Below are 500,765 nucleotides of genomic sequence, written 5' to 3' on the forward strand. Positions count from 1 at the left end.
GAGGGGAAAATTTTTCTTTGCCTAATCGTTCATTTATCGCGTTAGACCGCTTCAGCGTGTCCCCGGGGACACGTATATGCCAAGGACCAGCGCCTTAGAGACACTTTAATTTTTGCCGGAAAAATGATAATTTCATGGGCTATAGGCTTACCATTTTTTTTCATTTTGAGGGGAAAATTATTCTTTGCCTAATCGTTCATTTATCGCGTTAGACGGCTTCTGCGTGTCCCCGGGGACACGTATATGCCAAGGACCAGCGCCTTAGAGACACTTTAATTTTTGCCGGAAAAATGATATTTTCATGGGCTATAGGCTTACCATTTTTTCCATTTTGAGGGGAAAATTATTCTTTGCCTAATCGTTCATTTATCGCGTTAGACGGCTTCTGCGTGTCCCCGGGGACACGTATATGCCAAGGACCAGTGCCTTAGAGACACTTTAATTTTTGCCGGAAAAATGATATTTTCATGGGCTATAGGCTTACAATTTTTTCCATTTTGAGGGGAAAATTATTCTTTGCCTAATCGTTCATTTATCGCGTTAGACGGCTTCTGAGTGTCCCCGGGGACACGTATATGCCAAGGACCAGCGCCTTAGAGACACTTTAATTTTTGCCGGAAAAATGATATTTTCCTGGGCTATAGGCTTACCATTTTTTCCATTTTGAGGCGAAAATTATTCTTTGCCAAATCGTTCATTTATCGCGTTAGACCGCTTCTGCGTGTCCCCGGAGACACGTATATGCCAAGGACCAGCGCCTTAGAGACACTTTAATTTTTGCCGGAAAAATGATATTTTCCTGGGCTATAGGCTTACCATTTTTTCCATTTTGAGGCGAAAATTTTTCTTTGCCTAATCGTTCATTTATCGCGTTAGACCGCTTCTGCGTGTCGCCGGGGACACGTATATGCCAAGGACCAGCGCCTTGGAGACACTTTAATTTTTACCGGAAAAATGATATTTTCATGGGCTATAGGCTTACCATTTTTTCCATTTTGAGGGGAAAATTATTCTTTGCCTAATCGTTCATTTATCGCGTTAGACGGCTTCTGAGTTTCCCCGGGCACACGTATATGCCAAGGACCAGCGCCTTAGAGACACTTTAATTTTTGCCGGAAAAATGATATTTTCATGGGCTATAGGCTTACCATTTTTTCCATTTTGAGGGGAAAATTATTCTTTGCCTAATCGTTCATTTATCGCGTTAGACGGCTTCTGCGTATCCCCGGGGACACGTATATGCCAAGGACCAGCGCCTTAGAGACACTTTAATTTTTGCCGGAAAATGATATTTTCCTGGGCTATAGGCTTACCATTTTTTCCATTTTGAGGGGAAAATTATTCTTTGCCTAATCGTTCATTTATCGCGTTAGACGGCTTCTGCGTGTCCCCGGGGACACGTATATGCCAAGGACCAGCGCCTTAGAGACACTTTTATTTTTGCCGGAAAATGATATTTTCATGGGCTATAGGCTTACCATTTTTTCCATTTTGAGGGGAAAATTATTCTTTGCCTAATCGTTCATTTATCGCGTTAGACGGCTTCTGCGTGTCCCCGGGGACACGTATATGCCAAGGACCAGCGCCTTAGAGACACTTTAATTTTTGCCGGAAAAATGATATTTTCATGGGCCATAGGCTTACCATTTTTTCCATTTTGAGGGGAAAATTATTCTTTGCCTAATCGTTCATTTATCGTGTTAGACCGCTTCTGCGTGTCCCCGGGGACACGTATATGCCAAGGACCAGCGCCTTAGAGACACTTTAATTTTTGCCGGAAAAATGATATTTTCATGGGCTATAGGCTTACCATTTTTTCCATTTTGAGGGGAAAATTATTCTTTGCCTAATCGTTCATTTATCGCGTTAGACGGCTTCTGGGTGTCCCGGGGACACGTATATGCCAAGGACCAGCGCCTTAGAGACACTTTAATTTTTGCCGGAAAAATGATATTTTCATGGGCTATAGGCTTACCATTTTTTCCGTTTTGAGGGGAAAATTATTCTTTGCCTAATCGTTCATTTATCGCGTTAGACGGCTTCTGAGTTTCCCCGGGGACACGTATATGCCAAGGACCAGCGCCTTAGAGACACTTTAATTTTTGCCGGAAAAATGATATTTTCATGGGCTATAGGCTTACCATTTTTTCCATTTTGAGGGGAAAATTATTCTTTGCCTAATCGTTCATTTATCGCGTTAGACGGCTTCTGCGTATCCCCGGGGACACGTATATGCCAAGGACCAGCGCCTTAGAGACACTTTAATTTTTGCCGGAAAATGATATTTTCCTGGGCTATAGGCTTACCATTTTTTCCATTTTGAGGGGAAAATTATTCTTTGCCTAATCGTTCATTTATCGCGTTAGACGGCTTCTGCGTGTCCCCGGGGACACGTATATGCCAAGGACCAGCGCCTTAGAGACACTTTAATTTTTGCCGGAAAATGATATTTTCATGGGCTATAGGCTTACCATTTTTTCCATTTTGAGGGGAAAATTATTCTTTGCCTAATCGTTCATTTATCGCGTTAGACGGCTTCTGCGTGTCCCCGGGGACACGTATATGCCAAGGACCAGCGCCTTAGAGACACTTTAATTTTTGCCGGAAAAATGATATTTTCATGGGCCATAGGCTTACCATTTTTTCCATTTTGAGGGGAAAATTATTCTTTGCCTAATCGTTCATTTATCGTGTTAGACCGCTTCTGCGTGTCCCCGGGGACACGTATATGCCAAGGACCAGCGCCTTAGAGACACTTTAATTTTTGCCGGAAAAATGATATTTTCATGGGCTATAGGCTTACCATTTTTTCCATTTTGAGGGGAAAATTATTCTTTGCCTAATCGTTCATTTATCGCGTTAGACGGCTTCTGGGTGTCCCCGGGGACACGTATATGCCAAGGACCAGCACCTTAGAGACACTTTAATTTTTGCCGGAAAAATGATATTTTCATGGGCTATAGGCTTACCATTTTTTCCATTTTGAGGGGAAAATTATTCTTTGCCTAATCGTTCATTTATCGCGTTAGACGGCTTCTGCGTGTCCCCGGGGACACGTATATGCCAAGGACCAGCGCCTTAGAGACACTTTAATTTTTGCCGGAAAAATGATATTTTCATGGGCATTTACCATTTTCCATTTTGAGGGGAAAATTATTCTTTGCCTAATCGTTCATTTATCGCGTTAGACGGCTTCTGCGTGTCCCCGGGGACACGTATATGCCAAGGACCAGCGCCTTAGAGACACTTTAATTTTTGCCGGAAAAATGATGTTTTCATGGGCTTTAGGCTTACCATTTTTTCCATTTTGAGGGGAAAATTATTCTTTGCCCAATCGTTCATGTATCGCGTTAGACGGCTTCTGCGTGTCCCCGGGGACACGTATATGCCAAGGACCAGCGCCTTAGAGACACTTTAATTTTTGCCGGAAAAATGATATTTTCATGGACATTTACCATTTTCCATTTTGAGGGGAAAATTATTCTCTGCCTAATCGTTCATTTATCGCGTTAGACGGCTTCTGCGTGTCCCCGGGGACACGTATATGCCAAGGACCAGCGCCTTAGAGACACTTTAATTTTTGCCGGATAAATGATGTTTTCATGGGCTATAGGCTTACCATTTTTTCCATTTTGAGGGAAAATTATTCTTTGCCCAATCGTTCATTTATCGCGTTAGACGGCTTCTGCGTGTCCCCGGGGACACGTATATGCCAAGGACCAGCGCCTTAGAGACACTTTAATTTTTGCCGGAAAAATGATATTTTCATGGGCTATAGGCTTACCATTTTTTCCATTTTGAGGGGAAAATTATTCTTTGCCTAATCGTTCATTTATCGCGTTAGACGGCTTCTGAGTGTCCCCGGGGACACGTATATGCCAAGGACCAGCGCCTCAGAGACACTTTAATTTTTGCCGGAAAAATTATATTTTCCTGGGCTATAGGCTTACCATTTTTTTCCATTTTGAGGGGAAAATCGTTCATTTATCGCGTTAGACCGCTTCTGCGTGTCCCCGGGGACACGTATATGCCAAGGACCAGCGCCTTAGAGACACTTTCATTTTTGCCGGAAAAATGATATTTTCATGGGCTATAGGCTTACCATTTTTTCCATTTTGAGGGGAAAATTTTTCTTTGCCTAATCGTTCATTTATCGCGTTAGACCGCTTCTGCGTGTCCCCGGGGACACGTATATGCCAAGGACCAGCGCCTTAGAGACACTTTAATTTTTGCCGGAAAAATGATATTTTCCTGGACTAAAGGCTTACCATTTTTCCATTTTGAGGGGAAAATTTTTCTTTGCCTAATCGTTCATTTACCGCGTTAGACCGCTTCTGCGTGTCGCCGGGGACACGTATATGCCAAGGACCAGCGCCTTGGAGACACTTTAATTTTTACCGGAAAAATGATATTTTCATGGGCTATAGGCTTACCATTTTTTCCATTTTGAGGGGAAAATTATTCTTTGCCTAATCGTTCATTTATCGCGTTAGACGGCTTCTGAGTTTCCCCGGGGACACGTATATGCCAAGGACCAGCGCCTTAGAGACACTTTAATTTTTGCCGGAAAAATGATATTTTCATGGGCTATAGGCTTCCCATTTTTTCCATTTTGAGGGGAAAATTATTCTTTGCCTAATCGTTCATTTATCGCGTTAGACGGCTTCTGCGTATCCCCGGGGACACGTATTTGCCAAGGACCAGCGCCTTAGAGACACTTTAATTTTTGCCGGAAAATGATATTTTCCTGGGCTATAGGCTTACCATTTTTTTCATTTTGAGGGGAAAATTATTCTTTGCCTAATCGTTCATTTATCGCGTTAGACGGCTTCTGCGTGTCCCCGGGGACACGTATATGCCAAGGACCAGCGCCTTAGAGACACTTTAATTTTTGCCGGAAAAATGATATTTTCATCGGCTATAGGCTTACCATTTTTTCTATTTTGAGGGGAAAATTATTCTTTGCCTAATCGTTCATTTATCGCGTTAGACGGCTTCTGCGTGTCCCCGGGGACACGTATATGCCAAGGTCCAGCGCCTTAGAGACACTTTAATTTTTGCCGGAAAAATGATATTTTCATGGGCCATAGGCTTACCATTTTTTCCATTTTGAGGGGAAAATTATTCTTTGCCTAATCGTTCATTTATCGTGTTAGACCGCTTCTGCGTGTCCCCGGGGACACGTATATGCCAAGGACCAGCGCCTTAGAGACACTTCAATTTTTGCCGGAAAAAAGATATTTTCATGGGCTATAGACTTACCATTTTTTCCATTTTGAGGGGAAAATTATTCTTTGCCTAATCGTTCATTTATCGCGTTAGACGGCTTCTGGGTGTCCCCGGGGACACGTATATGCCAAGGACCAGCACCTTAGAGACACTTTAATTTTTGCCGGAAAAATGATATTTTCATGGACATTTACCATTTTCCATTTTGAGGGGAAAATTATTCTTTGCCTAATCGTTCATTTATCGCGTTAGACGGCTTCTGCGTGTCCCCGGGGACACGTATATGCCAAGGACCAGCGCCTTAGAGACACTTTAATTTTTGCCGGATAAATGATGTTTTCATGGGCTATAGGCTTACCATTTTTTCCATTTTGAGGGGAAAATTATTCTTTGCCCAATCGTTCATTTATCGCGTTAGACGGCTTCTGCGTGTCCCCGGGGACACGTATATGCCAAGGACCAGCGCCTTAGAGACACTTTAATTTTTGCCGGAAAAATGATATTTTCATGGGCTATAGGCTTACCATTTTTTCCATTTTGAGGGGAAAATTATTCTTTGCCTAATCGTTCATTTATCGCGTTAGACGGCTTCTGCGTGTCCCCGGGGACACGTATATGCCAAGGACCAGCGCCTTAGAGACACTTTAATTTTTGCCGGAAAAATGATATTTTCATGGGCTATAGGCTTACCATTTTTTCCATTTTGAGGGGAAAATTATTATTTGCCTAATCGTTCATTTATCGCGTTAGACGGCTTCTGCGTGTCCCCGGGGACACGTATATGCCAAGGACCAGCGCCTTGGAGACACTTTAATTTTTGCCGGAAAAATGATATTTTCATGGGCTATAGGCTTACCATTTTTTCCATTTTGAGGGGAAAATTATTCTTTGCCTAATCGTTCATTTATTGCGTTAGACGGCTTCTGCGTGTCCCCGGGGACACGTATATGCCAAGGACCAGCGCCTTAGAGACACTTTAATTTTTGCCGGAAAAATGATATTTTCATGGGCTATAGGCTTACCATTTTTTCCATTTGAGGGGAAAATTATTATTTGCCTAATCGTTCATTTATCGCGTTAGACGGCTTCTGCGTGTCCCCGGGGACACGTATATGCCAAGGACCAGCGCCTTAGAGACACTTTAATTTTTGCCGGAAAAATGATGTTTTCATGGGCTATAGGCTTACCATTTTTTCCATTTTGAGGGGAAAATTATTCTTTGCCTAATCGTTCATTTATCGCGTTAGACGGCTTCTGCGTGTCCCCGGGGACACGTATATGCCAAGGACCAGTGCCTTAGAGACACTTTAATTTTTGCCGGAAAAATGATATTTTCATGGGCTTACCGTTTTTTCCATTTTGAGGGGAGAATTATTCTTTGCCTAATCGTTCATTTATCGCGTTAGACGGCTTCTGCGTGTCCCCGGGGACACGTATATGCCAAGGACCAGCGCCTTAGAGACACTTTAATTTTTGCCGGAAAAATGATATTTTCATGGGCTATAGGCTTACCATTTTTTCCATTTTGAGGGGAAAATTATTCTTTGCCTAATCGTTCATTTATCGTGTTAGACGGCTTCTGCGTGTCCCCGGGGACACGTATATGCCAAGGACCAGCGCCTTAGAGACACTTTAATTTTTGCCGGAAAAATGATGTTTTCATGGGCTATAGGCTTACCATTTTTTCCATTTTGAGGGGAAAATTATTCTTTGCCTAATCGTTCATTTATCGCGTTAGACGGCTTCTGCGTGTCCCCGGGGACACGTATATGCCAAGGACCAGCGCCTTAGAGACACTTTAATTTTTGCCGGAAAAATGATATTTTCATGGGCTATAGGCTTACCATTTTTTCCATTTTGAGGGGAAAATTATTCTTTGCCTAATCGTTCATTTATCGCGTTAGACGGCTTCTGCGTGTCCCCGGGGACACGTATATGCAAAGGACCAGCGCCTTAGAGACACTTTAATTTTTGCCGGAAAAATGATATTTTCATGGGCTATAGGCTTACCATTTTTTCCATTTTGAGGGGAAAATTATTCTTTGCCTAATCGTTCATTTATCGCGTTAGACGGCTTCTGCGTGTCCCCGGGGACACGTATATGCCAAGAACCAGCGCCTTAGAGACACTTTAATTTTTGCCGGAAAAATGATATTTTCATGGGCTATAGGCTTACCATTTTTTCCATTTTGAGGGGCAAATTATTCTTTGCCTAATCGTTCATTTATCGCGTTAGACGGCTTCTGCGTGTCCCCGGGGACACGTATATGCCAAGCACCAGCGCCTTAGAGACACTTTAATTTTTGCCGGAAAAATGATATTTTCATGGGCTATAGGCTTACCATTTTTTCCATTTTGAGGGGAAAATTATTCTTTGCCTAATCGTTCATTTATCGCGTTAGACGGCTTCTGCGTGTCCTCGGGGACAGGTATATGCCAAGGACCAGCGCCTTAGAGACACTTTAATTTTTGCCGGAAAAATGATATTTTCATGGGCTTACCATTTTTTCCATTTGAGGGGAAAATTATTCTTTGCCTAATCGTTCATTTATCGCGTTAGACGGCTTCTGCGTGTCCCCGGGGACACGTATATGCCAAGGACCAGCGCCTTAGAGACACTTTAATTTTTGCCGGAAAAATGATATTTTCATGGGCTATAGGCTTACCATTTTTTCCATTTTGAGGGGAAAATTATTCTTTGCCTAATCGTTCATTTATCGCGTTAGACGGCTTCTGCGTGTCCCCGGGGACACGTATATGCCAAGGACCAGCGCCTTAGAGACACTTTAATTTTTGCCGGAAAAATGATGTTTTCATGGGCTATAGGCTTACCATTTTTCCATTTTGAGGGGAAAATTATTCTTTGCCTAATCGTTCATTTATCGCGTTAGACGGCTTCTGCGTGTCCCCGGGGACACGTATATGCCAAGGACCAGCGCCTTAGAGACACTTTAATTTTTGCCGGAAAAATGATATTTTCATGGGCTATAGGCTTACCATTTTTTCCATTTGAGGGGAAAATTATTCTTTGCCTAATCGTTCATTTATCGCGTTAGACGGCTCTGCGTGTCCCCGGGGACACGTATATGCCAAGGACCAGCGCCTCAGAGACACTTTAATTTTTGCCGGAAAAATGATATTTTCATGGGCTATAGGCTTACCATTTTTTCCATTTTGAGGGGAAAAATATTCTTTGCCTAATCGTTCATTTATCGCGTTAGACGGCTTCTGAGTGTCCCCGGGGACACGTATATGCCAAGGACCAGCGCCTCAGAGACACTTTAATTTTTGCCGGAAAAATGATATTTTTAAAGGCTATAGGCTTACCATTTTTTCCATTTTGAGGGGAAAATTATTCTTTGCCAAATCGTTCATTTATCGCGTTAGACGGCTTCTGAGTGTCCCCGGGGACACGTATATGCCAAGGACCATCGCCTTAGAGACACTTTAATTTTTGCCGGAAAAATGATATTTTCCTGGGCTATAGGCTTACCATTTTTTTCCATTTTGAGGGGAAAATTATTCTTTTCCAAATCGTTCATTTATCGCGTTAGACCGCTTCTGCGTGTCCCCGGGGACACGTATATGCCAAGGACCAGCGCCTTAGAGACACTTTCATTTTTGCCGGAAAAATGATATTTTCATGGGCTATAGGCTTACCATTTTTTCCATTTTGAGGGGAAAATTTTTCTTTGCCTAATCGTTCATTTATCGCGTTAGACCGCTTCTGCGTGTCCCCGGGGACACGTATATGCCAAGGACCAGCGCCTTAGAGACACTTTAATTTTTGCCGGAAAAATGATATTTTCATGGGCTATAGGCTTACCATTTTTTCCATTTTGAGGGGAAAATTATTCTTTGCCTAATCGTTCATTTATCGCGTTAGACGGCTTCTGCGTGTCCCCGGGGACACGTATATGCCAAGGACCAGTGCCTTAGAGACACTTTAATTTTTGCCGGAAAAATGATATTTTCATGGGCTATAGGCTTACCATTTTTTCCATTTTGAGGGGAAAATTATTCTTTGCCTAATCGTTCATTTATCGCGTTAGACGGCTCTGCGTGTCCCCGGGGACACGTATATGCCAAGGACCAGCGCCTCAGAGACACTTTAATTTTTGCCGGAAAAATGATATTTTCATGGGCTATAGGCTTACCATTTTTTCCATTTTGAGGGGAAAAATATTCTTTGCCTAATCGTTCATTTATCGCGTTAGACGGCTTCTGAGTGTCCCCGGGGACACGTATATGCCAAGGACCAGCGCCTCAGAGACACTTTAATTTTTGCCGGAAAAATGATATTTTCAAAGGCTATAGGCTTACCATTTTTTCCATTTTGAGGGGAAAATTATTCTTTGCCAAATCGTTCATTTATCGCGTTAGACGGCTTCTGAGTGTCCCCGGGGACACGTATATGCCAAGGACCATCGCCTTAGAGACACTTTAATTTTTGCCGGAAAAATGATATTTTCCTGGGCTATAGGCTTACCATTTTTTTCCATTTTGAGGGGAAAATTATTCTTTTCCAAATCGTTCATTTATCGCGTTAGACCGCTTCTGCGTGTCCCCGGGGACACGTATATGCCAAGGACCAGCGCCTTAGAGACACTTTCATTTTTGCCGGAAAAATGATATTTTCATGGGCTATAGGCTTACCATTTTTTCCATTTTGAGGGGAAAATTTTTCTTTGCCTAATCGTTCATTTATCGCCTTAGACCGCTTCTGCGTGTCCCCGGGGACACGTATATGCCAAGGACCAGCGCCTTAGAGACACTTTAATTTTTGCCGGAAAAATGATATTTTCATGGGCTATAGGCTTACCATTTTTTCCATTTTGAGGGGAAAATTATTCTTTGCCTAATCGTTCATTTATCGCGTTAGACGGCTTCTGCGTGTCCCCGGGGACACGTATATGCCAAGGACCAGTGCCTTAGAGACACTTTAATTTTTGCCGGAAAAATGATATTTTCATGGGCTATAGGCTTACCATTTTTTCCATTTTGAGGGGAAAATTATTCTTTGCCTAATCGTTCATTTATCGCGTTAGACGGCTTCTGAGTGTCCCCGGGGACACGTATATGCCAAGGACCAGCGCCTTAGAGACACTTTAATTTTTGCCGGAAAAATGATATTTTCCTGGGCTATAGGCTTACCATTTCTTCCATTTTGAGGGGAAAATTATTCTTTGCCAAATCGTTCATTTATCGCGTTAGACCGCTTCTGCGTGTCCCCGGAGACACGTATATGCCAAGGACCAGCGCCTTAGAGACACTTTAATTTTTGCCGGAAAAATGATATTTTCCTGGGCTATAGGCTTACCATTTTTTCCATTTTGAGGGGAAAATTTTTCTGTGCCTAATCGTTCATTTATCGCGTTAGACCGCTTCTGCGTGTCGCCGGGGACACGTATATGCCAAGGACCAGCGCCTTGGAGACACTTTAATTTTTACCGGAAAAATGATATTTTCATGGGCTATAGGCTTACCATTTTTTCCATTTTGAGGGGAAAATTATTCTTTGCCTAATCGTTCATTTATCGCGTTAGACGGCTTCTGAGTTTCCCCGGGGACACGTATATGCCAAGGACCAGCGCCTTAGAGACACTTTAATTTTTGCCGGAAAAATGATATTTTCATGGGCTATAGGCTTACCATTTTTTCCATTTTGAGGGGAAAATTATTCTTTGCCTAATCGTTCATTTATCGCGTTAGACGGCTTCTGCGTATCCCCGGGGACACGTATATGCCAAGGACCAGCGCCTTAGAGACACTTTAATTTTTGCCGGAAAATGATATTTTCCTGGGCTATAGGCTTACCATTTTTTTCATTTTGAGGGGAAAATTATTCTTTGCCTAATCGTTCATTTATCGCGTTAGACGGCTTCTGCGTGTCCCCGGGGCCACGTATATGCCAAGGACCAGCGCCTTAGAGACACTTTAATTTTTGCCGGAAAAATGATATTTTCATCGGCTATAGGCTTACCATTTTTTCCATTTTGAGGGGAAAATTATTCTTTGCCTAATCGTTCATTTATCGCATTAGACGGCTTCTGCGTGTCCCCGGGGACACGTATATGCCAAGGTCCAGCGCCTTAGAGACACTTTAATTTTTGCCGGAAAAATGATATTTTCATGGGCCATAGGCTTACCATTTTTTCCATTTTGAGGGGAAAATTATTCTTTGCCTAATCGTTCATTTATCGCGTTAGACGGCTTCTGGGTGTCCCCGGGGACACGTATATGCCAAGGACCAGCACCTTAGAGACACTTTAATTTTTGCCGGAAAAATGATATTTTCATGGGCTATAGGCTTACCATTTTTTCCATTTTGAGGGGAAAATTATTCTTTGCCTAATCGTTCATTTATCGCGTTAGACGGCTTCTGCGTGTCCCCGGGGACACGTATATGCCAAGGACCAGCGCCTTAGAGACACTTTAATTTTTGCCGGAAAAATGATATTTTCATGGACATTTACCATTTTCCATTTTGAGGGGAAAATTATTCTTTGCCTAATCGTTCATTTATCGCGTTAGACGGCTTCTGCGTGTCCCCGGGGACACGTATATGCCAAGGACCAGCGCCTTAGAGACACTTTATTTTTGCCGGAAAAATGATATTTCATGGGCTTACCATTTTTTCCATTTGAAGGGAAAATTATTCTTTGCCTAATCGTTCATTTATCGCGTTAGACGGCTTCTGCGTGTCCCCGGGGACACGTATATGCCAAGGACCAGCGCCTTAGAGACACTTTAATTTTTGCCGGAAAAATGATATTTTCATGGGCTATAGGCTTACCATTTTTTCCATTTTGAGGGGAAAATTATTCTTTGCCTAATCGTTCATTTATCGCGTTAGACGGCTTCTGCGTGTCCCCGGGGACACGTATATGCCAAGGACCAGCGCCTTAGAGACACTTTAATTTTTGCCGGAAAAATGATGTTTTCATGGGCTATAGGCTTACCATTTTTCCATTTTGAGGGGAAAATTATTCTTTGCCTAATCGTTCATTTATCGCGTTAGACGGCTTCTGCGTGTCCCCGGGGACACGTATATGCCAAGGACCAGCGCCTTAGAGACACTTTAATTTTTGCCGGAAAAATGATATTTTCATGGGCTATAGGCTTACCATTTTTTCCATTTTGAGGGGAGAATTATTCTTTGCCTAATCGTTCATTTATCGCGTTAGACGGCTTCTGCGAGTCCCCGGGGACACGTATATGCCAAGGACGAGCGCCTTAGAGACACTTTAATTTTTGCCGGAAAAATGATATTTTCATGGGCTATAGGCTTACCATTTTTTCCATTTTGAGGGGAAAATTATTCTTTGCCTAATCGTTCATTTATCGCCTTAGACGGCTTCTGCGTGTCCCCGGGGACACGTATATGCCAAGGACCAGCGCCTTAGAGACACTTTAATTTTTGCCGGAAAAATGATATTTTCATGGGCTATAGGCTTACCATTTTTTCCATTTTGAGGGGCAAATTATTCTTTGCCTAATCGTTCATTTATCGCGTTAGACGGCTTCTGCGTGTCCCCGGGGACACGTATATGCCAAGGACCAGCGCCTTAGAGACACTTTAATTTTTGCCGGAAAAATGATATTTTCATGGGTATATAGGCTTACCATTTTTTCCATTTTGAGGGGAAAATTATTCTTTGCCTAATCGTTCATTTATCGCGTTAGACGGCTTCTGCGTGTCCCCGGGGACACGTATATGCCAAGGACCAGCGCCTTAGAGACACTTTAATTTTTGCCGGAAAAATGATATTTTCATGGGCTATAGGCTTACCATTTTTTCCATTTGAGGGGAAAATTATTCCTTGCCTAATCGTTCATTTATCGCGTTAGACGGCTTCTGCGTGTCCCCGGGGACACGTATATGCCAAGGACCAGCGCCTTAGAGACACTTTAATTTTTGCCGGAAAAATGATATTTTCATGGGCTATAGGCTTACCATTTTTTCCATTTTGAGGGGCAAATTATTCTTTGCCTAATCGTTCATTTATCGCGTTAGACGGCTTCTGCGTGTCCCCGGGGACACGTATATGCCAAGGACCAGCGCCTTAGAGACACTTTAATTTTTGCCGGAAAAATGATATTTTCATGCGTATATAGGCTTACCATTTTTTCCATTTTGAGGGGAAAATTATTCTTTGCCTAATCGTTCATTTATCGCGTTAGACGGCTTCTGCGTGTCCCCGGGGACACGTATATGCCAAGAACCAGCGCCTTAGAGACACTTTAATTTTTGCCGGAAAAATGATATTTTCATGGGCTATAGGCTTACCATTTTTTCCATTTTGAGGGGCAAATTATTCTTTGCCTAATCGTTCATTTATCGCGTTAGACGGCTTCTGCGTGTCCCCGGGGACACGTATATGCCAAGCACCAGCGCCTTAGAGACACTTTAATTTTTGCCGGAAAAATGATATTTTCAAAGGCTATAGGCTTACCATTTTTTCCATTTTGAGGGGAAAATTATTCTTTGCCAAATCGTTCATTTATCGCGTTAGACGGCTTCTGAGTGTCCCCGGGGACACGTATATGCCAAGGACCATCGCCTTAGAGACACTTTAATTTTTGCCGGAAAAATGATATTTTCCTGGGCTATAGGCTTACCATTTTTTTCCATTTTGAGGGGAAAATTATTCTTTTCCAAATCGTTCATTTATCGCGTTAGACCGCTTCTGCGTGTCCCCGGGGACACGTATATGCCAAGGACCAGCGCCTTAGAGACACTTTCATTTTTGCCGGAAAAATGATATTTTCATGGGCTATAGGCTTACCATTTTTTCCATTTTGAGGGGAAAATTTTTCTTTGCCTAATCGTTCATTTATCGCGTTAGACCGCTTCTGCGTGTCCCCGGGGACACGTATATGCCAAGGACCAGCGCCTTAGAGACACTTTAATTTTTGCCGGAAAAATGATATTTTCATGGGCTATAGGCTTACCATTTTTTCCATTTTGAGGGGAAAATTATTCTTTGCCTAATCGTTCATTTATCGCGTTAGACGGCTTCTGCGTGTCCCCGGGGACACGTATATGCCAAGGACCAGTGCCTTAGAGACACTTTAATTTTTGCCGGAAAAATGATATTTTCATGGGCTATAGGCTTACCATTTTTTCCATTTTGAGGGGAAAATTATTCTTTGCCTAATCGTTCATTTATCGCGTTAGACGGCTCTGTGTGTCCCCGGGGACACGTATATGCCAAGGACCAGCGCCTCAGAGACACTTTAATTTTTGCCGGAAAAATGATATTTTCATGGGCTATAGGCTTACCATTTTTTCCATTTTGAGGGGAAAAATATTCTTTGCCTAATCGTTCATTTATCGCGTTAGACGGCTTCTGAGTGTCCCCGGGGACACGTATATGCCAAGGACCAGCGCCTCAGAGACACTTTAATTTTTGCCGGAAAAATGATATTTTCAAAGGCTATAGGCTTACCATTTTTTCCATTTTGAGGGGAAAATTATTCTTTGCCAAATCGTTCATTTATCGCGTTAGACGGCTTCTGAGTGTCCCCGGGGACACGTATATGCCAAGGACCATCGCCTTAGAGACACTTTAATTTTTGCCGGAAAAACGATATTTTCCTGGGCTATAGGCTTACCATTTTTTTCCATTTTGAGGGGAAAATTATTCTTTTCCAAATCGTTCATTTATCGCGTTAGACCGCTTCTGCGTGTCCCCGGGGACACGTATATGCCAAGGACCAGCGCCTTAGAGACACTTTCATTTTTGCCGGAAAAATGATATTTTCATGGGCTATAGGCTTACCATTTTTTCCATTTTGAGGGGAAAATTTTTCTTTGCCTAATCGTTCATTTATCGCCTTAGACCGCTTCTGCGTGTCCCCGGGGACACGTATATGCCAAGGACCAGCGCCTTAGAGAGACTTTAATTTTTGCCGGAAAAATGATATTTTCATGGGCTATAGGCTTACCATTTTTTCCATTTTGAGGGGAAAATTATTCTTTGCCTAATCGTTCATTTATCGCGTTAGACGGCTTCTGCGTGTCCCCGGGGACACCTATATGCCAAGGACCAGTGCCTTAGAGACACTTTAATTTTTGCCGGAAAAATGATATTTTCATGGGCTATAGGCTTACCATTTTTTCCATTTTGAGGGGAAAATTATTCTTTGCCTAATCGTTCATTTATCGCGTTAGACGGCTTCTGAGTGTCCCCGGGGACACGTATATGCCAAGGACCAGCGCCTTAGAGACACTTTAATTTTTGCCGGAAAAATGATATTTTCCTGGGCTATAGGCTTACCATTTCTTCCATTTTGAGGGGAAAATTATTCTTTGCCAAATCGTTCATTTATCGCGTTAGACCGCTTCTGCGTGTCCCCGGAGACACGTATATGCCAAGGACCAGCGCCTTAGAGACACTTTAATTTTTGCCGGAAAAATGATATTTTCCTGGGCTATAGGCTTACCATTTTTTCCATTTTGAGGGGAAAATTTTTCTGTGCCTAATCGTTCATTTATCGCGTTAGACCGCTTCTGCGTGTCGCCGGGGACACGTATATGCCAAGGACCAGCGCCTTGGAGACACTTTAATTTTTACCGGAAAAATGATATTTTCATGGGCTATAGGCTTACCATTTTTTCCATTTTGAGGGGAAAATTATTCTTTGCCTAATCGTTCATTTATCGCGTTAGACGGCTTCTGAGTTTCCCCGGGGACACGTATATGCCAAGGACCAGCGCCTTAGAGACACTTTAATTTTTGCCGGAAAAATGATATTTTCATGGGCTATAGGCTTACCATTTTTTCCATTTTGAGGGGAAAATTATTCTTTGCCTAATCGTTCATTTATCGCGTTAGACGGCTTCTGCGTATCCCCGGGGACACGTATATGCCAAGGACCAGCGCCTTAGAGACACTTTAATTTTTGCCGGAAAATGATATTTTCCTGGGCTATAGGCTTACCATTTTTTTCATTTTGAGGGGAAAATTATTCTTTGCCTAATCGTTCATTTATCGCGTTAGACGGCTTCTGCGTGTCCCCGGGGCCACGTATATGCCAAGGACCAGCGCCTTAGAGACACTTTAATTTTTGCCGGAAAAATGATATTTTCATCGGCTATAGGCTTACCATTTTTTCCATTTTGAGGGGAAAATTATTCTTTGCCTAATCGTTCATTTATCGCATTAGACGGCTTCTGCGTGTCCCCGGGGACACGTATATGCCAAGGTCCAGCGCCTTAGAGACACTTTAATTTTTGCCGGAAAAATGATATTTTCATGGGCCATAGGCTTACCATTTTTTCCATTTTGAGGGGAAAATTATTCTTTGCCTAATCGTTCATTTATCGTGTTAGACCGCTTCTGCGTGTCCCCGGGGACACGTATATGCCAAGGACCAGCGCCTTAGAGACACTTTAATTTTTGCCGGAAAAATGATATTTTCATGGGCTATAGGCTTACCATTTTTTCCATTTTGAGGGGAAAATTATTCTTTGCCTAATCGTTCATTTATCGCGTTAGACGGCTTCTGGGTGTCCCCGGGGACACGTATATGCCAAGGACCAGCACCTTAGAGACACTTTAATTTTTGCCGGAAAAATGATATTTTCATGCGCTATAGGCTTACCATTTTTTCCATTTTGAGGGGAAAATTATTCTTTGCCTAATCGTTCATTTATCGCGTTAGACGGCTTCTGCGTGTCCCCGGGGACACGTATATGCCAAGGACCAGCGCCTTAGAGACACTTTAATTTTTGCCGGAAAAATGATATTTTCATGGACATTTACCATTTTCCATTTTGAGGGGAAAATTATTCTTTGCCTAATCGTTCATTTATCGCGTTAGACGGCTTCTGCGTGTCCCCGGGGACACGTATATGCCAAGGACCAGCGCCTTAGAGACACTTTATTTTTGCCGGAAAAATGATATTTCATGGGCTTACCATTTTTTCCATTTGAAGGGAAAATTATTCTTTGCCTAATCGTTCATTTATCGCGTTAGACGGCTTCTGCGTGTCCCCGGGGACACGTATATGCCAAGGACCAGCGCCTTAGAGACACTTTAATTTTTGCCGGAAAAATGATATTTTCATGGGCTATAGGCTTACCATTTTTTCCATTTTGAGGGGAAAATTATTCTTTGCCTAATCGTTCATTTATCGCGTTAGACGGCTTCTGCGTGTCCCCGGGGACACGTATATGCCAAGGACCAGCGCCTTAGAGACACTTTAATTTTTGCCGGAAAAATGATGTTTTCATGGGCTATAGGCTTACCATTTTTCCATTTTGAGGGGAAAATTATTCTTTGCCTAATCGTTCATTTATCGCGTTAGACGGCTTCTGCGTGTCCCCGGGGACACGTATATGCCAAGGACCAGCGCCTTAGAGACACTTTAATTTTTGCCGGAAAAATGATATTTTCATGGGCTATAGGCTTACCATTTTTTCCATTTTGAGGGGAGAATTATTCTTTGCCTAATCGTTCATTTATCGCGTTAGACGGCTTCTGCGTGTCCCCGGGGACACGTATATGCCAAGGACGAGCGCCTTAGAGACACTTTAATTTTTGCCGGAAAAATGATATTTTCATGGGCTATAGGCTTACCATTTTTTCCATTTTGAGGGGAAAATTATTCTTTGCCTAATCGTTCATTTATCGCCTTAGACGGCTTCTGCGTGTCCCTGGGGACACGTATATGCCAAGGACCAGCGCCTTAGAGACACTTTAATTTTTGCCGGAAAAATGATATTTTCATGGGCTATAGGCTTACCATTTTTTCCATTTTGAGGGGCAAATTATTCTTTGCCTTATCGTTCATTTATCGCGTTAGACGGCTTCTGCGTGTCCCCGGGGACACGTATATGCCAAGGACCAGCGCCTTAGAGACACTTTAATTTTTGCCGGAAAAATGATATTTTCATGGGTATATAGGCTTACCATTTTTTCCATTTTGAGGGGAAAATTATTCTTTGCCTAATCGTTCATTTATCGCGTTAGACGGCTTCTGCGTGTCCCCGGGGACACGTATATGCCAAGGACCAGCGCCTTAGAGACACTTTAATTTTTGCCGGAAAAATGATATTTTCATGGGCTATAGGCTTACCATTTTTTCCATTTGAGGGGAAAATTATTCCTTGCCTAATCGTTCATTTATCGCGTTAGACGGCTTCTGCGTGTCCCCGGGGACACGTATATTCCAAGGACCAGCGCCTTAGAGACACTTTAATTTTTGCCGGAAAAATGATATTTTCATGGACTATAGGCTTACCATTTTTTCAATTTTGAGGGGAAAATTATTCCTTGTCTAATCGTTCATTTATCGCGTTAGACGGCTTCTACGTGTCTCCGGGGACTCGTATATGCGAAGAACCAGCGCCTTAGAGACAATTTTTTGCCGGAAAACTGATATTTTCATGGGCTATAAGCCTTACAATTTTTTCAATATTGAGGGGAAAATTATTCTTTGCGTAATCGTTCATTTGTCGCATTAGACGGCTTGCTGCAGGCGTGAAATCGGTGGAAGAGAGGATAGGTACGAGGCTACAATGCCCGAAAATGTTTCCTCTGGTCCAGAGAGAGAGAGAGATAGGCAAAGGAAAGACAGGGAGGTTGACCAGAGATTATCTCCGGTTGGCTACCCTGTACTGGTGGAGGGGAAAGGGGAAACGATAGGTGAGAGGGAGAAGGATTTAAAAAAAAAACTACACACACACGCACGTGCACACAAACTGTTTCTTTGGGCACTGTCACGCAGCCCGCAAAGGCTTTCCTACTGTGATGCAGTGCACCGTACAATCCTGTGTCACACAGTGAAGTCACAATCTGGCAGAAAGTCCAGTGTCTTTTATATACCACAGCAGCGCCTTCATAGCCGATCGCGCTGATGTTCGCGTAGGCCAGTGTCCAAGGATCTTGTTTTCTGACAGTGGGCGCTTGTCCAGTTTGTCTAGGGTGGCTGAGAGGACTGCTCTTTGCGGGTTGAAACGAGAGCACGCACAAAGAAGGTGCGCGATTGTTTCATTGCACCCGCAGAAGTCACAAAGTGGGTTGTCGGACATTCCGATAAGAAAGGAGTACGCATTTGAAAATGCTACTCCAAGCCATAGACGAACTAGAAGGGTACAGTCGCGTCGTGGAAGCTCGGGCGGAATACGGAGTTGTAAAGTAGGGTCCAGGGTATGAAGTCGTGCACTTGTGAGATTGGATGAATTCCACTGAGCTAATATCAGGTCGTTTGCCAGTACGGCAAGTTTTTTCGCTGCGTCGGCTCTCGAAAGAGGAATGGCAACGCACCTGACGCCGTCATGGGCAGATCGGGCAGCTGCGTCTGCTCGATCATTGCCGTGTATGCCACAGTGACTAGGCAACCACTGATATATGATATCGTGTCCTTCGTCAACTATGCGATGGTGTACTTCTCTGATCTCTGCGACGAGCTGTTCATGTGATCGATGGCGCAGTGCTGAGAGTACACTCTGTAGGGCTGCCTTGGAATCACAGAAGACTGACCATGCATGCGGTGGTTCCTCCTGAATGAAATGGAGAGCCGCACGCAAGGCTACCAGTTCAGCAGCTGTCGTTGATGATACGTGCGACGTTTTTAGCTGTATTTCGATGGATCTTGTTGGTATCACCACAGCAGCAGCTGAACTTGTAGATGTGACTGAGCCATCGATGTAAACGTGCACGCGGCCGCTGTGCACCTCATGTATAAGTTGTAATGTGGCCTGCTTCAGGGCAAAGGACGGCATATTAGCCTTTTTAGTGATTCCTGGGATTCCTCTGGTCCAGCTTACGAAAGAGAAGCAAGGCGTTGAGTTTTACGCAGATCTATACTGCAATGTTCCAAGCAAGACGGCGTAGTCTTCACGAGGACTGTTGTAGCCTGCTAAAAAACTTACGCGGGAAATTTTTGAAAGCAAAGAACGGTCGCACAGTCACGGTAGGAATATTACCGCGGGATATGTACTACTGATCAGCAAGGAGAAAGTAAGGGGTATTAAAAAATCGTAACCTGAGAAAGCGTTATGAAGCAGTAAAAAATGGACGTTGCTTGAAATCAATAATAAAACTTGGCATCGCACAAGCCAAGATTTATGCACTAAAATATAAGCAAGATAATATCGGCAATTTGAAAGATTACTGAAAGCAATGGAGGAATCCTATACCGACTTCAACAGCACGTAGAGCAGCCAGGCCACCCCCATTCGTAGTAGTAACGAACATTATGCAGTCTCTCCTATAGCGATGAAGTTCATCAGCCTTCTCCTTCAGCTTCGATTACAGCGACTGTTAAAACGGCAAAAACGGCCGGAGATGGCTTGCTTGAAAACTCTGCGGTCCTTTATACGCGATGCCTCACGACTTCTAGTGTACCACAGAACTGGAAGAATGCGATCACTAAATTGAATTTCGTTAGGTCTCCATTCGGGTGTATCAAGGATTTTGGGTCCATTAGTCTTGCTTTCAGCATCGTAGAAAACATTCACCGATTTCAAGTATATTAACGGCAACACTTCAGTCAAGCAAGAGAACAGGCTGCCTTCAGGAACAGACATTCCACAATGGATCACAGCCATATCCTCAATCAGGTAATCGAGGAATCTGCAGACTACGATCAACCCCTTCTTATGAATTTGGAGATGATGAAAACGAATACCCCACAAAAGGAGCAGAAAGTTACTTATCAAGAAGGGGGGCAAGGCAAAGAAAGGCAATAGCTCCAATGATGTGCACTGCATGCTTCTAACTATTATTGGAAGCTATTAATCTGGGAAGGCTTAAAATGGAGGATCAAGGGCGAATATCTCAGCAATTTGATTTGTAGATGGCATCGCCCTGTTCAGTAACACTACGCACAAATAATGAGATGAAGCGGAAGTTGGAATCATTTAGCCGAAGACAGGGGTAATTGGAGATCGCAGCGAGAGAGACCTTCGTCCTACAACGGACATAAACAGGCTGATCACGATTAGGCTAAGATTAAGTACACATCTTGCCGTTTCAAGAGCAAAAAAAAAAGCCAAATCTTGTATACCAAAGCACCACAACAATGTGCGCGGCCAAACTGCGAAACAGCCCTAACCTGTAAGCGTTGTCTCATTAAGAGGTTCTCCGTTCCTGTACGGCCATTGCTTAGCCAACGGAAAATGCCAATAGTACGCGTACCCTTGCCGGCTACAGAATCAAGACGCGCGTCTGAACAGGAGTCGGCGTATTCAGCCATCCAGTTGCATTGAATGATCTCCACGTGTGGCGTCTTCGAGTGCGATTTTCGCAAGGCACCTTGAAGTCGGGTGCCACTAAGATTCGTTGTCCGTTCATGAGGCCGCCCGTTGCTGAAGTTTTCCAATACTTACTTTGGACACTTTGCTTTTCGAAGCATCCAACGACACTGACAACAGTATTGGGGAGTATTTAATCCTGTAATGCCCAAACACAGTTGTACATCACAGAAAATTCACAGAATTTTTCCACCTTTATTTCTCGCCGTGGAGGGTACATTTGTACTAAACACACTGTGTATGAGCGAAGGTAATTAACAATCAACATAAGAATTGAAATCTTAAGCTATTCAATAACTACAATGGGCTCCAGCCTAATACTGTCGCTACTTGTTGTTCCCTCGCGATAATTCGAACTTTGCCGCCTCAAACAGCGCTGTATAAAGAAAGTGCGTTAGGGATTACAGGGTTAAAAAGCTCCTTAACCACCTTGGTGACTTGGTGAAAACACTATGCGGTTAACAAACACTCTTGCGAATATCTCAAATTTTCCACTGCTGTGCGGCGGGTGGAACTCGCAAACGTAGTGCGATATCACCTTTTTCTCAAACGTGATTTTCAATAGAAACATTATTTTCAATGTTTTCGGGCTGACTTATTTGGTCAAATAAAAGATACCCATACGCGGTCAGTAGCGGAACATCGACAAGGGTGCTTGAATGAGCGCGGTTGTTCCTCCTGCTACTGTCTATATTTATCGAAGCAATTTAATAAAGAGGCTGAAGTAAGCGAAACAGTTCATTTTAAACTTCAGAGAAATTACGTACTTCCGGCAAACGCTCGTGCAGGAATGCAACACTGGGCACACCGATTACCAGTGTTGTAGCCCTCGGGTCTCAATTTCTATGGGTATGGACACTCAACCAGCTTTCAACCAAGCGAAACTCGGACAGTCCGCTCCAGGCTGGTTGCCTCGGCAGACTTCGCTACACGCTTGACCAGCCGATAGTAACCACACTCACATTGCGCGTTTTACAACAGATCAATACTGCCCCGCCATCTTTCGTCTACGAACGCAGTTGGTAGTAAGAGTTGCGAAGAATGCCGCACGTTTATTAGTTTGCGCCGTCAGTAACATGCAAACGATGCCGATTGGTGCTTCGGCGGCGGCAGCGTGGAAACTTGCTATACATTGCTCCCTTCCTTTTTCCGCTCCAGGCCTTCGTAACGGCGATGCGCAGCTGATGCTACTACGCGCAGCGGGCAACTTGGAACACTTAAACGTGCCCATTTAAACCCGGCCTGCCCTTACGCGGTAATACTTCATACTTAATAAATTTCCACGGTGCAACCAGCGCCAGAACACACAATAGCCAGGGGGTAATTAGAGCAAGTTAGCCTTAGGTTAGGCTACGTCCCGTTCGGTGAAGAACGGACGTACAGCGAACGACAAGGACGGTAGAAGTGCGTTCCAAGGCGGAAGAAGGCGGGGCAGTGGCGTCATGCTTAGACACTTTCCCGAAACTTCGCCTAGTTTTCAGTTCCACCAGCTATCCATCCCAACTACGGCGTTCAACGAACATTCTACTGCTTGTCTTTCCTATGCCTTTACCAATTGTACAGCTAGGTAAGCCCCGGTCCTATAGGTGCTGTATTTCGATGATCTCGATCTCCTCCCACTGCCCTACCTACAGCTCTCCTTAGACTAACCAGGACCTGCCTCTGCCAACACTAAATTAGTTCAGCTCACGGCACTTGACACGACAGACATCGTGCATGTCACCGGCGTTACACGTCGTCATTGTCGTCTTCTGGCCTCATGGCCAGCGCTCTTTGCTGTCTCTGTGTGTGTGCGTGCGTGCATATGCGGGTGCGCGTGTGTGTGCGCGCACGTAACAACGCGTTGTCCATATTTGTGGGCAATGGTGCCAATGGCCACTTCATCGTGAACATAAACGTGGCCGCTTTTACACAGACTCCAGAGCTGACGTTTGAGCAGGACCACTCGAGGCTGGGTCAGCGGCTGTGCAGCGGACCACACACCAACTTGTTCCTGGTCGAGGGACAGTCGTTCGAAGTCCGTGGTGGAGACATGCTCGCCATAATCGCCACTTCCAGTGAGCACGCTGCTCCGCAACTGTAAAAAAAGATTTGAGAGAGCTGGCAATTTCTTCCGGCACAAAACATATGGAGCGCCAACAGTAACGTAGGCCAAATGGAGACCAGACTGCAGGAGAGCATACACGCCATGGAAAGCACGCTAGGCGAGATGGGACTCAACTGTTCGGCGGCAAAGTCGGAGCTTTTGGTCCTAAAACATCGGCTCAGGGGTCGAAGACCCAAGGGCTACGTCCCCGGGGAGGAACCCAAGATTATCTTACACTGTCACGACGGATCCGCTATCAAGCAGGTGGAAAAGATTAAAGTTTTAGACTTCCACATAACTGCGGGAGGTACCAACCTGAATGCCATTCAACACATTTCAAACAAGACGGACCAAGTCATCAGGTTACTAAAGAGAATCAGCAACAGACACAGAGGCCTGGGTGAGGACAGCGCTCTAAGGCTAGTGCACGCCTTCGCTCGCTGTCACTTCACCTACATGGCAGGTCTATTTAAATGGCCGCAGGCCGAGCTGAACAACCTAAACACTATGATGAGAAAGTTAGTGAAGGCTACCCTAGGTATACCCATCAGCACCTCGAACGTGAAGCTCATGAACCTAGGCGTGAACGAGTCCAAGTAATGAATCGGCGGAGTATGAATTCCGATACAGAAACGAGTGCTTCTTATCTGCTCCGATTGCAAGGCTCACATTAAGCTAGCTGAAGGAGATGTTTCATACGCAGACCCGCAATTACGTACTGTTAACTTGAGGGCCTAAGTTTAGCCAATGGGCTTTAACTAGATTTTAATTGTGGACCACTGTACCATCAGCATAAATACAAACCTGGTCAAAAAATAACCGAATTGAATTTCTGGTGAGGTAGGTACACGGAATATAATTGCTATGTAGCCTCTGTTTAAGCATGTAGCAATAGTCTCTAGTGTAGGTTTTGGTGTCTTAATTCAAATCGCATAAACAAATGCAGGTGAACTTGGGAACGGGACGATATGTCCGAGTATTTTCAGAATTGTTCATGTTTGAAACTACGCTGATGCTGCCCCCAATTGTGATTTACTTATTTCAGTACTAGCAAATTATTCCGAAGCTCAGGATTAGACGGAAAATGTTCAGCTCACCAATGAAAAGTAGTTTACAGGATGCGTTCGTTTCTAATCCGACTTTTTCACTTTTCTGTGCTGCGCTCTGTCGCATGCCGCTGGCAACGCTTTGGAAGGGTGCCGGGGCATTCGTCCTTCGATTTGTGCAGCTGTACCCATGTTGAGTCTGCGTCGGTTAGGCGTTTCGTCGATCGCGGCTGGCTTCTTCATGGTATCATTGTCGTACCTGGAAGCCACGTCGCAATCATCGACCACCGGATGAGCAAGCCTGAGCGCTCTCTCGTGCCAGCAATGCGGCCGTTGAAGGCGTGCCGAGTTCGGTCTGCGGACGCGGCTGCCTTAGAGTTTGTTGCCGCTGATTTCAGCAGTTGAAACTCGCTTTGTATAATTTTTACACATATTTTAGACCATACGCATATTGAATAAGTCTTAGCGCGCAGCCTTGCGTGTCGGATTAGCCAAAGCGGTGCATTTGTTTACATTGACATCTACATCCACAGGTCGTTGATTGTTAGTGTGGAATGTAGAAACGGTGCATCGCTGACATGAAATGTGAAAATGTAGCAAAACGTACACATCTGCAAATATCAGCGGCCGAGCCAATTAAACAACATACTTTTGCACTTAGAAATGCTGAGCAAGAAGGTTCAACCTTGCTGGACATCCTGGCCAACCGACATCCAAAATGGAGCATCCGGCTGCGCGAGGACAACAGAGTGTGCTGCAGCCTTGCCAGTGGCATGAACACTGTGTCATGTACGTTGCTCGCAGCTGCTACATGTGGCTTGACACGAGCATGCTGCAGGAGATGTTCACCTCGCTGCTAAAGAAGTCAGGTCGACCTGGGATGATGCCAAGGCAACAGTGAGAATGATGAGTTTATTGAATAATTGACCAGGCTAAACAGTTACAGCCCCATTAGAGAGCAATCAGGAGTAAGTTTGTGCCATTCATTCCTTTATTTCAATAAACAACGGATTACCACAGGGGTACTAATATGGCCTGCAAGCACTACAGCACGGGTCCATATAAAAGCTAGTGCAAAAGAGCCTTACCTTTAGATTTGTCTTTGACATGACTGTCGAAACCTTTTGCAGTCGTTAGTAGTGTTATATAGCATAACCAGCATGAAACATTTGAAAGAACTTTGCCCCTACAATACACCAGGTAATAGGTGCGACGGCTGTGGGCAGTCTATGAAAACGACTTATCCGCTGTTCTTTATAAGACATGACTCAATACGAAGCAAACCCCCGACCTCTGTGCAAAACTGTCAGTGGCATTCCATGAAAATAAATGGCACCATATGTTGTCACCTACTCTTAACTGCTAATAGCACTTCCCAATGCCTATTGGATTGAATTTCCGGGCGAAATGTCTACTGATGATGATGCCTGCTGCTGATGACACATTTAACTTCAGTGATGTTTATATCCTTCATGCAGATGTAGCCTTGCTAAACCAACCCATTTTTGACTGACGTCCTAAACTGATTTTGTCCAACAGGCCACCAGGGCGGGCATCGTCATCATGACGGTCCATCGACCCAACTATGACATCTTCACCATAACGACGCAAGGTGGATCGCCGTCTGCAGTAAACAGCCGTGTGGACCGGCACACTACTTTAATATACTGCCAACTGCGTTGGCGGATAGGCAAAGAAAGTTGACGGCAGCACATGCTCCCATAAAGCTAGGGCTAAAATTAAAGAATTAAATCTAGCTGGACGACTTTTATGGAAAGAATAATTCACAGATGGCGAAGTCAGATGACATGCAATGTCACTCATTCATTCATGAGTGAATGTCATTCCCCCTCAAGTGAGAGAGCAAATGATAAAGGAAAGGTAGGGAGGTTAACCAGGACTGAGCCCGGTTGGCTACCCTACACTGGGGAAAGGGAAAAGGGGACGGAAAGATTAAAAGAAGAGAAAGTCTACTGGAGATATCGTTAGTACACATTTACTGACATTTCATTGCGTGATGAATAAACTTGTTTGTGTAAATTACATTGCGCTTTAACATCAGAAGCATATAGCCTTTAAAATAATCTCTCCGGTTGTCTTATAAAATCAAACAGCTCAGATTCAACGCATAGATCATTCCTCCTGGAAATAAATTTTATTGACAATGATTAACGCTATAAATTAACGATTTGCGTAAATTACTTTCCGCGTTAAAAGCAAAAGCCTATAAGAATTTAAATATTCTCTTCGCCTTATTTTATAACTTCTCACAGCTAAATTCAGTACATACATCATTCCACCAGCAAATGCCTTTTTAATAATAATTATTTACGTGAAGAATAAACGATTCTGGGTAAGTTACTTTCCGCGTTAAAAGCAGAGGCCCATAAGACTTGAGAATATTTTCTCCGCCGTGTTTGATAACTTCTAACAGCTCAGATTAAAAGCATAGATCATTCCACCAGCAAATGCACTTTTAATGAAAATTACTTACTCGATAAAAAAAACATATTTCCATGAGTTACTTTCCACGTTAAAGCCAGAAGCCTATAGCCCTTATAGAATAATATCTCCGCTAACTTTAAAAGTTCAATCATCTCAGATTCAACACATAGATCATTCCCCAGGAAATAATCTATTACTGACAAATATTTACTCGATGAATAACCGAATTTCTGTAAATAACTATCTTCGTTAAAACAAGAAGCTAATAGCCTCTTAGAAGCTTTAAAACACGGTGGAGAGATTATTCTAACAGATGAGATTCAACGCATAGATCATTCCTCCAGTAAATGCACTTTCACTGAAAATTACTTACGCGATAAAAAAAACGAATTTGCAGAAATTACTTTCCGTGTTAAAAGCAGAATCCTATAGCCCTTTAGAATAATCTCTCCATTTGCTTTATAACTTCTAAAAACTAAGATTGACAGCATAGATCATTCCCTCATTAAATAAACATTTACTGATAATTATTTAGGCGACGAATAAACGAAATTGCATAAATTCGCTTCCCCTTAAAAAGCATACGTCTATAGCCTGTAGAATATTCCTTTATCACTTTTCCTAACAGCTCAGATTCAACGCATAAATTATTCCCACCTGAAATTCCCTTTTTCAAACAATTATTTAAGCGATGAAAAAACGAATTTCCGCAAATTAGTTTCCCCGTTAGGAGCAGAACCCATTAGCCCTTTAGAATATTAGCGCCAATGTGTTGTGTCACTATTCCTAACAGCTCAGATTCAACACATAGATCAATCCCACCTGAAAGTCACTTTCTGAGACAATTATTTACTCGACTAACAAACGAATTTCCACAAATAATTTGTCACGTAAAAAGGAGAAGCCTCTAGCCCTTCAGAATATTACCGCAACCTCTTTATCACTTTCGCTAACAGCACCGAATCAACGCATAGATCATTCTCACCCTCAAGTCCCCTTATTCACACAATTATTTAGGCGATGAAAAAACGAATTTGCGCAAATTAGTTTCCCGGCTAGGAAAATTAAAATTAAATTATGGTGTTTAACGTGCCAAAACCACTTTCTGATCACGAGGCACGCCGTAGTGGAGGACTCCGCAAATTTCGACAACATGGGGTTCGTTAACGTGCACCTAAATCTAAGTACACGGGTGTTTTCGCATTTCGCCCCCATCGAAATGCGGCCGCCGTGGCCAGGATTCGATCCCGCGACCTGGTGCTCAGCAGCCCAAAACCATAGCCACTGAGCAACCACGGCGGATTCCCCGTTAGGAGCAGAATGCGTTAGCCCTTTAGAATATTAGCGCCAATGTGTTCGATCGCTATTCCTAACAGCTCAGCTTCAACGCATAGATCGTTCCCATCTGAAAGTCACTTTTTGAGAAAATTGTTTACTCGACTAACAACCGAATTTCCACAAATAATTTGCCACGTAAAAAGGGGAAGCCTCTAGCCCTATAGAATATTAACGCCACCTCTTTATCACTTTCGCTAACAGCACCGAATCAACGCATAGATCATTCTCACCCTCAAGTCCCCTTTTTCAAAACAATTATTCAAGCCTTGAATAAACGAATTTGCGCAAACTAGTTTCCCCGTTAGAAGCCGAACGCGTTAGCCCTTTAGAATATTAACGCCACTGTGCTCTATCGCTTTTCCTAACAGCTCAGATTCAACGCATAGATCAATCCCACCTGAAAGTCACTTTCTGAGACGATTATTTACTCTACTAACGAACGAATTTCCACAAATAAATTGCCACGTAAAAAGGGGAAGCTTCTAGCCCTTTAGAATATTAACGCGACCTGTTTATCACTTTCGCTAACAGCACCGAATCAACGCATAGATCATTCACACACTCAAGCCCCCTATTTCAGACAATTATGTAAGCGATGAATAAACGAATTTGCGCAAATTAGTTTCCCCGTTAGAAGCAGAACGCGTTAGCTCTTCAGAATATTAGTGCCACTGTGTTCAATCGCTTTTCCTAACAGCTCAGATTCAACGCATTGATCAATCCCACCTGAAAGTCACTTTCTGAGACAATTATTTACTCGACAAACAAACGAATTTCCACAAATATTTTGCCATGTAAAAAGGGGAAGCCTCTAGCCCTATGGATAATTAACGGGACCTCTATCACTTTTCCTAACAGCACCGAAGCAACGCATAAATAATTCTTACCCTCAAGCTCCCTTTTGCAGACAAGTATTTAGGCGATGAATAAACGAATTTGCGCAAATTAGTTTCCCCGTTAGGAGCAGAACACATTAGCCCTTTAGAATATTCGCGCCATTGTGTTCTATCGCTATTCCTAACAGCTCAGATTCAATGGATAGATCAATCCCACCTGAAAGTCACTTTGTGAGACAATTATTTACTCGACTAACAAACGAATTTCCACAAATAATTTGTCACGTAAAAAGGTGAAGCATCTAGCCCTTTAGAATATTACCGCCACCTCTTTATTACTTTCGCTAACAGCATCGAATCAACGTATAGATAATTCTCACCCTCAAGTCCCCTTTTTCAGACAATTATGTAAGCGATGAATAAACGAATTTGCGCAAATTAGTTTCCCCGTTAGAAGCAGAACGCGTTAGCCCTTTAGAATATTAGCGCCACTGTGTTCTATCGCTTTTCCTAACAGCTCAGATTCAACGCATTGATCGTTCCCATCTGAAAGTCACTTTCTGAGAAAATTGTTTACTCGACTAACAAACGAATTTCAACAAATAATTTGCCACGTAAAAAGAGGAAGCCTCTAGCCCTATAGAATATTAACGCTTCCTCTGCCACTTTTCTTAACAGCGCCGAATCAACGCATAGATCATTGTCCCCCTCAAGTCCCCTTTTTAAGACAATTATTTAAGCGATGAAAAAACGAATTTGCGCAAATTAGTTTCCCCGTTAGGAGCAGAACACATTAGCCCTCTAGAATATTCGCGCCATTGTGTTCTATCGCTATTCCTAACAACTCAGATTCAATGGATAGATCAATCCCACCTGAAAGTCATTTTGTGAGACAATTATTTACTCGACTAACAAACGAATTTCCACAAATAATTTGTCACGTAAAAAGGAGAAGCATCTAGCCCTTTAGAATATTACCGCCGCCTCTTTATTACTTTCGCTAACAGCACCGAATCAACGCATAGATAATTCTCACCCTCAAGTCCCCTTTTTCAGACAATTATGTAAGCGATGAATAAACGAATTTGCGCAAATTAGTTTCCCCGTTAGAAGACGAACGTGTTAGCCCTTTAGAATATTAGCGCCATTGTGTTCTATCGCTTTTCCTAACAGCTCAGATTCAACGCATAGATCAATCTCACCCGAAAGTCACTTTCTGAGAAAATTATTTACTCGACTAACAAACACATTTCCACATATAATTTGCCACTTCAAAAGGAGAAGCCTCTAGCCCTTTAGAATATTAACGCGACCTCTTTATCACTTTCGCTAACAGCACCGAATGAACGCATAGATCATTCTCACCCTGAAGTCCCCTTTTTCAGACAATTATGGAAGCGATGAATAAACGAATTTGCGCAAATTATTTTCCCCGTTAGAAGCAGAACGCGTTAGCCCTTTAGAATATTAGCACCACTGTGTTCTATCGCTTTTCCTAACAGCTCAGATTCAACGCATAGATCATTCCTACCTTAATGTCACAATCTGAGACAATCATTCGCCCGACTGACAAACCAATTTGCACAAATAATTTGCCACGTAAAAAGGGGAAGCCTCTAGCCCTTTAGAATATTAACGCCACCTCTTTATCACTTTCGCTAACAGCACCGAATGGACGCATAGATCATTCTCACCCTCAACTCCCCTTTTTCAGACATTTCAGCGATGAGTAAACGAATTTGCGAAAATTAGTTTCCCCGTTAGAAGCAGAACGCATTAGCCCTTTGGAATATTAGCGCCACTGCGTTCCATCCCTTTTCCTCTAAGAGCCCAGATTCAACGCACAGATAATTCCCAACTGGAAGTGACTTTTTCCGACAATTATTTACGCAATGAATAAACGAATTTGCCCTAAATATTTGCCATGTTAAAAGCAGAAGTGTCCGGCCCTTTCGAATATTAGCGCTACCGTGTTCTATCGCTTTTCCTAACAGCTCAGATTCAACGCATAGATCATTCCTACCTGAAAGTCCCTTTCTGAGAAGTATTTGGGCGATGAATAATCAAATTTCCCCAAAATATTTCCAATTTTAAAAGGAGAATTCTCTACCCTTTATAGCCTTGGCGCCACCGTGTTTTATCACTTTCCCTAAATGCTCAGATTCAATGCATATATCATTCCCACCTGGATGTAACTTTCTGAGACAATTATTTACGCGATGAATATACGGATTTCCGAAAATAATTTGCCATGTTAAAAGTAGAAGTTTCTAGCCCTTCAAAATTAAGGAGCGATCATGTTTTATCGTTTTCCTCTCAGCTCAGTTTGAATGCGTATTTCATTCCCCCACCAGATGCACTTTTTCAGACAATTGCTTACGCGATGAATAAACGTTTTTGCGTAAATTTGTTTCCACGTTAAAAGCAGTAGCCTATAGGCTTTTAGTATAATCGCGCCACGATGTTTTATCACTACCCGCCACAGCTCAGATTCAACGCATATATTATTCAGCCTGCCAATGCACTTTTTTTACAATGATTTGCGCGAGGAATAAACGAACTTTCGTAAATTTCTTTCCCCGTTAAAAGCAGAAATTTGTAGCCCATTAGAATATCCACTCCACCGTGTTGTTTCACTTTTCTGAACAGCTGATATTCAACGCATGGATGATTCCTCCTGTAAATCCACGTAGGGTGATTAATTTATGCTAACTAACGAAAGGTGAACGATATAACTAATGAACGATTGTACCCATGAACCGTTGACTTAACGAATGATCGAACCAACACTTCGTTTGCCGATCCCGAACACCGACATTTGACGAAAACAGTCGATACAAAGACTGCAGCCATTCTGCAGTCTTTTACGTGCAAGAAACACGATATGATTATACGACAAGGCCTAGTGTCAAACTTCTGATGAATTCTGACCAGCTAAGGTTCTTTATGGTGAACTCTGCTCAGAATGTGGCGTATTTGCACTTACCCCCAACGAAATCTAGCCATGGCCGCTGAGATTAGATCACGAGCTTTCGGGCTTAGGCACACGACGGCAAAGCCGCTGCACCACGATGGCGGTTTGTTCGAATCAAGAGCCACGCTAACGTCCTACTTAGACGAGCAGCCGTCGTATTCACTTTATGTTGACTTCAAATGAGAAGAACAAATTTCGTTCGGACAGTATGAGCTAAGGCTATTCCCTAGAACAGTTAAGCACTTGTACACTGAACCAGATTAACATTGTCAAAATGTCAGTCAGTGCGAAAGGAATCTGCGATATATGTGCTGGCTAAATCGCGCGTTCTTACGGAGAATGGCCGTGTTGAAATAGAAAGAAATAGCCATACTGAAACATCGCAAAAAGATTGATGTCAATATAGATGCTGAAGTCGAGGACGTTGACCCAACTTGCTGTTTATTAAAGAATTTAGGATAGCGCGCGCGTGACCTTCTGATCAGCAGCAAACCAGGTCGCTAGAGGAGCTGGCCACCAGGCTCGTATGGTGGACAGCGACCTAGCAGGTAGCTAGGTCCCTGTCCAACAGTTACCAATCAGTACCGTATAGGGTGGGCATCAACGCAGCAGGTTGCTACCACAGTTGCGGATCAGTATCGTAGATTGAGCAACAATATACCAGGTTACCGGAACAGCTGGCCGCCAGATCTGCAAGGTGGGCAGCATGATACCACTTCGCTGGAACGGGAGGTCACCAGATCCGCAAAAAGGGCAGCGAGACACCAGGCTGATGGACGAGCTGACCACCAGGTCCATAGGGCGGGCAGCAAGATAACAGTGCACTGGAACTGCTGGCCACCGGGCCCGCAGGCGAGGGACTAAGACACCAGGCCGCTAGAACAACCCAGTAACCCTAGTTAGCGTGAAGAAAAGTTCGTTCATGAGCGCCACATATCTAAAGGCACATATGCAGTCACCCAAGATAGCGTGAATAAGTTCATTGCAGAGCGGCACACACTGTCACAAATTGAGTGACACAAGTTGGTCTGAAGCTTGGTCGCGAATCCTGTTCACTTAGCGCATCTTCCCGGTTGTCCTACACATCAGACCGTGGACTACTCGCTGACCCAAGGTTGAGTTAAAGAAGTCAGATAAGGATTAACAAGGTAAAAGACAGACAGACAAATCTATCACGAACTGAGTGAAGTTTCAGAAGGGCTTGCGCGTGAGCTAGTTGGTACGGGTCATTCATTTTATACAGCGCAAAGCAGGTAAGCACTCTTGCGTGCATGTACAGGCATAGACAAAGGTAAAACGGTAGCCTAGGCGAAAGCCAGCCGCGATATCGGGGTTGCCTACATAACCGATTACTGAGTCGAGCGCGACATTTATATACAGGGAAATGGCCGAAACTAAACATAGGAACGAAGTCAGCAGAGTCGCTTATTTGGAAATGTTAACCCACCAACTAACCCAACCAGCAGTTCTTTATAAAGAAATTGCGATAGAAAGAAACAACCTTTTTACTCATGCGAGTCTATACCGCAAGCCCGATCTTTTGATCGGCACCAGACCATGTCGCCAGAATATCCGCCAGTCCCACAGGACAGGCAACAACAAACCAGGCTGCCTGCCAGGACTACCATCCACTTGGTCCGCAAGGCGGGCAACAAGATACCAGACCGCTAAAAGACCTGGGTACCAGGCTAGCAGAGCGGGCAGCATGATACCAGGTAGCTAGAGCAGCTGGTCCACAGCATGGGCAGTCACCAGGCCTCCAGAACAGAGGGTCACCAAGTCTGCAGTGCGGGCACCAAGACACCAGGCCGATTGAAGAGCTGACCAGCTGGCCTACAGGCTGGGCATCGAGATATCTGTGCTCAATAACTGCTGGCCACCAGGTCACCAGGCCGCTAGAACAGCCCAGTGTTCATTGTTGGCGCTAAGAAAATTAATTCATGGGCGTCGTATACCCAGCGGAACATGCACAGTTACTCCAGATGGGGTTCATTGACGAGTGGCATATGCAGGTCGCCAGCTCAGGGACGCAGGTTGGTCTGAAAATTGGTAACGAAACTCGTTTCCTCAGCACAGCAGTTCAACGTTCTAGACTTTAGACCTTGTACTACTCCATGAAGCATATAGGCGTGAAACATGCAAAATAGAGATTAAGAAACTAACAGACAAACAAACATATCGCGAACTAGGTGAAGTTTCCAAAAATACAACCCACACTGACTGCAAGTTACAACTGTAATACACCGCAGTACACAGAACTAATATCGTTGTAGGCAGCGTTGTGCCGTTATCTTAGGCTATCAGTATTGAGTCAGTCGGCTCAATAAGCTGCGACTCGTTACTTGAAAACGAACACGGGACCATCTCCGCCATCTCTTAGTTTTTGTGTATTCGTTCGGAAATGTGCGGGTTCGAATAATACAACGGCCAATGGCAAACACGCATGGCAGTTTTATAACTTCGAACTGGCTTGCGTCGTCATCGACGTAATGTGCCTAATGTGCTTCCTTTTGCTGCATATCTAAGTTATGGTGTATGTTCCAAAACAACTCGGGCATTCTGAGGGACGTCTTAAAGGGAAGCTCCAGACTAATTTTTACAAACTGTATTAGAGTATACGACAGCAAAGCGAACCACATCGAGAAGACACGTTTCTGCGGGGGCGCTGGAGTGAAAATATAGCCACTGAAGTAGCGCACACGAATCATGTCTGAGAACTGAAAGTTCATTGGAAAGTTGAGTCAAATTCATACTGTGAACAACGCACGTGCTTTCAAGCTAATTTTCAATGAACATTAATTGTTAGGCAACGCATTTCTTCCACTTGTACCGTGTTCCTCATGCGATGCTTCACTGGGTCAGCTCAAGTGTACCCAGTTAGCATATTTTTAATCATAAGATTGGATAATCATAATTGTGACTGCACTAATTATGCTTTCTTTTTCTTTATTATAGCGTCTTCTTCACGCTACCTTCCTAAGCGTCATAAGAACCGTTGGCGTCCTCGAGTGTGGGTGAAATTGTTGTTACGCAATTGCCTTTGCAGAGTGAAAGTATTCGCAAAGATTAGGACGCAAGAAGTCGCGTCTTCGATGCGCTAACCTTGCTGGTGCGGCTGGTAGAGTCGGCCATCGTGCTGCTTCCCACGCTGGTCCTGGTGAGAATGCAGGAAAGGCCAGCAATGTCACTGCTTGACAGATGGGTCCACGACACAATCAGGTCGATCTCGTGCCGTTCGTTCGTGGTACCGATGAAATAAATAAAGAAGAAAACATTACACGCGTATGTGAGGAGCACACAGACAAAGGTGGGCACAGGAAACCATGAGGTTCTACTCTGATCACTACGTCAAACGCCGCAGTGATCTACCCCCAAATTTCAGTCATCAAATGTCTTGGGTACTCCAAGAAGTGTAACTCAATATGCCATCAGTTCTTTTCGTTCTTTTTTATTTGTCGCGCAGAAAAAGACTTCGCTACTTGTACTAGGTTGCGCGTGACTGCGTCAGCTGCAACCTAGCGACGACAGGACAGAACGACAAGTCCTAAATGTGTCCGCCGTTGATAATATCTTTTTATTTTTCTGTTGGCATGTTGTAAATTTAGGTGTGTATTATGAAGCGACCAATTGTGGAGATAGTTCCACTTTCGCCAGACTCACACCCCGGACTCAATGATGTATACAGCCGACAGCACTCTTGACACCTCGCATCATCCGTCAAGGTCATCCCTCAAGAGCATTTCAATGTCGACAAAATAAGGAGGCGAAGGCATTTAAACTTTTCTTCAGGACTCGTTCCTGGCACAGCATGCCTTCCTTGCTTAAGATTATTCGTAGCTTTGCCAGAAGGAGCACCCTCCACACCCTGCCCACACAGTTCTGCCGTAATAATGAACCCACTAAAGTCAAGAGTGTCGAGCAACCTTAGTACTGACACAACTTTATCGAAGTAAACTCCAGAAGATTCCAGCATCCCATGATCCTTGTATGGCAGCTATATATTCATTTTGAAATGCGAGAGTTTAAGTTTCGGAGCAATGATTGTCTGCACGAAGACAAAACGCTGCACTATGCTTAGGAAAATATTGAAATACGCCGAAATATCTTGTAAAGATGAGCTAATCAGGGGACATCCTAAGAACTATCCGAATTACGAAAAGAAAAATATCAGTAAGAAACTGTGCCTAATTTTCAAGCTTCTGGACCTTTCTTTCTTGCGGTGATCGTTCTCTCACGCGGTCTTGCGAGATCCAGGTTGATGTCATTTAGGGGCAGCATCAGCAACGCATAGCATAACTGCAGCAGCAAGTCTATGAGGCACGTATTAGACCAACTTATTTCTTATAGTAGGCTATAGTGTTTAGCTTATACTTCAGTACAGTGGTCACACCGCTCAAGTCTGCGGCCACGCCAACGTGCTCCAGAAAACATTTCTCCATGTCCTTCCTACCGCGGTAATGGAATGCCGTAGGAGTTGGTAGAACTCTGGACTCACACGGTACATCTACTTCTCTAGTGTTGCCCCCATGGTAACCTTAGGGCAACTATTTAACTTCGTTGACTTGCGTTACCTTTCTGTATCATTCGTCAGTTGGCTGATGACGCCTGCGTTTTCTGGCGACTATATTATCCGCTCTTCGCCTGGCTGCAGCGGCGTAGAGAACATGTAGAGACATACATCAATATGACATGTCGTTGGGTTAGTTGGCAAATTTTTGCCAAAGTAGCACGTTGTGTAAAGGAACACTACACATAGTACAAGCACACTATCCAATATATGCTTGATTGTCATGTTCCATTGTAAAGCTAATTCCATTGGCGACAAATGCGTGCCATATGACATCCCTTCAGATTTATGGAAACACACAAATAGCCCGTTATGAAACTTCTGGGGTGCGTGAGAAAAAGAAACCTTTTCAGAAAACAGTACTTTCAATCCACGTAGGTCAGTTATGACTATATTTGGCTGCGAGATTTCAAGTAGTATGCCTCCAAATTTTCATAAGCAACGCTCCAAATTTTAGTGATGCTAAATATTCATATAACAGTTCCGCATTGCTAGTGACTGAATAGCTAGCGCAGGATACTAGGCATCACTTTGTAAGAGCTAGTTTTTTATTCGTCTTCATCAGGATAAGGCGACCTTGCGTTTTACGTACTTTGGGCTCTTTTTTTTCTGCAATATACCCATAGCAGGAAAACACACTTCCGATGCTTTGGAGCTGCTGGGAAAGCGAGCACTAGAATTCTTGCTCCTGAAGAATTTCCGCAAAAAAACGTCAAGCCAAACTTACGAAAAAGACAGCAGCGCGCGGTAAGATCGGGCTTCGCCGTATCGCACGCTGCAGCGCCAAACGCGGCGCGACTTCTTAAGGCCGATCCACACGACGGACCAAGTCCGCGGGCCGCTCGGTCACGTGATGCGACGTCACGGCCCGGCGCAGTCCGGTCCGGCGCAGAGCACATCCACATGGCGGACCGCCATAGCAGACGGCAGAGCAGACCAACCAGCTACACTCTCGGCCAGAGTGTTATCATTGTTATCATTCCGGCGCGAGCCCCACAAAGCCGGGAACTGCTCAACGAGGTATACAAAATGAAAAAACCTCCTCGTCACTCCAAGAGGACACGGTGTTTAAAAAATATGTCTGCTGCCCGTACGTGTAGGCGGAACGGCGGACATGAAACCACTGGCTTGACTGGCTTTTGCTGAGCCGAAAACTAGATTGGATTTGGCTGAAGACACTCTGTTGCCGGACAACAATCCTTGGCTAAGCCAAAATCGCTGCGGTTTGCATGCGGTCCGCCGCCAAAACGAAAGCGGGAAAAGCCTCGGCGATTTGTTGGACCGCGAGGGCCGCGGTCTTGCGCGGGCCAACGGCGGTACGCAGGAACTGGTGACGTCCTATCACGTGATGCGCGGACCGCGGTCCAAAAGAGCAATTTGTTCCGTCGTGTGGATCGGCCTTTACGAACGTCAGGTCGCTCGCTGTCGGCGAAAACTGTGCGGCTTTTTCAGTTTAGCCTTTAATCGGGTGCATCGCGCACCACAGGAGAGCAAGCGATAAAGAGAGACTGGCAAGCACGCGGCTTCTTGGCGCACGCCGAGCAAATTTCACTGCGTGACGTCACATGGTACCCGATGCCGTCACTAACGACCTGGAAACGACAGCGTTCGCCGCGCTCATGGCTCTTGCACCGTACCCTGTCAAGTGGTTTCGGTACAAAAATAATTTAAAGAAGCACAGATTCGCAAACACTAATAGCTTGCTTTTAGGGGCGTGCGAATATTGGAAATTTCGAATACGAATCGAATATTTTCCTTATTCGAAGCGTATTCGATTCGAGAAATCCATATTCGTAAATTCCCGAATATTCGAGGACGGCCGAATAATGGTCGAAACGGCGAATATATTCGGACAGACTGTGAATAATTTAGCAAATAACGAACTGTACGCTTGCTCCACATTCTCCTAAGAACATGTTTATTCACTGAGAGCTTCACATGATCCGCTCATTATCTGTATGCTCTGCACCAAGATGGCAAGTTGGGCCAGTTGGTTGGCATTCATAGTAAGGTTCGTTACAGCGCAACACAAAACAAGGACAAAAGAAGGTACAAAACGACGACACAGCGTTACAGCACTGAGATCTTAAGTGCTGTAACGAACCTTACTATGAATGTGTACGCTCTGTCCCAGTCTATCTGCATCAGGCCCGTGAGACATGATCAGTTTCGATTTTTTTTTTTACCAAGCTTTTTTCTAGGGCTCTTTCATAACAATATATGATGTACTTTCGGGCTTTGTAAGTATGCGCAATAAAATATGCACCTAGAATATGTTACCTGGACCAATGCTGTGACAGTGCATAGAGAGCCTTTACTTTCTGAACATGTTGAGCAGTCAATTTTCCTTCGCGATAATCTGTAACAAGCGTTTACCTGACAGAGCATTACCTTACATTACCTGAATGCATTACCTAGAATGAGCGCCTCTTTAACCTGAAGCAGCCTCGTAAAATGCAATATTATTTTTAAAAGGGTAATAAAGCTATTGTTACCTCGTTTTGCAATGTTTTTAATAGTACACATATATTCGATATTCGATTCGATATTCGAAGACAGTTTTTCGCCTTATTCGTATTCGATTCGTATTCGAAAATTTCAATATTCGCACACCCCTACTTGCTTTCCTTACCTTCATCCATCAGGGGCCGCGCAGCCACTCGAACAATCTGCATAGCCGACCAGAACAGACAGGGTTGGCGTAGTCTCTTTCTCTGAAGTGACCCAAGCAGAGGCCGTAGCCGTTGTACACATCTGCTCCCGCGTCAGACCCGTGAGGACTCCCCATTCAGCATAATTTTTGCGTATGTGACTTCTGAAAATGGGCAGAATACGTCGTGGTCATGATTAAAGGAGACCTAAAACGCGAAACCGAAATTGAGAGTACGAAGTAGCGACGAAAAAAATTTTTCTTCAGCACAGGTTGAAAAGTGAAGCGCACCTCGGTCGTAGCACAGGTAACTGGAACTTCTTGTAATTCAAAACGCAAGCGGCGACTGCTACGTATTATTTTTTTGTCTCTGTTCACGAATATTCAAATGTGCTAGCGTCAACAAAAGAATGATCCCCGGAATGTTTTCCTGCGTAAGCAGTTTTTGCAACAAGCTTGCTTTCAAATATTTCCGGCAAATAAAGAGTGCAAGTTTTCTACTTGCGGAAAAAATGAGCAACCGCTAACCGTAGCAAAATCTGCGTCTGCTCGTCAGCTAGCACCAGTCGGCCACTGTGTAACTGCCAAGTGGCTTCAGTTTCTTACAACACCGCAGAAAAATGCGCCACGCAAAAAAAAGGAGATATTCATTTGAAAACCACCCCGGAAAATCTTTCGTTTTGTCCTAAGTCTGCTTTGACAAGGATATCGCGTGTTTTTTTCATAACGACTGCAGAAAAATTGCTCTTACCCCTCGTCCGCTGAGAAACCCAAAAATTTCGTCCTGCTGTTCCTCCCCGAGACGCCACGCCACACAGCCGCACAGCACGCCTTGGGCACATTCTTCACATTTTGTAACATTGCCGGAACGTTCACGGGCAGGCAAAGAATTTTTAACCGCAGAACATACAAAAAAAATGGCTGTGGCTTAGCTAAGGTTGCGCCCAGGATGCGAAGCATACTAGCCTTTATTTCAACGCGACAGCGTTAAGGAGCTCGGGTCGCAGAAAAGCCGCTGTCGTCGGTGTCGGTGTCTGCGGCGTTGCACTTCATGAATAAATCGTTGTCGCGCCGAACGCTGCGCTGCTCGACGCTCACCGCGTCCGATGCGGGGGGCGACGCCGCGAGCGACGGCGCGAGTTGGAGCCCCGTTCCTCCTCTGTCGTGACGTCATGGTGTCACGTGGTATTGAAGGCGACACCGCCGCGCCTGAGGAGCTGGGTTGAGCTCTCGTAATATGCTTCGCATAAAAATATTGGACATAAGCACGCAGTCGCAACAGCAAAGTACTGGTAGGGTCCACTTTGGAAGAAGCACGCGTGCGCGTTTCTCATGCTAAGCGCAGCGTCATGCACAGGAAGCGGCGAGAAACCGGCGCATGCGCATAACGGCACGCGTCGTCTGCTGCTAAACCACCCCTTCGCTTCGCCAGCGCGCGGCGTTCGCCCTCGCATCTTGAGCCACGGTTGCGATGAACGTGACTTGCCAGCCGTCTAGATGCTAAGGGCGTAGAAATGGATGAACGAAATTTCAGAACCCTCTTAGGGGCATGAAACTTTTTTATGCGCCAGAAACTTCGCGTTCGGACGTTATCACACGACAGACCCAAACACGAGCTCGTTTCGTGGATGGAGCCTGACGAATGACTAAGCGAAACGAGTCACACTACAGTTTCTTTTCGGCACTCTTGCGCACAGCATGATTCGGTGATATCTGGCTACGCCATGCTACGTCTGTCGAGTTGCTTTGAGATACAAGAAGCCGCGTATAGCCAGCATTGTTGAACCACAAACGTGAACATATAGCCTAAGGCATTCAAAGGTACCGCCATGTATGGCTCTTCCGTAATACCACTGAGGGATCGACAATAGCATATATAAGCAAACTGAGCAATTCGCGGTATATTGTCGACGGTGTTGTGAATGTTTCCGAACGCGCAATACTCGCTCTAAACGCAGCATAACGACGTTATTACGCGCGTCCAAAGATACCGTGTCAAACAAAATAGCTGCGCTGCTTATTCACATTCTACACCCCTGCTGTCGACGCGAGTGTACTTATGTGCTTTCCATGTCTCCTGCGGGGCAGTGAACGAAATTACATGTTCCTTGGTTACGCGGTGGGCTCTTGACTGCAGGGTAGGGCGACCGCGTGCGAAGAAAGCGACGAGGTGGTTCTGCGGCAGACGATGTGTGGCACGCGCTGCTCCTTTTGTTATAGCGCAAGCTTGACACGGACAACAGAAGGCACATCTGACACACACAGCGCAGTGTGTCAGATGTGCCTTCTGTTGTCCGTGGCAAGCTTGCGCTATAACAAAATAAGATATGCCGTACCAACAAGCCCCTATTGCTAGCCTCAGCGCTGCTCCTGCGTCGCTTCGCGCATGCGCTTTTGTTCTCCTCGCTTCCTGCACGGAGCGCTGCGCGGAACATGAGCCACGTGCTCGCTTTTTCCCTCCAACAGTAGACCGACCCACGTGTGCGGTCTTTCTGAGCGCGAACACGGGATCACTTGGTGTTGTCTATTGCAAGCGCAGTTAGAGGGGCACCCTCACCAAGCCTGGCCATATTGAGCTGAAAAGCGCAGTTCAGTGAAAAGCGTCAAGTTCTGCAGCTCTGTGCGCCGCGGAAAGAGTCAATTTCAAACCAAACACCGTCTGCCCTTCTCGCGGCCCCGCAACCCGAACCAACAGGAGAGTCTACGTATATCGCACAAGCGCGCCTACTTAAATGGCAGGGCTGTGACGTCGCTCATAGTGGCACGTCCGTGACAGAATTATTCAAGGCAACAGCACTTGTTTAATCTGTTGCTTCTATAGACAAATGAACTTTAATAGTAAAACCTACAAACCCAATGCGTGGGTCCTTGTTTTACTGCGTCCCTCTGCAAGAGATGTACGGTACTTCCGTGTCATCTGCACTCTTAGAAAAATTTACCCCCTTTGGGGCATATCTTGTCCCCCAACAATAATCGTCATCCGTGCTGCCCGCGTTTCCTTTCTTTAACGCTGCGAGCCCGGTACTTTCCAGTTACGAACGGCACGCGCCTTATCAGTGTGACGCAGCTCTTTCGACAGGAGAGTAGCGAGCGCCGAGTTTTCAGGAAAGGAAACGCAAGCAAGGCAGATGACGATTGTTGGGGGACAAATAAACACCCGAAAGGGTGCAACCGTTTTAGGAGTGTGCTTGTTTGTTCCCTTGCCGCGGAGTCGCGCGCGCGGACAGCTGAACTGAGATTTTCCACCATGTTCGAGCGTTCGTTCATGCTGCGATATTAATCACACGCTATAATCCTACGCTAGCATAAAAAAAAACTAAATTATTGGCCCGCGTTACTGCAATATTTCTATCTCGGCTATTAATGAACCAATTTTAAAAATTCTTCGGGTAGAACGCGCCCCAGGGGCTACGTAATTTCGTGCGTATAACCGAAGTCTAACCAAAGGTTGCCTGCTAGTTTCTTTCCCCCTCGGTGGTGATCGCATGACTAACCAAAATTCGGATGCGTCCATTTCAAACGGTGCGTTCCTAATGCTTCGCGTTACCTTTATTACCTGGAAATCCTTACGTAATTTCTCTCCCGAGTTTTTGGTCACACATTGCAGAAAACAGGTTATGAAACAAACGTTCAACGTTTTTATTTCACGCACTTTTCGCGAAATACTGAAACACTTGAAGTAACAGCTGTAAACTGCAATTATTCGGCGTTGGATTTTTGTCAACATTTTGTCATATCCCTTTTCGCAGTGATAACCACCGCCATTCTAGATTTTATTGAAGAGTTCAGGGTAGGCACAAATTTGCTAGAACACAAAATCAGTATTCGGGAAAGCGGCGTGAGCGTAAGCGAGGGTACAGTCGCGATCACTTCGAAGGTGATCGCTCGAGCGGCGACCAAAACTAGGAGCAGCGCCACGTTACGTCATCACCGTCGGTCGAGAGGAAAGCATCAGATAGCTCCCCTCTCTCTCTTTTGGTGTTCCCTGAAAAGCTGTAACTCCCGTCACCATTCACGGCATAACCTGCGAATTCATTTCGATTGCGTTATGAGCTTTTGCACAGAGCCGTCATTGTTAGCCAAGATATGCATGAGGAAGCGACGCACACAGATCATTGCATTGAAAGGGAAACAAACACAAAAATGTGGCGAGTTGGTCTTGGGGGTCATGGTTGCAGCCTGGAAGAGCATAATAGGGGAAGAAGGCAGCGAAATTTTTATCTTCGCAGTTCCGAAATCGGCCGCAATGCTGCTTGGAAGGCCCGCCAGTCGATGCTCGCGCGATCGCCTTCAAATTGATCGCGACTGTACGTTGCCCTAAATTTCGCTACAGTGGCGCTGCGGAGTAAGAGCGCCCTCGACGAGTTGTAGATGTCGGAGACCATGCCTTGACACCGCGTCCCACAGGTTCACGCAGATGCGTCCGATCGCGTCGAATTCCTGCACATCGGCTGGCTCGTAACTGCATGGAAATCACATTGAGTCCTTCGCACAAAACAAAGACCGTTCGGAAGAAGTTCTTACCGTGTCCCTGCTGCTCGCTACACTCGCACGCGTTGCCTTAGGCTCGTTGAAAAAAGTAGACTCGTTCGGGGAGAAAAGTCGTCTCCGGTCATCGGTAGTCCGAGAGGCGCGCGCTTCGGCAAACGGTAGTCGTGACGCCTTGCACGAAACATGCGAGGATGGGCTTTATGCGCAGTCTCAGTACTTCGCAGTCCAGCACTCCCGAGACGTCGCCGCATGGTAACAACGGTAGCGTCCGCATACGGCAGCTCTCGCACTTGCCACTTGGGACTATAACGGGTTATATCCGCGGCTTCAGCAAGCACAAATGCGTCCACTTCATCCATCGTTGCACTTGGTCAACGCCTATGGGGAGCGTCGGAAATGCCGCCTTCCTTCGATAATGCTTAGATCATCCTATTTACTCTGGATGATGCCTGGTGCAATCCCTGCAACAGGGCACTGATGGAGCGCTGAGAATATCCCTGGAGTGGATGTTAGAATATGTCCCACCTCTCTTCGGCAGAAACACGGGCCATGGCGAGCTGCTACATCTGCTCTGAGCATACCTTCCTAGAAAACAGGATGTTGCTGTTACAATATGCTGACAAGCACAGCAACTAACGTGGCAACAACCTAGCTACAGAAGAAAGCGTGATCTTGGAGATCGTCCGCAAATGATAACATTGTCACGTGTACTTATCTTTATCGGGCGACCACGTTTCGCCGCTTAACAACTGTAATCGCACAGCGAGGGACGCGCCTGCATGTATCCGACGTTTCTGGAAAGTTATCCATGCTTCTACCCGGCTGTCTGTTGTCGCCGAACCTTGTGTTATCTGATTTCATCGCGTAACGCGATGAAATCAGATATACACATGGTGTAACGCGAATTTTCGTGTTAATTCATACATCGCGTGGAAGGTAACTGCGAGCTCAGCACTGTTGACGTTCTGTAAGCGTGCGGCTCCCTTATTGCGTCACGCGTGCAGGAGACGACACGCACGTGCTTGCGTAACGCAATGCACGCGAAGGTATAATTATCGCACGGCAGACGCATGGCGCATGCGTACTGCTTTTCGGTGCCATCTCTAAATTGCGCCGGCAGTACGAAAAGCCACGCGCCCCCACGTTCACGTTTAAAACTATCGCGACTGTACGCGCTCTTCCATCTACGCAGAGCTGCTGAACCGCGCTTTCTTTCAAGACGGTTCGAACGTTTTCCGAATACCTGTGATTACAAATGTCTCCGCTGTGCACCCACCTCTGACCAGCATTCTTCCATGGACAAGCATCGCACATCGCATTCATACCGTGACATCGCTACGCAGATGTCACAGTGTGCATCCGCTTGATTTGGTGTTTGCAATTCGCAATAGCTTGTGAACCGTGGAGAGCACGAGCATAAAAATTGTACAAAATGAAAGTTTGGATAAACATTGCCCAAATTTACTTGTTGCATAGGATGGCAATAAACGAGTGTACACGTCGCAGTTCTTAACTATTAATGTAAAGCATCGCTTCAAGTAGATTCAAACATATGGTCCTGATTATGCATAAAATTATCTTTCCGCGCAGTGTTCTTGGCCTCTCCCTGGTTCGGCAAGTTTTCCACTGGCGGTGACGCGGTAAAAACCAGCAAGAACACGGCAAGGCGCAAAGATACCGACAATACCCCTTAAACGCACTTATAGCAAATTTTCAATTGCGTTTCGGGATACGTAACGAACACGTTATGTTTTCAACACGCCGACATCAAACTTGGTGACGTGCATACGGAACTGGCAGCTGTGGTGTATATATTATGGAGCAGCTGATACAGAATACTTCGAGAGCTGGGAAAAAAATTTACAGCGAAAATCGGCTGAAGTTATATCGCATAGCTGCTACATAAAAAAGTTCAGTCAGCCTGATTACTTCACTTCAAATCAATATAAAGAACAGAGCTCACCCCGTCTCATGGGGAGCGGAGCTTGGCCCGGCTGTTCGCACTCCCGCTGTTCGAACCGTGAGCCACGAAGAAGTCCTACATGCAAGAGTGGCCAGCATTCTTTCAGCAAAATTGTGGCGCCGTCGAAAAGATTGCGGCCTCACGGCACAAGCTAAAGTTACTCGCGAAAACAGGTGAATCCCCTTGCTGAGAGCTCAGTCGCATGAAGCAACGAATGGCAAAATGGCAGTCAACGCCAAAGCAAACCGCGATATCAGCGCAATACTACCTCACCTGCTACTGCGGCAAAGTTTTAGCATGAGGAAATGGCCAAAGTTATAGAGCGTGAAAGGAACGAATCTTTCTTTAACAGGTCGACATCAAATTCGGTGGAATGTGGCGCTGGACTGGCAGTTGTATGTATTTAGTCTAATGGCTCATAAGTCTAGTTCGCGAGCAGGAAGGAAGTTTTACAGCAAAAAGGAGTCCACTGCATTCAGCATGGCTGCTAGGCGAAATGTTGATCGCACCGGATAACTTCTACACACTTGCGAAAATTGGTCTCACCTCGTATGCTGCGGAACGCAACTTCGCCGGCCTGTAGGTCCCTCGTTTTGTTCGGAGCATGAGTCACCGGAATGTCCTACAAAAAAATGAGCAGCCAGCATTCTCTCAGTCACTCTGTGGAACTTTCAAAAGAACGACGTGAGTTGCGGCCTGGCGCCAGATGCATGTGCTATTCGCGAAAGCAGGTAGGTGCTATTGCTCGCGATACCATGCACCAACGTTTGGCAAAATGGCAGCCGAGAACAAAGCAAGCCATGCTATCGGTGCAGACTACATCGCTCGCTATCGCCACGAAGGCAACGTCCAAACGTAGATAACCCTTCGAATTAAAAGGGCGCGAAATAAAGGATGACAAAGACGCTGATTTGGACGACGCCAGCCTACTAACACGGCCAACTTGCCGTGATGATGCAGGAATACCGATAGAGAGAGAGGGGGAAACAAACTTGCCACCTGTAAATCTTTAGCTTGCGCGTGACCTTTTAATTACCAGCAGTACGAATGACGTTGGCCTTACTTTTTTGCAGTACGTACAACCGTCATCTTTGGGGAAGGGAACATGCGAGTGCGTTGAAGATGGCGATGTGGGTTACACGTAGCGATGCGCTACGGTGAGGTGCGAAACTAAAAAAAAAAAGGGGGGGGCGCCGTTCCGTATTTCATTTGCACCCCCGTACATGGGTGATAAATGATGGCTCATCATCATAATCATCATCGTCATCAACCTGCTACGCCCAGTGCAGGGCACTCCCATACTTCTCGAACTACCTCGGTCATGTGCCAATTGTGGCCATGTTGACCCTGCAAGCTTCTTAATCTCATCCGCTGACCTAATTTTCTGCCACCCCCTGCTACGCTTCCCTTCTTGGAATCCAGTCCTTAACCCTTAATGACCATCGGTTATCTTCCCTCCTCAATACATGTCCTGCCCATGCCCAGTTCCTTTTCTTGATTTCAACTAAGATGTCATTAATTCGCATTTGTTCCCTCACCCAATCTACTCCTTTCTTATCCCTTGACGTTACACCCATCATTCTTTCCGTAGCTCGTTGCGTCATCAACAATTTAAGTAGAACCCTTTTAGTAAGCCTCCAGGTTTTTGCCCCGTAGGTGAGTACTGGTAAGACACAGCTGTTATACACTTTTCTCTTGAGGGATATTGGCAACCTGCTGTTCATGATTCGAGAATGCCTGCCAAACGCACCTCAGCCCATTCTTATTCTTCCGATTACTTCAGTTTCATGATCCGGATCTGCGGTCACTACCTGCCCTAAGCAGATGTATTCCCTCACCACTTCCAGTACCTCGCTACCTATGGTAAACTGCTGTTCTCTTTCGAGACTGTTAAACATTAGTTTTCTGCAGATTCATTTTTTGGCCCACCCTTCTGCTTTGCCTGTCCAGGTCAGTGAGCATGCATTGCGATCGGTCCCCTTAGTTACTAAATGCGGCAATATCAGCGATGGTTGATGGTTCACTGTGCTTTTGTTTTGGCATTTGGTGCGCAATTCTTTTTGAGCGCGTTTATTTGTAATCAGGTGTCCTATTTTGCATTTTAAGACTAGTAGAGCGCCACAGGAAAGAAAGAAACAAGCCAAGCCGGCCAGAAGAATAAACCTTTTGCATGTTCTGCCGGCGCAAGGAACGCATGCCCGCGTTACAATTCTTGGCAATTAGTCGTCGCATTTTCTACAAGCATGACTAGCGAAAGAAGCTGTATGTTGCGGGGCCTTAGAAGGTGTCACAAGCTTGTCTCCCCGAGATTCAGTACACGTGAAACTGGGTCACATGGCCCAGCTGCTTTTCGTTAACTGCGTGACAAAACCGGGCGCAGTCACTGTGCTTCAAGAGTACCCCTAAAACAATGAAATTAATTAAAATTGTGTTGGGTGTCGGAGGAAATGCCAGCTTGTTTCAGTAAGATTCAGTTACTACTGCCGAGCTGTTTTTTTCTAAGTGCGTCACCACGACAGGTGCAGCGAACGGGGCTCAATATTATACCAAAAAGTAAGGAAATTTACAATAATGTTGGGGGTAAACTAATGCGTCATGAACTTCTTGCAGTACGATTGAGTACACCTGAAACCGGCCCAGCTGCTTATCGCGGGCGCGACCACTGCTTCAAGAGTACCCCCCAAAATAACGACACATAACACTGTTGGGAGTCAGAGAAAGCGCCAAAACTTGCGCAGTATGATTGAGTACACGCGAAACTGCGTCACATGGCCCAGACACATTTAGGTAACTGTGTCACAACACCGGCCGCAGGCCACTGTGCTTCAAAGGTACCGCAAGAAGTAACGACATTATAATAATGTGGGACTAACAGAAAGAGTCGCCAACATCTCCCTGTACGAGTCATTAACTCAAATTCACTGCGCCAGGACGGCTGAGCTGTTTTTCGCTAACTGCCACAGCAATCTCGGTTCCGTGTCGTGAAAGCCTAAATTGGTTGGAATGCGTTTCCCAACAAAATTGCTCACCTTGCCATAGCCCAATATAGAGGCGGTGCCATGTCGAAGTGCAGAAGGAACGCAATACGCCGGGAGCCCAACCGACAGACGACATCCACGCGAGTCCAGTCGCTGAACAGACGAACTTGACATGCGCAGCCGGCCTTGCTGGCTTCCGTAGCCTGTCCCGCGCATGACGTATGCATCTGGCGCGTCTGGCGAGCCGCTATCGTGTTGCTAGGCGACGCAAGAAATATAAGACGCGAAGCTTCATTTCCACACAAATATTTTCGGTTTTAGCGGGAAAGAATAAAAAAACAATGTCTGAAAATTTATTTCACATTCTTTTGTTCCGACGCTCGCATCCGCTAAGGGACGGGGTGAGCACTAGGCGCGATGCGTTTCCTGTTCCCTATTTTAGTCGAGCGTCTAGAGTGCACTGGAAATTATTCTGGTACACCATAAGAGTGTCCCGTCTTGTTTTTTTTTCTATGGCGTATCTTGAAAGGGATCTGCAGACCGCTGATACCTTTGGGCATGCTCACACCAGCCTCTTGCAGCGAGTGTACCCGCTCATCGAGTGTGATTTATTCATTTTTGCGTGTGCGCACTGACACCACGCTTGTTAATTCAGTTAGCAAGCAAGCGTTCCCAACTTTTCACGGCCGATAAACCTGTTATCCTTACTTCGTATAGCTGTCTACTAATTTTCTATCGCAATCGATGCTTCGCCTTTAGGGCGAAACTGCGACTTTTTTTTTATCGCATTGGCATAGCGCGTGTGCGCTACACACTCACAGGAGCCTAAAGAGAAGCACGAAGGGGCAAATTTCATGCGATAAATAAAATTGCGATTGCCTTCGACGTAATCACTGTCGGCCACCGCCCAAAGCGGCCGCTTAAGATTGTTATACGGGCGCGCACGCCTGAATTTTCAACACTTGGCCCATGCGAGCTACGCTACAACTCGAGCAGGTAGACCACGACAGAATCAGACCTATTGGTGTCGCCGCGTAGCCCAACACTTTGCATGAGAACGTCTACGTCAGATATAGAACGACCTTCTTATGACCAAGTAAGTCTTTTGCGGGGATATATGTCGAGGGTTGTCGACTGTTCGGCGTCGTCTTGTTAGGTTGGTCTAAGGCACTGTTTTTTTTGTTGCAAAACATTGTTGCAAATGGTTTCTTGAGAGCCTGTATCGATATTTGTATACGTTAGACTTTGGCCAGCAAAAAGCTACGTAAAGCTAAATCAATGCCCGTGCTAACAAAGCTCGCCTAGGAATCGCACCATCAATAAATAGTTCTAGGTTTTCGGACTCTGCTCTGAATGCTGCCCTGTATCGTTTATTTTGTCTACTACACTTAAGCGCACGTAAGCAAGGAAGCCAAGGACCATAGTTCCATAAACAGCACTTTTATCACTGCCTGTCCTTGTGATCTTACGGTAACCTTTGCAAGCTGTTTGTTCTACTGCCATGGGCACCGTTTCGCATGCGGCATGTGAAGACAAAGCCACCGTTCTTCGACGCAGGGCGTCTCCCTCACAAGGCAGCGATGGTAAGAAACCACGCCCCCCATGGTCGATACTGTCAACCAGGGCGGCCGAATCCCGGAAGCCGGGTTGGATCCCTGAGCGAGACCGTCGTGAGGCCGGCTCTTCCTCGGGCACCAAGTACAAGCAGAGCCCCTTGAAAAGGTTACGCTCCAGCTGTGAAAGAAAAAAAACTTGTTTGTTAATGTTTGTCGTCATAGTGCTGCCAAAAGAGAGGAACCTTACTGACAGAGAGGTTGGCCTGAATGAAGTGCCTCTGCCCTTCTGCTCAACAATGAGGAGGTTTACGTTTCTGCGCTGTTCGTAGATGCGCGCTTCACAGTATGTGCACCTTTGCGGGCAGAGGTCGAGGCTACTTCAGCGTAGCGATCACTACTGTTTGAAAATATGTGCTTTCGCCATGCTGGTTGGTTTCTATAGCCAATTGGCGAGGCAAGTTTCAGTTGTGCACCTTGGCTTGTTCCAATGAGCGGTCTCGTAAACAAGATTACCAGCTGTGTTCGAGAAGGACGCAAGCTTGCTATAGTTCCGTACGTCCGCAAGCTCTCCCGCAACCTTAAGATCACACAAAGACACGGCGCACCCAGTCCAGCCAACTTGCGAAGAGTCGAGGCGATGCCAGAAGCACGCCAGACCTTTCGTGAAACGCCCGACCGGCCTTGTATGTGAAATCACACAATCGTGTGGGAAGGGATATGCAGGTCAAACTGTATGCTGTGTAAATATTCAGGCACGCGAGCAAGAACTGTCATTACGGAAGCAAATTAATGCGCACTTGCCTGAGCGCTGCACTGCCTGCCAATGAGATCCACTGCTTCATAAGAGCACGACCATAGGCAGCAGTGCTGGCACGTTGACGCGGGAGCTGTAGAAGGCCCCTCATATCACGAACTGCTTCAGCGACACTTCTGTTTATTTTATTGATTTATTTTTAAAATGAGATATAGCTTTATTTTCACCGTTTCACGTGATGAAAGCGCACATGCGCGTTTGTTGTAATCTTTTGACACCGCTCTCAGAATAAGCAGTTTCCCGTCGTTTCGGTTTCGCTATACTCCTTTATTCTTCAGTATTTCTTTCCCTGTTGCGCCATCTTTAGGGGAAGTTTATTCGTAATCATATGCGACTCGACGCGAACGTTTAAATTCCTTGGCGCTCCGCCATTTTTAGCGCTATCCACTTCTCCCACTTTCCAGCTGCATTCAGCCTACTCGCGAGGGTGCCTTCAAGCATGCTTTTTGCCTTATTAACAGAGTAAGGAAAGCGCTAGGGCCAAATAACCGTGCCGGACAGGCTTAGAAAACGAATTTCGATTCAACAGATGTGGCAGCGTACGAACAATATGCCGTGTGTGTAGTGCTGCGCATTTGTCGCCCCTGCTGGGCGGAGCACGCTCCATGCAGCAGCATCCAGATGCACGCAGTATCCAACCGTCGCACCTGCTGGGTCCGTGAGTAGCCTGAGGAAATGGTTCCTTACAATTAAAATTTGTCTGGTGCTCCTCCTGGGTGCTTCGGAACCTATGGTGGCTTCCTTTATTACGCTTTAGTTGGGCCTGATTGAGGGGTTTTAATGGCGAAATGTTTAATTGCGCCTGTGCATGCGTCGTTGGCTTAATGGTTTAAATATTGGGCTTCTGTGCTAGACGTAATTTGTTCAAATTCTGCCATCGGACAATTTTAACAATACCTGTTGAATTATTTATAGTGGGCTACTCAAAAATGATGACTTTGCAATGTGGCGAAGCCCATTAGAGACAAAAGGACAGCTTGAAGTTCCCGTAAACAGCCCTCCGGTTATTGTATGAAACTGTATGCCTCGGGCGAAGATTTAGAAGTAGTGGGTGAAGCGAACAACACTGCTCGAAGAAGCATGCAAAACGATAAACGACTACAGGCCGAACCATCGCGCCTACGTCAGTAGCGCTATTCTGCATGACATCAAGGCCAATGCATCCTAGAATACAAAAAGCGTGCAACTCGGTATTTATTATGATAATTACCTGCAAGGAAATCGGTTTATATCGGGCAAAATTTGAAAGTATGGTGCTCCATCGGTGGCCATAGTCCTTCGCTTGATAAAGCGCGACGAGCAACTGCGTCCGCCTAAGCTAAATACTACGAGATTTCGACAGCCGCTCGACAGAAAGTTGTGCCTGTATCGAACGGCAGGCACTTCAGTGTTTCGCAAGATTGCGAGTGTTCTTTGGCGAGCTTCATTGCACGTGTAAGACCACTGTTGCACGCAGTCCCCGCTTCCTCGTTTCCTTTGTTTTTCTGCACAGTTCGTCCACCAAGCAACGAGGTGACCATGGCGGCGTCTCTCCGCCGTCATCCAGGTGCGCCGACACCCAGCGACCCTGCTGGATATCGGAGCGGGACTGGCAGGAGGCAGGTCCTTCGGGTGTCAGGCAGAGTCCCGTGAAGAAGTTGGGTCCCGGATCCAGACCGGCCAAGACGGCGCGAATGCAAAGCAGGGCGACATCAGTGACGGCCACCGTTTCGGGAACTCCTCGTCGACTCTGCAGGCAGGCGGGAGTGTCCCGACAGGCACTTCATTGTTTCATAAGATTGCGAATGTACTTTGGCAAGGTTCACTGCACGTGTACGACTACTGTTGCATGCGGTCCTCACTTCCTTGTAGAGAAAGAATTGATATTCTTTCTTCTCGTCTTAGGCAATCCACCAAGCAGCGGGGCGACGGTGGCGGCGTCCCTCCACCGTCATCCAGGAGCGCCTACACCCAGCGGCCCTGCTGGATATCGGAGCGGGATTGGCAGGAGGCCGGTCCTTCGGGTGTCAGGCAGAGTCCCGTGAAGAAGTTGGGTCCCGGCTCCAGACCGGCCAGGACGGCGCGAATGCAAAGCAGGGCGAAAGCAGTGACGGCCACCGTTTCGGGGATCTCTCCACTACGACGCCGCATGGAGGAGGGCGTATCCCGGCAGAGTCCGGCGCCAGCCAACCAGAGCCCCGGTGACCTTGATAGAGAGGACGACGCCGGAGGATGCAGTGGTGCTCCTATGGAGGTGGACCATGCGAAATTATTGTCAAGCGCGTTCGACGAGTTGATGAGGACAGCTTCGGCATCAATACACATGATAGCGTCGTCCTGTGTCACAATGAGCGATCCTGGCCAACAGTCGGGAAATGACTCTTCTTCGTAGAGCCGGCTTGGCTGGTTTCCCGTTCCGAACTGCTAGGACACTCCTGCTACACCAAGGAGCTTATTCGAACGTTATATTTATTCTGACGTGGGGACCATAGGTTTCTGTACTATTTTTAGCTTAGAGCTGCGATGGCTTACTACAGCGACTTGTGATATTGATTGCTATTATTTCTTTTAGTTTATTTTACGGTTTTGAACTTTGCGACGGCGTACCCTGTTGTACGTACAAGAATCAAGTAAACGCACGGGAGTTTCTAGTTATCCTTGGCCTCCATTCTTTGCATACTCGCCTCAGTTCTACATGCATCTGCCATGACTGGCTTTCGCACCTCTTAGGACTTTGCATTGGCTGTGCGAGTATGGAATATTTTCGTTGGCGTAGCTCAAGGAACCTAACATTGTAGACCAGGGTCGAGCAGGCCCTTCTGGATCTAGGTGTGCTATCATCCTGTATGTTCATGGCATATCTCACAATCTGAAAAAAAAAAGCACGCAAACGTGCTTGTGTTCGGGTTTTATTTTCCACTCCGAAACCCCTTCGTTTGATGTGGGCCAAGGTGAATGTCGGGAAAGTGAACAGGTGTGCGCAAAAAACCATGGGCAGAAGCATGTCGGTTGTGTAAAGAAAGTAGTTTATTCGGTTCTCTTCTCGTGTCGTTCATCATGTGTAGGCCAAACGGGCAGTCGTCTGAATGACAGATTGTATGAGCATCGATATAAGATGGAAAACCAGCTCTCCGGTCACACTACTGCTCATTGTAATACCCATAAGTGCACTCCAGATTTTCATAGAACCTTTGTTTTGAACAGAGCTGATGATCAAGTGACAAGGGAGATATTGGAAGAGCTTCAGATCAAGAAGCGTGGTGATGCTTGTATCAGTGAACCCTCTGTCTCTCTATCGACAAAGGAACTGGCGTATCGTGGGAGCGGCACTTAGAAGCTGTTCTCTACCGTGTTTTTGTTTTGCGATGCAAATGATGGACAGTTTTTTTCTTGTTCTTTTGGTTCTTGGCAGCAGCTATTTATTCCTGCGTCATGAAATAAACCGCTGTTTTAGTGTGCCTACGTGGTTGTGCCGTGTCGCCATCCTTCGTCCGTTGTTTTATTTGGCGCATTCGTTGTAGTCATGTATAACCGACTCACCCACCAGCACCTGTTCAGTATTACTGAAAACTTGCGATATACAGATCACACGTATCCTGTCTTTGAAAAGTAAAATCTTCCTAAGATGAGCAACTATATACCCAAACTCTTTAGGAGAATGTTTATCTCAGTCATCAGACATTGCAAGACATTCGCTGAAATAGCTGCCTTAGAACAGTCAACCTTAGCGACTTGCTACTCGTGACCCAGAAATGTGGGAAGTTCCTTGGTCCCAAACTAATTATGATGATCAAATGCTTCAGTGTCGCGAACAAAAACTTTTGAATAGTTTCCACGATAGACGCATAGAAGTTCGCAACCTAACTCTGTCAGATTTCAAATTTCTCGTGAACCGTCGCGCCTAGTCAGTATGTTCCAACACTCGCTAGCATATTTTAACACTGCGTTAGTCTTAGCACGTTATTTGACGTATTCCTAAATTGTTTAATTTTGTAGCTACACTGGCATCTAGAAGATTGCATTATATACATTTCTTTCCAGTAAATTGCAATACATATTGATCTGTAGCTCTGTAAAAATGCAGCAGTACTACTTCTCTATTATTTTATCTTGAAGTCATACAATCATCTTAAAGTCCGTTATGCAAATTTGTTTTCTATGTATTGTGATTCACATTCCATATTCAAAGTTTGTGCTGCCCTCTGAAAGCGCTCCGGAACGATATAACCATGTGCGTACGCCTCTTACTGTTGCTGCTTGTGCGGGGGTTGAGTGCCCCTCAAGCTGCTTGCATGAAGCGTGTACCTCGACCTCTTCCGTCCTAGAGAATGGGCAATAAAAAATAAAGAGTAAAGAAAAAAGAAAGTCACGTGAATACCCTATAGTCCAAATCAAGGAAGGACGAATCGGACAATTGCTGCAAGCTACCTGTTGTATGGCCATCGTTGTTAGTTGTTTGAGGGCTTTTTATCAGTTTAGGTGACGACACTAGGTTGGATACTGCAGCGCGAGTTGCCAGCAAAAATAAACGCTCTTTCTATATACGCTGTGTTCCATACAAAAACACAGGAACCCTTCTTCGATACCCAAGCACGGAAAATTTTATCGAACCATACAGGTGCGTCACAGAGTAGGCCGACACAACGACAGGCTGGGGAAGAACCTGTGCGAAATTTCAAAAGGGATGGTTTTATTTGCGAAAATCACCGGGATTTCGCGACCGTGCGAGATGCGGGACTTTCATGCAGCCAAATAGGTCAACCAACAACAGTGGAGTGGGCACGCGTTATCACCGCTGGTTTCCTTGCACCACCACCAGATGGCTAGTAGCACCTGGGGCGAAGCAAGGAGGTATCGTTCTAGAGGAAAGATTCTTTGGTCCAGAGCCCACCAGTGTTACACGATCTTACCGAACTGTCAATGGTGACCACTTGTTCACGCAGCCAGCAGAAAGAAAACGCGATGACAAAGATGCACGCCGGCAAATCAATAAGTGCAGAAATGCACGCAACAACATCGTCACCGCGTGACCACGCTACCCTCGACTATAACGGCTCGTGAAAGACCTGGAACAAGCTACGCTCGCTTTCCGAGGAGGACTTCGGGAATTGAACATGTATGAATAAACGTTGTGTCGACTTGTATTCATTATATGCATTCACTAATTGCGCCTCGCCCGCGAATATCTCAATAGGAAGCCATAGGACTTATCTTGAGACAAAGAAACAATAATAAGCACTTATTCATGTCTACTGTTCTTGGCTGGGCTAAGTGTTTGCATAAATTTGCTTTGATGCCCTGGCGTAAACATAGCACGCTTCATGGGGCGCTTCTTCTATCGTTGGAATGTGAGCTCTTTGACATCGACTAGTGGCGCACTCTATCGTCTCCATTTTTCGGATGGGCTGTACGGTTTCAATATAGTTGCCCAAATACCCAACGATTTGTTGGTTCTCTTTCATACTTTTCACAGACTGCGCATGCGTGATGATTCAGCACCGTTCTGTCGCGAAAATGCGCTAGTACTCCGGAGCATCAGCATCAGGCATGAATGAAGAAACGAACAGTGGACACACGCCTCCCGCGTTTGCCTTCATCGAAGAAGCAACCCCGAGCACAAGCCGTGAAGGCGCCGAGGGTTCTTTAGGCACTTTCGACGATTACACTACGTGAGTTTTCTCGGTTGTAAAACTTCTGTTAAAATTGTTCCCCATATAAACAACCTGCAATACGTGCTTTGAGGGTCATGCATTTGCTCCCATATCAATGTGCGCGTTTTCGCAGACAACGTACAGGCAGCACAGCTGCGGCTGTTTGGTGTCATGTTAAGGACAAGTGTCACTACAGGAGGCAAATGTTTTCATCGCAGTATGTGTTTTTCGCTTGTGTCTGATCACCGCATCGCTTGCCTGTAGTGTTAGCCCAGTGGCTAGGATGTTGCGCTGCTAAGCTCGACAGCAGGGGTAATCTTCCACGCACATTGTTCTATCACTTGTGAATGTGAAATGCAAGAATCCTCGGGGATTCGGATTCACGTGCACCTCACAGAAACCAAGGTTGTGAAATTTATACATGAGATCCCTCCAAGACGCAGTCATAACGAGACCTTGGTTTTCAAACGCAAAACACCAAGACATACATAATTATATCTGTATTTTACGCTTCCTATGGCGGTCGAGTGAGCATTATCCAGTAGGCTCGCTAAATTGCACACAAATAGCACAATATGCGAAAAACGCAAGAAATATGTTACGAAGTGAGTAGTTTTCTTGCAAAATTGTTGCTGTTACTCGTTTTCCAGGAAACCTAGTCGGTGCGATTGAAGAGAAACATCGTATGGATGTGAAATGAATGATGCGTTTATTTTTACGGCATGTGAGGTCAATCGGAAAGTGCTACCTGAACGTTGCGACGGCGGCGACACTTTGGCGGAAATGTGAAATGCGGCATTGACAGAGCGTGTCGACTTAATCCTAACAAGGGGAGAACAGTTGGCCACCGCAAATCTTGCCAAGCGTGGTCGCATACTTGCAGAGTTGTTTCGGACGTGACTGGGTGGCCGATTCTGCCGAGTGGCGCGGCACCTGTACGAGAGCTAGCACAATTTGATATGTCATGACGGGAAGCATAAATTGTATGAAAGCAAGAAATGATGCTAAATCTAGTTAAAGAAGCGTTAAGTTTCAAGTTCATGAGATTAGACTGTACTGCCATAGCATCGCGGCTGCTACCAGCGTGTTGTTCCGATTATTATTTAAAAAAGATTAAAAGATTGTGCAATGTCGTACGCGACCCCTTCAAACTAAGGATCTTCGCCGCTTCTACCATCTGTCACGTGGTTTGCATGTCTCTTCTTCTTAATTTGAAGCACTGTGCATAGTGGTGTTTGCACCTAGAGTTTCTGCAGGGGAAGGTAAGATGGCCCTCGGTGCTGTTAAGGACATTGTTCGCGTGCTCCCGCAACCTGTCATTCATGCATCGTCCCAGTTGGCAGATTCAAATTTCTTTTTCTCACGATAACTGCAGCTGATAAAGATCGTTGGTCTCGCATTTGACAAAGCCTTTCTTGTGGTTTGTTCCGGCCCCTGGTTTCGTAGCGTGGCGGTAACTGGCCTTGCTAAGATTTGAATGCTTTGTGTGGCGCAGAGAACACGACTTGCACGTTGGCGACGTTCCCAGTCTTCTTCGGCCTGAATGAGACGTCTGAATACACGGTATCACCTCGAACTCGAATCATTTTCTTTCTTTTTTCTTTCACGCTGGTTGTACGGCACATTAGATAGAGTATTGTGGCGGGCGTGTTTAAAATGTTTTACCAAACCTATTAGCACAAAATGAGCGTTCGGCCTGCGTTAGGGAAACTATTAGAGTTTATGGTGAATATAAATTTGCAATGCCACATACGTACCTGCAGAAGAGTTTCTCGAATTGCTTGAAAAACATCTTTTTTCAAAAACAATAAATCTGTATTGATTGTTCTATTGCGGCCATATTAAGAGACCTTTATCTTGCCCCTGTTAAGAGAACATTGGAAAGACAGTCAGGTTGTTCAAAAGTTAGAAAATATTCAGGTATTTTGGTGATCACTCAGTTTTTCTGTACTACTACAGGTGGCTTCAATCATGATGTTTCAAATACATAACCTTTTCACTGAGTACATGTCTACACTACTGACCACTCATGAAGCACTAGAGGGAAATGGTTTGAGGTTCCTAGATAAACGGCTGCGCTTCATAAACGAGCACGTATGCTGGGTGTTTGAGCCGCGAGTGACTAAGCCATTGCTGCCTTTTTTGTCGAGTCACTTTAGGCTCGTAAAACTGGGCATTGCCATGTCAAATTTATTCAATGCACTTTGTCTCTCCTGTTTTCAAAAGTTTCTCAGCGGTTTTACCGCACAATCTGATGGCTTTAAAGATGCTGGGTTTCCGCAGGCACTGGTAACCTCAGTGACAGAAGCTTTGCGAAAAAGTGCGGAAAGTTGGGTTTGTTACTTATTCATGGCTACAGGCACAGCACACAGTTCTGTATTCTTCAGTGTCATGTATCGTTTCTGTGCGCCCTTTCTGCTTGGCGCTAGGCCTATGGTCGCTTGCTGGAAACTTCCAAACACACCCGGCTCACCACATCTGGTAGCGAGATAGACAGAAATTTATTTGCAAAAAGACAGAGGTCGGCCTGCGTCTAACTTGTGGTAGCGAAGCTTTCGCAGACACCCATACTTTGGAAACATAGTGGCTCATCAGCAGTTCATGAGGCTTGGCGCAATCTTTGTGATGTCAGAACACATCAGACGTCAGAAGAAAACGTTACTCCATTTCCGTGACAACACAGAAGTGACGTCAATTTTGCTGTCAAAGGCGCGAGATTTCTTCAGGTGACCTGCAAGAGGACCTGTATTTCCAATGACCCGCAATTCGACTCAAGGGTATTTCGAGCTTTTACCGCTTAGTGATACAGAACGCCAGCCGTACGGGTGCCGAAATGGCACCTATGCAGAGAACATAATTTCTTTACAGGCCGAAAGAAGCCTTGAGTGTTGAGTTCTAGTCACATTGACGGACGCCGAGTCCATCGGTCAGCACAACCGCATGCACGCCGCTAAAGTAAACAATTGTCAGCAGGCTGTAACTCGATACTTTTGAGTGACCACGTTGAAGAACCGTGAAACATGCCTCGCAAACACCGCACCAGGAGAATTCAAACCCCCAAAGGCAAAGGAGAGAGCAAGAGAGCAAATGATAAATGAAAGGCAGGGACATTAACCAAGACTGAGGCCGTTTGGCTACCCTACACGGGGAAAGGGGAAAAGGGGAGGGAAATATTTAAAGAAGGCAAAGCAACACAACGTGTTAGGGAGGCTTGTTGTAGCAGGCAAATTTCACGTGCGTGCCTAAAAAAGCTGCTTCGCATTGCATTTGCTAACTGCGTTAGCACCCTTTTTTTCTAGCGGGTGGTGTAATGGAGGCATATATATAGTTAATGATAAAGTAAGTTTTCATTCGTTGCGTCGTTGCAAGTGCTTAACATATATCAGGAATTTTGTTCTTGTTGAATGAAATCAAACAGTTAGTCTTTATACTAACAAATTGTTGTCGTTCTGCATGTTTGTTCCATCCTGACACAGCCGCGCTTCAATCGCTATTCTTCTAACTGCCCTTGCTAGTGTCGGTGGCACTCTGTTCTGGACCACATTTCGCGCGAAGCTTCGCCGAACCATTTGTATCGACCTTGCAAGCGACACATGAGGTCATAGAAGCGGCGATTATTGCTGGTCGTGGGCTTGTGTTCATTAGTGTACCATGTGTCGACATTTCTGAGGAAGAATTGGATTATCTTAACCACACGCAAAAAGCGGCTTGAGGGGGGGGGGTGCCAGTATAGAATAATCTTATTGTCGTGCAAACTGTTACTTCCGTTACCTGGTTCTAGCATCATTTGTGGCTCTCATATATTTCAAGCTTCGTATCATGAATAGTCAAATTGCATGAATGGGCCTTCTCAAGGCGTCTCTTTGTGTCCTGTTAATGTGTGCGATGTTTGCAATTATAAATGACTATTGAAAATCAGCGTTTAGTCTGCGTGGGTCGACACTGTCCCGGTGTCTCTTATGCGATGAAGGCTAAAACAAAATACGAACGTGCCCGAACTTACTTTTTCTAATTATGATACGTTACGGTACTCTTAAGCATTTGCGGACAGTTGCGCAAGCACGTCCTTTACACTTACGTTCTTTCTGAGCCTCCGATGTGCAACTACGCCTTGTTCATGCCACTAAGCTGAATCTTTCGCAGTGGCTGGTGTGGGTGATATATGTAAAGCAAACATAGCGTCCTTCCTTCAACCAACCTAGATGGGCTAGTTGGTTGCTGGCTTGATGGAAAATCGTTATAAGGCCATTCCGTTAGAACGGAATGTGTGCATTCTTTGTGTCCTGTCCTCAAAACGCGCGATTATTATAGCACGTTCCATCAAGTTACGTTGCTTGCAACGATATATTTCTGCGCTGTATGCTTCAGTTCATCCAACCTTGCTTTTCTGTTCAGAAGTGTTCAAAAGCAGACTTGCCTAAGAGACAGCCATTGGTTATGTATTATTCACTGGAAGCCATTCTGGCACACAAGTTCAAATTTCATGTCAGATACATTCCCTTTAGTATCGAACCGGAAGTCATGACATGTTCACCTTATATTAAAAACCCTAATGTGACCAGGTTTATAGTAAATCCCAACAGGCGCGTACGACAGAGAATTCCTTTACCGTACAGTTCCCGCTATCTTTTGTTTCAAGCCTTAGGCAATTTTATTAGGGAAATGGTTTAAAATGTTCCTTGTAGGCTATTCGGAATAATGGTCGCGATTGTGCCTGACAAGTTACTGACACTGTGACAAACAAAAAACTACAGTGGAGAACTACAACCGACTGTAGATAACTACAGCCCTAATCAGACCCCTTGTAAGTGAACTAAAAAGTTAATTTGACACTGTTCGTAGATGTCAAGGAGGCGTTCCTGCCAAGGTTGAACTCTATGCGTCCCACTTTGCATCGAGTGGGACGTTCGCCCTATGCCAGTAGGCGAGTGAGCGTTTAGATGAGATGAAGCATTGCAGATGTAATGAAACATTTCACTCCAGGCATTACATTCTTTAGGTATATCCTGTCTTACCTCGAAGAGAAGAGTCGGAGACCAATACATACGTCTAATTCCAGGATTTGTGACAACTCCTTCGAAGACCTATGGAACGCTTTCAACCTCCTGACCGATGCCACTGACGTCGATGGTATGTACGGCATAGCCTTCGGCCATTAGTACCTCTTGCGATGACGCTTAACAAACCACAGAGGAGAGAGCATTCACATCGATCACGAAAGTGGCGCACTTGTTGCAAATAAGGCCACTTCACCAGCGTCACTGTGTCGGTTTCTGCTTTTGACGCCTTAGAATGAAATGCATGCAGATGGCTTGAGTGCTAATAGAGAACACTACACATAATCTACGTGTCTGAAGTTTTCGAATGAATTTTTTTTCGAGCCAATCATTTCGTATATGCAATAGTCTTTTGGCGATTTTTCTTGGACATTGCCTTGGAATTGTCTCATAGTCGCGAGTCTCTCAGTGCATAGAAAGCCAAGCACACATGTTTTATTCACGTTTTCTGGTGTCTCGAGCAGCCTATCGTTAAAGCGCCCCCTACCAGGCGCCATTGCAAATTTTCTTTGTACACTGGAAATCGTCAGCTGCCATCAAGGTGGCGTTTTAGTAAGAAAAAATTCCCAATCTATTCATTATCGGAGAGGATAGACAACATGAAACTGTCCGGCTACTGTGCCGGGAAGGAGTGTGACCGTCTACAGGCACTCTCCTCATTTTCCTTGACAAGGACTTGCGTCCACAAGCGGCGTTTCTTCGCACTCTCCCACGCAGCAGTTGAGAGAGTACGCCTCGTTAACGTGACGAGCCTCTCCACCATTGCATTCCCTATATTTTTTTGCCGCACGACACATCTCCTTGAGTGTTCCGGCATTCTATCTTTGTGCAACCTTGACCATCCTGCAAAAGCATGCGCGCGGGGTGACCTGTTGAAAATTGCAACTGTTTACTGGCACTAAGCCATTCGATACTTAGGAGACAATGAGCTGCTCTTGTGTGTTTAAATAGCCAAACCTGCCGACGGGTCATTTATTACAGTTCTCTCGCTGATTTACGGGAAATCGGCCACACCTTAGTGGTGTTCGACAAAGTATGCAGTCTTTTCATTCAACGTATTGTGGCGTCTTTGTTGCTGTTGCACTGTTGAGGCAATGTTGGCACTGGCTTGAGGCTTTGGAAGTTTTCACGTGTTTCCAATCTGATCTGATGGCGCCCGCACAACTCATACATATGCGCATCGGAGATCTATGTTAAGCGGTGTGGTAGGTGTCGAAGGCATTTTTTTGTCTGTAAATACACTAGCCTGTAACTGTATGAATGAGATAGTCCGGCTAGCTATCTATTTGTTGGAGCTTGCATATATCACATCAAGACCTAATTTTCTGTGGTATCCAACCTCGAATTTATATTCACAGTTTGGAAATCTGTACTGTCAGCGTGGCCATTGCCAACAACCCTACGTCTAATGCTAGGAATGAATGGGCGACACGCAAAACTTAGATGGAATTGTCCACACATATATTTGACCTCTAGAAGGTATTGGATGTCGGCGTACGTTAATAATGAGCATGTCAACGTGCGGGTTGGTGACGCCATTATTGCCTCCATTAGTCCGTTTTCAAAACATTTTCCATACGCAGAGGAAGGTTCAGCTTGGGGTCATTTCACATTTTCCTGTTCAAATGCATGTAAAATGGAGATATGCTTACCAGAACCAATCTTAGAATGACATGAGAGAAGTTCGTTGCATTTGAGATAGTTAAATTCCAGTGAATGTAGGCAGCGATATCGCTATTAGGGCCTAGACGTTATCTGAAAATGCCCGCAAGTTGGCAAGTGTAAAAACACTAATCGGCTATTACAATACTCTCTAATGCAAAATTTGAGCGGAGCTCAATGCGGGTTTTAATTTCACGATATATTGGATGTAGGGACAATGTGTCTTGTGCGGCACTTTGCAAATGGAGCCAAGGGCGGCGCGACTGCCTCGCCAATCTGGAGGTTCTGAAAGCGTGCAGCGTCGGCACGATTCACAGCAACCGCCGCCAACAGACCGCCTGGACGACCCGTGCTACTATGGCGCCATCTCGCAGCCATAGTTATCGCATTACGCTTTTTTTCTCGCGCTTTTGCCATACCCTCCTTCGCTTTGCGTCTCACGGTCCTGCTGAAACAAACACTTCGCTTTCCTCCTCGCGTCTTTCAGCCCCCGCTGCGCTACACCAACAAATTTGCTGCGCGTGGGCTTACATCCTTCACAGTACTCATTCGCTTCTTTACGCCACCGTAGCCGACGCTCGGCGCAAGAACGGCCACCTAATGCCCCAACCACACGTACGCTTGCGGACGCTCGCAAGCTTACGTTCGCGCACCCACGCATGCGCAGACTGTGCAGCATGGCTCGTACGCGTCAAAACGCGGCACGATCTGCATGAACAGGTCCACTACTGTCACACTTCTCTTCAACATCACTCTTTTCCCCATGGCACGCACTCTCGCTACCATTCCTAACCTGTCCCATGCTTTCTACGCCGATGATATCAATTTCTGGGTGACCACCGGTAAAGTTGGAGAAATGGAGGCCGTCCTCCAGGCGGTCGCGGACGTGGTTGCCGGTCATGCTCGCGCAGTCGGGCTGGCCTGTTCCCCATAAAAGTCGGAGCTTCTGCTCCTCCCGGCTCGAGGCACGGCCGCCACCTCATCCCCTTCCCTTAGCATCATTATTGACGTGCACCCCGACCCAACGGCAAACACACTGCCGTCCTTTCCAGTCTAACTACCACCGTCCAAAAGACCGTCCTACTTATTCGACGTGTCGCTAACCGGCACCACAGCATGCTTCAGCACGACCTCCATCGTCTTGTCCAGGCCTTCGTTCTCAGCCGCTTTGTCTACTCCCTCCCCTACCGCTTTCTCTCTCGCACTGAGGAAGACAAGGTGAACTCTCATCCGCCAAGCCTACAAAAAAAATTAAATTATGGGGTTTTACGTGCCAAAACCACTTTCTGATTATGAGGCACGCCGTAGTGGAGGTCTCCGGAAATTTTGACTACCTGGGGTTCTTTAACGTGCACTTAAATCTAAGTAGACGGGTGTTTTCGCATTTCGCCCCCATCGAAATGCGGCCGCCGTGGCCGGGATTCGATCCCGCGACCTCGTGCTCAGCAGCCCAACACCATAGCCACTGAGCAACCACGGCGGGTGTAAAGCCTACAAGTCGGCCCTTGCGCTCCCAATCTACACCCCCACTTCTCGTCTGCTGGGAATGGGCGTCCACAATACTCTTTCAGAGCTGCTTCTGGAGGCCCATCGCACGGCATAACTCGACCAGCTTTCTCGCACCCCCTCTGGTAGAGCCCTTTCTTCCCTCCGCTTGACCCCTGTGTCCCCTGCCTGTGTAACGCACCACCTACCCTCCTCTGTATCTGCCATGTTCACTGTCAACACTCTTCCCAGGAACATGCACCCTGAGCATCACGCCGCCCACCGCTCTGCCCATGCCTCCACCCTCTGGCGCCAGTACGGCACAGTCGAACGTTGTGTATGTCGACGCGGCGCCATATAATTACCACGCCGCCTATGCCCTTGCTATCACTTTCTCCCCTGCCCATTGCCACTATACCTACCCCCACCTCCACTGCCGCAGAGGAAATAGCTATTGCGCTCGCCATTGCCACTACCCCGGCTAGTTTCATATTCAGCGACTCCAAAGCTGCAGTATACAACTTTGGGTAGTTGTGTATAGTCTCCTCCTCTGCGCACTGCATCCTTGAGCACTCCCCTCCCTCTTCTGGTCGTATCCAACTCCTCTGGGTTTCGGCTCACGCAGGGCACCCTGGCAACGAAGCGGCAAATTCCATCGCTCGCGAGATGACAGACAGATCTGGCCCCCTGCACTGCGGTATGGACCACGCATGACTCCCTCCTCACCTTCCATGACATCACCCTTCATTACCGCAGCCCTAGCCTATCCCTCCCTCCCCCTCACAAATCCCTGTCTAAGCTCCAACAGAGAGCGTGGCGCCATTTACAGGCCCACATTTTCCTCTCTCCTGCCCGACTTGCCCTCATTCACCCCGGTGCCTCCTCACCCGAATGCACGTTCTGCAGGCACCCACGAGCAGAACATGCTCATATTCTCTATTCATGCCCGAAACACTCTCCCCTGCCTCTTGGCATGTATCTAGTACACAGCTGTGGGAGGCTGCTTTGGCCAGCTCGGAGCCGGATGTCCAGCTACGGCTAAGGATCTAGGCAGCGGAAGTCGCCGCCTGGCATGATCTGGCGTCCACGACCGGCAGCCTGAAGGCCACCCACGGAACGGTGGCATCTTAATTTTCTTTTCATTTCTTGGCCTTCACTAAATAAAGTTTGTACCACCACCTCCTATCACACGTTTGGGCTGCCTCGCGTCGGCGCTCCTGGCTACGCTGCAAGCTGTCTATGAGCGAGTCCAGTGAACGCACGCTGCAGCGCGTCTTTGTGGATGCAAACATGATTCCTCGCGACCTGCGACAGGTGCAAGGTGCATAGACGCGAGCTTGGGCGCGTTTGCAAGCGTGCGTATGGTCTAGGCTTAGGAGTGGCGTTCTAAATAACTTCAAAGAAAACGTAAACAATTGAACAAGTCTGCTTCGCAAACAAATATCGCAGTTGTGTTAAAACTCCTTGCGTTAGAATATATAAAGTGGTCAACTTCTTGTTACGAATTTACAACGCACAGAAAGTACAAAAATATTTACGCGTTTTTTTCAAAAGTATTAACCACTAAATACTGGTGTATGCGATGGACCAATAGGTTGTATATTTAGAATGTACTAGTAAATGTAGTTTCCAGAATTGATCCCGTTTCGATTGCTCTATTACAGAGCCGTATGCTTAATATTGTTTGTTTACAAAACTTCTCGCATCAAATATTTTTCATAAAGACGTTCACAGCCAGAACAAATAACAGAAAGTTGACGTCAGTCATAGGATTTTATAATTTGTTTTTCGCATTCGATAGGCACCATAAAAGTTGGTGCAGGGGTGACTGAGAGAAACGACATCAGTGTTCACCCGTATTTACACAGACGCCTCCAACGGGGAGCTTCGTTTCGTGCACTCAAAATAAGGGGTTTGCAATAGCGAGAACGCGTCCTTTCTTGGTTAAGGAAAGTTTGGTCTGTGCGAAAGCCTGCTCATTGAACTTCTCATGCCATGCACTGCCACCTTAGCGATCCCTGGAACGCGCTTTTTATCGGAAATGGTGACCGGAACGGGAACACACTTTTTACTAGAGAATGGCGACTTGCGGTCTTTCGCTCAGAAGACAGTCGTGCTGTATTCTCCTGTATTATACAGAGCGTACTTATTCTTAGAAAAATTCAATGTTTCATGGATTTGATGGTGATTGTCTCTTTCCTGACTGTAAAGTTCTTGCTTGCATTGAATGCAGAATTTCCGGGAAAAAAATGCGCCGCAAACCGCAACGCTGTCGCCAAGTTTCCCTACCAAGAAAGCTCAACTAAAACGCTTTGAATGCCACCATTTCTCAGCGCGAAATTTTCATACTCGGCAAATGACCTGTGCAGAGCGGTGAGTAAACATCTCTGCTGGTTTTCCGGGCCATACAGATGCCACTGACAGCGGAAGCACCAGTCAGCCGCCCATGGTGTCAAGCACCAGCGCCCAACACGCCAGGCCTACCACAAGCCATGCTGACATGGAGAAACTATCGTTTACCCCTGAAGACAACGCGAGGTGAGCCCACATTTCGAAAAGGTCCTTAACACAAAGCAACACAAACACGGCCCGAAACGCTGCCCTTGCGGCTATTATGACTTCACTCACCAACATGTTTTGAGGAGGGGAGCGCTGATGTCGGAAAGTTGCAATATCTCAGATATTGCTCATAGCACGCTACCCCTCAAGGGCGTATGCGTCAGCATGCTTCGGTGTGTAGCGACACGATGAAACCGAGCACATGAAGGTCAGACCCTCCTTCGGTAAGCCGTGCGCGGCTTCACTGCGTCCAGGGAAAATCGGAGCCTGAGATTTGAGACAACGACAGGTGCTTGGACCTGATTGACGCTGCTGTGGAGGCAACACGCCTCGTGGCCTTCTTTTCGGACAGACGGCACCCCCGGACCGACCCATCTGAGCGAAATTAGTGATTATTTCTTAGTGTTCCACCTCTGCAACCCCTTTCTGTCAATCACATTTTACATTATTCCTGCTTTCTAATCGCTTCTCTCTTCCAGCTTTTCAGCCATCAAACGTTAATAACCTGGTGTGTCGTAACCTCCCTTGGTTACGCATACTGGGTTGTAGCAGAGCTGTAGGACTGGCGCACACAGATCATGGTCCTTTCGCTATCCGTTGTTGGGTTCCGTGGTGCCTAACTCGTATCTCTGCTGATTACAGGCATACATCTATGGCAGACCAATTTGCTTTCCTCTCGCCCTTACAAGAAAGTGCTGACCCATGATGTTTTCCTGTTGTTTGGCAGCGAAAAAGAAAGCGTTCCCATATTTCATGTAATGCACAGTTACAAGACAGAAAATACAGCCAGAATGATTTCAAATTTCTTCTAGTAAAATGTATTAAGCTCCCTAGAGCCTGAGCATAAAATCATGAAGATGACTAGCGGTGAACCACCGCAAGGGCACCTTTAGACTCAAGGTGATGGTGCTTGGCGCCACCACGGACCCTTAGCTCCCATACCGAAGCTGTAATCCGCACCGTGGCGACAGGTTGTAAGGTGAAGGGTAGAAACCACGAACGGTGGCGGTAGGGGCCATGGTCAAGCCCCGGCCGATGGGCTCCCCGTCGGTTTACCAGGTGGAGGGCTCCGGGACTTTCTTGTGTCCATAAGGGTGAAACACAGGTGACACAATAGGAACCCTTAATCCATATATGCCGCATGGATTCTCAATTTCCCCCTCTAAGGAAGCGATCGGAACCGAAAACGGTACCGCACCGAAGGAATCAAAATTACAACTCAGAAATGCCCTGAAAATTTTCCACAGTTCCTGGTAGTTCACGCTGTTGAGCAAAACGCTCTAGTGGCCCCTCTATCAGTGTTTGTACTACAAAAACGGCTAGTAGCTAACATAGGCGAAGAATAAGAAGCAAAAAAACTGTCCTCAGGAGACCTGCTTGTAGAAGTCAAATCCAAAAAGCAGAGTGATGCGCTACTCGCACAAAAGAAGCTTGCTGACCTTAAAATTACTGTAACACCTCACAGAAGCCTAGACAGCGTTCAGGAAGTAATTTCTCAGCGGCTGCTAATAACAGAGAGCGAAAATGAGCTCCTCGAGAATTGGCGAGACCAAGTTGTAACGTCCCTTCGCCGCATAAATATAAGGCGCAACGGCGAAGAAAAAACACCTCACATCGTGCTAACATTCGGCAGCACTCGCTTGCCCGAGTCTGTCCGGGTTGCATTCATCAGGTGCCCAGTGCGCCCATACATCCCTAACCTTAGGAGATGTTTCAAATGCCAAAGGTATGGACATGGCAGCAAAACATGTTGAGGCAAGGACACCTGTGCCAAATGCGCCGAAACCGAACACAATATGCCAACTGCCAAGTAAATGAAACAAAGTGTGCAAATTGCAACGGTCAACATGCAGCGTACTCACTAACCTGTGAAGTATTCAAAAAATAAAAACAAATAATCAATCTCAAAGTACGAGAAAACTTATCTTACCCTGAGGCAAGGAAAAAGTTCCCTCAAGAGACATCCAGGTCATGTGTTGACGCCGTGCGCCGGGGGGCCGAGCGGCCTCTGGTGACAGTGGGCACACAGTACACCATTGTTGATGTGTGCCTGCCCCGTCCCCCACCCGAACGGCACTCCAGTGTTGGCACCATTGACATTCCGGAGGTGCACCTGACGGCGGCCTCTGGCACAACCAAAGTTAGTGGGAGTGGCGACACACCACTCCAACTTCAGGCCACTGCCCAGGCAGGGCCAACCACAACTATGACAGGTGCAGCCAAGGCTGCCATACTATTACACAAAAAAGGCTCGCTGGCTCCTGAGCCGGTAGGCCGCAGGGCTTCCCCCCATCGGGAGAAGCCACAAATCCGTACCCCCGCGGGTTCCCCGCGGAAACCCATCACCTCGCTGGAGGCGATGGATATAAGCAGTAGCCCGCCTCCGCAGCAGTGGCGGCGCAACTCCCTTGATTTCGAAAAGGGAGGAAAAACTCCAATAACGGGCCCCACAAAACCGGGAGCATAGGTTTTAAAATACAACCATCAAAGTTATTAGATATGGCGTTCCTAATTCACTGGAACTGTCGAGGAATATTAAAAAACTACGGGGACATAAAAGATAATCTTGCTGTATATTCCCCGGTTGTTTTGTGTCTCCACGAAACAAACTTGGGATCAAGTCCGAAATTATTGCTAGCATTCTGTCCCTGTGGCAAGTGGAGCAAGCATTCTATACAGCAAACTAAATAGGACCCGTTGTAAGTAGTTTCACAGTTAAACTGACAGTGTTCGTGCAAGTTACGGTGCCGTTTCGGCAATAGTGTATGAGTGCTCTGCACCGTATGATGCCACGAGTGTGCCATTCGTCCTATGCCCGCCAGCATAGTCAGTCTTTGATGAGAACGAACCACTACAAGTACCGTGTTTACAAAACGTGACTTTGCTTCTTCTGAATTTTGTTTTACTAAAACATAAATTCAACCATTTTTGTCACAGCTAGTAATAGTCTGACCTACACTTTATTAATTACAGCATTCCTGAGGACGCCTGGAAGTACCAGGGGAACACGCAGCCCCCACCGATAACCGACGGGGCTTACAACGTCGACGGTACGTAGGCGATGGCCATTTGCCACCGGTGGAACTTCCGAAGACACTTCACAACAAACGTAGGAGATGGCCCCTATGGTTGCCATGGCAGCGGTACATTTATTGCGCATAAAGATTCACTTTACTAAACAGCGCCGTGAATACGGTTTCCGCATGAGCCAGCTTATAACCATCCTTACTGAGAAATTTGTGCTTATCTGAAAATATGCAAATTGATACATTACCTATGCAGTAGAAGCTTTTGAATGAATATGTTCTTGCATCGGTGGGCTGGTGAAGGACGCTCCTAGATAAGGACAGAAGCCGAGACTGTTCATTGCATGCAGTGACCAATTCCCCCGTAAATTAATCATCGCTTGACCATTGCTCAACAATTTTATTTGCCAAGCAAAATCTGAGTGGGTTCGTCGTGCTAACGTCGTGATGATCGCGCACATAATGAGGCGTGTCAGATCTCTATGCCAGAGAGTCTTCACGGTGCTGTTACGTTTTCTGAACAGTGTGAGAAATGCTCACCTATAGCACCATAATTTTTCCCTTGAACCAATCAAACTTAGTAGACAGAGAAAATGTTTTGATCTGAATTCAGAGTAAGATGTGCAATTATGGCGACGTTTAGGATGCCTTTACGGTAAGGACGTAACGGTGTTGTCCCGTTTTTGGCACATGGCATGTTATTAGCAGCCGATATATCTCACTGCGGCTGAATGCAGAAGTTAAAACCTACAATTCGGGGCAGCCCAAAACAGTTTACATTGAAGCTCTTGATTTTATTATACCAACCAAGCAAAGTCACAGAAGCAGCATAAACAACCTTAAATAATTATTGAAGCTATAACGCAAGGAGACAAAAAATTAATGGGTAGTTGTTTGCGTTTGCAGGCAATAATCTTTACAAAATAACTAAACTATAAGTTTCTGCAACAACATTATTTTTGTTGACAGAGTACCAATCACAGTACCAAACGATTTCCAATGAGGGAGGCCACTACTTCAAAAACGAATGCTTTGTTAACAAGAAGATCTATGCCATGCTGAAATACGGGCCTTCCAAACTGAATGTTCCGTAAATTATGCTTATGCTATCACACTGTAGTTCCTCCTAAGGCGAAGGTAATGAAACTCTAATCTAAAGTTCCGGTGGTTGGGAATCCGCGTTTAATCTTTGCTATGACGTACGAAGGCACAGAGACTCAGGCATGTGCGTGTTAGAATGCCGTAAACATTCTTAGCCAATTCCCCCCTTTAAGTATTTTAAATAAAGGTGTATTCAACAATAAGGCATGTCCCTGTAGTTTTAATGCTAATTTCAGTACCGTCGATGGTCATCCTGACGCGGTTTCTGCCGTAATTTCTGCCTTTTCTCAACTTTCTCGCATTTTGCTTTTTTCAAGTTCCGACGATTTCTGCGCAGTTATAAGGAAGATGTGCACCCAGCTACAATCCTTGCAGCGCTATGCATTTAGTCCACACTTTTAACGCACTTTGACGCTTTCCGTTGCATAGTTCAGTGGCATTGCCCCGTGAGTTAACACTTCCGCATTTATTTCCAAGCTGATTCGGTGTCTGCAATAGGACTCTTACATACTTGCATTGTGCAATCTTTTTGATATTTGTCCTACAGTCTGCTGATGGCCTACAGAGGATCATTGGCGAGGACAGTCGTTTTAACGATCGTAATGAGCTGCTAAACATTCAGTGCTTACAGCCGGTGGTTAGGAACTTCTGCTACCGAAGTCACCACACGGGTTTCGGATAAGCAGTTTCTGAAAGACAAGTACTTCGTTGGATGACGCATTTATTTGTCATAGATGGTCACTGAATTAAGGGCATACGTAAAACGAAAATTTTATATCCCTCGGTAGAAATGTGTCCTCTCAATTTTCATTTGCAGTCGTCTGCGTTTGGGTATGTGTGCTACTCGTAATAGATGAACAATAAGCAAGAGCTTCGTGAGGTATCTAGTGCGCTTATTACTGGATAATACAGCAAATATATCGGGTAAGCGGTTCCACCCACAAGAAACCGACATGTCGTTTTTCACTTCGACCCCTGTCGTGTTCTGCGTGCGGTTTGAGATAAAACGTGATAATCTTCAGAAGAATCTAATACTGCAAAACCTGGATCGCGCTCGGCTTCCGCATCGCCACGAAGTTCTTGCATGCAGTCAGGACATGGCCACAGGAACAAAAATCTCCGCGTGCAGAAGGACATCAGTAATGTTTCCCTACCACTAAAAGCTTCCTGGCTTGGACCGTAAGCATGAAATATCAATTCGCATTATTTGCCCCTGCACTATGGCGACTGAACGCGTTTGCTATACTTTTATGCCATGCAGGTGTCACTGACAATGGCAGCACAAGCTACCAGCACCGGGGGTCCATCAGCCGCATCGATAACGCAAGGCCCAGCACAAGCCGCGCTGGCATGGAGAAAGCATCAGGCAATTTCGAAGACGGCGCCACGTAAGTTCACATTTAAAAAACTGTTCCATTAAAAGCAACTCGGAGATGACAGGAATGGCTACCCGTGTAACAATATGTTTCTACTTTCTCCTTGCGAGGGCTAACTCTGATGGCTGAAACAGGCACTGAATCAGCAGTTTTGGGCGTTCCGCCGACGCAGCCTGCCTTAACATACTTCATGGTTGCAAGAGCGCGACCATACACGGACCGAGTAAGGAGTGAACACCACACGACACTGTGTACACCCCATGCCGCAACCACGAAACTATACACGCTCGCCCGATAGTTCATCCTGTTAACACGCTGCAATGTGCGGTACACTTGACAGTTTGTAACCTGCTTACTCTGTGCCGGCTGTGGATTATATAAAGATTGAGAAGAAAAGATGCTCATCGGAGCGAAGGCTCATAAAATGAAACAGGGTTATGTCAGAGTTTACCGAGGCAATGCAGCATGAGTACGGTGGTAGTAAGCAGAGTGCTCGAAGTTAATTTGAAGTCGACCACTATGGCGTGCCTTATAATCAGACCTATGGTTTCGGTGCGTAAAAACCCAGAATTTGGTTTTTATATAGTCACATGTTTTGAAAGAGGACTGGCGACGTCTAATGAGGACAAGTACCTCCTGAAAAACAGCGGCGGTGGGACCAGGCTTTCGAGCGCGCAGGGGTGGCGCCCGCACTTCTTCCTTCTTGTCATTCGTGTCACTCCTTTTGCACTGTCCCCACTATTGCAGGAGGCAATATTTTAAATATTTTTACCTCCAGTAAAACGTTCCAAAGGCCACAAGGAGAAATGTATTAGGTAGCACCATGTTAAGCAGTTGCCAAGCCGCAGGTATTTGGCGTTCCGAACTTGAGCCTGGCTTTTAGAGGAAGTTCGCACTTTTCTCGATACGTAACTGTGACACATGATACGTTAGGCAGTGTGCGCATGCGCGTCGTAAACCTATAAGACGGCAAGTTGAAGTGCTTGTGTAACCAAGCGGCAGCATCTTGTCCGGCCCAAACGACCCCACTTTGATCCCCAATTAGCGCTTTCTTTCTTTCTATCCGGTGAGAGAGCAAGAAATAAATGGTAAAAGTTACGTCAATGTGCTTGGCTACATTTCGCCAGAGCAGGCGGAAGTTAAACGCCTCAGATCACATCACGACCCTCTCTCCACACTCTAAAAATTTATCTGCCTTTAATACCGTCGTCTTCCCTAGGCGAGTCGACTAGAGAATGTGAAAACTGTCCAGCAGCAAATCATCATGGTTGAGTCCCTGGTGATACCAAGCCAATGCTGGCCATAACCCGCAGTAAATCCTCCACCCCGGGAACTGGTGCGGGATCTGTGGAAAGAAATGAACCGGCGGCACCTATTCGTTCGTCCTCGCCCTACACCCCCCCCCCCTCCTCCACACCCCGCCATCTTCTCTCTGGAGGGTGAGGGTCTTTCGTGGAATTCTGCAAAAGCCGGTTTACACGCTGTCTTGACGGCTAGATAAGTGCCGAGGGAAGTGGGGTAATTTGACTCGCCTAAATAACTGAGCCTATCAATTCGTTGTCGTGGTTCCCTACCTTTCAGCCTTTTTTCAGGTTTGTAGGTAACAGTGGGGTGAGCGCTTTTAGTCGTTGTCCACGCCACGTTGACGTCTGGATAGGAGGTGTGGTGGTTGGACTCATGGAAAAGGTACAATTAACACTCCTGGTGATGCTGAGACGTAACATCATTTATCTTTTTCCGGAGACTGTATTGCGCCGCTAACAGCTCAGTGTTGTCGTTCAGCGCAACAAGGGCGGACCCTATTTGGAATTTATTCGAATGTTATCTTCGTTTGCATCAGTTCAGTTTCACTGCGACCTGTCTGTCTAATCGAATTCCATGCGTGAGGCGAACTTCGTAGTACTTTTTGAAAAAAGCGCGGGCACCAGTCATTTCGCTGGAACCTTCGACGAGTCGTATAGAAGGGTGTCCCAGCTAGTTTTATTCTGAGTTTAGAAACATGCCGATGCATTCTAAGATGACGCGACCAAATGCAGTGCTGACTCTTCTATGGAGTAAGTCACATCATCTTTGTTATTACTAACTTCGGAGGCAACTAAGTCAGGCGAAAAAATTCCGACATGAAAGTTGTAGATCGCTTTGCAAAACGTGCGGTTACAGCTTCCAACTTCATATCTATTAGGCTTGAGTGTCTTTCTCCATGTAGGAGATATCCGCGAAATAAAAAGAACTACCATGTGACAAAACACTCCGCGTACAAAGGAACATAGCATTTAGCCGGATCATGATCATGATCATCGCTATCATGAACCGCAACGAAGGAAGCACTTCGTTGACGTGAGTCGCACAGCCAACGCCTGCGTCACTTCCCTGTCGCCATTTAAGCGCCAACATGCCCTGCAAGGTGCTATGTTCGATGGTAAGGGAGAGTTTAGGAGCGCTGCAATCACGATGGCATGCGGGAATGTCACGTGGTATTTCTTTTTGTGTTTTGCTGCCATATGCAGTAAGTGTAAAAATACTAATTCCTAATAGAAAGTTAGATACTCTTCAATTGTGCGTTTTGCAAAGTGTTCTCCAAGTTTATAATTGAAAGTTCTAGCCTAACTTCATTGCCTGATAATTTTATCAAATAATCTTGTCGAATTATGCAATTAACAATTATGCAATTCAACAGTCAGCAACATGAATTTGGTTGCGACGCTTTCGAGTGTATCGGCGTGTTTTTAAACTCTGGCTTAAGTTAGCTGGGCCACCCTGCATAAAAGCTTATGCACTTGCCCTGGAGATCCAGTTTCGACAATCGCCGACTTTGCTGACTGCTGCCATTGTACTTGAGAGCTGCATGTTTTGATGGGTGAAAGTCGCCCAATAAAGAGCTAAATTTGTAGCTCCCAGTTCCTATACTTAGTCGGTCTTCAGGGTCACTACAACGTTACAATATTTTATAACAAGCATAGAAGCAATTGAATGTTTATTTTCACCATTACCTATCACCGCATTGTGTATTCTCAGTTCGTGAGGCGGCGGCAGCAATTTTCTGCGTTATCTTTTTCACGCGGTGAAGCTTTCGTAGCTCATCAAGGCTGGCGTCTGAGAAAAAAAAGGAAGCTTGCCGTAGAGCGGCTAGACAGGCTTTGGCAGTTCGGTCGTGATGCATTGACAAGTGACGCCACGCTGTTTCCAAGATCGTTAGATGGGTGTGCATGTGTCCGCCATGATCAATCTCTAAATGGCTAACGTCAATGTTGTTTACACGAGTTTGAGACGATAGGCGGAACACGTTACGAAGGGTCTCGATAGTTTCTGGCGAGAGGTCAACGACCTTTGTTACACTCTGAAAAGCTTGCTGCATGCCATGATGCCTCAAGATGAACCTCCGGCCGATATAAATGATAGTGTATACCTTTGCGCCCGCATCTACGGCATATGGTTAACCCTTAAAGCGCCTGGGTAAGCGACTCTTCCCGTACTCGCAACTTCTGTAAGAGGAAGCTTTAGCTCGGGCCCAACTCCAACGCGGCCTATTCAAATACATGTAAAAACGCAAAAAGTTTTTCTGAGATAACCCCTGGACCGATTTGAATGAAATTTGTTGCATTTGAGAGAGAAAGTTAAATTCTAGTGACTGTTGGAAGCAGAATTTTGATTTAGGGCTTGAATTTTGTTAAAAAGATTCTCAAAAATTCAGAAGTTTGAAAAAAATAGAAGCACGAAGTTTACAAACTAATAGCTCTGCATCAAAAACAGATATCGCGATTCTGTAAACGGCATCCATTAGATCATTCAAAGCGGACAAATTTGATATGTCATTATATATGTTACTTGAATTTGTTACGTTATTTACAAGGGTTCTGCAAAAGTTGTAATAACACATTGACACATTTTTTGGGTTTCATGTGTAACATATCAATTTTGTCCGCTTTAGATGTGCTATCAGATACAATTCACAGAATTGCGATATCATTTTTTATTGCTGGGTTACGGAGTTCTAAACTTGATAGTTTCGTTTTCTGAAAATTTGAGATATTTGCCAATTTTTAATAACAAATTGACAACCTAAATAGAAAATTCGAAACCAACAGTCACTAGATTTTAAGTGTTTCTTTTAAATGCAGCAAACCCCGTCAAATTTGGTGCAGTGGTTGCCGAGAAAAACGAATTCTCCTTTTACATGTATTTAGATAGGAGCACTCGAGCTAAAGCTTCCTCTTGACTGTTTTGCCTCGAACATGAATCGCAGTAGGCGTTTATGAAAGAGCGTTCGCTTTGTTGCGTGCAAGTACAGGAGCCACAGAGGTTCTGACGGTATTAGAAGAAAACTGGTGTTGCGCCATTTAGTTGGATGCAAGGGAATGCGGGATTTGGTGACTGTGGATAAGCATCGTTCGCGCAGAGCCAGGAGACCTCGAATGCGGGCCTGACAAGCATCACTTCGTCTTTAATGAGGGTTCGTTTGCTTACTGAACCAGCACGTAAAGAGCACTACCGTACGCACAGAGCAGTATCTTCATAATTACACAAAGAGGGTGTTATTGAATTAAGGTGACTGTTACTGGGATGTGCAATTATATGAAATGCATAGAGGGCTAGCGGGCTGGTGAAGTTGGAGAACAGCACAAGATTTGCGCTAGCATTGCAATAGTTTGTCAGCGTATGCTTATGTACTGTAGATGCGTAAAGTTTATTGAAACACCAAATGACAGTAAGTGAAAACATTTTACAAATACTTCATTTGAGGAAATCTTCATCTATGAAGCCATGACCATGTTTTAGGCCATGCCACGTTCGAGACGACGCCTCGGACACCCATATCGCGCCATTTCTAAGGCGGCAGAACACTTGTTAGCGAACTCGCATAGACGGCAGCGCCAGATTTCCCATCTAGGTATCATTGTCGGAAACACAACGATAGCGACTCTGGAGGCCTGCTCGCATCGTCGCCAACACCACTCTGTCCTAAGTATGATAGCACATGTGCGGCCCTGGCAGACCCTTGGAAGTCACGTGAACTTCTTTGAGGAGGGGGGGGGGATGACCACAAGACGGCGAGCAGAGAACACCTCGGTACGCACTGGCCTCCCGCTCACCAAGCGTTGTAGGCGACCTGATCAGTGCTTCGGAAATCAAGTGTAAAAGGGAGCGGCATCATGGAACCTTCGCTTTGGGACAAGCACCTGTAGTTTCCTTTACCGGTTTTCCTCGTAAAGCCATTGTTGTGACTACGACGGATGGTAGTGATTAGGTTATGCAGTATGAGTGTGTTGGCGCACATGACACGATAAGTGTTTGGTTAATAAGCGAGTTATTATTGGACATTCTACTGCCTATAATACCACGAGTTTTACTCTATTTAATGATCTAATACCTTGCTATACCTGTGATAGCTTCTCTCTTCATCGTAGTAAAATATTTTTTTATTTTGATGTTGTAGCTGGTGGTATATTATCTCATACCAATATATGTTTACCAGACGTTTCCATGTCTATATTGGCGTGTCTACATATATCTGTGTACCTCATGAGTTGCGTGCCCTTGCCGAAACGTTGGCTTCAGCTGCAATCTTAGTTCGACCGCTGTCACCCGCATCAGTATTGAGGTTCATGTTCATGCCTTGTGTTCTAGAATTCCCGAGAACACCAGAGTTCACCAAGGGAGCCCACATTACCAACAGGCTGAAGGCACATCCACTGTCTACGGTAGGTCTGAGGTTTTCGGCCGCTGCTATACCACGTCTCGCCTTAAAGGTGATTGACGAATGTAACGTCTGCTAGGGCACATGACCCATTCAAACTGCTTTATCGCTAGCTCGGAGCTAGATTGTTCTGCGCCGGTCAATCTGAGCTAAGATTCTACATGTTTTTTTAGCCAAAAAATTGGACTATAATCGCATGGACTTGCGTTCACATGTTACAATATCTCACGGGTTATTCGCTGCGTTAATAAAGCTACTCGCACGTGTACTAACATCTTCTAATCGCTAGAATTGTTCGGAGATTATCCTTCAGCAATTCCTGATGTATATTTACCAGACGTATGAAAGCAATATCTGAATTTGTAATGTAAAGGGTTGCCAAAGATAAGCAGAATGCGACATGCACCAGAAGACACCTCCTGGCCATGTGAGATGTATTTACCCCAATTGCGAAGCAGGTACACTTGGTTTACTGTACAAGATGTCATGCCCATGTCGTGAAGAGAGAAATCGGTGGTAAGGCGTTTAAAGCCTTGCATTACTAGTAACTCTTCTTGGGGCTGTTTATTGAAACGGGTAACTGCATAATGAATTGAACTGGGCTGCGCTTCTATTTCTTACCACAGACTGCCCAAATATGCGATCCTGCAAAACAATCGTAATCATTGAATTGAACGAAGAACAGCAGACGTGGACGAAGACGAGGTACGACAGGATACGTACTGTGGGCGTCAAATGAAACGCGAACGGATGAATGCCAAAGTGAAAGTAAAGTACGTGCTATGCAGTCATCACAATTGACAGGCATGCACATCCGGTTTGACCACACTGAGCGATGATTATCCCCCTATACTGCGATGCTTCGTTTCCTCTTCCGGTTATCTTTTATTTGGAAGCCAGAAAAGACGACGCCGCTGTAATCATGGCGGCTCGGACTTTAGCACGCGAACCGCTGTCAGCGTTTCATCTGAGGCCGATATTGCGCTATCACCCCACTGGGCGCTCATACATGGTTTATACTTCGGTTTTATAGCTGTTGCTTTCTCTCATTTTATTTTTCATTTCTAGCTATCAGATATGAGAACCAGAAGATAAACGACAATGTATTAGTATAGGGAGTGTCCTCCCGCACTGCTATCAAACAGTATGTCTGCCCCTTTCAATCGTGCTGACTGAACTGCCACACTATGCACTTAGTTAAGATTACACCACACGCCCTGTCGTTCGCGTTTCATTTAACGCCGGGAGAACTTGTCATTCCAGGCATGTTTCTTTTGTTCGTCTGTTTGGCGCCGTGGTAATATTGAGCTGTGGATCTCCAACGAAACTAAAACTTCTCCATAAGTGTGATATCGCACATGTTATATCAATGAATCATAGTAGGTAGGAGCTTGTCCGGGGATGGTTCAATAAAAGGACAATTGGTACGTCACCGATTACCGACTCGCACATCTTCCATCGAGCAAGTAGCTGAGTTCGACATTTGATTACGATGTAAAAGAAGTCAGACCGTGATCGCAGGCGTGCTTCTATCGTTCTAGAGGCACCCAGATCTGCTAAACGTATGGTGTGTGCATTACGTGCAACTTTGTAGGCTTTGCAAGACCTGTGCCACCTTGTACCGAGTTAATGATCGGGCAAGGTTGAACAGATTTGAAGGCTTAAGTTTTCTGATACAATTGGTATTATCATTTTAAAATTAACGGTATGAAAATACATAAAAAAGAGCACTTGATACCATTGTATAGGGCTAATGCGCAGCGCAGATTACGTCGCCCTATCCGTCTCTCTCGATGATACCTGTTCAGCACCTTTGCTCAACCCAATCACTGGCAGGTATAAATTCGTGTCAGACGGCTGCGGTGGTCTTGAAGTTGTCGTCATACGATAATCTTTGACGTGGTAATCACGCTGCTATCGTCACCTACTGAACTGCTCGATTTGATCGAACACGCTGCTCCGTTTTGTAAGGCTTCGCAGAACCCCAACAAATGCTCTATAGCCAGGTACCTACAAAACGCCTCGCATCACGTCTATTCCCACGGTGCGTTGTATTGTCACGATGCTTTTTGTTTGTACAAAACAAAAAACGTTTTACAAATCTGTACACGACCCTGGATTCGTACTTGACATGACTATACGCATCCGAAACTGAGACAACAGCACGAATGCACAAACACAACCTTTTCGGGTTTCTCGGAATGAGAGCTTTGCAGTAGATGAAACTACTTTTCTTTTCACGTGCCCGATACGTACGAATTTTACAAGGCCAGGCGGCTGACAATTTTGTCGTTCAAGATGTTCTCATCGCCATTCGCGGTTTACTAAATTGTCTTAAGCTGGATTTTGCCCTAGCAATTTCGAAGGTAAAACATGTAGTTTAATTTAGCACTGGCTTAGCCAGAGCAAATGATCTTCCGAAAAGCTTTCGCATTTATTGAGCAAAATTATGAGAATGAGCAGCCAATACAAGCGCCAGGGTAGCTTCAAGGATCTAAAAAAAAAAACTTGTTGCTTCTTGTTCTTTTCTTTTCTCAATCAGCCCCTCTGGTTTCAGCGTATCCAGACCATACAGAAACCGGAACCGGCTTCACACTACCGGTCTACAACAGCAGCGGTGGCAGTGATTACCCAGTGGCCAGTACGAGCCAGACTGGCACAGAGGAAGCATCGGGCACTTCGGGAAATGAGGCTAGGTGAGCGATTTTTGTAAGAATTATTTTATTCCTCAATTCTTCTAAGAGTTCCCCTGCACTGACGCACTTGTGCATGGGATGGAATTCCCGATGAACTAATTGCCAATTACCAGCTGCTATTCAGACAGTTTGGGGTCGGCACAAACAAGAGGCTTTAACTCAAGATCCACAGCCTAAGTACATTGAAAGGGAGGAATGAACGTGCTTGACAACACAGTGTAGGCGTATTGAAGCTTGTGGCATTAAAAATTTATTATTATCATAACTCAAAGAATTATTTACCATTTGTCATATACTTCAGAACACATTGAGACACTCAAACTAAATTACTCCTTTATAACTCAGCAATGATAAACGTGCAACAATTCTATCAACTGCACCATATAACGCATCTAAAGTGCACAACTAAGTCTGAAATTTGCTACTTTATGAGTAGATCATCGCTACCCATTGTTACAATTTCAAGCAAACTGCAAATAGATAGGAACAAAGTTGGGATTCTCCAAGAGACGCGGCTAATGGAACTGCGATATATTTTTTGAGTAGGTAATTTTGTGAATTCTATGCTGCCACTGTTTTTAAAGTTAGCATTTTCATACTTTTCCCACTTGCAGACCTATAGACAAATTATGATGGATACATTTCCTCGAATTTAACGGGTTCACGCAAAGAAAATTTCACTGTTTGATAGTTCTAATTTCTTTAGTAAATAATCCGGTCTCGATTCCGGCCAAGCTGGAATGATTAGAAACGAGGTACAAGCTAACACCACGACTCGAACCAAACCATAGCATTGCATGAGTGTTGTGAACAACCGCAACAAGAATAACTACAAGTCTACAAGTATATAACGTATTACCGCAACAATAGCAACCAATTTAAACAGCGGAACAGGCTAGAGCGAAGACATACAATCGGCGCGCACTTCTGGTCTACAGCCCGTTAGTTGTTTCTTCCATAAACGGAAGAAAATATGTCGTGTCAGCAATGCCCTAACTCAACGCTTGCAGCGTTCGTTAACTCATCGAGAAAAATGCTGTTGGCCACGGAAACAGAAGTGAGAGAAACACAGGTTATTTATATTGCATCAACAAAGATTGCAATGAGCGTTGTAATGCATATTTACAGAATGAGACGATAAGAAGCAAAAAAGAGAAGCTTCTTCAGCAGCTTAATTCATCAATTGTGCTTGAAAATACCGAAGTATTTGGCGTACTTCTGTTGGCTGAGATTGGGGGATGTATTGTTTGTGCGTCGGCAGCTCGATGCCTCTGGCAGGAACGGGGTTCAGTTCGAACTCGAGTCGAATTTTATATGACTTCTTACAAGCCATACAGGAAAATTTGAACCCGGAAGTTTTTCTTCGTATTTTATACGTAGGGCTTGAATTAAGATGTATGATGTCCGGCAGGGAGTCAGTCCACCTATACTAGTTATAAATCACGCGAATAGTTCGCCTTTGTATCATTTCCAATTATTAAGGCGAAAGCGTTAAGCGACTCGTTGCGATGGCTCATACCCGCAAGAAGTGCAGTGAGAAAGTGAGTCAGTAAGTGAAACAACTTTGTTTGGTTCACTATAGGCGTAAGCGAACTCAATGTCACCTGGCTAGGCCCACTCGGGGACCAGCACGTGAAACCTGACGGCCCTCTCGCGAGCCCTCTGGACTGCCAAGGTTTGAGAGGTCTGATCCTGGGCCCTAATTAGCTTCATCATTTCCTTTTGGGTAAAAGGGGGACCGGCAGAGGCGCAGCCCCCCAGGACATGTTCGAAGTCCGCATAATAACCACACAGATGGCCGTTAGAGAGAGAACTTTGATGAAAAGGATGGCTCAGTCAATGGTAAGGATGCTAAAACAAAGAAATACGTACAAAAAGCAAAATAAAACCAAAGAAAAAAACAATGAAGCAAAGAAAATATATCATCAGGAATTGTTCATACCCGTGTAAGCAAGCAAAGATGTAATCGCCGAATACGAACAAAGGAAAAAAGAAACAAAGATAGAATGAACGAACAAACGAATGAACGAGCTAGCGAACGACAGTAATAAAGACAGCCAATGAAAACAAGAACGAAATGATCTTTGGGTATCGCGTTAGGTTCTCGCATATGAGATTGAGAAGGTCGATCTACAGTGCGAAACGTTTACTTCATGCTGCGGCTCATCATGTCTTGCAAGAAGTCTGACCCGTCCGATCGTGCAACTTTAGACATTATCATGTGTGCAACAGGTTTTCGTTTTCAGGTGCTAGAAGATTAAGGTTAGAAGAAGAAGATGTTAGAACTTTTTTACTCTTGTTAGCATACAATGCGCCCTAAAAATTCACCGACGAATACGATAGCCCATAATGCAATATTTGAGGGGAGCTTTACACATGTTCTCATTTCGCGATATACTGAGGGAAAGATATTGAAAGACATGTGGGAGAGGTCAAGGGCGATGACTTTTATAAATGACTGGATGAATGATTCAGTGTAATCGCTGATCCCGCTTGGCTTTTATACAATACTACATCATTCTCCTCGTGCACACAATAAGATTGCAAAACAATCGCAAGCCAGGACAACCGAACACGACCAACCAAACAAGCGCGCGCCAGAGCAGACGCTAACTGACGATGGTACGAAACGAGCGTTCCGGCTGACACCAGACGCAAGTACGACAGGAGCGGCCGGGCGCGTCCACATGAAACCTGTTTCCCACGCGTACGACCTTGAAGGGGCGGATCTCGTTGGCCTCCACCTCCCAGTCATTCAAGGCTCGCGTCTTTCACCTTTCGCTGTTGTGCTCGTTCGCTCGGTTACGCTGCCGACGCTCGCCACAGAAGCGGGTCATTAATAGCTGTCCTGTAAAATGCATACCTATTTTAGCTGATGCAAGCGGCTTTTTCAATGGCAAATGTCACTTCCTAGGGCACGTTTCAGAACTATTGCCTGAATACGCCTTGTGACCGTGTTGAAGACGCAGATGCATATTTATGCTTAGGAAGGCTGGCTGTTTACCTAACCATCAACGACAGATATTTCTACTCACCTGCACCTTCATTTAGGCTGTATATGATGTAGGAAATAAAGGAAGGCTTCTGTTGCGCTTGCAACTCCAACGAAGGTGGTTCTCATTTTGAAGTTCAGAACCACAGGCCACCGAAATCACCAGTCTGCAATTTCTGCCAATCTAGAGCCCAAATCGAGCACTGAATATCAATGACGCAACTGAGCGCTCAAATTGAGCGAGTCGCCCTAACATTAGCGCGTGATTTAGTTTGTCCACCTCTAAATTGGCAAAAGGTGTTTTTGTCATCTCATAACAAGAGTCGGCCATTTTCACCTGCTTTGTCCGTATACTTGCAGGAGTGCTACTGCAACCGGAGGAATTGAACAGCAAGAGTCCGGCGCTGTCAGACCAAGCGATGAATCGCCTTCCAAGAAGTCGAAATACCAATGTGAAATATGTGGTAAATTTTTAAGCAGGGCTGAAACTCTATCTGCACATTACCGCACGCATACCGGGGAGAAACCGTACAAATGCCAATTATGTGAGAAATCATTCGCGCACAGGACGAATTTCCATGATCATCAACGGATTCACACAGGTTTGAAATCCCATATCTGCGAAATATGTACTAAACCATTCAATAGCACAACGCAACTTAAAAGACATCTCAGGTCACACAGTAACGACAGGCCTTTCGTTTGCGACATATGTAGTCTCTCGTATAGGCACATTAGAAATCTTCAAAGACACCGCAAAACAGTTCACAGCTGCGAAATGCCGTAAGAGTACAAACAGTGTGGATTTCGGTTCGCAAAGAAAGAAAACCTCTACGCACATATCTGCCAGAATAATAGGTGCCTATTGTGTGGATATTCATCTAGAGATGCATTTGAACTCATTGCACATCTGGAGACGCATACGGCTGGGCACTCACAAAAAAGTGACTAGTGCGCAAGTGCAGTAGTTTGCCTACGGGTTTTGCATAAGAACGTGACCATGAACCCGTGCAGGAAGTAATAGCCGCTGACATTCTCCCGGGATTCTTTTGACGTTTAAACTGGTCAGTGAAATGCAAGAATAAGGGATGCTGCTTGAATTTTCGCGATTACGAGACAAAACGTCGTCTCCAGCAGAATTTGGAATGCATGAATGTCGAAGTATATTGCAGGTCCTCGCTAGAGTCACTGTTTGCAGAACTATGCTGTTCCCGCAACGTAGCTTCAGCAGACTCATTTCTAGACAAACCCTAATGGGCTGCAACTTTGTGTTTTGTGCCACTATAGGGTTGAAACGATCGCACAGAATCCTTGACACCTCGTTTAGTTCTGTGCGAGCGGTCTGACAGTGTACTAGTACACTAGCTCTACCTAACCATCCTTTTATATATTCTGCAGTGTGAAAGAAGAGAACACCTCTCATTAAGAACCATTTGAAAAGCAGGCACTGTTTTCTTGTAAAGTAAAAAAAAATATCTGCCAATAATTGAGGTGCTTATGCCTTGCTGCCTTACATAGAAAGCTTTTACAACAGTATATGGAGATACAAAAAGGTAAATTTATTTCTCTTACAAATTGTTCAATGCCTGTAATGTTTTGGTGCTCTTCGGCTTTTGTATTCACACCGAAAAGTTTCTTGTTTGTCATGCTGATGAAAACAATATGACTGTATTAGACTAAAATTATCTGGAGTTTCGCTATGTATCTTCTCCCAATACGAATATTTTAGTTGTTTTATTGAGCTTGAACCTTTGTCAGTTTTAAAGTGCAGTTTCTTATTCCCTCTTTTGACTTGCACTCCCCTCTAGCTAGAGCTGTAGAATTTTTTAGCCTGATGTGACAAACATATCCCTGTGCGTGATATAGCTTTTACTTATATTATTGACACGTGTGGTTATGTCTTGCTGTGAGCGCATTTCACCGACTGCCAAATCTTTAGTTACTGCTCATTGCATATTGCGGTTGCATGCATGAGAACATTCTCCAAACTCTCGTCAATTCTCTTTTTTTTTCGTTAGTATTGTTCAACACTTTGTTATCAAGTTGCACGCGCAACACCCGCCATGGTTGCTCAGTGGCTATGGTGTTGGGCTGCTGAGCACGAGGTCGCGGGATCGAATCCCGGCCACGGCGGCCGCATTTCGATGGGGGCGAAATGCGAAAACACCCGTGTGCTTAGATTTAGGTGCACGGTAAAGAACCCCAGGTGGTCAAAATTTCCGGAATCCTCCACTACGGCGTGCCTCATAATCAGAAAGTGGTTTTGGCACGTAAAACCCCAAATATTATTATAATTATTATTATGCACGCGCAACGCGTATACATTTGTGCATTCTGGAAGGCACGCGAGCACCAACGATTCCGCTGGAATCTTCCACGGACCATGTGTCAATTGCCTGCGCTGCTTAATCGCAAATATTTTGCTCGACAATCGCGCATGTGCCCGGAACTATCTTTCTGCCCGAATGTACTTTGTATTGTGGGTGCCAGTTCGCCCAATAAAGAGTATTTAGTGACTCACAGCTCTTGCCACTGCGTCGTCCACCCTTGCTACAGCGTGACATTTCGTAGAGGTCCTTCGTGGTGACCGAATAAACCCCAGCAGACGTGAAAATAACGTGGACGTCGTCATGGACGAGTGAGCTCGCCGCAGGCTGCGACTACCGCATGATTACGGACCTCTGCCCGAGAAGATTAGGAAGATCATGGCCCAGACAACTGCCACAGTGGGAGTGCCTGTGTCACTCGTAGCCACGTGGGCTGCAAAAGTCAAGGAAGCCAACGATCAATAGCGGATCACCGTTTAGAGATCTGGAAAGCTGGCCGCTAACTTGCGCCAGAACGGCTATGTTTAACAATTGAATCTGACAAGCAGCGGTTTCGCAATTTAGCAGTGGATTTCTGCAAACATTCACGAGCGTCATGCCCAAGGAGCGGGTCGAAGTTGAATCAGAACACCGAATAGAACGCCGTGATCTTCAAGGCAGAATTTCAGCCACGTCGACACGCACATGTCCGAGAGGACAGCGTTTGCTCATCTTCGGTTTGAAGCAAGCGGTTTACATCAGACTGATACCTAAACCGGCCGAAACCATTACAAAATTCCTAACGGAAGCCGCAGGTATTGAAAAGACGTCGGAAAAGCGCCCGCAGAAACATTGTCGCCTGGTGTTGTCGCGCAAGTGAAAAATTCAATCACTATAGGCTCCGACGAACTCCAAAAGACCACCATAAGAGTTTCACGCGAAGAACTACTTCAGATGTTTTCTTCAATGCAGCCTCGAGTAGCCTTAATTGCAGACGTCGTCTGAGAGGAGATCCAGCAGGCCTTCGCAGTCCGTGTTGCTGCATCTGAAGCCTGGAGTGAGGGCCTACGTCACTGTCTTCAGCCGCCTGCGTCTCCCTTCGCGCCCGCACTGTGATTGCTCGCACTGGGTGACTTCGCGCCCGCACTGGGTGACTGCTCGGTCTGCTGCCACTAAAAAGAATCCGTACACGCCTATTGCTTGTACCCTTAACGTGAGATGATACGATGTTCTGCCGTCAACTCTTTGCGTTCACAGCAAGATGAATTACCCCGTGAAATTGCTGACTGTTTGGCTAGAACTGAATGGAGACCCCGACGACTGGGCTGATCTCCATCGCCAGGGCACTGACTCTCACTACTGGGCGCAGAGTACACATGGCCAATACGTGGCTGATATGTCGGTCAATATACGGTAAACTAAACACAACTTATGGAGGTGCAGTTGCTGTTAGTTTTAGTGCTGAAGGTGCTCCGCCAGCAACGCAAGATCAGTCTCCACGTCGAAGGAAGGGCATGCTGCAATCTCGACGAAGCTCCGAATAAAAAAAAACCATGCAGCCTAAAAGATACCCAACGACACCACGTAAAAGTGGGACAATGCAATTCAGCCATGGCCCGACAATGCCAAATAACTAAGTCCATCAACCACCAACATTGACGCTGTCGCCACGCACTCGCTGCTTTAGTGGACACAGGACCCGACTCCACCGTTATGAATGAAACCTGAACCACTCACTCGAGAAAGAAGAAGAAGAAGCCGTGGAGTGCGAATGCACATCGCGTCAGCTCCGCATTTTCTTATGATTCTCGGCGGAAAATCGCATTTTGTGGAGAAATCCATTGATCTTCAAAAGAACAGGTGCCAAGGAGTCCAAGGACGCCATTCCCTACCAGGTGGGCCCGTTTTTCGGCCGTCAATCGGTCCTTCCTCTCGCTGCGCGTGGCGGTAGATCTACACCTAACTAGAACGCCTCGACACCTCGAACGGCTCCGCCGCAGCGGTGGCTGAGAGAGCTCGGCCTACCGACGGAGATACCCAGGCCCTGCTCCCCAATGGAAGTCGTGAGCGTGGGAGGCGAAGAAATGCAACCGGAGGAGTTCGGAAAAGAATCAGGTTGGTGCGAAGTTAGAAGAGGCACAAAGAAGCGATGCAGCGGTGGTGCCGGATTGGCGGGACACGAACAGCAGGAAAGAGCCTTCGTCGGGGAAGCAAAAAATAGAAACAAATGGAAGAACGAACGCAAGGTGCGACAAATCATCAAAGCAAGTAGGCTGCCTAACCTGCCAAGAGAAGACTACAGGGTTATCGTGCGTCCACGTGGCGGACTTAAGGTATCAGACTACAAGCTGGATCGCATTTACTACTGTCTGCGCAACGCTGCCGGGGTCGGCCGAGAGACAGCGGAGGAAGACAGCATATGCATAAACAGCAAACAAAATATAGTGGTGCTCAGCACGCCTTCCGAGGACCGAGCCAGGAAATATGGGGCTATCAATAAGCTACGCCTTGGAGAACAAGAATTTGAAGCAGGTGCTTACAGAGCAGCTCCTGATAATACATCCAAGGGTCTCATCAGAGGAATATCTCAGGAGGAGAGTCCGGAGGACATAGTGACCAGTCTGGTCACGCCACGCAATCCTGGAGTCTTGCACGCCAAGAGAATGGGTAACACTGACAACGTGATTGTTTTATTTGAAGGTTTTCACGTCCCAAGATATGTGAGGTATGGAGCGATGCTTATCCAATGCTCCTTGTATAAAAAACACATCGACATATGCTATGGATGCGGAAGAACAGGGCACAGGGCTGACGTGTGCCCCAACCCTGAAGACAAGATTTGCCGGGGGTGTGGGTGCAAGAATCCACAGCAGGATCACAACTGCAACGCGGAGTGCCAACTGTGCGGCAAAGACCACCTCACGGGAGACAAGAAGTGCCAAGCAAGATACAAGATACCGTACCTGGTCAGGAGACGCCGCTGGGAGCGACGGAGGAGGGAAGAAGAGGCCGAAGAGGAAGAGTACTACTACCACAACTACAATGAAAACAAAGGGAGCAACAATAATAATCATAAGACTGTAGCGATCAAGCAGCCCTCAACCGACAGAGAAGACACAAGCAGGAAAAACTATGGACGACACCGCTCCGGTTCCTTCCCGAGACTGCCAGGGGAAGCCGGTCGCCAACGCTCCAGGTCCAGGTCCAGGACCAGATCATGGACGAGATCAAGGTCGAGGTCCGGTTCGAGAACTAATCGAGGGGGAGACGGGAGCAAAGCACAGGTGAGCTGGGCAAGCGCGGTCTCCGGCACTGCTACTCAATCGCCTAAAGTTAAAGGGTCCGCCCTAGAACAGGAAATGACACAGATTAGAAACATGTTAGAACAGATTACCCGAGAGAATGCAATGCTTAAAGATGAGATCAAGCAGCTTAGGGCAGAAAACGCGAAGCTTCAGCAAGAAAAGAATGGCAACGCACCCTCCGCAAGCACGACGTCGACGCGGAATCGGGCTCCAACGCCCGTTCCCACGCAAGCGAACGGAGAAGCACCACCACACAAAAGGAGGGCGCAAGAAACGGCTGAAGAAAAGAGCGTCTTTGCAATCGGCGAGGTTATGGGAACGTTTAAAGGAATGTTCGATGGGTTACAGCAACAAATCACAAACATGTATGTAGAGATTAAACAACGATTCGATGGATTAGAGAATAGAGTAGCGGCACTAGAAAGCACACCAAAGGATATTAGGCCAGCAGGCGCAGGACCGGTTAAAAGCAAGCCGTATAGCAGGCCGAATGCGGTAGAAAATAGCAAGGCCACCGGGGAAGAACAGATAAATCAACATGGCGCCGCGTAACCAATACGCGATTTGGCAATGGAACTGCCGCGGGTATCGTCGCAAGCGGGGAAACCTGCAGCAGTTCATAACAAGTAAGGAGGCGCCAGATGTCATCGCCCTGCAGGAAACCGGGGGGATCGCAAAATTATCGGGGTATAAATCGTATAGTGCTTCCGGCGAGAAGGCAACCGTCACGACGCTCATACACAGAAACCTCTCGGCTGTCGAGCACGATACCGGTGTGCGCGGCATAGACCACGTCCTGATTGAAATAATCCCCTCCCGTAAAGAAGAGGGAAGTCTATTTATTCTGAACATATATAGTCCACCCCGGCACAAGCCCAAATTCGGCCCACTCTTCCGCAAAGTGTTGAGCGTAGCGCACAAGCAGGCACTAGTCGTGGTCGGCGATTTTAACGCGCCACACGCGGCTTGGGGATACAGCATAGAGAACATTAAGGGCCGAAGCCTGTGGGCAGACGCTCAGCACGAAGGCCTAACGCTCATAACTGACCCTCAGGCACCAACCAGAATAGGAAACAGCGTAACCAACGACACGACACCAGATCTCACATTTACGAAGAATGTAGCAATTTCGCAATGGACAAACATGCAGGAAAGCTTAGGTAGTGACCACTACATCGTCGTCACAACGGTACAAGCAGGCCCAAGGAAAAAGAGGGGGAGAGAACTGAAGCTAGTAGAATGGGACTCTTTCCGCAAAATCCGACAAGATGATGCGGAAGACACTATAACGGACATAGAGAAATGGGCAGAGAAACTGCAAGAAAACATTAAACGAGCTACCAAAACTGTTCCAGAGGAGGCAGGTATAGAGGAGATGGATAGCAGATTATTGCACATGTGGGAAGCGAAAGGTAGCATGCTGAAAAGATGGAAAAAGCAAAAACATAATCGGAAATTAAGGAAGAGAATTGTGGAATTAAACAAGGAAATCGAGATATATGCAAATAGGTTAACCCAACAGAAGTGGGAAGCCACGTGCGACTTGATGGAAAGGCAGATAGGAATGTCCAAGACCTGGAACATTCTCCGATGCCTCTTGGACCCCGGAAGTACAAAAACCATACAAAGACACAATCTACAGAAGGTTATACACAGCTACAACGGCACAGAAGAAGAGCTCTTCCGAGAGCTCCAAAAGATGTACGTTGGAGATGCGGATGGAGAAGTACTTCCGGATTACCTAGGTAACGAGAATCCAGATCTTGATACCCCTATTACGGAGGCAGAAGTCAGATATGAACTGACCAGGCTCAACTCGAAATCTGCACCAGGACCTGATGGGATAAGTAACAAAACACTTAGAAACCTCGACGATGTATCCATCCGAGCTCTCACAGACTACATGAATAACTGCTGGGAGCAAGGCAGCATTCCAAGTCAATGGAAATCAGCCCAAATTATTTTTATACCAAAGACTGGAAAGACACCACAACTGACTAACTTAAGGCCCATATCCCTGACATCCTGCGTCGGTAAACTCATGGAACATGTGGTTCTCACACGTCTCACGAGATACATGGATGATGGAGGACTTTACCCACATACCATGATTGGATTTCGACCAAAGTTATCGACGCAGGATATTATGCTCAAACTAAAACATCAGATCATAGATGCGGGTGAGAAAAGTCTAGACACTAAGGCCGTACTAGGTCTCGATCTAACTAAGGCCTTTGACACCGTCACGCACAAGGCCATACTACAAAATCTCCAAAAACTGGATGTAGGACGTAAAACATACGCGTACATCAAAGACTTCTTGACAGATCGTACCGCAAAGATTTCAATTGGAGAATCCAAATCGGACGCACTCAAGCTAGGTAATAGGGGTACCCCGCAGGGTTCAGTCCTATCTCCCTTTCTATTCAACGTGGCAATGATTGGTCTTCCTGCGAGACTCGAAAAGATAGAAGGACTCGGACACAGCCTCTACGCGGACGACATCACCCTTTGGGTGGCGGGTGGAAGCGATGGGCATGTGGAAGAGATCCTTCAAACCGCAGTAAACACGGTAGAAGACTACATCAAAGACAAGGGATTGAGATGCTCCTCGCAAAAATCAGAACTTCTGCTCTATAGGCCCACATGCCGGGGTCGAAAAAGCATTAGGGAAAGGCCGGGCATTGTGGTCACAGTAGAAGGCACCACAATACCGATAGTGGAGAGCCTGAGAATACTGGGACTCCGCATATCCGAAAACGGCCATAACGGAGAAACCATTAGACTACTTGACAATAGTGTTCAACAAACAATCAGACTAATAAAGCGGATATCCAACAGGCACTATGGCATGAAAGAGCACAATCTCATCCGATTAATAGAAACATTCGTAATCAGTCGTATTGCATATGTGGTTCCTTACCTCAAGCTCTACGCTGCGGAGAAAGCCAAGATAGACTGCATTATTAGAAGGGCCTATAAGCAAGCCTTGGGACTTCCGGCAAATACGTCAAACGAGAAATTCTTGGCGCTCGGCGTGCACAATACATTAGACGAACTTATTGAGGCACAGAGAGTAGCGCAGTATGAAAGGCTTACGCAGAGTTTGACGGGGAGACACATCTTAGATGACATCGGAATAACCTACGAAGCACAGCACGGAGTGCGGAAAGACATCCCAAGGAAAATAAGGGAACATCTATCAATACCCCCACTCCCCAGAAACATGCACCCGGAGTTTCACCAAGATCGAAGAAACGCACGAGCGAGAGCTCTCCACAAAAGATTCCGTGATGCCAGGGACGTGGTCTATGTGGACGCGGCGGAGTACGCAAATGGACAGAGTATGTCGATAGTTGCTACGAGTCTAGAGGGTGACTGCAGAGTTAGTGGGACGGTGAAAACATGGAAGGCAGAGGTGGCGGAGGAAGCTGCCTTAGCACTGGCAATAGCCTCCACGGAAGCCAACACCGTAGTAAGCGACTGCAAGACAGCAGTCAAGAACTATGCAAAAGGAAGAATCTCGCCGGAAGCACTCAGAATTTTAAACAACTTTCGTGAAGATCGCGACATTCACATTATATGGGCACCCGCACACTCCTCCCTTCCCGGGAACGAAATAGCGCACAACCTGGCTCGAGAACTGACAGGCCGAGCAGGTGACACGCAACAAATACTGGGAACGGAGAGAGACCGGATGACCAGCTTTAACGAGATCACCAAACACTATAAATTGGGAAGGGCCCATTTCCCCCCGGCACACTCCTCGTTAAATAGACGGCAAGCGATGGCATGGCGCCTCTTACAAACAGATACATATCCGAACCCGGTGGCCTACCACCGCTACTACCCGGACCTTTACACGGATAGATGTAGATTCTGTGAAGAAAGGGCGGACCTACAACACATGGTATGGGCTTGTCCTCGTACACCCATACAGAATAAAATAATTAAAACCAGAGAGCAGTGTGAGACCGCGTTGCTCAGCTGTGCACCGGAAGACCAACGCAAGGCAATCCAGCAGGCCGAAGATGCCGCCAGGGCCCAAGGGCTCGAGGCCTTCATTTAGGTAGAGGCCTAGGTCTCAAATCTGCTGTGCACAAATAAAGTTTATTCCTCCTCCTCCTCCTCACTCGATGTCAGTTATGACTGCAAAGCAAGGAGAACAAATCCGGGCAGCTGGAGATCACATGACACGGACGAGTGGAACAAGCACGTATGTCGAACACCAGACGTGTTAGGACACCCTTGAGTCGCAGAATCATCCTTGTTTCGCAGGATCACAACTCGCCTGCGTACGCACCAAGAACCAATAAAGGACGGCCAGACAACGCTACAGTCATCGACGATGCTTCGTCGAATACTAGGCCGGCCACCATGCTTGAGTTTGCATCCCTATAAGCCGAAGTGCACTGAGTGAAAAGCTGTTATTTCGAACTCTACACGAAAATACAGTGACTGTGCGCATTGTACTTCCACATCGTGCCAGGCGGCACGCAATCACAGCGGTGCCGCTCATGCCCGTAAGCAGTCCATGTTGTGCACTTTAAGCGGTTTTACCAAAGCTAACCCACTATAATTTTGTTGCTTTGCTAATCTTCTTTTGTACATGTTCTTTTTTGTTTTCGCACGGTAATTTATTAAGATGAGCACATTGACAGGTGTGCTTGTTACCTTCTTCCGGTGAACGTGTTTCACCGCCTAACAAGTGTTAAATTATCGCTCCGCGCATGACGTGGTTGCATGTATCAGAACCTTCTGGGTCATCCTCACTCATTTTATTTTGTATGTTGTCGTGGAACATTGTGTAATCAGATTACATGCGTGACCAGAATAGTGTTAAACAATCTGTGAGGCGCTTCAGCTAATGTGATTAGTCTGGAACCTTTGACAAAACATTTATAAATAACCGACTCGCTTTAGCCGCAGATGAGTTTTCCGGCGGTTGAAGCGCGTACTCGCTGCTACCATTCAACCCGAGTGTAACTTGTCTTGTGGGCGCAGTTTCGCACAATAAAGAGTTGGTTTCATGACTAGTGTTTCGTGCTACTGTTTTTCACCGTTAGTGCAACGGGAAAATATCGACGGTTAAACCGCGTCTTAGCGGAACTTTCGTCGACAGCAAAGGAACAGTGTGCGTGGCTCTGCTATCGCAAGCACCAGAAACCAGCAGAGCTCAGGGAAGTTTAGGCTGCAGAACAATTCATTCAGACTTCCTTTGTGGGAGGCTTCGGTTGGGGTCGCGTGCCATTGAAGGCACCCGCCGCCGCAGAAGCGATTTGTTGAGACCCCATATGCGTGAGTGTCTTCTGCCAAACGTTGCACCGACACGACACGGCGGCAACTATCGCACCTTCGCTCTGATGTAAGCGTAAACTCCATCTTCGCAGAACTTAAGTTCGACAGCAAAAGAAAAACCTCTGATCCAAGTGGAAGGTATCTGCATTCACTCTCAATACTTTACTCGCAGATGTACTATCTGTGTCAATTGAAACACGAGCGACGGATCCCGTGACCGACACATAGCTGAAGGAAATGTGGACTCCGTCGGCTATTCATCTCATTTGACAGGCTCGCACATCCGGTTTTACTGCACTATGCAATGATGCTCGGCCTATGCTGCGATATTTTCGCATGTTTTCTTTGATATTTTTTTCTCTCTTTGAAATTAGAGAGAAACAAAACAAGAGACGATATTGCAGCATAGGGCGAGAATGGTCGACCGTTGACGTCACACCCGACTTGTCCACCTCTCAATGCTGACTAATGGCAGAAGGAAAAGCATTTCGCTGTTCGCGTCTCATTTTGCACCGACAACAGTGATTTAGCGCATTGTTAAAACAGGTAATATGACGGGAGGAAGACAACAGACCCAACGACGTAGTTACGTACGCTTTCTACAGTTGCTGACACTCCACACGGAGATGTGGAAAGCGCGTTCAATCACGTAATAACGCAGGAATGGAGCTTTCGCTTGCGTATGTGAAAGGTTATATAGTTTGGAGGCGTTGATATCAAAAAGAAATTTTTCTGGCTATATATATGGTTCACGTCGAATTTATAGTTTAAAGGAGATTTTTCTGAGCAATGGGCGCTTCCGACGTCCGCAACTATGTCATAGCCGAAAATTGTAAAGCGAAGCATACTGCTGCTGAAATACAACGTCCTTTAACGTCCCCGGAAGAACTGCATGGGTTGGAGACTGCAACGCGGAAGTGCTTCTTCCCTTGGTAATCAACGTACTAAAAAAAGAGAAAAATACCACTGTTTTTCGATTGGGCCTCACTTAGTAGATTACTTGAAAGAACCATGAAAATATGCTATAGAGAACAGGTCAGTAAAGTTAATCGTGTGCTAAACTAAAAGGAAGTAGGTGTTCCCAGACATGTGCTTTCCAGTCGTGCAATATAAGATAAAGAGGCGAATAGCAGACCATTAGTTAACAAAAACTAAAATCATGGCTATTGCGCATGTTCGCGAAATACCTCTACGTGTAAAAAGAAATCCCAGAAAATATGCAGAACCGTTCGTCGGCTAATCGTCTTGAGCGTCCGCGAGGGGGAGCATTGCCTGAGGATGTCTTGAAAAGCTGGAATCATGAAGAGCAAAAGGCCACACAGTCGTCGCATCTCGACAGTGTTCAAGAACTAGAAAAAGTATTAAGTTACATTATAGTTCAATGTCCATTCCTCTCTATTTCCACGACGCTGCATTTTCCGTACAGTTGCCTCCGCAGGTGACCATTTGTCGGCATGTTTCTGGTGTGCCGTGGCCCCAAGGACTCCAGCACATGGGGGTCAGACTCTTCGTTCCCTCATCGTGCGCGGCTTAGCCGTGTCCGAACGAAAGACTGTTAGGACGATTGAGCCCATGCTGAGTGCCAGAGCCTTTTAAGGCCCCTCGGCGGACACACCAAGTTATTGCCTTGGAATTTTCGTGTACCCTGGTGACCAATCCGGAAAAATTCTGTGTTCGCGTTCACCTCTCCCCTTCTTCGAGTGGTATTTCTTTTTTCTGACGTCCTACCTTTCCCTCATAACACCTCCGCTCTGCCTATTTGTTTGTATGGCTCCCGTATGCATTCTTACATGTTAAATCCTGCAACGTCCGGCAGTTAGGCTCCGTGCCTGGTGCCTGTCCTGGCAATGTAAACAAAATACAAGGCTATGAAACTCCATCTCCGTCACTACTGAGCGTAACTCTCCGAATAAGTTGACGCACCCATCGATGCTTACCAATTCCGTCACTCGACCGAAAGACTTTCCGCCGTTTCAATGTAGCAAAGTGCGAGATAAATGAAGACTAAGTTGGAAAACTTTCTCCTTTTGCTGCTGCCCATTGTTTGACTAATGCCCTCTGTGTTGGTGATAACGTGATAAATATTGTCAGTGGCGACCTCCTGCTCGGGGTTCTTCACAAATAGCAGTGCATCGTACTCCACTGACCCATGATTAGTACGGGAGTATATCATCTGAAGCCGATATTATCGATAATTACCGCGACAGAGCTCTTCGAGAGCTGAAAAGCACTGAAGGTGACTAATGCACAGAGCATCAACATCGGCTGTTGAGGCTCTGCTCCACACAGAGCATCACAGATCCGGTGTGATGCGCTGGTGCAAATGAAAACGCCCACTGTGCTTCTCGTACTGACCTTTCCTTCTAGCGTTCTGCCACAGATAAAAAATGCGAGATATACTTGGCATCTGTAACTCCCTGCATTCCAAACACGCAACGGTGTTTTCAACGTTAGATGTATGAACATTATCCACAGAGCTGCAGTGGCCAGCTTACCTGTGAAAAACGTGGTGTCCAAGGCCACAATTCGGACTGGCATGCTGACACAACCTATTGCAAGAAGTAAAGTGCGATGGCGTGAACGCGACATATTCACGATCATGGGCCAACGGAAATAAAAAGGAAAAAAAGTCATCGCCTTAAGAGCCAAATAATACAGCTTCAAGGAAGCCCGCATAAGCAAGGTATTCAGTATTGTTCACTTCACCGCCGCAAAAAGGGAAAAAAAATTATGGTCATGGCTAAGGAAAGTGAACAAAAACTTCAATTTCTCTCAGGTACATGCAACGATTTCCTTTTATTAGTACTACCATGTCATTAAGGATAATGTATTCAAATCGACATGACTAATTCGCAACCTTCACGAACTTACAAAAACATTTTTGGCGATTTTAGTCCAAGAGAAGTATTTTTTATTTTTTTTATTTAACATACTGTTAGTCCCACGGGGACTGTTACAGGAGTGGATTTATCAGCAAGATACAGGAATACAGTACAGTACAGTAATACGCCAGTTACACATCAAGCGGGCAACAATACAAACAGTATACAGTACAGTACAGTAATATGCCAGTTACAGACCAAGTGGGCAACAGCACAAAATCAATACAGTCTGAACATGATCATCAGGTCTGGATTGTTGACAAGACTGACGAGGCTCAGAGCAATCGAACTTCGGTGTTTTGCGACATTCGGTGGTGTGACACACACTGTTTACAGAAGTCTGCCGCTTAACATCTACAACTTAAAATACCCCTCGAGACAGTGTCCATGCGAGTAATTCAGATTAATTGGTTACAATTTCTTCTCTTCACATTCAGTCTAATTGTATATCATTACCAATTGTACTTTATTGTTGTTGAGCTCAATCAATTCGTGGGGAAGGCTCTTGGAGCGATGTAACAGACCGGCTCGTTGAAGCTGTTCTTCTAACCTCAGGTGTGTCCTTGTTAGATAAGGAGGCCACCTATTGCGATATATCACACGTTTCATACTCTTCCAATGATTTAGCGATATTCAGGCTGCGCTCCTCCCAAGCTTTGAATGGAATGTTATTTCGTTCTTGAGAAATGACCGCTTAGCAGATGCGTTTACTTTGTGTAGCAACACGCCTCCTTTCCGCATGTCCCTATCTTGGAGATAGCACCACCGATTGGTTGCATTTCGATGCGAAAACATCAAATGGTCTAATAATCAAAAAGCAGGCGTCTGTGGCAGTGAAATGACACCTAAATTCCCATTAGCTGTGGTGCTACGTCACTGTGATGCCCCATAGGGGGCAAAGGTTCGTGCACTCAAAGGTTCTGACGGTTCTCTTAGGCGGAGCCTCCGAGAACCCAGTTGAGGACAAAGCCGTTGGTTTCGAACACACACAAAAACTTTTAATGGAACTAAAAAAAGGCTTTAAAGAAACACTCAAATAGACATCATGGTAGTAAGACACACATTTTGGGCTAGTGTAAAGCTAAGTAGTGCGCGAGTCCAGGCTTGCCATGACGGCAGGGACAAATAACAGTCCCGACGCGGCGACAGGCTGACGAAAGGAGTTTCGCCGGTCTCACCAAAGGTTGTGGTGTAAGTTAGTTGACCGGGCGACCGAAGCGCGCCAGCTCTTGCTTGGAGAGGTAAAGCAGGCGGCTTGGTGGCACCAGCACACGGCGGCGGCGTTCTGGCTCGGCAGCTGGGTGTACAGCTCGGGCCCGTAGCCCGATTGGTCTCGTCCTGCCCACGGGCGCAGAAGCTAACGCAGTTGCTAACTTTAGGAAGTATGTACTTTTCAAGGGCAATTCTACGCAAAGTTGTTGTTTTAGTAGTAACAGCCCGTTGATTTTCGATTTATTGGTGGAATCCCATACCAAATGGCAATAGTTTACATGGGAGGAGCATACTGCATTATATATTAGGAACATTCGTGCCGCCGGAAAAGTACATCTATTTCGAACTATATCTATTATTGCTGCGTTAGTTATGTCGCGGTGTCGAATGAAGTCTGAATCGCCTTGTCTCGCAGTTAGCTCACGTCCTCTATAGGCGGAGTGTTTCTCCTTCGGAGGTTCGTCGAAATCGTAACGTGTCGGTGCTACGTCGTGCAGTCTACCGAATATGGGTCCATGAAAATACTGGCCACGTATTCGGTCAGTGCACTGTGGGTACTGCAGTGAGAGGTAGCGCCCAGCCAGGGCGATCGGGTAAGTCGCCTGGCTCTCCACCGAGTAGCAGCCAAGTAGTCAGGAATTTCACGTAGTTGCTCACCTCGCTATAGACGCGTAGATTTGGCGGCCAAACATGGTAGTCCCATCTCACGGTAGCGTTATCGACAGTAGATGTGGCCTGCATTTCCGCTGTCGCAGCAGAGTGGGCGCTGATCGGGTGCACACCATACGTGCGTCTTCCTCGATGAATTGAGTGAGCTGATGGGCGGCTGCAAATGGCGATGGAATTGAAGAGTTCCAGCACTCTGGTGTGGGCGCGAAGAGGAATGTCGACGGCGGATGACAGTGACATGGGTCATCACATCCTGCCTGAGCTGCTGAGACTAGGGAACTCAGAATGATTGCTGGACATCCCCTCAGCCGATGTTCGCAATTAAACCTACTTGAGGCAGCGTTGAACAGAACGTCCTACGCACTTATTCGCGTACAATGCCTCTGATGGTCTTAGGGAGCTTGTCGGAGCCCAGTGCCTGTATTTTTCACTTCAACCAAAGCACTAGGCGGCTGTCTGCTCGAGCAGGCGTTTTGAGCATCTTGTCAATGTGGCTTCTGTAAAAAAGTTTGCTATGGCCTTGGCCGTTTACGAATCAGTCCGGCGTAAAGCTTTTGCCTCAAACCGCGCGTGAGGAAGCACTTTCTTCACTGACATGTCTGGGTCGGCGTGGTTAACAGGTGGTTCATATCGTCCGTGAAGATTTCGATGTGCTCATTCTGTAGCTGCACACACGTGTACAGCATAGTTTGACCGCCTCCTTGCACACGACGCTCGTGAATGTTTGTAGGAAGCCCCTGCAAAACAGCTCCCACGCCATTACGCTGCGCCCTCGTTTTTCAAACCACTTCCTGGCAGTGCCTTTGATAGAGAAATAGTCATGACACAGCTAGTCGCACTTTCAGCTCCTGAATGTGGTGATTAAAGCTGACGTAGGTTTTCAGCCAGCTTTCCAGAGCTTAATCGATGATCTGCGAAGAACGGTGGCTCCATTGGCTATTACAACGCGACCCTTGCTGGCGACACAAGGATTGTCATTGGGACTGCTAACTGGGCCATCATCTTCCTAGTATTCTCGACCTGGTGACCGTGATCGGTTTGGTAGTTCTAGGTTGTCGCAAGCTCGTTGGCCGGTGACAATACTTAGGTTGTTTTCATGGCTTGCTGGGTGTATCCGGTCACAACGAAGCACCTCGTCGAGAAGCCACGTTGTAGCGACGGTGAACGATGTACTAGCAAGAACGGCGAGTCACGAATGTAACACAAATCGGGAAACGGAAAGGCGCAAAATGATTTACACTCGGGCAGAAAGATAGTTCCGCGCGTATGCGTCGATCGTCCATTAATTGAGTGACGGTAACGATCGTGAAGTATTCGCTTCATGATTCGTTGAAGATTCTAGCGTAATCGTTGCTTCTTGCATGCCTTTAAGGATGCACAATTGTATTCGTATTGTGCATGTAATTTGATTAAAAAATGTTCGGCTGCAGCATAGAAGGAATGTATAATCGGCGAGAAAGATGGAGTGTTCTGATACACGCAGGCGCGTCATGCACTGTGAGGTAACCTAACATTTTTTTAGCCGGTGAAATGCATTCAGAAAAAATTGTATACTAGTACGCGTGTAAACGTATGGTAAAACACTTGTGAAACCTTTATTGTTATTAGTGCACAGAGCGCTTTGTCACATCAAGCTAAAAAGTTTGTACTGCTGCAACAAGAGAGCAGTGCGACTCGAAACAGACGACTTCCGAGTGGGTAAAACAACTGTTGCTTAAACTTCAAAGGTTCCTCCATAATAGAACATGACTAACCAAAGGTTTTCCTAGTGGGAGATTATATCATATAGTGAAGGTGCTAATGATTTGAATCTAACGTAGTGTGACTATGGTCATCAGTTTGCTATGGTATAGAATAAACATCTGCGGTATGAATGTGTGACTACCGTCATCAGCTGATGTTATGGTATAGAATAAACATCTGCGGTATGAATAGACACGCCAAAGAAAGAACTAAATTTTCAGGCAAATAATTTTCATACGCATATAATATCGCTATACCTACTCGTAAAAAGCATCTACATGTGCTGCCCCTCGAAGGCAACTTGGCCTCTGGACCTCGATTAGTGGAAGTAATTACTTTTTAATTGACAAGAACACAGTGCCTCCTTTTTGAAATGATTCGTAATGACATATATGCCATTCTGTTTACGCTGCAAAATAACTACGAATATGGTTCATTAAAGCTTTTTTGCTGGTGCACTGTCAAAACACCTGCACAAAAGGTTCCCCTTACGAAATGTGGAGTCAACCATCTTTTGTGGACATTTCAACCCCCTAGTTACACAAAGAAAAACTTGCACCACATTAAGGTTCCTCTTGAAATCACTTTGATTTCAAGTTTGAACAACTTAGTTCATGGAACAGTGAGCGCTGGCCAGGACCTGCCGTATTTTCCGACATTGAAGCACCCTGGCGACGACGTCTTGAGACGTAATTCTGAACAACAAGACTGCATCGTTCACATCTTGCCTTCCTTCTGGCACACACTGCCTATCGCGTGTTTCTTTGCCTGCAAAACAACATCCGCACTGCTTACAGTCATGCGGTGTTTTATGCACGTGCCTTTTTCAGCGGTGACGACCAAGATTTGAATTTTTCTGATAGTATGGATCACAGATTTCGCTAACGAAAGCGTTATTTCCTCGTTGCGAGTCTACATGCCTCTTGAGATCATATTTGTTTTTGAGTGATTTAGCACATTTTTGGCATACACGGCGTTTCTACTCTGCGTGAGTGTACTGATGTCTACGCAGATTCTCCGCCCGCGTGAAGGATTTACCGCAAGTTTTGCAAATGTAGCGTTTCTCACCTGTGTGCGTGTGTTTGTGATTATCTAGGTGACCGGACTGCCGGAACGATTTATCACATATTTGGCATTTGTAGGGTCTCTCGCCAGTATGCGTGCGCTTATGGGTGTTTAGCTGATCAGACTGCCTGAATGATTTATCACAGATTGTGCACTTGTAGGGTCTCTCGTCTGTGTGTGTGCGGTAATGTTTAGCTAGATGATCAGCCCGGTGGAAAAGTTTATCACAGATATTGCATTTGTAGGGCCTCTCGTCTGTGTGCGTGCGGTAATGTACAGCTAGATGATGAGCCCGGTGGAAGAGTTTATCACAGGTTTTACATTTGTATTTTTTACCTGTACGGTTGCGGTAATGTTCTACAGACTTAGACACCTTCACAGATGACTGATCACATGCTTTACAAAAGTGGGCCGTGTCACCCGTGTGTTCCTTGGCGTGCCCCTGTAAGGCGTCCCTTGCGCTCGAAACATTGCCACAGACACCACACAACTCTTGATGTTCCCTTCCTCCGGTTGCAGTGGCATTCCTGCAAGTAGACGGAAAAAGGAGCTCAGTATGGCCGACTATATTTACAGGAGGAAACAAAAACTTGTTGCCAATCGAGAGGTTGACAAACTAAACGGCGAGTTAATGGTAAGGCGACTTTCTGAACCTGAGAGCTAACTTGCTGCATTTAGTCTTGGCGCTCGATTTGGGCTCGAGTCGGACATAAATTGGACACTGCTGCTTATGATGGTCTGTGTGGTTAAACTTAAAAATAAGAACGATCTCAGTTCGAGTAGCAAGAAACACAAGAACCAAGCTTTATTTATTGCATAATGTATATAGCTTCTATGAAACAGGTACGTGTGAGAAGAAATGGCTGTCAGTGATGGTTAGTTAAGGAACCTAGCAGGTCTAAATATTGCCATAAAACAGCCACCACAGTGTGGCGGCTGTTCCATAGTGACCAGAGAAGGGTGACCAGAGAAGCACCAGAGAAACAGGAGAAAAGTGCACTTCACGACGGTGGCAATCATAGAGGCATCTCTGATGCTCTTGTGAGGCCTCGAGACGGGTGCGGGCGAGTTGGCGCGCGTGGTCGGCGTGTGCGATCGCGTCGCGGGCGTATTCAGTGGCGGAACGTGTGGCCGAGGGCAGCAAAGTATCCAAGGGCAACGCGGGTTTTCGGCCATATAGGTGACAGAATAATGAATAGCTGGCGGTGTCGTGACGCCATGAATTATACGCGAACGTCACATATGGTAAGTGAAGATCCCAGTCGTGGTGGTCGGTCTCAACGTACTTCGAAAGCATGTCGGGGATGGTCCGGTTGAGGCGCCCCGTGAGGTCGTTGGTCTGTGGGTGGTAGGACGTGCTGAACTTGTGCTTTGTCGAGCAGGAGCGGAGGATGTCGTCGACGACTGCCGACAGAAAGCTGCGGCCACGGTCAGTAATTGGCGCGGAGCACCGTGCACTAAAACGATGTCATAGAGAAGAAAGTCAGCAACGTCGGTAGCGCAACTTCTCTGGATGGCTTTGGTGATTGCGTACCACGTAGCATAATTGGTACCGACGGCGACCCATTTATTTCCGGAGCCCGAGAGAGGAAATGGTCCAAGAAGGTCTAGACCAGCACAGAAAAAGGGGGTCGGGTGGGATGTCGATCGGCTGAAGACATCCAGCTGGAGGTGTGGACGGCTTCTTCCGGCGCTGACAGGGCTCACAAGCGGCAACGTAGCGTCGCACGGAGCGGGCGAGACCCGGCCAAAAGAATCGACGGCCTACACGGTCGTATGTGCGAGAGGCTGAAGCACACAGCTAATGCGACCTTGCCCAGTTCGAAGCGCATGTGGCCATCTTCTCCGTCGGTGGGGTCACCAGTCGTGTGGCTCATGACGTCGATCCAGAGTGCGCGCTTATTGGTGGCTGCTCGTGTGCATCCGCTTCGGAGGAGTAAACGCCCCCTTTTTTTCTAAAGTTGGAGCCGATGATAGAAATGCGGTGGCCAAGTGGTCAAAATTACAGGAGAACTAGGGAGCGACACTACATAATAGAACTCGGTATGGAAATATTAGCACCTTTTCCTAAAGCCTATATATACACAGACAGCAATTTCATTAGGAAAATAAGAGGTGAACATGAGGCAGTATATCACACCTTCAGTGAGCTGCTTGTACAGATCCAGATCGATGTTGAGAATACCACTAAGGAAATAGTTACACACTTTGATGCCCCACGGGTGAACGCAAGATTAGCACACCTCCTGGAAGCCAAACGCTCTCTCCTCGAGAGATCGGGAACACAGACTCAACCGCAGGCTACGGAAAAAGATCGCGCAGCTCAATAAACTCATTCAGGAGCATTGCTCTGAACTTAATTAACAGCAATGGAGAGACGCCTGATTGGCAGCGGATGAAAAAAAATGCGCAATGGAGGCAAATGAATCCTCTTCAAAAATCTTGGACAATGGACAATTCAAATGTAATCAGAGACTAGTCATAGACCGATTAATTATTAAAGAAAAAAATGGAAGGCACCTCAGAGGCCTCCATATGTCGGAAACTAGCCAACAGATACCTTCCAATTGGCCAGAGCCTATAGTTTGCCCCCCCCCCCTTAGTATGAGGGCGCGCCTGCCCCAGAGCGGGACGTGGACGTCCCCTTCTCGGAAGCCGAGATCAGGGAAGTGCTGCACAGCTTGAACTGAAGATGAAGTTCCTCGACGAAGTTACAAACAGGCTTTTAAGAAATTTGGACGACAAAACAATTCAAGCGTTCGTGAAGGAGATAAATCAAGTATGGGAGGAGGGCGGTGTACCAGAGAGTTGGAAGAAAGCCACAGTTGTCCTAATCCCCAAGCCAGGTAAATCGCCCAGCTTAGAGAACCTCCGTCCTATCTCCCTTGCTTCTTGCATTAGCAAAGTAGCGGAACATGCAGTACATCACAGGATATCGAGACATATCAAGCGGAACGAACTGTTCCGGTATAATATGGTTGGTTTCTGGCCCTTGCTTTCGAAGCAGGATGTCATGCTCCTGCTCAATTCAAAGATAAACACTCTCAAAGCAAATATGTAAAAGGGGGGGTCCTCGCATTGGATCTGAGGCCTTCGATACAATTCCACATGACTATATCTTTCAGGAGATATCGGCCTTGAACTTAGGAGTTAAATTCTTTTCCTTCGTTACATCCTTCCTCGAGAGCAGGATGGCTGTCATAAAGTTAAGGCAATCAGTTTCGGAATCTTTCATACTCGAAAGAAGAAGTAGTAGTTTAATGACTGGAAAATGTAGAGAGGTTTTCCGTAAAATGGAGGATCTGGCCTGCTACACTACCAACGGGACGGGAAAGAAGGGAAGAAAAGTGTCACAATGGGGGGTGATAATGGGAGGAACGAGGTGAAGGACACATCGCATAACTGGTATCACAAACGTGAGTCCTGGCCCGTGTCGCCTAAGAAACGTGAAAGAGCATGCATTGTCCCTATCGTATGCCAACTCTGTGGCCATGCGCCTAGCAAGAGGTCCTCCGACAGTGGTCTATTATGTAAATGTCTCAAGGTATTTGCCATTGTCAGTCTCTCGCGCGCACACTAAGGGCACACCATGAGCACATGGTCTATGGTCTCTACAGTTATCTCACCCCTTTTGTTTAATATAGCAATACGCAAGTTGTCGGAAAGCCTTGCAGCAATTCCTTACGTAGGTCATGCAATATATTCTGGCAATATTACAATCTGGTGTCCTGGAGGATCGGAGGCAACGGTCGAACAAGCTCTACAGGAGGCTTTGGATATTACAGAGTCTTTCTTGGAAGGTACGCGACTGGCACTCTCGCCTGGAAAGTCAAAACTTCTGCTGTACGGACAGGCTAGACGAGGTGCTAGGGGATTCGCCCCACTCGATCAGGTGCCCATTAGCATTCGTACCAGACATGGCCCCACCATCCCGAGAGTAGACACTATAAAAATCCTAGGGCTTTCAATAGACTCAAAGGGCTGCAACGCTCAGACTAAGCCTATCTCACCAAGAAAACGGAGAACATTGTCAGATAATTATGAGAATATTCCACAAGAAAGGCGCCATAGGCGAGGATATACTCCTTAAGGCTCACCATGCTTTCCTCGTGAACCATATCATTTACATATTCGCGGCCCTAAACTGGACCAAAACGGGGATAAATTGGACACGCTTATGCGTAAATGTGTCAAGAGTGATGGGCGTTCCAGTCACGGTTAGCACAGAGAAACTCATGACGTTGGGGAGTACACAACACAACTTCGGAGTTAATAGAAGCGCAAAGATCAGCGCAAAATATTAGATTATCAAACTCCAAAGCAGGCAGAAGACTGCTTGATGGGGCACGCCTCCATCCTACCTTCAATAATGGACATACCACGCAACTTGATATTCAAACAAGGGACTCATCTATTGTAGACCCTTCTACAAGAAATATCCACTCCCAACACAATAAATGCCGAAGGTTAGCGAGGGCTAGAACGTCCTTAAAGAACATATCCGGAATGAAGATTTTGCTGACGCGGCGGGATACGCCAGTGTTAACCAGTTTGCCGTTGCAATAGTGAATGACAGGGGAGAACTCCTCTCGGCAACCTCGCTGATGACCTCTTCGGTCGATGTGGCGGAACATGCTGTGTTCAACGATGTTGAACACAGCATGTGTTCAACAACCCGGTCTCTTGCATCGCTGCTAAAGCCTTCACACGAATTGCTCATCGTTAAACTCACCATCAATAAAAATCAAATTTTGAATATGCAATTACATTCAATGTAGAGAGAAGAAACTTACCCAATCTATCAATCTGAATTACTCGCATGGACACCGTCTTCAGGGCCATTTTAAGTTGTAGATGCGAAGTGGCAGACGTGTCGAAGCATTGAGTGTCACATCACCAAGTGATGGAAAACCATCGTCACGTTGTTTAAGACAATGACATGTCACCGCAGGCTTTTACTTCTTGCAATGGATTGTGTAGGCACAGTGGTCGGAGGGGTGGTTTTGCATACCCCGTTTTGCACAGGTAAGCTGGCCCCTGGACCTGTGCGGATCTTGGTCACGTGTTTGACATTAAAAACGCCGTCGCGTGTTGGGAATGCAGGACCATACATTTTCCTAGCATATCTCGCTTCTATTGTCTGTAGGAGAACGTTAGATGGAAAGGTCAATATGAGAAGCACAGTAGGTATTTATTTTTATTTTCACGCGAGCATCACACCGGATGATGAAGCTCCGTATTGAGCACAGAGCCTGAACCACTGATGTTGATGCTGTTTGCGTTATTCACCTTCGGTTATTTTTATTCCTCGAAAAGTTCTGTTCCGGTAAATATCGATAAGATCGGCCTCAGATATTACCCATTGCGTGCTACTCATGGATCAGTGGAATATGACGGCGATTAGATTACTTCCCAATAACGCAAGATTGGTTAGCTCTTCGTACTGCTGTAATAAGGAACCTCGAGCAGGAGGTCTCCACTGACAATTTTTATCACGTTACTAGAGTGCCAGTCAAACAATTGGCAGCAACAAAAGGAGAAAATACTCTAGCTTGGTTTCCAGTTTCCTCGTAGTTTGCTACATGGAAACGGCGGAAAGTATTTCACTCGAGTGAAGGAGTTGGTAAGCCGCCATCGGTGCGTCAACTTATTCGGAGAGTTACGGTGAATTAGTGAAGGAGAAGATGGAGTTCTCATAGCCTTATATTTTGTTTCTATTGCAATGACAGCCACCCAGCACGGAGCCCAACTTTGGGACGTTGCAAAACTTAACATGTAAGAATGCGTACTTGAGCCGTACAAACCAATAGCAAAAGTGGAGGTATTATGATAGAAATTAAGGACGTAAAGAAACTCGAAGAAGGGGAGAGGATAACGCGAACACCGAATTTTTCGGGATGGGTCCCTCGGGGTGCACGAAAAATCCAAGACAATAACTTGGGGTGCCTCCGTCGAGGGGCCTCAGAAGGCTCTGGCACTCAGCATGAGCTCAGTTATTCTAATCGTCTTTCCTTGGGTCACGGCTAAGCCGCACACGATGAGGGAAAGAAGAATCCCACACCCATGTGCCAGAGTCCTTGGGGTCATGGCACACCAGGCACCTGACACCAAATGAGCACCTCTGAAGGCAACCATGTGGAAACTGCAAAATCGTGTATACCCAGCAGAATGGACACTAAACGTCATGATAATCTAATTGAATACTTTTTCTAGTTCTTGAATACTGTAGAGATGCGAGGACTGCTAGGCCTTTGGCTCTTCATAATCCCAGCTTTCCAAGACGTCCTCAGACAATGCTCCCCTTCAGGAACGCTCTACATAATTGGCTGACTAATGAGCATGCATATCTTTAGGCGTTCTTATTTTACACTCTGCGGTATTTTGTGAACATGCGCAATCGCCATGGTTATAATTATTGAAAACGGTATGCTACTCGCCTCTTTATCATATGTCGCACAACTGGAGAGCACATGTCTAGGAACGCTTGCTTCCTTTTAATTTAGGGCACGATTTACTTTACTGACCTGTTCTTTACAGCATGCCTTTATGGTGCTCTAAAGTAACCTAGCCAGTGAGGCCCAAACGACAAGCAATGGTATTGTTCTCTCGTTATATTTAAAAACGTTGATTAGCAAGGAAAGAAGCACTTCCGTGTTTCAGTCTTCAACCTATGGAGTTCTTCCTGAGACGTGAAATGACGTTATATATTTCCGAATTGGCCACCATCATGAAAGTGCGGACGTGGGAAGCCGCGTTGCGCAGCAATTTTTTTTTAAAACGTGAACTCGAGCGGCATCTTCGGCTTTGAGCCCTCACCTGAGGCCACCACAGCAATAACTGCCGGACTATTCTCTATTAAAGTTTCTTCTTTAAAACGTGGAATTCCGCGTGAATGGTAGCTAGAACAATTTTTTTCTTAATATCAACGCCTCCAAATAGCAACGTAACGATCCACATACCCATAAAAAGACACGTTTCCTGCGTTATTATGAGATTGAACATGCTTTCCACATCTCCGTGCGTAGTGCTGGAAACATCAGAAAACCTACGCAACCACCTCGTTGCCGTTGTAGTCTTCCTCCCCCACATTGTCGCTTATATCGCAATGCTGCGACATTTCCTCTTCTGTTTTGTTTCTCTGTAACTTGAAAGGGAGAAAACAAAAACTCAAGGAAAACATGCGAAAATATCGCAGCATAGGGCGAGCATCATCGCATAAGGCTGTAAAACCGAATGTGCGAGCCTGTCAATGGCGCTCACTAGCTGACGGCGCCCATATTACCTTCAATTGTGCTTTGGTCACGGGATCCGGTGCTCATGTTTCGATTGACACAGATAGTACATCTGTGAGCAAAGTAATGCGAGTGAATGCAGATACTGTCCACTTGGATGAGAGGTTTCCCTGTGACTGTCGAACTGAAGTTCCGCTAAGACGGGTTTACCCTTGCATCAGAGCGAAGGCGTGACGATTGCTGCCGCGTCGTGTTGGTGCAGCGTATGGCAGAAGACAGCCACGCATATGACGCCTCAACAAATCGCTTCTTCTGCTGCGGGCGCCTCAAATGGCGTGCGGTTGCGACCAAAACCTCCCACAGAGGAATACGGCATCAATTTTTCTGCAGCCTAAGCTTCCCTCAGTTCCGCTTGTCACTGGCGTTTGCGATATCAGAGCCACGCGCAATGTTATTTTACTCGCGACAAAATTTCCACTAAGAGGTGGTTTAATCGTCGATATTTTCACGTTGAAGTGACAGTGAAAAACACAGTAGCAAGGACCGCGAGTCACGAAATCAATCTTTATTGTGCGAAACTGCTTTCACAAAAGTTACACTCGGGCTGAATGATAGCAGATGGCACATGCTTCAACTGTCGGAAAACTCACCTGCGGCTAAAGCAAGTCTGTTATTTAAAGTGGTCAGTGGAAGTTTTCAGACTAATCGCATGAGCTCAAGCACCTCACAGAATGTTTAACACTATTTTTGTCACGCATGTAATTTGATAACGCAAGGGTCCACTACAACACAGACAAAAGATCAAACGAGTGAGGATGACCCAGCAGGTTCTGATACATGTAAGCATATCATGCGCAAAGCGATAGCTTAACACTTGTCAGGCGGTGAAACACGTTCAGCGGAAGAAGGTAAAAAGCACATGTGTCAATGCGCTCATCTTAAAGAAGTATCGAGCGAAAACAAAAAAGAACATGTACAAAATAACATTAGCAGAGCCACAAAATTATGGTTGGTTAGCTATGGTAAAACCGCGTAAGGCACGGAGCATGGAACGCTTACGGGCATGAGCAGCGCCGCTGTGATGACGTGCTACCTGGCACTATGTGAAAATAGCATGCGCACCGCCGATGAATTTTTCAGTAGAGTTTAAAATAACGTATCTATTGACTCAGTACACGTCGGCTTATAGAGGTGCAAACCCAAACATGGTCGCCGACCTAGTATTCGACGAAGCGTCGTCGAAGACCGTAGCGTTGTCTGACGGTCCTTGGCTGGTGCTTGAAGCGTAGGCGGGCGAGTTGTGATCCACTGAAACAAGAATGTTTCTGCGACGCAAGTGTGTCCTAACACATCTTGTGTTCGACATACGTGCTCGTTCCACTCGTCCATTTCATGTGACCTCCAACTGCCAGGATTTGGGCTCCTCGCTATGCAGTCGTAACTGCCATCGACTGCACGGTTAAGATTCATTCATAACGCAGTATTCGGGTACTGTGCCCACTAAGAGGGTGACTGCGCGGCGACAGCATCCATGTCGGTGGTTCATGGACTTGATTATATCGCAGTGTCGGGTCATGGTTGTATCGCATTGTCCCACTTTCACCTGCCATCGTGGGGTATTCTTCAGGCAGCACATTTTTTTCTTCGGAGCTTCGTCGAAATGGCAGCATGTCGTTCCTTCGTCGTAGAGACTGATCTTGCGTTGGCGGTGGAGAACCTGCGGTCCAAACAGCAACCCCATCTCCATAGGTTTCTGTGTTTAGTTTAGCCGGATATCGACCCACATATCAGTGACGTGTTGGCCCGGTTTACTGTTTGCGCTTCAGTGAGTGGCAGTGGCATGGCGACAGCGATCGGCACAGTCGTCGGAGTCTCCATTCATTTGGAGCCATACAGTCATCAAATTCATGGGGTCATTCATCTTGCTGTGAAAGCAAACAGTTGACGGCAAAATATCGTATCTCAGGGTGAGGGTATGAGCAATATACGTGTCCGGCTTCTCAGTGGCAGCAGAGCGAGCACTCGTCAGGTGCGGGTTCGCAGGGGGACGCAGACTGTTGAAGACAGTGACGTAGGCCATCACTCTAGGCTTCAGATGCAGCAATTCAGGGACTTGGAATGGCTGCTGGATCTCCTCTCAGACGACGTCCGCAATTAAGGCTAGTTGAGGATGCGTCAACGAGAACATCTTAAATGGTTCTTCGCGTGAAACTGGTAAGGTGGTCTTTCGGAGTTCATCGGAGCCTATAGCGTTTGAATTTTTCACCTCGGCAAAAACACCAGGCGACGATGTCGATGAGTGCGCTTTTCTAGGGTCTTTTCAGGGCCCATGGCTTCCGTTAGGAATTTTGTAATGACCTTGGCTGGTTTACGTATCGATCCGGTGTAAACCAATTGCTTCAAACCGAAGATGAGGAAGAACGCTTCGCTCTCGCACATGTGCGTGTCCACGTGGCTGAACTTCGACCCTGAAGATCACGGTGATCTCATTCGGTGTTGACATTCAAATTCGGCCCGCTCCTTAGGCATGGCGCTCGTGAATGTTTGCAGAAATCCACTACGAAGCTGCGAAACCGCAACTCATCACAGATTCAATCTTTAAACATAGCGGTTCTCCCACATGTTTCCGGCCAGTATTCCAGATCTCCAAACGGTGATCCGCTAATGATAGGTAGCTTCCTTGGCTTTTGCAGCTCACGTCACTGCGGGTGACATGGGCATTCACACTGTGGCAGTTGCCTGGGCCATGATCTTGCTAGTCTTCTCGGGCAGACGTTCGTACTCGGGTGGTAGTCGTAGCCTGCGGCTAGCTCGCTTGTCCATGACGACTTTCACGTTATTTTTACGGCTGCTAGAGTTTATTCGGTCACCTCGAAGGACCTCTACGAGATTTCATGTTGTAGTGACAGTGAACGACGCAGTAACAAGAGCGGCGAGTCATTAAACACCCTTTATTGGGCGAACCGGCATCCACAAAAGAAGTTACATTCGCGCAGAAAGATATTGCCGGGCACGTGAGTCGATCGTTGAACAAATGATCTGCGATTAAGTAGCGTCTTATATTGACCCATGATTAGTAGAAGATACCAGCTGAATTCTAGGGGCTCGCGCGCCTTCCCGAAACACGCAACTATATTCGTGTTGCGCATGCAATTTGATTTCAAAGGGCTCGACTGCAAGATATGGAAAAGATAGAATCGATGAGAATATTGCAGAATGTTCTGATACATGCAGGCGCCTCATGCAATGAGCAGTAACTTAAGATTTGTTAGCCCGTGAAATGCACTCAGAGCAAGAAGGTAACACTAACTAAAACTGTATCTCACTCACAGGGATATGTTTGTCACGTCAGGCTAAAAAATTCTACAGCTCTAACTAGAGTGGAGTGAAAGTCGAAAGAGACGACTTCCGAGTGAACAAGAAAGTACACTTTAAAACTGGCAGAGGTTTCACCTCAATAAAACAACAACTAAAATATTCGTATTTGGAGAACCCATATAGTGAAGCTCCAGATGATTTGAGTCTAATATAGCCTAACTGTTGTCATCAGCATGGTAAACAATAAAAATATTCGGTACCAATAGAAGAGCCAAAGAGAGAACCAAAACATTACGTGCATTGAATTGTAAGGCGAAAAATTTCCCATGTTTATGCCTATATACTGCCGTAAAAGCTGTCTCTGAAAGGCAGCAAGGGCTGAGGGCCTAAATTATTGGCAATTTTTTTTTAGTTGACCAGAAAAGAGTGCCTCCTTTTTAAATGGTTCCTCATGACTGGTGCTCTCTTCTATTCACACTAGAGAATAATTAAAATGATGGTCAGGCAAAGCTCATTAATTAGTACATTGTTAAACGCCTACATCAAACTAAACGCGGTGTCAGGGATCTTGTGCGAACGTTTCAACCTTCTAGTTGCACAAAACACACTTGCAGCCCATTAGGGCTTGCCTAAAAATGAGTTTACTGATTCTACTTAGGCGAAGAGCATAGCTCTGCAAAAAGTGAGCTCTAGCCAAGACCTGCAGTATAATTCGACATTCAAGCATCCCAAATTCTGCTGGAGACGACGTTTTGTCTCGTAATTTCTAAAAATCAAGCGGCCTCCTTTACATCTTGCATTTCACTCAGCGGTTTTAAACGTCAAAAGAAGCCCACCCCTCCACACGATGGGCTCGGTTCTTTTATCGCCCCTGTGGGAGACTGTCGGCTGTCATTTTTTCCTGCACGGCTTCAAGGTCACGTTTCTACCAAGGAGGTTAAAGAAAAACCATTAACCTCCTTGGTTTCTACGCAAAACCAATGGGCGATTCACTGCACTTGCGCACTAGTCACACTGTTACGGCGGTCCGCCCGTATGCGTCACGAGATGTGCAACCAGTTTAAATGCATCTCTAAAGAAATCTCCACAGAATTTGCACCTACTATTCTGGCGGAGATAAGCGCCGAGGTTTTCATTATTGGCAAACCGAAATCCGCACTGCTCGTTCTCCTACGGCATTTCACTCTCGTGAATTCTTTGGCGATGTCTTGTGAGAGTTCAGTTGTGCTTAAAATAGAGATAAGATATGTCGCAAACGAAACATCTGTCGTTATTGTGCGATTTGAGATGTATATGAAGTTCCGCTTTGCTTTTGAATGGTTTAGTACATATTTGGCAGATATGGGGTTTCAAACCTGTGTGAATTCGTTGATGCCTCTTGAAATTCGATTTGTGCGCAAACGATTTCTCACATATTTCACATTTGTGTGGTTTCTCACCGGTATGCGTGCGGTAATGTGCAGGTAGATGATCAGCCCTGCTTATGAATTTGTCACATATTCCACATTTGTGTTTCGACTTCACAGACAATTGATTCCATGCCATGACACCGCAGGACTTTTGCTGTTCCATTCCTCCTTTTGCAGTGGCATCCCTGCAAGTACACGGACAAAGTAGCTCAACATGGCCGACTCTTGTTACGGGACGACAAAAATACGCTTTGCCAGTTTAGAGGTTGACAAACTAAATCGTGCGTTAACGGTAAGCCCACTCGCTCAATTGGAGCTCCAAGTTGCTTCATTGATATTTAGCGCTCCATTTGGGCTGTAGATTGGCAGAAATCGAACACTGTTGCTTTTGGTGGTCTGTGAAGTTGAACTTCAAAAGAAAAACTATTTTCGTTCGAGTTGCAATACAGAAGCCTTCCTTTATTTATTACATCATGTATAGCCTACATGAAAAAGGTGCAGGTGAGTAGAAACGTCTGTCAGTGATGGTTAGTTAAAAAGCTAGCCGACCTGAGTATTGTGAATACATCTGCGTCTTCAACACGCTCACAAGGAGTAGTGAGGCAAACGTCCAGAAATATGCACTCGGAAGTGAGACATTCGGCATTGAAAAAGACTTTTGCGTCATCTAAAATACATCTGCGTTTTGCAGCGCAGCTCTGGATGGTCCGTTCCTGCAGTTAGCGTCGGCTGCATAACCGAGCGAACGAGCGCAACAACGAAAGATGAAAGACGCAAGCCTCGAACGACGTGGAGGTGGAGCCCAACGGGATCTGCCCCTTCAGTGGCGTACGCTCCGTAAACAGGTTTCATGCGGACCCGCCCGACCGCTCCTTCCGTACCAGCATCTGGTCTCAGCCAGAACGCTTGTTTCGTATTATCGTCAATTAGCGTTTGCTCTCGCTCGCGCTTTTTTTTCTTTGCTTTGTTCGTATATCTTGGCTTGCGATTGTTTTGCACCCTGCTCGCGCGACGCGAATTGTGTAGTATTTTATGCAAGGCAAGCAGGACCAGCGATTACGCTGGATCGTTCAATCAGTAATTTAACGAAGCCATCACGCTTGATCACTGCTACATGTCTCATTATCTTTGCCTCGGTATATCGCGAAATGAGAACACCTATAAAGCTGCGTGTAAATATTGAATTATGGGCTATAGTATTCGTCGGTGAATTTTTTAGGACGCTTTGTATGCTAAGAAGAGTAAAAAAGTTCGGCAGCATGCTCCACTATTCTAGCACCTGAAAACGAAAGCCTGTTGCACGCATGCTAATGTCTAATGCTGCACGATCGGACGAGTCAGACTTTTTGCAAGACATGATGACCCGCAGTATGAAGTAAACGTTTGGCAATGTAGATCGACCTTCTCAAAGTCATATCCGAGAACCTAATGCAATAGCTGAAGGTGCTTTCATTTTTGTTTTCATTGGCTCTTTCCTTGCGTCGTTCACTCGTTCGTTCGTTCTTTGTTTCTTTCTTTTGTTCATATTCGGCGATTACATGTTTACTTACTTCACGGGTGTGAGTCATCCCTGATGATATTTTTTCTTTGTTTGCTTTTGTTGTGTTTTCCTTTGCTATATTTTGCTTTTTGTATTTCTTTGTTTCAAGACTTCAACCATTGAACTGCACCCATGCTTCGGCCACTGGGCCATCCTTTTCATTAAAGTTCTCTTTTCATTCCTTTTCATTGAAGCTGAGCAAGGGTAACGGGCTGCTAGTCGTTGGAGATTTTCATCCTCCGCATCTGGCCTTGGGATAAGTGGCCTCAAAGAAAAAAGGACAAGATGTGCCCAACGTAGCCTAACAACACCTTCTCACGCTACTGAATAACCCACAGACACGCACGGGCATCGGCAACAGCATCCAGAAACACCAGCCCCGACCTCACATTCGTACACGGACTTAAACAGCATGAGTGGAGCTGCATGGACGAGAATCTGGGTAGCGACCATTATATAGTGCAAACGATCATCCCGCACCAGAAAACAACGCTAAAGAACGGAAAAGCCAAGATCAAGGACTGGCAGTCCTTTCGCAAAGACGAGTGCGCCATTATGGCGACGATAGACAACATAGAAATATAGGTCAGAAGAGTCGTGGAAAGAGCCGAGAAGCACACGAGGGCAATCCAACTGTCGCAAGTCACCCCGCGTGGTCGAACATCACTTACTCCACCTGTGGGAGGTGCGCAGGGGTTTCGCGAAACGCTGGCAGCGTAATAAGTGCAACCGGAAACGCAAATTTCGAATCTCCACACTGATCAAGAAAACGCAAGAGTAGTCTGAACAACTTGAAAGAACGAACTGGCGTGAAATATAAAACAAGCTTCAAGGGACCTTAAACAGAAGGCGCACTTGGGTGGAACTCAAGACTCTCCTATCAAAGAAGGAGAACAAGAACGCCGCAAAACAAAAAGGGCAGAGACTCATACACAACCACCCTGCGAATGAGGAAGACATTGTCAAAGAAGTGAATGATAAGTTCCTCGGTACGAAGCGGAACATAATTGTACATTCGCACTTTGACGAGGATTGAGCCAACCCAAATATAGAACTGGGTCCGCCCTTCACAGAAGCACAAATAGAGAGGGCCTTGAGCAAGCTCACGCGCAACACGGCGCCGGGGTACGGCAGAATAAACAACAAGACACTCCGGAACCTTGATGGACCAACTGTAGACGTGCTCTTAAAATACATCAACGAGTGCTGGGAACACGGTAAAGTACCACCGGAATGGAAACACGGTGAGGAAACCATAATACCTAAAACCAACAAGCCCCTAAGCGTGCTGAACCTTCGACCTATATCCCTCACCTCGTGTGCTGGAAAACTCTACGAGCACATGGTGCACAATCGCATGATCGAACATCTCTAATACAACGGACACGTCCCAAACACCATGTTCGAATTTAGAGCTCACCTGTCCAAGCAAGACGTGCTATTACAGATCAAGGAAAATGTCATCGACAAACTGGACACGCAAAGCAAAAGAGCCATCCTTGCATTTCATGTGAAAGGGGCTTTCGACAACTTGTCACACGAAGGCACACTGCAACACCTCAACGTATATAACTGCGGTGAAAAAATATATAATTACTTCAAAGCTTTTTCTGAAAGAACGGACAGCCACAGTGGCGATAGGAAACTTGCGCTCTGAGAAATTTAACATACCATGAGAGGGAACGCCACAATGCTCCGTCATTTCGCCGATGCTATTCAATCTGGCGATGAGCTCGCTACCTAAGCAACTGAAGCAAATAGAAAGCATTGGTTCCGCAATGTACGCTGACGAGCTCACCATCTGGACTACGGGAGGGTCAACAGAGAAACAGCAAGACGATCTGCAAGAAGCGGTTGACACAACAGAAAAGTACCTGGAAGCATGTGGACGGACGTGCGCACCTGAAAATTCGGAGCTCTTGGTGCTAAGAAAGTGCACAAGAGGCCGACAACCGCAGCAGATACTGGACCCGGTAGTAAAGGTGGGAGGCATCATGATTACGCAGGTTACGACGCTTCGCATCCTAGGACTCCTGATACAAGGATGGAGCAGGGGGAGCAGAGTTGGAAAAAATTCAGCAAGAAGTGCTCACAAATAACCCACTTTACCAAAGGAGTGACGAGGAAAAGTCACGGACTCAAGGAAGAAGACTGCACGAACATGATACAAGCGCTGCTCACGAGCATCGTCACGTAGGGGAAACCATACGCTGACATGAAGAACAGTCAACGTGACAAAGTAAACGCCCTCATCAGAAAATCCTACAAAATTGTCTTGCGCCTTTCCCCCTCCAAGTCTACAGAGAAACTACTCAATATGGGAGTCAACAATACGTGGGAAGAGCTCGTCGAATCTCACAACTTCAAACAGCTGGAGAGACTAAAGCTGACAAAGACGGGAAGAGCCCTGCTTCAAGATCTAGGCTACCAAGTCAAGGATGAGAGGCCCCTACCTCAGCGTATCCCACATGAGAACAGAGACGAGCTACACGTCAGTGCCATTTCCAGAAACATGCATCCCGCGTAAAACAAGGAAAAGATACAGGCGAAAAACAGGCGCTCAAACACATACTCGAACGCACCAACAGCAAAGAAGAAAATGTGAGATACACGACCGCAGCTGCGTACAGAACAAACGACCGATTTGCAATCAGCGTGGTCGACGAGAAGGGCGAACAACTTACACCCACATCCATACTTGCGAAGGACGCGAGCACAGTGGAAGAGCTAGGCATAGGCCTGGTCATTGCAACGCGCAAGAAGACCCTGGTTACCGTTGTGACAGACTCGCAAGAGCAGGCAAAAGGTATGTGAACGGAAGGATCGGAAAGGCAGCACTTCAGACCTTGAAGAACACCGAGATAGAAGCAGCACAAACCCTCTAGACGCTGGGACACGAGTCTCTTGTGGGTAACAAGCGGCGCACGCCGCGGCTCGAGATCATGCAAGCCGAGCCTTCTCCGACACGCAGAGAAGACGGACCAACGACTGTGACGAGAATGATGATCGGATATCCATGAAGCACTCGGATATCTTGACGCACTACAGAAAGCAGGGGCGTCGCTACCCGCCCACGCATGAGGCGATGAGTAGGGAACAAGCGGTAACCTGGAGAAGCCTCCAGGTCACCGCTGCTGCACGAACACTGCTGCACGCCATGTATCCGGGTGCCTACGGAGAGACTGCAAGTACTGCCCCCCGGACACGCCCAACACTTTGCGTCATATGGTGCTGGAGTGCAGGAATAAACGAGAACTACCGCCGCCATTATCACCACCTGGCGATAACATGCAGAAAGAAGCGGATTCAGAGGAAGAGTTGCAATTTTGTTTCTTGAGTTTCTCAAGGTTTACTTAAGCGTGTGAGAAATTGAACGTGTAGTTGCTTGAGTTACAATAATATTGCATTTCATTAAATGGCACAAACTTCAATACTCGTACAGTGTGTACTCAAGCACATTCATCCCCTCCCCCCCCCTTCCAATGTACATAGGCAGAAGATGCTGAGCTAATGGTTCTTGTTTGCGCCGACACGTAATTGTCTGAACAGCAGCTGATATTTGGCATTTAGGTCATGTAATTTCCATCCCTCGCACAAGTACGTCAGTCCAGGGAAATTCTTAGAGAAATTAAGGAATAAAAGAATTCTTACAAAAAATCACTCACCTAGCATCGTTTCGAGAAGTGACACATGCTTCCTCTGTGCCAGTCTGACTCGTACTGGCCACTGCGTAATCGCCACCGCTGCTGTAGACCGGAAGTGTGAAACTAGTGCTTCCGGTTTTGGTCTTCTCTGTATGCCCCGAAATCAGAGGTGCTGATCGAGAAGCAAGAAGAACGGGAAGCAACAGGTTTCTTAGAGCATTGAAGCTACCCTGGCGCATGTATTAGCTGCTCATTCTCACTAATTTGCTCAATAAATGCGAAAGCTTTGCGGAAGACCATTTGATCTCGCTAAGGTAGTTCTGAATTAAGGTACATGTTTTACTTTCAAAATTGCTGTGGCAAAGTCCGTCTTCAGACAGTTTATACCGAAAGGCGGTGAAAGGTTCATGAACTAGAAAATTGTCAGCCGCCTGGACATGTAAAATTCCTAGTGTCGGTTAGGATGAAAAAAAAAACAATGTTTCATGCATTGCAAATCTTTCATTCCGAGAAACCCGAAAAGATTGTCTTTGTACATTCGTGCAGTTGGCTCAGGTTCAGATGCCTATGGTCACGTCAAGGATGGATCCAGGGTCGCGCACAGATTTGTAAAACGTGTTTTTTGTACAAAGAAAATCATCCTGAAAATACAACGCACTGTCGGAATCAACGTGATTCGAAGCATTTGGTAGGTACCTGGCTATGGAGCATTTTTTGGAGTTCCGCGAAGCCTTACGAGACGGACCAGCGTTATCGAGTAAATCCTGTAGTGGAGTGCGTGAAGATGGCAGCAGGATTACCACGTCGACGACGTTCGTATGAGGACAGCGGAAGGACTACCGCAGCCGTCTGACACGAATTTATAGCTGCCAATAATTGGGTTCAGCAGAAGGGCTGAACAGGTATCATCGAGAGAGACGGGTATGTCCACGTAATCTGCGCTACGCATTAGCCTTATAGAACGGTATAAAGTGCTTTGTTATATATTTATCGTATAGTTCACGTTAAAACGATGATACCAATTGTATCAGAAAAATTAAGCCTTCAAATCTGTTCGACCTTGCCCGATCATGAAGTCGGTACCACGTCGCACAGGTTTTACGAAGCATACAAACTTGCACGTAATGCACACAGCATATGTTTCACAGATCTGGGTGCCTCTAGAACGATAGAAGCACGCCAGTGATCACAGTCTAACTTCGTTTGCATTGCGGTCAAGTGGGGAACCGGGCTTTGTGCTCGATGGTAGATGTGCGAGTTCGTCATCGGTGACGCAATGATTGTCCATTTACTGAAACAGCCCCTGACAAGTACCTTCCTTCCCTGCCTCCTTTCTCACTTATCTTCAGCAAAGTGGTTATGGTTAGAAATAAAGTAAAGCCTCTACACCTGCCGTACACATCAAACATTATTGATGCGGCATTCAATGGGGTTCGTCTGTTTCCGACATGGCAAACAGCGCTGCGCATTGAAAAGGTCTGCCTCGTGAGTACCGAGGTTTATGTGCGGCTGATGCTATGACGAAACCTGAAGATCATGGAAAACTTGATGGCTAGAGCCTGAACCTGTCGTTTATAGGTAATTCTTTAGCTTGAAACGGCGAGCTTTTCTTCCTAGGTTAGCTTTACATTTGAACTGCTAGTGCAAAGCCATTAAGTGGTGAGGGGATTGCAGCTGGGTTGACCCCCAGCAGTGAAGCATGGGCACACTCCCTCTGTGTAGAATGACCTTGTACTCTTTTCTTGCGCTGTCAACGACTATAGAAGGAAACAAACAATGCTTTGTAATAAAATTATTTGACGGAAGTGAGAGAAGCTTAGATGAACTGAATAAAGAAAAGGTGCCCGAAGGACATTTCGTCAACCACACCCGATCGTCTATATACGGAGCAGGACACCTCATTTGTCAACAAAGATTTGTTGGCTCGAGGACCACATTACAATTCTGCCACACGGACGAACTTTCTCCGACTCTGTCTGCAATGCACACACAAACACTGAAGCAACGAAGGTACAAGGTAGCGCAGTGGAACACAACTGCAGATTGTAACGGGAGCGTTCTATTGGCTCCCGTGGTGGTGATCATAAAAAAAGTACCTTTTTGTCGCAATATGCTAATGTCAAGCTCATGTACTGAAGACTGCACGACAGCGCGAAACTGATGCCGGCTAGCTGAATATCATATTTGAAGTGAGCGAACGAGGGACAAAGAAGACGCAGAATCGAAGTTGAAGTTGCCTGTGCCACTAAAATATTACTCAGATCAGTCAGAAGGGTCACGAGGTACTTATAAACTATTTTATTCGGTCGGACGTATGCTGAAATTATTAGCGATAGTTTCATGCAGAGGGACTCACGCATATCACTCGTTTTTTAAAACTCTGTAGTTATGCGTGCATGCTAAAACATTATTTCAAAGTTTTCTACTTGTTTTTATTCCTAAAGCCATATTTTCATTTTTTTTTCGATGAAATAAACAAGCTGGGGGCCAAGATTTTGCAGCACTTCTACATTGACCCCCATTTAACTGTTCCTACATGCAGAAGGAAAGTAGCTTAGTCAGCAATGCGCGCGCAAAATGTGAAAAGATGAGTCGTTGATTTAAATCATGCGATATCACACTTATGGAGAAGTTTTGGCTTCACTGGAGATCCGCAACTCAATATTACAACGGCGCACAAACAGACGAACTCAAGAAACATGCCTGAAATGACAAGTTCTTCCGGCGTTAAATGAAACGCGAACGGCGGAGCGTGTGGCCTAGTCATAACCAAGGGCACAGTGTGGCAGTGCAGTGATCACGATTGAAAGGTGCAGACGTACTGTTTGATAGCACATCGGGAGGACAATCCCCCTATACTGAGATATTGTCGCTTATGTTCTGGTTCTCATATCTGATAGCGAGAAATTAGAACAATGAGAGAAAGCAAGAGCTAGAATATGGAAGTATAGACCGACGATGAGCGCACAGTGCGGCGATACCGTATACGCCATACCGGCGTCAGACGAAACGCGGACAGCGGTTCGCGTTGCTATAGTTACGCCGCCATCATTACCATCGCGCCGTCTTTTCTCGCTTCAAAATAAAAGGTAGCCGGAAGGGGAAGCCAAGCATCGCGGTATAGGGGTAGCATCATCGCGCAGTGTCGCCAAACGGGTCGTGCGTGCCTGTCAATTGTGATGAGTGCATCGCGCGATCTTTACTTTCATTTATGCGCTCTGCTGTTCGCGTTTCATTTGACGTCCATAGCAAGTACCCTGTCTTAAGTCGTCTTCGTCCACGTCTGCTGTTCTTCGTTCCATCCAATGATTGCGATTATATTGCAGGACCTTTTTTTTTGCAGTATATGGTAAGGACTAGACTCACAGCCCAGTTCGATTTATCATGCAGTTATCCACTTCAACAAACAGCTCCAAGAAGAGAAATTGCTACCAATCCAAGGCTTTAAGGGCCTTAACGCTGGTTTCTCGCTTCACGACGAGATCATGACATCTTGTAGCTTAAACCAAGAGCAGCTGCATCGCAGTTGGGACAAACATCTCACGTGGCCAGGAAGTGTCTTCTAGCACATGTTGCATGGTGCCTCCTTTTGCGCCACCCTCTGCCTAAGGGCAGGTATTGCTTTCCTACCTCTCCTAATTGTGCGTAAGGGATCGTTCACGGATAATGAGTGAATCGTCCTAGCGACTAGTACAGAATCGTACACGTGCGAGTAGCGTTATTACCGCAGCGAAAACTGTCAGATCTTGTCACCCGTGAAGTCAACCATGCAGAATTCTGAGCTCATATTGACAGGCGCAGAGCCATGTAGCTGAGACCCAACGGTGATGCTGTTTAAAATTGTCCTCTGCCATAGCAAACGTTACATTCCTCAGTCATCGCCAAGGTGAGGTGTGCCATAAAAGCGGCCGAAACCTTGCCAGACATACCGTGGATGGTGGATGTGTCTTCAGCCGGTTGGCACTTTGGGTTCACTTGGTGAACCCACATGCTCTCGGGAATTCTAAAACAGAAGACATGAACATGATCCCTACGTATGATGCGGGTAACAGTGGTTGAACAAAGATTGTAGCTGAAGCGAACGTTTCGGCAGGGGCACGCAACAAATGAGGTACACAAATACATATAAACAAGCAAATATAGACATGCAAACATCTGGCAGTGGATTATATTGATCCCAGTACCTCTCGGACATTTAAACTTGGGGTAAAACTAGATGGGGCACCCTTGTATATGACTCGTCGAATGTTCGACCATAATAGCTGGTACCTGCGCTTCTTCAAGAAAGTACTACGCAATTCGCCTCACGCATGCAATCTGATCAGACAGGCAGGTTGCGACGAAACTAAACAGATGCAATCAAAGATATCATTTCAGTAAGTTCCAAATACAGTCCGCCCTTTTTGCGTTGAACGACAACACTAAGCTGTTAGCGGGGCAACGCATTCCCGGGAAAAAAATAATGTTACGTCTCAACGCCATCCAACGGTGTTAATTGAACGTTGGCAACTTGTCAAACCACCGTACACACTAACCAAACGTCTACGTGGCGTGGACAATGACTGAAAGCGCTCACCCCACCATTGCCTAGAAACCTGAGAAAAGGCTGGCAGTGAGTAAACCGCGACAACGGATAGGCGCTGTAATTAGATGAGTGAAATCACTCCCCCATCCCTGGCCACTCATCTTCTTACATTACACCACGAACTTCTTGGGTGGTGTAGTTACTGCTGGTTATGGCGAGCAGGGGTGTGGTATCGCCATGAAGTCGACGATGTTGATTTGCTGCTGGACATTCTTCAGAATCCTTATTCGACACGCCTAGGAAAGATTACGGTATCAAAAGCAGACTATTTTCGAGAGTGAGGACAGAGGGTCCTGATTTGAATTGAGACGTGTAACTTGCTCCTGCACTGGCGAAATCGAGCCAAGCACAATGACGTCACTTTTACCGTTTATTTCTTGCTCTCTCACCGGACAGAAAGAAAGGAAGCGCTGATTGGGATCAAAGTGGGGTCGTCTGGGCGGGTAAGAATGCTGCATATTTGTTACACAAGCAATTCAACTTGCCGTCTTATCGTTATAAGACGCGCATCCGCACTCCGCCTAACGTATCACGTGTCGCAGTTACGTATCGTGCAAAAGGCGAACTCCCTCTCAACCACACGCTCAAGAACGGCGAGCTCAATAGGTGTGGCTCGGCAACTGCTTAACCTAGTGCCACCTAATACTGTTCTTGTGGCTTTTGGAACGTTTTCGTGGAGGTAAAAGTATTGAAGATATTGCCACCGGCAGTAGTGGAGACAGTGCAAAAAAAAAAGACAGGAAAGACTAGAAGGCGGAAGTGTGTGTGCTAACCCCACCCGCTCGATAGCCTCGTCCCACTGCCGCTGTTTTTCAGGGGTCAGCTGACCTCATCAAACGTCGCCAGTCGTCTTTGATAATACGGGACTACATAAAACCTAAATTCTGGGCTTTTACGTACCGAAACCATCATCTGATTATGCGGTACGCCGTAGTGGTCGACTTCAGATTAGCTTCGCCAAAGCAGCATACTCCCGGCGTACGCATGCTGCATTGCCTCGGTAAACTTGGACATTACCCTGTTTTATTTTATATGCCTTGACTCCGATGACAATCTTTCCTTCACACTCTTTATATATTCCATAATGGCGACTGAGTAAGCAGCTTACAAACCTGCAAGTGTACCGCACATTGCAGCGCGTTAACAGCGTGGAAAATCGGGCGAACTTGTGTAGCTTCGTGTTTGCGGCATGGCGTGTGCACAGTGCCGTGTATTCTTCCCTCCTTCCTTTATATCCTGTCCGTGTGCGGTCGCGGTCTTGCAACCATGAAGTACGTCAAGGCCAGCAGCGCCGGTCGAACGCTCAGAAGAGCTGATGCAGCACCTGAGTCAGCCATCAGAGCTAGCCTTCCCAAGGACAAATTACCGAGTAGAGGCATGATTGTTACACGGGTAGCCATCGCTGTCATCTCCAAATTGTTTTGCAACGCAACTTTTCTAAATGTGAACTTACGTGACGCCATCTTGAAAACTGGCTGATGCTTCCTCCATGCGAGCGCGAGTTGTGCTGGGCCTTGCGTGATCGATTTTGCCGATGAACCCCAGGTGCTGGTAACTTGCGCTCCAATTTTCAGTGACACCTTTATGGCATAAAAGTATAGTAAAGGTGTTTATTTGCAGTAGGGAAAAGGCAATTAAGGGGAAATGGATATTGCATGCTTATTGTGCAAGGCGAGAAACATTTATTGAGAGCAGCATTCCGGGCAAGTTGGTAATCCATTACTCAAATGATATTGCGCAACAAAAAACGACACAGACGACGGACGACGACACACCAAGCGCAAACTTTCAACGAAGTTTCGACATAGTAACAACGTAAAAAAATGGTTCTGGTGGTTTCTTGGCAATTCATTGTCGCGATCATGGCTGCAAACCTCTTGAGGACCAATGCACTATTGTTTCCCGTGGCAGTACGAAGCTCATCCGTGAAATATCTGAAGCGCCGATGATTGAAAAATCGGGTGATAAGTCTGTTAGCTTCCCTTCTTTGGCTCTCACAAAAAAGAACTAAGTTTCTTCGACGCGGCATCACATGACTCGTAACTATGTTACATGAATACGCAGTTCGTTTTTATGTAAGCGCATGCGCGGTCTACACTGCTTCACATGTATAAAATGAGTTTCAGTGGTACTATAAATTTAGTTGAAGGTATGTGCTTTGTGTGTCGTCCTCCCACGTCCATGTCGTTTTTTGTTGCGCAATATCATTTGAGTAAAGAAACGTTTAGTGGTAGGGAAGCTTTGCTGCTGTGCTTGCGTACGTGGTGCTGTCTTTCTGCAACTATGTCCTGAATGCATGCAAGAAACTCGTGGCGATGAGGAAGCCGAGCTCGAACAAGAATATGCAGTATTCGATTCTTCTGAAGATTATCACGTTTTATCTCAAACCGTGGGCAGACCACAACAATGCTCAAAGGGAAAAACGACACGTCAGTTTCTTGTGCGTGGAACCCTTGACCCATTACATTTGCTGTGTTATCCAGTAATAAGCACATTAGATGCCTCACGAAGTTCTTCCTTTTGTTCATCTATTACGAGCAGCAGACATAGCCCGACGCAGATGACGACAAAGAAAGATTGAGAGGCCGCATTCCTACAGAGGGTTTTATGTTTTTGTTTTACGTATGCCATCATTTACTGACTTTCTGTGACAGATAGGTGGGTCATCCAACGACGTACTCGCCTTTCAGAAACTGGTTATCCAAATCCATTTCTGTGACTCGGGTAGCTGAAGTTGCTAAGCACCGACTTTAAGCACTGCATGTTTAGCAGCTCATTACGAATGGTCACACGGCTGTCCTCGCCAATGTTCCTGTGTAGGCCAACAATAGTCTATAGGAAAAACTCTCAAAAAGATTGGTCAAGGCGCGTATGTAAGAGTCGTATTGCAGACACCAGATCAGCTTGGAAAGAAATGCGGAAGTGTTAATTCACGGCGCAATGCCACTAAATGGTGCAACAGCAAGCGTCAAAGCGCATGAAAGTGGGGATTCTATGGAAAAAAAAAATATGGAGTTTTACGTGCCAAAACCACTTTCTGATTATGAGGCGCGCCGTAGTGAAGGACTCCGGAAATTTCGACCACCTGGGTTCTTTTGCGTGCACCTAAATCTAAGTACACGGGTGTTTTCGCATTTCGCCCCCATCTAAATGCGGCCGCCGTGGCCGGGTTTCAATCCCGCGACCTCGTGCTCAACAGCCTAACACCATAGCCACTGAGCAACCACGGCGGGTTGAACTCTATGGAGAGTGCTGTAAAGATTACAGCTATGTGGGCATCTTTCCTATACCTGCGCAGAAATTGCGTGAAATTGGTAAAACGAAAATGCAAGACACTTAAAAGGTGGAAATTATGGCAGAATCCTCATGAGGATGACCATCAACGCTACTGAAATTAGCGTTAAAACTGCAAGGGACAAGCCGTTTTGTTGAATACCCCTTTGTTTACAATATCAAGGGGGGGGGGGGGTGGAGTTGGCTAAGAATCATCACGGAATTGTTGCCCCTACACGCCTGGGTCTCTGCGCCTTGGTACGTCACATAACATATTAAATGCGGATTCCCAACCACCGGGACTAAAGATTTGAGTTTCACAATCTTTGACTTCGGAGGAACTACTGTGTGATTACATCGGCGTAATTTAAGGAACTCATTTTTTATTGTCTGACATTGCCAATTTTATCAGTCGCGCCGTTAAAGTCGCAACGTTCGTCAGGCCTGCGAAAGAGATTGTGCAGATACTGGCAGAACGAATAATGCTTGGCTGTATCCATGGAAAACTACTCGCCTTACAAGAAAGAACATTCAGTTTGGAAGGCCGGTGTATCAGCATGGCGTAGATTTTCTCCTTAACAAAGCGTTACAAATTTGTAGTGGCACATGCATTGGAAACAGTTGAGTACAGTGACTGGTATTCATTCAATACAAATAATGTTAACGTTTCAGAAGCGCATAGCCGGGATGTTTGGTAAAAATTTACGGCAACAGGGCGCAAACAACTACCCAACAATTTTGTCTCCTTGTTCTACGTTTAATTTGTGAAGGTAGTTTTTGCTGCTGCTGCGACTTGACTTGCTTGGTATGAAAGAACCAAGAGCTTAAATATAAACCATTTTGGCCTGCCCCAAATTGCATGCTGTATCTTCTGCATTCAGCGGCAGCGGGATATGTCGGCTGCTCGTAACATGCTATGTGTGAGCAATCATTATATTATGCCGAAAACGTGACAGTAGCGTTACGACCCTCCAGTAAAGACATTTGAAACGCTGCCCTAATTGTGCGCCCTAATCTGCATCCACATCAACGCACTTGCTTTGCCAACCAGCTTGATCGGATTCAGGGAAACATTATCAAAATGTCAGGACGACGAACCACTCTGAGAGTCTGCTTGGCAAATAAAATTGTAGACCAATGCTCACGTGATGATTCCATTTACGAGTGAACTAATCACTGCATGGAATGAGCAGTCTCAGATTCTGCCATTATCTGGGAGCATCCTTTACCAGCTCACCGATACAAGAACATATTCATGCAAAAGCTTCTGCTGCATAGGTTATGTATGAATTTGCATATATTCAGAGAAGCACAAATTTCTCAGTAAGGACAGTTATAAGCTGGTTCATGCGGAAACCTCCTTGACGGCTCTGGTAAAGTGCATCCGTGTGCGCAATAAATGTACCACTGCCACGGTACCATAGGGGCTATGTTCTACGTTTCTTGTGAACTATCTTCGGAAGTTCCACAGGTCGCAAATCAGCATTGCCTACGTACCCTCGACGTTGTAAGTCCCATCGGTTATCGGAGTCTGCTCCATGTACCACTGGTAATGCAAGGCGCAATCAGGAAGGCTGCAATTAATAAAGCATTGGTCAGACAATTCCTACCTGTGACAAAAATGGTTCAAGTTATGTTTGATTAACCCAAATTTCGCAAGAAGTAAAGTCGTGTTTTGTAATCTCGCTACTTGCAATAGTTCGTTCTCATCAAAGACTGGCTGTACTTGCTGGCATAGCGCGAACAGCACACTCGGGGCAATATACGGGGCAGAGCACTCATCCATCATAGTCGGAACGGCACTGTCACTTGCACGAACAGTGTCACTTTAACTGTTAAAGTACTTACAGCGACTCCTATGTAGGTTGGTGTATAGAATTTGAAAAATTCCCATTTGCAGCCACCGGCTGTGACATGGCATCGCCGTGCTGAATTTGGCGTTTTCACGCCAATTACAATGAGTTAAATCCATTCGGCAAGTCATCAACATAAATGGATTAAAGCATACGTCGAGGAATAAATGAACGTACGAAATTTGTTTTTCACAATAACAATGATACAAGTAGGTCGCCTACACCCTGCTAACCCAGTATTCTCCATGTATGGCCTGGGCGGAACATTGGCAGCACTAACATGGTACATGCGCTTAGATAAATACCTTTCTATTACCTTATGGATGCTGACCTGAATACCCATTTCCCAGAGATAACACAAACTTCCGCAGGGCCTGGTGGGGTGTCAAGTGTTTTGGATATCAAGAAACAATGACAGAAAGAACTGTTTTTAAGCAGGAGCGTTACGGATGTAAGACACAATCCGCACGAGCTGGTCAGTTGTGGATCGGCTTTCTTTAAAGCACCGTTCGTGAACACCAAGTAGTTTGTTTCGTTCAACATAGTAATAGCCCACGATTGATCATCTTTTCTAATAGATTACACGAGCAGGTTCATAACGCTAGGGGCCGCGTACATGCCATAGAAGATGTATCCTAACAATGTTTCAAGAGGGAGACATAGATAACCTCTTTACATGCCAAGGAAATAGATATTGTTGCCCACATTGTGTTCAAAACAAGCGTAGACCAATTTGTGTATCAGGATAAAGGGGTTTTATTATTTGGTACATGGTCTGATCAGTTCCCAGAGCAGACTTATCCCGAGTTCTTTAGGACGTTGCACTCTAGGTAGAGCGTGAGTGTATATGATGCTATGCACATGTCTATCGAGGGGCATGCTTTATCTCAAGCTGAAGAATTTCGACTCATTATCAATAAAGAGGCATCCACAGCGGAAGAAATTACAGCGAAAATTACAGCGAAAATCTTCCCTAAGGGGGCTATGTACATTTATATCTCTCAATAATATGTAATTTGCGGGAATTTCATCCATGATAAATAAATGAATGAATAAATAAATAAATAAATAAATAAATAAATAAATAAATAAATATATAAATAAATAAATAAATAAATAAATAAAAGCTTTGTTTCAGTTTGCAATACAGTGTGCAGCAATACATACTGGTGGGGGGGGGGGGGTGTAAGAGAAAAATCCGTCTTATACGAGCACTTGACAAATCTCTCGAACCCATTCATTAGGCTCTGAAACGGTTTTATGATGTTGGTGGTTGGGAGGGACGTAATTGGAACTGATTGTCACCAGCTTACCGAGCAGCATTGATGGAGCAGCAACTGCTTCAAAGGTCGTTCGTAGTTGTAATTGATGGCAGGGAATCCCTTTACCTACTATAATAGCCACACCACCCGACCAGGTGAGTCCATCGTCGCAGTCTTTCCCAAAAATAACATTGTCTTGGAAACTGTGTGTGGATACGTTAGGCGTGTTTCCTGAACACATATAGCTTTTAAAAATTGATAAATTATGGGGTTTAAGTGCCAAAGCCACGATTTGATTATGAGGCACACCGTAATGGAAGACTTCGGAATAAATTGGTCTACCAGGGGCGCTTTGGCGTGCACCTAAATCTAAGCACGCGGGCATTTTCTCATTTCGCCCGCGTAAAAATGCAGCCGTCGTGGTAGAAATTTATTCCGGTGAATTCATGCTTACCAGCCGAACACCCTAGCCACTAAGCAATCACGGCGGATTGCAGCACCTTTGGACTAAATTTCCGAATATGTTCTTTGACATCATCTAAATAGTGTAGAAGTCTCGTTACATTCCTCTGCAATTTTGATGTGTACGTATTGCCGAACACATTTCTGCGGCTTGTCTAATATAAGACAGGTAAGTTACCTTACAGAGTTCTTTTCGCTTCGTATGACGCAGGGTTACTGTTAGTTATACGGGTCGAAGTGAACCGGCGGTGGCGTTCGAATAGGAATCGTGTTAAACACCCTTCTTGCAAGCGGTGGTTTGGCGATGCCTCGCGTTGAGTGACAGCATCTCTAAGTTCCACAGATCGAGAAGTTGACGAGCTCTTCTCGAAGGGCAGAACAACTCTGGCTGCACCCGCCGAAGGGGCTGGTTGCCCAACATTGGTCACACTCTTCGTTGGCGAGTCTGCTGCGGCACTGTCCGTTTACACACGGCATCAGCATACCCTACGCTATGAAGAAATGAGAAGCGTCTTCTTGCATTCTTGATGCGCATTCACGCGTCCTTTGTGCATCTTTACGCGTCCGTTATGCGTCATTACGCGTCCCTGATGCGTCCTTACGCGTGCCTGATGTGTCACCACTCGTATTAGATGCGTCTTCACGTGTCCTTGAAGCGTCCTCACGCGTCGTTGAAGTAGGTGCTTTCTTTTGCTTTTACACTTATGACCTATTTTTCTATTTTCTATGCGGGATAAAATCGCAAGTTGGCGGCGCGGTCGCTGTCGCACTCCGCTCAATGACAGGGGTGCTTTATATAAAGAAATATTTCGAAATGTTGGTTCACCTCGCGGTGTCTTTCGTAGTGAACGATACTTTCTCGATGGCAGCGGGGCTCGTACTGGGCCTGGCGTGATCCGCACTGGCGGTGGACACCACAGGCGCATCATTCGTGCTTCCGCTCTCAGTGGCATCTGCGGGGCCCGAAAAAAACAGCAGAGGTGTTCACACGTCGCTGTGGAGACGTCATTGAAAGAGCGTGAAAAATAAATGGTGGCATGCAGTACGTTTTAGTAGGGCTTTATGTGTATGGAAGGCTGGCTGCTTTGTTGGCGTGTGCAGTGTGCTTTTTCTTTCTGAAAAACTGGAGTTCGGTGCTCACTGCAAGTAAGAGATTTTGCATTTATGCAAGAGACAAGCACGGTTAACATTGTAGAATGTTTATTTTTCTAAAAATGAATACGCTGTATTAATACAGCAGAATAGAACACAACCTTGTTCTAAGCGAAAGACGACAGGTCGCTATCTTTCAGTGCGCTACAAATGTCGAATGTAGTATTCCACTTTCCACTTTCGAGCAAGAGGCGTGTTCCATGCTTCACTAAGGTCGCAATGCAACATCTATTATATTCAATAAGCAGCTTCTGGCACGCACTCAACTTGCCTTTGCCAAGGAGGACGCGTCCTCGTTATTGTAGAGCTGCTTATGTAGAAACGTGCAAAAGGGATCTTCAGCGCGGAGGCTTCTACCTAGTACTTGCGAGCAGGGAAATTGTTTAATATTGCTTTCCTTGGTCACGCTTCCACCAACACTGATGTAGGCTATCACATGTAAATCTTGTAGCTGCCCTAAACTTACTTATTGTTCAGACGGTATACGTCTCTAAAGACGTATTGAATGTGTCAAAATTTGCAAAAAAGAATATCACGCCTGCAACTCTAGTTGAGCAATAAAAACGATATCTTAATTTTAGAAAGTACATTTACTGATACCCGTCAATCAACAAAAATAATACTCAGCGTTCTGAAGTTTACCAGAATGTTATAGCTAGGTCTTTTGGAAAACGTTGGCAAATATTTGTCATTTCTGTAAATTGTAAATTCATCAATCAAACTTGGCCGCTTTAGGCATTCTAAACCATGCGGTCCACAGTACTGCGATATTTGTTTTAGGATTAGAGTTACTAAATTGCTGACGTGGTGTTTCAAATATTTATAAACATGCCAATTTCCGGGAATTTTGGCACACCATCCAGGCCTTAAATAGATAATTGCATGACTACAGTCACTAGAACATTCTCAAATGTGACAAGCATCGTTCATGTTAGTCTAAGAGTTCTTCTTTAAGGCATTTGTGCATTTTTCATGTTGAGTAGAAAAATCTGAAATGTCCCAGAGACGAAGCTTCCCATTCAAAAGAAAATTGTTTCGAAATGTTGGGCGTTGCCGCGTAACGATGGCTGTCTTGATGTCACGAACTCGCATGTTGACACTTTCATTACGATTGTACCTCGATATTCACTGCCTTATGTGCAAAAGTGCACCTGCAGGTTCTGCATCTCACCTATATACTGCTAGCAGGAGACAGTCTGATCGGATTGTAGACAAAGGAAAAGGTGACAGAACAAGTTAAACTCTAATAAAACTTGAACGCCCAGCAAAGCCTTTCCTTGATGTCATAGATGCAAGCTTCCAACGATAGTGAACTATTCGTTAAGAGACTGGCTATCCTATGCATATATTCACCTACGTCTGTTGCTCAGTTCTTAAAATGCTCTTACAGATAGCTGTGCGTCTTTGAAAACTAATTTTAAACAAAGAATGCCCGTGATGCTCTGCACGCCTTCGATACCCATCCCACTGATTAAAAGTCCGCCCAATGCGCATATGTGAGGGTGGTGTGGCCGGCATCTGATAAGATGAGAAAGGCTTGGAGAATTACAGTTTGACAAGGCAGTATCGTTGAACAATGTAATAGCAACGATCCCGCCATGTTGCGGTAAATATGATGACCGCGAATGTTACAGAATACTAATAAGGCATGGCTGGTTTTCCCTTAGACCGACAGAGAGCTGTATTAGAGGTCCCCTCACCAGGTTTGGCTGTCGTAAACACACAAGAGCCTCTCGCAAAATGAAGTTGTGGCTACAGCGCCTCCAACGTACAAGCGGCTGCGTGGCAGGAAACAGTTGCAAACAGTACGCCACGTGCCCTTACTGTGGAAGCAGCCACGCTTTGAGAGAGCCGGTCTATGTGAACTGCTTGCAACGGCACCGTTCACTGCACGGGAATTTGGCTGATCATCCAATGACCGAATGTGCGCAATCAGATGTATTGTACGATAAAAACGTATCGAAATAAATAATAGAGGCGGGCATCGTCACGTTAACATGATCCAGGGCGTTTGATCCTGTAGGGGAGAAGGCAAGCAAGGAACGCCGCTTATGAAAGCCTTTCGGTGCAGAGGGGGAGAGTGTCTGTAAGCAGTAACACTCGCCTGCTGATGGCACAGTAGCAAGACAGCTAGATGTCATTTATCCTCTCCCATAGCGAATGTACTCGAGAAGTTGTATTACCGAAACGCTCCCTTGACGGCACCTTTGCAATTTCCAGTGATTAAATTAAATTTGCAATGGCGCCAGGCAATAGACCCTTTGATGACAGGATCATCCAACAAGCATTTACCGTGAAGTATAAAACATGCGGTTGGCATGCTACGCATTGCAAAGCTTGTTACTCTGACCCCACTTCAACACGAAGTGCATAACAAAACGAGAAGCATCGATTGCATTTGCGAATGAATTTATCGCGTTGAAAGTGAATTCATTCGAAACTTGAGGCACGTAGAATATGCGTAGTGTTGTCTCTGTTAGCACTCAATTCATCTGCATGAATATCACGATGACTGCACAATCAGCAACCGACATGCTGACGGTTGCTGCCTCCTCTGGGCTTTGTTAAGCATCTCCGCGAATGGCATCGATGGTTAAAGGCCATGCCGTACGTACCATTGACGTCCGTGGCATCGGTCTGGCGGTTCAACGCCTTTAACCCGTCACTGATGTACTCGTCAATATACCTGGAATGAGACATACGTATTGGTCTTTGAGCTCCCAGTTACGGCGGAATATATTCGAAGAAAGTTTTTGGCAAACAGAATTTAGATCAAGGGAACTCCTGCTTCGTTAATGAAGGCTGTTTCCGTAATGCATCATTTTATCAAAATGATCGCTTTCTGACCGGCACAGGGTGAACGGCACGCTCTTAAATTATGCAATTTCTTAAATCATGACATGAACCGTGAATTATAAGTAAGCAGCAAACAATGCTAGAGCCAAGTTAGGAAGGTGGTAAGCTGGAAGATAACTACATAATTATGTACTCTTATCCCCTCCGAGGTGTCCTTTTTAGACTACGTGCCTGTAGCTCTACGACGCCATGCGAGTCAACTGGGAAGCGCTAGTCATACACATTGCGACAGAACTGCCGTGCCATAAGCGGCGTGCCTAAACAGGGCGCGAGTGCTTAAAATCATGCTTCAGGTAACGCAAGGTTATGTTAGGTTTCGCTAGGTTATATTAGCTCTCGTACAGGGGACTAGCCAGTAAGCCGAGTCGGCCGCCCAGCCACTTAATCTTAAGATTTGCGGTCGGCAACTGTTCTCGCCATTTCACGATTACGTTCACACACTCTGCCCACACGGCCATTCGCAGTTGCACCAATATGATGCGGCCGTCGCGTCGTGCCGGTAGTATTTTCCGATTTACCCGAACATGCCGTAAAAATGAACTTTGCGTTCATTTCGAAGAAATGGCGTTTTCCTTCAAGCGCACCATTTATATTTGCTGAAAACGAGTAACACCAAAAAATTAAGAAGTTTGCTCACTTGGTCACGCACATCTTGCGTTTTTATCAAGTTGCACTGTATCTGCGATATTCCGTGAGGCTGTAGGAGTATGCTCACTCGATCGGCAAGGGAAGTTTGACGTACTGTTCTATTTATTTATGTCATTGTGTTTCACGTTGCAAAACCCCGCTCTCGCTATGACGGCCCCTTTGAAGGATCGCGGAATTAAATTTCACCATCTGGGTTTCTATTATGGGCCGGTAAATCCAAGTACCGGAGCCTTCTTGCATTTCACAATCACAAGCGAAAGACCACCGCGGCTTCTACATTACCCATGGTGTCGAGCTAAGCAGTGCAACATCCCAGCCAATGGGCTACTGCTACAAGTGTGCGATTCGGTGATCAAACGCAGTCTAAATATATATATGTATACTTTGATAGAAACATTTGCCTCCTGTAGAGGCACGTCTCTTTACCATAACCATTAACAGCCGCAGCCACGCTGCCTGTAAGTTGTCCTCGAAAACGGCCACTTCGGTGTGGGAACAAATGTACAGCTGCTAAAGTCTGTATTCCAGGTTGTTTCTGCGGCTGAAAATATCCAACGAGAATTTCACGAACGGGAATACTCACGCAAGGTAATCGTCGGAAGTGCATAAGGCACCCTCGCCGCCTTCACGGCTTTTATCCGGCATTGCTGTGTCGATGAAGGTAAACGCAGGAGGCGCGTGTCCACCGTTCCTTTGTTGATTCATGTCTGATGCTGACACCCCGGAGTACTGGCGTCTTTCTGAGAAAGAACGTGGTTGAACGATCGCGCATGCGCACTCCGTGCCAAGGATGAAAGGGAACCAGTAAGACGTTGGGCATTTGGGCAACTCGAATGATATCGTAAAGTCCATCTGGAAAAAAACAGACAACAGAGTGCGCCACTATGTCGACGCTAAAGCGCTAATATTGGAGTACTAGAAGAAGAGCCCCAGTGACACATGTTGTACTGGCACCGAATCATAAAAGCAAAGTTAAGTGAAGCCCTCGCTCAGCCAAAAACCGTAGACACGAACCTGTGTTTTTAATGTTTCTTTTTTTTTTTCAGGAGTAGTGCTAAGGCTACTCGGGAGATATTGGCAGTCGTGGCGCAACTAGTGAATACACCGAATGAAAAAAAAGACGACCCAACGTTTATACGAGGGCGAATCAGAAAGTATTTTCCCCTATATATTTAGGCCGAATTACGCTTGCAAATGCGAAGTGAACATGTGCATTCCCAGCGGCGGACCATTCTTGGACCGGCCCAGACTTATCTCCCGGTAGCTCCGCGACACGGCGCTGCTGTCAGATGCTGAAGATGGCGGTTGTGCTTCACACATACACGGAGAATGACCAACAATGTGTAATTCGTTTTCTATGAAGCAAAGGATGAACGCCCATCAAAATCCACAGAAAAATGCAGGCCACATATGTGAAAAGGTGTCTCACTTTGAGGAGTGTGAGGTGGTGGTGTGAGTTCAGTGCAGTAGAAGCTTCTCACAAAGGAGAGAGCTGTTAGTTTCTCTGCTCTACAGCTCCTTAGCTACACCAAATGACTGGGTGTACGGCACCCAATTCGCATGCGAGAGTTAGGAGGTTTAAATCCCAATGCGGCCGCAAACCAGCCAATTTTTCTAATGGGTAAACATGTCCCCTGGCTGAATCTGGGCCAAATGCGTGTGTGCGTCTGGAAGTGGAGCAATTTAGAAATCCGTGGTTGTACTTCACAGGCGCCTCTTGTACCACCGCGTATTATATACTGTAAAGGTAGAACGTATTCTTGAACACGAGTTAGTAGACATTTGACGAAGCTATTAAGCAATTAGGACCTCCGTGATGTGCGGTCCTTGGCTTTCAAAGCCAATTTTCGTTTTTTTCTTAGACTTTTACACTGTGCAGCTGTTGCTCTTTTTCACGCTGAGGGGGTGGTAGTTCAGAGCGTGCATATACATGGCAGGGGCGTGGTAGATAGTAAAGGCGATGCGAGAAATTCGTTTGCGTCGCACAAATTGCGTAAGTGTCATAGCTTGATGGCTTCCTCCTGGGTTTAATGCGGTGCGCGTTTTTGTGCTCCGATGAGGCTTACATCCGTACGGTATGAAGCAGCAACAAGGTTGCGAAAATAAACAGCTGAAGCTAGCCAATGCTTCTTTCTTTGCCTTTTCTCTTCTTGTTCAGTGTATCACGCTTTCCCTGCCAGACGTAGGACCGCTATCGCCAAGCGTCAGATAGTGCTAGAGGTGCCGGTGAAACTTCGCGTAATCACCTAACGCTTGAAACATACCCTCTAGACATCCGCTCTCGACTGATAGTATTCTTTCACATGGGCAGATTTTGCACAACGGCGTTATGCCTGGCTGTCTAGCTATCCAAGCAACGATAGACGTTAAACATCCAAGGCTCGTGTAAGTGACGACAGTTCTCTTCGTAAACACAGGCTCGCTTCTGCTCGCTTCCATGTGTATTTAGTTCTGCGTAGAGACTTGACGTAGTGCTATAGGGCTGTTTCTCGGCAAAATGCCTCACACCAAAAATCTTTCCCCCCCCCCCCCCAACCAAGCTCGAGGAACAGACGCGTAAGCAGTCCCAGGCCGCTTGCAGTCATCATGCGACTCTGACACCTCAGACCCGTCTCACCGTACTGGAACGAACATCAATTACTGAACATAAACGATAGGTCACCCGAACGAGCAAGCGACGTTACTTCAATAAATTTAAATATTTTATCTATAAACAACCATCGTGTATTTCCCGCTGCACGTGTCACCAGCTGGCACCACGTTAGCGCGGTCACCATTATCACTCCGGAAAGTAATACGGGTAGTGGCTGCAGGAATTTTTTTTCTGGTACGAGAGACCCTGCTGTCAATTTGCGTCGTGATCCACGAGGCACTGCTGCGTCAATTGCAATACTCCCGCGCAAGGAATGGTCGTTTCCCCGTGTCTGCGTCACCACATTATTCTATGAGACAATTTTAATCTCGCCATATCACCACAGGGACAATCCTGAACGGAATTCCAAAATCTTGATCTCTGAACCATGTAGACAGGAACACATTTATCAACGGTATCTTGCGGTAGAAGTTATATTCTTGACAAATGAAGCTGCCGTAGAAATTAAAATTTGGAAGTAAGTCCATGCCTATCACCGAAGACAAGGAAGTTGTTGGAGCAGCTAAAGCTGAGAGAGCATCGAAGTTGACTACACACCGGAATTCTGTACATTGGCCTCAAGAAGTGAATCTAGATTCACATTTAGTGAGCATTCTTCATTGCGGCCGCTTTGTGGTAAGAACCAAGCGACTGCCTCAGTAAATGCCCTCTTTGTTGAGACAGCTTTCGAAGTTCGCTCAGAGGACGAGCTTACTCGGGTCGTATAGCTAGGTGCTCTATATTCACGTTGTTTCATCGTGAGAAAGCTATAAGAACGAAATTCACCTGTAGTAAACGTTGTCCTTCCAGTAATCTTTGTTGTTACTGCCTGAATGATGGCTGTCATCTCCTGGTCAAGTGAGGGGCCTTTCCAGAAAGAGCTTACCTTTTGAGACAAAGCATGCATTTCTGAAGTACACAAGCGCAAATTAAATTTTCTTTTATTTTCAACTTGTGTGTCTCAGATATGGGCGCATTATTTAGATTTATGTTGCGTGGCTACATTTACAATGTTGAAAATCAAAGCACACGCCCTCCGATCAGCTGCAACTGCTAAGATGTATTTGGCGCCGCGCACGCGCTTACTCTTCGGGGCCATAGAGGTTATCTTCGCTAACGATTTGTTATTTTCTGTGGCTACAAATCTTCATCGGAAGCATTTAAAAGCGGTTAAAAATTAGTAAAGTAAAACAAAATTATGCCCATCCAGTACACAAGTGGGCATTGTGTAAGGACATGTGTGTACATGGGGTAGTATAAGGCCCCAATTACAGCCCAAAGGCTATTGTTTTTTTCTCGGTTCATCCGTGTACTTGCGGCATAATGGAAACTGCACTGCGCATGCGTGCGAAGCGACGTGAAGCAAGCACCTTTTCGGCAACACAGCAGCAGCCACAATCAGCAACGAAGTCCGGGATGGTTCGTCTCAAAAGCTTCAGTTTAGAAACAAGAATACCACAATTGCAGGGCTTCACCCTTAACTGTCTTTCGATGTGCGTGAATGCCTACTAGGGCTGTGCTTCGAGTTATACTACCGCTCTCGGACATGAGATGCGTTTGTCCGGTTTCTGTGTTTATCCATGTCCTGCGCTACGAATTAAAACACGTGCCAAGCCGTGGTTACTGAAGCCAGGTTGCTATTAAATTATGGGGTTTTACGTGCCAAAACAACTTTCTGAATATGAGGCACGCCGTAGTGGAGGACTCCGGAAATTTCGACCACCTGGGTTTCTTTAACGTGCACCTAAATCTAAGTACACGGGTGTTTTCGCATTCCGCCCCCATCGATATGCGAAAGGGTGGCTGAGAGGACAGCTATTTGCGGGTTGATACGAGGGCACTCACAAAGAAGGTGCGCGATTGTTTCATTGCACCTGTAGAAGTCACAAATAGGGCAGTTGGCCATTCCGATAAGAATGAGTACGTATTTGCAGATGCGACTCGAAGCCACAGATGGACTAGAAGGGTGCAGTTTGGTCGTGGAAGGTTGGGCGGAATAGGGAGCTGTAAATTAGGGTGCAGGGTATGAAGGCGTGCCCTTGTAAACTCTGATGAATTCCACTGAGGTAATGTTAGGCCACGTGCAAGTGCGGAAAGCTTTTTTTTTGGCAGTGTCGGCTCCCGAAAGAGTAATGGCAATGCAGTTGACGCTGTCATGGGTAAATCGGGCAGCATCGTCTGCTCGATTATTGCCATGTATGCCACAGTGACTAGGCAACCACTGATATATTATATCCTGTCCCTCATCAACTACGCGATAGTGTACTTCTCTGATCTCTGCGACGAGCCGCTTATGTGATCCATGGCGCAGTCCTGAGAGTACAGTGTGCAGGGCTGCCTTGGCTGCCAGAAGGTTGACCATGTATGGGGTGGTTCCTCCTGAATGAAATGAAGAACCGCACGCACGGCCATCAGTTCAGCAGCTTTCGTTGAGGATACATGTGAGGTATTTAGTTGTATTTTGACGGATCTTGTTGGTATCACCACGGAGGCAGCTGAACTTGCAGATGTGACTGAGTCATCGATGGAAACGTGTACGCGGCCACTGTGCACCTCATGTAAAAGTCCTAATGTGGCCTGCTTCGGAGCAAATGACGGCATGTTAGCTTTCTTCGTGATTCCTAGGATGGTGAATTGTATTTCGGGTTTCTGCATGCACCGTGATGGTGAGGATGGCCTTCCTGCAGGCATGTAGTTCGATGGCAACGAGGTACGTGTAGCGACAATTATACTACTGAAAATTTTGCGTGGACTTTCTGCAGGTAAAGCGGTGAGATGGTGAGAACGTAGTCGGTAGTCAGGCAACATGCCGAATATGCGCCCTGAGAGTGTCGGTTGCCAAGTACGTTGATATTGCGTGATCTCGCGCTATGAAAATCGTTGCCGCGAAGTGTATATGCACACTTCGGAAGACCAATACATGCCCTTAGGGCTTGAGCTTGTAGTCCCTCCAATAGCAACCATCTCATGAGGCCTGTATCTCACAAATGCCAAGGACGTCTTCACATTTCATCACACAAAGGGAAGCGCAATGACAGAATTCTCGTTTCAGAATTGCAAGGCTTGAACAAAGTGAGACTTCAGAAAATGTACAGTGCGTAGCTGAGGCCACAGAAAAAGGTGGGTTGTCGCTAGTTTCCTCCAACATCCAATCACTTAGTGCTCACTCTACAGTCATTGAACACGACACACTTCTCAACTAAGCAGATGTATTGGCTATTTCCGAAACGTGGCTTGATGAACCGGTTCCAATCCGAGAGTTTCAGTATGCAGCACGATGTAGACTATGCAGAACAGACATGATAAGCAACACCAACTGCTACCACAATTCTGAGAATTCTCTACTAATGCGCAAGCATTTCTGGGCATAGGAAAGTCGATGGCTAGGTAGACACGCATAAGTTACGAAGACCAAGTAAACAATGTGAACTCAGATTGCAGCCAAGCAACGGCTACGCATTACTGGATAATTCTGGGAATGTCTGGAGCAGTTTTTTAGTTTCATATTTCATGAAAGTTCGTTCAACAGAATTTTTTCGGACTGGCGATTTAGATAGCACGAAATTCTATTTTTTAGGAGATCAGAGCTCCCTGTAGCGAGTGTAAAAAAATAAATGTTTACGACAGTGAGGCGTTGACTTGAAACAACTCCAAATGGGTCGCAGCGTACGGAACCTGGCACCTGCTCTCCATTCGCATGTTATAAAATGCCTGAACAAAGAATCGGTGCATCCAGGTGTCAGGCGTCCAGTAGCAGCGACAGAACACCAATCCCAAGCTACGTAGCTTTCTCTGCTGCAGCCTGGCGCGAAGCAACTTCCAATATTTTGAAAAAAAGAAACGAAGAAAAGGTGCTTAGTCTAGAGGCCATCATTAGTAAGTCTATGGCCTGAATGCACTCAATCTGTCGATAGTGACCACTTGTTCACGTGTTAACGATGTCAAATGCGCCTGCTGGCCACGCAAGGAGGGTGGAACAAGAGCTCGTTAACACCAACATCGAGAACGAATGACCGCCCTAACCTCGACCGCAGCGCCCCCTCGCAGACCGGGGACAGACTGCGTCTGCTTTGAGAGAAGAGGTAGAGTTCTGGAAATGAAATTGTTTACGTTATATATACTCCCGAATTGTTACACGTGCACCAATTTACCCCTGGAAGATGTAGCACTTCAGTTAAAGAAGAAAAAGTAAAGATTACAGTCAATTTAGCATACGGCAAAGAGGATGAAAGCGAAAGCCTGCGCGCTCGCAAGAGATTCATTAAAAAACTTGAACACTGTCTTTCGAATGCGCTGTTACTTTCTATTATTACTTGCTTTCTCTTAAGAGGAAGCTTTAGCTCGGGCCCAACTCCGACGCGGCCTATTCAAATACATGGAAAACGCAAAAACGTTTTTGTGAGATAACCCCTGGACCGATTTTGATGAAATTTGTTGCATTTGAAAGAGAAAGTTAAATTCTAGTGACTGCTGGGAGCGGAATTTCGATTTAGGGCTTGAATTTTCTTAAAGCGATTTTCAAATATTAGACCGTTTGAAAAAAATAGAAGCACGAAGTTTACAAATTCATAGATACGCATAAAGAATTGAAAGCGTGGTTCTGTAAACGGCATCCATTAGATCATTCAAAGCGGACAAATTCAATATGTCATTTTACATCTTACGTGAATTTGGTACGTTGGTTACAACGGTTTTGCAAAAGTTGTATTTCCCTATGATTAAATTTTATTAAATTCATGTGTAACATATCAATTTTGTCCGCTTTGGATGTACTACTAGATGCAATTCACAGAATTGTATTATCATATTTAGTGGTTGAGTTACAGAGTTGGAAACTTGAAAGTTTCGTTTTTTGAAAATTTTCGATTTTCGACAATTTTTAATAAAAAATTCACGACCTAACTCAAAAATTCGAAACCAACAGTCACTAGATTTGAAGTTTTTGTTTTAAATGCAACAAACCTCGTCAAATTTGGTACAGTGGTTGCCGAAAAAAACGAATTCTCCTTTTACATGTATTTAGATAGGAGTACTCGAGCTAAAGCTTCCTCTTAAGTCGTTTTTAGCTTTTGCTCTTCTTCGGACGCCTAGGCACCGCCATTGTTTCTGCGTGGTTAAAGGCACGCTAGAACGGCCGTGGCAAGTATATGAATAGCATTAGGAGACGTACGCTGGTTAGCTGAATGATTTGTAAGCGCTTTAATCGACGAAGGTAGCTGCATGGATGTTTATATATTCTTTTAGCGCAGAATGAGAGGGACACGGAAAGGCAAATTAGGCAAACAGACGTAGCTAACTGTCAACCACAGATGCCTTTCCAGTTCGCGCAGACGTAATGATACTCCTCAAAATGTCATAAGACACGTGCGTGTACGTTGCTCGCAAGACATAAAACCGGGAAACCACACGTACATGGTTTTGTGGCAACATTGCTTATTTACAAGGGTGTCCGTTCAACGCGAAGAAATGTGATCAAACCCTTTCCTTTATTATTGATAAAGAAATACTGGCGCATATGCGCTTGAATTTCGATGCCATACTGCCGGACGGTCAAATTTTTGACCCATAATAAATAAAAGGCTTTTCCCTTAAAGAAGACATTCCATGTCAACGCTTTTTAACTAGGACAGGGGGCTACACGGTTATGATCATTTGGTGGAAAGACAGCCAGAGTTATTAGAACGCCTGTTCTATCGTTAAAATATGAGTATTTTAATGTCGAGGTAGTGGTGCCACTCTATCGTTTCTTTCTTTCACATGAGCTCTATGGCTGCCTTCTAGTTTCCAAAGAGCCAAACGTTTCATTTGTTCCCTTTCCTCATCGGCACTGACTGCGCATGCGCTAGGATTCCGCTTGCTTCTGTCCCGAAACAGACGCTAGTGCACCGCAGGCGCCGAAACAGCCATGGCTGAAGAAAGAAACAACGAAAACACGCCTCCTGCGTTTACCTTCGGCAACGAAGCAACTCCGAGAACAAGCCAGGAATTCTTCGAGGGACCTTCATGCACTTCCGACTGTTGCACTACGTGAGTCTTGCCGCTTGTAACAATTCCCGAGGAATATTGTTCGCCATATGTATGACCCGGAGCACAGGCATTGATAGCTATAGATTCGTTCTTACTTCGAAGCAGGCCGTTGACAGACAACTTCAGAATGCGTAGTGCGTGGGCGACATCTTAGCTTTTTTTTTTGCTCGTCGATGCATGGTTATGCGAAAATATTTTCACGGAAAGCACAGCTGCGGCTGTTTATCGTTAAGGTCCAAAGTAATGTCACTGCGGGGAGCAAATGATTCTATCGGAGAACATGTTTGTCACTCGTGTTTGGTCACCGCATCGCATACCCCAGTGGCTACGGCGTATCCCTGCCGAGTTCGAGGTCACCCCTGATTTTTCAGGAGCAACGGCCTATCATCGCGGATGGTGAAATGCAAGAACACACACGGGTCTACGTGCCTGTTATAGAAAATCCAGCGATGAAGCATCATTTGGTTCGTGTCAGGATTTTCTAATGCTGCTCTCAGCGGCCTTTCAAAGGCGTATTTTTCTAATGGTACCATTTCAGCTAAATAAACGTCCTTCACGTGGACCCGGGGAGCTAGCGAAACCTAAGCGAATCAGGTACGTCCGATGTACCTTTAGAAACAGCCATTGCCATACGGCCCGTCAGTGCCCATTGTTTCACCTGACTTACCGCGCCGGCAGCTAGCGTCGGAGCCCAAACAAACTCGGGCATGGACACGGCCAGCATGCGACCTCATTCCGCAATGCCGGCACTTTTTTGCTGCCATGGTAAATAAGTCGCAAATTAGAATGATTTGCGGTATACAACTGCAGATGCCCGTCCCTTCATTAACGCTTCTTTTCTGAGGCCTATGTCTGCAATTGCGCCTTGTTCATGCCCCTGTAACGCAAATAAACTTTTCGTAAAGCCAGCTGCACGTGTCATACCTGAGTGAGTGAGGGAGGGAATAAACTTTTATTGGGTCCAGGAAAACGCGAATAAACGCACACCCGGCTAATCCACGACAGGATTTTCGAATTTAGTCTACCGGCCAGATCCCGGGCGCGCTGGACAGCCAGGATGTGGTCCTCAAAGACGGGACTTCGCAGGAGCGCGTCATACGTGTTATACCTGAAGCAAGCTCGCAACAACACATTTTCGTCACATATGCTTAACTTGAACTGATGAGTCTTTCTCTTCTCAAGTGTTCAAAATGAGTCTTCCCTAAGGGGCAACTGTCGGTTAACTATTATTCTGTGGAAGCCATGTTCCTCGCAATTTTAATTATCTTTACGATATATTCCTCATGGCACGGATCCATCATTCGTCGTTCATTTTAATTCCCGTGAAAATCCTAATACCACAACGGCGACTGCTAATTCAATCCGGCGTGGAAGGAGCATCTCTTTTCATTACACCTCTGCTTTGAAACAAAGCGTGCAAGAAGTTCACGCAGCCTCTTCTTTCGAGCCTCACCCTATTTTATGGAACAATTGGATAAAAAGATTTCCGGTGCGCCTATTCGGAAATTATCATTGCAATTCTCCTGCACGAGTCGACGCCACGACAGTTAGAAAACTGAACGCATATACTCAACTAAAAAGCACTAATCAGAAACGCCGTAAGTGAACAAAAGCTCAAGTTCTACACTAAAGTAAACAAAACTTGACTTGCATGTATGTACAAGTCAGGGAGGCGTTTCCACTACGGTCGATTCCACTACGGCCATGCAGCAAGTGAGAATTTGGGTATAATAAAACATTGCACGTACCACGTTCTTTAACAAAATAGCCTTTTGCTTGTTCCAAATTGTGCTTTTACAAAAGTTTCATCAGATATTTCCCGCGTTACTTGGAAGCAATGAGTGCGATACTAATACATATGTCCAATTCTAGGACTTCTGACGACTTCTTCGAAGACTTGTGGAACGCGTTCAAGTGCCTCAGCTATTCCGAGGACGTTACGGGTACGTACGGCATGGCCTTCGACCATCGATGCCGCTTGCGAAGACGCTTAACATCCCACAACGGAAAGAACATTTACATAGGCCACGACAGCGGTGCATATACTGCAGAAGAGGACAGACTTTACGAGCGTCAGTGTGTCGGTGTCCGTATGAACAGCCCCAACGCGAATTAACACGATAGCTGATATGAATGTTGGTGCGTGAAAACCATATAGCGTGATAGCCATAGTTGGACAATACAACTGACAAGGACATCGTTTGCAAATTTGTAGCTCTGCCCCCCACAACAAAATGGATATCACAGCTCCGTAATACTGCATGTGCTAGAGCACCTGAGGCGGGCAATATTGGTTCATGAATCACCATCTTAGAAAAATTTTAAATGTTAACGAGATTTTTCAAGATGTCCTACCTACAATATAGTATATTTCAGAGCGCCCCATAATATATCGTTTGGACTACCTTAGATATATTATTATGTTTTCAAAACTGTGTTAACCTTTTTATTGCTCCATTAGATTTGAAAGTTTGGTATTGTTCACTTTTCAGAAATCCTTCCATAGTGAAAAATTTTTATAAAAACATTCACAGCCAACACAAAACTTCGTTTGCTCCAGTCACTCCATTTGAACTTTCTTCTATGTGCAACAGACCTCAGCATATCTAGAGCAATTCTTACCGCACATTTCTCATGTATTTAGCCAGAATACCCCGAGCTCAACTTTAGATTTTTGCTCTACTAAGCAGCTTTCCTATAGCGAGAACGCGGCCTTTATTGTTAAGGAAAGTTCACTTTGTGGAAAACCGAGCTTACGGAATTGTTCACATTTTTCATTGGCACCTTAGTAAAGTCTGAAATATGCTGATTGCTGGAAATGTAGAGCCAAGATATCACTCCGATTACAGGAGAAATGCTCCGGGAAGCGCTGGCGGCAAACGCTATGCACGAAGCGAGCTTTCTGGTAGAAACGCCGCTTAATACGTGGGCCGCGGATTCTTGGTGGCGAGCGCCATCGGGATGATTTTGCATAGAAATGGGCACGCCGCTCTATGAGTGGTAGAAACACTGGTAAATGGGTTTGTGTTTGAGTTCCCGCATAAAGGATGTTTTCTCGCATATTTAAATTGCAATCTGATGCTATCATGTCTGTAGTTCTGTTAAGTCGTACTTTACTATATTTCTGACGCATTTTACTTGAATTCATTTATTTCAGTAACGCATTCGCGATACACCGAAGGCCTGCGTGGTTCGGTATGCAAGATTCGGAATGATTTTTTGCTCACAACACGGTTAATTCCTGCCCCTGACGCAGACACCGAATTATCTACCACACGAGGCCCGTAGAGCTATCGAGTTAAAAATGCGTAATCTCTTCTTCAGCATGGAGCAATGTTCTGTTCGATTTTGGTGTACTAAATACAGCACACATTTTGGGGGAAATTCTACATTGCAATAATTCCGTCACGCACGCCTCTTTCGTCGTGTATTGCAGGCATATTTACAGAAAGAGCACCGCATACGCAAGCACTGAAGTCAGGTTACCCTATCACTAAACCTGAACTAAATCAGTTTTTTTCAGCACGAAATGTTGACGCTCGTTGAATGAACCTTGCACAGGGCCGAGCTAATACCTGTTATTCTCTCAGGCCATACACATGTCACTGAAAGCGGAATCACCAGTTCCCCATTTATGGCGTCCGGCAGTAGCGTCAATCCCGCACAGCCCAGTACAAGCCGCGCAGGCATCGAGGAAGCATCGGCCATTCCGGATGACATCGCTAGGTGAGCTCACGTTTGGAAAAATTTCCTTTCACAAACAAAATCACAGATGGTGTGTAATGCTTCCCGTGGTACAACTATGCCTCCACTGTCAAACTTTTGCTATGGAGGTGAGGTCTGATATGTGAAACACGCACAATATCAACCGTTATTCTAAGCACACGGTATGGTGGAGGTGGTGCCAACATGCTTGTCGTGCTCAGCACTCCTTGCAGCTTTGTGAAATGCGTACGTACTACGGCATATTCGTTTACAAAGATAGTAAAGAGAAAAGGGTCCGTCTAAAGACAAAATTCAATTATGGGGTTTTACGTGACAAAACCACTTCCTTATTTTGAGGCACGTCATAGTGGCCGGCTGCAGAAATTTCTACCTCCTGGGGTTCTTTAACGGGCACCTAAATCTCAGTAAACGGGTGTTTTCGCATTTCAGCCTCATCTAAATGCAACCGCAGAGGCCTGAATTCGATCCGGCGATTGTGGTAAGCAGCCCAACGCTACAGCCGCTGAGCAACCACGACGGGTGTCTAAAGCAATCGAGCAATGCAGTGACGGGCCATGTTGCTCAAGTGACGTTCATTTCAGAGTGCAGGGATAATTCTTACACTTTTGATGATTCGACTATATGCCATACGCTCAAGTATTGTACCACTTTGCTATGACTTTCGCTTACCAAGGTAACCTATGAGCCTGGGGGCATAATGACTGCATGACGCTAACGCAATAATGATGGAATAAGAATGAATGTCGTCACGAGGTCGCTGGATAAATCGCGGCCATGACGGCCGCATTTCGATGGGGGCGAAATGAAAACACACCTGTGCACTTCAATTTAGGTGGACGTTAAAGAAACCAAGGTGGTAAAAATTTGCGGAGTCCCCCACTACGGCGTACCTCATAATTAGATCGTGCTTTTGGCCCGTACCACCTGAAAACGTAATTTAAAATTTGAGGGATGATATTGATATTATGATAAAGCCGTACAATGGCAACGGCATGACGACAATGACAGGCGCATGTTTAAGTCGTGAATGATTGTATAATAAGGATGGCCTGACGACGACTGTAAGGCAGCCACATGAAACAGTGATAATGACGACGACCGCACAGCCAAGGCGGCGCGATGACTATACCGTATGACAACGAATGCATGATAGCGTCTGTTGGACGATGACGCAATGACAACGATGGCATGAAAACGACGGCCTAATCCCGGCACAATGACACAGCATAACTGCCGCCAAGTAACAAAAAATGACGTCGACGCTACGACGGGGGTGGTAACACGACGACGCCATGAGGACAATGAGATTGCGACACTAAAGTGGTGAATACGGCGGCTGCTGTGAATCGCGCCACCACGTCACCCACGCGCTGCCTCTCGCGATCTCCCACTCAGCGAGGCAGTCGCGCCTCACTTGGCTCCGTTTGCAACATGCCGCACGAGAGACTGTCCGCACCAGCCAATATATCGCGAAATGGAAACACGTCTAGAGCTGCGCTCAAATAAGGTGCCAGGAAATATACTAATACTCGGTGCAATTTTTTGTAAGATACCTAAAGAGTTTAGGTTTGTATATGTTGTTCTACCCTGGACAAGTAACCAGAGCTTTTTGTCACATAAAGGTCGACATTGATCGTGAGAAGAATTCTGCCTAAATGTTGATTTATATATTTCTTCAGGTAAAATTTCTGTAGTCTTTATGAAAATGGTAAATATTAGCTTAATGTTATCGATTTATTTTATGTGCTTTATATACCTCCTTTTACCTAAGTACATATTGCGATATACATACCAGATAAACCAGTAGAGTTATTGAGCTAAATGAGAACAAGGTGAAAGCAGCAGCCTACGTTTCGACAAGTAGACTTGTCTACTCCCGCCTTCCCCGTGTTTTCCAGTAGAGTAAAGAAAGACAAGGTAACATCACGTGGCTTGAATCACTGCACATATTTGGCTGAGTCGCGTCAGCAAATGTAGCAGAATAAATTCGAGCACACAAACCTAATTCCGAAACAGCGCCAGCGGCGCACAGACAAAATTTTCTACGGGATGGCGGGCTGCCTCTCAAGGGCACATTTTCAAATATGCTATCACATAAAATAGCCCCTACAGTTCCTATTGTTCATGTACAAATTTATCGCACATAAAAGGTAAAAGTAATCGCTAGAAATGTTCAATATTATAATGAAGAAGAGCAAGTATGTTCCACCAAAGCAAAACAAATAAATATAAGGGTTATCTACGTTGCAGTAACGCAGATTGAAATAAGTGTTGAAATGTATATTTGAAAATGAGATTAAAGAAGCAAGAACATACCTTGTCGGCATATTTCATCCACAGTGCGTTTGAAAATGAACGTATTTAACTTATTAGCGCACGCGGTGTGTGATGCAATAGATTATGCATACGTCGGTTGTTTCGTGTGCTGTGCGGCAGCGGTAAATTGTACGCATGTGTGTCAGTGGTAATCAACTTGCTACAAAGATATCAGAGACATTAAAGTACGGTAACCTAAACATAAGCCCGGTGGAGGAAAAGCTACAGTTTGGTTTAAGACGACCGCTTCTTGTATGGCCTGTTGCCTAAGGGCGACCAATGTAAATTAAAGAGAAAGCAAACTGCTGGGCAAGTTGACCTTTTTCCTGCTCGGAATAGTTTGGCCAATGTATTGTTTTACGGTTTCATTTGCCACTGAAATTGAGATTACAAGGCTCCGAATAATTTTTTTAAAAAGCAAACTTGCGTGACGTTACACTACAGCGATCGAGAAGTGGAAAGTCACAATTTATTGCGGTACCCTTTACCATTTGTGAACAACTGCAGTAGTACGTCGCGCTTCAGCTACCCTCATGCTGTGCAGTCCACCCGTCATCGGACATATTTAATGCGGATAGCGTTAGATCTGTGTCGAGGTCGGCTTGTGATTGCACAGAATATTGCAGTGCTCGTGCGACTGCTCGCTATTTCGTCGTCGTCTTCTTCCACATCGCTGCCACATCAAAGCCGCTAATCATGCCAAAGAAGGTACAGTTAATTATTGCAGAGTTAATTAGGGCACTCGAACTCACTACTTTTGACAGGAGTCGAACCCAGGACATCTTGTGTTAATTAGGGTGAATATTATTACGGCATCGGTAATTAAGGTAGCCTAAATTAGGGCGCTCGAGCCCATGACCTTGAGTTGGAAAACAAAGCAATAAGAAGCAACAATGCATTCGAATGAAAATGTCGAGTGATATGATAGCTCTCTCTTGAGGGCGCAGACTTTCACCTCCACCATCTATGGCGTATGCTAAAGTAATTACTCACCCTTAATATATTAACCTTAAGGGTAATTTCTCTATGAGGTGTGGAGTGGGAAGCAGCGTATTTTATTTAACGACAACAGTACTCCACGTGCGAGGCGTGAAACGCAATATGCCACTTTGGAGCACCCACAAAAACTGTCCCCAACGTGAAGGGACTGACTGAGCTACGGCTACGCACGGCGCATGAGCGTTAATTACCGAATAATCGCGCCAAGAGCGAACCAGTTGTCCTTAATCGCTAGCGGTTAGCGAAGACAGCTCTGCACTTTGTGGGCAACAGAACAATGCGAGCGCCACTCGCGCGTTGATAACATGTTTCATTTCAACTGAGCCACAGAGTGCCACAGCAGTTAGCGGAGTTGTATCATCTGGCATTCGTAAGCTAGTTGGGCGTAACTTAGGTTGTATACCTCCTGCACTTCCGCGATTGCTTACACGAGCAACAAGCTCTTACCAGCAGGATGTGCACTACAGTTTGAGAGTACCATGAAAGAAAAGTTGCGATATCATCCGCTAATCCTACGTTTTTCTTTTTCTTGATGTAAGTGAGGGATAGTTTGGGTAGATCATTCGGCGGAAAGATAGAAAGGTTCATCGGGGCGCCCCCGCTAGCGTTCATGAACTTGCACAGTCGCGTCAAGCTCATGGCGGACACAAACGTCTCGTTTTTTCCCAGCCGAGGGCTATCATTTTAATCCAAATCCTGAGGTGCCGCAATTTTCATTATTTTCCGTTCTTTTTTGGCACTGAGTGCGCATGCGCGGTGATTCAACATTGCGCATTCGTGAATACACGCCAGCCACACGGCATCGAAACATCAGCGCAACATGTTCAGCGCAAAGTCGGCAGTTTAGTGTTCAGGATAAGATTTTTCAGAACATGAAGCAAACGTATACTTAGAGAAGAAAATATTTTTCATTGATATGTAATTCTTGCACTGCACACACGCGATGGAGTGCTACAGCTCGAAGTCCGGGGCAGAATTCTGAATTGCACTGCCGTATTTCGATGAAAGTGCTCTGTAAAACGGCTCTTGATTAGGCCTTTAGGTGCTCGTTACAGAAGTTCCGAGGGCCAAAATTTATGCGCAGTTCCCCTAAAATGTGTATGCGTTTTATGGTGTTATTCCTTTTCCACGGAAAACCTCGGAATTAGTTTTACCGCACTGTACAATTGGTGAGCCGAACCATACGTGTTTTTAGACACTGTAATTTGTCAATTAACAAAAAAAATGTGACCAAGTGGGTACTGCCCACTTAAAGCTTTACATTAATAAAAATTAAGCCCCGTGCATGAAAAGCCACAACTTGGTTTAAGGCAATTGTTCTTCAGTTTGAATGTGCTGCTTAAGGAAAACAAGTGCGCAAGCAGACACACTTTCCTGACTTGGGGTTGTGCGGGCAACGAAGGTATTTATTCTTGTTTCTTTTTTTCGGCAGCTTCAATCTTGATTTCTTAGTTCTGAACCATCTTTTTTTTTTCAGATATCAAACTGGGGTGAGGCAATACCACAGCGATAAAGAAGTGGGAAGTAATGGTATACTATAGTAACCTTTATCATTTGTGAACGAATGTAGTTGCACGTCGCATTTCAGCTATTTTCGTGCTACGCACCGCATCCGTCTTGGGACATTTTTCATGCCTTCTCACTATTATCTTTATCATTCGAAGAATTCTAATATACGCTCCAGCAAGTGACATATAGGAGGAAAATTAACACACCTTAAAACAAACATTTAAGAACTCCATTCTAGTCAAAGCACCATTTCGTCTATGGTGAATGGGTGCTCTGCACCATGTATTTCCCCGACTTTGCCGTTCGACCTATGCATGCCAGCATAGTCAGTACTTGATGAAAACAAACCATTGCGAGTGGCGCATTTACAAAACAAGGCTTTGCTTTAACAGAACATTGCTTTATTAAACATAATTTCACCTTCTCTTTTCTCACATATAGTAACTGTCTAACCAATACTTTAATAATTGCAGTATTTCTAACGAGGCCTTGCGTTACCAGAGGAACACACAGCACATGCCGACGACTGATGAGATTTGCAACGTCGACGGTACGTAGGCGATTGTCAATCGCTTTTTGCACAAACATGGCAAATAGCCCCTACGGTTACCATGGTAGCGGTACATTTATTGCGTATAAAAATGCCATTAACCAGTGCCGCCAAAATGGTTCTCGCATGAACAATTTGATAACTGTCCTTACTAAAAAAATTGTGCTTATCCTAATATATGCAACTTCATATATCACATACGCAGAAGATTTTGAATGGATTCGTTCTTGCATCGGTGAGCTGGTAAACCACAAAATGATGAGGCAGAAGCCGACACTGTACATTCCCTGCAGTGAATAATTCGCTCATAAATGGAATCATCACATGACCATTGGTCTAGAATATTATTTGCCAAGCAGAATATAAGTGGGCTTGACCAGCTAACATCGTGATATTATTTTCCTTAAACAGATCATACTTATTGACTAGTGCTTTGATGCGAATGCCGCGTGTGATATGTAATTAGTGTGGCGCTTTAGTTGTCTTTACGGAAAGTTCGTAGCGGTAATGTCACGTTTTAGGCAGAGTGTGAGAATTACTCATCAATAGCATGTCCCGAGAAGCAGACGTAACCCGCTGCAGCCGAATGCAGAAGTTACAGCGTACAATTTGGGGAACCGCAGAACATTTTGTATGGGACCGCATGGTTCTTTCTTACCAAGCAAGCCAAGCCACAGCCGCAGCATAAACAGCCCTAAATGGTTGCATGAAAATGCAACGCAAGGAGAAACAAAATTCTTGGGTACTTGTTTGCGCTCTGTTGCCATACATTCTTACCACATATCCCAACTAAGTGCACCTGAAACGTAAACGTTATTCGTATTGAATTAGTAACATTCACAGTACCCAACCATTTCCAGTTAGTGTGCCAGTACCTTAAAATTCTAAGCCTTTGTTAACTAGAAAATCTACGTCGGGAGAAACACCGGCCTTCCAAACTGAACATCCTTTTTGGTAACGGGATTAGATTTCCTTGGATACGTCAAGCATTATTTGTTCTGGCAGTATCTGCGCAACCCCTTTCGCATGCCTGACGAACGTTGCGGCTTTAGCGGCGCCACTAGCGAAGTTGAGAATGCAAGACAATAAAAACTAAGTTCCTTAATTTACGTCTATGCTATGACACGGTAGTGCATTCCAATTCAAAGACGAAACGCAAGCCTTCAGTTCTCTGGTTTGTAATCCGCGTTGAGTCTTTAAAGTAACGTACGAAGGCATAGACACTAAGGCATGTGGGTGCAGTAATGCCATAAACATTATTAGCCAACTCTGCCCCCCCCCCCCCCTTCATAGTGCAAATAAAGGTGCGTCCAAAAATACGGCGTGTACCTGCAGCTTTAATGCTATTTGCAGTAGCATCGATGGTCCTCCTGAGGGGGGTTCTGCCGTAATTTCCGCCTTTTAGATCTCTCGCGTTTTCCATTTAGTTTCACGCAATTTCTGCGCCGTTATCGGGAAGATGTGTACCTAACTACAATACATGAAGCGCTATTCCTACAGTCCACACTTTTACCGCGCTTTGAGGCTTTTCTTCGCATAGCTTAGTGATATTACCCCGTGAATTGCCACTTCCGCATTTCTTTTCTAACCTAATCTGCTACCTGCAATACGACTAGCATATGCGCATTGAGCAATCTTTTTGAAAGTAGTCCTGTTGTCTATCGATGGCCTACACAGGAACATTGGTGAGGACAGCCGTTTTAGTTCTCGTTGTGAGCTGGTAACCCTGCAGTGCTTACAGCCAGTGCTTATGAACTTCACCTACATGAGTCACCAAATGGGCTTCGGATATTCAGTGTCTGAAAGGCGAGTAGGTATTTCGATGACGCACGTGTTTCATAGAAGGTCATCAATTTAGGGCATACGTCAAACGTAAGCTCTAAATCCCTCGGTAGAAATGCGTCCCCTCAATTTATCATTGTCGTCGTCCGCATCGGGCTGCCTGCTGCTCGTAAAAGATGAATAATAAGCAAGAAATTCGTGAATTATCTAATGTGCTTATTACTTCATAACACAGCAAATCTAATGGGTCAATGGTTTCACGCACGAGAGACCGACATGGCGTTTTACACTTCGAGCGCTGTCGTGTTCTGCAAGAGGTTTGAGGTAAAACACGATAAGCTTAAGAAGAATCCAACACCGCACAATATTGACCATGCTCGGCTTCCCCATCACCACGAAGTTCTTGCATGCATTCAAGGCAAAGCTTCAGAAAGACAAGGCACCGCGTACGGAAGCACAACAGTGAAGTTCCTGTACCAATAAAAGCTTCCTGCCTTGCACCATAAGCATGAAATATCCATTTCCCACGAATCGGCCTTGCGCTACAGCGAATGAGCACCTTTACTATACTTTTATGACATACAGGTGTCACTGACAATGGAAGCCAGCACCTGGGGTCCGTCAGCGGCATCGATGATGCAAGGCCCAGCACAAGTCGCGCTGGCATAGAGGAAGCATCAGCCAGTTCAGAAGACGGTGCCACGTAAGTTCACGTTGGGTTCCATTGTTACGCAACTAAGGGACGACAGGGATGGCTACCCACGTAACAATATGCTCCTAGGCGGTAATTCCTGCTTGGGAGGGCTAGCTCTGATGGCTGAAACAGGTACTGCATCAGCAGTTTTGAGTGTTCGGCCGGTGCAGCCAGCCTTGACTAGCTTCATGGTTCCAACAGCGCGACCGAACACCACACGGCACTGTGCACACCCCATGCGGCAACCACGAAGCTACACAAGCTCGCCCGATTTTCCATCCTGTTAACACCACGCAATTAGCAGTGCACTTACAGGTTTGTAGCTTGATACTCACTCCCCATTGTGGAATTTGGAAAGATTGTGAAGGAGACCCGCTTGTGAAGACGATTGTGAAGGAGAGACAAGGTATGTCTGTTTTTCTGTAAACTTCCTGTAAGACTTACGCTGGCACTGACACGCTTGCGCGAGGGGTAAATATTGCGATGACTTAAATGCGAAATCTCAGCTGCTGTTTGAACAATGTGGCGGTCGGCGCAAACAAAAACCTTAAGCTCAGGATTTCCTATTTAAGTATATTGGAAAAGAGAAATGAATTTGCTGGGCAAAAAACTATACGAGTATCGAAGGTTGTGGCATTTGAAGAAATGTGATAATGTCGTAACTAAAGCAGTTGCACTTCAGATTCGTCATATACTTCAGAAAGCGTTACGAAACTCAAGTAACAAAATTGCATCTTTATAACTCCGCAACGAAAATACCCACGATTCAATGAACTGCACCAAATCACACATTTAGAGCCCTCAAAATTCATCTATCACAAAGCGCTTTGAAATTTTCTGTTTTGTGGGTAGATCATTCGCCAGTTCTCGGACACATTCTATCGATTTCAAGGAAATCGCAAATGAATATAAAGAAAGTTGTCCACTTAGGCTGCTCCAAGAGATGGAGCCAATAGAGCTGCAATATATATATTTTTCCTATAGTTACCTTTGTAATTTCTATGCTTTTATTCTTTTTAAAATTTGTCTATTTCATAATATTTACCACTTGCAAGCCTAAGTAAAATTTATGAATAATGTTCCGGCATCTAACTGGCTCTATCAAACGAAATTCGAATGTTTAATAGTTCAAATTTCTTCAATAAATAATCCGGTCTTGAAGCAGGCGAAGCTGGCATAATTAGAAACGACGTAAAGGGTAACACCATACGACTCGAACCAAACCATAACATTGTGTGAGTCATGGGAACAACCGCAACAAGAATAAATACAATTGTGCAAGTAAAAAGCACGTTACTGCAAGAATGGCGACCAATGTTCATCTACTGCTTAGCTTAGACATTTCAAACGCGCTGTCTCTGCTTTACTGCCCGTTGTATTTTTCTTCACTAAACGGTAGAAAAGCTGTCGCACCAGCATTGCCTTAACTCAACGCTTGCAGCGTTCATTGCCTTATTGAGAAAAAAATGCCTGCTTCTCGGCAGCATATTTCATCCATTGTACATGAAAACACTGACGTATTTGATGTTCCTGTGCTTGCTACGTATGGGGGGAAATGATTATGTGTGTGTCGTTCTCAAGATGCCTACGTCAGCAATGGTGTGCAGTTCGAATGCGACTCAAATATAAAATGACTTCGTACAAACACTGCAGGAAAACTTGAACCCGGCAGTTTTTCTTCGTATTCGATGTGTAGGATTGAGTTAAGGCGTATGACGTACGACGGGGAGTCATTCCACCTACTCATGTCAGAAGTGACGCGAATAGCTTGCCTCTGCGCCATTTCCGTTTCTTAAATTTAGAGCCTCAAGAGGCTAGTTTCAATGGCTATTACCCGCAAAAAGCGCCCCTAGTGAGAGCAAAATATCATCAGGAATGGCTCACACCCCATAAGGAAGCGAGTAAGTAATGGCTGAATATGAACCAAGGAAAGAAACGAGCGAACGAACGAGCGACGGAAAGAAAGAGAGCCAATGAAAACAAGAACGAAATCACCTTTAGGTATGCATTATGTTCCCGCATGTGACGTTGAGGAGATCGACCTACGGTGCCAAACGCTTACTTCGTACGGCAGCTCACTAAGTCTGACCCGTCAAATCGTACAAATTTAGGCATTACCACGCAGGCAGGAGGCTTTCCTCTTCAGGTGTTAGTAGAGTGTAACATGCTGCTGAATTTTTCTACCCTTCCTAGCGTAAAATCTGTCCTGAAAAATTCACGGGCCATTAGTACAGCTCATAACATGAAATTTGAGAGCAGCTGTGTAGATGTTTTTATTTCGGGATATATTCAGGCAAATATTTCGAGAGATAGAGATAACAGAGGTCAAGAGCGACGGCTTTTGTAAATGACTGATAGAAGGATCTAGTGTAATGGCTGGTGCTGTGTGGTTTTCATAAAATGCGCGCATAAACTCAGATTGGAAAACAATTGCAGACCAACACAATCAAAGCAAGCAATTCATCAAGTCAAAGCGAGAGCCCACACGAGCTGATCATAGTACGGAATGAGCGCTCTGGCTGAGATTCGATGCTAGTACGAAACGAGCGGTAGGGCGAGTCTGCATAAAACTAGTCTTCCGCGCTCATGTCACTGAAGGGGCAGCTATAATTGGTCTCGGCCTCTCGACCATTCAAGGCTCGCATCTTTTGCCACTCCGCATTCGCTCTTTCATCTTTCGCTCTTGTCCTTCGCTCTGTTGCGCCACCGACGCTCGCCGCAAGAATGGGTCATTAAGAGCTGCGCAATAAAACGGAGACCTATTTTACCCGACGCAAAACAGTCTTTCTCACTGCCGAATGTCTCCCTAGCGAAAGCACGCTTCTGGACTCTTGCCTGAATGCTCCTTGTGAGCGTGTAGAAAACGGAGTTGTATTTTCAATACTCAGACCGGCTAGTTCTTAAACTTACCGTCACTGAGAGATACTTCTAATCTCCTGCACCTGTTTCGTGTAGGCAATGCAATGTATTAGATGATGCAAGGCTTCTGTGCTGCTTGCCACTCGAACGAGGAAAATTCATTTCCAGTTTAGCATCACAGGCCACCGAAAGCACCGCGGTTCAATTTCTGCCAAACTAGAGCCCAAATGGAGCGCTAAATATCAATGCAGCAACTTAGCGCTAAGAGCGAGTCACCTTACCCTTCACACGCGATTTTTTTTGTCAAACACTCCATTGGACAAAATGTGTTTTGTCGTCTCACAACAAGAGTGAGCTATTTTGAGCTAATTTGCCAGTATCTTCGCAGGAATGCTACTGGAACCGGAGGAATGGAAGAGCAAGGCTTCTGCGGTGTCAGAGCAAGTGTTCAATCGTCGGCCAAGAAGTCGAAGCACAAATGTGAAACATGTGGTAAATTTTTTAGAAGGGCTGCCTATCTAACTGCACACTACCGCACGCATACCGGCGAAAGACCATACAAATGTGAAATATGTGCGAAATCATTCGCGCGCAGGTCGATATTGCGTGATCATGAACGGATTCACACAGGTTTGAAACCCCATATCTGCCAAATATGTACTAAACCGTTCAAAAACACAACGCATCTTAAAACTCATCTCAAGTCACACAGTAACGACAGGCCTTTCGTTTGCGACATATGTAATCGCTCCTTTAAGCACAAATCGCATCTCCAAAGACACCGCAAAGGATTTCACGAGGGCGGAACACCGTAGGAGTAAGAGCAGTGTGGATTTCGATCCACAAAGAGAGAAAACATCGACGCACATCTCTGCCAATATACTGGGCGCTAATTGTGTGGATATTCGTCTAGACATGCATTTTAACGAATTGCACATCCCGTGACACATACGGTGGCAGTCTTAACAGTGTGACTAGTGCGCAAGCGCAGTAAATTGCCCATGGGTATTGTATATGAACGTGACCATGCACCCGTGCAGGAAAAAAATAAGCGCTGACATTCACCCGCAGGGGTGATAAACAAACCGGACGCATCGTGTGGAGAGGCGGGCTTCTTTTGACGATTAGGACTGCTGAGTGAAATGCAAGACGTAAATGATTCCGCTTGATTTTCCGAAATTACGAAAGGAAACGTCGTCTCCAGCAGAATTTGGGATGTTTGAATATCGAAGTATATTGCAGGTCCTGGCTAGAGCGTGTTGTTTGCACAACTATGTTGTTCGCCAAAGTAGTTTTAGCGAACTCATTCCTAGACAAACCCTAATGAGCAGCAAGTTCGTGTTTTGTGTCACTAGAAGGTTGAAACGTTCGCACAGAATCCTTGGCACCTGGTTTAGTTCTGTGCAAATGGTCTGACAGTGTACTAGTAAACAAGCTTTACCTTATCATCGTTTTAATTATTCTGCAGTGTAAATAGAAGAGAACACCTCACATTATGAAACATTTTCAAAGAAGGCAGTTTTCTTGTCAACTAAAAAAAATGTCTACCAAAAATTGACGTCCCTAGGCCTTGCTGCCTCCCAAAGACCACTTTTATGACAATATGTAGACATAAACATGCGGACATTTATGTCCCTTATAAATTGTTCAATGCACGTAATGCTTTGGTTCACTCTTTGGCTCTTGTAATCACAGCGAAGGTTTTTCTTCTTTATCATGCCGATGAGAAAACTGAACCTGAATTCGACTGAAATCATGTGTAGCTTCACAATATTTGTTCTACCAAAACGAATATTTTAGCTGTTGTTGTATTAACGTAGAACCTCTGTCACATTTATTGTGCAGTTTCTCATTCATTCTGAAGCCGTCTCTTCTCCATTGCACTCCACTCTATTACAGCTGTAGAATTTTTAGCCTCATGTGACAAACGTGTCCCTGTGAGCAAGATAGCTTTTAGTTATACTATTGACACGCGTAGTTCGTATGTCTTCTTGCTGTAGGCGCGTTTCACCGGATGCCCTTCTCATTGCATGACGCGCCTGCATGCATCAGAAGGTGTTCGAAAGTTCGGTCTTATTTTTGGTATTGTTCAATTTTTATCACCAAATTTCACGCGCAACGCAAATACACTTGTGCATTCTGGAAGGCACGCGAGCACCAGCGATGCCGCTGGAATCTTCTACGAAGAATGCGTGAACAGCCGACGCTTGTTAATCGTAAATCTCTTGTTCGACGATCGATTCATGTGCCCGGCACTATTTTTCTACCGAATGTAACTTGTTTTGTGGGTTCCCAATAAAGAATGGTTCGTGAGTGATGATTCTTGTTACTGTGTTATTTGTCGTATCTACAACGCGACATCTCGTAGAAGACCTTCGTGGTGACTGATCCAACCCTACCAGTCATTAAAAATATTGGAGGACGCTTAAGCTTCACTTTCGACAGTGGAACGCGATAGCGATATCGCAGCCCGTTCACGCTGCCCATTAATAAACGCAAGGGTATTGGGGCATCCTCGCACCTGTCCCCGCACGGCCCAAATGCGCTCAAACAAGTCGAAGGGGAGAAGCGGGCGAGTGGCGCGCAGCTGTCGGGGCAGCGCCGTACATTGCCTGGAGGGGGTCTTCTGAGTTTTCCGCAAGATGGCTTTGCGTGTGCGCCAAGCGCAGAATTGTAGCGGTAACGTACTTCGCTAGTCGTTTAACTCCGACTTCTGTAATTTACATGCTCATAATAACCGATATGAACCGCCGTATGACTTTCTACGGAACGTTTATAAGGCAACGCAGCATTCACTAGACGCGCTTTTGTCCCGCTTTGAGCCATCGAACTCGTCGCTGAGTGTTAGCGTCTCCTTCTCACATTATGGAGACCCTGGTTCGATTCCCACCCAACCCATTTCGGAAGTTGTTATTTATGAATTGCCTTCCGGGATTTTTCGCTCATGGCCAACGCCGCCGACAGAGACACCAACGACACCAGCTTTTCTGCGACACGAGCTCCTTAATGCTGTCGCGTTAACATTGTCAACATCGCCATGGAGGATCGAGCTAGCCGCAGACTACGCCTGCCGCTTTAGTACGGACCTCTGCCCGAGAAGACCAGGACGATCATGACCCCGACAAATGCCACAGTGAGTGTGCCCGTGTCACCCGCAGTGACGTGTGCTGCAAAGCCAAGGAAGCCAACGATAATTAGCGGATCACCATTTGGAGATCTGGAAAGCTGGCCGGAAACCTTTGGAAAACCACTATGTTTAACAATTGAATCTTTGATGAGCTGCAGTTTCACAGTGCATTTCTGCATACATTCACGAGCGTCATGCCCAAGGAGCCAGCCGAAGTTGAATAGGGATGCCGAACGAGAACACCGTGACCCTCGGGGCAGAAATTCAGACCCACAAATGTCCGAGGTTTTAAACAAATGGTTTACACAGGATGGATACGTGAACCAGCCAAAACCATTCCAATATTCCTAACGGAAGTCACGGGTATTGAAAAGACGTTGGAATAGCGCACTCAGCAACATCGTCGCCTGGTGCTCCCGCCGAGGTGAAAAATTCAAACACAATAAGCTCCGACGAACTCGGAAACGCCCCTATAACAGTCTCACGTGAACTACTTAAGATGTTCTCTTCGATGCAGCTGAAGTAGCCTTAATTGCTGGCGTCATCTGGGGGGAGGTCCAGCAAAGGGAGGGGGGTCCCAAAGGCCAACGTCACTTGCCCGGCCTCTGTATGGCAGTGTGATCTGTGGCACTGGTTAAATCATCTTCGCCCATTCTATAAGAGAGCTGGGCGACTCCGGGACCGTCGGGCTACATCACCTCCCATCTCCAGGTGAATCCAGAGACACGCGCGAAGAGCGTGCAAGCGCGGGCACTCAGCGGGCACACAACTTTCGAGCGGTTGGTGCCGAATAGCCGGCATCGTTCACTTGATCGCCCCCCCCCCCAAAAAAAAGAATTGGTGAAGAGAAAAGGTAGGGAACACAAACTTGAATTCTACTGTGACGCGTGGAACTCTTTCCTTTTTTTCAGTACTACTATGACGTTGCGGATAATGTATTCCAATGCGTGAGGGCTAATTAACCCTTTGATGATCATACTAAACTGTTATTTGAATACAAGCTTAAGGTATATATGAGTCCAGGAGAGGCATTTAAACTCTGAACAATCAAACTTCCGGTGATAGGCATCTGAAGATACCGCGACTATGGCTTTGCCTCATTGGCTGTTACGGCAATAATTGTGCAGACAAGTCTGTCACTTATATTCCACAACTTAAAAGCCCCTCGAATCAGTGTCACTACAAGTAATTCTTAATGATAGATTGGTTATAATTCCTTCTATTTACCTTCAAGAAAAATGCGTATTATTGGCAATAATTTTTTATGCCCGGTGAGTGAATGCTGGTGGTGAATGTTCAACTATTTGTAGCGAGACTCTCGCTGCGATGCCAAAGGTAAGCTCACGGAACAAGTTCTCGTAACCTACGGTGAGTGATTAATAAAGAGGAGGGCATCTATTTAATGTATCACTTCATTAATATTGTTCTGCTGATTAGGCACTTGGTCCGTCTGGGCTTCTTCCCTACTTGGAAAGGAATTTCATATCTTTTTAGGTCATGAACACGTCAGACTAGCGTCAACTTTAATGCTGCAACACGCCTGTCCTCGGCATATTCCTACGTTGAAGCTAGCTTCGGATAACTGGTCGTACTTAAAAAAAATCATGTCTGATTCGTTATTAGATAAGCAAACAGCATGGACGATGCAATAGCATACTTTAGCACTTCTAATACTGATTCCATAAAACACATGCAAGAATGAGGAAATGAGGTCTGAGAAGATACGCGAGAAAAGCAAATCAAAGCATTGGGCACACTTGGTCGGTACCCAAACTAGTAAAATTTTATCGAATTGAAGAAGGTAAGTCAAAGGATAGAACGACGCAAGGACAACCTAGAGAACAAGCTGAGGTAGCTTCTCTCTAGCATAAGGTCCTGCACAGAATAGATGCACGTCTGGTATGGGCTAACAAGTTCCCAATGGCAGGAAACTCATCCGTAGACCCTGATGAATGACTGAGGCAGGAGCCTAGAAGATCATGCATATAATCTTGGTAAACACTTCGAGCATGAGTGTAACTCTACGCCTTAAATTCCACAATTTTCAACTTTTCCTTAAGATCTATTACAGCTTCTCTAATCTTCGAAGAACACTTCTCTTGCCTCCAGCACACTAATTATGGAGCGTTTTCAACTGGCGTACTTGTGCAATAATCAACCATGGCTTTTAAGCAATCATTCGTGCACCCTGGAATTGAATTATGGTGATAGAGAGAGAGAAATCTTTATTCGAAGTCCTGATTTGGTCAATGGAGACAGGTGGCCGGGGTGCTAGCCCCACCGGTGCCTCGCTTCCTCAGCTGGTGGCCGGGCCTTGAGTCTTGGTGGCATCGTCGGTTGGCCTAACTAGCCAGACGTGACCCCTCGGGCATTCGCCGAGCGGCATGTCAGAGCTTGATTACTTATTTCATCATTTCATGTATCACCTCACTTCACTAGTGCTGAGTGTGAAACATAATTTACGACTATGGCGTCATCACTCCCAAGGATATCAACCTGGCTTCGGTGTCCACGGTTTGGCGCATGTTCTTGATTCGTAGCGTGTGACACGGATAAACACAGAAACATGACAAACACGTCTCACATGTCCAGGAGCAGTAATATAGGTCGAAGCACAGGCCAAGTAGGCATTCACGAAGCCTAAACCACATCGAAAGACAGTTCAGGGTGAGCCCATGCAATTGTGGTCTTTTTGTTTTTGAACTGAAGATATTTAGGTGAACCATTCCGGAATTTGTTGTTAATTGTGGCTCCTGCAATGTGACCCAATAGGGACGTGCTTCAAGTTACCTCGCACGCATACGTTGTGCAGTTTCCATTACGCCACAAGCGCAAGGATGAACCGAGAAAAAAAGAAGTCAACGTTACACTGTCATTGCAGTCTTACACTTCATCCTTCACACACCTGTCCTTACACAATGCCAACATGTGCACTGGATGGGCGTAATTTCTTTTTCCTTAGCCTGTTTTTAACCATAAGCTGGCACATCACTGTAGACTGCTTCCGATGAAGATTTGCTACCACCTAAAAAACAAATGTTTAGCGAAGATAACTTTTATGGGCATCACCGGGTGCGCACGTGCGCGGCGCAAGATACTTTCAAGCTTTAAGTTACAGCTGTGCGGATGAATTATGCTTCGATTCTCAACACCGTAAATGCATCGGCAAAACATGAATCTAAATAAAGCGCCCCTATTTGAGGCGCACAAAGTTGAAAAAAAGGGAAACTTAGCTTGCTTTTACATACTTCAGAGAACGCATGCTTTGTCTGAAAGGTAAGCTCTTCCTGGGAAAGCCCATCATTTGACAAGCAGGTGCAAGGCGTCATTGATCCAGTAACAACGAAGTTTTCTGGAAGGATAACGTTTACTGCAGGTGTATTTCGTTGTTTTAGCTTTTTTACGATCAATCAACGTGAATCACGTGAATCAATGACCCGAGCAAGCTCGTCGTCTGAGGGAACTCCGAAGGCTGTAACACCGAAGAAGGCATTTACTGATGCAATCGTTTGGTTCTTACCGACAAACAACCTCATAGAACAACGCGCGTAGATTCACTTCATGAGGGTGACGTACAGAATTCCTGCGTGTAGTCAACTTCAATGTCCTATCAACTCTGCTTGCCGCAAGAAATTTCTTCTCTTGTACGCGATAGGTACGCACGGATTTTGAAATTTTCCTTCCTACGGCAGCTGAGGATGTCGAGCATTAAACTTGCACCGCAAGATATCGTTGAGAAATGTGGTCCTGTCTGCACGGTTCAAACATAAAGATTTTGCAATTCCGTTCAGGAATGTTCCTCTGGTCATATGGAGGGATTAGGATTGTCTAGTAAAATGATGAAGTGGCGAAAACACATGAGAAACGTCCATTCCTTGCGCAGGACCTTTGCAATTCACGCAGCAGTGCCTCGTGGATAACGAGGCAAATTGACGACAGGGCCTGTCATACTAGAAGAAGGAAATTCTGGCACCCACAACCCATATTACTTTTTGGAGCGAAAACGGTGACCGCTGTAACGTGGTGCCAGCTGGTCACATGTGCAGCAGGAACTACACGTTGGTTGTTGTAGATGAAATATGTTATTATATTCGAGTAACGTCGCTTGTCGGTTCGGAACACCTATCGTTTACGTTCGGTAAATAATTTTCCTTCCAGGGCAGCAAGAAGGGTCTGAGGTATCTGAGCCGTATGAGTGGAAGCGGCCTCGGGGCGCTTACGCATATGTTCCTCGAACATGGTTGGGTGGAAAAGACTTTTGGGATGAGGCATTGTCGCAAGAAACTGTCCTGTAGCATTACGTGGAGGCTCTATGTAACACCCAAAACACACTGAAGCGAGCAGGAGTGATACTGTGCTAATAGAGAGCACTGGCATCACTTATACGTGCCTTGGATGTCTAACGTCAATCGTCGCTCGAATAGCTACACAGCCAGGGATAAAGCCAATGTTGACTTCACATATGTTGTCTTCACATTTACAGGTGTAATTTGGCCTAATTATATAGAGAAAAAGACTTTCTGATTCGCCATCGTATAAACGTTGGGTCACCTATTGTTCATTCTGTCTGTTCACTAATTTGGTCACGACTGCCAATATCTCCCGAGAAGAATTAGCACTACTCCTGAAAGAAACAAATAATAATAAACACATGTTCGTGTCTACGGTTTTTGGCTAGGCGTGGGCTTTGCTTAAGTTTGTTTTGATGATTTGGTGTCAATTCAGCACAGGGCGCCGGGGCGCCTTGTTTAGTGTTCAAATATTAATACTTTAGCGTCAACATAATGGCGCACTCTATCGTCTTTTTTTTCCAGATGAGTTTTACGATTTCATTCGAGTTGCCCAAGTGCCCGCCGTTTTACTGGCTCTCTCATCCTTGGCACAGACTGCGCATGCGCGATCATTCAGCAAAGTTCTGTCTCAGAAAGACGCTAGTGCTCCGGAGCGTCGTCACCAGGCATGACTGAACAAAGAAGCGGTGGGCAAACGCCTCCCGCGTTTGCCTTCATCGAAGAAGCAACCCCGGGTACAAGCCGTGAAGGCGGCGAGGGAGCCTCAGGCACTTGCGACGATATCCCTGCGTGAGTATTCCCGCTTGTGAAAGTTTCGTTGGATATTGTCAGCCGCAGGAACAACCTGGAATACAGACTTTAACAGTTATACATTTGTTTGCACATCGAATTGGGCGTTTTCGAGGAAGACTTCGATTCAGTGTGGCTGCGGCCGTTTATGACCATGATAAAGAGAAGTGCCTCCTGTTTTTCGATCAAAGTATCTATCCATATGAATATATAGACGCAGGAAAGGGACGACGACCTTTTAGGAAGGCTTATTACTGTACATTTGGCTGGTGGACCAGCTTTCGTCAGAGTACTTTACTGTACTCTCTGTACTCTGTACTATACAGAGTACTTTACGTCAGAGTACCTTACTGTACTCTGAGGAAGGCTGCTCCACCAGCCGAAAACGTTCATTAAATAAGTCTTCCTAAAAGTTCGTCGTCTACTTCCTGCGTATGTTATGTCTGGTCCTGCGTGCTGAACTTTGAAGAAACCCCCATATATTTTGTGACGCCCACTTGGGGTTTGTTCTGTTTCAGTTACGATAGGGGACCAGACTTTTAGAAGTGACTTTACTGTGCTTGCACGTACAACGCATGACATTATTTTAGGAATTATTATCTTGCGTGAGTGGGGGGAAACTTTGGATTGTGGAAGCGGGGCGATTTCTCTTCGCCGCGACGTGCAAACTTCTATGACAGATAACACCAGTGATGCCGCCGACGTTCTCGACGTGTCGCAAGATGTGTGTTTGCCTCCGCAGGCGGGAATGTTTGAACCTGTCCATATTTCTGGCTCTCGGACAGGTTGTTTTTGTGGTTTAGCCGAGCCCGATTATGACAATGCGCTCAAGAAAAATGTGATAGTCCCTCGCACCCTCGTTGTCACCACTGATGGTTGTATTCGTTTGTGGACAGTGAATGTTTCAACCCAATCGATAAGATTGCCGCTAGGACTTAAACTGGGAAGTATTGACGAGCAAGCCATTGTCAGCGTCGGAACATTCGACGCTGACAATGGTGAGGAAGACAATGCTGTCTTCTAGTGAGCAGTGTCTGCTTGAAGGAGTGCTCGCTCACTACGCCACATTGTTTGATTTTCTCAAGGCCAACGAGCGTCCCATACACCTCCAGCGTCTCGTATGCAACACCACTTCCATACACGGCAAGCGACGCCAATTCGTCACAAGCCCTACCGCGTTTCACCTTCAGAGAGAAAAATTGTCGCCGAGCAGGTCAAAGAAATGTTACAGAAAGGAGTGATCCAGGAATTATATAGACCTTGAGCTGCTCCTGGGACCCTAGTAAAAAAAAAACTCGTTGAGATTCTGTGTGGACTATCACCGCCTAAACACCGTAACAAAGAATGACGTGTGCCCCGTGCCACGAATGGACGACGCCATTGACTGCCTCCAGTCCGCGTCGTATTTCTCTTGTTGATTTACGGTCAGGATATTGGCAAATTCCCATGCACCCCTCAGACAAGAAGACCGCCTTCGTCACAACTGACGGCCCCTTTGAGTTCAACGTTATTCCCTTTGGCCTATGCAACGCTCCAGCGACATTCGAGCGATTTATGGATAACGTACTCCATGGACTCAAATGGGAAATTTGCATGTGCTATTTAGGCGACGTCATTACCTACGACCGGACATTTCACGAGCACAATCAGCGCCTGTCGGTGTTTTTGACTGTATCCAGCAAGCTGGCCTTATTTTAAACTCGAAGAAATGTCATCTCGGTGAGCGTGAAGCCCTCGTATTACGCTTTCTGGTCGACAAAGACGGCATACCACCAGACCACGAAAAGATAGCAGTGGTTCGCGACTTCCAACAGCCACACATGGCCACAGATCTGCGAAGCTTTTGGGCTTTTGCTCATATTTCCGGCGCTTGATCACGAATTTCGCACAGCTACCCTCTCCGCTCACGTCACTCCTTCTCACTCACTCCTTCACAAATACTTGCAATGAGGACTGCTAAGTGCGAGTCGGCGTTTCAACAGCTGGAATTTTTGTTGACTTCTGGACCGGTTCTACGGCATTTTGATCTGGAGGCGTCAACTGAGCTGCATACTGACGCCAGCGATGTGGGTGTTGGCACTGTGATTTTTCAGCTCTGCAGTGGCCTTGAGGATTTGATTGTCTACGCTAGTCGAGCACTTACAATAGCGGAGACAAACTACACTGTTACTAAACTCGAGTGTCTAGCAGTCGTCTTCGCCATTCAGATGTTCCGCCCGTATCTACGTGGCCACGCATTCATGATAGTGACTGACCATCATTCACTCATTCACCCGGCTGCGTGACCCGTCAGGCTGGTTGGCCCGTTGGGCTTTGCACCTTCAAGAGTGCAGCTTTTCCGCTAACTAGAAAGGCGGACGCTGTTACACAGATGATGATTGCCTATCCCGTCTCCCTTTGCCACACGCTAAAGCTGAGCATAATGACTTCGATGACTACCTAGTTTCCATCTATTCGACTTTCCAGACCTGGGTACCTTCGAGAGCGAGCAACTTTGCGACCTTACCTTGAAACCCCTACGGGCAGCCGCATGTCAGTCAGCAGGAACAATGCTGTTTACTTTTCATAATGGTTTGCTGTGCAAAAAAAACATAACTTGGCTGACTCGCAGAGGTCGCAAACCAGGCAACTACAGGGACGATCTCACCCATAGAGAGGAGAAACAGTTAAAAACGGCCGAAGGGAAACCCATACCCAAGGTCGATAGGATCGAGGGGTTGGGGCTCATCATTGAAGCCAAGGGCAACAACAGAGAAACCCTCAGAAGACTGGAGGGAACTGTAGCGCAAATCATGAGGCTAATCAGAAGGATAACAAATGAACATAGCAGGATGAAAGAGGAAAACACGATAAGGTTAATACAGGCCTTCGTAATAAGTAGAATAGCATACGTGGCACCGTACTTAAAATGGCAGGCCGTGGAAAAGATCAAACTAGAATGCCTCATTCGGAAAACAAACAAACTAGCCATAGGACTACCGATCAGCACCAGCACGGACAAGTTGCTGCAATTAGGCCTACACAACACGATAGACGAGCTCATTGAAGCGCAATGTAGGGCACAATATGAACGCCGCTCTGACTAGAGCAGGCAGACACATCCTAGAGAGATTAGACATAGGTTACCACTTTCAGCACGATGTCAAGTTGGACATCCCGAGAGAGACGAAGGAAATATTGGTAATACCTCCCATACCAAAGAACATGCACCCGGAACAGAATAAGGACAGAATATATATATATATATATATATATATATATATATATATATATATATATATATATATATATATATATATATATATATATATATATATATATATTGTGTGTGTGTGTAATTTAGCTTGCGTTTGATCAACGCACACTTGTAGCAGTAGCCCACTGGCTTGGATGTTAAGCTGCTTAGCTCGACATCACGGGCCATATTCCAGGCGCAGTGGCATTTCACCAGACATTGTGAAACGTAAGAAAGCTCCGTAACTTGTATTTACGTGCGCATTACCGAAACCCAGGGGGTGAAATTAAATTCCGTGATCCATCCAAGTGTTCGTCATTGCAAAATCAGGCTTTTGAAACGTGAAACACAAGGATATAAATAAATGAAACAGTAGGTCACACTTCCGTTGGCTGTCGAGTGAGCGTACTCCAGGAGCCCAACGAATCATCCCACAAATAGTGCCATTTGCTAAACACGCAAGATATGTGTGAGTAAGTGAGAACACTACTGAACTTTTCGTTGTTACTTGTTTTTCAGGAAATATAAAAGATGTGCCTAAAGAAAAACGCCATATGTCTTTAAAGTGAACGCCATGTTCATTTGTAGGAATGGTTAAGGCAAATCGGAAAGCACTACCGGGACGCCGCGACGGCCATGTCATTTTGGCACAACTGCGAACGGCCGCGTTGGCAGAGCGTGCGAAAGTTATCGTGAAATGGCGAGAACAGTTGCCGACTGCAAATCTTAAGATGTGTGGTCGCACGCTGGCACAGCTGTTGCGGACGCGGCTGGGTGACTGATTTGGCCGACTGGCACGGCCCTTGTACGAGAGCTAATATAATGCAGCCAAACCTAACATAACCATGCGTTACCCAAAGCATAATTTTAAGCTCTCACCCACCATTTCCGCATGCTACTCATGGTGTGGTCATCCTGTCACAATAGGTATGACTAACGCTTTCCAGTTGACTCGCATGACATCGTAGAGCTATACGCAGGTAGTCTCAAATGGTCACCTTGGAGGGGATGGCACTACATAATTATATCGTAATCTTGCAACTTAGCATCTTCTTGTCTTGGTTCTAGCATCATTCGTTGTTTTCCCATATTTCATGCTTCATGTCATGATTTAAGCAATTACGCAATTTAAGAGTGCGCCGTTCACCTATGCCATCCAGGAAGTTATGCTTCTCATAAAATGATACATTACAGGTTTTACCTTCATTAACAAAGAAGCACTTCTCTTGTTCCAAATTCTGCTTGGCAAAAACAATGTCCAGGTATATTCTGCCGTAACTAGGAGCACCGGCCAAAGCCAATATGTATGTCTCATTTCAGGTATATTGACGAGTACATCAATGACGCGTTGAAGGCATGGAAGCGCCAGACCAATGCCACTGACGTCAATGGTACGTATGGCATGGCCTTTAACCATCCGCACCACTCGCGAAGATGCTTAACATCTAACAGAGGAGGCATCGTTTCAATCGATCCTGATGGCGGTGCATTTATAGGTCATACGGACGCCTTACTAGCGTCCCCAAGTCAGTTGCTGATGTGCAGTCGTAGTGTGAAATTCATGCAGATGAGTTGAGTGCTAACAGAGTCAACACTACGCGTATTCTACGTGCCTCAAGTTTCGAATCAATTCATTTTCAACACGATGAATTCATTCGTAAAGGCAATGAACGCTTCTCGATATGTCTTGGATGTCGTGTTGGAATGGGGCCAGAGTAACGAACTTACCAATGCGTAGCAAGCCAACCGCATGTTTTATTCTTCACGTTAAATGCTTGCTTGAGGATCCTGTCGTTGAAGGGCCTCTTACCGGGCGCCATTGCAAATTTAAATTAAAGGCAGTAAATTGCCAATGCGCCGTCAAGGGAGTGTTTCGGTAATACAATTATTTAAGTGCATTCGTTATGGGAGAGGGTAGATGACATCGAGCTGTCGTGCTACTGTGCCGTCAGCAGGCTAGTGTTACTGCTTCCAGACAATCTCCCTCTCTGCCTCGAATGTTATCCTCAAGCGGTGTTGCTTCTTTGCCTTCTCCGCAAAGGGCCTACGTCATGTTAACGTGACGAGCCCCTGCTCTATTATATATTCCGATAGGTTTTTTTTTTTTCGTACGACACATCTATTTGTTTTGTATTCCGTCGTTGGATGATCAACCTAATTCTCGTGCAGTAGTCAGTGTTGTTGTAAGCAGTTAGCATTACACAGATACATTTGTTAGCGGGATTTTGACCAGCTCTCTCAAACCGGCGCTCCTTCCAGATGAAACAAAAATTATGGCGTTTTACGTGGCAAGGCCACTTTGTGATTATGAGGCACGCCGTAGTGGAGGACTCCGGAAATTTTGACCACCTGGGGTTCTTTAACGTTAACCTAAATCTAAGTACACAGGTGTTTTCGCATTTCACCCCCATCGGAATGGGACTGCCGTCGCCGGCACTCGATCCCGCGACCTCTTGCTCAGCGACCTCTTCCGCGACCTCTTCCGCGACCTCTTCCAGATGAAGGGCACGTGGCCAACTGTTTGCAACTGTTTCCTTCCAAGCAGCCGCTTATACGTTTCACACGTGGTAGACACCTTTTAAATTACGAGCCGTGCTTGTGTATTTACAACAGCCAAACCTTGTGTGAGGACCTTTAAGACAGCTCTCTGTCTACCTTACGAAAAACCAGCCACACCTTATTAGTATTCTGGAAAACACGCGGTCGTTATGTTTACCGGAGTGTGGCGAGATTGCAGCGGTTACTTTATCCAACGATACTGCCCTGTCAGCTTGTAATTCTGCAAGTCATTCTCATCTTATCGTATGCCCGCAACACGACCCTCACATATGCGCATTGTGTGGCCTATTTTAATCATTGTGATAGGTCTCGAAGGCGTGCAGTGGATAAGAGCCATATTTGTTTGCAATTAGTTGCTAATCATGCATGGCTAACTGTAAATGCATTCCTAGGAACTTCAGCTACAGACGTAAGTAAACATATGCATAGGATGGCCAGGATCTTGAAGAATTGTTCTCTATGCGTTGAAGCTGGCGTTTATATTATCATGACATAGTTTTCCTGGCTATTCAAGCATGAATGGAGTTTTTAGATTTGTTCTGTCACCTTTTCTTCGTCCACGACCCGATCAGGCTGTCTACTGCAAACAATGAATAGGCGGTATGCAGAACCTGCAGCTGCACCCATGCACAAAACCCGTTCATCTATATAAGGTAGTGGATATCGGGTACAATAGTAAAGTGCCAACATCCGAGTTCATGACACTATTCGGCAGTCATCCTTGCACTGCAGCCCCCATGCTTTCGAAACAATTTTCTTTTTAGTAGGAAGCTTCGGCTCGGCGAACATTTGAAATTGTCATGCTCAACATGTAAAATGCCAAAAGGCTTTTAGTAACAGCTCTTAGGCTTAGGAATTCCCGGAAATTGGCAAGTTCCCCAAAATTTGAAACACAACTTACACAATTTAGTAACTCCCATCCTAAAACAAGCATAGCAGGCCGAGTTTGCTTTATGAATGACAAATGTTTCCGGGCATTTTTCAAAAGTCCTAGCTACATCATTGTGGTAAAGTTCAGACCGCTGTGTATCATTTTTCTCAATTTACGGGTATTAGTCAATTTACTTTCCAGAATTGTCATTTCGTTTTTATGGCCCAATTACACAGTTGCAAGCTTCATACTCTTTGTTTACAAATTTTAGCGCATTCAATACTTTTTGTATAGACACTCACCGTCTCAACAATAGGTTAGTTTATGGGAGTTACAAGATTTCATCCTTTGTTTTTCACATTCGATGGCCTGCATCAAATCTGGTGCAAGCGGGACCGAGAAAAACAATATCCCTGCTCCCACGCACTTAGACAGAAGCCTCCGAGCTGAAGTTTCCTTTTGCGCGTTGCTAACTAAGCAGCTTTGCAATAACGAGGGGCGTCCTCCTTGGTAAAGGGAAGTTTGGCGGGTGCCAAAGCCTGCTTATTGAAATTAACATACGTTTCTTTGCGACCTTAATGAAGCATCGAACACACCTCTTGCTTGAAATTGGAAAAGTAGGTTTGACCTTTGTAGCGCAGTGAAAGAACACGACCTGTCGTCTTTCGCATTGAAAATGGCCGTGTCTTATTCTGCTGTATTGTTTGCAGCGTATATATTTTTAGAAAAATTAGCATTCCATTAATTTCAACGCGATAGTCTTTTACGTCAATGTGAATTATTTCGTGCACTGAGTTCCGAATTCCAGAATTCCGGAAAGAAAAAGCGAACTGCACACGCCAACACAGCAGCCAGTCTTCCCTAGCCCTAAAGCCCAACTAAAACGTTTTGCATGCCACCGTTTATTTTTCATGCTCTTTGAATGACCTCTGCAAAGTGACGGGTAACCACCTCTGCTGTTTTCTCGGACGGTGCAGATGCCACTGACAGCGGAACCACCAACTACGCACCTGTTGTGTCCACCGCTAGTGCCGATCACGCCTGGCCCAGAACGAGCCAAGCTGGCATCGAGAAATTATCGTCTACTACGAAAGACAGCGTGAGGTGAGCCACCATTTCAAAATATTTCTTGACATAAAGCAACCCAGCCAGTGGGCGAACTGCGACGGTGACCGGGCCTCTCACTCCCGATTTTATGCCACATAGAAAATAGAAAAATGGATCACAACTGTAAGAGCAAAAGAAAACGTCTACTTCTAAGACGTGTGAAGAGGTTTCAAAGACGCGTGAATACGCGTCAAGGACGCAAGAAGACGGCTCATTTCTCCATACCATAGGATATGCTGATGCGGTGCATAAAGGGACAGTGCCGCAGCAGCCTTGCCCACGAAGAGTGTGCCTAATGTTGGGCAACAAGCCCCTTCGGCGGGTGCAGCCAGCGTTGCACCACCATCCAACAAAACCTCATCAAATTCTAGGTTTGTGGCATTTAAAGATACTGTCACTCCAGGCGAGGCGTTGCCAAACCACCGCTTTCAAGAAGGGCGCTGAACACGATTCCTAGTCGAACGGCACCACCGTTTCACTTCGAACCGTATAACCCACAGTAACCCTGCGTCATATAGAACCAAAAGGACTCTGTAAGCTAAGTTAGCAGTCTTATATTAGACAGGCAGCACAAATGTATTCTGCAATATGAACACACTAACATTGCAAAGGAATGTAAAGAGACTTCTACACAATTTAGATGATGTCAAACAACTTATTTAGAAACTTAGTGCATAAGTGCTGCGAACCGCTGTGTTTGCTTAGTGGCTATGGTGTTCGGCTGCTAAGCACGAGATCGCGAATCAAGTTGTTAACACGGCTGCTGCATTTTGATAGGGGCGAAATGAGAAAACACCCGTGTGCTCAGATTTAGGTGCACGTTAAGGAGCCCCTGGTAGACCAAATTATTCCCGAGTTCCCTACTACGGCGCCCCTCATAATCAAATCGTGTCTATGGCACGTAAGACCCCATAATTTATCAATCCTTAAAAGCTCTGTCTGTTCAGGAAATACACGTAATATCTACACACACACTTTCCTAGGCAATGTCATTTTTAAGAGAGGCCGCGACGATGGTCTCACTTCGTCGGGTTGTGTGGCTATATTAGCAAATAAATTCCCAGCCATCAATTACAACTCCGAACGACCTTTGAAACTGTTGCTGTCCGAAAACTGCTGCTCGACAGGCTGGTCAAAGTCACTTCCATTTGCATACCTCCTAACCACCAAATTCGCGAAACAGTTTCCGAGCCTTACAGATGAACTTCCCGAATTCCACATAGTATATTTAGACGAAAATGCACATAGCCCCCTTTGGCGTGATTCTCGCTGTAATTTTTTCTCCTGTGGCTGCCTCTTTATTGAGAACGAGCCGAAACTTTTCTGCTTGAGGTAAATCATTCTCCACGAAAGACATCAACATAACGTTATATACACTCATGCCCTACCTAGAGTGGAACGTCCTAAATACCTCGGGAGATGTCTGCTCCGGGAAATGGTCAGACTATGTACGCAATAATAAAACACATTCAGGCTGATACGCAAGTTGTTCTATCACCAGTTTTGAACACCATGTGGGCAACAATATAAATTGACATAGCACTGAATAAGGTTATTTATGTCTCCATCTTGAAACAGGGCTAGGATACATCTTCTATGGCAAGTTAGTGGCTTATGGCGTCATGAAACTGCTCGCTTAATCTATTACAAAAGAGGATTAATCGTGGGCTATTACTTTCTTGAACGAAACGTACTACTTGACGTTTATGAACGATGCTTTAAAGACAGCCGACCTACAACTGACCACCTCATGCGGATTATGTCTTACATCAGTAAAGCTTTTGCTTAAAGACGGTTCTTTCAGTCATTGTTTCTTGATGTCACAAACGCTTGACGCCCCACCTGGCCTTACGGAAGTTTGCGACAGATCTCGAAAACGGGCATTTCGAGGCAGCATGCTTAATGTGGTAGAAAGTTGTTTATCAAACCTAACGTAGAATATTAGTGCTGGCAATATTCCGTACAGGTCCTTCATCGAGAATACTGGGTTACCAGGGTGTAAGCGACTTATTTGTATCATTGTTGTTGCGAAAAATGAATTTAGCACAATCATTTATTTCACAACGTATGCTTTAATCCATTTATGTTGATGACTTGCCGATTCTATTTAACTCGTGTGGCCTTGCATTCTACGAAAGACAAGTTGAAATTGGCTTGACCAAAGCGCCAACTTCAGCACAGAATTGATTTAGGCTACATTTATTGAGAAGCCCCTCCTTCCTTCTTGCAAGAAATAGAGGCGTCGTTCCAGTCTCGCATATTGAGGTGCATGAGCAACACTTGCCTGTGAATAGTGCACTAAATTTTAAGGCAGCATTTTAGGCACGAAGTACACCTTTATTCTGCGCCTGAGAAAAAGATATGGTAAGTGATAGGCATTGAGGTTACCCTACAATGAGCCCGTTTGGCTACCCTGAACTTGCGAAAGGTAAAAGGGGGGGGGGGGGGCAAGATTAAGAGAAGAGAAAATCTACTGTGAATACCGCCGACGCATCAAGAGTTCTATGCTCTCTATCACAGTTAGTGACTCAGTCCTTAAGTACCTTGAACAGAAATGCCAAAAAAAAAGCAATGAATATCCCTAAAATTCTGTCGCAAACAACGTGGGGTATAGTGACAAGAACTTCCTCAAACATTTAGAAATGCCTAATTGGAACACGCCTAGATTACGGGGCCCGAAAGTTTCAATTGGCTACTTATAGTGCCTCGATCATGCGGACCCTGTCCATCACCTAGGCATCCGGTTGACCCGTTGTAAGGGCTCTGAGTGAGGCCAAAACATTGGAACCAGCTCGATTACCAAACAGAGCTTTGGTTTCTCGGTACTTGCTTGTAATAAAAGATAATTTCAACTTGTTGTCACAGCTGTGTGTATCTCATACCAATACTTTTTTTTTTATTTGCAGCTGTTTTGACGACGCCTGGCGTTGCCAGCGGAACGCGCAGCACAGGCCGATATCTGACCAGACGTACAGCCTCGACGGTACGTAGGCGATGGTCATTCGCATTTGCAACAAATATAGGAGAGATGCCCTACGTCCACCGCGGCAGTGGTGCATTTATTGCGCATGAAGACGCGCTTCTCTAAAGCCGCCAAGTCGCTTTCCGCAGGAGGCGCCTTATCACTCTCCTTAGTAAGAAATTTGTGCTGATGCATGTAAATTCATACAGAACCTATGTTTGAATGCATTTATTCTCACATCAGTGAAGTGCAAAGGCACGCTCCCAGGAGATCGGGGCAGAAGCCGAGACTGTACATTCTACGCAGTCATCGATTCAGTAGCAATTGCAATCGGCGCTTCACCATTAATCTCAATTTTTATTCGTCAAGAAGGCTATGTGTGTTGGTCGTGCTGGCACCATAATTTTTCTCTTAAACCCGTTGAACTTTGTTGACAAGGGTATTGCTTAGATACCCACCGTGGTTGCTTAGTGGCTTTGCCATTGCGCGCCTAAGCACAGCGTCAATGGGAAAGTGGTGGTTGCGGCGGCTACATTTCGATCGCGGAAAAATACAAAAAGACCTGTGTATAGTACATTGGGCCCACGTTCACGACCCCAGGTGACCAGTATATTCCTAAGATTTCGGCCCATAATATCCCAGAATATCAGTTAAATGATGTTTCGGCACGAATGCAGAGTAAGGTGTGCACTTAGGGCGGTGTTTCAGATGGCTACACCGGAGGAGCACAACGGTACTACACGGAAGAGTCACTCAAGTTTAGCATGCTACAAACAACCGATGTATCCCGCTACGGCTGACTGCGAAACTTATGGCATATGATTTGGGGCTACCCAAGAAAATTTATATTGAAGCTCTAGGTTCTAACAAGCCGAGGAACAAAGAAATATACAACTTTGAAATTTTAATGAAAATTTCGCGAAATAGCATTTAAAATATTGGGCAAGCTAAATAAGCTCTGAGACCATGGATATACCTAAACTAACCAAACTATAGGCTTCTGAAACTGTAACAATCTCTAACCCTATGCCCATATTAACAAGAACAGTACTCAGTGGCCTCTTATAAGTGTACCACTACCTCGAAATCGTAGTGCTTTGGTATCAAGAAAGTCCACGACATGAAGATACCACTGCTCCCTAAACTAAGTACGTGCTCTTTCTTGTAAGATGATTAGCAATGTTTGCTTACTTCAAGCATTTTTCGTTCTCCCAGTACCTGTGCAACCTCCTTCACTGATCTGATACTAGTGGTGATTTTAACGGGGCTACTCATTCAAGTACAAATGTTCGAAAATGAATTTGCCCTAAATATTCCCGTATGAAACAACACTATAGTTCAATAAAATTCAGAGATGCTAAAACTGAAATCTTTAGTACCGGAGGTTGGCAAGCCGCGTTTAGTGAAATTTTCTTTATGGTATGCGAAGACGGGATTAGCGTTCTTACTAGACTCTCCCCTCCCTTTCACATTGTAAATGAACGTGTATTCAGTTTTGCTGTCTGTCCCTACATTGGCTTAATGCTAACTGCCCTATCATCGTAGGTCGTCATGAGGAAGCTTCCACCGTAATTATTGCTACTAAATCTAGCGCTTTCCTTTTCTTTAATTTCACTGTGATATTACAAAATTTTATCAAAGCTCAAGGTGGTTTTATCCGCCCCCTAACCCTAAACTCGACAGGGCTCAAGCGGTAGACTGGAGGCAGCTACAAACAAAGACCTTCCCCAACACCGTCCATCTCAGGATGATATATCCGGACATCTACTCAGACGATAACTGCAAACTATCCAGCAGGGCTCACGCATATCTTAGACACATTGTCTGGGAATGTGAGGTTATATGCAAAGAAAAAACACTTCCCCAGATGAAGCTGCGGTGCGATGGATGGCCGCGTTGCGCAGCTCAAACCTCGAAAATCAACTATGGGCCATGCAGCAAGCCCGTGAGGCGGCGAGGAGGCAGGATCTCCGGACCTCTTCGGGAGTGGCCTAGGCCCAGGCCACGAATTTGCCAGATTGTTAATAACGTTGTTACCACCACCACGCAATATCTGGGAAGTTAAGAAATATGTGTCCCTAGCTAGAACACTTGCATACCTAACTATAGTGTCCCCACTTTAACTTACATTTATGCTCTCTGTTGCACAGTTAGGTGGCATTTCCTCGCAAATTATCGCTTCTTCGTTGCTTTCCAAGCTAATATAAGCACTGTAACACGACTCTTACATATGCGCATTCATTAATCTTTTAAATGCAAAGCATTTTTTGGTAAAACTTTGCTACTCTGACAGTGTCTATCTATCTATCTCTCTGTCTGTCTGTCTGTCTGTCTGTCTGTGTGTCTGTCTCTGTCTATGTCTGTCTGTCTCTGTCTGTCTAAAGGCCTTGAAGGTCTCATGTTCGTTTCGTCAAGTAAAAATACGCATAGCATGAAAGAGTGTATGACGAACATGAATAATCGGTCGTGACATGAATATCATGGCATGCGTCTAACGTAAGTCATCACACAGCCGCCTGAGTCTTAGTGCTCTCATGTTCGTTTCGTTAACATGGTAGGCACAAAAATTCGCATAATATGACTAGAACGTATCAGCAACATCAATGATAGGACATAATTTGGACATCATGACACGAGTGTCATGTAGGTCATGAAGCAGGCTCCTACATCTTCGGACTCTAATGGTCGTTTCGTTCACTTCGTATCTCCTATAATTGGTATGGTATGTCAAGACTGATCACGAACGGAAATGACAGGTCATAATAGGAGATTCACGATTTGCGTGTCATGTACGACATGAAACAGCCGCCTACGTCTTGGTATGTACCAAAATCGGTATAGCATAAAAGTGCATGACGAACTTAACTCGCTGCCCTTCCAATCTGTGAAGGATGACCAAGGAGGCTGTGTATGTGGGTCTCTTAATGGCGAACTGCACCGCTGCAGCGGGTTGCGCTGCACCCGGCATTGCACGATCTTCGGAATTGGCCCACGTATATGGAGAGTCCTTAACGCCTGCTTAAGCTCCGCTGCGGGTCTCCGGGATTTTGTGTTTCCATGCGGACACGATCCTAGGGGAACTAGCGCTAAACAGCTCTCCTGTAATGTATTGGTCATGTCATCAGTGAAATTCATGACATGTGTGTCATATAGGTCTTCAAACATCTGCCTACATCTCAGTGCTCTCACAGTCAATTCATAAACTTTGTAGGCTACGCGCACACTGCTTCGCATACCATCGACTCCCACAGGGCGTGGGATCTGCCAGATTTTAATGTTGTCGTATAGTCTATCGATGGCCTACACAGGGATGTATGGAATGAGAGCCGCTTGAAGCATGAGATACACGTAGCCCCGCAGGGGCGTTTGCATCAGCACTAGGCTTGGCCCCTCCCGCCTTCTCCTTTCCTCTCTCTATCTTTTTCTACACGCACACATGCGAAAACACACCCACACGCGCAAACACGCACACGCGCGCACATGCGCGCACACGCACAAACGCACACACACATCCACACACACACACAATCACACACACGCACACACACACACACACACACACACACAAATACATGCATCTCCAGTTCTTGGAAACCTTCTGGAGACGTTGAGCAAAACTCCGAAGCCGTTATCCAGGAAATCACGACGAGAATGGGAGGTGAATGGGGCGAGAACAAAACGAGAACAAATGGGCATTGTTGGGAGATCAAAACGAGATCATCCGAGGTACCAGTCAAAATTAAGAAAATGCAGTCTCCTGCCTTCAACTCTCTGTACAGGACCACAACACATAGGCCAGTTACTGCGCGAAGAAGTTAAGGATATTTTTCGTCCGATTCCAACCGTAGCGAGCAGAAAGGGTCCCAGGTGAAAGGGGTACACATGTCAGTCTCGAGCCACTGGGGGCTATGGGAGGTCGCGCTTCTCAGCCACGACCTCGCCGATCAACTTTGGGGCGTTCGGCACGCCGAGGATGCCACCCGTGTCAAAGGCCCCGGGCCGTCACCTAGATTGGGGTTGTTATAGCTCCACTCCGCAAAATTCGCCAAACATCTTGAATAAAGTTTTCAATCACTGACTCCTATTTCTTATTCTTGCCTGCTCACAACATCACTCAAGCTGCAATTTCTTGTACGCTGAAGTTTACTTGGTCAGTTCGAATAGCGACGTTGAAAACAGAAATACAGCGCCCCATACAATTAACTCAAGTTCGGCGCTGAGATATGGTTACCAGTGTGTTCAAAGGCAGAGGCACGTGAATTATGCGGCGCGGATTTGGCGCCACCTCCAAAAGACGTGGTGCCGCTGCGTGGCCAGGCCAGCAGCATCGCGTGAGCCGCGCATGGTTATGAGGGCTAAAATGGTTGTGAGTAAACGTCGTAATTACTTCAACCAGTATTCCTTTCTGCAAGCCATTTCATACTTGGATATACTCGAGATTCCAGTAGCATGGGAAATTTTTTATGCGAAGCATATTACTAGAGCTCAACCCAGCTCCTCAGGCGCGGTGGTGTCGCCTTCAACACCACGTGACACCGTGACGTCACGACAGAGGAGAAACGGGGCTCCAACTCGTGCCGTCGCTCGAGAGCTCAATCCAGCTCCTCAGGCGCGGCGGTGTCTCCTTCAATACCACGTGACACCGTGACGTCACGACAGAGGACAAACGGGGCTCCAACTCGCGCCGTCGCTCGCGGCGTCACCTTCAAGGCTGACCACGTGAGACCATGACGTCACGACAGAGGAGAAACGGGGCTTCAACTCGCGCCGTTGCTCGCGGCGTCTCAGCGGTATATAAGCAGCTGCGCTTGCCTCTGCTGGACACTCACGAGGTGAGATGCCTCCTGGAGACAGAGCTGCTTATTGGAATGAGAAGCGAAGGTTGCAGCGTGCTACCGAGACTGTTTCTAGGTGGCTTTGCTACGGCGCAGCGACTACGCGCCCCGCATCGGACGCGGTGAGCTTCGACCAACGCAGCGTTCGGCGCGACAAAGAAATGTGCGCCTGAGCAAGCGCCGCATGCCTGAGCCGACGCCGACGACACTGGCTTTTCTGCGACACGAGCTCCATAACGCTGTCGCGTTATAATAAAGGATAGTATGCTTCGCATCCTGGGCTTAACCTTAGCTAAGCCACAGCCATTTTTTTTTCGTAATGAGCTCACAAAAATGCATAGCTTGTAGGCTGTATTTCCTTAAGAACTTCATCTAGAGGAGTCCTCAAATGTGATTCGGATACCGGCTTCTGATATGCAAGTACGTCGTTGACAGACGCATGTATGAATCATAGCAGTTCAACAAATTCTGCAGAGGTTGCGCAGGTTTCGAAGAAAAATTTGTAGTACCTCGTCTGAAATACATCCTCTCATTTTTTTCTTTGTCTACGTCTACAACGGGCTATGTCTGCTGCTCGTAATAGATAAAAAAGAACAAGAACATTGTGAAGCATCTGATGCGCATATTATTTGATGATGCAGCAAATATACTGGGTCAAGGTTTGCGCGCTGAAGAAACGGAAATGTTCATTTTCGCCTCGAACAATATCTTGTTCTGCCCGAGGTATGTAATGGAGCGTAATAATCTTCCTAAGTTGCCAACATTGCAGAATCTTGCGTGGTCGGCTCTCTTATGGCCACGAAGTCTTGCATGAATTCAATACCGAGTTTCATAAAGAAAATTGCACCGCATATGCAAGCACTGCAATAGGATTCTTCTGCCACTAAATAATTTTGGCTCGACGATAAGAAAGTCATTTCTTATGAATTGGCCTTGCAGAGCTGGGAATTAACACTTTTTATGTTCTTTGATAACACACAGGGGCCTATTGCAGCGGTAGCCCTAGTCACCTGCACCTGGGGCCCACAAGCAGCATCGATCACGAAAAGCCCAGCACAAGCCGCGCTGGAATGGTGGAGGCATCAGCAAGTTTACAATACGGAGCCAGGTAAGGCGACATTAGGAAACGTTTCATTACTAAACAACTCGGAGACTACAGGGAATGCTTACCGGAGTTCAACTGTGCCTGCCCCTTCTAAATGTTCAAGGGCAGCGCTAGCTTTGATGTTTGAAACAGGAAGTGCATCAGCAGTTTTGAGCATTCGGCAGGCGGAGCTGGCATTAACATACTTCCTTGTTGCAAGAGAACGACTCGACATGGACAGAGCAGAATGCATAGAGTTTCCTACAGAATACTTGAGCGTACTGGACACATGAATCGTTGAACCATCTTCGGAATGATGGGAAGTATACAGATCTGTCTTATTATTCACATGTTGTTGCGGAGCCGTTTATTAAGCGTTGTCTCCCTTCATTATCGTAAATTTCAGAGCAATATATGCACTTCGAAGTGAGGAAGACGGTGCAAATACGTAAAATCGGTACTAATGGAAATGACTGAGCTTGTCGAGGTGGCCAGGTCGAAATGCACCAAGCGTCTCAAGGCACTGGCTTGCCCGCAATAATTATATAAAGGCGTTTCACATAGCTTGTCGATACATGCGTCCGTGGCGTAATAGTTTCAGTATCGGACCCATGTGCTTAGACGTCCTGTGTTCGAATCCTGCCGTCGGACAATTTTAATATTATTTATTCATTACGCTAGACAATGTTGAAAATAACTAGTTTACAAAGTCACTATGCCATTTGAAGCCTGAAGGGGGAAGTTAAGGCAAATCCATGTACCTCCCATAATTCCCAGCTCCCGTAGAAACTACCGCCATAGTTATTGGTTACTGGTTATTGTATAAAACTATGCCCTTAAGGAGCGGAACAGCAAAGGGCGCAATCATGAAGCCATAACAACTCGGCCGATGTTCCATGCTGTTAACACGCTGCAATATGCGGCACAGTTGCAGGCTCGTTGCCTGTTTACTTACTCCCGCTTATGGAATTCATATTGATAGTGAGGAGCAAGATGTTAATTTAAATCAAGGCTCATAAAATGAAACAGGGAATCTCAGTTTACCCAGGAAATGTTGCGTGTTCTCAAAAAAGAAAGAAACTTACGCTAGAGCGACAAAACCGGCGGTGGCAGGTTGGCCGGGACGCTTGAGAAATGGCTCTTCTTCGTTTCCCTGATAGTTAGATTTGTGTGCGTGTGTCCGCCATGAACAATCGCTAAATGACAGGCGTCACTGTTTTGTTGGGTGAGCTTTGAGTTTATAGGCCGAACATATTCCACAATGTCTCGACAGTTTCAGGGCACCCATCAATGGTTGGGCACCCATACCTGGCTTCCCTTTTTTTAACGTCATTATGTGCACGTTGCGTAAGTTCTCTTACCGTAAACAAAGTGTGTTGTTGTGAAGTCTCAAAAAAGGCACCTGAATTAAGACGACTCTCGGATATACATAACTCAGTCTATACCCTAGGGCCCGCATCCAAGTGTGTGCGGTGTATTCATAAGAGCGCCTGCTTAGGCGACTGTTGGCACACCCATAAGTTCGGTATATTGACTTTTTTACCCGAAGACAAATCACAGTATGCGCTTAAGAAAGAGCGCGATCTTGCAAAACAGAAGCTATGCAGGTTCCGACTATATTACATAGATGAGACATTGGCGCTGCACTGTTTTGTTGAATGCATTGTAATGCGCGATGGGGTCGCTTTCGGCATCGTTCTCGCAGAGCCAGTACAGTTTCAATGCGCGCCTGGCAAGCGAAGCAAAATGACGGTTAAAATCTTTTCATAAATCAGTACGTTATGAGCTGCTTTTTCTTTATTGCTACATACGGAAAAATATTGCTCAATCAGGAGGGCATGTGCTTTTGTGTCCAAATATGTGAAACCACAGAGTGTCAGCAGGTCGCTTACGTTCGAGAACAGATTTCCGTAAGCATTGCAACAGCTTGTCAGCGTATGCTATGTCGTGTAGGTGAGAAAAGTTCATCGATAGATATACTGCCGGTGAATCAAAACATTTTACGAATGTTTCATTTGAGGAAATTTATATCAAGGCAGCCATAAACATTTTTCAGGTTATGCAACGTCCTAGATAAGGCCGTGGACCTCTATAATATCCCGACATTCCATAGGCATCACGATGTCCGACCGAAAACTCGCATACACGGTGTCGCCAGATGTCCGTCTAGGTAATATTGCGAGGAAATTTGATATGGACTATCGAGGCCTGCTCGTAATAATCACCAAGACTCTTACGTCCCAAGTATGACGACACATGTGTAGCCCAGGCAGACTTCTGGAAGTCCCGTGAACATCTGCAAGTAGGTGGGTGACCAAGAGGCGGCGAACAGAGAAATCCTTGTTACACACTGGCTTCCCGCTCATGTATTGTTGTAGGTGGCCTGATCAGTGCTTCGGAAATCACTTGTAATAGGGAGTGGCGTCAAGGAACGTTCGCTTTGGGACAAGCACCTGTAGCCTTCTTTGCAAGTTCTTCTCATAAAGGCATCGCTTTGATCGCCGGTATTTGTGGTCGTTATCTAAGGTATTAGGCGTGTTTTCGCACAAATGTAACATTAAGTGTTCCATTATAGAGCAAGTCGTTATTCAAATGTACAATGTCTGTAATACCATGATACTGACTTTGTTTATTGATCTTATACCTTGGTATAGATGTAATAGCTTGGCCCTTTGTCTTGCCAAGTAACTTTTTTGTTCAAATCAAACTCGTAGCTGGCAGTATATTGTATCAGATCAATATATGTGTGTAGCTTATGGTCGCAGGGCGCAAACGTTTCAAGGAGGGGACTTGTGCTCATAAGTTGCCTCAGCTTTCCGAAATGTTGGCCTCGGAAACAACCTTTGTTACGCCTCTGTTAATCACCTCAGGCCTTACTGTTCGTTTTTTTCTGTTGTAGAAATCCTCAGACCACGCGGGTTCACCAAAGCAACACGCAGTACTACACGACTGCACGCACATCCACCATCCAGGGTACGTGTGGGAAGGTTTTTAGACGTTGGTCTACCACGCCTCGTCTTGCTGGTGATTGGGGAAGCTGATGTCTGGTATCGCACACGATACGCTTAAACAGCATCTCCACTTGCTCTCAGGTGCGCGGTTCTGCGCATGTATATCTGGGCAGAATATTCTAAATTCAGCTGCTGTTCCATGAAATTAGGTTCCCCTGTGACAAGATCGAACAGAATATTAACTACGTTGATCAAGATGCACGCACGTGTGCGATTCTGTTGTAATCGCTAGGATAGGTCATAGATTATACTTGAGCGATTCCTGATGCCCATTTACCAGACTTATGGTAGCTATATGTGCATTTATAATGTTTAGCGGTCGCAATTAAAGAGGCGGAATGCAATATGCGCTATAAGTCGCTACCTGGCCATGCAAGATAGTTTTCTCGCAACTACGAGACAGGTTGTCTCGGTTTGCTGTTAAACATATCATGTTCACGTCGCGACGAATGAAATCAGTGGCAACGGTCCTCAAGCCTTGCATTAGTAGCACTGCTTGTTTTTGGAGCTCTTTATTAAAGTGCATAATCGCATGATGAGTTCAGCTCGGCTGCACATCTAGTTGTTACCTTAGGCTTGATGAAAAAAAATCCTACTAAATAGTCGTAATAATTGGATGGAACGTAGAAACGCCAGACGCAGACGAAGACAACTGCGCATTATTCTATAACAATTTCGACAATTTCTTATACAGGTAAAACAGGCTTTAGAAACCTGAGGCTATGCTGGATCCGTCCTCGACATGACCACGTGTCCGAATCTAAGCGCAATTTCTTGAAGGAATGAATTGTTGTGCACATGCGTACACCATAGATGTACGGGAAAACTATGCGGATTTCTGAGAATGAAAGCTTGGCAGTTTACAAAAGACATTTGTTTTTTTAACAGCATGTCGGATGAGGACAAATCTTTCTTGGCGTGGCGGATGACAATTTTCTCTTTCATGAGCCTTTCCTTGCATTTCGAGATAAACACATCGGCAAAACATGGAGAGTTTATATTCGGGTTTGCAAAAGCCAAAGCCGTTGATCTTACAAAAAGCTTTCCCATTTAGTGAGATAAACTAAAGATAAGCAGCCAATACGAGTGCAATAAATTACTATAGAACCACGCGGTTTTCTTGTCGTTAAATTTTTCAATAACAGAAAACTGGTATGTAGCCATTGGTCTATTCATGCACGTTCAATCTTATTGTGTGGTAAGCCAAAGCGATGGTTAACGCCCAGTAGCCTATCGCAGAGATAATGCATGATCCAAACACCAGAAGCAAGCAAACCAAAATCAGGCTTTGTAAGAACAACCATGCTCTAGTCTAGCATGAAAAGCCAAGGAATAAAACAATGAATGACTCCCAATGCGCATACTTGTCTTTTTCGTAGCACCCCGTTGGGCCTTGTAGCTTTTGTTGCTTGCATTTAGAGAAGCATTCCAGACGTAAGCACTGCTGTTTGGATTTATTAGCATCAAGACTCCTGCGAAAACTAATTGGTCCCCTCGCATTTCTAGCGGGGAATGTGACACAGTGTGGATCCAACACCTCTCATTTCAGGGTATGCACACAACAGAGAAACCGGAAGCACCAGTTTCACACATCCAGTCTACAGCAGCAGCGGCGGTGGCAAATACGCAGTGGCCAGTACAAGTCACACGGGCACGGAGGAAGCATCGGGCATTCTGGGAAATGATGCTAGGTGAGCCAAACTTCGGTGGGAATTCCTTTCAATAGAGCAACTAATTTAGACGTCATGGAACGCCGTATATGGCACAGTTATGCTTGAATTGACGAACTTGTGGGGTTGATTGAAGTTCTGATGCCTGAAACTCCAAGTATCAGCTCTTCTTTTCACAATATGGTGCTGGCTTTAACAGCAAGCTTTATCTGGGGATCTGCTACCTAGGGCGTAAATGCGAGAGAATGAATCGTCTTGCTCCGCAACCACCGCAACAACATTTTTAAACCTTTTGTCGTAATAAAAATATCATATTATTGAAATTAAACGAGTCTCAATTTCGATTTGTTAAAAAATCGAAACGCAAGTATGGAAATAAGCGTTAAAAAATGTAATGATGATTTACACTGCCCTAATATCACATCTAAAGTGCCCAAAATTGATGTATTACGCAGCACTCAAAAATAAACTATTTTATGAGTAAACACTTTGGAAATGCTGGCACAAATGCCAACTATTTTACGCGTCGATTTTAGGATTGGTGATTTCATTATTTTTTCATGTTGGAAGCCAAAACCAAAATTTTGATTCAGGCAATTCTTGGAATTTACCTGCGTCAATCAAATGCAATATATTTCAACGGAATTCACATGGAAGATAATAAAGAACATTGCTTCGTTGCTTGACGGGTTTTCATTATTCATTTGCCCACGAAGTTCTAACCTAATCAGGACATAAGCCAGTCTAGAGGCCGGCAAAGCTGACATGATTTACAATGTAAACCAGACGAGTTCAGCAGCACCACGAAATTCCATTAGCCATGAGAACAACAATATCATTAAATATAGGTATAGAAACAGCCCATTACCCACACAATAGCAAACAATGTTCACCTAAAGCTTAGCGCAGATATTTCAAAAGAGCAAGAGACCGTAAAGCATAGATGCACAGGGCGCGTGTGAATCTGTCCCCGAGCAACACGCCTGTGCGCTTTAAGGATTCTGCAAGCAAACGTCTCCCCTTGAAAGGGCAGTGATCCTCACGAGTTCCGCCCCCTTGTCGAAACGTTTGCTTCAGCTACAATCTTCACCTACATTTGTTTACCGTCGCCGGCCGCACTATTCATGTGCGTATATTTCTTGCATTTCAGAATTCCTAACGTCACCGGCGCTGAGCCATGGAGTACGCAGTACTACACGGCTCGTGGCACTACAGTCCCCGGTAGGTGTGGGAAGACTTTGAGCCGCTGGTATACAACGTCTCACCTTGCACCTGACTCAGCAATCTGTCTGCAGTCGTATACGACACATTTCTAGTGCATCGCCGCTAGTTCATGGGTGCGCGGTTCTGCACCTGTCAATCTGTGCTCTACATTCTGCGTAGTTTCTAATACAAGAAATGTAACTGTTGCCTCGTGGACTTAGGCTCATGGTTGAGATGACCTGATGGGTGAATCACTGTGGCGACAAAGCTACACGTGTCTGTACGGTACTGTACTGCTGCTGAGGACAGTACTAGTAAACCAGTAATTAAGACAGTAAGCAGGGATTCCCAGTTTGCTATCGTGTCGACGTCGCTAAAAAACAGCAGCAAGGTTCCTTCAGCTTTACCACTAGAAGAAACCTTTTTTTTTTTTCTAGGGGCTACTTATTGTTGATTGAACTGTTTAACTGCATGTGGCGCTTCTTTTCTTTACATAGTACTTGCCAGCAGTGCTACAATATAGTCTCAAATATTACAGAAAGTGGACGCGAAAGTGGACGCGGAGGCAACCTTTTTTCCTCCTCGTCCTATGTTCCTCTGAATGCTTTATGTTACTTTATTCAAACAAATGAATCAATGAACGAACTTGCATGCTCTGAAGCACGCTGAAATTTGTCTTCCGGGTCCTTAACAACAGCAGAGTGCTGCAATGCTAGAAATCCACGAAGAGCGCTTTGTGCAGTTGAAGCATGGAACACATCGACGGTCTCCATGTTTTCCATCCATTGCTTTTAAACGGTGACTTAGGTTTCGTGGTGGTGACCACAACAGGTCGCGGTCAACGATGATTTCCATACAATGATGGGTTCTCTTGTGCATGATAGGCTGGCCATTAGTAGCCACCGGGTATCCGGCCATTCATTTTCGCATTAGGGTGACTAATGCGCAGTTTGCTTTTAAGATGCCGAGGAGCTGTCTCTTAACATAAGCATACGTCAGCGTTGCAGGCTTTTGTAATCTTGCGTGAACCTGCGGAGCAGCTACTCCTGAAGCCCAGATGCAAATGTCATCTGCATAAATTGATAGTCTGACCGAGTAAGGCGGGGATTCCGCTAGCCAAATCAGAGCTATGTTTAACAATACGTGTAGTGGCCGGTAATTTCACAATCCTCGGGAAATACAAAAAAAAAGCTCATTCGGGTCAGGTTGCTCCCAATTCAGGAAATAGCGTGACCTCCGATTTAAACGGACACGAGCGCGTCAACGATGGCTCCGCGTGAAACGTTACCATAAGCGCCAGTCACGTCTTACGATAGCGCTAAGGAGAGGCGTTTGGGTGTATGCTGTTGCTGAATACGCAAAATCAATGACGTTGTCGACCGACGAAAGGCCACGTGAAAAGCCTGTCATCGCGTCTGCATAAACATTGCAATGCTCAAAAAACAACTCGAGGCGCGTGGGGATCATCCTCTCAATTAACTTGCCAACAAAGCTGGCGAGAGCAAGAGGCGGGTATGAGTTGAGTTCAAGGGGACTCTTTCCGTCACTCCAAGAAACGTTGGAATGACACAGCAGGACCTCTCGCTCTTCATGTTCAAGAAGGCGTACAGCAGCGTGCGCTATATTATCTAGTCAGGGGCGAAGAGGAACGCCTGCAAATCGCTAGAGCAGCCTCCTATTCCTCCATGTAGAAAAGTTCGTCCGTTGCCGAAGCTTGCGTGAAGGGAACTTCGTACAATTAAGATCCTTTCGTAACACTCTGTCACCTGCAATTCTCTCACAAAATTGTTCTCCAACATTGACTTCTCGACAGCCTTGGTGGAGAGCCTGTGCCTTAAAGAGGTTGCGTTGCTGAGCTGAAACGCGTACGCTCTGGAGATTAAGCCTTACGCGAGACAGTGCTTTGTGGGGGTCCAACTAGTTACAGAATTAGTTTTATTGTTCGTTGTATGTTTGGTCCATGTGACAATGTATTTTCTTCTGCTTCCGCCTGGCCTCCCTCAGGCATAAAATTGACTTGGTGCGTCTATATCTGTTCTCAGCGTGTCGACGTACTGCACGAAACCTACGCTCGAAATAAGATCTAACGAATATATAACGGTGCCGAAAGGAAAATAAAGACTTAGGAGGGAGAGTAAGAAGCGACAGGTTGAGCGCTGAGTTGTGATAGCGGTCGAGAGTAGTTTCTTACTCTTCCTCCAAAGATTTTATGTTCCTTTTGGCGCAGCAATGTATTCGTTAGATCTCAACCAACTCCCCCAGCAACAAGTTCTGCTGGAAATAAGGCAAAGCGGGACCAAAGTCCAAATGGGCTGCAGGGTCCCGGACCTGGCATCTGTCCACCATTCGCATTTCATGACATGCCTGAACAAAGAATGGGTGCATCCACGTGTGAGGCAGCCAGCAGAAGCGATAGAACACCAAGGAAAGCCATGTAGGCTTCACGGCTATAGTCGTGCGCGAAGCATATTCCAATAGAAGGGTTAACTGCTGGGCTAGTTGGTGATCTTGCATACTGAAAAGATTTTGCGCCAAAAAACACAACACACACAAGAAAGACGACAACACCACGGGCGCTACTTCAACTGTTTAATGAGGGTGAAAGCACTCGACATATATAGCCTTCCAAGACACCGCGCATGCGTACAAGGCAACATGGAGTACATAGTTTTATCAAAGTAGGCGTGATAGAAACTTCAGCTCAGCCTCGTAAAGAAAAACCGAAGTATCGCTAACACAGTTAGGACCCGCTTTCTTGATGTAGAAGGCTTCCAATGTTTCACGCGATGTCTGATGTTTGCCTCTACCCAGAATCCTCGCTTCGCGGAACCGTGGAACGCAATCGGTGCAAGCCCTGCAGTGATCAACAAGTCGCTCACCTTCATTATTTTTTATACCTTTTGCATGTTCCCTAAGCCGGTCGTTGACACAACGCCGTCTGCCCAATGTAGGATTTTCCGCAGGACAGAGGAATTTCATACACGACGTTTGTGGCACACTTTACGAAACGCTGGCCATGCTTCTTCTGACAGCCAGGCCTTTGGCTTTCGCAAGTTATGCGACGGCTTAGCTGGGCAAGCTTTTGGGGAGCGGAGAACACCACCGGTACATTATACCGGTTCGCCACTTTTTTCAGGCTGTGCGTGACTTCATGGATGTAGGGTACCACTACAGGCCACTCTTTCTTCTTCGGCTCTACCCTGCTTACCCCAGCCTTCACCTTCTTCAAAAGCGTTTCTGCCACAGGGAAATAAAATAATGAAGGTGAGCGACTTGTTGATCACTGCAGGGCTTGCACCGATTGCGTTCCACGGTTCCGCGAAGCGAGGATTCTGGGTAGAGGCAAACATCAGACATCGCGTGAAACATTGGAAGCCTTCTACATCAAGAAAGCGGGTCCTAACTGTGTTAGCGATACTTCGGTTTTTCTTTACGAGGCTGAGCTGAAGTTTCTATCACGCCTACTTTGATAAAACTATGTACTCCATGTTGCCTTGTACGCATGCGCGGTGTCTTGGAAGGCCATATATGTCGAGTGCTTTCACCCTCATTAAACAGTTGAAGTAGCGCCCGTGGTGTTGTCGTCTTTCTTGTGTGTGTTGTGTTTTTTGGCGCAAAATCTTTTCAGTATGCATATTCCAATATTTCCACACACAGACAAAAAAAATGCACTCAAGCTGTCGATGGTCACCACGTGTTCACAGAATCAAGAAACAAAAAAAAAAACACGCCCGCTGCCCACGCAAGAAGGGTGGAAGAAGAGCTCGTCAATACCAACATCGAAAAAAGCATGACCTCTCTAACCTCGACCGCAGAAGCGGCCCTTCATGGACCGGTGACAAACTGCGTACGCTTTACTAGATAGAGTTCTGGAAACGAAACTGTTTCCCATATATATATATATATATATATATATATATATATATAATTTCAGAATTATGTAAAATGGACCAATTTTCCCCTGGAAGCCGTAGCATTTCACTTAGAGAAGTAAAAGTAAAAGATTAAAGTCCCTTTAGCCTACGTTAAAGAGGATGAAGGCGATAGTCTGCGCGCTCGCAAGAAATTCCTTAAATTACTTTGACATCGTCATCATAATGCGTTGTCACTTTCTATTATTACTATTTTCGCTTAACTCGTTTTTCTCTTGTGCTCTTGTTCGGTCGCCTATGCATCGCCACTGTTTCTGCGTAGTTAAAGGCCCGCTAGAACGGCCATGGCAAGTCTATGAAGACCATTGGGAGGCACACGCTGGTTCCCTGAATGATTTTTAGCCCTTAATTCGACGAACGTAGCTGCATGGGTTTTTATATATTCTCTAGGACAGAATGAGAGGGACACGGAAATGCAAATTAGGCAAAGAGACAGCGCCAACTTTCAACACCAGATGCATTTTCAGTTCACGAAGACGTACTGATACTCTTAAAAACGTCATAAGACACGTACGTGTAGACTGCTCGCCAGGCAGGAACAAAACCGGAGAAACCGCACGCACAGACTTTTTGGCGACACTGCTTATTTAGAAGGGCATCCACTCAACGCGAACAAAGGTGATCGAACTCTTTCCTTTTTTATTGGTGAAGAAATACTGGCGCATGCACTTGAATTTTGATTCGATAATGCCAGACGGTCAAATTTAGTTTCGACCCATGACCCATGAAGCGCTTTCCCCTTAAAAAAACATTTCAAAACTTTTGAAGTGGGAGTGGGGTTTACACGGTTTTGATCATTTGGTAGCAAGACAGCGCGACTTATTAGAACGCCTCTTTTGCCATTAAAAGATTAGCATTTTAGCGTCGAGATAGTGGCGCCACTCTATCGAATTTCTTTTTTTTTTCACTTGAGCTCTCTCTATGGCTGCCTTATAGTTTCCAAAGCGCCAATCGTTTCGTTTTTTCTCTTTACTCATCGTCATTGTCTGCGCATGCACTATGATTCCACCTGCTTCTTTCCCGAAACAGACGCTAATGCTCCAGAGGCGCCAAAACAGCTATGGCTGAAGAAAGTAACAGTGGAAACACGCCTTCTGCGTTTACCTTCCGCGAGGAAGTAACTCCGAACACAATCCAAGAATTCTTCGAGGGCTCTTCGGGCACTCCCGACTGTAGCCCTACGGGAGTCTTGCCGCTTGTAAAAATTCTCGATGAATATTGTTCCCGTATAGGTATTTCCCAGAGCGGAGGCGTTGATAGTTATAGATTTGTTCTTACTTCAAAGCGGGCTTTTGACAGACAACTTCAGCCGACGTCCATTGGCGACATTCTTAGCTTTATTAGCGCGTCGATGCACGGGTGATGCCAAAATATCTTCACGGGAAGCATAGTTGCGGCTGTTTATCTAAGGCCCAAAGTTATGTCACTGCGGGCAGCAAATGCTTTTATGGAACATGTTCGTCGCCCGTGTTTGGTCACCGCGTCGCACACCTCTTCCGGTGGCACAGTGGCAACGGCATTGGCCTGCCGAGTTCGAGGTCACCCCTGATGTTCCTGGAACAACGGCCTATCATCTCTGATGGTGAAATGCAAAAGCACTCACTGGTCTACGTGCCCGTTATAGAAACCCAGGCGGTGAAGCACCATTTCGTTCGTGTCGGGCTTTTCGAATGCTGCTCGCCGCAACTTTACAAAATATATTTTGCTAATGGTCCTCTTTGAGCTAAATAAACGTCTTTAAGAAAATAATGTGCAAATATCGGTAGGCGGGAGCCGCGGAGCCAGCGAAACCGAATCAAACCAGGCGCATCCGACGTGTCTTGAGATTCTTGGATTCGCGTACGTGCGATGTACCTTTAGAAACAGCGATCACCACATGGCCCGTCAGTGCCCACTGCTTCACCTGATTTACCACGCCGGCAGCTAGTGTCGGAGCATAAACAAGCTAGTGCATGGGCAGTTCCAGCCCGCGACCTCATTCCGCAATGCCAACACTACCGGGACAAACGCATACAAAACAGGCAAAGAAATTACTCCTTCGCACTACCTTGGCAAAGTCAGAAAGCCCCCATATCTTCCCTCTCGCATCCGCTTTTGCTCGCGCTTGCGCATAAACGTCGGGCGATTCCTGAATTGCCATCTCATGATGCGTGACTGTCACGGCCAACCGATGCGCCCGCTATACGAGAGTTTGTCTAACACCTAACCTAAAAGCACTCCCTAACCGTTCACACGTGCCACTCATCATCGTGCGGCTGTCACCTTGGAGATGTCTTGCTTCGTTAGCTGAAGCAAAAGTTACAAGTATATTTAAGCTCTAAAGCAGGTTTTAAGAAGTAAACCTTCGACAACTTTTTTTTTTGCTGCCACGGTAAAGAAGTCTCATGTTAGAATGATTTGCGGTTTACAACTGTAGATGCGCGTATCTTCATTCACGTTTTCTTTCAGAGGCTTATGTCTGCAATTGCGCCTTGTTCATACCCTGTAACTCAACTTAATTTATCGGAAAGGCAGCTGCACAGGTCACACGTGAAGCAAACTGGAAAGAACACATTTTGTCACATATGCTTCACTTCAACTGACTGCGTCCTTTTCTTCTCACGTGTTCAAACTGAGTCTTCCATAAGAGGCAACGGTCGGTTCTGTATTACTCTGGGGAAGCCATGTTGCTCGCAATTTTAATTATTTATAAGATAGATTCCTCGAGGCACGGATCCACGTTTGGTCATTCATTTAAAGTGCCGTGAAAATCGTAATGCGAGCATGGCGATTTCGAATCCAATCTGACGCGGAAGGAGCATCTCCTTTTATTACAGCGCTGCTTTGAATAAAGCACACAAGGAGTTCACGCAGCTTCTTCTTTTGAGCCTCACCCTATGTTAAAGACGATTAGATAAATAATTTTCGGTGTGCCTATTCGGAAATTATCACTGCGATTCTCCTCCACGAGTCAACGCCACGACAATTTGAAAACCGAACACCTGTACCCAACTACAAAGCACTAATCAGAAACTCAGTAAGTGAACAAAATCTCAAGTTCTCCACTAAAGCAAACTAAACTTGACTTGCACGTTCGTGCAAGTCAAAGAGGCGTTTCCCACTACACGAATTAAACAGGGTTTCCCTTGGGCCAGCCTGCAAGTCAGCATTTGAGTAAAATGAAACATTACATGTATCCCGTTCATTAACAACATAGCAGTTAGCTTGTACCAAATTTTGCTTTTACAAAAGCTTCATCACATATTTCCCGCCTTACCTGGAAGCAAAGAGTCCGATACAAATACATATGGTAATTCTAGGACTTGTGACGACTCCTTCGAAGACCTGTGGAACGCGTTGAACAGCCACAACGATGGCAGTGACGTCACGGGTATGAACGGCATGGCCTTAGACCATAGATGCCACTCGCGAAAACCCTTAACAAGCCTCAACGGAAATTCAAGTAGTAACTTAGTGCGATAAAAATGCGGAAACCAGAAAGGTCAACAAAGACAAACGGAAAGAACAGTTACATAGGCCACGATAGCGTTGCAGTTACTGCACAAGAGGACCTCATCATGTCGTCATCATGTCGTCATCATGTCGGTTTCCGTATGAGTAGCCCCAATCGGAATTAACAGGATAGCTGATTGGGAAAGCTTGTGCGTGAGTCATACAGCTCGATAGCGATACTTGGGCGACACAACTCACAAGGACATAGTTTACAACTTTGTTGCGTTCCCCCCCCCCCCCTCCCCGCTACGAAGAAACAGATATCACAGCTCTGTAAAACTACATGTGCCAGAGCACCTGAGGCGGCCAATATTGGTTGATGAATTACTACCTTCCAAACATTTTGACTGTTTACGAGCGTGTTGCAAAAAAACTACCCACAACATAGTATCATACTTCAGAGCGCCACATATTATATCATTTTGACCACTTTAGAGGTAATATTAGATGTATCCAAAACTATGTTATCCTTTTTATTGCCCAATTATATTTGAAAGCTTCATAGTGTTCATATTTTAGAAATTGTTCCATATTGAAAAATATTTGTAAAAGCATTCGCAGCCCACACAAAACTTGGTTTGCTCCAGTCACCACATTTTAACGGAATCTTTCAAGTGCAACAGAACTCGGCAAATTTAGTCCAATGATTACCGCGAACTTCTCATATATTTAGACAGAATCGCGCGAGCTAAACTTTAGTTTTCTGCGCTACTAAGGAGCTTTTCTATAACGAGAGCGCGGCCTTTACGGTTCAGGCAATTAAGGTTTGTGCAAAAGCTGGCTTACGAAATTTTGCATATTTTCCATCGCCACCTTAGTAAAGCCTGGAATATGCTTATTGCGGCAAATGTAGAGCCAAGATTTGACTCCGATTACAGACATAACAAAATTTCAAGGACGCTTTAGCTTCACCTTAAGGAGTGAAACTCGATACCATTCAGATATCCCTGGCTGCTTCTAACGCTTCTCGGTAACTGCAGTTTATGTAACCGTAATGTTTACTGGAAAACGCTGGCTGCAAAAGCTATGTACGAATGCGAGCTTTCTGGAAGAGACCCCGCCTATTACGTGGGCCATGGATTCTCGGTGGTGGGTACGCCACTGCCCGTGGTACAAGAGTGGTAGAAACGCAGGAAACTTGCTTTGTGCTTGAGTTTCCGCGTAAATGAATGTTTTCTCGTACATTCAAATTACAATCTGGTCCTATCATATCTGTTGGGTGCGTGTAAGTCGTACTTTACAATATTTCTGACGCATTTTACTTAATTTCATTTAGTTCAGTAACGCCTTCGCGCTACACGGAAGGCCTGCGTGCGGTATGTCTGATTTGGAATGATTTTTTGCACACAACACAGTCAACGCCGGCGCCAGCCGCAGACACCGAATTATCTGCTTCATGAGGCCCGAAGTGCTATCGCCTTAAAAATGCATACTCTCATCTTCGGCATGGAACACTGTTGTGTTCTATTCTCCCGTACTGAATACAGCACATATTTCGGGGGAAATTCAACAGTGCATAAATTCCGTCACGCACGTCTCTTTCGTCATATGTATTGAAGGCATATTTCCAGAAAGATCACCACATACGGAAGCAATGAAGTCAGGTTACCCTATCACTAAACCTCAACTAAATCTCCGTGTTTTTATTTCAGCACGACATGTTCACGCTCGTTGAATGACCCTTGAACAGAGACGAGCTAACACCTCTGTTATTCTCTCAGGCCATACACATGTCACTGAAAGCGGAATCACCAGTTCCCTACATATGGTGTCCAGCAGCAGCGTCAATCACACACAGCCCAGTACAAGCCACGCTGGAATGGAGGAGGCATCGGCCATTCCGGAAAACTTCGCTAGGTGAGCCAACGTTTGGAAAAATTTGTTCGCACAAAGCAAATCACAGACGGTGCGTAATGCTCCCCGTGGTACAACTATGCCGTCACTATGACACTATAACTATGGAGGAGAGCTCTGATATATGAAACGCGCACTAACTCAGCCGTTATTCAAAACACACGGCATGGTGGATGTGGTGCTAACATGCTTGTCGTGCTCAGCGCTCTTGCAAGTTTGTCAAATGCGTACGTACTACGCCATATTTGTTTCTAAAGATAGAAAACAGAAAGGCGTCCATCTAAATACATAATTTAATTAAATTATGGGGTTCTTCGTGCCGAAACTTCTTTCTGATTATAAGGCAGGACGTAATGAAGGACTCCTGAAATCTCGATCATCAGGGGTTTTTCAACGTGCACCTAAATCTAACGACGCGGGTGTTTTCGCATATCGCCCCCATCTAAATGCGGCCGCCGTCACCGGGATTCGACCCGCGACCTTGTGGTCTGCTGCCTGACACCATAGCCACTGAGCAACCACGGCGGGTGTCTAACGCTATCGAGCAGTGCAGTGACAGGCCATATTGCAGCAGTGACGTTCATTTCAGAGTGCAGCGATAATTCTTAGGCTTTCGATGATTTCCATTCCATCCCACAGGCTCAAATATTGTCCCGCTTTATGACTTTCGCTTACCAAGGTAAACCATGAGTTTGGAGTCATGACGACTGCATGACGCTAACGCGATGATGATGGAATAAAAAGGAATGATAGTATGAGGTTGTCGGATCGAATCCCGGCCACGGCGGCCCCATTTCGATGGGGGCGAAATGCAAAAAATCCCGTTTAGTCAGATTCAAGTGCACGTTAAAGAGCCCCAGGTGGTCAAAATTTCAGGAGTCCCCCATTACGGCGTACCTTAGAATCAGATCGTGGTTTTGGTAAGTAAAACCTCATAAATAATTTTGATTTTAAGGAATGACATTGATGTAATGGTAAAGTCGTACAATGGGGGGGAGGGGCCGACGACATGACGAGAATGACATCCGCATTCTTAAGTCATGATCATGGTATAACAAGGACGACATGGCCATGACGGTAAAACAACCTCATGAAAAAGCGATAATGACGATGGCCGCACCGCCAAGGCGACATGATGACTATACCGTATGACAACGAATGCATGAAAGCGTCTGTGTGACGACGACACAATGACAGCGATGGCATGACAACGACGGCATAATGCCGACACGATGGCGACAGCATAACTGCGGCCTAATAACGAACAAAAAATGACGTCGATACATTAACGAGGGTGGTGCGACTGCATTATGACAATGGGATTTCGACACTGAAGTGACGACTGCGGCGGCTGCTGTGAATCACGCTGCCTGGCGTGATATACCGATCAGCGAGGCTTTAACAGGAAGCTTTATCCGGGGATCTGCTGCCTAGGTCATAAATGCGAGAGAAGCCATCTTACTCTGCAATCACCGCAACAACATTCGTAAACCTTGTGGCGTTTTTTTAATCGCATAATATTGAAATAAAGAAATTCCATTCACGATTTTTTAGAAAAAATTTAAGCACTAGCATGAAAATTACAAATAACTGAGCTTTAAAAAAATGTCATGATTTTCTAAACTGCGCCTAATGTCACATCTAATGTGCCCAATATTGATACATTATACAGCATACTAAAATAAACTATTTTATGGGTAGATACTCTGGAAATCCTCATATAAATGATTATTTTCGCGTATATTTTAGGATTGGTGTTTTCACATTATTTTCAAGCTGAAAACCAAAACAAAATTTTGATTCACACAATTATTAGAATTTACCTGTGTCAAGCAAATGCAATAAATTTCAACTGAATTCATGCGGAACATAAGGAGCTTAGTTCCTTAGCTTTGGCGGGTTCTCTTAAAACGCCATTACTGTTGTTGTGGCCAGTTCTTCACTTTCTCAACATACTATTCATTGCATTTATTTATTCATTTTATTTATATGTTAATAACAATCCCATAAAGTTCTTATTAAGGACATAATCCAGTCTAGATACCGACCAAGATGGAATGACGGGACAAGACCTACAATATAAACCACATGCGCCGCACCATAATATTGCATTAGCCATGAGAACAACAATAAACATACGTGTGCAAATAATAGCACATTACCCACACAACAGCGACATAGGTTCACCTGGTGATTAGCGCAGATATTCGAAAAGAGCAACAGGCAGTAAGTTATACATACACTGGGTGCGCGTGTGTCTACTCTGAGCAATATGTCAAAGCACCTGAAAGATTCTGCAAGCAAACGTCTTTCATTGAAAGCGGACTAATCCTCATGAGTTTCACCCACTTGTCGAAACGTTGGCCTCAGCTACAATGTTCAGCCACCTTTGTTTACCACCGCAGGCCGCCGTGTTCATGTGCATATCTTTCTTGCATTTTAGAATTCCTGACGCCACGGGCGCTGAGCCATGGAGTACGCACTACTACGCGGCTAGTGGCACAACTACAGTCTACGGTACGTGTGCTGAGATTTTTCAGCCGCTGGTACACCACATCTCACCTTGCAGGTGACTCAGCAATCCGTCTGCAGTCGCTTACGAGACATTTATAGAGCATTGCCGCTGGCTCAAGGGTGCACGGTTCTGCACCTGTCAATTTGGGCTCTACATTTTGCACAGTTTCAAATACAAGAAATGTAGCTGCTGTCTCATCAATTTCGGCTCACGGCTGAGATGATCTGACGGTTAATCGCGGTGGTGATAATGCTACTCGCGAGCAGAACAGTCCTGTGCTCCTGCTGAGGACAGTTCGCGGATTATTCGTGAGCAATCCCTGACGTAGAATTAGGAGGGGTACGAAACCAATACGCGCCAGAAGAAGACACATAGGGACACACAGAGCGCTGTGTGTGTCCCTGTGTGTCTTCTTTTGTCCCTTGTTCTAATCGCGCTACCGTACACCCCTTGAAGATGCAGCACCAACAAGCCTACATTGCCACCCTGAATATGTGCGGTCAGGTAGAGGATGGTGCAAAGAGAGGCACAATCCCACACGCGCCAGGAGATATTTTCTGGCTATGCGAGGGGTGTTAGTCACAGGTGCGTAGAAGGCATTCCCAGTTTGCTATCGTGTCGACGTCCCTAAAACAGCACGAATGCTCCAACATCTTTGCCCTTAGAAGCAACGTTTTTTTTTATTGGGGGGGGGGGGGGGGGGGCTGGTTATTGTTGATTGAGTGTTTTACTGCACGATGACTTCAACTGCGCTTCGCTTGGTTTTACCTAGAACTTCATAGCAGTGCTAGATTATAGTCTCAAATATTAACGCGACAACCTTAAGGGCCAAGCGTCGCAGAAAATCCACTGTCGGCGTCGGCGGAGCTGGCCGTGAGCGTAAATTTTCGTATAGATATGAGTACCTTTGTGTTCCAACAAAACTGTTTGTTGGCCTCGTTGGCGCTTGCTAAACGACGCGTTTTTTGCCATAAGGTAAAACACACAAAAGTAAGACACACAGATAGACATAGACGCATAGTTTCAAGCACATGCCATCTGTCCTGTTTTCTATGTGTCTTATTTTGTGTTTAAATTGGGGCAAAGACATGTATTGTACCATAAAGTTACCTGTTTATTTAACGCGTTGCTATATTGCATGCGGTAAATGCAGGGTATATTACCGCACCATTCTATCACTAAAAATGCGCATACCTTGTCTTAAATTCTTTAAAAAGTTGTTCGCCGGAAATTTGAGAATGGCTGCCCGCAAACAAATTGCACGCAAAAAGCACCTATATCTCATGCTTTCATTGTTCAATCTCCGAAGACTGAACTATTAAAAGTGCGAAACAATAACACAAACCTGATAATTAGGTTTTGATCTTCTAGGCGCGGATGGTTGTGAGTAAGCGTCATAATTAATTCGACGATGCTTCTTTTCTGGTACCCAATCCATATTTGCATCTACTCTAGATTCAAGGAGAGTCAGCATTTTTCGCTTTCCGTGGTTGGCTCCCAATCATGTATTGCTTCACGCCTGTGTTTCCTTAACAACTTCACCTACAGCAGTGCTCAAGTGCGATTCGGATAACCCCTTTAAGAAATGCGACTACGTCGTTGGCTGACGAATGTACAGGGTCCATTACGAAAGTAATGCGCATTTCTTGGGAAAAATTGATTTATTAACCGGACCTATACAAATGGTTAAAGTTATTCAAACGATTTCCCCCTGCATCAATACACTTGCAGAGATGTGTCCGCCACTCCTTGAAGACACCCTGAAAGCCCTCGACGGCAATGTTTCTCAGGAACGCTGCAACATGCTTTTGTATGTTTTCCATGGTCTCCCAATGCTTTCCCTTCAGCACTCACTTCATTTGGGGAAACAAAAAAACAAATGGTGGACATTCCGAAGTCGGGAGTGTAAGGGGACGGGAACCGCGAGGGTGCTACTCCGGGCCAGAAAGTTGGTAACGATGAAGGACGTGTGGCTGGGGACATTGTCATGGTGGAAGGTTGCTCGAGTATTTGATGTCAGCCTCCCGCGCGTGACGGGGTGCTTCAATATCTTCGGCACCTCCAGGTGAAAGGCTGAGTTTAGTTTTTTCCTGCGGCACAAACTCGAAATGGACGATTCCTCGGGCGTTAAAGAAGACAATGAGCATCGTTTCGATGTGAGACTTGCTCATACGCGCTTTCTTATGGTGGGGGGATGATTTTTTGTGCCACGCGCTGCTCTGGCTTTTTGATTCTGGGTCGTACTGGAATATTCATTATTTGTCTCCGGCTACGACAGAGCTAAGAAAGTCCGGCTAATTTTGAATCCAATCAAACAATTCTTGACAGCTCAAAACTCGAAGTTCTGTCTGATCTTCCAACTACACCTTGTTCAGTATATCCCATATACTGAACAAGTTCGTTGGCAGGGCGGTATCCTCGTCCCATTTCCCGGTCGCTTTTGCAGCACTGCCATGGATAGACGCGTCATAATATTATTACGCGCATTACTTTCATAATGGATCCTGCATGTATCATAGCAGGTCAACAATTTCTGGGCAAGCTTTGAAGAAGAATTTATAGTATCTCGTCTGAAACGTATCACATCACTTTTTCTTTGTCCTCATCCACAAGGACTATGTCTCATGCTCGTGGTAGATAAACAAAAAGTGGGGACTTCTTGAAGCATCTAATGCGCCTACTACTGGATGATGCAGGAAATATATAGTCAAGTGCTGCGCGCTCAAGAAAGCAACATGTTCATTTTAGCTTGGAACACAACGTTCTGTCCGCGGTTTGAAGTGGAGCGTAATAGCCTTCCAAAGAAGCCAACATCACACAATCTTTCGAGTGCTCAGCTCTCTCTCTCATCGTCTCAAAGTTCTTGCATGCATTCAAGAAAGTTTCATACAAAAAAAAGCACCACGTACGCTAGCACTGAAATAGGGTTCCACGACCACTAAAAGCTTCTTGTCACGACCACAAAAAATGAAACGTTCCATTCTTATGAACTGGCCTTTAACAGCTGGGAATAAGCACCTGTTATGTACTTTCATGCCACACAGATGTCTCGCGCAGTCCTACCACTACTTGCCTGCCCCTGGGGTGCATCAGCAGCATCGATCACACACTGCCCAGCACAAGCTGCGCTGGCGTGATGGAAGCATCAGCAAGTTTACAATACGACGCCAGGTAAGCTCACGTTAAGAACGGTTTCATTGCAAAACAAATCGTACACTGCAGGGAATGCTTACCGTGGTGCAACTATGCCTGGACCCTCCAAATGTTCAAAAGGAGGGGCAGCTCTGATGTCTTTGAGCATTTGGCAGGCGGAACTGGCGTTTACTCATGGTTGCAACACAGTGACTCGATACAGACAGAGGAAAAAGCGTAAGGTTTACTGCAATATACTTGAGAGTACTCGCACGCTGCAATTATTGATCAGTTATGGGAATGATTGAAGCACTTGTCTGATGATTCAGACGTTGTTGTTGATTCGTTGATTACGCTTTGTTTGCCTCCATTGTCTGCCTCTATTGTCAGAGGAATATAAGCACTTGGAAGTGCGGAAAGCGCACCGAGCACGTACAATTGCTGCTACTGGCAACGACTGAGCTTGTCGAGGTGGCCAAAGCGCTTTCCAATTAAGTCATGTACCTTTAAGGAAACATTCAGAAACTGTACTGTAAAATCTGCAACCTTAATTAAGCGATAAAGACAATGCAACGATCATCTACGATGCACCCAACTGTAAACAATTTGTGTTACAAAACTCTTTGAAATGTATTATATTGGAATAGATCTCTTAGAAATCCTTCCAGGGGTATACTTCAAGCGTGTAGTTAATAAGCGAGTCATTATTGGAATATACATTGTCTATATTTCTAGGAGCCTTACATTCATTAATTGTTCTAATATCATAGCTGAGATGTAATAGCCTCAATTTTCGCAGCAAACTACGTCTATTTTTGCACAAGACGTTTCTCCTTTTGATTTCATAGCTTGCAGTATATTGCCTACGAGCAACATGCCTGTGTGCCTGAAGCACTCCGGATGGAAACTTTTCCGCAAAGGGACTTGCCCACGTGAGTTGCGTCCTCATGATGAAACGTGTGCTTCAGCGACAATATTTCTTCTACCAATGTTAACCACCTCGGGCCTTAGTGTTCACGTGAATGTTTGTCCCCTGTTCTAGAATTCCTTAAAGCACCACAATGGCTGCTACACGCAACGAAGTTTGTCGAGGTGGCCAAAGCGTTTTCCAAATAAGTCATGTACCTTTAAGGAAACATTCAGAAACTCTACTGTCAAAACCACAACCTTAATTCAGCAATTAAGGCAATGAAACGATCCTCTACGATGCACCCAACTGCAAACAATTTGTGCTACAAAACGCTGTAAAATGTATTATATTATGGCCAATTGAACACGGTGTGCCACCCGGCTGAAGGCCAGCGGGTACTACGTCAGCTTCATCAATAGACAGCCTAATTGATGCGTCAATACAGCTACTCACGAAAGCACGCTTTTGCACAAGTCGCGATGATGGTTGGAAGATTATCCGTTAGAAAGTTCTGACGCTCATTTACCCGTGTAGAACAATATTTTTGTCTAAATAGGTGGGTGAGGTAAGAGCGGCAGAATGACGAGAGGCGTTAGTCAGAACTGTCAATCAAGTAGTCCCACTGTGCTGTTCAAGGTGTCGTGTCGGCGTCGGAAAGAATATATTCAGCACTAGGGCTCTTAATATTTAGTGCCATTAGTAGTGATGCTTTTTGGGGGGCTGTTGGAGTGTATTATTTCATGAATTCAGGGAGACTGCGCTTCTCCATACTTTAGACTGCACGTAAGATATGCTCGAGAATAGCCGCAATTATTGAATGGAACAAAGAAGATACACGCATGAAGACTACGCGTGACAGGAGATGCACTTTTCATGTCAGGCATGCCATTTCTCCTCATCTGTTTGGTGCCGCTGTTACTGAGTCAGAGATCTCCAACTAAACCAAAAACTCTTCGCATCCTCATTTGGCCTGATTCGAGTGAATAAATCCTATTATATTTTGCCGGCACTTTGGTATCTCAGTTTCTTTCTGTATGTTAGGAGTAATAAATTTTGTCCAAGAACAGGCGCAGGAAGGCATACGCCTCCAGCATTATGTTTCACCGGAAGAGAGAGGAAATGTCCCTGTAGAAATAAATAAAAAGTTGAAAATTTTCAATGGACCTTTTAGCAAGTCTGACAATGTGGAACAATGTACCCGAACAACTTGATTCGGACGACTTGTTTCATCGTGAGAACCTTGAAGCAGCGCGAAGATGGGGCAACAATCGAAAACACACACAACATGGCGAGTGCTGTCCTGTTGTGTGTGTTTCTTATTGCTGTCGTCGTCTTCCTCGCGGTGCTTGAATTTTTACTCAAGATGTATGAATTCCTCGGCATGAAACCATCGCTAGTATTTTGAGCACATGTCTGAATTATCAACAAAGTGTGAAATTATCTCGCTAATCTTTGTCACTTAAGTTGCACAGGTAATATTCGGCTCGAATATACGTTTTCTATGTGCTTCAGTTCGTCACCTCTATTACGCAATGTGTGGCAAGGCGTAATTAATTTTAAAGCTGACATGTACTTTCCAATGCATAAGCTTCACATCATCGTACTGCGATGGAAAAGGAACATTTTTTGACAAGTATCGTCACTGCGATTGGCCATAATTCTCCGGTGTTAATCTACAGTTGCGTTTCACTTCCCTATTGTGTACCTTCGTGGCTTGTAAATTTCTGTGTGAATTCAAGGCAGAGTCGGAGAAGGTTCGTCCGTGTGGCACCGAAGTATTGCTTCTCTCAAAGCAACCGATCTTTGTTGAAAAAGGTGCCCAGTTCCGAGTTTAGAAATAAGGCTTCGTTGAGAAATTGACTTTCGTGCATGTTTTCATTACTCCTTTGATTTACTTATTTCTTTCCTCTAGTAATCATATATTGCCAAGTGTTCTTCGCCTACTTCCATAGTTCATTACAACCCGAGAATACAGTGGAAACGGTACCAACGAAAACGCAGTGCACCCGCCGTGGTTGCTCAGTGGCTATGGTGTTGGGCTGCTGAGCACGAGGTCGCGGGATCGAATCCCGGCCACGGTGGCCGCATTTCGATGGGGGCGAAATGCGAAAACACCCGTGTGCTTAGATTTAGGTGCACGTTAAAGAACCCCAGGTGGTCAAAATTTCCGGAGTCCCCCACTACGGCGTGCCTCATAATCAGAAAGTGGTTTTGGCGCGTAAAACCCCAAATATTATTATTAAAACGCAGTGCGTCTCCAGATGACCTCTCAAATGGAACCAAACAACCTGGATACTGCTCAAAGCCTAAATAGCCTGCTCTGCTAACAAAAATGTAAAGCTAATTGAAGAACAAAAGCTCGCTGCTGCATTATTACCTTTGGTGGAGCACTGATATCAGGACACTGATCAAATTAACAGGACGACCAGGAATCATTGTACCAGCATTGGCCCAGAGATTTATGTTAGAAGAGTTGTTTTGAACTTGCATTGCCGTTTCAGGTTACGGAAAGAGGCGAAGCTAATTGAATGGCGAGTACGTGGAGTTTTTGTTTGGTTTGGACAGCGTACATATAACCTTTTATTCTTTGGTTGGGGCCGACCATAAACACATTGTCGTATTTAGGTATGTCGGTAGGTAGGCAGGATACGTACGTTCTTGTGCGGCGTCATTTTTGCAATCGCACCTCTGCTTGGAGCACAGCAGCCTGGGCTCTCGCCGTTAGACCTTTCTTTATTTCTAGAAAATCAAACGTCATCGCAAGGCTACTTCTATAGCTGAAAACCCATCAAGATATTTTAAACCTACGGTGCGTGTGCCACGGGACAGTTTCTGGACTTCTTCGCTCTTGAACCCTGAAGTGTTCGGGTCCTTTGAGACTGCCCACATTCCTCATTAATTTCGTCATTGCTTTTCATAATTGGCACAGGTTCAACAAATTTTAAGGTTTTATTGCCTGAGTACAAATAACTTTATAGTCTTACATAAACCTCGTAATAGAAGCATAAATACACACTACATGTTTATTTATTCATTTATATATTTATTTACACATACTGCAGCCCCTGCTGGGGCTATAGCAGTAGTGGATAATACAATACAAGAAAGAAATAAAACAGCCAACAAAGAAAGTTGGTTGTATAACCCTAGCACTTAGCGCAGTTTGCGTTTTCATAGCGTTTCTCTCCAATTCTCGTTGAGTACCTCTGCAGTACCCAATAATCTTGCGGATAAATTCGGTTGAAGCGGCTCAGGAAATTTAGGCCTCTTGAGGGTCCTTAACGTGCTCTTAATTTTAGGTTCACAGGTGTTTTTTTCATTTCGCCCCTATCGAATGCGCCTGCTATGGCCTATATTCGACACGTTGAACTCAAAATTAAAGGTGTGTCGTAAAAAAAATTCTTCTGTTTAGAACAATTCGCATAAACACTTTTTAATCCACAAGCATTTCCAAGGTTGCCAATCAAAAAAAACCGTCAGTCCGTCCTTCCGTCAGTCCATTCCAAATTGCATTTCGTGCTGTCTCGTTTCAGCGCTAACGAAGCCATCACGTCAAAGAAGTCGTGGAGCTCTCAGCGCGCGGCGCACTCAGCCACGTTCACAGATCACTTTCAAGGTATGGGCCCGTGAGTCTCCTAAACGATCAGTAAGCGGCGAGAACACAGCGCGCGAAGCTATCAGCAGTCGGCACTCTTTGACGGCATCGCAGATCGCTTTCAAGGCAGGGTCTGCATGGCGGTGCCTCCGGCCATGTACGCTTGGTCACCGTTCATAACGCTTCGACGTGGATAGATCAGGCGATAAAGAGTGATAAAGACGATAATGATCGGAAGGTCGTCAGTACATCTGGTGTCGCCACCTGCAGTACTTTGCGTAAGGAATATATGCTCCTTGCGCCAGCGTACGCAACAGTTCGTGTCACATAAAGGTCGTTTCTACTCGCCGGATCCAGTTCCATAACAATGATAAATGACACCGGGCTGAGTGTATAGGAGCAACTGGCGCAATGCCCACGCATACTTCGGTAACTCCCCGAGGAGTTCCTGCCTGACTCTTTTCTTGTCCAGGCGCATAAGAGCTTCCTCTTTGGTGGACGTTTCACTGCTTCTCGGAGTTAACTGATTTTTCTAATGATCTGAATGATCTACTTCTAATGATCTAAATGATCTAATTTCTAAACGATCTACCGAAAAGCTTCCGCATTATGTGAGAAAATCTTTGAGAATGACCAGCCAATACGAGTAAAATTTAATATGACAGAACCTTGCGCACTCGCCACCCTGGACTTCTTTATTAGGAGCATACTTGTATGTAGTGATTAGTCCGTGCATGCATGTCATATTTGATTGTGTCATGTAGCATCAACGTCTCACGGAGTGTGGCTTATTACAAAGCCATTCCATTATGAGTGCGCGAAAAGATGCATGTAAATGAAAAGCAAGCAATGCAAGATCAACCAAGCCCCCATTAATGCAGAAAGCACCGAGAAATCAACAATAACTTTCAAAACACTAGTTTTGCTTCTTCGTTCACACTAGGTTGTGTTTTCTGGTTTTTGTTGCTTAAACTTTCAGGATCACTTATCAGAACAAAAGTGCTTCGCTGTTTATTCTTGCTTCCTGCGCGTTCATATCACGGAATGGTGCGTCCTCATGACTTGTGGCACAGTGACGAATTTATGCCTCTGCTTTCAGGGCATACAAACAGTACTGGAAGCGGAAGCACCGGTTTCACACTGCCGGTCTACAGCAGCGGCGGTGGCAGCGATGATTCAGTGGCAAGCACAAGCCACGTGGGCATGCAGGAAGCATCGGGCATGTCGGGAAAGGAAACTAGGTGAGCCAAAGATTTGCAAGAACTCCTTTCGATAGAGCAACTCACTGAGACAACAGGGAATTTTGCCCATTGTTCTGTTATGCTTACACTGACAAACTCGCGAAGAAGTTCTGACTATTCAAATGCCAAATATTAGCTGCTGTTCACGCAGTATGGCGCTGGAGTAAAGAGGAATCTTTAGCTCAGGATGTACTGCCTAGGTACATGGGCAAGAAGAAATCAGTCTTCTCGACAATGCATTGCACGAACATTGGGGAACTTTGCGGCATTTAAAAAAAATGTTCTATTACTATAGTTGGAAAAATAGCATTTTTGATTCACGTCATATACTATGGAATAAAGTGAGACACTGAAGCATAAGAATTACAACTTCTTAACGCGAAAATAAAAGCAATGTGATGGCTCTATCAAATGGAAGAAATACCACATCTAAACTGCACAAAATATGCGTATAGCACACCACTTTCAAACGGGCTCTTGCATGAGTGGACACTTTTGAAATCATTGCACACGGTTGAACAATTCCACAAATCTACCAATGGTTGTAAATAAAGTTGTCTCCTCAGGTTTTTCTTATATATGCAGCTAATAAGACATCCGTGAAGTTAAATAAAACATTTGGGGAAGTGAAAATTGTCAATTTTATGCTTCTGTTCTTTTTCACTTTGCAATTTCAGTATTTTTGCATCAAAAATCATATAAAGATTATGATTTATACAGCTGACGGAATTTAAATATTTCAATCAAATGAAACAATTTTATTAAATTTGCGCTGAAGACAATCACGAAATATGTTCTTAGACCTACACGTATCCTCTGAGAGCAATACTGCCTCTGTCGTGGCCTGTTAATCTTCCTCCCTAATATTTATTTACTTACTTACTTACTTACGTAGCTCTAATTTGTTTATTACATCATCCGGTCATGATACCAGCCAAGGTGGCATGATTTGACAAGATTTACAAGTTAACACGATAGGATAAACAGTACATTAGCAGAACAATACCTAACAATGTTCATGTAGTGCTTACCGCAGGCATTTCAAAAAAGCAACCGACAAAATGGAAAGCAAACACTGGGCGCGGGCATCTCTGCTATACTCTTTCCGCTAAACTGCACAAAAGATGTCGTACGAACGATGACTTGACTCAACGCTTGCAAACGTCATGAACTTATCGGATAGAAGAGAGAAAAACACGTTATTTATATTACATCACCGTAGATTGCCCTGAACACTGTAATGCATATTTTCACAACGAGAAGAAGCAGGAAACAAGCTTTCTCGGCAGCATATTTCATCCACTGTGCGTGAAAACAATGAACGATATGAGGCATTTGTGTTCGCTGCGTGAATGGTTTGATGTTCGAATGCGAGTCGAATATTAAATTATCTGATAGAAAGACAGCAGAAAAATTTCAATCTGAAATTTTGTTCTTCGTGTTCTACACGTAGATTGTGTTAGGACATTAAATGTCCTTCAGGGAGGCAGGCCACCTGTATTTGTGTCAGGAACAACGCGAACGTGCCTTTGCGCGATTTTCAATTCTGAGGGCGAAAGCCTTGACTGGTTTTTTGCAACAGCTCCTACCTGGAAAACGCGGCTCCAGCCCACAGACAAGACATAAGGAATCGTTCATACACCCTAAACAAGCAATGATCTATAGGCTGATAATGAATGAAGCAAGAACGAGAGAAGGAAGGAAGGAAAGGAAGAAACTCCAGGTATTGCATTAGGTTCAAGCATGTGTGGTTGAGGGGGTCGACCAACTGCGTCATACGTTTACTTCACAGTGCGGTTCGTTACGCTTTGTAAGAATTCTGGCCTTCCCATTGCATAACCTAATGCAAGACCACGTGACCAGCAAGCTCCCGCCTTCCCTTTTAACAGAAGTGTAACATGCTGCCGAACTTTTTTACTCTTCTTAATATACAGGGCGTCCTAAAAACGTACAGGAACTTTCGCCGATGCAGAAGGGGCTTTTTCAATGTCGAATGAAACATTTTGAAGAAAAGAAATGAAGAAACATTTCAGGACTTTCCACTTGAAAACTCCTTGTGAGAGTGGTATTGGCGCGCATGTATTGTAAATATATAAACATGCTATGTTTCTCCATTAAAACTCGCTGCCAGACATTTCCACTCACCTGCACTTGCTTTAGATAGGCCATGCCTGAAGTATTAGGGCAAGCATTTTTCGTATTGCTTGCAATTCTGACGTAGACGATTCTTTTCAAGTTCCGCAACAAAGACCACCAACAGCAGCGGCGTACAATTTATGGCGAACTAGAGCACAATTCGAGCGCCAGCACTATATTCAGCTAGTTAGCGCTCAGGTTCAGCTGGTTGCCTTAACGCGCGATTATTGGTCAACCTGTCCATTCGTAAAATGTGTTTTCGCTCTCCCGTACAGGAGTCGGCTATTTTGAGCTCCTTTGACCGTCTGCTTACAGGAACGCTACTGGAACCGGAGGAAGGGGACATCAAGAGCTGTCCGGTGTCTTAGGCGATGTTTCGAGCAGGCAGCATGCCTTACAAGAGCGCGACAACCAACACACGGACGACACAGCCCACATTTGTAAAGCACGCGATCAATCATCTGTGGAACAGGCGGAGTTTGTAGAGCGCTGCCGCATCCGTGATGCGAAAAAATACAAATGCGAAATCTGTTGTAAACTGTTCCGCTGTGCTAGTCACCTAGATGAGCATAAGCGCACGCATACAAACGAGAGACCCTTCAGATGCGAAATATGCGATAAAATGTTTCGGTGTTCTCATCACCTAAATGACCATAAGCGCGCACACACAGACACGAGACCATACAAATGCCAAATATGTCCGAAATCGTTCCGGTATCATGGTAATCTAAAAGTCCATATGGGCACACATACAGACGAGAAACCGTACACTTGCGAAACGTGTGGTAAATCGTTTCGGCGTGCTGTTTACCTAGGTTTCCATAAACGCTATCATACTGGCGAGAAACCCCACTCTTGCGAAACATGTGGTAAATCATTCGTGCGGACGACGGATCTGCATAGACACCAGCTCACTCACACGGACGAGAGACCCCATGTCTGCCATAAGTGTAGTAAATCATTCAAAGCGAAACGCGTTCTCAAGCGTCATCTCAAATCGTGTTGTAAAAAAGGAGCTTTTGTTTGCGAAATATGTGATGAATCCTTTACAGACAACTCGCATCTCAGTCATCACCGCCAAAGGGTGCACAGGGATAAAACACTGTCTGAGTGATTTCGCTTCGCAGAGAAACACTTGACCGACACCTGTGTCAAAATTTCAGGTGTCTCTTATCTGTAGATTGATTTGAAGACGCAATTCAACTGAATACATGCCTCGTGACGCCTAAGGGTGTGCATTCGTAATATTCTAACTAGTGCGGACGACAAGTAAATCTCCCGCGGATTTACGTGAGAGTAAACCGTGCAGGGGAAACACATTGACATTCGTTTACAGGAGCTAGTAACCAACTGAACGCATCGCATGCAGAGACCGGCTTCTTTTAATATTTAAAACAGCTGATTTAAATGCTCGTTTCTTAAACTTAGAAGACGAGGCATTGTCGCCACAATTATCTATCGCGCTTCTTTGTTGAAGGTCCTGGACCACGCTATCTGTCTGCCGAACTATGTTCGCGAGCGCCGCTTTAACAGGCTTTTTACAAGACAAAACCTGATGGGCTGCAAGTATTTATTTTTTGTAAGTACAAGCTTGAAATATTGGCACAAGACCATTGACAACTTGCTTAGTTAGAGAAGTGGATTCAGCAACTGTTTTAGCTTAACTATCCGTTTAGTTATTCTGTTGTGTGAATAGAAGAAAAAACCTCTCATTAGGAAGCATATAAAAATTAAGGACTCTTTTTTCTGTCGACTGAAAAGTAATCTCTGATAATATTAGATGTTTTTGAGCCAAGTTGTTTGAGATGTTTGGCGACCGACGATACTTGCAGGAGCTTTTACGAAAGTGTATGGCCACATTGTACAGATAGAAAAATGTATTTTCCTTGACGTTCTTCTCAATGCAGTCAATATTTTAGTTAACTCTTTCCCTCTTATAGTTTTACCGACGATCTTTGTTGTATCCCGTAAACTAAGCTGATGACAGTAGTGAGACTATAAAATTCAAATAGTTTGAAGCTTCACTATGTGATTTGTTCTCCTTCAATAGAATTTTTAGTTATTCTTTCTTCATTGTGGTAGAATCTCCGTCAGTTCTAAATTGCAGATTTTATCCCCAATAACGTTAAATTTTTTTACTAGGCGTGCTCTCTGCTTACAGCCGTGAAATCTTAGTCTGATAAGACAAACGCATCCGTGCGAGCAATGACATGAAAAGTAAGATTCAGGTTTTATGCATAATGGCACGCGTGCTTGTATACCTCTCTATCTCTTTACGTTGAACACGTTCGCACCTCTAGCAAATGTTGAGCTACTGCTCAGAACAGTCTCGAACTTTCTCGGCTTTTCTCTTATGTCTACGCTATGTCATATGTCTACGTTTCATGTAGTATGTACATGATGTATTAGGTAATGCAAGGCTTCTGGTATGCTTGAATCTCGAACGAGAAAAGATCTTAATTTACAGTTCAGCATCACAGGCCACTGAAATCACCAGTGTTCAATTTCTGACAAACTTATGATGTCAATCCACGTGTTGTTGCCTTTGTCGGGAAGGCATGCGATTTCGCTTTTGTGTACAAACAAACCTCGTTATTGTTGTTAGGTGTATACGCATGCGTGGCGGTGATTTGTGGAATGTTTTCACAACAAAATTCAGTTGTAAGTCCAGCGTTGTCCTGTCTGTTTCTACTTCTTCTGCTCGCGTCCGTGCTTCCTGGAAACCATTATGCGTTCACCATGCACCAACTGGCCCAGCAAACTACACTACTAAACTCATTTCTTTATAACTCAGAAACATAAAGACCTCCACGATTCAGTCAACTGCCACAAATAACATATTTAGAGCACTCAAAATGGATGTATTACACAGCTCACTGAAATTTATTGTTTTATGGGTAGATCATTCGCCAGTCCTCGGACACATTGTACCGATTTCAAGCAAATTGCAAATGAATATAAAGAAAGTTGTCCGCTTGGGTTGCTCCAAGCTATGCAGCTAATAAAACTGCGACATATATTTTTTCGCGTAGTTAACTTTCTAAATTCTAAGATTTTATTCTTTTTAACCTTAGCGCTTACATAATTTATCGTAGTTGCAAACCTATATAAAATTTATGCTGTATACATTTGCAGGAATTTACCTGGCCCTATCACACGAAATTTGAATGTTTGATAGTTCTAATTTCTTCCTGAAATAATCCGGTCTTAATGCCGGCGAAGCTGGCATGATTAGAAACGACGTACAACGTAACATAACATGACTGTAACCAAACCATAACATCGCATGAGTCATGTCAACATGGGCCACAAGAATAAATCAAAGTACATAACCGCAAGAATAGCGACCAATGTTAATCTAGTGCTTAGCGTAGACATTTCAAACGAGCTACTGGCTTTACAAAAGACATTCACCAAGCGCGCTGTCTCTGCCCTACTGCAAGTAATATTTTGCTTCATCAAACGGTTGGAAAGATGTCGTACCAGCAGTTTCTTAAATCAACGCTTGCAGCGTTCATCATGTTATCGAGAAAATAAAGAGAATACTAACTTCTTCGGCAGCATATTTTATCCAATGTACTTGAAACACTGAATTATTTGACGTATATGCGCTTGTTACGTGTTGCGGGAAATCACTATGTGTGTGTTGTTCTCGTGATGCCTTCGGCCGCAACGGTGTGCAGTTCGAATGCAAGACAAATACCAAATGACTCCATAAACACACTGCAGGAAAATATGCACACAGCAGTTTTTCTTCGTATTCGTAATGTGGGACTTCAGTTAGGACGTGTGATGTCCGACGGGCAGTCAGTCCAGGTCAGAAATAAAGCAACTAGTTCGCCTTTATTTTAAAGCGAAAGATTCAAGTGACTAATTGCAACGGCGTATACCCGGAAAATGCGGCTCTAGTGCAGTGAGAAAGAAATATCATCATCAGGAATGTCTTATACCTCCGTAAGCGAGCAACGATGAATATATGTATTTGAACGAAGGAAAGAAGCATCGAACGAACAAACAAGCGATGAAAAAAATGTGTCAATGAAAACAAACAAAACAACCTTAAGGTATTGCATTAGGTTCTCTCATGCAATGTTGAGGAGGTCAACCTACAGTGCCAAACGTATACTTCGTACTGTGGCTCACTATGTTCGACCCGTGAGATTGTACAACTTCACTTTAAACATTAACACGTGTACAGCAGGCCTGTTAGAAGGTGTTAGAAGAGTGTAGCATGCTGCCGAACTGTTTTACTCTTTGACTCTGAAAAATTCACTGATAATTTGGAAAGCCCGTAATGCGAAATTTCAGGGCAGCATTGTACGTGTTTTCCTTTCGCGATATATGGAGTCAAAGATTTTGCGAGAGACACATACCAGAGGTAAATCGCGATGGATTTTGTAAGTGACTGATCGACGGACCCAGTGTAATAGCTGGTGCTGCTTGGCTTACATAAAATACTACACCATTCGCGTTGCGCATAGAATCCAGAATGGAAAACAATCGCAAACCAAGACAACCGAACGAAGCCAACCAATCAAGCTTGAGTGAGAGCCGACGCGAACTGACGAGCTGATCATAGCACGAAATAAGCCCTCTGGCTGAGACCAGATGCTAGTACGAAACGAGCAGTCCGGCGGGTCAGCAAAAAACCAGTTTTGCGCTCTCATATCACAGAAGGGGCAGCTGTCATTGGTCTCCGCCTCTCGGCCGTTCAGGGCACGCATCTTTTGCCTCTCCACGTTCACTCTTTCATCTTTCGCTGTTGTGCTCGTTCACTCGGTTACGCCGCCGACGTTCGCCGCAGGAGCGGATCATTAAGAGCTGCGCCATGAAACGGAGACGTACTTTAGCCGAGGCAAAACAGTCTTTTTCAATGACAAATGTATCGCATCCGAGGGCACGTTTCTGGACCGTTTCCTGAATACTGCTTGTGAGCGTGTTGAAGGCGGAGTTGCATTTTCAATACTCAGACCAGCTAGCTTTCTAACCTAACATCACTGAGAGATATTTCTACTCTCCTGCACCTGTTTCATGTAGTATGTACATGATGTATTAGTTATTGCAAGGCTTTTGTTATGCTTGAATCTCGAACGAGAAAAGTTCTTAATTTACGGTTCAGCATCACAGGGCACAGAAAGCACCAGTGTTCAATTTCTGACAATCTGGAGGCCAAATCGAGCGCTAAATGCCAATACAGTAACTTAGCGCTCAAATTGAGCGAGTCACCTTTTCATTATGGTACCGTTTACTTTGTCAAGCGCTCATTGGGTCAAAATCTGTTTTTGCCATCCCACAAAAAAATTCGGCCATATCTTGAGTTAAATTGTCCATATCCTTGCAGGAATGCTACTGAAGCCGGAGGAAGAGAGCAGCAAGTGTCCTGCGATGCCAGTAGGAAGGTTTCCAGCAGACGGGATGCCTCACTCGGGCAGCCCAACGAACGTACGGGAGGCACAGCGCCCATGCTCAGAGCACGCGATCAATCGCCTGTCAACAAGCCGAACCACAAATGCGAAACATGCGGTAAATTGCTAAGTAGCGCTGCTGCTCTAACTGCACATCACCGCACGCACACAGGAGAAAGACCCTACAAATGCCGAATATGTCATAAATCGTTCGCGAACAGGGGCAGTTTCTATAAGCATCAACTGATTCACACAGGATTGAAACCCCATATCTGCCAAAATTGTACAAGACCATTCAAAAGGAAAGCGGACCTTAAAACTCATCTTATGTCGCACAGGGACGACAGACCTTTTATTTGCGACATATGTAATCAGTCATTTAAGTATAACTCATCTTTGAGCAGACACCGCAAAAGAATTCACGAGGGTAAATAGCCATACGAGTCCTAGCAATGTGGATTTCGGTTCGCAATGAAAGAAAACCTACACGCCCACCTCTGCAAGAGTATTTGGTTTCGAATTGCGTGGAGATTCGTTTAGATGTGCAGCTCAACTGGTTGCAGATCACGTGACGCATACGGGTGGGCAGTCGTAACAGTGTGACTAGTGCACAAGGGAAGTAGATCGCCCATGTGTTTTGCATAGGAACGTGAGCGGGAAGCCGTGCAGGAAAATCACGCTGGCATTCTCCCACACTGATGAGAAACTAACTGACCGCACCGTGGTGACTGGGGCTTCTTTTGGCGTTTAAAATTGCAGAGTGAAATGCAAGACGTAAATGATGCCACTGTATTTTTCTAAATTACGTGACAGAACGTCATCTCCACCATAATTTGGCATGCTTCCATGTCGATCTATACTGCAGATCCTGTGTAGAGCTCACTGTTTGCAAAACTATGTTGTTATCGCTAACATAACTTTAGCAAACTCATTTCTAGACAAACCATAATGGGCTGCAGCTTTGTGTTTGCGTAAATAGAAGGTTGAATGTTTGTCCAGGATCCTTGAAACCTCGTTCAGTTTTCTGCAAGCGTTTTGACAGTGTACTAGTAATTAAGGTTTAGCTAACCATGCTTTAAGGATTCTGCAGTTTGAATAGTAGGAGTACTTCACATGAGGAACCCATTCAAAAAGGAGGCACTTCGTTGTTGTCAACTCAAAACTAATCTCTAATAACTGAAGCCCTTCGACCTTGCTGTCTTTCTGGGACAGCTTTTAAGATATATGGACACAGCCGTGGGAAAATTTTTTAGTTTACAAATTATTCAATGCGGGTAATGTTTCTATTTTCTCTTTCGCTCTTCTATGCTTACCGAAAATTTTATTCCTTATCATTCTGATTACAACAGGGAGACTTTATTCGACTAAAATAATTTGGAACTTAATCATATATTTTCTTCAAGAGCGAATATTTTATGTATTGTGGTAGTCAGGTGTAACCTCCATCCCTTTTAATATGCAGTTGCTTATTCATTCCGAGGTCATCTCTTTTGACTTGCCCTGCGCTCTAACGACAGCAGTGGAATTTTTTAGCCTGATCTGACAAACGTGACCCTGCGAGCAATGATAGGACAACTCAGATAGTTTTTAGTTCTTATTACTGACCCACGTACTTCTATATCTTTTTCCAATGTACGCGACTCACCGAATAACAAAGGTTAAGTTACAGCTCAGGGTATGAGACACCAGCGTGTATCAGAACATTCTGCAATAGTGGAGCGTTTTGTAATCAAATTGCAGGCGTAAGGCGAATACAGTTGTGCATTCTGGAAGAAACGCGAGCGCCAATGAAAAGGCTGGAATCTATTACGAAAAAAAGTGCGAATAGCCGATACTTCTTACTCGCAAATCATTTGTTCTACGATCGACTCATGTGCCCGGGACTATCGTTCTGCCCGAGTGTAACTTGTTTTGTTGGTTCAGAGGTACGCCCAATAAAGATTCTTTCATGACTCACGGTTTTTCTGACTGTGTTGTTCACCGTCTCTACAACGTGACATCTGGTAAAGGTGCTTCGTGGAAACAGAATAAACCTTGCTGTGGAAAAAACGTGAACGTCGTTAGGAGCGAGGGGGATAGCCGCAGGCTACGACTTCCGCCCGAGTACTTGACCTCTGCTCGACAAGACTAGGAACATGGTGGCCCAGATAACTGACCTAATGCGACGTGTGCTGCAAAAGCAAAGGAAGCCACTGATCATTCGTGGTTTACTGTTTAGAAATCTGAGAAGCTGGCCTGAAACCTACGCAACAACCGCTATGTTTAACAATTGAAACTGTGAAAAGCTGCCGTTTCAAAGCTTACAATTTTACACCATTTCACCAATTACATTTCCAGAAACATTCGCGAGCGTCATGCTTCAGGAGCGGGCCTACGTTCAATGAGAGCACCATGATTTCGGAGCAGAAATCAACTCTTAATTCAGCCACGTCAACCCGCACAAGGCAGAGATGACTTTTTCCTCATCTGCGGTTTTGAAGCAAGAGATTTACGTCGGACATGTAACCAACCCAAGACCATTACAAAATGCCTAGCGGAAGCAACGCGCATCGGAAAGATGTTGGAAGAGCGCACTCGCAACATTGTTGACTAGTGCTCTCACCGAGGGGGAAAATTCAAGAACTAGGCTCCGATGAGCTCCGAAAGACCAATTGAACAGTTGCACGTGAAGAAGTACTTAAGATGTTCTCTTCGACGCAGCCTCAAGCAGCCTTAATATTTGTCAGTGACTGAGGCGTTCATGCAGCCACATCGCCGTGACGGAATTGCCGTAGCTGAATGCTGGAGTGATGGCCTACGTCACCGTCTTCAGCCGTCTGCATCCCCTTCGCGCCCGCACCTGCCGACTGCTCGCTCTGCTGCCACTGCTGAGAAACCGGACACGTCTGTTGCCTATACCCATACAGTGAGATGGCACTAAGATGTTTTGGCTTCAACTCTCTGCACGCTCAGCAAGGCGAATGACACCGTGAAAATGCTGACTGCTGAAGTGCTTGGCTGCGATTTGGCGGAGACGCCAATGACTAACTCCATCGCTGTCGCGAAGGCACTGCCTCTCGCTACAGTACCAAGTGTACACCGGGCCAATACATGGCGGATATGCGGTCCGTATCCGGCAAACAAAACACAGCAACCTATGGAGGTGCGGTTGTTTCTCGTTGCAGTGCCGCATGTCCTCCGCTGCCAACGCAAGATCAGGACACATGAAGAAGGAAGCACACACTGCCATTTCGACAAAGCTCCCAAGGTAAAATCACGCTTCCTAAAGCATAGCTGACGATGCCGCGGAACAATGGGACAGTGCATGAAGCGATCATCGGACACCTTGAAATAAGTGTGACAATAAACCACCAAGATCAGCGCTGTAGCCGTGCAATGGCGGCTTTACTGGAAAGACGACTCAACTACTCCGTCTTGAATGAATCCTGAACTTCGCAGTCGATGACAGTTACGACTACGTGGCAAGAATCCCAACTCCGGGAAGCTGGAGGTCAGCGGGCAAGGACGACTGGAATGAGCACGTACGTTGAACACAAGATGTGTTAGGACACGCTTGCATCGCAGAATCACCCTTCTGTCGCAGGATCAGGACCACTCGCCCAACTACGCATGACGATGCAGCCAAGGACGGCCAGATGACGCTAAAATATCAGAACCTTCTGGATCATCCTCACTGATTTTGTCTACTGTCTATGTTGGAGTAGAACCTTGTGTAATCCGATCGCATGCGTGACGAGAATAGTGTTCCACATACTGGAAAGCGCTCGATTGCATTCGATTAGTCTGGAATCTTCGACCAAATAATTATAAATATCCGACTCGCTTGAGCCGCAGATTAGTTTTCAGTCGATCGACGTATATGCTCGGTGCTATCATTCAGCCCAAGTGAAACTTGTTTTGTAGGCACAGTTTCGATCAATAGAGAGTTGGATTCGTGACCCCCGGTTCTTACTATTGTTTTCCTTACCCTCACTGCAAGGTGAAAATACCTACGATTTACCTGCACCTTAGCGGAACCTTAGTCAATAATAAAAGAAAACCTCTCATCCAAGAGGAAGGTTTCTGTGTTGTCTCAGATTGTTTTAGTTGCTGCTGTACTATCTGTGCCAAATGAAACACGAACAGCTGAGCCCGTGTTCCAATCACAACTGAAACAAATGTGGGCGCCGTCGCATAGTCTTGCTGCATTAGGCGATGATGCTCGCCCTAAACTGCTATATTTTTGCATCTGCTTTCTTTCATTTTCTGTTTTCTCACTTTGAAATTAAAAAGAAACAATGTTGTGGAGAAAATTTTGCAGTGAAGTACCAGCATGATAGACCGGTGAGGTCAACCCGGACGTGTCCTCTTCTCAATGCTGATGACTGGCCGATGGCGCGCACTAGACTTTTATGTTCAGCTTCGGAAACGCACTCCGCTGTTGGCGTCTCATACGTTGCCGATAGAAGAATATTTCAGGATATTGTGACAAGGAAGAAAAGGGGGAAAGGAATGAAAGGCAAATGTTGCTGACAAACATACGCACACACGCAGAATCTTTCCCAGAAATTTTGCGCACTATTTGAATTAAAGAAATTATAAATTATTTAAATTGAAAGTGGCGCAAAAAAAAACGACTTCCCGCAGGTGGGGCAGTATCCCACGTCTTCGCAATGCGCCTGCGACGCTCTACGCCATACCATAATTTTAGCTCTCGGGGACGCCGGCGCAGGACGCCGACACCGGATTTTCTGTCATATGTACGGCACCCTTAACGCTTTCGTGTTAAATGTTATCGGTCCATGATCGATATTCAATAGACGCAAAAGACCTTTGACATCGAGGAATGATGATTGCAGCAAGACGGGGAAAAAACACCGCAAAGTACTGGGCAGACTTTGTCGACACGCAAGCACGGAAATTTTTTCTGATCAGAAACGACAGATATACAGTACCTGGCATGGTGGCAGCCTGAAGAGCAAGCTGGGGAAAGTTTATCGCATTATATATTTTATTAGCTTCGGGCAGGTCATCGTAATGGCAACTTTGGGTGCAGTGCGTTTGTCTTTGTTAACGAATAAATTTTGTCAACTAGGTTTGCATAAACTGTGTGTAACACGTTTAGCAAGCATAAACATTGTGGAAAACATGTAGAAACACTGTTATCCTTCATTATTCGAGCAAGATAGTGTATAAATAAATGTATATGCAAGTCAGTGTCACGCAGTGGGAAATGTCTTGCGTAAATTAAGTTTTTATTTTATTTTATTTTTATTTTTATATCGGGATACTGCAGCCCTCACTTGAGGACCATTGCAGGAGAAGAAAAAACGTAAAAAGATAAATTTAACACCGGCAATACAATTACAACACAATTTACTGTACAATACAAAGCAATTTACAGGGAGGATGAACACGTATACGCAGAATTAGAGTAAGCATGATCACTTCTTTATTATCCCGTTGCCTGTAATACAATTCTAATAGAGTATATAATTGGCTAGCATGTTGTGCTGTTACAGTGCAGTGCGGAAGGCCATTCCATATATTAATACACGAAGGAAAGCACGGGTATTTAAAACCATCAAGGCGTGTTTCCTAAGGCTGTACACTAGCACTGTGGCTTAAACGCGCGCTGCGTTTTAATGGGGGGAATGTATGTTTCTTTATTTATACTTGTTTGATTTCTGGTCATGTGGAAAAAAGAATTTCATTCGTTTATTTCATTCGTTGTTGGTTGTCCGAAAGGTTAAAAACTTACTTCTTGGAATTGCGTAATTACCTGAACAATGTCCAGCCATGCTAGCACTTGATATTATTGTTTATTGACAGATTAATTTAGAAAGCATTGAATATTATAGGCGCGGAAATAAATGGCCTTCCGTTTAGCATTTGGAGCACATATTCCTCTACGAAGGCTACACACTCTCATGTGTGTCGGTTCCCAAAGCTATGAAAAACCAGAAGTATAACAGGTATGTGCTAGTAGCAAGGAATAAATTACTTGAGGCAACGCGCAGAAAGGCAAGTAGGACAACAGAAGTGAACAAAGACACAACGCTCCACCTTTGTTGTCCTACATGCCTTTATGCGGTTTGCCTGAAGTTAGGCACCACTAACTAGCCCACCTGTCTGTTTTCTTGAAGAAATCAATTACTGCACTCTGTATGTGTCACCAAATGAGCATCTGTGGGCTTTCTTTGTGAACTGAGTGCATTGCGTATGTAGACTGCTACTCTTCTGAGAGACTGATGTTGCAATTGCGCTGAATCACCCCGTTGGCGAGACGTTTCACCTTTGCTTACGCAACAAAAACCCACATAATTAACTTCAATAAATTAACGTTGTCTGAGCCACCAGCGGGTTAACATCGCCTGGTTATGCTCAGCATACCCTATTTTCAACTAGCACAGCCACAACAAATACAGATAGCACACTCAGGCCTGCGCGATGTAGAACAAGCTCACAAACCATCGACGCCATATCTTTCTGCGACTCGCCGTGGTTGCTCAGTGGCTATAGTGTTAGCCTGCTGAGGTCGCCGGATTGAATCCTGACCACGGCGGCCGCATTTCGAAGTGGGCGAAATGCGAAAACAGCCGTGTATTTAGGTGCATGTTAAAGAACCCCTGGTGGTCTAAATTTCCAGAGTCCTCCACTACGGCGCGCCTCATAATCAGAGAGGGGTTTTGGCACGTAAAACCCCATAATTTAATTTTACTTTTCTGCGAGTTCTTCTCAGTATGCAGTCGTGTTTTCAGCGGCGGAACCTTTCGTACCGCAACCATTTTCACGAACAAATGAAAGCAGGAGGTTATGGCAACTGTCCCCCTTGTACTTCATACGATGGCGAAAACAGCAGAGTGAATCAGCTCATAGCGAGAGCACAGGGAAAGCTGACTCTACTTACCTGTTGGGGCTACATACTCGCAACTGCTATGAAGGTTTCGAAGTTGGTTCTTTTTCATCCACATTTGATTAAGGCTTGTAAAACACAAATGTATGAGGTGCGGAGTGGGAAACAGTGCATTTTGTTTAATGACAGCAACCACTCGGCATGCTGGGCGTGAAACGTAATTTACGACTGTAGAGAAATCACACAAAACTGGATCCAATGACTGAGATACGAGTACTGAGTACGAGTACTGAGTACTGAGATACGACTATGCACGACGCATGATTGTTCGCTAGCAAAGAACCGCGGCAAGTGCGAAGCAGTTTCATTTCTGCATTGCTAGCGGTTAGCGAAGACACCACTGGAATCTGTGCGCAACAGAACAAAGCATGCGCCACTCGTCAGGTGAGAAGAACTACCTGCTTCATTTAAACCGAGCCAGAGAGTGCCACATCAGTTTGCAGAATCGTTGCCTCTGGTTATAAAAAAAATTAAAGGGTTTTACCTGCCAAGACTATTTTCTAATTTAGACAACCTGGACTTCCCTAACGTGCTCCTAAATCTATGTACGCGTGTGTTTCCGCATCTCGGACACATGTAAACGCGGCCGCCATGACACGGATTCGATGCCGCGACCCCGTGTTCAGCAGCCCAACATCATAGATCTGGTAATAATACGCTAGTTAGGGCTACCTTAGTTTCTATACCTCCTGCGTTTCTGCGAGCGCTTACACGAGCAACAATTTCTTCCCAGCAAGATGCGCACTCCACTTTGAGAGCAGTATGAAAGAAAACTGGCGATAATATCCGATAACCGTACTTTTTTTCGTAGTATGCGAGCTTTATTAAATGATTTGGCAGATAGATAGCATGGGTAATCGGGGCGCCTCTGCTGCCATTCCAAAATTTGTGCATTAGGGTACAGCTAGTGGCGGGCTCAAACGTCTCGTTTTTTTCCAGATATGCGGTATCATTTTTCTCGAAACACCGAAGTGACGAAAGTTTTATTAGTTTCCATTCTTTTTTTTTGGGCATTGAGCGCGCATGCGCGGGGATTCAACAACGTGCAGTCGACAATACACGCCAGTTACAGGACATCGAGACATCAGCCATGGCTGAAGAAAGCAGCAACGAATGCATGCCTCTTGACTTAAGCATGAAGGCCAAAGCAACACCAAGTACTGCCCATGACGGTACCCAGGGCGCTTCATCTACATTGGGCGCCTACAGAACGTGAGCTTTACCACTTGTCATTTTTTTCATTGAACACTGTTACCCTTAGACACGACCCATATAATAGCCTTTAACATGTGTACACTTGTTCCCACCTAAAATGGGTCTTTTTTACAGCCAGCTTGAGCTTTGAAATCGAAGGCATTCTTAGGTCAAGATGCGTCTACGCAAGGGCGGTGCGAAAATATTGCCACGTTTAGCGCAAAGTAAGCTACTTAGCGCTCAGGAGAAGATTTTTCAGAACACGAAGCGAACGTATACTTAAAGAAGAAAATACTTTTCATTGATGTATAAGTCTTGTACTCAACATACGCGATGGGGTGCTATAGCTTGAAGTCCCGGGTAGAAATTAAATACAATTTCACCTCTTTTTTTCTAGTCACAGCTAGCAACTGTCTGACGACTTTTTTTATTATTTGTAGGATTTCTGACGACGCCTTGCGCTATCCGAGGAACACGCAGCACACGCCCACGACCAAAGAGATTTGCAACGTCGACGGTACGTAGGCAATTGTCACTCGCCTTTTCCGCAAACACGGCAAATAGCCCCAATGGTTACAATGGCAGCGGTACATTTATTGCGTATAAAGATGCATTTGACTAGCATTGCGAAGACGGTTTCCGCATGATCTGATAATATCCGCATTCATATATAACCTATTCAGCAGAAGTTTTCAATGAATGTGTTCTTGTATCGGGGCGCCGATAAAGCACGCTCCTAGAGGATGAGGGCAGAAGCAGAGACTGTACATTCCATGCAATGATTAATTCACTCGTAAATGGAATCATCGCATGACTCGTCGGTTTACAATTTTATTCGCCAAGCATACTCTCGGTGGGTTTGACTTACTAACATCGGGACAATGTGTTCCTTAAACCGATCACGCTGGTTTACAAAGCAAGTGCCTTGATTCGAATTACGTGGGTAATGTGCAATTATTTGGACGTTTCAAATGTTTTAACAGTGCTGGTACCTTTTAGGCAGAGTGTGAAAATACCTCATCAATATTATGTTACGAGCAGCAGACATATCTCGCTGCGGCCGAATGTAGACGCTACAGCGTGCAATTTGGGGCATGCACCCAAAACAGCTTATATTGAAACTCTTCGTTATCTCATACGAAGCAATCCACAGCCGCAGCATAAGCAATACTAAATGTATAATGAAAATGCAATGCAAGGAGATAGAAAATTGTTGGGTAGTTGTTTGCGCTCTGTTGCAACAAATCTTTACCAAGTAGCTAAGCTATGGGCATCTCAAGCGTAAACACTATTCGTAGTGACAGAGTAACAATCACTTTACCGAACGATTGCCAATCAGTGGGCCACTACTTCAAAATCATAAAGCTTTGTTAAGAAGAAAATCTACGCAATGCTAAAACACCGGTATTCCAAATTGAATGTACTTTTTTTGTAAGGTGATTAGCTTTCCTTGGATACGTCATCCATTATTCGTACTGCCAGTATCCGCACAACCTATTTCGCAGGCGACACGAATGGTGCGACTTTAATGGTGTGACTAATAAAGTTGAGAATTCCAGACAATAAAATTGAGTTCTTTAATTTACGCCTTTGCTACCACACTGTAGTTTATTCGATGTCAAAGATGCAACTAGAATCTTTAGTTCGGGTGGTTGGGAATCCGCGTTTAATGTTTTCTTAGGCGTACGAAGGCATAGGCACTAAGACATGTGGGTGCAATGATGCCATAAACTCTCTTAGCCAACTCAACCCTCCTCCCCCACTAATATTGTAAACAAAAGTGCATCCAAAAATTCGACCTGTCCATGGAGTTTGAATTCTAATTGCAATAGCGTAGATGGTCATCCTGAGAGTTTTATGCCGTAATTTTCGCCTCTTAGGTCTCTCGCGTGTTCCTTTCAGTTTCACGCAATTGCTGCGCCGTTATACAGGATACGTGCACCTAGCTACGATACTTGCAGCGCTATCCATATAGTCAACACTTTAACGTACTTCGAGCCTTTCCGTTCCATAGTTTAGTTACATATTGCCCCGTGAATTAACACTTCCGCATTTCCTTCCAATCTAATGCACTTTCTGCAATACGACTCTTATATATGCGCCGTGAGTTATCTTTTTGAAAGCTGTTCTATAGTCTATTGATGAGCTACACAAGAACATTGTTAAGTACAGCCGTTTTAGCGCTCGTAATGAGCTGGGAAACGTGCAGTACTTACAACCGGTACTTACAACCGGTACTTATGTGCTTCTCCATTCAAGACTCGCCAAAAGGGGTTCAGATAACCATTTTCTGAAAGGCGAGTACGTATTTCGATTACGCACCTACGTCATAGAAAGCCAATAAATTAAGGGCATACTTCAAAGAACAATGTCAAATCCATCGGTAGAAATGCGTCTTCTAAATTTGCATTGTATTCGCCGGCGTCTCGCTATGCCTGCTGCTCGCAAAAAATGAATAATAAGTAATAACTTCGTGAGGCATCTAATGTGCTTATTACTGGACAGCACGGCAAATATATTGGGTCAAAGGTTTCACGCGCAAGGTACTGAGATGTTGTTTTCGTATTTACCACACTCGTGTTCTGCCCGTGGTTTGAGATAAAGCGTGATAAGCGTCAGAAGAATCCAACACTACACAATCTTGATCGTGCACGGCTCACCCATCGCCACGAAGTTCTTGCATGCATTCAAGACACAGATAAAGCACTGCGTATGGAAGCATGGAAGCATGGAAGCATGGTAGTATGGAAGTGTGGAAGTAAAGATTGTCGACCGCTAAAAGCTTCTTGCCTTCCCCCATAAGTATGGAATATCCATTCCGAAGAATTGCCCTTGCACAACGGCGAATGAACACCTTTACTATACTTTTATGCCGTATAGGTGTCACTGACAATGGCGGCACACGTTACCAGCAACTGGACTCCATCAGGAGCATCAATAACGTGAGGCCCAGCACAGGTCACGCTGGCATGGAGGAAGAATCAGCCAAGTCTGAAGACGGCGCCACGTAAGTTCACATTTAGAAAAACTTTCTTTGAATGCAACTCAGAGATGACAGGAATGGCTACCCATGTAATAATATGCCCCTACTCGGTAATTTCTCCTTGAAAGGCCTAGTTCTGATGTCTCAAACAGGTACTGCATCAGCAGTTTTGAGCATTCGGCCGAAGCGGCTGGCCTTGACTAACTTTACGGTTCCAACAGCGCGACCGTACATCACACGGAAATGTGCACACCCGATGCCTCAACCACGAAGCTATACAGGCTCACCCGATTTTCCATCCTGTTAACATGCCGCAATTTGCGGTAGACTTGCAGGTTTGCTGCCAATTATGGAATATGTAAAGATTGTGAAGGTAATATGCTCATCCGAGTCGAGGCTCATAAAATGAAACAGGGTTTACCTGTTTTTCTGTAAAATTACTACGAGAATTAAGCTTGCACTGACACACTTGCACGAGGGCTAAATGTCCCGATGACTTAAATGCCAAATATTAACTGGTGTTTAGACAATGTGCTGTCGGGGTAAACCAAAACCTTTACCTCAGGGTCTACTACCTAGGTACATTTGGAGAGAAATGCATGTGCTCGGCAACACCCTGTACGAGTATTCAAGCTTGTGGAATTTAAAGGCATGTCATAATATTGGAACCGAAGCTGTTACATATTAGATTAGTCATATACTTAAGAAGGCGTTGAGAAATTCAAGGAACAAAGTTACATCTTTGTGAACGTATAATGGTTTCCAGCAAGTATGAAAGCGAGCACAAGTAGAAACAGAAAGGACAACGCTGGACTTGCAACTGAAGTTTTTTGTGAAAGCGTTCCACAAATCACCGCTACGCATGTGTATACACCCAAGAACGATGACAAGGTTTGTAGTGAATTATCAAAAAAAGTTGTACACGTACACAAAAGCGAAATCACACCCCTTCCCGACAAAGGCAACAACACGTGGATTGACATCATAAATTTCGAAATTGCAGTTGTTTATCATTGATTTGAACCGAAGGATCACTCACACAAGTATGCGTGCCCAACTTTTTCATGTGGAACGCTTCGCTAATTTCTCTTTCCAGTTTGCAATGTTCTCTACCCACTATCGATAAACTATGAATAAAAGGTCGGCATTCGTGCTTCTCGCAATGCAATGGCAAGTTCTCTCCTGTACCTGTACGTAGCAAATAGCGATGGTCACGCATGCGGTCAACTCAACAATAGATCATATTCACACAATCAATCAGGTCATAGAGAAATGTGCGGAATATAACCAACCCTTATATATAGCTTTCATTGATTACGAGAAAGCGTTTGATTCTGTCGAAACCTCAGCAGTCATGGAGGCATTACGGAATCAGGGTGTAGACGAGCCGTATGTAAAAATACTGAAAGATATCTATAGCGGCTCCACAGCCACCATAGTCCTCCAGAAAGCAAGCAACAAAATCCCAATAAAGAAAGGTGTCAGGCAGGGAGATACGATATCTCCAATGCTATTCACAGCGTGTTTACAGGAGATATTCAGAGAGCTGGATTGGGAAGAATTGGGGATAAAAGTTAATGGAGAATACCTTATTAACTTGCGATTCGCTGATCATATTGCCTTGCTTAGTAACTCAGGGGACCAATTGCAATGCATGCTCACTGACCTGGAGAGGCAAAGCAGAAAAGTGGGTCTAAAAATTAATCTGCAGAAAACTAAAGTAATGCTTAACAGTCTCGGAAGAGAACAGCAATTTACAATAGGCAGCGAGGCACTGGAAGTCGTAAGGGAGTACATCTACTTAGGGCAGGTAGTGACGGCGGATCCGGATCATGAGACGGAAATAATCAGAAGAATAAGAATGGGCTGGGGTGCATTTGGCAGGCATTCACAGATCATGAACAGCAGGTTGCCATTATCCCTTAAGAGAAAAGTACATAATAGCTGTGTCTTACCAGTACTCACCTACGGGGCAGAAACCTGGAGGCTTACGAAAAGGGTTCTACTCAAATTGAGGACGACGCAACGAGCTATGGAAAGAAGAATGATAGGTGTAACGTTAAGGGATATGAAAAGAGCAGATTGGGTGAGGGAACAAACGCGAGTTAATGACATCTTAGTTGAAATCAAGAAAGAGAAATGGGCATGGGCAGGACATGTAATGAGGAGGGAAGATAACCGATGGTCATTAAGGGTTACGGATTGGATCCCAAGGGAAGGGAAGCGTAGCAGGGGGCGGCAGAAAGTTAGGTGGGCGGATGAGATTAACAAGTTTGCAGGCAGGGCATGGCCAAAATTAGTACATGACCGGGGTTGTTGGAGAAGTATGGGAGAGGCCTTTGCCCTGCAGTGGGCGTAACCAGGCTGATGATGATGATGATGATGACGCATGCGGTCATTATTGCAATGACCTGTCCGGCCGATATTTCACTGTCCGCATGAGAGAGGTATGCGATACAAAACCGAAGATGCAAAGTTTTTCTGAAAATAAGTGATGTGCTTTTTTTCACAGCCACTAGTCTCATCTTTCTTCCTTACTGTCTTACTTAGCATCACTCACAGACATTTGTACTCTCCTTCGCCTGTTTCATGTAGAATATACATGATGCATGAGATAATGAAATGCTTCCGTTATGCTTGCATCTCGAACGAGAAAGTTTTTAATTTACTGTTCAGCATCACAGGCCACTGATAGCACCAGTATTCAATTTCTGACAATAAACAGCCCAAATCGAGCGCTAAATACCAATGCAGGAACTTAGCGCTCATGTTGAGCGAGTCACCTTACCATTATGGTACGCTTTACTTTGCCAAACTATCATTGGGTCAAAACCTGTTTTTGCCATCCCACAAGAAAGTCGGCCATCTTGAGTTAAATTGTCCATATCCTTGCAGGAATGCTACTGAAACCGGAGGAAGAGAACAGCAAGGGTCCTGCGGTGCTAGTAGAAAGGTTTCCAGCAGAAGGCATGCCTCACACAGGCAACCCAACGAACCTACGGGAGGCACAGGGCCCATGTTCAGAGCACGCGATCGATCGCCTGTCGACAAGTCGAACCACAAATGCGAAACATGTGGTAAATTGCTAAGTAGCGCTGCTACTCTAACCGTACATCACCGGACGCATACAGGAGAAAGACCCTACAAATGCGAAATATGTCATAAATCGTTCGCGCGCAGTGACAGTTTCCATAGGCATCAACTAATTCACACGGGATTGAAACCCCATATCTGCCAATATTGTACTAGACCATTCAAAAGGAAAGCGGACCTTAAAGCTCATCTTATGTCGCACAGTGACGACAGACCTTTTATTTGCGACATATGTAATCAGTCATTTAAGTATAACTTCTCTTTGAGCAGACACCGCAAAAAAAGTCACCAGGGTAAATAGCCGTACGATTCCTAGCAGCGTGGATTTCGGTTTGCAATAAAAGAAAACCTCGACGCACATCTCTGCAAGAATATTTGGTGCGAATTGTGTGGAGTTTCGTTTAGACATGCAGCTCAACTGGTTGCAGATCACGTGACGCATACGGGTGGGCAGTGACTAGTGCAGTGTGACTAGGGCAGTGTGACTAGTGCACAAGGGAAGTAGATCACCTACGTGTTTTGCATAGGAATGGGACCATGAAGCAGAAAAATAACGCTGACATTCTCCCACACTGACCAGAAACTAACCGAACGTATCGTGTCTTCGCATGCTTAAAGGGCTGAGTGAAATGCGAGACGTAAAGGATGCCACTAGATTTTTCTAAATTACGTGACAAAACGTCGTCTCCGCCAGAATTTGGTATGCTTCAATGTCGAGGTATACTGCAGATCCTGTGTAGAGCTCACTGCTTGCAAAACTATGTTGTTCGCCAACGTAGCTTTAGCCAACTCATTTCTAGAAAAACCATATTGCGCTGCAGCTTTGTGTTGGCGTAACTGGAAGGTTGAATGTTCGCACAGGATCCTTGAAACCTCGTGTAGTTTTGTGCAAGCGTTTTTACAGTGTACTAGTAATCAAGGTTTAGCTAACCGTGCTTTCAGGATTCTGCAGTGCGAATGGAAGGGTGTACTTCACATGAGGAACCCATTAAAATAGGAGGCACTGCATTCTTGTCAACTAAAACTAATCTCTAAATATTAAGGTCCTTCGGCCTTGCTCCCTTTCTGGGACATATTTTACAATACATGGACACAGCCATGGGAAAATTTGCTTCACTTACAAATTATTCAATGTGCGTGATGTTTTGGTTCTCTCTGGCTCTTGTACTCTTAACGAAAATTTTTATTCTTTATCATACTGCTGACAAATGGGAGACTTTATTCGACTCAAATCATTTGGAACCTATCTATACATCTTCTTCCAGAGTGAATATTTAAAGTATTGTGGTGATGAGGTGTAACCTCCATCAGTTTCAATGTACAGTTTCTTATTCACTCGGAAGTCATCTCTTTTGACTTTCCCTGCGCTCTAACGACAGCAGGGGAATTTTTTAGCATGATCTGACAAACGTGTCCCTGCGAGCAATGATAGGACAACTCAGAGAGCTTTTAGTTAATTATTGACCCGCGTACTTCTTTCTTCAATGTACGCGTCTCACCGAATAACAAATGTTAAGTTACAGCTCATGGCATGAGACACCAGCATGTATCAGAACATTCTGCAATAGTGGAGCGTTTTGTAATCAAATTGCACGCGTAAGTCGAATACAGTTGTGCATTCTGGAAGACATGCGAGCGCCAATGATAAGGCTGGAATCTATTACGAAAAAAAAAGTGAGAATAGCCGATACTCGTTAATGGCAAATCATTTGTTCAACGATCAAATCACGTGCCCGGCACTTAGTTAAGTTATTAGCATACACTACGCTTGTTCGTTCAAAGGTAGAGTACGCATCCATTATTTAAAATCCGCATCAGACCTATCTGATTGATCAACTCGAAGCATTACAAAATAAAGCAGCAAGGTATATCACAAAAAAATACTCGCGAAACTACACTGTTACGGACATCAAGGAATCACTTTCATTGCCCTCTCTTCAAAACCGCCGACTAATAACTTTGTTATCACATTTTCACGCGCTTTATCGTAGTAGATCCGCGTTCCGCGAATCTTGCATCAATGCAGCTCATACTATTTTTCAGCGTTTTGATCACCGATTTAAAGTGCAACCCCTTTTTGCTCGCACTAATCTGTACCGTCATTCACCATTACTTTTGGCAATATATCATTGGAATAGACTACCGAGGGACATTGTATCTGCCATTAACCATGATGTTTTTGTTAACAAGTTGAAGGTTTTCCTAAATGTGTGGTTATTTCTGTAATGAGTGCCTACTTGCGTATGTTATTCTTTCTATAAATAATTATGTCACTGTCCCTGTATCTTACCAATGTACTTTTTCTACACGTTTTGTAATTGTAACTGGCTCCCCCCCCCCCTTATGTAATGCCCGAATGGGCCTTTAGGGTATATGAATGAATATCGTTCTGCCCCACTGTAACTTGTTTTCTTGGTTCAGAAGTACGCCCAATAAAGATTCTTTCATGACTAACGGTTCTTCTGACTGTGTTGTTCACCGTCACTACAACGTGACATCTGGTAGAGGTGCTTCATGGAAACAGAATCAACCCTACCATAGAAATAACGTGAACGTCGTTAGGGGCGAGGGAGATAGCCGCAGGCTATGACTACCGCCCGAGTACTTGACCTCTGCTCGAGAAGACTAGGAACCTGGTGGCCCAGATAACTGGCATATTGAGAGTGCCCGTGTCACCTGCAGCGACGTGAGCTACAGGTGACACGGGCACTCATTCACGGATCACTGTTTGGAAATCTGAGAAGCTGGCCAGAAACCTACTCAAGAACCGCTATGTTTAACAATTGAAAGCGTGAAAAGCAGCCCTTTCACAGCTTAAGTTTTTACACCATTTCACCAATTACATTTCTACAAACATTCGCGAGCGTCATGCTTAAGGAGCGGGCCTAAGTTTAATGAGAGCACCGTGATTTCTGAGCAGAAATCAACCCTTAATTCAGCCACGTCGATCCGCACATGGCAGAGATTAGAGTTTTTCCTCATCTGCGGTTTTGAAGCAAGTGATTTACGTCGGATAAGTAAACCGCCCAAGACCATTGCGAAATTCCTAGCGGAAGCAACGGGCATTGCAAAGACTTTGGAAAAGCGCATTCGCAACATTGTTGACTAGTGCCCTCGCCGAGGTGAAAAATTCAAGCATTAGGCTCCGACGAACTCCGAAAGACCACCAAAACATTTGCACGCGAAGGACTACTTTAAATGTTCTCTTCGACGCAGCCTTAAGTCGCCTTAATTGTTGACGTCGTCTGCGAGGAGTTCCAGCAGCCATGCGCGGTTACTGAATTGCCGCAGCTGAAGACTGGAGTGATGGCCTACGTCACCGTCTTCAGGCGTCTCGGTCCCCCTTCACGCCCGCATCTTAGAACTGCTCGCTCTGCTCAAACTGCGGTAAAAGCCGGACACGTCAATTGCCTATACCCATACCATGAGATGCTACTGAAAGGTTGTGCAGTCAACTGTTTGCGTTCACAGGAAGACGAACAGCCGCGTAAAATTGCTCACTGTTTCGCTTCAACTGAATGGAAACACCAACGACTTTCTCGATCGCTGTCGCGAAGGCACTGCCTCTCACTGGAGCACCGAGGATAAAACTGTGGCTATACGTGGCCGATATGTGGGTCCGTATCCGTTAAACCAAACACAGCAGCTTGCGGTGGTGCGGTTTCTGTTTACTGAAGTGTCGAAGGTCCTCCGCCGCCAACACAAAATCAGTCTTCACGACGAAGGAACGACGCGCTGCAATTGCTACGAAGCTTCGAAGAAAAAAACCACGCTTCTTAAAGGATACCTGACGACGCCCCGAAGCAGTGGGAAAGTGTAACGGAGCCATAGTGAGACACCTCGAAATAACTAAGGTAAGACTATGAACCATCAACATCGACGGTGTCGCCAGGCAGTGGCGGCATTAGTGGACAGAGGACCTGACTACTCCGTCATTTATGAATCCTTAACCGCACAGTCAATGACAGTTATGTCTACATGGCAAGGAACCGCAGTCCTAGCATCTGGAGGCCACCTGACAAGGACGACTGCAATGAGCACGTACGTCGAACGCAAGAGGTGCTAGCCACCCTTGCGTCGCAGAATCACCCTTGTGTCGCAGGATGAGGACAACTCGCCCGCCTGCGCATCAAGCACTAGCCAAGGATGGTCAGACAACGCTACAATCTTCGACCACGCTTCGTCGAATACCAGGCCGCGACTATGATTGGGTTTGCAGCCTTATAAGCTGACGTGGACTAAGTGAGAAGCTATGTTATTTCGGACTCTACATGAAAATAAAGGGAATGTGCGCATGGCCCGTAAGCCCGCAACATGCCCGTAAGCAGTCCAACTTTTCCTACAGTAAGCGGTTTTACCGTAGATAACAAACCATGATTACATTGCTTTAATTTTGCTTACTACGTGTTCTTTTGGTCTTCGCTATCATTTGGTGCTCGTTGCCCGGGTACGATACTTTTTTAGGTAGGCGCATTGACACGTGTGCTTTTTATCTTTTTGCGGCGAACGCGTTTCAGCGCCTAAAGTGTTATCACTCCGCGCATGACGTCTTTGCATGTATCACAACCTTCTGGGTCATCCTCACTGATTTTTTCTGCTGTTTAATTTATAGTGGAACCTTCTGCAATCCGATTGCAAACGTGACAAAAATAGTGTTCCACATAGTGTAAGGCGCTTGAGCCCATGCAATTAGTCTGAAATCTTCGACCGTGGCCACACCCGTCACTGGCACGAAAAGCTAATCGTGCATTACTGCAATACTGGTGGTACACCGGTTTCAGCGTCATCATCATCATCAGCCTGTTTACGCCCACTGCAGGGCAAAGGCCTCTCCCATACTTCTCCAACAACACCGGTTTAAGAGACCGTTTATAGTGTCCCTGTGCATAGTGTCCCTCCCACAAGTACTCTGTGCTTACTTTCTCCCTTTCTTCTTCTATCTATTCCCCTTTCCCCCACCCCCAGTGTAGGGTAGCAAACCGGATACTCTTCTGGTTGACCTCCCTGCCTTTTCTGTCCTTGCTTTCTTTCTCTCTCTTCGACTACGCAGTTGTAAATACCAGACTCGCTTGAGCCGCAGATGAGTTTTCCGACGGTTTAGGCATGTGTTCGCTGCTATCATTCAGCCCGAGTGTAACTTGTTTTGTGGGCATAGTTTCGCTGAATAAACTGGTGGTTTAGTCGTGGTTCATGCTACTGCGTTTTTCGTAGTCGTTTCAACATGGAAATGTCGAAGGCTAGACCACGTCCTAGTGAAACTTTCGTCGACAGTAAAAGAAAATTGTGCGTTGCTCTGTTATCGCAAACATCACGGACCAGCGAAGCTGAGCGAAGCTAAGGATACAGAAAAATTGATGCCGTGTTCTTCAGTGGGACGTTTCGGTTGGGACGGTGCGCCATTGCAGGCGCCTGCCGCTGCAGAAGCGATTTGTTGAGGCGCCATATGTATGGGTGTCGTCTGCCAGACGCTGCAACACCGACCCTTAACTCTGATGCATGCTAGCTCTGACGCCGTGTACCTGGTAGCTTTTTGAAGTACGCCGAAGCGAGGACAATAGTGATCTAAAGAAAGGGAGGACGCTTGATTCTGCAACCCGTGAGGGAGAACTGCGAAGCGTCGAACCAAACGAGCACTTGGTTTTTCGTTTTTGTTTTCTTTAAATCTGAGAGCAAAGACGTCACGCCACCTTTGTCCCCATCGCACCGCTCTTTCTCCCTCGCTAGACCCCACCGGTCCTCGCCGCGTCGCTATGCTGCGCAAAGCTATTTCTTATACTCTGCTTTCATTCTCTCTGAGCAAGTTCTCCCACAGCTTGGCGAAGCTGCGAACGTCAACAGAAAACCAGCGAGCCGGTAACAGCTACACTGTAAAAACCTCTTATTCAGGTGGACTGTATCTGTGTTGATTCGCATTAATTTCCTTGCCGATGTACAATCTGTACCAAACGAAACACGAGCAGCGGATCACGTGACCGAAGCATAACAGAAGGTAATGTGCGCGCCGTGGGATCAGTCATCACCATTGACAGGCTCGCGCATCGGGTTTTCCTGGATTATGCGACGGTGCTCACCCTATACCGCAGTATTTTTGCATCTGTTGTCTGGGATTTTCGTTTTCTCCCTTTGAAATAAGGAGAAAGAAAGCAGAAGACAAAATATCGCAGTATAAGGGGAGCATCATCGCCTGGTGAGATCAAACCGGATATTTCTGTCAATGCTAGTAATTGGCAATTTGTGCACACTAAACTTTGAGTTACGTTTTAGAAACGCACTCCGCCGTTCACGTCTCATTTGGCACGAATAGCAGAATACTTTAGCGCATTGTGACGAGAGACAATATGGAAGGAGGCAGACAAGAAAGGAAAGGAGGCGGTTACGTAGGCTTGTTACAATTTTTTGCACAATTCACGGAGATGTGGCAAGCATGTTTAATCTCAAGATAACGCACGAAACGGGGTTTTCCTTGGGTATGTGAATCACGTCGCCACTTAGAGGCGTTGATATCAAGATTTTTTTTCTAATCAACGCATTACAAGTAACGAGAAATGAGCATTGCTTGCCAATTGGCCCTCACTGGGTAGTAGGCGTTCCCAGACATGTGCTTTCCAGTTGTGCGATACAAGATAAAGGGGTGAGTAGCAGGCCGTCAGTTCACAAAAACTAAAACTATGGCAATTGCACATGCTCGCGAAATACCTCTAAGTGTAAATAAGAAGCGCCAGAAAATATGCATATTCCCTCGTCGCCGAATCATGTAAGGCAACCGCGAGGTGGCGCATACCCTCAGGACATCTTGAAAAGGTAGAATTATGAATAGTCAAAAGCCACCCAGTCGTCACATCTCGATAGTATTCAAGAAATAGAAAAAGTATTTTAATACATTATATATCAATATACATTCCACTCTGCTTACGTTACGCTGACATTCCCATGCAGTTGGGGGTCTTAGATTGAGGTCGGATCATTCGTTACCCTGCCGTGCGCGGCTTAGCCGTGCCCGAACGAAAGACGATTAGGACATTTAGGACGTTAAGGAGAGTGCCAAGGCCTTTTATTGTTCTTCGGAGGATGCCCTCTACGTTATTGGCTTGGATTTTTCATACACTCCGAGTGACCAATCCGACAAAATTCGGCATTCGCCTTTTCCTCTCCGTTTCTTCGATAGCGTTTTTTTTTTGTCACGTACTTCTTTTTAGTCGTAACAACTCCAAATTTTCAATTTGTTTGTACGGCTCACGTATGCATTGTTATATGTAAAGTCCTGCAACCTCTCATAGTCATTGCAATCCAAACACAATAGAAGGCTATGAGAACTCCATCTTCTCCTTCAATTCAGTAAATCTCCAAATAACTTCACGCACCGATGGAGGCTTACCAATTCTTCCACTCGGTAGAAAGACTTTCCACAGTTTCTATGTAGCAAACTGCGATACAACTCAAAAACCAAGCAAGAATACTTTCTCCTTTTGTTGCTGGCAATTCTTTGACTTACACCTTAGGCGGGAGCTATAAGGTGCTAAATATGCTCAGCGAATACCTCCTGCTCTTGTTTCGTGACAAACAAGAGTACGAGATGCTAACCAGTCTTGTGAAACTTGGAGGAATTCCGATCACCAGCTTATAACACTGATCCATAAAAAGCGCGCGCGGATAAATATTGCTTCAGTCGCCAGCTGACTTGAGCAAAACGTGGTGTGCAAAACCACCCCTCGGACTAGTGTGCTGACACACCCCATTGCAAGAACTTATCTGTGATCGTGACAACGCATCATAACCAGGATCACGTGCAAAATGAAAAAGAAGGAAAAGGTCGTCACCCTCAATGTCAACGAGTATACGTCACTTGAGTAAGCCCACAAAAGGCGTCCAGTTTTTCACTATATATAGGCAGCCTTTGCTGATAGGACTCGTAAACGGGAGTGGGGGGGTGGGGGGGTGGGGGGGTGTGCCGCACAGGCCAACTTCGCCTGCCTGGCCTCTGCGCAGCTTGCCGTCTGCGGCGATAGGTAAATCTTCACTCCCTACGATTGACCTGGGCGACTCCGGGACCGTCAGGCTACATGTCCTCCCATCACCAGGCGACGCCAGAGACAAGCGCGAATAGCCTGCAAGCGCGGGCACTCAGCGCCTCCTAGAAGACAAAGGGACACAAACTTGGAGCCATTGGTGCCGAATAACCGGCATAATTCTCGTGATCGGCCAAAAACAAAAAAGAACAAAGGATTATCGGGGAAGACAAGGGGTAGGGAACACAAACTTGAATTGTGCCTTAGCACATGGACCACTTTCCTTTGATAAGTACTAAAAAGGTGTTGCGGATAGTGCATTGCAATGGGAAGGATCTAATCAAAACTTTGATGAAATTGCAAAACTATTTGAACATTACCCTAAGGTATTTTTGAGTCCAGGAGAGGCTTTTAAAATCTGACCAATCAGCCTTCCGTGATCGGCCCTCTTCTGAAGATACCGTGACGACACCATGGCCTCATTGTCTGGTGTGGCAATAATTGTGCAGAGAAGTTTGTCACTTATATTCCACAACTTAACACACCCCTCCAGCCAGTGCCTGTAGAAGTTTTTTTAAATGACAGATTCATTACAATTCTTTCTATTTACCGTCAATCTAATTGCGTATTAATAAAACTAAGATTTTATGGCTGTGAGTGAATGCCCAATATTATGTAGCTAGACTGTCGGTGCGATGCGAAAGGTAAGCACATGGAACAAGTTCTTGTAACCTTTGGTAAATGTATAATAAAGAGGAGGCTATCTATTGTACAGTATCACCCAATTAGTATTGTTCTATTCATTCAGTGCTTGGCGTGTGTGGGCTTCTTTCCTACTTGGAAAGGAGTGTTATAAAATATTTTAGGCTATATGCACTTCACAATGACATCGAATTTGATGCAGCAGCGCGCCTGTCCTCGGCAAATTCATATGCCGAAGCTTGCTTCGGCCAATCGGCCGTACGTTAAAAAATCAACATGTCCAATTCGTTATTAGATAAGCAAAGTTAGCATGCATGACGCAATAGCATACTATAGAGAAAACATTATTGACGGTCCAGTTCACTTGGGTTAACGCAGACGGGTGACCGGAAGGCGAGCCCCACTGGAGCCTCCCTTCCTTAGCAGGCGGCCGGACATTGAGTCTTGGCAGCGTCGTCGGCCTGGCGAACTAGCCAGATTTGATCCTTCGGGCATTTTCTGAACAGCATGTCAGAGCTTGTTGACTTATTTCATCCCGTTATGTATCAACCCCCTTCACTGGTGCTGAATGTGAAGCAATTTACGAATATGGCGTCATCACTCCCTACGATAGCATCCTGGCTTCATCGTCCTCGGCTTGGCACGTGTTCTTCATTCGTAGAGTAGGACATGAATAAACACAGAAACATAGAAAACGCGTCTCACATGTCCAGGAGGAGTAGCATAAGTCAAAGCACTGGCCAAGTAGGCATTCACGAAGACTAAACCACATCGAAAGACACTTCAGGGTGAGTCCATGCAATTGTGGTCTTTTTGTTTGTAAAGTGAAGCTTTTTAGGCGAACCGTCCCGGACATTGTTGTTGATTGCAGCTGCTGCTGTGTTACCGCATGGGCGCGTGCTTCACGTCGCTTCGCACGCATGCGCAGTGCAGTTTGCACTACGCCACGAGCACAAGCATGAACCGAGAAAACAAAACAGTCAACCTTACACCTGTCATTGGAGTCTTATGCTTCTCCATGTACACACCTGTGCTTACACACCGCCAACTTGTATACTGGATGAGCATAATTTTCTTTCCCTTTACTTATCTTTAACGGCGTGTAGGCACAACAACATAGACTGCTTCCGATAAAGATTTGCTACAAGGGTAAAAACAAATCTTTAGCGAAGATCACTTTTGTAACCCTCGACCCGTATGTGCGTTCGCGGTGCCAAATACTTTCAAGTTTTATCTTACAACGGTGCGGAGGGCTTTAGCTTAAATTTTAAACTTAGTAATTTTAGTGGCAGAACATGAACCTAAATTAAGCGCCCCTATTTGAGGCATACACAGCTGAAAAATAGAAAACTTAATTTTCGTTTATATACTTCAGAGGACGGATGCTTTGCCTAAAAGGTAATCTCTTCCTGGAAAGGCGCATCATTTGACGAGGAGGTGAAAGGCGTCATCTAGCCAGTAAGGACGAAGTTTACTGGAAGGACAACGTTTTCAAGAGGTGTATTTTGTTGTTTCAGCTATCTTACAATGAATCAACATGAATATACAGCACCTTGCTATACAACCCGAGCAAGCTTGTCGCCATAGCGAACTCCTAAAACTGTCTCACCAAAGAGGGCATTTACTGAGGCAATGTTTGGTTCTTACCGCAAAACGGCCTCATTGAGCAATGCTCGCTAAATGTGCCTGTAGATTCACTTCGTGAGTCTCATGTACAGATTTCCCGCACGTAGTAAACTTCGATGCACTATCGGCTCTAATTGCCGCAAGAAATTCCTGCTCTTGTCCGCGATACGCGTGCACGTACTTTAACATTTTTCTTCCTACGGCAGCTGTGTCTGTCAAGCATTAAACTTGTACCGCAACGTACCATTGAGAAATTAGGTCATGTCTGCATGGTTCAGGTATCAAGATTTTGCCATTCCGTTCAGGATTGTCCCTCTGATATTATGGAGAAATTGTGATTGTCTAGTAGAATAACGTGGCTACGCAAACGCATGGGAAACGACCATTCTTTGCGCAAGATTTTTGCAATTCACGCAGCAGTGCCACATGGATGTCGATGCAAATTGAAGGCAGGGACTTTCGTACTAGAAGGAAATTCTGGCAGCCACAACCCATATTACTTTCTGGAGCGAAAACGGTGACCACTCTAACGTGGTGCCAGCTGGTCACATGTGCAGCAGAATTTACACATTGCTTGTTGTAGATGAATTATTTTATTATAGTGAAGTAACGTCACTTGCTCGTTCGTGGCATGTACCGTTTACGTTCGATAAATAATTTTCATTCCAGGGGGGCAAGAAGGCTGAAGAAGTGGCCATCACCCTGGCCACTCTACATCCCACCTGTCACACCATCATGTGGGACCCTCGCTCAGCCGTCACAAACTTCTGCAAAGAACGTACTTCCCCCAAAGGTCTTCGCATCCCGTGGCAGGCACCACACTCTACATACTGCATGATCTCCCTTACATGCATCCCGGCCCATGCAGGCCCTGTCCACCAACACCTCCCCAATCTCCCCCAGGTCACCCACTCCATTGCGCGAGGCCTAGTCAACTGCGCTGGAGTCACTGGACACGAGTTGGACACCAGAAACAATGTGACCACCTATAACGATCTTGTTAAGGTCATTTACTTTAGTCGCCGAACCTTCTCCCACGTCACGCCAAATTCAGCCGTACGAAGGACCTTGCCTCTGCTACAAATAAACACGTACCCTTCACCCGCCTGCCTTCGCCTTATATTCCCAGACGTTTACACTACCCTGAACTGCTGGTGCTGTGGTATTCACCCGGATACACTTCCGCATATGCTTTGGGAGTGCCTAGTACAGTAAACACATATTAACACCATGACTCTCTCGTCGAGGTTGCATGAGGCTCTGCGGAGCTTTACCCTCGACGACCAAATTTGGCGACCCAGCACGCCCGTGAGACGGTGGCGAGGCAAGCTCTCGACGTCCCCTTATGGCAGGCTTAGGCCTGGCCATCGTAAAGTGCTGGTCCTACAGTCAAATTTCACCCCCATACCCCCAGGGAGGCAAGAGGGTTCTGTGATGTTGGGGCCGCATGACTGCAAGCGGCCTAGGGGTGCTTACGGTTACGTTCCTCGAACTCGGTTGGGTGGAAAAGATTTTCGCGATGAGGCATTTTGGCAAGAAACCATCCTGTTGCATTACACGAAGGATCTCTGTACAACAAAAAACACCCTGAAGCGAGCAGAAGTGAGCCTGTGCTATAAGAGAGCACTGACGTCACTTATACGTGCCTTAGATGTCTAAGGCCAATTGGCGCTCGAATAGCTACATACCCAGGTCTAACCTCAATGTTGACTTCACAGATGTCGTCTTCACATTTAGCGGTGTAATTTGGCATAAAATAAAGGGGAAAAGTCTTTCTGAGTCACCCTCCGACAAACATCGTGTTGGCTTTGGTACATTCTATGTATCCACTACATGCGCCACGACTGCCAAGATCTCCCGGGGAAGCCTTAGCACTACTCCTGAAAGAAAGAAACAGTAATTATCCCATGTTCCTGTCTACAGCTTTTGGGAGGACGATGGCTTTACTTAAATTTCCTTTGATGATTGAGTGTCTGCGCAGCACAGGTCACTGAAGCGCCTTTTCTAGTGTTAGAATATTAGCACGTTAGCGTCGACATAGTGGCGCACTCTATCGTCTCTATTTTACAGGTGGGTTTTACGATTACCTTCGAGTTGCCCAAATGCCCAACGCTTTATCGGTTCTCTTTCATCCCTGGTGCAGAATGCGCATGCGCGATCATTCAACAAACTTTCGGCCTCAGAAAGACGCTAGTACTCCGGAGCATGAGCATCAGGCATGGCTGAACAAGGAAATGGAGGACACACGCCTCCCGCTTTTGCCTTCATGGACGAAGCAACCGCGGGTACAAACCGTGAAGGCGGCGAGTGTGCTTTAGGCACTTCCGACGATTACCCCCCGTGAGTATACCCACTTGTGAAAATTTTGTTGGATATTGTAAGCCGCAGAAACAACGTGGCACGCAGACTATAAAAGCTACGCAGTTGTTCCCACACCGAAGTGGGCGTTTTCGAGCAGAAGTTACAGGCAGCGTAGCTGCGGTGTTTATAGTCAGCGTAACGAAAAGTGCTCCTACAGGAGGCAAATTGTTTATCAGAGTGTATATATATATATATATATATATATATATATATATATATATATATATATAGATCGGGTTGGACTACCGCATCGAACACTTGTAGCAGTAGCACAATGGCTGGGTTGTTGCGCTGCTTAGCTCGACATCACGGGTAATGTTTCAGCCCAGTGGCCTTTCATCAGTGGTGGTGAAACGCAAAAAGGCTCCGTTACTTAGATTTGCATGCACATTACCGAAACACAGGTGGTGAAATTCCTTCATCCCTCCGAGAGGCCGTCATGGCGAGATCGGGCTTTTGAAACGTGTGACACAAGGATATAAATAAATATCAGAGTACGTCAAACTTCCATTGGTGGTCGTCAAACTTCCTTTGTCTTATAGCAGCCTCACGAAACATCGCACAAATAGTAGAATTTGCTAAAAAGCGGACGCAAGACATGTGTGACCAACTGAGCCCAATTCTGAAATTCTTTACTGTTACTCGTTTTTCAGAAAATATAAAAGGTTCGCTTTAAGAAAAACGCCATATATCTTTGAAAAGAACGCTGTGTTCATTTTTACGGCATGTTCGGGTAAATCGGAAAGTGCTACCAGGATGCCGCGAAAGCCGCGTAGGCAGAGCTTGCGAACGTAATCGTGAAATGGCGAGAACAGTGGCCGACCGCGAATATGAAGATGCGTGGTCGCAGGCTCGCAGAGCTGTTACGGACGTGGCTGGGTGACCGACCAGGCCGACTGGCGCGGCCCTAGTACAAGAGCTAATATAACGCAGCCAAACCTAACATAACCTTGCGTTACCTAGTGCATAATTTTAAGCTCTCGTGCAACGTTCACGCACGCCGCTCATGGCGCGGCAGGTCTGTCGCAGTGTGTATGACTAGTGCTTTCCAGTTGACTCGCATGACGCAGTAAAGCTATACGCGCGTAGACTAATATAGGTGTCTCGGAGGGGATGGCAGTGCATAATTATCTCGTAATCTTGCAGCTTAGCACCTTAACTTTGTTCTAGCATCATTCATTGCTTTCTTATGTTTCGTGCTTCATGTCATGATTTAGGAAATTACGCAATATAAGAGCGTGCCGTTCAACCTATACCGGCCAGAAAGGAATCTTTCTGATAGAATGACACATTAAAGGCACAACCGTCATTTACGGGAAGCAGTTCTCTTGTTCCAAATTATGTTTGCCCAAAACATTCTTCAGGTATATTCTTCCGTAAGTAGGAGCGCAGGGTCAAAAGCCAATGCGTATGTCTCTTTACAGGTATGTTGACGAGTACATCGATGACGTGTGGAAGGTGTTGAACAGCCAGAACGATGCCACTGATGTCAATGGTATGTATGGCATGGGCTTTAACAATCGATACCACTCGTGAAGAAGCTTAACAACCCACAGAGGAGGCAGCGTTTCCATCGACCTTGACGGTGGTGCTTTTATTGGTCATACGCACACCTTACTAGCATCACCATGTTGGTTGCTGCTTGTGCAGACATAGTGTGAAATTCATGCAGATGAATTGAGGGCTTACAGACATAACACGAATATTCTACGTGACCTAAGTATCGAATGAATGCATTTTCAACGTGAAATAATTCGTAAAGGCAATCGACGCTTCCCCATTTGTCTTGCATTTCGTGTTGGAATGGGATCAGGGTAACTAGCTTTGCAATGTGAAGCCAAGCCAACCACCTGTTTTCTTCTTCGCCCTCAATGCTTGCTAGAGGATCATGTCATTGAAGTACCTCTTGCCGGGTGTCATTGCAAATCTAATTTATACACTGGAAATTGCCAAGGCGCCGTCGAGGCAGCCTTTGGGTAATACAATTTTTAAGTGCTTTCATTATGGGAGAGGATAGGGAACATTCGACAGTTGTTGAAGGCGCAGCAATATCTTCTGCTCTGCGCAAACTAAAGACTTTACCTCCGCAGAATGTGGTTGCCCTTACGGACGCAAAGGCCGCGTTGCAACAACTTTACCGTGGTCTGCCATCCCTCAAGTTCCCACGTAAATCAGTAGCCATCGTGAACATCGTGAAAGAACTGAACAACAGAGGCTTTGCAGTAAAGTTTCAGTAGATTCCCTCCCACATTGGTATTTCTGGCAACGAAAAAGCTGATGCGCTTGCATACGCAGCGCTCTATCATCCTACCAATGTCAAGGCTCCAAAGAGTAATCAGTTTAAAAAATCTGACATTCGAAATCACTTTGGGTCGGTTAGGGTTCCACGGCACATTCTCTAGGTAAGCAAGAGATTTCACCGAGAGGAAGCCTCACTTCTATATTGAATAAGGACAGGATCTGCCAGTACACTGGCCTGGTTAAGACGGTGTGAATCATTTCTCCAAACTGTACGGCTTGCAACGAGATAGGAGACATTGGGCACTTCTTGTGGTCCTGCCAGAAATTCCAAGATGAAAGGAACGCTCTCCTGAACAATCTGCAAAAAAGTAACCTTCCGCATGCATGCCTGCAACACCTTATATTTCCCGAGGGATCAGTTATGACACGCAAAGAAACTTCACGCCTGCTTATCGAATTCTTGAGACTGGTTTGATGGACATATGGTGAAACCCTTTAGCGGTATTTTAAGAGACGCTCGGAAGGAGCAATTCGCATCTTTGACCGCCAGGCTGAACCCGCCTGTTGCTACAAGTCACCACAGCCACCGCCATAGGTGGCATCGAGCTGTCATGCCACTGTGCCATCAGCAGGCGAGTGTCACTGTCTGCAGACACCCTCCCCCTCTGCCTCGAATGGCATCCTCAAGCGGCGTTCCTTCCTTGCCTCCTTCCCTACGGGAGCAAGGAAGGAATGCCACTTCCTAGCTGAGACAGGGTCTATGACGTAGACCCTGTCTCAATTCAGTACCGAAATACAGAATTGAGACAGGGTCTACGTCATGCTAACGTGACGATCCCTGTCTCAATTCTGTATTTCGATACAGTTTTGTCGTAGAGCAATCTGTTTGTGCGCACTCCGTTATTGAATGACGAACCTCATTCCCATGCAGTGGTCGGTGCCTTTGCGAGGAGTTCACATTGCACACATGCATTCGTTCGTGGGACCGTGACCAGCTCTCTCAAAGCGCGGCTCCTTCTATAGGAAGGGCACGTGCCATACTGTTGAAACTCGCAACTGTGTCCGGCCGCGCAGCCGTTTGTTTCTTTACGGCAGCTAAACCTGGTGTGCGGACCTTTAAGACAGCTTTCTGTCTACCTTACAGAAAACCGGCCCCGCTTTATTAGTATTCTGTAAAACATGAGGTCCATATATTTACCGCAACATGGTGGAGTTGTTGCTCTTATATTGTTCAACGATACTGCCTTGTCAACTTGTAATTGGGCCCGTCTTTCCCATCTTATCAGATGCCGGTAACACCACCATCACATATGCGCATTGGGGGCCTACATTAAGCAGTGTGATAGGTATCGAAGGCGTGCGGAGGATCACGGCCACTTTTTGTTTATAATTCGGTAAATATGTATTGATAACTGAAAATTCATTCTTAGAAACTTCAGCTACAGACGTAGGTCAAATATATGTATCGGATAGCCAGGCGCTTAAAGAATTATCCCCCATCAGTTGAAGCTTGCATCTATCACATCAAGACAAGGTTTTCCTGGGTAGTCAAGCTTGAATGCAGTTTTTACACTTGTTCTGTCACCTTTTCTTCCGTCCACGACCCGATCAAGCTGTCTTCTTCTTGAAATGAATACGTGATATGCAAAATTGGCAGGGGCCCTTTTGCACACAACCCGTTCACCTATACAAGGTAGTGGCTATCGGGGTTCGATAATAATGAAAGTGTCAACACGCGAGTTAGTGACATCATTAGGCAGCCGTGCTTTCGCTGCACCACCCAAGCTTTCGAAACAATTTTCATTTGAATCAGAAGCTTCATCTCTGGGACATCTCAGAATTTCATACTCAACAATTAAAATGCAGAAATGCTTTGAGGAGCAGCTCTTAGACTGACATGAATGATGTTTGCTGCGTTTGAGAATGTTCTAGTGACTGTAGGCACACGGAATAATCCATTTAGGGCCTGGATGATATGCCAAAATTTCCAGAAATCGGCAAGTTTATGGACATTTGAAACACAATGTCAGCAATTTAGTAACTGTAATCCTATAACAAGTATCGCAGTCCCAATAACCGCATGGTTTAGGATATCTAAAGCGGCCAAGTTTAATATAGGAACTAACAATTTACAGAAATGACAAATGTTTCCGGGCGTTTTTGAGAGGGCCCATCTATAACTTTCTAGGAACCATCAGACCGCTGCATGTCATATTTGTCAATTTACGGGCATTAGTAAATGTGCTTTCCAGAATTATGATATCGTATTTATTGCTCAATTACACAGTTGCAAGCTTAACATTCATTTTTACAATTATGTCGCGTTCAATGCTTTTTATAGAGACCTTCACTGTCTGAACAATAGGTTAGTTTATGGCAGACACAAGATTTCATTATTTTCTTTCACATTCCGCAGCCTATATCAAAGATGGTACAAGCATGACCGAGAAAAACAATTTCTCTGCTTCCAGTTACTTAGACAGAAGCCACCGCGCTGAAGTTTCCTTTTGTGCGTTACTAACTAAGCAGCTCAACAATAACGAGAACGCGTCCTTCTTGCTAAAAGCAAGTTTGTTGTGTGCCAAAGCCTGCTAATTGAATTTAATATATGTTTCATTGCGACCTTACTAAAGCATGGAACACGCCAATTGTTGGAAATTTGAAACAGATTTGACTTTTGTAGCCCACTAAAATGTAATGTCCTGTCGTCTCCCTTAGAACACGATTGTTTTCTGTTCCTCTGTATTAAAACCGAGTATTATTTTTATAATAATAAACATTCTATAATTTGCACCGTGCTTGTCTGTTACGTCAATGCGAATCTCTTGCTTGCACTGAGCACCGAATTCCAGAATTTCGAAAATAAAGAGCGCGCTGCATACGCCAACACAGCAGCCAGCCTTCCCTACCTTTAAAGCCCAATTAAAACGTTTTGCATGCCAACGTTTATTTTTCATGCTCTTTCAATCACACCTGCACAGCGACGAGTGAACACTTCTGCTGTTTTTTTTCGCGTTATGCAGATGCTACTGACAGCACGAGCACCAATCACGCGCCTGCGGAGTCCTCCGCCAGTGCCCATCACTTCAGGCCCAGTACGAGCTACGCTGGCGTCGAGAAAGTATCGTCCACTACAGAAGACACCGCGAGGTGAGCCCACACTTCGAAATATTTATCGACATAATGCAAACCAGCCATTGAGCAAACTGCAATGGCGACCGGGCAACTCCCTCCCGATTTTATTCCACACACAAGATAGAAAAATAGATCATAAGGGTAAGAGCAAATGAAAGCGTCTTCTTCAAAGACGCGTGAAGAGGTTTCAAAGACGCGTGAATACACTTCAAGCGTACCGTGCGTACACTGATGCGGTGTGTAAACGGGCAGTGCCACAGCAGACTCACCCACGAAGGGTGTGGCTAATGTTGGGCAACCAGCCCCTTCGACGGCTGCAGCCTGCGTTGCTCCGCCATCCAAGAAGAGCTCATCAACTTCTAGGCTCGTGGCATATTAATATACTGCCACTCAAGGCAAGTCTTTGCTAAACCATCGCTTCCAAGAGGGGCGCTGAACATGATTCCTAGTCGAACGGCACCACCGGTTCGCTTCGAGCCCTGTATCCCACAGTAACCCTGCGTCACGTGGAACGAAAAAGACCCTGTAAGCTAAGTTAGCTGTCTTATATTAGACACACAGTACAATTGTATTCTGCAATATGTACACACCAATATTGCGGAGGAATGTAAGGAGACTCGTACACAATTTAGATCTCAAATAACTTATTAGAAACTTAGTCCAAAAGTGCTGCGACCTGCCGTGGCTGGTTAGTGGCTATAGTGTTCGGTTGCTAAGCGCGAGGTCGTGGGATTAAATTCCCACCAAAGCGCCTGAATTTTGATGCGGGCGAAATGCGAAAACACCTTTCTTTGATTTAGGTGCACGAGAAGGAGCCCCAGGTACACCAAATTATTCCGGAGTCCCCTTTGGGATGAGCCGATGCCGGGTGTTCCGACCTTTTAGGCACCTCGGCGGAGGCAACACAGCTCTTTGGCCTCTGCTTCACACAAAGGACCACCGCCAGGCTGACCCACCCCGTGAACATTGGTGCTTGCCTTTTGCTGTCTCTGCCTCCAACCTTCATCTTCCTCTCACTTTCCATCTTTCCTTTTCCTTTCTTTTCTTCTCCTGGCTTCACTTCCAGTTTTTCCAGGCAGCAAGGGCTAACCTTGTGTGAATAGCCAACCTAGGTTATTTCATATTTGGTTATAGTGATTATGGACTTGGAATGCGTCATGTAACCGCGCAAACGACAAGGGACGAAGGAAACACAGGACAGGTAAAAGGAAACACAGGACAGGTAATGTACAGCTGGCTTATGCAGGCCGTGTTTCGTAGGTCCTGCAGCGTCCCCTTCTAGGACTCCACGGTGGGTGGCTGGCATTACTTCCGAGATTACACTCTTTTATGGCTACTTCTTTCTCTCCACTACCTGATTGCTCCCTGAAAAGGGGGGCGCACGGGTGATGTCTTGGAGTTTTTTGCCCATAAAAAAAAAACTTTCCCTCGCTTCCACGTAGTCCACTCTGAGCAACCAGACAAACCCATGCGAACAATCTCACCATTCTTCGTGCCTAAGTCTCTCACCCAAGTTTTTGGTACAGGTTATAAAGCATCCAGGATTGCAAGCGATGATCTCTTAGAGCTCCGCAACCAGAAACAATATGAAAAGTCACCCAATCTAGTATCATTTGGAGACACCAAAGAAACAGTAACTCCGCATCGTACTATGAACACCACCCATGAAGTAGTCTCCTATGACGATCTCTTGGAGCTTACTGAAGCTGAACTCCTGGAGGGCTTCAGGGAGCAGAACGTCATCAACGTTAAACGAATTAAGATGAGGCGTGACAATAAGGATATGCAATAAGGATATGAATGGAATTCAAAGTGGATTAAAAAACAACTTCTCGCAGGTGGCGATGAATCCCACGTCTTCGCATTACGCGTGCGATCCTCTATAATATACGAAAATTTTCGTTCACGGACCACCGCCGACAACGAAGTTTGTCATACGCACGGCGCCCTTAACGCTTTTGTGTAAAAATTTATCGTTCCATAATCGAAATTCTATATATGTAAAGACCGGTCACCTGGGGGAATGTGTATTGCAGCTAAACGGGAAAGAAACACAACAAAGCACTGGGCATACTTCGTCGATACCGAAACACGGAAAACATTATGGAATCAGAAATGTAACTAGTAGAGTAGCTGACACAGTGGCAGGCCGAAGAGCAAGCTGGGGAAAGTATCAAAAGCGAAGGTTTATCGCAATATATATTTTTGTTGATTCGGGCAGGTAATAGTAATGGCAACTTTGGGTGCGGTGCGCCTTTCCTTGAGAACCAATAATTTTTCACCTAGATTTGCATAAACTGTATTTGACACGCTTAGCAGCATGAACTTCGTGGCATCGACTTTGTGTCAAACAAGCAGAAACACTGTTCTCATTCATTTTTCAAGTAAGATATTGCATAAATAAAAGTATTTGCTGGATAGTGTCACGCGGCAGCAAAAGAGTTGCTTAAGTTAAGTTAAATGTTTACAAGCGAGATTTACGTATTTACGTGAACAATGTCCAGCTATGTTAGAACTTGATATCAATGTTTATTGACAGATTTACTTAGATAGCATTGAACATACTAAACACGAAATTACCTAGCATTCCGTTTTGCATTTGGAGTACATATTCCTCTACGAAGACCACACTGTCACGTATACACTTTCCGATCGGTATTAAACACGAAAAATATAACCGGGATCTGGTAGAAGCAAGAAATAAATTACTTGAGGCAAAGCGCAAGAAGGCGCGTAGGGCAGTAGAAGTGTACAAGGGCTCAAAGCTTCATTTCTGTTTTCCTACGGGGCTTTTTGCACTTAGCCAGAAGTTATGCAGTACCAACTAGCCCACCTGTCTGTTTTCTAAAAAAAATCAATCGCTGCACTGCGTATTTATCACCTAATGAGCATCTGTGGGCTTTCCATGTGACGTCAGAGCATTGTGCATGCAGACTGCTTCCCTTCTGAGAGGCTGCTTTTGCTCTTGCGCTGCAATCACCTTGTTGGCGAGACTATTCCCTCTTACTTACGCAATAAACAGACAGAATTTACTTCATTAAATTAACGTTGTCTGAGCCGCCAGCGTTTTGAAATTGCCTGGTGATGCTCAGTATAATGTATGTTCAACTGGCACAGCTACAGCAAACACATATAACGCACTAAAGACTGCATGATGTATAACAGGCTCAAAAACCATTGATGTCCTAACTTTCCACTATTCGTTCCCAATATTCATTCGTGTTTACAGTGGCGGAAACCTTTGTTACGAAAACATTTTCATGAAGCAATGGAAGCACTAGTAAATGGCAAATGTCCCCCTTGCTATTCAAACGATTGCGAAACCATGGGAAAACTGCCCCGACTGCTGACTCTGCTTGTTTCTGCAATTGGCCCTTTATTTGTTGTGGCTACATGCTCGAAAATGTTATAAAGGTTTCCAATGTGGTTCTTTGTCACCAATATTTGATAAAAGCTTGTAAAACACGAATATATGAGTTGAGGAGTGGGCAGCAGCGTATTGTGTTTACCTACAGCAGCACTCGTCGTGCTAGACGTGAAGCACAATTCACGACCTTGGAGCAATCACACAAAATTGTTCCCCGGTGTGCTGTGTATGACTGAGCTACGTCTCTGCACGGCGCATGAGCGTTCGCATCCAAAAAACCACGGCTAGTGCGAAGCAGTTGCACTTCTGTATTGCTAGGTATTAGCGAAGACAGTACTGGAATTTGTGGGCAACAGAACAAAGCGAGCGCAATGCACTCGTAGGGTGATAAGAACTACCAGCTTCATTTCTACTGAGCCAGAAAGTGTCACAACAGCACTAAGCAGAATTGCAGCATCTGGCAATCGAAAAGATTCTGGGGTTTCAGCCGCCAAGACCAATTTCTGATTGAGGCACACGGTAGTGGAGGATTCCGGAAATTCAGACCAACTGGGATTCTTTAACGTGCACCAAAATTTAAGTACACGGATTTAACGCATTTCGAACCCATCGAAGTGCAGCCGCCTTGGGCGGGATTCGATGGCGCAACCTCGTGCTCAGATGACCAACAACATAGATCTGGCAATCATACGCTAGTTAGGGCTAACTTAGTTTGTATACCTCCTGCGCTTCCACGAGTGCTTACACGAGCAACAATTTTTTTCCGAAAGGATGTGCACTTCACTTTGAGAGGAATATAAAAGGAAAGTAGCGATAGCATCCGACAAATTTACTTTTTTTCGTAGTTAGTGAAATTTAGTTTGGTTAGATGATTTATAGGATAGATAGCACGGGTAATCGGGGCGCCTTTGCTGGCGTTCAAAAATTTCCACATTAGCGTCAAGCTAGTAGCGGACTCAAACGTTTCGTTTTTTCCAGATATGTGGTATCATTCTAATCGAAATTTCGAATTGACAAAAGTTTTATTAGTTTTTATTAGTTCTTTCTTGACGTTGAGAAGCGCATGCGCGGTGATTTAGCAACGCCGAGTCGACAATACACGCCAATTATGGGACATCGAGACATCAGGCATGGCTCAAGAAAGCAGTTACGAATACCTCCTGTGTTTAGTATGACGAACGAAGTAACCCACGTACAAGCCGTGACGGTACCCAAGACGCTTCATCTACTTTGGTTGCCTACACAACGTGAGCTTTACCGCTTGTCCACTTTTCATTCAATATTTTTGCCCTTAGACACGACCGATATGATAATCTTTATTATTTGTACATTTGTTCACACCTAAAAGGGGTATTCTTCACACCCAGCTTGAGCTTTGAAATCGGAGGCTTTCTTAGATGAAGACGCGACGATGCAAGGGCGGTGCGAAAATATTGCCATGTTCAGCGCAACGCCAGCTGCTTAGCGCTCGGGATAAGATTTTGCAGAACATTAAGCAAGCGTACTTACATAAGATACTACGTTTCGTTCATGTATCAATACTACACTGCACACCCACCACGGCATGCTATATAGCTGGAAGTCCCGTGTTCAATCCCAAGTGGGACAGCCGAATTTCAATGAAACTACCCTGCAAGATGGCCGCGGTTCACTTGCATTTATGTTTCACGTTGCAGAAGCTATGGTGGTGAAAAATTATGCTGCATTTACTACTCTGACATGCGTTTGATGAAGTCGAGGCTCTTGTACTAAACACCTCCGAATTAGCTGAACCTCAGTGAACACTTGCTGTGCCAATACCGTGCTTTCAAGACAACTTGTCAAAGTGCCCCGCAATGCTGTCTTTTGCCAATTAAAACAAAAATTTGTGACTTGGTAGGTACTGACCGCACAATCCTATTTCCTAAATATTAAGCCCGGTCCATGAAAAGACACAACTTGCTTTAAAACGTTTGCTCTTCTGTTTACATGTGTTGTTTAAGGGCTACCCCCCAAATGCGCAATGGAGTTGCGAGGCCAATTAAGGTGTGTTTCAGTTTTTAATGTTTTTGACAGCTTAAATTTAGCTTACTTTGTTCTAAATGTTCTGTTTTTTCAGAAAGGGAACTGGGGCGACTTTATACTACAGCGATGTAGAAGTGGAAAGTCATGGTATTCTACGGTGCCCTGTTGCATTTGGGAGCAAATGCAGTAGCACGTTGCATTTCAGCTATTTTCGGGGATAGCATTGTATCCGTCTTAGGATATTTTTCATGCTGTTCTCTCAATAAACCGTATCCTTTAAAGAATTCCGTGGTAGGATCCACGAGTGACATAGAAGCAAACTTCGCATGGCTTGAAAATATTTATTTTCTTCATTCTAGTCCAGCAATATTTCATTGAAACTCGTCATTTTGTTCGTAAGTGTTATAATTAAGGCTTAAATTAAGGTTAAAATACCATGTATTCCTCATAACTCCTGGATACGTGAGTCATGCATGTAATTAGCGTGAAAAAGCGGCATTCACCACGCGGGTGCCCAATCATAAAAGGCGGGTACAAAGAAGAATTTCTCTAAAATAGGCGCTGCTTGGCATCCTAATTGCAGAAAGTATCCGCATAGTGCCATTTTTGTTTCAGCGTGTATTATTATTGAAAAAAACGTTTTACATACAGCAACGGTTTCATTACGAAATTATCTTTAATATTATGTTACTGCGGCAAGTGGAGTCCGCATTTTACATACCAAACAATATGCGGAGGCATCCTACCAGTTGTAAGCCCTTTAACGCTTCAGCTGACAGTGTTCGTGCCAGGGAAGGTGTCGTTTCGACTATGGTGGATCAGTGCTCTGCACAACTCATTGCCCCGAGCATGCTATTCGTTCTATGCTAGCCAGCATAGCGTGCCTTTAAGGAGAACGAAACATTGCAAGTCACGCATTTACAAAACAGTACTTTGCTCTTTCCCAGCTTTCCTTTATTAAAACATTGCCAACCTTTTTGGTCACAGTGGTATCGATGTGACCATAATTGCAGGCTTTATGAGGACGCCTGGCGTTACCAGGAGAACACGCAAACCACGGCGATTACCGAAGAAACTTGCAACGTCGATGGTACGTAGACGATGGCCATTCGCTACCGGTGCAACTTGCGATGACACTTCACAACGAACATAGGAGATAGCATCTACGGTTACCATGGCAGCGGTACATTTATTGCGTACGAGGATGCACTTTAGCAGCACCGCCAAGACAGATCCTGCATGGGAGTGCTTATAACTGTCCTTACTAAGAAATATGTGCGTAACTGAATACATACAAATTCATACAGATGTGCAGTTCCTTTTTTAGAGCGCAGCTCTTTGGCGTCCGTTCCTGGGTTTCGCGTCGTCGTCGGCGTCGTCGTCGTCGGCGTCGGCCTCGTAACCAGCTCGCCTCCGCCGCCGCGCTCCGCCACCGCGCATGCGCGCTGTCGGCTCTCCGGGCGAGGGAGGATGATGGAAGGGAGGAGGAGAGACTGTGGAGGAGGGCTGGCTACACAAATGGCTCTTTGGCGTTCGTTCCTGGGTTTCGCGTTGTCGTCGGCCTCATAACCAGCTCCGCCCCCCTTTCATCCCCCCAGCGCTAGCAGCGACCGACTGATACCGCTTTCGTGAGTCCGCTACCGCACTCACGAAAGACGTCGTGCACTTCCTGCAACTCGCATTAACCGTCCATCGATCCACACCGATGTTAGTAGTGGGGGACTTTAATGTTGACATAAAGACAAACAGCAATTTCCTAACACTTATGCGGGAGAACATCCCGTTCCTCTCGCTCGTAACGCGTCCCACGGCTGTGACAACCTCGCGTGGCACTTGTATAGATCTCGTCTTTGAGAATCAAGCATTGGTGTACCAAGTCCAACATATATCAGTCTATTTCTCCGACCACAAAGCTTCCTTCATGACTGTCAAGAACTGTTAATGGAGTCTTTGTTAAAGAAATACGTGTGAAAAATAAAAAAAAATTCTGTGATAGCGCATACATGTGTTGCTCGATTTCTTTGCCTCAATCTATCGAAAAGGTGAAACAGCTTATTTGCTGCGCTCAAATTTCGCATTAGGAAGTAACGTAATCGTCGGTAATTTTTTGAACGAGTTATCATATTGGTCGACTGCAAAGGCACGCTCCTTGATGGTCGTGTCAGAAGCCGACACCATACTGCATTCCATGGCGTGATCAATTCACTCGTAATTGGAATCGGTGCATTACGATTGGTCTAGCGTTTTATTTGCCAAGCTAGAATCTCGGTGCTTTTGTCGTACTACCACCACGACAATTTTTCCCTTGAACTGATCAAACATAGACAAAAAAATGTTTTGATACGAATTTCAGTTTCATTGACAACTATGGCGGCGCTCCAGGTCCATATGCTGGAGGGTCGTAATGGTGCTGTCACGTTTTCGGCCCAGTGCGATAGTTGCTCAAGTAAACAGGTTACGAGCAGCCGACGTATCCTCTTGCGGCCGACTGTAGTAGTAATAGTAGGCCACTCGGGGCAACCTAAAACAGTTTATAATGAAGCTCTTGGTTCTTTCATACCAAGCAAGCCAAGTCAAAGATGCAGCATAAACGACGTTAAAAGAATAGTGAAAATGTAACGCAAGAAGACACACAATTGTTGGGTAGTGTTCTGCACTCTGTCGCCACAAATATTTACATAGTAACTCAACTATACGCTTCGGAAACATTAAGAGTATTTGTACTGACAGAGTAACAGCCAGAGTAGGCAACGATTTACAATGAGTGTGCCACTACTTCAAAGTTGTAACGCTTTGTTAACAAGAAAATCTATGCCATGATGAGACACCGGCCTTGACAACTGCATGTTCTCCTTTGTAAAGTGATCAGCGTTCTTTGTATACATCAAGCATTATTCGTTCTACCAGTAACTGTGCAATCTCTTTCGCAGGCCTGACTGACGAACGTTGTAACTTTAACGGCACGAGTTATAAAATTGAGAATGCCAGACACTAAAAATGATTTGCGTAAGTTACGCCTGTGCTATCAAAGTGTAGTTCATTCGAACTCAAAGATGACGAAAGTCAAATCTTTAGTTCTGGTGGTTAGAAATCCGCGTTTAATGTTGTATGTGACATACGAAGGCGCAGAGACTCACCCATGAGGGTGTAACGCCATAAAAATTCTTAGACAACTCGCTCCCCCCCCCCGCTTTCATATTCTAAAGAAAGGTGTATTCAACAATACGGCGTGTCCCGGCAGTTTTAATGCTAAATTCAGTAGCATCGATGGTCATCTCGACGAGGGTTCTGCCGTAGTTTCCGCCATTTGAAGTCTCTTGATTTTATCTTTTTTTTCAATGTCACGCAATGTCAGCGCAGTTATAGGGAAGATGCGCACATAGCTACAATCCTTGCAGCGCTGTCCATACAGTCCACGCTTTTAACGCGCATTGAGCCGTTCCGCTGCATAGTTATGTAGCTTTCCTCATGAAGCAGCACTTCTGCATTACATTCAAAGCTGATGTGCTGTCTGCAACAGGACTCTTACGTATGCGCATTCCGCAATCTTTTCTTTTATTTCTGTGATATTCTATCAATGGCCTACAGAAGGGACATAGGGGGGTACGGCCGCTTTCACTTTTGTAGTGAGCTGCTGAACATGTACAGCTTACAGGTTATGCCTTCTTAGGAACTTCACATACGGGAATTCGCAAATGGGCTTCGGATTATCAGTTTCTCAAATGAGAATACGTCCTCGTCTTGCACATGTATCTCTCATAGGTCAATAACTTAAGGGCATGCATGAACCAAGAATTTAAATTCCCTCGGTAGAAATGCATCCTCACACTTTCTTCGTTATCCTCATCTGCGTGGGCTATATCTATTTAGATGAACAATAAGGATATATATATATATATACATATATATATATATATATATATATATATATATATATATATACACAACAGGTTTACTGCTGTTGATATATATATTAATAAGGAATACATTGCGCGAAGGCTTCGACAGACAATACCCCACATGTCGTTTTTAAGTTTGACTAGTGTGGTGTTTGGCCCGCGGTATGAGATAAAGTATAAGAGTCTTTAGAAGAATCCAACAAGAGCGCACAATCTTGATCGTGCTCAATTTGCCGAAGGCCACAAAGTTCTTGCCTGCATTCAAGACATAGTTGCAGAAAGAAAAAGTACCCCGAACGGAAGCGATGCAGTAAGGTCCCCCCCACCCCCCAAAAAAAGCTTCTTGCCTTGCTCCATATATCAGAACTAAATGTTCATTTGCTAAGAATTGCTGCTGCACTGTGGCGAATGAACACCTTCAATACTATAACAAATATATCTAGTCAATAAATATATTAAGTACTATAATAATTAAATATAATTATAAATTCTATATTGTAAATAATTTTGAAAAATTATTACATCTCTACCTTGCGGGATCCCACAAAACTCTTATGTCAAAATCTTGCTATGCTTCTGAGTTGATACATTCGACTTCGCCTGCCATCTGCTAGCCACCTGGTTAGCTCAGATAGTACAGTGGCCGCCTCGGAAAAGCGGTAGTCCCGGATTCGAGTCCCGGACCAGGATGAATTTTTCTTCCAGTGCGAAGCTTTTCTTCTGAGGAACCCGTATGCGTTTCCTTTGCAGGACTTAGTTACGTTTGGGTGCAAGTGTCGTTATCCCTTTTTTAATTACTTCTCTCCACCTAGCGGGATTCCGCAGAACTATTACATCAATACTTTACTATACTGTAATTCCATGCAGGTGTCGCTGACAATGGCAGCACTAGTTACCTGCACCTGGAGGCCATCCGCAGCATCAATAACACAAGGCCCAGCACAAGCCGTGCTGGCATGGAGGATGCATCAGCCAGTTTTGAAGACGGTGCCACGTGAGTTCACATTTACGTAAGTTCCACTGCAAAGCAACTCGGTGAAGCCAGGCGCGGCTTCCTGGGGAACAATCGTACCTCCACTCGGTAATTTCTCCTCGGGAGGGCTAGCTGTGATGGCTGAAATAGGCCCTTTATCAGCAGTTTTGAGTGTTCGGCTGGCGCAGCCTGCTTTGACATACTACACGGTTGCAGCAGCGTGACAACACATGGACGAAGTAAGAAGGAGGCACCACCACAACCACGCTGCAATGTACAGCACACTTGCAAGCTTGTAACCTGCTTACTCACTCCCCATTATGGAATATGTAAAGATTGTGAAGGAAAGACGCTCATCGGAGTCAAGGCTCATAAAATGAAACCGGGTTATGGCCAAGTTTACCAAGTCAATGCAGCATGGGAATGCCGGCAGTAAGAAGAGTGGTCGAAGTTAATCTGCAGTCGACCACTCTGACATGCCTCACAATAAGATCATGGTTTCGGTGCTGCGTAAAACCTACATTTACTTTTATATTTCATATATTTCTATCTGCATCATAACCTTCCAAAGGGCTCAGGTTCAAAAGTATTACATAGCACTACGTTAAGCAGCTTGAGCATGTCATTGAGAGGGAGTTCGCACTTTGCACGATACGTAACTCTGACACGTGATACGTTGGTCAGAGTGTGCATGTGCGTCTTATACCGATAAGGTGCCAAGTTGCACTGCTTGTGTTGCCAAGTGGCCGTACGCTGAGCAGCCCAGACGACCCCACTTTGATTCCAATTAGTCCTCCCTCTTTGATTCCGGTGAGAAAGAAAGATAGATATATTAAACCGGACGTCAACGTGCGTTTCTCGATTTCACCAGTGCTCAAACATTCCATAACTATAGACGGACCTAACTGATGGAATTGTATTTTTGTGTTTTCTTATACTTAAGAAAGCATTGAAAAACTCGAGTAACATGATTACAATCTTATAACTCGGCAATAAAATTAATTCAGTCAACTTCACCAAATAACACCTGTAAATTGCAGAAAATTTATGTATTACACAGCGCTATGAATTTTTCTACTGTATGGGTATGTATGGGTCATGCGCCAGTCTTCGAACACGATGTATCGATTACAGCAAACTGCAAATTGATAGAAAGAAACTTGTCAACCTGGGATTGTCAGAGATGCAGCAAATATAACTGCGATATATCTTTTTCGTGTAGGTAACATTGCAAGTTCTATGCTTTTAATGTTTTTTTTAGTTAGTGATTTCGTAATTTTGCCCACTTGCAAACCTAAATAGAAATTATGATGGATAGATTTGCCGGAATTCAACTGTTTCAATAAAGCAAAATTAGTTTGATAGTCATATTTTTTATTAAATAATCGGATCTCGATGCCGGCAAAGCTGGCTTGATTAAAAAAGACGTACAACATAACACCACAAAGGGTAAACCAAACCATAACCTTGCATGTGTGACGTGAACAGTACCAATAATAAGTACTAGTATACAATAGTACACTGCCGTAACAAAGAACGAACTAGCGCCAATGAAAGGAAGAACGAAATGACCTTTAGGTATTACAATATGTTGTTGCATGTGACGTTGCGGTAGTCTACCTACAGTGCGGTACGCTCACTTGATACTGCGGCTCGCTAGGCCTGGCCCGTACGATCGTATAACGTTATGCATTAGCACAGGTGCAACAGGCTTTCGTTTTCAGGTGTCAGAAGAGTGTAACATGCTGCCGAACGTTTTTAGTCTTCGTAGCGTACACCGCGTCCTAAAAAATTCACCAACCTTTAGGATAGCCCATAATGCGAAATTTCAGACCAGCTATGTACGTGTATTCCTTTCTCGATATACGGAGGCAAAAATTTTGATAAGGTCACATAGCAGTGGTCAAGCGCGACGGGTTTTGTAAATGACTGATCGAAGGATCCAGTGTAATCGCTGGGGCTGCTTGGCTTACATAAAATACTACGCATTTCACGTCGCGTATACAACCCGATCGCAAAACAATTGCAAATCAAGACTACCGAACAAAAGGAAACAAATTAAGCCGGAGCGAGAGCCGACGTGAACTGACAATAGTACGAAATGAGCGCTCTGGCTGAGACCAGATGCTAGCACGAAAGGTGTGGTAGTGCGGGTCAGGATAAAACCACTTTCCCGCGCTCATATCACTGAAGGGGCAGCTATCATTGGTCTCGGCCTCTAGACCGTTTAATGCTCGTGTTTCCTGCCGCTCTGCGTTCACTCTTTCATCTTTCTCTGTTCCGCTCGTTCGCTCAGTTACGTCGCCGACGCTCGCCGCTGGAGCGGATAATTAAGAGCTGCGCCATAAAACGGAGACGTATTTTAGCCCACGCAAAATAGTCTTTTTCAATGCCAACTGTCTCACTTCCGAGGGTACGTTTCTGGACTTTTGCCTGAATACTCCTTGTGAGCGTGTTGAAGACGGAGTTGTGTTTTTAATACTTTTAATACGAGTTTTTTAATTTACTATTACTGACAGATATTCCTACTCTTCTGCATCGGTTCCATGCAGGATATACATGATGTATTAGATAATGCAAGGCTTCTGTTATGCTTGCATCTCGAAAGGGAAGTTCTTAATTTGCAGTTTAGCATCACTGGCCACCGAAACCCCCAGTGTTCAAGTTCTGACAATCTAGAGCCCACATCGAGCGCTAAATACCAGTGCAGCAACTTAGCGCTAAAATTGAGCGAGTCGCCTTACCATTACCGGGCGGTTTAGCTTGTCAAACTCTCAATTGGTCAAAATGTGTTTTTGTCGTCCCATAGAAAGGGTCGATTATTTTGAGCTAACTCGCCCTTGTCCGTGCAGGAATGCTACTGGAACCGGAGAAAGGGAACGGCCAGCGTCCTGCGTTTCCAGTAGAAAGGTTTCCAGCAGACGCGACACCTCACACGGGCAACCCAACAAACACACGGGTTATACAGCCCCCACTTTCAGAGCACGTGATCAATCATCTGTCAACAAGTCAAGCCACAAATGCGAAACATGTAGTAAATTGCTAAGCGGAGCTTTTAGTCTAACTGAACATTACCGCACGCATACAGGCGAGAGACCCTTCAAATGCGAAATATGCAAGAAATCATTCGTGCATAGGAGCAGTTTCCATAAACATCAACAGATTCACACAGGAGTGAAACCCCATATCTGCCAAATATGTACTAAACCATTCAGAAACAAAGTGGACCTTAAGTGTCATCTCACATCACATAGCTCCGATAGACCTTTCGTTTGCGACATATGTAATCGCTCCTTTAAGTGGAAAACAAATCTCCGAAGACACCGCAAAAGAGATCACTAGGCTAAAATCTCGTACGAGTGCAAGCACTGTGGATTTCGGTCCGCAAAGAAAGAAAGCCTAGACGCACATCTGTGTAAGACTATTAGCTGCCAATTGTATGTATATTCGTTTAGAGACGCAGCTCAACTGATTGCACATCACGTGGCGCATATGGATGGGCAGTCGCAACAGTGTGACTAGTGCGCAAGTGAAGTAAATCGCCCACGTGTTTTGCATAGGAACGTGACCATGAAGCCGTGCAGCAAAATAACGCTGACATTCTCCCCCAGGGGCGAGCAACTATCCGAACGCATTGTGTCCACAGGCGCTCTTCTTTTCACGTTTAAAACTGCTGAGTGAAACGCAAGGCTTCGAAGATGGCGCTTGATTTTTTTGAAATTACCGGACAAAAACGTCGTCTCCCACATAATTTGGGATGTTGCAATGTCGAAGTATACTGCAGGCCCTGACTAGAGGTAACTGTTCGCAAAACTAAGTTGTTTCGCCGAAGTAGCTTTCACAAACTCATTTTTAGACAAACCCTAATGGGCTGCAACTTTGTGTTTGTGTAACTAGAAGGCTGAATGTTCGCACAAGATCCTTGACTCCTCGTTTAGTTTTGTGCAAGCGCTTTGACATTGTACTTTTAAACAAGCTTTAGCTAACAATGCTTTTAATGATTCTGCAGTGCGAATAGAAGGGGGGACCTCACATGAGGAACCCTTTAAAAAAAGAGGCACTGTGTTCTTTTCAAGTAATCATCATCTAACCTCTGCTAATAATTGCGGCCCTTAGGCCTAGCGGCCTTTCAAAGACAGCTTTCACAATATATAGGCACAGGTATGGGAAAATTAATTTCCCTTACATATTGTTCAATACACGCAATGGTTTGGTTCTCTCTATGGATCTTGTACTCATACCGAAAATATTTGTTCTTTATCATGCTGATGACAACAGTGAGACTGTACAAGACTCAAACCATTTGGAGCTGAAATATCCATGTTCTTCCACTGCGAGTATTTTAAATGTTTCTATATATAGCGAGAACCTCTGTCAATTTTAAGTTACAGTTGCTCATTCCCTCGTAAGTCGTCTCTTTTGACTTGTGCACCACTCAAGTTACAGCTGTGGAATTTTTAGCCTGATGTGACAAACGTATCCCTACGGGCTACTACAGGACGATTCAGATAGTTTTAGGTAATAGTATTGACCCACGTACTTCTATATCCTTTTCCAGTGAACGCGTCTCGCCGAATAGCAAATGTTAAGTTACAGCTCAGGGCATGAGGCACCAGCATGTATCAGGACATTCTGCAATTGTCGAGCATTTTGTAATCAAATTGCGCGCAATGCGAATAAAGTTGTGCGTTCTGGAAGACACGCGAGCACCAGTTATAATGCTGGAATCACCTGCGAAAAAAAGTGAGAATAGCCGATACTCGTTATTCGCAAATCATTTCTTCGAATATCGACTCATGTACCCGGCACTATCTTTCTGCCAGAATGTAACTTGTTTTGTTGGTTCCGGTTCGTCCAATATAGTCTTTCATGAATCAAGGTTGTTCTAACTTGAGATGTGGTATAGGTGCTTCGTAAACTCAATAAGTCATGAAAATAACGTGGACGTCGTCATGGACGAGCGATCTAGCCGCAGGCTAGACTACCGCCCGAGTACGGACCTCTGCCTCAGAAGATTAGGAAGATCATGGCCCAGACAACTGCCACAACGAGTGCCCTCGTCACCTGCACCGACGTGTGCTGCAAAAACCAATGAAGCCGCCGATCATTCGCGAATCATTGTTTGGAGATCTGAAAAGCTTGCCGCAAACCTACTCAAGAACCGCTATGTTTAACAACACAAACTGTGGAAAGCTGCGGCTTTGCAGCTCAAATTTTTCACACCATTTCATCAATTACAGCATTTCCACAAACATGCGTGAGCGTCATGTTTAAGGATCGGGCTGAAGTACAATAAAAACATCGTGATCTTCAGGGCAGAAATCCACTAATTCAGCCATGTCGACACGCAAATGGCACAGATAGAAGCGTTTATCCTCATCTGCGGTTTTGAAACAACTGGTTTACGCCAGACTGATACGTAAACCGGCCAAACCATTGTGAAATTCCTAACGGAAGCAACGGGCATCGAAAATGCGGCCCTGAAATTAATGTATTACAGAGCATTCAAAAATAAACTATTTTATGAGTAGATACTTTGGAAATCCACCAATAAATGATAACTATTTTATCCGTCTGATATTGAATTTTTTCAAGCTCAAAACCAAAATTCGCAATCACTAAATTCATGCGGAACAAAATGAACTTTGCTCCTTTGTCTTCAGGGGTTCTCTTAAAACGCTACTGCGGCTGTTTGGCCAGTTGTTCACTTTGCCAACATTTCATTATTTATTTTTTTTTATTTTATTTATATTTTACTAATTTTTCAATGAAGTTCTAACTTAATGACATAATCCAGTCTAGACACCGGCCATGCTGCCATGATTGGAAAAGACGTAAAATGTAAACCACATGAGCTGAGCCGCATCATAATATTGCATTAGCCACGTGAATGACAATAAATATAGGTATACAAATAACATTACCCAAACAATAGCGAACTATGCTCACATAGCACTCGGCGCAGGTATCTCGAAAGAGCAACAGGCAGCAAAGAATACATATGTGCGTGATCTGCTCCGAGCAACACGTCTGTGCTCCAGAAGGATTCTACAAGCAAGCGTCTCTCTTTGAAAGGGGACTAGTCCGCATGAGTTCCGTCTCCCTGTCGAAACGTTGGCTTCAGCTACGAGCTTCAGTTACCTTTCATAACCACCACCGGTCGCAGTGTTCATGTGCATATCGTGCTGGCATTTTAGAACTGCCGACGCCACCGGCGCTTAGCCACAGAATACGCAGTACTGCCAGGCTAGTGGCACAACTACAGTCTACGATAAGTGTGGCACCTCGCCTTGCAGGTGAATCAGCAAACCGTCTGTAGTTGTATACGATACATCTATAGGGCATCACCACTAGCTCACGGGTGCACAGTTCTGCACCTGTAAATCTGCGCTCTACATTCTGCATAGTTTCATGTACAATACATGTAAGTGTTGTCTCATGAACTTACGCTCACGGTTCAGATCATCTTACGGGTGAATCGCTGCGGCGATAACGCTACTCGCTCGCGTACGGTCCTGTACTCCTGCTGAGGACAGTTCGCGGATTATCCGCGAGCAATTCCTGACGTAGAATTAGGAGGGGTATGAAACCGATACGTGCACTCAGGTAGAGGATGGTGCAAAAAGAGGCTCAATGCAGCAAGCGCCAGGAGACATATTGTGGTTATGCGAGGGGTGTTCGTGAAAGCTGTGTAGCAGCCATTCCCAGTTTGCTATCGTGTTGACGTCGCTGAAAAACGCAGCCGCAAGGCTCCTACGACTTTACCGTTGGAAGCAACGTTGTTTTTTTCTTGGGGCTGTCTATTTTTGATTGAAGTGTTTAACTGCATAATAAATTCAACTACGCTTCACTTGTCCTTACCTAGTACTTTGCAGCAGTGCTACAATGTAGTCTCAAATATTAACGCGATTGCCTTAAGGGCCACGTGTCAAAGAAAATCCGCTGTTGGCGTTGGTAGAGTTGTCCGTGAGCCTAAATTCTCGTATAGATATGGGTACCATTAAGTTGCAACAAAACTCCTTGTTGGCCTCGTTGGTGCTTGCTAAAGACGGTGGTTTTTGCTGCAAGTTAAAACACACAAAACTAAGAAAAATAAATACACATATACACACAGATACAAACACATGCCATCCGTATTGTGTTCTACGTGTCTTATTTCTGTGTGTTTTAACTTGCGGGAAAAAAATTTGTTTCACCATATACGTATCTGTGTATTTAACGCGTTGCTATATTACATGTGGTATATGCAGGATATATTACCGCACCATCCTATCACTAAAGATGCTCAAACCTTGTCTTACATACTTTACAAGGTTCCCCGGAACATTAAGAATATCAGCCCACAAACAAATGACACGCAAAAAAACACCGACAACGCATGCTTCTAGGTTAAATCTTCTAATACTGAACTATGGAAAGTGCGAAACAATAAGGCAAACCGGATAATTATTCATTGTTATTTTAGGCGCGGTTCTTCGCAACCTTCGGGATAGGCCCACGCAATAGGAGTGTATGATGAACAAGAGTGTACGTGTATGGTGAACAAGGGTATGACGAACAGCAAGAGTGTATGACGAATATAAATGATCAGTCATGACATGAATATCATGACATTTGTCTAATGTAGGTCATCATACAGCCCCTTACGTCTTGGTGCTCTCATGGTCGTTTCGGTAACTTGGTAGGTACCTAGATCAAAATAGTGTGACAAGAGCGTAAGATGAAAATCAATGGTAGAGGTCATGACATGAATGTCATGATATGCGTGTAATGTAGGCCATGAAACAGACGCATACGGCTTGGTGTGTGCCAAACTTGGCATGGTATGACAAGAGCGTACGACGAACATGAATGATAGATCATGACTTGAATGTCATGGCATCCGTGTCATGTAGGTCATGAAATCGCCGCCTACGTCTTCATGCTCTCATAGTGGTTTCATTAACTTGGTAGGCTCGATTCCCACAGGGCCTTGGATCTGCCGGCTTTTTTAATGTCTGATAGTCTATCGATGGCCTAACCCAGATGTAGGGGATGACAGCCATGTTAAGCAAGAAATACAAGGAGCCCACGTTGTCGGCAACCTTCATGAGGCCTTGAGCCTAACTACAGAGCCGTTATGCAGGAAGTCAAAAGGAGAATGGGACTTGAATGTGGCGAGAACAAAATAGACATCGTTGCGAGAGCAAAACGAGATCCTCCGGGCAACAAGTCAAACCGCAAGACAATGCACTCTCCGGCCTCCAACTTTTTCTACAGGACCGCATTACATATGTTAGTCACCATCCAAAGAAGCTAAAAGAAATATTCCTTCCGATTGTAGTGGTAGCGAGCAGCAGTAGTTCCCGCTGAAACAGGTACACATGCCAAAGGGCGGCCCTTATCAGCCACCACCTCGCTGATCAAATTTGGGGTGTTAGGCAGAATTAGGAAGGCGCCCGTGTCCAAGGACTCGAGGTCGCCACCTAGGCTGGGGTGCTTATGGCCACAGGCCGCCCATGTTGTCTGCCATTTTGAATAAAGAATTCACACACTCAGTCCTATTTCTTACTATTTCTTGCTCACAAAATCACTCAAGCTGTAATTTCTTGTACACAAGCTCTTTTATGGCCCCTTTACAGCAACGTCAAATTAACTTCACAGAACCCACCAGACCACTAGGAACCCATTAACACTAGCATGGCGCTATTTCGCCATACCTGGCCTTTGCGCCATTAAACCTCAAACATCAATCAAGTTTAATTTGTCATTTCTAATCGCGGCGCTCAACGGCAAGTACTGTGCACCATGCAGTTGATTGTGATTTTTGGTGCTTACATAGGGTTGCCTGTGCTCTTTTCAACGCCAGCGATTCCTTAGTTACGCGGCGCTGATATTAACGCGATAGCGTTAAGGAGCTCGTGTCGCAGAAAAGCCGGTGTCGTCGGCGTCGGCGTCGGCGGCGTTGACCGTGAGCGATAAATCACGGCAGGCTCTTCATACATAAAAAGCAACTTCCAAGATTGGCCCGGTGGGAATCGAACCCAGGTCTCCGGAGTGTGAGACAGAGACGCTACCACTCAGCCACGAGTTCGATGCTTCCAAGCGGTGCAAACGCGCCTCTAGTGAATGCGGTGTTGCCTTCGAAACGAGCCGTGGAAAGTTATACTGCGGTGTATATCGGTAATTATGAACATGTAACGTACAGAAGTCACAATTACACGAGTTGCGAAGTGCGTTTCCGCTGAATTTCTTCTGCGCTTTCCGCACACGCAGAGCCATCTTGCGGCAAACACAGAAGACCCCCTCCTCTCAATGTACGGCGCTGCCCCGACAGGAGGCGCGCCGCGCGCGCATTGGGACCGCTGCCAGGCGCGTCGCGGGACTCCCTCTCCCCTGACGACGCTTCGCCGTGCTTCCGGTTTAGATTACTATCTATCTCTCTGCGCGTGCCGATCACGACGCTTGGCTGGCGTAGACCGTTTCCCCTCCGAGACACCGAGTTCTTTGGTTCGTTTCTTTCGCTCAGGCGCACGTTTCGTTGCCGCGGCGAACGCTCCGTTGCTCGACGCTCACCGCGTGATAGGTGGGCGCTAAGTCCGATGCGGGGCGCATCGTAAGTGATCGCTGTGCCATAGCGCATTGTCTTATACCCCTTGGCGGGTCGATGGGAACGCTGTCGCGTCCCACTCTTGAAGGCGAAGCTTAAGTGTCCTCCAATTTTTTTGCGCTCTTTTTCGAAAGATGGCGCAATGCTGCGTGACCAGGCCGGCAGCGTCCGGCGAGCTGCGTATGGTTGTGAGTGTAAAATGGTTGTGAGTAAGCGTCATTACTTCAACGATGCATCTTTTCTGGCACCCATTTCATACTTGCGTCTACTCTAGATTCCAGGAGAATCAGCATTCTTTTTTTTTTCCTTTCCGTGATGGGCTTCTAAGCATGCATTGCTTGACGGCAGTGTTTCCTTAAGAAATGCATCTACAGCAGTCCTCAAATGGGATACGAATAATCTGTTGCTGAAATGCGAATACGCCGTTGGCTGACGTATGTACAGGTCCACTATTAGGGTAATGCGCATTTTGTGGGAAAATATATTTATTGACCCGACCTATAGAAATGGTTAACATTCTTCGAAATATTCCCCCTCCATCAATGCACTTGCATAGACGTGTCTGGCACGCTTGGAAGGCACCCTGAAATTCCTTGACAACAATGTCTTTCAGAAACGCTGCAACATGTTTTTGGATGTTTTCCACAATCTCCCAATGCTTTCCTTTCAGCGTTCTATTTAGTCGGGGAAAAAAAAGTCGCACGGAGCCAAGTCGAGACTGTAAGGGGAGGGGGGACCACCAGGGTGTTGCTCCGGGCCAGGAACTTGGTAACGATGAAAGACGTGAGGCTGGGGGCATTGTCATGGTGGAGCTTCCCCGTGTCATTGATGTCAGCCCTCACGCGCGCGACCCGGTGTTTTAATATCTTGACCAACTCATGGTAAAAGGCTCAGTTGAGCCTCCCTCTGCCGTACAAACTCAAAATGGACGATTCCTCTGGCGTCGAAAAAGAGAATGAGCATCGTTTTGAAGCGAGACTTGCTCATACGACTATCGCAAAAGCGCGCGAGATTTGATAAAAAGTACCACGTGATTACGCGTTCTCGCACAATGACATCATTGCCCTCAGACATTCCGCGAAAGATCGACGGACACTGGACGCCGACCGTCTGACCGAATAGGTAGCATGCAAAAAATTGCTGGGTCTCCTAAGATCTCTCGTAAGAGGTGAACATCGAAAGCCTACCCTTCCTCCTCTTATCATTCGCATCTTTCTCCTTGCCTCTTCTCTTTCCCTTCCTTTTTTTAGTCATTACTGCTCGCATATAAGAATTTTTAGTCATTTGTAATCAATTGCGGTCATTAAAAGCCGTCGTTAGACATGTTGGTCATATCATTTTCATTGGTAGTCATTACAAGTAATTTCCATAATTATTAGTCATTAATGGCCATTGCCAAGCACTCGTAGTCATTTCTAATTATTTGTAGCTGTTACAATTGTTGTTAGGCATATTGCTGATTTCGTAGTCATTATTAGTCATTAAAAGTCATTTCAGTCATCATTAGTCATCACTAGTCACTATTAGGCATTTTGAGTCATCTGTAATCAATTGTGGTCATTAAAGCCATCGTTAGACATGTTGGTCATATCCTAGTCATCAGTTGTCACTACAATTCATTGTAGTCCATATTAGTCATTACTGGACTTTACTAAGCATTTTTCGTCATTTCTAATAAACCGTAGTTGTTACAAATCGTTGTTAGACATATTGACCATTTCACAGTCATTGGTAGTCATTACAAGTCATTAGTAGTAATTAGTAGTCATTAGTAACCCTACCAATCTCTATTGTAACGTTATCATTCACTAACTGTCACTAGGAATAAGTTCTCATTCATTAATCTGCGTTTAATCTGTCTTCCTATGGCTTGATGACACTTCTACATGCGTATACTCCAGCGGACAGGTCTGCAGACACAACCTTATCCATGAGCCTAGAAAGGCTTTCGAATTAAAAAGCACGCAATTTCGAAAGATCACGTGACCATCCGGTCACGTGATCTTTCGATACACGCGGAAGCGTCTGGTGGCAGAAAGCTCACCGCGCGCGTTTCGGCATACGCTAACAGCTTCGGTTATGAAAGCGTAGATTTGGTTATGACACTTGTAGTTATGAAAGGGTTCACCCTATGAGATTAGCACGCCACTATACATACCTACTTGCAGTTTTTTTTAATTGTGGGGTTTTACGCGCCAAAACCACTTTCTGATTATGAGGCATGCCGTAGTGGAGGACTCCGGAAATTTCCGCCACCTGGGGTTCTTTAACGTGCACCTAAATCTAAGCACACGGGCATTTGCAGTTTTCCCAATGAGCATGTAGGAAGGAAAATTCGACTTCACTGAGTTTTCTGAATGCGCGATTGTCGTGTCGGCTGCAAGGGCAAACTTGACGCGAACGAGCTGCTTTTGAGACGTTAATGTTCACAGGTTACGTAGCAATACCACAGCGGTCTATGCAGGCCCGCAACACGATTGTTTGCAGTGGCGGAAACTTTTGTACAGCAGCCCTTTTCATGAAGCAGTTGAAGTTTGTATACCTCCTGCGCTTCCACGAGCAACAATTTTTTTTCCCAGCAAGATGTGCCCTTCACTTTGCGAGGAACATGAAAGAAAAGTAGTGATATCATCAGATAAATGCACATTATTTCCTAGTACGGCTGGTTTAGTTTATTTGGGTGATTTGGCGGAGAGATAGCACGGGTAATCTGCACGCCGTTCGAAAATTTGTGCATTAGCTTCATGCTAGTGGCGGACTCAAACATCTGATTTTTTTCAGATATGCGCTATCGTTTTATTCGAAAGCCCGAAGTGACAAAAAATTTATTAGTTTCCACTCTTTCTTGGCATTCAGTGCGCAAGCGCGGTGATTTAATAAGGCGCAGTCGACAATACACGCCAGTTACAGGACACCGAAACATCAGGCATGGCTGAAGAAAGCAGCAACGAATACACGCCTCTGGACTTAAGCATGAAGGACAAAGCAACACCAAATACAAGCAGTGACGGTACCCAGCGCACTTCATCTACTTTGGGGGCCTACGGAACGTGAGCTTTACCACTTGTCAATTTTTTCATTGAAAACTGTTACCCTTAGACACAACCCATACAATAGGCTTTAACATCTGTACATTTGTTCCCACCTAAAAGGGGTCTTTTTATGCGAAGCATATTACGAGGGCTCAACCCAGCTCCTCAGGCGCGGCGGTGACCATGAAATCACGTGACACCGTGACGTCACGACAGAGGAGAACCGGCGCTCCAACTCTCGCCGTCGCTCGCGGCGTCGCGCCCCGCATCGGACGCGGTGCGCGTCGAGCAACGCAGCGTTCGGCGCGACAACGAAATGTGCGCCTGAGCAAGCGCCGCACGCCTGAGCCGACGCCGACGACACCGGCTTTTCTGCGACACGAGCTCCTTAACGCTGTCGCGTTAAAATAAAGGCTAGTATGCTTCGCATCCTGGGCTTAACCTTAGCTAAGCCACAGCCATTTTTTTACAGTCAGCTTGAGCTTTGAAATCGAAGGCATTCTTAAAGACGGGCCGACGAAAAGGTGGTGCGAAAATATTGCCACGTTTAGCGCAAAGTAAGCTACTTAGCGCTCAGGATAAGATATTTCAGAACATGAAGCGAAAGTATACTTAAAGAAGGAAATACGGTTCATTGATGCATAAGTCTTGTACTCCACCCACGCGATGGGGCGCTATAGCTTGAAGTCTCGGGTACAAAATAAACATAATTTCACCTCTTTTTTTATTATCAAATCTAGTAACTGTCTGACGAATTTTTTATTATTTGTAGGATTTCCGACGACGCCTTGCGCTACCCGGGCAACACGCAGCACACGCCCACGACCGATGAGACTTGCAACTTCGACGGTACGTAGGCGATCGTCACTCGCCTTTCCCTCAGACATGTCAAATATCCCTTACGGTTACAATGGTAGCGGTACATTTATTGCGTATAAAGATGCATTTTACCAGCGCGGCCGAGACGGTTTCCGCATGAACCAGTTTATAACTGCCCTTAGTAAGAAGTGTGCGCTCATTTGAATACATCCAAATTCATACATAACCTGTGCCATAGAAGTTTTTGAATAAACGTGTTCTTGTATCGGGGCGCCGATAAAGCACGCTCCTAGATGAGGGCAGAAGCCGAGACTGTACATTCCATGCAGTGATTAATTGACTCGTAAATGGAATCATCGCATCACTCGTCGGTCTACAATTTTATTTGCCAAGCAGAATGTCGGTGGGTTTAACCTACTAACATCCACCCAATGTTTCCCTTTAACTGATCAAGCTGGTTTACAAAGCAAGTGCTTTGATCCGAATGCCATGGGTGATGTGCAATTATTTAGACGTTTCAAATGTTTTAACAGTGCTGGTACTTTTTAGGCAGAGTGTGAAAATTGCTCATGAATAGCACGTTACGAGCAGCAGACATATCCTGCTGCGGCCGAATGTACACGTTCCAGCGTACAATTTGGAGCGCCCCAAAACAGCTTATCTTGAAGCTCTTCGTTCTTTCATACAAAGCAAGCCATAGCCGCAGCATAAACAATACTAAATATGTAATAAAAATGCAACGCGATAAGATAGAAAATTGTTGCGCAGTTGTTTGCGCTTTGTTGCAATACATTTTTACCAAATATCCGAGCTATGGGCACCCGAAGAATAAACACTATTCGTATTGACAGAGTAACAATCACTTTACCGAACTATTTACAATCAGTGGGCCTCTACTTCAAAATTGTAAAGCTTTGTTAAGAAGAAAATCTACGCCATGCTGAAACACCGGTCTTCCAAATTGAATGTACTTTTTTGTAAGGTGATTGGCTTTCCTTAGATACGTCATCCATTATTCGTACAGCCACTATCTGCGCAACCTCTTTCGCAGGCATGACCAATGGTGCGACTTCAGTGGTGCGACTAATAAAGTTGAGAATGGCAGACAATAAAAATTAGTTCTTTAAGTTTTGCCTATTCTACGACACTGTAGTTCATTCGATGTCAAAGATGCAACTAGAATCTTTTGTTCCGGTGGTTGGGAATCCGCGTTTAATGTTCTCTTCGCCGTACGAAGGCATAGACACGAATGCAAGTGGGTGTAATAATTCCATAAACATTCTTAGCCAACTCACCCCCCCCCCCCACTTTCATATTGTAAATAAAGGTGCATCCAAAAATACGACGTGTAGCTGCAGTTTCAATGCTTATTGCAGTAGCGTAGATGTTCATCCAGAGAGGGTTCTGCCGTAAGTTCCGCCTTTTATGTCTCGCGTGTTCCTTTCAGTTTCACGCAATTGCTGCGCCGCTATAGAAAATACGTGCACCTAGCTACAATACATGCAGTGCTATCCATACAGTCCAAACTTTTCACGTCCTTCGAGGCTTTCCGTTGCATAGTTTAGTGATATATTGCCCCGTGAATTAACGCTTCCGCATTTATTTCCAAGCTAGTGTACTTCATGCAATATGACTCTTACATATGCGCATTGAGCTATGTTTTTGAAAGTTGTTCTTTAGTCTATTATGACCTACACAGGAACATTGTCGAGGACAGCCGTTTTAGTGCTCGTAATGAGCTGGTAAACCTGCACTGCTTACAACCGGTGCTTATGTACTTCACCTTAAAGCCTCAACAAAAGCGGTTCGCATAACCACTTTCTGAAAGGCGAGTACATATTTCGATGACGCACCTGCGTCATAGAAGGTGAATGAATTAAGAGTATGCATCAAACTAAAATTTTAGATCCCTCGACAGGAATGCTTCCTCTAACTTTTTCATTCTCATCGTCTCAGACGGGCTGTGCCTGCTGCTCGTAATAGATGAATAATAAGCAAGAACTTCGTGAGTCGTCGGATGTGCTTATTACTGGATAACACTGCTAATATATTGGATCCAGGGTTTCACGCACAAGATACCGACATGTGGTTTTCACTTCGAGCACTGTCGTGCACAATGTTCCGCCTGAGGTTTTCGACAAAACGTGATAATCTTCACAAGAATCCAACACTGCACAATCTTCATCGTGCTCAGCTTACACATTGCCGCGAAGTTCTTGCATGCATTCAAGACACAGTTGCAGAAAGAAAAAGCACCGCGTACGGAAGCACAGCAGTGAAGTTTCCCTACCACTAAAATCTTCGTGCCTTGCACATTAGGCATGAAATATCCATTTTCCACGAATTGCCTTTAAACAACGCCAAATTAAATAGTACACTATATTTTCATGTCTTACAGGTGCCACTGACAATGGCCGCACAAGTTTCCAGACCCGAGGCTCCATCAGGAGCATCGATAAAGCAATGCCCAACACAAGTCGTGCTGGCGCAGAGGAAGCATCAGCAACTTTTGAAGACGGCGCCACGTAAGTTCCCATTTGGAAAAGTTCAATTTAAACGGCAACTTGGAGACGACAGGGATGGTTACCCGGTATAACAAGGATGCCTCCATTCGCTGATTCCTCCTTAGGAAGGCTAGCCCTGATGGCTGAAACAGGTACTGCATCAGCAGTTTAAAGCGCTCGGCCGACACAGCCTGCCTTGCCAAACCTAATGGTTCCAACAGCGGGACCGGACATCAGTGTCCTGTCCGCACCCGTGCCTCATGCAGCAGCCACAAAGCTACACAACCTCACCCGATTGTCCATCCTGGTATCACGCCGCAATATGCGATACACTGGCATGTTTGTAGCCTGCTTACTCACTCTCCATAATGGAATATGTAAAGATTGTCAAAGAGAGACCCTCATCGAAGGCGGGACTCTCGAAATAAATTAGGGTATTCCTGTTTTTCTGTAAAATTCCTGCAAAAATAACGGTAGCACTCAAGTACTTGGGCGAGGCATAAATGTTCCGATGACCTAAATGACAAATATCAGCTGCTGTTCATAGAATATGGTGTCGGCATAAAAAAGAAGCCTTAGCTCAGACTCTACTGCCTAAATGCGTTAGAAAAGAGATATGAATGTGCTTGGCAACACACTGTACGAGTATTGAAGCTTGTGCACTTAAAGGAATGTGATAACATCGTAACTGAACAGTTGCATTTTAGATTCGTCAAATAATGAAGAAAATGTTGAGAATCTCAAGTAACAAAAAACATCTTTAAAACTGAGCAATGATAACACCGCAACGTTTCAATCAAGTACATCAAATAACACTTTGAAAGCGCTCAAAATTCACGTAATACACAGCGCTATTAAATTTTCTGTTTATGGGTAGATCACACGCCAGTATTCGGACACATTGTATCGATTTCAAGGAAATACTGTACGAGTATTGAAGCTTGTGCACTTAAGCGAATGTGATAACATCCTAACTGAACAGTTGCATTTTAGATTCGTCAAATACTGAAGAAAATGTTGAGAAACTCAAGTAACAAAAAAGATCTTTATTACTCCATGAAACCGACGGCAAGACTTAATGAACGGCACCAAATAACACATATAAAGCGCTCAGAATTTATCTATTACACAGTGCTCTAAATTTTTCTGTTTTGTGGGTAGATCATTCGTCCGTATCCGAACACACTGTATTGATTTGAAGCAAATTGCAAATAAATACAAAGACAGTTGTCCGCTTAGGATCCTTCAAGAAATGCACCTAATAGAACTGCGATATATATTTTTTTCATCTAGTTAGCTTTGTAAGTTCTCAGCTTCAATTGTTTTTATACTTGATGATTTCATAAGTTTTCCCACTTGCAAGCCTGAATAAAAGTTTCATGGATAATTTGGCCGGATTTAACTGGCTCTATCAAACGAAACTTGATAGTTTGATAGTTTTAATTTCTTCATTAGATAATGGGGTCTTGATGCCGGCCAAGCCTGCATGATTAGAAACGACGCCCAAGGCAACACCACACGACTCGAACCAAAAGATGACATTCCATGAGTCATGTATACAACTGCTACAATAATTATTAAAATTATACAAGTAAAAAGCACATTACCCCGAGCATAGCGATCAATGTTCACCTAGTGCTTAAAAGAGTCATTTCAAACTAGCAGCTGTACTTAAAACATACGCCATACGCGCTGTCTTTGCTCTACTGCTTTTCTTCGCTAAACGTCTTAAAAGATGTCTCACCAGCAATGCCTTAACTCAACGCATGCAGCGCTCATTACCTTACCGAGAAAAGCAAAAGAAAATACTAACTTCTTCGGTAGCATATTTCATCCATTGTACATGAAAACAGTGAAGTATTTGACGTATAAGTGCTTGCCACGTATAGCGGGAAATATTACATGTGTGTCGTTCTCACGATGCCTTCAGCAGGAATGGTGCGCAGTTGGAATGCGAGTCAAATATTAAATGACTTTATACAAACACTGCAGGAAAACTTGAACCCGGTAGTGTTTCACTGTATTTGATATGAGCGACTTGAGTTAATCCATATGTCCGATGGGGAGTCACTCCACCTACACTTGTAAGAAATAAAGCGAATAGTTCGCCTTTACACCATTTACATTTCTTAAAACGAGTACCTCAAGTGGTTAATTCCTATCCCTTAAAAAATCACCTCTAGTGTAGTGAGACAAAAATATCATGTTTAGATCGGCTAAGTTCCTCATCTAACTAGACATTTCTTTTTCGTTCGGGTAGCAAGAAATATCAAAACCTCGCAATAGTTTCTACATTATGCATACATTATGGGAGAGGGGTGCGGGTCTTTTTTATTTTGGATTTTAGCCCCAGCGACAATCAAACGCAGTATTGGTAAATTTACGCCAATCTTTAGCCCTCATCAAGCGCCAAGAATAAATGCATCAAGTCAGTGCTAAGGTTCAGAAAGTCACCTTATTATTACCGCACGATTGTTTGTCAACTTCTCTATTGGCAAGATGTGTTTTTGTCCTCTCGTAACAAGAGTCAGCCGTTTTGAGCTCCTTTTTCCGTGTCCTTGCAGGAATGCTCCCGGAACCGGAGAAAGGGAACAGCGAGAATTTTGCAGGGTCTGTGGCAATGTTTGCAGTAGACCGGATGCCTTACACGGGCACGCCAAGGAACACAAGGATGACACAGCGCCCATTTGCAAAGCATGTGATCAATCCTCTGGGAAGATGTCTAAGATTGTAGAACATTGCCGCAACCGTACTGACAAGAAACACAAATGCGAAACCTGTGGTAAATCCTTCCGGCAGTCTCCTCATCTAGATAACCATAAGCGCACGCACACAGGCGAAAGACCCTACAAATGTAAAATCTGTGATAAATCATTCCGGCGGTCTAATCATCTAGATAACCATAAGCGCACGCACACAGACGAAAGGCCCTACAAATGCACTATCTGTGAGAAATCCTTCCGGCAGTCTAATCATCTAGATGACCACAAGCGCACGCACACAGGCGAAAAACCCTACAAATGCAAAATCTGTCATAAATCATTCCGGCAGTGGAATCATCTAGATAAGCACAAGCGCACGCACACAGACGAAAGACCCTACAAATGCAATATTTGTGACAAATCCTTCCGGCAGTCTCATCATCTAGACGACCATAAGCGCACGCATGCCAACAACAGAAAAACAAATGCGAAATATGTGATAAATCATTCAAAAACAAAGATAGTTTCACGAGACATGTAGACTCGCAATGTGGAAACAATGCTTTCGTTTGCGAAATCTGCGATCAATCCTTTCATAAAAATTCAAATCTCCTTCGTCACCACCGAACAAAGCACGTGGATAAGACACCGTATGAGTGTACGCAGTGCGGATGTCGATTTGCTGACCAAGAAGCACGTGATAGGCATGTGTGCCAGAAGGAATGCAAGATGTGAACCATGCCGTCGGGTTTTTGAAAATTGTGCGACAAAACCTCATCGACAGAAGTATTTGGGGTGCTTCAATGTCGAAAAATACTGCAGGTCCTGGTCAGCGCTCACAGTTACATGAACTATGTAGTTGGTGAACGTTGCTTTATCAAACTGACTTCAAGACAAACCCTAATGGGTGGCAAGATTGAGTTTTCTGTAACTACAGCGTTGCACTGTCCACAAAGGATCCTTTACCCCCATTTGGTTAGATTAACTTTTTGTGCATGTTTTTCGACAGTGTACAGGCGAACAAGCTTTAATTACCCATATTCGTAGTGATTTTGCAGGGTAAACGGAATGAAATATCTCTCTTTACGAAGCATTTAAGAAAGGAGGTACTGTTTTCTATTCAACTAAGAAGTGATTTCTGCCATTAATCTAGGTCCAAAAGTGAAGTTGCCTTCGAGAGAAAGCACTTGCAGATGCTTTTACGACAATGCATAACTGCATCGTTCGCGTATGAAAACCATTTGCTTGAAAGTTCGTTCAATGCACTGACTATTCTTCGGCGTGCGTACTCATACCGCAAGTGCTTGTTCTATACCATAAGATGAGCTCATGATGGCAGCGAGACTGTATTAAATTCAACTAATTTGGCACATCGCTATATGACATGGTCTCCAGCTAGGAAAAAATTTATTTGTTTTATTGTGGTGGAACTTCTGAAGTTTAATGGACAGTTTTTTTATTCACTCGGATGTCGTCTGTTTGGACTCGGTCTGCTCTTCAGTTGCAGCTGTAAAATCTTTTTAGCTTGACGTGACAAAAGTTTTATTGCGAAAACGGCAATAAAGGTCTGACATGACACGTAAGTTTTGATATATGTTCACACGCTTCCTTGTATACATTTTTCCTGTGAACGCCTTTCAGCGGCTAACAAATATTAGGTTACCCCTCAGCACATGACGTGCCTGCGTGTATCAGAACCTTCTCGATCTTTCTCACCAAGTATACATTATTTTCTATGCTGTAGTCGAACCTTTCGTAATAACTGCATGCGCAATACGAATAAAAATGGCCAGGCTTAGCTTGGTTAAGCCAAGAATGTGTTGCATATTGCGCGATTTTGGTCCCGGCTTTTCCTCCGGCTGTCGTGACGTCACGTCACGTGGTTGCGCTAAAGGTCAGTGGTGGCTGCCCGGCCGCGCCCAAGGGCTAAACTGAGTGATTGCAATATGCAACGCATAAAAATAGAAGCAACTTAATAACAAACATAGCAAACTTAAAAGAGAATAGACCCACATATGAAACGCGCAGCAATGAAGAATGGCTCATACCCTCAATGGTGGCTGCGCGGCCGCACCCAAGGGCTGAACTGAGTGATTGCAACATGCAAAGCATAAAAATAGGAGCAACTTAATAACAAACATAGCAAACTTAAAGGGGAATAGACCCACATATGAGACGCGCAGCAATGAATGGTGGCTGCGCGGCCGCGCCCAAGGGCTGAACTGAGTGATTGCAATATGCAACGCATCAAAATAGAAGCAACTTAATAACAAACATAGCAAACTTAAAGGAGGATAGACCCACATATGAGACGCGCAGCAATGAACAATGGCTCATACCCTCAATGGTGGCTGCGCGGCCGCACCCATGGGCTGAACTGAGCGATTGCAAAATGCAAGGCATAAAATGTGCAATCCTGAAGGCTTGCAAGCACCAACGATTAAACTACAATATTCAATGAATCATGCATTATTATCCGACAAACGTTAGCCGTCAATCACTTATTCGATCATTGATGTCTACACTCGCAACTATCTTTCTGCCCGAGTGTAACTCGTTTTGTGCCTTCCCGTTCCCTGATTAAAAGTTAGTTGCGTGACACAAGGTTCTTGGTATTGTATTGTTCACCGTCGCTACAACGTGGCATCTTGTAAAGGTGCTTGCTGTGACCGGATACACCCGGAAGGCCATGAAATCAGCGTAAACATTGTCATCAGCCAGCGGGTTTGCCACAATCTATGACTACCGCTCTAGTACGCTCGTCTGGCCGAGAGTACCAGGAAAATAATGGCCCCATCAGCAGTCGCAATGACAGTCCTTCTGTCACCATCAACGATCGCACTGCAAGCCAATGTAGCCACCGTCATCCACAGATCATCGTTAAAGATCCGGAAAGCTGGCTGGAAACCGAAGCATAAATCGCCCCATACAACAATTGAAAATCCGAATAGCTGCGTCAAGACTATTTCTCAATAAAACACACCGCCAGGACGTGGTTTGAAAAACGGGACTGCGGCATAATGGCGTGGGAGATGTTTTGCAGGGGCTTCCTACAAACATTCACGAGCGCCGTGCGTAAGGAGCCGGTCAAAACGATGGTATAAACTTGTGTGCGGCTACCGGATGGGCACATCACGACCATCCCGAAAGATATTAACCATCTCTTGGGAACGCCGACCCAGACATGTTGGAAAATAAAGCGTGTTTCCTCATGCGCTGTTTGAGGCAAGACATTTACGCCGGACTGTTTAGTTAACAGGCCAAGACCGTCGCAAAATTTCCGACAGAAGACACATCGACAAGACACTGGAAATGCTCGCTCGGCAACATGGCCGCCTAGTGCTTTCGCTGAAGGGAGATACAGGCGCTAGACTCCGACAAGCTCCCAAAGCCCGTCAGAGGCGTTGTAGGCGAATGAGTGCACAGGATGTTTTGTTCGGCGCTGCCTCAAATATCCTTAATTGTGGACATCCTCTGAGGGCATATCCAGAAGTCATTATGAGTCCCTGGATCTTCGCAGCTCAAGCAGGAAGTAATGACTTATGTCACTGTAATCCGCGCTCGACGTCCCTCTGGAACCTCGACGTGTTGGAACTCTTTAATTGTGTCGATAGTTGCCGCTACCAACCCCGCCGCCAGCCAGCTTACTCATCTCCCCGAGGAAGACCCAAGTACGGTGTGCACGCGACCGCCGTACGCTCTGCTGCAAAAGCAGAAATGCCGGCCACGTGTACTGTCGATAACCATACCTTGAGATGGTACTAGCATGTTTCGCACGCTAAATCTCTACGTCCAAAGCGAGGCGAGCGACCACGTTAAATTCCCAATAACTTGACAGCAACTCGGAGGAGAGCCCGGCGACTTTCCCGGTCATCCTGGCCGTGGCACCACCTCTCATTGCTGTGCCCACAGCACACTGGCCCAATACGTGGCCAGTATTTTCGTGAACCCGTATTCGGTAGACTGCACGACGTAGCAATATGCACGACGTAGCAACGGCACGCTGCAATTTCGAGAAGCCTCCGAATGAAAAACATGCCCCCACAGAGGATGTGTCATAACTGCAACGCAATGCGATCGAGACTTCATTCGAAGCCACGGAATAACTAACACAGCAATAATAACTAGCAATCTCGACGTGTTCTTCGATGTTCACACAGTCGCCGCTTTAATGGATGCAGGAGCCGACTACTCCGTCTTGAATCGTTCACTGTGCAGTCGGGGCAAGTTATGATTACATCGTAAAGCCTCCGAATCCAGGCAGCTGCAGGTCACCTGATAACGCCGACATGCAATGTTACCGCATGTCACCCCAGAAGAAAATCTCGACGTCGTCACCTTACTGCAGCATGCCGAAGAAGCACGGTAACGTGCTTGCCTACGTGTCAAGTACTAGCAAAGGACGGACAGCTGAAGCTACAGCCTTCGACGAAGATATGAGGAGTAGCAAAACCAGCGATCGTGTTTGGGCTTGGACCCCAACACACCGACGTTGACTGAGTGAAAAGCTATGAAGCGCTCACATGTATCAGAACATTCTCGATCATCCTCACTGATTGCATCAGTCGCCTTTGTTGTAGTGCGATCTTTTGTCATTAAATTGCATGCGTGACGCGAATAGTGTTTAACATTCTGGAAGGCTCACGAGCACTTGCGATTACGCTGGTATCTTCGAATAATCATGTATAAATAGCCGATGCCATTGAGACGCAAATCAGCTTTACAACAATCGACACATGTGCCCAGTGGTGACACATTGCATTAGCGTGACTTCTTTGTGAACACGTTTGCCCAATAAAGAGTTGTTCCCCTGATTCACGCTTATTGCTACTGTGTTCTTCAACCTCTCTACAACGTGACAATATCGAGGAATAACGATTATCATAGCGTAAATTTATTTGGTTTATGCGGAGTTTCTAGGGACTACGACGGTTTGCCAGGCATACCAGATTGGCTCGTTCTTAGGTATTCTCATTTGCATGCCCAGCGTCCACTATTGCTTGTCTTTTTTAGCTCGTGCACTACACCTGCCGACCACTACGGGGTCGGCCGACTCACGCTAGGCCTGCCATCGCTTCCTTTGCTGCTCCGCCCTTGTCGCTTGCCGCTCGCCTCTCGATCGACAGACGAACAGATACACCCATAGCGCACACAAAGCCCAGAGCAACAGCCAGGGGATACGAACCCAGCGTGCCTCCATGTACCTCCCCTCGCCACCACGCACTCCTCCTCTCTGCCTGCAAGCACCCTCCTCTATCTGCACTCGGTTCCCTCTTTCATCTCGGCAGCCTCCAACTTGACCTCGCTGATTTCACCAAGTGGACTTGTACGCTTCCGCGTAAAAACGTCTCGTCCAGTTGGAAGGCATCTGCGTTCAGTCACAGTGCTCAGATTGCAGATGCACTACAGGCGCCAAATTAAACGCGACTGGCGGAGTGCGTGTCCGCTTTTATTTCCATGCGAGAAAGCAAATGTCAAAGAAAAGTGAAGCGACAATATTGCAGTATAGTGCGAGTGTCATCGCGCAGTGCGGTGCTACTGGGTGTGCGCACCTGTCGAAGGTGGTGACTGGCCGACGGCGCGCACTATACCTACAGTTATGCTTCGAACGCGCTGTCCACTGTTCGTCTCTCATTTGATGCCAATAGCACAATAGTTTAGGGCAATACTGCAAGGGAGAATACGGGACACGGACGGAAAGGCAACGAGATGCGTAACTAGGCTTTCTTCAGTTTGCTGCACTACACATTGAGATCTGGAAAGCATGTTCAGTAAAGCAGGAAACAAGAACTTTTCCATGGATTTGCGAATCATTATGTTACTATTGATCAACGAAAAAGAAGCGTGTTCCGACTACCGTTCACGCCAAATTTCACAGTTAAAGGACATTTCTCTGTAGAATGCGTGCTTACCATGCCCACGATTCTATGATGGTCGCCAATTCTACAGGAAAATGGGCATGGCTACGCATATGCAACCGGGCATACTGCAGTATATCCTGGAAAATGCAAGAGCACCAGCAGAGCTCGGAATGGTATGCGGACTGACGGACAATTTTGTTTCAGTGCTGAACACGTATTCTACTCGTTGATATAGTTGTCAGTATAGCATATATACGAGGTCATGCAGTGAATCCTAACTGAGGGGAATACATAACTGACCACTTCAAGATTTCCCCGAGAAGTCGTGTGAATACCGAATAGACAAATCACGGAAAGACGAATCGGAGAATTGCTGCGTGTAGGAGTCGGGGAGTTGCCGTGATGTATGGCCATCGTTATGTGTTCCAGGAATTTTTATCGGTTTTGAATTACAAGACTGTAACATACAACACAATTCTGCCCAAAGGCATACCGTAATGACGTTTGTGCGAAAGAATTGTATAGGTTAGAATCCAAGCCAAGTTGCCAACAAAAATAAGCGATGTTTCTGGATACCGCACTATGCGGCACCCACTTAATCTTGTAGTACTGCCTGCGATCGTGGAAGTGCATGTTTCTCGGCTAATCAACGCACTAAAAATAACTAGAGCAATAATCAGTACTTGGCCATGGGGCGTCACTAGCTTGGTTATTAGAAAGCACCATAAAAAGATTGTTTAAAGGAGAAATCCGTAAGGTAAATCGAATCCTAAACTGAAAGGAAGATTCTGCCCCCCGGCTTGTGCTTTCCATTTGTGCCCAATATGATAAAAAGGCATGTAGCAAACCATTGTCTGGTGCCCAAAAATAAAAACTGCAACGATCTCGAATGTGTACGAAATGCACATAAGTGCAAAAAGAATGAGCCAGAAGCTGTGCAGTTTCGTTCATCAGCGAATCATGTATAGCGACCACAAGTAGGAACGTTGGCTCAGGACGTATTTTACAGCGTGAATTATGAAGAGCAGCGCCAACGGCCACGCAGTCGTCGCATCTAGATGCTACTCGACAATAAGAAAAAGTACCTCATTAATTTAACGTCACGTTTGGTTGTCATTTCCACTGTGTGCACGACGGTGCCGTTTCCACACAGTCGACGCCGCAAGTGCTGACGTGTCAGCAGGTGTTTGGTGTGCCATGACACTAAAGAATCCAGGACATGGGTAGTGCACACTTCGGCGCCTCATTATGCGCGACTTAGTCATGTGCAGGAGAAAGCCGCTGAGGACAGTGGAGCCCGTGCTGTGTACCAAGGCTTTTTAAGGCCCCTCGACGGAGGCATCACGCGCTTTTGTCTTGGGCCTCACGTATGCCCCGGCCGGACCCGTCCATAAAAATTCAGTGGTCACCTTTCAGTGTCCTGTTCGATTGCTGTTTATTTTTTAGCCTTTCCTTTTTCTCCCCTGATATCCTCTCTTCCCAATTTTTCTCTATTACTCACGCTGTTTAGTTCACCATTCTGTAGAGTGCCCAGTCTTGGGTACAATTAATCGAGTTACAGTACCAAAGTACGGCTCACATATACCTTGTTGCATGATAAGTCCTGCAGCGTCCCCTAGTTGCACTCCTAGCTTAGAGGCTGCCATTGCTATTTAAAAAAAATTGTATGAGAACCCCATATTTTCCATGGCTACCTTATTGTTTCCCTCCAAAAAAAGCAGACGCACCGATGGAGGCTTACCAACTCCTTCACTCGACCGAAAGGCTGGCAGCCGTTCCCATGTAACACGCTGCGAGCAAACTGAAAACCAAGCTAGAACACTTTCTCCTTTTGTTGATCGCAATTCTTTGACTGACACAATAGGTGTGGGAGATGACGTGGTAAAAATGGTCAGCGGGGACCTCCTGCTCGAGGTTCGTAAAAAACAACAGTATGGAAAGACGACCAGTCTCGTTCAGTTGGGCGATATAACCGTGATACTCCACCTATCAATGAACAGCGCGCTCGAACCAATATCTGAGGCTAATCCTATTGATCCGACCAAAACTGTGCTGCTCGAGGGCTGACAAGAACAGTAGGCGACTAATGCACAGTGAATCAACAACCGGCCTGACAAAAAAATCAGACTTGCCCACGAAGCCTTTCATGCTGACCTTTTGCGTCTAGCTTTCTGCCGCGGAAAATAGAAGCGGGATGTATTGCATTCCAAACACGAGACCCTGCTTCCAATGTCAAATCTATGACCATCACGCACATAGGTGGCCTGGCTAACTCACCGGTGCTGTCCAAGGCCACCCCTAGGACCAGTGTGCTGGCAGAACCCGGTGAAAGGCGTGAACCTCACTGGCGACTACGCTGCATATTCACGGTCACCTGCAATAAGAAAAAAAAAAGTAAAAAGAAGTCATCACTCCGAAAGTCAAAGAGAGTATCTCATTAAGAAAGGCCATTAGAGGAAGGTGTTCAGTATTGTTCACTTGACCGCGGCAAAAAAGGAGAAAGAAGTATATCGGCCATGATAAAGGCGAGTGAACACAAACTGCAATTTCTCCCGGTACATGGAACAACTTTATTTTATTAGTACTACTATGTCGTTACGGCTAATGTATTCAAATTAATAGAACTTATTCGTAACCTTAATGGATTATAAAAAACTATTATCTGAATGTAAGCCTAAGGTGTTTGGGTCCAGGAGAGGCATTTAAACTCAGAGCAATCAAACTTTCTCCGGTGAAATGTCATCTTCTGAAAGCACCGTGAAGACGGTGATACCTCATTCGCTAGTGGGACGCTCACTGTGTAGACAAATCTGTCACTTAACATCTACAACTTAAAATGCCCCTCGAGGCAGTGTATATGCGAGTAATTCTAATTGATAGATTCGTTGCAATTTCTTCCCTTCCCAATAATTCCATATCATTAAACATTGACTTTTATGGTTGGTAGATTCATTGATGCACCATTTATAGCGGGAATCTCGGTGCCGTGCGATAGATCGGCTCATGTACTACGTACTTGTAACTTCGGGTGGATGCTAATTAGATAAGAAAGAGGCCACTTATTTCAATGTATCAAACAAATATTATTCTTCCATTGATTTAGCAATTCTCAAACCACGTTTCTCCCCAAAGTGTGTGGGATGTTATTACATTCCTTTAGAAACGACCCCATCCCATTATCATTTACTTAAATGCAGCAACTCGCCTCTTTTCCGCATGTCGCTACGTTATAAGTAGTTTCATACGATTGCTCGCATTTTGATGCGAAAGCATTAAATGGTCCTTTGACCAAAATAGACGGCGTCTGTAGCACCGAAACGACACCGATATTCCAATATCTGGGGCATCACGCCTCGGGCGCTGGTGATCCAGGGTGCGGCCATCGACCTTGTCGACGTTGGAGTGAGGCTCCTTGGACCAGCTCTAGGCTCTCACGGTGGTGCCGGGCACTCCAGGAAGGATCCCCTTTCAGAGGCGGACCAACACGTACGATAGTCCCCGGGGCATCTCGTCAGCATTCGGAGAAGTAGCGGCGGAACCCGGCGTTAGGCCTAGCCAAGGAGGCCAGAGTGCTTGGACACCGAAATAGTACGGGACGCTGACATCCGAGACGGAGGAGCTGGCCGGCCGATACCAAGGCAACAAAGCTTGCCGACTCGGCAGGAGCGCCAACTGGGACCAAGAGCTGACGCACATCGGACTGGGAAATACGTGCGACAACAGAACTTTGTAAGAGCGTCCATATTTGCTGGCGCGCTGCCATAGGCCAGGATTGCCGGACTTTCGCGCGAAACGCGCTAAGGACTGGCGTGAACGGCAATCAGGACATAGTTAGTCACAATTAAGTGGGTGACTAAGGTGCGATTGCTCTTTATGGCGTTGCATTCCTTAGGAGTGTTGCGTAGAGTTCACTGAGTGTTGAGTGTGTTGGGCGTGAATGGGTTTCGGATAATCAGTAACCCTGGCACGACGCATCTTAATGTAGGCGGATTGACGCGTGTACCTAAATTTTTCCGGTGATCCCGTTTCACCGCGCGAAGTCTTAAGTTATCGCTCCGCGCATGACGCACTTGCATGTATCAGAACCTTTTGGATCATCCTCACAGATTTTGTCTCCTGCCTATGTTGGAGTAGAACCTTGTGTAATCAGATTTCATGTGAGAAGATAATAGTGTTCCACATACTGTGAAGCGCTTGATCGCATGCGATTCATCTGGAATCTTCGGACAAATATTTATAGATATCCGACTCACTTGAGCCGCAGATTAGTTTTCCATCGATCGACGTATATGCTCGGTGCTATCATTCAGCCCAAGTGAAACTTGTGTTGTGGGCACAGTTTCGTTCAATAAGGAGTTTGTTTAGTGACTCCCGGTTCGGACTACTGGGTTCCTCACCGTCACTGCAACGTGAAAATACCGACGATTTACCTGCACCTTGGCGGAACCTTAGTCAATAATTAAAGACAAACCTCTTATCCAGGTGGAAGGTATCTGTGTTGTCTCACACTGTTTTAGTTGCAGCTGTACTATCTGTGCCAAATGTAACGCGAACAACGAAGCCCGTGTCGCAATCACAACTGAAACAATGTGGGCGCCGTCGGCTAGTCTTGCTGCATTAGGCGATGATGCTCGCCTTAAACTGCTTTATTTTGGCATCTGATTTCTTTGATTTTCTGTTCTCTCACTTCGAAATTCAAGAGAAACAAAATTGTGGAGAAAATTTCGCCGTGAAGATCCAGCATCATCGACCGTTGATGTCAAACCAGAGATGTCCTCCTCTCAATGCTGATGACTGGCGGATGGTGCACACCAGACCTTTATGTTCAGCTTCGGAAACGCACTCCGCTGTTGGCGTCTCATACGTTGCCGAAAGCAGAATATTTCAGCATATTGTGAAAAGGAAGAAAAGGGGGAAGGGAATGAAAGGCAAATGTTGCTGACAAACATACCCACACACGCAGAATTTTCCCAGAAATTTTGCGCACTATTTGAATTAAAGAAATGATAAATTATTGAAATTGAAAGTGGCTCAAAAAAACGACTTCCCGCACGTGGGGCGGAATCCCACGTCTTCGCAATGCGCGTGCGATGCTCTATGCCATACCATAATTTTAGCTCTTGGGGACGCCGGCGCAGGACGCCGACACCGGATTTTCTGTAATATGTACGGCACCCTTAACGCTTTCGTGTTAAATGTTATCGGTCCATATTTAATATTCAATAGACGCAAAAGACCTTTGACCTCGAGGAATGAAGATTGCAGCAAGACGGGAAGAAAACACAACAAAGTACTGGACATACTTTGTCGACACCCAAGCACGGAAAATTTTACCCAATCAGAAACAACAGTCATACGGTACCTGGCATGGCGGCAGCCAGTAGAGCAAGCTGGGGAAAGTTTATCGCATTATATATTTTATCAGACTCTGGCAGGTCATCGTAATGGCAACTTTGGGTGCAGTGCGTTTTTCCTTGATAACGAATAAATTTTCTCTTCTAGGTTTCCATAAACTCTGTTTAACACGTTTATCAAGCATCAACATTGTGGCAAACATGTAGAAACACTCTTATCCTTCATTATTCGATTAAGATATTTTATAAATAAAAGTATATGCTAGTCAGTGCACACAGTGGGAAAAGTCTTGCGTGAATAAGGTTTTTATTTTATTTTATTTTTATGTAGGAATACTGGAGCCCTCACTTGAGGGCCATTACAGGAGAAGAAAAAAAAACACAAAAAGATAAATTCAACACCAAAAATACAATTACAACACAATTTACTATACAATACAAAACAATTTACAGGGAGGATGAACTGGTATACGCAGAATAACAGTAAGCATGATCAATTCTTAATTATGCCGTTGCCTGCAATACAGTTCTAGTAGAGTATACAATTGGCTAACATTTTGTGATGTTACAGTGCAGTGCGGAAGGCCATTCCATATATTATTACCTGAAGGAAAGAACAAGTATTTAAAACCATCAAGGCGTGTTTCATAAGGCTGTACACTAGCACTGTGGCTTAAACGCGCACGGTGTTTTAATGGGGGGAAATGTATGTTTCTTTGTTTATACTTGTTTGATTTCTGGTCATATAGAAAAAGAATTTCAATCGTTGATTTCATTCGTTGTTCGTTGTCCGAAAGGTTCAAAAATTACTTCTAGGAATTGCGTAATTACGTCAACATTGTCTAGCCATGCTAGCACTTGATATTATTGTTTATTGACAGATTAATTTAGAAAGCATTGAATATAGTAAACGCGGAAATAAATGGCCTTCCGTATAGCTTTTGGAGCACATATTCCTCTACGAAGGCTACACACACTCATGTGTGTCGGTTCCGAAAGCTATGAAAAACCAGAAGTATAACAGGTATGTGCTAGTCATCATCATCATCAGCAGCCTGGTTACGCCCACTGCAGGGCAAAGGCCTCTCCCATATTTCTCCAACAACCCCGGTCATGTACTAATTGTGGCCGCGCCGTCCCTGCAAACTTCTTAATCTCATCCGCCCACCTAACTTTCTGCCGCCCCCTGCTACGCTTCCCTTCCCTTGGGATCCAGTCGGTAACCCCTAATGACCATCGGTTATCTTCCCTCCTCATTACATGTCCTGCCCATGCCCATTTCTCTTTCTTGATTTCAACTAAGATGTCATTAACTCGCGTTTGTTCCCGGACCCAATCTGCTCTTTTCTTATCCCTTAACGTTACATCTTTCATTCTTCTTTCCGTAGCTCGTTGCGTCGTCCTCAATTTGAGTAGAACTCTTTTCGTAAGCCTCCAGGTTTCTGCCACGTAGGTGAGTACTGGTAAGACACCGCTATTATATACTTTTCTCCTGAGGGATAATGGCAACCTGCTGTTCATCTAAGAATGCCTGCCAAACGCACCCCATCCCATTCTTATTCTCCTGATTATTTCCGTCTCATGATCCGGATCCGCCGTCACTACCTGCCCCAAGTAGGTGTATTCCCTTACGACTTCCAGTGCCTTACTGCCTTCTGTAAATTGCTGTTCTCTTCCAAGACTGTTAAACATTACTTTAGTTTTCTGCAGATCAATTTTTAGACCCACTCTTCTGCTTTGCCTCTCCAGGTCAGTGAGCGTGCATTGCAATTGGTCCCCTGAGTTACTCAGCAAGGCAATATCAGTAGCGAATCGCAAGTTACTAAGGTACTCTCCATTAACTTTTATCCCCAATTCTTCCCAATCCAGGTCTCTGAATACCTCCTGTGCGCATACTGTGAATAGCATTGGAGAGATCGTATCTCCCTGCCTGACGCCTTTCTTTATTGGGATTTTGTTGCTTGCTTTGTGGAGGACTACGGTGGCTGTAGAGCCGCTATAGATATCTTTCAGTATTTTAACATACGGCTCGTCTACACCCTGATTCCGTAATACCTCCATGACTGCTGAGGTTTCGACAGAATCAAACGCTTTCTCGTAATCAATGAAAGCTATATATAAGGGTTGGTTATATTTCGCACATTTCTCTATCACCTGATTGATAGTGGGAATATGATCTATTGTTGAGTAGCCTTTACGGAATCCTGCCTGGTCCTTTGCTTGACAGAAGTCTAAGGTGTTCCTGATTCTATTTGCGATTACCTTAGTAAATAGTTTCTAGGCAACGGACAGTAAGCTGATCAGTCTATAATTTTTCAAGTCTTTGGCGTCTCCTTTCTTATGAATTAGGATTATGTTAGCGTTCTTCCAAGACTCCGGTACGCTCGAGGTTATGAGGGATTGTGTATACAGGGTGGCCAGTTTCCTGGAACAATCTGTCCAGCATCCGTCAACAAATCTGCTGTTACCTGATCCTCCCCAGCTGCCTTCCCCCTTTGCATATCTCCCAAGGCTTTCTTTACTTCTTCCGGCGTTACCTTTGGGATTTCGAATTCCTCTAGACTATTTTCCCTTCCATTATCGTCGTGGGTGCCACTGGTACTGTATAAATCTCTATAGAACTCCTCAGCCACTTGAACTATCTCATTCATATTAGTAATGATATTGCCGGCTTTGTCTCTTTACGCATACATCTGATTCTTGCCGATTCCTAGTTTCTTCTTCACTGTTTTTAAGCTTCCTCCGTTCCTGAGAGCATGTTCAATTCTATCCATATTATACTTCCTTATGGCAGCTCTCTTACGCTTGTTGATTAACTTCGAAAGTTCTGCCAGTCCTATTCTAGCTGTAGGGTTAGATGCTTTCATACAGTGGCGTTTCTTGATCAGATCTTGATCAGATGTGCTAGTAGCAAGGAATAAATTACTTGAGGCAACACGCAGAAAGGCAAGTAGCACAACAGAAGTGAACAAACACACAACGCTTCACTTCTGTTGTTGTCCTACATGCCTTTATGTGGTTTGCCTGATGTTATGCACCACTAACTAGCTCACCTGACTGTTTTCTTGAAGAAATCAATTACTGCACTCTGTATGTGTCACCTAATGAGCATCTGTAGGCTTTCTTTGTGAACTGAGTGTATTGCATATGTAGACTGCTACTCTTCTGATAGACTGATGTTGCACTTCCGCTGAATCACCCCGTTGGCGAGACTTTTCACCTTTGCTTACGCAACAAAAACCCACATAATTTACTTCAGTATATTAGCGTTGTCTGAGCTACTAGCGGGTTAACATCGCCTGGTTAGCACAGCCACAACAAATAAAGAAAGCACACTGAGGCCTGCGCGATGTAGAACAAGCTCACAAACCATCGACGCCATATCTTTCTGCGACCCGCCGTGGTTGCTCAGTGGCTATAGTGTTAGCCTGCTGAGGTCGCGGGATCGAATCCTGGCCACGGCGGCCGCATTTCGGAAGGGGCGAAATCCGAAAACAACCGTGTATTTAGGTGCACGTTAAAGAACCCCTGGTGGTCTAAATTTCCGGAGTCCTCCACTACGGCGCGCCTCAAAATCAGAAAGCGGTTTTGGCACGTAAAACCCCATAATTTAATTTTAGCTTTCTGCGAGTTGTGCTCAGTATGCGGTCGTGTTTGCAGCGCCAGAACCTTTCGTACCGCAACCATTTTCACGAACAAATGGAAGCAGGAGGCTACGGAAACTCGCCCCCTTGTACTTCATACGATGGGGAAAACAGCAGAGTGAATCAGCTCTTAGCCAGAGCACAGGGAAAGCTGACTCTACTTACCTGTTGTGGCTACATAATCGCAACTGCTATAAAGGTTTTGAAGTTGGCTCTTTTTCATCCATATTTGATTAAGGCTTGTAAAACACAAATCTACGAGGTGCGGAGTGGGAAACAGTGCATTTTGTTTAACGACAGCAACCACTCGGCATGCTGGGCGTGACTGAGATACGAGTACTGAGTACGAGTACTGAATACTGAGATACGACTATGCACGGCGCATCAGTGTCCGCTAGCGAAGAACCGCGGCAAGTGCGAAGCAGTTGCAGTTCTGCATTGCTAGCGGTTAGCAAAGACAGCACTGGAACTTGTGCGCAACACGACAAAGCGTGCGCCACTCGCCAGGTGAGAAGAACTACCTGCTTCATTTCGACCGAGCCAGAGAATGCCACATCAGTTTGCAGAATCGTTGCCTCTGGTTATAAAAAAATTAAAGGGTTTTACCTGCCAAGACTACTTTCTAATTTAGACAACCTGGACTTCCCTAACGTGCTCCTAAATCTATGTACGCGTGTGTTTCCGCATCTCGGACACATGCAAACGCGGCCGCCATGACACGGATTCGATGCCGCGACCCCGTGTTCAGCAGCCCAACATCATAGATCTGGTAATAATACGCTAGTTAGGGCTACCTTAGTTTCTATACCTCCTGCGCTTCCACGAGCGCTTACACGAGCAACAATTTTTTCCCAGCAGGATGCGCATTCCACTTTGAGAGCAGCATGAACGAAAAGTGGCGATATTATCCGATAACCGTACTTTTTTTCGTAGTATGTGAGCTTTATTAAATGATTTGGCAGATAGCATGGGTAATCGGGGCCCCTCTGCTGCCATTCCAAAATTTGTGCATTAGGGTCAAGCTAGTGGCGGGCACAAACGTCTCGTTTTTTTCCAGATATGCGGTATCATTTTTCTCGAAACACCGAAGTGACAAAAGTTTTATTAGTTTCCGTTCTTTTTTGGCATTCAGCGCGCATGCGCGGTGATTCAAATACGTGCCAAGGTAAATATACCTGGTAGCGAAGCTTCCACAGGATCGCATACGTTCAAAACATGGCGGTCCATCGCCTGTTCATGGGGCTTAGCGCCATCTGTATGTGGTGGGAACACTTCCGGCGGAAAAAAAATAACGTGACGCCATGTCCGTTAAAAGCAGAAGTGACGTCATGTTGTTTTCGAAGGCGCGAAATTTGTTTTGTTGTTCTTCCTTTGGAGCTATATGTTCAAATGCCCCGCCATTCAGCTTGATGGGTGTTTCGAGCTTTCAGAGCAGAAAGTGATGCAAGAAAAGGCCAGCCGTACGGTTGTCGAAATCGCATCCCTGCACAGAACATACTTTCTTTGGAGGCCGACGAAAGCTTTAGGTGTAGAGTGCTGATGCTATTGTCGGATGCCAAGCCCGTCGGCCAGCGCAGTCGCAGGAAAACAACTACACAATTATCTGGCGGTCGTAACTCACTACTTTTGACTGAACAGATTAAGAAGCAATGATAGTGCCCGCGTCACCAAATTCAGACAAACTTCGACAAGCAAGAAAGCACAAATTTTGAGGGGGGCGTATTTCACCAGGTGATACGAGTGTGCTTTTCTGCCCATTTCAAGACGTGTATTGCACAGCGAGTGATAGTGGCGTCAACGCCCCCTGTAGCGATGGGCGCTGGCAAGAAATGCATTTATTAATAATAATAAATTAAACGTACTTCCTTAACTCATCACGAATATATAAAACTGACTAGGAATTTTATTTTCGTTGAATGGATCTAACTGTGTCTCGTTTGAATTAAAAAAACGCATTTTTCTTTCCCAATGTTTGCTCCCTCCAAACATAGTCGCGCTTCAATCGCTGCTCCCATAACCCCCCATGCTGATGTCGGTGACAATCTGTACTGAACCGCTTTTCGCCCGAAGCTTCGCGACCTATTTGAATCGACCTTGTACGTGCAGTCGACAATACACGCCAGTTACAGGACATCGAGACATCAGACATGGCTGAAGAAAGCAGCAACGAATGCATGCCTCTTGACTTGAGCATGAAGGCCGAAGCAACACAGCGTACTAGCCGTGACGGTACCCAGGGCGCTTCATCTACATTGGGCGCCTGCAGAACGTGAGCTTTACCACTTGTCAATTTTTTCATTCAATACTGTTACCCTTAGACATGACCCATATAATAGGCTTTAACATATGTATATTTGTTCCCACCTAAAATGGGTCTTTTTTACAGCCAGTTTGAGCTTTGAAATCGAAGGCATTCTTAGGTCAAGATGCGTCTACGCAAGGGCGGTGCGAAAATATTGCCCCGTTTAGGCAAAGTAAGCTACTTAGTCCTCAGGTTACGATTTTTCAGAACACGAAGCGAACGTATACTTACAGAAGAAAATACTTTTCTTTGATGTATAAGTATTGTTCTCCACACACGCGATGGGGTGCTATAGCTAGAAGTCCCGGGTAGAAATTAAATACAATTCCACCCCTTTTTTTCCTTGTGACAGCTAGTAACTCTATGACGACTTTTTTTATTATTTGTAGGATTTCCGACGACGCCTTCCGCTACCCGGGGAACACGCAGCACACGCCCACGACCGATGAGACTTGCAACGTCGACGGTACGTAGGCGATTGTCACGCGCCTTTCCCTCAAACATGGCAAATAGCCCTTACGGTTACAATGGAATCGGTACATTTATTGCGTATAAAGATGCATTTTACCTGCGCGGCCAAGACTGTTTCCGCATGAACCAGCTGATAACTGTTCTCAGTAAGAAATGCGTGCTCATCTGAATATATCCAAATTCATACATACCCTATGCCGTAGAAGTTTTTCAATGAATGTGTTCTTGTATCGGGGGGCAGATAAAGCACGCTCCTAGATGATGAGGGCAGAAGCTGAGACTGTACATTCCACGCAATGAATAAGCAGCTCGTAAATTGAATCATAGCATGACTATTGGTCTACAATTCTATTTGCCAAGCTGGATATCGGTGGGTTTGACCTAGTAACATCAGGAAAATGTTTCCCTTAAGCCGATAACGATGGCTTACAAAGCAAGTGCTTTGATCCAAATGTCATGGGTGGTGTGCAATTATTTCGGCGTTTCAGATGTTTTAACAGGGCTGGAACTTTTTAGGCAGAGTGTGAAAATTGCTCATGAATAGCATGTTATATCCTGCAGCAGACATATCCCGCTGCGGCCGAATGTAGACATTATAGCACACAACAGCTTATATTGAAACTCTTCGTTCTTTCATACGAAGCAAGCCACAGCCGCAGCATAAGCAATTATAAATATATAATGAAATGCAATTGTTGGGTAGTTGTTTGCGCTGTTGCAATAAATCTTTACCAAATATCCCAGCTATGGGCACCTGAAGCATAAACACTATTCGTAGTGGCAGAGTAACAATCACTTTACCGAACGATTTACAACGAGTGGGCCACTACTTCAATATTGTAAAGCTTTGTTATGAAGAAAATCTACGCCATGCCGAACACCGGTCTTCCAAATTGAATGTACTTTTTGTAAGGTGATTGGCTTTCCTTGGATACGTCATCCATTATTCGTACAGCCAGTGTCCGCACAACCTATTTCGCAGGCGACACGAACGGTGCGACTTTAATGGTGCGACTAATAAAATTGAGAATTACAGACAATAAAAATTAGTTCTTTAATTTACGCCTTTGCTACCACACTGTAGTTCATTCGATGTCAAAGATGCAACTAGAATCTTTAGTTCCGGTGGTTGGGAATCCGCGTTTAATGTTTTCTTAGGCATACGAAGGCATAGGCACTAAGACATGTGGGTGCAATGATGCCATAAACATTCTTAGCGTCCTCAACCCTCCCCTCCTTCATATTGTAAACAAAAGTGCATCCAAAAATACGACGTGTCCATGGTGTATCAATGCTAATTGCAGTTGCCTAGATGGTCATCCTGAGAGTTTTATGCCGTTATTTCCGCCTCTTAGGTCTCTCGCGTGTTCCTTTTGGTTTCACGCAATTGCTGCGCCGTTATATAAGACACGTGCACCTAGCTATGATACTTGCAGCGCTTCCCATACAGTCAACACTTTCAACGTCCTTCGAGGCTTTCCGCTGCATAGTTTAGTTATATATTGCCCCGTGAATTAACACTTCCGCATTTCCTTCCAAGCTAATGCACTTTCTGTAATACGACTCTTATATATGCGCAGTGAGTCGCCTTTTTGAAAGCTGTTCGATAGTCTATTGATGACCTACACAGGAACATTGTTAAAGACAGCCGTTTTAGCGCTCGTCATGAGCAGGGAAACCTGCAGTGCTTACAAGCGGTACTTATGTTCGTCACTATACAAGACTCGCCAAAAGGAGTTCGGATAAGCACTTTCTGAAAGACGAGTACGTATTTTGATTAGGCACCTGCGTCATTGAAGGCCAATAAATTAAGGGCATACGCCAAACAATGTTAAATCCCTCGGTAGAAATGCGTCCTCTCACATTTGCATGGTCATCGTCGGCGTCGAGCTATGCCTGCTGCTTGTAAAAGATAAAGAATAACTAAGAACTTTATGAGGCCTCTAATGTGCTTATTACTAGATAGCACAGCAAATATTGCGTCAAGGGTTTCACGCACAAGGGACCGAGATGTTATTTACTTTTACCACACTCGAGTTCTGCCCGTGGTTTGAGGTAAAGCGTGATAAGCGTTAGAAGAATCCAACACTACACAAGCTTGATCGTGCATGGTTTACCCATCAGCACGAAGTTCTTGCATGCATTCGAGACATAGATAAAGCACTGCGTATAAAAGCACCGCATTAAAGTTTCTCTATCACTAAAAGCTTCTTGCCTTGCACCATAAGCATGGAAAATCCATTCCCATGAATTTCCCTTGCACAACGGCGAATGAACACCTTAACTATAACTTTATGCCATAAAGGTGTCACTGAAAATGGGAGCACACGTTACCAGTACCTGGGGTTCATCGGCAACATTGATCACGCAGGGCCCGGCTCAAGAGGCGCGGGCAAGGAGGAAGCATCAGCCAGTTTTGAAGACAGCGCCATGTAAGTTCACATTAAGAAAAGTTTCGTTGCAAAACAACTCGGAGACGACAGCGATGGCTACCTGTGTAATATGCCTCTACTCGGTAATTTCTCCTTGGAAGACCTAGCTGTGATGGCTGAAACAGGTACTGCATCAGCAGTTTTGAGCGTACGGCCGGAGCGGCTGGCCTTGACTAACTTCACGATTCCAGCTGCGTGACCGGACACCACACGGAAGTGTGCACACCCGATGCCTCAACCACAACGCTATACAGGCTCGCCCGATTTTCCATCCTGTTAACATGCCGCAATGTGCAGTACACTTGCAGGTTTGCTCCCCATTATGGAATATGTAAAGATTGTGAAGGGAAGATGCTCATCCAAGTCGAGGCTCATAAAATGAATGAAACAGGGTTTACCTGTTTTCCTGTAAAATTACTGCAAGAATTAGGCTTCAACTGAGGCACTTGCACGAGGGCTAAAAGTCCCGATGCCTTAAATGCCAAATATTAGCTGGTGTTTAGACATTATGCTCTCGGCGTAAACAAAAGCCTTTACCTGAGGGTCTACTACCTAGTTAAATTTGGAGAGAAATGGATGTGCTCGACAACACCCTGTACCAGTTTTGAAGCTTGTGGAATTTAAAGGAATGTCATAATATCGGAACCGAAGCTGTTGCATTTTAGATTCGTCATATACTTAAGAAGGCGTTGAGAAACTCAAGGAACAAAGTTACATCTTTGTGAACGTATAATAGTTTCCAGCAAGTACGGACGCGAGCACAAGAAGTAGAAACAGACAGGACAACGCTGGACTTACAATTGAAGTTTATTGTGAAAACATTCCACAAATCACTGCCATGCATGTGTATACACCCAAGAACAATAACAAGATTTGTAGTCAATTATCCGCAAAATCTCTACGCGTATACAAAAGCGAAGTCACACCCCTTCCCGACAAAGGCGACAATAAGTGGATTGACATGATAAATTTCGAAATTGCAGTTCATCATTGATATGAACCGAAGGTTCACTCACACAAGTATGCGGACCAACTTTTTGATGTGGAACGCTTCGCTAATTTTTCTTTCCAGTTTCTGCGCTCTCTACCCACTATCGATACACTAGGAAAAAAAGGTCGGCATTCGTGCTTTTTGCAATGCAATGGCAAGTTCTCTCCTGTAGCTGTACGTAGCAAATGGCGATGCTCACGCATGCGGTAATTACCGCAATGACCTGTCTGGCCGATATAGGACTGTCAGCATGAGAGATGTATGCGATACACAACCGAAGATGCAAAGTGTTTGTGAAATTAAGTGATGTGCTTTTTTCCACAGCCACTAGTCGCATTTTTCTTCTCCGCTGTGATGCTTGTGCACAACCTAACCAGTTTGGTCGGTGCCGAAAACGCTAGTGTGACACCCAGAAGGCGAGATTAATGTCGGCAGGGTACTCGGTCTCACTTTTGATGGCTGTGTCAGAATCCTTGTTTAGAAAGTACACAAAAAGAAAACTGTGGAAAGCGAGGACAACAATGAAACTTGAAAAAGAAAAAAACGTCGCAGTGATGCCTTATTTGCATGGCTTGTCTCATCATCTTGAGGGGGTGACAAACTGGTTAGGTTTTGCAAAAGCATCACAGGAGAGAAGATGTGACTAGTGGCTGTGGAAAAAAGCACACCACTCTTTTTCACAAAAACTGTGCATCTTCGGTTCTCGGTCGCACAGCTCTTTCATGTGAACTGTCCTATATCGGCCAGACAGGTCGTTGCATTAATCCCCGCATGCGTGAGCATCGCAATTTGCTACCTACAGGTACAGGACGGAACTTGCCATTGCATTGCAAAAAGCACGAATGCCGACCTGTTTTTGATAGCATATTGATAGTGGGTAGAGAGCGTGTCAAACTGGAAAGAGAAATTAACGAAGCGTTCCACATGAAAAAGTTCGGTGCGCATACATGTGTGACTGAACTTTCGGTTCATATCAATGATAAAGAACTGCAATTTCTAAACTTATGATGTTAATCCACGTGTTGTCGCCTTTGTCGGGAAGGGATGCGATTTCGCTTTTGTGTACAAACAAACCTTGTTATTGTTGTTCGGTGTATACGCATGCGTGGCGGTGATTTGTGGAATGTTTTCACAATAAACTTAAGTTGTAAGTCCAGCGTTGTCCTGTCCGCTTTTACTTCTTCTGCACGCGGCCGTGCTTGCTGGAAACCATTATGCGTTCACCATGCACCAATTGGCCCAGAAAACTACTCTACTGAACTCATTTCTTTATAACTCAGAAACAAAAAGACCTCCACGATTCAATCAACTGCCGCAAATAACATATTTAGAGCGCTCAAAATGGATGTATTACACAGCTCACTGAAATTTATTGTTTTACGGGTAGATCATTCGCCAGTCTTCCGACACTGTACCGATTTCAAGCAAATTGCAAATGAATATAAAGAAAGTTGTCCGCTTGGGTTGCTCCAAGCAATGCAGCTAATAAAACTGCGACAAATGTTTTTTTCGTGTAGTTTCTAAGTTTCTAATTCTAATTTCTAGTTTCTAATTCTAAGATTCTATTCTTTTTAACCTTAGCGCTTTCATAATTTATCGCAGTTGCAAACCTATATAAAATTTATAATGCATACATTTACCGGAATTTACCTGGCCCTATCACCGGAAATTTGAATTTTTGATAGTTCTTATTTTTTCCTGAAATAATCCGGTCCTAATGCCGCCGAAGCTGGCATGATTAGAAACGACATACAACGTAACACAATACGACTGTAACCAAACCATAACATCGCATGAGTCATGTCAACATGGGCAACAAGAATAAATCTAAGCACATTACCACAAGAATAGCGACCAATGTTAATCTAGTGCTAAGCGTAGACATTTCAAACGAGCTTCTGGCTTTACAAAAGACATTCACCAAGCGCGCTGTCTTTGCCCTACTGCAAGTCATATTTTGCTTCATCAAATGGTTGGAAAGATGTCGTACCAGCAGTGCCTTAAATCGACGCTTGCAGCGCTCATCATCTTATCGAGAAAATAAAGAGAATACTAACTTCTTCGGCAGCATATTTTATCCAATGTACATGAAACACTGAATTATTTGACGTATATGCGCTTGCTACGTGTGGCGGGAAATCACTATGTGTGTGTTGTTCTCGTGATGCCTTCGGCCGCAACGGTGTGCAGTTCGAATGCAAGACAAATACCAAATGAATCCATACAAACACTGCAGGAAAATATGCACACAGCAGTTTTTCTTCGTATTCGTAATGTGGGACTTCAGTTAGGACGTGTGATGTCCGACGGGCAGTCAGTCCAGGTCAGAAATAAAGCAACTAGTTCGCCTTTATTTTAAAGCGAAAGATTCAAGTGACTAATTGCAACGGCGTATACCCGGAAAATGCGGCTCTAGTGCAGTGAGAAAGAAATATCATCAACATTAATGTCTTATACCGACATCGTCCGTAAGCGAGCAACGATGAATATATGTATATGAACGAAGGAAAGAAGCATCGAACGTACAAACAAGCGACGAAAAAAATGTGTTAATGAAAACAGAAACAAAACGACCTTAAGGTATTGCATTAGGTTCTCTCATGCAACGTTGAGGAGGTCAACCTACAGTGCCAAATGTATACTTCGTACTGTGGCTCACTATGTCCGACCCGTGAGATTGTACAACTTAACTATAAACATTAACACGTGTACAGCAGGCCTTCGTCTTCAGGTGTTAGAAGAGTGTAACATGCTGCCGAACTGTTTTACTCTTTGACTCTGAAAAATTCACTGATAATTTGGAAAGCCCATAATACGAAATTTCAGAGCAGCATTGTATGTGTTTTCCTTTCGAGATATATGGAGTCAAACATTTTGCGAGAGACACATAGCAGAGATAAATCGCGATGGATTTTGCAAGTGACTGATCGATGGACCCAGTGTAATAGCTGGTGCTGCTTGGCTTACATAAAATACTACACAATTCGCGTTGCGCGCAGAATCTAGAATGGAAAACAATTGCAAAACAAGTCAACCGGACGAAGCAAACCAATCAAGCTTGAGCGAGAGCCGACACGAACTGACGAGCTGGTGATAGCACGAGATAAGCCCTCTGGCTGAGACCAGATGCTAGTACGAAACAAGCAGTCGGGCGGGTTAACAAAAAAACCAGTTTTGCGTGCTCTTATCACAGAAGGGGCAGCTGTCATTGGTCTCCGCCTCTCCACCGTTCAAGGCTCGCGTCTTCTGCCTCTCCGCGTTCGCTCTTTCATCTTTCGCTGTTGTGCTCGTTCACTGGGTTACGCCGCCGACGCTCGCCGCAGGAGCGGATCATTAAGAGCTGCGCCATGAAACGGAGACGTATTTTAGCCGACGCAAAACGGTCTTTTTCAATGACAAATGTCTCACTTCCGAGCGCACGCTTCTGGACCGTTGCCTGAATACTCCTTGTGAGCGTGTTGAAGGCGGAGTTGCATTTTCAATACTATGACCGGCTAGTTTTCTAACTTACCATCACTGAGAGATATTTATACTCTCCTGCACCTGTTTCATGTAGTATGTACATGATGTATTAGGTAATGCAAGGCTTCTGTTATGCTTGAATCTCGAACGAGAAAAATTCTTAATTTACAGTTCAGCATCACAGGGCACTGAAAGCACCAGTGTTCAATTTCTGACAATCTGGAGCCCAAATCGAGCGCTAAATACCAATGCAGGAACATAGGGGTCAAATTGAGCGAGTCACCTTACCTTTATGGTACCGCTTACATTGTCAAACTCTCATTGGGTCAAAATCTGCTTTTGCCATCCCACAAAAAAAGTCGGCCGTATCTTGAGCTAAATTGTCCATATCCTTGCAGGATTGCTACTCAAACCGGAGGAAGAGAACAGCAAGTGTCCAGCGGTGTCAGCGGGAAGGTTTCCAGCAGACGGGACACTTCACACGGGCAACCCAACGAACCTACGGGAGGCACAGCGCCCATTTTAAGAGCACGCGATCGATCGCATATCAAGCACTCAAATTACAAATGCGAGACATGTGGTAAATTTCTATGTAGCGCTGCTACTCTAACTGCACATTACCGCACGCATACCGGCGAAAAACCATACAAATGTGAAATATGCGATAAATTGTTCTCGGACAAGATGAATTTCCGTAGGCATCAACTGATTCACAAAGAATTGAAACCCCATATCTGCCAAACTTGTACTAAAGCATTCAAAAGCAAAGTGGCACTTAAAGTTCATCTTATATCGCACAGTAACGACAGACCATTCATTTGCGACATATGTAATCGCTCCTTTAAGTATGTCTCAACTTTGAGAGAACACCGCAGAACAATTCACGAGGGTAAATAGCCGTACGATTTTTAGCAGTGTGCATTTCGGTCTTGCTGCCTTTCTGGGGCAGCTTTTACAATATACGGACACAGCCATGGGAAAATTTGTTTCGCTTACAAATTATTCAATGCGCGTGATGTTTTGGTTATCTCGTTGGCTCTTGTATTCTTAGCGAAAATTTTTATTTTTTATCATACTGCTGACAAATGAGAGGCTTTATTCGACTCAAATCATTTGAAACTTAACCATATATCTTCTTCCAGAGCGAATATTTTAAGTATTGTGGTATTCAGGTGTAACCTACATCAGTTTTAATGTGCAGTTTTTTATTCACTCGGAAGTCATCTCTTTTGACTTGCCCTGCGCTCTAACTACCGCAGTGGAATTTTTTAGCCTGATCTGACAAACGTGACCCTGCGAGCGATGATAGGACAACTCAGATAGATTTAGTTAGTATTATTGACCCACGTACTTCTGTATCTTTTTCCAATGTACGCGTCTCACGGAATAACAAATGTTAAGTTACAGCTGAGGGCATGAGACAACATGTATCAAAACATTCTACAATAGTGGAGCGTTTTCTAATAAAATTGCACGCGTAAGGCGAATACAGTTGTGCATTCTGGAATACACGCGAGTGCCAATGATAAGGCTGGAATCTATAATGAAAAAAAAGTGAGAATAGCCCATACTCGTTAACCGCAAATCAGTGGTTCAACGATCGACTCATGTGCCCGGGACTATCATTCTGCCCGACTGTAACTTGTTTTGTTGGTTCAGAAGTACGCCCAATAAAGATTATTTCATGACTCACGGCTCTCCTGACTGCGTTGTTCACCGTCAGTACAACGTGACATCTGGTGGAGGGGCTTCATGGAAACAGAATAAACCCTACCATGGAAAAAACATGAATGTCGTTAGCGGCGAAGGAGATAGCCGCAGTCTACGACTACCGCCCGAGTACTTGATCTCTGCTCGAGAAGACTAGGAACATGGTGGCCCAGATAACTGGCCTAATGAGTGCCCGTGTCACCTGCAGCGACATGGGCTGCAGAAGCCAAGGAAGCCACCGATCATTCGCGGATCACTGTTTAGAAATCTGAAAAGCTGGCCGAAACCTACTCAAGAACCGCTATGTTTAACAATTGAAACCGTGAAAAGCTGCCGTTTCACAGCTTAAGTTTTTACACCATTTCACCAATTACATTTCTACAAACATTCGCGAGCGTCATGCTTAAGGAGCGGGCCTAAGTTTAATGAGAGCACCGTGATTTCGGAGCAGAAATCAACCCTTAATTCAGCCACGTCGACCCACACATGGCAGAGATTAGAGTTTTTCCTCATCTGCGGTTTCGGAGCAAGTGATTTACGTCGGATATGCAAACCACCCAAGACCATTGCGAAATTCCTAGCGGAAGCAACGGGCATTGAAAAGACTTTGGAAAAGCGCATTCGCAACATTTTTGCTAGTGCCCTCGCCGAGGTGAAAAATTCAAGCATTAGGCTCCGACGAACTCCAAAAGACCACCAAAACGTTTGCACGCGAAGGACTACTTTAAATGTTCTCTTCGACGCAGCCTGAAGTCGCCTTAATTGTTGACGTCGTCTGCGTGGAGTTACAGCAGCCATGCGTGGTTACTGAATTGGCGCAGCAGAAGACTGGAGTGATGGCCTACGTCACCGTCTTCAGGCGTCTCGGTCCCCCTTCGCGCCCGCACCTTGCAACTGCTCGCTCTGCTCAAACTGCGGTAAAAGCTGGACACGTCAGTTGCTTATACCTATACCGTGAGATGCTACTAAAAGGTTGTGCAGTGAATTCTTTGCATTCAGAGGAAGACGAACAGCCGCGTAAAATTGCTCACTATTTTGCTTTAACTGAATGGAAACACCGACGACTTTCTCGATCGCTGTCGCCAAGACACCACCTCTCACTGGAGCACCGAGGACAAACTGCGGCTATACGTGGCCGATATGTGGGTCCGTATCCGTTAAACCAAACACAGCTACTTGCGGAGGTGCGGTTTCTGTCTACTGAAGTGTCGAAGGTCCTCCGCCGCCAACACAAAATTAGTCTTCACGACGAAGCAACGAAGCGTTGCAATTTCGACGAAGCTTCGAAGAAAAAGACCACGCTCCCTAAAGGATGCCTGACGACGCCACGAAGCAGAGGGACAGTGTCACGGAGCCATACTCAGAGACGTCGAAATAACTAAGGTAAGACTATGAACAATCAACATCGTCGGTGTCGCCGCGCAGTGGCGGCTTTAGTGGACGGAGGACCTGACTACTCCGTCATTAATGAATCCTTAACCACACAGTCAATGACAGTTATGTATACATGGCAAGCAACCGAAGTCCGAGCATATGGAGGCCACCTGACAAGCATGACTGGAATGAGCACGTACGTCGAATACAAGAGGTGCTAGACACCCTTGCGTCGCAGAATTGGCCTTGTGTCGCAGGATCAGGACAGCTCACCCGTCTGCGTATCAAGCACCAGCCAAGGACGGTCAGACAATGCTACAATCTTCATCTTCGACCACGCTTCGTCGAATACCAGGCCGGCAACTATGATTGGGTTTGCAGCCTTATAAGCCGACGTGGACTGAGTGAGAAGCTACGTCATTTCGGAATCTACACGAAAATTGAGCGAATGTGAGCACGGCCCGTAACATATCTGTGTGTAGTCCAACTTCTTTGTCAGTAAGCGGTTTAACCTTAGCTAACCAACTATGATTTTGTTGCTTTAATTTTGCTTACTACGTGTTCTTTTGGTTTTCGCTATCGTTTGGTGCTCGCTGCCCGGGCACGATACTTCTTTAGGTGGACGCACTGACACGTGTGCTTTTTATCTTTTTCCGGTGAACTCGTTTCAGCGCCTAAGGTGTTATCACTCCACGCATGACATGCTTGCATGCATCAGAACCTTCTGGGTCTTCCTCAATGATTTTGTCTGCTGTCTATTGTTATAGTGGAACCTTCTGTAATCAGATTGAAACCGTGACAAGAATAGTGTTCCACGTACTGTAGGGCACCTGAGCCCATGCGATTAGTCTGGAATCTTCGCCTAAGCAGTTATAAATAACAGACTCGCTTGAGCCGCAAATGAGTTTTCCGACGGTTTAGGCGTGTGCTCGCTGCTATCATTCAGCCCGAGTGTAACTTGTTTTGTGGGCATAGTTTCGCTCGATAAAGTTTTGGTATCTTGAGTAGCGGTTCATGCTACTGTGTTTTTCCCTGTCACTTCAACGTGGAAATATCGAAGGTTAAACCGCGCCCTAGTGAAACTTTCGTCGACAGTACAAAAAACTTGTGCGGGGCTCTCTTATCGCAAACATCGCGGACCAGCGAAGCTGAGCGAAACTAAGGATACATAAAAATTGATGCCGCGTTCTTCTGTGGAAGGTTTCGCTTGGGACGGTGCGCCATTGCAGGCGCCTACCGCATCAGAAGCGATTTGTTGAGACGCCATATACGTGGGCGTCGTCTGCCAGGCGCTGCACTGCCGACCCTTAGCTCTGATGCATGCTAGCTCCGACGCCGTGTACCTGGTAGCTTTCTGAAATCCGGCGTAGCTAGGATAATGTTGATCTAAAGAAAGGGAAGACGCTTGATTCTGCAACCCGTGAGGGACAACGGCGAAGCGTCGAACCAAACGAGTGCGTGGTTTGTCGTTTTGGTTTTCTTTAAATCTGAGAGCAAAGACGTCACGCCACCTGTCTCCCCGCCACACCAGCTCCTTCTCCCTCTCTAGACTCCACCCACCTTCGCCGCGTCGCTATACTGCGCGAAGCTATTTCTTATACTCTGATTTCACTCTCTCTCAGAAATCTCTCCCCCAGCTTGGCGAAGCTGCGAACGTCAACAGAAAACCAGCGAGGTGGTAACAGCTACACTGTAGAAACATCTTATTCAGGTGGACTGTATCTGTGTTGACTCGCATTACTTTCCTTGCCGATGTACTATCTGTACCAAACGAAACACGAGCAGCGGATCACGTGGCTGAAGCATAACTGAAGGTAATGTGCACGCCGTGGGATAGTTATCACCATTGCCAGGCTCGCACATCAGGTTATACTGGATTATGCGACGGTGCTCACCCTTTACCACCGTATTTTTGCATCTGTTGTCTGTGATTTTGGATTTCTCCTTTTGAAATAAAAAGAAAGAAAGCAAAAGGCAAAATATCGCAGTATAAGGCGAGCATCATTGCCTGGTGAGGTGAAACCAGATGTATCTGTCAATGCTGATAACTGGCAGTTTGTGCACACTAAACTTTGAGTCGCGCTTCGGAAACGCACTCCGCTGTTCACGTCTGATTTGGCACCGATAGCAGAACACTTTAGCGCACTGTGGCAAGAGGCAATATGGGGGGAGGGAGACAAGAAAGGAAAGGAGACATTGACGTAGATTTTGTCCAATTTTCTGCACTACGCACGGAGATGTGACAAGAATGTTCAACCTCGAGATAACGCTCGAAACGTGGTTTGCTTGGGTATGTGAATCGTCACGTCGCCACTTAGACGGGTCGATATCAAGATTTTTTTCTAATCAACGCATTATAAGGTAGCGAGAAATGACCATTGCTTGCCAATTGGACCTCACTGGGTAGTAGGCGTTCCCAGACATGTGCTTTCAAGTTGTGCGATATAAGATAAAGGGGCGAGTAGCATACCGTCAGTTCACAAAAACGAAAACCATGGCAATTGCACATGCTCATGAAATACCTTTAAGTGTAGAAGATATGCATATTCCCTCGTCGCCGTATCATGTAAGGCAACCGCAAGGTGGAGCATTCCCTGAGGACATCTTGGAAAGCTGGGATGACGATTAGCCAAAAGCCACTCAGTCGTCGCATCTCAATACAATTCAAGAAATAGAAAAAGTGTTCCATTGCATTAAATTTCAATACCCATTCCTCTGTGTTTACATGGCGCTGCAGTTTCCACGCAGTTGGGGTCCAAGATGGAGGTTGGATCCTTCGTTACCTCACCGTGTGCGCTTAGCCGTGTTAGAAGAAAAGACGATTAGGACAGTTAGGACGATTTGGACAGTGGCAATGTCTTTTAAGGTTATTCGGAGGACGCCCTCCACGTTATTGGGTTGGATTCTGCGTACACCCCGAGTCACCCATCCGAGAAAATTCTGCGTTCGCGTTTTCCTTTCCCTTCCTTCAATAGCGTTTTCCAATTTTTCCTACCTTCCAATTTGTTTGTACGGCTCACGTATGCGATCTTACATGTAAAGTCCTGCAACATCTCATAGCCATTGAAATCTATACAACATACAAGGCTATGAGAACCCTATCTTCTGCTTCACTAGCGTAACTCTCCAAATAACTTCACGCACCGATGGAGGCTTACCAACTCTCACTCGGTAGAAAGACTTTCCCCCGTTTCTGTGTAGCAAAGTGTGATAAAACTCAAAACCAAGCAAGAATACTTTCTCCTTGTGTTGCTGGCAGTTCTTTTGCTTACACCATAGGCACGGGCTATAAGGTGCTAAAAATGCTCAGCGGATACCTCCTGCTTTTGTTTCGTGAAAAACAAGAGTACGAGATGCTAACCAGTCTTGTAATACTTGGAGATATTCCGATCACCAGCTTACAACACTGATACATAAAAAGCGCGTGCGGATAAATATTTCTGCACTGTCCAGCTCACCTGAGCAAAACGTGGTGTCCAAAATCACGCCTCGGACCAGTGTGCTGACACACCCCATTGCAAGAAGTGATATGCGATGGTTACCACGCAGCATAACCAGGATCACGTGCAAAATGAAAAAGAAGGAGAAAAGTCGTCGCCCTCAATGTGAAAGAGAATACCACGCTTGAGTAAGCCCATAAGAGGTGCTCAGTTTTTCACTACACAGCCTTTGCTGATAGGAATCGTAAGCAGCGAGGGCGGGAGGAGGGGGAGTGCCGCTCAAGGCAACTTCACCTGCCCGACCTCTGTGCAGCTAGCCACCCGCCGCAATCGTTATAGCTTCACTCACTACGGCAGCTGGGCGACTCCGGCACCGTCGGGCTACATCGGCTCCCATCACGAGGCGACGCCAGAAATAGGTACGAAGAGCCTGAAAGCGCGGGCATCCAGCGCCTTCCAGAGGACAAGGGACACATCTTGGAACACTTTCCTTTTAGTATCACTACTATTGTGTTGCAGATAATGTATTACAATGCGAAAGGGCTAATTGAAACCTTGATGCCCTTAGTGAACTATTAGCTTACCATAATCCTAAGGTGTTTTTGAGTCCAGGAGAAGCACTTAAACTCTGACCAATTAAACTTGCGGCGGTCGGCCATTTTGTGATGTTACAACTACGACGGCATTGCCTCATTGGCTCGTATGGCAATAATTATGCAGACTAGTCTGTCACCTATAATCCACAACTTAAAACGCCCCTCGAGTCAGTGTCTGTACAAGTAATTCTGAATGACAGATTGCTTACGATTCCTTCTGTTTATCATCGATCTAATTGCGTATCAATAAAAACATGATTTTATGGCTGGCGAGTGAATGCTGGTGGTGAATTCTCAACAATTCTTAGTGAGACTCTCGGTGCGATGCTGAATCTAAGCACATGGAGCAAGATCTTGTAGCCTCCGGTTAGCGGTTAATAAAGAGGAGGTCATCTATTGTAATGTATCACACAATTAATATTGTTGTATTGATTAAGCGCTTGGCCCAAACAAATACAAGCACAGATAAACAAAGACACAGATAGACGCACACTACAAGAATAATTTTTAAGCGATGACAAGCAACGCGTCAAGTAAACGTGGCACTTGCTAACCGGGCCAGGCGCATGCAGCCTGCACGTACGATCAGGCAAGCACCCTTCGCAAAACGATCCCAAAATGCGCATTAAACTGCTCGAGCCGCGCCAAACGAAACGGTTGTGTAATGGTACAGGTGAGCCACAGATAACAAATTCTGTAATTTCAACCGAAGGTCGTGCTAGTGCCTTTTGGAAAATTACGCGATGGAAATAATGAGTATGCTATTCTAGAAAAGACTGGTGCAGAAACGAATGGGTGGCGGCGCGGTGAACAGCTTCCATGGCTCAGCTCTTATGCTACCAGTGCAAAATACGCTCACCCAGCATAACAAACGCCCTTCTAACAATGTTCTTATACCCAGAAACAGGCAAATTATATCTCCATAGAAAACACTTGACCGTATGAGCGACGCGACATATCAAAAAGCGCGGTGGAGTGGGCGTAACCAGCGGCCAATGACCGGCGCATCATCAACGTCTCTGTAGAAACGGGATGGATTGCCGTTACCCCGTAGACATATGATAAGCTGTCAACCTTTGAGGTCAAGTGGAAGCGGACATCACTACGCTGCCTGGTGGCTGGTGACATCCTTACTTCCTTCGTCCGCGAAATGGCTCGATTGTCAGCTCTTACGTAGGTATGTTTCTCTGTGGTTTCGCCACCAATTCTCTGCATCCACAACAAAGTGAACGACCCCTTGAAATCGCTCAGTGTTTGGCTGCAACTCTGCGGAGACTCCTATGACTTTGCCGATCGCCGTCAGCCGTCACCGGGACACTGCCTCACACTGCAGTGCACACTGCAGTGCCCAGAGTAGGCTAGGCCGATGTGTGGACGGTATCTGAGCCCATATCTGGTAAAGTAGAAACAACAACCGATGGATGTGTGTGTTCGCAGTTCGCCGAAATTCCGAAAACGATCCACTGCCGACGCCAGATCAGCCTCCACGGCGAAGCAACGACACGCCGCCATTTCGACGAAGCTCCGAAGAAAAAAACCACGCTGCCTAAAGAATAACCGAAGACATGACGTAACAGCGGGACAATACAGTACAGTCATCATCCGACGCCCTGCAATAACTAAGGCAAGACCACGAGCCACCAACCTCGACGTGCTTTTCTATGGCCATGGAGTCACCGCTTTATTGGGCACAGGAACCGACATCTCCGTCATGAGCGAATCGTTAACAGCCCAGTGGGGTAAAGTTACGACTGCATGGCAACTCCCAAATGCGAGCAGCTGGTGAGCACCTCATAAAGATGACTGGAATGTTGCACCTAGGTCGAACGCAAACCCTGCGGTGCCACCCTTGTGTACGTAACTGGCACTTACCACACAGCAGTGAAAGAATCAATCGATATCACGGCGTTCAAGCTCGTTCAGGGAGAACATAACTGCGGCTCTCAACGCCACGCTACCAGACGTCCCCGCCGAAGGAAGTAACGACTACGCCAGCTTTCAGCGGTGCTCCAAAGAACCGCGGCCACTCAGCCGTCTATAGTCGTCAAACCACAGCCAATGACGGACAGCCGACGCTATAATCTTCGACGATGACACCAGCGTGGATACCGCGTTTGGGTTTCCACCCCACTAAGCCGACATTAACTGAGGAAAAAGCTACTTCGATGTTATTATGGACTCTACACGAAAATTCACTGAAGATGCGCACGGCACGCAGTCTGCTGGGCGGCACGCAATCACAGCGGTGCCGCTCAGGCCCTTAAGTGACACCCATAGTCAAGTCAAGTGAAGCTCAGGCCTGTAACTCACGAACTTTGTAATTTCGCTATTTTTCTTTACTACGTCATTTGTTTTTCGCTCTCGTGTGGTGCTCATAGTAATTGGACGATACCGTTTAAGATGGGCGCAATGACACCTGTACTGTTTATATTTCTTCGGTGTAAGCGTTTCACCGGTTAAGTTATCACTCGGCGTGTGGCGCGTTTGCTTTTATCAGAACATTACGGGTCAACCTCGCTGATTTTATCTCCTGTCTATGTTGTAGTGGTACCTTGCGTTATCAGATTGAATCCGTGACGAGAATAGTGTTCCACATTCTGTAAGGCGCTTGAGCACATGATATAATGCTTGAATCTTCAGTAAACATTGATGTCTAACCGACATGCTTCGGTCGCTGATGAGCTTTCCGACTGTCGAGGCATATGTTCCAGGCTATCATTCAGCCAGAGTGAAACTTGTTTTGTGGGCACAGTGTACCTCAATAAAGAGTTGGTTTCGTGACTCTCAGTTCTTTCTACTATCTTCCTCACCGTCACTGCAAGGTGAAAATACCGACGATTTACTCGCATCTCAGCGGTACCTTAGTCTATATTAAAAGACCAACCTCTTATCCAGGTGGAAGGTATATGTGATGTTTCGCATTGATTCAGTTGCAGATTTACCATCTGTGGCAAATTAAACGCGAACAGCTGAGCCCGTGTCCAAATCATAATTGAATGAAATGTGGGCGCCGTCGGATAGTCTTGCTGCACCGGGCGAAGATGCTCGTCTTATACTGCGATATTTTCGCATCTGCTTTCTTTGATTTTCTGCTTTCTCACTTTGAAAGTAAAGAGAAACAAAATAGAGGCCAAAATGTCGCAGTGAAGGGCCAGCAACATTGACCGGTGAGGTCATAACAGAAGTGTCCGCCTCTCAGTGCTGATGACTGGCAGACGGTGTGCGCTAAACTTTTGTGCTCCGCAAGGACACGCGCTGCGCTGTTTGCGTCCCATTTGGGGCCGATAGCAGAACATTTCAGCATACTGTGACAAGGAAGAAAAGGGGGAAAGGATTGAAAGGAAGCTGTTGCTGACAAACACACGCACACACCCGGATTCTTTCCCGGAATCTTCTGCTGACCAATTGAATTAAGGAAATGCTAAATAATGGAATTGAAGGCGGAATAAAAAAAGTACTTTGCTTACCCTGTTGAACACAGTTTATACACACCTCTAGGTGTCTATAAACTGTGCTTCACAGGGTAAGCAAGCATCAACAATGTGGCAAACATATAGGAACACTGTTATCATTACTTTCCAAATAAGATATTGCATAAAAAAGCGTTTGCTAGTCAGTGTCACGCAGTGGGAAAAGTCTTGCGTAAATTGAATTAAAAATTACTCATGGGGATCATTGTTTATTATATCATTGTTTATTGACAGATTTACTTGGAAAATACTGAATGTACTAAACACGGTAGTAAATGCCCCACCATTCAGCACTTGGAGCACATATTCCTCTACGAAGGCTAAACACTGTCATGTGTGTCGTTTCGGAAATGTATGAAAAACCAAATATATAACCGGTATCTGTTAGCAGCAAGAACTAAATTACTCGAGGTAATGAGGAGAAAGGCACGTAGGGCTGCAGAACTGAACAAAGACACAACGCTTCACTTCTGTTGTCCTACATGCCTGTATGTGGTTTGGCTTAAGGTATGCTGTACCAACTAGCCCACCTGTCTGTTTTCTTGAAGAAATCAATTACTCCATTGCGGCGTGTGTATCACCTAATGAGCATATGCGGGCTTTCTATATGAAGTGAGTACATTGCGCATGTTGACTGCTACCCTTCTGAGAGACTGCTTTTGCTCTTGCGCTGACTCAACCCGTCGGCGAGACTTTTCACTCTTGCTTACTAAAAAAAAAGCAGACATAATTTACTTCATTAAAATAACGTTGTCCACTAGCGGGTTGAAATCGCCTGGTAAGCTCTGTGTAATGCAATTTAGACTGGCGCAGCTACAGCAGATACACATACGTAGACCTGCACGATGTATAACGAGCTCGAAAACCATCACCGTCTTAAGTTTCCTCGATTTGTTCTCCATATTCATACGTGTTTGCAGCGGCAGAAACTTTTGTACCGCAAATATTTTCGTGAAGCAACGGAAGCACATGTAAATGGCTTGTGATTCGAATGATGGCGAAAACAGGAGCGTGGATCGGCTAGCGGCAAGAGCACAGGAGAACTGACTCGACTGTCGACTCGGTTTCTTTCTGCTCGCGCCCTCTATTTGTTGTGGCTCCATACTCGCAACTGTTATAAAGGATTCGAACTTCGTTCATTTGAATCCACATTCGATTAAAGCATGCAAAGCACAAATGTATGAGGTGCGGAGTGGGCAGCAGCGTATTTTGTTGAACGACAGCACCACTCGTCGTGCTGGGCGTGAAACGCAATCGACCACTTCGGAGCAATCACACGAAACTTTCCCCCGAATGTGTGGGGTCTGACTGAGACACGACTTTGCACGGCGCATGATAGTTCGCTACCGAAGAACAGCGGCAAGTGCGAAGCAGTTGCAGTTCTGCAGAGCAAGGCATCAGCGAAGGCAGCACTGGAATTTGTGGGCAACATAACAAAGCGAGCGATACACGTCAGGTGATAAGATCTACCTGCTTCGTTTCAACTGAGGCAGAGAATGCCACAGCAGTCAGCAGAGTCGTAGCCGCTGGTAATCAAAGAAAATTAAGGAGTTTCGCGTGTCAAGACCAGTTTCTGATTATGAAGCACACCGCAGAGGAAGACGCCGGAAATTTAGACCACATTGGCTTCCTTAACATGCAGCGAAATCTATGTACACGGGTACTTTCGCATTTTGCACCCATCCGAATGCGGCCGCCATGGCCCGGATTTGATTCCGCGACCTTGTGCTCAGCAGCCTAACAACACAGATCTTGTTACCATACGCTAGTTAGGGCTAACTTTGGATACCTCCTGCGCTTCCACGAGCGTTTACACGATCAGCAATTTCTTTCCAGCAAGATGTGCACTTCACTTTGAGAAATGAAAGAATGAAAGAAAAGTAGCGATGTCATCGGATAAGTGTATTTTCCTTTTCGTAGTAAGTGAGGTTTAGGTAGATGATCTGGCGGATAGATAGCATGGGTAATCGGGGCGCCTCTGCTGGCGTTCAAAAATTTCTACATTAGCGTCAAGCTTGTGGTGGACTAAAATGCCTTGTTTTTTTTCAGATACGTGGTATCATTTTATTCGAAACACCGAATTGACAAGAGTTTTATTAGTTTCCATTCTTCTTTTTTTTTTGGCATTGGGCGCGCATGCGCGGGCATTCAACAACGTGCAGTCGACAATACACGCCAGTTACAGGACATCGAGACATCAGCCATGGCTGAAGAAAGCAGGAATGAATACACGCCTCTTGACTTAAGCATGAAGGGCGAAGCAATATTACAGGACATCGAGACATCAGCCATGGCTGAAGAAGGCAGCAATGAATACACGCCTCTTGACTTAAGCATGAAGGGCAAAGCAACGCCAAGTACAAGCCGTCACGGTACCCACGGCACATCATCTACTTTGGACCCCTGTACAACGTGAGTTCTACCACTCGTAAATTTTTTCATTGAATACTGTTACCCTTAGAGAGGACCCATCTAGTAGGCTTTAACATCTGTACGTTTGTTCCCACCTAAAACGGGTCTTTTTTACAGCCAGCTTGAGCTTTGAAATCGGAGGCTTTCTTAGATCAAGACGCGTCGATGCAGGGGCGGTGCGAAAATATTGCCATGTTCAGCGCAAAGTCGGCTGTTTATCGCCTATAGGATAAGATTTCTCACATGATGAAGCGAACGTATACTTACAGAACAAAATATTTTTCGTTGATGTATAATTCTTGCACTGCACAAACGCCATGCGTTGCTATAGCTCGAAGTCCCAGGTACAATTCCGGATGGAACCACCATATTTCGATGAAAGCAGAATGTAAAAAGGCTCTTGACAACTTGCATTTACGTGCTCGTTACAGAAGCCCCGATGGTCAAAATGTATGCGCAGCAAGCCTAAATTTGTTATGCGTTTTATCAGGCAATGGCTCTTGCACGAAAAACTGCGGAAATAGGTTTAACTGCAGTGATCAACTGGTGTGCCGAACCATAAGTGTTTTCTAGAGAACTCGTCAAAGTGCGCAGCAATATTGTCATTTGCCAATTAACAAACAAAAATGTGACCAAGTGGGCACAGCCCGCTTAATGCGTTACTTTGTTAAAAAGTAAGCTCCGTGTATGAAAAGCCACAACTTGGTTTAAAACAATTGTTCTTCCGTTTGCATGTGTTGCTTAAGGACAAGTGCGCATGCAAACCCACTTTTGCTGCTTGGAGTTGTGTGGCCAAAGGAGGTATTTGGTTTTGTTTTTAATGTTCTTTTTCAACTTATATTTAGATTACTTAATTCTAGATTTTTTTTTAGAATAGCAAACAGGAGTAGTTAGTATTACAGCGGTAAAGAACTGGGAAATCAGGGTATTGATACTGCTGCACCCTTTACCATTTGTGAACTGATGCAGTTGCACGTGGCATTTCAGCTATTTTCTTGCAAAGCATTGCATCAGTCTTAGGGTATTTTTCATGCGTTCTCACAATAATCGTTATCCTTCCAAGATTTCTTTTATAGGGTCCAGCGAGTGACATAGAAGTAAACTTAGCATCGCTTGAAAAGAAACCTTTAAGAATTGCATTCTAGTTCATCATTATTTCATTCGAACTCGTCATTTTGTTCGTAAGTATTCCACTTATCACTTGGCCAAGAGGCTGAAATCTGCTTGCATTCCTCAGTGCAAGACATTTCAGCCCATAATTTCAAATACTACCTGAAAGTCTATATATCCCTCATAGCTGCCGGATCTATGAGTCATGATTGTTATTGGCGTGAAAACGCCACATTCACCAGGGCGTTGCCTCATCACATGAGGGAGGCCTAAATACTAATTATTCTAACATCAGCGCTGGTTTGCATCATAATTGCAGAACCCATCTGCACAGTGTCATTCTTATACGTCAACATGTTTTATTGATGGAAAAACATGTTTCATGCTATAAAATATTTTATCGCGAAATTATTGTTAGGATTCTGTCACTGTAGCAAGTGGAACAAGAATTTTATATAGCAAACCACATAGAGCGCGTTGTAAGTACTTTGTAAGACATTGACAGTATTCGTGCAGGTCATTGTGCCATTTCGTCTATGGTAGATGAGTGCTCTGCACGATGTATTGCCGCGACTGTGCCATTCGTGCTGTGCCAGTCAGCATAGTCGGTATTTAAAGAGAACCAACCACTCCCACCAGCGCGTTTACAAAGCACGACTTTGCTTTTTCCAAACTTTGCTTTATTAAAACATAAGTCAACTTCTTTTTGTCACAGCTAGGAACTGGGTGACGAATACTTCATTATTTGTAGGATTTCTGACAACGCCTTGCGTGACCAACGGAACACACAGCCAAGGTCACTAACAGACGGGATTTGCAACGTCGACGGTACGTAGGCGATTGCCACTCGCCTTTACCACAAACATGGCAGATAGTTCCTACGGTTACACTGGTAGCGGTAAATTTATTGCGTGTAAAGATGCACTTTACCAGCACGGCCAAGACGGTTTCCGCATGAGCCACATTATAGCTGTCCTTACTGAGAGATTTGTGCGTATCCGAATATATGCAAAATCATACATTATCTATGCAGTAGAAGTTTTTGAATGAATTTGTTCTCGCATCGGTGGGCTGGCAAAGGACGCTCCTGGATGATGAGGACAAAAGCCGAGACTGTACATTCCATGCAGTGATTAACTCGCTCGTAAATGGAATGATCGCTTGACCATTCGTCTACAATTTTATTTGCCAAGCAGAATCTCAGTGGGTTTCACCTGCTAACATGGTGATGTTTTCCTTAAACTGAGCTGGTTGACAAGGAGGCAGAGTGTGAAAATTGCTCATTATAGTATGCTACGCGCAGCAGACATACCTGCTTCGGTCGAATGCAGAAGTTAGACTACAATTTGGGGCACCCCAAAACAGTTTATATTCGAGCTCTCGGTTCTTTCATAGCAAGCATGCGAAGCGACAAGCACAGCATAAACAACCTTAAAAAGTTAATGAAAACACAACGCAAGGAGAAACAAAATTGTCAGGTGGTTGTTTGCGCTCTGTTACCATTAAATTTTGCCAAATAACCCAACCATATTCTTCTGAAACGTAAGCACTATTCGTATTGAATGAGTAACAATCACAGTACCCAACCATTTCTGATGAGTGTGTCACTACTTCAAAATTGTAACGCCCTGTGAACGAGAAAATCTACGCCATGCTGAAACACCGGCCTTAAAACTGAATGTTCTTTTTTGTAAGGTGATTAGCTTTCCTTGGATGCGTCAGGCATTTTTCCTTCTGCCACTATGCGCACAACCTGTATCGCTGGCCTGACGAACGTTGTGACTTTAACGGCGAGGCTAATGAAGTTTAGAATGCCAGAGAATAAAAAATGGGTTCCTTAAATTACGCCTATGCTATCACACTGTAACTAAAATTTTTAGTTCCTGTGACTTCGAATCCACGTTGAATGTTTTCTGTAGCCTACGAAGGCACACTAAGGCATGTGGGAGTAGTAGTGGCGTAAACATTCTTAGGCAACTACCCCCCCCCCCTCGCCTCTTCATATTGTAAAAAAAAGGTGCATTCGAAAATACGGCGTTTCCCTGCAGTTTCAATGCTATTATCTGTAGCGTCGATGGTCACCGTGAGGAGGATTCTTCCGTAATTTCCGCCTTTTAGGGCTCGTGTTTTCTTTTCAATTTCACGCAATTTCTGCGCCGTTATAGGGAATATGTGTACCTTGCTACGATACTTGAAGCGCTATCCATACTCTCCACACTTTTAACGTGCTTTGAGGCTTTCTGTTGCATAGTTTAGCGACATTGTCTCGTGAATTAGCACATCCGCATTTCTTTCCAAGGTAATGACAGCTGTCTGCTATACGACCCTCACATATGCGCACTAAGCAATCATTTTGAAAGTTGTCCTATATTCTGTTGATGGCCTACACAGGAACATTGGCGAGGACACCCATTTTAGTGCACGTAATGAGCTGCTAAACCTGCAGTGCTTACTGGCTGTGCTTATGAATTTCAGCTACACGAGGCACCAAAGGCGTTTCCGATAACCACTTTCTGAAAGGCGAGTGCGTATTCAGATGACGCACCCGTGTTATAGACCGTCAATAGATTAAGGGCATACGTCAAATAAAAATTTTAAATCCTTCGGTAGAAATGCGTCCTCTCGATTTTTCATTGTGCTCGTCTGCGTCTGGCTATGTCTGCTGCTCATAATAGATGAACAATAAGCTAAGACTTCGTGAAGCATCTGGTCTGTTTATTACTGCATAACGCAGCAAATATATTGGACCAAGGTTTTCACGCACAAGAAACGAACATGTCGTTTTTCCCATCGAGCACTGTCGTGTTCTGCCCATGGTTTGCGAAAAAACGTGATAAGCTTCAGAAGAAAGCAACACTGCACAATCTTGATTGCGCTCGGCTTCTCCATCGCCACGGAAAAAGCACCGCGTATGGAAGCTCATCAGTAAAGCTTCCCTACCACTAAAATCTTCTTGCCTTGCACCATAAGCATGATATATTCATTTCCCATGAATTGCGCTTGAACTATGGTGAATGAACACCTTTACTATACCTTTATGCCATACAGGAGTCACTGATAATGGCAGCACAAGTCGCCATCCCTTGTGGCCCATCAGGAGCATCGATAACATAAGGCCTAGCACAAGTCGCGCTGGCATGGAGAAAGCATCAGCCAATTTTGAAGACGGCGCCACGTGAGTTCACATTTGCAAATGTTCCATTAAGCAGCAATTTATAGAGGCGAGGTAAAGTTACCCGGTATAACAATGATGCATCTACTCGGTAATTTATTTTTGGGAGGGCAAGCTCTGCTGGCTGAAACAGGTACTGCATCAGCAGTTCAGAGCGCTCGGTCGGCGTGGCTGGCCTTGACAAACATTATGGTTCCAACAGCGCGACCAGACATCAGTGTCCGGTACGCGCCCACACCCCATGCCGCAACAACGAAGCTACACAAGCTCGCTAGATCTTTCATCCTGTTAACACGCCGCGATGTGCGGTACACGTTATTTTTTGTTTCCAATACTGTGAGCCCTGCCGGGCTGTTACAGGGTGGGAATACAGAGCCCAAAGTTCACGCAAAGAACGCAGTCAAATTTTCTTCAAAACAGTCAACCCGGTTATTGCTCGGAAACATACAAGAATTCAAGTTATTCCACTCAACAATTGTCTTGACAATGAAAGAGTGCTTAAAGACATCAACTCTTGGCACATAACGCATTATAGCGTAATTGTGGTTAGTTCGTGGTGAAAGCCTTCCAGGACGCTTCAAATACAGACTGGAATTCAGGTTCAGCTTATTGTGATAGACTTGTAGGCTTGTAGCCTGCTTACTCACTCCCCATTATGGAATATGTAAACATTGTGAGGGAGAGATGCTCTTCGGCGCCGAGTCTCATGAAATGAAACAGGGTTTTGCTGTTTTCTTGTAACATTTTTGTAAGAATTACCCTGGTACTGACGCATTCCGCCAGCGATAACTGTTGCGATGACCTAGATGACAAATACCAACCACTGTTGAGACAATAAGGCGTCGGCGTAAACAAATACTTTTAGCTCAGGATCTACTACCTATTTGCATTGGATAAGACAAATGAATGTGCTTGCCAACACACTGTATGAGTATTGAAGCCAGTACGTCCACAGAACGCCTACTACAACTAGGTATGCACAACACGGCCGAGGAGCTGATCGAGGCACATTTATCCAGTCAGCGAACAAGGCTGGCGGTTATGGAAGCAGGGAGGTCCATTCTCTTACGCATGGGGCTCTCTGCCCCTCTGAGCCATCCGCCGCCTCAGACTGTGAGCTTACCCCATGCCATCCGGAGAAACATCACCGTCTGTCCTCTGCTTCGCAATATGCACCCAGTGCACCACGCAGAGCGAAGGGAGGCCCGCGTCCTGGCCATACACAAGCGATACGGGACTTTACCCTCTACAGCCTACACCGACGCGGCTTACTCCAGACGCGCAGCCACAACAGCCACCGTAGTCGTCAACACAGAACATCGGAGCAGCATTTCGCTCACACGAAACAATCCCCTCCAAGCCGAGGAAGTGGCCATAGCCCTCGCGCTCTCACAAACAGAGGTTGAAGTCATAGTGACCGACTCCCAACAGGCATGCCACAACTTTGCTAGCGGCACGATTCACACCACTACGCTCCGGATCATCAATCAAAAGCCGCCAACGAGATCAGTCATGATCATCTGGGCACCAGCTCATCAAGGCATTCCTGGCGACGAGGTCGCCAACCACGTGGCTCGAGATCTGACCCACCGATCTAACGCCGAGGAATCTGAACCCGAGCGCTTGCACCCTCTAGCCTCTTACCAAGACATCACGCAACACTACAAGCTAAACCGCAGAACATATGCATCCCCACACAAGTTACTACCTAGAGAGCAGGAGCGATTCCCCCGAGCTCTACAGGTTAATACATTCCCGCACCCAACCAGAAATCACCTCATAGACCCTACAAAATTCTCTTCGCAATGCCGCTTCTGCGCAGAGCCCGGGTCCCTCAGGCACATTGTAGGGGGTTGCAGAGCGGCACCATTAAATCATCCGAACCCTTACCCCACTAACGAGCTTTGGGAGAGAGCCTTGGCCAGCTCCCACCTCGAGGATCAGCAACGGCTGATTGCGAGGGCCCGCGATGCGGCCCGAGCTCAAGGCATTCTGGAATGAGGACGCCTCTCCAAAGCTTCATTCACCGAATAAAAATGTTTATTCTCTCTCTCTCTCTCTCTCTCGTGGCATCTAAAGAAATGTGATAATATCGTAAATGAAGCAGTTGCATTTTAAATTCGTCAAATACTTAAGAAAACGTTGAGAAACTCATGTAACCAGATTACAACTTTGTAACTCAGCACTGAAAACACCGCCACAATTCGGTCAACTGCGTCAAATAACACATTGAAAGCGCTCAAAGTTCATGTGGTACGCAGCGCACTGAAATTTTCTATTTTATGGGTAGATTATTCGCCTGTCCTCGGGCACATGGTGTCGATTTCAAGCAAATTGCAAGCGAATATAAGAAATGTTGTCGGCTTAGGATGCTCGGAAAGATGCAGCAGATATAACTGCGATATATATTGTTTTCATGTAGTTGACTTTGTAAATTCTAGGCTTCTATTCTTTTTAAGCTTAGTGATTTCATAATTCTTCCCACTTGCAAGCGTGAATAAAAGTTCTGATGGATACATTTGCTGGAAATAACCTGGCCCTATCAGACTCAGTTTGATTGTGTGATAGTTCTAATTTCTTCATTAAATAATCCGGTCTTTGAGCCGGCGAAGCTGGCATAATTAGTAAGGACGCACAAGGTAACACCGCGACTCCAACCAAGCCATAACATTACATGAGTCACATGAACAAATGCAACAAGAATAAATAAAAGTATAAAAGTAGAAATCCCATTACCGCAAGAACTGCGACCAATGTTCGTTTGTGTTTAGAGTAGACATTTCAAACGAACAATTGGCTTTTCAAAATACATACGCTGTATGCGTTGTTTCTGCTTACTGCCCGTTGCATTTTTCTTCACTAAACGGAAGAGGTCGTACTAGCAATCCTTAACCTCAACGCTTGCAGCGTTCAGTAACTTACAGAAAAAAGACAATACTAACTTCTTCCGCAGCATATTTAATCAATTGTACATCAAAACACGGAAGTATTTGTCGCATCTCTGCTTGTTGTGTACAGGGGAATAGATGAGGTGTGTGTCGTCTGCTCCGTGCCTTCGGCAGGAATGGTGTGCAGTTCGAATGCGGGTCAAATGTTAAGTGACTTCATACAAACACTGCAGCAAAACTTGAACCCGAAAGTTTTTCTTCGTGTTCGATATGTAGGGCTTGAGTTAAAACGTATGATGTACGACGGGGAGTCGGTCCACCTACACTTGTCAGAAAAAGTGTTCGCCTTTGCGCAATTTCTATTTCTTAAATCGAGAGACCTCAGTGACTAATTTTAATGACCTATACCCGGAGAAAAGTTGCTCTAGTGCTGTGCGAGAAAAATGTCCTCATCAGCAATGTATGATACCTCCGTAAGCAAGCAAGGATGAAATGGCGGAATATGAACGAAAGAAAGAAACATCAAGTGAACGAATGAGTGAAGGAAAAAAAAGGCAATGGAAACAAGAACGAAATGACCTTTAGGTATTGCAGTAGGTTCTCTCATGTGACGCTCAGAAGGTAAACCTACCGTGGCAAACGTTTACTTCATACTGCAGCTGACTATGTCTGACCCGTCAGATCCTACAACTTTAGACATTGTCATGTTTGCAGCAGGTTTCCATCTTCAGGTGTTAGTAGAGTGGACCATGCTGCCGAACGTTTTTATTCTTCCTAGCATACAATCTGGCCTGAAAAATTCAGCGACCATTAAGTTAATCCACAACGCAAAATTTGAGAGCAGCTGTGTACGTATTTTCATTTCGTGATATACTGAGGCAAATATGTTGAGAGAATCGTATCAGAGTTCAAGTGCGACGGCTTTTGTAAATGACTGATTTAGGGACCAGTGTAATAGCTATATATAGCTTTCATTGACTACGAGAAAGCGTTTGATTCAGTCGAAACCTCAGCAGTCATGGCGGCATTACGGAATTAGGGTGTAGAGGAGCCATATATAAAAATACTGGAAGATATCTATAGCGGCTCAACAGCCACCTCAGTCCTCCACAAAGAAAGCAACAAAATCCCAATAAAGAAAGGCGTCAGACAGGGAGATACGATCTCTCCAATGCTATTCACAGCATGTTTACAGGAGGTATTCAGAGACCTGTAGTGGGAAGAATAGGGGATAAAAGTTGATGGAGAATACCTTAGCAACTTGCGATTCGCTGATGATATTGCCTTGCTTAGTAACTCAAGAGACCAATTGCAATGCATGCTCACTGACCTGGTGAGGCAAAGCAGAAGGGTGGGTCTGAAAATTAATCTGCAGAAAACTAAAGTAATGTTTAACAGTCTCGGAAAAAAACAGCATTTTACGATAGGTAGCGAGGCACTGGAAGTGGTAAGGGAATACATCTACTTAGGGCTGGTAGTGACCACGGATGCGGATCATGAGACTGAAATAACCAGAATAAGCATGGGCTGGGGTGCGTTTGGCAGGTATTCTCAAATCATGAACAGCAGGTTGCCACTATCCCTCAAAAGGAAAGTGTATAACAGCTGTTTGTTACCAGTACTCACATATGGGGCAGAAACCTGGAGGCTTGCGAAAAGGGTTCTGCCGAAATTGAGGACGACGCAACGAGCTATGGAAAGAAGAATGATGGGTGTAACGTTAAGGGATAAGAAAAGAGCAGATTGGGTGAGGCAACAAACGCGGGTAAATGACATCTTAGTTGAAATCAAGAAAAATAAATTGGCATGGGCTGGACATGTACTGAGGAGGGAAGATAACCGATGGTCATTAAGGGTTGCGGACTGGATTCCAAGGGAAGGGAAGCGTAGCAGGGGGCGGCAGAAACTTATGTGGGCGGATGACATTAAGACGTTTGCAGGGACAACATGGCCACAATTAGTACATGACCGGGGTAGTTGGAGAAGTATGGGAGAGGCCTTGGCCCTGCAGTGGGCGTAACTAGGCTGATGATGATGACTATGATGATGATGATGATGATGATGATGCAATAGCTGGTGCTGCATGGCTTCCATAAAATCCTCAACAATTCGAGTCGTGCGTTAGATCTGATTAAAAAACAATCGCACACCAAGACAACCGAACCAAGCAGTCGAAAGAAGTGAAAGCGAGAGCTGACACGAGCTGATCGTAATACGGAATGAGCGCTCCGGCTGAGACCAAATGCTACTACGAAGCGAGCGGTCGGGTGGATCCGCTTGAAACCAGTTTTCCGCACTCGTGTCGCTGAAGGGGCAGCTATCATTGGTCTCCGCTTCTCGACCGTGCAAGGTTCGCGTCTTCTTCTGATCCGCGTTCGCTCTTTCATCTTTCGCTGTTGTGCTTGTTCGCTCGGTTACGTCGCCGACGTTCACCGCAGTAGCGGGTCATTAAGAGCTGCGCCATGAAACGGAGACGTATTTTAGCCGACGCAAAACAGTCTTATTCAATGACAAATGTCTCACTTCCGAGGGCACGTTTCTGGTCTTTTGCCTGAATACTCCTTGTGAGCGTGTAGAAGACGTAGCTGTATTTTTATTACTTACACCAGCTAGTTTTTACACTTACCATCACCGACAGATATTTCTACTATACTGCACCTGTTTCGTGTAGGATATACATGACGTATTAGATAATGCAAGGCCTCTTTTATGGTTGCATCTCGAACGAGGAAGGTTCTTAATTTCAAATTTAGCATCACAGGCCACCGAAAGCACCAGTGATCAATTTCCGACAGTCCAGAGCCCAGATAAAGCGTTAAATATCAATTCGGCTACTTAGCGCTAAAATCGAGCGAGTGCCCTTACCGTGAACGCGCCATTTATTTTGTGAAACTCTCAATCGGTCAAAATGTGTTTTTGTCGTCCTCTAAAAAGAGTCGGCCATTTTGAGCTAATTTGTCCATATCTTTGCAGGAATGCTACGGGAACCGGAGAAAGGGGACAGCGAGTGTCCTGCGGTGTCAGCGGGAAGGTTTCCAGCAGACGGGACATATCACACGGGCAACGCGACGAACACACGCGCGATACAGCACCTATTTTCGGAGCGCGTGATCCATCATCTGTCAAGAGGTCGAGCCACAAATGCGAAACATGTGGTAAATTGCTAAGCGGAGCTTTTAGTCTAACTGAACATTACCGCACGCATACAGGCGAGAGACCCTTCAAATGCGAAATATGCAAGAAATCATTCGCGCATAAGGGGAGTTTCTATAACCATCAACAGATTCACACAGGAGTGAAACCCCACATCTGCCAAAATTGTAATAAACAATTCACACGCAAAGAGGACCTTAAGAGTCATATCCAATCACACAGTAACGACAGACCTCATGTTTGCGAGATATGTAATCTCTCCTACAAGCGCCGCTCAAATCTGCTAAGACACCACAAAAGCGTTCACGAGGGTAAAATGGTGTACAATTGCAAGCAGTGTGGATTTCGGTCCCCAATGAAAGAAAACCTCGACGCACATCTCTGCAAGAATATTAGGTGCAAATTGTGCAGAGATCTGTTTATAGATGCATCTCAACTTATTGCACATCTCGTGACGCATACGGGTAGGCAGTCGTAACAGTGTGACTAGCGCGCAAGAGAAGTAAATCACCCACGTGTTTTGCATGGAAACGTGACATTGAAGCCGCGCAAGAAAATGCTGACATTCTCCCACAGGGGCGAGAAACTAACCGAACGCGTCGTGTGGAGATACGGCTTCTTTGTACGTTTAAAACTGCTGAGTGAAATGCAAGTAAAGGATGCCGCTTGATGTTTTCAAAATTACGAGACAAAACGTCGTCTCCAGCAGAATTGGGGACGCATGAACGTCGAAGTATACTGCAGATTCTGGCTAGAGCTCACTGTTTGCAGAACTGTGTTGTTCGAAAACGTAGCTTTAGCAAACTCATTTCTAGACAAATCCTAATGGGCTGCAAATATGTTTTTTGTAACTATAGGGTTGAATGTGCGCACAACATCCTTGACACCTCGTTTAGTTTTGTGCAAGTGTTTTCACACTGTACAAGTAAACAAGCTTTATCGAATCTTCCTTTTAATGATTCTGTTGGGCGAATAGAAGGGAGTACCACACATGAGGAACCATGTTAAAAAGGAGGCAGTGTGTTCTTGTCAACTAACACCGAATCTCTGCTAAGAATTGAGTTCCTTAGGCCCTGCTGCCTTCCAGATACTGCTCTTACAGTAATGGATACAGGCGCGGGACAATTTATTTCCCTTACAAATTGTTGAATGCAGGTAATGTTTTGGTTCTCTGGCTCATGTATTCATACCGAAGATTTTAGTTCTTTATCATGCTGATGACAACAGTGAGAGTGTATTAGACTCAAATCATGTTGAGCTCAACTATATATGTTCTTTCACTCCTAATATATTAATTATTGTTGTATTGAAGTAGAACTTCCGTCAGTTTTAAAGTGCAGCTTGTTATTCACTCAAACGTCGTCTGTTTCTACTTGCGCTCCACTCTAGTTATGGCTGTGGAATTTTTTAGCCTGATGTGACAAACGTATCCCTGCGAGCAATGACAGGACGATTGAGATAGTTTTAGTTATACTACTGACACGCGCACTTGTAAATCTTTTTTCGACTGAACGCGTTTCACCGAATAACAATTGTTAAATTACAGCTCAGGGCATGAGGCACCAGCATGTATCACAACATTCTGCAATAGTGGAGCGCTTTGTAATATTGCACGCACAACGCGAATACAGTTGTGCATTCTGGAAGACACGCGAGCGCCAATGATAAGGATGGAATCCTTTACGAAAAAAGTGAGAATAGCCGATACTCGCGTTAATCGCAAATCATTTGTTCAACGATCGACTCATGTGCCGGCACTATTTTTCTGCCCGAATGTAACTTGTTTTGTTGGTTCCGGTTTGCCCAATAAAAAGTTCTGAATGACTCACGCTTCTTCTGACTGTTGTTCATCATCACTACAACGTGACACCTGGTAGAGGTGTTTCGTGAAGACCGGATAACTCCTACCTACGACTAATCATTGCTACGACAATTGCCAGTGTATGGACTGTTGCCACTGCCAGTGACCAGAATAGCGTTACACATATTGTAAGGCGCTTGAGCCCATGCGATTAGCCTGGAATCTTCGACTAAACATTTATGAATAACCAACTCGCTTGAGCCGCAGATGAGTTTTCCGATGGTTGATGCATGCGCTCGCTGCTATCATTCGGCCCGAGTGTAACTTTTGTGTGCATCGTTTCGCTCAATAAAGAGTTGGTCTCGTCACTCGCCGTTCTTGCTACTGTGTTTTTCACCGTCACTTCAACGTTGAAATATCAAAGAATAAACCGCGTCTTAGCGGAACTTTTGTCGACAGTACACAAAACTTGTGCGTAGCTTTGCTATTGCAAGCATCAAAGACCAGCCAAGCGGAGGGAAGGTAAGGCTGCAGAAAAATTGATGCCGTCTTCCTCTGTTGGAGGTTTCGGTTGGGACGGCGCGCCATTTCAGGCTCCCGCCACAACAGAAGCGATTTGTTGAGACGCCATATGCGTCGGTGTCGTCTGCCAGACGCTGCAGCGCCGCCCCTTAGCTCTGAGGCATGCTAGCGCCGACGCCATGTACCTGGTAGCTTTTTGAAATCAGCCGAAGCCATGATAATAGTGATCGAAAGAAAGGAAAAACGCTTGACTCTGCGACCCGTGAGGGAGCACGGCGAAGCGTGGAACCGAAGCGAGCGCGCGGTTTTTTTTTCGTTTTCTTTAAATCTGAGAGCAAAGACGTCACGCCACCTGTCTCCCCACCGCACCAGCTCCTTCGCCCTCTCTAGACTCCACCGACCTTCGCCGCGTCGCTATGCTGCACGAAGCTATTTCTTATACTCTGCTTTCACTCTCTCTCAGCAATCACTCCCCCAGCTCGGCGAAGCTGAGAACGTCAAGAAAAACCAGCGAGCTGGTAACAGTTCCATTGTAAAAACCTCTTATTTAGGTGAACTGTATGTGTGCTGACTCGCATTACATTACTTGCCGATGTACTATCTCTATCAAACGAAATACGAGCAGTGGATCCCATGACCGAAGCATAACTAAAGGTAATGCTGGCGCTGTCGGATAGTTATCACCATCGACAGGCTCGAACAACCGGTATTACTGGACTATGCGATGGTGCTCGCCCTATACCTCGATATTTTCGCATCTGGTTTCTTTGATTTGTGTTTCCTGTTTTTGAAATTAAAGGGGAACTAAACAGAAGAGAAAATATCGCGACATAAAGCGAGCATCATCGCCTGTTGAGGTCAAACCTGATGTATCTGTCAATGCTCATGATTGGCAGTTCGTGCACACTGAACTTTACAAAATTAAATTATGGGGTTTTACGTGCCAAAATCACTTCCTGATTATGAGGCATGCCGTAGTGGAGGACTCCGGAAATTTCGACCACCTGGGGTTCTTTAATGTGCACCTAAATCCAAGTACACGGGTGTTTTCGCATTTCGCCTCCATCGAAATGCAGCCGCCGTGGCCGGGATTCAATCCCGCGACCTCGTGCTCAGCAGCCCAACACCATAGCCACTGAGCAACCACGGCGGGTCAACACTGAACTTTGAGTTACGCTTCGGAAACGCGCTCGGCTGTTCACGTCTCATTTGGCACCGACAGCAGAACACTTTAGCGCACTGTGGCAAGAGGCAATATGGGGGGAGGGAGACAAGGAAGGAAAGGAGGTGGTTACGTAGGTTTTGTGCAGTTTTCTGCACTACGCAAGGAGATGTGGCAAGCATATTCAATCTCGTGTTAACGCACGAAACGGGATTTCGCTTCGGTATGTGAATCGTTACGTTACTATTTAGGGGCGTTGATATCAAGAAATAATTTTTTTCTAGTGAAAGCTATAAAAAGTACCAACAAATGACCATTGCTTATTGATTGGGCCTCACTGGGTAGGTTACTTCAAAGCACCATAAAAAGATGCTATAAAGGACAGGACAGTAAAGTTAATCGTCTCCTCAACTAACAGGAAGTAGGCGTTCCCAGACGTGCTATCTATTTGTGCGATATAAGATAAAGAGGTGAGCAGCAGACCATCAGTTCACAAAAATTAATACCATGGCAATTGCGCATGTTCACGAAATGCCTGCAAGTGTTAAAAAATGCGCCAGAAAATATGCATATTCTTTCGTCGGCGAATCATGTAAAGCAACCGCGAGGTAAATTCCCTGATGGCATCTTGGAAAGCTGGAATTATGAATAGTCAAATGGCACGTAGTCATCTCACCTCGAAAGTATTCAAGAACTAGGAAAAGTATTCCATTACATTACATTGCAATCTCCTTTCCGCTGTGTTTACATAACGCTGCATTTTCATACAGTTGCCTCAACAGGTTCCATTTGTAGGCAGGTGTTTGGTGTGCCCTGACACCAAACACCTGCCGACGTGCTTCTGACGTGCTTTTTTACTCTGACGTGCATTCTGACGTGCTTTATTTTACTCATAACAACTCCTATTTTCCTATTTGTTTGTACGGCTCACGTATGCATTCTTACATGCTAGGTCCTCCAACGTCTCATAGTCATTGCAATCTAAACAAAATATAAGGCTATGACAACGCCATCTTATTCTTCACTACCGCAACTCTCCAAATAACTTGACGCACCAATGGAGGCTTACCAACTCTTTCTATCGACCGAAAGAGTTTCCGCCATTTTGATGAAGCAAAATACGATAAAACTGAAAACCAAGATAGAACACGTTCTCCTTTTGTTGCTGGCAATTCTTTGGCTTACACCCTAGGCGCGGGCTATATATGAGGTGCCAAAAATGGTCAGCGGAGACCTCCTGCTCTTGTTTCGTGACAAACAGTAGTAGGAGACGCTAACCAGTCTTGTGAATCTTGGAGGTATTCCGATCACCAGCTTGCAACCATCATCATCATCATCATCATCATCATCATCAGCCTGGTTAAGCTCACTGCAAGGCAAAGGCCTCACTCATACTTATCCTACTGCACCGTTCATGTACAAATTGTGGCCATGTCGTCCCTGCAAACTTCTTAACCTCATCCGCCCACCTAACTTTCTGCCACCCCCTGCTACGTTTCCCTTCCCTTGGAATCCAGCTCATAAAGCTTAATGACCCTCGATTATCTTCCCTACTCATTACTTGTCCTGCCCATGCCCATTTCTTTTTCTTGATTTCAACTAAGATGTCATTAACTTACGTTTGTTCCCTCACGCAATCTGCTCTTTTCTTTTCCCTTAACGCCACACCCATGATTCTTATTTCCATAGCTCGTTGCGTCGTCCTCAATATAAGTAGAACACTTTTCGCAAGCCTCCACGTTTCTGCCCCGTACGTGAGTACTGGTAAGACACAGCTGGTTATACACTTTTCTCTTATACACCCACCCTTCTGCTTTGCCTCTCCAGATCAGTGAGCATGCCTTGCAATTTGTCCCCTGAGTTGGTAAGCAAGGCAATATCATCAGCGAATCCCAAGTTACTAAGGTATTCTCCATTAACTCTTATCCCCCATTTTTCCCAATCCATGTCTCTGAATATCTCCTGTAAAGAGCATTGGAGAGATCGTATCTCCCTACCGGACGCCTTTCTTTATTGGGATTTTGTTGCTGTCTTTATGGAGGTCTACGGTGGCTGTGGAGCTGCCATAGATATCTCAGTATTTTTACGTACGGCTCGTCTACACCCTGATTTCGCAATGCCTCCATTACTGCTGAGGCTTCAACTGAATCAAACGCTTTCTTGTAACCAATGAAAGCTACATATAAGGGTTGTTTCTATTTCACGCATTTTCTTATCACCTGATTGATAGTGTAAATATGGCCTATTGTTGAGCAGCCTTTACGGAATCCTGCCTGGTCCTTTGGTTGACAGAAGTCTAAGATGTTCCTGACTCTATTTGCGATTACCTTAGTAAATACTTTGCATGCAATGGACAGTAAGCTGATCGGTATATAATATTTCGAGTCTTTGGCGTCCCCTTTCTAATGGATTAGGATTATGTTAGCGTTCTTTCAAGATTCCGGTACGCTCCAGGTCATGAGGTATTGCGTATATGGGTGGCCAGTTTTTTTTTAAGAAAAATCTGCCCAACATCCTCCAACAAATCTGCTGTTACCTGATCCTCCCCAGCTGCCTTTCCCCTTTGTATCGCTCCCAAAGCTTTCTCAACTTCTTCCGGCGTTACTTGTGTGATTTCAAACTCCTCTAGACTATTCTCTCTTCCATTATCGTCGTGGGTGCCACTGGCACTGTACATATCTCTATGGAACTCCTCACCGACTTGAACTATCTCATGCATATTAGTCATGATGTTGCCGGCTTTGTCTCTTTACGTATACATCTGATTCGTGCAAATTCCTTGTTTCTTCTTCACCGTTTTTAGGCTTCCTCCGTTCCTGAGAGCATGCTCAATTCAATCCATATTATACTTCCTTATGTCTGCTGTCTTACGCTTGTTGACTAACTGGGAAAGTTCTGCCAGTTCTATTCTAGCTGTAGGGTTACGGGCTTTCATACACTGGTGTTTCTTGATCAGACATTTCGTCTCCTGCGATAGCTTATTGGTATCCTGTTTAACGGAGTTACCACCCACTTCTATTGCACCCTCCCTAATGATGCCCATAAAAGTGTCGTTCATTATTTTAACATTAAGGTCCTCTTCCTGAGTTAAACCCGAATACCTGTTTTGTAGCTTCATCCGGAATTCCTCTATTTTCTCTCTTACCGCAAACTCATTGATCGGCTTCTTACGTACCAGTTTCTTCCGTTCCCTCCTCTAGTCTACGCTAATTCGAGTTCTTACCATCCTATGGTCACTGCAGCGCACCTTGCAGAGCACGTCCACATCTTGTATTATGCCAGGATTAGCGCATAGTATAAAGTCTATTTCATTTCTAGTCTCACCGTTCGGGCTTTTCCACGTCACTTTCGGCTATCCCGCTTGCGGAAGAAGGTATTCATTATCCGCATAATAATCTGTTCTGCAAGGTCTAATAATAACTATCCCCTGCTATTCCTAGAGCCTATGCCTTATTCCCCCACTGACTGGCCTCCAGCCTGCTTCTTGCCTACCCTGGCGTTGAAGTCGCCCATCAGTACAGTGTATTTTGTTTTGGCATTAGCCATCGCCGGTTCCACATCTTCATAGAAGCTTTCGACTTCCTGGTCATCATGACTGGATGTAGGGGCGTACGCCTGTACGACCTTCAATTTGTACCTCTTATTAAGCTTCACAACAAGACCTGCCACCCTCTCGTTAATGCTATAGGATTTCTGTATGTTACCAGCTATATTCTTATTAATCAGGAATCCGACTCGTAGTCCTCGTCTCTCCGCTAAGCCCCCGTAGCACGGGACGTGCCCGCTTTTTAGCCCTGTATATGCTTCATTGGTTCTCCTAACTTCACTGAGCCCTATTATTTCCCATTTACTGCCCTCTAATTCCTCCAATAGCACTGCTAGACTCGCCTCACTAGATAACGTTCTAGCGTTAAAGGTTGCCAGGTTCAGATTCCAATGACTGCCAGTGTGGTGGTGGCGTTGAGGCAGAGCATCCGCCTCGCGCGCAAGAGGGCTTTGGTTCGAATCCCGGTGCCGCGCAATTTGCCACCAGATAAAAAAAAATCCGCGTGTTGATAAAATTCTACTCCGGTGATCACGTCTGCTGACACAAACTTTACCATGAGCCTTGAATGGCTTTCGCCCTAATACTACCAATTAAGTTTGAATTCGAACCGAACTCAATTAAGACCTCTTCATACTAGACAGGTTCTCTGAAAATGCTGGTGTAGTCAGTTATTCCCTACTCCTATAATAATGTATTTGCTTACTTAATGCATTTTTTAATGAAAAACTTCATTATGCACGTAATCTGGTCTAGATACGGCCCAAGTGGTCAGGATTAGAAAAAAACGTAAGAGGTTACACCAGATGAGTTCAATCGCACCATAACTTTCCATGTGTCACGTGAACAATGACTAGAATAATATAGGTAAACGAATAAGTACCGATATAGCCGACAATGTTCATCCAGAGCATATAGGGCATTAATTTCAAAAAACAGATGGTAGAGAACGTATACACTAGGCACTTGTGCATGTCTTCTATTCTGTACTTTTCCTTTTTTTTAGATTTCTGCTCTCAACGGTATGAGCGATGACGCGCTAGCAATTCCGAAACTCCGCGCATGCAAACTTCTCGAAGTTATCGCACAAAAGTGCCATGGCCAAGGAATCGAAAGAAAGAAATACAGGTGTTTTATGCTACAATGAGGAACATTGCAGTGAGCGTTGTACTGCATATTTGCACAATCGGATCTCTCAAGTATTCGGCAGCAGATTTTATTGGCTGTGCGTGAAAACTCCGAAATATTTCATAATATACGATATGTATTTGATATGTATGTATTGAGTTACCACATATGTCGATGAGTTAAGCCATCGACGATGAGTTAAGCCATCTCCTCCCTCCCTGTATTTCTCGGAGATAATGCGAATAGTATAGTACACCTTTGAAACATTTGCAATTATAATACTCCTCCTCACGTTCAAGGCGTCCTACAAAAAGCAAACCTGTTTTAGCTCGGGTAATACGGTCTGTTTCAGTGCCGAGTGTCTCAATTGGCAAAAATGTGTTTTTGTCATCCCGTAAAAAGAGACCCCCATATTGATTGAGTTCCATTGTGCGTCCGTTTGCAGGAATGCTACGGCCACAAGAGGAAGGGAACAGCAAGGATTCTGCGATGCTTGTGGCAATGTTTCCAGCAGACAGGATGCCTTACACGGGCATGCCAGGGAACGCGTGGATAACACAGTCCACATTTTCAAAGCATGTGATTCTGTGAATAATTCGAAGTTCCAAAAATGCTGCTGGAATACAAGAGGCAAAAGCCACAAATGCGCAACCCGTGTCAAATTGTTCCACCAAGCTTGTAATCTAGCTATACATTGCCGCACGCACACAGACGAGAAACCTTACAAATGCGAAATGTGTGAGAAATCGTTTCAGCAGTATGGTCATTTAGCTTACCATAAGCTCACACATACAGACGAGCGACCCTGCATCAGCCGCATTTGTGATAAATTGTTCCTGTGGTCCAGTGATCTAGATAGCCATATGCGCACACATACAGGCGAGTAACAATAGATATGTGAAATATGTGAAAAACCATTTCGTCAATCTCATAACCATTCTCATTATCATTCTCAGCCACTTGGTTTCTCGAAATTACGAGACAAGACGTCGTCGCCAGAAGTATTCGGAGTGCTTCAATGTCGAAGCATACTTCATATCCTGGCCAGCGCTTACTGCTCGCGTAACTGCGTGTGTTATTTGCGAAAACAGCTTTAGCAGACTTATTTCGAGAAAAACCCTCATGGGCTGCAAGTTTGTATTTTGTGTTAGTAGAGGGTCGCAATGCCCGCAAAAGATCCTTGACCCGCCGTTTCGTTATACAATTTTTTTTCACGCATTTTGACAGTGGGCTAGTAAAGAAGCTCTAATGGACCCTCTGCTTCCTGATTTTGCAGTGTGGATAGAAGGGAACATCTATCATTGAAAGGCATTTAAAAAAGGAGGCACTGTTTTTTTGGCAACTCACAAGTAAGTTGTCATTAATTCAGCTCCTTAAGCCCTCTTGCCTTCCAGAGACAGCGTTTACAATATATAGGCACATCTTACGTTTGCGAAAACTTATTTCTGTTAAAATTTGTTGAATGCATTGACTGTTTTGGTTCTCTCTTTGGCTCGTGTATTCATACCGAAAATATTTGTTGGTAAACATAAACTAAGCTGATGACAGTAGTCAGACTACTAGATTGAAATAATTTGGAGATTCACTATATTATATGTTCTCCCGCTACTAAAACTTCACTCGTTTTATTATGGTGGCGTCATGTTTTAAAGGGAAGTCTTTTATCCACTTGGAAGCCGTCTGTTATGACTCGCACTGTTCTCTATTTACAGTTGTAGAATCTTCTTTAGTGTGATTTGACAGACGCATCACCGTGAGCAATGACAGGAAAAGTGAGATGCAGGTTTTAGGCATATTGACACGCGTACTTGCATATCTTCTTCTTGTGAATTTTTCCTTCTCTGAAATTGTCTACGCCACTGCTTCAAGTGCAAACAGCTCGGAAGGCCTGTATCTCCCCAAATGCCAAGGACGTCGTCACATTTGATCACACAAAGGGAAGCACAATGACGGAATTCTCGTTTCTGAAATGCAACGCTTAAACAAAGTGAGACTTGAGACCGTGTACAGTGAGGCTAACCACTGCATTGCTGCGGCCAAAGCAAACGGTGCGTTGTCGCTGGTTTCCTCCAACATCCAATCTCGTAGTGCTCATTCCACAGACATGGAACACGACACATTTCTCAACCAAGCAGATGTCTTTGCCATTTCCGAAAGGTAGCTTGATGAACCAGTTCCAAACCGAGAGATTCACTATGTAGCGTGATGTGGTTTAGGCAGGACAGACATGATAAACAATACAAAATGCTACCGTATTCCTGAGAATTGTCTACTAAAATACAAGCATTTTTAGACATCGGAGAAGCGATCGGAAGGTAGACATGCATAAGCTACGAGTAGCAAGTAAACAAAAGCGAACCAACAGCAGAGCCAAAGAACGGTTAGACATTACGATACAATACTCAGAATTTCTGCACAATTTTTTTTTCACGTTCCATATTTTGTGAAAGTGCGTGAAACAAAATTTTTCGTACTCGCGATGCAGGTTGCGCGGCATTTTTTTTTAGAAAATCACCATTCCATGTAGCGAGTGTGAAAAAAAATTACGACAGTGATGCCATCACTGGAAGGAACACCAAATGGGCCGCAGGGTGCCTGGCCTGGCACCTGCTTTACATTCCCATCTTATGACATGCCTGAACAAAGAATCGGCGCATCCACGTGTCAGGCGTGCAGTAGCAGCGACAGTACACTTATCACAGGCCACGTAGGCTTCGCGGCTACAGCCGGGCGCGAAGCAACTTCCGATATTACCACAAAAAAGGAATAAGAGGTGCTTAGTCTAGAGGCCACCGTTCCTAATTCGATGGTCTGCATGCACTCAAGCTGTCAATGGGATCACGTGTTCACAGAGTCAAAAGACAAAGAAAAACAAGATGACAAACGCGCTGGCTGGCCACTCAAAAAAGGTGGAAGAAAAGTTCGTCAACACCAACATCGAGGACGCTAGACCGCCTTACCCTCGACCACAGCGCCCCCTCCCAGACCGGGGACAAACTGCGTCCGATTTAAGAGATAGAATTCTGCAAATGAAAACTTTTACATTATATATATATTCCCGAATTGCCTAACATGTACAAATTTCCCCTGCAAGCCATAGCACTTAATAAAAAGAAAAAGTAAAATATTACAGCCACTTTAGCATATGGTAGAGAGGATGCAAGGGAAAGGCTGCGCGCACACAAGACAATCATTACATTGCTTTGACATTGTCACTCGAATGCGTTGTTACTTTCTATTATTACTTGCTTTCCCCTCACGCGTTTTTCTTTTGCGCTCTTTTGCAGTCGCCTAGGCATCGCCACTGATCCCGTGTGGTTAAAGGAACGCTAGAACGGCCGTGGCAAGGCTATGGAAGAACCTTGGGAGACACACGCTGGTTCCCTGAATGATTCTTGTAGCACGTCAATCGACGAAGGTAGCTACATGGGCTTGAGTATATTCTTGTAGCACAGAATGAGAGGTACATGGAAAGGCAAATTAGGCAAAACATACAGCGCTAACTTTCAATGACAGATGCATTTCCAGTTGATGCAGACGTACTGATAGTCCTCAAAACGTCATAAGACACGTGTACTTTGCTCGCCAGACATGAACAAAGTCGGGGAAACCACACGCAGACCCTTTTGTGGCCACGCTGATTACTTATAAGGGCGTCCGTCTAACGAGAACAAAGGTGATCGAACTTCTTTTTATTGATAAAGAAATACTGGCGCATGCGCTTGAATTTTGATGCCATAACGCCCTACGGTCAAATTTGTTACCCATCAGCCATCTTAGACTTTCGCCTTAAAGAAGATAATTCATGTCAACGAGATTTAACTGGGAGCGGGGGCTACACGGTTTTGATCATTTGGTGGCAAGATAGCGCGGGTTATTAGAACGCCTCTTCTACCGTTAAAATATGAGCATTTTAGCGTCGAGGTAGTCACTCTATCCGCTCTTTTTTTTTTCAGATGAGCCCTACGGCTGTCTTCTAATTTCCAAAGAGCCAAACGTTTCATTTTTTCCCTTTCGTCATCAGCATTGACTGCGCATGGGCGGAAATTACACGTGCTTCTGTCACGAAACCGACGATAGTGCTCCAGAGGCGCCCAAACAGCCATGGCTGAAGATGGTAAAAGTGGACACACGCCTCCTGTGTTTACCTTCGACGACGAAGCAATGCCGAGCACAAGCCAGGAATTCTTCGAGGGCGCTTTATGGACTTCCGACTGTAGCACTACGTGAGTCTTGCCGCTTGTAAAAATTCTCGACGTATATTGTTCCCCGTAGGTATGACCCGGAACGCAGGCGTTGATAGCTATAGATTTGTTCCTACTTCAAGGCAGGCCTTTGGCTGACAACTTCAGCCTGCATACGTGGGCGACATTTTTAACTTTTTTCGCACGTCGATGCGCAGCTGATGCCAAAATATCGTCAAGGTATGCACAGCTGCGGCTGTTTGTCGTTAAAGTCCACAGGAATGTCACTGCGGGAAGCAAGTGCTTCTGTCGAAGAACATGTTTGTCGCTCGTGTTTGGTCACCGCGTCGCATACCTGTTCCGGGGGCCCATGGGCTACGGCATTGCGCTGCCGAGTTCGAGGTCACCCCTGTTGCTCCTGGAGCAACGGCCTATCATCGCTGATGGTGAAATGCAAAAAACACACACCGCTCTACGTGCCAGTTACAGAAACCCACGCAGTGAAGCAAAATTTCGTTCGTGTCAGGCTTTTCGAATGCTGCACACTGTGAAATTTTAAAGGCATATTTTTCCAATGGTCCCCTTTGAGCTAAATAAACGTCCTTCACAAAAACATGCGCAGCAAATCGGTAGGCGGGAGCTGCGAAGCTAGCAAAACCGAAGCAAATCAGGCTCGTCCGACGTACCCTTAGATTCTGGGATTCACGTACACACGACGTACCTTTCGACACAGCGATCACCACATGGCCCGTCAGTGCCCACTGCTTCACCTAACTTGCCGCCCTGGCAGCCAGCGTGGCAGCGTAAACAAACTAGCGTATGGGCATGGCCAGCGCGCGACCACATTCCGCCATTCCGGCACTATAGATACAAACGCATACAAAACGAGCAAAGGAACTGCTACTCTGTAGTTGAGCGGGCGATTCCTGAAATGCCATCGCGTATTGGGTGGCTGTCTAGGGCGACTTATTAGTCCCTTTTACGAGAGTTTCTTTTACGCATAACCTAAAAACTGTTGCGTACCGTTCACTCGTGCTGCACATCGCACCGCTGTCACCTCGGTGACGTCTCTTCCTTTTATAGCTGAAGGGAAACTTATAAGTATATTTAAGTTCTATATCAGGGATTAAAGAGTAAGCTTCGACAATTCTTTTTTTTACTGCTGCAGTAAAGAAGTCGCCAGTAAGAATGATTTGCGGTACGCAACTACAGAAGCCCGTCCCTTCATATGCGTTTCTTTTTTCTGAGGCTTATGTCTGCAATTGTGTCTAATTCACGCCCCGCAGCTCTACCTAATTTTTCCGAGAGGCAGCTGTGAAGCAAACTCAAAAGAACGCATTTTTGTCGTAATGCAGTGAGTGATATGGGCTTGTTGGTACAATATCGTGAGCCTCATAGTGCGTGAAAAGACAAAAACGAAAGGAAAGACTTGACACATACATGTCACGTCTTCCTTTCAACTTTGCTTTTTCACGCGCTATAAGCCTCACATTTTTCTCGCGTATGCTTAATTTCAAATGACTGCGTCCTTCTCTTTTCAAGCGCTCGAAATGAGTATTCCCGAAGAGGCAACTATCGGTTCACTGTTATTCTGTAGAAGCCTTGTTGCTCGCAATTATATTTATTGACTGATTGATTGCTCATGGCACGGATCCACGATTCGTATTGAAATTGCTTTGAAAATCCTAATACCACCGCCGTGATTGCGAATCCAAGCAACCGCGGAAGGAGCACCTCTTTTTATTACAACCATGCTTTCAATCAAAGCATGCAAGAAGTTCATCACCCTCTTCTTTTGAGCTTCACCTTATTTCCTAGAACCATTAGACCAAAATTTTCCGGTTAGCCTACTCCGAAATTATCATTGCGATTCTCCTCCATGAGTTATTGGCTCCACGACAACTTGAACGCCGAACAGGTATAGCCAACTACAAAGCACAAAGTGAACAAAACCATAAGTTCTAAACTAATCTAAACTAAACTTGATTTGCATGTTCATGCATGTCAGAGACGTATTCACTACGATCAATGATCGGGCTCCCCACTCCACGTATTACACTAGGTTCCCCTTGTGCGAGTCAAAAGTGAGCATAGGGATAAATTAAACATTACATGTATCACATTTGATAACAAAATAGCAGTTGCTTTGTTCCAAATTGTGCTTCCACAAAACATTCTACAGATATTTCAAAGAGTCCGATACTAATACGTATCTCCAATTCTAGGATTTGCGATGACTCCTTCGAAGACCTGTGGAACGCGATTAACAGCCACAATGATGCCACGGACGTCACTGGTATGTTCGGCATGGCCGTTGACTATCAACACCACTTGCGAAGACCCTTGACAACCCTCAAAGTAGAGAAAATTGACATAGGCCACAACAGCAGTGCATTTAGCACAAAAAGACACAATTTTTGCGTGTCACCGTGTCGGATACCGTAAGAACAGCCCTAATGCGAATTCACAGGATAGTAGAATGGGAAAATTGGTGCCTTAAAGCCACACAGCGTGAAAGCCATACTTGGACGACACAACTGACAAGGACATTGTTTACAAATTTCTAGCTCTGCCCCCCCAAAAAAAGAGAAAGAAGATATCACAGCTCTGTAAAACTGCATGTGCTAGAGCACCTAAGGCGGCCAAAATTGGTTCATAAATTACTAAGTTACAGGACTTTTGAATGTTTGCGAGCGCTTTGCAAGTCCTACCCACAACATTGTATTATGTTGCAGAGCACTGCATATATCATTTCGAGCATTTTAGGTGTAATATTAGATGCTGTTTCCAAAACTGTCTTATCCTTTTATCGCTCAATTACATCTGAAAACTTGATAGTGCTCACCTTTTAGAAATTCTTCAAGATTGAAAGAGATTTATAAAAACATTCACCGCCAAAGCAAAACTTCGTTTGCTCCAGTCACTACATTTGAAGTTTTTCCTTTAAGTGCAACAGACCTCAGCAAATTTAGTGCAATGGTAACCGCGTATTTCTAATGTATTTAGAGAATCTCCCGAGCTAAACTTTAGTTTTCTGCGCTACTACGGAACTTTGCTATAACAAGAATGTGGCCTTTATGGTTAAGGCAAGTTAGGTTAGTGAGAAAGCTTGCTTACGGAATTTTTGCATATTTCCCATCGCCACCTTAGCAAAACCCGAAATATGCTTACTGCTGGAAATGTGGAGCCAAGATTCCACTCCGATAACAGACACAAACAAATGGGCAGGACGCTTTAGCTTTGCCTTCAAGAGTGGAATGCGGTACCATTCAAAGATCCCTGGCTGCTTCTCGCGCTTCCCGGTAACTCCATCTTATGTAACAGTATTGTTTACCGGGAAACGCTGGCCGCAAGCGCTATGCACGAAAGCGAGCTTTCGGTTAGAAACGCGGCTTCTTGCGTGGGCCGCTTATGGTCGGAGGCTAGCGCCATCTGGACGCCGCTCTATAAGTGGTAGAAACACTGGAAAATGGGTTTGTGTTTGAGTGTCCGCTTTAAAAAAATGATTTCTCGTGTATTCAAATTACAATATGACGCTATCATGCCTGTAGGTTGTGTGTGTGTCGTAATTTACGATGTTTCTGGCGGATTTTACCTAAATTCGTTAAGTTCAGTAACGCCTTGGCGCTACACGGCAGGCCTGCGTGGTTCGGTATGCCTGATTGGGAATGATTTTTTTCTCACAAGACGGTCAACGCCAACGCCGGACGCCGACACCGGATTATCTGCGACACGAGGGCCGTAACGCAGTCGCGTTAAAAATGCCTAATCTCATCTTCGGCATGAAACACTGTCGTGTTCTATTCTGGTGTAATAAATACAGCACATATTTTCGGGGAAATTCAACGTTGCATACTTTCCTTCACGCACGTCTCTTTTGTCTTATGTATTGAAGGCATATTTCCAGAAAGAGCACCGCACACGGAAGTCCTGAAATCAGGTTACCCTATCACTAAACTTCAACTAAACCATTGTGGCTTTTTTTTTAGCACGAAATGTTGACGCTCGTTGAATGACCCTTGCACAGTGATGGGCTAACACCTCTGTTATTCTCTCAGGCCATACACATGTCACTGAAAGCGGAATCGCCAGTGCCCAACCTGCGGAGTTCAGAAGCAGCGTTGATCATGCACAGCCCAGTACAAGCCGCGCTGGCATGGTGGAAGCATCGCCCATTCTGGAAAACATTGCTAGGTGAGCCGACGTGTGGAAAAATTTCTTTGCATAAAGCAAATCACAGACCGTGCGTAATGCTGCCCGTGGTGCAACTATGCCTCCACTGTCTTTTTTCTGTGGAGGAGAGCTCTGATGCGTGAAACGCGCACAATAACAACCGTTATTATAAACACGGGTTATGGTGTAGGTGGTGCTAACATGTTTGTCATGCTCAGAACTCTTGCAAGTTTGTGAAATGCTTACGTACAACACCATATTAGTTTGCAAAGATACTAAAGAGAAAGGCGTCCGTTCAAAAAAAAATTAAATTATGGGGTTCTACGTGCCAAAACCACTTTCTGATTATGAAGCACGCCGTAGTGGAGGACTCCGGAAATTTCGATCACCAGGGGTTCTTTAACGTGCACCTCAGTCTATGTACATGGGTGTTTTCGCATTTCGCCCCCATCTAAATGCGGTCGCCATGGACGGGATTCGATCCCGCGACCTTGTGGTCAGCAGCCTAACACCATTGCCACTGAGCAACCACGGCGGGTGCCTAAAGCAATCGAGCAAGGCATTGACGGCCCATATTGCTTAAATGACGTTCATTTCAGAGTGCAGCGACAAATCTTAGACTTTCGATGATTTGACTGTATGCCACATGCTCAAATATTGTGCCGCTTTTCTATGACTTTCACTTACCAAAGTAACCTATGAGCCCGGACGCATGATGACGGTATGACGCTAACGCAATGATAATGGAATAAGAATGAATGATATTACTAGGTAGCCGGATTGAATCCGGGCCACAGTGGCCGCATTTCGATGGGGCGAAATGCGAAAACATCCGTGTAGTCAGATTTAGGTGCACGTTAAAGAACTCCAGGTGGTCAAAATTTCAGGAGGCCCCCACTATGGCGTGCCTCATAAACAGGTCGGGGTTTCGGCACGTAAAACCTCACAACGTAATTTTAATTTTAAGGAATGACATTGATGTAATGGTAAAGTCGTACGATGGCGACGGCATCACGGCTATTACAGGCGCATTCTTAAGTCATGATGATGGTAGAACAAGGTCAACGTGACGACGACGGTAAAGCAACCGCATGAAAAAGCGATACTGATGACGACCGCACCGCACAGGCGGCATGATGACTATACCGTATGACATCAAATTCATGACAGCGTCTGTGTGCCGACGACGCGATGACAACGATGGCATGAGCACGACGGCATACTCCCGACACATTTGTGACAGCATAACTGCCGCAGAATAACGAACAACAAATGACGTCGACGCATCAATGAGGGTGGTGTCACGGCATGACGGCAATGGGATTAGGACATTGAAGTGATGACTGCGGCGGCTTCTGTGAATCGCGTCCCCGCGTCACCCACGCGCTGCCTCTCGCGATCTCCCACTTAGCGAGGCAGTCGCGCCTCACTTGGCTCCGTTTGCAACGCGCCGCGCTAGACAATGTCCGCGCCAGCCAATGTATCGTGAAATGAAAACATGTATGCAGCTGCGCTCAAATTAGGCATTCGGAAGTATCACATTAGTCGGTGAGGTTTTTTGTAAGATAAATAAAGAGTTTCGGTTTTTATTTGCTGTTCTACCCCGGACAAGTAACCAGTGCCTTTGGTCGAATTAAGGTCGTTATTGATCGTGCGAGGAATTGTGCCTAAATGTTGATTTATATATTTCCTGAGTAAAAATTTCTATTTTCTTCACAAAATGGTAAATATTTACTTAATTTTATCGATTTAAATTATGTGGTTTATTTACTTCCTTTTACTTATTAAGCACATATTGTCATATAGAGTTAACCAGTAGTGTTAACGAAGACGTACAAAGTAACGTCACGTGGGTTGAATCGTGGCACATATTTGGCTGAGTCGCGTCAACAAATGTAATAGAATAAATGCCACTACACAAACCTAATTCCAAGTCAGCGCCAGGGGCGCACACAGAGAAATGAAACAACGGGAGGGCGCGCTGTCTCTCAAGGTCAGATACAAAATTATATTAGCGCATAAACTCGCCCAACTGTTCCTACTGTTCATATACAAATTTATAAAATATAGAAAGCAGAAGTTTGTAGCTGGAAATGTTCATTATTTTAATTAGGAAAAACAAGCATGTGCCACCGAAGCAAAAGAAATAAAAAAATAGAGGTAATCTATGTTACAGTAAAGCAGATTCCAATAAGTGTTGAAATGTAGATTTGAAGACTGAGATTGAAGAAGCAGAAAATTTCATTGTTGGCATATTTCATCCGCTGTGCGTTTCAATATGAACGTACTTGTATTTAACCTATTAGCACACGCGGTGTATGATGAAATAGATTATGCGCATGTCAGTTGTTTCGTGTGCTGTGCGGGAGCGATAAATTGTACGCATGTGTGTCAGTGTTGACCAACTTGATACAAATATAACAGATACATTAAAGTCCGGTAACTTAAACATAAGCCCGGTGGAGCAAAAGCAACAGTTTGCTTTAGGACGATTGCTTGTCGTATTGCCTGTTGCCTAAGGGTGACCAATGTATTTTGAAGAGCAAACAAAGTGCTGGGCAAGCTGGCCCTCTTCCCGCTCCGAGTAGTTGGGCCAATGAAACCACTTCTAGTGTTGTTTTAAAGGTTCTTTTAACACTGAAATCTATATTACAGGGATCCGAATATTTTTTAAAGCAAACAAAAAGTAACCATATGCTGCCCTTTACCATTTGAGAACAATTGCAGTAGGACGTCACGTTTCAGGTGCGCTGATGATGTACAGTGTATCCGTCATCAGACATTTTTAAGGCGGAAAGCCTTAGATCTCTGTTTCCAGGTCGCGTTGTGATTGCACAGAAAATTAGAGTGCTCATATCACTGTTGGCTTGTTCGTCGTCGTCATCTTTCACATCGCTGCCACATCGACGCCACTCATCATCATCATCATCATCATCAGAATCATCATCATCATATTCATCATTATCCTGGTTACGCCCACTGCAGGGCAAAGGCCTCTCCCATACTTCTCCAATTACCCCGGTCATGTTCTAATTGTGGCCATGTTGTGCCTGCAAACTTCTTAATATCATCCGCCCACTTAACTTGCTGCCGTCCCCTGCTACGCGTCCTTTCCCTTGGAATCCAGTTTGTAAACATTAATGAGCATCGGTTATCTTCCCTCCTCATTACATGTCCTGCCCATGCCCATTTCTTCTTCTTGATTTCAACTAAGATGTCATTAACTCGCGCTTGTTCCCTCACCCAATCTACTCTATTCTATATCCCTTAACGTTACACCTGTCATTCTTCTTTCCATAGCTCGTTGCGTCGTCCTCAATTTAAGTAGAACCATTTTCGTAAGCCTTCAGCTTTTTGCCCCGTACGTGAGTACTAGTAAGACACAGCTGTTATACACTTTTCTCTTGAGGGATAATGGCAACCTGCTGTTCAGGATCTGAAAAGGTCTGCCAAACGCACCCGAGCCCATTTTTATTCTTCTGATTATTTGTCTCATGATCCGGATCCGCGGTCACTACCTGCCCTAAGTAGGTGTATTCCGTTACCACTTCCAGTGCCTCGCTACCTATCGTAAACTGCTCTTCTCTTCCGAGACAATTAAACATTACCTTAGTTTTCTGCAGATTAATTGTTAGACCTACCCTTCTGCTTTGCCTCTCCAGGTCAGTGAGCATGCATTGCAGTTGGTCCTATGAGTTACTAAGCAACTAACTATGCTGATTCGACGCCACTAACCATGCCAAAAGACAGTCAATTATTCCAGAGTCAATCAGGGCACTTGACCTTAGGATCTTGGATAGGAGTCGAATCCACGACATTTGGTGTTAATTATGGCGGATATGACTAAAGCCCAGTTAATTAAGGTAGTCTAATTAGGGCGCTCGAGCCCACAACCTTTATTGGGAAAAGGAGTAATAAGAAGCAAGAACGCATTCGGACGAAACTATCGACTAATTCGATGGCTCTCTCTTGAGCGCGCAGACATTAACTTCCACCATCTATGGCGTATGCTAAAGTGACTGTCATGTTTTTTTTTTTTTCATGCTGTTCTCACAATAAACTTGATCCTTCAATAAATTATCAGATAAGCAGCTGCGACTGGCATAGCAGAAGCAAACTTAGCATAGTTTGCAAAGAAATATTTATGAACTCCATCTTCGTTGAGGCGCAATTTATTCCAATCCATCCTCTCATTCTGAACTGTTCAAATTTACATTTGGCTATGAGACAAAATCTGTTTTGTATTAAGAGCAAGTTATTTAAGCCCCATAATTTCAAATACTGTCTGAAATGCGCTGTATTTCTCACATCTCCGGGATGCACGAGTCATGAATGTAATTAGCGCAAAAATACTCCATTCTCCACGGTGATGCTGAACCACAACATGCGGGTACAAAGGGAATTTTTTCTAACATGAGCGCTGCTTTGCATCAGCATTGCAGAAACCATCCGCACAGTGTCTCCTTTGTCCCCCAACCAGTTTGTTATTATTGCATAACAAATGTTCCATGAAGGAAAATATTTTATTCAGGAATTGTTAGGATTCTGTCACTGTGGTAAGTGGAGCACGCATGTTATGTAGGGAACTACACCCGGAGGCATGATACCCGTTGTAATTTGACCATTAAGCTGACAATTGTCGTTCAAGTCAAGGTAGGGGACGTTTCGACTACGGTGGATGAGTGCCCTGCTCCATATATTACCTCGAGTGTGCGGTTCGTTCTATGCCAGCCAGCGCAGTGTGGCTTTAGTGAGTACGAAACATTTCAAGTAGCCCGTTTACTAAACAGTACTTTGCCTTTCTTGAACTTTGTTTTAACAAAATGTAATTTCAACTTTTTCGCCACAGCTGTATCTAACACCAACACGTTTATTAATTGCAGCATTTCTGACGATGCCTGGCGTTACCAGTGGAACACTCAGCAAAGGCCAATAACCGACGGTACTTACAACGTCGACGGTACGTAGGCCTAGGTCACTCGCCTTTAGAACAAACATGGAAGATAGCTCCAACATGTTGCGTGGAAGGGCTCATACCCTTCTCGAGGACAAATTACGGCCGTCAAATGGTCGCAAATACCTTGCCACGGCTAATAAATTCTTACCTAGAAGCCGGCATTGACATCCATGCCTTGACACCATCGGAGCTCATCTGTCTGGTGAAAACTACCATTTAAATCGCCATGATTCCGTAAAACCATATGCATTCAATGAAGGAAATGTAATTTATTTTGATGTAACCCATTGGTCTTTATTTTTTTCATTTCTGAAAGTGTTCTTTGCCACCGTTCTGCCAATATGTAAAGGGGGCCAGGGACCACTCAAGCTGCCAATAAGCAGCTTTTACCTTAGCCCCCTCCATTTGCTTGTAAATGGGCACAAATAAAATGAAATGAAATGAAATGTTGAGAGTTTAGTGACGTGACTAGCCTACGTGAGTATGCTGGACTTTAAAAATGAACTCCTTAAATTAAGCCTAATCAATCGCACTGTAGTTCGTTGGAAGTCAAAGCTATTGCAACTCCTATCTTTAGTGATCTGGTTGGGAATTGGCGTTTAATGCTTTTGTGACCTACAAAGGCGTTGACGCTATGGCAGTGGGTGTAATAAGGCGATTATCATTCTTGCCCTGCTTTCTCCAAATCAGATTGTATATAAAGGTGTATTCAGCAATAAGATATGCCCTTCATTGTTTTGTAGGGAACCTCCTCACATCCTGACAAGGCTTATTCCGTGTTCTCGCCTTTTAATCTCTGTGTTCTCCTTTTGTTTCAATGCCATGCAATTTCTGCGCACTTAGGGAAGATGCGGTACTAGCTACAATCCTTGCAGCGCTATCCGCACATCCCACACTTTTAAGCAATTTGACGCTTTCCGTTGCACCATTTAATGACATTGCACTGTGAATTAAGACTTCCATAATTCTTCCCAACTAATCTTCTGTCTGCAACACGAGTTTTAGATAATCGCATTGACCAATCGTTGTTGATGTTCCGTTAATAGTCTGTTGATGGCATACACAAGGCCATTGGCGAGGACAACCGTTTTAGATTTCTTAATGAGTTGCTGAATATGCATTGCTTACCGCCTGAGCTTAGGAACTTCAGCCGCAGGAGTGACCAAATGGGGTTCGGATAACCAGTTTCTGAAAGGCGAGTACTTCGTGACACATGTAAGTGTCATAGGAGGTCAAGAATCTCTGATCAGGCTTAAAAAAAAATTATAATCCCTCGGTAGAAATGTGCCCTCTCAATTTTGCTTTGTCCTTCTCCGTAACACGTTAGGTGTAGTGCTCGTAATAGTTACGCTAAAGGAATGAAATCCGCCATGTATCTAATGCGCCTATATCTAGATAATCCGGCAAATATGGTGGGTTGCACGCACAAGAAATCGGCATGTCCCATCATTTTCCTGCGACCATTCTCCTATTGTGCCCGCGATATGAGATAGAGTGCAATAATCTTCAAAAGAATTAAGCTCGTCCTGGGTTTGCCCATCGCTGAGCACGAAGTTCTTGCATCGATTCAAGAAATACTTATAGATGGGAAAAGCACAGACTCCGGTAGCCCTGCAGTAGGGTTCCCCCACAACTAAAACTTCTTGCCTCGCAATATCGATAATAATGAAGCATTCATTTCCTATGAATTGACCTTGCAAAGCGGGGAATGAAGACCTTTGCTGTACTTTTGTACCGTACAGGCGTCACTGACAATGGTAACACTGGTTACCTGCACCTGGGGTCCAGCACCCGCATTGATCACGCTATGCCAAGCACAAGCCGTACAGGCATGGAGCAAGCACCTGTCATTACAGAAGGCGGCGCCAGGTGAGCCCACATCTAGAAAAGTTTAATTCCAAAGAAACTCAGTGACAAGAGGGATGGCTACCCGGGGAAAAAAATCATGCCTGTACTCGCTAATTTCTCCCGGTAAGGGCCAGCTCTGATGCCCGAAACAGGCGCTGCATCAGCAGCTTTGAGCGTTCGGGATGCGGAGCCTGACATGACATAATAGTTGTAAGAGCGCGACTGGACACGGACAGAGTAAAAAAAAACAGGCAGCATGTTACTCATTTTAGACATGAAGGCACGCGTTCAGGATGGTTACTTTGGAGACTCACTCCCCCCTGTGAGATATATGGACCTAATGAGGAGGAAGATGTTCATCTAAGAGATAGATGTCAAAATGAAACAGAGCATGTCCGTTTACCGAGGCCGTGTAGGGTAGGTACGCATGCAGTAAGAAAAGTGGCCGAAATAATCCGCACTTCCACACTAAGGCTTACCTCATGATGAGAGGAGATGAACATAGTGAGGAGAGAGATGTTCATGTAAAAGACAGCGCGTACAATGACACAGAGGATGTCCAAGTGTACCGAGGCAATGTAGCGTAGGTGCGCTGAAAATTAATCCGTGCTTTCACACTACAGCCTGCAACATAATGAGATCGTGGTTTTGGTGCATAAAAACCCCAGAATTCAGTTTTTTTTATTTTTAGTATCGTTCACTTCACCAAACGCTTCAAAGGCCATAAGAGCAAAGTTATTAGGTAACCGTAATTGAATCAGTTCCTGAGCCGCAGATATCTCGGTAAGAGAACACGAATTATGTCAAAATGTCATGGGAAGTACTGCGTAATCTCACCATTCTTTTTTCTTGTAATTAAGCACTACCTATCGTTGATGATATCAAAGTATATAATCCTTTAAATTAGCCTAACCTACTTCCACACGTCATTGAAGTGAAGTTCTCACCCTGATTGATACGTAGCTATCATATGTCAACTACTAGGACAACTGCACAAGCGAGTCTTATACCGATAATACGGCAAGTTGCAGTGCTTGTGTAAAGAAGTGCAAGCACCCTGACCAGTCCAGTCCACACAGTTTGCCCAGAATTCACCTTTCCTTCATTCTTTCCACAGAGAGGGTAAGAAATAAATGGTAATAGCTACGTCAATATGCTCTTCTCGACTTCGCCTGTGTTCAAGAACTTCACACCAAAACGTGGCGTTATGCAATTATCAGTGTAAGACTTCCCCACTAAAATGAAAAGACATAAAAACAAAGCAGGAAATGCTGACCGAGCCCACTTACTCTGCGCTCTGCTTTGCGCCTTCACGCGCGCGTTCGCGATTGTTTCACAGATTCGCTTAGTCATGCTGCGCTGAATTTGCAGTTTGGTTCACATCCGCGCAATATTATATAACAGCACATGTATGCCCCATACCAAAATTCTTCAAAGGCTCACGCGCCCATTATTCGCGCATTAAAGCCATTGGTCTGATGTCAAGTACTTGCGTGACCAGTTAAATAAACGCGCGCTTACAATCGCACATACAGCGTTGTGGGAGCGGATACCGTAGTATCGCCTTCGAAATTTATACAGAATGTCACGGCGATGGTGACGCCGACGGCATAACTGCGTCTGGAATGTCCATATACTTGTTATTGCAATAAAGAATAAGCTTGCCCAAGGGCGGCAGAACAAGCCTTGGCAGGTGGGTTGAGAAGTGCTGACAAACGAGGCTTCAGTTTCCGAGATAGCTAGATGGGTGTACATGAGTTCGTCATTAACAATCGTTAAATAGCCAGCGTAGCTGTGTTGTTTCCCAAGCGTATGAGATCTTCGGCCGAATAGCCTCTCAAGTTTCAGGTGAGGGATGAACGACCAATGATAGATCCTAGGCTATTTGCTGCATGCCACGGAATATTATCTGGCTTCCGTGCTGCTAACATCACTCGGTACACATTGCGGCAGTTCCCTTACCTTATGCAAAGAGGGTCCCCGTGCACTTTGAACGAAAGCGGCAGGCCGTGACACGACTTTCCGATATAAATCATACAGTCTATACCTTGCGGCACTCATTCACGGAATATGTATACCCTTAAAATCGGATGCGTAGGCCAGTGTTCCCGTAGGCGTTAGTTTAAATCGACTATTGTAGCGAGATACAAATCGCGGTCGGCGCTTCAGACATAGCGTTCTCTACTGCTTGCAAATACAGATGCCGCATCGGTTTTTGTACACTACGTAGAAGGAAAACGTCCGCTGCGCCTTTGTATTCCATGCATGGAATTGCGGGATGTGGAGACTTAGGATCGGCATCGTTTTCGGAGAGCCAGGACGCTTCGAAGACCAAGAGACGGCAAGCAGAAAAGTCTGACGCCTTGGTACGCAATATCTTCCTGCTGTCTTGACCTGTGTGGTAGAAATCACTTCTAAAGAGTAGAGGCATCGGGGAACGTCCGCACTGGGACAAGCACCTACAGTATCCTTCGCCGGCCCTCCTCATCACACCATATGTTTGAACGGGCATGTTAGAGGTAATTAGATTACGTGTTATACCCGCCATGGTTGCTCAGTGGTTATGGTGTTGGGCTGCTGATAACGAGGCCCCGGGATCAAATCCCGGCCATGGCGGCCGCATTTCGATGCGGACGAAATGCGAAAACACCCATGTGCTTAGAATTAGGTGCACGTGAAAGAACCCCAGGTGGTCAAAATTTCCGGAGACCTCCACTGCGGCTTGCCTCATAATCAGAAAGTGGTTTTGGTACATAAAACCCCCTAATTTTTAGATTACGTGTTATGCATGTCGTTGGGCACGTGGTATAACATGGATTTAGTTAATACGTGAGCTTCTCTTGAAATATACACTGTCTAAATACTACTAACCTTACTATCGTTATTGTTTTAATATCATATAATAGATGTAATAGCTACGCCCTTCCGCGAAGGCAGCGTCTGTATAGGTACGGGACCTCTTTCATTCCGATATCATAGATCGCACTAAATTGTTCAGTACAATATGCCTGTGTACCTTAAGTATTTTGGAGGCAAACGTTCGCACACAGGAATTTGTCCTCATATGTTGTGTCCCCTAGTCAAAACGTTGGCTTCCACTATCATCTTTGTCCAACCACTATTGCCTCAGTGTTCATGGGAATATCTGTCTTGTGTTGCAGAATTCCTGAGACAACCCGTGTTGACCAATGGAACATGCAGTACCACCTGGCTGATAGCACATCCACCGACTGCGGTAGGTGCGGGAAAGTTTTCAGTCACTGGCATACCATGCCTTTCTGTCAAGGTGGTTGAGGAAGCTAACGTTTGCTATCGTACGCAATACATTTAAGCAGCACGAATGAATGAAATCTCGGGTTTTAGGTGTCACAACCACGATATTATGAGTCGCACCACAGTGAGGGACTCCGGATTTATTTTGACCACCAGAGGACCTTTATCGTGCCACCAATGTTAAACAGCATCGCCGATGTCTGAGGTATGGTTGAGTAAATGTCATTCATGCACCTTTTCGTTATTTGGTTGATCCAAACTTTTCTTGCTTCGGTTAAGTCATTTTATTGCTAAGCATTTTTGCCTCATCCAATATACTCTTACAATGGAGTGCAAGGTCCGCCCACAAGTCCCGTGTCCAATCGCCCTTACCCGCTGAAAGCCAAGCCAGCTGGGGTCCGCTCGAACCTTAATGAACTTGCTCTGCTAACGCAAATGTCCTTTGTCTCAGCGCTGATATGAGGATCACCCATAAAATTTGCGAAGATGTGCAGGTTTCATCGTAACCAAAGACAAATTTCTTTCGAGAACCATTCATCGCTTCTTGTGGTTAACTGATATTTTTATAAGCCCGATCTCGTGCTAGAGATTTTAAAGGCAAAATATGGAATGTTTACTTCACTTTACTTTTCAATAACGGCGGCAACCTACTATGCAGCCATTGTTACGTACATGCATTTGCATGTGCCATTTTCTTGTATGACCGACAGCACCAGCGTCTGCCGCTGAGTTGCTTATCACAGAGCAGAACCATTATAAAGGTGCGACAAGAACTGAGAGAACAAAAATCAGCCCTTTCAAGGTCAACCGAGCTCCAGTCTATGCAGAATAGCCGAAGGAATGTAGCAACGACAACTCCCGAAACGCACGCGCTTTCTTTTCGTAGCATTACGCTGTGGCTTCCCACTTTTGTTGTTTGAATTTAGAGAATCACTTCAGACGGCCGCAGCGCTGTCAGGGTTTCTTCTTTCTTCCTGCGCGTTCTTACCACGGAATTCTCCGGCTTTGTTCTCGCACAATGGCAAATCGGCACCTTCATTACAGGGTATACCGGCCACACAAACTAGAAGCACTGGCTTCACACATCCGGTCTGCAGCAGCAGCCCAGTGGCCAGTACAAGCTACGCGCGCATGCAGGAACCATCGGGCATTTTTGGGAACGACGCTTGGTGAGCCAAACTTTTGTGTGAATTCCTTTCGATGGAGGAACTCAGTGAGACGACACGGAATGCTGCCTATGGGTCAATTATATTTCCACAGACGAACTTGTGCGACGGATGAAAGCGTTGTTGCCTGAAATGCCAAATGTCATCTGCAGTTTAGACAATATGGCGCGGGCGGAACAGGAATCTTCAGCTCAGGACCTAAGTACATTGAAAATGAGAGATTAATCTGCTGAACAACCCACTGCACCAATATTCCAATTTCTGCATTCGAAAAAAAAAACTTGTAATATTTCAAGGAATTGCATTTCTTATTCACGTCGCACGTATCAAATATTCTGAAACAATCCGGCCATAAAGCCAACGCCGCGATTATCTAAACTGCACCTAATACCACATCTAAAGTGCAAAAAATGGATGTTTACGCAGCACCCTGAAATATACTATTGTAGGAGCAGATCCCTTAGAAATCCTGGCAAACCCAAACTTCACGCAAACTGAAATGTATAAAAGGGAAGTTGTGACCTTGGGTGCAGGAAGTTATGACCTGGTGCAGTTAACTTAGTAAACCTTTTCTTTTTTTCTCGTAACTTTGCGATTTCAAGATTTTTCCATCTTGACAACCTAGATCAAAGTTGTCATTGATGCGGTTGCTGGAATTTGACTGTTTCAATGAAATACCATCAACTAGTTTTGAATTCAAACATAAGTCACTGAAGAAGTCTTTCCTTCAGCCTAGACCGGGTCCTCTCAAAACGTGAATCCCGCTATCGTGCCCAGTTATCCCAACTCCTAAATGTATTATTATTTGTTTATTTATTTACTTACTTACCTAAAAAATGTTTACGATGTAAAAATTAAGTACGTAATCTAGTCTAGATACGGGCCGAGCGAGCACGATTAGAAAAAACATACTAAGTTAAACCACATCAGTTCAATGACACCATAACCTTCCATGAGTCACGTGAACAATGACTAGAATAAACATAAACCAGCGTGGTTGCTCAGTGGCTATGGTGTTGGGCTGCTCAGCACGAGGTCGCGGGATCAAATCCCGGCCACGGCGGCCGCATTTCGATGGGGGCGAAATGCGAAAACACCCGCGTGCTTAGATTTGGGTACACGTTACAGAACCCCAGGTGGTCGAAATTTCGGGAGTCCTCTACTACGGCGTGCCTCATAATCAGAAAGTGGTTTTGGCACGTAAAACGCTTATAACTTAATTTTTCTTAGAATAAATGCAGGTAAACGAATAAATAGCATATTAACAGCAACATAGCAAACAATTTTCATCCAGTACAAACAGGGTAGTAACTTCAAAAGACAGCAGACAGGAGAGAATGCATAAACGAGGCACATGTGCATGTGTCGTATTCTGTTTTTTTTTTTCTTACATTTCTGGCTTAAACGGTAGGAATGATCACGCGCCAACAATGCCAACTGCACGTATGCAAACTTCATGAAATTAACGCACAAGAGATCTCATGGCCAAGAAATGAATAGAAAGAAATTGAGGTTTTTTTATGTTACATTGACGAACATTGCAACGAACGTTGCCCTGTATATTTGCAGAATAGGATCTTCAAAGAAATGAACTCTTCCGCAGCAGATTTCATTCACTGCGCTTGAAAACTCTGGCACCCTTCATACTATTCGATATGTATTTGATATTTGTGTATTGACATATGTTTGACGAGGAGCAGCTCTCTCCCCTCCCCTCCCCCGTATTTGTCAGAGATAACGCGAGTACTACAGTACGCCTTTTAAGCATGTTCAATTAATTTACTCCTCCTTATCTACAAGGGCTTGTATACAAAGCAAACGTGTTTTAGCTCAGGCAATACGGTCTGTTTCAGTGCCCAACCTCGCACTTCCGAGGGCACATTTGTGGACCTTTGCCTGAATGCTCCTCCTTAGCTTGTCCAAGAAGTACGACTATTTTTATTCTTTAGAGCATGTAACTTTCTTACATAACCTTCGTTTTCAGATAGTTCTACTCGTCTGCGCAGGTTACATCATATAATATAGTGTAACCTCATTGTAACCTATAATGTAACATCATGTAATATATATAACAACACTTTTTATTGTCCACTCCACAGACCATCGTATGTGTTTTCAAGTTTAACGAAATAGACCCAACAAAAGCTCCAGTGTTCAATTTCTGCCAACCTAGAGGTCAAATCGAGCAATAAATATAAGTGTAGCAGGTTCCAGCTCAGATTGTGCAAAACGCCTTATTATGAACGCGCGATTTAGTTTGTCCAACTCTCAATTGGCAAATGTGTTTTTATCATCACGTAACAACAGTCGCCCATTTTGAGCCCCATTGCACGTTTACTTACAGGAATGCTACTGCAACAGGAGGGAGGGAACAGCAAGAGTCGTCCGGTGCATGTTCCAATGTTTCCAGCAGACAGGATGCCTTACACGGGCACGCCAAGCAACACGCGGGCGATTCAGCCTACACTTGCAAAGCAAGTGATTCTGTGAATAATTCAGTGAAACACTCCCGGAATACAACAGGCAAAAATCACAAATGCGCAACGTGCGGCAAAATGTTCCGCCGGGCTGCTAATCTTGCCTTACATCACCGCACGCACACAAACGAGAAGCCCTACAAATGCGAAATATGCGAAAAATCTTTTCGGCGATCTCATCACCGAGATAACCACAAACGCACACATACAGGCGAGAGACCGTACACTTGCAAAACATGTGGTAAATCATTCGCGCACTCGTCGAATCTCCGTAGACACAACAACACTCACACAGACAAGAAACACCATGTCTGTCAGAAGTGTGCAAAACCATTCAAAACCAAAGATAGCCTCCAACATCATCACAGCTTGCGTTGTGGGGACAGAGCTTTCGTTTGCGAAATATGTACTGCATCCTTCAAGAACAACTCGGCTCTCGATCGTCACTGTCGAAGCCACATGGATGAAACCCCGCATTAGTGTACACAGAGCGCATTTGCTCTCGCAGAGAAAGCCGTTGATGGACGGCTGTACCAGAATATTACCTGCCAATTGTATGGAGATGCATTCGGAGACGATGATCAACCTAATGCACACTTCGTGACGCATAGGGTTGTGCAGACATAATAGTATGACTAGTGCGCAAGTTAACCAAATCGCCCGCGGCTTTTGCATACCAACGTGAAAATGAAGCAGTGCGGGGAAGCAACGCTGATATTCTTTCAGAGGATCCAGGAGCTAACTAAATGCATCGTGTGCACAGGCCGGCTTCTTTTGACGTTTAAAGCGGCCTAGTAAAATGAGCGATGTGGACGATGCCATCTGGTTCCTCCAAATTATGAGAAGACGTCGTCGCCAGAAGTATTTGGGCTGCTTCAATGTCCAAGTATACGGCAGATCCTTGCCAGCGCTTACTGTTAGCATAACTGCATTTGTTTTTCATGAACGCGGCATTAGCAAACTTATTTCAAGACAAATCCTTATGGGCTGCAAGTTTGTTTTATGTAAGTACAAGGTTGAAATGTATTCACAATATCCTTGACTCCTTGTTCTATCAGTGTTTCTTTGTAGGTGTTTTGACAGCGTAGTAGTGAACAGGATCTAATGAGCCCTGTGCTTTATGATATTCCAATGTCCATAGAAGGGAAGATCTCTTATTGGAAAGCATTTAAAAAATGAGGTACTGTTTTCTTCACTAAAAAATAATCTCTGTCATTATTTAAGTTCCTTGCGCCCTGTTGCCTTCCAGAGACATGTTTTATGACTATATGTAGGCACATTTTACACATGAGAAACATTTCATTTAAAATTTGTTGAATGCATTCACTGTTTTCGTTCTCTTTGGTTCCTGTATTAATACCGAAAATCTTTGTTGTATACCATAAACTAAGCTGATGACAGTATTGAGACAGCATTAGATCAAAATAATTTAGAGCTTCACTATATCGTGTGTTCTCCAACTACGAAAATTTTAGCTGTTTTATTGTGGCGGCTTAGAGCTTCAAAAGCCAGTCTTTTATCCACTTGAAAGCCATCTGTCAAGACTCGCACTGTTCTCTAATTACAGCTGTAGAATCTTTTTAGCCTGATCTGACAAACGCATCTGTGCCAGCTATGACAGTAAATGTGAGATGCAGTTTTTAGGCATATTGACACGCATACTTGTATATATTCTTCGTGTGAATGCGTTTCGCAGGTAACAAAGGTTGTTACCACTCAGTGCATGACGCGACTGCATTATCACAAGATTCTCGATGTTTTTCGTCGATTACACACTTTTTCTACGTTGTAGTCGAACCTTCTGTAATCAAATTGCACGCGTAACGCGTATACAGTTCTGCATTTTGAAAGGCATGCAAGCAGCAACAATTACGCTGGAATCTTCGATGAATCACGTACGAATATGCGACGCTCGTTAGCTGTAAATCAATTCTTGGATGATCGACGCATGTGCTTGGAACTATCTTTCTGTCCTAGTGAACTTGTTTTGTGGGTTCACGTTAGCCCAATAAAGTGATAGTTTCCTGTCTCACGGTTCTTGTTACTGTGTTGTTTCCTTCTACGAAGGGGAGATGCAATGCGGAGACAACCAGTCAGCAAGGCAATTCTGCTACTTCTGTAGAACCACCGGACACCGACCAGACGTCTGCCCCAACCCAATGGTTATGCGTGCAACGTCTGCACCCACCTTAACCCAGATGCCGGACACACTTGTGTTCCGAATTGCGCTCTTTGCGGAGGGGCCCATTTCACGGCTGTAACCGTGTGCAACAAGCCAAGCGTATTTTTGGCAGAGGGAAACCTGCCTCCACCACCCCACTCAAAACCCAACAGCAGCCCCACCCGGTCACTCAGTCGACCAAGGCGGCTGACCTTTCCCGTGGTGGTTCAGCTCAGCAGGAAGACTTCGACTACGCGGAGTTTTCGAGCGTCTACGGATCCCAGTCGGGTTCCAACCCGAGGTCCAGATACCGCTCCTGCTCTCACACCCGGCCTCACTTTCGGTCGCCCAGATGGCGATCTCGGTGGACGCCTAAGCAAGCTCAGCAGGCAGCACCAACTACCGCGGCACTCAAAGACAAAGGGCCCCAGCAGCACCAACTAAAGAACAAGGAAGCCTCACTCACGAGGACTACCACCAAAGTAAACGAGGTAACCTGGACAGCAGTAGCTTCCGCCGCGTATAAAAAAAGCGCAGACGCCACAACTATGAAATTTGAACAGGAGCTTGAGCGTATGCGCACACAGATGCAAACACTCACAAGAAAACAGACAACCCGAAGAAGTTATACAGCTCACACAAATACCAAATCCCCTTACTATAAACACGCGATTTAGTTTGCCGAACTCTCAATTGGCAAAAATGTGTTTTCTGATCCCGTAAAGAGAGTCGCCCATATTGAGCCCCATTGACCGTCTACTTGCAGGAATGCTACTGGAAGAGGAGGAAGGGAAGAACAAGGATTCTGCGTTGTCTCTGGCAATGTTTCCAGCAGACAGTGTGCCTTACATGGGCACGCCAACGAACATACGGGCGATAGAGCCCACACTTGCAAAGCGTGTGATCTAACGTAGGTGAAGAATTCGAAGTTCTTTAAACACTACCAGAGTTCAACAAGCAAAAACCAGAAATGCGCAACCTGTGGCAAATTGTTCCAAGCTGGCGATCTAGCTCTACATTCCCGCACGCACACAGGCGAAAAGCCTTACAAATGCGAAATATGTAAAAAATCGTTCCGCCATATTCATCTAGCTTACCATAAACTCACACATACACACGAGAGACCCTACAAATGCCGCTATAGTGATGAGTCGTTCAGGTGGCCTAGTCACCTATCTTACCATGAGCGCACGCATACATTCAAGAAACCCTACAAATGGGAAATGTGTGAAAAATCGTTTAGGCACTCTCTTAACCGAAACAGCCATAAACGCACAGGCACAGGCGAGAGACCCTACCAATGCCGTATTTGTGAAAAATCGTTCCGGCGGTCCAGTCACCGAGATCGTCATCGGCGCACGCATACAGGCGAGAAACCCTACATTTGCGAAACGTGCGGTAAATCATTCGCTCACCAGGCGACATTCTCTCGACATCATAGCCCTCGCACAGACGAAAAACCGCATGACTGCGGAAAAAGTACTAAAACATTTTTGCCAAATACGAACTCAAGAGGCAGCTCAACTCGCACATTAGTGACACAGCTTTCCGTTGCGAAATATGTAATCGCACCTTTAGGAAAAACTCGGGCCTCGGTTGTCACCTCCAATGCCTCCACGGTGACAAAACGCCGCCTGAGTATATGCAGTGTGGATTGCGTTTCGCAGAGAAAGAAACTATGGATGGACGTCTGTGTCCGAATAATAAGTGCTACTTATGTGGGAGTTCATTTGGAGACGAAGTTCAACTGCTTACACACCTCTTTACGCATAGGGATGTGCAGCCGTAATACTCTGACTAGTGCACAAGTTAAGTAAGAGTGAAGCCCGGTAGAGAAACCACGCTGACAGCTTGAGCAACTAACTAAACGCATCGTACGTAGAGACCGGCTTCTTTCGACGTTTAAAATGGCTGAGTAAAGTGCACGATGTGAACGATGGCCACCTGGTTTCTCGTAATTACGAGAGAAGACTTCGTCGCCAGAAGTATTCGGGGTGCTTCAAGTCGAAGTGCACTGCAAATCCTGGCGAGCGCTTTCTGTTTGCCTAACTGCGTGTGTTGTTCGCGAACGCGGCTTTAGCAAGCTTGTTTCGAGAAAAACCCTTATGGGCTGGAAGTTTGTGGTTCGTGCAAGTGGAAGGTCGAAAGGCCCGCACAATATCGCTGACTCGCTGTTTCGTTAGAGAATTTTTTTTCTGCAGGTTTTTTGACAGTGGGCATGTAAACAAGCTGTAATGTATCCTATGCTTAACGATCTTGCATTGTGCATAGAAGGGAACACCTCTCATTGACAAGCATTTAAAAAAAAGGAGGCATTTTGTTGGCAACTCACAAGTAATCTCTATCAATATAAACGTCCTTACGCCCTCTTGCCTTCCAGAGATAGCTTTTACGACAATATGTAGACGCATTGTACGCTCAGGTAAACTTACTTCTCTATAGTTGAATGCATTGGCTGTTTAGGTTCTCCCTTTGGCTCGTGTATTCACACCGAAAATCTTTGTTGTATACCATAAACTAAGCTGATGGCAGTATTGAGACACCATTGTACTTAAATGATTTGGAGCTTCACTCTAGCATACGTCTTCCCATTACGAAAATTGTTAGTTATTTTACTGTGTTTAAACATTTAAAGGGGTGTCTTTTATCCACTGGGAAGCCATCTGGTATGGCTGGCCCTGTTCTCTAGTTACAGCTGTAGAACCTTTTTATCCTGATGTGACAAACGCATCTGTGTGAGCAATGACAGGAAAACTGAGATGCAGTTTTTAGGCATCTTCACACGCATACTTGTATATATTCTTCCTTTGAATGCGGTTCCCCAGCTAACAAATGCTAAGTCACCGCTCAGCGCATGACGCGAGAACATGTATCAGAACATTCTGTCAGTCTCGTTGATTGTATTTTTTTTTTCTACGTTGTAGTCGAACCTTGTGTAAACAAATTGCGCGCGTAACGCGAATACAGTTGTGCATTCTGGAAGGCATGAAAGCACCAACGATTACGCTGGAATCTTTCATGAATCGTGTAGGAATATGTGAAACGCTAGTTAGCCGTAAATCACTTCCTGGACGATCGACTCACGTGCTCCAAACTATCTTTGTGTAACTTCTTCTCCGAGTCGCGCTTTGTTCAATAAAGTGCTTCGTCGCACACCGCTCTTCTTATTGTGTTATTTACCGTCCCTACAACGCGACATCTCGTTGAGGTGCTTCGCTGTTACCTCACAAACCCTTCAAGCCGTGAAGACTGTAAACGTCGCCATAGGCCGGCGAGCTAGCCGAAACCTACGACTAACGAAAGAGCACGGACGTGTGCTCGAGAAGAGTGGGAAGATCATGGCCCAGTGAGCAGTTCCATGGAAGGCTCCGATGTTGCCGGCAACGATTGTTCTGCAAAAAGTTGGAGGACGCTTAAGCTTCGCTCTAAGAGTGGAATGCGATAGCATTCAAAGGTCCTGACTACTTCTCACGCTTGCCGGCAACATCAGCGTACGTAACCGCCACGTTTGCCGGGAAACGCTTTGCCGAACGCTATGCACGAAGGCGGACATTCTGGTCGAATGCGGCCTCTTGTCGGGGCTGCGATGCGGTGGAGGCGAGCACCATGTGGAAGTCTTTCAAAGAAGCAGGCGTGCTGCTCCGTAGACTATGAGATATTTACGCGCCGGTGTGCGCAAATAGTGGATTCCGTATCCTGTATGTGCACTGTATAAACGCTTGAAAAGGGGTTTGTGTTTTCGCGTAACAAAATTTTCTCGTGCATTGAAATTACAATCCGACAGCCAGCGTACTTGTAGGTTGTAAGTCGTCGTTCACGATTTTTCCACATATTTAAGCTTGCGAAATTCAATTACTTCAGTGAATTCCTTGCGTCACATGAAGAGCCTGCGTCGGCGTCCAACGTCGGACGTTGGAGGCCGATGCGGAATGCCGGATACGCGGCTCCTTGACGCTTTCGCGTTAAAACCAAGGGAGCCACCGATCTTCCACGGATCATCGTTTGAAGATCCGGTAACCTGGCTGTAAACCTGCGCTAGAGGCACCACGTTAACAATTAAAACTGTGACAACAAGCTGCGTCATGACTTTTGCATTGGAAGAAATCGCCAGGACGTGGTTCGGGAACCGAGAGTCCAGCCTAATATCATGGAAGAGGTTTAGCAGCGTCTTCCTACAAATATTCGTCGTGCGCCTAAAGTGAGTCGAAGTTCTGCCCGAAACAGGTGTGCAGCTACCGACTGTGAAAGCCTCGGTCTTTACGGAAGAGACCAACTCTCTCTTCAGCTAGGTCGACTATAACATGCCTGAGAAGGAAACGTGTTTCCTTATGCGCGGTTTGAAGCAAGAGCTTTACGATGTATTTAATCCGTAAGCCGGCCAATGCCGGGCGAAATTTCTGAAGAAAGCCAAGAGCATCGAAAAGGTGCTGGAAATGCAAATTCGGCAACATAGCCGCCTAGTGCTTTCGCAAAAGTGAGAAATCCTTTGGCTAGGCTCCGACAATCTCCGAAAGACCATCGGAGCCGTTGTACGCGTAGCACTGCGGAACATGTTCTCTTCGGGGCAACCTCAAGTAACCTTAATCGCTGACATCGTCAGAGAGGAGATCCAGCAGTCATTCGAATCTTATTCGCCGCAACTTAAACCGGAAGGGATGACATTCGTCATCGTCATCCGCGTCTCCCTCCTCACCCACACCAAAGCACAGTAACTGGGCAATTCTGCCGCTAGTTGCCGCCGCCAACGCACCCGCTCATCTACCCACGCAACGCCCCGAGAAAGACAGACGTATGGCGTGCCCCAAACACCACCCGCTCTGCTACCACTGCGGGGAAGCCGGCCGCGTCTATTGTCGATGTCCATATTGTTAAGTAGGACTACCAGGTTTCGCCGTCAATCTCTGCGTCCACAGCAAGGGGAGTGAGCACATGAAATCTGCCTATTTGGTTGCAACTTAGGGGAGACCCCGACGAGTTTCTCTATCGCCGTCGCCAATGCACAACCTGTTACTGCAGTGCTACATTACACTGGTCCAATCCGCGGACGGTCTGTGACCAAATTTGCACTTAACTAATACCAGCACCCGATGGAGGTGCGGCTGCTGTTCATTGAAATACCGAAGATCCTCCACCGCCGACGCAAGGTCAACCTCCACGATGAAGCAACGGCACACTACCATTTCGATGGAACTCAGACGGAAAAGACTCGCCGCCTGAAGAAGACGCGACGATGCGACGTAATGGCCATGATACGACGTCGCGAAATAACTTTAACGCAAGACCGCGAACCACCAACCTCGACGAGCTTCTCGTTCCAGGCAGCTGGAAGTAACCTGAAAACGCCGACTGGAATGTGCACGAACGTCGATCCCAAGAAGCGGGATGCCACCCTTCCCGTACGTAACCTTCGCGAGTAAAACTTGAAGCAGCGCGAAGAACATGAAGAGAACAATCGTAAACAGACAAAACAGGACGAGCGATCCAGTTAAGCTGAACCATATCGCCCAAGTAAAGTATTTGTAAGTGGACCACAGTGCGAGAAACAATTCAGATTCACCATGCAACAATTAAACATGCTACAGCATGTCACCGCCGAAGAGCATCCAAACGGCGCCATCTTTCGTCAGCGCGCCGCAGAATCACAACTCCCATCCCTGCGCCCCAAGCACAAGCCAAGGGCGGACAACCGACGCTACAATTTTCGATGACGCTTTGTGAAATACCAGCCCGGCGACGGTGTTTCGTTTTGCACCCCGATAAGCCGGCGTAGGCTGAGTTAAAAGCTACGCTATTCCGGGCTCGACAAGAAAATTAGATAAATGTTCGCACGCGACTATGAGGTAGTGCCGGGCGGCACGCAGTCACAGCGGTGCCACTCAAGCCCCTAACTAATCCATGTTGTGCGCCTTTAGTCGGTCTACCATAGCTAACGAACCCTGGGACTACGTTGCTTTGACCGCTAAATCCCCAGTGATTTTTTTTTTAAACCGTGGAGCTGTTCTAAGTCGAACCTTCGCCGTCCGTTGTCCAGTGTCACGCGGGAGGTGCCGGCTTCGGAGCTCCTGACCCACTACTGCTCTGTCCTCCTACTTGCCATTATCTTCCTCTTGTTTCACTTCTGGCGTTCTTCGTTATCGTTACCTTTATATTACCCGCCGGGGTCGCTCAGTGGCTATGGTGTTGGGCTGCTAAGCACGAGGTCGCGGGATCGAATCCCGGCCACGGCGGCCGCATTTCGATGGGGGCGAAATGCGAAAACACCCGTGTACTTAGATTTAGGTGCACGTTAAAGAACCCCAAGTGGTCGAAATTTCCGGAGTCCTCCACTACGGCGTGCCTCATAATCAGAAAGTGGTTTTGGCACGTAAAACCCCATAATTTAATTTTTTTTTACCTTTATAGAGCCCGAGATACACGGCAAACGACCCTCGGCTTAGTCCACGCTGACAATGCGCCCACACGCGCGATGAAGATGAAGGGCACATACGTGATTATTATTATTATTAGTAGTAGTAGTAGTAGTAGTAGTAGTAGTAGTAGTAGTAGTAGTAGTAGTAGTAGTAGTAGTAGTAGTAGTAGTAGTAGTAGTAGTAGTAGTAGTAGTAGTAGTAGTAGTAGTAGTAGTAGTAGTAGTAGTAGTAGTAGTAGTAGTAGTAGTAGTAGTAGTAGTAGTAGTAGTAGTAGTAGTAGTAGTAGTAGTAGTAGTAGTAGTAGTAGTAGTAGTAGTAGTAGTAGTAGTAGTAGTAGTAGTAGTAGTAGTAGTAGTAGTAGTAGTAGTAGTAGTAGTAGTAGTAGTAGTAGTAGTAGTAGTAGTAGTAGTAGTAGTAGTAGTAGTAGTAGTAGTAGTAGTAGTAGTAGTAGTAGTAGTAGTAGTAGTAGTAGTAGTAGTAGTAGTAGTAGTAGTAGTAGTAGTAGTAGTAGTAGTAGTAGTAGTAGTAGTAGTAGTAGTAGTAGTAGTAGTAGTAGTAGTAGTAGTAGTAGTAGTAGTAGTAGTAGTAGTAGTAGTAGTAGTAGTAGTAGTAGTAGTAGTAGTAGTAGTAGTAGTAGTAGTAGTAGTAGTAGTAGTAGTAGTAGTAGTAGTAGTAGTAGTAGTAGTAGTAGTAGTAGTAGTAGTAGTAGTAGTAGTAGTAGTAGTAGTAGTAGTAGTAGTAGTAGTAGTAGTAGTAGTAGTAGTAGTAGTAGTAGTAGTAGTAGTAGTAGTAGTAGTAGTAGTAGTAGTAGTAGTAGTAGTAGTAGTAGTAGTAGTAGTAGTAGTAGTAGTAGTAGTAGTAGTAGTAGTAGTAGTAGTAGTAGTAGTAGTAGTAGTAGTAGTAGTAGTAGTAGTAGTAGTAGTAGTAGAAGTAGAAGTAGAAGTAGAAGTAGAAGTAGAAGTAGAAGTAGTAGTAGAAGTAGTAGTAGAAGTAGTAGTAGAAGTAGTAGTAGTAGAAGTAGTAGTAGAAGTAGAAGTAGTAGTAGTAGTGAGTGCACTATAAATGCCGGAGCTCGCACGAGACTGGCAGCGCAGACATCGCTCAGACTCCGAGCCTCCAGAGCGAGAAACGCAAACCAAGCGCTGGTGGCGGCAAGCCAACTCCCACTTTCAAGAGAAAAACCAAACCAAGGGCCAATAGAGGCAAGCTAACCCTGCAACTTCGAGAGTAGGAAGTCGAGCAAAGATGTCGATGCAGAGATCCTTCTCACGGTGGGCCCCGACGGATGGCTCAAGAGAGAATTCCTCGACCGTGAGTGTGGCCACAGCTGCAAAGTCTGTGTTAGCCTGTGGTTTGATCACGACCTCACACAACTGAAGAGTGTGTGCAATCCGGAACCGAAGCTGGAACCCAACAAAACGATGGCAACGATACGAAAGATTCCTGAAAATCGCGATAAAAACGAGTTCAAATTTCAGAAAACGATCGGCAGCTTCGCTGTTTTGAATGTCTTCACAGCGTGGAACTGCCGTTGCTTGTTTTTTTCACAGTCCTAGTTGTTGGAACAGACGCGCGCTTAACGCTACACCATATGTTCCTTTTGTTTTTCATAATGGGGGCTGGCGCGCACGCCTAGCCCCACTACCAAAAATTGCATGCTCCAGCTACCCCGACATGGGGAAGTGGCGTGCTTCAGCCAACCGCAGTGCAATGGAGTGGCCTCCGCACGGGGCTGCGGCCTCCGTGATCACCGCAAACCCAGCACCAGGTAAGTATGCAGGGATTGCAGCTGGAAAACGACGCCATGTCTGAAACGGCGTCATGTGGCACAAGTGAACAAGTCAATGGAAAGTCAATCTGGGAATGCGACAAATCCGTAACAGATGTTTGAAGTGACGTATCGGAGAGAAGATCATCGTTCTGACAAACCTTTAAATTAAATTAGAGCAATGCTCTGCTGGCTAAGCTGCAAGTGAGAACTTATGCGAGTAAAATGCGTCAGAACGTTGACGTGCTGCTTTCATCTGCCCTGCCATTCCTGCCGCGGTAACTAAGTGGCTACGGCCATGAGCAGCCAAGCTCGAGAGCTCGATCCCGGCCGTGGCGGCTGCATTTCGATGGGGACCAAATACACCCCCAAAACTTGGACGAGGTACTGGTGGATATTCCCGGTCCCGTCCGAAGCAGAATCTCGGTCGCTCCTGTCCCAAGAAATATGCACAAAGACAGAAACAAAAAGCGAAGAGAAGAGAGAGTGAAATGGCTAGGCAAACTAGTCAGAAAAAATGGGAACACCGTTTATGTTGACGCCTCTCAGTACAACTGGAAGCGTGCAGTAGTCACTGTCATAGGCAATGACAAGACTAGCCTAATCTCAAGCGCCTCCCTGATCACGTCCTCTATTTCCAAGGCAGAATGCTTCGCCATCGCCTTGGCAATCAAGGACCGGGAACGGACGGGGCCGTCGTACACCACCATCATCTCGGACTCTCAGGAGGCGTGCCGCTTCTTCATGAACGGCCGTCTGCCTTTCAAGGTTAGCCGCCTCCTGGGAACGGAACTCAAGAATACATACAGACTGGTCTGGTGTCCGGGACACGCAGGCCTGGAGGGGAATGAGAGGGCTGACGCTCTAGCTCGAGAGCTCACGAACCGAGCGGAGCAACCATCGCCCTCCCATTCACAACACGCCACTTCACAGGAGAGCCGACGCGAGGAGGAGAATAACGATCCGGCACGTATGGCACCACGCGATATTCTTGCTCACCAGCGCGGCATGCGGCAAAAATACGGCGCCCCCCACACATCTTTGCAAGGGGAAGACGCAATAGATCTCCGCAGGATTCAAACGGGGGTCTACCCAAAGTTATTAAGATTAAGCAAAATTTTCCCAACGATGTACGGGCGTGCCTGTCCGTGGGGTAGCGACTCACCACCGTCTTTGTACCACATCTCATGGGGATGCCAAAATAGACCGCCAAATTTAAATGCCTACTTAGTTAGGTATAATCTAACCAACACACTGGAGCAATGGGAGGCACAACTCGCCAGCTCAGACCCGAAGGTGCAGAAGGCCCTTCTTGGTCACGTTCGGCTAGCGGCAGAAGCCAGTGGAGCCCTGGACTTTGGGCACCACCCATCAAGCTCCTAATCCCCTATCCCCATTTCCCCGATTCATTAAAGTTATTCTCTCTCTCTCTCTCTCTCTCTCAAACGCAAAAAAGCGTTTGTGGATTTATATATTTAAGCACAACTGCAACAAAATTTGTCCGGATACTCACTACAACGTCATGATATCTTGATTTCGGCGCGTGAACCCCCAGATTTCAAATAATTCTAATTAACGGCGCGTCTTATTTTACTAAATGAGAAATCGCAGCCCTGTATTCAAGGTTGACAATTTCATCCTGCGCTGTCACACAGTTGAACAAATTTAAAGTTGATGCACAGATAATTACATTTTTATTGCGCACACGGCTGACCTGGTTAAAGTAAAAACGTCTACTATTCCATCTACTAAAAATGAATTGGATACTAAAAAGAAGCTGGGCGCCATTTATTCTCTTTCATTTAATAACATCTGAAATCAGACTGCTAGACCCCTTCAACATCGACGAAAATTTTAAAAGTGATTATATTTAGGACCATCTTGGTAAAGACAGTAAAACAACATTCGAAATAGTTCTTCACCTATAAAGCATTTAAGTGTTTAAGACTTGTAGAGTGTCTCAAGAATACTCTTGTTATTTATGTTTTTCTTTCAGAAGTTATACTCGCGACAAATGGAGCTGTGCTGTTTATTTCATCTGACTATAGCGCAGGAAAGCTTATATTGAAATATTTACCTTTGTTCTGTTGAAGAAACACGATGCGGGAGCAGCCTTGGAAGGTTTCCTTCTGGAATGATTGACATGGTTACACGACCCAAAGAAGGCCTGCGAAAAAAAAGGAAAAGATGTCGAGAATGTGGGTTGGGTTTTTGACAATTTGAAGTTTGTTAAATTATTTCTTGGCGGGCAACTTTACGCAGACTGGACTCGAGACCTTTCACCGAGTCAAAGATACTCGGACCGTGGCCACACCCGTCACTGGCTCGAAAAGCGATTCGTGCACTAGTGCAGTACTTGTAGTGCACGGGCTTAAGAGACCGTTTATAGTGTCCTTGTGTATGGTGTCCCTCCCACACGTACTCAGTGTTTACTCTCTCCCTTTCTTCCGCTTTCTATTCCCCTTTGCCCCACCCCCAGTGTAGGGTAGCAAACCGGATGCTGTTCTGGTTGACCTCCCTGCCTTTCCTACCCTTGTTTTCTCTCTCTCTCTCTCTCTCTGCGGCCTAGAACCGAACCTATGATGACCTTGGCACCAGTAGCGGTGGACAGATGCCCTCAGTAGTTTGTTTTCCACCCTCACCCTGAGCACAGAAGCCACGTGCACGCATAAACCCTCATCCACGCTTTGTAAACTATTCTGGCCCTAACTTAAGAGATATTGTTATGCCGCCCGACATTCAAATTCCTGCGCTTAAGTCATTTTTTGCTTTCCTTGCGAGCGGAAATTGAACGCATACACACATTGACAGTGCTAAATAACAAGAAGTGCTGAATTAATATTCTATGAAGCTGCAGTGAACCAGTCGAACCCTCCTCTGGTCCTCGGCATTTAGAGGTAGGACAGCCGGTTATCGAGCTGGGAAAGTTGCCGTGTTACTATGAGTTGCTTCTTGTTTTACGTTCGCAATACAGCGGGACAGGGGAAGACTCGACAAGACGTAGAAGCTGCCTTGCCTTCCCCCTTCTTGCCCATCGGCGTTGTTGTTGCGATGCAGGAATAATAAAACTCAGCCACACGTTACACGCCACCTGCTGGAGTAGCCAACGAACCGAGATGAAAGAAAAAGGTACATTTGAAGGTCGCCTGGCACGCAGAGCTGCACTGCCAAGTTTACGGCATTATTTTTCAACCACGCGTGATTCGGTTGATGTGCGCATCAACCGAATCGCACTGCCTATGAAAGGAAAGAAGAAATAGAAGAATTCAAAGTGCCCCCCCCCCCCCCCCCAAAAGAAACAGAGCAGTGCCTTCCATTCTCCACAAGTTATGGACCCAAAATTGAAGTGAAGTGTCTATATCTAGGCCAACAACAATAATACATCCAACTTTCGCTTCATTTGGCAGTTCTGCACTCTGTGATCCAAGTAGGAAAACTCTTCGCAATAGCAGCACCGATTTTGTTTACATAGAAACTCGCCAAATGACGGTGCCATGGTAAAATACAACAGGCACAGATTACGTAGCTGCTGACACCGTGATTTACTTGATGCATACAGCATAAGAAATTGTATTTTTGCCAAGAGGTTAAGCAGATAAGACAGCGATCCGCATGTGTCGAAATCGGCGGCAGCTATCTCCACAGCAGCCGCATAAGCGCTGAGCTAGGGTCGGCGTGTCACTGCAGTGTTTCAATAAAACCTGGCGGTCCCCGGACAGTCAGAATCTGCGGATGCAGGCATTGTTCTCTGTCCTCTTTTGCAACTTAAGCTGCATCTTAATGGTCTTAGGCAATTATTTACGAATAATTAGTTAACCAGTTCTTTACCTATTGTCTAAAAGGGAAAATATTCACAGTAGATGTCGTAGAGTACTATTGAGAAAGATTCAAATAACTTCTTTCCATCGTGACAGCGGCTGTGGTTTTTTTCTTTTTTTTCCTCCGGGCTGTCGCAAAATCGCGCAAGATTTGAAGAGCGCTACCGCGTGATTACGCGTTCTCGCGCAGCGACATTAGTGCCCTCAAACATTCCGCGAGAGATAGATGGACGCTGCAACGAATACCGACTGACCGAATAGGCAGCAAGCAGAAAATTACAGGGTCTTTCAAGAACTCTCTTAAGATGTGAACGGAGAAAGCCTACTCTTCCTCCATTTATCATTTGCCTTTTTCTCTTTGTCTCTTCTCTTGCTCTTCTTTCCTTTACTCATTACTGCTCACTGCTAAGCATGTTTAACCATTTATAATCAGTTGTGGTCATTACAAGCCGTCATTAGACATGTTGGTCATATGGTAATTAGTAGTCATTACAAGTAATTTCAGTAATTAGTAATTACTGGCCATTACTAAGTATTCTAGCCATTCATAATGAAATGTAGTCATTGGAAGTTGTCGTTAGGCATAATAATCATTTCGCAGTGGTTACTAGTCATTTCAGTCATTATTAGTAAATACTGGTCATTACTAAGCGTCTTTAGTCATTTCTAATTAATTGTAGTCGTTACAAGTTGTCGTTAGACATACTGGTCATTTCGTAGTCATTACAAGTCATTTCAGTAATTATTACACATTACTGATCACTCCTAAGCACATTTAGTCATTTGTAATCAATTGTGGTCATTACAAGCCGTCGTTAGACATGTTGGTCATATCGTAGTCATTAGTAGTCAATACAAGTCATTTCAGTCATTATTAGTCAGTACTGGTCATTACTAAGCCTATTTAGTCGTTTCTAATTCATTGTAGCTGTTACAAGTTGACGTGAGACATATTGGTCACTTTGCAGCCATTAGCAGTCATGTCAAGTTCCTCAAGTCATTATCAGTAATTACTGGTAACTCCTAAGCATTTTTAGCCATTTGCAATCAATTGTGGTCATTATAAGCCGTCAATAGACATGTTGGTATTATCATAGGCATTAGTAGTCAATACAAGTCATTTCAGTCATTATTAGTCAATACTGGTCATTACTAAGCATAATTAGTCTTTACTAATTATTTGTAGTTGTTACAACTTGTCGTTAGACATATTGGCCATATTTAGTCATTAGTGGTGATTAGAAGTCCTTTCAGTCGTTATTAGTAATTAACGCTCAGTACTAAGCATTTTAGTCATTTCTAATCAATTGTAGTCGTTACAATTCGTCGGTAGACATATTCGTCATTTTGTAGTCATCAGTAGTCATTACAAGTCATTTCAGGCATTATTCGTAACTGGTCATTACTAAGCATTTTAGTCATGTCTAATGAATTTTAGTTGTTACAAGTTGTCGTTAGACATATTGGTCATTTCATAGTCGTTACTAGTAATTACAAGTCATTTCAGTCATTATTTGTCATTACTGTCCCCTACTAAGCATATTTAGTCATTTGTAATCAATTGTGGTCATTAGAAGGCGTCAGACATTTTCGTCATATCATAGTCATCAGTAGTCATTAGAAGTCATTTCAGACATTATTAGTCATTACTGCTCATTAGTAAACATTTTAGTCTTTTCTAATCAATTGTCGTTTCAATTCGTCGTTAGACATATTGGCCGTTTCATAGGCATTGCAGGTCATTTCAGTCATTAATAGTCATTACTGCTCACTAGTAAGCATTCTTAGTCAGCCGTCGTTAGACCTATTGGTCATTTAGGTGTCATTGGTTGTCATTACAAGTCACTAGTAGTCATTTTAGTCATTGCTACTGATTACTAGACATTTCTAATAATTTTCAATCAATTGTCATCATTACAAGCCGTCGTTAGACATATTGGTGATTTCGGAGTCATTAGTAGTCATAAGTAGTAATTACTGGTCATTATTACCCTCTACCAAAATCTATTGTAACGTTATCATTCCCTAACTACCACTATCAATAATTTTTCATTCTTTATTCTGTGTTTAACCTGCGTTCATATGGCGCGATGACGCTTCGGCGGAACCCCGGCGGTCAGGTCTGCTAGTAAACTACTCCATGAGCCTAGAAAACTTTCGCTTAAACTGACTGAGCTCCGACAATAGACCTCTCTCGGCCTCAGTCACGACGATCCGGTCACGTGATCTTTCGATACACGCGGAAGCGTATCGGGGGCAGAAAGCACGTCGCGCGCGTTTCGGCATCCGCTGACGGCTTCGGTTATGAATGCTTAGCCTTGGTTATGACACATGTAGTTATGAAAGTTTTCGCCCTATGAGATTATCACGCCACAATACATACCTATTTGCACAGTTTTCCCAATGAGCACGTAAGAAGCAAAATTCGACTTGACTGAGTTTTCTCAATGCGCGATTGACGTATCGGCCGCAAGGGCAGACATGACGCGAACGAGCTGCCTTGGCAACGTCGATGTTCACAGGTTACGAGCAGTATGCCAGCGGTCTATGCAGGCCCGCAACACGATTGCTTGGCAGCTTATTAAAGCGTCAGCCACGCTGTATTCTTAAGTATACATGCGTACTGGTAATTGCTTGCCTGCACCGGGTGGTTGCTCCTCTATAAATTTCGTCGACTGAGTGGCTGATTGATTGCTTTAACGTCTCAATGCAACGTGCAGGGAACGACAGAAGAATCAATGACGTTTACAAACAGCTCTTTGATACGGGATACACAACAGTGGAGGACTGCGCATTAACTTCGAAATTCCTTAACGTGCCCCTATTCTTCATAAACGAACATTTCTGCATTCCGAGCCCTAACCTAGTTGCCAGCTGTGAGCCTTCTCGCACCGTTCTCCTAGTGGAACCAACTTCGGCTGCGGGTTCACCTTGAAGCCAACCAGAGAAATCTACGCTGAAAAGGGGTTGAAGCTTCACTTACAACATCGTCGGAGGCTTTATGTTCCTTGCCGAGACCGGAAAACGCCATGTTGACGTTCTTTCTTCCTTGGCACCCCTGGAGTAAGTTGGATCCACTCCGACATCGGCTTCTTCCGTGTGCTTGCACAGCACCACTGCATCACGCAACTATCGCTGACCTTTTACCGGCGCCGCTACTCTCGTTCCCAGTTTAGACCTTCACGTAGATAAGGAAGCGACGCGGAAACCAGCCGCCTTGTTCGGCATGACACAGCATCCCGACAGCGTTACTTTCTTTCCCCCTTTTAGTGCACCGTGTCTGGCGCTGAGCTTTGAAGATACTGGTCGGGAAGACAGTGATGTCGCTTTCAGTCTAAGCTGTCAGTCGCTTGGCGCGACTGGCCACACGCGAGAGCACTTTTCTGTACTCTTTTTTTCCACAAACAATAGATGACTGGAATAAACTGAAGCATACCCCCAGCGCCCGTGAGCTGTACATGATTTGTGTAATTTTTGTTATTTCGTGTACTATTATAGTTGTATTGTAATCAAGTTAAAATTTTTCTTAATCGTCTGCCTTACGACCAAACAATTTGTGTGAAAACGTGTTACTCGTTTCATCTTATTCTTCTGCGTATATCATCCTTTTTGCTCACCCTGCTTGGACTTCTTGTCCGCAGTATTGTATAAATAAAAAAAATAAAAATAAAAAAATAAATCAGGACGTCATGATGAGGCACGTTATAGTGAGAATCCGTATAAGCTTTAAACCAGCTGAGGCTCCAAATATAAATGCACGAACACTTTTTTTTTTTGCATTTTGCCCCCATCGAAATGCGGCCGCCACGGCCGGGACCGAGCTCTGGAGCTGTCCTGCTCATGGCCGCAGCCACTAAGCTACCGCGGCAAGAATAGCATGGCAGTACAAGACAGCGCGCTGACTTTCTCACGCATTTGCTCGCATAACTTCTCATTTGCAGCTCAGTCTGCAGAGCGTCGCTTTAACTTAATTTAAAGCTTTATCAGCCCGATGACCTTTCGTCAGGAATCATCAGATGACATATCGTTTGCGACATCGCCGCCTCCCGAGATTAACATTAAATTGGCATGTCTACCTGTACCACATGGCTTCGTTTCAGACACGACCGGCCTTGAAAACTGTTTGGTGACGCTCTATCACAAAGCGTCATACTAAGACTGCAGCGGCAAGGGCACTGCTGCACAAGTTGTATATATACCAATTATGTTCGCTCATTTAGGTGACGTCATGGCGGAGGCAGCATTTCGTTGTGTGTCATCCAACAATGAAAATGCTGTGCAACATTCGGCATGCGCTTGACACCCTGAGTATCAGGGCACGCTCATAAAATGTCATGAATGTTTGCCGTATAGAGACGTCGTCGTTTTTTTCTTTATTCTTTCTTTCTTAGCTTCCTCCATCGTTCGGCAGTTTTTGTAAGATCAAGGAGGCTAGTCTAATTTGCTTACCGTTCTACGGAGGTTGCCGTCTGCGTCGGGCTTGCTCGGGTATCCGTCGCTAATTCTAGGTGATCTTGAAGTTACCTCGTTTTTAGTATTACTACCTCAAGGTAGTAGCTGCAGACGCTGGAGGCTACTCTACACAAGTGCGTTTCAGACTGTAGAGCTATTGTGACTCGCTTTCTTCTTCTTCCGTTTTCCCCTTCTCTCTAGTAATTATGTGCGAGTGCTGGCAAGTGGCAAAGTGAGCATTGTCTCACTATTGTTCCTGTTTGGAATAGCTTAATGTTTAGTCTTAAAGTGAGCGGAGGTTCCTAAGCAAGGAGTGATTCAAGAGTGGGTACTGGCGGGAATGCATCCTGGGCGATACCGTAGTAGCTCGAGGTTGCTTCATGCGTTTGCGAGTGTCTGCTCGGAGATAGTTGTTTATCGATAAGCGACTTTATTACAGTTCTTCCTAACGCAGCCAGCGCCTTCTGCTGATGCGCGAGAAAACAAGAACAAATAAACTGCCCCAAGACGGCAAAATTTCCCCGACCAGCATAAAAAGGAGGAAGCTGGGCCTTCGGTTACTGCGCTGTAATTATTATCCTTCATCCCCTGATAAATTAATATAGCGGGCAGAAACAACACTCTGGACACTCTACCAGTACAATTTGGCACTTTTCTTTATTGGTCCTTTTAAATGAAATCTCAGGGCTTGAAGAACACTTCTACGAGTGCAATTTCAGTGACTGTTCTCTCTTTATCCGTTTCCTTAAAATCATGCTTCCGAAACTACGTGTCCATGGGCGACTGGTGCCTTGTACGCCGTCTCCCTTCCGTCTCTTCCGCGGGGGCTGTCCGCAGGTTTCCCGACGTTCCTCGGCTTCGTCAAGTTGTCGCCGGCCAGCGTCTGGATCAGCTGCAAGAATACGTATGGTAAGTAACGAAAGCCAGCAAGTCTCTAGAGAGTCTCTATATTAAACTGAAATGTTTCGTTTACAACCGTTGTGACAAATATTATAAAACGATATTCACACTAGTAGTCTTAAAGTTATCAAGTTACTGTCGTTACACAGTATGCATGAATCAAGCGTTGTTTAATAGAAGCACAAATGGAGCATTAAGTGCAAACAAGTTGTTTCTTCGCATCCACAGAACTGTTCAGAGAATGCGAGTGATCACGTGATAGCCTCTAAAGTATGGCTATTTAGGCGACCTAACCCGCTCCACTACGCAAGTTCTCGTTTTTGACTGTATACTATGCCCGCGGGGATGAAATCTTACCGTTCATTTGCTTCAAATTTAAGTTTCATTGGCCGCAGTGGACGCTTGCACGTACTCGAAAAGTATTGGATCAATTCTTGGCATTTACAAATAGTGACTATGGGATTCGGTATTGGAAAGTTCCCCAATATTCGCGCGACTCTAATTTCGACAGTAGAACCAGCCGCCCCCCACAACCGACGTCTTTCTCACTCTTACTTGAACTAAAGCACCATCTATAGTTAAGCAGGTTATACACCCAAACATCAAACACTCCCTATCTTCGGTCATATGAAGTGGTCGTGCGACACGGCATTACATTACATCGCCTGTACGTAAGCGAGTGACAACCATGTTATATATATATATATATATATATATATATATATATATATATATATATATATATATATATATATATATATTGACGACGCAGGGCAAAACTACGGCGACCCCATTACAAAGCGTCAAAGACACCAGCCATCGCATCTCCGTCCACTGTCAGAAGGTTCGAAATATATATATTTTTTTACCTTTGTCGTGGAGTTGCTGGTGGTCCAAGGGTTCCGCATTCTCCTCGACTGTTGCACCGCGTTCCTCGTCGATCGCTTCCTGGTACAGGTGCATGGCTAGGTGCCTGCGGAAGTGATGCAGGCGGCTGAAGGTCATCCCGCATTGGCCGCAAACGTGAGGGCCGTTGCCAGTTGAATTGCAAACCGCGTTTCTTTGCACTTCGGCCATGGAGGCGCCGTCAGGTTCCCTACAAGTAGACACACATATCTGGGTTTCAGACGCTAGGTCTTGGAGTTGCTGGTGGTCCAGTGGCTCCGCATTCTCCTCGACTGTTGCACCGCGTTCCTCGTCGATCGCTTCCTAGCACTGGTGCATGGCTAGGTGCCTGCGGAAGTGATGCAGGCGGCTGAAGGTCGTCCCGCATTGGCCGCAAACGTGAGGGCCGTTGCCAGTTGAATTGCAAACCGCGTTTCTTTGCACTTCGGCCATGGAGGCGCCGTCAGGTTCCCTACAAGTAGACACACATATCTCGGTTTCAGACGCTAGGTCTTGGAGTTGCTGGTGGTCCAGTGGCTCCGCATTCTCCTCGACTGTTGCACCGCGTTCCTCGTCGATCGCTTCCTGGCACTGGTGCATGGCTAGGTGCCTGCGGAAGTGATGCAGGCGGCTGAAGGTCGTCCCGCATTGGCCGCAAACGTGAGGGCCGTTGCCAGTTGAATTGCAAACCGCGTTTCTTTGCACTTCGGTCATGGAGGCGCCGTCAGGTTCCCTACAAGTAGACACACATATCTGGGTTTCAGACGCTAGGTCTTGGAGTTGCTGGTGGTCCAGTGGTTCCGCATTCTCCTCGACTGTTGCACCGCGTTCCTCGTCGATCGCTTCCTGGCACTGGTGCATGGCTAGGTGCCTGCGGAAGTGATGCAGGCGGCTGAAGGTCGTCCCGCATTGGCCGCAAACGTGAGGGCCGTTGCCAGTTGAATTGCAAACCGCGTTTCTTTGCACTTCGGCCATGGAGGCGCCGTCAGGTTCCCTACAAGTAGACACACATATCTGGGTTTCAGACGCTAGGTCTTGGAGTTGCTGGTGGTCCAGTGGTTCCGCATTCTCCTCGACTGTTGCACCGCGTTCCTCGTCGATCGCTTCCTGGTACAGGTGCATGGCTAGGTGCCTGCGGAAGTGATGCAGGCGGCTGAAGATCGTCCCGCATTGGCCGCAAACGTGGGGGCCATTGCCGGTGGAATTGTAAACCGCGTTGCTTTGGACTTCGGCCATGGATGCGTCGTCAGGTTCACTACAAGTAGACACATATCTGGGTTTCAGACGCTAGAATGGGCAAGTGTGCAGGGGAATTTCAGAAACTTTTTCCCCAGAACGTAACTGTGAACACGCAGCATTGTATGATGAATAGAGTAGAACAACTAAAAGATTACATGGATGAGCAGGGCAGACACCGGCAAGCACTAACGAGCAACAAAATTTATTGCGAGAACCATCCAGATCACATAAGAGGGAATTGCAATAATAATAATAATAATAATAATAATAATAATAATAATAATAATAATAATAATAATAATAATAATAATAATAATAATAATAATAATAATAATAATAATAATAGTAGTAATCAACATGCAAAGAGCAAACCACCCAAGCATGCACAACTCCGTCTGTCTGCGCAGCATGTGAATACAGAGAATGGAAGGATATTTCCTTACAAGGTAGGTGGACTGACAGCACACTCACATTGAGATCATGAGTTCCTTTAATTCATGCTACCACTACGACATCACTCACGAGCTTGCGTTGTGGTCCGCACAGTGACATGCATTTGCCGAGTTCTGGTTTACACGGACACAGGTCTAGGAACATTATTTGCAGGTACACGTTATCGGTCGCACTGGCGCCGACTTGTCCAATCATACTTAATGACAATAAAATAGAATTCGTACTCATAAAACCTAAGATCCTCGGCACTATATTTTGCAAATCACTTCTGTGGAATCCCGCAAGGTGGAGAAAGGTTCATGAAAGCGAGCATTGTGATCCAACCGAATGCAGCACAAAGCTACGAAGGAAACCCATACTTTTTGTTTTAGAAATAAAGCTTTGCAGTTGAGCAAAAGTTTTTCAAAAATTCAAACCCGGGGCCAAGGAATTTGCGGGATGGACTCTCTACCATCCGACATAACCAGCTAACTACTATGTGCGCACTGTGATGACAGTAACGGGGAACCGTGCCACTCCTAATGTCACACTTTTACGAGGGGCATGCTATGCTGATCAGTCAAGTGTAACCAAGAAATGTTTAATGAATTGTGGGCATAGATGTGTATTCGGGCTTATTGTATTCGTTTCAGGTTCGCACTACTTTGCGTTCTGAGAAAATTAGGCCTCGAGCACAGACCTGTCCCAGCGCCCGTAACTCAAACCGTCACAGGCACACGTCCTGTTGCCTTGTTTGGCAAAACACAGCCCACGCCGACTATATAGGCATGTCGCTTGGCGCGGGTATGCGCCACACGGAGTGCGCCACAATAGAGTTTTAGATTAGGGGACGAAAGGCATTGGGGCCCCTAGCGCTTGGGTGCGTTTGCGTTTGGGTACGCAAGCCAAAACACGTTGTATGTTAGCGGCCCCAAACGCAAGCCCTACAGTAGTCGCATGCGCTCGGTTTCTGCAATGGCACTCGCAGCACGTGAGCCTATATACTTTTCCGCTTCTCCGCCATCGTACGCGCGAAAGCTGTGAGCAAAAGGAATGCGACTGCATGGCAGGAGGGGACACTACATGGAACTCCTCGAGCCATTTGTCGCCGCGTGGCCATACAGTGTAGCACATTTGTTCTTTCTTAGATTTATTTTAATGCTTTTTTGTCTCCAAAGGCGAGTTACTTCTGCGAACAGTCGTTTCGGTACCGCGAGAGGGCGAATATTCTGCTGTAAAACTGGCGCTTTCGAAGAGTATGATCATTTCTGTGGCTGTTTGACCTGCGCACTAGACATCGCACTCCGCTTCGAGTATTTCTTCGAGTCGCCGTGGCGGTTCTTCTGCTTCTTGTATGAGGTTGTCGCACGTACCATTGTCAAGCTGAATTAAATTATAGTTTTTGAACGTATATATTATGCGCGAGCGTATGTGTAAGTTTAAAAATTAATAATTGCCATGAATGAGCGCGATATACGCGGTTCTTGCTATTTGGGTCTCGGTTGTGACCATATTTCTGCAAAAAACCTACCGTGGTTATAGCATTGCGAGCCATGCTGCATCTCTAGGACGTGTTTATAGACTTAGTTCGAGAATGTTGGATTTTTACTTTGATGTTTGATGTTATTTCGCATTTGAATATGGATGTAGCAACTGGCGTTGTTAGCAGAACGGTGACAATTTTCTGAAAAACGCTTAATTTTAAAGAGCAGAACTACAAGAAAAAATCCACTTAGAAAGCAAATTTTCATTCGTCGGTATTTAATAGTTTTTCTTATCATTAATAATATCACCACTATAAGGCAATATTCACAACACTGGCTTGCACTTGCGCCCATTTCTGCGGGAAGAATCTAAAGCCACTAAACTGAGGTCCCAGCTCAATAAACTATTGAAGCGTCAACTTATAAGCTCAACGTGTACTTTGCACTAAAGCAAGTGGTAGCATTGCCTGATTCTTCGTACGATTGCGATAGCGAACGAAAAGTTGGCCGGAAGCAGAACTCACCTGCTGTTGTCGGTTACCGTTGACGAGGCGTTGTTAGTTCTCGCACGGCTCGTGGTCGGCGTAGAGTGGCTGTCGATGCGAAGCCCAGGACGTCCGTATGCGTCGGTATGCTTCCGTTTGCTCGGACGATGTCTGACTCCTGCAACTCACGAGCGCAGATGTACGCACCACGCCGTATGCACGACCACTGTGAACGATCCGAAGGAATACAAGACTCGGGAAAGCGACTAGATCAGTAGCACAAAGGAGTGTGGAAGCCCGGTGGAGGACAACAAGAATGCTAGATTTTGTTTGCCTTTCTTGGAAGAAAGCAGGTCTCAGGGCCAATCCCATTGGTCCCAGCAAGTCTTTTCTTCTATTGTCTGTCCGACCTGGCTTCGAAGAAGATACGACAGTCGCTGGACTGTTGTAAGCATACCTGCAGAACTAATATGCAGCAGGTCAACTTGTGGATGAACAATTGCGAAAGGGCAGCTTCTCCAGCCGAAACTAATTTTTCTCTGCAGTATATGCGTGTGATAGTGAACTGAAGGAGGGTGGCACAAGGCAAGTAGTTATTTTTCTCTTATTTTTTAATTATTATTTCGAGGCAGCGGCAGTAAATATAATCACCCTCTCAAGTGTCGTAGACACACTGTTGCGGATGTTACCGGAAGCGAACGCCCGAAAGTTCGGGGCATTGACCCCTGGAGTGTTTTAGGAAGCCGCACCTTTACGACGGATTAGGTTGCGGCATTGTTAACCGTAATCGCTACCATGTGCCCTTGATCAGCCTTTTCCCGGCAGTTTTTATTGATGGCTGCACTCTGGGCAGTGTGGAAACAACGAGGGCAAAGTTGGCCTGCATGTCAGATTTACTTCTTGCACCCCCCCCCCCCTTACCATTCCGTGCACGATCGCGATGTCATGCTACAGTGAGCTAGTTAAACTTCCAGCTACCACTTCTTGGAATGGTAGCAGGAAGTTAGCCATGCTCCCACGTCGGGAACAGAAAACAGCGCCCAATCCCTCTCCCTTTACAGCGCAGGAGCTTTGGTGCTTGAGAAAAGGGCCGTGCGGATTTCACGGCTAATAGAGAGTGTCAGAAGAAGGAACACTCGAGAGACACCCAAGCATGGGGGGGCCTGGAATTCTTTTGTCCTCGCTGTGCTTTCTTTCGCACACCCGGTGGCTTGCACTCCCCGCCCGCTATCATAAAACTCTTGTCGTATTTCACACCTCACTGCTGTACTCGTACTAGGGGCAAGCCGGTTACAAAGGAATATTCGCCCCTTTGCCCAGCACAGAGGAATGAATGCAAACATGGTCGCACAGAGTCATCGTAAAGCTGAATTATGGCGTGGCTGCTTTTTTTTGGCACACACTTTAGCGATATCCGTTGCAAGTTTGGCCCAACACGTGGCAATGATGACTGAAAATTCAACTAGACTGCACGAATCCAGTACCGCAGCAATGCACTCGACACTTTGCAACCAATCAAACCCGTACCAGCTGTCTTAGATAAAGAGTACGAAACTACACCAGGCGTTTTGTAACTTGCAGCGTCCTTAACGTTTTACGAAATTATTTCTGAAATATTAAAGTGCTCGAAAAAGCATTTGAAGTTTTTGAGTACAGTACTTCACATACGTGCAAGTCTGGCCCACTCAGGTCTCTAGCGTGCTGCGATATTTCGCAGAATGGCTGCGTAGGTGGAACGTAGGTGGTAAAAGCAAGATGCCGACGCTTCACGTGTGTTCTTCACGTAGCAGCCCTGCTCTAGACGTACTGCTCTGCCGAGACAGTGCTTAAGATTCAATGACAACCAATTAACGACTGCCGGCGAGTACTGTGTAAGAAGTCATGTCTTCTTAAGTTTACGAGTCTACGGCGTCCCGTCTCCAATGCTGAGAAGCTATATGAAATCTGTCCCAGTAGGCGAGGACCACACAGCCCAGTTGCCAGATACTCAAACACGGTAAAAAAAAGCACACGCAAATGGCAGTCTCTTTTGGTAGTCATGAGCAGACGGAGCAAGAAAACATCATATATTTCCTGGCAGAGCGGGAATTGATGTTACGCGAAGCACTCTGGCCATCCGGCACCGTTTGGCAGTTATTGGAAGGTGCGAGATGGACCATCAACGCGTTTGCGTAAAGCAAGCGGTTGTATGAGACGAGAACCTACCTGTCTGTGACGACGCAAGCAAGGTGACGACGTCATTACGACTTTATTTTTTCGTTGTACTACTCCGAGAAAAACGTTTCGAGCTGTTCGGTTACGATTCGGATCGCGGAGCCCAAGGATCCCCCCACAAGCGGCACTGACGGACGTATGTATACTACGTATGTATACGTATGTATACATACTGCATATGTATACTCCTTATGTATACTAGGCTCATGTAATTATCTGTACTTTAACTAATAAATAAATTATGAAAAATTATGAAATTATTCGCTCGAACAGTGCCAGAGAGGTCCGTCCAGCCACACAGGGAGCCCTCAGACGAAAGCCATGACACCTCTTAGAGGAGCGGTTCTCTGCAGGGAGATTACAGCGGCCAGCGAAATCTAAGTGCTACAACGCTGTGCTCAATCTGTTTCAAGCTGAGCTACACGACGCGACAGTTCATAAGTACTCCATAATAAGCTCGCTGTCCAACGGAGGCTATTTCCACGCAATAAATCAACGTGGCACCGCTGCAGAGCATTGCACCCATGAGTGGGATGTGTTCGGCTCCAGTGAATGCTTATATATATATATATATATATATATATATATATATATATATATGCATTACTGTTCGGTTTCCCTACTTTACTCCTGCAGTACATGTTCTTTCCACATGCTTTCCCGCCAGGCCTTGACGCAGATGTATTGACGCAGCTCGAACAGCTGCAGATGAATAAATAATGACACATCGTTACTCCAAAGTCGTTTATTTTTTATCGTAAAATATTCATTTGCACGTCATACAGCGGTGCTCGTTCAAGGATGCGCGTTGCGTAGGCATAGCGGACCCAGCGGAGCGTGGTTAGCGGCAGGGCGCCAAAGACGCGCTGCAAAACGGCACACTTTACGTTACGTGCCTCCTTCATACACGAGCTAACCACTAACAATTAAAAAAATTTACAAACTTGCGCTTCGCCATTACGGCGCCTGCATCGGCCGCTGTGATGACGTGTGCGTGGAAGTTCCAACAGCGGTGCACATCGAAATTAATGCTTACACATCAGATGTCGGTCGAAAGCTTTTCTTTTTTCGTTTTAATCAGTGTCAAAGCTGCAGTTCGTATTAAATGACACGCACTTTCACCGATGTTCCCGAGGTATTTAGCGCCGATACTTCTCTGGTCCTGATAAAATTTGTGAAAATCTCCGCTGCAGACGTTGGCATTTCTGGCCAGGTTAAACGAGGTTCGTTTTGTTCGCAAATGCCTCTTTTTTTCATTATCTCGAGATAGCTGGGACGTATTCCACCAGTGACAAGTGGCGAGATGCTGGTGGAGATGAAGCGTTTTTTTTTTTTTGTGAGGGGAACTATGATGTTCGTGATATGTGCGGCCTTTCTATCCGGTGTACTCGCCTCGGTGCAAGCTTAAACGGCCCATTTCATCGAATACGCGGTGGCATTGGGGCCAAATGTGAGAGCCGTCTCTCCTGCCCTGGGGAAGCCGAAGGTGGTAGGTGTACTGGCAGACGAAAACTTTGTTGCAGACGGAGCAGACGCATTGTTGGCTTGTCTCCTCGGCTTCATTCCTTGAAATAGACGGGAAGAAAAAAGTTTTTTTCAATTACATTTTGCCTGCCCGTCGCGCCAAAACAACTCGATACACTTATTAGCGAAATTACGTAATGCAGTACTTATTTATTTCTTGCGCTGCGTTCCAAAAGACGGAGACATAAAAACACGGACTGGTGGGCGAAGGCAATAACAGCTACTAAGTAGCCCATTTTATTGCCCTTTAGAACGTTATGAATACGTGGTGCACAATGTTTTCTTTGTTTATTATGATGAACCGTGTAGTCTAAATGGAGAACCCTCAGATTCTAATCATACGGAGTAAGAATGCCAATTCAATATTTGTAAGTATTTAAATGAGTTTCTTTTCATCTAACGTAAATTTCAGTCGTTTTCGTAGGAAAGTAGAAAAGGTTCTTCGTAACTTCCGAAATTAGTGACACTTAAGAAAAAAAACGAGAAGGGGGGTTAACTGAGGGGCCCGATTTTTATTAGTCATATCATAAGAAGCCAACAAACACTGACACCAAGTACAACATAGGGGTAATTACTTGTGCTTAATAAATGAAATTTATGAAATGATAAATTATAATGGGCATGAAAGTGGATGAAAAACAACTTGGCGCAGGTGGGGAACGATCCCGTAACCTTCGCATTTCGCGTGCGATGCTCTACCAACTGAGCTACCACGGCGCCGTTTCCGCATCCACCAAATAAGAAGAATGAAAACGAGTTATTCGAGCAAATTTGACTAGAATAACAACAGAGCTAATAATAACGACTCGCTGGCACAACGTGGGGGGAATCAGTCTCTTCGCTACTACAAGTTTATAACGCACTCATAAAACAAAAAATTGCTTACTCGGCCCCTATTCTCCATGGTTTATCGCAAACTTCTGAGGAACGTCTTCAACTTTTACTAGCAAGGGGGCTACGAGTTTGTCTTGGGGTTCCGCAGGCTACCTCCAGTTCTTTAGTAATTGCTGAAGCTCGTCACCCTCCATTTCCAGTCATACGAACGGTTGAAACATCCCGACATATTTATCGTATCTTAACCCAACACGAGAAGCATCCATTAAACCTCGTGCTCACCGAAAGAAACAAAAGCAAAATTCACGATGTTGTTCCAGAACATAAAGTGTTATTACCAAGATTTGAATTATGCAAAGTCGATGTTAGTTACCCTCCCTAGATGTTAACATGCCCTAAAATAGAATTATTGGTTGACGGGATTATAACAAAGAGGGACATGTTCATAGTAGCCGCACAGCAACTGGCACTCTTCCAAATTTACTTATTATATCCCCAGTACATCCAAGTTTACACAGGTGGTTCGTGTCAAAAATTCCTCGACTTCAGCTTTCGTCATTCCACATTTAGCGCTAGAGCAAGCATTTAAATTATCCCGCAAGACATCTTCCACCATGGCAAAACTATTTGCAATCCTGTGTGCTTTGCGTTTCATAACGTCAGAAAAACATTCGCAAAAATGGGTTATCTTTAGCGATTCGCAAGCCGCTCTCACATTACTGCAGAGCAATAAGAAAAATTCCTTGAACACTTCGCTATTGTATGAGACACTCAAAGAACTTACAAAAGCAAGTGCAATGAACCACGTAATTGCATTTGATTGGATACCTGGGCACTGCAATATTCCTAGTAATACTGCAGCGGACGCAGCTGCGAATCGAGCGCACAATAACGCAGAGACAACCAATCTTCCCCTTTTGCGTAGTGAAGTCCGTCTGATCCTGAGACAGATTTCTTGTCGCCTCAGCGAAACTACCTGGTTTGACCAGCAAACTAAAACTCAGGGTTATACTCTATAGACCCGTGTATAAACTTATCAATGCCGGAAACTCTAAGAGACAACAGAAAATTTGAAACATTGGTACATCGGGTGCGTCTTGGTACTGCATTTACGAAACACTACTTGTACAGGATAAAACGTATCTCTAGTCCACAGTATTCTGGTGACCATCCAGACGAAGATGTGCATCATCTTCTCCTCGAGTGCACGAAATACGATTCACAAAGAACGGTACTGCAAGCCAATTTGTTCATATTAGACAGAAGACCATTCAATCTTAAAAAGATACTTGGCCCATGGCCTACTACGGGCCTTCAAAAAAGAGCACTTCTTGCTCTGAAAAAGGTTTTAGAGGACACCAACATTTAGGGAAAATATTAAGTACCAGGTGATCCGAATACGTTAATGAGTTACATAAACGTTGTTCGTGGTTCATAATTGGGTTATGGGGTGATCGCATTTTTACGGAACATGTATAATTCTGTTCTGTACTTGCAGTGTATTACATGTGTTGTGTGTTTTGGCTGTTCAAAACATCCGACTTTATATATGCGTACGTGGACTGAACTATAGTGCACAGAACTTTGCGACTCCTGTACTGCTGGACTGTATATTTTTTATTGATCCGGTGTTCTACTGAGTGCTATATTTTGTTTCACTATTCTTCCTTTGTACGCAAATTTGTTTCGTTTGCCAAGTGACAAGGAGTAACCGGTGCCACGATAAAGGCGCCAACCTCTCCTAACAATCACTTCAATAAAAAAAAAACAGAGCTTCAATCCATCAGCATTGGCCCGTGTTTTAGACGACATTAAAATTAGCGAGCATACATATCTTGCCCCTCAGGATAGACCACACCTACAACTTTGAATGCAGTGCCTCTGCAGGCGGCGTACTTCATTTTCACGTGCCCAGGACAAACGATGCCCGATGTATGTCCTTTGTAACAATCTTGTCATTAAATATTGAATTGCGTGAACAGGCAGTTATGTAGAGAGTGAATTTCTCCAACCAGCCCTAGAAAGCCGGCTAACTAGGTTAGGACGAATATTCAAAGTTTGAAATACGAACCGAATAATACACGCAAAATAGGTAATATGAACTACGCTCATGGCCGAAACCCACAATTAGCTTGTGATATTTGTCAGTCTAATCATATAGAAGTTATTTCTTTTTACGCTATACTTAGAGAGATTTTCCTTACAATGGGACCTTCTAGACGTGTCTACAGGACAAAAGTCCTTGAGCCACGCTTTTTTTTATGTGAAGGTTTTTCTTGGTAACTTCATACGAGTTTGGTGAACGTGGAGTCTGCATGGGCATCTATTTGACCTCCTGGTAAAAAAACGACCTTGTGACTTCTGCAATGTCACAGTGTCGCAAATGGTATGAAAAAGCTGGTCTGAGCGAGACAAGAAGCGAGGATTAGTCGCACGATCGGTAAAATTAGGCGCACAGGTGTAATTATCGCCTATATATTCGAAATTAACCACATTGCACCACAGACATCGCTATCTTCGGGATCATGCCACCTAGCTGGCGTCTTGGCCAAAAGGTAACAAAATGAAGGCGTGTCAACTAAATCCGCTGCAATAGAAGTCACCGTCGGCGTACATGCACGCGGAAAAAGCGAATGCAGTAAACTCGTCACGAATAAAAGAGACAAGGTCCGGCAAAAATTATAAGGCCAGGCATTAAAACGAGCGATATAACGGAAAATAATTCTAAATTTTAATGCAGCTATGCAACGTCGGATCTTTCTCTGCAAAATGAACAGACGGAGCCAAGGACTCGCCTGGTATTTATGTACTTTTCGTGATAGTGTACGTGGCGGTAAGGTAATACCTTTAACGATTTCTTCCAACTACAACGTGTATTAAGTAGTCAATCGTAATAGACAATCGTAGAAAAAGTAGATAAATAGCCAATCGTAATAAGTCTGCACATTGATGATTTGGTCACTACCGACGCTTTAACGCAAGCAGGTAAGTGGAACATGGCGGAACGCCGCAGTGATGGATTTTTGCGCTCTCTCGTTGAACTACGAGTAACGAGATGTCGCTTCAAACGATTTTGCTGCCGTACCGCTGCCTGATTACCCAGCTTTCTGCGAACGCTAATACGTTTATGCGGACAAGACACAACTCTTGTTCCTGTTTTTGAATTGGTTTTGGATGACCGGCGTCAAGATACTGTAATGTCCACTGCAATTGCAACAGTTCCTGGACAAAATATAATGTATTTGACGCTGTTAGCTACAGCATATGAGACTGAGGCTTCGATGAGTTTCTGATGTTGAATAGAGATCAAGAACCTTCTTAAATCAGTACCCGACGAACAGGTTGATTCGTTTCTTTATTCGCTTGGGTTTCCACGCGGCATGATGTCAGTGTGAACCTGAATCTAAGCATGTCACGCATTTGTGCATAGGAACAGCGAATTATGTGAAGCGTTCGGTATGCGCTGTTTTACGTGTTCTAATTTTTCAAGACGTGGACTTTATGCTAGCATAGCAGACGTTTGTCATTATAGCGGCTTTTGGACGCATTGGCTCGGTCACCTAGAAAATGTTTGGCTGTTGAGAGCGACCACAACTTCACGCAAACATGGGTACATTCCGTTCAGGATGATACTCTAACCATAGGCTTTGTTATAGTACTAAAGTCACTTCTGCGCACTAATGCTATAATATGAATTCCACATATATAATAATGTGATAGGAATGCTAAGGAATCAATGCACGCTGTGTAGGCGTAGTTCAGCCAATCCTGAGAATGATATGACATCGCAGCTGCTCGGGTGCAGCATGAGGTCCCCACGACATTTCTCGGTCGCAAATTTTCTTTCAAATTAAAGTCGGCAAGGGTGGCGATAAAAAAAAAATGCTCTCTTGTATTTTACTGGCCGAAACCACGTTCTGATTACGAGGCGCGCCGTAGCGGGGAAACTGTGGTTTGATTTCCACCACGCGATTTTCTTTAACGTGCACCAAATGCACGGTACAGAGGCATTCTTTTGTGTTTTTTTGTATTTTGCCGCTCATCAAAATGCGGCCACCGCGGGCGGGATCTAAGCCGGCAACCTCGCGCTTAGCCGCAGAACAGCAAAGCAACTAAGCAACCATGACTTGTGAGCGTGGCGACGTGGGCTCCTCGGTTGTTCGTGAAACGACATGCAGAAATGCAGAAATGTTATGCAGAAAGTGTTTTGTGCGCGCGTTACCGAGACGCAGACGGTGAATCAGCGTTTCAAAGGCTCTCGTTGTATTTAGTGTGGACGGGATTTGGAATTGAAGCGATGGGTCAATGTGAAACAAATCGAAATATTTCGTGTTCTCTTTCGCAATTTGAGCTCCATCGTAATGGTCTTAGATAATTAATTACAAATAATTAGTTAACCAGTTCTTTAAGTATTGTCTAAACGGGAAAATCTTCACAGTAGATGTCGTAGAGTACTATTGAGAAACATTCAAATAACTTCTTTCCATCGTGACAGCGGCTGTGGTTATTAGTATTAGTATCTACTTGTCATTACTAAGTATTTTCGTCGTTAATATTGAAATGCAGCCATTGCAAGCTGTCGTTAGACATAATAGTCATTTCTTAGTCGTTACTAGTCATTACAAGTCATTTCAGTCATTATTAGTCACTACGGGTCATTACTACGCATTTTAGTAACTTCTAGCGAATTGTAGTCGTTACAAGTTGTCGTTAGACATATTGGTCATTTCCTAGTCATTACAAGTGATTTCAGTCATTATTACTCATTACTGCTAACTCCTAAGCATTTTTAGTCGTTTGTAATGAATTGTGGTCATTACAAGCCGTCGTTAGACATGTTGGTCATATGGCCGTCATTAGTAGTCAATACAAGTAATCTCAGTCATTATTAGTCAATACTGATCTTTAACAAACACATTAAGTCGTTTCTAATTAATTGTAGCTGTTACAAGTTGTCGTTAGACATATTGGTCATTTCGCAGTCATTATTAGTCATCACAAGTTATTGAAGTCATTATTAGTAATTACTGGTAACTCCTAAGCCTTTTTAGCCATTTCTAATCAATTTTGGTCATTAGAAGTCGCCGTTAGACATGTTGGTTATATCACAGTAATTACAAGTCATTACAGTCATTATTAGTCAATACTGCTCATTACTAAGCATACTTAGTCGTTTCTAATTATTTGTCGTTCGTACAAGTGGTCGTTAGACATATTGGTCATATAATAGTCATCAGTGGTGATTGGAAGTCCGTTCAGTCATCAATAGTAATTACCGGTCTAATTACTAAGCATTTCTAGTCGTTTCTAATCAATTGTCCTTACAATTCGTCGTTAGACATATTCGTCATTTCGTAGTCATGAGTAGTCATTACATGTCATTTCAGTCATTATTAGTCATTACTAAGCATATTGGTCATTTCTAATGAATTGTAATCGTTACAAGTTCTCGTTAGACATATTGGTCATTTCATTGTCATTGCTAGTCATTACAAGTTATTCAGACATTATTAGTCATTACTGCTCCCTACTAAGCATATTTAGTCATTTGTAATCAATTGTGTTCATTAGAAGGCATCGTTAGACATGTTGGTTATATCATAGTCATGAGTAGTCATTACAAGTCATTTCAGTCATTATTAGACATTACTGGTCATTACTAAGAATTTTTAGTCATTTCTAATCGTAGTCGTTACAATTCGTAGTTAGACATATTCGCCGTTTTATAGTAATTACAGGTCATTTCAGTCATTATGAGTGATATATATATATTACTGCTCACTAGTATGCATTCTTAGTCAGCTGTCGTTAGACATATTGGTCATGTCGTAGTCATTGGTAGTCAGTTTAGTAATTACTACTGATTACTAGACATTTCTAATAATTTCTAATCAAGTTTGGTCATTACAAGCCATCGTTAGACATATTGGTGATTTCGGAGTCATTAGTAGTCATAAGTCGTAATTACTAGTCATTGTTAACCTCTACCAACCTCTATTGTAACGTTATCATTCACTAACTGTCAATATCGATATTTTTTCATTCTTTATTCTGTCTTCATATGGCGTGATGACGCTTCGGCGGAACTCCGGCGGTCAGGTCTGCTGACATCAACTTCACCATGAGCCTAGAAAGGCTTTCACTTAAACTGACTGAGCTCCGAGAATAGACCTCTCTCGGCCTAAGTCACAACGATCCGGTCACGTGATCTTTCGATAAACGCGGAAGCGTCTGGGGGCAGAAAGCACGCCGCGCGCTTTTCGGCATCCGCTGACAGCTACCGTTATGAACGCGTAGCTTTAGTTATGACACACGTAGTTATGAAAGGGTTCGCCCTATGAGATTAGCACGCCACAATACATTCCTATTTACATAGTTTTCCCAATAAGCATGTAGGAAGCAATATTGGACTTGACTGAGTTCTCTCAATGCGCGAGTGACGTATCGGCCGCAAGGGCAGACTTGACGCGAACGAGCTGCCTTTGCGACGTCAGTGTTCAAAGGTTACATAGCAGTACGACAGCGGTCTATGCAGGCCCGCAACACAATTGTTTGACAGAGATAGAGATAAGATAATGCAGAGAAAGGCAGGGAGGTTAACCAGAGGTAGTTCCGGTTGGCTACCCTGCGCAGGGGGACGGGTTAAAGGGGATAAAAATAGAAACATAGCGGAAGAGGAAGATAGAAAGAAAGAGAGACAAGCACGAACAAAGCGCGTACAGTAAAGAGCGGTAGGGGGCGGCATTCTTAGAGTCTGTCGTGAAGCCTCGTAGACCGCAGGAACCTTAATAACGCGAGTAAGGCCTTCAACGCGGATGTTTTTTCGGAGCATTGACCTAAAGCTTTCAGTTGTGATAGTGGACGATTGTCCAACTGGTCCAGTACTCTGCACATCACTTGTCTCTGAGCACTATAACGCGGGCAGACACAGATAATACGTGCGAGTGTCTCGTCGATGTTGCATGTGTCACACGTGGGGCTGTTGGCCATTCCAATGAGGAAAGCATATGAGTTAGTAAAGGCAACGCCTAGCCACAGACGGTAGAGCATGGTCTGTTCACGTCGTAGTAACCCAGGCGGGAGGTGCATCCGTATGTCCGGAGACAACGAACGCAACCGACACATGGTGAAAACATTTGAGTCCCACAGGGGCAAAGTACAGTCACGGGACATCAATCGCAGCCCAGCCACGGCGTCTGTTCGCGAAAGCGGAATGAAGACTCGTTGACCACTTTCATGCGCAGATCGGGCGGCTTCGTCGGCGTGGTCATTCCCGCTGATGTTACAATGTCCTGGAAGCCACTGAAAGATTATGTTATGTCCCTTTTCATGGCTTTGATGATATATGTGCCGAATTTCTGAGGCCAGTTGTTGACTGGGTCCGTGGCGCATTGGGCTTCCTATACACTGAAGGGCTGCCTTGGAGTCACTAAAGACTGTCCATTGTTGCGGTGGCTTCTGCTTAATGAAGTCAAGTGCAGCACGAAGCGCCGCGAGTTCTGCACCTGTCGACGTGGTCGCACATGAAGTTCTTACTTTGATTTCCTCAGATGTTGCAGGGATGACGACTGCAGCAGCAGAGCTGTTCAGTTTTACTGAACCATCTGTGTACACATGTTGCCGGAATCTGTGCACATTGTGAATGTGCGCCAAGGTTCATTGTTTCAAAGCTTGCAGTGGCGCTCCAGCTTTCTTTCTGATTCCTGGAATTGTCAGTTGCACATGCGGCCGGTGCAGACACCACAATGGATCTGATAATCGTGTAGCGGGCGTAAATTCTGATGGCAAGTAGGACTGATGTTTTACTATAGTTTTGACAAAAGTTGAAAGTGGCCTCTTTGCTGGGAAGCAAGCAAGAGGGTGGGAGGGAATCCGAGTCAGGTGTCGGATGTGTGCTCTCAGGACATCTGTATCCATGTAAACGGTCAAAGGAGCGTCTCTGTCTATGGCCACTGTCGCAATCGATGACGTAGTTTTGGGGAGACCGAGACAAGTCCTGAGGGCTTGGGCTTGCACGCTTTGGAGCTTGCGGATATTCGTAGTGCAAGTATTTCCTAGTAAAGGTAAGCTGTACCGCAGGAAGCCCAAAAACAGTGCTTTATATAGTTGCAACATTGACGGTACTGTTGCGCCCCAAGACTTACCACCGAGAAACGCAAGAAGGTCCACAACGGCGGCCAAACGCTTTGTCATGTACGAGATGTGAGGGCTCCAAGACAAGTCTCTATCAATGATGATGCCAAGAAATCGGTGCGTTCGTCTATATCGTATAATTTGGTCATTAATCCGCAATGCATACGGGGCCATCGCTTTCCGAGTAAAAGAAACGAGTGCACATTTCTCAGCGGAAAGCTCCAGGCCTTGTCTTCTTAGATATGTTGACACAGCTGTTGAGGCTTTCTGGAGTCGTGCGCGGACTTGTACACGTGTCACGCCTGAGGCCCATATGCAAATGTCGTCTGCATAAACGGAGAGCTGAACGGTTTGCGGTAACGAATCAGCGAGACCAACGAGCACCAGGTTGAAAAGGGTAGGCCTGAGTACTCCGCCTTGCGGTACACCACGACTGGTTTAGCTAGGCTGCGTTGGTCCGTCTTCAGTCAAAATAAAGAAAGATCTGCCATTCAAATAGTTGCCTATCCAGCGCAAGGTGTGTCCACCAATCCCTACAGCTTCTAAGGCGGTCAGAATTGCATGATGGTCTACATTGTCGTACGCACCTTTAACATCAAGGAACAGGGCCGCAGTTATTCGTTTCAGATGTTTCTGGTGTTGCACGTATGTCACAAGATCGATAACGCTATCTATTGACGAGCGGCCGCGTCGAAAACCAGCAATTACCTCTGGATAGACGTTGTAAAATTCCAAGTACCATTCTAACCGTGTAAGGATCATTCTCTCCATTACCTTGCCGACACAGCTGGCCAGTGCTATTGGACGGTAAGATGACAATTCCAACGGGGATTTGCCAGCCTTGAGGAGTGGAACAAGCCGACTGGATTTCCACGTTGTAGGGACCAGGCCGTCACGCCATGATGCGTTGTACAGGCCAAGAAGGGCATCTCTGGCCTCTTGACCAAGGTTCCCAAGCGCAGAGTATGTGATGCCATCGTGTCCTGGTGACGAAGATCGCCGGCACCCAGCAAGTGCGGCCTCCAGTTCTTCAATGGAGAAAGGAGCGTCCATACGAGGGTCTCTGGAGCAAGGGGGCAGAATGGGAATAGGTGCGCAAGGTGAATACGGGAGCGCCGGAACCGCGATTCTTGCGCAGTAATCTTCGGCTACCTCGACTTCTCGGTGTCCTTGATGTAGGGCTAACGACTTAAATGAACGACGCTGTTGAGGAGCACTTCGAAGTCCACGGATTGTTCTCCAGACAACCGACAGAGGTTTACGCGGGTCGAGAGACTCACAAAACGATTTCCAGCGTTGATTTTGCAGTGCAGCAAGGCGACGCTGAATTTTCTTTTGAATGCGTCTGGCCTCTCTAAGGTCGTATAATGATTTAGTCCGTCTGTACCGTCGCTCCACTCGCCGGCGGATTGCACGGAGGCTCTGTATTTCCGAATCAAAATCTGTGTATTTCTCTAATGGCCGATATGAGCGCATAGCATCCTGCATAGCCTTGGCGATCTCAAATTCTAGTGTGGATGAAATGCCTTCGTGGCATGCGTCTTCCATAAGTGATTTAAACACGGGCCAATCTATTGTTCGTATAAAATTTGATGGAACGGATTTGGTGAGGCCTTTTATCTTCAGATAGGTAGGAATGTGGTCGCTGCCGTGGGTTTCTATATCTGCGAACCAATGGACGCAGCGAGTGAGGCACCGCGAAACAAACGCTAAGTCTAAACAACTACTGTATGTCCGTCCGCGCAGAAACGTGGGACTGCCATCATTTAGACAACAAAGTTCATGGTCGCAAGCAAAGGACACGAGGTTTCTTCCTTTGGAGTTGATCTTGTTGCTTCCCCAAAGTGAATGATGCGCGTTGAAGTCCCCAACAACAATCCATGGACCAGGTGTCGTATCTATATAGTCACTCAGTCTCTGCCTATCGAAACGACTTGATGGAGAAAGGTAAGCGCCCACTAAAGTAAACGCAAGTTTTTGTTTTTTCACGGTCAAACACACATACTGATTAGTGTCATGTGGCCGCACTGGATGAACAGCATAAGTCAGTTCACACCGTATGTAGATGGTCACTTTGCTAATGTCAGTACAAGTCGATGACACATGAGGTTCGTAGCCTGAGATCCGGACGGGTTTCTGTAGCTTCGGTTCACAGATGACAACGATGGGGAATCGATTGGCGAAAACGTAATGGCGAAAATCACTGCGGGATTTCAGGCCGCGGGCATTCCATTGCATAATAGATGCTTCCTTGACTTGCCTGAAGAACGGCTGACGCGGTAGAGCCATTGTGCTTGCTACTCGAGGCTCGCAAGAACCGGATCCAGGCCGTCCAGCACTTGTAGTGCACCTCGAGCAGATGGCGTCTGCATGTCGTTTATCAACACGCGAATGACTTTCATTAGAGATTTTATTAAGGCGATAACTTGTTTGTCTTGACTGCGCACGTGATCGGAGCCCTCATTGGTTCGTCGGTAGTCCACCGTCGACCTTTGTTGGGCTGGAGGACTTAATGTCGGAAGTGCAGGCCAGTCGTTTGCAGGTGAGGTATTCACTGCGTCATCAGACACCGTGTTGTTAGTGTGGGTGAGCGCCTTGGGAGCACCAGCCTCAGGAAGTATCGTCTGTCTTGCGACGGTATCAGTATTTCTAGACGAAGATCGTCTACGGCGACGGCGGACACTACGCCGTCGTACTTTGGCGGCGGCCTCTCTGTGAGCTGAGTTGTCCCTCACCATTTGTTTTAGGACTTTCCGCTCTGTCTTGTGTCTCGGGCAGTCTTTCGACGACGCTTCATGGGGACCGGAGCAATTGGCACACTTGAAGTGAGTCGCACGGCAAGCATCTGCGCTGTGCTGCTCAGAGCATCTTGCGCACACGGTCGCATTTTTGCATATGCCACTGACATGCCCGATCTTCAAACAATTGCGACATTGAAGTGGTCTTGGAACGAACGGTCGCACTGGATGACGAAAAAAATCCAACTTTCACGTGGGACGGCGAGCTACCTCCCTTGAAAGTTATCCTCACACAGCGTGAATCTCCTAGGCGACGGATTTCAATAATAGGCACATCTGCTGTGGCGGGCTTGACCAAAATAGGCAGATCGTTGTCGTCGATTGACTCGTCGACATCATAAATCACACCTGATATAGTATTGCTGTCCTGTGGTATTATGGTGCGAACATTTATCTTGCCCAGCATTTTCACTGTATTCAAGATATCCAATGCTGCTCTGTTCTTTACGTCAACCGCGAGAATGTTCTTACGGGTGTTAATTCTCACATCCGTGATCTCATTTGGAACAAGAGCATCTAGTGTTACAGATACGGCTTGCCTGTTTAGCCGATTCAGGTTGTCGGTCGGTGTCTCGGGTAAGAAGAGGATGGTATGAGCCGCGTCATGGGCCTTTGCTGCCGCCGTCGTCCTTGTTGAAGACGAGGAGGCAGTGACGATTCTCCTCTTTCCTTTTTTCCTCCCAACGGTCAAGTAGTCGCCGTCATCCGACAGATCTTCTTCTGAAGCAGAGTAGTACATCAAGGTGTCCTCGCTGCCCGTATCGCTCATCAGGTGATTGCGCTTCCTCGGAGCGCTCGACGCTGTGACGTCGGTCTCCTCCGGACGTCTAGCTGACTCCGCTTCCATCGCCGAAGGTCTCGGAAGCGGCGCCTCCCGAAAATACGCAAAAATACTCGCAAAATGAGAACAGTAGAAAACGGGGTTCCACACAAGAGCCACTTCTTCGTCTTCTATTATTCTCTATCTACATTGTACTGCTGCCTATGTCTGTAATGGATTTGGTCGTATCAGTCTCTTCCCTGTTTTTTTTTTTTTGCAACACTAGCCGTGGACGTCTCTGGCTTATCTCGGCTGCTGACTGGTTTAAACTTTCGTCTACGTTGAATCCAAGCGCGTCTGAAAGCTGTACGTTACGTACGGGTCTCGCTGGGTGAATGCATTCCCATTCCATTAGGATAGTCAGCCTCTAGAGTGTAAAAAAACCCGAGTGCGGAACAGTGGGAGAGGATGCTATCCAGCGACATCCTGAAAGTCTAACGAGGACTAGTAAGGCGTGCAGGCAGGGCAGCTACCCTCAGTGGAGCCCTGGACTAGGGGAACCGACCCTGGCGAGAAGATGGAAGACTCCATCTGAAGCAGCAAAATCACTGCAAAATAGAGCAAATAAACGTTTTTCATCATCATCATCATCTAGAGTCTGTGAAGGAGTACATTTACCTGGGTCGATTAATCACAGGGAACGCTGATAACGAGAACGGGAGTCAGAGAAGAATAAAAATCGGTTGCATCACATACAGTAGGCATTGTCAGCTCCTGACTGGAAGCTTACCATTATCATTGAAAAGGAAGGTGTACAATCAGTGCATTTTACCAGTGCTGACATATGGGGCACAGACATGGAGACTGACAAAGAAGCTTGAGAACAAGTTATGGACCGCGCAAAGAGTGATGGAACGAAGAATGCTTGGCATAACGTTAAAAGACAGAAAGAGAGCATGTTGGATCAGAGAGCAAACGGGTATAGGCGATATTCTAATCGACATTAAGAGAAAAAAATGGGGCTGGGCAGGTCATGTAATGCGCAGGTTAGATAACCGTTGGACCATTAGGGTTACAGGATGGTTGTCAAGAGAAGGGAAGCGCAGTCGAGGGCGGCAAAAAGACTAGGTGGGGCGATAAAATTAGGAAATTCGCGGACATAGTTGGAATCGGTTGGCGCAGGACAGGGGCAATTGGAGAACGCAGGGAAAGGCCTTCGTCCTTCAGTGGCCATAAAAATGGGCTGGTGATGATCATGACACATGCCTCGACTAATTGCGAATACTTGCTCCGGTATGTTTGCCACGGGAAAGAATGCTGTGGCGCCACTTATTGTGGACTAGAGCACCTTCCGCACGACGTCAGCCCTGGCTGATTCACACAGAGCGGCATAGAGGGAAGTCACGCGGCGATTACATGACCTAGCTCGTTTTGGCACGGGCGATCCAAATCGAGAAGCAGCAGCAGGGCCTTCGCCGTGAATTTCCTACGCAACCTTCCTTCCTACGCAGTGAGGTGTTGTGGAACAAGGAACGACGGTTTAAGCCAACGTTTAAGCCAAGTAAGTAAAGAAAGTATCAGGCGAACTGTAGGACTATACCAGTTCGAAACCAGCTAAGCAGTGCATGGCGCTGATATGAAAAATGTAAAGTCGATAAGATCAACAAGCTGAGGAGCAATATTGTTATGAAATTTTGTCATTGAACAACCTTATTTACGTTTCTGTACATACGCAGCGGCTAGGGAAAAATCTCAATGACGCTGTCCTTCGTTCCCATGTATTTCACAGGAACAGCTGTCACCGGTTGTCTATTGTGAGTAATTGCACGGAAATTATAATCGCAACAGAGTTCACATATAAAAAGCAGGACTTGTGCAAAATATACATTAGAAATGCGAAGATACAGCTTTATAAAGATGATTAACTGCAACTTCCTTTTATATTCACTCTGGCGATGCCTCGCGATTAGACGACAGAGTGTGTAAATAAAAGTAAATTTCACCGCCATTCCGCTTTCCGCTATAGTCGCTTTCCTGTATTCTGTCGCTGCACCAAGCCCTAAGAAAGCTGAAGCTGTGTCTGCATTGTAGCGCCTTCTTGGGTGCCCTGGTGTCGAATACAAACAAGTATAGCGAGTAGCTCGTAGTGAACAATGTGGTTGCACGCACAAGGTGGGGGTAAAGAGGCAATGAAAGCGTCCCTACCAATTACGTTTGCAAATCGGCACAAAGATGCGCATCCGGATGCTGAAAGCACTCTGTACTGTGCAGTACCGATGATTGGAAGTACTAGTAAAGTGGAAATCAATGGGCTGAGAGTACCTGAAGATCGGTTCATGATGTTTAGTGACATCATGCATGGCTACAGTCAGTACCGTCTAACGCGATCGACAAAGGAAAAAAAAAGAAAGACGTGAGAAAATGACAGCCAGGTTGTCGTATAAAGTGCTGAGTCGGCCAAATGAAACATTAGCGCCGTTTCACCTTTCGTGATAATACTTCACGAGCGACGAAAACTTCTTTTCCGATAAGGTGCGCTGTATATCCGTTTATCGTTCATTCAATGTTCGCTAGAATGAAGGCGCCGGCCACCTTGCATACCCCTTGGTGTAGCATATGCAGCGGCAGCAGTAGCTTAAGTGCGGAGAAAAAAAAAAGTCTGAGCAGAAATTGCAGACTGTCCACCACGAGCATATGCAACATTAAAAAGGCTCGTAGCCATCGTCTGTCATGAACTGCTAGTCGAACAAGCGACGAGCTGTACTTTCGGTGATCGGTGAAACCAAATGCTTGGCTTGCAGCTACGAGCGTTGTTGCAATCTGTCCCCATGAAAATGCCACCGCCGCGGGCGAAAAGTGAACGCGCGACCTCGTTCTAAATAAATGTTTGCATAGTATAAAGAAGAAATGAGTTCTCCGTACTTTGTAGCGTTGCGTACGCGTAGTAGAAAAACCAGCGTAACTTCTTACACGGACGGAGACAGAGTTGACACACAATAGCAATAGTGTTTGTCTACTCTGCCTTCGTCCGTGTAAAAACTTGCACAGTTTTTTCGGCCATGTATCTATGCCAACTCGCCCATACTGAAGGTAACAGAAACTCACCCAAGCGCGACCTCTCATGTTGCATGTGAGAACAGACAGGTGTAAGATTGCGCGATCAGTGATAAGGATACCGTGATGTACCGCGAGACGCCCTGCGCGCATGCGGGTCTTGCTACCAGCGGTGGTAGTGGCGGCCATCGCCGGTTACCGAGACCGCGTAGCAAGATATGGCAGCGCCTAGAGCGGGGACTTAGATCCGGATTCGCGCCTTATTTGTGTTGGCTTTTCATCGTGGCAGCAAGAAATAAGTGCTAAAACGAGCCACCGCTTATTCTCTTCTCGCGCGGAGTACAAAGTATCAGCAACGCGTTGTCGTTATTATGAAGATTAGCTACTTTTCCTCACGCTGGTGGGCCTAAAGAGAAGGCACCGAACCGGAAAACTGTTTTCATTTCCGCGGAGCAGATGGCGCCGCGACATCAGCGTTAGTGATGCGCCGAATCCTTTCACTGCATCGTAATTTTTTTTATCGCATTAGTACAGTAGGTAATGACTGTATGCTATAGAACGTCGATCTTTCGGCATGTCTTCCATGGTTCTATTACATGTTACTATATGTATGCTAGGATACTCTATTGCTGCTTGTAAGCCCGAGACTGCACAACGCTGGCGAGTGAGTGGTAGTAAAAGGTCGAAGGTAGCAGTAGGGGGCGGGGGGTGAAACAGTTGAAGTGAAGGTAGGCAAGAAAGAGTGACAATTAAAATTGACGAAATGCCGGAACGAGGAAATTACAGATCACCACGTAGCGTGGAAAGCGCAGCGTTGATAGCACTGACAACTCATAATGAGACAAAGGGCGACATGAAAGAAACCAAGCCAAACTCTAGTTCTCGAACGATATCGAGAAATGCGTCCTGCGAGAGTTTGCAAAATATCGACAGACAACTAGTTTCGTCGGTCGATATTTAAGAAAGTAACAATTCTGCGTAAGCAGACATTGGCGAAAAAAGTTCGTTTTGAAGGCGTTTATCTTCGGCCGTAGTGAGTCTCAGTGCAGGAAGCACATGATATCGCCAATTTATGCAAGCTCAATTTAGATAGTGAAATGAGATTTTGCACTCTCGGTCTGAACCCGAGGGCTAAAGTGTCGTTGAGGTGGCTTTCGAGCAACCGTTCGGGTCGGGATATACTTACCAGTTTCTGAAAATGCTGTGAAATAAATAATATCAGTCAGGCGATTGTGGCATCAGAGACGATGTGAACGGGATTTTTCTGCTTTAAGCGGCGAAGCAGACGTAAATCCTTTGTTGCAGAAGTTACAACATTCGCCACGAGTGGGACGAGACGCGGCAGAGTGGTGAGGTGTCGCTACTCAGCAAAAAGCAAAGCGTGTATAAAAATTTTAGCCAGTGACTAAACGTACTAATACTATAGGGTAAGCAAGATAAGCATCCATCAAATTCCCTCGTATACGTAAATTTAAGAGTTCTTTCCGCGCATAAATATTTGACAGTTAGAATCAGACATTACACATTCAAACCACTGGCGTACCACCTATTTCTCTAAAGGGGAGGGCACAAACTGCGAGCAATCTGACCCTCTTTCTCTCTGTATCTTTATTAAAACAGACAGACACACACACACACACACACACACACACGCACGCACACATACATACATACATACATACATACATACATACATACATACATACATACATACATACATACATACATACATACATACATACATGCATACATACATACATACATACATACATACATACATACATACATACATACATACATACATACATACATACATACATACATACATACATACATACATACATACATACATACATACATACATACATACATACATACATACATACAGAGAGAGAGAGAGCGCCTCGAAATGGGTCTGTTAATTTGCACTTTTTTCCTGCCGCAGCTGACTGCCGTAAGCAGTCAGCTGCAGCACTCCTTGGGACCGGTGCCCCTCGCGCAGATCGTTCACGCGCTCGGAGCTCGCCCTGTCGACGTCCAGGGGAATGGCGACACAATCTCTGCCACGGAGAGCCGCGACAAATGATGTGTTGATGGCGATTCACACGGCAGCTTGGTGGGCTCTGCTCGTTTGGACGGACAAGGCGACCGGTACACGGTCGTGAGGTTGACCCGTGACCAACTTACGAACTGGGCCGTGCATCGGCGAGGTGTTGTGTTCCGCCCGTTCCGAGCAGCAGGTCAGCCGTCTGCACACAGAAAATTCGGCAGGAAAGGAGTTCGGGTAGTCCGTGTAGACAACGTGGGCTTGCACAAGGCACGGTGTCCAAGAATTGCACTGTCACAAGTGCAATGATTCGTACGATAGTCTTCGACAAAGACCTGGACGACATGTAAGCAAAGTAGTATAGAAATTAAGCACGTGTGTGGAGCTATCGAAATTTGTCAGCACTAGCGAGCATCTGGAACCCTTTCAAACATCTTCTATCAACCGGTGCTGGTGAAATCATGGCAGCGAATTAGCCCCTTGGTGCGTTTTCTCTGGTCAGTGATCGCGCACAATTTATCTGGCTGTTGAATGATGAAGAACGTGTCCCGCATCACACCGTACAAATTGTGTGCAGTGCACCCCCAGCTTCGAGCGAACTGTTCGTTTTACTCGCAACAGCATGTAGTGCTTCGAAGTGTGGCGTATGCACTCTCGCGAGCAAAAATATGTGGGCCAAGTATTCCGCGATAAAGCCAGTTTCTTTTTCCCGGAATGAATGCAACTTCAAATGGAAGACTTCAGTCGAAACTTTGCAGGGCAAGCTTTCCCGTGCACTCGTTAATTTCAGTTTGCGCGTTTGAACCAAGAATAACAATCACGGCGAGCCTGCTGTCCGTATACTTTTGATGACGGGTTATGTATGTCGCACGTCGCACACAATATATATATATATACATATATACATATATATATCTATATATATATACACACACACACACACACACACACACACACACACACACACACACACACACACACACACACAAGGTTCTCGCTACGGGAATACGCGGCGTACCGGTGATGGGACCCGGCAGATATACGACGCGAGATTGCGAGGGATATGCAAGGCTTCACGGATGTGCGTTCCGTAGCACGATCACCGAGCTTGAGCTTACGAACGTGTCTACGAATCTGCTACTCTTGAGGGCAATAAGCGAGCGCGATAGTGCGAACGTAGCACGCGCCGGAGAAAAAGACGGGAGAGATGGCACCGCAGATACGGCGGGCTAGTCTGCGTGGTCGCCCTGGCAACGACCGAGCATGCTCAGTCCCTCCGGGAATTGACAGAACGGTATCGAGAGCTGCCTGCGGAAGCCGCGGCTGCAAGCAAGGTGAGCAGAACTGAATTGTTTCTTCGAATAAGGTGCAAAATATTAATTTTTTTGCGGGAAGTAAGTGAAATGCTACTTTCCTAGAGCGTAGATACGCTTGTGAAAACAAGGAACGCGTTAAATGTCCAAAAGGAATCCTTAAGAAGGCTTTGTTTTGTGCGTTTCTTACCGAATTCTGGTGCAAGATAATGCCTTGCCTTGTAAGCCTAATGTGTGTATTTCTCTAGCTAAAGCGCGCAGTCGTTACCGCACACTACTTTCGAACAGACGCTCTCAGCGGAAGCAGGGGCAATGAAATAGTAGGTTTGATAGGGAGCAAACGTTGCAAGCAGCCAAACAGTGCAAAGCACGTGCAAGCCTTTCTGCTGAGGGAGGGACGACAAAAATATTGGTCGAGATTTCGCGAGGAACAGAAGCTTTTCTGCTCTTGTGACCCCTGATGCTCCAGTTCTACGCTTCGGTTGTGGTTATCACGATTTGCCACAGGTACTGCAACGTAAAATGTTAGTCAGCTGCAAGCGTACTGTCTTATATGGCATAGAAACCTTAATGTTGTCCATCTGACATTCGCGTCTTCGATTGAACAAATCTGTTCAAACGACAGGGCCTGCCAATACAATGCACAGTTAGGTCAGTGCCAACTTTGAATACTCGTATGGACTGTCGTAAGAACTGTGGTAAACCAACTCAATTTTTTTCTTAACTCACTACTGCTAGCAGGTGTAATTGTTTCTCTGCTGTCGTCATGTTCAGCAATGCACCAACTGCGAAAAGCTTAAGGTGCAGTTCACGGTCCGATGCGGCTTAGAACCCTTACGCTAAAGAAATGCAGATGGCCAAAATTATTCCGTCAGTCCCCTACTCGCTCTACACGGCGTGCCTTATCATGATATCGCGGTCTTGACATAAGACTGCCAAATTTAAATTACAGCCCTGCTCGTAAGCGAATGTTACGATTTCGCATAATATTAGTGGGACAAAATATAGGGAAACGTTCGAGTCTGTAAACCTTTTAGGCGCAATCAGTTGCAGTTAGTGCTCGCAGTGGGACAAAAAAAAAATGCACAGAATTGATTGTACGAAGTCTGGCTTTCCATGAAGCCCGATCTTTCGATGCGAAGTTCGTTTAGTTCGGAGCCGTCAATAATTGAATGCAGCAGGGATTCTGCATGACGTTATCTTTCCCAAATGTTTGTCCAAATGCGAGCTTATATGCCAGACCAAGCCCATGCGCGAAGGTTTGCTATGCAAAGAGGCAAAGCACTTTTTCTCTCATGCTGTTACAGTCAAGCTGTTTTCGCGAGTATGGAAGCTCTTGATAACGTTATATCCGTATTTTCAAGGTGTCCCGAGATAAATAAATCGACTTCTCCCTTGCGTAAGTGGCGTGACGTCACGGGCCGTGCTCAAAGAGAAAAAGAAATTAGGGGGTTTGACGTGCCAAAACCACCTTCTGATTATGAGGCACGCAGTCGCGGAGGACTCCGGAAATTTTGACCACCTGGGGTTCTTTAATGTGCACCTAAATCTAAGTACGCGGGTGTTTTCGCATTTCGCCCCCATCGAAATGCGGCCGCCATGGCCGGGATTCGATCCCGCGACCTCGTGCTCAGCAACCCCAACACCATAGCCACTGAGCAATGTGCTCAAAGAGAATTGCGAGGCCTGTGGAAATAGCTGACGGGTGAGACATTTTCCTGGTGTGATGGCCACCATGGCATTTGCTGGAATGGATTTGTCAGATTCGCTGCCTGAATTTACTCGCCAGCGGTATGTCGAAAATCGCTTCGTCAAGAGTAAGCAATCTCCCGATCCTTTATAGATGGCTTGAAAAACAATCTGAAGTGAATTGCCGATGTGCGATTCTGTGACATACAGGGTGGCGGAGCTAACTTTAGCCAGTCTAATAATGTGCCGATGCACTCTAAGACGACACGACCAAGTGCAGGTTGCTGACTCTTTTATGGAGTAACTATTTTTCAGACCACCAACTTCTGAATTAACCAGGCTGGGCGAGAAATTCGGATTAGAAAGTTGTAGAGCGGTTTGCGAAACGTACGATTAAACGGTTTCTAACATTCTGTCTACTAAGAGTTTTTCTTTTTTGTTTCGCATACTGCAGGTTCACGCGAAGTGAATAGAAAATACCACGTGACATGCCCGGCTTGCGCAGTGTGATTGCAGTGCTACCAAACGTTCGGCGCACAAACGACCATGGCATTTAGCCCGATTTGATGCCGCTTAAGAGGTGACAGGGCAGCGACGCAGGCGTTGGCTGTGCGATTTACATCAGCGATGTGCTTTCCTCGCGGCGGTTCATGACAGCGACAAGCAGACGCAGCGGTTATCGCTTGTACTGCCACAAGCAACAGGTGCGTCATTACGGATGCGTCATTACGCGTCAACTGTTGCGTCATTACGCGCCTGTTGCGTAATGACGCAACAGGCAGATGTTCAGCAAACTCAACACCCGCCTGTTGAATATCCGCCTGAACATCCACCTATTGAAACTGAACAACAAGGATGTTCGGCAAACTGAACATCTTGAAGAAAAAGCTCCTTTTTCGGAACACTGGCAATCGTTTTTGACAATGTTTATCGCTGTCTGCAGCTGCCACGTCTGTCAGTCGCTTCACGCAGCGCGAGCTACAACGGTTAAGGCCGATCCACACGACGGACCAAATTGCTCTTTTGGACCGCAGTCCGCGCATCACGTGATAAGACGTCGCCAGTTCGTGAGTACCGCCGTTGGCCCGCGCAAGACCGCGGCCCTCGCGGTCCAACAAATCGCCGAGGCTTTAATTCCCGCTTCCGTTTTGGCGGCGGACCGCATGCAAACCATAGCGATTTTGGCTTACCCACGAATGTTGTCCGGCAACAGAGTGTCTTCCGCCAAATCCAATATAGTTTTCGGCTCAGCAAAAGCCAGTCAAACCAGTGGTTTCATGTCCGCCGTTCCGCCTACACGTGCGTGCAGCAGATATATTTTTTAAACACCGTGTCCCCTTGGAATGACGAGGAGGTTTTGATAATTTTGTATACCTCGTTGAGAAGTTCCCGGCTTTGTGGGACTCGAGCCGGAATGATAACAATGATAACACTCTGGCCGAGAGTGTAGCTGGTTGGTCTGCTCTATCGTCTGCTATGGCGGTCCGCCGTGTGGATGTGTTCTGCGCCGGACCGGACCGCGGCGGGCCGTGACGTCGCATCACGTGACCGAGCGGCCCGCGGACTAGGTTCGTCGTGTGGATCGGCCTTTACTGGCGTTAGCGGGATGCCGAACCTGCTTTTTACGCCGGTAGGCTACCTAAAAAATGCCGAATGCGTTCGTTCGAAGAATAGGGGCGCGATCGGAGATATTTTGTTCGATACGCGTTCTGTTCAGTTGCTGCGACGTCACAAAGTTGCAGCATGCAAAATTTGTGACAGCGGGGCGGAGAGAGCAGCCAATCAGGAAGCGGTGACCTCCCCGGAAGTTTATTTCGTCGTTTGTCGTCTGCTTGCAAACAGTATACTACAAACCCAAATGTTTCTCGTCTTCCAATTGAATGAAATCTTTGTCTAAAAAAATGTATTTTTTTCTTTTCAAGCCCAAACACGTTTTCAAATAGCAGTACGTGTGACTACTGCAATTTATAACTATTAGGTTCTTTGCGTCGTCCCTAGGTGGTGTCGCGCACAGCGAGAAGGAAAAAGAAAAAAAAAAACGACGGGAAGAGTGGCGCACTTTTCAAGAGGCAGCGACAACATCCCAGTGGCTCGCTGGCACCGATGATGTTGTCGATTTCTCTGTGCAACCAACGAATTATTTGTTTCGAGAAAGAAAAACGACGCCGGAATTCACTTTCTGTCATTTCTTCAAACGCGTTTCGCAAACGTGCCATTCTGCAGCCGAAAAGGCCGCCTGTTGGATCCAATCCAATCCACCAGACGCGCCATGCGAAGCCGTATGATCGCTCCAAACTTAACTCCCGTCGCGTTCGGACGAAATGCTCGGTGGGCGGATGATTGACAGGAGCGTGTCGTCATTTTGACGTCACCAAAAACGGGGCGGTGCCCCGCGGCTGGCGACGTCGGCGCGGAGTAGGCCAATCGCGCGCGCCGGTAACCGAACGAACGCGCCGAACAACCATCTCCGATCGCACCCTAGGTTTCTGCGACTGTTTTCTCGCCCAGACGATTCCATATGTGCTTACACTTTTGTATTGCTGTGCTCTGACCTCATCTGCTGCCTCAGCAGTCTCCTTAACCGAATCCGGGGCCTCCTAAGCTAAACAAGGATAAAGATTTCCCGGTGCTTAATACTCGTTTGCGAATATCACCACTGCTGGTGAAGCGGTTACCACAGATGGCAAGGATGGTAACTTGTCTTGAGTGGTTCGCGTGTTTGCCGAATGAATAAAGGGTGCTCAACTTATAACACAATAACACACATCAAAGGCTTCCGCCAAGTTAATTCAAGGTTTGCTGCCTTAAAGACTCGTTTCTCCGCGTTGGAATCAACTTACAGCCGCACTTCCTTCTACCGCAAACAATGGTAAAGTGAACAGCGAACTTCTGCTGCTACAAATACATCAATGAACTTGTTTTGCGTAATGATGATCTAGAAAACCGACCTAGCCGTAACAACTTGCTGCTGAATTGCTTCACTGAGAGATCTGACGGAACCCACCATCTTCTGCTGTCTACCATTTCCGTGTGTTTCACAGAAAAGCTTCACATCGAATGCCCGAGCTTTGAAAGGTGCCACAGGATTGTTAGAAAACATGCCGATCACCCACACCCCATTATCGCGAAACTGCGCAACTATCGCGAAAAAACAAACGACCTTTCAAACGGTCACAAAGCTAGAGGTTCTGACTTTCGTATTTCTGAGGATTCTTCGATGCGCATACGATCAATCAGAAAAAAAGGTAGGTGAAGCAACTAAGCCCTTTCGGAATAATGGCTATATCATTCTCTTAAGCTTTCACCAAGCATTTATTGATAAACTTAAGTAAAACTGGAACGATGATACTAACACTCTCACCAAGGTACTAAGGTTCTTTCTCGGCCAGCAAAAGTTTCTTCCAACTTCACCACTATTACCGCCTGGCGCCTCGGCATCCAACCACAAGAACGCCTACATATCCTAAATGTGAATGCCAAAAGCTTGACAAGTCTCCTAATTCAACTGATTTCCGCGCATTCACCACATATTCTTGGTCTAAAAGAACGATAGTTGCATGATGCAATATGGCAGAGAAATGACACCTCCATGTTTTACAGTTGTTAGAACAGATAAACGCCATGGAAGAGGTGATGACATTGCATTAGTTTTGCCGTCTGACCTTAAATTTTCAATACCCTGCAGCCCACCCGATGCCAAATCAGTTTGGTCTAAAGTCTTGATCGGAAACGTTTCTATAGTATGTGGCGTTATCTACCGCCCGCTGTCATCGAACGTAGCGTCTCGCTTTAACGACATTCATTCACGAGCACATCTTTTTTTTCATGTTTGATCTTTTCGGGGGATTTTAACGCCCCCGGTATTTTGTGGCCATCTTTATCGCGCAACGGCTATGATGTGGAAATAAGCAAAGCGCCGTTAGGTTTTTCATTATATTTTGGGTTACAGCAAATTGTTGAAGCAAACGCAAGGGGTGCTTCAGGCCTAATTTAGTTTTTGTTAGTCTCCACCTTTTAGACAATTGTTTGGAATGCTGGTTACAGATGGTATTTAAGACCACAAGGATATTATAGGCATTTCTGTTCCGATTCGTAGCTATGCTTTTGTTTATTTTACTTTCCCTGATTTTTCACGCTCCGACGACGCGTCTATTATTGATCTTTTATGCGATTCTTTTGATGATTTCGAACGGCTTAGTGAAGCTAATCATGTAAATTTCTTCGTGGCTTCCTCTGAAAAGATTTTGGCAAGCTGCATCCAGCGCGTTGTCCTTATGAAAAGAAAGGAGAAATGCTCATCTTGCCGGGAGTTTGCGAGACATACGTCATCGGTCGCGTCATGTTGCTAGGCTAAGGCGTTGAAAACGAAACAGTGACCCCACTAGAAGTAGCCAAATTTAACGTCGTCAAGGAGGAACTCCGCCTGAAAATAACTCATCAAAAGACTTGTACTTCAGGTTTACATTACAAGACTGAATGAACAGCAACCCTAGAAAACATTGCGCTTCAATTTTACCCAACTCAGCCTCCACAAATACAGCTGTTAGAATTTCCCTTCCAGTGACTCGTTATTTATCGCCACCGCGTTCGAAGAATATTTTTAATCAGTGTTCACGACTGATAACTTCGACACAGCTGCCTTCATTCGTGGCACGCATTATTCAGTTGGCGATATCGCCGCGTCTCTAGAAGGTGTTCTGAATCTAAGTTTGCATTCAGAAAAAAAATCATGTCGCCTTGATGTCATTAACAACGCTTTTCTGGTCGGATATTGTGCTCGGGCTACTCAGTATTTCACAATTTCAAAAGTCCTTATCTGCCTCGACAGTTCCTTTAGTTTGGAAATTGTCAAAATGTTTTCCATTTACCAATCCGGCAACAAGAAGTATCCATTATAATAGCGTCAGATTTCATTACCGTCTCAGTCGTCTAAACTTCCTGAACATATAATATTTAGGCACATTATTGAGTTTCTTGAAAATTATATTTTTAGTGATGCCCAGTGTGGTTCTCGTCTCGAATTTCGTACATTAACTCCGTTCGTAGAATTCTCGCATGACATTTCACACGCTCTCGACACTGGAAAACACGTTGATGCCATTTTCATAAGTATTTCCAAGGTATTCGACACTGTTACACATTCTAAACTTATCCACAAAATTCGCCTATGCTTCACACCTCTTAATAGTTGACTAGATCGCCAGCTTTTTGCATAACCGTTCTGAGTATGTTTCGTTTATTTCCTCACACTTGTCTGTAGTAAATGTGTCGTCCGGAGTTCCCCAGGGTTCACTCCTGGTGCCATTTTTGTTCTTATTGTATATAAATGATTTGCCGAATTATGTGTCCGCATAAATCCGCCTTTATGCTGACGACTGTGTGCTGTGTAACTTCATTAACACGAATGTTGACCACATATCGCTTAATGATTCTTTTACACAACTTTTCAGGTCATGCGACAGATGGCAAATGAATATAAACTGCAAAAACAGTCACTTTATCTTTCAATAAGCGTACTTCTACTTCTTTCTGTAATCCGTAACACCATAGCATAGTTCTGTAAAACCCATAGCATAGTTTACCAGGTAATACCGGGCCATTGCGCCATCTACGGAAACGACCGGGCAGATGAGGCGATCCGATCAGCTCATGATGGTCTTCACTGTGTAGCTATATCGTTATCCAGGACAGACGCAGCTGCAGAATTTCATTCTCTCGCACGTGTATTTGCGCAGTGGAACTCGACGGAATTTACCAGCACTCGTCTCTACAGCTTGAATTTCAATCTACGGCTACGTCTTCTGTCAGGACTATCTAGAGCTGAGGAGATGCTTCTGTGTCGCTTGTGGCTTGGCATGGCCTTCACATATGCTTACTCGTTTCGGATAGAAATGACCAACAACCCTACATGCGATGACTGTAGCTGCGAGTAAACAATCGCTCACATTCTCTGTGCCCCCACTTCAGTGCGCCCAGGAAAGAACTCTCAAGAGCGTTAGATATTCTTGAAAAACGCCCTTTGTCGCATGAACAGGTTTTGGCACGCTGGCCGCGACCTGCTTCAGCACAGAAGGCTTTGAGAACGCTGTTGCGCTTCCTGCAAAGAACTGGTCTTACAAACATACGTTAAGCCGTGCCCTATTATCGTTTACTTTATAGTTTTTTTGTTCTTCTTTCCTTTCTTTTTGTAATATCTTTTTCCCATTTTCCTTCACTTCCCTTATTGCATTTCGCCAGCACAGAGCAGCCAGCCGGTCTTCGAACTGGCTAACCCTGCTACTCAGGCTTCCTCGCGTGTTACTTCGGACACCCATGAAGCCTGGCAATCGATATTCACCTTTCCTCCCGTTAGTTTCCTGAAGTATAATAACACCTGGTGGAGTCTTTATAACGATGGGTCGAAGAAATAGATCAGCGTGTCGCGGTTGCATCGACCTGTTATTCCTATGCAGCACAAATGGGCGAGGCTGCTGCCAACTCTTAAAGTCCACTATCCAACTGGTAAATCCATCCAGCTGTTAAAAGCCACCATCGGTGGCTAAGACCGGTTTAGGTACTGTGTTTGCATTGCGTTCCACTGTGGTCGCAGTCATTCTAGAGACTTGTTTCCGCGATTTCGATGGAACCACTCGCCATATAACTGAGAGGTAGAAGTTCAGCCACCCTACTTTTCGATGCATTGTTTTTTTGTCATTCTATGAACACGCTGCTTTTACAGTCACTGGACCAGCACTAAGGTGACGCGAAGTTTCGTCCTCTGATGCCTTTTTCTTTGCTTTCTCGTTTATTGCCTTTAGTTCATCCTTCAATAAGGTATATCCTTTATCTGTTGCCAAATGTTCACCATTACAGTTAGGGCACCAATATGCCTAACTTCTACAGAAATCTGCATGGTGATTCCCACCGCACGTGTAAAAGCTCTGAAATGACCAATCTTAAAACACTTATGGCATTGTAAGTGCCATGGTACGAAAGGCCGAACAGAATATCGTACAAGTCCAGCCATTATGACTAGGCAGCTGCCTACAGGCAAACAGTATCTCCATACACTTTGACGAGTCCAGCGTTCGAATGCTAATTATTCTCCATGGTGGTGCGCAAACGATCATGCTCTTAAAAACGTCATCTTTGAGATCCAAGTCGACATCAGATACGACACCAGCTGCTATATGCGCACCCTGTAGTATATAGGGCCACGTGTGGACACCACAGATTCCAGATAAATCAAGCAGATTTTACACCATATTGCCACCTGTTGTGTCAACGGCACCGACATTTTTGCGAGGGGTTCACGTGAACCTCTTGGGTGAGTTCAGGGGCAAGTTTCAAAAAGAAATAATTACGTTTCTGCCGGGAGACTGCTTCAGGCTTGCCATCGCTTCGACGGGCATGAACGCTACTGTCGTAGTGTTGATGCTGCTGTATATGACTGTTGCTTCGCTTGCGGACGGCCCTGGAGAGGTTGGTATTGGACACCGGCGCTTGGCGGGTATGGAAGCATTCGAATCTTTCGATCTTGAGTCAGAAGGCTCAGAATCAGCGGCGTCTGATTGTGCAGAAGAACTGAGCCGGCTCCGAGCACCGGGTGGTCTGTGCTGGCCGCCAGACGAGTCCAGGACCATCTCTTCCATGGCAAGCTCTGTGGGGAGCATCTCCCAGCAGAGTAGCAGTCTTTATGGTTCAGCACAAACGTGGTTAATACCTGGGACTTGTTTCTCTATGCCCTTTTCATATAAGTCCCAGGTGTCCTTAGCTGTCGCCTAAGAGACGCGAAGGCGAAAGCCTTGTAAAGCCTACTGTAAATGCTACTGTAAAGCCTTGTAAATACACCTTCATCTCCCTTCATACACCCTAATCCACCTTAATCCAACTTAATACACAACAGTCGACCTTAATCCACCTTAAGCTACCCTGATCCATATTAATCTATCTTAATCCATTGGTTACTCTGTGAACTTTGCTAACCATTCATCATCTCTTACACATGACTGGACATGATTTCATTCGCTTCTAGCAAGCAAGGCCACGTGATATTTTCTGTACCTCGCAACGCGACCTTGAATCGTAAAGGTTAAGGCTTTGGCCTTAAAAAAGCAGCACCCGAAGAAACTGCCAACCAAGCACGAAAAACTTCGCCGTCATCGGGCTTTAAGACCTGACGTATCGGAAAACGCATTTGCGTGTGCCTGTTTTTGAGAAAAGTTGCCGCATGTACGAGGCAAGCCATATTTATGGCGCCAAGTATGATACAAAGCAGAAAACCTGCGCAAATTGTGATGCAAATGCATCCCGCCAACAGAGCTCTCCGCAGGAAGCTGTGTAGAAGGCGTGGAGCTCCAGCGTTTACGTTCCAGAGTCTGTTTCGCTGTGCACGTTCACATTGTCGCATACCTAATCATACAAAAACGGGAAGAACACAAAAAGATATTCACCGACGATGCAAGAAGAATGTATAATGCATACCACTGGATATGTATCCACGGAGCCGCTGGGTCCGTACCACTGGGTATGTGCCCCAGGGACCAACGGACATCTGCCGCTCTTCAATGAATGTTTTTTGACGTCAACTAGGGTCACTGCAAGTATCAACAACGTCACACCTACATGGTGACATTCACGTAATTCGATTTTTATTGCAAATGAGGGTCGACGTCGATATAGCGTATTTTTTTACATCTCTCAATAAGCGCATTCTTGCCAAACATTTCCTTCAACATCGCGTTTGTCCTCTTTAAGGACTTCGCATGGGAGACATTAAGCTAAAAGGCTTTCGATGCTACCTAAGCGGTTCACGAAGACTGCTCTGATTTTCTCCTTAACTGTTCAACGACGAAGTATTTGTCAGAAGACTATAAGGATTGCCAGAGTAATGGCAGTGGTTATGAGTGATAACGTGTAGGTTCGTGTAATATTCGGCTCCAGTGACGGTGAGCAGTGTTCCAATAGGGTTCTCAATAGACGGCGGGATTGAATCCCTGACGCCACAGGCATAATAGTGGAGTGTTCGAACCGAACGAATGCTTCTCGCATGCCGACGCCTACGCAACCTTTACACTTGTCTAAAAGAATGAATGCGAAATAAAGATTGATTGATTGAATTGAAGGATTTCAGAGGTCCCGAGCGCTACTGTTCGACACGTCTCACATAGCACGATATGCAGCGCTTGTGTGCACCATAGCACCTATTCGGCCACTGGAATTATTGGCTTTCTCTAGAATAGAATGACTTGTATATCGAAGGAGGGCGCTACGCAACCTTTACACTTATTTTGTAAATGAATTAATGCGAAAGAAAGATTGATTGATTGAACTGAAGGATTTCACAGGTCCCGAGCGCTACTGTTCGACACGTCTCACATAGCACGAGATACAGCGCTTGTGTGCACCATAGCATCTATTCGGGCACTGGAATTATTGGCTTTCTTCCACGCGTCACCAGCGGGAGTGTGTTCAATCGGTTCCATTATCGCCTCATGGCAGCTAGCGCTTTGGGACACTGTGTTAAACTGCACCCCCGCCTTCGGGATCGGCTCTCATTCCACAGTCCTTTCCTCACAGCAGAACCTTACAAGACGCTGCGAGACATTCTACCGCCTTCAGGATCGGCCCAGCTTGTACCGTTTCTTTCTGAAGTTAAAAAGAAAATTCCGATAATTACGGTACTCCCTCATGTGAAATGCATGCGTGTTTTCATTGCGCGATATATTGGTTGGCGCTGAGAATCTGTCTCGCGTGGTACATTACAAATGGAGCGAAGTGTGCCGCGAATGTCTGGCTAATTGAAAAATCGCGAGAGGCAGCGCGTGGATGACGCAGGCGGGATGCACAGCAGCCGTCGCAAACAGACCTACGCTCATACGGCGCTTTGTTCCACATATGGTATCGGTGGACGCGCTCTCTGCATCTCATCGGTGGACAGGCGACGATGCGCTACTCTGACGCCATCCCGCAGCGCTAGACGCCGCAGAGCCAGTCTGGTCTGGTGCTACTATTTTCTCCTCACGTTTTCACCATACCCTCCTCCTCCGCTTTCCTTCCTCGCGCTCTCTTCGCTAACGCATTCTTTCGTGCCCCGCTACGCTCCGTGTTCGCTCTTTCATCCTTCGCTGTGCTGGTTCGCTCGGTTACGCCGACGCTCAACGCATGAACGGGTGCCTCAAGGTTGTGCTCTAAAATTATAGAGAAAGAAAGAAAAGGAGACGAACGCCTCCTTTTTTTTCTTAGTTGCTTCGCCACTCTCACATGTGTCCGTAAGTTCCCGTTCTCTATCCGTAGTAATTATTTTATCTTTGCAATGCTTCGTCATTATTAAAGTCTTAGAAACTAAGGAAATTTTCAGTCATTGTCCATTTCACACAGTTTAGCGGGACGGGAGCTGTCGGTGGCGGCAAGTGTGAATACGCGGGCGTGTTCGCGTTTGCCTTCGATGCCCAGCATACAGTCATTTGCTTGCCGCAACAAGAGTTGGGAAGCGCGAGGAAGGAAAATATACCCTAAAAGGAAGACAGGTGCACTGATAAGACGGCGAATTCGTGAGTACAAGTCTGAGTGTTCACCTTCGTAGCCCACCCTCCCCAGCGGTTCAAGTTGCGGAGGCGAAGACAAGCACTTTCCACGGGACGCGAATCTCTTGTGTTTGATCAGCTCCTTTATTGATGTTAGAACTACTGCACCACAGCGAAGCTGCGCCGTTAATGTACAGTGTTCAGCAGTGTGTACAGTGTCGACTACGCAGTCGTAGTCGACTGCGTTTGCAATGCTCTCTTTGTTCGTTTGTCCCTTTGGAGTAGTCCTCATCTTAGTTAACTTTAACGAATGAAACATTAGCAACTGAGTTTGCTCTTTGTCCGTGGCGACGTACTAAAATTCTGCCTTTGCACAAATGAGATAATATGCTGGTTTTGACTAACTATCAACCGATTTTGCTGGCCGCTCACTCTTACATACCGCTTGAACGTATATCTTACAAATATATCATGGATTACCTAGAATGCGATAACATACTACGTAATTGCCACTATATGGTTTTCGTCGTGGTGCTAGCAGCGTAGGTGGTTGAATTCACCCGCGACATTGTTAAAGCACTAGACCATGGCACGCAGATTGACGCAATTTTCAAAGATATGTCCAAAGTGTTCTACAGGGTGGTTCGCCATAAACTGCTATTTCAACTCAGCCTCATCCTGAACAATACTAAGTTCGTAGACTGGATTGCCAGTTTTCTGTTCGAACGTTGCCAATACCCACGTTATGATGCTCCTGACTCCACTATTGCTAATGTTTCCAGTGGCGTGCCGCTGGGCACTCTTCGGCCCACTTCTCTTTCTACTTTACATTAGTGACTTGTCAAAAAATATATTTGCTGACATACGTCGCTATATGCTAATGATTGCAATATCTACCACAATATCACCTTCCCTAAACATCGTACTGTTCTTAATGCAGTATTCTCACACTTCTGCTTATGGGTCCAGAGAAAAGACGGGGAATGCGGGAGATGGCAATTCAAGACGATGAGCAAAACGTGAACAAGGTGAATGCAGGAGCCAACGTTTCGACAAGTGGACTGGTCTTCTTCAAGGCAACATACGCTTTCCTCGCCACAGTGTATATAGGTGGGGTTCTTCAAAAGGGGAGGGGGTGTGAGGCGGGAGGGCGCGGAAACGAGGGAAAGTGGGTTAGCGTGTCGAATTTGTAAAGGAACGCTGTGTACAAGGTCAAAGCCAGGACCCCCCCTCCCCTCACCTCAGTCTGTTAACCCACGCGCGTTAGCCGGCGTGTCAAGGGCATCTGACACGCCGGCTGACAAAAAAGAAAGAAGGGAAGAAAAAGGAAAAGGGGGGGGGGATACGCCAAGAAATCAAACTAAGTGTTGTTGCCTACAGCTTGAGGTTTAGCATAGCGAATAGATTCTAAAGCTCCCTTTGAAACGTTTATGCCTATTGGTTGCAATGTCTTGAACTTATGGATAAGGTATGATTCTCTGTATTTTCTTTCTCGTTCAGAACGGAAATTTGACTGTAAAATGTAGAGTTTAAGTTCATCAAAGTTATGACCTGGTTGGCTGAAATGCTCGGCGACGGCTTTGGGAAGCTTTTTAGCTGTGTCCGCGCGATGTCCGTTTAATCTGACGTTCATTGATTGTCCTGTTTCACCGATATATTGTTTCTTACAGAAGGAACATTCAAGCATATAAATAACATCCGAACTTGTGCAAGTGAAGCTAGGTTTGACTTCATGTGTATGATCATTTGCGGTGCTTTTAATTTTATTATCACTTTGAAGGTGCCTGCAGGTTTTGCATCTAGGGCGACAACATGCTTTTATTACGGGGGAATGCTGCTGGCTGACTTTTGCGTGCACTAACATGTCTTTAATGTTCTTGTTGCGGCGATAGGTAACCCTGAGTACATCTGGGAATGCTTTTCGCAGACGCTCGTTACTTGATAATATTGGGTGGTATTTTCTTAGGATGTTGTTTATGTTTGGGAGTGCATTAGAATATTTTGTTATAAAGGCCGGCGGTCTGTCAGATTCTAATGTGGGCTGTCTCTTCGCCAATTCCGACTGTCTCTCCAATCTTGACGCGGTATCATAAGCTCTATCGAGAGCAACTTGGGGATAGTTCCTTTCTGCTAGCGTTGATCTAAGGTCATTTAAGTGGTGGATATAATCGTGGTCTTCGCTGCAGATTCTTCTTATACATTTCGCTTGTCCGACAAAAATTCCTTGCTTGCAATGTCGCGGGAGATGACTGTTGTAGTCTAAATATTGCTGGCTATTTGTAGGCTACCGGTAAAGTGTCGTTCTCAGTTTCCCGTTTTTTATGTAGACCGTCGTGTCCAGGAAGTTGACCTGACTAGGAGAGTGGTGAGCAGTAAATTTAATACTCGGGTGAAAGCGATTGAAACGGCTAATTAGGTCGGTTAAGGCGCTTGTGCCGTGTTCCCATGTTATAAATATGTCGTCAATGTAACGAAGATAGGTGTGGGGTTTTAAAGGGTAGGTCATAACTTTGATGAACTTAAACTCTACATTTTACAGTCAAATTTCCGTTCTGAACGAGAAAGAAAATACAGGGAATCATACCTTATCCATAAATTCAAGACATTGCAATCAATAGGCATAAACGTTTCAAAGGGAGCTTTAGAATCTATTCGCTATGCTAAACCTCAAGCTATAGGCAACAACACTTAGTTTGATTTCTCGGCGTATCCCCCCCCCCCTTTTTTTTCCTTTTTCTGCCCTTCTTTTTTTTTTGTCAGCCGGCGTGTCAGACGCCCTTGACACGCCGGCTAACGCGCGTGGGTTAACAGACTGGGGTGAAAGGAGGGGGGGAGGGGAGGGGGGGGTCCTGGCTTTGACCTTGTACACAGCGCTCCTTTACTAATTCGACACGCTAACACACTTTCCCTCGTTTCCGCGGCCTCCCGCCTCACGCCCCCTCCCCTTTAGAAGAACTCCACCTATATATACTGTGGCGAGAATAGCATATGTCGCCTTGAAGAAGACAAGTCCACTTGTCGAAACGTTGGCTCCTGCATTCACCTTGCTCACGTTCTGCTTATGGGGTAACACCTGGCAGATGAATATTAACTCCACCAAAACAGTTTCAATGGCATTCACTAGCGCTTAACTCCTACGGCTTTCTGATACCTTTTGAATAACTGCTTTCTGCTAAAAGTACCAGAATATAAGTATCTCGGACTCTTGTTGACTCACAGTTTATCTTGGAGCAAACATAATGAACTAATATGTACGCAATCACTTAAAAAACTCAGCTATCTCTAACGCATCCAGCGTATGAATCCTGAAATATCTAAACTGCTAATTACAAAACACTAATCAGTCCATGCAGTACACGCTTAGACAAATGGATGGATGGGCGGACGGACGGACGGACGGACGGACGGACAATATTGTAATACGAATGCTCTGATAATGCAGAAATGGACAAATGATGCGTTCAGATATAGCGCAGTGTCCTGCGAAATTATTAAAAAATAAGTGCGAGTATAATCTTATGATTAATCTGACATAACCATAACTCGTTGTGCCGTACCGCAACTTATACCACGTTCACGCGTGACAAAGCCAACCGGCATATCTCCGCCAGTAAATTAAGTTCTTTCTTCTTGAAGTTGTTCAAGTCTCTTCAAGAGGATAATCGCCTTTGAGGAAACAGGAGACAGATTGGAGATAAGATAGCTTGGAGATACATTGCAGCGAAACTATTTGCACACTCAAATGCAGTTTGCAGAAGAACGCTGACGATAAACACACAAGTAAAACAGCGCTTTACTCTTCTGCTTTTTCCTAAGTTGGAGCCTTGGACAACTGTCTCTACATACGACCAACCGAGTCTCACTGCTCGACCAGTCATCAAATACGCTTCAGTAAACTATAAACATGGGAGGGGGAACTGCTGGCCAGCCTCGACATTACCCTAACCGGTGCGGTTACGACTGAATTTAAACCACCTACTGGGTTGTGCTTAATCTGGTTAGCAAAGTTGTTAGACTTTAGGCAAGCGCTTGGCACTATTTCCTATCATGGCTATCTCTCTCTCTCTCTCTCTCTGCTATTCTCACGCTCTCAGCGATTCCTCACTGCCTGGGTAACTCCAATTTCTGTCGTCACGTTTCCGCGTAATACGTTCTAGGCCCGCTCTCATAGAATACCCGCACACCGTCAATTAACAAGCACTGCGTCAAAGGAGCGTTTTTGCCGAATTCTGCACTGTCACCACGCTGGCCTCTATAATCGTTTGACGACTTCGCCGTTCTTCAAGTGGAAAATTCTTGGCACCGCCTCCATGCAGGTCATATACTGCGTAAAAGGTGCTTGCCATTGTAGATCCTTCGCCTTAGTTATTTAGATCTTATAAAAGTGTCTGCGATATCACCGTCCCTCCCCGCCCCACCCCACCTTTGGTGGTGATGTCAACGCTACTACATTCATGTGTCGGTTTTAGTGTGTAATTACCCCATCATTCGAGAATTTCACGCATGGTCAATTACCATGCTGAGAGAGAGTCGGAAAATTGCTTGTATACTTAGTGTGTCACGCCGCCTATTCTGCATGTTTGGAAGTTGAGCTGCTTAACATCCGTCCTTCACGAGTATTTTCGCTTTCGTTATTGCCCAAACTCACCACGTCACTTCGTCTGGTTACTCATAGCAGCTCATAGTGTTTGTTGCCGAAAGTGACCTTTAAAAAATTAGGTGATGAAAAATAGGAAGCCAACCCCCCGAAAAAAAATTATAGGAGTCATCATGATCCCCATAGGCATAACTATGTTCTTTACCAGCGATTTACAATCACCCCTGTCTTGCGCCTGCTGATTCCATCTTAAGCCCGCAAACTTCCTAACACCACTAAATCCCTGCCGTAAAAGACATATGGCGGCAGGGTTGGTGATGCGTTGGCATCGCATGGGTTCGGTTTCGCTGTCACGTCATGAATCGTGGTATCATGGAGTGAATGGCCTAAGCCCTTCTGCACAACCTACAATTTTGCGTTTCGTTCTATCGTTTCGTTTTTCCCCTCTGATGATGCATAGTATTTACACTCGTCTTTTCCAGGGTGATTCCTTTGAGTAGATATGGCGCTATGTGCGTGTGCTTCATTTTCGTTTGCCTATCTTTCTTTTATTGCCCATTTGCCCTCCATCAGCCTACGAATATCTGCTAGTAGTGGTATCTATGGGACTACGCAGGTGAATAAATATCGTCGTAGCGACAGCTTCAGTGCTCGTGTGTTTATGTTTCGCTCCTGACGACTTGTTCGCGTTGCTTCAAGTTATACTCAAATATCATCGAGGCGCGGAAGGCCAGTGGTTCGGGAGTAACAAGTGCGTCGATCACTTCACACCGGGCCTGTGCGCGTATGCGGCTGAAAGCGTTTCCGGTGCGCTGCCAAGCTCGCCGTCTTTGCGATGCGGCAAAAACGCTGTCAGCCGTATGATTCAAGTCGTGCCGACTCTCGCAAGATCTCGCAAAAGGGAAACAACTATCTACGCAAGTGATCGCCCCAGCTTTTGAAAAATGACGAAAACGGAAGAACTAGAGGACATACTACCGATGGAAGGAATGAAACACATAAGGAATAAAAACAAAAGAAAGAATCGAAACAAACAGAAGCAATAAAACGACGACATGGCACTGATTCTCGACAGATATTTTTATTCAGGATATGTCTAGCATATATATACGTGCCATTTGATAACCATGACTTGCACGAGATACAGATATGCGTCGAGGCAACTGTGACACACTGACGCATAATCAATATTGACATAGGTAACGCAGTTCCTTGTCATGTAGAGTGATAGGCGGTTCGCTGATACACGTTTTGTCCCTAATCTTTATATTGTGAGCTTCGGCAATTTCCCTTGTCAATTGGCTTACGTGTTTATAAATGGCACTGTCTTTTTTTTTTATTCCTGGCGACAACCGCACGACTTGCAGTGCTCCGGCAGATGAAGTGGCGCAACCCCTTGAAGAGCTCATGCTCTCGAAGTCGAACATTCACACATCGCTTCGTCTGTCCCACGTACTCTCCACCACAATATAATGGAATGGCATACGCAACCTGCTTAGCACAAGTGACCTGTTCACATGTTTGACAGTGCATTTTCCCTTCACTTGCTTATCCTTCAGCAAATTATCAACTTACGGGCATATGTGACCTATCTTATGTTTCGCAGAAAAACGAACATCAATGTTGTACCTTCAACCAACGTTCTTAAGCCCATGCGCTAGCTTGTGTACTGCGTTTTTTTTCGTTGTTTTTATAATTTATTTTAATACCTTGTTCATTTATGCTCTTGACGCCGCGAACCATACTTTCACTCACAGGTGAAATTATGTATTCGGGTTAACCAGCGTCCAGTAAACGATCTGCCAGACCAGAAAAAGCAGCATTGATGTCCGTTGATGTTCGCTGCCAACATCGCTCAGTTTTAACGCCATCCACAACGGTACCACGGATCAGTGGCCGCAGTTTGGAATTGACACAGCTAGTCGATAGGAAACGCAGCGCTTTGTATAAAATAAACTCACACAGATGGCTGTTGGTTGCGGAGTGGACCGCGGCGTTTCACTCGGTTGCATTCGTTCGTCTTCTTTTAGAGGGAAGCTTTCTTTACAGTTCTGCCGGGGTTTGAAGCTCGTTGTCGTTTATTCATTGGACATAAGCAACTTGGGCCACCTGGGTATGCGCACTCGAACAAACATATTGCTGCTGGCTGCTGCCTGGACTGTAGCAGGCAACTTGGGTTACTGGTTTTGCGTGTACCACTGGGAATGTGCACAAACAGACAGCTCCGTGCGCTGAGTACGTACAACTCGGTATATACCTACCGTGTATGCGTCCTAGAATGTATGTGTCGAAGTTCCATAAGGAGTATGAAGTCTTAAATCTATATAGATATGCATAGCACTTCTCTATGTATACACGTTTCATGAACACTCTTCGCCCATCATGTACCGCCTTAGTTCGTAGTCGTGAGGCATAGAGCTGAAATGTAATGGCGACCAGGCTGCCCCGCTGTCAACCGCTACTGCTGCTAACTCGCTAGCTCATCAAAAGCGCTTTGCCTCATGTGCATTGCAACACTCTGTGGGATATCTGCGTGTTCCTTCGTCCTTTACTTCGTCGTTAGTGGCTAAAGCGTAACATTATTATAGTATTGTTATCGTTTGTTAATCACCATTCCTGTGGGCGGCTGGCAAGAAACGCTGGTCGTCGCGGTCGTGGGAGGTGGCCAGTGCAATTCCTGGCGGGGGATTCATGCGTTTCTCACGTCAAGGAGTTGGTGTGCCGCCGGGTGGTATTTCTGGTATCTGTCCGGCATCCCGAATAGGGAGAGCTATGGACAGGTCGCGGAGCCCGACTGAAGCGCAGAAGCACGGTATCGGAATCCCGGGATACGAAGGGCTCCCAGCAGTCCCATCTTTTAGCGGCCGTTCTTTCGATCAGGTCACAGTGACTTAGCACTGTTACTTTCGATCTCGTGATTGATCTATTAAAATACCCCCCTATTCGAGGGCATGGCAGGGCGCCAACGTTTATCTCGTTTGATTGTTTCTCAGTCTCCTGCGAAACTGCGGTCTCCTGCATGCTTTCCTCTATGCGGATAGAGGCGGTGACGTGGTTCAACTGAACGACCGTTATGGAACTTTTGGATGTTCGGAATTGCCCAACCTTCGGGATTCTATAGAAGCTTCTCATTAGACGGCTTTATTCCCTAACTTGATTTGCAGGCGGCAATGCGCAGATTTGGTTTGTCTGTGCGACAACTTCGTTAGTATTTTCAAGCTTGATGGATTCATTTTTTGTTTAGTCTTCAGTTTGCAACGTGTCAGTTGACATTGCATTTTCTCGTGTGTAAGCTACGCCAAGAACTCACAATACAACAAGGCGCATGGATCCGGAAAGCTCAGACGAATGATTTTTTAGAGTAAAAAAAAAAAAGATAGCGTGAAAGAAGTCACGTGGAAAGCCGCGTTAGAAGTGTAGAGGTAGCCTTTAGGTAGACATCACGTCGCGCTACACAATGAATGTGACGTCCCTAAGGTCCCGAAACACTTGAATTTATGGCCGTGTCACACAAACATTTCGGATCGCAATCGCGTCCGAACCGGGTGGGGTTCTGCACGGCCACTATTCGACCACGATTTTACACGATCCAGATCCAGTCGATCGCGATTTGTACTGCTTTATTCTGCATCGTCGTGCTGAGTCAGCTCAACAAACTCGACCCGGACTGTTGGACTACGCAGCGGCAAACGTATTTGGTCGCGATGAAAAAAATTTGATCCGGATCGGGCTCGATCGCGACCGAAGGTACCCGTATTGCATCGGTATTAAAGAACGACCGTAAGCCAAAGCTATTCAAACCCTCGCCTCGCAGCACAACTTGCTAATTGAAGATGTCACTCAATACGGTCCGGATGCTTTTGACAAATGGGTCATATCTATGGTCTTACGCGTGTGCTAAGGCGCTCGAGTGCTTGCAATTTACTACTGCAGAAATGTTACCGGTGTCCACCCAGTCCGCACGCGCGGTCGTACAAACAAGAGCAAATCGCCGAGCGAATCAGCCTGCGCTCAGGCGTCACTGAAGACACATCGAAGTAGAGCTGCAGTGGTATTCTCGCCATCACGTGTAAAATGACATGGCTGAGTTGCAAGGTGAAGCAACACCGCTACCCCAAATAATAGCTCGCGTTCAGGAAAAAAACAAAAGGCAAAAACTTTGGCATTCCATGTTCGAGCGCTCCAAAGCGCCCCGAGCCCTGTCGTCGTGGCAGTCATCGAGATTGAAGCGTTTCCTGCAACGTCATCACAGCGCCGCGCTGTTCGCGACAGGTCCGCGTAACCTAGGCAACCTAGGCCACTGCATGCTGGCGTCTCGACGAATGCGCGTCCCACCGGCGCCGTTTTCCCGGCAGCGCCGGGTGCTTTGGTTAGGCGCAACATCCGACGTTGGCACCATTCCGCTCCTTGCCCTTTTCGTCCTTTCACTGGCGCGACTGTAGCAGTGCGAGCGGTTGCAGCATCGCAGTTTTGAAATGGCGCCTGTCCTTCCGCGATGCGGTAGTGTGAATGTCTTTCGCGGTGGTTGCGTGTCTGCTGGCCTGCCGTGTACCACGTCGACGCATAGAGAGTTCACAACGACTATGACTTGAAGTGTCCCTGAGACGTGGCTACTACGTATGCATCACTTCCAGGTGCCACGGAGTGACGCGCCTTTGAGAACAGTCACTGAGCACGCAAGACCTAATGGTAGGGTGACTATTTTGTGATCTCCGCTATCGCGTGCATCATTAACTTATACTTCGCTTGGATTATGGCGAACCACAGCTCAATGCAGTTATTGTCACCTTTAACACCACTATAGGTTTCCTTAAAAGTGCGAGCAGATTGAAGGTGTCTGCGCGCTTAACGCCGGTGGCTTGCTTCTGCAAGAAAGTGATGTTAGTTTTCGTAGGAGGCTTTATGCTCGTGCCTTTTTTTTTGTTCTCACCACTACTGGCTCATGTGGCGCAGTTCTCCGTTCACTGGATGGTCAGCACATGAGTTCAGAACTGAATTGTCAGCGTAGGCTGACGAGGGCTATAGCTACCAATTTTTTTTGTGGATGTTAGGCGGGTTGTGGTTCTTGTGATACGTTCTTCTACAGAGGAGTCAGATTCTTTGGCATCTTCAAGCGGTTTCTGCACCCGATCGAACTTCGTTATTGGAGGCTGCAAACGTGTTGTTATTTCAGCGCGAAAAATCAGTGGTCGTGCACTCTTAAAGAAGTTTCCACCCTTTGGAGCTTATTATGTAACATAATCATCTGCCTTGCTTGCGTGTCCGTTCTTGAAAACTGTGCTCGCTACTTTCCTATCGAAGATATTCTGTCACGCTGATTACGCACATACCTGGAAGTACCGGGCGCGCGACATTAAAGAAAAGAAATGCGCGCAAGGCATGGCGATTCTTGCTGTGGGACAAGGCAAGCCGCGATGGATGCAAACTGTTTTACAAGAATGTGGTCATGGATGTCGTTGTCAATAGGCCAACACGTTTCTCGCGACGATATCTTGACAAATGTATCACTGCGTACGCGTGTAGTTGCACTATGCATGATGACGCAATGTCATTTAGCTGGTTAACAAAACAAAATACTCAAACGCGCGCACCGAGTTAAAACAAGTAGGAACCTCGTTAATGTCTTCTTAGGACCTCTTACAGTGTACTCATTTCATCGCCAATTTTCAAAACAAGTTAGTTTCGTCTTGGCCCATTTGCACTCGTTCCGCAGAACGAAATGTGTCTGGTAGTGAGTCTTCACCGCTTATAAATTTCATCAGTAGTGACTGATTCGCATACGCAGTCTGCATCCAGGCATCTACTCCAGTTTGTGAGACCATAAGTTGGCGTTCTAATATTTGGCCAAACTGTGGCGCATCGCTAGGTAATTTATCGCTAAAGTGTATAGCATACTTAGATGCCGATTTACAATAATGGTGTGGGGATGTGCGAACACAAACCACTTGGCCTTTCTTAGGCTACAGTGGCCAAAGCGTTCCAGTTCAAACAGGTCGTACGCGCAATGTCTGCGCCACGTTTTGCTAGCGATTGGGCATCGGAAGGCGTCACCGCGTGCGCCTGTTATCGCACGTTCATCGTGAAACGATATGCTGACAGCTAGCTAGGGCAACGATGATTTGGGTTTGTTCCCTCTGCATGTCGCTATCGTGAACCAACGCGCGTGTTATTTCAGTGAGCGCGAATTTCGCAGCCGATGCCTGCGTCACTGCCTTATCGATTTCTCAGCGCAGCTCCAGAGGCTAAAGCAACAGTAGCTCAGGTCCGCACGTCAAAGAGCATTGCGTTGGCGATGCGAAAGTTTTTCTTCGCAGGTACCATCTATAAGCGTTTTTTTTCTTTCTTTAGTGTAGCAACACTAAGCCGGTGTTGATGCAAAAGCGGTTATTGGAATACGAAAACCGCATAACCGGAGTAATTGGTTACGCTGTCTCTCTTTGGCTGTAGTATTGGCATATCCCCTTCAGTCACGAATTACGTTTGAGTTTCGATAAATGTGTGAAATTTACATAATTTTATGCCAAGGTGCTGGAGACTCCATAGAAAGCAATTCAAGGTGGGATGAGAATAACTCCGTGCATTTTATAGACAGCCACCATGGTTACATAGTAATTAATTATTTATTTATTGCACACTCAGTCGTGCTGCGTTTCTTCATTAAAAATCATGAATCACCCGCTCGAATTACAAGCACAGGGTAATTGTTGGGTGGAAGCATTGCAACGAGGAAAAAAAATCTTTGGAATTACTACCAAAACGCCCCCCTTCAAATGTCCCGTCAAACACGGTAGTGCCTTCACCAAAGCGGTCGTCTGAAGCAATAAAATTATCTGAGAAGTGAAATGGGTGTACCTTAGGAAACCGGAGTGTTCAATATAGTACTCAAAGCTTAATGTTGGTTGTCTATTACTTGCAACTACTGCACAGTAATGGCAAAAGTAAGTCGTATCCGCCAACGTGTACGCCGTGACTGGATCGTAGCTTTCGGGTGTTTGGATTCACGTCATACTTTAAGAGTAAATTGTGGACCACAATTCTTTACTGCATTCTGCTAGCAGCCAATAATAATAATAATAATAATAATAATAATAATAATAATAATAATAATAATAATAATAATAATAATAATAATAATAATAATAATAATAATGCCGGTGCATTAATTGCCGAGATAAATGTATTTCAGTGCCGGGAACCCATGATTTCAGGAGGCGAGCTCCACTACCAAGTGAGACACTCTCTCCACTCCCCACCTCTAGCCTCCGCCAGCGAAATTCCTTCCCTGCGTATTCTCATGCCGGACCTCGAAGACCGCGTGGCACACACGTCACGGGCCCATCCTTCATACTTTTCTCCATTTTTTTTTCTTTTGTGGCGTTGCACCTTTCCGCTGATGGAGTTAGTTGCGCGCGAGCTGTTTTGATTATCTCGTTTCGCGCAGCACATGATTTTGCTTGCTGTGCACAAGGATACATGATCAGCGGCATAATTCAATGCTACACGAATACTGACGCAGAACAAGCGGATCGCAGAGCATGATCACGCGCTGGAACACGCTAGAAAACAGCAGTTTCGGTACCTGCGCACGTGACTGCATGACCTTGAGAACAAACAGAGGAAGCGGAAGTACATCTCTCTCGCTTCGGTGCGAAGTAAAACAAAAAACATGCAGACATTCCGCTTGTGTGTTTTATTATTTCTCAACTTCAGTTCGCCAAATCAAGCAACAGATCGCACCAATAACTGGTGTTGCCATGAATAATTCTCGAAGTCACGTGCTACCACGAGCGACGTCACACTGTGGGCGCGAGTACGTAGGCGCAGGGACACGAGTACGTCACCGTCCGGCTTAGAGCACCAACGCCACGAGGGAAAGGGAAACGGCGTTCGGATTTAAATTTCAGACCTTTCCACGGCGCGTAACGATGTAGTAGTTTGCAAACACGATCGTCAGTGCGCCTTGTATGCACTGCACTTGTCAGCCCCAAATGGCCAGACCTGGTGAGGGGCCCTTTAAGGCGACTTATGCTTTGCTTGGCACCGCATATATGGGGGGGGGGGTGTGTATAGTGGGTGGGTGATGTACCGAACGAAGGTGTGTTGGCGCGAAGGAGGTGGGAGTGGGACGTGGGGGGGCGAGCTGCTTCGCTGGAGGTCAGTGAGCAAATGTCTCTTTGAAAGAGATTAATAGCAGTGGCAAAAAATGGCGCTCATGGGGACAAAGATTCCTAAAATGGAATGAATATATGAATAAAAAATATAGGTAGGAAAGAAAGGAGCAAAAATAAAAAAAATAACATCGAAACAATAGTCAACCATTAAAAATAAGTATTGTTCCCTATAGCTTGGCATTTTGCATAGCAAATAGATTCTAACGATCCCTTTGAAAATTTTATACCTATTAGTTGCAATGTATTTAACTTAATTATGGATGAGGTATGATTCACTGTAGTTTCCTTCTCGTGCAGAACGGAAATACCACTGTAAGTTTTCGAGCTCAAGTTCATCAAAGTTATGACCTAGTTGGTTGAAATGCTGGGCGACGGTGTTGCGAAGCTTTTTAGCTTTGTCCGTGCGATGTTCATTTAATCTGATGCTCATTCTTTGTCCTGTTTCACCGATGAATTGTTCCTTACAGAAGGAACATTCAAGCATATAAATGACATCCGAACTAGAACAGGTAAAACTAGTTTTCAGTTAGTGTATAAGACTATTTGCGCTGCTTTTAATGGTAATGCCACATTGAAGGTGCCTGGAGGTCTTGCACCTGGGACAGCATGCTTTTATTACGGGGGAACGATGTTGGCTGACTATTTCGTGCGCTAACATGTCTTAGGTTTCTGTTGTGGCGATAGGTCACCCTTGGTACCACCGGGAACGCTTTCCTCGGATGTTCGTTACCTTAAAATATTGGGTGGTATTTCCATAGGATGTTTATGTCTGGAAGTGCAATAAAACATTTTGTTATAAAGGCTGGTGGTCTTTCATATTCTGGTGTAGCCTGTTTCTTCGCTATTTCTGACGGTGTCTGCAAACTTGACGCGATGTCATAAGCTTTGTCTGGAGGAAATTGTTGATAGTTTCTTTCTGCTAGCGTTGCTTTAAGGTCATTTAGGTGGTGGATATAGTCGTTTTCTTCGCTGCAGATTTTTCTTAGTCGTTTCGTTTGTTCGACAAAAATTCGTCGCTTGCAGTGTCGCGGGTGATGACTGTGTAAATATTTCTGGCTCTCCGTAGGCTTCCGGTAAAGTGTCGTTCTCAGTTTTCCATTTTCTTTGTAGACCGTCGTGTTGAAGAGGTTGGTTTGTATAGGAGAGTGGTGAGCAGTAAATTTAATACTGGCTTGAAAGTGGTTGAAATGGCTACTTAAGTCGGTTAACGTGCTTGTGCCGTGTTCCTATATTATAAACATATCGTCAATGTAACGAAGATAGGTGTGGGGTTTTAAATGGTATGATTTCAACAGGTCTGCTTCAAGCTGTCCCATGAAAGTGTTCGTATACGTGAATGGTGTTCCCATGCTAGTGCCTAAAGCTTGCAGGTAGTGAATAGAATCGAATTCGAAATAGTTGAGTGCGAGAACTTACCTAGGGAGTGACAGGTAAACTTCATGAGCGCGCGCTTGGTGATTGACTGCGAGGGATTTCGATACGGCTTCAATTCCTTCACGCCCGCAAGGGCACCTTGAGACTCAAGGTGATGGTGCTTGGCGCCACCACGGACCCTTAGCCCCCATACCGAAGCTGTAATCCGCACCGTGGCGACAGGTTGTAAGGTGAAGGGTAGAAACCACGAACGGTGGCGGTCGGGGCCATGGTCAAGCCTCGGCCGATGGGCTCCCCGTCGGTTTACCAGGTGGAGGGCTCCGGGACCTTCTTGTGTCCATAAGGGTGAAACACAGGTGACACAATAGGAACCCTTAATCCATACATGCCGAATGGATTCTCAATTTCCCCCTCTAAAAAAAAAAAAACGATCGGAACCGGAAACGGTGCCGCACCGAAGCAATCAAAGTTGCAACTCAGAAATGTGCTGAAAATTTTTCACAGTTCCTGGTAGTTCACGCTGTTGAGCAAAACGCTCCCGTGGCCACTCTATCAGTGTTTGTGATACAGAAATGGCTAGTAGCTAACATAGGCGAAGAATATGAAGCAAAAAAACTGTCCTCAGGAGATCTGCTTGTAGAAGTCAAATCCAAAAAGCAAAGTGATGCGCTACTCGCGCAAAAGAAGCTTGCTGACCTTACCATTAGTGTAACCCCTCACAGAAGCTTGAACAGCGTTCAGGGAGTAATTTCTGAGCGGCTGCTAATGACAGAGGACGAAAATGAGCTCCTCGAGAATTTGCGAGACCAAGGAGTAACGTCCCTTCGGGGCATAAATATAAGGCGCAACGGCGAAGAAAAAACAACACCTCACATCGTTGTAACATTCGGCAGCACTCGCTTACCCGAGTCTGTCCGGGTTGCATTCATCAGGTGCCCAGTGCGCCCATACATCCCTAACCCTAGGAGATGTTTCAAATGCCAAAGGTATGGGCATGGCAGCAACATATGTAGAGGCAAGGAGACCTGTGCCAAATGCGCCGAAACCGAGCACAATACTGACAACTGCCACGCAAGTGAAACAAAGTGTGCAAATTGCAACGGTCCACATACATCGTACTCACGAACCTGTGAAGTATTCAAAAAATAAAAACAAATAATCACTCTCGAAGTACGAGAAAACATATCTTACCCTGAGGCAAGGAAAAAGTTCACTCAAGAGACATCCAGGTCATATGTTGACGCCGTGCGCCGGGGGGCCGAGCGGCGTCTGGTGACAGTGGGCACACAGTACACCATTGTTGATGTGTGCCTGCCCCGTGCCCCACCCGAACGGCACTCCGGTGTCGGCACCATTGACATCCCGGAGGTGCACCTGACGGCAGCCTCAGGCACAACCAAAGTTAGTGGGAGTGGCGACACACCACTCCAACTTCAGGTCCCTGCCCAGGCAGGGCCATCCAAAACTATGACAGGTGCAGCCAAGGCTGCCATACAACCACACAAGAAAGGCTCGCTGGCCCCTGAGCCGGTAGGCCGCAGGGCTTCCCCCCATCGGGAAAAGCCAGAAATCCGTACCCCCACGGGTTCCCCGCGGAAACCCATCACCTCGCTGGAGGCGATGGATATAAGCAGTAGCCCGCCTCCGCAGCAGCGGTGGCGCAACTCCCTTGAATACAAAAAGGGAGGAAAAACTCCAATAACGGGCCCCACAAAACCGGGAGCATAGCTTTTGAAATACATCCATCAAAGTTATTCGATATGGCGTTCCTAATTCACTGGAACTGTCGAGGTGTATTAAAAAACTACGGTGACATATAAGATATTCTTTGTGTATATTCCCCGGTTGTTTTGTGTCTTCAGGAGACAAACTTGGGATCAAAACATCAAAATATTTTAAGTAAATATAAAGTCTTTCGTCACGACCGAGAGCAAGCAAATAGGCTCTCTGGAGGTACTGCCATAGTTGTTCAAAGTAGTGTCGCTACTCGTGAAGTCAAGCTTCAGACTACATTTGAAGCCGTTGCAGTGTCTGTAGTACACTTTAAGACAATTACGGTATGCTCCGTATATATCCAACCACACCTTACAGTAACGATCCATGACTTAGAAGACCTTTTAAAACAATTACCAGAGCCATATCTGTTAGTCGGCGATTTTAATGCTCACTCCAGTTTGTGGGGAAGCGAACAAATGGACACTAGAGGCCATATTTTAGATTTTATTATCTGTAATAATATATGCCTGCTCAACAGGGGCAAACACACATACTGCTCTCCAAGCTCAGGAAAATGGAGCTCCATAGATTTGTCACTTACGTCGCCATCTGTTTTTAATGCTTTTAAATGGGATGTCTTGGACAACCCGTATGGTAGCGATCATTTACCGGTTCTTATCAACCTAACATCATCTCCGCAAATCATTCCTACAAAACCACAACGTTGGAAGCTCCATTTGGCCGACTGGGCGTTGTTTCAAGAAAATGCCAGCTTAGAAAAAATAGATCTACATAATTTAGGTATAGATGAACTTAATGAAATTGTCACACACTACATTATTTCTGCCGCGCTCCTGGCCATACCTCAATCTTCCGTAGTGGTGAAACAAAACCACAAAACCTGGCATACAAAAGAATGTAGATTAGCAAAAAAGAAACAGAACAAAGCATGGGGAAACTTTCGAAGGTACCCCAAGCAGAAAAATCTCATAGACTTTAAAAAGGCAAGAGCACAAGCCCGATATATCCGTCGTAGAACCGAAAAAGACTTCGTGGCAAAATTACATGACTTCCATAAATAGCTCAACCACATCAAAAGAAATGTGGGAGAAGGTACGAAAGCAAGATGGTAAATACTCCCCTTTCACACTTCCCTTTCTAACAGCCCCTGGTAAACAGACAAACATCGAAGAACAGGCAGACATTTTAGGTGAATATTTTTCAGCAGTTACCAGCTCATCAAACTACACAGAATCATTTCTTACGTACAAAAACACAACCGAGAAACAAAGACTCCCTACAAGTGGATATACAAATGAACCATATAATAAATTATTCACACTTCATGAAATCAACACAGTCTTGCCCGCTGGTAAACAGACTGCACCCGGCCCTGACAGAATACACTATCAAATGCTGTCCCACATCTCTGAACCTGCCGTAGAGGCACTCTTAAGTTTTTTTAATAAGGTGTGGGTATCGGGTAAACTACCCGAAGCCTGGAAGAAGGCCATCATTGTTCCATTTTTAAAGCCCGAAAAACCACCAACCTCTCCCAGTAGTTACAGGCCCATAGCGCTCACCAGTTGCCTGGCAAAATACTTTGAGAGTATCGTGAATATGAGATTAACCTTCGTGCTAGAAGTCCGTGAGCTTCTCGATGTCCATCAGTGCGGTTTCAAAAAGGCATGCTCCACAACAGACCACCTGGTTCGTCTTGAAAATACTGTCCGTGAAGCCTTTATACACAAACAACAATGTCTCGCTGTCTTTTTCGATTTAGAGAAAGCTTATGACACAACCTGGAGGTACGGAATTCTTCACGATTTGGCTGAACTTGGCATTCGTGGCAGGATGCTGAACTGCCTAAAAGACTTCGTGTCAAACCGTTCATTCCATGTACGCCTCGGTTCAACCCTGCCGAGAATTTTCATTCAAGAAAATGGAGTGCCCCTAGGGAGTGTTTTAAGCACGACCCTTTTTGTTGTTAAAATGAATTCGATCAGTAAAATAATCCCAAGTCAATTATGTATTCAATCTATGTCGACGATCTTCAGATAGCTTCCACATCCTCAAACATAACAACATACGAAAGACAACTGCAGTTAACAATAAATAAACTTTCAACGTGGGCTGACCGAAATGGTTTCCGGTTCTCCCCACAGAAAACAGTGGCCATCCTTTTTTCACTCAAACGTGGCCTACAGACAGATCCTAGACTATACCTGAACGAAGCGGAATTGCCGGTAAAAAGTGAACACAAATTTCTGGGCATAACTTTTGACAGAAAACTGACCTTCTTGCCGCACATAAAGAACCTGAAGAAGAAAACGTCCCAATCATTAAACATATTAAAGGTGCTTTCACATAAACGCTGGGGGGCTGATAGGACCTGCCTTTTACACATCTACCGCAGTATAGTTCGCTCTTGCCTCGATTACGGGTGCATAGTATACAACTCAGCTCGACCGTCCTACCTGAAGCAATTAGATCCAGTTCATAACTCAGGTCTGCGCCTTGCAAGTGGGGCATACAGGACATCACCCATAAACAGCCTACATGTCGAATGTAACGAACCAGCCCTCGCAGATAGAAGAGCCTTGCTCACATGTGCATATGTCCTAAAAACATCTCTGCTACTCCATAGTTACGAAGTGCCCGTCTAAGCAGCTTTTAAACAACAAACCGAATGCGACGAGACCCGTTATTCTCAGATTTGAAGAAATTTGCCAGGAATTAGGTATTCTAGACACACTGCCCGATGTTGCCCAGAGACCCGAACCACTACCACCTTGGCACACCTTTCCCAGTGTAGGTGACTACACACTGACACAATTTCATAAAAAGCAAACTCCACGTGAACATCTAATACAAGAATTTTCGGCGCTAGACAAAAAGTACAAAGAACACACAGGATTTTATACTGACGGTTCTAAAACATCACTTTACGTCGGAAGTGCTGTAGTGCAAGATAAATGGGAAAAGGTAATAAGGTTGCCTCAGTGCGCGTCAATTTTCACAGCCGAATGTCATGCCATTTCGGTGGCTGTATCAAAAATAGTCGAGATGAACATTCAAAACAGCATTATCTACACGGACTCGCTTAGTGCAATCACAGCACTGAAAGCCAGAAACGTAAGGGAACCTTTATTAGGAAATATAATCCATAACTTAATAACCGCTCAAACACAAGGACATGAAATTAAGCTTTGTTGGATACCAAGCCATCAAGGAATTAGAGGCAACGAGAGAGCTGACGCGTGCGCCACTCAAGCCTGCCATAAGGATGTCAGTACTGTAAATATACCCTATGCAGATTGCATGAAGTTAGTAAAAAACAAGCTCAAAGAAAAATGGCAGCGTACATGGAATAACGAAGAAAATAACAGACTACATTTAGTAAAAACTATTCTAGGAGAATGGAGATCATGCAGGCATCAGGAACGTTTTATAGAAGTAATTTTATGCCGCCTGCGCATCGGACACACACACCTAACACATAACTTTCTACTGACAAAACAAGACAAACCCTTATGTGAGAAATGTGGAGATGAACTCACTGTAAATCACATTTTATTCTCGTGCACACAACTCGAACGGCTAAGGAAAAAACATTTTACTGTATTTTACAATGAACGCATTCCCTTCCATCCCAGACTGCTTTTAGGAGATAACCCACTAGTAGAAACTTCATCTGTTTTTAGTTTTTTGAAAGACGCAGCGATCCTAAACGAAATATAATGTATCACAGAACTACTAATTTTAAAAATTGTTACCCGGTTTTTTCACGCATCTTATGATGCACTTCACCCATTTTCTCAGTTCTGAGAAAATGGGTGGGGACCGTTCCTGCCACATGCGCAAATCACGTTTTGTTTTGTTTTTTTTATTTCATGACTGCCGTGAACGGCCGGCACGAGCTGGACCCGATCGTGTCGAGCACGCATCTGTCGGACAAGGACGACGCCAGAGTTTAGTGCTTCGTCACCTGGTCAAGCGTGGGAGGCAGCACTGTGGCCAACTGTACCAGCCAGAGCAGCAAGGTGAGGTCATCGAATACGAGACTTCCGTGGCAGTCTTTCCAATGCCTTTCGCTCTGCAAGGTAAAATTGCCTGTAAGATTATTTCACAAGCTCTGCACTCGAGCAGCCCATTGTCACCAGTTCGACTGCGGTGTACAAGGTACACTGCAAAGACCGTTACTTATCATTTCTGAGGTCTTCATTTGGTTTGTTGGGCTCCTCAGAGGCCTTGTCCGGACAAGGACCTCGCTGAGGATACCCAATTTTTGAAATAAGTTATACCATGTGTTTGGCGCATGATAGCCTAAGTCGCTTATGCGCCATAAAACCCAATACAATACAATACAATTCCTTCACTCATGGGTATGTTGGTGTAAAGGGCAGAAACATCTAAAGTGACTAGAATAACGCGGTCGGGAAGGATTTGGTTGGCGTTAATGGCGTCGATAATTCTAAGTAAGTGTGGCGTGTCTTGAGCGAAAGATGGGAGGGTGGTGGGGACGTTTGACAGGTGGTGATTTAGGAATTTAGATAGTGACTCCATAGGCGTGTTGTTATTAGATCCTGTAGGCCGACCTGCGATTTGCGCTATAAATATTCCTTCTACTGGAACATTGCGTATTTTAGGAAGGAGATAAAAGCGGCCTGCTTCTTTGTTCTTCGGCATCGTGAAGCGATATTCAGATTGGGTGATAAGTGCTCTGGACAGGAGGTTCGCTATTGGGCTTTGCACAATATTGCTGTAGTCTGAAGTTGGCTTAGAGATGTGCTTCGTGTAATGCATGTGGTTAATCTGTTGTTTTGACGCCTCATTCTTGTAGTTTTCTAAAGGCCAGATTACTATACTGCCGTTTTTTGTCTGCTTCTTTTATTACAATATCATTTCTTTCCGCGAGTGCTTTAACAATATGGGTGTTGAGCGCGGGGGTGAATAACTGTCACCGAAATGTGGAAGGAAATGTGGAAGCTTCCGAACAAACGCGCGTTGTAGACAGTGGAAGCTGAATAATAAATGACAGCCGTCAATTGCGAGGATTATTGCCCTGTCATTGCTGCAGCTAGAATAGCTCTTTACGCGAGCAATCACGCAGGAGACACCAATAAATGTGGCGATGTTTTTCTCGGTCGCGTATGAAATGCCGTACGGCACCACGTCTTAGACTTATTTTCATGCCCAGGACTGTGCTTTTGACATTGGTTTATGCAATGGCCGAGTCCCGTATGAAGACAAGCTAGAGATGTTCTGGCCATTCAGAAGATACGCTATGGTACCACATTCGCCATTTTTCCTTGTGCGATTGGCTCATAGGGGAACTGCGCCCTCTGCGATTGGCCGAGAAAGAAAAAGCAGAAATATTTCGGAGTTTCATGGAATCCAGAGTAGCAACCCAGTGTCTCTTATTATCACTTTTTTCTTCGCCGTTCCTGCCACATGCGCAAATCACGTTTTGTTTTGTTTTTTTTATTTCATGACTGCCGTGAACGGCCGGCACGAGCTGGACCCGATCGTGTCGAGCACGCATCTGTCGGACAAGGACGACGCCAGAGTTTAGTGCTTCGTCACCAGGTCAAGCGTGGGAGGCAGCACTGTGGCCAACTGTACCAGCCAGAGCAGCAAGGTGAGGTCATCGAATACGAGACTTCCGTGGCAGTCTTTCCAATGCCTTTCGCTCTGCAAGGTAAAATTGCCTGTAAGATTATTTCACAAGCTCTGCACTCGAGCAGCCCATTGTCACCAGTTCGACTGCGGTGTACAAGGTACACTGCAAAGACCGTTACTTATCATTTCTTTACTTCAGCCTCTTTAATGTGCCATGCCCTTCCTTCCCGCTTTCCTTCTATTCTTTTTCTAGAATGCCATCATTCGCACTCATCAATTATTATCGAGCTTGCGAGTAAACTGCTTATTTGCATATTGTTTAATTTGTGCTATTAATAAGCTGCTCTTCAAAACGTGCAATTTAATGACAATTTAGTAATTTTGTGAACATATTTGGATGTGAAGACTGCTTTATATTGATGGTGAACCGCCGTGGTTGCTCAGTGGCTATGGTGTTGTGCTGCTGAGCACGAGGTCGCGGGATGGAATCCCAGCCACGGCGACCGCATTTCAATGGGGGTGAAATGCGAAAACACCCGTGTACTTAGATTTAGGTGCACGTTAAAGAACACCCGGGTGGCCAAAGTTTCCGGAGTCCTCCACTACGGCGTGCCTGACAATCAGAAAGTGCTTTTGGCACGTAAAACCGTATAATTAAAAAAATAACATATTAATGGTGCGAGTGGAGGTTCCTGGTTTCAGAACTATTCGAAAATTATTCTATAGTCAAGTTGTTCTGCTTCTGACACTATTCGATTGGCATTTGATTTGGTTTTGAGAATTACTACTCGCACACGCCTAGTGAAGCTCAAATACAAGCAAAATAGCCAATGAGAAAGATCAACACTGGTGTTATGATTCTCCCCGAACGATAGGAAGCGCTCACCGTGCTTATTTCAAAGCTCGTGCAACGATTCCTTGAGACATGATGCCCCATTAACTTGCAGTGGTGCTAGCTTTCAGAGGGTTATTCTTTAAAAGCGGGAAGCAACGTAGGCGTACGGTACGTAATCCGTAGGGGTTCTTGAAAGGCGCACAATGAAAGTCCATGCAGGAAAAATGCGGAAGCAAGTCACGTCGCTTTCCATGGTACACCATGCGACCCGTCGATCAGTTGGACACTGCAGTAAGAAAGAGAGAAAGTAGTGATGTAAAACTTTTTTTGAGTCCGTTGGCTAGATGCAAACTACGAAAGCACGTATTACCCTTCTTAATATTGATGGCTGCTTGCGTCACTGAGCTACATTATTCAATTAGTACCAGTTGTAAAACTGCGCGCAATGTATACAGTGTGTTTCAGCGAACGCTTTTAATCATTTTTGAAATTTACCTGTGGAAGATGGCGCAATTCTGGTTCATGAGGTGGTCTACTCGAAGCGGCGGACACTTGATCGCCTTGAGCAAAACAATGAAATGCATAATCATCTAATTGACCAAATTCACTAATTAAATTTCTAAGTAAATACCTTATGACCTTATGACCCAAATTGCAATTAACAAATTCTAGCCATGGAGTTCGCGAGGAGGATCCACTTGGAGCGAATTATCAGGATGAGAACAGTTTCCAGATATGAATTCCCGAACTTTGCGGAGAAATGCGCTAGCGTTCCAGATACTTCTGTGCTTTGAATGCACAACACGACGTTTTGTTAAGAAATCTTTTCATATAAAAATAATGAAGGGCGCGAAATTGCTGTTGACTGCGCTGTAACGTGACCGTAAGTGTTTTGCGCGGTCAACGAATCGATAAGCTCATGACGACGCGAAGGATGCAGTTCTCACTATCGCCTTGGTGTCTCTCCCAGGCACACCTGGCTCCTGGAGCAGCGAGGTGAACAGCAGCCATTGCCGCACGCTCATGTCAGGTCGCAGGTATAAGGCGTGCAACTTTGGCGACATAGTGCTCCAGTCTTTCCGGTGGAATGAACATTCCACTGCACATCATGTCGCCGCGCAGCCGGCTACACCACTTTGGGTGCCTGTTGGCCAGGATATCCAGAAGGGTGGAACCTTCTGGCACTGCCTGTCTAAGTGCAAAGATATATAATGAATCATCAGATAAACAAATTATTGGATATAACGAAGTAGGGAAAAAATTTCGAAGTTTCTTCAACATTATCGACGTGTACGCTTATAACGAATGCATTGTGTTATCGGGTGGTGCTTTGTTATGACGAGATTCGGCGGTAATATATGACCACGATAATTGTAGACGTGTTCATACTGTGCTACGAAGTTGTATCAGTCATTACTTTGGCCACCTACATTATTGCGTTGTTTTAGTGCAAGGATTCCAATAAAACAATCAAAAACATGTTGTAAACCAAAAATAATCCCTTTAAATGGGCTAAAAATCAAGGCCTATATAAATATTAGCATGCATGCTATAGCACATATGCAAATATTAACAAACATTATTAGTGAATTTTAGGCTTGCTTCGTCATATTCAATAAAATAAAACCCTGTCATAGCAAAGTTGGAGGGGGAACTAGGATTACTTTTTCATATTCATTACTTCGTCATATTATTATTACATGTACCGCGCTATGAATCTGTAGGGGACTTCAAGGGGAATTTCACTGAGTTCGTCACATCCATTATTTCTTAATATCTCGTTTCGCTATAACAGTTTTACAAATTCCTTATACCGTTATTCATTTTATTGAGGTTCAACCGTACATGCTGAGCTACTAACACATTGTCACTTGTTTTATGTTCACTGGGCAGGGCGAAGGCCTCTGCCAACGATATCATATTCGCCCTGTATTACGCTAGCTAATTCCAACTTGCGCATGCGAATTTCCTAATGTCACTAGCCCACCTAATTTTTTGCTGTTCTCGACTTCGCTTCCATTCCCTTGGCACCCATTCTCTAACTGCAGTGGTTCACCGGTTATCAACCCCACGCATTGCATGGCCTGTTTAAATCCATTTTTTTTCTTCATGTCAACTAGAGTGTAGGCTATCCCATTTTGCTCTCTGATTCGCACCGCTTTCATCCTGTGTCTTAACGTTACGCCTAACATTTTCCGTTCGATCGCTTCGCATGGTCCTTAACTTGTTCTCGAGGTTCTTTGTTTACCTCCAAGTTTCTAACACGTATATTGGCGCCGATACAATTCAATGATTATACACTTTTGAACTACAGGGATAGGCTCTTTTTCACTATTGGATAATGTGTACTGTATGCACTCCAACACATTTTTATTCTTGTGTAAGTTTTCGTCTCGTGGTCAGGGTCACCTGTGAGTAATTGACCTAGATAAACGTACTCATTCACAAACTCTACAGGCTGTTTGGCGATCATAAATTCTTGTTTCTTTGCCAGGCTTTTTAACATTACCTTTCCCTTCCTATTATTAATCTTCAAACCCACTCTTGCGCTCAAACTGATAAGGATTTCTTATTGCTTCCTCATCATCTTCATGCAACCAATGTGAAAAACTTGCGTAACTATTGCAATTTGTGTAACATGTCTGTCTCTTCTGTGCTCATGGTCCCTACACGTGAATATGCAGTTTCCTTTCGTTCATTTTGGGCTAGCTGTGGCAGGAAAAGATTGCAACGCTTTTAATTCTTACAGAATCACTGTTACAGAATTTATGAGGGTTGTGCATCTCATAAGGATATTTGTGTAGGAATTAGTAAAGAAATCACGCTGTAAACTACTTTTCTTTTGTGAGGTAAACATTTCCGGTCCTACGCTGGGCTTCGAGATATTTTGCAAGTACTGAGCACCACAAAGCACAAGTGGAGGTACCATAAGCGTAAATTGAAGCATCAACAATTCCGAAACTATCGCGACTTATTGTTCCGTTGCCAAGTTCACCTGCATTTGTAAATCTGCTTTATAACGTAAATGCATGTAATGCACCTGCATGTAAATGTGTAAAGGTGGTTCCAGAACGTACACTCGAGACTGCTAGTACATGCTTAAAGACTGGCTACAGAGCTATTAGATTGCATGAATAATTCATGAAGTCGCACCCTTAAGGCATTGAGGATTCATACCCGTAAAAGGCATTCCGATCGGGTATTTTCTAGTCACATTTTATGCTGATACTGCAGTGATTCAAATGTGAATTAGTAGAGACCATTTGCAAAAATTAGGCCCTCATATTTGCAGTATGGAATTTGTAGACCGCATATGAAATGTTTCGTTAAGCTACCTTGATGTTGAAGCTGAAGTTATAGCAGCCTGGTGTGTTGCAGCCTGCCCTGCGAACCTGGTAATCAACCCGTCCAGTACGATGGGGTCTGGAAGCGCCGTGCTGTCTTGCTGACCAGATTTTCCAGCAGCCTGTTGTCTTGATGCCCACTCTGCGGATCCACTGACAAGCTCACCTATCGAGCTGGTATTTCGATGCACGCCCCGCTAACACGGTGGGAGCTCTTGTCGCCGCCGAGGCTTCTGATGGGAAGACCACGCGTGCGTTACGGAATCACAACAGGCCAAACTTTTCTTCAAGCACAATTTCATTGTGAAAAGCACAAAACAAAAGCTGGGCGAGTAAACATAAGCAAATTTAGCGCCTGTGTATACTTCGTTTTTTACTCGCTGTTTAGTATCACCCATTACTTTGTATTTAAAGATTGTCTTCATTGCAATAACGGGAGATGTAGTTTGACTCGATATCGCGGGTTCATTTCGCATTGGCTGCCATTTTGCCAATAACAGTGCATGTGCTTGCGCAAGTGAGTGGTCACATGTTTTCCTGAATAATTTTAGCCTTTAACGCATGAACGCAACTCGCCCCACTTTTGTGAAGACAAGAAAAAATTTATCGATCAATTCTCGCTGCTCATTAACGTAGGACCTCCCCGTGCTTTCGGTTCAGAGAGCACGGGACCTAACCTCGGGCAAAGTTCCACTTCCTAGCCTACCAGGTAAGCGCAATCCTTACGAGTATTTCGAACTAATTTGTCCAGATTCATTTATCAATCGCTCAAGTTATCGTCAGCATATGTTCAATTGCAGGGGGCGTAAAGTATGCGCAGAAATTTCGCTTTTCAGAGAATTGAGGGAACAGGAGCACGTCGGGGTTCTAATGGGCTATATGTTGACATTTTTAACCAGAACTCATTTGGGCAAATTGGTTTTTCAGTCGTGTAACTTAGCGTGAGTGTAATTGCGTTCGCGGAGGCAGTGTTGTATACGTCCCATTTGAGCCTTTAAGAGATAGCCAACAGCAGTGCCATGAGATTCGAACAGGCAATAGCCTAGCGTTTTTTTTTCCGTGATAACTAATATCCAAATATTCGTTTATCAATCATTTAGGTAAGTGTCAGCGTATGTTCATTTGCAGGGGACGTATAAAGTGTGCGTAGAAATTGTACTTCTCAGAAAAGTGAAGGAACACGAGCATTCCGAAGTTCTAATGGGTTAAAGGCTGATGTTTTGAACCACAACAACTGATTTGGCCAAATTGGTTTTTCAATAATGGACGTTAGCGTGAGTGTTTTGCGTTTGCTGAGGCAGTGTTGTATGCATCCGATTTCAGCTTTTCAGATATATTAGTGAAAAGCAATGCGTTGGGATTCGATCAGGCTGTAGCCTGCCGTTCTTTTGCGCGGTAACTAATATGAGCATATTCATTAATCAATCGTTTATGCTAGTACCAGCATGTGTTCACTTGCACGGGGCGTAATGTATCCTTAGAAATTCAGCTTTTCAGAGAAGCGAGGGAACGCAATCGCGTCGAGGTTCTAATGGGCTATAGGCTGGTATTTTTAGCCGCAACTCATTTGGGCAAATAGGTTTTTCAATCATGTAAGTTAGCGTGAGTGTAATTGCGTGTGCCGAGGCAGTGTTGTATGCGTCCAATTTGAGCTTTTCGAATAGAGTGAACAGTGTTGAGATACGATTAGGCTATAGCTCGATGCTTTTTTTTGCGCGATAACTAATATGTGCATGTTCGTTTATCAATCGTTTAGGTTAGTGCCCCCACAGGTTCATTTGCACGTTGCACAATGTATGCTTGGAAATTCAGCTTTTCACAGAAGTGAGGGAACAGGAGCGCGTCGAGGTTCTAATGGGTTACAGCTTTGTGTTTTTAACCACAACGACTCATTTGGTCAAATTGGTTTTTCAATCATGTAAGTTAGCGTGAATGTAATTGCGCTAGCTGAGGCATTGTTCTATGCATCCAAACTGAGCTTTTCAGAGATATGAGTGAACAGCAATGAGTTGAGATTCGAACAGGCTATAGCCTAGCGGTTTTTTTTACGATATCTAATATGTGCATATTCATTTGTCAATCGTTTACATTAGTGTCAGCATATGTTCACTTGAACGGTGCGTAATGTATCCTTAGAAATTCAGCTTTGCAGAGAAGCGAGGGAACGCAATCGCGTCGAGGTTCTAATGGGCGATAGGCTGGTATTTTTAGCCGCAACTCATTTGGGCAAATAGGTTTTTCAATCATGTAAGTTAGCGTGAGTGTAATTGCGTTTCCTCAGGCAGTGTTGTATGCATCCAATTTGAGCTTTGCTGAGATATGAGTGAACAGCAATGAGTTGAAATTCGAACAGGCTATGGCGTAGCGATTTCTTTGCGATATCTAATATGTGCATATTCGTTTGTCAATCGTTTACGTTAGCGTCAGCATATGTTCACTTGCACGGGGTGTAATGTATCCTTAGAAATTCAGCTTTGCAGAGAAGCGAGTGAAAAGGATCGTGTCGAGGTTCTAATGGGCTATACGTTGTTGCTTTAAACCACAACTCATTTGGACATATTGGTTTTTCAGTCATGTAAGTTAGGCTGAGTGCAAATGCGTTTGCTGAGGCGGGGTTGTATGCATGCGATTTGAGCTTTTCAGAGGTATGAGTGAACAGTAATGAGTTGAGATTCGAACAGGCTATAGCCAAGCGATGTTTTTTTATGCGATGTCGAATATGTGCATATCAGTTTGTCAATCGTTTAGGTTAGTGTCAGCATATGTTCACTTACACGGGGCGTAATGTATCCTTAGAAATTCAGCGTTGCAGAGAAGCGAGTGAAAAGGATCGTGTCGAGGTTCTAATGGGCTAAAGGCTGATCCCTTTAAACACAACTCATTTGGGCAAATTGGTTTTTCAGTCATGTAAATTAGCTTAGTGAAAATGCGTTTTCTGAGGCAGTGTTGTATGCATGCAATTTCAGCTTTTCAGAGATATCTGTGAACAGCAATGAGTTGACTTTCGAACAGGCTATAGCCGAGCGTTTTTGCTTTTTGTGCAATAGCTAATATGTGCCTATTCGTTGGTCAATCGTTTAGGTTAGTATCAGCATATGTTCACTTGCACGGGGCGTAAGGTATCCTTAGAAATTCAGCTTTGCAAAGAAGCGAGTGAAAAGGATCGTGTCGAGGTTCTAATGGGCTATAGGCTGATGCTTTTAACCACAACATATTGACAAACTTGTTTTTCAGTCATGTAAGTTAGCCTGAGTGAAAATGCGTTTGCTGAGGCGGTGTTGTATGCATGCGATTTGAGCGTTTCAGAGATATGAGTGAACAGCAATGAGTTGAGTTTCGAACAGGCTAAAGCCTAGCGTTTTTCCTTTTTGTGCGATAGCTAATATGTGCCTATTCATTTGTCAATCGTTCAGGTTAGTATCAGCATAGGTTCACTTGCACGCGGCGTAATGTATCCTTAGAAATTCAGCTTTGCAGAGAAGCGAGTGAAAAGGATCATGTCGAGGTTCTAATGGGCTATAGGTTGATGCTTTTAACCACAACTCATTTGGACAAATTGGTTTTTCAGTCATGTAAGTTTGCCTGAGCGCAAATGCGTTTGCTGAGGCGGTGTTGTATGCATCCAATTTGAGCTTTTCAGAGATGTCAGTGAACAGCAATGAGTTTAGATTCGGACAAGCTATAGCTTAGCGTTTTTCCTTTTTGTGCGATAGATATGTGCCTATTCGTTTGTCAATCGTTGAGGTTAGTATCAGCATAAGTTCACTTGCATGGGGCGTAATGTATCCTTAGAAATTCAGCTTTGCAGAGAAGCGAGTGAAAAGGATCGTGACGAGGTTCTAATGGGCTATAGGCTGTTGCTTTAAACCACAACTCATTTGGACAAATTGGTTTTTCAGTCATGTAAGTTAGCCTGAGTGCAAATGCGTTTGCTGAGGCGGTGTTGTATGCATGCGATTTGAGCTTTTCAGAGATATGAGTGAACAGCAATGAGTTGAGATTCGAACAGGCTATAGCCTAGCGTTTTTCCTTTTTGTGCGATAGCTAATATGTGCCTATTCGTTTGTCAAACGTTTAGGTTAGTATTAGCATAAGTTTACTTGCACGGGGCGTAATGTATCCTTAGAAATTCAGCTTTGCAGAGAAGCGAGTGAAAAGGGTCGTGTCGAGGTTCTAATGGGCTATACGCTGTTGCTTTAAACCACAACTCATTTGTACATATTGGTTTTTCAGTCATGTAAGTTAGGCTGAGTGCAAATGCGTTTGCTGAGGCGGGGTTGTATGCATGCGATTTGAGCTTTTCATAGGTATGAGTGAACAGTAATGAGTTGAGATTAGAACAGGGTTTAGCCTCGCGTTTTTTTTTGCGATAGCTAATATGCGCCTATTCGTTTGTCAATCGTTTAGGTTAGTGTCAGCATATGTTCACTTGCATGGGGCGTAAGGTATCCTTAGACATTCAGCTTTGCAGTGAAGCGAGTGAAAAGGATCATGTCGAGGTTCTACTGGGCTATAGGCTGATACGTTTAACCACAACTCATTTGGACAAACTGGTTTTTCAGTCAGGTAAGTTTGCCTGAGTGCAAATGCGTTTCCTGAGGCGGTGTTGTATGCATCCAATTTGTGCTTTTCAGGGATATGAGTGAACAGCAATGAGTTGAGATTCGAACAGGCTATAGCCTAGCGATTTTTTTTATGCGATGTCGAATATGTGTATATTCGTTTGTCAATCGTTTAGGTTAGTGTCAGCATATGTTCACTTACACGGGGCGTAATGTATCCTTAGAAATTCAGCTTTGCAGAGAAGCGAGTGAAAAGGATCGTGGCTAGGTTCTAATGGGCTAAAGGCTGATCCCTTTAAACACAACTCATTTGGGCAAATTGGTTTTTCAGTTATGTAAATTAGCTGAGTGTAAACGCGTTTGCTCAGGCAGTGTTGTATGCATCCAATTTGAGCTTTTCTGAGATATGAGTGAACAGCAATGAGTTGAGATTCGAACAGGCTATAGCCTAGCGTTTCTTTTGCGATAGGTAATATGCGCCTGTTCGCTTGTCAATCGTTTGGGTTAGTGTCAGCATATGTTCACTTGCACTGGGCGTAATGTATCCTTAGAAATTCAGCTTTGCAGAGAAACGAGAGAAAAGGATCGTGTCGAGGTTCTAAGGGGCTATAGGCTGATCCTTTACACCACAACTCATTTGGGCAAATTGGTTTTTAATTTATGTAAATTACCCTGAGTGTAAATCCGTTTGCTGAGGCAGTGTGTTATGCATCCAATTTGAGCTTTTCAGAGATATGAGTGAACAGCAGTGCGCTGAGATTCGAATGGACTATTGCCTAGCGAGTTTTTTTTGCGATAGCTAATATCCGCCTATTCGTTTGTCAATCGTTTAGGTTAGTGTCAGCATATGTTCATTTGCACGTGGCGTCATGTATTCTTAGAAATTCAGCTTTGCAGAGGAGCGAGTGAAAAGGATCGTGTTGGTGTTCTAATGGGATATTGGCTGATGATTTTAAGCACAACTTTTTTTGACAAATTGGTTTTTCAGTGATGTAGGTTAGTCTGAGTGCAAATGCGTTTGCTGATGTGGTGTTGTATGCGTCCGATTTGAGCTTTTCAGAGATATGAGTGAACAGCACTGAGCTGCGATTCGAACAGGCTATAGCCTAGCGTTTTTTTTTGCGATAGCTAATATGCGCCTATTTCTTTGTCAATCGTTTTGGTTAGTGTCAGCATATGTCCTCTTGAACGGGGAGTAATGTATCTTTAGAAATTGAGCTTTGCAGAGAAACGAGAGAAAAGGATCGTGTCGAGGTTCTAATGGGCTATAGGCTGATGCTTTTAACCCGAACGTATTTGGACAAATTGGTTTTTCAGTCATGTAAGTTAGCCTGAGTGCAAATGCGTTTGCTGAGGTGGTGTTGTATGCATCCACTTTGAGCTTTTGAGAGATATGAGTGAACAGCAGTGCATTGAGATTCAAATGGACTATTGCCTAGCGTGTTTTCTTTTGCGATAGCTAATATCCGCGTATTCGTTTGTCAATCGTTTAGGTTAGTGTCAGCATATGTTCATTTGCACGGGGCGTAAGGTATCCTTAGAAATTCTGCTTTGCAGAGAAGCGAGTGAAAAGGATCGTGTCGAGGTTCTAATGGGCTATAGGCTGATGCTTTTAACCACAACTCATTTGGACAAATTGTTTTTTCAGTCATGTAAGTTAGCCTGAGTGCAAATGCGTTTGCTGAGGTGGTGTTGCTTGCGTCCAATTTGAGCTTTTCAGAGATATGAGTGAACAGCAATGAGTTGAGATTCGAACAGGCTATAGCCAAGCATTTTTTTTGTTCTGCGATAGCTAATATGCGCCTGTTCGTTTGTCAATCGTTTAGGTTAGTGTCAGCGTATATTCACTTGCATGGGGCGTAATGTAACCTTAGAAATTCAGGTTTTTAGAGAAGGGAGTGACAACGATCTTGTCGAGGGGCTAATGGGCTATAGGCTGTTGCTTTTAACCACAACTCATTTGGGCAAATTGGCTCTTCAGTCGTGTAAGGTTACCTGAGTGCAAATGCGTTTGCTGAGGCGGTGTTGTATGCATCCAATTTGAGCTTTTCAGAGATATGAGTGAACAGCACTTAGCTGAGATTCGAACAGGCTTTAGCCTAGCGTTTTTTTTTTGCGATAGCTAATATGCCACTATCCGTTTGTCAATCGCTTAGGTTAGTATCGGCATAAGTTCGCTTGGACGGGCAGTAATGTATCCTCAGAAATTCTCCTTTGCAGAGAAGCGAGTGAAAAGGATCGTGTCGAGGTTCTAAGGGGCTATAGGCTGATCCTGTTTAACCACAACTTATTTGGACAAATTGGTTTTTCACTCATGTAAATTAGCTGAGTGGAAATGCTTTTGCTGAGGCGGTGTTATATGCATCCGATTTGAGCTTTTCAGGGATACGAGTGAACAGCAATGAGTTGAGATTCCAACAGGCTATAGCCAAGCGTTTTTTTTTTGCGATAGCTAATATGCGCCTGTTCGTTTGTCAATCGTTTAGGTCAGTGTCAGCATATGTTCACTTGTACGGGGCGTAATGTATCTTTAGAAATTCAGCTTTGCAGAGAAACGAGAGAAAAGGATCGTGTCGAGGTTCTAATGGGCTATAGGCTGATACTTTTAACCACAGCTTATTTGGACAAATTGGTTTTTGAGTCATGTAAGTTAGCCTGAGTGAAAATGCGTTTGCTGAGGCGGCGTTCTATGCACCCAATTTCACCTTTTCAGAGATATGAGTGAATACCACTGAGCTGAGATTTGAACTGGCTGTAGCCTAGCGTTTTTTTTTTTTTGCGATAGCTAATATGCGCCTGTTCGTTTGTCAATCGTTTAGGTTAGTATCGGCATAAGTTCACTTGCACGGGGCGTAATGTATCCTTAGAAATTCAGCTTTGCAGAGAAGCGAGTGAAAAGGATCGTGTCGAAGTTCTAAGGGGCTATAGGCTTATGCTTTTAACCACAACCTGTTTGGACAAATTGGTTTTTCAGTCATGTAAATTAGTCTGAGTGCAAATGCGTTTGCTGATGCGGTGTTGTATGCATCCGATTTGAGCTTTTCAGAGATATGAGTGAACAGCAATGCGTTTCGATTCGAACAGGCTATAGCCTAGCGTTTTTTTTTGCGATAGCTAACATCCGCCTATTCATTTGTCAATCGTTTAGGTTAGTGTCAGCATATGTTCATTTGCACGTGGCGTTATGTATACTTGGAAATTCAGCTTTGCAGACAAGCGAGGTAAAAGGATCGTGTCGGGGTTCCTTTGGGATATAGGCTGATGCTTTTAACCACAACTCTTTTTGACAAATTGGTTTTTCAGTGATGTAAGTTAGTCTGAGTGCAAATGCGTTTGCTGATGCGGTGTTGTATGCATCCGATTTGAGCTTTTCAGAGATATGAGTGAACAGCAATTCGTTTCGATTCGAACAGGCACTAGCCTAGCGTTTTTTTTTGCGATAGCTAATATGCGCCTATTCGTTTGTCAATCGTGTAGGTTAGTGTCAGCATACGTTCACTCTCTCGGGCGTAAGGTATACTTAGAAATTCAGCTTTGCAGAGAAGCGAGTGAAAAGGATCGTGTGGAGGTTCTAATGGGCTATAGGCTGATGCTTTTAACCACAACTCTTTTGGACAAATTGGTTTTTCAGTGATGTGAGGTTGTCTGAGTGCAAATGCATTTGCTGAGGAGGTGTTGTATGCATCCGATTGGAGCTTTTCAGAGATATGAGTGAACAGCACTGAGCTGCGATTCGAACAGGCTAATGCCTAGCGTTTGTTTTTTTTGCGATAGCTAATATGCGCCTATTTCTTTGTCAATCGTTTTGGTTAGTGTCAGCATATGTCCTCTTGAACGGGGAGTAATGTATCTTTAGAAATTCAGCTTTGCAGAGAAACGAGAGAAAAGGATCGTGTCGAGGTTCTAATGGGCTATAGGCTGATGCTTTTAACCCGAACTTATTTGGACAAATTGGTTTTTCAGTCATGTAAGTTAGCCTGAATGCAAATGCATTTGCTGAGGTGGTGTTGTATGCATCCAGTTTCAGCTTTTCAGAGATATGAGTGAACAGCACTGGGTGCAGATTAGAACAGGCTATAGCCTAGGGTTTTCTTTGCGATTGCTAATATGCGCCTTTTCGTTTGTCAATCGTTTAGGTTAGTGTCAGCATATGTTCACCTGCACGGGGCGTAACGTATCCTTAAAAATTCAGCTTTGCAGAGAAGCGAGTGAAAAGGATCGTGTCGAGGTTCTAAGGGGCTATAGGCTGATGCTTTTAACCACAACTTATTTGGACAAATTGGTCTTTCAGTCATGTAAGTAAGCGTGAGTGCAAATGCGTTGTCTGAGGCGGTGTTGTATGCATCCGATTGGAGCTCTTCAGAGATATGAGTGAACAGCACTGAGCTGCCATTCGAACAGGCTATAGCCTAGCGTTTTTTTTTTGCGATAGCTAATATGCGCCTATTTCTTTGTCAATCGTTTTGGTTAGTGTCAGCATATGTCCACTTGAACGGGGCGTAATGTATCTTTAGAAATTCAGCTTTGCAGAGAAACGAGAGAAAAGGATCGTGTCGAGGTTCTAATGGGCTATAGGCTGATGATTTTAACCCGAACTTATTTGGAAAAATTGGTTTTTCAGTCATGTAAGTTAGCCTGAGTGCAATTGCGTTTGCTGAGGTGGTGTTGTATGCATCCAGTTTCAGCTTTTCAGAGATACGAGTGAACAGCACTGGGTTGAGATTCGAACAGGCTATAGCCTAGGGTTTTCTTTGCGATAGCTAATATGCGCCTATTCGTTTGTCAACCATGTAGGTTAGTGTCAGCATACGTTCACTTGCTCGGAGCGTAAGGTATCCTTAGAAATTCAGCTTTGCAGAGAAGCGAGTGAAAAGGGTCGTGTCGAGGTTCTAATGGCTATAGGCTGATGCTTTTAACAACTCATTTGGTCAAATTGTTTTGTCAGTCATGTAAGTTAGCCTGAGTGTAAATGCGTTTGCTGAGGCAGTGTTTTATGCATCCAATTTGAGCTTTTCAGAGATATGAGTGAACAGCAGTGCATTGAGATTCAAATGGACTATTGCCTAGCGTGTTTTCTTTTGCGATAGCTAATATCCGCCTATTCGTTTGTCAATCGTTTAGGTTAGTGTCAGCATATGTTCATTTGCACGTGGCGTTCTGTATTCTTAGAAATTCAGCTTTGCAGAGGAGCGAGTGAAAATGATCGTGTCGGGGTTCTAATGGGATATAGGCTGATGCTTTTAACCACAACTCTTTTTGACAAATTGGTTTTTCAGTGATGTAGGTTATTCTGAGTGCAAATGCGTTTGCTGATGCGGTGTTGTATGCATCCGATTTGAGCTTTTCAGAGATATGAGTGAGCAGCAATACGTTTCGATTCGACCAGGCTATAGCCTAGCGTTTTTTTGCGATAGCTAATATGCGCCTATTCGTTTGTCAATCGTTTAGGTTAGTGTCAGCATACGTTCACTCTCTCGGGGCGTAAGGTATCCTCAGAAATTCAGCTTTGCAGAGAAGCGAGTGAAAAGGATCGTGTCGAGGTTCTAATGGGCTGTGGGCTTATGCTTTTAACCACAACTTATTTGGACAAATGTGTTTTTCAGTCATGTAAGTTAGCCTGAGTGCAAATGCGTTTTCTGAAGCAGTGTTTTATGCATCCAATTTGAGCTTTTCAGAGATATGAGTGAACAGCACTGGGTTGCGATTCCAACAGGCTATAGCCTTGCGTTTTTTTTTGCGATAGCTAATATGCGCCTATTCGTTTGTCAACCGTGTAGGTTAGTGTCAGCATACGTTCACTTGCTCGGGGCGTAAGGTATCCTTAGAAATTCAGCTTTGCAGAGAAGCGGGTGAAAATGGTCGTGTCGAGGTTCTTATGGGCTTTAGGCTGATGCTTATAAAGAGAACTCATTTGGTCAAATTGTTTTTTCAGTCATGTAAGTTAGCCTGAGTGTAAATGCGTTTGCTGAGGCGGTGTTGTATGCATTCGATTTGAGCTTTTCAGGGATACGAGTGAACAGCAATGAGTTGAGATTCGAACAGGCTATAGCCAAGCGTTTTTTTTTGTGATAGCTAATATGCGCCTGTTCGTTTGTCAATCGTTTAGGTTAGTGTCAGCATATGTTCACTTGCACGGGGCGTAATGTATCTTTGGAAATCCAGCTTTGCAGAGAAACGAGAGAAAATGATCGTGTCGAGGTTCTAATGGGCTATAGGCTGATGGTTTTAACAACAGCCTATTTGGACAAATTGGTTTTTGAGTCACGTAAGTTAGCCTGAGTGCAAATGCGTTTGCTGATGCTGTGTTGTATGCATCCGATTTGAGCTTTTCAGAGATATGAGTGAACAGCAATGCGTTTCGATTGGAATAGGCTATAGCATAGCGTTTTTTTTTGCGATAGCTAACATCCGCCTATTCATTTGTCAATCGTTTAGGTTAGTGTCAGCATATGTTCATTTGCACGTGGCGTTATGTATACTTAGAAATTCAGCTTTGCAGAGAAGCGAGTGAAAAGGATCGTGTCGGGGTTCTAATGGGATATAGGCTGATGCTTTTAACCACAACTGTTTTTGACAAATTGGTTTTTCAGTGATGTAAGTTAGTCTGAGTGCAAATGCGGTTGCTGATGCGGTGTTGTATGCACCCGATTTGAGCTTTTCAGAGATATGAGTGAACAGCAGTGCGTTGAGATTCAAATGGACTATTGCCTAGCGTGTTTTCTTTTGCGATAGCTAATATCCGCCTATTCGTTTGTTAATCGTTTAGGTTAGTGTCAGCATATGTTCATTTGTACGTGGCTTTATGTATACTTAGAAATTCAGCTTTGCAGAGGAGCGAGTGAAAAGGATCGTGTCGGGGTTCTAATGGAATATTGGCTGACGGTTTTAACCATAACTTTTTTTGAGAAATTAGTTTTTCAGTCATGTAAGTTAGTCTGAGTGCAAATGCGTTTGCTGAGGCGGTGTTGTATGCATCCGATTTGAGCTTTTCAGAGATATGAGTGAACAGCAATGCGTTTCGATTCGAACAGGCAATAGCCTAGCGTTTTTTTGCGATAGCTAATATGCGCCTAATCGTTTGTCAATCGTGTAGGTTAGTGTCAGTATACGTTCACTCTCTCGGGGCGTAAGGTATCCTTAGGAATTCAGCTTTGCAGAGAAGCGAGTGAAAAAGATCCTGTCGAGGTTCTTATGGGCTATGGGCTTATGCTTTTAACCACAACTTATTTGGACAAATTGCTTTTTCAGTCATGTAAATTACCTGAGTGTAAATGCGTTGTCTGAGGCGGTGTTGTATGCATCCGATTGGAGCTTTTCAGAGATATGAGTGAACAGCACTGAGCTGCGATTCGAACAGGCTATAGCCTAGCGGTTTTTTTTTGCGATAGCTAATATTCGCCTATTTCTTTGTCAATCGTTTTGGTTAGTGTCAGCATAGGTCCACTTGAACGGGGCGTAACGTATCTTTAGAAATTCAGCTTTGCAGAGAAGCGAGTGAAAAAGATCGTGTCGGGGTTCTAATGGGATATCGGCTGATGCTTTTAACCACAACTCTTTCTGACAAATTGGTTTTTCAGTGATGTAAGTTAGTCTGAGTGCAAATGCGTTTGCTGATGCGGTGTTGTATGCATCCGATTTGAGCTTTTCAGAGATATGAGTGAACAGCAATACGTTTCGATTCGAACAGGCTATAGCCTAGCGTTTTTTTGCGATAGCTAATATGCGCCTATTCGTTTGTCAATCGTGTAGGTCAGTGACAGCGTACGTTCACTTGCTTGGGGCGTAAGGTATCCTTAGAAATTCAGCTTTGCACAGAGGCGAGTGAAAAGGGTCGTGTCGAGGTTCTAATGGGCTATAGGCTGATGCTTTTAACGACAACTCATTTGGTCAAATTGTTTTTTCAGTCATGTAAGTTAGCCCGAGTGTAAATGCGTTTTCTGAAGCAGTGTTTTATGCATCCAATTTGAGCTTTTCAGAGATATGAGTGAACAGCAGTGCGTTGAGATTCAAATGGACTATTGCCTAGCGTGTTTTCTTTTGCGTTAGCTAATATCCGCCTATTCGTTTGTTAATCGTTTAGGTTAGTGTCAGCATATGTTCATTTGCACGTGGCTTTATGTATACTTAGAAATTCAGCTTTGCAGAGGAGCGAGTGGAAAGGATCGTGTCGGGGTTCTAATGGGATATTGGCTGATGCTTTTAACCACAACTTTTTTTGAGAAATTGGTTTTTCAGTCATGTAAGTTAGTCTGAGTGCAAATGCGTTTGCTGAGGCGGTGTGGTATGTATCCGATTTGAGCTTTTCAGGGATACGAGTGAACAGCAATGAGTTGAGATTCGAACAGGCTATAGCCAAGCGTTTTTGTTTTGCGATAGCTAATATGTGCCTGTTCGTTTGTGAATCGTTTAGGTTAGTATCGGCATAAGTTCACTTGCACGGGGCGTAATGTATCCTTAGAAATTCACCTTTGCAGAGAAGCGAGTGAAAAGGATCGTGTCGAGGTTCTAAGGGGCTATAGGCTTATGCTTGTAACCACAACCTATTTGGACAAATTGGTTTTTCAGTCATGTAAATCAGTCTGAGTGCAAATGCGTTTGCTGATGCTGTGTTGTATGCATCCGATTTGAGCTTTTCAGAGATATGAGTGAACAGCAATGCGTTTCGATTCGAATAGGCTATAGCATAGCGTTTTTTTTTGCGATAGCTAACATCCGGCTATTCATTTGTCAATCGTTTAGGTTAGTGTCAGCATATGTTCATTTGCACGTGGCGTTATGTATACTTAGAAATTCAGCTTTGCAGAGAAGCGAGTGAAAAGGATCGTGTCGGGGTTCTAATGGGATATAGGCTGATGCTTTTAACCACAACTGTTTTTGACAAATTGGTTTTTCAGTGATGTAAGTTAGTCTGAGTGCAAATGCGGTTGCTGATGCGGTGTTGTATGCATCCAGTTTGAGCTTTTCAGAGATATGACTGAACAGCAGTGCATTGAGATTCAAATGGACTATTGCCTAGCGTCGTTTCTTTTGCGATAGCTAATATCCGCCTATTCGTTTGTTAATCGTTTAGGTTAGTGTCAGCATATGTTCATTTGCACGTGGCTCTATGTATCCTTAGAAATTCAGCTTTGCAGAGGAGCGAGTGAAAAGGATCGTGTCGGGGGTCTAATGGGATATGGGCTGATGCTTTTAACCACAACTTTTTTTTGAGAAATTGGTTTTTTAGTCATGTAAGTTAGTCTGAGTGCAAATGCGTTTGCTGAGGTGGTGTTGTATGCATCCAGTTTGAGCTTTTCAGAGATATGAGTGAACAGCACTGGGTTGAGATTCGAACAGGCTATAGCCTAGCGTTTTTTTTTGCGATAGCTAATATGCGCCTATTCGTTTGTCAACCGTGTAGGTTAGTGTCAGCATACGTTCACTTGCTCGGGGCGTAAGGTATCCTTAGAAATTCAGCTTTGCAGAGAAGCGAATGAAAAGGGTCGTGTCGAGGTTCTAATGGGCTATAGGCTTATGCTTTTAACCACAACCTATTTGGGCAAATTGGCTTTTAATTTATGTAAATTAGCCTGAGTGCAAATGCGTTTGCTGAGGCAGTGTTTTATGCATCGAATTTGAGCTTTTCAGAGATATGAGTGAACAGCAGTGCGTTGAGATTCAAATGGACTATTGCCTAGCGTGTTTTCTTTTGCGATAGGTAATATCCGCCTATTCGTTTGTCAGTCGTTTAGGTTAGTGTCAGCATATGTTCATTTGCACGTGGCGTAATGTATCCTTAGAAATTCAGCTTTGCAGAGAAGCGAGTGAAAAGGATCTTGTCGAGGTTCTAATGGCCTATAGGCTGATCCTTTTAACCACAACTCATTTGTGCAAATTGGTTTTTCAGTCATATAAATTAGCTGAGTGTAAATGCGTTTGCTCAGGCAGTGTTGTATGCATCCAATTTGAGCTTTTCAGAGATATAATTGAACAGCACTGAGCTGCGATTCGAACAGGCTAAAGCCTAGCGTTTTTTTTGCGATAGGTAATATGTGCCTATTAGTTTGTTAATCGTTTAGGTTAGTGTCAGCATATATTCACTGGCACGGGGCGTAATGCATCCTTAGAAATTCAGCTTTGCAGAGAATCGAGTGAAAAGGATCGTGTCGGGGTTCTGATGGGATATAGGCTGATGCTTTTAACCACAACTCTTTTGGACAAATTGGTTTTTCAGTGATGTGAGTTAGTCTGAGTGCAAATGCATTTGCTGAGGAGGTGTTGTATGCATCCACTTTGAGCTTTTGAGAGATATGAGTGAACAGCAATGAGTTGAGATGCGAACAAGCTATAGCGTAGCGTTTTTGCTTTTCGTGCGATAGCTAATATGTGCCTATTCCTTTGTCAATCCTTTAGGTTAGTATCAGCGTAAGTTCACTTGCACGGGGCGTAATGTATCCTTAGAAATTCAGCTTTGCAGGGAAGCGAGTGAAAAGGATCGTGTGGAGGTTCTAATGGGCTATTGGCTGATGCTTTTAACCACAACTCTTTCTGACAAATTGGTTTTTCAGTGATGTAAGTTAGTCTGAGTGCAAATGCGTTTGCTGATGCGGTGTTGTATGCATCTGATTTGAGCTTTTCAGAGATATGAGTGAACAGCAATGCGTTTCGATTCGAACAGGCTATAGCCTAGCGTTTTTTTGCGATAGCTAATATGCGCCTATTCGTTTGTCAATCGTGTAGGTTAGTGTCAGCATACGTTCACTCTCTCGGGGCGTAAGGTATCCTTAAAAAATCAGCTTTGCAGAGAAGCGAGAGAAAAGGATCGTGTCGAGGTTCTAATGGGATATGGGCTTATGCTTTTAACCACAACTCATTTGGACAAATTGGTTTTTCAGTCATGTAAATTACCTGAGTGTAAATGCGTTTGCACAGGTAGTGGTGTATGCATCCAATTTGAGCTTTTCAGAGATATGAGTGAACAGCAATGAGTTGAGATTCGAACAGGCTATAGCCAAGTGTTTTTTTTCTGCGATAACTAATATGCGCCTGTTCGTTTGTCAATCGTTTAGGTTAGTGTCAGCATATGTTCACTTGCACGGGGCGTAATGTATCCTTAAAAATTCAGCTTTGCAGAGAAGCGAGTGAAAAGGATCTTGTCGAGGTTCTAATGGCCTATAGGCTGATCCTTTTGACCACAACTCATTTGGGCAAATTGGTTTTTCAGTCATATAAATTAGCTGAGTGTAAATGCGTTTGCTCAGGCAGTGTTATATGCATCCAATTTGAGCTTTTCAGAGATATAATTGAACAGCACTGAGCTGAGATTCGAACAGGCTAAAGCCTAGCGTTTTTTTTGCGATAGTTAATATGTGTCTCTTAGTTTGTCAGTTGTTTAGGTTAGTGTCAGCATATGTTCACTTGCACGGGGCGTAATGCATCCTTAGAAATTCAGCTTTGCAGAGAAGCGAGTGAAAAGGATCGTGTCGGGGTTCTAATGGGGTATAGGCTGATGGTTTTAACCACAATTCTTTTGGAGAAATTGGTTTTTCAGTGATGTGAGTTTGTCTGAGTGCAAATGCATTTGCTGAGGGGGTGTTGTATGCATTCACTTTGAGCTTTTGAGAGATATGAGTGAACAGCAATGAGTTGAGATGCGATCAAGCTATAGCGTAGCGTTTTTGCTTTTCGCGCGATAGTTAATATGTGTCTCTTAGTTTGTCAGTTGTTTAGGTTAGTGTCAGCGTAAGTTCACTTGCACGGGGCGTAATGTATCCTTAGAAATTCAGCTTTGCAGGGAAGCGAGTGAAAAGGATCGTGTGGAGGTTCTAATGGGCTATAGGCTGATGCTTTTAACCACAACTCATTTGGGCAAATTGGTTTCTCAGTCATGTAAATTAGCTGAGTGTAAATGCGTTTGCTTTTCAGAGATATGAGTGAACAGCACTTAGCTGAGATTCGAACAGGCTATAGCCTAGCGTTATTTTTTGCGATAGCTAATATGCGCCTACTCGTTTGTCAGTCGTTTAGGTTATTGTCAGCATATGTTCACTTGCACGGGGCGTTATGTATACTTAGAAATTCAGGTTTGCAGAGAAGCGAGAGAAAAGGATCGTGTCGAGGTTCTAATGGGCTATAGGCTGATGCTTTTAACGACAACTCATTTGGTCAAATTGTTTTTTCAGTCATGTAAGTTAGCCTGAGTTTAAATGCGTTTGCTGAGGCAGTGTTTTATGCATCCAATTTGAGCTTTTCAGAGATATGAGTGAACAGCAGTGCGTTGAGATTCAATTTTTTTCTGCCTGAAGGTGTTCGCAGCCCTCTAATTATTTTTTCACGTTCAGAGCAACGTGCTCATCGCCAGCGGTGATGATGGCGAGGACCTCCCCACCATGGACTTGGAACGACAATCCCTCGAGCGGGAGCAACTTGCTGCCGGACCGCCGAACATCCGCTGATCCAGGCTGGAGAAGTTCAGCTGGAACGTCAAGTATCGAACCGGCGTCAGAGTGGCCACATCTATCGCCACGACAAGGAGGCAATCAACACCACTGCTGGAAATCCCGACAAACGACTGGTTACGCACACACATACACAAAAATAAAGACTCAAAACAGCGCTGGCCACAAGGCCAGAAGAATACGACGATGGCGGCGTTCAGCGCCGATGACGTGCAAGAAAACTCGCGCTTTCGTACCACGAGTCTAACTAATAAGTATTTGCGGGCTAGATCTTCGGTAGCCTCAGGAGATGTTAGGGCGGGTCATTGAAATAGAGCTTCGGTAACACAGGCTTACGGGTTACCCTGTTGATGATGGCAGAGGAAACGCGAGGAGCGAAACGTTGGTGGATGGCATGAATGGCCCAAAGAGCGGGAAACCACGCACGACGGCAAAATGGGATGTTCACGGGAGCGTATTCGCGCAATGTGTTCTTCACCCAGTCACCAAGGTGTTTCTGCACCCTTTTAACCCTGTACTGCACAACGCAGATTCTGCATAGTGCGCGTTTGAGGCTTCGTAATTTAAATTGGCGCACGTGGAACACAAGTAGTCGTATTAATTCACAATCAGGGTATTTTTATGTCCACTACATGACGAAAGCCTCTCCCAGCGATCTCCCATTACCGCTATCCTGTGCCAACTACTTCCAACTTGCGCCTGCGAATTTTCTCATCTCAGCTTGACTGCGCTTCCGTTTTCTTAGCACCCATTTTGTAACGCTAACGCTCCGCCGATTATCAGTCCTACGCATTGCATAGCCTACCCAGCTCCATGCCTTTCTCTTTGTGTCGATTACAATAGCGGGTATCCCTGTTTACCCTCTAATCCACAGCGCTTTTCACCTGTCTCTCAACATTACGCCTAACGTTATTGGTCCCATTGCTCTTTTCGCGGTCTTGTTCTCGAGCTTCTTAGTCAACCTCCATGTTTCGGCCTCATATGTTGGCACCAGTAGAATGCAGTGATTGCAGAATATTTCTGCGATAGTGTTTCTGTTTTAGTGATAGTGACTTTTTCTCCCAATCAGGATCTGGCAATGCTTGCCGTACGCACTCCAACTTATTCTTTCTCTTCTGTAAATTTCTTTGTCTTGATCAGTGTCTCTTGCGACTTCTGGCCTAGGTAAATGGACTCCTTCACAAAGCCTAGAGGTTGATTGGCAATCTGGAACTTTTGTTCCCTTGCCAGGCTATTGATCATTTTTCCTTCTGATATTAATCCAACTGCACCATTATACTTTCTGTTAAGGCCCTCAATCATTTGTATATCCTCCCCAGTGCTGCTTAACAGGACGTCGTCTGCAAACCGAAGGTTGCTGAGATGTTCACCGTTAAACCTCTCCTAGTCCATATTTTGGCAGTGAATACCATTGGAGAGTTTGCGTCTTCTTCACTACTTTCTCTATACGTACCTTTCAACTTGTGGAGAAAGAAGGTAGCTGAGGAATCCTTTTAGATATTTCCGAAGATATTCACATATGCCATATGTACTTCTTGATTACATAATACTTCTGTGAAAATGCGTTTGATTGCTTAGAGACACCAGCAGTCATAATGAATGAAAGCGTTGTACAGTGGGTGCTTGTACTCTGCAGATTTCTCAATTACCTTATTGATGACAAAAGGAGGAGGAGGAGGAGGAGGAGGAGGAGGAGGAGGAGGAAGAGGGGGGGTAAGGAAGAGATCCGTTGAACATCCAGAAGCTAGCCTGTTTTCTTCCTTTACTGAAGTCAAGTGGTGCATTCACTCAATTGGAAATTCGTGAATGCGTTGGAGCCATGTGGCTGTTGTGATTAGGTTCGAATCTAATTACAAACGAGTGCTTGCTGAACTTATTCTCAGTACAAATGTGTCCTCCAAGACTAGAAATAGAGGAAATTCTAGGAATTTTCTTTGATGTAGAAATTTGTTTCGGCATTACAGGGTTAATAATAGTATTCGCGCTAATAGTATTCGCGTTAGTGTTGTGTGCTTTGAACAGCGAACTCTGCAAAGTAAGTATTTGGAGACTTCCGTAACCAGCGGTCTCGTTAACGGACAACGAAGCCTGGTCGGACACGTTACTTATAATGCTATCCACAGCGAATCTTGAGGACTCGCCAGAGGATGAGTACGCTGAAAAAAATTACGCGATGACTTATGAAGCGCGCGCCTCAACTGGTGCCTATCGATTGTGCAGCCGGTACAGTTAACCGTGCCACTGGCATTATGCGCGAGCTAAGCAATCGTCGTTCAGTATTAGAGATGCTTCGATTGACCGTTTCAGTTTAGCGTTTGCAACCGAACAATAGCATTACGTACGTGAAGAAATATCATCGACCCTTCACACGTTCTGAACGTTAGTGGGGTTCTGCGGTTTGCGTGCGCTGTGATAGCGTACGGTATTTAACGAGTTTCAGGTTCGAACGTCTGCGCACGCTTAGTAGCGTCGAACATGCTCCAGCTTAAGCGTATGTTCTGATAATCGCTCTCTGAGACGCGTTTGTCGCCAGTACCTACAAAACTGAGTTTGCGCTTCCTCTGAACTCGCCTGAAACGTTAGCGCATAGCGCGTGCAATTTCAGAGATCAGCCGGCGATTCCGGCGCCCGTAGGCCTAACCAGACTCGTCGGCATAGCAATGGCGAGGTATTTGCTAGTGGGTCGTCTTGGCGTGGATACGTTCGGCACGAGGCACCAGACGGCGGTCTGTTTTGTGGAGCCCTTACGTTTGTGTTCCCGTGCGGTGAACTGACCGTCTTCAAAGGATGCACAGCGTGAGGTCCCACAAATCCGATTACGTTTTACGTACGTAAGTCGGCAAACTCTCTTCTAAAACGGTCTGATAGTTTCGTGCTCTATTGCAGTTCTACAGCGTGCATTTCTCGGGTGCCCTATCCTTCGGCTAAGCACAAGCGTACAGCTGTTCATTCCAAAGGCTTCCTTAACGATTTCCCATATGTTCTGCGTCTAAAATGAAGACCGTCTTTTCTCGAGCAGCTACCGCCTTTCCGCTCTTGCAGAGCTGATATCAATGTAGTGTTTGAGTGTGCACGCACACGCACGCTGTTTCACACAACCAGAAAAATGGTTTGCCTCGTGTAAGAACGTTTACTGGCTTCGAAATAAACTTGCCTTGAATTAACGCCCTGCGTGTCCAGTCTGACTTTGTCTTCCTCACGAATGTCTGGCATACGAATGATGCGTTCACTACTTACAAAATAACGCATACGTACTTACCTGGCCGTGTACATCACGTTGGACAAAATGGCACCAATCAAGCGTCTGTAATGGTTGGAGTGCATTAGAGGCTAGACGCTGTTACTCTACGCCGCGGCAAAGCTGTCTACGAACAGTGTAGCGTCATCGCGCAGCCAGCGTGACTGGCGGCTTCCTGTGCGCATAAGCATGGCCAGAGTGGGGCGGAGCACGTCTTATCTCATCCTCAGAATGAACGGAGAGAGCGTAGGCCGTGATAACGGCCTAGCTGGCCAAGCTACTGGTCGACAAAAAAAAACTGCAAACGGTGTGCCGTTCCGGTGGTCGAGCGGCTTGAGTGTTGAACTCGTATCCTTCAAGACGGTGGTTCGATTCCCGCTGCCTGCATCGCTGAAAAAAAAAAGGCGGCGATGCGGATGCCGGGGCTCGAAGTGCCATACATGAAGGTTCGAGGTGGACCATGAAGCTGGGTCTCGGACCCCAGAGGACCTCCTGCATCGTAGTACCGCCGTACGCATGGCCAGTGCGCGGATTGAAGGCGGCGCGGACGTCGGCACTATGACGCAGGTGACCCCCTGGGAGTGGCGGTGCCGAACAACTGGGTGCCGGAACTGGGAGTTCCGGCACCCCAGCTGTACTCTCGGCCACCGGAGTGTGGCGGATAAGAGGGAATTTTGTGTCATGGTGCACATCATTTCCTCTCGCTATCCCCCGGGTATCGTAACAGAGTGGGCACCTGTTCCTTTTGTGGGAAGTGCGAAGCGCACCCGACGGAGAACGGCGCTGAAGAGAGGACGTAACACCCTTAGAGGAGACCCACGTGTAAAACGGTCGTAGAGAAAAGCGACCCGGCCCACCCTGAAGGGACCGAAAAGCACCCCTCCCCCCCAGAGGAAGCGCCGACCCGGCCTACCTGTAACAGACCGAACCCCCTCCCCCCTAGAGAAAGCAGACCCGGCCCCCCGCCGTAGAGAAAGCAGACCCGGCCGACCCCCTTCCCTCTTTTGCCGCGAGAGGGGCCCACCTCTACAGAGATCGCGCGGCAAAAGATTTGGGGCGGGGCTCGTCTCCGAAAGGTGGGCCGGGTCGGCTTTCTCTAGGGGGGTGGGAAGTGTTCGGTCTCTTACTGGTGGGCCGGGTCTGCTTCCTCTAGGGGGGAGGGGGTTCGGTGTCTTAGAGGTGGGCTGGGTCTGCTGTCTGCATCAGCCGTCAGGCCCGGTCGGCTTTTACATGCGTTCGGGGGTCATCAGGTTCGCTCGGTTTTTACATACATTGGGGGGGGGGGCGTCATCAGGCGAATATTACGTCGGAGTTACGAAGTTACCTGCGAGCGGCGTCCTTTCTCCGTATGTCACGTTGGCCGTTGTGGGCACTTATGCCCAAAACAGGAGTAACAGGTATCCACCCTCTCGGATACCCGGGGGACAGCGAGAAGAAATGGTGTGCACCACGACACACCACTCCGACTTATCCACCACATTCCGGCGACTGAGTTGGGGCCGGGTCTCACCTGAGCCCGGAACACGACCTGACGCACTAGCCGACCCCCACCCCCTTTCCCCTAATCCTCAGCCTACCTACCTACTCGCGCCCGCCTACTCTACCCCCTCCATCCCGAAGTTACAGCTGCCCCACAATAAATTAACGATCGTTCGAACCGTGGTTCCCGCATCGCAACTTTTTTTTTTCAAGCAATGCGGGCCACCGCCGGAATCGAACCACCGCCGCTGGAATTCCCTTGGGAACCCAAGCTAAACATCTAAACCACTCAGCCACCGGAACGGCACAGCAGCATAGCGAATGAAGGTGACCAGTACCTTGAGGCAAGCCGCAGCTAGCGATAACAGCCCACTAGCCCGGCCGTTCCGATAACGGACGAGAATCACGGCCTCTATCAGGACCTATAGTTAGACGGCTTCTGCGTGGACCCGGGGACACGTATATGCCAAGAACCAGCGCCTTAGAGACTCTTTTATTTTAGCCGGAAAAATGATATTTTCATGGGCAAAAATGGGCTTACCATTTTTTCAATTTTGAGGGGAAAATTATTCTTTGCCTAATCGTTCATTTATCGCGTTAGACGGCGTCTGCGTGTGACACGTATATGCCAAGGACCAGCGCCTTAGAGACACTTTTATTTTAGCCGGAAAAATGATATTTTCATGGGCAAAAATGGGCTTACCATTTTTTCAATTTTGAGGGGAAAATTATTCTTTGCCTAATACTTCATTTATCGCGTTAGACGGCTTCTGCGTGTCCCCGGGGACACGTATATGGTAAGAACCAGCGCCTTAGAGACAGTTTTAGTTTAGCCGGAAAAATCATATTTTCATGGGCTATAGGCTTACCATTTTTTCAATTTTGAGGGGAAAATTATTCTTTGTCTAATCGTTCATTTATCGCGTTAGACGGCTTCTGCACGTACCCGGGGACACGTATATGCCAAGAACCAGCGCCTTAGAGACACTTTTATTTTTGCCAGAAAAATGATATTTTCATGGGCTATAGGCTTACCATTTTTTCAATTTTGAGGGGAAAATTATTCTTTGTCTAATCGTTCATTTATCGCGTTAGACGGCTTCTGCACGTCCCCGGGGACACGTATATGCCAAGAACCAGCGCCTTAGAGACACTTTTATTTTAGCCGGGAAAATCATATTTTCATGGGCTATAGGCTTACCATTTTTTCAATTTTGAGGGGAAAATTATTCTTTGTCTAATCGTTCATTTATCGCGTTAGACGGCTTCTGCGTGTCCCCGGGGACACGTATATGCCAAGGACCAGCGCCTTAGAGACACTTTAATTTTTGCCGGAAAAATGATATTTTCCTGGGCTATAGGCTTACCATTTTTTCCATTTTGAGGGGAAAATTATTCTTTGCCTAATCGTTCATTTATCGCGTTAGACGGCGTCTGCGTGTCCCCGGGGACACGTATATGCCAAGGACCAGCGCCTTAGAGACACTTTAATTTTTGCCGGAAAAATGATATTTTCCTGGGCTATAGGCTTACCATTTTTTCCATTTTGAGGAGAAAATTATTCTTTGCCTAATCGTTCATTTATCGCGTTAGACGGCGTCTGCGTGTCCCCGGGGACGCGTATATGCCAAGGACCAGCGCCTTAGAGACACTTTAATTTTTGCCGGAAAAATGATATTTTCATGGGCTATAGGCTTACCATTTTTTCCATTTTGAGGGGAAAATTATTCTTTGCCTAATCGTTCATTTATCGCGTTAGACGGCTTCTGCGTGTCCCCGGGGACACGTATATGCCAAGGACCAGCGCCTTAGAGACACTTTAATTTTTGCCGGAAAAATGATATTTTCATGGGCTATAGGCTTACCATTTTTTTCCATTTTGAGGGGAAAATTATTCTTTGCCTAATCGTTCATTTATCGCGTTAGACGGCTTCTGCACGTCCCCGGGGACACGTATATGCCAAGAACCAGCGCCTTAGAGACACTTTTATTTTTGCCAGAAAAATGATATTTTCCTGGGCTATAGGCTTACCATTTTTGCAATTTTGAGGGGAAAATTATTCTTTGCCTAATCGTTCATTTATCGCGTTAGACGGCTTCTGCGTGTCCCCGGGGACACGTATATGCCAAGGACCAGCGCCTTAGAGACACTTTAATTTTTGCCGGAAAAATGATATTTGAGGAGAAAATTATTCTTTGCCTAATCGTTCATTTATCGCGTTGGACGGCGTCTGCGTGTCCCCGGGGACACGTATATGCCAAGGACCAGCGCCTTAGAGACACTTTAATTATTGCCGGAAAAATGATATTTTCCTGGGCTATAGGCTTACCATTTTTTCCATTTTGAGGGGAAAATTATTCTTTGCCTAATCGTTCATTTATCGCGTTAGACGGCGTCTGCGTGTCCCCGGGGACACGTATATGCCAAGAACCAGCGCCTTAGAGACACTTTTATTTTAGCCGGGAAAATCATATTTTCATGGGCTATAGGCTTACCATTTTTTCAATATTGAGGGGAAAATTATTCTTTGTCTAATCGTTCATTTATCGCGTTAGACGGCTTCTGCACGTCCCCGGGGACACGTATATGCCAAGAACCAGCGCCTTAGAGACACTTTTATTTTAGCCGGGAAAATCATATTTTCATGGGCTATAGGCTTACCATTTTTTCAATTTTGAGGGGAAAATTATTCTTTGTCTAATCGTTCATTTATCGCGTTAGACGGCTTCTGCGTGTCCCCGGGGACACGTATATGCCAAGGACCAGCGCCTTAGAGACACTTTAATTTTTGCCGGAAAAATGATATTTTTCTGGGCTATAGGCTTACCATTTTTTCCATTTTGAGGGGAAAATTATTCTTTGCCTAATCGTTCATTTATCGCGTTAGACGGCGTCTGCGTGTCCCCGGGGACGCGTATATGCCAAGGACCAGCGCCTTAGAGACAATTTAATTTTTGCCGGAAAAATGATATTTTCCTGGGCTATAGGCTTACCATTTTTTCCATTTTGAGGAGAAAATTATTCTTTGCCTAATCGTTCATTTATCGCGTTAGACGGCTTCTGCGTGTCCCCGGGGACACGTATATGCCAAGGACCAGCGCCTTAGAGACACTTTAATTTTTGCCGGAAAAATGATATTTGAGGAGAAAATTATTCTTTGCCTAATCGTTCATTTATCGCGTTGGACGGCGTCTGCGTGTCCCCGGGGACACGTATATGCCAAGGACCAGCGCCTTAGAGACACTTTAATTATTGCCGAAAAAATGATATTTTCCTGGGCTATAGGCTTACCATTTTTTCCATTTTGAGGGGAAAATTATTCTTTGCCTAATCGTTCATTTATCGCGTTAGACGGCGTCTGCGTGTCCCCGGGGACACGTATATGCCAAGAACCAGCGCCTTAGAGACACTTTTATTTTAGCCGGGAAAATCATATTTTCATGGGCTATAGGCTTACCATTTTTTCCATTTTGAGGAGAAAATTATTCTTTGCCTAATCGTTCATTTATCGCGTTAGACGGCGTCTGCGTGTCCCCGGGGACACGTATATGCCAAGGACCAGCGCCTTAGAGACAGTTTAATTTTTGCCGGAAAAATGATATTTTCCTCGGCTATAGGCTTACCATTTTTTCCATTTTGAGGGGAAAATTATTCTTTGTCTAATCGTTCATTTATCGCGTTAGACGGCTTCTGCACGTCCCCGGGGACACGTATATGCCAAGAACCAGCGCCTTAGAGACACTTTTATTTTAGCCGGGAAAATCATATTTTCCTGGGCTATAGGCTTACCATTTTTTCAATTTTGAGGGGAAAATTATTCTTTGCCTAATCGTTCATTTATCGCGTTAGACGGCGTCTGCGTGTCCCCGGGGACACGTATATGCCAAGAACCAGCGCCTTAGAGACACTTTTATTTTAGCCGGGAAAATCATATTTTCATGGGCTATAGGCTTACCATTTTTTCAATTTTGAGGGGAAAATTATTCTTTGTCTAATCGTTCATTTATCGCGTTAGACGGCTTCTGCGTGTCCCCGGGGACACGTATATGCCAAGGACCAGCGCCTTAGAGACACTTTAATTTTTGCCGGAAAAATGATATTTTCCTGGGCTATAGGCTTACCATTTTTTCCATTTTGAGGGGAAAATTATTCTTTGCCTAATCGTTCATTTATCGCGTTAGACGGCGTCTGCGTGTCCCCGGGGACACGTATATGCCAAGGACCAGCGCCTTAGAGACACTTTAATTTTTGCCGGAAAAATGATATTTTCCTGGGCTATAGGCTTACCATTTTTTCCATTTTGAGGAGAAAATTATTCTTTGCCTAATCGTTCATTTATCGCGTTAGACGGCGTCTGCGTGTCCCCGGGGACACGTATATGCCAAGGACCAGCGCCTTAGAGACACTTTAATTTTTGCCGGAAAAATGATATTTTCATGGGCTATAGGCTTACCATTTTTTCAATTTTGAGGGGAAAATTATTCTTTGTCTAATCGTTCATTTATCGCGTTAGACGGCTTCTGCACGTCCCCGGGGACACGTATATGCCAAGAACCAGCGCCTTAGAGACACTTTTATTTTTGCCAGAAAAATGATATTTTCCTGGGCTATAGGCTTACCATTTTTGCAATTTTGAGGGGAAAATTATTCTTTGCCTAATCGTTCATTTATCGCGTTAGACGGCTTCTGCGTGTCCCCGGGGACACGTATATGCCAAGGACCAGCGCCTTAGAGACACTTTAATTTTTGCCGGAAAAATGATATTTTCATGGGCTATAGGCTTACCATTTTTTTCCATTTTGAGGGGAAAATTATTCTTTGCCTAATCGTTCATTTATCGCGTTAGACGGCTTCTGCACGTCCCCGGGGACACGTATATGCCAAGAACCAGCGCCTTAGAGACACTTTTATTTTTGCCAGAAAAATGATATTTTCCTGGGCTATAGGCTTACCATTTTTGCAATTTTGAGGGGAAAATTATTCTTTGCCTAATCGTTCATTTATCGCGTTAGACGGCTTCTGCGTGTCCCCGGGGACACGTATATGCCAAGGACCAGCGCCTTAGAGGACACTTTAATTTTTGCCGGAAAAATGATATTTGAGGAGAAAATTATTCTTTGCCTAATCGTTCATTTATCGCGTTGGACGGCGTCTGCGTGTCCCCGGGGACACGTATATGCCAAGGACCAGCGCCTTAGAGACACTTTAATTATTGCCGGAAAAATGATATTTTCCTGGGCTATAGGCTTACCATTTTTTCCATTTTGAGGGGAAAATTATTCTTTGCCTAATCGTTCATTTATCGCGTTAGACGGCGTCTGCGTGTCCCCGGGGACACGTATATGCCAAGAACCAGCGCCTTAGAGACACTTTTATTTTAGCCGGGAAAATCATATTTTCATGGGCTATAGGCTTACCATTTTTTCAATATTGAGGGGAAAATTATTCTTTGTCTAATCGTTCATTTATCGCGTTAGACGGCTTCTGCACGTCCCCGGGGACACGTATATGCCAAGAACCAGCGCCTTAGAGACACTTTTATTTTAGCCGGGAAAATCATATTTTCATGGGCTATAGGCTTACCATTTTTTCAATTTTGAGGGGAAAATTATTCTTTGTCTAATCGTTCATTTATCGCGTTAGACGGCTTCTGCGTGTCCCCGGGGACACGTATATGCCAAGGACCAGCGCCTTAGAGACACTTTAATTTTTGCCGGAAAAATGATATTTTTCTGGGCTATAGGCTTACCATTTTTTCCATTTTGAGGGGAAAATTATTCTTTGCCTAATCGTTCATTTATCGCGTTAGACGGCGTCTGCGTGTCCCCGGGGACGCGTATATGCCAAGGACCAGCGCCTTAGAGACAATTTAATTTTTGCCGGAAAAATGATATTTTCCTGGGCTATAGGCTTACCATTTTTTCCATTTTGAGGAGAAAATTATTCTTTGCCTAATCGTTCATTTATCGCGTTAGACGGCTTCTGCGTGTCCCCGGGGACACGTATATGCCAAGGACCAGCGCCTTAGAGACACTTTAATTTTTGCCGGAAAAATGATATTTGAGGAGAAAATTATTCTTTGCCTAATCGTTCATTTATCGCGTTGGACGGCGTCTGCGTGTCCCCGGGGACACGTATATGCCAAGGACCAGCGCCTTAGAGACACTTTAATTATTGCCGAAAAAATGATATTTTCCTGGGCTATAGGCTTACCATTTTTTCCATTTTGAGGGGAAAATTATTCTTTGCCTAATCGTTCATTTATCGCGTTAGACGGCGTCTGCGTGTCCCCGGGGACACGTATATGCCAAGAACCAGCGCCTTAGAGACACTTTTATTTTAGCCGGGAAAATCATATTTTCATGGGCTATAGGCTTACCATTTTTTCCATTTTGAGGAGAAAATTATTCTTTGCCTAATCGTTCATTTATCGCGTTAGACGGCGTCTGCGTGTCCCCGGGGACACGTATATGCCAAGGACCAGCGCCTTAGAGACAGTTTAATTTTTGCCGGAAAAATGATATTTTCCTCGGCTATAGGCTTACCATTTTTTCCATTTTGAGGGGAAAATTATTCTTTGTCTAATCGTTCATTTATCGCGTTAGACGGCTTCTGCACGTCCCCGGGGACACGTATATGCCAAGAACCAGCGCCTTAGAGACACTTTTATTTTAGCCGGGAAAATCATATTTTCCTGGGCTATAGGCTTACCATTTTTTCAATTTTGAGGGGAAAATTATTCTTTGCCTAATCGTTCATTTATCGCGTTAGACGGCGTCTGCGTGTCCCCGGGGACACGTATATGCCAAGAACCAGCGCCTTAGAGACACTTTTATTTTAGCCGGGAAAATCATATTTTCATGGGCTATAGGCTTACCATTTTTTCAATTTTGAGGGGAAAATTATTCTTTGTCTAATCGTTCATTTATCGCGTTAGACGGCTTCTGCGTGTCCCCGGGGACACGTATATGCCAAGGACCAGCGCCTTAGAGACACTTTAATTTTTGCCGGAAAAATGATATTTTCCTGGGCTATAGGCTTACCATTTTTTCCATTTTGAGGGGAAAATTATTCTTTGCCTAATCGTTCATTTATCGCGTTAGACGGCGTCTGCGTGTCCCCGGGGACACGTATATGCCAAGGACCAGCGCCTTAGAGACACTTTAATTTTTGCCGGAAAAATGATATTTTCCTGGGCTATAGGCTTACCATTTTTTCCATTTTGAGGAGAAAATTATTCTTTGCCTAATCGTTCATTTATCGCGTTAGACGGCGTCTGCGTGTCCCCGGGGACACGTATATGCCAAGGACCAGCGCCTTAGAGACACTTTAATTTTTGCCGGAAAAATGATATTTTCATGGGCTATAGGCTTACCATTTTTTCAATTTTGAGGGGAAAATTATTCTTTGTCTAATCGTTCATTTATCGCGTTAGACGGCTTCTGCACGTCCCCGGGGACACGTATATGCCAAGAACCAGCGCCTTAGAGACACTTTTATTTTTGCCAGAAAAATGATATTTTCCTGGGCTATAGGCTTACCATTTTTGCAATTTTGAGGGGAAAATTATTCTTTGCCTAATCGTTCATTTATCGCGTTAGACGGCTTCTGCGTGTCCCCGGGGACACGTATATGCCAAGGACCAGCGCCTTAGAGACACTTTAATTATTGCCGGAAAAATGATATTTTCCTGGGCTATAGGCTTACCATTTTTTCCATTTTGAGGGGAAAATTATTCTTTGCCTAATCGTTCATTTATCGCGTTAGACGGCGTCTGCGTGTCCCCGGGGACACGTATATGCCAAGAACCAGCGCCTTAGAGACACTTTTATTTTAGCCGGGAAAATCATATTTTCATGGGCTATAGGCTTACCATTTTTTCAATTTTGAGGGGAAAATTATTCTTTGTCTAATCGTTCATTTATCGCGTTAGACGGCTTCTGCACGTCCCCGGGGACACGTATATGCCAAGAACCAGCGCCTTAGAGACACTTTTATTTTAGCCGGGAAAATCATATTTTCATGGGCTATAGGCTTACCATTTTTTCAATTTTGAGGGGAAAATTATTCTTTGTCTAATCGTTCATTTATCGCGTTAGACGGCTTCTGCGTGTCCCCGGGGACACGTATATGCCAAGGACCAGCGCCTTAGAGACACTTTAATTTTTGCCGGAAAAATGATATTTTCCTGGGCTATAGGCTTACCATTTTTTCCATTTTGAGGGGAAAATTATTCTTTGCCTAATCGTTCATTTATCGCGTTAGACGGCGTCTGCGTGTCCCCGGGGACACGTATATGCCAAGGACCAGCGCCTTAGAGACACTTTAATTTTTGCCGGAAAAATGATATTTTCCTGGGCTATAGGCTTACCATTTTTTCCATTTTGAGGAGAAAATTATTCTTTGCCTAATCGTTCATTTATCGCGTTAGATGGCGTCTGCGTGTCCCCGGGGACGCGTATATGCCAAGGACCAGCGCCTTAGAGACACTTTAATTTTTGCCGGAAAAATGATATTTTCATGGGCTATAGGCTTACCATTTTTTCCATTTTGAGGGGAAAATTATTCTTTGCCTAATCGTTCATTTATCGCGTTAGACGGCTTCTGCGTGTCCCCGGGGACACGTATATGCCAAGGACCAGCGCCTTAGAGACACTTTAATTTTTGCCGGAAAAATGATATTTTCATGGGCTATAGGCTTACCATTTTTTCCATTTTGAGGGGAAAATTATTCTTTGCCTAATCGTTCATTTATCGCGTTAGACGGCTTCTGCGTGTCCCCGGGGATACGTATATGCCAAGGACCAGCGCCTCAGAGACACTTTAATTTTTGCCGGAAAAATGATATTTTCATGGCCTATAGGCTTACCATTTTTTCCATTTTGAGGGGAAAATTATTCTTTGCCTAATCGTTCATTTATCGCGTTAGACGGCTTCTGCGTGTCCCCGGGGACACGTATATGCCAAGGACCAGCGCCATAGAGACACTTTTTTTTTGCCGGAAAAATGATATTTTCCTGGGCTATAGGCTTACCATTTTTTCCATTTTGAGGTGAAAATTATTCTTTGCCTTATCGTTCATTTATCGCGTTAGACGGCGTCTGCGTGTCCCCGGGGACACGTATATGCCAAGCACCAGCGCCTTGGAGACACTTTAATTTTTGCCGGAAAAATGATATTTTCATGGGCTATAGGCTTACCATTTTTTCCATTTTGAGGGGAAAATTATTCTTTGCCTAATCTTTCATTTATCGCGTTAGACGGCTTCTGCGTGTCCCCGGGGACACGTATATGCCAAGGACCAGCGCCTTAGAGACACTTTAATTTTTGCCGGAAAAGTGATATTTTCCTGGGCTATAGGCTTACCATTTTTTCCATTTTGAGGGGAAAATTATTCTTTGCCTAATCGTTCATTTATCGCGTTAGACGGCGTCTGCGTGTCCCCGGGGACGCGTATATGCCAAGGACCAGCGCCTTAGAGACAATTTAATTTTTGCCGGAAAAATGATATTTTCCTGGGCTATAGGCTTACCATTTTTTCCATTTTGAGGAGAAAATTATTCTTTGCCTAATCGTTCATTTATCGCGTTAGACGGCTTCTGCGTGTCCCCGGGGACACGTATATGCCAAGGACCAGCGCCTTAGAGACACTTTAATTTTTGCCGGAAAAATGATATTTGAGGAGAAAATTATTCTTTGCCTAATCGTTCATTTATCGCGTTGGACGGCGTCTGCGTGTCCCCGGGGACACGTATATGCCAAGGACCAGCGCCTTAGAGGCACTTTAATTATTGCCGAAAAAATGATATTTTCCTGGGCTATAGGCTTACCATTTTTTCCATTTTGAGGGGAAAATTATTCTTTGCCTAATCGTTCATTTATCGCGTTAGACGGCGTCTGCGTGTCCCCGGGGACACGTATATGCCAAGAACCAGCGCCTTAGAGACACTTTTATTTTAGCCGGGAAAATCATATTTTCATGGGCTATAGGCTTACCATTTTTTCAATTTTGAGGGGAAAATTATTCTTTGTCTAATCGTTCATTTATCGCGTTAGACGGCTTCTGCGTGTGCCCGGGGACACGTATATGCCAAGGACCAGCGCCTTAGAGACACTTTAATTTTTGCCGGAAAAATGATATTTTCCTCGGCTATAGGCTTACCATTTTTTCCATTTTGAGGGGAAAATTATTCTTTGCCTAATCGTTCATTTATCGCGTTAGACGGCGTCTGCGTGTCCCCGGGGACACGTATATGCCAAGGACCAGCGCCTTAGAGACACTTTAATTTTTGCCGGAAAAATGATATTTTCCTGGGCTATAGGCTTACCATTTTTTCCATTTTGAGGAGAAAATTATTCTTTGCCTAATCGTTCATTTATCGCGTTAGACGGCGTCTGCGTGTCCCCGGGGACACGTATATGCCAAGGACCAGCGCCTTAGAGACAGTTTAATTTTTGCCGGAAAAATGATATTTTCATGGGCTATAGGCTTACCATTTTTTCAATTTTGAGGGGAAAATTATTCTTTGTCTAATCGTTCATTTATCGCGTTAGACGGCTTCTGCACGTCCCCTGGGACACGTATATGCCAAGAACCAGCGCCTTAGAGACACTTTTATTTTAGCCGGGAAAATCATATTTTCATGGGCTATAGGCTTACCATTTTTTCAATTTTGAGGGGAAAATTATTCTTTGTCTAATCGTTCATTTATCGCGTTAGACGGCTTCTGCGTGTCCCCGGGGACACGTATATGCCAAGGACCAGCGCCTTAGAGACACTTTAATTTTTGCCGGAAAAATGATATTTTCCTGGGCTATAGGCTTACCATTTTTTCCATTTTGAGGGGAAAATTATTCTTTGCCTAATCGTTCATTTATCGCGTTAGACGGCGTCTGCGTGTCCCCGGGGACACGTATATGCCAAGGACCAGCGCCTTAGAGACACTTTAATTTTTGCCGGAAAAATGATATTTTCCTGGGCTATAGGCTTACCATTTTTTCCATTTTGAGGAGAAAATTATTCTTTGCCTAATCGTTCATTTATCGCGTTAGACGGCGTCTGCGTGTCCCCGGGGACACGTATATGCCAAGAACCAGCGCCTTAGAGACACTTTTATTTTTGCCAGAAAAATGATATTTTCCTGGGCTATAGGCTTACCATTTTTTCAATTTTGAGGGGAAAATTATTCTTTGCCTAATCGTTCATTTATCGCGTTAGACGGCTTCTGCGTGTCCCCGGGGACACGTATATGCCAAGGACGAGCGCCTTAGAGACACTTTAATTTTTGCCGGAAAAATGATATTTTCCTGGGCAATAGGCTTACCATTTTTTCCATTTTGAGGAGAAAATTATTCTTTGCCTAATCGTTCATTTATCGCGTTAGACGGCGTCTGCGTGTCCCCGGGGACACGTATATGCCAAGGACCAGCGCCTTAGAGACACTTTAATTTTTGCCGGAAAAATGATATTTTCCTGGGCTATAGGCTTACCATTTTTTCCATTTTGAGGGGAAAATTATTCTTTGCCTAATCGTTCATTTATCGCGTTAGACGGCGTCTGCGTGTACCCGGGGACACGTATACGGCAAGGACCAGCGCCTTAGAGACACTTTAATTTTTGCCGGAAAAATGATATTTTCCTGGGCTATAGGCTTACCATTTTTTCCATTTTGAGGGGAAAATTATTCTTTGCCTAATCGTTCATTTATCGCGTTAGACGGCTTCTGCGTGTCCCCGGGGACACGTATATGCCAAGGACCAGCGCCTTAGAGACACTTTAATTTTTGCCGGAAAAATGATATTTTCCTGGGCTATAGGCTTACCATTTTTTCCATTTTGAGGGGAAAATTATTCTTTGCCTAATCGTTCATTTATCGCGTTAGACGGCTTCTGCGTGTCCCCGGGGACTCGTATATGCCAAGGACCAGCGCCTTAGAGACACTTTAATTTTTGCCGGAAAAATGATATTTGAGGAGAAAATTATTCTTTGCCTAATCGTTCATTTATCGCGTTGGACGGCGTCTGCGTGTCCCCGGGGACACGTATATGCCAAGGACCAGCGCCTTAGAGACACGTTATTTATTGCCGGAAAAATGATATTTTCCTGGGCTATAGGCTTACCATTTTTTCCATTTTGAGGGGAAAATTATTCTTTGCCTAATCGTTCATTTATCGCGTTAGACGGCGTCTGCGTGTCCCCGGGGACACGTATATGCCAAGAACCAGCGCCTTAGAGACACTTTTATTTTAGCCGGGAAAATCATATTTTCATGGGCTATAGGCTTACCATATTTTCAATTTTGAGGGGAAAATTATTCTTTGTCTAATCGTTCATTTATCGCGTTAGACGGCTTCTGCACGTCCCCGGGGACACGTATATGCCAAGAACCAGCGCCTTAGAGACACTTTTATTTTAGCCGGGAAAATCATATTTTCATGGGCTATAGGCTTACCATTTTTAAATTTTGAGGGGAAAATTATTCTTTGTCTAATCGTTCATTTATCGCGTTAGACGGCTTCTGCGTGTCCCCGGGGACACGTATATGCCAAGGACCAGCGCCTTAGAGACACTTTAATTTTTGCCGGAAAAATGATATTTTCCTGGGCTATAGGCTTACCATTTTTTCCATTTTGAGGGGAAAATTATTCTTTGCCTAATCGTTCATTTATCGCGTTAGACGGCGTCTGCGTGTCCCCGGGGACACGTATATGCCAAGGACCAGCGCCTTAGAGACACTTTAATTTTTGCCGGAAAAATGATATTTTCCTGGGCTATAGGCTTACCATTTTTTCCATTTTGAGGAGAAAATTATTCTTTGCCTAATCGTTCATTTATCGCGTTAGACGGCGTCTGCGTGTCCCCGGGGACACGTATATGCCAAGACCAGCGCCTTAGAGACACTTTAATTTTTGCCGGAAAAATGATATTTTCATGGGCTATAGGCTTACCATTTTTTCAATTTTGAGGGGAAAATTATTCTTTGTCTAATCGTTCATTTATCGCGTTAGACGGCTTCTGCACGTCCCCGGGGATACGTATATGCCAAGAACCAGCGCCTTAGAGACACTTTTATTTTTGCCAGAAAAATGATATTTTCCTGGGCTATAGGCTTACCATTTTTGCAATTTTGAGGGGAAAATTATTCTTTGCCTAATCGTTCATTTATCGCGTTAGACGGCTTCTGCGTGTCCCCGGGGACACGTATATGCCAAGGACCAGCGCCTTAGAGACACTTTAATTTTTGCCGGAAAAATGATATTTGAGGAGAAAATTATTCTTTGCCTAATCGTTCATTTATCGCGTTGGACGGCGTCTGCGTGTCCCCGGGGACACGTATATGCCAAGGACCAGCGCCTTAGAGGCACTTTAATTATTGCCGAAAAAATGATATTTTCCTGGGCTATAGGCTTACCATTTTTTCCATTTTGAGGGGAAAATTATTCTTTGCCTAATCGTTCATTTATCGCGTTAGACGGCGTCTGCGTGTCCCCGGGGACACGTATATGCCAAGAACCAGCGCCTTAGAGACACTTTTATTTTAGCCGGGAAAATCATATTTTCATGGGCTATAGGCTTACCATTTTTTCAATTTTGAGGGGAAAATTATTCTTTGTCTAATCGTTCATTTATCGCGTTAGACGGCTTCTGCGTGTGCCCGGGGACACGTATATGCCAAGGACCAGCGCCTTAGAGACACTTTAATTTTTGCCGGAAAAATGATATTTTCCTCGGCTATAGGCTTACCATTTTTTCCATTTTGAGGGGAAAATTATTCTTTGCCTAATCGTTCATTTATCGCGTTAGACGGCGTCTGCGTGTCCCCGGGGACACGTATATGCCAAGGACCAGCGCCTTAGAGACACTTTAATTTTTGCCGGAAAAATGATATTTTCCTGGGCTATAGGCTTACCATTTTTTCCATTTTGAGGAGAAAATTATTCTTTGCCTAATCGTTCATTTATCGCGTTAGACGGCGTCTGCGTGTCCCCGGGGACACGTATATGCCAAGGACCAGCGCCTTAGAGACAGTTTAATTTTTGCCGGAAAAATGATATTTTCATGGGCTATAGGCTTACCATTTTTTCAATTTTGAGGGGAAAATTATTCTTTGTCTAATCGTTCATTTATCGCGTTAGACGGCTTCTGCACGTCCCCTGGGACACGTATATGCCAAGAACCAGCGCCTTAGAGACACTTTTATTTTAGCCGGGAAAATCATATTTTCATGGGCTATAGGCTTACCATTTTTTCAATTTTGAGGGGAAAATTATTCTTTGTCTAATCGTTCATTTATCGCGTTAGACGGCTTCTGCGTGTCCCCGGGGACACGTATATGCCAAGGACCAGCGCCTTAGAGACACTTTAATTTTTGCCGGAAAAATGATATTTTCCTGGGCTATAGGCTTACCATTTTTTCCATTTTGAGGGGAAAATTATTCTTTGCCTAATCGTTCATTTATCGCGTTAGACGGCGTCTGCGTGTCCCCGGGGACACGTATATGCCAAGGACCAGCGCCTTAGAGACACTTTAATTTTTGCCGGAAAAATGATATTTTCCTGGGCTATAGGCTTACCATTTTTTCCATTTTGAGGAGAAAATTATTCTTTGCCTAATCGTTCATTTATCGCGTTAGACGGCGTCTGCGTGTCCCCGGGGACACGTATATGCCAAGAACCAGCGCCTTAGAGACACTTTTATTTTTGCCAGAAAAATGATATTTTCCTGGGCTATAGGCTTACCATTTTTTCAATTTTGAGGGGAAAATTATTCTTTGCCTAATCGTTCATTTATCGCGTTAGACGGCTTCTGCGTGTCCCCGGGGACACGTATATGCCAAGGACGAGCGCCTTAGAGACACTTTAATTTTTGCCGGAAAAATGATATTTTCCTGGGCTATAGGCTTACCATTTTTTCCATTTTGAGGGGAAAATTATTCTTTGCCTAATCGTTCATTTATCGCGTTAGACGGCTTCTGCGTGTCCCCGGGGACACGTATATGCCAAGGACCAGCGCCTTAGAGACACTTTAATTTTTGCCGGAAAAATGATATTTTCCTGGGCTATAGGCTTACCATTTTTTCCATTTTGAGGGGAAAATTATTCTTTGCCTAATCGTTCATTTATCGCGTTAGACGGCTTCTGCGTGTCCCCGGGGACTCGTATATGCCAAGGACCAGCGCCTTAGAGACACTTTAATTTTTGCCGGAAAAATGATATTTGAGGAGAAAATTATTCTTTGCCTAATCGTTCATTTATCGCGTTGGACGGCGTCTGCGTGTCCCCGGGGACACGTATATGCCAAGGACCAGCGCCTTAGAGACACGTTATTTATTGCCGGAAAAATGATATTTTCCTGGGCTATAGGCTTACCATTTTTTCCATTTTGAGGGGAAAATTATTCTTTGCCTAATCGTTCATTTATCGCGTTAGACGGCGTCTGCGTGTCCCCGGGGACACGTATATGCCAAGAACCAGCGCCTTAGAGACACTTTTATTTTAGCCGGGAAAATCATATTTTCATGGGCTATAGGCTTACCATTTTTTCAATTTTGAGGGGAAAATTATTCTTTGTCTAATCGTTCATTTATCGCGTTAGACGGCTTCTGCACGTCCCCGGGGACACGTATATGCCAAGAACCAGCGCCTTAGAGACACTTTTATTTTAGCCGGGAAAATCATATTTTCATGGGCTATAGGCTTACCATTTTTAAATTTTGAGGGGAAAATTATTCTTTGTCTAATCGTTCATTTATCGCGTTAGACGGCTTCTGCGTGTCCCCGGGGACACGTATATGCCAAGGACCAGCGCCTTAGAGACACTTTAATTTTTGCCGGAAAAATGATATTTTCCTGGGCTATAGGCTTACCATTTTTTCCATTTTGAGGGGAAAATTATTCTTTGCCTAATCGTTCATTTATCGCGTTAGACGGCGTCTGCGTGTCCCCGGGGACACGTATATGCCAAGGACCAGCGCCTTAGAGACACTTTAATTTTTGCCGGAAAAATGATATTTTCCTGGGCTATAGGCTTACCATTTTTTCCATTTTGAGGAGAAAATTATTCTTTGCCTAATCGTTCATTTATCGCGTTAGACGGCGTCTGCGTGTCCCCGGGGACACGTATATGCCAAGACCAGCGCCTTAGAGACACTTTAATTTTTGCCGGAAAAATGATATTTTCATGGGCTATAGGCTTACCATTTTTTCAATTTTGAGGGGAAAATTATTCTTTGTCTAATCGTTCATTTATCGCGTTAGACGGCTTCTGCACGTCCCCGGGGATACGTATATGCCAAGAACCAGCGCCTTAGAGACACTTTTATTTTTGCCAGAAAAATGATATTTTCCTGGGCTATAGGCTTACCATTTTTGCAATTTTGAGGGGAAAATTATTCTTTGCCTAATCGTTCATTTATCGCGTTAGACGGCTTCTGCGTGTCCCCGGGGACACGTATATGCCAAGGACCAGCGCCTTAGAGACACTTTAATTTTTGCCGGAAAAATGATATTTGAGGAGAAAATTATTCTTTGCCTAATCGTTCATTTATCGCGTTGGACGGCGTCTGCGTGTCCCCGGGGACACGTATATGCCAAGGACCAGCGCCTTAGAGACACTTTAATTATTGCCGGAAAAATGATATTTTCCTGGGCTATAGGCTTACCATTTTTTCCATTTTGAGGGGAAAATTATTCTTTGCCTAATCGTTCATTTATCGCGTTAGACGGCGTCTGCGTGTCCCCGGGGACACGTATATGCCAAGAACCAGCGCCTTAGAGACACTTTTATTTTAGCCGGGAAAATCATATTTTCATGGGCTATAGGCTTACCATTTTTTCAATTTTGAGGGGAAAATTATTCTTTGTCTAATCGTTCATTTATCGCGTTAGACGGCTTCTGCACGTCCCCGGGGACACGTATATGCCAAGAACCAGCGCCTTAGAGACACTTTTATTTTAGCCGGGAAAATCATATTTTCATGGGCCATTTTTTCAATTTTGAGGGGAAAATTATTCTTTGTCTAATCGTTCATTTATCGCGTTAGACGGCTTCTGCGTGTCCCCGGGGACACGTATATGCCAAGGACCAGCGCCTTAGAGACACTTTAATTTTTGCCGGAAAAATGATATTTTTCTGCGCTATAGGCTTACCATTTTTTCCATTTTGAGGGGAAAATTATTCTTTGCCTAATCGTTCATTTATCGCGTTAGACGGCGTCTGCGTGTCCCCGGGGACGCGTATATGCCAAGGACCAGCGCCTTAGAGACACTTTAATTTTTGCCGGAAAAATGATATTTTCCTGGGCTATAGGCTTACCATTTTTTCCATTTTGAGGAGAAAATTATTCTTTGCCGAATCGTTCATTTATCGCGTTAGACGGCGTCTGCGTGTCCCCGGGGACACGTATATGCCAAGGACCAGCGTCTTAGAGACACTTTAATTTTTGCCGGAAAAATGATATTTTCATGGGCTATAGGCTTACCATTTTTTCAATTTTGAGGGGAAAATTATTCTTTGTCTAATCGTTCATTTATCGCGTTAGACGGCTTCTGCACGTCCCTGGGGACACGTATATGCCAAGAACCAGCGCCTTAGAGACACTTTTATTTTTGCCAGAAAAATGATATTTTCCTGGGCTATAGGCTTACCATTTTTGCAATTTTGAGGGAAAATTATTCTTTGCCTAATCGTTCATTTATCGCGTTAGACGGCTTCTGCGTGTCCCCGGGGACACGTATATGCCAAGGACCAGCGCCTTAGAGACACTTTAATTTTTGCCGGAAAAATGATATTTGAGGAGAAAATTATTCTTTGCCTAATCGTTCATTTATCGCGTTGGACGGCGTCTGCGTGTCCCCGGGGACACGTATATGCCAAGGACCAGCGCCTTAGAGACACTTTATTTTTGCCGAAAAAATGATATTTTCCTGGGCTATAGGCTTACCATTTTTTCCATTTTGAGGGGAAAATTATTCTTTGCCTAATCGTTCATTTATCGCGTTAGACGGCGTCTGCGTGTCCCCGGGGACACGTATATGCCAAGAACCAGCGCCTTAGAGACACTTTTATTTTAGCCGGGAAAATCATATTTTCATGGCCTATAGGCTTACCATTTTTTCAATTTTGAGGGGAAAATTATTCTTTGTCTAATCGTTCATTTATCGCGTTAGACGGCTTCTGCGTGTGCCGGGGACACGTATATGCCAAGGACCAGCGCCTTAGAGACACTTTAATTTTTGCCGGAAAAATGGTATTTTCCTCGGCTATAGGCTTACCATTTTTTCCATTTTGAGGGGAAAATTATACTTTGCCTAATCGTTCATGTATCGCGTTAGACGGCGTCTGCGTGTCCCCGGGGACACGTATATGCCAAGGACCAGCGCCTTAGAGACACTTTAATTTTTGCCGGAAAAATGATATTTTCCTGGGCTATAGGCTTACCATTTTTTCATTTTGAGGAGAAAATTATTCTTTGCCTAATCGTTCATTTATCGCGTTAGACGGCGTCTGCGTGTCCCCGGGGACACGTATATGCCAAGGACCAGCGCCTTAGAGACAGTTTAATTTTTGCCGGAAAAATGATATTTTCATGGGCTATAGGCTTACCATTTTTGCAATTTTGAGGGGAAAATTATTCTTTGCCTAATCGTTCATTTATCGCGTTAGACGGCTTCTGCGTGTCCCCGGGGACACGTATATGCCAAGGACCAGCGCCTTAGAGACACTTTAATTTTTGCCGGAAAAATGATATTTGAGGAGAAAATTATTCTTTGCCTAATCGTTCATTTATCGCGTTGGACGGCGTCTGCGTGTCCCCGGGGACACGTATATGCCAAGGACCAGCGCCTTAGAGACACTTTAATTATTGCCGAAAAAATGATATTTTCCTGGGCTATAGGCTTACCATTTTTTCCATTTTGAGGGGAAAATTATTCTTTGTCTAATCGTTCATTTATCGCGTTAGACGGCTTCTGCACGTCCCCGGGGACACGTATATGCCAAGAACCAGCGCCTTAGAGACACTGTTATTTTAGCCGGGAAAATCATATTTTCATGGGCTATAGGCTTACCATTTTTTCAATTTTGAGGGGAAAATTATTCTTTGTCTAATCGTTCATTTATCGCGTTAGACGGCTTCTGCGTGGCCCCGGGGACACGTATATGCCAAGGACCAGCGCCTTAGAGACACTTTAATTTTTGCCGGAAAAATGATATTTTCCTGGGCTATAGGCTTACCATTTTTTCCATTTTGAGGGGAAAATTATTCTTTGCCTAATCGTTCATTTATCGCGTTAGACGGCGTCTGCGTGTCCCCGGGGACACGTATATGCCAAGGACCAGCGCCTTAGAGACACTTTAATTTTTGCCGGAAAAATGATATTTTCCTGGGCTATAGGCTTACCATTTTTTCCATTTTGAGGAGAAAATTATTCTTTGCCTAATCGTTCATTTATCGCGTTAGACGGCCTCTGCGTGTCCCCGGGGACACGTATATGCCAAGAACCAGCGCCTTAGAGACACTTTTATTTTTGCCAGAAAAATGATATTTTCCTGGGCTATAGGCTTACCATTTTTTCAATTTTGAGGGGAAAATTATTCTTTGCCTAATCGTTCATTTATCGCGTTAGACGGCTTCTGCGTGTCCCCGGGGACACGTATATGCCAAGGACGAGCGCCTTAGAGACACTTTTAATTTTTGCCGGAAAAATGATATTTTCCTGGGCTATAGGCTTACCATTTTTTCCATTTTGAGGAGAAAATTATTCTTTGCCTAATCGTTCATTTATCGCGTTAGACGGCTTCTGCGTGTCCCCGGGGACACGTATATGCCAAGGACGAGCGCCTTAGAGACACTTTAATTTTTGCCGGAAAAATGATATTTTCCTGGGCAATAGGCTTACCATTTTTTCCATTTTGAGGAGAAAATTATTCTTTGCCTAATCGTTCATTTATCGCGTTAGACGGCGTCTGCGTGTCCCCGGGGACACGTATATGCCAAGGACCAGCGCCTTAGAGACACTTTAATTTTTGCCGGAAAAATGATATTTTCCTGGGCTATAGGCTTACCCTTTCTTCCATTTTGAGGGGAAAATTATTCTTTGCCTAATCGTTCATTTATCGCGTTAGACGGCGTCTGCGTGTACCCGGGGACACGTATACGGCAAGGACCAGCGCCTTAGAGACACTTTAATTTTTGCCGGAAAAATGATATTTTCCTGGGCTATAGGCTTACCATTTTTTCCATTTTGAGGGGAAAATTATTCTTTGCCTAATCGTTCATTTATCGCGTTAGACGGCTTCTGCGTGTCCCCGGGGACACGTATATGCCAAGGACCAGCGCCTTAGAGACACTTTAATTTTTGCCGGAAAAATGATATTTTCCTGGGCTATAGGCTTACCATTTTTTCCATTTTGAGGGGAAAATTATTCTTTGCCTAATCGTTCATTTATCGCGTTAGACGGCTTCTGCGTGTCCCCGGGGACTCGTATATGCCAAGGACCAGCGCCTTAGAGACACTTTAATTTTTGCCGGAAAAATGATATTTGAGGAGAAAATTATTCTTTGCCTAATCGTTCATTTATCGCGTTGGACGGCGTCTGCGTGTCCCCGGGGACACGTATATGCCAAGGACCAGCGCCTTAGAGACACGTTAATTATTGCCGGAAAAATGATATTTTCCTGGGCTATAGGCTTACCATTTTTTCCATTTTGAGGGGAAAATTATTCTTTGCCTAATCGTTCATTTATCGCGTTAGACGGCGTCTGCGTGTCCCCGGGGACACGTATATGCCAAGAACCAGCGCCTTAGAGACACTTTGATTTTAGCCGGGAAAATCATATTTTCATGGGCTATAGGCTTACCATTTTTTCAATTTTGAGGGGAAAATTATTCTTTGTCTAATCGTTCATTTATCGCGTTAGACGGCTTCTGCACGTCCCCGGGGACACGTATATGCCAAGAACCAGCGCCTTAGAGACACTTTTATTTTAGCCGGGAAAATCATATTTTCATGGGCTATAGGCTTACCATTTTTAAATTTTGAGGGGAAAATTATTCTTTGTCTAATCGTTCATTTATCGCGTTAGACGGCTTCTGCGTGTCCCCGGGGACACGTATATGCCAAGGACCAGCGCCTTAGAGACACTTTAATTTTTGCCGGAAAAATGATATTTTCCTGGGCTATAGGCTTACCATTTTTTCCATTTTGAGGGGAAAATTATTCTTTGCCTAATCGTTCATTTATCGCGTTAGACGGCGTCTGCGTGTCCCCGGGGACACGTATATGCCAAGGACCAGCGCCTTAGAGACACTTTAATTTTTGCCGGAAAAATGATATTTTCCTGGGCTATAGGCTTACCATTTTTTCCATTTTGAGGAGAAAATTATTCTTTGCCTAATCGTTCATTTATCGCGTTAGACGGCGTCTGCGTGTCCCCGGGGACACGTATATGCCAAGGACCAGCGCCTTAGAGACACTTTAATTTTTGCCGGAAAAATGATATTTTCATGGGCTATAGGCTTACCATTTTTTCAATTTTGAGGGGAAAATTATTCTTTGTCTAATCGTTCATTTATCGCGTTAGACGGCTTCTGCACGTCCCCGGGGATACGTATATGCCAAGAACCAGCGCCTTAGAGACACTTTTATTTTTGCCAGAAAAATGATATTTTCCTGGGCTATAGGCTTACCATTTTTGCAATTTTGAGGGGAAAATTATTCTTTGCCTAATCGTTCATTTATCGCGTTAGACGGCTTCTGCGTGTCCCCGGGGACACGTATATGCCAAGGACCAGCGCCTTAGAGACACTTTAATTTTTGCCGGAAAAATGATATTTGAGGAGAAAATTATTCTTTGCCTAATCGTTCATTTATCGCGTTGGACGGCGTCTGCGTGTCCCCGGGGACACGTATATGCCAAGGACCAGCGCCTTAGAGACACTTTAATTATTGCCGGAAAAATGATATTTTCCTGGGCTATAGGCTTACCATTTTTTCCATTTTGAGGGGAAAATTATTCTTTGCCTAATCGTTCATTTATCGCGTTAGACGGCGTCTGCGTGTCCCCGGGGACACGTATATGCCAAGAACCAGCGCCTTAGAGACACTTTTATTTTAGCCGGGAAAATCATATTTTCATGGGCTATAGGCTTACCATTTTTTCAATTTTGAGGGGAAAATTATTCTTTGTCTAATCGTTCATTTATCGCGTTAGACGGCTTCTGCACGTCCCCGGGGACACGTATATGCCAAGAACCAGCGCCTTAGAGACACTTTTATTTTAGCCGGGAAAATCATATTTTCATGGGCTATAGGCTTACCATTTTTTCAATTTTGAGGGGAAAATTATTCTTTGTCTAATCGTTCATTTATCGCGTTAGACGGCTTCTGCGTGTCCCCGGGGACACGTATATGCCAAGGACCAGCGCCTTAGAGACACTTTAATTTTTGCCGGAAAAATGATATTTTTCTGCGCTATAGGCTTACCATTTTTTCCATTTTGAGGGGAAAATTATTCTTTGCCTAATCGTTCATTTATCGCGTTAGACGGCGTCTGCGTGTCCCCGGGGACGCGTATATGCCAAGGACCAGCGCCTTAGAGACACTTTAATTTTTGCCGGAAAAATGATATTTTCCTGGGCTATAGGCTTACCATTTTTTCCATTTTGAGGAGAAAATTATTCTTTGCCGAATCGTTCATTTATCGCGTTAGACGGCGTCTGCGTGTCCCCGGGGACACGTATATGCCAAGGACCAGCGCCTTAGAGACACTTTAATTTTTGCCGGAAAAATGATATTTTCATGGGCTATAGGCTTACCATTTTTTCAATTTTGAGGGGAAAATTATTCTTTGTCTAATCGTTCATTTATCGCGTTAGACGGCTTCTGCACGTCCCTGGGGACACGTATATGCCAAGAACCAGCGCCTTAGAGACACTTTTATTTTTGCCAGAAAAATGATATTTTCCTGGGCTATAGGCTTACCATTTTTGCAATTTTGAGGGGAAAATTATTCTTTGCCTAATCGTTCATTTATCGCGTTAGACGGCTTCTGCGTGTCCCCGGGGACACGTATATGCCAAGGACCAGCGCCTTAGAGACACTTTAATTTTTGCCGGATAAATGATATTTGAGGAGAAAATTATTCTTTGCCTAATCGTTCATTTATCGCGTTGGACGGCGTCTGCGTGTCCCCGGGGACACGTATATGCCAAGGACCAGCGCCTTAGAGACACTTTAATTATTGCCGAAAAAATGATATTTTCCTGGGCTATAGGCTTACCATTTTTTCCATTTTGAGGGGAAAATTATTCTTTGCCTAATCGTTCATTTATCGCGTTAGACGGCGTCTGCGTGTCCCCGGGGACACGTATATGCCAAGAACCAGCGCCTTAGAGACACTTTTATTTTAGCCGGGAAAATCATATTTTCATGGCCTATAGGCTTACCATTTTTTCAATTTTGAGGGGAAAATTATTCTTTGTCTAATCGTTCATTTATCGCGTTAGACGGCTTCTGCGTGTGCCCGGGGACACGTATATGCCAAGGACCAGCGCCTTAGAGACACTTTAATTTTTGCCGGAAAAATGGTATTTTCCTCGGCTATAGGCTTACCATTTTTTCCATTTTGAGGGGAAAATTATTCTTTGCCTAATCGTTCATTTATCGCGTTAGACGGCGTCTGCGTGTCCCCGGGGACACGTATATGCCAAGGACCAGCGCCTTAGAGACACTTTAATTTTTGCCGGAAAAATGATATTTTCCTGGGCTATAGGCTTACCATTTTTTCCATTTTGAGGAGAAAATTATTCTTTGCCTAATCGTTCATTTATCGCGTTAGACGGCGTCTGCGTGTCCCCGGGGACACGTATATGCCAAGGACCAGCGCCTTAGAGACAGTTTAATTTTTGCCGGAAAAATGATATTTTCATGGGCTATAGGCTTACCATTTTTGCAATTTTGAGGGGAAAATTATTCTTTGCCTAATCGTTCATTTATCGCGTTAGACGGCTTCTGCGTGTCCCCGGGGACACGTATATGCCAAGGACCAGCGCCTTAGAGACACTTTAATTTTTGCCGGAAAAATGATATTTGAGGAGAAAATTATTCTTTGCCTAATCGTTAATTTATCGCGTTGGACGGCGTCTGCGTGTCCCCGGGGACACGTATATGCCAAGGACCAGCGCCTTAGAGACACTTTAATTATTGCCGAAAAAATGATATTTTCCTGGGCTATAGGCTTACCATTTTTTCCATTTTGAGGGGAAAATTATTCTTTGTCTAATCGTTCATTTATCGCGTTAGACGGCTTCTGCACGTCCCCGGGGACACGTATATGCCAAGAACCAGCGCCTTAGAGACACTGTTATTTTAGCCGGGAAAATCATATTTTCATGGGCTATAGGCTTACCATTTTTTCAATTTTGAGGGGAAAATTATTCTTTGTCTAATCGTTCATTTATCGCGTTAGACGGCTTCTGCGTGTCCCCGGGGACACGTATATGCCAAGGACCAGCGCCTTAGAGACACTTTAATTTTTGCCGGAAAAATGATATTTTCCTGGGCTATAGGCTTACCATTTTTTCCATTTTGAGGGGAAAATTATTCTTTGCCTAATCGTTCATTTATCGCGTTAGACGGCGTCTGCGTGTCCCCGGGGACACGTATATGCCAAGGACCAGCGCCTTAGAGACACTTTAATTTTTGCCGGAAAAATGATATTTTCCTGGGCTATAGGCTTACCATTTTTTCCATTTTGAGGAGAAAATTATTCTTTGCCTAATCGTTCATTTATCGCGTTAGACGGCCTCTGCGTGTCCCCGGGGACACGTATATGCCAAGAACCAGCGCCTTAGAGACACTTTTATTTTTGCCAGAAAAATGATATTTTCCTGGGCTATAGGCTTACCATTTTTTCAATTTTGAGGGGAAAATTATTCTTTGCCTAATCGTTCATTTATCGCGTTAGACGGCTTCTGCGTGTCCCCGGGGACACGTATATGCCAAGGACGAGCGCCTTAGAGACACTTTTAATTTTTGCCGGAAAAATGATATTTTCCTGGGCTATAGGCTTACCATTTTTTCCATTTTGAGGAGAAAATTATTCTTTGCCTAATCGTTCATTTATCGCGTTAGACGGCGTCTGCGTGTCCCCGGGGACACGTATATGCCAAGGACCAGCGCCTTAGAGACACTTTAATTTTTGCCGGAAAAATGATATTTTCATGGGCTATAGGCTTACCATTTTTTCCATTTTGAGGGGAAAATTATTCTTTGCCTAATCGTTCATTTATCGCGTTAGACGGCGTCTGCGTGTCCCCGGGGACACGTATATGGCAAGGACCAGCGCCTTAGAGACACTTTAATTTTTGCCGGAAAAATGATATTTTCCTGGGCTATAGGCTTACCATTTTTTCCATTTTGAGGGGAAAATTATTCTTTGCCTAATCGTTCATTTATCGCGTTAGACGGCTTCTGCGTGTCCCCGGGGACTCGTATATGCCAAGGACCAGCGCCTTAGAGACACTTTAATTTTTGCCGGAAAAATGATATTTTCCTGGGCTATAGGCTTACCATTTTTTCCATTTTGAGGGGAAAATTATTCTTTGCCTAATCGTTCATTTATCGCGTTAGACGGCTTCTGCGTGTCCCCGGGGACTCGTATATGCCAAGGACCAGCGCCTTAGAGACACTTTAATTCTTGCCGGAAAAATGATATTTGAGGAGAAAATTATTCTTTGCCTAATCGTTCATTTATCGCGTTGGACGGCGTCTGCGTGTCCCCGGGGACACGTATATGCCAAGGACCAGCGCCTTAGAGACACTTTAATTATTGCCGAAAAAATGATATTTTCCTGGGCTATAGGCTTACCATTTTTTCCATTTTGAGGGGAAAATTATTCTTTGCCGAATCGTTCATTTATCGCGTTAGACGGCGTCTGCGTGTCCCCGGGGACACGTATATGCCAAGGACCAGCGCCTTAGAGACACTTTAATTTTTGCCGGAAAAATGATATTTTTCTGGGCTATAGGCTTACCATTTTTTCCATTTTGAGGGGAAAATTATTCTTTGCCTAATCGTTCATTTATCGCGTTAGACGGCGTCTGCGTGTCCCCGGGGACGCGTATATGCCAAGGACCAGCGCCTTAGAGACACTTTTATTTTTGCCAGAAAAATGATATTTTCCTGGGCTATAGGCTTACCATTTTTGCAATTTTGAGGGGAAAATTATTCTTTGCCTAATCGTTCATTTATCGCGTTAGACGGCTTCTGCGTGTCCCCGGGGACTCGTATATGCCAAGGACCAGCGCCTTAGAGACACTTTAATTCTTGCCGGAAAAATGATATTTGAGGAGAAAATTATTCTTTGCCTAATCGTTCATTTATCGCGTTAGACGGCGTCTGCGTGTCCCCGGGGACGCGTATATGCCAAGGACCAGCGCCTTAGAGACACTTTAATTTTTGCCGGAAAAATGATATTTTCCTGGGCTATAGGCTTACCATTTTTTCCATTTTGAGGAGAAAATTATTCTTTGCCGAATCGTTCATTTATCGCGTTAGACGGCGTCTGCGTGTCCCCGGGGACACGTATATGCCAAGGACCAGCGCCTTAGAGACACTTTAATTTTTGCCGGAAAAATGATATTTTCATGGGCTATAGGCTTACCATTTTTTCAATTTTGAGGGGAAAATTATTCTTTGTCTAATCGTTCATTTATCGCGTTAGACGGCTTCTGCACGTCCCTGGGGACACGTATATGCCAAGAACCAGCGCCTTAGAGACACTTTTATTTTTGCCAGAAAAATGATATTTTCCTGGGCTATAGGCTTACCATTTTTGCAATTTTGAGGGGAAAATTATTCTTTGCCTAATCGTTCATTTATCGCGTTAGACGGCTTCTGCGTGTGCCCGGGGACACGTATATGCCAAGGACCAGCGCCTTAGAGACACTTTAATTTTTGCCGGAAAAATGGTATTTTCCTCGGCTATAGGCTTACCAATTTTTCCATTTTGAGGGGAAAATTATTCTTTGCCTAATCGTTCATTTATCGCGTTAGACGGCGTCTGCGTGTCCCCGGGGACACGTATATGCCAAGGACCAGCGCCTTAGAGACACTTTAATTTTTGCCGGAAAAATGATATTTTCCTGGGCTATAGGCTTACCATTTTTTCCATTTTGAGGAGAAAATTATTCTTTGCCTAATCGTTCATTTATCGCGTTAGACGGCGTCTGCGTGTCCCCGGGGACACGTATATGCCAAGGACCAGCGCCTTAGAGACAGTTTAATTTTTGCCGGAAAAATGATATTTTCATGGGCTATAGGCTTACCATTTTTGCAATTTTGAGGGGAAAATTATTCTTTGCCTAATCGTTCATTTATCGCGTTAGACGGCTTCTGCGTGTCCCCGGGGACACGTATATGCCAAGGACCAGCGCCTTAGAGACACTTTAATTTTTGCCGGAAAAATGATATTTGAGGAGAAAATTATTCTTTGCCTAATCGTTCATTTATCGCGTTGGACGGCGTCTGCGTGTCCCCGGGGACACGTATATGCCAAGGACCAGCGCCTTAGAGACACTTTAATTATTGCCGAAAAAATGATATTTTCCTGGGCTATAGGCTTACCATTTTTTCCATTTTGAGGGGAAAATTATTCTTTGTCTAATCGTTCATTTATCGCGTTAGACGGCTTCTGCACGTCCCCGGGGACACGTATATGCCAAGAACCAGCGCCTTAGAGACACTGTTATTTTAGCCGGGAAAATCATATTTTCATGGGCTATAGGCTTACCATTTTTTCAATTTTGAGGGGAAAATTATTCTTTGTCTAATCGTTCATTTATCGCGTTAGACGGCTTCTGCGTGTCCCCGGGGACACGTATATGCCAAGGACCAGCGCCTTAGAGACACTTTAATTTTTGCCGGAAAAATGATATTTTCCTGGGCTATAGGCTTACCATTTTTTCCATTTTGAGGGGAAAATTATTCTTTGCCTAATCGTTCATTTATCGCGTTAGACGGCGTCTGCGTGTCCCCGGGGACACGTATATGCCAAGGACCAGCGCCTTAGAGACACTTTAATTTTTGCCGGAAAAATGATATTTTCCTGGGCTATAGGCTTACCATTTTTTCCATTTTGAGGAGAAAATTATTCTTTGCCTAATCGTTCATTTATCGCGTTAGACGGCCTCTGCGTGTCCCCGGGGACACGTATATGCCAAGAACCAGCGCCTTAGAGACACTTTTATTTTTGCCAGAAAAATGATATTTTCCTGGGCTATAGGCTTACCATTTTTTCAATTTTGAGGGGAAAATTATTCTTTGCCTAATCGTTCATTTATCGCGTTAGACGGCTTCTGCGTGTCCCCGGGGACACGTATATGCCAAGGACGAGCGCCTTAGAGACACTTTAATTTTTGCCGGAAAAATGATATTTTCCTGGGCTATAGGCTTACCATTTTTTCCATTTTGAGGAGAAAATTATTCTTTGCCTAATCGTTCATTTATCGCGTTAGACGGCGTCTGCGTGTCCCCGGGGACACGTATATGCCAAGGACCAGCGCCTTAGAGACACTTTAATTTTTGCCGGAAAAATGATATTTTCATGGGCTATAGGCTTACCATTTTTTCCATTTTGAGGGGAAAATTATTCTTTGCCTAATCGTTCATTTATCGCGTTAGACGGCGTCTGCGTGTCCCCGGGGACACGTATATGGCAAGGACCAGCGCCTTAGAGACACTTTAATTTTTGCCGGAAAAATGATATTTTCCTGGGCTATAGGCTTACCATTTTTTCCATTTTGAGGGGAAAATTATTCTTTGCCTAATCGTTCATTTATCGCGTTAGACGGCTTCTGCGTGTCCCCGGGGACACGTATATGCCAAGGACCAGCGCCTTAGAGACACTTTAATTTTTGCCGGAAAAATGATATTTTCCTGGGCTATAGGCTTACCATTTTTTCCATTTTGAGGGGAAAATTATTCTTTGCCTAATCGTTCATTTATCGCGTTAGACGGCTTCTGCGTGTCCCCGGGGACTCGTATATGCCAAGGACCAGCGCCTTAGAGACACTTTAATTCTTGCCGGAAAAATGATATTTGAGGAGAAAATTATTCTTTGCCTAATCGTTCATTTATCGCGTTGGACGGCGTCTGCGTGTCCCCGGGGACACGTATATGCCAAGGACCAGCGCCTTAGAGACACTTTAATTATTGCCGAAAAAATGATATTTTCCTGGGCTATAGGCTTACCATTTTTTCCATTTTGAGGGGAAAATTATTCTTTGCCTAATCATTCATTTATCGCGTTAGACGGCGTCTGCGTGTCCCCGGGGACACGTATATGCCAAGAACCAGCGCCTTAGAGACACTTTTATTTTAGCCGGGAAAATCATATTTTCATGGGCTATAGGCTTACCATTTTTTCAATTTTGAGGGGAAAATTATTCTTTGTCTAATCGTTCATTTATCGCGTTAGACGGCTTCTGCACGTCCCCGGGGACACGTATATGCCAAGAACCAGCGCCTTAGAGACACTTTTATTTTAGCCGGGAAAATCATATTTTCATGGGCTATAGGCTTACCATTTTTTCAATTTTGAGGGGAAAATTATTCTTTGTCTAATCGTTCATTTATCGCGTTAGACGGCTTCTGCGTGTCCCCGGGGACACGTATATGCCAAGGACCAGCGCCTTAGAGACACTTTAATTTTTGCCGGAAAAATGATATTTTTCTGGGCTATAGGCTTACCATTTTTTCCATTTTGAGGGGAAAATTATTCTTTGCCTAATCGTTCATTTATCGCGTTAGACGGCGTCTGCGTGTCCCCGGGGACGCGTATATGCCAAGGACCAGCGCCTTAGAGACACTTTAATTTTTGCCGGAAAAATGATATTTTCCTGGGCTATAGGCTTACCATTTTTTCCATTTTGAGGAGAAAATTATTCTTTGCCTAATCGTTCATTTATCGCGTTAGACGGCGTCTGCGTGTCCCCGGGGACACGTATATGCCAAGGACCAGCGCCTTAGAGACACTTTAATTTTTGCCGGAAAAATGATATTTTCATGGGCTATAGGCTTACCATTTTTTCAATTTTGAGGGGAAAATTATTCTTTGTCTAATCGTTCATTTATCGCGTTAGACGGCTTCTGCACGTCCCCGGGGACACGTATATGCCAAGAACCAGCGCCTTTAAGGCACTTTTATTTTTGCCAGAAAAATGATATTTTCCTGGGCTATAGGTTTACCATTTTTGCAATTTTGAGGGGAAAATTATTCTTTGCCTAATCGTTCATTTATCGCGTTAGACGGCTTCTGCGTGTCCCCGGGGACACGTATATGCCAAGGACCAGCGCGTTAGAGACACTTTAATTTTTGCCGGAAAAATGATATTTGAGGAGAAAATTATTCTTTGCCTAATCGTTCATTTATCGCGTTGGACGGCGTCTGCGTGTCCACGGGGACACGTATATGCCAAGGACCAGCGCCTTAGAGACACTTTAATTATTGCCGAAAAAATGATATTTTCCTGGGCTATAGGCTTACCATTTTTTCCATTTTGAGGGGAAAATTATTCTTTGCCTAATCGTTCATTTATCGCGTTAGACGGCGTCTGCGTGTCCCCGGGGACACGTATATGCCAAGAACCAGCGCCTTAGAGACACTTTTATTTTAGCCGGGAAAATCATATTTTCATGGGCTATAGGCTTACCATTTTTTCAATTTTGAGGGGAAAATTATTCTTTGTCTAATCGTTCATTTATCGCGTTAGACGGCTTCTGCGTGTGCCCGGGGACACGTATATGCCAAGGACCAGCGCCTTAGAGACACTTTAATTTTTGCCGGAAAAATGATATTTTCCTCGGCTATAGGCTTACCATTTTTTCCATTTTGAGGGGAAAATTATTCTTTGCCTAATCGTTCATTTATCGCGTTAGACGGCGTCTGCGTGTCCCCGGGGACACGTATATGGCAAGGACCAGCGCCTTAGAGACACTTTAATTTTTGCCGGAAAAATGATATTTTCCTGGGCTATAGGCTTACCATTTTTTCCATTTTGAGGAGAAAATTATTCTTTGCCTAATCGTTCATTTATCGCGTTAGACGGCGTCTGCGTGTCCCCGGGGACACGTATATGCCAAGGACCAGCGCCTTAGAGACACTTTAATTTTTGCCGGAAAAATGATATTTTCATGGGCTATAGGCTTACCATTTTTTCAATTTTGAGGGGAAAATTATTCTTTGTCTAATCGTTCATTTATCGCGTTAGACGGCTTCTGCACGTCCCCGGGGACACGTATATGCCAAGAACCAGCGCCTTAGAGACACTTTTATTTTAGCCGGGAAAATCATATTTTCATGGGCTATAGGCTTACCATTTTTTCAATTTTGAGGGGAAAATTATTCTTTGTCTAATCGTTCATTTATCGCGTTAGACGGCTTCTGCGTGTCCCCGGGGACACGTATATGCCAAGGACCAGCGCCTTAGAGACACTTTAATTTTTGCCGGAAAAATGATATTTTCCTGGGCTATAGGCTTACCATTTTTTCCATTTTGAGGGGAAAATTATTCTTTGCCTAATCGTTCATTTATCGCGTTAGACGGCGTCTGCGTGTCCCCGGGGACACGTATATGCCAAGGACCAGCGCCTTAGAGACACTTTAATTTTTGCCGGAAAAATGATATTTTCCTGGGCTATAGGCTTACCATTTTTTCCATTTTGAGGAGAAAATTATTCTTTGCCTAATCGTTCATTTATCGCGTTAGACGGCGTCTGCGTGTCCCCGGGGACACGTATATGCCAAGAACCAGCGCCTTAGAGACACTTTTATTTTTGCCAGAAAAATGATATTTTCCTGGGCTATAGGCTTACCATTTTTTCAATTTTGAGGGGAAAATTATTCTTTGCCTAATCGTTCTTTTATCGCGTTAGACGGCTTCTGCGTGTCCCCGGGGACACGTATATGCCAAGGACGAGCGCCTTAGAGACACTTTAATTTTTGCCGGAAAAATGATATTTTCCTGGGCTATAGGCTTACCATTTTTTCCATTTTGAGGAGAAAATTATTCTTTGCCTAATCGTTCATTTATCGCGTTAGACGGCGTCTGCGTGTCCCCGGGGACACGTATATGCCAAGGACCAGCGCCTTAGAGACACTTTAATTTTTGCCGGAAAAATGATATTTTCCTGGGCTATAGGCTTACCATTTTTTCCATTTTGAGGGGAAAATTATTCTTTGCCTAATCGTTCATTTATCGCGTTAGACGGCGTCTGCGTGTCCCCGGGGACACGTATATGGCAAGGACCAGCGCCTTAGAGACACTTTAATTTTTGCCGGAAAAATGATATTTTCCTGGGCTATAGGCTTACCATTTTTTCCATTTTGAGGGGAAAATTATTCTTTGCCTAATCGTTCATTTATCGCGTTAGACGGCTTCTGCGTGTCCCCGGGGACACGTATATGCCAAGGACCAGCGCCTTAGAGACACTTTAATTTTTGCCGGAAAAATGATATTTTCCTGGGCTATAGGCTTACCATTTTTTCCATTTTGAGGGGAAAATTATTCTTTGCCTAATCGTTCATTTATCGCGTTAGACGGCTTCTGCGTGTCCCCGGGGACTCGTATATGCCAAGGACCAGCGCCTTAGAGACACTTTAATTTTTGCCGGAAAAATGATATTTTCCTGGGCTATAGGCTTACCATTTTTTCCATTTTGAGGGGAAAATTATTCTTTGCCTAATCGTTCATTTATCGCGTTAGACGGCTTCTGCGTGTCCCCGGGGACACGTATATGCCAAGGACCAGCGCCTTAGCGACAGTTTAATTTTTGCCGGAAAAATAATATTTTCATGGGCTATAGGCTTACCATTTTTTCCATTTTGAGGGGAAAATTATTCTTTGCCTAATCGTTCATTTATCGCGTTAGACAGCTTCTGCGTGTCCCCGGGGACACGTATATGCCAAGGACCAGCGCCTTAGAGACACTTTAATTTTTGCCGGAAAAATGATGTTTTCATGGGCTATAGGCTTACCATTTTTTCCTTTTTGAGGGGAAAATTATTCTTTGCCTAATCGTTCATTGATCGCGTTAGACGGCTTCTGCGTGTCCCCGGGGACACGTATATGCCAAGGACCAGCGCCTTAGCGACACTTTAATTTTTGCCGGAAAAATAATATTTTCATGAGCTATAGGCTTACCATTTTTTCCATTTTGAGGGGAAAATTATTCTTTGCCTAATCGTTCATTTATCGCGTTAGACGGCTTCTGCGTGTCCCCGGGGACACGTATATGCCAAGGACCAGCGCCTTAGAGACACTTTAATTTTTGCCGGAAAAATGATGTTTTCATGGGCTATAGGCTTACAATTTTTTCCATTTTGAGGGGAAAATTATTCTTTGCCTAATCGTTCATTTATCGCGTTAGACGGCTTCTGCGTGTCCCCGGGGACACGTATATGCCAAGGACCAGCGCCTTAGAGACACTTTAATTTTTGCCGGAAAAATGATATTTTCCTGGGCTATAGGCTTACCATTTTTTCCATTTTGAGGGGAAAATTATTCTTTGCCTAATCGTTCATTTATCGCGTTAGACGGCTTCTGCGTGTCACCGGGGACACGTATATGCCAAGGACCAGCGCCTTAGCGACAGTTTAATTTTTGCCGGAAAAATAATATTTTCATGGGCTATAGGCTTACCATTTTTTCCATTTTGAGGGGAAAATTATTCTTTGCCTAATCGTTCATTTATCGCGTTAGACGGCTTCTGCGTGTCCCCGGGGACACGTATATGCCAAGGACCAGCGCCTTAGAGACACTTTAATTTTTGCCGGAAAAATGATGTCTTCATGGGCTATAGGCTTACCATTTTTTACATTTTGAGGGGAAAATTATTCTTTGCCTAATCGTTCATTTATCGCGTTAGACGGCTTCTGCGTGTCCCCGGGGACACGTATATGCCAAGGACCAGCGCCTTAGCGACACTTTAATTTTTGCCGGAAAAATAATATTTTCATGGGCTATAGGCTTACCATTTTTTCCATTTTGAGGGGAAAATTATTCTTTGCCTAATCGTTCATTTATCGCGTTAGACGGCTTCTGCACGTCCCCGGGGACACGTATATGCCAAGGACCAGCGCCTTAGAGACATTTTAATTTTTGCCGGAAAAATGATATTTTCATGGGCTATAGGCTTACCATTTTATCCATTTTGAGGGGAAAATTATTCTTTGTCTAATCGTTCATTTATCGCGTTAGACGGCTTCTGCACGTCCCCGGGGACACGTATATGCCAAGAACCAGCGCCTTAGAGACACTTTTATTTTAGCCGGGAAAATCATATTTTCATGGGCTATAGGCTTACCATTTTTTCAATTTTGAGGGGAAAATTATTCTTTGTCTAATCGTTCATTTATCGCGTTAGACGGCTTCTGCGTGTCCCCGGGGACACGTATATGCCAAGGACCAGCGCCTTAGAGACACTTTAATTTTTGCCGGAAAATGATATTTTCCTGGGCTATAGGCTTACCATTTTTTCCATTTTGAGGGGAAAATTATTATTTGCCTAATCGTTCATTTATCGCGTTAGACGGCGTCTGCGTGTCCCCGGGGACACGTATATGCCAAGGACCAGCGCCTTAGAGACACTTTAATTTTTGCCGGAAAAATGATATTTTCCTGGGCTATAGGCTTACCATTTTTTCCATTTGAGGAGAAAATTATTCTTTGCCTAATCGTTCATTTATCGCGTTAGACGGCGTCTGCGTGTCCCCGGGGACACGTATATGCCAAGGACCAGCGCCTTAGAGACACTTTAATTTTTGCCGGAAAAATGATATTTTCATGGGCTATAGGCTTACCATTTTTTCAATTTTGAGGGGAAAATTATTCTTTGTCTAATCGTTCATTTATCGCGTTAGACGGCTTCTGCACGTCCCCGGGGACACGTATATGCCAAGAACCAGCGCCTTTGAGACACTTTTATTTTTGCCAGAGAAATGATATTTTCATGGGCTATAGGCTTACCATTTTTTCAATTTTGAGGGGAAAATTATTCTTTGTCTAATCGTTCATTTATCGCGTTAGACGGCTTCTGCGTGTCCCCGGGGACACGTATATGCCAAGGACCAGCGCCTTAGAGACACTTTAATTTTTGCCGGAAAAAATGATATTTTTCTGGGCTATAGGCTTACCATTTTTTCCATTTTGAGGGGAAAATTATTCTTTGCCTAATCGTTCATTTATCGCGTTAGACGGCGTCTGCGTGTCCCCGGGGACGCGTATATGCCAAGGACCAGCGCCTTAGAGACACTAATTTTTGCCGGAAAAATGATATTTTCCTGGGCTATAGGCTTACCATTTTTTCCATTTTGAGGAGAAAATTATTCTTTGCCTAATCGTTCATTTATCGCGTTAGACGGCGTCTGCGTGTCCCCGGGGACACGTATATGCCAAGGACCAGCGCCTTAGAGACACTTTAATTTTTGCCGGAAAAATGATATTTGAGGAGAAAATTATTCTTTGCCTAATCGTTCATTTATCGCGTTGGACGGCGTCTGCGTGTCCCCGGGGACACGTATATGCCAAGGACCAGCGCCTTAGAGACACTTTAATTATTGCCGGAAAAATGATATTTTTCTGGGCTATAGGCTTACCATTTTTTCAATTTTGAGGGGAAAATTATTCTTTGTCTAATCGTTCATTTATCGCGTTAGACGGCTTCTGCGTGTCCCCGGGGACACGTATATGCCAAGGACCAGCGCCTTAGAGACACTTTAATTTTTGCCGGAAAAATGATATTTTTCTGGGCTATAGGCTTACCATTTTTTCCATTTTGAGGGGAAAATTATTCTTTGCCTAATCGTTCATTTATCGCGTTAGACGGCGTCTGCGTGTCCCCGGGGACGCGTATATGCCAAGGACCAGCGCCTTAGAGACACTTTAATTTTTGCCGGAAAAATGATATTTTCCTGGGCTATAGGCTTACCATTTTTTCCATTTTGAGGAGAAAATTATTCTTTGCCTAATCGTTCATTTATCGCGTTAGACGGCGTCTGCGTGTCCCCGGGGACACGTATATGCCAAGGACCAGCGCCTTAGAGACACTTTAATTTTTGCCGGAAAAATGATATTTGAGGAGAAAATTATTCTTTGCCTAATCGTTCATTTATCGCGTTGGACGGCGTCTGCGTGTCCCCGGGGACACGTATATGCCAAGGACCAGCGCCTTAGAGACACTTTAATTATTGCCGGAAAAATGATATTTTTCTGGGCTATAGGCTTACCATTTTTTCAATTTTGAGGGGAAAATTATTCTTTGTCTAATCGTTCATTTATCGCGTTAGACGGCTTCTGCGTGTCCCCGGGGACACGTATATGCCAAGGACCAGCGCCTTAGAGACACTTTAATTTTTGCCGGAAAAATGATATTTTTCTGGGCTATAGGCTTACCATTTTTTCAATTTTGAGGGGAAAATTATTCTTTGTCTAATCGTTCATTTATCGCGTTAGACGGCTTCTGCACGTCCCTGGGGACACGTATATGCCAAGAACCAGCGCCTTAGAGACACTTTTATTTTTGCCAGAAAAATGATATTTTCCTGGGCTATAGGCTTACCATTTTTGCAATTTTGAGGGGAAAATTATTCTTTGCCTAATCGTTCATTTATCGCGTTAGAGGGCTTCTGCGTGTCCCCGGGGACACGTATATGCCAAGGACCAGCGCCTTAGAGACACTTTAATTTTTGCCGGAAAAATGATATTTGAGGAGAAAATTATTCTTTGCCTAATCGTTCATTTATCGCGTTGGACGGCGTCTGCGTGTCCCCGGGGACACGTATATGCCAAGGACCAGCGCCTTAGAGACACTTTAATTATTGCCGAAAAAATGATATTTTCCTGGGCTATAGGCTTACCATTTTTTCCATTTTGAGGGGAAAATTATTCTTTGCCTAATCGTTCATTTATCGCGTTAGACGGCGTCTGCGTGTCCC

At 45.1% G+C, this 500,765-nt stretch overlaps 8 protein-coding genes, 2 long non-coding RNA genes and 1 other non-coding gene across 40 annotated transcripts; 8 read left to right on the top strand and 3 right to left on the bottom strand.

Annotated features, from left to right (window-relative positions):
* Nucleotides 1–21,672: 21,672 nt before the first annotated feature.
* On the bottom strand, nucleotides 21,673–49,181 carry LOC135919789 (uncharacterized). Of its 10 annotated transcripts, none has more exons than XR_010570062.2 (9): nucleotides 48,923–49,081; nucleotides 46,440–46,515; nucleotides 45,894–45,968; nucleotides 39,422–39,604; nucleotides 35,325–35,376; nucleotides 33,935–34,003; nucleotides 32,892–33,098; nucleotides 25,315–25,504; nucleotides 21,673–23,574 (listed from the first exon to the last, which is right to left on the bottom strand). XR_010570062.2 is itself a non-coding variant. In XM_065453718.2 (9 exons), the coding sequence occupies exons 1-4, from the start codon at nucleotides 49,085–49,087 to the stop codon at nucleotides 39,424–39,426; spliced, it is 351 nt and encodes a 116-aa protein (XP_065309790.1). In that variant the 5' UTR covers nucleotides 49,088–49,181; the 3' UTR covers nucleotides 21,673–23,574; nucleotides 25,315–25,504; nucleotides 32,892–33,098; nucleotides 33,935–34,003; nucleotides 35,325–35,376; nucleotides 39,422–39,423. The 10 variants fall into 10 exon arrangements, 5 of the variants coding, with proteins under 5 accessions (XP_065309790.1, XP_065309788.1, XP_065309784.2 ...); XR_011510187.1 differs by having other exon boundaries at nucleotides 25,279–25,504; nucleotides 33,935–34,062; XR_011510188.1 differs by having other exon boundaries at nucleotides 32,884–33,098; nucleotides 33,935–34,062.
* Nucleotides 49,182–49,759: 578 nt separating this feature from the next.
* On the top strand, nucleotides 49,760–53,816 carry LOC135919800 (uncharacterized). Of its 3 annotated transcripts, XM_065453732.2 has the most exons (4): nucleotides 49,760–49,967; nucleotides 50,429–50,593; nucleotides 52,734–52,976; nucleotides 53,126–53,816. In XM_065453732.2, exons 1-4 carry the CDS (start codon nucleotides 49,960–49,962, stop codon nucleotides 53,610–53,612), a joined length of 903 nt encoding a protein of 300 aa, XP_065309804.1. In that variant the 5' UTR covers nucleotides 49,760–49,959; the 3' UTR covers nucleotides 53,613–53,816. The 3 variants fall into 3 exon arrangements, with proteins under 3 accessions (XP_065309804.1, XP_065309806.1, XP_065309805.1); XM_065453734.2 differs by lacking the exon at nucleotides 50,429–50,593; XM_065453733.2 differs by lacking the exons at nucleotides 49,760–49,967; nucleotides 50,429–50,593 and adding an exon at nucleotides 51,647–51,899.
* Nucleotides 53,817–56,677: 2,861 nt separating this feature from the next.
* On the top strand, nucleotides 56,678–86,386 carry LOC135919767 (zinc finger protein 883-like). 3 transcript variants are annotated; one of them, XM_070530211.1, is made up of 8 exons: nucleotides 56,678–56,889; nucleotides 61,931–62,001; nucleotides 67,487–67,613; nucleotides 70,608–70,684; nucleotides 73,023–73,149; nucleotides 78,763–78,836; nucleotides 81,399–81,528; nucleotides 84,881–86,386. In XM_070530211.1, exons 1-8 carry the CDS (start codon nucleotides 56,768–56,770, stop codon nucleotides 85,305–85,307), a joined length of 1,155 nt encoding a protein of 384 aa, XP_070386312.1. In that variant the 5' UTR covers nucleotides 56,678–56,767; the 3' UTR covers nucleotides 85,308–86,386. The 3 variants fall into 3 exon arrangements, with proteins under 3 accessions (XP_070386312.1, XP_065309724.1, XP_065309725.1); XM_065453652.2 differs by having other exon boundaries at nucleotides 56,679–56,889; nucleotides 81,375–81,528; XM_065453653.2 differs by having other exon boundaries at nucleotides 56,679–56,889; nucleotides 81,390–81,528.
* Nucleotides 86,387–101,735: 15,349 nt separating this feature from the next.
* Nucleotides 101,736–374,728, bottom strand: LOC139046653 (zinc finger protein 625-like). 5 transcript variants are annotated; one of them, XM_070530209.1, is made up of 12 exons: nucleotides 374,628–374,720; nucleotides 369,904–369,993; nucleotides 287,549–287,645; nucleotides 136,818–137,086; nucleotides 135,346–135,416; nucleotides 132,405–132,531; nucleotides 129,499–129,575; nucleotides 126,182–126,308; nucleotides 124,073–124,146; nucleotides 120,165–120,315; nucleotides 114,990–115,144; nucleotides 103,288–103,527 (listed from the first exon to the last, which is right to left on the bottom strand). In XM_070530209.1, the coding sequence occupies exons 4-12, from the start codon at nucleotides 137,084–137,086 to the stop codon at nucleotides 103,376–103,378; spliced, it is 1,203 nt and encodes a 400-aa protein (XP_070386310.1). In that variant the 5' UTR covers nucleotides 287,549–287,645; nucleotides 369,904–369,993; nucleotides 374,628–374,720; the 3' UTR covers nucleotides 103,288–103,375. The 5 variants fall into 5 exon arrangements, with proteins under 5 accessions (XP_070386307.1, XP_070386308.1, XP_070386310.1 ...); XM_070530208.1 differs by lacking the exon at nucleotides 103,288–103,527 and having other exon boundaries at nucleotides 113,527–115,144; nucleotides 374,628–374,725; XM_070530210.1 differs by lacking the exons at nucleotides 114,990–115,144; nucleotides 120,165–120,315 and having other exon boundaries at nucleotides 374,628–374,728.
* LOC135919806 (zinc finger and BTB domain-containing protein 14-like) lies at nucleotides 144,615–161,648 on the top strand. The gene is made up of 6 exons (XM_065453746.2): nucleotides 144,615–144,893; nucleotides 146,766–146,836; nucleotides 148,484–148,619; nucleotides 153,917–153,993; nucleotides 156,361–156,478; nucleotides 159,717–161,648. The coding sequence occupies exons 1-6, from the start codon at nucleotides 144,772–144,774 to the stop codon at nucleotides 160,141–160,143; spliced, it is 951 nt and encodes a 316-aa protein (XP_065309818.1). The 5' UTR covers nucleotides 144,615–144,771; the 3' UTR covers nucleotides 160,144–161,648.
* Nucleotides 167,277–220,242, top strand: LOC135919804 (uncharacterized). Of its 3 annotated transcripts, none has more exons than XM_065453739.2 (15): nucleotides 167,278–167,536; nucleotides 172,092–172,162; nucleotides 175,179–175,305; nucleotides 178,215–178,291; nucleotides 184,087–184,213; nucleotides 187,089–187,162; nucleotides 188,750–188,891; nucleotides 190,021–190,091; nucleotides 199,219–199,354; nucleotides 201,795–201,868; nucleotides 204,911–205,037; nucleotides 205,847–205,930; nucleotides 209,442–209,524; nucleotides 210,603–210,744; nucleotides 213,196–215,023. In XM_065453739.2, exons 1-15 carry the CDS (start codon nucleotides 167,415–167,417, stop codon nucleotides 213,992–213,994), a joined length of 2,256 nt encoding a protein of 751 aa, XP_065309811.1. In that variant the 5' UTR covers nucleotides 167,278–167,414; the 3' UTR covers nucleotides 213,995–215,023. The 3 variants fall into 3 exon arrangements, with proteins under 3 accessions (XP_065309812.1, XP_065309811.1, XP_065309813.2); XM_065453741.2 differs by lacking the exon at nucleotides 213,196–215,023 and adding an exon at nucleotides 218,222–220,242 and having other exon boundaries at nucleotides 167,285–167,536; XM_065453740.2 differs by lacking the exon at nucleotides 205,847–205,930 and having other exon boundaries at nucleotides 167,277–167,536.
* LOC139053066 (uncharacterized) lies at nucleotides 226,255–233,873 on the top strand. Its single transcript, XR_011510190.1, has 4 exons — nucleotides 226,255–226,392; nucleotides 226,815–226,891; nucleotides 229,255–229,381; nucleotides 232,253–233,873. It is a non-coding gene; the product is annotated as an uncharacterized lncRNA (long non-coding RNA).
* LOC135919797 (zinc finger protein 85-like) lies at nucleotides 244,881–305,615 on the top strand. Its single transcript, XM_070530218.1, has 12 exons — nucleotides 244,881–245,124; nucleotides 246,570–246,640; nucleotides 250,410–250,536; nucleotides 256,906–256,982; nucleotides 260,659–260,785; nucleotides 274,158–274,234; nucleotides 276,603–276,729; nucleotides 279,273–279,948; nucleotides 296,357–296,538; nucleotides 296,961–297,037; nucleotides 299,414–299,474; nucleotides 304,326–305,615. Exons 1-12 carry the CDS (start codon nucleotides 245,003–245,005, stop codon nucleotides 304,822–304,824), a joined length of 2,223 nt encoding a protein of 740 aa, XP_070386319.1. The 5' UTR covers nucleotides 244,881–245,002; the 3' UTR covers nucleotides 304,825–305,615.
* On the top strand, nucleotides 316,575–359,519 carry LOC135919781 (zinc finger protein 32-like). 11 transcript variants are annotated; one of them, XM_070530214.1, is made up of 10 exons: nucleotides 316,794–316,929; nucleotides 338,697–338,827; nucleotides 339,366–339,635; nucleotides 341,819–341,889; nucleotides 343,652–343,787; nucleotides 348,650–348,726; nucleotides 350,466–350,592; nucleotides 353,733–353,810; nucleotides 354,889–355,013; nucleotides 357,355–359,519. In XM_070530214.1, exons 3-10 carry the CDS (start codon nucleotides 339,514–339,516, stop codon nucleotides 357,498–357,500), a joined length of 882 nt encoding a protein of 293 aa, XP_070386315.1. In that variant the 5' UTR covers nucleotides 316,794–316,929; nucleotides 338,697–338,827; nucleotides 339,366–339,513; the 3' UTR covers nucleotides 357,501–359,519. The 11 variants fall into 11 exon arrangements, 6 of the variants coding, with proteins under 6 accessions (XP_070386313.1, XP_070386315.1, XP_070386316.1 ...); XM_070530215.1 differs by having other exon boundaries at nucleotides 339,434–339,635; XM_070530216.1 differs by lacking the exons at nucleotides 316,794–316,929; nucleotides 338,697–338,827 and adding an exon at nucleotides 339,020–339,085 and having other exon boundaries at nucleotides 339,434–339,635.
* LOC135919815 (U1 spliceosomal RNA) lies at nucleotides 367,672–367,834 on the bottom strand. Its single transcript, XR_010570065.2, has one exon. It is a non-coding gene; the product is annotated as a U1 spliceosomal RNA (small nuclear RNA).
* Nucleotides 374,729–437,713: 62,985 nt separating the features above from the next.
* LOC139053067 (uncharacterized) lies at nucleotides 437,714–442,313 on the top strand. Its single transcript, XR_011510196.1, has 3 exons — nucleotides 437,714–437,891; nucleotides 439,678–439,744; nucleotides 442,086–442,313. It is a non-coding gene; the product is annotated as an uncharacterized lncRNA (long non-coding RNA).
* The last annotated feature ends 58,452 nt before the right edge of the window (nucleotides 442,314–500,765 follow it).

The sequence above is a fragment of the Dermacentor albipictus genome, unplaced genomic scaffold, assembly GCF_038994185.2.
Source record: "Dermacentor albipictus isolate Rhodes 1998 colony unplaced genomic scaffold, USDA_Dalb.pri_finalv2 scaffold_64, whole genome shotgun sequence".
NCBI classification, from domain to species: domain Eukaryota; kingdom Metazoa; phylum Arthropoda; class Arachnida; order Ixodida; family Ixodidae; genus Dermacentor; species Dermacentor albipictus.

Bases quoted from the DNA above. Each gene is read 5' to 3' on its own strand.
- LOC135919789 (XM_070530205.1), bottom strand. From the start codon at position 49,087: ATGCGCGGGACAGGCTACGGAAGCCAGCAAGGCCGGCTGCGCATGTCA. The intron at 45,969-46,439 runs GTGAGACCAATT...TCTTGCATGTAG, and splicing joins TGCGTTCCGCAGCATACGAG to GACTTCTTCGTGGCTCACGG. The intron at 39,605-45,893 runs GTGAGCTCTGTT...GCCCATTTTCAG, and splicing joins TCCGCTCCCCATGAGACGGG to AAGTCACATACGCAAAAATT.
- LOC135919797 (XM_070530218.1), top strand. From the start codon at position 245,003: ATGGCTGAACAAGGAAATGGAGGACACACGCCTCCCGCTTTTGCCTTC. The intron at 274,235-276,602 runs GTACGTAGGCGA...CATGTCTTACAG, and splicing joins TGAGACTTGCAACTTCGACG to GTGCCACTGACAATGGCCGC. The intron at 279,949-296,356 runs TAGACTCGCAAT...CGACCTATTTGA, and splicing joins AGATAGTTTCACGAGACATG to ATCGACCTTGTACGTGCAGT.
- LOC139046653 (XM_070530206.1), bottom strand. From the start codon at position 136,939: ATGAATCAACAAAGGAACGGTGGACACGCGCCTCCTGCGTTTACCTTC. The intron at 135,417-136,817 runs GTGAGTATTCCC...GTCTCATTCCAG, and splicing joins ACTTCCGACGATTACCTTGC to GTATATTGACGAGTACATCA. The intron at 126,309-129,498 runs GTACGTAGGCAA...TATGCCATAAAG, and splicing joins TGGGACTTACAACGTCGAGG to GTGTCACTGAAAATTGGAGC.
- LOC135919767 (XM_065453652.2), top strand. From the start codon at position 56,768: ATGAATGAAGAAACGAACAGTGGACACACGCCTCCCGCGTTTGCCTTC. The intron at 62,002-67,486 runs GTATGTACGGCA...CGGGCCATACAG, and splicing joins CGATGCCACTGACGTCGATG to ATGCCACTGACAGCGGAAGC. The intron at 67,614-70,607 runs GTGAGCCCACAT...TATTAATTACAG, and splicing joins ACCCCTGAAGACAACGCGAG to CATTCCTGAGGACGCCTGGA.
- LOC135919804 (XM_065453739.2), top strand. From the start codon at position 167,415: ATGACTGAACAAAGAAGCGGTGGGCAAACGCCTCCCGCGTTTGCCTTC. The intron at 167,537-172,091 runs GTGAGTATTCCC...GTCTCATTTCAG, and splicing joins ACTTGCGACGATATCCCTGC to GTATATTGACGAGTACATCA. The intron at 184,214-187,088 runs GTAAGGCGACAT...TTTCTGTTGTAG, and splicing joins AGTTTACAATACGGAGCCAG to AAATCCTCAGACCACGCGGG.
- LOC135919781 (XM_070530212.1), top strand. From the start codon at position 316,721: ATGGCTGAAGAAAGCAGGAATGAATACACGCCTCTTGACTTAAGCATG. The intron at 316,930-318,790 runs GTGAGTTCTACC...CATTATTTGTAG, and splicing joins ACTTTGGACCCCTGTACAAC to GATTTCTGACAACGCCTTGC. The intron at 321,215-327,072 runs GTGAGTTCACAT...ATATCTTTGCAG, and splicing joins AATTTTGAAGACGGCGCCAC to GAATGCTACGGGAACCGGAG.
- LOC135919806 (XM_065453746.2), top strand. From the start codon at position 144,772: ATGGCTGAAGAAAGAAACAACGAAAACACGCCTCCTGCGTTTACCTTC. The intron at 153,994-156,360 runs GTACGTAGGCGA...TATGACATACAG, and splicing joins TGAGATTTGCAACGTCGACG to GTGTCACTGACAATGGAAGC. The intron at 156,479-159,716 runs GTAAGTTCACGT...GTATCTTCGCAG, and splicing joins AGTTCAGAAGACGGTGCCAC to GAATGCTACTGGAACCGGAG.
- LOC135919800 (XM_065453732.2), top strand. The intron at 50,594-52,733 runs GTTACGCTCCAG...TTTTCTGCACAG, and splicing joins AAGCAGAGCCCCTTGAAAAG to TTCGTCCACCAAGCAACGAG. The intron at 52,977-53,125 runs GCAGGCGGGAGT...TTCTCGTCTTAG, and splicing joins ACTCCTCGTCGACTCTGCAG to GCAATCCACCAAGCAGCGGG.